Source organism: Pagrus major, chromosome 20 (genome assembly GCF_040436345.1).
Source record: "Pagrus major chromosome 20, Pma_NU_1.0".
Classification (NCBI taxonomy): domain Eukaryota; kingdom Metazoa; phylum Chordata; class Actinopteri; order Spariformes; family Sparidae; genus Pagrus; species Pagrus major.
In genome coordinates, this window is record NC_133234.1 from 23,273,160 (window position 1) to 23,745,066 (window position 471,907).

The window sequence follows — 471,907 nt, forward strand, 5'->3', positions numbered from 1 at the left end:
GTCTTTTAAATCAGTCAAACTTACACCTGCATGTCTGTGCAGACTTTTAAACTAACTAAATCAGAATAATTCAGACTACAGAAAAATATATATACATACATATTTTTCAGTGGGGTCAGTTTGGGTGAATAAATTCAATATGGGAAACACTGATATGAATGTGCCACACCTGACACACTTTCTGAAACAGGGCGGGATGTTTTTGTTGTCCTGATGAGACACTTTGATTAGATAAGATCTGTCCATCATAAACAACATGAGCTGACCAATAAACAAAGTGATGTAAACAGGGTGGAGTTGCTCAATGTGCCTGACGCTGCTGTAGCGTCAGACTCCAGCCTCCTCTCTGTCTGTGCAGCCGGCCCTTATAGAGCAGCAGCTTATAGATATGACTCCATGAGATAAGCAGCGGAAAAGAGCTACGAGAGCCCATCAGAGATAAGATGGTTGAAACGGCCACGATTGTTATGTCATTGAAGAAGTCTCATTTTCCCTCTCACCTTGACTCCGTCTACAAGTGAAGACTTTGATCCATTTTCTAAGTCTGATTTTTCTCACTTGGTGAACTAATGGAAAAAAGTTTTCTCAATATTTTCTTTCTAAGATCCTTTTCATAAGAAAATTCACTTGGAAACCAAGTGAAAAAAGATTCAGTTTAACACACGAAAAAAAACTTTTCCTCCTGCCAAAACTTTTTCACACATATAATATAAATATAATATAAACAAATAGGATTTCAGGAGAAAATTTTGTAATCATTTATTGTGTGAAAAAAAAGTTTTGGAAGGTGAAAAAAGTTATTTTTAAATTACTTTTTTCAGGCGAATTTTTTTTCCATGTATGTGAAATCGAGTGGGGAAACAACATGTTAAAGAAAGTAAAAATTGAAAAAATTTTAAAATGTGCAAACTTTTTCTTTCCCCTTGGTTTCACACATATAAAAGATATAAACGAATATGATTTCAGGAGAACATTTTTGTTCATTTATTGTGTGAAAAAAGTTTGGGAAGGTGAAAAGGCTGTTTTTTTGGTGTTTTTTTACAATTTTTTTCAGGAGAAAAAAAATCATATGTGAAACAGAGAAAAAAAAAATCATGAGAATTTTTTTTTTTTGTTGTTGTTACTTCCAAAAAACAGTTTTTCTCTCCTGTCAAAACTTTTTCTCTGCACTTGGTTTCAGACTTGGAAACAATAAATAAATACATTTCTGGTGAAAATCTTCATTTTCAGGGAAACAACAAAGTTCAAAAAAAGAAGAAAAAAACAACAATAAAAAAAATGATTTTTTCAGGAGAAAAAAAGTCATATGTGAAACAGAGAAAAAAAAAATCATGAGAATTTTTTATTTTTTTTTGGTTACTTCCAAAACCAGTTTTATTTCCTGTCAATACTTTTTCTCTCCACTTGATTTCACACTTGGAAACAATAAATGGTGAAAATCTTTATTTTTGGGGTAACAACAAAGTCACAAAAAGAGAATAAAAAACAACAATAAAAAATTGTATTTCTCCTGCCAAAACTTTTTCTTTCCACTTGGTTTCACACATATAAAAGATATAAACAAATACAATTTATACTGTTTTTTGTGGGGGTTTTTTACAATTTTTTTCAGGAGAAAAAAAAAGATTTGTGAAACAGAAAAAAAAATCATGAGAATTTTTTTTTTTTTTTGGTTACTTCCAAAAACAGTTTTTCTCTACTGTCAAAACTTTTTCTCTGCACTTGGTTTCAGACTTGGAAACAATAAATAAATACATTTCTGGTGAAAATCTTTATTTTCATGGAAACAACAAAGTCCAAAAAGAAAAAAAAGACTTTTTTCAGGAGAAAGAAAGTCATTTGTGAAACAGAGAAAAAAAAATGATGAGAAAATTTATTTATTTTTTGGTTACTTACAAAACCAGTTTTTCTCTCCTGTCAAAACTTTTTCTCTGCACTTGGTTTCACACATATAAAAGATATAAACAAATACAATTTATACTGTTTTTTGTGGGGGTTTTTTACAATTTTTTTCAGGAGAAAAAAAAAGATTTGTGAAACAGAAAAAAAAATCATGAGAATTTTTTTTTTTTTTTGGTTACTTCCAAAAACAGTTTTTCTCTACTGTCAAAACTTTTTCTCTGCACTTGGTTTCAGACTTGGAAACAATAAATAAATACATTTCTGGTGAAAATCTTTATTTTCATGGAAACAACAAAGTCCAAAAAGAAAAAAAAGACTTTTTTCAGGAGAAAGAAAGTCATTTGTGAAACAGAGAAAAAAAAATGATGAGAAAATTTATTTATTTTTTGGTTACTTACAAAACCAGTTTTTCTCTCCTGTCAAAACTTTTTCTCTGCACTTGGTTTCACACATATAAAAGATATAAACAAATACAATTTCAGGAGAAAATTTGTATTCAGTTATTGTGTGAAAAAAAGTTTGGGAAGGCGAAAGACTGTTTTTTTCAGGAGAGAAAAAAATTGTGTGAAACTGAGTGAAAAAAAGTTTGTGCAGGAGAAAAATGTTTTTTTTTGTTTGTTTGTTTGGTTACTTCCAAAAACATTTTTTTCTCCTGTCCAAACTTTTTCTCTCCACTTGGTTTCACACTTTTTTTCACACAAAAAAATTCTGGTGAAAATCTTTATTTTTGGGGAAACAACAAAGTTGAAAGAAGTAAAAATTAAAAAAATAAAAAATTTCTCCTGCCAAAACTTTTTCTCTCCACTTGGTTTCACACTTGGAAAAATAAAATAAATAGATTTCTCGTGAAAATCTTTATTTTTTCATGTGTGTGAAACTGAGTGGGGAAACAACAAAGTTCAAAAAAGACTTTTTTAAAAACTTTTGTGTGAAAAAAAGTTTGGGAAGGCGAAAGGGCTGTTTTTTTCAGGAGAAAAAAAATTGTGTGAAACTGAATGAAAAAAAAGTTTGTGCAGGAGAAATTTTTTTTTTTTTTGGTTACTTCCAAAAACAGTTTTTTCTCCTGTCAAAACTTTTTCTCTGCACTTGGTTTCAGACTTGGAAACAATAAGCAAATACATCTCTGGTGAATATCTCTGGTCATATGTGAAACAGAAAAAAAAATCATGAGAAAATTTTCACACATATAAAAAATACAAATACAATTTCAGGAGAAAATTTGTATTCAGTTATTGTGTGAAAAAAAGTTTGGGAAGGTGAAAAGGCTGTTTTTGTCAGGAGAGAAAAAATTGTGTGAAACTGAGTGGAAAAAAAAGTTTGTGCAGGAGAATTTTTTTTTTTTTGTTTGGTTACTTCCAAAAACATTTTTTTCTCCTGTCCAAACTTTTTCTCTCCACTTGGTTTCACACTTTTTTTTCACACAAAAAAATTCTGGTGAAAATCTTTATTTTTGGGGAAACAACAAAGTTGAAAAAAAGAAAAAAAAAACAACAATAAAAAAATGATTTTTTTCAGGAGAAAAAAAGTCATACGTGAAACAGAGAAAAAAAAAATCATGAGAATTTTTTTTTTTTTTTTTTTGGTTACTTCCAAAACCATTTTTTCTCTCCTGTCAAAACTTTTTCTCTCCACTTGATTTCACACTTGGAAACAATAAATGGTGAAAATCTTTATTTTTGGAGTAACAACAAAGTCACAAAAAGAGAATAAAAAAAAACAACAACAAATTGTATTTCTCCTGCCAAACTTTTTTTTCCACTTGGTTTCACACATATAAAAGATATAAACAAATACAATTTCAGGAGAAAATTTGTATTCAGTTATTGTGTGAAAAAAAGTTTGGGAAGGCGAAAAGGCTGTTTTTTTCAGGAGAGAAAAAATCGTGTGAAACTGAGTGAAAAAAAGTTTGTGCAGAAGAAATTTTTTTTTTTTTTTTTGGTTACTTCCAAAAACAGTTTTTCTCTCCTGTCAAAACTTTTTCTCTCCACTTGATTTCAGACTTGGAAACAATAAGCAAATACGTTTCTGGTGAAAATATTTATTTTTTCATGTGTGAAACCGAGTGGGGAAGTAAAAAAAAAAAAAAGCACTAAAAAAAAAAAAAATCTCCCGCCAAACCTTTTTTCCCGCACTTGGTTTCAGACACATACAAAATATAAACAAATATGATTTCAGGAGAACATTTTTTTTTGTTTGGTTACTTCCAAAAACATTTTTTTCTCCTGTCCAAACTTTTTCTCTCCACTTGGTTTCACACTTTTTTTCACAAAAAAAATTCTGGTGAAAATCTTTATTTTTGGGGAAACAACAAAGTTGAAAAAAGTAAAAATAAAAAATATAAAAAATTTCTCCTGCCAAAACTTTTTCTTTCCCCTTGGTTTCAAACATATAAAATATATGAACAAATATGATTTCATTTTGATATTCATTTATTATGTGAAAAAAGTTTGGGAAGGTGAAAAAACTTTTTTTGGGTGTTTTTTTAACTTTTTAAAAAATTTTAAAAAAAAATTTAAAAAAAGGTGAGAAATAAAATTTGTGAAACAGTACAAAAATTTTAAATTTTTTTTGGGGTTAGTTCCAAAAACAGTATTTCTCTCCTGTCAAAACCTTTTCTCTGCACTTGGTTTCACACTTGGAGACAATAAATAAATACATTTCTGGTGAAAATCTTTATTTTCAGGGAAACAACAATGTTCAAAAAAAGAAAAAAAAACAACAATAAAAAATGATTTTTTTCAGGAGAAAAAAAGTCATATGTGAAACAGAGAAAAAAAATGATGAGAATTTTTTTTAATTTTTTTTTGGTTACTTCCAAAACCAGTTTTTTTCTCCTGTCAAACTTTTTCTCTCCACTTGATTTCACACTTGGAAACAATAAATGGTGAAAATCTTTATTTTTGGGGTAACAACAAAGTCACAAAAAGAGAATAAAAAACAACAATAAAAAATTGTATTTCTCCTGCCAAAACTTTTTCTTTCCACTTGGTTTCACATATATAAAAGATATAAACAAATACAATTTCAGGAGAAAATTTGTATTCAGTTATTGTGTGAAAAAAAGTTTGGGAAGGCGAAAAGGCTGTTTTTTGTGGGGGTTTTTTACAATTTTTTTCAGGAGAAAAAAAAGATTTGTGAAACAGAAAAAAAAATCATGAGAATTTTTTTTTTTTTTTGGTTACTTCCAAAAACAGTTTTTCTCTCCTGTCAAAACTTTTTCTCTGCACTTGGTTTCAGACTTGGAAACAATAAATAAATACATTTCTGGTGAAAATCTTTATTTTCATGGAAACAACAAAGTCCAAAAAGAAAAAAAAGAAAAAAAAAGACTTTTTTCAGGAGAAAAAAAGTCATTTGTGAAACAGAGAAAAAAAAATGATGAGAAAATTTATTTATTTTTTGGTTACTTACAAAACCAGTTTTTCTCTCCTGTCAAAACTTTTTCTCTGCACTTGGTTTCACACATATAAAAGATATAAACAAATACAATTTCAGGAGAAAATTTGTATTCAGTTATTGTGTGAAAAAACGTTTGGGAAGGTGAAAAGGCTGTTTTTGTCAGGAGAGAAAAAAATTGTGTGAAACTGAGTGAAAAAAAAGTTTGTGCAGGAGAATTTTTTTTTTTTTTCTTTTTTTTTGGTTACTTCCAAAAACATTTTTTTCTCCTGTCCAAACTTTTTCTCTCCACTTGGTTTCACACTTTTTTTCACACAAAAAAATTCTGGTGAAAATCTTTATTTTTGGGGAAACAACAAAGTTGAAAAAAGTAAAAATTTAAAAAATTAAAAATTTCTCCTGCCAAAACTTTTTCTCTCCACTTGGTTTCACACTTGGAAAAATAAAATAAATAGATTTCTCGTGAAAATCTGTATTTTTTCATGTGTGAAACTGAGTGGGGAAGTAAAAAAAAAAAGCACTAAAAAAAAAAAAATTCTCCCGCCAAAACCTTTTTTCCCCCACTTGGTTTCAGACACATACAAAATATAAACAAATATGATTTCAGGAGAACATTTTTTTTGTTTGGTTACTTCCAAAAACATTTTTTTCTCCTGTCAAAACTTTTTCTCTCCACTTGGTTTCACACTTTTTTTTCACAAAAAAAATTCTGGTGAAAATCTTCATTTTTGGGGAAACAACAAAGTTGAAAAAAGTAAAAATAAAAAATATAAAAAATTTCTCCTGCCAAAACTTTTTCTCTCCACTTGGTTTCAAACATATAAAATATATAAACAAATATGACTTCATTTTGATATTCATTTATTATGTGAAAAAAGTTTGGGAAGGCGAAAAAACTTTTTTTGTGTGTGTGTGTTTTTAACTTTTTAAAAAACAAAAGAAATTTTTTAAAAAGGTGAAAAAAACAAACATTTGTGAAACAGTAAAAAAAAAATAAAATTGGGGGGCTACTTCCAAAAACAGTTTTTCTCTCCTGTCAAAACTTTTTCTCTGCACTTGGTTTCAGACTTGGAAACAATAAATAAATACATTTCTGGTGAAAATCTTTATTTTCAAGGAAACAACAAAGTTCAAAAAAAGAAAAAAAAAACAACAATAAAAAAATGATTTTTTTCAGGAGAAAAAAAAAATCATGAGAATTTTTTGTTTTTTTTTGGTTACTTCCAAAACCAGTTTTTCTCTCCTGTCAAAACTTTTTCTCTCCACATGATTTCACACTTGGAAACAATAAATGGTGAAAATCTTTATTTTTGGGGTAACAACAAAGTCAAAAGAAGAGAAAAAAACAACAACAAAAACTTGTATTTCTCCTGCCAAAACTTTTTCTTTCCACTTGGTTTCACACATATAAAAGATATAAACAAACACAATTTCAGGAGAAAATTTGTATTCAGTTATTGTGTGAAAAAAAGTTTGGGAAGGCGAAAAGACTGTTTTTTTCAGGAGAGAAAAAAATCGTGTGAAACTGAGTGAAAAAAAAGTTTGTGCAGGAGAATTTTTTTTTTTTTTTTGGTTACTTCCAGAAACAGTTTTTCTCTCCTGTCAAAACTTTTTCTCTCCACTTGGTTTCAGACTTGGAAACAATAAGCAAATACGTTTCTGGTGAAAATATTTATTTTTTCATGTGTGAAACCGAGTGGGGAAGTAAAAAAAAAAGCACTAAAAAAAAAAAAAAAAAAAATCTCCCGCCAAAACCTTTTTTCCCCCACTTGGTTTCAGACACATACAAAATATAAACAAATATGATTTCAGGAGAACATTTTTTTTTTGTTTGGTTACTTCCAAAAACATTTTTTTCTCCTGTCCAAACTTTTTCTCTCCACTTGGTTTCACACTTTTTTTCACAAAAAAAAATTCTGGTGAAAATCTTTATTTTTGGGGAAACAACAAAGTTGAAAAAAGTAAAAATTAAAAACTTTTTGGGGTGTTTTTTTTTTTTTAAATTAAAAATAATAATAAAAAAAATGTGTTTGGTTACTTCCAAAAACAGTTTTTTGTCCTGTCAAAACTTTTCTCTCCACTTGGTTTCACACAAAAAAAAAAGATTTTTTTTTTTTTTCATGTGTGTGAAACTGAGTGGGGAAACAACAAAGTTAAAAAAAAAACCTTTTTTTAAACTTTTGTGTGAAAAACAGTTTGGGAAGGCAAAAAGGCTGTTTTTTTCAGGAGAAAAAAAATTGTGTGAAACTGAGTGAAAAAATACGGAAGCCCTAAAGGGCCATGCATTCATACATTTTATTTCCTCCGTTTTCCCGTGATAACGAGTTAATTTTATTTGTTTTCTCAAGATCTCGAGTTATTATCTGGAAATAACAACTGCCGTTTCCCGAGATAACGAGATATTTTTCTCGAGATCTCGAGATAACGAAACTTTGTTTTCCTGAGATAACGAGATAATTAATTCGAGATCTCCTCATTAACTACATAGCTGGTCAGCTATGTAGTTAATGGCGACATCAGGTCACTTAGATTGCGCCGCCGATATAGCTGAAGCCTTGCTAACCGTCTTTTTAGATTATGCACACTAATGTGTATATTATCTGTAATAGCAAGGCATAATGCTATTTCAGCCTGTGTCAGGCCTTGATTGAAAACATGTGACGCGGTGATCGATATGCTCCTGCTCCTCTGACATTACTACACTGAATGATGTTTCCTGCAATGATTCAATATACTACACTATCGTTTTGTTTTCTCAAGATCTCGAGAAAATTATCCCGTTATCTCAGGAAAACGGCAGTTGTTATTTCGAGATAATAACTTGAGATCTCGAGAAAACAAATGAAATTAACTCGTTATCACGGGAAAACGGAGGAAATAAAATGTATGAATGCATGGCCCTTTTGGGCTTCCGCAGTTCAGACATATAAAACATATAAACAAATGTGATTTCAGGAGAACATTTTTTTTTTGGTTACTTCCAAAAACAGTTTTTCTCTCCTGTCAAAACTTTTTCTCTCCACTTGGTTTCACACTTGGAAAAAAAAAAAAATGTATGTGTGAAGCCCAAGTGCGTAAAAAAAGTTTTGGCAGAAGAACTTTTTTTTTCGTGTGTGAAACCGAGTACAAAATCTTGGTTTAAAAAAAAGTCAAAAAAAAAAAAGTTTTAAAATTCCCCACTCAGTTTCACACCTGAATTTTTTTTTTCTTCTGAAAAAAACATTTATTTTTTTCACGTGTTTTGACAAATGAAAAAGAATAAAATTGATCACCACACAGAAGAATTTCCTCACTTGCCCCTCAGGGCTTCCATATTTACCAACTATAGATATTTCCCACACTTTTCTCACTACAGGTGTTTTTAGGTGAAACGTTTGCACTCAGCTCAAATTACAAAATAGTTTGCACAATCCTGCTGATCTCAGTACCATCCTGGTGAAGCTCCTTTGAGCAATGTACCAGTGTGAGAGCCTGAAGGGATTCACGTGTTGTTCTGCCCCTTGACCCGCCGTGTCTCTCTGAAAGCTCATGGCTGTGCTGAAAGGCAGCGTCAGTATGTGGGCCTGCCGAGTGAAGGGGGCATGCTCGGGTTAATATTTAATGGTTGTTCCTGCCAGAGAATTAATCAGTATCAGTCTGAGACATTCAGAGAAAACCGATAGGAGAGCACAGCACTGAAATACACAGGGAGTGCCCTCATGAAGTCTGACCCAATACCATATAAAACACATTTAAATCCACTAGATCCTGATTTTTATTTGGATCTGCATCGATTTGTCATACCAGACACCTAAACACACCAGATTTCTTTCATCCAGATTCATGCATTACTCCAGGAGAAATTAACAAAAATGTAGAATAATAAGTATGACTCTTTTTTGAAGGCAGATGGTTATAAAAACAGTTTTTATTTACATTTTTAACAACCTTTTCCTACCATCATTAATGCAGTATAAAAATTAGTATAAAATCTTTTTTTTGTTGTTGCTCATCTTGACATTAAAGCTCCAGTGTGTAGGATTTAAGGGGATTCAGGAGCAGAAATTGTAAATGATATTCATAATTAAATAAAAAATAAGAATCGTGTTTTTGTAACCGTCCTTGTAACCGAGCCTTTTATATCGGCTCCTCTTCCAGAGTCCACTGTTTTGCACCGCCATGTTTGATGGAAGCACAGAAGTCACAAACAACCAACTGCAGCAGCCGCTAGTCGAAGGAGAGATGAGGGGTGTTCAGTTGGTTGCAATCAGTAACTCAACACATGATCTGATATCGCCGTGTTTTTCCAAGACCGTCATTGCAAATCAGAGCAGACAACACTGAGAGACCTTGAAGGCCGAATACAAGCAAAAATAAACATCCGTTATCCGGCAGTTTGATTCTTGACACCACTTTCGCGTTTGTGCCTTCAGTATGGAGCCTGAGCCAGGAGACGGTTAGCTTAGCTTAGCTTAGCACAAAGGCTAAAAGTCTTAATGTCTTTTGTATTAAACATGAGGAGAAATCATCCTGGTAAATATAGAAAATTATTGACTTAAAACAAAAAGGTGGACCTGAATCACAAGTTCTTGTCTTCTGTCTTTCCCTGACAAATCCAGCAGAGGGCCCAGGGAACCAGAGTGGTCGGGATTAAAAGTGCAACCGCGCTTTTACCAAAAGACAGGAAGTAGAAAGTCGTGAGATTTTCAGAAGAAAATGTCCATCCATCCAGCAGATGAAGCAGAAACAAGGAGACGATAATACATCCCATCTTGAAGCTGGTGCTTGTTTTCTTCTTCTTGCTCTCGGCGTAGAGGGGCGAGTGCAGACCCAAACCCAGGCCGAACAGGGTGCCCATGTTGCGCAGGAGGCTGGCGAAGGGCGTGGTGTCCAGGTGGACCCACTCGGGATTCACACACCACCTCTGGGCTTTCTCCATCGTCCACAGCAGGTCCACGCCCACAGCTCTGAGCAGGAGGTAGAAGCCAACAGCGAGGGAGGTCAAGAAGAGGGTGGTGTGGAAGTATTTCCTCATGCTGGCGTCGTAGATCCATTTCTCCTTCGAGACAACCTCAGCTACTATTACACCTGAAACAGAACCACAGGAGAGAGGTCCATCAAACAGAGGGCAACCATCTGGTTTGGGCCAGTAGGGCTACCGTACCTGCTGTTAGGTGGGTAGTAGGAGCAGAATCTCACCCGACATCATCCACAGACACAAACAAAATGCTTCAATACTGAGTTATTCTCACCTGTAATGACTCCAGCGACGACCTGATGGGGAAAGTGGGCCGCCATGTAGACCCTGGACATGCACACCACCAGCACCACCAGGCCCATGAGCGCCCACAGGCCCAGCTGCAAGAATCTGAGGATAGATACCAGTTTAATTTCATTCTGATGGGGCCAGAAATGTAAAATAAATGATCGACGTATTATCACAGACTCACTTGTATAATAAAGGAGGGCATCTCTTCTCGGTTGCCGTGGCGAGCAGCGCCGTTACCATCACATACCAGACACCAGCTGCTCCCATAGCGTGACCCGAAGGGCTTCCTGAAGGAACAGACTCGGGGTTAATCAAACACAGCTTCTTCCTCAGAAAGCAATAAACGTCACGTAAAGAGCTGCGCAGACTGATTGTAGTCACATTATCTGTATTATATAAGTCAAAGTCAAGTCAACTTGTATTTACTCCAGAATGAAGATTAGATCGTGTTTGTAAGTGACGGAGTTTATCTGGAAGTGAGTTTATATTATTCAGAAAACATGTTGAGGATCCTTTACTCAAGTAGAAGTAGGAAAAATACTCCATTACAAATACATTTCATGCATTTATAATATTAATGAAAAGTATGTGCAGAATTTTGAGGTACTTGTAGGCAAACATTGTGCCTTTTACTCCACTACATTTCGATATTCGATAACTTTAGTTACTAGTTACTTTGCAGATTACATGCTGCATCAGAGCCAAAGTAGAGGTCTTTTTTCAGTTTTAGTTTGTTAGTTTTAGTTAATTGATTTTATTGCCAATTAATCCAAAATAATCAGAAAAATGCTGAATATCTGATCTCATAATTGGTCAAATCATAGCACGCAGGAGCTTTTATACATACATGTAAATATACTGTATGTACAATTTATTTTTACTTTCGATACTTTGAGACATTAAAAAATATTTACCAAAGTGATATTTTAACACGATATCTTTACTCTAACTTAAGTATGACTCTTGGCACTGATTTCATGCATTAAGCTGCAGCATTTATTTGAAATAAGGCTACAACAAACTGTTATTTTCATCATTCATGGATGAATCTGCAGATTATTTTCCTGATTAATAAATTGATTGTTTGGTTTTTAAAACTTTAGATCACAGCGTGACCTTCACAAGAGACGAATGAAGAAAAGAAATTACATTTTTTAAAAATAATTTAAAGGAAAAACCAGATAATCCTCATATTTGATATTTGAGACAAACTGTTTGGCAATTTTATATCAGAAATGATTCAAATGATTAATAAAATAGCGGCCAAATAACTTTGTTGACAAATCTATGACTCAACTATTGATACAGTTTCAGCTGTGCTTGTATAACTTGTGGGGTAGTTTAATCCACAACGAAGCTTCATATCTTTTAAGCTCTTTATATAAAATCTTAATTTGTAATGTTATTTGTAACTAAAGCTGTCGAATGACTCTCTTTTTGGCGTAAAAAGTACAATAATTCCCGCAAAATGTGCAAAATATTTGACTAAATGTAGTTTGTAACACTCATATACAGTGTATGATCATGTAACATAGGGGCCATAATAAACTGAATATTGAGCACTTTTAAATTTGACATTTTATCTACATTTCACCTGAGAAGAAAGAAAGAAAATTATACAAATAAGACAGAAAAACGTATGAAAAGTACTTGAGTAAATGTACTTAGTTACATCTCACTACTCCATATATGAAGACAGGTATTCAGGAAGAAAACTGGAGCAAGCGCAGTCATCACATAGGCGTCACTGTACAATCAAACTGGGATTACTTTACACAGATTAACAGATAAAAATCACTACAAAAGGTCAAAGGTAGCTCAGTTTATAACGTGGTTATCACACCCGGCATGACATTCATTCATGTGCACGCGCCAAACACGCCAGATCTAATCTCAACCAGGCTGATAGTTCACTGTGTTACAACCTCTCCTTCTCCACTCTACCTGGTCCAGTCTCACATGTGATGGGAAACTGCCGCAGAGCCGGGGCCGGTGCTGCTCCATAGAACCGGGTCTCGTGAACCCACCAGTACGGTCTCTCCCCGAACAGAACCCTGCCACGGAGACACCAAGACACTCAAAACACTACCTCTGAATGACTTCGGGTCGACTTCACTGTTTTTTTTCGTTCAGTTACCATTTCAGCACCAGGTTGAGCCAGTCTCCGAGGACCGCCACCCAGACGAGCCGGAGCCCCGTGTCCCTCCGCAGGTGGAACCAGACCGGGAAGAAGAAGAAGAAGGCGGTGTGCAGGTCGGCCACGGTGGACGCCAGGCCGAACAGGCCCTCGTACCTGCTGTACGTGGTCTGCAGATGGACCGCCAGCTCGACCCCCCAGCTGTGGAGGAGATCCATGATCGCTCAGCCTCTGCCTGAGGATGATGCACTGAATCTGGGGTGTTTTTTGTCCCCTCTGTTCTGCTACTGTGTGAGAGCCCCACTGGACTTTACTCAAGGCTAGCTAATGTGTTTGCCTTTAGGACAGAGCAGACAAGTTCCTTGACCTTTACACCCCTGAGGCCCCTCCGCTCAAATCCATCATCACAGAAATCAGCGTCCGCCCCTCTGACGGATCACATTTCTAGGAAAGCCTCTTTTTGAGCCAGTTGTTTGTGTAATCCATCGATCCTGGCTCACGGTTTTATCCTCTGTGTCCCGGGGAGAGTGAAGAGTGCGTCATCTGTTTCTTCCTAAATTAGGACAGGGCAATAAATCGTTATACGAGACTTTATATCGGCTTTGATTCTGGGTATGAACTGAGAGTCTTTAGTCTTTATATCCACATTACTGATGATTACTGATCAACAGCCTCATTGTGTTCTGAGTAAAAGAGTTGAAATCCTGATTATATTTGAACGAGCTGTCTTTCATTTTTCAGAACAGGTTACTTTGTGATATTCAGGAGATTAGGACCAAGATGTTTCTGACTCATAAAGGACAGTTACACTGTTGAACCTTATGTGAAGTATAATTTAAACAAAAGACAAAGGTCCCTCAGTGCACTGAGGTTCATTTCTTGTTTTGTTGTCCCGTCTATGACAATGTAAGGGATGTATTTTTTACTAAAATGCTGATTTCTTTTGGTTGGATGTTTAAGAAAAACTTGAGCTATGATTCAGGAAGGGAACCTTTTTTGTAGCAGATTTTCTTTGTCAAGTTTGGGAGAGAAGACAAAGTTATTTTTAAGATCAAGCTGCAAAATAATTTGCAAACTTGTAATGAAATGTAACGAACTGTTTGACTGTATTTTTGGTGTCTTGTAAACACATGAGGGCACTCCAAGTGCATGACATGAAAATAAAGTGATTAATCATTGTGTTCATATTTTGTCAAAGTGCCAAAAGTCATCCCTACGATATTGTTGCAAAACTGATATCGAGGTTTTTGGCCAACATATTGTAAAGTTTGATTTGTCGCCCAGTCCTAGCATTTATGAAGTGCTTTTGAAGAGATAAAAAAATTAAAAATTATAGTGTATCACAACATTGCTGCAAAATATGGCAGCCTTAGTCTCTCGGTTATTTTTTTAAATTCATCAATTAATTGTTTAGTTTACATTCTTTTGAAAAAAAGAGTAAAAATTTCAAAGCTGATTAAGATCTTTGCATTATTCCCTGAGAAATTAACTAAATGTTGAAAAACGCCTTATCTCGTGTTAAAAATGTTAAAAATTTTTTTAAAAATCAGTAACTTTGTACGGATCCTCACCAAAACTTACTGGGGTTTATTCTGGGCTGAGACACATCTTCCATCCAAGTGTCGTGGAAATACGTTCAGTAGTTTTTGTGTAATCCTGGCGACAAACCAACAAACAGCAAACAAACAGACACTAGCGGAGGTTAAAAGGGTTTAAATTACATCTTCTCAAATCAGTTTAGGATCTCGGGGCTTCCTGAGACTTGGATTACACGGGATGAGCTGTACGGAGCCATTTTATCTGATTATTTTCTCCTTTTTTACATTTTAAAATAAGTCCCCATCTACTCCAGTTGATGTTTTGTGGACTTTGATACTTGGGGCGACTAGATAATGACTGAATTTTTCATTTTAGGGTGACCTTATCCTTTAAGGCCACGCTGCCCGCCGGCCCTCGTCCCCAAAGAGAGAAGTGATGAGGCAAGAAGAAACATGAGCTCATCTGTTTGTCATGACAGAGCAGTCAGCTCGTACACGACCTCCAACCTTTTTCTGTTTTATCACCCGACTATCTCCTCTGCTTCTAAACCCAATCATTTAATCATTGATCTCCTTATGTAAGTCCACTGTACCTCCACCAGCGAGATGCCACCAAATGATCAGAGAAAAAATTACATAACTGACGACATTATAACACAGAGGCTGAGTGCCTAAACTGAAGCACCGAGGAGGATTTATTCTGAGACATTAAGAGCTGATATTCACAAATATTTCACCGGCAAGCTCTGCGGACAGTTTGTGATAAATCAGGTCGGCCCCCCGGGTCACCTGACTTCCTCTCTGTGCTGCGTACAGTGACAAAGATACTGATTGACGTTCTGTTTCCCCGCTATCGTTTCAACTTTGTTTGTGCGGCAAACCTCCCAAACTCCCCCGACTCCCTGTGTTTTATTACACATGTGCAAGGTCCAAAGATCAGCGTGTGCATGCGTTTGGGTGGTGGGTCCCTCAGGTATAAAACCAACCAGCTGTCTTACTGATAGCAACAGTCCTTTTTTTCTTCTTACTCACTCACACATCACCAGATTTCTCTCCTTCTCTCAAGAGGCTAAAGATGAACGCTATCATGGATGCCATGCAGGGTTTTGGGGTGAGCACCACCCACTACCTGCAGACCAACTACCAGGATGCCCAGGGCTTGTTTCTCTGGGTGTCCTGGGCCGCGGACCTCAGGAACACCTTCTTCATCTTCTTCCCGCTGTGGTTTCACCTGCGGTCGTCGGTGGGCATTAAGCTCATCTGGGTGGCCGTGATCGGAGACTGGCTCAACCTGGTGTTCAAATGGTGAGTCAGTGAGAAGTTTCTTATCGAAGAAACTTAAAATCAAACATCTTTAACAGCTTTTAAAGAGCGAATATTTCTGCTGTCTTCTTCAGGATTCTGTTCGGAGAGAGGCCGTACTGGTGGGTCCACGAGACGGCTCATTACGCAGACAGCGCTCGTCCACACATCGAGCAGTACCCCATGACCTGTGAGACCGGACCAGGTGAGAGACACTCACTCACTCCTACACAGATTCATTTACGTATGTGGGTCCAACATCAGCTGCAGATTTGGACGCAGGGCCTCAAGATCGACCCGTCTTGAGGCCCTTTAAATTTTGAACGTTAACTCTTAGCTGGAAAAGTAGTAAATTCAGCTGCCACATGAATCTACAGTAGTGGATTTTAATGTACAACATTTCCTTTTTATATGTGGTGAAGTAGAAGTATAAAGTTGCATAAAACAGACCAATAAAATTAGCTCAATACTGAACTTAAGTAGGAGTGGAAGAAGTACTCAGATCTTGTACTTAAGTAAAAGTAGAAATACCACAGTGTATAAATACTCTGTTACAAATAAAAGTCATGCATTTATATTTTCGGTTAAGTGTAAAAGTATTTGCATAGAAATATACTTCAAGTGCCAAAAGTAAGAATTCTCATTATGCAGATAAGATATTGGATTATAACAATAATATTATATAAAAGGTGGTTTAACTACTTTATTAACTTTAGCCGCTGGTTAGCTTGCGAATTTCCCGCTGGGGATGAATAAAGTTTGATTTTTTGGACTGTATTTTGTGTAGTTAAAACTAAATCTGCAAAGTAACTAGTAACTTAAGTTGTCAAATAAATGTGGTGGAGTAAAAAGTACATTATTTGCCTCTGAACTGTAGTATAGAGTAGCTGAAAGTGGAAGTACAAGTACCTCAGTATTGTACTTCAGCTCAGTACTTGAGTATATCAAATGAACAGTGCAGTCATTGTTCTCGTTGAGTGAATCGGCCTCTGATATCTTGTATCTGATCGTGTTATCCAGGCAGCCCCTCCGGCCACGCTATGGGAGCCGCAGGCGTCTACTACACCCTGGTGACCTCCATCCTCGCCGTCATGACCAGCAAGAAGAAATACGGAGGCAAGAAATCCACCAACAAGAACTGGTGAGTCACTGACCTCGTCTAAGAAATGTTTAGACACAGTACAGCTTCACTCTTCTGTCTGTCGTGTTTACCATTTTCCATCCAGAGCTTATCGCTGTGGACACGCTATCTGCTCGGCTCTGTGGTTGATCATTGACTCCTGAGAACTATTGGTCAGGAAGAGGAGATTATACAGGGTTGTTTTGACGTCCAGGCAGCCAAGAAAAACTGTGTTAATTGTTATATTGCTTTAAAGGTTGACTTGTTTGTTTTGGGTGGTGACCAGCAAAGCACTTTTACATCTGCACCCTCATTTTTTTTTTACCTGTTTCAAAATAAAATAATCAAAGTTGTCTGAACTTTTATTTTGACAGGTATCTGAAGGCCGCTTTGTGGACGCTGTTCTGTGGAGTCCAGGTGTGCGTCTGTCTCTCCAGAGTCTTCATCGCCGCCCACTTCCCACACCAGGTCGTCGCTGGTGTTATCACAGGTCAGTCCTCCACACTGGACGAGCAGCAAGTGCTGTTATGATCGCTCTGTATTAGTGCTGTGAAATTCTTACATATTGTTCCTTTAAGTCCAGTACTAACTAGCGCTACACAACGTTAATATTGACCTGGATGTTTCAATGGTTTCTAGGTATGATCGTGGCTGAAGCCTTCGACAGAATTCAGTGGATCTACAACGCCAGCATGAAGAAATACTTCTACACCACCCTCTTCTTGACCTCCTTCGCTGTCGGCTTCTACCTCCTGCTCAAAGCTGTGGGCGTGGACCTGCTGTGGACCCTGGAGAAAGCCCAGAAGTGGTGCGTCAAGCCCGAGTGGGTCCACCTGGACAGCACACCCTTCGCCAGCCTCCTGCGCAACATGGGCACCCTGTTCGGCCTGGGTTTGGGCCTGCACTCGCCCCTCTACACCGAGACCAAGAAGAGCAGCAGCACGTTGGTGAAAGCGGGGTGCGTCGTCAGCTCTCTGGTCCTGCTCCACCTGTTCGACTCCTTCAAGCCTCCCACGCACACCGCCGCCCTCTTCTACCTGCTGTCCTTCTGCAAGAGCGCCACCGTGCCTCTGGTCACCGTCAGCATCATCCCGTACTGCGTGAACGGAGCTCTGAGCCTGCAGAACAAGAAGGGAGTGTGAGGGATGAACTCACATTATACAGACTTGTGAAAGGGGAAAAAAAAAAACTTTCCTCTGGTGCTTTTGCCTTCATACGTCCAACTGACCCTCAGGAAAAGCCTATCACTGCTGGACACTGAACTCTGCGAGCACTGTGTGACACTGTGTGAAAGCGATATCCAGGATGCTCGGGGGCACTTACAAAGACCAATTCTGAATTCATTCACAAAACATAATAATTACAATTGTTTCAGAGTCCTGGAAAAGGACAAACGACGAACTGTAAAGTGAATATTTTCTTCCAGTTGCTGTCAAACCTCACTTTAAAGACAAAAACAGTCACTCACAGCTTTGATATGATGTCAACTTTAATAGTAATGTATTTTAAATGTTTTAAAAAGTATTTTTTTTGAAGTGTTTTGAATATTTTTAATAAAAAAGTTCTTGAAAATGTACTAAATGACTGATGTTAATTTTTTTTCCTGCAACATTTAACCACACTGAACTTTACTACAATTAATCAGCATTTATTTATTCAATCACACACAGTAAATAGCCTTCATCCCCTGATAAAAGTAGCTCAATGTAAAAAACACTCCTTAACTTAATATAAGTAGTAGTATAAGTAATAAATATACTCAAGTAAAGTACAAGTAAGTTACCTGAAAACTGAAGCAACTTCATCTGGGATGTAAACAGGAAGTAGGTCAGTTAGCTAGCTTGCTAGTTAGCTGTGAGCTACAACTTGAATTCCATTTTTTCTTTTAACTTTGGCAATTTTTTTGGCAAAAAAGTATGCCGAATTAGCTGTTAGCAGTTTACGATTATACTGTGCTCATCAACATACAGACAGCGATCAGTGAATTGCGTTGATAATACATCAAACTTAAAAACGTAACTATTCTCAGGCAAGTTCCGGAGGTGTAATTTCTAAAGCGGATTTCTGGAGGTTTAATCCGATGGACATGATATCCTCAGAAAGCGTCTATCTAGTCTCTGAGTTCATATTTGCCTGAGATACAAAGTGAGCAGATTAAATAAATATTAAAGTAAAGTATAGGTACCTTAAAACGTTTCTTCATGTGGGGCTGTGGAGGATGTTAACAGGAAGTGTAATGTTGCCATAGAGTCAGTTAGCTAGCGTGCTATTAGCCTTGAGCTACAACTTGATTCCCGTTTTTTCTTTAAATTTTGGCAATTTCTTTGGCAAAAAAGTATGCCGAATTAGCTATTAGCAGTTTCCGTTTACATTGTACTCATCAACATACAGACAACGATCACTGAATTGTGTTGATAATACAGCAAACTTAAAAACGTAACTATTCTCAGGCAAGTTCCGGAGGTGTATGGAGCGTCTTCTTTTCTGTGATTTCTAAACGGATTTCTGCACCTTTAATCCGATTGTCGTGATTTTCTCGTGAGTCACACTGAATCTAAACATTCGTTCATCTTGTCTGTGTGTTCAGACTTGGCTGAGTTATAATAACTGTGAGCAGGAGGAGTACCAGTAAAACAGTGGACCAAACTACCTTCACCAAACTCCAGTTTTTAGAGCACCGACATGAACCTGCCCCATAACTCTACTTTTCTGCACAACAATTTTTGATAATTGATAATCAGTGATTGATTGATTATTTAGTTACTAAGTTAAGGAGAACTCAACATTATTGGAAGAATTGGAAGCTCATTTCTGCAACAAAGAAAAACAACAACAAAAAAACTTTTAAAACATCTTTTTAATCTTTTTTATCTCATATTTTTGACTTTTAAAAAAAAACAAAACTCTTAATTTTGAATTACCATGGGAATGTATTTTTTTTCATCAAGCTTAGTTTTCATCTTACTTTTTCTTTAACTGGCAGAAATGTGGCTCCATACAAATAGATCATTTAAATTGAAATTGATTCAAATTTAAGATGGTTTAGGATGCTGTTGAAAGTGTCTTTTATTAAGTTTATGTTATTTTATTGCATAATTATTTTGTTATTAATAGTTTTGTATTGTTTTGCACGTGTTTATCTGTTAAGTTTGGTGTTTGTTGAGAGGAGGAACATCTATGGATGAGTACTGCAGACTTAAGTTTAGACCTCCTCATGTGTTTGTGCTAAAACTGCAACAGGTGATTATTATTTTAATTATCGATTAATCCGCTGATTATTTTCACGACGAATTAATAAAGTCTATAAAATGACAACAAATATCCCCGATCCCGAAGTGACGTTCTGAAACAGCTTGAACAATCTTTTGATTGACGATTGATTGACTAATCATTACAGCTGTCCTATAAAAATAAACATTAAATAAAGTAAATATTTGACCTAAAACATGTAGGGTTAGTTTGACTGCAGAGGAGTGGGGAAAAAATCACCACCCAAGTTGTTACCGGTCTTGTTAAAGTACATCTATTCACAAATGTATAATTTATTAGAAATATATATACACATGACCCAATTTCAAATACCCCATGCCCCATTTAAGCTGTTGTCTCGCCCCAGAAGACATTTTAAATCATTGACTCAGCACCAGAGAAGCCCTTTAGCCCAATTTACAGCGATGACATAGATCCAGACGTCACGCAGCGGTGCGTGTTTGTGTGTCAGCCAGTGCGCATAAGGCCGAGCTGAACTTTCAATATTTGTCTGTTTGTGTTTTGCAGAATACACACATGACATCTGTGGTGAACGCTGAGTTATGGAAAAAACGATTGTGTGTCACTGCTGTGTGTTTTTCTGAGCCGTGTCACAAACACCGGGTCAAGATTAAATCCTGTGAAATCTAAATAAGAGACTGCAAGAGTTTAATTTTCTGTGCAGCTGTCTGCTTTTTAATGCCAACATAGACTTTTGTGCATATATTAAATAATACAGATATTAAGAATACATGCATGTTTTTGCTGAAATGTATTTTTCTGTTGCAGATGAGTTAAATGTCATTTCTTGGAGACAGGGTTTATTAATTAGGTGCATCTCAGACTTACTTTTAAAATGAGTATGTGTGTTTATTTAAAAGTGAACCAATTCTCTGCACAAAGAGAAAACTCCCGTCGTTCACAGCTGAACTGCTGATCCTGCAGTCCTGTGTTGTGTTTGTACAGAGCAGTGTGAACGACCGCAGAGCTGAAACTGAGACACGTGACATCCACCACACGTTGGTATCAGTACCCACCCTGATGTCAGTGCCCTCCTTTACAAAATATAAAAACTACATTACCCAGAAGATGTTTGAAAACATGAGGATGACCTAAAGCTTTTACTAATTTCCATTCAGAGATCTTTTTCTTTGTCTCCTTTTCTTTTTAGTTTTACATCAGTGCAATGTAGCAAAAGTTCAAAATCTTCTGGGTATAATTTCCTTTTTGAATCCAGCGTGTTTTTCTCTCACAGCTCTGCACGTTGTTCACATAGAAGAAAGGCGAGCCAAGGCCAAACTCTACTCATGCAGCGCATTAAATGACAAGAAAACACAGTGTGCTTCTAGTGTGTGGCAGCAACAAGTGGCATGTAGAAAATACTCAATAAAATAAAATACAGAAATTAAAAGGTTTCTAGAATGAACATGAACCAAGGACCTTGTATATAATGTACTACTTGTATTTTTTTTGGGAGTAATTCCATTTTGTGGGACTTTACACGCCACTACATTTCAGAGAGAAATATTTTACTTTTTATAATATTTGTTTTTCTTGTTGTGTTTTAGCCTGCTTGCCAATAAGATAATTAATTTAAAAATGCACTTCTTTGGCTCGGATGCAGCCTGTAATCTGTAATATAACAACAATACTTACATACTTGCAGGATCTTTAGTTTTAATAGAGTACTTCTGGCACTGGTGCTCCCTCAACCACTGTTTCTGTGTGTGGTTGCAGTACCACTCAGGAACACAGGGTGGCGGTGTTTTACCGTCAACCGCGAGATTTGACCAGCTCGGGGCAGAAGAAGACGACCCCGGAAGCAGTATGATTTACAGCTAATTTGTGAGTTTTCTGACGCCTGTTAAACTGTTTTTAAAGGCTCGAGTGAAGCTTTAAAAATGCTCGCAGACTAAATATAAACTTTACCGGCCCGTCATGTCTAAAATGGAGGTTTTGAGGTCGCTGGTGGCCGAAAGACTGACGGCCGCTGTGGAGGAGATATTCAGCGCTGTGGAGAGGATGATAACAGAGAAGAAGAGGCTGCACACAGCAGGTCTGTAAACGCACCACAAGTGTGTAAACACAACACAGTCTGTTTTTAAAAGTGAGTCTCAACTCTGAAGGAAAAAATATCATTTATATTTTTTATTTTTACGACTTTCCAATTTAGCCAGAAGGTTATGCAATAATCTTTTGAAGTCACTTTCTTCTTCTTCTGCTCCTAAAAATAAAGACAGCATAACAACATGTTTTGATCCCAGCAGTTTATATATATTGGTTAAGATTGTGCATTTATTAAAAGCCAAAAAGAAACTCAAATAAACCAAATAACTCCATTTTTATTTTATTTTCCCAAATATGTTTCTCTCACATCCAGGAAAAATCAAACTGGTGTCGGTTTAATATTGATAATAATGAGAACAACAACAAACTTTATTTGGAAAAGCATGAAATGCAACACAAGGTGCTCAACATAGAAGCAGATGATCATAAAATGTCTGATAATAAGAAGAAAAATAACATTTTCTAACTAGGGATGCAAATTTTAAGTGATTTCTTTAATTGATAGTTGCCTACTTTCACAATCTATTATTGATTAATCACTAATAACATGAAATATGCTGAACATTTTTCCTTTAGAGTCGACTACATGAGGAGCTGAAAGAACAGATAAAGTAAACACAAAGTTATTGAATTTTAAACGAAATAACACAAAATAATGACTTAATTTTAATTAATGAAAAAAATTAATAACAATGTTTTTCAAGGTTTTTTGTTGAATTAAGTAATTCCAGTCACATGACAACTCTCAAACCTGAAAAACTCAAACCAACCTTCTTGTGGGAGATAAAACTAACTGGGCCGAGCATTTCTACAGTAAACATTAGAAGCATTTATTTTTCACTTTTGCTTGATATGTTTCTTTCCTCCTTCCTGCAGAAATGTCTCCTGAGCAGAGGGGCGGCCGTACACGAGCGTCTGTCGGTGGTTGCTGACGAGATCTGTAGGATTCTGGAGATGATGATGGCTGAGTATGAGGCCGAGGTCTCCGGATCCCACGAGGAGGTCGAACGTCATCACCGACTGCTGGACATCACGTTGAGAACAGAGACGGATTTACACAGAACAGGTCTGAAAAATGTCAGAAAATGACGTCCTTAAATGTCTTGTTTTGTCCCAAAACACTAAGATATTCAGTTTATTGTCAGAGAGGCGTAAAGAAACCAAAAAAAAATGTACATGAAGAAGCTGGAATCAAAGGATTTTGACTTTTTTTTCCTTTTAATTTAATAGATGACAAATAATCGATTAATTGTTGTAGCTCTACATGAGTGAAATTGTATAAATTGTGACGAGTGTCAAATGCTCACCTGTTGACTGAGCTTTGTTTATGCACACATACTGTATAGATATATATATTTTTTAATTTACAGTACTTTCGCTGAATTTTCTCTTGGATCTTCCCTTCAGACACACCGCTGCTCTCTGGGTCCGGCTGTGAAAAGGACGTTTCCTCTGAGCAGAGCCGGAGCTGCACTCAGGTCCAGAGGACATCAAATAAACCGCAGATTAAAGACGCGTCTACAGAGACGGACTCTGAGTTAAACTACAGTCAGGCCTCAAGTCTTCACCAAACACAGAGAGCAGAAAAGGGCACCTCGACCACAGAAACAGAGACACCAGGAGAGCAGTGTGACCAGGAGGCTCCGAGTGACCAGGAGGTTGTTTCATCAAGAGATTCAGAAACTGGGAGCGATGATGATGATGAGAGTGATGAAGAGCGAGACGAGAAGTCAAACAAAAGAAAGCTACCTCAGAGACAAACCCAGGGTTGCAAAATGCGAAGAATGTCTTTCCCCAAAAGAAAAAAAAGTAAAATAACTCCAACAAACAAGATTCAGACTGCAGGACAGAGCTGCTGCAGAGTCTGTGGGAAGTTCTTCAGGTACAAACGCTCTTTTCTGAAACACGTTCTTCAGCACGAGCAGAGCTCAGATCTGTGCGGAGCCTGCGGGAAACATCTGGACTCCGACGAGAGCCTGAAGGTGCATCTGCAGAAACACAACGAGGAAAACGTCTGCGGGGATCAGACGGATTCTGACGCCGAGAGCAAAGCGGGCGACAGTGATGAGGACTGGAGGGAAAGTGAAGGAAGTGACACAGAGAAAGATGAGACCAAAGAAGGATGTTGTGAACAAAAGACAAAAAATCAAGGAGCGAACAAACCTAAAGGACCTAAAAATAAGGATTTATCTCACCTGAAATACAGCTGCAAAGTCTGCGGCAGGACTTTCTGCTACAGAACCTCTTTTCTGAAGCATGTGCAGGAAGAGGAGACGGATGCAGATGTTTGTGGCGTCTGTGGGAAACGTTTCGAGTCTGAGGAGAGCCTGAGGCTTCACCTGCAGACGTACATCCGAACGAACGACTGCGAGGTTTGTGGGAAACAATTCGACGGACAAAAACAGCTGGAGATGCACATGAGGACCCACACGGGAGAGAAACCGTACGTCTGCGCCGTCTGCGGCAAGGCGTTCGCTCAGAACGGAAACCTGATGGGACACATGAGGATTCACACGGGCGAGAAACCGTACGTCTGCAGCGTGTGCGGTCAAAGCTTCAGCTACAAGGAGTACATGACGGCTCACATGAGGATCCACACGGGCGAGAAGCCGTTCCTCTGCAGCGTCTGCGGGAAAGGATTCAGACAGAGGGGAACTCTGAAGACGCACATGATGATCCACACGGGGGAGTCGACGCACCGCTGCGTCATATGCGACAAGAAGTTCTACAAGAGCGGAGCGCTGAAGATCCACATGAGGTCGCACACCGGAGAGAAGCCGTACCTGTGCAACGTCTGCGGGAAAAGCTTCACGGCGGGCGGATCGCTGACCAAACACATGGGCGTCCACGAGGGCGAGCGAACGCACCGCTGCAGCGTCTGCGGGTCGGGATTCCTGAGGAAAGAGGATCTGAGGAGACACGCTGAGACTCACGGGGACGAAACCACACAGCTGACCAGCCTTTAATGCTCAGTTAAAGGAATAGTTCAATATTTAGGGAAATATATTAATTTGTTTTCTTTCTGAGGGTGAGGAGAGAAAATACTAAAGGCCTCATCCTGTAGGAGGTTCTGTTGGACTTGTACCCTGTGTTTTTGATTATAAAGCAGTCCGTTGTGGAAACATGGTGGGCAGTGCCGGTTCAGACTTGTAAGAGCTGACCAATCAGAGCAGACTGGGCTTTGAGAGAGAGGGGGACCTTAAAGAGACAGGAGGTGTTCAGACAGAGGGTGAATAGAGGTGCTGCAGCTATTGACAGAATAAGAAAAATGATGTTTTTTGAGCATTTAAGCATGTAAATATTTTCTAGTAGACACCTAAAATACAGTATGAACCAGAAAATAAGCATATTATGAAACGTTTCAAGCAGAAATACCAAATATTGCAGAGTTTCAGCTCCTCAGTTGTGAGGAGTTGCTGTTTTATGTCGCATGAGATTTTGTACTGTTGATCAGACAAATCGGACATTTGAAGACGTTTTGAAGACGTTTTAGGAACATTTTAAATTTTCCACTATCTTTTGACATTGTTGTGGTGAGTTTATTGGAATATTTGAAGGTTTTTTTTGTCATCAACTTCTTGTTCTGACAGCGCAGCCTTTTTCATGATTAGATGCAAAAATCATAGAACGATCCCCTTCAGCTCTACAAAGGCAGAAACTAAAAAATCCACTAAAAAAAAAAAACTCAAATCAAATTGCTGATGCTTCATCACAAAGTACAACATATTCTGAATGTTTTTATTAGAAAAAGAAAAGCCCAGTGAAGTTGTTGTGTGAACATCAGGGATACAAAAAGTAAAATCATGTCTTAAATTTGGTGCAGACTGTGTAAGAGTCGTGTCTCTGCAGCTGATGCTCATAAAGAAACCTTCAGTGGTGACTAATCAAGCTGATCTCTGCAAGATGTTCATGAATTTTCAGAGAAACAAACAACAATGGCATGTTTTTAACTTTGTCCTGTGAATCAGCTGTCAACAGATGATATATAATGATATGTTCTTTTATCAGATGTCTTATGTCTTTGATATAAACCTGCAGAATGTGTCTCAGCCTGATCATGTACCAACATTATTAACTAGACAAGATATATATTTTTTATTTTATAAAATATCTTAATGTCTTAATGATTTGTTTTATTGTTGTGCCAATATAATTTATAATTGAACAATTATACTATATATTCTCTTCATTTCACACATTTTCTTTTATCACTCAAAATGGTGCTGCAGTATTTTGTTTGAAATCATTAGTAAATGCAGGAAATCTTTCATCACTGTCACTGATTTCTGTTCTTTGTTTAAAAGATGTGATCTGAGAAACGTACTGCTCATTTTCATCATCATGTCCGACATGTATTAAACCTTAGATATTAACACATTTGTAAGCACTTAAAAGAAAGGAAAAGTTATTAATGCATTTACTGACCATGTAGATGTGTCCAAATAAAGGTTATTAAATCACAACAGAGTTCAGTGAAGAAATTTAAATTGATTTAATCCATTGAACAACCGCTGCCCGTTGGTTCAGAGGAAGAAGCCATGTGGGTTTTCTTTGACGAATCGATGCTGCAGAACCTCGATGGTGTAATCACGTCACTACAGAGCCCCAGAATGCCCAAAAAAGACAAGTGAGAGCTGAGAAACTCCACTTTACATGAGTTTTTAAAGCACATTGACAGGATGAGCAGTTCAGAAGTTAGTAAAGGTGCATTATGTAGGTTTTGGGAAGAGAAACATTTTCATTTTCTGAATAAACTGAGTAAACAAACTGACCTTAAAGGACAACACAACATCATACTGTTTTACTTTGTTTATATGTGGCGGACCCTGCCACCTTTCTAGCTTCAAACAGTGTTCTGGGACCTGAGAACAGCTGCTGCCCCTTTAAACATTTTAGAAACAGTTGCTGTTTTTAGTTTCAGGTTAAAACCATCAATCAGCTGAGAGAAACCAGACGGACTCACAGGCGTTTCAGTTTAAACACAATTTATTTTTCTGCTTAAATAATTACTTGGATCATCCAGTGTAGGCTATGTTGGTTCGTCATACATGTTGGTACCAGATTTTATCATCGACAAACGGATGCTCGGGGTGGTTTTTTTGTATGAAAAAAGACAAGAGAGCGGAAAAAAAAAGAAAAAAGATTTACACAGGAACAGAAAATCAGATTTTTAACAATGTGTGTGATCAAGACGGTGATTTTAGTAAAAATGATTAGATTTGAGTGCCGGGGGGCTTAAAAAACGAGATTCTCTTCTCATGTCATTATTAAATAAAGATCAAAAATAAAAACAGCCCCCTGTTAAAAAACCACAGCAGACCTAAAAGCTTGAAACAGACACTTCTAGATTGCATGATGGGCGTACAGATACACACACACACACACACACACACGCACACACACACACTCGCGGGGGTGGTGATGCTAGCAGTTTGTGCCAGTCTGCAGGTTACATTCAGGGACCGTCCTGAAGCGTGAGGATGAAGCTATCTGCACGGAGAGTGTTTTATTGTAAAAAATAAAAACAGTTATAGATGACGGATGGTCGTGTTGTTATGAGTGCTCACAAAGACAAGAAGTACCATCAAACCCTCTCTTAGTTGTATTACAGTGCTTTGAGTTTAGGAGAAGAAACAAAAGGAGAGCGTTTAAAAATAAAGTGACGTCACATGCAGCAAAATATCGTATTTTTCCTCTGAAGAAATGTCCCTCTGTTTCAAATCAAGCAGTTTTTTCTCCATTCTCGTTTACATACAGCTGTTTTGTTCCTTTGTTTTGTTGTTTTTTTTTAATATATTGGAAGAGCATGTCAGGTCACACACACTCAAGGCTGCTCAAACAGTGTCGACCTTTCTCGATACGGACGCACCGAACTCTGCGAAGCTTCAACTCAAATCAGTGCAGAAACAATCCGTGAAGCTACTGATTTTTTTCTTCTTGTTTTTTTTTTGTTTAAAGATTTTTATACAGTGTCATTTATATACAACAAAAATCACCCATTTACTATTATATTTCATTTTTTAAAAAAGAACCACATGGTACACCCCAATACTGCGGGTCCAGGAGGAAAAAAATAGACCATATAAGGCGAGTGTCTGAGAGAGAGCGAGAGAGAGAGAGAGAGAGAGTGAGTCACACGTCGTTTTCCTGTTTTGTTTGCCGTCTTTGGTCGCAGACGCCGATGAGAAAGTTCCAGCTCACGTCCACTCGCGCGTGTCCTTCAGGTGTCCCGACAGTGAAGTGAGTTTTGGTGACATGCTCATGCGAAATCAAAAAGAGAAGTAACTTGTTTTTTGCGTTCGTCTTGCTGTAGAAACCATGCGTTGTAAGTGAAAGCTTCGGACGCGTTTTTCCGGCCGATTTGACGAAGGCTTCCAGTCCGGTTCTTCCTCCCAGGGTGTGTGTGTGGTGTCGCAGGTGGACGTCAGTGGACCTGCAGGACGAAGAATAACAAGATCACATTGCAGAAAGGCTTGAAATGTTTGGAAAATGCTTGAGAAATGGTTGATTTTCCAACAGGATCTGTTGTTTCATCGACACCACCACTCATCCAAACCAAAAATATTCAAATGAAACAATCCTGTGGTCATTTTTATTTGTTACCTGGTGTCAAAATTAGAGTTTAAAGTTAATATGCCACAAAAACAGCGAATAAAATGTGAAGAAGTGACGATATAGACTGATTTCTGTGGGTATGAAGGAACAATGTAAGCTCTGTTTTTTACTGTTGCATTTATAACAATTTAGATGTGATGACAAATGTTTCGAGAGTCTGGAAATCTTTTGTTTAGGTACCTTGAAAGTGCTTAAAAAGTTATGCAGTGTGCAGGAAAGTGCCGAAAAAACAGATTAGTTGCTCTGAAACTTTTTTTTAATAAAAGATCAATCACTTAATTGATTTTCCAAGTAATAAAGATGTGAGAATTTCCTGCTTTTCTCAGTTTTCTATCATTATAGAATAGATATCTTTGGCTTCCTCCATCTTGTGTCATTGCATGGAGGAAATGAGTGGATTCGTGACTTCACGAGTGGATAATCGTCCAGTTATCGGCCTCCTACCTGGTGTAGTTGAGAGCTCTACTGTTATGACTGACTCTTCTTCCCTTGTTTCTTGCTGGCGCCGTCTCCAGGCTTGGCAGAAAGAGAGAGGAAACACAAAGTTAGTGTTGTGCTCAGGCTGAACACGACCTGCGAGCGTTAGTGAAGCACAGTCGGGCTCAACTACTGTCAGGAGATCACAGCAGCAACATGCCGGAAGAGACGTTCAGGAGAGAAACAAGGATGTTAGAATTACCACTTCTGAAATCACACGAGCATCAACACGTGTTAAAAGAGAGAAAAACTGCTCTGTGTTAGTTGAAACGTGTGATGTTAGTCGTTCTCCAGCGACACTGAGGCGCTGCAGCACAGAGGAAACACACCCAGCACAACACAACCACTGCAAACTGCACATGGAAACACAGTGAGGCTGCTGTGATGATACTGTGATATTTATCTCCTTTCTTTGATTCAGCGTTTACTACAACTACAGCGTCATGCAGGAGTCAGCGAGCCGCTCCAAGCAAACTAAAACAGCCGGTTGGTTTTAACGCCAACCTCAGTTTTCCCTCTCTGGGCCTCCTCTCCGGACTTGTGACCCTGTCGGTTGCGCTTCCCCCTCTTCTTGCCCTTCCCCCCTGTGGCTCCTGTTGTCGCTGCTCCCGCTGAAGGAGAAGCTGCTCCACCTGTCGCCACATCCCCACCAACACCAACACCAGCACCGGCACCACCACCAGCACCAGCAGCACCAGCAGCAGCTCCTTCTTCTGCGACAGCGTCGCCTTCACTTTCCCTCCTCTCCTCCGAGTTAAACACACGGCGCACCACCTTTCTGATCACCTGCAGGAAGAAGCAAGTCAGGGGGAGGAGGTGGGGGAGCGTATTGTGAGAAGATGCAACGGAAATGAGGGTGGAGATGGGAACAGAGGAGAGTGTGTGTCTGTCTGTGTGTGTGTGTGTGTGTGTGTGTGTGTGTGTGTGTGTGTGTGTGTGTGTGTGTGTGTGTGTGTAAGCTGCAGGATAAAGGTAAAGGTGATGGAGGAGGGTGAGGACGGTTACTTTTCTGGTGACCAGATTCCCGTCTTCGTCTGTGAACTGCTCCTCCGTCACAGACTCGCCAGGAATGTTTTTGGCCTCCTCTCCCTGAAGGTGGAGGTTTAAAGGTGGATGGAGGATGAAGGAGTGAGAGAAGGAGGAAGGGGATGAGGTTTGAGAGGTTATCGGGTTATTTAGACAGTAGAGAACATTTCCTGTCACAGCCGATGGGTTTCCGGCTGTTAAGATCAAGGATTAAAATTTGAAAACTGCTCTGGTGGCAGGAAACTTGACTTCTCAAGCTGCTTTAGAAGATTTGAAAACGGTTTTGCTCATTTAGATTAAAATTTTACTGCTGATATTGTGTGTTTTTTGCGAGGTCAGACTGTTTGGGACAACGTGGAAACCCAGCTGATGCTCGTGCAGCACACAGGCTTTGTGATCACACGCCTGCAGCAGCAGAAACAAAAGGAACGATGACACAATTTTTTAACTATAAAATCATGTCACCACAAACAAAGCTTCAAACTTTCAGCTGCAAACTCTGCTGAGCATGATTTTTTGTCATGCACGAGAAAGAGTTTAGATAGTCGATAGACAGCAAATTAATCAGCAACACAGGAGATAACTGGACAGTCGAGTTATTCTCAAATTCTGGTTCCTGTAGCTTCTTAGCTGTGATCGTTTCCTGCTTTCATTAGTAATTTCATTGTATCGTAAACTAAACATCTGTTGGACTTTTATAGACAACAGGACTGATCTTTAAATGAAAAGATAATAACAGTTAGTTGCAGCTCATGAGTGTAAAATGTCACTTGTTGCCTATAATACAGTTTATGCTATGGCTGCAAATAACGATTATTTTCACTGTTGATGTATTTGTCGATTATTTTCTTGATTAATCGAGAAGTTGTTTTGTCGTTAAAATGTCAGAAAATGGTGAAATATATCGGTCAGTGTTTCCCAAAGCGAAAGACGACGTCCTGAAATGTCTGGTCTCATCTACAACCCGAAGAAATTTAGATTACTGTCGTAGAGGAGGTGAGAAACTGGAAAATAATCACATTTAAGAAGCTGGAATCAGATAATTTTGACTTTTCATTCTTTAAAAATGATATAAACTTAAAAAACATGACATGGACACGTTGACTGTTGTAATCATAAAACATTAGGGCCAGCTAACGGCCATCAGAAGGAGGGTTGAACACATTTTCTGCTCTGGTGTTAATCCAGCCTCAGAAACACACAGTCTATTAAACTTTAAATAACACAACCAACACTCCACCAAACAGCAGGGCTGGTGCTGCAGCGGCTCACACCAGCCAGCAGTGAGCGGCACTTCATGCTGTAGCAGAGGCTAAATTTTATTTTGCGATACCTTTTAATTTTCAAACTGACTGAACACAAACACAAACACACTCCGTGTTAACAGAAACACTGTAAAACACACAAATGCCGTCAAGTTCACAATCTCTCTGTGACTCGCTCTTCTGAGTCACAGATCTTATGCAAGTTCACTCTGCGTCGAGCCGTCCACACGCCGGCAGGCCTCACACACCTTGAGTATGACTCGTCTGCGGTACACTCTGGTGGTGACGGTGGTCTCCTCGTCAGAGCCGGACTCGTCGGCTCTAACGCTCCCCTGACAAAGGCAGCCCAGTAGGATTTAAGTGTGTGCACGTGTCTTCATTGTGGGGTCATTTAGATGGTTTCAGTTGAGTTAAAATGAAATAATGGACCATCAGAGTAAAAGGTTTACAGTTCTAACCATTTAAAACTGAACGTTAACAGCACAGAGCTTGAATTATAACAGAAAAAAACATTTAAAGACTTTTTCAAGGCCTCACAAAAACATTTACAAGTAAAAACACAACATCTCCATCCTCGTCTAAAGGAGCGACTCTCACCTGGACTTTGTGCTGGGACCGTTCACCTCCCTCCTCCCGTCCTCTGCTTGGTCCCGCTGTGCTGCTGTCCTCCTGAGCGCCGCTCTTCTTGGCTTCCTTTTCCTTTCCTTCCCTGGCTGCGTCTCTGTGATCTCCGTTCTGTCTGCCCGTCTGAGCTGGAGGCTGCTCCAACGAATCAGCCAGGCTGTCGGGGCTGGGGGAGGGAAATACAGCGAGGAGATGAACTGAGAAAAACCACGGAGGGTAAATCTCTAAACTGAAAAAAGGTAGAGAAACTTTCCTACCTGCCCTCCTCAGCGGCGCTCAGGCCAGGGGCTACCGACTCTCCGATGGCGCCGGACGTCTCGTTTCTCCAGCCTGGAACTGAACACAAGTCTTTTTCTGCTTGCCGTACTTGTTCGAGGATGGCTTTCACCCCCTCCTCCGTCATCTCCACGTCCTCCAAGCCTCCCTCCAGGGTTATATCCTCCAGCAGACTCTGCAGCTTCTCCTGGGTCATCTCCTCTTCTTCCTCTTCTTCTTCTTCCTGCCGTCCATTTCCATGATCCGAGGCCTCTTGTTGGTCTCCTCCCTGACGCTCCAGAGCAACGCCTTCCCCTGCCTTCAGATCTTTCTCTAAGGCCTCAGCATGCCCGTCTGTTCCCTTTTCTGATTTCTCCACTGCCCTTCTGTCATTACCCGGCCTCTCATAAGAAACCAGCCCTGTCTTTTCCTCTGCAGACATCCCTCTTTCATCAGTGGTCAGGGTTGTATCTTCAGCTCCGACGATAGGGGGCTCGAGGGCGTTGGAGCTCGGGGCGGGGGCGACTGTGAGGGGGTCGCTGCTGGAGGTACTGGTGGTCTGAGTGAGGGAGAGGTCGCTAGGTCTAGTAAGCGTGGTCTTGGTAGGGGAGTCTGCGCTAGCCTCGTACTCGCTAAAGAAGTTGTCTGAGCGCAGCGGGGTGGGGGGCTCGTAGGTCAGGTCTGTGGGGGTTTTCAGCTCCAGATCTATATTGTGGTATCCTGGGTGGATGGCAGGAGTAAAGGATTAGAGGGTAAGGGGATCGTCGAGGGAGGGAGAGAAAAAAGAGGGCAGGAGAGGAGGGTTGGAAGGAGAGGTAGAGTGGTGACGGTGATGAAATGAGAAACACTCGTAACATTTACGGGTAGCGTTTGTTCAGCAGTCACACAGAGGGAACCCCCAATACACTTTAAGGCTGCAGTTACTGATTTTTGGCCACTCGGGGGCAGCAGAGCGAGTTTTAAACACAGTATTGACACAATATCACCTTATAAATAAAAAATAAAGTGTTTTGTGTCTGGTTGTTTGCCTTTTTTGTTTGGCGCTGAGCATTTTACTGTCGTTTGAGCTCTGTTTTGTCTCCACCAGCTCCTAAGAAATTATCTCTTACTATAACCGTTTGACTCTTTGGGCACTATTCAAAAGATCTACGGCGCATGGTCTAAAGTCCATGGCTCAAGTGCATTTACGAGCCCAACTCCCGCAAATGCAAATGAGGAGGAGGAGGAGGAGCGCTGCTGTGCGTCCCTGTGTGTGTAATATTGATGCGCAGATCAGGCAGGATGTGTCATAAAAATTGTAATTCTGATTAATAGCTGAGAGGATGCTGGTGGGTGATAAAGTTCATCTTTAATGAGGAAAATATTAATTTAATAATCTGCAGTGAACCCCCGCGGCATAAACAGTGTTGTGTGTAAGTCTCTTTATTACAAGAACTGATGTGCATATTTATGATGTTGGGTTGCATTTCTCCAAAAGTTGGTTGTTCTGTCTGAACGAACACAAGTCAAGGACTAGAAATATGACCCCAATTACTGCTAATGTTGCTCTATATTTACTAGATCTGTAAATAAGTGAATATTTTCCAACATGTCCCCATGTTACTATTTGTTCTGCTGCTCCCAAGTGAACATAATGTGAATTAAAACTGCCTTAAAGGTGCACTGCGAAACTTTTTTACAGGCCAGTAAACAAAAACAAAACTCTTGATATGTTGAATATCAGTTTTCAGGAGCTAACGTGAGCTTTGGATGAACTTTAGAGCCATATATTCACATTAGAGGAAAACAGGCTTGTATTTTGAGTTATGGAGGGGTACAGTGCAAGAATACAGGACTATATACCAACACGGTGCTAAAAAAAAGCGCCTCTGTTGTCCTTTTTTTGTTTACATAGTGCACCTTTAAGGAATCTCCTTCAGTAAAGACACGTGGGGGACTTCTGTGTGACTTCTGAACCGGCACTACAGAGGAGACACATGACCAGATCACAAAGAGATGGAAACAGAATATAAAGACAGGATATAAAAAGTGATATAGAAACTTCACAGACACTGTATTCATATACATTTCTACACTAATGTCATCTGCAGAACGCAGAACTTAATGTAGCTCCAGGTGAGGTTTCAAACTGGCACTTAAATTCAGACTCAGAGCGACTGATTTCAATTGAAATGCAACAGTAGTAAAAATTAGTAAGGAGCTCTTCATGACAGCATTTTTAAATCGAGCCCGACTTCAGCTCACTGTCTCAACAATTATATGAGTAATGAGCGAGAGCGTCAGAAGAGTTCAGGCAGGTTAGTCGTGTTGATTTCAACAGAAGGCAGAGACGAGCGGAGCGAGCGACCGGCTACATCTAAATGTAGACCTCAGGGACTGAACGATCCCGCCTGAAGTGAGAAGGGACACCAGGAGGGAGGGGAGACGGAGGAGGAGAGGGGAGGAGCGAAGGGGGAGAAGGAGAAGGAAGAGGAGAGGATGGAGGGGAAGATAAGGGAAGAAGTGGAGGAGAAGGTGAGAGGGGAGGAGGAGATGGAAATGGGGGAGAGGAGGGAGCAGAGGGAGATGAAGGGGAGGCAGGAAGAGGAGGAGGGTGAGGAACGAAGGGAGAAAAGGAGGAAGAGGGAGGAGAGGAGGGAAGACAGAGGGGAGAGGGAGGAAGGTGACGAGGAGAGAAGAACGTGGAGCAGCTGAAAGGGCTTCGGGGGGAGGAGGGGAGAGGAGGGGAGTAAGGCAGGGTGAAGAAGTGAGGGAGGACGGGAGCGACGGGGAGGAAGTAAACAGGAGGTGTGGACGGGGGAGACGGGAAGAGGAAGACAGAGGAAGGAGAGGGGACGGCAGGAGGGGAGGGGAGGGAGGTGATCGGACAAGAGGAAGGAGAGGAGGAGGTGATGCAGGGAGGAGAGGGGACAGCAGGAGGGGAGGGGAGAGAGTTGATCGGACAAGAGGAAGGAGAGTAGGAGGAGATGCAGGGAGGAGAGGGGACAGCAGGAGGGGAGGGGAGAGAGGTGATCGGACAAGAGGAAGGAGAGTAGGAGGAGATGCAGGGAGGAGAGGGGACAGCAGGAGGGGAGGGGAGAGAGGTGATATGAGTGGGACAAGAGGAAGGAGAGGAGGAGGAGATGGCGGGAGGAGAGGGGACAGCAGGAGGGGAGGGGAAAGAAAAAGAGGTGATGGGGTTGAGATAAGAAGAAGAAGAGGAGGAGGAGGAGGAAGAGGGAGGAGGAGGAGGAGCTACAGGCCGAGGCGTTCGAGTACACAGGGGGAACGTAAGAGACCTAAGAAGTTTTGGAGCTATTAGCGTTAACACAGTTCACAAGAGACAAAACAGAAACAGGACAACAGTTAGACAGGATGAAAAGACAAACAGCTTTCAGAACTGAAAACAGATTAATGCACACAGTGAACTTGTGACTGATGAAGGCTGGAGAAGCTGCAGAAGCAAAGATATTGCACACCAGAATCACAGGATTGCTTATCTCGCTTGATAAGCAGGAAAAGAAGGCCTCTAAGTCAACAGCAGGGAAATTCTGGCTTCGTCCCGCCTGAGAAGAAGGTTCTGAGATCTGGGAAGACTAAAGACTGTTGAGCTGCAACTGAGGAACGAAGAAGAGGAAGGACGGGACGTGGGGAAGCTTTATGGTCGAGTCGTGGACCAAATTTCCACCAGGGCGACCCCCCCTCAGCTGCTGTGTCCCAACTCCATACTACATGTTCATCAGGGTTAGATATCAATGGATTACATTGAATTGGGATTACGTAATCAGATTACATTTTAAGATTCTGAAACTTTTTCATTATATCCGTGAAAAGCATGAAAAGACTGTCGCTTTACTTAATTATGAAGTACAACTAAAATTGCCATGTCATTTGTATTTTAGTAACCGACTACATTTTAAAGTAATCTGACCCAACACGGATACTAGTTATAAAGTTATTGAGTATTTATCATATATTTTGTACAGGAAGTGATACAATATGTCACAAATATATAAGACAGCAGTCAAACATCCTCTCAAATGTCACTGCTGATTAAACTTCAACAAAGAAGAAGTTAGTAAATGTCTTACTAATGCAGCTCCTATATGTCCTGTGTGCGTCGTGAAGTGTTTCTGTCCATTAACAGCTTTGAATATACATAATTTAGTCACTTTTGAACTGTTACATTGACAGAAACTACCATTTCTACACATCAAAGTCTGTTAACAGGTCTTGGTACGAGACTAGTCGACTACATCTGTGAAAAACGTTATATTTTTTATCTTTTGTGTCTCTGGTTCTTGCTGCCTCGTTTATTACACTTCTTGATTTAAACTGTCCGTTGTTAAATGCTAAATAAGTGGAGAACTATTTTAACACACTTCACCCTCAAAACCGGGAATTAGGATGGAGTTAGGACACAACATACTGTAAGTCTAAGCCCTCTTCAACCCACCAGGGATACATTTCTATGAGAGAAAAACTAATTTAACTATCTAACAGTGAAATATGAACCTGATTCAGCCCTGAACTCTCTTCTCAGTCCATTAAAACCTTCACATTCCCAGAAACATGTTGAAAGAAACTTGATGTCCTCATCACAGTTACAGTCCCGTTTAAAGGGCCATATAGTTTGGGGCATGCTAAAGCTAAAGCCTGCTAGTTAGCTGTAGATGTCATCCAGTGACATGACTTGTGGACAGCTGCCAACAGGGGGCACTGTTGTACCTCCAGTCTTAACTCTAGTCAGCCTGAGCTCAGCAGCGAGGGGTTTGGGATGGGATTGGATCCAGAAGCTGCTGAAGTTAGCAAAAAGGTAGCTCTTGTTGGAAATTAGCTGGTTAGTGGTGCTTAGCGCTGACAGGGGAATTTGCTGTAGGAGTTAGTCAGTCAGAAGCAAGAAGAGCAGGAGGAGGAGGAGGAGGAAGAGGAGGAGGAGGCAGGGAGTCTGCTGGTCTCAAAGCAGGAGAAGCTACAGTGGCGCGTAGAAGCTGGGAGGCTCGGAGGAACCCAGGAGATGACAGGTACAGTACAGCTAACAGCAGTGACACAGAAGCAGAATTATACACTGCACACTTTGAAAGAAGGTGTTTCATTTTCAACCCATCTGTGAGTGTCAGCGGGGACGGAGCACGTCCTGATCGACACGTGCTGCGCAGAATAATAAAAAAACACTCGAGGATGCGTGTTGAAAAGGCTCCACCCGTTTGAAGAGTGTTAAAAGTGTATCATCGTAAAGCAGTCAGAGCAGGCAGCCTCTCACACAAAGCCAGAGCCATGCATTTTGTTGTTTCTTTTCATCTGGTAAATCACTTTAAATCATCTTTGCACAAAGATCCTGTTACAGAAGCAATAACACCGATCCTTTTGTTAAGATGACTTTCAGAAACCTCAACAGACAGACTGGAAATGAGGCTCATTTCAGAAGTTTGTGGCAAAGTGCGCCTCACTAACACTAACCAACTAATCCTGCAGGTCCGTCTTCTGATTACTGAGGAGAGGCTCCTTATTTCTTTGTGTCCTTCACAACAAAGGTACAACAATGGAAAAATGCATATAAAGACCTGATGGAGGCAGCTCAATAAAAGCAGTGGAAACAAATGCAAGCCTGCAGTTGATGCAGCGGTGAATGAATTACTTACACATTAATATAAAAAATACACCATTACAAGTTTTAGTCATCATCATGCAGCAGCGGACATTTTCATCATCATCATATATTACTTATTATTTTATTATTATTACACACAAAGCATTTTAATGTTGTAGTTCTGCATGAGTTGATTTTTACTACGTTATTTCTATATTTCTTCCTTTTACAGTTCACATTTTGAGTTTTTGTTTTATATGTTGATGCTACTACAAAGAATTTTTGTTGGTTCTGGTGGCCTCTGTGGACAAAAGATGAGCAGCTTCTTCCTGTTCACTTTTCCATAAAAATGTTAATTTTGTGACTTATCTGACCTGATGACAGTGATTAAATGTAACAATATCAACATATTAAATGAGCCAAGCTTCTCGCTGATGGTCTGTTTTGCTTATGTAGGTCCAATAGAGGCATCAGTACTAAATTAAGATTAAGTTATAAACTCCGTGTTGTACTTTTAAGTAAAAGACTTAAAAGACTGTCCTCAAACTTCTGAAATGTGCCTCACTGTGTCCGTCAGAATCAGAAAACACTGGTCGCTGCCACATTTCATTTTCATTTAAGAGGAGAGAGAGAAAGTTAGAAAAGAGAGAAAAAGACTTGCCATACTGCTTAAAGCCAGCATGCCATTATAATAAATTGGTTGTTTATAATTATGTTTTTATGTATTTTTCTAACAGCATATGACACAAGGAGACGTGCTGGGTGTCAGTTAACATTTTTAAAACTCGTAACATACACATAAACATAACTATTGTTGAACCAGATCATGAACCGGCGCCCTGATCCGTGTGAGAACAGTCGGAAACTTATCGACGTGACGATCAGACGGGACAGGGACGCCGGTTCATTAGAGGCTTACATTTGCTTCATGCTTTTAAACAGTCACACATACTAAAAAAGTGTCATGCACCCAAAATGGTACAGATTTGATAGAAGTTTAAAGATATAAATTATTAATAATAATCACCCAAAAATCTATCTCTTGCCATTAATGTTCCAATGACTGAGTGCTACAAATTTACTGCACTGAACAGTGACTGGGGTGACTGCTTGAAAGAGACTTCTCTAATGCTGATATTATAACCTGATGGTCCATTAACTGATATGAGCTCAATCAACCAGCTGGAGGCATTAAGCAGTTTTGGTTCAGTTCTAATTAATTTTTTTTGGTCAAGCCTGATTGGTTCTGTAATTGTTTACACAGTCTGACTATCTGGCTGAGAGAGGAGGTGAAGAAGGGTGAAGGGATAGACTGAGAGATAGACTGAGAGTTCAGCTAGGGTGGGCTACACTTTACCATCGGACTGATCCGGGAATACTGCGTTATCATCGGCAAAGCAGCGTGTGCCTGAAATGTTACCGTAGTCAAATATGGGCCCTTCCAGCAAAGTCACAATATCCAACCGATTGATCTTAGTCAGCACCGCAGTTAAAGCGTCCGCTGGAGGAGAGAGAGACAAAGACATTTCAGTTATTACGTGTTTGAATACCACAAAACCTTCGTAGCTGCATTTACACAGACCCTAATACTCCACTAATAGTCAGAATAATAGACCAGTTAGAATAAGAAAATACAATTAGCACCTTGACGAGATTGAGTTTGAAGACAGAAACATGGCTAATGTATAACGTGACAACATTACTGTAAGACCTCTTACCAACCACAAGTTTGGCAGAAATCCCATAGAAGAAGGAAAACACAAGAATGTGTCACCTGTTTTTAAGAAGACTTGGCCTCTTAAATAACCTGGCAATATATAAATCAGTTAATTGTGAAAGTAATATAGTTTTAAGTTTCAAAAACTTCATCCAAAACTCGAACATATATAGAATTCAACCATTTTACCCTGCACACATACAAACAAGCACACACACAAACACACACTCCTTACTTGTGGCATTTTTACCGTCCCTGTGCACCCATTTCTTTAGGAGCATGAAGCTCTGTGCTGTCAGGGAATTGGGGTTCTCCACTCTGATGAAGTTGATCTCGTCCACAGAGAAATCCAGCTCCCTGGCCAGCTCTGTAACAGCAACAGACACCAAAAAAACACTTGTCTTGAGAAAGTTAAAAACATGAAGATGCTTTCCTTCGTTGCTCACAGGGTCGGCCTCGGTGCTGACGCTGCGAGGCATAAGAGTCTCTTGTCTGCACGGACAATGAGGCACTGTGATTTATCATCCGTTTTGTGGCACGTTCTGTGTTAGTCGGTGGCTGACAGAATCAAATCAAAAGTACTGCAAAAGTCACAACGTTGCAAAATGTACAAAAAAAGCTTCCACACATGCAAAAACTTGAGGAAACGGTCAGTCATCTGATGACAAGCTGCTGCCTGACATCGTATGGGTGCGAACAAACTGATTCGAAGGCAACATGCACTCGACTTCCTTCATGTCTTTCTGTGGTGCAGGGGGTCGGCGAAAAACACTTTACACTTCTGCATTGATATATTATTAAAAAGGTCAACATCTGGGTCACAAAGACCTTTTTCAAGTCTTGAAGTAATGAAATTAATATTAATAAATATATCAAAGACCTTTTTCAAGACTTTAAAAGGTCTTTCTGACCAACATTTTGACCCTTTTTAATAAATATATCAATACAGAGACGAAAAGTGTGTGAAGGAATTCACTCTTTTTGCTGGAATGTAAACAAATTGATGGAAAAATGGATACATTTGATTTCTATTTGCACATTGTGGAGGATAAAAAACGTCTGGATTATAAATCCTGCAATGATCTATTTCCATTTCACTGCCGGTGTCAGGGATCGAACCACCAAACTTCTGCCTGGTGGACGGCTGGTGGTTAGGAGGCTGTGAGTATTTGCGCATGCACTTCCCAACAGTGAGCACAACGTCCTTTATTACATTATGTATAGAACTGCTCCCATTATGACGTCATGGAAGCTTCTTGTTGGCAGCGCACACATGAAACATTAAATGTGTCTTTGTGTCGACCACATTACGCCCGTCAGTATCGTTTTCACAGAGTTTTCAACTAGAAATCAACACTGACGTCCCTGTCGGTGCTCACTGAGCTGTGCCAAACACGGTCTAAAGCTAACGAAGCAGTGAAATGCAGCTTGCAGGCACATAAATTTGGCTATAAATTTAAAGACACGAGAACATAATGTGCCGCCACTGATCTACTGGTTCACTGCAGCTCTGCAACAGGAACACACATTAAATATGCATCAGATCCTTTTTCTCTGCTGAACACTCAGTCAGTGAGTAGCTGCACTGGAAGGACACACAAGTATTCACACTCGTACACACTTCACATGGGCGCCAGTGTACACTGTGCACTCCCTCACACACACACACACACACATACACACAAGTGGCGACGCCCACTCAGACATATGCGGGCAGGAAGGCGTGGGCCAGTGCTGCAGTGCAGGTGGTCAGGCTTGGACCAAACTGCAGAGGCCACACCCTTATCACTGCTCAAGTGCGATTCATACATAAAATCATCTTATGGTTCCTCTCACACACTCAAACACAAACGTACATGACATGAAAGAGTATGTATCTATGTCTCTTTACAAGTTTTTGCTTTTAAAACTAATAAAACATTTATTGCTGTAAGTATTTTCAGCCTTCCAGCTGCTAATAAGTCACATCATGAGGTGGAGCATGTATAAATTAAAAAAATCCAACGGAGAAATTACATTTCTCAGTTTTGAGTATTTTCCTACTTTGATGGTACATCATATATGTACTGATAAGATGCATGTGACTATAAATGCCACTGCAGTGCTGCTCAGTGGAGACATTTTTATAACACATGTCCACCAGATGGCAACAAACACTGTAACACTAAAAGGTGTGAGAGTTGGGTTCAGTCCAGTTTATTCACTGACACGTGGGTGTTAAAATTCACATACTGAATCCTCTTTGGTGCAAGAGGAATATTTATTTATTTAATGTTTATACGTATAGGGACAAAAACCTGAGTTTTTAAAATATTTAAACTCAACAGCAAATACATAAGAGACAGAACAAAACACAAACTAAACAATAAATATGTACATTAAGAACACAGAACTCATCATCTATAACTGTTATCAGTAAATATATCAAATATTATCATAAGTGCTCAACTGACTGAGATGATATTGAGACTCCGTGTCAACAGTGATAAAAATGAGATGTGTGTGGGCTCACCAGTCCAGCTGAGTCCGAGGTGGTCGGCTACTATTGCCATGCGGAGGTCAGTTCTCTCACAGGGACTCTGAGGGCCTGTGCGAGGAAGCAGGGAAGGGCAGGATACAAACAATTAACGTGATGTTACAACAACAATCCCCTAATTAGTTAAATGTTGTTCTCAGTAAGAGATACACAAAATGGCTCCTATAAAATGGCCGCAGAGGGGACCAAAAGAAACAGATTGGGATTGTGAACTGAAAGTTTGTCTGTTTCAGACTGTTGACATTAATGTGGTTTAACCATAAAAACCTACTAAATACCTTGTTAATTAATGTCTACTAAACTTTTTGTCATTTTTTTTTTGCTATTTTCCGATAAATATTCATATTAATCCCTGTGGTGTTGGTGACTGAATTCACAAAAAGACTAACTTTAGCTCACTGTCCCAGGTCTCAAGTCTGAGAAAAAAGGAAAAGAGTTTTTCTGGCCAGACTCTCCTCAGTGATTCAGTTTAGATAATAGATGCTCAAAGAAATAGTTAAAACATTTTTGGGAAAGAAGCTTCATTTTCTTGCTGAGGACACTGATACTGTTCACTTGTCTCTGTCTATTAAAAATGAATCAGGCACTGGAGGACGGTTAGCTTAGCCTAGCATAAAGACTGGAAACGATTCTTGACGCAAAACCGTAGCTGGGCCACTGATAGTCTTGCTCATGCCCAGGACAAGATAATCTCTGGATAAGATAATGTCTCGGCATCCGTGGCTAGGACGGCGCCAGTGGTGCATTTTGTCCACCAGTCATCAGATATCTGAACCAACTTATCAATCGCTGGTCCACTGGTCTCAGTGGCAAAATAAAACCATGTGTTACATCTAGTTATATACAGTCTGAGTTCTCAGGTGTGCCCTCTAGTGGGATCCTCCAGTAACACACAAGTAGTAACCCTAACCCACAACAATTACGTTCACGACACAATTGGTGGTCTAAGTGAACACAAGGTTGAAAAGCAAGTATATCTTCAGCCTTATGTTGGATTATGTGTCGGAAAAAATTTCTTGGCTTGGAGCAGTGCGTCCGACAATATCCGGATTTCCAAAAATGTCTTACAGGTCTTTCAACTTTTACAATTAACTGTGTATAAGTATATTATTTATCTTTTCTCTTACGTATTAAACCTTGTGAAATGCAGATTTGCCCTCTGGATGGGACAAAAAGACTATTGTACTGTAAAAGTGAAGATTTCCACGCCATCTTTACTCTACCAGCTTTTATACCCTGGCTAAAGAGGAGAACTAAATATAAAGTAAACATGAAATATCAATCTAATTTAATGGCTGCAGCCACTATTTTGAGACTAGCACTATTGATTCAGCACTAGAACATCAGAGACGACTGATAATATAGATAAAATCAAACGCGTGAGGACCAGTGAGGCCAGAAAAGAAAAAACAAAAATCACATTTTCACACTACAATGTTTGATGTTCAGTAGTATTAGTATAAGTAGTAATAGTTCAAAGAGTTAGAGTTTCGTTCCACATCACTAACAACAAACGATCTACCATCAGGCAACATTCCCTCCCACTCATAAAAACATTTCATGGCTTCAACTTGAAATCAAAAGTAACCCAGCTGCACGAAGTTGTTCCACCACATTGATAATGACCGACTACTCTGACACGCTCTTGTGCAGCTGGCGTTCACGTGATTGTCAAGTTCAGCCGATGAATTGTTTTCGCAGTGTTTTCGGAGACCACCAGATGAAATCTACAAACCAGGCAAGCAGACCAAAACAAACACAAGGTCGCATTTCCCCCAAACAATCTTTTTCATCTAAGTCTTGGCCATGTCGAGCGTGGAAGTGAGTGGTGTGGTGTCATGTGGTGAGGTGCAAGGCTAATCTAAATGAAAGTGAGAATGCGTGTGGTAGCCTGTACAGTAATAGGAAGAACTGCATACTTAGCTTAGCCGCTCGATTGTGCTTACTTGCAGACCAATACTGACAACTATAAAGTTCTTGCTGATATTGAAATCGAGTTCCTGTAACTATTTCTTCCTAAACACCTTTACAGGCACCCCTTTCCCTAACAGTATCGCTGATTCTGTCATCGACTGTCCGTGTCTTTACCCCATTGTCTAAATCAGACAGCACAGGACACAGATAACAAGAATGACAGGAAGAAGAAGAAGTGACAGCTACACTTACAACGTCACATCACAAAGCACCCACAACAGCTACATGCATCTCATAGAGAAAGATATAAAGTATAACAAAGTGTTTAGAAAGAGTTTACAAACTAGTCTGGTTCTCCGTGACAGGAGCCGCGATTGGTTGATCAACCTGACTCCCTTCCTCCTTCTCCTCCTGCTTTTGCTCCTTCCCTCCAAGTGTCCGCCTACTCTTCCTCCTGCTCCTCCTCATCCTCTCACTGCTGGCCTGCTCAACCTCAGCTCTCACATCTCTAGCAGATGGTGTTGATGTGGTGGTGCTGGTGCAGGTGGAGGTAGAGGTGCGTGAAGTGCAGGAACTTCTAGAAGCTCTAGATGGTTCTGACAGGGAAGTGTTCCTGGTAGTGCTGAGGCTGCAGCTCTCTTCGTCCTCAGTGGGCAATGTTTTCCCCTCTAACTTTGTTTCAGCCTCCTTGGGAGTGGTTTGGTCCAAAAGATTGGCTGCCTGGCTAGTTACAGACCTTGTTTTGAAGTTTTTTGAGACCACTGCACTGCTTTTTTTACCTGTGTCATTCGTGCTACTTCTACCTGGGGTTTTCACTAAACCGTATCTGTGTCCAGGACTGGATCTGCCTTTAGTTACTTGTTTATAACCCCTTGCAGTTTTAATGCTTCTATCAGTAACCACAGATTTGCTTCTAACCTGCTTCTGATCACGAGAACAAGAGGGATATTTCATGGCTTTCAATACTGGGATTCTAGATTTAGGAAACAGATTCTCAAAAGGATCTAATCTTTCCCTGACATTATGCTTGGCTTGTTTCCTGACGAGGACTTTATCTGCACTTTCTCGAGCTTTGTCTTTCACTACTGGTTGACCTCGACTGCATAGTTTGTGGCTGGGCGCCCTCACTGGTAACCTGGACTTGCATATCTTGCCTTTGACCTCTTTGGCTCCTGTGTTTGTTATTGCTACATAAGAATAAGCCCGGCCTTCCCTGCTGTTCTCCTCTAGCTGGCTGAAGGATGCTTCTATCCTGCTGACCTCTTGCAGAGTGGGTATCGAAGAGGACAACAAGCTGAACACAATACTGCCAGCCTGAACGGCGTCTGAATGGCTATAATGGGAGCCAGGGATGTTGCTACTGGTATTGCTACTTGAAGTTTGGGGATTGCTAATCTGTTGTGAAAGTGCGGAAGAAGAATCTGTGCTTTGGTAATAAGTGCTCTGATTTTCCGAGGTCCAGTCCAAATGGTCCCTCTGTTTAGACGTACCTGAAGGGATTCTGAGATTCGAGTAATAATCTGTGAAACCTGATGGTCTATTGCTCAAATAGTTATCTGTAATGCCTGATGTATTAAAATTAGAATAATCTGTGTAGTTTGAGGTTACAGAATAAGAACTATCTACAGTTGTTCCTGAGGTTATGTCACTGGAACCATCAAAAATGCCTGGTAGTCGTAATTCAGAACTGCTACTTGATGAATTTGAGGTTTTATCAGATGGCAACTTAAATCCTGTTCTAAAAGTGGTGAATTTAGGCTCAGTGTTGGAAGTTGAGTCTCTGCATGTGGTGTAACTGCCAATTGAATTTGTTATTTCTAGCTGGACAGTAGTAGTTTGAATAGGGACTTGGGGGGCTGTTAAGGTATTTGTGGTATTCTGAGTATCAAACTGATCTCTGTGTTGTGAGGAATCATCAACCTCCAGGTCCCTGACCCTGTACCTGCCCGCCGAGAAGTAATGCTCACCAATCTGAAAAAACTGGAGCCTCTCCTCCACCATGTCCCTCTTGCTCATGTCAATCGCACCACTGCGCGTCATCTCAAACATCTTCCCTTCATGGAAGGGGAATGGGTTTGGCTCGCTTGTTGGCGTGCTATCGTCCGTTGGTGTTCGGGCCGGGGTAGTGTCTGGTGTCGTGGCCTGAGACTGGTCGTCCACTGCCAGTCCAAAAGGCTTAGGCTCACCATTGCTTTCCCGCGTCCCTCCCATGTCAACGATATCTTCCTCTCCACTTTTACTGGGCCATGGGTCAAAGTCCAGCCCTTTAGTCGCAACAGTCTTAAAAGGGGAGTTAAACTCCTCTTCTAACTTATAACTAAAGTAAGTGTCTGAAAATCCCTCTTTATCCGAGGGTTTTTGTTCCTGACTTGTAACCCCATCCTTACTGACACCATTAGGTTTTTCACCATTTGAGGGTGTATCGTTTTTGCAAGTGTCCTTTTGGATTTCCTCTGGGGTTTTCTCCTCTTCAATAACTTCCAGTTTTGTTGGGGGAAAAGAGCGGTCAGTGGACCTAAATGTGTCTGTTGCCCAGACGTCTCTCCTACTGTCTGGGAGACCAAACAGCCGTAAATCTGCCTGTTCGCACAGGCCATCGTCCTCATCCTGAAGTTCATACCCATCTAGCGAGTCTATCTCTGTTGCATCTGTGTCATGAGAAAATTCAGCCGTTGTGGCTATTGAACAGTCTGTTATCGACTGGTCATTTCCATTTTGTTCATAATCATAGTCCTCTGCTTTGCCATTGGAACCATTGGAACCATTGGAGCCATTGGTCCCACCATTAGGTTCTTTGTTGTTCCCATTTTTGTCATGTTTTTTGGGTTTAGATGCCTTTTCCTTCTCCTTCTTCTTCTCCTCCTCCTCCTCAGGAACTTTGACAGCAAATTTCTTACAAGGAATTGGTTGGAAGATTGACTCGTCATCCTCTTCATCATTTGATTGACTGTCATCAGTCCCAGGGAGCACCGGGGTGGGAGGCTGGATACGTATAATCGGCTCAGTCAGGAAGTGTTTGTCATGTTCTTCCTGTAAGTTCACCTCCATCATTTCTGTCTCGGTCTCTGAAGAAGCACAGGAACCTTTCCTTTCTGGGTCTGAAGCCTCTGAGGAGTCCAGAGGAGGAGGGGGAGGGAACTCAATATATGCAATACCTTTGTCTTTTGAGACTTCTGGCTGCTCCTGCCCTGTCGTTTCATCTTGCCTGCCATTAGCTCTATCCTGCTGGTTGAGATTATTACTTAATTCCTGCTGGTTATCATTAATTTTTGTTTCCTCCTTATTAGCATTAGCAAGGTCTGCTTGAGTGGCAAGAACACTAGTTTTGCTTTCTGGTAAGGCTTCTTTGAAAGAGAACACAACTTTGCCTTGGTCATCTTCCTCTGATTCAGATACCTCCATGATGGGGCTGGGTTTCCCTGGCATGAATCCCATAAAGCACTCAGTAGTCCTGGACGTGAGGTCGTAGCTGACCTCCTCAGAGCTGGGAGTTTCTGGTGTAATTGGGCTTTTCCCTGAGCTGTCTATGAACGAGACCTGTTCTAGTGTGTCATCATCAGGGCTAATTGGGCTGAGTGCTGAGTTTGATTTCTGTTTTACCGTATACATCGTTCCTTTGGCCTCCCTCTCTGCCTGCCTTCCCACCTGGACACTGACATAAACAGGTAAGGTTTTGATGCCCTTGAAATTCTCTTTGGTTGTTGCCGCAGCCGAAGGGGTGATGACTTTCTCCAGTGTTTCTCTAGGACTGGGGAGGTTATTGGAGTTGGAATCTTTGGGTGCATTATCTAGAATTTCAAATGTCCGATTTTCATCTGTTTTCACCGGGATTGTCTCAAGACTCATCTGTAATTTACTCTTAGATAATGTAGGTATCTGTGAGGGTCTAGTTACTGTCTGTTTCTTTGTGAGGTCATTATCCAAAGTAGAAGAGGACCTCACAGGAATTTGGGATTCTGTCTTTTTTCTAAGGTTTTTGTTTAGTGCTTCTTCTGTGTCTTTTCTGGAAACCTCAGCTATTACTTCTTTGGGAGCAGACACACTTTTTGGGACTTGTTGGTACTTTTTAGCACCACTATCTTTCTCTGGTGGTTTAGTAGTATCGTGAACAACAGGTGTCTGAACTTTCTGACCTTTATTGCTGTCTTTAATGTCCTGAGTAACACTGGAGGGGATATCTTTCCCTTTAGGAGTTGCCTTTTGAGTTTCAATTCCACTAATTAGTTTTTGCACTGAGGCCTCTGGGATGTTTTTGTTTGCCAATTTTTCTCCTGTATGTTTTGGGGCTTTAGATGTTGGCGATATCAAAGCCGGTTTACTGCTATCTGTGGTGGCACATGTGTCCTTCTCAACATCCTTTTTCTGGCTTTCTTCTTCTGATGCTTTTCCTGTGAATAATTGATAAACAGGAAGTTTGCTCTCCTGTAATTTCTTAATTGAAGGTTTTGGCTGTACTGGAGGAGGAGTTTTAGTTGGGCTAGACTGACTTTGTTTCTGAGCTGCAGATTCAAACTTCATCCTCACTGCACTGACTTTGGATGTTGATTGTACATGAGCTGGAGAGGAGGGTTCAGACTCACTGGCTTTAGTTTGTTGTTTAATTTTATCCTCACTGACACGAGAGACCATGCCTCTCTGGGGACTGCTTGGTAAGCTAGAGCTTTTCTTTTCAGTTGTAGTGGTACTGCCAAATATTTTACCAACAGAAGGCTCCTTAAGTTTGCTTTTACTGAAGCCCTCTTCACCTGATTTAGGTTTCTGCTGTGTTTTCTCAGGACTACTGCAGGCAGAGCTAGGCCACGACCTGGGTTCCTTTGGCTCTCGTCTAACAGGTTTTTTCTCAGGGGACTGCAGCTCATCATTGAGCTTCTCTGTTTTGTCACGGAAGAACTGTGACACCTCACTGAGTTTTTCCTCAGCTTCCTTGACAGTTTGGTCCACCCTGTCCTCATAAAGCAGCTTATCCCTACTCCTGTCATGTTTATCCTCTGTAAATCGCATCCAAACAGCGTGTTTGGGGCTACCCTGTTCTGTGGAGTAATGAAGCACTGTGACTTTATCAAACTGAGATGGTTCATCCCTATGCAAGAATTTGCCTGATTTAGGAGAACCATCTTTAGATGACTTTGAAACATACTCTCTTTTGGGGCTTCCATGCTGCTGACTCATGCTCTCACTGCCACGGCTACCACTCTCCTCAGAAGCTAGGTGGCGGTGCCTGTCAGACCCCACGGCTGAATCCTCTGTATCAGAGTGAGATGATGACACATCTAGTTTCTCTGAGAGGAGCATTTTCTCAGCAAACCTATATGACTCGCCTCTGATTTCAGATAGATCATCATCACAGTATTCTATGGAGTGCTGGCTCAATAGTTTCAGGGCTTTATACGAATCATCTGCCATTAGCTGGGCAGAGCTTGGCCGACTGTCCTCCTCCTGTGACACCGGGGTGTTAACTCGAGATGTTTCTAGGAAGGAGGGCAGGGATTCTTCGGCAGTGAGCTCCTCCTCTTCCTGTTGGGCCTCATCGTAATCAGTAAGTTCCCTAATCCCATGGTCCCCTTTGTAGACATAAAGCTCAGGGTGTTTCTTGGTTTCCCTGATAATCACCTCCGTTGGCTCTGCTGTGCTGTGGCCCTTTTCAATATGAACCTCGATTATCCTCTCGACTTTGGGTTTGGATTTAACGTCTCTGTCGAGAAATCTAGGAGTCAGCTCATCACCTTTAACAGAATCCTGGCTAGCTTTGTGTTCAAAAAGACCTGCCAGTTCTTTGGACGGGTCCCTACCTGACTGGAAGGCTTTCATGATATCGCTAACTGACATACCTTCCTCTATCATCTCAGCTCCATCAGTCAGTTGGGGCTTGTGATAGACCATTCTAGTTGTAGTCGTAATATGAGTTTCCTCTTTCAGACACATACTTTTGTTCATCATTGAGTCCTCTTCTGGCATTTTCAACTGTAAGGTTTTGACAGAGCTGGTTGAAGCTGCATCTGGCTCTATAGAAGGAAGAGCAGATGCAGCTTCCTCCATGAGTACAGGCTCAGAAAGATCATCAGGCTGCTCATAACTCCTGATGTGGACCACTTCAGTTCTAGTCTCAGTTACGCAGGGAGGGATGGGTGAATCTGTGAATAAAGGCTTCGGTCCTGTACTCTCTGCACTCTGAGGAGCAGAAGGTGTCTTTTCACTCCTTGTCTCAAAGCCGCTGTCTGACAGGGGACTCTTATCCTGCTCATGAGACAAGTCTTCAGGTGACTCCAAAATAGTGTCCGTCCCCTGATACGATTCAGCAAGTTTGCTTAGGTCCTTCTCTGAGGGAGACCTGAGCATGCCTGAGACTGGTGGAGGCATTTTGAGTTTATGCTCTTGTATCGACATAGACGGTTTAAGAACACGTTTCTGTTTCTCCTCGCCATCTCTTTTTGCCTCCTCCTCGTGCCTACACTTTAACTCTGCCATTTTGGAGAGAGAGCTGGCGCCAATGTCGTTTGTTAAAAAGTCTACTACTTTAGCCAACTCTAAGTCTTTGCTTGACATGGCCTGGTGTTTGAGCGGGAGTGTGTTTTCATCAAATGGAGGGTAATAATCTGAGAGGGCACCTCTTTGTGCCTCCTCGATCTCGTCTTTAGAAAATTCCTCCCATTCGTCCTCTGAGGCTTTCTCTCTACCTGAAATGGCCTTACCTTCACTCATGATATCTTTCTGTAATATCTCACTGACTTTCACTAAATCTTCCTTCACTTTCTCCACTAGTGTATACGGCTCCTCATCCTCTAACTTGGCCTCTTTAGGAGTGCCAGTGTGGGATGTTTGGACAGTTTTAGCTGCCGTCTGTGTGTCTGTCTGAAGAATAGCTGTCATTCTGATCAGATCCTCTTTCATGTCTGCTACATCTTTTAGGATCTCCTGGTTGGAAGTTGGAGTTGGGTGGATGATAGGCGGTGTGATAAATGGAGGAGATTTCAGTTGGGAATTGATTTTCGATGTCGTAACGCAGGAAGACATACAGGAGGAAGGCATGAGTGAGGCACGAGGAGAGTCAGGCAGTGCCATTTTGAGAGACCCTGGCCCTGGTTTGACAGGGGCCTCTGGAATTACATTGACTAAGGAATACACAGGTACAGTCATTGTATTAGACGAAACTGCCGGGCTGGAGGAGGCAGCTCCGGATCTCAGAGATCCGTAAGCAGAGCTGGCTGTTGCGGTCCTACGCGAGGAGGACAGTGATCTAAGAGTGCCATAGCCCGACACAGAATGAGAATCTATAGCTTCATTTATGGCTGCACTGACACCGGAGGTCGCTGCCTGGGTGGTGGCTTGGATCCTCTCCTGAAGGCTGCTACTTCTCTCTGAGAGTTGGCGAAAAGAAGGGGAGGACGGTGTGGAGGAGGAAGATGGATATTTAACAGGCGAGACTGATCCGTTCATCATGGACAGTTCTGAGGAAGCGATGGTTGTCTGCCCAGTTGAGGAGATAGACGAGTGGGATGACCTCCCTCCTCTGGTTGACAGTGTTGAATCTACAGAGGTTTTCAAAGACGACAGGCTGGAGATGCTTTTAGGTGCCACTGCATCTGCAACTGTGGAGTGTGCAGTTTTAAAAGGCAGGTTAGAGTTGTACATGTTGTAAGATGTCTTTGGCGATAATGGAGCAGTCATATGAGCTGATGACCTATCTGGTACAGAACCGTTGGCTATTGAGTGAAGCGGGGAAGTGGATGTGTATGCTGAAGCGAGGCTTTTGATAGATGCTGGATCTGTGGCAGCTTTACATGGGCTTCCAGAGGACATTAGGCTGGCAGACCCCTGGACAGGGTACTGACCCAGCTGGACAACCGTTTTGATGGGTGAAGGCATAGTCCTGTAAGATCTGCTGGGGGATGAGGACATTTTGTCGCTGACTGATTTCATTGGAGTTGACTGGGTAGGTACTGGTGGCGGGGCTCCAAGGGTGAGTTTGATAGTTGCAGGGCATGCAGGTGAGGGGGAGGCAAGGGGCCATGTTGTTTTTAATGGAGAAGCAGCTGGTGAGCCTGCCGGTGAATCGGAAGAGTTGAGGGAACCCCCCACTCCGACGGGCCTTGTTTGGCCAGGGACGGTAATAGGAGCAGTCGACCATGATGGGTAAGGTCTGGTTGGAAAGACAGGTTTGTGAGGGTAACCAGTAGGCAGTGTTCTTGCTGTTGTGCTTCGCTCAACTGCTGTTTCTTCAGATGAATTTGTAGAAATAATGACAAAGAAGGAATGGAAAAAAATATCAAAAGAATGTGGAGTAGTAAGGGGTAAAAGAAAATGATGTTGGGGAAGGAAAAGAAGGAAAAATGTGAAAGAAGAAGAGATCAGAGGAGGAAGAGTTGGTCAGTGACGCAGTCCTGGTATCAAGGAGGGAAAAACAGCAGTTTTATGAAGTGCCGAGATAAGATATTCGAGTACTGATTGAAGATGGAGTTATGAAAAGAAACAGTTGTGATCCTGTGTGATTCAGGATTGGGAGATGACTCAAACAACAGCAACAGCGACAACAACATAATGAATAAACTCAACGAAGCACACACAGCAGCAAAGTAAAATTCCAAAGACGATGGCGTGGACTAACAACTGACAACAGAAAAATGGCAGGACAAATGCACCAGGATTAACACAAAAACAACTTCTCTCTTTGGACTTCAGATGTTCTAAGATCTCATATGGATTCTGGCTCTGATTTCAATCCGCTTTTTGAAGTGCCTTTTATCTGTTTGGTCCAAAAAATTATGTAATGACACATTCCCCAGAGACAATTTAGACACTATGATACACTACAGCCAAGGGCTGCAGAAGTTTCCATTTTCCTTTTATTATAAAACAAACAAAATATGACAAAATGTGTTTTCCAAGACTAACGTTTTGGCCCATTTTGTCATGCAAGATCGATAAGACTTGGTAACAAGCAGAGAGTGTGAGAAAACTGAAAAAGAAAAACCTGGAAGAAAGCCAAACTCAAGACCTCCTATCATGCATTTTTGTCCCACAAAAAGCTGCTGCTACACCATCACAAAGCCAAAAAGAGCTTTCAACTCTGAGGGGACAAATGAAAAGTAAATCAAATTTTACTTTGACCTTCCCAAATGCCTGTAACATTGTGTTGGTAAGCCAAAGAAAAATTTTGATGCATTTGGACTTCTGAAACTCAGCAGTGGAAATCAACCAAACAAACCCAGAAGAAGTACAACTCACAACGTGGGCAAGCACAGCACAAAAAATTAAAAATCCACTCATTGACCCATGCAAAAATATGTACCATGTTGTAAACAAGCATGTGAACAGTGCATGTCATGTGGGATGAGAAATATGCAATTATTACATTAAGTAAGTCACAACTATCTACATACTGATCACGCATTTTACAGGGTTAGTTAAAATTGTTAATAAACTAACTTATCCACGAAAACTGGCATTATTATGTTCATCAAAGGGTTTGTTAGTGAAAATGTCAAACTCACTCAGTGCAGGCTCGGCCAGATAGCTGTAGCGCTTACGTAAGGCTAGGGATGCAAAGGTATGACGTCGCTCTGGCTTTTCAGTCTGCAACAATAGCAAACAACACATCAGTTCTAGGTCACCCTACATTGTGTATAATGCTGCCAAATGAGCAACATCTGGACCTTATTATGTCTATTTAAAGTGAACCCAATAGAAAAAAACAAAGCCCATATTTAACAGTTGCACAATACAGCAGCAAATTCTCCTTTAAGAGTATTCACTGCACTTCAATCGACTATTGAGTAAGTATTGATACTTGCAATAAGCGTTTATATGCTAAGATAGTCAAATTAGCTTAAATTAGTCATTATAAAGTACAAATAATCAGTTCTAGATTATTTATACTAAAGATTAAATCTTAACGTAGGGACAATGTAAGTACATCTTAACTCCAACGCCACTTGTAGCACATACCGTAGAGTGGAAGGGATAAGAATTGGACATTAAACAAATTATTTTTCATTATCTACAATATATCATGCAAAACTGAGCAGCTACGGGTTGCTTTGAACAAGCTCGTATTGCCCCTTGTAGAAGCGGAAAGAATAAGGCTATGATGAGCAGAGCAGGGCCGCTATAGGTCTAGCGCAAAGGGCAGCACATGGTGGGGAGGGTGTGGTTTACCTCATCCTCGGCATCTGACTCCATTTCCTGGTTCCCAAGATGCATTGCAGAAACAGGGGGAGTAACATAATGGAAAGCAGGGGGGAAAAGAAACATCAGGGTGTGAAAAAGGAGTGATTGACAGAAGCTCAAACTCAGAAGAGAAAGCCGCTTAAGCAAATGAGAAAAAAAAAAGACTGAACAGACAAACACGCAAACAGCAAATCAAGCCACAGAAAGCCAGCCTTATAGTCATAAAAGCCTTTTGCACAGAAGCCCTCAGCCAAAAAGCATGTCATCCAAATCAAAAGGTAGGTAGGAACGAAATGAAACAGCCAATGGCGAGAATCCACTGCAAAGATAACCGATATATGTAGAAAGAGAAGCTTTAAACAGATAAAAGACACAGTGGCGGCAGTTTGGCCAAAGTCTTCCTCCGTCTTTCATCTCATCAGTGTTATTGGGGCCGAAACTACCCTGACCGTGATCATGGTTATGGAGGTGACAACAGAGAATGGTGAGTTCACGCCACCTTACCTTCTTCATCGCGGGAAGTGTGATGTTCAGGTTACACACGGCCGTCTGCGGGAAGCCTTTTTGCATCTTACACTCTTTGAGGAACGTAAGACGACCGCAGGGCTCCTGGCTCGGATCTCTCACCTACAGACAGAACATTATGCTTCTTTATGAAACCTTGTTCCTTAAAAGTGCAACGTGGTTGAAAACATTCAGAAGTTAACTACAATTATTAATTATTAATCTATTAATAGTTTTGATGTTATGACGTCTATGCAGGCTATTGTCCTGCCGAGATATTGAAGTTACCATGCCAACATCAAAACATCAACAGTGCCCTGGTCCCCCGGGCTCCCAGTCCGGACTGACTAGCTGCACGGCGGATAGTTTCAATAATAACAGATCAGCAAATGATGCAAGAGCATTGATTACAGAGAACATGATGTTAGTGTTTGATCAATAACATGAGGTCATTCAGCGGTGGCAGAGGGAACTAGGTTATCCCCTGTCGACTGGGTTCATTGTATTGAAAGTTAGTGTGGGAAGTAGAGCAGAGTACAGAAACAATCATAGTCTAACGTAGTGATATAACGGAAACGCTTTTCTATTGCCCTTTTGTGCTCGGTTACGAGACCTTTGCTGATCACATCCTATTGACATCGAGGTGTTGTAGTCAGTGTTGATGATAACTGTAGTACCTTGACACAGAAGGGTAAACGGTTCTCCTTGAAGGCGTAGAAGTTGAGAACTAACTGTTGACCACCTTTAGTCAGAGGAGCCAAGTTTCCATAGCAGTCCACATAGATGGGCCTTCCCTCCAGAACCTGAGAGAGAACGGCACAGAGGTGAGAACAACATTCTCGTACAACAACAAAATGCATCGCTCGTTGTTAGGTAAGGTCTGAAGGTAGCCCACCGCGGAAACTGGGGTGTCTACAGGTAAAATCATTCAAATTTATGCTTTTTAAAGACCTTTTCCAGCTCATTTTAACCAAATTTAAGACGGATTATTGGACAAATCACGTAGGTTTTATGTGGAAATATGGTTAATTGAGTGAGTTAATACGGTTAAGTTCAAGTTTAAAGTAAGAGACAGGATTCGGCTCAGTGGTAGGTTTAAAAACGTAGCTGTAACATCAGTAGTGAGGACTTTCACACAGAAGAGCTTGACTCATTTTGACGACATCAAGTTACAAGGTGGATAAATGAAATTAGATAAAATGTTTGTGATAATTAAGACCTCACAAATTAAAATCCAAGGCTATTAAATCAACTTTAAGGCCTTATTTTTTTATCAAATTGAATTTAAGAAATGTCTGCAGGCACCCTGTCAAATACGGATACCACAAACAAACAACAACAAACTGGTAAGAGCACAAGCAGTAACAATCTTTCAATTTCCTGTTTCTTTTCTCAGCACTTTTCCTAACATGATGATTCTGTGGTTGCAGGGCGTCGTCAGGTCACAGCAGCTCTGACTCTTTCACGTCTTTCTGTTGCCTTTATAGTAACGTTACTGACTTATGATCTAACCAGTGATCATGTACCTCAATGTCTTTGCTCCTGGCCACCTCTTCAAAGTTCTCCTGCTGCTCCAGGGTCTTATCCACCTTGTCGTCCGTCATACAGAAGCACCTCAGTTTGGACTCCACCGGGTCATTCATCTTCGCAAACACCACGAACTTGGCCATGTAGGGCACGCAGATCAGCTCCCTGTACAGCTGCATGGCCAAACCCACCGTCTCCGGGATCTGGTGGCAGTCTGCTAACCAGAACCTGAACAAGAGACACACGAAATCATGAACAGTTCAAACACGGAGAGAAATAAAACAAGAGTTCTTCCCAAAATAAAGTGTGTGTAGTGTGTCTCACCTGGCAGAAACATTTGTGGTGAAGGAGACACAGTCATTGACGAAGGTGAGAGGTGTTGTGCCGGTGATGTCTTCCCACTGTGCCGGAGACGTACCACCTGGGAGAGAATCAGATTAAAATAACATCAAACATCCTGAAGATTAGCTTTTAATGTGATTCTTTTATTTTATATAATGGACGGGGAACATGGAGATTATTTATAGTTTAATAATAAGATTTGCTGTTTTAGGATCAGCCAGTAACAAGGTAGGTAGATGGGTATACAAAAGTACTACCCCCCCACACACACACCTGTAATACTACAGAGGAGGCGGAGACATGGAGTACAGTCTCCCTTGTAGCCGTTGCTAAGCCCCTCCCCTGAGAGGGGCGGGACTGGGATCGTCATGGTGATGGGCTTGTGGAACTTCCTTCTTCTGGGCTCCACGGTAACGATGGGGCTGAAGGTTGCTCGGTTACCGAGGATTTTCTTCACCGTGTCGTCGGGTACCGGCTGAGCCTGAGAGGGAGGAGGCAACGAGGAGGCAGTGATGAAGCCTGTTTCATTTGTGTGTATGTAAATGTTGATGTGTATGTTTCTATCTATATGTTTGTTTGTGTTTTTTTTTTACTATCGGATGGATAAATAAAAACAACAAACTTCTCACCTGCAGTCCGACTTTGATCTTCTTGGTTAACGCCCCCTCGGGGAAGGACGCTTGAACCAATGGGACGCTCCGGCTGCACAGAGTCCCGCCCTCTGGTCCCATCTGATTGGTCTCCTGCCTGATTCGAGACACTACAGCGAAGTACTGCGGGAAATCCTTGGTGACGATACGGCAGATCCTCTTCTTCTCCAGCTCATCAGGACTGTCCAGTTCTACAGGGAAAGGAAAACCCATTAAAAACACTTTAAACTGGATTCTGTGCCGCTATAAGACGTAATAATCAAAGTAAAAAGAGTCAAAACGTGAGCTTCACCTTCATCCATCCCACTGAGGAGCTGATTGAGGTCGTCGGTCTTACAGTCGTACAGGTGCTCCTTCCAGGATTCTCCATTCTCGCTGCGCAGCAGGATCAGCTCTCGCTCCTGGCCTCGCATCGAGCCAAAATGAGGGATCTCCACTATCACAGGCCTAGTGAGGTAGACGTCGTGGAAGTATGGTTTAATTAATCATACGTAATCAAAGAAGCATTTAGTCAATTCTACTGTTTGGCTTTAAAGTCGAGTCTGAATCTGAAATCTGAAGTTCAAAAACTACAGGACAGCATCGAGCTTTTCTTCAAGCATAAACATGAAATAACACTCATAAAAGTGGCATTAATTCATTTAAAATAAAAGTCAAATATAAATAAGGAACATTGAGGGTCTCAGAAACATTCTGCACAGGTGTGAATGAACTTCTGCTGATGACAGCGTTGTGTCGTGGTGACAGCTGTGGCCGTGCTGCAGTTCGATGGGACATTCACAGCGCATGTTCGTGGCTCGGCATGACTCGACAGGACGCGTGAAATGGAAACGAGGAGTGAGGGGAGAAGAAAGCTGCACAGCCCTGATTCAGACAAGGCATGAATGCAACATAAGAGAGAAGATGAACATACTCTAGCCTGAGGACTGTTTTCTTTCTCAGTCAGTCAGAGTAAAATAAGACTGTGGAGGTATCAGAGGAAATATATTCATTGATCATCCCTTCAAGATCGAGATATTTTTTGCTAAAAATTGCTGTTTCAACGCACTGCGAGTGAGGCGGTCCTACATGAACACTCTGTTTGCTATTTTCTGGTTATGTGAGAGATGAATCCGGGTTGTTTACTTCATGAACGTGACGTTACAGAGAGGAGAAGAGAAAAAGAAGAGAGAGTACTCGAGTCGTTGATGAGTGCTGAATTCACCGAGCGTCGTCCTGAATTAAACATAGCAGGCTGGTGTGCAGTAAAGTAATCCGGCTGTTTGGCGCAGACCAACACTGTATGTACATCTGTAGGCACGAATGTTCACTAACAAGGTCACTTTTTAAAGTTTTATTCACTTTAAGTTTAGTCTTTAGGTTTGAAGACTTCAATATCCTGGAAGTAGCAACACGCGACCAGATGAAACGCACTGGTAGCTTTAGGATAAGTTGAGTATGCAACTCTAGTTATTTTTAGACATTTTAGTACAGAACTCCTCCATGTTATATCTTTAAAGGAAAAATGATTTTACCTTTTAAGCGTTTTAAGTAGAGCTAATTGTATTTCAAAGAAATTGTCTCTAACTTTAACTCTCATACATTCCTATTAAACCATCCAGTGTAAAGCTTGCTAAATCACTCTCTCGTGTTTCCTGGACAAAATTAAAATGTTACAGTATCGTATTTCCTAGTTTTATTAGATGTTGTAATTCTTTGGATCATAAAACCTGGTGTGTGGTTTTTGCAAATGATCAGACAACAATGTTTGTGGCGACAAACTGGGTATTTTATGCCAAAACATTATTTCCCTGGGGAAAATAATGTGGCAACACAAGAGCGAGACGTCAGCACGTTTTCAAGCCGTCTTTGTTGCAACAAAACTGGATATTTTAACAAGACATCTGGATGTTTTCCAGCCATGTTTGTGGCAACATACTCTGTGATTTAAGACAAAATATGATCTTTTCCTGACTGTAACCAAGTGGTTATTGTGCCTAAACCTAAACAGACCGATATCACAACATAAAATTGAAAAAATGTAAAGAAACATTAAGTTTCAATATATCTGTGGTTTGCAGAAATGTGCAATGCCAACATTTATTCTGGCACTTGGGTTGGTCAGCCTGCCGACCTCAAGTCAGCCTCAAGCTTCTCAGTACCGTCATGTGGATCAGTACAACTCTTTCTATCAATGGCTCTGGAAATTAATTACACAAAACACTGTGGGATGACATCAAACTGATCTTTAAGGTGATGGGAAGCAGGATGATGCTCGGCTTGAGGAGGAAAAGGCTCATGCCCAACAAGCGCAGTCCGGTCCAAACAGCCAATCAAAACGTCGACTTTCAGTGACATCAGAAGCCAACTGAAAGCTTCTGAAATAAAAATAATACAATGGTCTCTAAATGAAAAGTGGCTGGAAAGTAACTGTGATGGATTTAAAGTTATACTTTGTAGTTTTAGGAAGAATTTAAAAATGTCTCAAATGTAAAAAAACTACATTCTGACCCATCATCCAACTGACTTTAAATATAAGTAAGAAGTTGTTCTCCTGTCAACAGGTTAGGAAAGTGAATATAATTGATTTCTTCCCAAAACTACATGGCAACGATACAGTGCAGTAGTAATGCTGCATCCTAACAAATCAAAGTCAACAGCGATGGGTAAAATAATCATATCCATCAGCATGAATCAGCCTCGGTCATGTCGTTTCCTTGGGAGAGGTGGGAGGTACAGACGGGAGAGGAGAAGGGAGGAGTGGGGGAGGGAGGGATGCTATATTTGGTTTCCTACCCAACAAATCTAGTTCCTCTGGGTCCCAGCTGTAGCACTGGACTAACCAGGCTCTCGCCTTCATTAAGGGCTGGCAGCTTTCTGGGAAGATGTAGTTTACTGCGGCCGCAAGATAATGAAACACACACGCACCCACATACACACAACAAAACACACACTCGCAAAGTCAGTAAAAGCAGACACCACTCAGCTCTAGCTTTGTATTAAGCTACTACTAAGATTCCTATTTCCTCTTTCCAGTAGTGACAACAGTAATGGCAACTACTCACACACGTTAGCAGAGTTGCTGGCAGTCTAACATGGTCTCTTGCCGAAGAAAATAAACCATTAAACAACCATTTTAACGTCCGTTTAGACGGACCCCAGACACGACTTAGCCTCAGCTCTTAGCCAGATAGCTAACGTTAAGACCCAAGCAAGACCCAAAGGAAATAGCGTTGTGTACAACACAAGCTAGCTAACACGCTATGTCACTTATTACAAATCAATGCAATGCTGCTCATTTTAGATACAAAGCTATAGCGCATTGATTTATAACAGTAAACAAGCAGTTTCACTGGAATTGGTATCTATCAGAAGTTAATTGACACTTTCCAGCCAATCAGAATTGAGTGTTCACACAGACCGTGGTATAAGAAAAAGTAAAATACAGCTGATACATATAAAAGACAGGGTGGCAGGAGAGAAACTGAAGACATTCAGTCTGAAGCAACAGACGAACTGAGAGCTGAACACAGAGACTTTCTGTCTGGCTTCATGCACAGACATGAGTTGTGTCTCGCAGCACAGGTCTGAGGGGAGGAATGGTCACAGGTCTGCTTCATCTCTTAAAATGTGAGCATGTACTGTGTTTTTTATGATTTTATTAGGATATTTTTGGGTTTTGGACTGCAAGTGGGACAAATCCAGCCCTGTAAGACATGACCATGGGCTCTGGAAAATTACATCAGTGGGTCCCAGACTATTTTGCTGACATACCCCTGTAGGTTTAAGAAGAAGTCATTCATCGACATAACAAATGTCTTCTTTTGAATAGATTTTTCCCTGTTTTTTGGAGCGTGTGTTCATCCAGCTCTTTGAAATATCTACTCAGACTTCTTTGAGCTTGTGGGAGACGATTCCTGCACATCCTATCTGGTAGTCATCTGGTTGTAGGTTATTGTGACGATAAATACACTAAAGATCAGCTTCACGGGGCGCCCTGGTAGCTCAGTCGTTAGCGCACGCATCCCATGTACCGAGGCCTTGTACTCGCTGCAGCAGCTTCAAGTCAAGCGAGTTCAAGTCCGACCCGCGGCCCTTTGCTGCGTATCATTCCCCCCCTCTCTCATGCCATTTCCTGTCATCTCTCCAAGCTGTCCTATGACTAAAGCCATTAAAAAAAGGCCAAAGAAATACTTGTAATGTAGAAAATGTAGAAAAATGTCAAAAATGTAGAATATATCACGACTTTCTGTGCACTGGTACGAGCACGCCACTGTACATGTAGGTATTCCTGGTTGGGAATCACTAAACAAACGGACTCATCGATAAATCGGAGGGGATTTCAATTTCAACAATCAACCAAATTATGTCCAAAAATCATAATTCCCAGTTTTAAGCTATATCACAAACAATACTAGAGGGTCTAGTGTCTTTGTGTCGCTTTAATCTTCACAATCAACACTTTTACACAGTTCACATCTGTTTGTGATGTTGCCTTTACTTTGTCGATGGCAAACCACAGCTGGACTCGACGCTTGAGGGTGAGCACACTGCAAGGATTACACTTAAACTGCAAATTAAACAGCAGGTTTTAACGCCTCGACATGCACGTACACACATTCACACTTTCAAATATCAACACAGATGGTTTGGGGAATGGCGATGCAAGAAGCGGAAGGAAAGAGATGTCAAGTCACCGAACACAAGTGGAAAAAATAAGCAAGTAAGCAACAATATAAGTGAGGTTTTTAAAAAAATTGAGTCTTACCCGAGGAACTGAGCTCCCGCCGGACCGACTTCGACCAACCGGCTGGCCAGGCCTTCTCCTTCCACCATCGGAGGAGGCGAAGCCAGTTTGTGTCTCTTGACCAGTCGACAGGTGATCCTGGTGGGCGCCGTGCACTTCCTGGGCGGGATGATGATGCGCATGCCGTTGTGACGACTCCCCCTCATGGAGCCGCCCCTGGCGTCGACCATGAAGCTGACGAGGAACCTGAAGGGAGGAGTGAAACAGAAAGAAAAAGGAGGAAGAGACAGAGTGATAGCAGACAGAAAGACAGCAAAGCAGGGAGGGAGAGGAAGTAAAACACATCATCAGTGTAACAGCAATATTGATGGAGAGAGACGAGCTTTAGTTGAGGTGAGGTCCCTTCCCATGCCGTGATCCTCAAAACACACAAAAACGTAAGAAGATAGATTAACAAAGAAGGAAGATCAGACATGTGAGGAGGTTTCTGTGTTGGCACTTTAAAAAGAGAGTTTTAAAGACTAAATATGTTGCAATAAACACTCAGTTATTATGTGGATGAATTAGCCAAGGTGCCAACACAGGAGCCTCCAGTGTAACCTGTGTTTTATATCCATGTTAGAAGGTGGTGTAGTTCTGTGTGCAACTCATTTTGACTTAAAGAAGAAAATCACACACACACAAATCCACACACACGAATCCACACCATGCAATTTGGTGAACGAGATGTCGGGTTAGTTTGTATGTTGCTGTTGAACAAATGGTGAGAATATAAAAACATAATTTTGCATAAAGCATCGTTTGAAAAGTATGATTAAGCAACACAAATGTTATCTGTGCTTGCAGTAAATTCATCTCGAACGGGACTTTGTCAACGAGAGACTCACAAAAACGTCCTCCAAACAAAAAGACATCGACACAAAGTCAAAAAAATCCAAACCACTTTACGTCAAAGTCTGTAACGACACAGTTCATTTGTGAGGAGAGCAAACACAGATGTTATGAGTGAACACGGGGGGGGGGGTGGTGATGTCACCGGAAACAGGAAGTAACACAAACAAAAGGTCGGGGGTGTGGTGATAAAGAAGGAGCGACCAATCACAGTCAATCACCTGCTGTCGTACTGCGGGAGCGGAGAGGAAAAACTGCAGGATGGACGACAAAGCAACGCAAGGAGTGACAGGTCAACAACAGAGCTTTGTCATCGGAAACACCACTGAGATCACCAAGGAGTCCTTTAAAGGGACAGTTCCACATTTTGGGAGATAACGCTCATTTGCTTTCTGGTGGAGAGTTAGATGAGGAGATTGATACGACTCTGATGTCTGTCGGTTAAATGAACTCCATAATCTGATTTCTTTGAGTGCTTTTAAACACATGTTGTTGTGGTGTCGGAGCTTAAAGTGACAGGTCACCCAAAAATGAAAAATCAGTCATTATCTACTCAACCCCATGCTGATGTAAAGTCAAGTAAAGCTCATAGAAAAACAGTTTTGTAGCTTTCATCCACACAACTGAAGTAGATAGAAAAACATTAAATTGCTGCATACAGCTCGTCCGGCATAATCCAAAACTCTGAGAAGATCTGAGATCCAAAATTGATTCGACATTTCGGCTTAAAAAAGGGTTAAAATAACGGGAACTGTTCCTTTAAACTGATATGTTTGTATGCATGGCTGGTACAACGTGTTCCTGAGGATGTTATACACTGTTATACTGTCTGTTTTGTGTTTTATATCTGTTTATAATTACTTTTTTTGTATCTTGTGCTGTTGTCTATCTTGGTTAGCCAGTTAGCTTAGCAGCAAGACTGGAATTGTTGTTTTTACACTTCAGATACGACGAGGTACCGGCAGGCGGACAGACTGAGGCTGTTTCTATCTGCTTCCAGTCTCTGGGTTTCTTTTCGTCTTCATTTTATTGACCGGACAGACACGAGAGTGGTGTCAATCTTTTCATTGAACTCCGCCAGAAAGAGAATGAGTGTTTTTCCCACAGTGTCAAACTGTTGCTTTGAGTTACAGCTCCTTCATTTCCACAGTTAGGTGACTCACACGTGAATCTGCTGCTGCCAGGTCAATAATTTACCTGACCTTCAGCATCAGGTGGTCAGATTTCTGGATTTGTTTACACTGTAGAGACAAATTACAGCCAAGTCTCATCTCTCTCAGGTTCTGGGTGTGTTTTTACAGGCTTGGTACCATGTTATCATAGAGTAATTAAGGAAATGAGGGAGGTGTAACTTCTGCTGAAAGATTGGCTTTAAATTTTGAAAACAGACAATCAGAGAGGGTGAAGAGAAACCGCTGCAGGTAGGAGCCGTTTACTCGAGGGGAAAGAAAATGAGAGCGAGAGTTTTGGTAAGGAAGACAGACAGAGAATATATAACAGGTAGGGCACTTCTTGCGTCACACCTCTAATTCCTCTTTTCATCTAAAAGCCGAAGCAAGTTTTTTTTCCCTCCATCTGCTGTTTGGTGAGACAGCGTGGTTGATATGTTCCCTGATCCTTGTCTTCTTCCCTCCCTTCTCCTCCTGTCTCCCGTCTTTATCCACTCATCCTTTCAAAGCGTGCTTACCCGGAGTGTATCGGCGAGGAGACGAGGTTGATATTATCCAGTGCGTCTGCCGTCCAGCTGTACCGCCTCAGAGAGTCGTTATCCGCGTCCTTCGCCGCCGCCAAATGCTGTGGACGAGAGACAGCAAGGTCACACCGACGTACGAGTGTTTGTGAGTGCGTGAGGTCAATCTTGCACAAGAAGAAAGTCGAGAAATGATGACGTGCATTTAAACAACCAAGAAAAAGAGCAAAAATGAGGAAAATGAAACGTGTGTTGATGAAATCTAAACGATGGTAAGGTTTGGAGATATCTGCCTTCGATTTACTCAAGAAAATCCACAGAAGAAGGAAACGTGCATCTACTCAGAGCTAACTTAGCTAACTAGCCTCTCGTCCATGAGTAGATGCACGCGTCCTTCTGCACGTTGAGTCAGAAACAAAACCGTTATAGCAATGCACAGAAGATGATGACTACATACATGCTCTGATGATGGCAGAACTGAACATAAAACAAATGATAATAAAGTCTGACTGACATCCTTCACATGCACTGACAGATGGGAGTGCATGAAGACTTGATGAACATCTACCTTATTGTGTTTCTCTACAATGAAAGACCTTTCCTTACAGAGCATCTGGAGCAGCGTGAGAGGAGGACAAGCTGTTATTCAGCAGCTGGTACATTCACAGATCATATAATCATGTTACTCTGAAGGTAAATGACTGGATTCTGTGTCTCACTGCGCTGAAGCAACACTGTCTGTGCATCTGACAGGCAGAAAATAACAGCATAGAAGAGCATCTCCAGACTCCTAATGAAGGCTCTTGCTTGGAGACACAGCGATGGAATGTACATTTTACTCAAGTACTGTACTTAAGTACAAATTTGAGGTACTTGATGCAACTTTATACTTATACATCGTACATTTTCCAACAATACCGGGTTCTTGGGGGGGTTGTTTTGTTCATCAAGCCCATGGTTTGTTTTTGTTTGCTTGTTGTTATACATACAATAAATATATATGTTTAGATTTTGTTTGTATTATAACTGTCAACATCCATTATTCATACAGTGCTGTGGCGATACTGTGTGTCATTATGGTCAGGCCAAAAAAGTTTAAGTGCTGCAGGGATGACGTATTTTTGTAGGCTAACACAGAAATTAGCATCACTCTGGTTCCTGCAACAAAAAGTCAGAGATTTTTCAATTGAACGTCACCTCTAAGCTTTCTACCACACAATACGCACTTTACGATAAAGACGAACTAGTGAGTAGCTGAGTCTCCGTGTTCGGCGTGACGTTTAATGTCCCCGACAGCTTCTGTAGTCTCATTTAGCCGCTTGTTAGCAACCACCGTTTTCAACTGGGGTAGTTACTGACGTACTTTATGCCGTAGAACAAAACGTGACGATATCTTAAGCTTTTGTGAACCACAGACCTTATTTCAGGCATGTTATTAAAAGCTCTTTCAAAGTAATTTTACTGTTTCCTGAGCTACGGCGTTGAATAATATAATATTTTGATGTCACAGTGAAGTTGACCTTTGACCTTTTGGCTATAAAGTATCATCAACAGTCCACTGACAGCTGCCCTGCTGTCTTTTAGCTTGTGGGACATTTTCTACCTGAACTACCACTTTAAAAAGTGCCACCTTGCTGCACCCTTTAAGTAGGTGTGCCATCTCTGTAATCCCTCTTAGATCGCAGAACTAACCGCTAATCTCATTTCCTCGTTCAGTAAAATGTAACTGGATTGGTCGTCTTTATGTCATCACCAACTCGGGAGTAAGAGGATTGGTGAATAGCCTGGCTCTTGGCACAGCAGCGCGACAGCTTGGCACATTTGGAGAGAAGACCGTGTCTCTCGTGAAGTTAACGACCTGCGGATTACCGACCGAAATAGAGACAGAAAGACACCGAACACATGCACCTTTTTCCATGTACGTACCATCTCCTTCGGCGCCAGCATCTCCTCGATCATCATGCTGTCCCGCGTGAACGAGCTCCGGTTCAGCGTGTTGGACCTATCAGAACTGAAGGAACGCAGGCTTGGTGTGGTTGCCGTTGAAGTCACGGATTACCAAGACAACAGTCACAATGATGGAGAGGGGGGGAGGTGAGGGAGGAGGAGGAGTTGGGAGGAGGGTGGGTGTGAGGAGGGGAAGTATGAAAGTGAACAGAAAAAACAAACATAAACACATTAAAATGCATGCAGCTTCCAGGAACCTGACTGTATGGCACCAGCAACAACCACAAGGCAAGAAAGGACGCTGTCGAAGATCCAAGACAAAAAACCCAAAAACTAGAAAGAAGTGATTGTTCAGCAAAGGCTGCTAATTCATCTGAGGCACAAAACAGCATCTGTAGACATCCAGATGCAGCTGTCAGTGTTAATAATAAGACCTCTTGGACGGTGAATGTACAGAGCAAAAACAAAAAACGTGGGGAGATATCTCGTCTCTACCTGCCTACAGCAAACCGAGCTATTCACGCCATGCGACCATGCAAGCCTGAGGGAAGCAGAGTAGCTTATGAAAGTTAAGCAGATTACTGTATGATGGACAATAGACACAGAGCGAGGACAGGAGGCTGGCGTTGGCCGTCGTGATGACAAATCTGCAGGATAATTAGCTTCTGTAACTGTTAATCACATCCACATTAAACCGTAGCTCGTTCAAAAGATTACGTTTCTGTCTCGTTTGTCGCTGACTGAGCGCCGTGATGTTGTTTGTGATGGGAGAGACTTTTATGAGGCAAATAAAGAGCATTCTCCAGCGATGACATATGATGAATGTTTGCTTGCAACATCAACCGCAATTACAACACAACTATTTGCTCTACACAATTAAAACCAAAGTGAATCAATGAGCCGGCGCTGAAAAGAGCTGCTCTGTGATCAAATACGACAAAAAAACACAACTTCTATTCTGAAGTGACAAATCTACGGAAGCCCAGATGGATCACGGCTGCAATATATATACTTCTTCATCCTGTTTCCTCAAGGTTGCAGAGTTATTTTGCTTCAAGTGATTTTTTCGTGAAAAGAAAATTAACTAATGAGACACTGATCCTGATACCGTGTTACTTGTAGATAACGACTTCTGTTTTATTTGTTTTTTGGCTTGTTTTAATTCAGGCATTTTAAAACTTTCTGAACATTTGTCTTTGAAAAACATCTATTAGACCACAAATTCAGGGTTCTGTATGTGCAAATTTGTTTGATTTGATTTAATTTAGGCATTTTAAATCTTCCATAAATGATCCTAAAATTGGAGGATAAACATGAGCAGCTGTGGAGATAAAAATACATCTGATATAAAAGTAATACTTGTAATCTAAAACTCCCCGAACATTTGTCTTTATAAGACATTTATTCGAACACAAATTCGAGGCTGTATATATAAAATTGAATTTTAATCCTGAAATAACAGGAGATAAAATGTGCAGCCGTGTCCGCTCTTGGCTTCCGTATCAGACAAAAATACTTATGATTTAAAAGTGACAGTTGTAATCTGAACTCCCTGAACATTTGCTTGTAATGCATCTATTACATAACAAATCCAGGGTTGTGTAAAGCAGCTGTATATGCAAAGAAAACCCCCCCAAAAACAACAATTACTTAAAAACAACAGCTAAATAACCTATGGTGCTTAAGAAAGAAGGCAAAACAACAACTTCCTGTTGTTTCTTTTCAAAATAAATACATGGTATTGTATTTTTGCTGTAAAAACTCATTTTTAATGTGCGTAAATGTACATTTTAGTATGAAATGTACATATCTTTCTCACCAGTGACAGTGTCTGACAACATACAGTGAGAATACTCTGCACTGTTCACTATTTGTCATCACTATTCGACACTAAACTGATGGAGGCAATAACTATTGCCTACAGATTTATCAGTTCAGGTCCCTGGAAGCTCGATGAAGGAATTCTCCACACAGAAAACCAAAATGATGCAAAGCTCCACTTTTATAGCTAACCCACAGAAAACCCAGGCATTAAAAGGTACAGGAACCACAGTCAAAAACAAAAAGCAAAACACAACAGGCTGATCTCTACAAGCAGGAAACACAGCAGCACTGAAATCGGACATAAAGATCACAAAAGTTAACCACAGTACGCAAAAACAAAAAACATAAAGAACGGGTCAAAATCATCACGTTAGTAGTCAAAACATACAAATATGTATTACACTGGACCACAAAGTCATGATGTTGATAGTGACTGGAGTCCAGGGGGAGGGAGAGGGGTGAAATGGGGGAGGCAGGGGGGAGGTGGGAGGTGTAGGGAGGCCTCGTCATGCCTTCAAGTCTTACCTGACTTTGGGACTAACATTAAGAAACGGACATGAGGAGAGAATAAAAGGTCATGAACAAACAGGGGAGTGGACCAAGAGATGCAGAGAGGAGAGAAGCCAGAGCAGAGATGCAGGTTGGTAGAGGGATGCAAGATGCTGCCGACTGACTGACTGACTGACTGACTGACTGACTGACTGTATGTATTCTCAATGATTTCAATTTCATTTTCGTTTCCAGTTTTTCCAAAGAGATTTATTTCATCATAGAGTTGTGAAGTTATTTTCATTTCCAGTCGTAAAAGGCTCCTTTGTTTTCTGCAAAAACATTGTTAGGTGTGATTTTTCTACGTATTTTCGGCACTTTAAAGGCGTGAATGAATCATCAGAACAAAATAACTTGAATCTATAGTGACATGTGTGTCTCTATGTTGAGAAACATTGAGGATATCATTAAATTAAAACATTAAAACTACTTCTGGACCACTCGCTTCTCCCACCTCACAGCTCCACTGGGTTTTCTTGCTTTTACAGATGATCAAAACGTATTGTATTGTATTTTTCACAGATAATTCCCTTCCTACATTGACCGAACGGGAAGTGGTCTGAACCCTGCAGTGCACCAATTTGTTAAAGCGATTGTAACACACACATCCCACCCCGCTCAAACAGAGTGTGTTGATGTAACCCAGCGCTCGAGGCCACAGAATCGAACATGTTGCTAATTTCCTGCTGCTCGGCGTCCATGTGTGTCACCCCTCAGATATTCAATAACCCCCTCCTCCCTCGTCAGCGGGTCGCAGTGTGTCAATATTTTTGCGTGAGCTTCAACAGAGAGCGAACTTTGACCTCCCACTGCTGAGAGGAGAAGCTCTTCTGTTACGATACGACTGCAAACTGGAAACAACTTCATGTTAAACTGATAAAACAAACTCTCCATGAGTTAATGACTGTGTTTGTTTTTTAGGTCATGAGCTTTCACAAGACTCTTTGTTCTGTTCGGACCAGTTCATGCGCCTCCAGCGTAACCCGGTCAACCTATTAATCACTGGGTGATTATTAAGAAAAGAGAAAAGACTCTTCAGTTCGCCTAAATTCAGTGCATCAAATTAATTGTCATACCTTGGTGTGTAATTAGCATAACCAGGGGAGACGGTGGTGGGAATTTATAACACATGCCAGCAATAAAAAAAGACAACAATGTTGCTTCCTGAGTGAAAGAGCAGTTTCCTGTACTCTTCTGTACAATGAGCTTTTTTTTAAGCATCAATCCTACAAACACCTGATCCGTGTTTTAAGACCCAGTCACACCAGAAAGTGGCAAAACAAAAGTCATCCGCACGTCTTCGTTAAACATGGAGCTAGTTGCATATTTACAGCGAGGTCTACTCGAAGAGCTACGCTACTGTAGCTAGCAAGATAACCGCTAGTCCAGCTGGCAACATGCTAACACAAATCATTCACACAGGCTAGCAAGCAACTGTTATCCTGATAATGTGCCCTGAACTCAACCTGAGCAGAAAGTAATAGAAGAAGGGAACAAAAGCTCTCACAGCTAGCAAGCTTGTTAGCCTGGTCGCTAACAGGACAGTGAGTTCGAACAGTTTATTCAAACCACATATTTGTAGCATGGATTTGTGTCTTTCATGCCATTTTGATTATCTCATTAAATAAAGACAAATTAAAGGACAAAAAGCTCTCACAGCTACAGGAGCAAGCTCACTAACAGGACAATATGTTCACACAGTTTATTCAAAAGACATATTTTTGTAACATGTACTCGTGTCTTTTAACCGTCCTGAAAACATTTGTATTATCTAAATAAAGAGTAATTGAAAAAAAGGCTCTCACAGCTAGCGAGATGTCTGATATTCAGTTAGCAAGCCTGTTAGCCCTGTTGCCAAGAGACTCTCTGGCTTTATGTTTGCTCAAACGTCCGAACTGTCAAGATGGTTTGCTGTCGGTTGACTCGTGTCAAAGTTCACCGCTGTTGAACCCTTTAACCCTGTTAAACACTGGTGTGACCGGGCCTGCACACATCTCACATGTATTCTCCACAAGTCACTGACAACATCCTCAGTTTTGACATTTAAAATGCTACATTTATCTTAAGAAACACAGTTTTAATTATGACTTTTAATGTCTCTTACCTCTGTGACCGGGCCCCAACGCTGAAGCCCATGTAGCCCTCCTGAGGGAGCGAGTCGTCCCCGAGCTCCCGCAGGTCCTGGGGGGCCAGATATTTGTCTGTGTCCCCCGTCATCGCATCGTCACCTGCCGGATTGGAAACACACAGGGCAGAAGAAATGTTACATGAAGAAAGATAATCTGTTTTTCTCTTCTGGGGCCAAAAACTCTGGACTGGAGAGAATGAATGAGCAAAGCTCTCCACTATCCTGCTCCATCACAACAATTAGCTCTGCCGGATTATCTTTAACAAGGTGGGGATATTTAGTGAATGCAAATTGTAAAATGTTTGGCTTCTCCTCTTTGTTTTCTTGTTTGTGTCGCCATGATCACCGCAACAGACCGGCTCTTGTGAGACAGACAGATCAATGCAGTTGTTTTCCAGTTCGGCTCGGGTCCAACAAACACAAAAAGTCTCGCTGTCACTAAATGCCTGTGGTCTCTGCAAAAAAAACACTAACAGTAAAGCCTGCAAACAACAGTCAGTCGCTTTTTCACGCCTGGTTAGTTTAGTGGATGGCAGTTTAAGAGGTTTAAATCAGAATACACTGAGCACAGATCCACGTCAACACAGCAAAACAACTCACTCAAGCTATTAAAGAAAGGGTTTGAAAACATACGTTACAGGCCCAGCAGGACAAAACAAGTTAGCAGCATGTTATTCCCCCCTCGGAGGTACTGTAGATCCGAGCCTACTGATGAACCGGTGACCGAGCGAGAGAGGGGAGGAGAGGAGGAGTTAAAAAGGGGGGACGAGGGGAACAAGTGCATGCAGGCGGAGAAACCAAGAGAAAGAAAAAAAGGAAGGCATTCCAGCAACCACAAAGCACCGGAGACCCCCCACCTCCGCCCTCCTGTCCCCTCATCCCCCTGCTGCTGCTGCTGCTGCTGCACCAACCCCTCCCCCCCCCTCACTCAAACACACATTACAGACCCCCATCTGGACACATTCCAACACTTTCACCCCGCAAACTCCTCACCTCCTGCTTTAAAGCACTTCATCCACTCCAGTTTGTCAGGATTTCAAACCCTGAACTAAACTTTTTTTTTTTTCTCTCTCCGCGGCTCTACTTCGACCCCTCCGGACTGCGTTTCACTGTCTGTCTATCTGTCGTTCACAGCCCGGCGCACAAACAGATCAGCTTTCTCCCGCCTACCCAACCCCGGCACACGGATTATCCAGTGTGTGTGTGTGTGTGTGTGCATGTGTGTGTGTGTGAGAGAGTTTCAGAAGAGACACCTAGATCTCACTGCAGGACAGAAATAGTAAGTGGGTGTGTGACTCGGGCGAACATTCAAACTCTTCACTGATCTCCTGAACTCTTTCATGTGTTGATCTTTATGTTTCTTACAAAATTCTCAAACATTACTGAGCGTTTCTGTCTTTTAGTCAACTAAAAGAAGTTTATGATGTTACTTGATGTTCTAGTTTTCTCTCAGGTAGAAATGTTTTACATATAATTATGACATTTCTGTATTTTTCTGTATTTTACTTATTTATTTATGTCATGTTTTGTTACGTCTTTAGGTTGTTGGGCCTGTTGATAAATGTCAGTTCTTTGGTGAGTCTTTGTTAATAATAATTTTTAAAAAATTATGAAAAACAACATTTTTTGTTTATTGAAGAGGTGGAAGTGTTTGCAGAAAGTCCAGTAAGACTTCCCAAAAGACTCCAGCTGTACCGTATCTGTCTGACTGCAGCTGTCAGATCCTGATGTGGCCACTCCGTCTTTAACTCTTCTTGAGAAGACAAAAAAAATATATAATTAACAGCGGTTTTGTCTCGGATCACCGATTCAGAGCGATGTCCTGAGAGATTCAGCTGAATCAGAGCTTCAGGGAGGACAAACTGAGACAAACTTCTGACATTAAGGTTTGAATTCTCAAAGTGTGTCTGCAGATGTGACCCACATCTTCAAACCAACGGCATTAAAATGACGCAGAATTCATTGGAGTGTATAAATCCATAACATTTTTAAATGAAAGATGGATGATATAAGTTGCTAATGTGTGTCTATTTGCACATGTAGTTGTTTTACTTTGCTGCACTTAGTATCATATTACTTATGATACTAAATAAATAACCTTGTGAATCCAGTAAGACAGATTGTAACTGACACTTTATCAGACCCATCTTGCAAAGGGAACTTTAACAGTAGCCTCTACTTCACTGATTTAGCACCAAACATATATAATATAAATATATATAAAATCCTCAAATCACAATGAGCAGTCTAATAAAAAGTAAAGAAAAGTGATATTGTCTTTTTTTTATTCCACAAATTCTTCTTGTTTGCGAAAACCTGGTGGCTCTATACCGGATTATTATGAACCAACCCACCAACACAACACATTTATTAACTTACATACTTTTTTGGTCAATATATATTTTTTGTTGTTGTTTTTTTGTTTATTTATTTCTATATCTATATATTATGGGAAACAAACCTAACTGAACATCTGCAACATCTCCAGACTCCCTACAATAAAAAATCGCACTGAGTTGTGAGTGTTTGCGTTTGGAGAAACTTGAAAACATCATGAAACGCCTTCTTATTTTGGCTTTTTGTTAATTCAGCAAACGTTAAACATGACAATATTTCTTTCTTTGTGCAAAATGTGTCTTGTCTCTGCATGTTGGCTGATACTGTTGGGTCTCCCAGTTAAAACCAACAATGCATTTGGTCTTTGCAAACAGAAAGATGTTCGTGTTTGTTCGCATAAAGATCGTAGACGTGAGATTCGATCACAGGTGGTCACTGGAGATGCATGTAGAGACACATGTTGAGGTCAGGTATGTTAACACCGGGTACAAACAGCCTTTTTTTGGATTATCTTAGTTACAGTACACTGATCAGTAGCCATGATCAGTATGCTTCTCCTACTGCTCCTATAGACAGGCGTGAAGGGTCGAGGATCAAAACCTACAGCAGATTTTGCCTAAAACAAAACTGGAAACAGGGAAATTAACCACATAAATTACTGGAACCAGCATTAAACTAACAGATATGATCGCACATGTGGTGAAAATGTTATCGCCTTGTAATTATTATCTCATGATTCAGATCTTATATCCACGCTGACCGAATATTGACTTTACAACTCTGCAGAAACTCTCTGGAAAACCCACAACGGTTCACAAAAGCCTGCAGAGGGTTTACGAGCTGTCCAGATTTAGATCCTCGGCTGTGTGTGTTACTGGAGATGTTAATCGCTGCTGCTACTCATCTGGTATGTGGGCTTGTGTGTGTGTGTGTGTGAGTTGCACTTGATGTATTTTTAGATGGGGAATGAAAGACGGACGCTCTATTAAAGCTTTACAAGACAAACAACAACAACAACAGATTCAGTGCGAGAGCAAACGTGCACGGCACAAATCACACACGCAGAGTTTAGTCGCGTCGGTTTAGCTGCAACACTTCAGACTGTTATTGGAGTTAGTCACAGCGACGTCACAGCTGACTGGACTTACAGGAATAGCTGATGCAGATATTTCCAACATCCATCTCTGTTTAGACAAAGCAGAAACACACCTTACCTTACATGTTCAGGGACCTGTGTCAACCTTCATTTTCCCTTTTCCTTTCACTCCTCTATTTTCTTTCTGAACTCGTCTTACTGCTCAAACCTTCTCTGCTTTCTGTCCTCTGGTTTCTTCCCTTTAAAGACGCGAAATATTCAAGCAGGTGCTGCAATTCAAGGCAAAGACCTTCAACTTTATGACATCCTGCCCACACCGGTTTTTATAGAGATCTGCACACAGAGGTGGCAAAAGTACACACTTTCTTTAGTCAAGTAATAAAGTACAGGCTCTAGTAAAAAGTCTCCCTCTGAAGGAGATTTCTACCGGCCATTTCTGGTCAAACCTAACCGAAGCTCACGTCATATTAATATAATTCAAAGACTATTAACTTAAAGGTAGCAGAATCAGTAGGATTTGTCCCAGCTGTTCCTAAACGCACCACAAAGATAGTTCATTGTTGAGTCTTATTCCCAGGACGTCACATTTTGGGTTGGTAAAGCGTCCCGAGCAGCAACAAAGTGAGAAAATAAGAAAATCCAGGCAGATACGAGACACTAACACGTCTTTTATCCCCATCCCAGTCTCCCTCTCTGTCTGTTTACGTTTTTTACGTTGTTTCGTCTCGCTACACCTGCCGTACATGATGTGCACTGAAAGGTTGAAATCTTGTGATGTTGGGAAATAAAAATAATCCATAATTCTCCTCAAAAGCATTAAAGCTGAAGTAACAAGCCTGTTTTGAAAATGTGAGGAGCAGAAAGTACAGATACTGCACCTGAAAGATCTACTTAAGTACAGTACAGCTCATAAATCTCTCATAATGGCCCACACACATACTCTGAACTGTTGGAGATGAACTGTTTCAGTTCTGTTAAATAAATGTGGATTTCTGCAGGCGGCTGATGTTCAGCAGCTTTAAAACCTGGAGCTGCAGAGAGCAAAGAAACATGTGACCGCCTAAAAAAGAAAGCCGGCCATTCTTTACCATCAGTGCAGACTGTTGAGCAGAAGCACCGGAGGCCAGAACGAAAACCAAACAGACGATTGATTCAAACATCTCAATATATCAATCCCTCGTTATTTCTCCTCTCCCAGTCTGTGACATTTAGACAAGCCGAGTTCAAGTTCAGCCATTTTTGAGTCAGATACACAGACACACACACACACACACACACACACACACACACACACACACACACACACACACACACACACACACACACACACACAGACACACACACAGCAGCTGACACCATGTTTGCTTTAGCCCAAACGCGTGAATCTACAATAGAAGCGTCACCGACAAGCCTCCGAAGACAAAGGGTCGAGTGTGTGCGCCTCCCCTCCGCACCGTGAAAAGAAATCTGTTACACACTCCACAACGCCATATGCAGACGGTTGGCATGGCAACCGTGAGAAAGACATATTTCCCCGCATTTTTGATGCATGAAAATACCGCAGGTTTTCACAAAAACACAGCATGAGAGAGTCGAGAGGGGACGCAGCAGCTGAAAGTACTCGAGTAGAGTAGACTCACGGTCACATTAAACCTCAGTAAATATAATTTACACCAAGTCAAAGCAATTTCTTTGATAGAAAATAGGGGAGACAATTTATGCAGTCCTAACGGGTGTCATCACTTGACTTGAATGAATGGTGCCTGGTCACCGTGTGAAGACCCCACGACACCTCAACATGTTGCAGTGTTGTAAAAAAGTACCTAAAAGTGAATTTACTTTAAAAAAATCAACTACTTTACCTGGTAATTCTGAGGTAACCTTTTTCCTGACTTTCTTAAGGGTGTAGTCAACCTTTAAAAGTCAACTTTTCAAATATACAGTGCAGTCTATGAGTTAACCAACTATCTGATCCATTCTGCAGCAAGTGTGCCTCTTTGGCTCTGATGCAGCTTGCAAACTGCAAAGTAACTCGTAACTTATGTGGTAAAACTAGTACACGACTTGATTAAATGTACTTAGTTACATTTCATCACTCTTATTTTGTGATTGTGGCGGGGACATATAATCTTCTTGAGAAGTTGCGAGGGAGTGGGATGAAGTTTCGGGGTGCTACGTGCAAAAAAATGCATGCATTAGCATTAGCCTAACTAGCTGCCGCTGCATATGACTGTTGCTTTGCGGATTTAATGTGGGATTTTACGGCTTTCACACCCTTTCGTTCCCAGCATGAAAGTCTTCAGCATAAAATAACACCACGCTTTTTTTCCTGCCGTTGCCAACCATCTCTGAAACCTACTTTCCATCAAACATCAAACTTGCATCTGTAGCTTGCTGGCTAGCTAGCAACCACGACCGAACAAAAAGATAACACGCAGCCTGATGCCAACCATCAGCCTTAAACGCACCATCTGCACATTTAATACCTACCTACTGCAAATTTACAGTAAATTAGAGACAACTCATGACCTTCATTTTCTTGATTTCCAGACCTTTTAAGACCTTTAATGGAGCTGTGGGAACCCTGATCACACATTTGACCACTTGCAATTAAATAAAGGAAACACAGAAATCTTGACACAACAGAAAAAAAGGGTTAAATGAAACATAAAAGACAAACTGAAGATTGGAAATGTTAGGAAAAGAGGAAGGACATACAGAAAGAAGCATGAAAGAAGAACAAAAAATGAAGAAAGATGAAAATACCTTCTTCCACATCAGATATATAGTCCTCTGTGATCATTTCGGGGACATTGGCTTTACAGACTGTGTGATTGGGATGGAGGAGAAGGTTAGAGAGAAAAAAGGGAACCAAAAAATATGGAAAAATCAACAACAAAGTGATGACTGCACATTTTCAGCGGCTCTATTGTTGATAATAAAGGTTTAAATCATCATGATTGTAACTGAAAGTTAAAATGGTGAAATTAAATAAGTTAATGATGAAAAAAAAATAATGTTTCTTCAACAACAACAACAACAACAACATCACCATCTCCTTGACAACAATGAGGACGTTTGTTAACCATGAGACCAGCGGCACTGGGATCATCCTGTTCCAGCCCAAAAGCCAAATATGACTCAACCTGAGATTTTACAGACTCTGGAGGTCTCTCTGGGTTTTTGTGACTGGGGTCAGGTTGTACGGGGAGGTAAAACAGATTTATATCCCTTACCTTCGTCATCGGACATGTCCAACACCTCGTTCATGGTCTCTGGGACGTTCATCTTGTGCTTCTCGATCACAGTCTGTCGAACAGAAACACAATGCTCTTAAAAAGGTGTTGACGGTGACTTAAGCTTCACACACATGTTCTGGTAAATTCACACATGCCATGGCAGAGCTGGAATAGATGCATCGAGGGACAGTAGATCCAGCAGATGGCGTTAATGCAACACGTATGGATGCCAACCGTCATAAAACCAAACAGAAGAAGAAAAGAACGGGGCTAAGAGCTGTTTTTGTCCAATGCAGCTACTGCCACAATAATACTTAAGAAGAGTAATCTAGACTCTAGAAGTGTTGAACATAGTGGGTTATATTGTTGAATTAATTCAATTAAAGCAACAGTAAATATACTTTATGCTTAGTTGGCATTCACGTAATGTGACTCATGTTATTTTCCCAGCCTGTATTTGAGAGCCGGCCTTTATTTGTTTGTGTCGTCTTCACACCCAGGCCATTATTCGAGACCAGTCTTTTATTTGCAGCCAGATTTACCGCAATATCAGTTAAAAGAGGAGGAATTGTTGAGTTTGAATTGTAAGCAGCTTAGCAAGACTTCCCACAGAAATATGGTAAAATATACGGATAAGAAGTGCGAACAGTAGGAATTAAAGCCTGTTTCTAACATAATCCTGCTGTCCTGAGAATTCATGTCGAGTAGATGTGGCCATTTTTGTTTAAGTTAAAAGTTAAAAAAGAAAGAAAAAGTTTATGCGCCTGTATACATTTCAGTCAACACACACTCTCAGAAACACATATACGCACCTGAGTGGTCAGAGTTTCCTCTGTGACCACTTTGAGTGTGTCGACCACAGAGATGTAGCCGAGCCTCCTGGCGATGGACAGAGCGCTGTTCCCATTCTGGACCGAAAATATAAAAAAAATGAGAAAGGTGAGCGATTGGTTTGAAACAGGAAATCAAAACTATTTGCTCTTCTTAGGATCAACTTGACAAGTATTTAAAGTGTATTATCTTCAGTATTGATCTGTGTGTACTGACAGCAGTGACTTCGTTGGGCGATGCTCCATGATGTAGCAGCAGGTTGATGATGTGTGTGTGTCCCTGCTGCGCCGCCTGATGGAGAGGTGTGTAACCGTTCTGCAGAGGAGGCAAAAACAAGAGCGAGGTTAGAGTTACAAAACAAAAGCCAACGAAACACATTCATACACTAAAAATCTCTCCTGCACACAGGAATAAAGAAAAAAAACGTTACCTTGGTCTTAGCGTTGACCTTCGCCTGATTTTTCAGCAGGAAATTGACCATCTTCACGTTGCCATAGTGACAGGCCACATGGAGAGGAGTGTATCCCAGCTGAAAGCAAAGCAAAGTTTGATTAGAGGTTTAACCAGTCATTTGGTGATGATTACCACATTGGCACTGTGACAAAAAACCCACAAGGCCCGGAGCAACGTCTTCATATTGTTGTTTCTCAACCAACAGTCCAAAACCAAGAGATATAAAACATTTTCAACACCATACAGAAGACAAAAAGCAGCAAATCCTCACATTTGAGAAGCAGGAACCAGAGATTTTTTGCTTTTTTGCTTGATAAATTACTTAAACCATAATCATTTGAGCCCAAAGGAGACACATGTCACATTACCTTGGTCTCTGGGTCGATAGTTGCTCCCTGGTTGACTAACACCTCAGCAACGTTGACTTTATCCTCCTGGGCAGCCAGGTGGAGCGGAGTCAGACCGGACTGAGGACAGACAGAGAGACAGTTAAATACACAGACAGGAAATAAATATATAAACAGAGAGAAACTGTACACATTTAAAAAGCCTCCATTTTTATAATTTAGGGCATTGTAGCTATGTCATACTGCACTAAACACAAAAAAATGAGATATGTATGTATGACACCTTCACAGAGACAGTGTCGACACACAGATGTTGTTGGTACCTTATTGCCCATGTTTACGGGAGCGTCTCGAGCCAGCAGCAGCGTCACTATGTCCACGTTGCCTTCCTGCGCCGCGAGGTGCAGAGGGGTGATCCCCTGGCGCGTCACCGTGTTGGTGGAGGCACCGTACTCCAGTAACGTGGTGGTGATCTCCATCTGATTCTTCTTCGCTGCGATGTGAAGCGGTGTGTAACCGTTCTGAGCACAGAGAGACGGAGACAGTTGTTTCTTTGTTCTCACAGCAACATTATCAGCTCACACAGAGCCAAGTCAGATACAGAATATGTGCGTTATGTGCAAACATACCAGCTGGGACTGGAAACAGGGGGAAACAGCTAGCCTAGCTCTGTCCAAGTTGCGGCCTAAAGGTGGGTTATAGTCTTTATGCTAAGCTAATCTTTGCTAACTGGCTGCTGGATGTAGCTTCATATTCACTGGACAGACATGAGAGTTCAGCAAGACAGTGAAAAAGTGCGCTTCAAAAAATGTAAAACTATTCCTTTAATAATAATCCCAAGAAAAGTATCCAAAATATTTTGTTTTACATGAAAGATTGTTGAACATTTTTCATTTTACATCAGTTTGATTATCTTAAACGCAATTTTCTTGTCCTAGTTTTACTGACATTCTTTGTTATCTTTTGTTCTCACTTTTGTTGTTGTTGTTTTGTCTGATTGTTTATTTAAATTTTAGGATTTTGACAGGTAATCTCTAGTGTTTGTGTTGAGTATTTATAAGTCAGCTAGACATATGACATTAAAGACTTAAAACATACGATGATAGAAAAAAATCTTATTCACAATTTTACATAAAGTTGCAATATTGTGATATATATGTATACATACAGTACATATAAATATGAGAATAATATGCTTGTTAATATCATCATATATACATATCACATATATATATTTATATATCGCAATATTGCAACTTTATGTAACTGTATGTAACTATGTATGAGAAAAATGTGCTTGTTTATATCATCATATTAATTTTAGCCGTATCTTCCAGCTCATCTCGTCTCTACGGCAACAACTTTCTGCTGTTCTTCTTGTAAATGATGAAAACAGCTTTATCCTCTTTAAATGTGCATTAATAAGGATTGCAGAACTATATTTTTTAACACTTTAAACTTTTAATATCAACAATATTAATGAGGTAATGATACAAACTCAGAAATATGTATTTTTTTCCATAAGTGAATAAACAAGCTGTTCTCAGAGGAAAATAAAGTCCCAGAACACTGTTTAAAGCTAGAAAGGTGGCAGGGTCCGCCACATATAACAAATTAAAACAGCATGAAATTGTGTTGTCCTTGATGGTCAGTTTGTTTATTCAGTTTATTCAGTCATGAAAACAAAGAGAGTTTGTTTAATTGGTTTGTTTAGTCAGTGAAGATCTTTTGTCTCCTGATTAAAACTACAGAGTGCTCCTTTAAAAGCCTCGGCTCAACATTCACGTCTCGTCCGGGTTCGTCGCCTGAAAACACGAACTTGTTCAATATTCTATGAGGGGAATAAGGTTTATTGGGGCCTGGCTAATTTCAGTGGCAGCTCTCTCTGCATAGATGCTGTTAGAGTGGAAGAGGCATCCACCCAGCCAGCCAATCACGACGCTTCGCTCGGGCCCCGCTTCACTATGTGGGTGACTGAAACTAGGTCAGCCTGCTTTCACCCAGAGCCAAAAGAGAGAGCGAGAGGGATGTTTCGGTGCTTTTAATGCAATTGGGAACATTGGACGAGGAACCGCGTCGGCTGATTCTTACCTTTGCTGCAGCGTGCGGCGAAGCTCCCTGGTTGAGCAAGAGCAGCGCCACCTTCTGGTTATCATAGTGCGCCGCCACATGCAGTGGGGTTAGTCCGCTCTGAGCACACACACACACACACACAACCAGTGTTGGGAGGTGATATACATACAGTACAGTGCAGTGAGGTGGTAAAGAGAATAACAGTGAAAGCTTTGGGTGTAGTGAGTTATGAATGTATTCCTTTACGCATGCATTTACCTTCCCTGCAGCATCAGGCGGAGCGTTTCTCTGCAGCAGCAGGTTGGCGACCTCGATCTTCCCGTACTTCGCGGCCACATGTAGCGGAGTGAAGCCCTTCTGCAGAGACACACACGACGACGACAGGGAAAGAATATTATAGGCTACATTTATTACAAAATATCTCATCGACTGATGTGCTACGGCTGTTAAAAACCCACTCCGGGTTAATAGTCGGTTGCAGTTCTCTCCATGAAGCCACATGTGTTCAATCACTTGTAATGGAGGGTGGTGTCATGACAACACGAGAAACATGATTATTTAAAACACTGATGAAACAAAATAAGGGCTCAGGGCGTGTTGAGTGTGTCTTACATCAGATTCTTCAGCTATGAGGCAACACAGAACCAACTCTGTCCAGATAGACCCGGTTGTGCTCAACCGTATGTGCAGCCACGCAATCTGAGAGGCGACTAATAGTTGTGGGACTTGACAGAATCCAGAGCAGCTTCTTGGTTTTCGAGGTCCCTGAATTTTAACAATACGAATCCAAATCTCTGGAGGCGGTGGATGATTATGATCTGATAGCATGCATGCACCTGAACACACATTATTCTTTATTAGATTAGACTACTGACCGGTCGACCTCGAGATATTTAATATGAAGACACAACACAGAGTCTGTTCCTCTCTTCTCCTGACCTGGAAACATCTCCTCTGTTCAACTGTATTTAGAGTTTAGGGACTTTCCTCGGTGTCGAACACTGTGCCCATCAAACGCTCTGTTACAGTTTAAATAGATGTTATGAAACGAGTAATTCATAATTTGAGCCTCTCCGGGAACAGCAGAGAAGTCATTCTGACCGAACTCTCTCCACTGGCAGACGGTCAACTGTAACTCATGGTCCTCAAACCCAGAGCGCCTCCAGCTCGGCCGACAGTTTACCAGCAACAAATCGAGTATGTGAGGAAAACAGCCTCGTGTAGCAGATCTGCAGCTGTTAACCACCGTGTCATGTGGACAACTCATGTTAATGAATGTGCACTGTGCCTTCTTTAAATGAAATGAACATAAACATGAAACATGATTCAGTCGAGTCAACACCGTCCCACCAACAGGTTCGTTAGTCTCTACACAAAAGTAATTATAGTTTATGGTGAGTATTTTTCATTCCTTGTCATTTTTATTTCGTGTTTAATTTTTGTTTTCTATTTAGTTTAGATTCATTTGGTTTTCAGAGTGGGTTAGCTGAATTTTGGTTGTGTTTTTATGTTTTAGTGGGTTTTTTTTAGGGCTGCATGATGTGGATGTTTTTCAGCTGAAACCGTTTCTCACGGCCGATCGGTAAGATAGCTGATGATTTCACAATTATGTATTTTATGCACACCTGAAGGTTCAGAAGATGCAGTGAGCAGAGCTGGATGATTTAATATTAAATAGCTTTGATAAGGTGTGTTGTGGCAAAACCCTTGTGGAACAACGTCTTCTCCTCCTCCTTCTTCTCCTTCTTCTTCTCCGTCTCCTCCTTCTTCTCCTTCTTCTTGTCCTTCTTCTTCTTCTTCTTCTACTTCTTCTTCTCCTTCTCCTCCTTCTTCTTCTCCTTCTTCTTCTTCTCCTTCTTCTTGTCCTTCTTCTCCTCCTTCTTCTTGTCCTTCTTCTCCTTCTTCTTGTCCTTCTTCTTCTTCTTCTTCTTGTCCTTCTCCTTCTTCTCTTTCTCCTCCTTCTTCTTCTCCTTCTCCTTCTCATTCTTCTTCTCCTTCTCCTCCTTCTTCTTCTCCTTCTTCTTCTTCTCCTTCTTCTTCTTCTCCTTCTTCTTGTCCTTCTTCTCCTCCTTCTTCTTGTCCTTCTTCTCCTTCTTCTTGTCCTTCTTCTTCTTCTTCTTCTCCTTCTTCTTCTTCTTCTTCTTCTTCTTCTTCTTCTTCTTCTCCTTCTTCTTCTTCTTCTCCTTCTCCTCCTTCTTCTCTTTCTTCTTGTCCTTCTTCTTCTTCTCCTTCTCCTTCTCATTCTTCTTCTCCTTCTCCTCCTTCTTCTCTTTCTTCTTGTCCTTCTTCTTCTTCTTCTCCTCCTCCTTCTTCTTCTTCTCCTTCTTCTTGTCCTTCTTCTCCTCCTTCTTCTTCTTGTCCTTCTTCTTCTCATTCTTCTTCTTGTCCTCCTCCTCCTCCTTCTTCTTCTTCTTCTTCTTCTTCTTCTTCTTTTTAGTTTAGTCTTAGTTACCAATAACAACCGTGCTACACAGATTTGATTTTCTCGTTTGTGTGTGTGTGTGTGTGTGTGTGTGTGTGTGTGTGTGACGTTTACCTTAGTAATGATGCCCAGATTAGCTCCCTGGTCCAGCAGCGCTGTCGCCACGTCTCTGTGTCCCTCCCTGGCAGCCAGGTGTAAAGGTGTGTATCCGGAGCTGGTGGTGGCGTCCGGACACGCTCCGTTTCCCAGCAGCTGGTGGACGATGTCTTGTTTCCCGAGACGGCTCGAGATGTGCAGCGGAGTCTGGTCGTCCTGATGGAAACAAGATATAACTTCTTTTAATTGAGCTTTTTGTGCATTTTGAATAAGAGTTATATCCAAGAAACCATCATTTTACTATAATCACACAACAGAGTCTGATATTTATATATAAGAACAGTGAAATAATGGATTTCTATCACTATGTTTAAGTTTTTCTCTGACGATGAGAGTCAGAAGACAAACCCTCAAACTGGAAACAACAGGAATGTTTCTGTGCTGTCGTCACTCAGTAATTAGACACGTGCAAACGCACACTCATTACTGCGTCTCAAACAAACACGCAGGCGAACACAAAAGCGTCGCGGCTGAATGAGCTCCATGTGTTTGACTTTTTTACGTCACGCGTGGTCTACCTTGGCCGTGGCATCCACTCGCGCTCCGTTCTGGATCAGATACCGGACCACGTTTGACTGTCCTGCCCTCGCCGCCATGTGGAGAGCTGTCTCCCCCCTCTGCAACACACACACACACACACGCACACAAAAGAAAAAGAGGGATTGATAATTGTTATTCTTAAGTTTCTTCTTCCTTCATGAAAACACACAAAACTCCTTTAGAAACTCGCCCTCTGTGCAGATGTACAGGAAGAGAGAAAAGAGAGAGCGAGACCCCCTCACTCTCCACACCCAGTTCACCATAATGACGTGCCGTAATACTCCGTTTCTACGGTAACCTGGCCACAGACACGGCGTGGGCGACCAAATACTTGGGGTTGAAGAGTTGACTGTGCAGGACTCTCTCCCCTCTTTCCTTCCCTCTCTTCCCCCCTTTCTGTTTGCTCATTTCTTCTCTTTCAGCTCTTCATCTCTCTTCCTCTTTATCTTCTTCCCATAAATTACTTCACGTCCTCCTCCCTTCACTTCAGAGCTTCACTTTCGAGGTTTTTTTTGCTCGGTTTTCTACAAACTAACGAAGGTTGGCGTGAGGTCATTTTCCATGTTTGAACATATGAGTCTCTCTCTGTGAAATTCTGTGATTCAGGTGTCAGATATCAGAGCTGCAGGAAGTAATAATACGACAATGTCAAAGCATCCAAATTCTGGCCTTATCTTACACAAAGTACCGTTAATATTCATGCAAACAACTAGATCTAAATCTGAGAAGACTGCGAGACGATTAAAGAAAGTTTTTCTGCACAAATCTGACTCAACTACCTTTTTTTAGCTGTCTGAAATCTTTGCTTTTTTAAAAATGATGGATATTTTAACCTCTTTGAGCCTAAAACAATATCTAAATTACAATTTAAACAACTGACAAGTGGCCAAAAGGGTTATTTGTCAGTATCAGATGTTCTTTTGTAAAGGGGAAATTAGTCTTGAAAACAACAAGTGACTGCAGAAACTACAAGAAAGTAAGAAGACTATGAGAAAGAAAAAGAAACAAAGATGAACTCCCTGAACTCACCACATTGCTTGTGTTCGGTGAAGCCCCGTGGTTGATCAGCTGGTGGACGATGTTGTCATGTCCCATAAACGCTGCAACATGGATCGGAGTCAGACCGGACTGTAAAGAGAAGAGACACACAGAGGAGAAGAGAGGAATTAATACAATATACACTGAATCACTGAATAAGGGATTGCTTCTCTAAAATCAAGACAAATGTCACGTTATTCTAGTTTCCAGGTGATTTCTACTAAAAGAGCTTGAAATCATCTCACCTAACGGAAGATACTTTTTTCAGTTTCCCAGTTTTATGTGTTTCCACTTCTATTTAAATCTGTTTCATAGACTCTTATTAGTTTCAAATATGGGTGAACTGCACATTTTCTTTCTTTCTTCAAAAGCACGAGGATTATTTGAAGACTTATTTGAAGTTAAATGCAGTTTATTAGGGCTGTGAAGGGTAAAAAATCTGCAGACCGCATATTATCCTTAAGAGGATGATAGTCATTCCTGATTAAACCTTTGCGGTTCGGTTCGGAGGGGAATCAATATTGAGTTTGTTGTGGCTTGGCTGATGTGCTGCTCTGCTGAATTAGCGTCTATTATAGACACTATCAGCTGACTATCAGCTGAGTGATGTGCCTCATATCTTATAACTAATAGAAAACACAGGAGAAAACTGATTAGGCACAAGATTTAGTAACTTTTTCCACAAATCAAATCATGTTACTGACTGTTTCTGACTTCACAGGGGTCGAGAGTCGACTACTGGACTATATATAGTTCACTTAAACTCAGTAAGAGCCTCATTCTTCATTAGGGGGAACAACCACAGGGCTATTGATACGTTGATTGACAGCAAAATTGACCAATCGCTTCGTGTACAAGCCTAAATCAAACAGCGAGCGGGAGGTCGGCGCTCCACTGGGACTCACCGTGGAGAAAATGAAGACATTTAGGATCCAATAAAGACAAAAATGACTTTGTAAGATGAAGATTTTTGTAGTGCGTGAACTAACCACAGCAGTAAAGTTGATTATTTCCTTGCAGTTGAAGTGTAAAGTAGCAGAAAACTGATAAAATCTGGGTTTGGCACAGTAACACACACTCACCTCAGTGACTGCCTGTATGGACGCTCCATGCTTCAGAAGTAGCTCCATCACCTTGACTCTGTTTTTCTTACAGGCAATGTGCAGCGGAGTGAAACCATTCTACAACAAAGACAATCAAAACAAAAACAGAAACATTTTAAAGTATAAAAATAGTCCCAGGACTCTTTCTGTGCTGCTCGGCTGCAGGTCTTTTTTTTTTCGCGGCCGCTGGCAGACGACAAATCTGGAAAGCCGAATGGAAAATACAGTAACGAACGAGAGAAACCTTCTTTTCTTTTTTTTCTCCTCTTTCTTACACTTTTTCCTGTTTAACCCTTCTGCATGCAAACCAGACAAGCATGTGTGGAAACAATTGACTCGACTTAAAGCTGTTAAAAAAATAAAAAAGTGAGCTGCACTGTAACAGATACTTTTCTTTACAACTCACTCTTCTCCGGCCAACACGTACACTCTCCCCCTCCCTCTCATACTCGCTCGACTTTGAGGTTTCTGGCTCAATCCTATGACTTCATTTTCCTTCTCCGTGTCCTTTTTTTTTTTTCCCCTTCTCATTCTCTCTGGCTATAAAGTCCCAGAGCTCTAACCACACCCAGACTTCTCCCATTACAGAGCAGAGATGGTTGTCTTACAACCAAGACACTGGTCGAGGTTATTAAGTCCATTCAAGTTCCCCTTGTCTTGTTTTACTTCATTAATTTCCTTCATGCTCTGTTGTTCTCCATTAAAGTATCTTATTTCTGTCTCTCTTTGTTGTAAACAAAGTTAAAAGTATGGATAATGAGGGAGGTCAGGAAGAAAGGAGAGAAAGGGAGGAGGAGGAGGAGGAGAGGAAATGAAAGACTTGAAAGGAAGGAAGACATTTTTGGTTAATTGGTAGTTGAGATCATCGAGACCTGATTGCAACACGCAAACGTTTCACTGCCACAACCTCTGCGGATATTTTAATCTCCAATATTAAAGAAAATCACAATAAATTTCATGCAAACATTAAAGTAAAGCCTGCAGCAAACCAAGGGAGAAACCCAGAGAGCGACACAATGCACATCTTGTTCCTTCTTCTAAGAGCGCTCTAATCAGTTTGTCACTTAATTATCATTGCTAACAAGAATGAAAAAAGAAATAATAATCTGTTTATTAAGCCATAAAATATTGTGAACGAGTCTCAGACCACACTGCAAAAAGTTCAACGCTTGCCCACATTGTGGAAATAAAAGATAATGATCATTATTTTGGTCATTTTCATCTTTTAAAAGTTATTTACTAGTTTCTGTCTTTGAATTCATCTACTGCATATTCTTACATGTCAGGAAATCTTAAAACTGAATAATTTATTGGTGAAATAAGCTACAAAGTCCAAAACTTTGCTTTAAGAAACAGCATAACTACACAACAATGCTAACAAAATAAATAAGGAGCGGCAGACCCCCCTCCACTTCCTCCTCCTCCATCCCGTCATCCTCACCAGTGCCTTGGCGTTGGGGTTGGCCTTCTTGTCCACGATGACCTTTGCCACCTTGTAGTGGCCGCAGTGGGCGGCCACGTGCAGCGCCGTCAGGTAGTCATTGGTCACGTCGTCCACGGGCACCTCGTGGTGCAGCAGCAGCTGGACGCAGTTGAGGTGGTCGCCCTGCGTCGCCATGTGGAGCGGAGACAGACCGTTCTGGAGGGGAGGAAGTACAGATGTGGATGTACGTATTGAATCGACAGAAGGTTGCACGGTTAAGGAGACGCTTAAGGAGAGCACGATAGAAGAAAAGAAAACGTACCTTGGTCTTTGACAGTATTGGAGCTCCTCTGTCCAGCAGCATCTCCACCACCTGCTCATGGCCACTCCTGGCTCCACAGTGGAGAGGAGTCAGACCGTCCTGTGAACACAAACAAGACAGTTACAGCTACAGGGACTTCATATCACCATCAACAGTGGTTCAATGAAGCACTGAAGGGGTTAAAGACAACTAGCTGCAGTTGTTTTTTTTACTTCCTCACTGCTGAAGGATGATTTTTGGGATATTTGTGTTTGTTTGTACGTTGATAAAATCCCTACGCTGCTTGTAACACCTTGAGATGATAAAATGTTACCTTGGTCCGTGCATCTATCTTGGCCCCTCTCTCCAGCAGCAGTCGCACCATGTTGCTGTTCCCTCGTTTGGACGCTACGTGCAGCGGCGTGATGTCGTTCTGAGGGAGGAAACAGAAGCATCGTTTCATCATTCAGCCACAGAGACGCGAGCAACGCAACAGAAACAAGACACAGAACAAACCTGACTCTGTTTGTGTGTCACATATCTTCCACTGATGAATGAGTCTTTATCAGGTTGTGCACATGATGGACTACAATTACTCAATTTACCAAAAATGAAGCTGCATAACTTTTCAGACTCAATTTGGCTGCAGAGGAAAACTGATAAACATCCCCCTCTAGAGGAACAGAGCTATTCTAACAACTTCAGCTGCACAGTGCTCTGGTTTAACTGTATTTTCAACACTATCTGATCTTCTTACAGAGTGACACTAATTATATTTTCATTACATCATCTGTATGTGTGACAAACAGCGTTATAATGAAGTGCTGGAGCGCTGCAGTGATGTCCCGGCTGACAAATCTTCTTCTCCAGATGCAAGAAAACACGTTTGTTTGCTACAGAAACCAACAACACAGCAAAACTAATCATTCCCACTCATTTTGAATCACGACACAATCATAATATCTGTCACAATAATCACATTATGATTTGTTTTACCATCATTTACACAGTTTTGCTGAGTAAATGTTAAAGGATATGGCTTATTCTAGATTTTACTTAAAGGTGCCACATGTGCAATGTACACAAAACAAACAGGGGGCACTAGCTAACGGTAGGTACAGTTAGCAGCAGTTAGCGGTCTGGACTGTGAGGTCTGAGCAGCCGGGGAATGTTGGTGTGAGCTTTGGACCGAGACAGGCCGGGCTAGCTGGTTAGCATGCTACATTCAGTAGATATCTATGCAACACAATACCCTTCATAACGCTAAAACGTTTATTTCTCCACATTTTGTTGTAAATCTTAATTGTTTTAAATGTTTTCACGTGAACACGAATCCTACAAAAAACCCAAAACCAACAATGTGTTGGTCTGTTTCTTCCGTATCTTACCTAAAAGTCTTGTTTTCTCCGTGTAACTTTCAAATACACTGCTTGTTTTTTTATAGAAATGTCTTGGCAGTTCCCTGATACAGCTGGACATCGTAGTTTTAAGCAAATCTTACTCGAACAGGAGCAACTAGTCAAATTCCTGGGGTCTATTTTGAGCAGTTTTGTATGAAGGATTGAGTCAAAAATAAACTACAGTGTCTGTGTTTTTCTGTTGTTTCTGTTAAATAGCAAGAAAAAAACACATCGTCACCAGCTTCATCTTTTAAATATAAGATGTTGTTGTTGTCTCTGATTCTGTGACACAAATATGTGACACACTTGGAACAAAACACAACAAAATATGAACAGCCTCAAAATGAAACTGAATTTTCGAATGTAGTTTGTCAAAGTATCAGTTGTCATTAATTATTTGAGACATACATCTACAAACAGAGACACATTCCTGGAGTCTACAGGATCGTGCAGCACACAGACAACATGTATAAGTGTCCTGCAGCAGAGTGACGAGCGCAGCTGCTGCATTAAATGAGTCAGTACTGGATTCCTGCACACACACCAACACACACACACACATGAGAGACTTGGAGTGAGTGCTTGCAACAGCACTCACTTCAAACAGTCTGTGTGTGTGTGTGTGTGTGTGTGTGTGTGTGTGCTATCTTTGAAGATGAGCACCTACCCTCGCCTTGAAGTCCACGGCCGCCCCTCTGTTCAGCAGGAGTGTTGCTACGTTGATATTGCCGTAGTGAGCCGCAATGTGGAGAGGAGTGAAGCCGCTCTGAGAGGGACGAGAGACAGAGACAAACAATGGAGTCAATTAAAGAGAGAGGAAGTAAAGTCCCTTATAAATGCGCCATGAGCGAAGCATGATGGGGTATATTACAGAGCGGCTGGCCAAAAGCAAGCTAACAGAGCTGAGCAGAAGCCGAACGTGCATCAAATGCTGGATTTTCCCTTTTTCTGTAACAAAATCCTCAGAGTGGACAGAATCATAATATAAGAAAACAGAAGCACGTGAAGCTCCTGTCAGATGAAAACCATGCAAGGGTCTAAAAACTGTGGCATTTAAATACCGAGTGTCTATTTTCAGTTTTTGTCTCAGTGCCAAAAAATTGTACTCTTCTGTGATAAAGTGTTCATCCGACCGGAAATTATAAACAGACATGCAGGTGAGCATGCGGCTATATTAGTTGAAGGTAATCTAGATTTCATAGTTCTGAAAAAGCTGCTTTAAAGACACAATCAGTAACCTAAAGTAACCACTTTAAAGGAAAGTTTCACCCAAAAATGATAATTTAGTCATCATCTCCCCACCGCAACACCCCGATGGAAAGTCGGGTGAAGTTTGGTAGTCCACAAAACATTTCTGGAGCTTCGCAGCAGTGAGCATTTGGGATCTCAGGGTTTCTAGAGACTTGGATTAACCAATGCTGCTGAAATGCTGCAACGCTGTTTTTCTGTGAAGCTCCAGAAATGTTTTGTGGACTACAAACCTTCACCCGACTTTCCATCGGCATAAAGTTGAGTAAATACTGACTGGATTCGCATTTTTGGGTGAACTGCTCCTTTAAGACATCGAACAAGTCCTCTAAAAAGTATCCATCCAATAAATAAATCCATAAATCCTCAACTTATGCCAACGTACGTTCACATGCTATTGTTGCTGTTTCTATGTAAAGCTGATGGAGCTGCTTTCTGGCCAGAGTGACATTAATTTGCATCATCTTAAAGGACAGTCAGCACAATGTCAAGTACTGTTCGTTAAAAAATGCAATTAACTAAAATCTATGGCCGTGATCGTCATTACTATCACTTCAGCCCTCCAGTATTTCCTCTCACTGACAGCTGGACAAGAGATAGATGGTCACATGCACAACCAAATTTAATTTAAGTTAATAAAGACATTAGGGAATAGCAACATATACAACACTGAGATAACTGAAAAATTCAAGAGGATGTGCATCACATGCAATCGCTCAAGCAGTGCAAGGAACAAAAGCACTGTGATAAAACAAAGTTGTAAGTCGAGGTGCTACTGTGGATGGAAAAAGAGAAGTCATAGGGGAAAAGGATAAAAAGCTGTACTTGTATATTTTGTACAATGCTAGCGGATGCAAACTGTGACGTCCTGCACTGAAGAAACATGTACTGAATCACTTTTCAGTAAATGAGGACCTTTGATGGTGGCGATTTTAACTCATGAGCAACACATGTCAGTCATTTTCTGGCCAAACCACAAAAATAAAATGAGATGTGCTAGTTAATTTTGTCATCTTTGGAGAGAACCAGGTTAGCTGTTGCCCCAGTTTCCAGTCTTTGTGCTAAGCTAAGCTAATCGACAGCTGCCTTTAGCTCAATGTGTAGCACAAAGACATGAGACATTTAAAGACAGGAAATACGTCCATGTTAAACACATTGTAGCTTGACCAGAAAGAAACAACTGACATCTACCAATAGATCTATTAATAGATCCATCAGTGAACAGCCGGAAAACTGTAACTTTGAAGTTGCAGTTACGTAACTATTAAGTACATACAATAAAACCTTTATTTACCTGAATGCAGAGCAAACCAGGCCTTTATTTTCGAACAGGCTTATATTAGAGACAGGCTTTTATTCCTCATTATTTCACCTGTTTTCCAGTTGATGCAAACTGAAAACTTCCTCCACGTCGACACGTTATCTTGATAAATATAGTAATATGCACATGTACATTTCCTCACCACTGTGCTGCTCTCAGATTCTCACTGACCAATTAATTCCTTATACTTTTTTCTCGATCAGTGTTAAGCTGCCACGCGTGCAACTCAGCACCGATGGTATTCCAGCTTTCTTGATTTTGTCTTTTAAAGTGAAAATTCTCCAGGAAGTGAAGGCAGCTTAATGTCGGTTGGTAAAAATGAAGAAGTTAAAACAAAACGAGGATTATTAAGTGAATGAAATTGGTATTATTGTGAAAAACAGAAGCCACAGAAACCAGAACAGAGAAGCTGGGAGTATAACAAGACTCTTGTTGTACTGATGGTTTAAGTGCTGTGGAAATGTACCATCTGACTTTAATCCTGCTAAATACATCCCCCCCTGCTATAAATTAAATTACACATATTAAATTATCAACTGAAAAAGACCAAAATCTGCCTGTGATGAAAGAAAAAATGGTTTCCAAAGCTGCAGGTTTACTTAAGATAACTGAAACTCTGTTATTTTATTTGATCTCTGCACAGAAGCAGCAAGCCGCTGGATGCACACAAAGCAAAAAGTCGAAAATGCGAATCCATGCTGGTAAAAAACAGGCACACAGGTGAGGCTGTCAGCAGCAAAAGCATTCATGCCAGCATTTAGCGTTCATGCTAGCAGACAGAAGGCTTTGGCTTTTGCAATGGTGGCCATGAGTGAACAATGGCAGAAGAAGGAGGAAGAGGAAGAGGAAGCAAGGAGAAGAAAAGAAGAAGAAGAAGAGAAGAGAAGAAGAAGATGTACCTCTGTTGTTCTATTCACCATCATCTAGAAGGGGAAAAGGGGAAACGGGGAAGCGGTAGGGTCAGAAAAAAGGAACGAATAGAGGGAGAAGGAGGAGGAGGAGGAGAGAATGGGGTGGTTAGTGCACCACAACAACTGAAACAGCAACACCAACACCATGGTTGCACGAAGCTGTAGGATGGGTGGATGACAATGTGGCCGGAGGTAATGAAAGGAAACAAAACAGGGAGGTACACACAACTGGATGATGGACTGAGACTCTCCCTTATAGTCCTGTTATTTATTCTACACTGAGAAAGACGATGATAAATATATCTGCATTTTGTTTTAAATAAAGACTACACTGTTCTTGCCCTGATTGGCACTTAGATTGTGACACATGTAAAGATCAAAATTTTAAACGCTTGTTGCATTTTCATGCCATAACAAAAAAATAAGTCCAGAAATGAAATGATTAATAATAAAGTTAATAATAAAAATTAAAAAAACACAGTGACAGAAAATGTCTACCCACCTCATTCACTGAGCTGTTGTCTGGAATAGTTAGCGGTATGCTAACGTGTGTTTTTCCCTTTTCTTAGAGGTTTTTGGGTGAATAAACGAGGGTGCAGGTCCTCTTTAAGATACTTTTTTGACATCTTTATTGCAATGTCTGAAGCTACCATCAGCAGCCAGCTAATGTAGCCTAGCAAAAAGATTAGAAATAGGTGGAAACAGCTAGCCTGACTCGGTCCAGTGGCAGCCTGCCTACTTGCACATATAAAGCTTATTCACTGACATGTTATATCTTATTTAGTTTCCTAAATCCTCCAAGAAAAGGAAACAACACACCTGTGGCACAACGCTAACTCATAGACGCAGGTTCAGTGACCGAAGTCACACCAAGAATTCATGTAAGGTATCATGTGGTTAGGAATAATCTGGATATTGTCTTAAACAGAACAAAACCCCTTCCTCTCCGTCAGTAGGTCATGATGTGGTCTCTGCAGCGTACCTTTGACTCCACGTCAGCGTTGTGGTCGTTCTGGAGGAGGAGCGCGGCGGCCTTGGTGTCGTCTTTCCTCGCAGCGATGTGCAGCGCGGGCAGGCGGACCTTTCCTTTGGTGTCGTTTTCCAGCAGGAGGGAAACCACCTGGTCATGGCCCTGCTGCAACGCCACCGCCAGAGGAGTGAAGCCGTCCTGTGAAGCAGCAGAACCAGTTAAGACCAGTAGGGGGCGGTAAGAAGGATACTTTGTGTTAGCTGCTAGCACGTAACAGCAGCTATTAAACGAAAGTTAGGTCTCACATTCAACAAATCCGCAACATTTTGAGTGATTATTTTTTACGTATATATTTTCTTATAAGCGTAACAGTTAATTAAAGCTGTCTTGCAAACAGGCAACTGTCAATTTGTAAAGCTAGCGTAGTTTTTCGTCTCCTTTTCAAAACCTTTAGCATCAAATAAATGTTTTCTGGTTTTCCCTCAGATGTCCTCCAGCTGCTCTGCCTCAACTCTCTGCGAATTACAGAGTTTCCTGAAAGCAACCTGTAAATGCGCAGCGAGTGTAGCTGCGAGTTAGCTCTGCTAGCATAGCGAACTGTCTCTGTCTCTGGAAACTGTCTGTGCAAACTTCAAGGCATACGTTTTCAAAACATAACACTGTTATGACGTGCTGAGTTTTGTTTGTAGTTAGCACGTAACGTTACATTACATCTGGCAAATTGTTAGGGTTACCAATACCAATTAACTAATACCAATTCCATCTGCATTTTTACATTAAAGTGACCTTTTTTGAGGACACCTGCGAACATTTCCAGCTGTTTTTTCCGGTATTTTTCACAGGAAGTTGAACCATCTCCATCCATGATCGTGGCGACCAAAACAGGTATTTTAAGCCAAACCATGATGCTCTCCTGACCCTTACCAAGTAGTTTTTGTGCCTTAACCTAACCAGAGCGTAAACACAGCACAGTGACGAAAGAGAAACAGAAAATTCAAAGAAATACTTAGTTTTTAACTTATCTGTGGTTTTGCAGAAATGTACTTAGCTAACATTTATTCTGGCGATCGTGTTGCCTGAGTGCTTATTCAGACAGACGTGTCAAATTACCATCAGATTAACGTGAAGGGCTGCATGTATTAAACAAGTGCAGGACAATCTTACAGCCATTTAGCAATTCAGACACTTTTGCTAATGCCCTAAAGATATTTTGAGTGCCTCGGTAGAAGTTCGGTGTCACACAAGGACAAATCGAAGGAAATTTAGCCGCTAATGATGCACAGATCAAGCAGCAAGACAAGACCAAGGTAACTGCATCCTGCAACACACACTTCACACAGGCAGTATAATAAATGAGGGATGCAGCGGAGGAGTAACCATGAATCATCAAGGAAAAACAAGGATAAGTAAAAACAACAGAGATTATATATGTGCGTGTATCTGTGTGTGTTTACACAGGACGCAGACTGTCTGGATAAAACCAAGTCAGCATCGGTACACCCACACATCAAAGCAGAACCTCCCCTCAGAGATCCTGCAGAGCGCACGCACGCAAAATTGCACAGGCGAGAAACAAACAACCTTTCCAAACAAACACACCCATGTTAGCACACACACAGGCTGACACACATTCATAATCAGATCCACAAGCATCTCTGCACACACACACACGGCCCACCACCCCCACGGGCTCACAACCACGCATAAATTTAGCATTTTTAAGAATTTTTCAGGAGTCAGAAGCCGTCCCGGAGCTCTAACCCTCCTCCGGTTTCATCTGCGCCATTACAGATTCAGGAATAAAAGACACAAAGTCACTTTAATCTCATAAAAATACTTCAAAACACAACAGACAGCAGCACAAAAACGAGAAAAAAGGCACTAACGGAGGGTTTTGATCTTTATCCTCAGGCTTTAAAACTTGCAGTGACACAGCAAATTTGACAAAATGAAACAAAATGAAATAAAATTCATGAAAATGTAATTAAACTAATGAAACTACAGGCACATAAGCTTCAGACCATGAAGGAAATATTGAGGTCAAATGTGGATATTACTGCAGAATATTAATACACTTTGCACTGCAGTACAAACATTTATATGTATTTATGTAATCTAAACCTCCGGAATACAAATATATGCAATAAAAAAAAAATCATACGCCGACAAAAGATTTTAAAAACAAAGGATTTTCTGATCTCTTCTGCCACGTGCTCTGCTGAAATGGTTAAACATGAATTATTAAACACCCAGAGTTGCTTCAAACATGGATATATATTTCCCCACATGAATAATTCACTCCGTCTCCGACTGCAGGAGGAGAAGAGGGAGGAAGAGAAGGAGGCAGACAAAAGGAGGAAGAAGAAGAAGAACGAGCTGTCGAGGACCGAACTCTGTAAACAAGCGCACAACACTGATAAACTAATTAATTGCTTTAATTGTATATTCAGAGAACACAGGTGGGTTCTTCATCACTGCAGAAACTGAACAGGGCAGAATTTGGACTTTGTAGAGCAAAATTTAAAGGGTAACTCCACCAATTTTACACATTAAAGTTTGTTTACAGGTCTACTACTGCATATGTGAAAGAATAGTATAAAGCCTTGGGCCAGTGGCTATGTTGCATTGTGGGTAATGTGGGCACTAAGGTGTGAAAACTACACTACAACACTGTTGAACTCATTATGGACAGTTTAAAACCGATACACAACCAGAGATGTCACCTTTTTTATTGCACGCATTCTTTTTCCTTTTCAAAACCTGGTGCCTACATTACCCACAATGCAACCTAAAGGGTAACTCCACCAATTTTACACATTGAAGTGTGTTTACAGGTATTAAGGAAGAAGAGTATGACTGCATATGTGAAAAGAAAAGTATAAAGCCTTTTGTGGCTCAAGAGGAAGCTGCATGTAATCTTATAAACTGCCTCCAGTGATGTCACTCAGTGGCATTGTGGGTAATGTAGGCACCGGGGTGTGAAGAGCAGTCCACTGGTCTAACATTGCACTACAACACTGTTGAACTCATTATGGACGAATAAAAATAATTGATCAAAACTGATACACAACCAGAGATGTCGCCTTCCTTTTCAAAACCTGGTGCCTACATTACCCACAATGCAACCTAGCCACCGAGTGACATCACTGGAGGAAAATGTATCAGATTACATTCAGCTTCTTCTGGAGCCACAAAAGGCTTTATACTACTTTTTCCCACATATGCATTCGTACACTCCAAGACCTGTGAACACACTTTAATGTGTTTAAATTGGTGTAGTTACCCTTTAATGTGATCAGCAGTGGCCTCAGGCAGAGAGGTCTGGCCACACTTTAGTGGCAGTTGGCCGTCTGCCGGTACTACAGCAGATGATGGATCGCACTGACACACTCCCGGGTGTAACACTCGATCACGCCTCACATGACAGACTTCTGTAACGCCGTTAGTTCCTCGCTGTGAAGGCAGCTGAACACAGTCAAGGTCGGCCCGGATGAAAACACGCCGCCGTCACTGGCTCAACACTCGACCTCCCTCACTTTCTTTACCATTCAGTCAACAGATATTCATCCATAAAGACAATAAACTTCATCATAATAAAAGACGACTTCATAAGCAGCTTCTGTCTACTTTCAACAAAGACTCTGTTGGTCACGGTGCTGCAGTCTAATCACGAGGAGGCTAAATGACGGCTGGGATGAAGAGCAAGTGTAAACATTTTGAAGCCTCAAGCTTGGCATCAGGGCCGCCACCATCTTTGTTCTGCAAGAGCCAGAAGTGGTCGTATAAGGACGAGAGAATGGAGCTGGGGAGGACTGAGAGCTCGAGGACACGCTGAAGTCAATCACAATCGCTATAATTTACAAAATGACTGTTATCGAAGAAGACTTGAAACTAGTGACTGAGGCCATAAACTGTGAGAAATAGGGTCATTTTCTCATAAGCTTAAACACAATCTGACTTCGTTTTGCAACCAGTGGAGTCGCACTGGCTTCACCTTTCACACCCAGAAGCTCCGTCCATATTACATCCATTGCAAGCTGTCATGGACTCATAAGTGTGTGTTCATTGTGTGTTTGTTCAGTTACCTCAGTGGCGATGCTCTGACTGGAGCCGTGGTCCAATAAGAACTGCACCACGTCCATGTGGTTCTCCTGAGCCGCCATGTAGAGCGGAGTGAAGCCATTCTGGAAGAGAAAAGAAAAAACACTGAGTCGGACCTGCAGTCGTGATCATGACGTTTGTCTTACAAGGTCCATTAAACCATTGAATCCTCTGCTTTACACGGTGTGTGTTTGTATTTTGTATACTTTTGTAATTGCTGACCTTTTCAAATGGAAGAAAACATGTTAAAGGGAAAATAAAGACGATTCTGAAGCAGTAAACACAGTAAAATAGCCATTAACTTACGTTTTTCACAATATGGTTTAATAATTAGTGGACTCAGGTGAAAGTTAGCAGTGTTAGGACCAAATAAATTCTCTTGAAAGACTTTTGAAAATCTAAAAAACTAATAGAGATCCATTTAAACCCAAGTACCAGCAATGTTATTTTCTAAATTTGATGAGTTGTATGAGTGCTAGCTGTATACTTACTAATAAAAACTCTTTAGTTACATTCACCTACACTTGGTAACAATTTAAGTTGTCTCAGGTAAATTTAAAGTTAAAAATAATTGAATATCCAGGACGATATCAGGAAAAGTTAAAAATAAAAATGATACTGCTTTAAAATTGTCAGGCTGACTTCCAGGTAGGTTTGGCTGTTATCATGATCCGTCTCATCGATTTCTCCGCTTGCATTAGTTCATTGCGGGCGGTGTTGAAGATCAATAAGCAGGACTGCTTTATGGCAATATTGGATTTACAGGATTTTTGCATTAATGTGATAAAGTACCTCGATCTGTCCGGTATTTAATTCACTGGGTCAGCCAAAAAACTGACACCAGGTTTGTAATCTATAAATGGTTTATTAAATGAATTTAAAGGAGATTTGTTTTATTGGTTTTATACGCTGTAAAAGCACCAGGGTCTGTTTTTTTCCTGATCTCTACAACTGCACATGAACGCATCACTGCAGCAGCACCTATCATGCAGTACGTGCTGCCACCTCCCAACATAACTCACACCTGATAACAGCAACGATAAAAGCTGATCTGCAGCTCGAGTTGAAGAGGACTCTGTGTGTGTGTGTGTGTGTGTGTGTGTGTGTGTGTGTGTGTGTGTGTGGTGCGACACTAGAACAAGGCCAAGAAGGCACATCTCCATAGCAACACAAGGATCCAAAAATCACTTCAGCATGCAAAAATGCTCCTCCTCCTCCTCCTCCTCCTCCTCCTCCTCGTCTGTGGATTTATTCTGGTGTCAATGCACCAAAAGCTTCTTCACCCGCTCGTACAGAATAACACCTCGACCTCACAGTCAAAATGCTGCTGTGGCTCAAGGGCACAGTGGCAATGAAACTTTACACACTCGGATACAATCTGAAACTTTAGTTTGACAATCAAAGGAGACTGAACTCAGAGATGATCACAAAATCAAACTTTTCATCGAGTTTCCATACAGCGACGAAAGTTACAGCTCATCAATACCAACTTAATTTACCTCCTCCAGCCTCGGCTTTGACATTGACGTTATTATCGTTGCTGTGGTGACCAGAGCTGTGTGTGTCTGTCTGTGTGTGTATGTGTGTGTGTGTGCATGCTGACTATTGAATGTGGGCCAGGAAGCACTGCAGAGCTGCTGACACAGCACCCACACACACACACAGATGGACAGTGTGTGTGTGTACAACAGTTGTATACGCATCGATCTGCATGAGCGCACACACTCAACACGGATCGCCACCGAAAAGATGGTTTCACAATCGGAGAGCTTTGTGTGTGTCTGCGTGTGTGTGTGTGTGTTTTACCTGAGACTGTGCGTTGACGTTGGCGTTGTGGGTGACGAGTTCCTTCACCACGTCCGTCTGGCCTGCGAGGGAAGCTATGTGGAGAGCTGTGTTTCCTTTCTGTTTTTTAAGAAAATACAAGAAAAGGAAAAACATTTTACACTTTTAAATTAAAACCATAAAAAATGACAAAAAAAGGGACGTTGAAAAAGTGACATAGTTTCAGTATGAGTGTGATACAGAACCTCTGATGGATGCACCTGTTGCATGTGTGTCAGTAATAGCATTAAGCAGCAGCTGTTGTTGGAAACATACACCTCCCTCATTCCTCAATCTGAACTGCTGCAGCTCTTTCTCCTCTCAGGCTTCACCGCTCGTATAGTAGCTGCAACTGAACTCACTCAAACTTGCCATAGCACTGCATTCAAATAATTAAACTTTGGACTTAACACAGGCAGATATCTGCCTCTTTAGCTGCTATATGCTGGATCACTAAAATATTCCCAGTTTACAGTGCGAGCATCAGGTCGCTCCAATATCTTGACCATATTTAATATCAACTTCGGTCAGATATTAGCTACAATTTTCTCAGTTAGCTAGTTTAGTTAGCTAAGCTAGTTCAATTAAAGACACATTAACTGATTTTCTGACAGCGGAAACAACTTTAAACACAAGGCTGACATATTATGTCAGCTACTTAGCTGGTTCAATTAAACCTGAATTAAGAAAACACAACGCTAATATATTTTCACCCAGTAAAGTTGATATGGTAAATATATAACTGCATTTTGATCAAGTATATAATATTTCATATTATCTACTCAGGTCAGATATTAGCGAGTGTTTGGTTTCTCACTTAGCTAGTTAGCTACACAACAGGAAAACCTTCATCTGGCGGTTATTGGGTGTAAGAAATGTGTAAAAACAATTCAATGCATAAGGATATGCCAGGTTTCATCCTGCCGGTTACATTCCTGCTGGTGTCAGGAGGCTACAGGGGTTCACTGTCACTGAAACACACCACCCAGCCATGAAAACCCCATCATGCACACCACAGGACGGATTATTCCCTTTCACTAAATCAGTCCAGTCAACCTCTCTAACACACAGCCGTTCATCTCTTTTACTGCTGCTCAAGCAATGTGACTTTGGGAAGAAGCTGACAAAGCAAACTACACTGGGCTGTGTGTGTGTGTGTGTGTGTGTGAAGTCATGCATACACTCTGAGCCTGTGTGGGTGACTGTGTGTGTGTGTGTGTGTGTGTGTGTGTGTGTGTGTGACTCCTGGGTGGCACACACACACCTTAGTAGCTGCGTCCACGTTGGCGCCATGCTTGATGAGCTCAGCCACCACTTCCACATGGCCCTCCTTCGAGGCCAGATGGAGAGCGTTCAGCCCGTTCTGGAGGGAGAGAAAAGAGAGTGAGCTTTTTAAAATCAAGTCTATTTATTGTCCTTCCTTTAAATAACTTTCTGCACTTTTACTTAGTGACATTAAAAGTTGTCTGATATTAAACTTTTGACCATAAAGTGCCCAAAACAAATGCTACAACTTTGCCAGTGACCTATTTTCAGCGGCGGTGTATGTGTGATTCAGTCAAACTAACAGTGCAACAGTGAGGCTCGCTGATGTGTTTTTAATAGTCTCTGGACAACAATGGATTAAGAGAGACAGATAGACCAGGGTTTGGATACACGAACAAACAGCCTGCTCTTTAGTCGGATCAACTCATTGTTGGTTTAATTTTACAGAACAAGACGAAGGCCTGTACACACCTACACGGATATTTCTTAAAACGAAGCTTTTTCATGTGTTTTGGCCTCCGTACACACATAAACGATATTTCACGTCACTGAAAACGAAACAGAAAGCTTTTGGGAAACTCCCGCCGGGGTGAAGATATTCAGAATTGCCATTTTCAGTGTTTATGTGTAGACAGGATCAGGCTTCTGATTGGTCAGCGTGGCCTTACGACACAATACATTTTCCACATTTGCTGCAGGACGGTTTGAGAGGCTTTTATTGATGTTTTGTTTTCATTCAAGGTGGAGTATCACTTTAAGTTCTCGGCAGCTTCACTGTGATAGTAAAAGATTAAAAAAGATTACTATCAAGTGGAAGCGCGGTCTTGTTCCTGAGGATTACGTTTACGCTCACCTGATTGCAAATATTGATGTCGACTCCATTCTTCAGGTAATCCAAAGCCTTCTCGAGGTTCCCGGCTCGAGCTGATCGCAGGTAACAGGCGTTTACATCCGTCTGCAGGAAAACACACACAGAGAGAGGAAACAGGTTAGTTTGTCATCTTTAACTTGTGAGCTGACGAGAAAGAAACTGTAAAAATTAATAAATATATCAACAAATGTGATTAAAAAATGTTTCTATGTGCAAAGAAAAAGCCTGAATTATCTAAAAACTGCAATTACACATTCATGAATAACCCAGAGCTTCTTCTCGGCTATTTATTTAGTGAGAATAATAAAAAATATTGCAGCTTTATGTGTCACAGCCCCTCGGATCCCTGCAATGAGAGATAAGTTGAATAAATCCTCCGCAGGCTTGTGTGTTATTAGCTGGAGAAAAAAAATAGGGTAAATTTTTATGTGGCACGTCCTCAGAGAGCTCACAGAAGATGAATCAAAGCCAAAAATGGGGAAAACATCTGAGGGTTTGAGGGTGAAAGAAAAGTCAGATGTCTTCAACCAGCCTGCTGCTTAGTGAAGGGCAACAACAACAACAACAACAACAGCAAGCCAGGAATAACCAGCCTGCCAAATCCAGGCCTACAGCCGAGGGATTTACTATATCTGATAGATAAGACGGTTTGCTCGGTGCCAACTAGAGGATGCACTCGGTTGGATTTTTGCCGATATACAATATGCCCAGTGTTCCCCAACGATCGCTGGTCCTGATATATGCACAGAGTATTATTACTGTATGTCTACTCTTATTTTGAAGGTCCTCTGGCTGTGCTTTTCAAAATAAACACATTCACCGGGCAGAAATAGGAAACTTGACTTGTCCCCTCAAATTGTTAAACTTTCTAGGAACAATGGAAACCCTGCACAACACATTTTAATCCACTCAGAAGCCTAAACAAACTAAATTAACAAACTCTTCATCTTAATTTCATACTGTTTTACTGTGCCTATATGTGGCGGACCCTGCCACCTTTCCTAGCTTCAGACAGAGCCGCTGGGGACCTTTATTATCCTCTGAGAACAGCTTGTTTATCCAGTTATGGAAAAAATAAATATCAAGACATGGCAGTTGAATTTCTTCTCCAAAAACAACACACTGCCCCTTTAAAATGTGGTCTATCACCATCTGTCCACTGTAGAATTAGTGAGGATTATTATTAATAATCAAAACGTAGATATTTGCTTCATCTTTCAGCACTTTTGGACATAAATTCTGCTCTCAGATGCAGAACTAAGAGAAAACCGTCTCTGATGTTGCAGCGTCAGCCTGTTAGCGGCTCTATAATGCGTCTTTGTGTGTAAATGAGAGAATACTGTAGGTTAATAAGCACAGGAGCAGGAGGGTAATTGGAGAGTGCTGAAGCTGGTGTGTACTGTGTGAGTATCAGTTTGAACACACGGGTGTGGCCGACTGTGGCGCTGCACTGCAATCAAGAAATCGGAGACCGTCTGCCCTCCTGCCTGTCTCGCTTTGCTGTATTTTTCAACCCCACACTCGCTTGTCACTCGCTCTCTCTCTCTCTCTACACATTCACCAAGCCACACCCTGAAATCCTCACACACACACACAGACACACACACACACACACTGACAGACACAGATACACATGTACACACACAGTATTTTGTTGCTCAGCATGATAATCGTCAGTCGTGACGGGTTAACTGCAAATTGTTCTGCTTTTGTTGCTGCTGCTTCCCCCTGAGACACAAACTGTTGTTCATGCTGCATGCAGTCAGTGTGTGTGTGCATGTGTGTGTGTGTGTGTGTGTGTGTGTGTGTGTGTGTCCCAGTTACGCTGCCTTTCGGAAAAAAATGCACTACAGTGTTTGTAAACAGTAATTTTTTTGGGATGCTGACAGCCCCGAGTAGTTTTCAGGAGTCAGTGGAGTGAATTCAGAACAGCAGAGCAGATATTAAGAAATTAAACTGGATCTGTGTCTTAAACTGGGCCACGTTGGGTCAGGGAATTTGATGCAAATGGGCCTGGAAAGTCCTTGAAACATTGGGGATTTTGATGTTTAAGAAGGTGTGGGTGTGCGATTCTGACCTTTCTTTATTTCTTGACCCAAATTTTGCCTCTCAGGCAACAAACAAACTGTCTCTTCACTTCAGACACTGCTCATGGCTGAGAAAAAAAGCCCCGTAACTGCTCAACGTTTGCAGATAAAAATATAACGTAGTTGTTTTTATTTATGCATAATTCTCCTGATAAGACACAAGAACTGATGACCAATCAAAGATAATGCATTTTAAGACAGTTCTGTTGGTTGTAAAGATAAAAATAGAGATAAAACATTAATAATTTTGTTTCAGGTTCATTGTTGAACATTTGTTTATGCAAAACAACAACAATACCAGTTATCTTTCAAGGAAACAGTCAATTACTGCGCACTTTTTGTATACTAACTAACATCTGACTTCATTGTGCCTCAAAAATAACAACAAAAAACCAAACTAAACAACAAAAAATTCATAATAAATATTATTTTCTCGTCTCTTAAAGTCTTAAAGTATCTACATCTAACAGTCCCTACAGCTACAGTAACGTTAGCCACCATAAGCAACTAAGATTATAGCAGCACAACACCCTCACGCTCAGTGTACTGATCTGAGCAAGGCACGTCTATTGATCCAGGCTTCAAGTATTGCTATAACAGCTTCATAACATGACATGATCCTGGATTTATAGAAATGAAGAGTAACACAGAGTCGTGTCTGTAATTTAAAGGATTAACTGGAGTTGCAGAAAGTCTCGTCGTGCTCGCTGCAGCGCGACGTTTGTTATCGTAGACAGATTGTTGGCTAAAGCTGAACGCTGAGCTCATTTCCCACTCAGTGAATGGATGTTATCTGAGTTCATCATCACACACACACACACACACACACACACACACACACACACACACACACACACACACACACACACACACACACACACACACACAGAGTGTTTCTGGTGTCAGCATCCAGCCTGACTGGGGGGCTCACCGGACGTCATGACAGCAGACACTGAAGTTTACTGAATGAATGCTACTATGATTATTTTACAAACCTCTAGAATATTGTTTATTATCACTTGTTGATGTTATTACTGTGCTGCAGCCTTTGTAAACGTTTCTGAATCTTGTTACTTCATCGACACAGTATCACTACATCCTCACTTCTTGCCTGAACTTAATGACACCATTAAACTGCAACTGAACACCAAACAACACAGAACCCGAGAGAGAACAAACATTTGACGGCTCACTGACGGACGATGGCTCGTTCAAGTTTCACAATCCAAACGAAACAAACACCCCGTCAGTTCAGACACGTCTAACTCCATGACTTCATGTTGATCAGAACAGATACAGAACTTTCATTCAAACATAAAGGTGCAGATAACTTGTGTGGAAAACCTATGAGGGACATGCTGTAACTCTATTAGCCTTAGTAATGGGTATCTGTCCTTAAAACAAACTTTTCCACACCAAGTTTCCCCTTTTAAATAATTAATTAAACCAACAACCACTGTCACTATTAATATAATGGACTTTTATTAAAATCATTCCTGTTATTGTTCTTTGTCTCACTTTCTTTAATCGTGCACTATGTTTCTGAGATTATAGATCTCATACTTTAGAGGCTTTGGCTGATTTGTGTGAGTGAGTTCACATTTTAGCAAACTGGTACCATAATAACAAAGTATGCCGAATAAGCTATTAGCAGTTCCTGTTTGCATCGTACCTGTTAACGTACACACAGCTGTCACTGGATCACTTTGATAATGAAGAAAACCTAAAATCATGATGATTCTCAGGCAGGTTCTGACATTATAGAGCCTCTTTTTTTATGATTTCACGTGTGAAACCTCCAGCTGAGTTGAATCTAATGTCTGATCTCTGCTGGAGAAGCTTCATCACATCCTGCAGAGGAATGACTAAGCTATTAACTCCTGTGTCACATGACCCTGCATATCATCACATTACAGGAAAGAATCGACCACAGACAGTAAAGAAACACAAAAACATTATTTTTTTGAAGATTATCAGGCAGTTTTCTTTCCTCAGTGCAGCTCACATACTGCATGTGCTGCATGTGAGTAAATCCTGCCCTAAATATCAACTTCACATGGTAATCGAGCCAAACACAACACAAAGAAGAGCATTATTCTCATCAAAAATAAAACATTTTCCTGTCGAATGATTCAGACGCTCTGTGATGAAAGTAGAACCCTGTGAGAGGCAGAGTGCTGTGCAGGTTTTCTAAACCCTGAGAAAGGTTGTAAGGCACCATGCCAAGCCTTTTAAGTTAAATGGAGCACCAGGCTCGGCCGCTCATAACTCAGAGCATTATCAGAATTCCAGTTCAAAGCATCACGCTCTCAGAAAGTACTGAAGTCCGGCTGAGTGTTACTCTGTTTTTGTGAACCTGACACCTAAAGCTTCACGTTACAAAACATCTTGGTAGACCACAGCTTGTCACAACCTTTATATTTTTACAGACAATCAGACCGCAGAGCTGACAATGTCTTCATGTCACTTGTTTTTATATCTGTCATAGCTGTTATTTGAACTGTTCTTGGTTGAATTTACAACACAAATGCAGACAAAAAAGCTAAGAGGGCTTGTGTAACATGGCAAAATCACCACTTGCAGCCTCGCAAAAAGAACCGGTCTTTTCATTACTATTACATCGAGCCACACACATGTGCGAACATATCAGCAATCATCAGTTGTTGGGCTGACGGTGGGCGGTTACAATATTTTAATATATTGAACACATGGACTCGGGTACCAGGGCTGCAGCACCCCCTAAAATGAGGCATTATTAAAACTATCAAATGATAGAAAACACAATGTTTTTAACACAAAGAAAGAAACAACTAAATGTATGACATATGCCGAATTAACAAGAAGGCTCAATTAATTCAGAATTCATCATATAGAGTGTTTCACAAAGTTTATAAAGTTTCTATTAACTCAACAACTCACAAAATTGAGTGATTTCATAAGGGAGTCTGGCTGCTTTGACCTGTAGAACGTTGGTGTTCAGGTTTGCTCTTTACTGCAGTGCAAAACAAATAATTATAAACTGTTGTTAATAACTATCAGATATAAGTTAACCTGCTTGTGTACTGTTTTGCATCTTTGTATTGTCTCAAAAAGGAAAAATAAGACAAGAAAACATCACATTAGCAGTTAAAGAGCGTAAAATAAAGCTTACTGTAGCTTCCCTACAGTCATGCAGGAAGCATGCATGTTGTGCAGTACATGCACAAACATGTGCACACAGGAACGCCACTGCCAGGACTTACATGGAGGCCTTTTGACTTCAGAATTAGCATCAATTAAACTGTTTTCTATTTATGTGACTGTTCATGCCAGGCAGCGCCGCCGCCCCCTTGTATTCACTATCACGGCTATCATGTTGCTGCAGCTCCACGAGCCACAGCGGCTGGTGTGAGCCAGGAACGCAGAGGTCACTATGTTGTTCATCTCACTCTTCCTGTGTCCACATTAAGAGCCGAGACAATCATTCAGTTCTTTTCTTTATAAGATTTATTTACATTTCAACACCCACAAGATTAACGACAAAACAAAACAAAAATAACACGTTAAAAACCACACATCATAACAACAAGTCTCCTCGCAACACCAGAACTCCCTTGAAAATCATCAGGTTTTTACCTTTTCTTCAGTATCACAGTGATCCAGTGATAGCTGTCTGTACATAAATGGGTAGAGTGCAAACACAAACGGCTAATAGCTAATTCGGCATCAAGTCATGGCTTCAATTTGCTAAAAAAACAGCCCGAGGATAACTCACGACTCTGGGGACAAACAAGCTCAACTCGACTTCAGTATTTCATATGTGACCGACGTAAATGAAATATGTTAAATATCAATAAACACACACATAAATCATAAATAACTTCAACTGACTCTATGTGGCATTATTCACCTCTCATACACAACAGCAAACAAAGAGTGTAAAATAAAACAAAAGCAAAAACCTCCCAAAGTTTAACTATAAATTATCTGCAGTAAACTGAATGTTTTCTGGCTTAAGATCGTTGGACAACACGAGCAATTTAAAGACTTTAACTTTGGTCGTAGACGACAAGTAATCAGGAAAATAATCAGGATAATGGAGATAATCGTCCTCGTCCACATAATGACTTGACGGAAAGAAGCAAAGAGTGCAAGTTTAGTACTCGAGTTCATAACAGGTTATATTTTCTTTTCTGTTTACAAAAACATGGTCAGATTTACATGAACTCCGGTTGACACGCAGGACTTTGAACTGACATTTAAATGAATTAGTTGGTCACTGAATGAACAAAGATACAATTAAGCCTGAAATTTGCATCGTTTCAGAGTCATTTAACTTTAATGTCGTCTTGTGGTCATCACAGCAGAGGAGGCTTGTTCAGCTTGTTGGGCTGAGTGTCGCTTCAGTCAGTGTGACTTTATTTATCCATGGGAGATATGCAAAGAATGCTACAGTCGCTCTTTTTCCAGAGCTCGCTGCTTCACGCTCATACAGTTACACACATTCCAACATGGGAGCTGCACGACCACGACCACGACACAGGCCAGCCTTTCTCAAAAACAACACCACAGCACTTTAGATTTACGTCCTCCTACTTTGTTTTATCTGCAGAAAATTAATCGCCGACTATTTTGATGATTGATTAAAAGATTCAGTCATTTTTCAAGCAAATATTAGCTGCTTCCAGCTTCTTAAACATGAAGATTCGCTGCTTGTCTTTGTTATTTATGATCATGAAGGTCACTCTCTCAGTAGATTTGAGTTAATGAGAAAATTAACTGATTAACTGCCAATCTCTCTCATCTTCCTCTAATCTTCATTTACCCGTGCACGACAACAACGACGACACTGAGGGAGAGTTAGCAGGACATGTGACCAGCCGGCTTTAACAGAAACGCTTTTTTTAACACTGTAGTTCATTAGATTTATGTCCTCCTACTTGTTTTTCTTTGCAGATAGAGCTGTGACGGTTATCGATCGAAAAAATACGTTATCTTGATGATTATAAAACAGAAAAATGTCAAATATTTGCTTCTTTAATGTGAGTATTTGCTGCTTTTCTTTTCTGACTGTTGGTCGGACAAAAGAGGATGTTTGAAGACTTTCATTGGAGCAGTTTTCACATTTTATAGACTTAATTATTATGATGAAGTCAATCAGTAGCTTTTAAGTTAATAAGAGAATTAAATCACGAAAAAACTGCCAATCTCTCTCCTCCACCATTTCAGCATGGGAGAGTTAGTCAGACATATCACCACCTTTATTTTTTAAACAATATAGTTAATTAGATTAACATCCTCCTACTTGGTTCATTTGAAAATGAATCCCCAACTATTTTGATAATCGATTAATGTCTTCAGTCATTTTTCAAGAATAAAAAGTCAAATATTTGCTGGTTTGAGCTTCTGAAATATGAGGATTTGCTGCTTTTCTTGGTAATTTATGAAATTAAATGAAGAGTCTTCGGGTTTTGGACTGTTACATTTCACAAAAACACCAGTGGTACATTATATTTACATCACTGGACTTGATTTTATTTGCAGGTAGATTGAAGGAAAATGAGTTGCCAACTATTTTGATGATTGATTATTCTTTTCAGTCATTTTTCAAGAGAAAATGTCAAACATTTGCTGGTTCCAGCTTCATAAATGTGAGTATTTGCTGCTGTTCTTTGTCATTTGTGGCAGTGTCTTTGTGTTTCGGACAGTAAAAATGATATATACTGACATTAAAATGATTATTTGACTAATCATCAATAAAATCAGCAGGGTAATCAACAAAGAAAACAATCGTTAGTTGCAGATCTGATCCTAAATCTCCTCGACCGCCACAGATCTGCAGCTTAGCTTCTGCAGTAAGCCAATCATGCCCATACTGCATACTGTATATCACATATCACCAGCTTTAGGTAGACTTCTCCTCGTCCCCGGGGCTCCTGAAGGTCCCTCACTCACTGGATTTGAGTTAATTACAAAATGAACTGATAAAAAAAAAAAAAAACGCCCGTCTCTCTCCTCTCCCTCTAATTTTTTAATTTCTACTTCTTGCTCTTTTGCTCACCATTTCCACAAACACAAACACACACACAGAGCATGCGCCACTGTCCAAGGTCAGGTGCTTCCACATTCAACATCCCTGTGCAACATGAAACTGTGTCCACACATAGCAACTGTATGCACAGGCCCATACGTCCAGAATCAGCAGGTTTAAACATGTACAATCACACTGAAGCTGTCAGGAATCCAAACATCTACACACACATCCACACACACACACACACATCCACGCACACTGCAGCAGAGTGGTGCAGCAGAGTTGCCACTGCGACCCGTCCCAGCATCCAACAAATGTCCCATCTCCGGACCTGCTCACCGACCACAACATCAGCAAATCCCACAGGCTATAAATTCTCCCAAATCTTGTTAGGATTAATGTGTGAGCAGAGAGGACGTCTGTTTACAGCGAGCGAGCTCTCAGTAAAGTACACACAGTAAAGACTTACTTCTGCCAAATAGTCTGCTGCCTCCTCCACTGCCATGTTTCTCAGCCCTGCAGCTGAAACGTGTGAAACCTGAGCACTCAATTACTGTAGCAGCTAGCCCTATAGCCGGGGAAGCTAGGGGAGAGAGGGATGGGGGGGTGAGGGAGGAGAGGCGAGGAGAGGGGGAGGGACTGATGGTATGAGAGAGAGAGAGAGAGAGAGAGAGAGAGAGAGAGAGAGAGAGAGAGAGAGGGTGAGTGAAAGAGTGTGAATGAGATAGAGATAGAGGGAGGGAGGGAGGGGGAGATAGGGGCATTATGTCACAGCTAAAAATACCTGGCTTGCAGTGAGAAAGTCCAGAGCATGGTGGAGGAGGGGTGAGGGAGGGGTGAGGGAGGGGTGAGACAGACGAGTTCCGGCGTTAATCTCAAACCAACTCTCACTGGAGCGACACGGGATCAGAGGACAGTGCAGCGCAACCAGTGTGTGAAGTGGATCAAAGTTACTTTCTAGTTAGTGCTACTTTATACTGTTACTTCACTGCATGTATGAGAGAAATGTTGTGCTGTTTATAGTCCATTACATTCATCTGACAGCTGTGGCTACTGATGACTTCTCAAACTAAAGAAAATCGATAGACATAGCTGCTCAAGTATGATGCAGATGATGAGAGATTGTCATTAAGAGTCACTTTGAGTAGTGCTTTTTACAGAGAAAGTAAGTAAGTAAGTAAGTAAGTAAGCACGTGGGTACGCAAGTAAGTGAGTGAGTGAGTGAGTGAGTAAGTAAGTACATAAGTAAGTAATTGAGTAAGTATGTAAGTGAGTAAGTCCGTAAATAGTTAGTAACTGAGTAAGTAAGTAAGTAAGTAATTGCGTAAGTGAGTATGTAACTGCATAAGTGAGTAATTGCGTAAGTGAGTAAGTAAGTAAGAACGTAGGTAAGTAAGTAAGTCAGTAAGTAAGTATGTAAGTAAGTACGATCAAATAACTGATGACTCAACTCATTGTTCTGGCTCTTAAATAAAGTAATTACCTCAAATTCCAATCTCATATTTAGTCATTAGTGGACAACAACAGTGTAGCTAACGTAGTATTTGATTCAGTTATAGCTGAAACAATTAGCTGATTAATGAATCAAAACAAAAGCAATCACCTAAATAAGTTAAAATGCCTAAAATGCGCCGGCCTCAGCATCTTATCACGAGGATTTACTGCTTCTCTCTGTATTAAAAGACAAAACAAATCATCTGCAGATGTGACGTTTGGCTCTGAGACATTGTCATGGGTGTGTTTGACCATTTTGTGACACCTTTAATGAAAAAAAAATCTCCTGTTGTGTGTCTGTGTGCATGAAACATGTGCAGGGAATCCCTTGTCTGACTCACCATATCTGAATCCACCATCTCCTGCTTCCACTGAGTCGAGCTGCTGGTTGCATAGTAAACACAGCAGCTACTGCACCCAGAATAATCTGCAGCCACAGAGCTCCACTGTCAAGGATCGCCAACTTATCCACTGGCAGTGGAAAAGGCGTCTGTGGAGACCCTGATGTAAATGTACCATACTGCGGAAGTAAAATCCTCCAGCATGTCCTCTCTCCTGTTTCTTTTTTCTACATAGCAGAGTAGCTAGTGCAACACGCTGAGGTTACTCAAACGCACACACAAAAACAGAGATCAGGCCCGGAGCCCAGGAGACAGATTAGCAGGATTTGGATGGTTTTTCAGGTATTAAAGAGGCGGGCTGCATCGGGCACCAGCCAGGTTATTAGCTCAACAGTTGAGTTAGCACACAAAAGAAAAACTGGGTTTCAGAGACAAATATTTACTCTAAATTCTCAAGCAAGATGGCTTCTTAAAGAGCCTCCCACTCCGAAACAATGGATAGACCTTGTAAACAACATGTAGAGTGAAGAGTGCTGGTTTAAATGGGTAACATACGTACACGGCTAACGAGGAGGCCATGTTGAAAATGTGTTTTTCTATCCACTGTGCCTCCTGAAACGCCTCGTCAGCAGTCCCGCCTTTAATTCTGCGACTTTGTGACATCACCATGTCATCATTTATGTCTAGGGTCTAGTTTGGCACGCAATAATTGATGTAGTGAAGCTGCTTTGTTGTTATTGTTAGCGGTGCTGGCTCAGGTGTGTGTGAGCTGACCAATCAGAGCAGACTGGGTATTCAGGGGGCGGAGGGGCCTTAAAGAGACAGGCGCTAAAACAGAGCGATTTTTAAGCATTAAATCATGTAAACCTATTCTAGTAGTGACCCAAAATAAAATTGTGAACCTGAAAATGAGCATAATATGTCAAAGATCTGAAAAATATCCTCATTAAATCTCTTTTATATTGTCTCAGAATGGATTTATGACCCAGAGATCATCAAGTTATCGCTGCCACTTCCTCTGAAATGAGTAGTGCGTTTATAGTATGAGTTCACTTGCTGGACTTGACCGCTCACTGCCGGAAAGTCTAAATGAAGGCCAAAGACGGATCTCCTTATCACCGCCCGATAGCCACGTATGAACACTATCAGATACAGCGGCAGCAGAGCCTCTCTCTACCTCTTGACTGCAACAGATTACAGAGTAAATCCAGACAACAGCCACACACAGCGCTGTGAAAGTCTCCTTGAGCTTGACACTGAATCCCCCACCTGATCGCTTAATGTCTGTCAATCCCACTATAGGACATGATACATACAGACACACACTCACTGCTGCTGACAGCGACATGTGTAGACGTTCTGTCCAACAAACAGAGATTTACAGTGATATGAAAAATAATACAACGAGCAAACGTTCGAGAATTAATGACCGATAAGATGAAATGACAATTATGATGACTGATGCAGGTTATTTTTCAATGCTTCCAGCTCTGAGATAAAGAAATGTGTCTCCTTCGTCAGTGCAGGTGGGAGTCGGCCATGACGCTCACATCACTCCCCCCACACACACACAGACACAGTTCAATGATCTGTCTTTGGTGTTTTATGACATCTGTATGGGGGGAGACATGGCAGGAGGGCGAGAGAGAGAGAGAGAGAGAGAAGGGGGTTACCATGGCAACTGAATCTCCAAAATTTTGCAGCACTGCACCGGCTTCACCGCCTGCTGTGGGATGGATCAAAACCATCCGGTGTTAGAACTGTGATCACTGACGTTCAGGTTCACCTGGAGCGTCTGTTCAGCCACATCTGGACCTTCTGGATACAGATGTTGAAAGCCAGTGAGGGTCGTCTTTCCACCAAAAGCAGCCAGAACTTTGAATCCAAGGAACTGTTTTTTTAAAAGGAACTAAAATATTCTTTAAGCCCGTTTTTGTCTCAATGTCCACCACCTGCAAAGGTTTGGCAAAAAAGTCTGCTGACATATGAAAAAGTGAAATCTGTTTTTACACCTCATTGTTGCGTGTGACTGCACAACAACACCTGGACTTCAGCAAAATGCAGCGAGTAATCGTCCACTCAGGAATGTTTAGCGCTGCAAGTCCCATCCCCAAAATCCTACCCCCTGAGCAGCGACTTCTTGGTGAACAAAATAAGCTTCTTAAATGTGAATATTTTCTGTTTTTTTTCCTCCTCTGTGACAGTAAACTGAAACAAAACATTTGAGGACGTCATGTTGGTGCTTTGTGAAACACTGATCCACATTTTTCACCATTTTCTGACATTTTATAGCCCAAACTGATCGATTAATTGAGAAAATAATTGACAGATTAATCAACAGACAAAATAGCTGTTTGTTGCAGTTTAGATTTAATTGTTGAAATTGCATAACAGGTTATATACGGTTGCTTGCAATGTCTTCTGTTTGGTTCTTTTGGTTGACAGTTTAAAACCTTCAGATAATAAATTTATTGTCATATGACGAGGAAAAAACAGCAAATTATAATTTCTGAGAAGCTTAAAACAAAGAAAGTTTGACATTTATGCCTGAAAAATGACAGAAACAATCAATTAACTGTCAAAACATCTGTTAATTAATTTATTTCTCTACTATTATTTGTTTTTTATCGTGGAATGATTAAAAAAAAAGGTCACGTCTGAAGCCAACAGTATTATTTTTAGTAATATTCAGCTACGTGCGTGTGTGTGATGGACAAAACAAAAACAGACTGCTGCACTGGCAAGTGTAGAGTAATGCACACACACACACACACACACACACACACACACACACACACACACACACACACACACACACACACACACAGCTCATTAATTCTCAGGTCCTCTATCGGTCCCTAGTGGTCTGTCAGTGGTACTGCACCCACTGCAGCAGGACAGAGGAGCCTTTAGAGATGATGAATGTCCTTTCACGTAAACACAAAAAAAACTGTCCGTCCCCGTTTGTTGCAAAGAAAAGTGGTAAAAGTACACAACATCAATATCTAATACAGAATCAATACTGTTCAATATCACTATTGTATCAATAACTCGTTACATAAGAACGAGTGATTTCCCTTTTTAGCTGAAGTCTCATTTGTTTTGGTATAAATTATGAAATCGACAGATAATGTGAAGATAAAAGCTTCCTGTGCGTGTGTGTGTGTGTGTGTGTGTGTGTTTGTGTGCCGAGTGCTGCGATCTGATTGGCTGCTGGTCTACTGCAGTCTCAGTACTCTCACAGCGGTGGAGAGCAGGATGAAAACACAGCGTACAACTCTTCATCTGCTGCTCTCTGACACGCTCCTCTGCAGAGCCTCCAGATCTGTGATCTTTTATCTAAATCGTCTGAACATGTTTTTGCGGAGCTGAATCACAATCTGGACGTATTTTTAGTCTCTTTTTTAAGACGTCCAAACTCCAGACAACAGACACACTGATGCTGTGCGTCAGAAAAAACCCTCCCCTCCAACTGTTCCTCATTGTCAGCTGCAGGCTCCGGCCCTCGTTGGGGCTCCTCGCGATTGGCTGGGCAGATCTGCTCCGCTCGCTCCTCATTGGACGACAGGCGGGTGACGTCGTCCTGCTGCTGGATTACAGACGCTGTGCTGATGTCAGGCTGGATGTGGTTGAAGTGTTAAGGTAGACACGCTGGGCAGCCAGGAAGGGAATCAGAAAAGACAGACATCGATCACGTCTGCTCGTGTGTTCACAAAAGCTAAAGCTCACGAGAGGCGAACACAGCGAGGTCCAAAGAGAAACAAGAAGGAAGGACTGAAGCTACTGTACCACTGCTCGGTTTAATCTCTTCTGACAGACACAGAGCCGTGGTCATGAATAAATTAACATCTGGCCGAGACCGACATCACACGGTGAACCAACAGGGATGTGCAGGGAGAGCGTGGTGAATGTGAAACACACACAAAGAGACGAATAAAGATAAAGAACAAAGAGTGAATCAGAGTTTAAACACCCAGGCTGTCATCAGAACAATGACAACAGAAGATGTGGGCCCAGTTATGACGTCATGAAGAGCGTTACTGATGAAAATCTGTCTGACGTGACTCAGGCAGGAAGGTTCTCAGACGAGGCGACGTTTTAAAGTTTCTTTTGCTTTATGTTTAGTCACGTTTGTCGACTTCCTCACTCACTCTCAAGTCAAATTTCTCTGATTCCAGCTTCTTAAATGTGAATATGTTCTGGTGTCTCTCCTCCTCTGTGACAGTAAACTGAATATCTTTGGGTTGTGGACAGAACAAGACATGTGAGGACGTCATCTTGGTGCTTTGTGAAACACTGATCGATGTTTGTCACCATTTTCTGACTTGATTAAATGTTATGAAGGAAAAATGCCATCATTCTCATTATATCATTATAAATTGAATATTTTGGGGTTGAGGTGACATTTTGAAGATGTCGCCTGCAGTTAGGAATCTGTAAATGTCTGTAAAACATTTTTTTTAATGTATTTTTCAGTATTTTCTCACATTTTATTGACAAAAGGTTTAATTAGTTTTATTCTTTTCACATTAAGCTTCTGGTTTTCACTGAAACAATCCTCCCTCTGTGTCAAAATGTGGTGATTGTGATTTGTCAGTATCAATATTGTTATTCTGATGATTCAGATCCCGCAGCTTCAGTTCCTGCTCGACACTAAATATTTGTTTTTTCCCTCGATGGCCGGCAACACATTAAACAAACATCCAGACTGATGAAATCTACAGTAAACGGAGAGAACAGGAGCACAGTGACCGTTAGCTTTACAGCTCATAGAGTCCAAAGGCAATTAAGGAATTACCCAGAGAATCAATAGAGCACTTTAGATATGTGTTCTGCATCAGCACGGCTGCTTCCTCTCTGCTGACCAGCCACACACACACCGGGGCTGCGGTGGCCATTTTCAAATCCTACATTCTGTTTTTATTCTTATTTTCTCAGCTGTGGATCGTAAAGAGAGCCGAGTGGAACCAGAACTCCTCTGTTGTGTTCCAGAAGCAGGAAAACCTCACAAGCCCACTGACGATGGTGAGATATGATACGATACGATACGATACGGTACGATACGATACGATACGATACGATACGATACGATACGATACGGTACGGTACGGTACGATACGATACGATACGATACGATACGATACGATACAGTACGATATGGTACGGTACGATACGATACGATATGATATGGTACGATACAATACGACACGGTACGATACGATATGTTGCCATGTGATGCGATATGATACAATAAGAAATGATAAGATAAAAAAGGAGCTATATGATGAGATAATTCCTTTGTGAGTCTGTTTCTAAAACAAAGATTACACCCTGATATCTTGTCAAATTGTCGTAAAATAAAAGTAAACCTCAGGAACACACTGAAAAGAAATCATTCAAGCTGTTTTAATGATATTAAAGAAGTGCCTGAGGACAGTTTGGATAGATTGCTGCAAGCGTCAGACAAAGAGGAGACGTAGCGAGCTGGAAAAACATGGACGCCTATAGAGAGAGGGAGCAGGGAACGGTGTAAATGAGGACAGCGTTTTTGGCTCCATGATTCGTGTTGCTGCAAAAACCTCTGCACAGTGTTAGTGGGCCAGGGCAGAAATATACTGAGATAAACCCTGAAAACCTCTCAACAAAAAAACAGCAATGCAGCTCTTCAGAGTCACAGAGAAGCCCACTGCAATCCTGTGCAGCCAGCTGGAGTCACACAGGATATACATCTGATACACCTCCGTGTTCTTATTCAAGGTGAGAGAAGGTTGAGAATTATCCTGATATGCCTGCGAAGCGTCCTCGAACAAGATCCCTGAAACAGCGTGGGACAAAAACTGTTTCTCACAGACAAAATCATGACAAAAGAAAACATCTATAAACCCGTTAATAATAATAAATCACAAACACTCTCCTGCAGTCAGACAGTCGGCTCAGCCAGAGAAAGAGAACATTTGGCTGGGTAAACTTTTATTGGAATGACTGGGGTGTTATACTGGAAACCAGCTTGCAGACAAAAAAAAGAGCACAAGTAAAATATAAGAAGTTCACATCTAAAAGCAGGTGGACACTGTACGGATTTGGACCAATATTAGCCCAGAATTTGTTGCCCCTAACTAACCAGACTAAAGTCCTGTCGTCTGGTTATTTGTCTCAAAGATCCACTTTTCAGATGATCGGTTTGACTTCTGGAATGTCAAAAATTCTGGTCGGCTGTCTCACATTTTGAGCGTTTTCCACGGTGTGATTTCCCTCGTGGCTGCTGTCAAAAGATGACTTAAAGCGAGCTCAGTGCAGGTTTTGGATATTATTGGAGCGGTTAAATTTTACAGCTAAAACCTGACTGAAACACCACACTGCTGCATCTTCCAGCCAACTAAAGCTTGGCACAACATAACGCTGCCTTTCCCTCTTTCAAGTCAAAACGGTAGAAGATGCGGTGGTGTTTCTTTCAAAGACTTTTCCACCAGAGGATAAACACTTCAGTTCAGTGTGAGCATTAAAGTTGCAGGTCAAAGGTCACATGTAGTGTATGAAATTAAAAAAAAACATCCGTCCAGTTTAAGATCCGGCCTGTTACCATAACTACTTTTTGTTGGACGATGTATTGCCCCAGAAATAATTGCAATAAACAATATTATTGTCATTTTAAGACTCTCTGTAACAGATATAATGATAATATAATAGCATCATAACTCAAGTGCATCCTTGCCTTCATTAAATATACATTCAACACTTGATGGTTGAAGAGTATTTTTATTGCACAATGTGGAGACAGAAGTGTCTTTGAGGATCCTCCAACAACTCGGCTGACAAATGGCAACTTTCCAAGTGGAGCAAAGAAGCTATTTCCAGATCGTGACCTCTTACAGAGGTTAACGCAAGAGGCCGCTACACCTGCTTCTGACCGTGACATGTTTTTCTTAGTTAAAACTCAGCTGTTTCCTTTTTAGGAGACGAGACAAACAACAACAGGATCTAATTAGGCGCATGGAAGCACCAGAGTGAATTAATGATAAACGAACACTTTCACTTCAACGTGACTCACAGTCACTCTCAAACCTTCTGCAAACGCACGAGTCAAAGACGAGCTTCTCTTTCTGAGTCAGTGAACTGTGTGTGACTGTGTGATCCTCCGTCTGTCTGTCTGTCTGTCTGTCTGTCTGCCTGTCTGCCTGTCTGTCTGTCTGTCTGTCTGTCTGTCTGTCTGTCTCCTCCCTGCTGCTCACCTTCAAAATGTCCGCTAACACCCTGAGAAAACAGGAGGCAGCAGCGGAGAAGACTCACATCCTGTCTCTGTCGTGACTCCGAGCCGTGGATCAACACCTCGCCCGCTGGGAGCAGACACGGGGTCCACACATCTCATAATCCTGTTCCCCTGTTTTCTCTCTTTTCTTGTGCTGGTATTCCCCCCATCGTAGATTTTCTTACACCATATTTCTCCTTGTGCTTTTCTGCCTGGCATAATGTCCACATATTTCTTTAAACAAACACACCCAGCAGATTTCTAAACTCACATATCCTGTGCAGGGTGCACAAGTATTTAGTCCTGTACTTACGTCTATTACAGGGGTAACACATACACAGACGACCGTCCACACTGGGGGTAGTTTTAAGTTTAAAATTCACCTGTTTGTCTTTGGACTGTGTACAAAACTGAAGAGCCAGAAGGAAACCACACAGACACAAGGAAAATGTCGCGCTAAGTCAAAGAATGCAAACCCTGAATCTTGTTGACACCATTCAATACCTGTCCCGACCCCAAATACTGTCGGATGGAGGTGAACTTCCTCCAGCAGTTTGCAATAATGCCACTGCAAGAACGGTACAATACGGCTGCTTATGCACGAGGTGCACAACGTGGACATGAAGTATAATCACGCGTGTTACTTTGCCTTGCAAAATCAAGAAATCCAGGAATGTGAGAGGCCGTCTACGACCGAAACGACACAATATCATCCACAAAAAAGTCAGCAAAGTCATGTTTTCTGTTTTGTTGTCCATTGTGCTGCAACCGCACTATGATGTGATGACGTATGTATAAGAGATAACCGTGCTAAGGTCCGGTTGCAGCCAGAGCAATGTGAGTGAGATTATTATGCAGAAAATGATGCTGATATCGGTATCGGCTCTAAAAGTCAAGTATTGTTCTGACTCTAGTTAAAGCAGCAACAAGAAACTTTATTTTGTTGATTCTGGTGCCCCCTGTGGACGAGTGGGGTAATGTTTCCAACTGCCTTATGAGATCTTGATCTTAGCTAGCACATTAATTTGTTTTAGACGGACGCAACTTATCTTTAATACCTTTTTCCCTTTAAGAAGCACAGCTGTTTGCAGGATGCATACTGGAGCAACATCTGTTCTCGTCTGTAAGCTACAAACATCCCATCAACACCTTTCTTCTCTCTGCTACATGTGACAGTAACTGCCTGTAAAAAGCTGCACACAGCACATATAAACATGGAGGTGTCTCTTTCAGCCAGATTAATTTAATACATTGTCGTGTCACTGCGCTAAACACTAATCCGCCTGTAGAGAAAGGAAAACAAAAACAGCGCCGTGTTCAGTGAAACGTGGATATGCTGATATGCGAGTGTGTGGGAGTGTGTGTGTGAGAGAGTAAATGGACTGTCCCAGTTCTTAGTGTCGATCTTCCACTTTATAGCAGGAGAGGAGAGAGCGGGGCTGCAGGGAGGAGGCGGAGGAAAGGAGGATGAAAGGCCTAACTAACAACATCCTCATCTTCTCCCCCTCTTTCTCGGCCCACTCTCCAATTTCCTCCTCGTTTTCTGCTCCTCATCAATCGCTCTCCTCCATCTCTGCATGCGTTCTTCATTTTAATTTGATTCCATCCTCCTCCTCCTCTCGCTCTCTATCTCTTTTTCGCAGTATGTTGGGGATGTGTTCCCCCACATCCACATCCACCTCCCAACCCCTCCTCGTCGTCTCCCCCCCCCCCCATCCTCCAGTCACGATGCTTGGCAGGCTCTGCACCAATCCTCTGGCCCAGCAACCCCCTCGACAGCCGTGCTACAGTGAACATTACAGCCTGGTGCCGCGAGGGTGGCATAAAACACGCCACCTTTATAGACGCCGTCCTAACCCTCCTCTCATTTCAGACTTCATCTTGGCTTCTCTGCTCTGTCTTCTCTCCACTCCAGCTGTCGTTCCTCCTCTGCTCTCTAATGGGTTTGTTCTATAATTCATAGCGCTCTCTCCTCTGTTAGGTTTACCCGTTTCCGACTTTGTCATCTCTGCTGAGTGCTGGCAGATCCTCAGCGTTGCTCCACATGTGTTGGGCTTTCTAACATAATCTCACAAACGACGGCTTTCTTTTCCGATGACAGAAAATAAGTTGCTTTAGCTTAGAAAAAGAAAAAGCAACAAAAATCTGCAACAATGAGGAGAGTGACGGGGGAAGATGTGAGGCTATGTTTCATGTTGTGACAGCGTTTTATGAAGCTGTTATTGAGTCAAGTCTCACATTTTCTCTCAACTGTTTGTGTGCTTCACTGACTGTGAAACAAAAAGACATAGAGGACGTCTGTTTCCTGAAATTAAAAGCTGCTGCCAATCAATATTTTTATATTAATGTGCGATGTCACTCCTTTTTTAAAAGGACTACATAAAAAAAAGGGACAAACTTTACATTTCCCATGTCTGACATGTAAAGTTTGGGATTGAAATGTGTTAAAACGATGCACTTTTTATTCTCCTGATTGTTTATTAGTTTTCAAAATCAAAAAAGAAACTATATATATCCGAAAGAAGGCAGCAGGGGAAGAAAAACATTACACCATTTTATTCTCATCAGTTTGATTCACGTTAATTCCCTCAGCTTCAACATCCTGGGGAAAACTTTTAAAGTATTTTTGTGCTTAGCAACAGACTTAACTAATAAATGGGTTAATTAGCCTACTAACAAAAAGATCAAAGGGCTGGAATGAGGTTATTAAAGGGACACTACGTAGTTCTGGAGAAAAATTCAAACTCAAAATCTTAATATTTATGAGGTAATGACAAAAAATCACTTCCATAAGTGAATAAACAAGCTGTTCTCAGAGGAAAATCAGGTCCCAGAACACTGTTTGGAGCGAGAAAGGTGGCAGGGTCCGCCACATATAAACAACCTACACGCTACAAAATGACAAGTTACTCTAAACCTAAACGCGACGCTAACGGTGTGAAATGTTTTTATCCTGTGTTTGCATTTCACTGCTGCACGGCCAACTGCCTCGAGGGTCAAGAGTGATTGATTGATTGACTGAAGAGTGAACTGGTGAGAAACAAAAAAGAGAATGATTACTTCCAATATCAATCAATTCGCTGATTACTTTCTCGAGCCAGAGATCGTTTTTTGTGTTTATGAAATGTGAGAAAACTGTGAAACATCATGACGTCCTGCTCACTCGCTCAACAAAACAGAGCCCCAGTAGATCCAGTCGACGATCACGAGAGATGAAAGAGTCTCACCAGTTGAGATTTTTGGCATTTTCGCCTGAAAAATGACTTAAACTGCTCATCTATTATTTTTCAAATTAATCTTCTGCGTATTCATCTATTGATCCACTCGTCATTTTATCTGCTCAGTAAACAATGAAAATGAGCTTGATGAATCTTCTTTGAACAGATGAAAGATTGAAGACTGAAGAGCTGGAAATATTAATACTTTTGAATTTAAGCCAAAAAACATATTTATTCAGTCGTGCTCTCATTTAGTGTCTTATAATCTTATGGTTGTAATGTTTATACTTTTATATTTTGATTTATGTTGTTTTTATCGTAACCCTTTATTCTTTTTAACTATATTTTCTATATATTTTTATTTACATTTTACTGTCTATCATTATTATATTATTATTATAATAACATATTTCTATAATCAACTTTTACGTGCAATATTTTATTCTATCTTCATCTTTCTTTTATTTTTATTGCTTGTTTTTATCTTTTATTATTTGAACTCTTCATATTTGTCTCTTTTTCCCTGTTTTTGTTTTCTTAATATCCCATTTTGTTCCCCCCAATCACTTGTAAAACACTTTGAATCTCATTTTGATGAACAAAGTTTAATTGATTGATTGATAAAAAAGGAGACGTTCACTCAAATGTCAGTTTCCTAAAATGTTAAATAAGTTAATTCTCGGCTATTTTAAAGACCTTATCTGCAAAAACAACCCCAACCTTCGTTCTAACAGACACATTTTCTTTCTTAAATACGTCATTGCAACCTTCGACAAATGTAAATCAACCCAAATGTAAGGATTGAATATTTTAGTGGATCTGGAGCCGAGAACAAAGAGACACAGAGACACTGGCTGGCTGGAGAGCAGGAGGACGAACCGAGTAGCTAGAAATATGAATCTCGGCTTAAATAAGTGTCGAGGGATTAATGTGGTACAATGCCTGGTCACAAGGGACCTGTGTGTGTGTGTGTGTGTGTGTGTGTGTGTGTGTGTGTGTGTGTGTGTGTGTGTGTGGTAGCCAGCTTTTCCTCCCCCCCAGTCCCAGAAGCAGAAGTGTGGCAGAACAATACAGCCCTCTGCCAGCTGACAGAGATGCAGGGAGGGAGGGTGAGGGAGGGAGGGAGAGGGAAAGCTAAAGGGAGGCTGGGTGGGGGAGTGACAGCAGAGTGGAAGAGGAGCCGAGAGGAGACGAGGCTGTGATGAACAAAAAAAAACACACAAAAAAAAGGAGCCAGAATCGAGTCCGTCCCAAAAATAAACCTCAGAAGAAGCAGCGTTTTTTTCATCCTCCCGTCGCTTATTCTCATCTAAATCATCCCAGTATACGATCTGCCGTCCTGCCAGGAGATTATCTATAGGATGCTTCAGAGGAGTCATCTTAATCTTAATCCTCTCGAACAATCTCACAGTATATCTTTAACAGATGCATCTTTTTTCCTTGAAGTTGAAACAAACAGCTCCACCTCCCCACAGCGTTTTCCAAGCGGGGTTTGTATCGTTGGTGCCGCGGCTGCTGCAAATACAAAAACAGATTATTTCCTGTTTTACTCAGAGTAGCACTAACACAGGACGAGGCGTCAGTTTACTCATTTAGTCTCTAATGGAGACAACAGATCAGATAGAAATGGTGCCAGGCTGCCACTCTGACGGCAGCAGATCACCAGACTGTCTTCAGTTTTCCAGGAGATTTTGTGCCTGGCAGCAGAAAAAACTGTGAGCTTTATATGGAACAATCTAAATGCCAATAGATTCATCTATAGCCATCAACATTTACTATATTGTATAATGATAAGTTATAGCAAAGGTCCTTAAAGACCATGTGTGAAGCTGGCAGCTCTGTGAAGCTGTACAGTGACGCTTTGAGCTAATTAAATCATCATCAGCACCGAACATGCTCACAACATGGTGATGCTGAGCAGGTATATCGTTTACCATCAGTTTATCGTGTTGGCATGCTAACATTCGCTAATTAGCACAACTGAGGCTGTACTCCAAACTAGGGCTGCGTGATATGGTGAAAAAATCAAATTGCTATTATTTGACTCAGTAAGAATGATCATTTTAGTGTCTCATCTTTCAGCAAAGACTATTAATCTACCTTCTTTATGCTTTCTGACATAATCTGCATATGTCTTTAACATTTCCAATATATCTTAAGATCATTTAGGTTGAGGTTATGAATAATCCCACTTTCATCCTCAACTTCTTTCACTGTTATTTGAAATGATCTTACAATAAGCTCAACGATAAATCAGGACACGTGTCGTAATGTATGCCAAGATAACCTTTCGCTGTTGATTATATCCTGCTCCGTCACGGTCTTCATGTCTGAGTGTGTGTGTTATCTCAGACAAAGGACAAAGTGGAGGTGAGGTGAAGCTGCTGTCTGGACTTACACCCTCACTGAAAGCACGAGATCCAAAAATGATAAAGGAAACAAGTGGGAGAAGACAACTGATGCCAACAACTCTGACTGGGAGAAGTGTTTTCATTACACCCATTTGGTTGCACACACTGATTCTGTCCGTTTGCCAATTTCAGTCTCTGCTAAGAAGAAATATATTACCTTCTTCGACTGCCTCAGAAGGTCAGCGCACAGATGGCGTTTTGCACAAATATCAATATTTGTGTTAAAAAATGACTGATGCTTCAAACGTAGAAGATGCTGCATATTAACGACTGTGATATGTAGCTTTAGCTTGGCTAAGCCAATCAGTCGGACTGTCGGCCAGACAGCTGGACAAAAACTCAGCAGAGCAATCAGACAGACAGCCTCTTAATGAATAAGTCAATCAGCTGAGAGCGTCTGAGTCATTTTACCAACCAGCCAATCTGAAAAGTATGATCGACTGCTACGAGAGACTCGACTTGCTCATGCGTTCCAGCTTAAAAAGCAAAGCATGACTGAGTTCAATATTACATGTTTGTTTGAAGCATGCAGCTAAAAGCTTTAATGGCAGCTGGTCTGAGTGGTGCTCGTAATGCACGGCTGTTGTTTTCTTCCTGTAAGACCCATAAACACAGCAAACGGATGCACAGACCTGGAACGCATTACTGAATCAATTTAAAATGAAAGGTTCAAATGAAGGGAATGATATTATTTCATGCAGTGCTGCATATCATTTTAAAAAATAAGTGTGTGTACATGAGAGAACAAGAGGCAGAAAGGCACAAATAAAGAGAAATAATTAAATTCAGAGATGCAAACTCATCATCATCATATTAATTAATCTAAACCTACAAATTTTCATTAAAATGTGATTATAAAAAGCTATAAATCGACTTTTTTTGAAAGTTTTTGACTAGATACCATCATATAGGTGACAAGCACGAGGCATATGTGTTAAAAAATACTTATACACTGATTTGTACTTCATAGGAACTTTAACTTATTGTTAAAGCTGCCTCCTCCTGCTTCAAGTGCTTCATTCTAAGCTAAGTTAAGCTAAGCGCTTATATTTTTGAATGAGTTAAATATCCCCCTAAATAAAGTCTATCCGTTGCAACATTTTCACATAATTCTCATACGACAGCATAAACCAACAGCCAGTGTGGTAAAATAAAAATTGTAATAACAGCTCACAGTCGTTGTGTTACTAGTGATCACTGTAAGTAAAACAAACGTAGAAGTATCGGGGGGTTTATTTAAGCTAAGCTATGCTAACACGTCCCGACTCTGACTCTGTACTTAGGCTAATGCACAGAAATGAAATTGACATTGATCGTCTCGTGTCACTCCCGGAAAGAAAGCAAATATGTATCATAACCATATTGTTGAGGGAGGGTTCAGAGAGGACAAAACAGTGTGGTGTCTGTTAAACCACCTGAGAGGGAGACAGAAAGCTGAGCCAGGTAAAGAGACAACAGGAGAGACGGAGGAGAGGGGTGAGGTAAGGTGAGGCGAGGAAAATAAAAGAAAGCTAATTGAGGTGATGCGATCCGAGGAGGGAGAGGATATTTTTGCCCAGCGGTGCCAAGAATTGGCCGAGGGCAGACGGTGTTATGGATTTACCTTGAGCGAGCCCGGGACAGCCGATACCCTCCCTACAACGCTACGCTACAAACACAGAGAAACTGCTGATGTCACCTGACACACATAATACTACAGCAACACGTTTCCCTCACCTGTTGGTGCCTTTTTAGGGAAACCGTAAATCTGTGATCACAAAAGGCTCACGTTTCTGTGCAGTCAAGGTCAAACCTCCCTCCTCCATTTCTAATCATATTCAGGCCTCAGCGTCAGAATCCAAAACGGAGTTCTGCCTCAAAATCCTGTCAGTGTTTGATGAAAGCACGTCATAATGCAGGAGATCGATTACACATCAAACATGAGGGAGAGGATCAATACGTTCTGAGGCCTTCGGATCGAAACTCGTTTAAAAATTTGGGTGTAATGTGATTTACAATACTGCTGGAAACCAGAATGAGATTTATTACAAATGTAATGTTGTTTTTCTCGGCTGATATGTGAAGAAATGTGAATGCTGCTTCTGTCGTCAGCAAGATGGATTTAAAAGAAACCAAGGTTAACTACTCAGTGAGGACTTCACGGCTCTATAATCAAGTTTCCATCACCATTAAGTGATAATTTAACAGAATTTACAGAAAATCTGCTAAAGAAAATGTGAATTAAAGGTCCAGTGTGCAGGATTTAAGTAGATTTAGAAGCAAAAATGTAACATAATATGCATGATTATGTTTTCATCACCTGAATGAAACTGAGAATTGTTGCGTGTTCGTTACCTTAACATGAAACTTTGATATCTAAAGAAGGAGCAGAGGAGTCCACCATGTTTCTACAGTAGCTCAGAACGGACAAACCGAACTGGATCTACGGAGAGTTTTATGGTTTTTTTCCTCGTTTTTAGGCCTCTGTAGGGGAGGGTGAGGTGAGGGGTGTTCAGTTGGTTGCAATCTGCAACCTCAACACTTGAGCCTTTACTTCTGTAACTTATCTACGTCACTACGTAACAGGTGTTATATAAATATATGTTTTTATATATCTATTATAAAATATATACACTCCAGTCAGTCAGCAGACACACAGTTGCTACTGCTGTAGCTGCGTTATTTTAGATCACACTACCTCTTTCAGCATGGCCCGCCCTACTCTGCCTCTGATTGGCTACATCCTGCCCGTTAAGTGATGCGCATGTGCAACTCTCACCAAAGATCGAACAGAGGCGAGATGTCTCACTTCCATGAAGACACAGTGTGTAAAGGGAGGCTGCAGTGATGCACCATATGAGAAAAATAATGTGTTTTTTTTTAATTAAAGTATCTAAAGTTAACCTATTCTACTAGGACCCCCAAATAAAAGTATGAACATATGACCTCTTTAAATCAGGCGGATAGAAACGTACTTGATAACAACTTTAATCAACTTCCTACTACGACCACTGAAGGGCACTTGTGTCGTTTGTTGGCATTTTCTAAAACCACAGGACATTTCTTGGGAGGACGTTATGTGATTTTTAAAGATGCCCCTCCAGAGAGCATTCATCTCACAACAACCTGGTGGATACAGGAAGTCACCTCTCTATCCATCTTGACCTTGATGCTAATGAGGTCACTGGTATTGACTCTTTGTGACAGGTGGCTGACCTCGGGCTAATGACGGCCTCAGGCTAGTCAGCATGTGTGCACACACACACACACATGCACACACATGCCCAAATGTCAGCATGTACACACTCGAGCCAAACACAAATGATTTTAAGCACCGAGCCAATCATAATCACACACACACACACACACACACACACAGACACACACACGGGTCAACAAAGTTATCCAAACACTGGAGCGTCCATCACGACCACTTCTGCTGAACTGCCCTGTCAAAAGCTGCCACTGAAGTGAGAATGATTATTGATTACAAGTCAGACCTATTGATCGTGTGTGTCCGAATCAAGTCTTAACTTTGTCCTTGCTCCAATGACGCATGCACACACACACATACACACATGCACCAAAACAACCCACACCTCACCGCAGGGTGTGACTGCTGACGCTTTTGGCTTCAGAACAGATTCCTGCCTGAATTCATACCAAAATACCGCAGACACATTATTTTCAGATGAGGGAGATGAAACAGAGGATTTTTTTTTTTTTGTACAAGAAAGTTAAAACATGGACACACACACACACACGCACACACACACCAACACACACACAACTCAATCGTGAGAGAGACATTTTGGATGTGAAGGCACATTTTCCTCATATTTTTAGCTTCTTCTGAACAACTAAAGAGTCATTACAACTCATTTCATGTCTGTGAGAAATTTTTCATAACTCAGCATCTCCATCTTATTCTCACACACACACACACTCACACACACTCATCATATTAATAGCAACACGCAGCCTAAAATACCGATCTGTCCTCTCTGTCTGATTCCTGTTATCTTTTTCTTTTCTTCCCTGTCCGTGAGCTCGACTCATCCATCTCCCTCCGTCTTTCTCACCCTCCCACCTCCCCCTCTGTATTCCCAGTGGGACCACCCCGCACTATTATCGCACTGGGTGTGTGTATGCATGTGTGTGTGTGAAGAGGCTGCATCATGACAAAAGAGAAGCTCCTAGACTCCACTAGACCGACACGTTTCAAGCCTCAGCTCCCTGTCCTCCATCACCATCACCATCACTTTCCCTCCTCCTCCTCCTCCTCTTTCTCTACCTTTTTCTTCTCTACGCGTTGACGCTTCCTTGCCGCCTTCTTCTTCTCCTTCTCGTCTTCCGCAGCGTTGAGGTTCTCATCCGCCTTCTTCTTCAGCTGCGAGGCGGCATGCGCCATGCTGCTCCAGCCCAATTAAATCCTCACAGGTGGGAACGGCGAGAAGGATGGAGGGATGGATGGATGGATGAATAGAGCGTGGACTCAAAGTCTGCTCTTCAGCCTTTTTTCTTCTCAGCTCCTAATTATCTTTTTTGTTCCCTCGGCTGAGTGTTTTTCGCCCTCACAGGTGTGTGACAGGGGAAGGATTTTCCTCTCCTCGTAGTCAAGATTTCCCCTCTTTTCTTTTGTTCTTTATCTCCCACAGCAGCTATCCACACTGGTCCAGTTTGGGGCAGGACAAGAGACTGTTCTTACTCCTGTGGTTCACCTCCTCCACCGCTGAAGGCAGCTGCTTCCACTGCCCAATGCTCAAAGTGCAAAACAATTAGAGAAAATACAAAAAACAATTCATTTATATGGTCCACAGTCTGATGAAATGTCCTCTTGATTAAGAATAATGTATAAAAAAAACAGCTCAGTTTCAGGTATATGTTCGTAGAGCTCCGGGTTGGAGGTCCAAAGACTCCAGCCTCTATCCCAGCAGAGTGCTCTGTCTTCTGGGTAAATTAACTGGTCCTGCTGCCTGCTTGACTGGTTCCCAGAGCTTGCTGCCTGCACCTGAGCTCTGAGCCATCCTCTATGTACACACACACACACACACACACACACTCGCACGCTCAGCCCGCGACGTCTCGCCGGGACATATGAACAGGATGGAAATGACAGAGGAAAGGAGGTTGAGATAGGAGGAGGAGGAGGAGGAGGAGGAGGAGGACGAGGGAGGGGTGAGGAAGGAGGGGGCAGAGAGAGAGAGGTAGAGAGAGCAGCTGGGACAGGAGGGAGAAGGGATGGATGAATACCTCTGCTTAGTACCAGCTGGCTATGGCTGAGAGAGATAAAGAGAGAGAAAGGGGGGGATGATACTTCACACAGGGTACATACAGTACACCACCACGCTGGGTGTCCAGGAAGTCTGCAGCCATGATGCTCCTGTTATGAAACTTCTTGAACGCAGCCTCTTCACTGTGCTGATACCTACTGCTCTTCCTCCGGACCAAAACAGGAGCTGACGAACGCAATTCAGCTTTCTGACATAAATTCACTACGAAAACGTCTGAATCACGTACTGTATATTTAGACTGAGACACCTGACAAAACGTTCAACCAATCAATCAGCGCAAAGTCGAGTCCAGAAGTGCAAACCTCGACCTCAATTCAATTTCAGTTTGTTTGGCTTAATGGCACTGAAAAGAAATTCTCTGGTTTCCCTGCCCACTTTACCCAATCAGGACAGAGAAGTCCATAAAGAGGCGGTCCTGTCTGCTCGTGAACGTGCAGAGATCCTCCTGTTCTGGTACCAGAACAGGCAGAACTACCAATTCCAGAGTTCTGTTGATGCCTTATACAACCAAACAGGCCAACAGATGAAAAACAGAGGCAATGAGCGCTGCCTCGACACAAAGAAAGGAGTCGTGTGAGTGTGTTGACGTAGAGAGGAGGAAAACAGACTGGAAGTTTACAGCAGCTTTTTACAAAAACAATTTAAACAATCAACAATATACTGTATAATAAACTTGGAGATAAAGAAAACAACGGAATAACATGACCGCGGCGTACCAGCGACAGTCGTACCAGAAACAGTCGTACCAGAACTTCGTCATACACTCACAGGCAAGAAAACAATCTGGTTATGTTTAGGAAAACATTGTGACTCGGGTTAAAATGACTACGTTACTTATGAAACTTAACAGCGGCCTCCTACTTGAAAGTCCTGTGCTTGTTAAACCCGACTGTCGTACCTCACGTCCTCCTTTGCAGCTGTAATACTAACTACAACCACTAGAGGTCACCACCTTACAAAAAATATACAAATGGGTCGAAATAAGCTGCTTTCACAGTCGACCTAAATGGATGTTTTTCTGATGAGGACCGGCTCGATTCATTCAGACGATCCAGCTGTAGTCAAATAAACTCATAAACTGTTTTAGATACATAAATAAACATTTACCAGCAATTGAACAGCTATTAACATTTTTAGCCATGCTAGCATCTCAGTATCTCAACAAATAAAGAGTTCACACAGGCTGCTGTGCAATAACGGATCAATTATTGAGATACTAATGTTTTACTCATAATAAATTGATACACACAGATACAGGAGATTCATACCTAAAGGTATCTGTGCAATTAGCTACGTTCAAGGAAGCTGCACCCCTCAGCTTTGATCTAATGAGAAGAAAGACGCACAGATTTCTGCCTCAGGCGACAACAATGATTTTATTTCTCGACTTGAAACAAAAACACAGGCTTGAGAAGTAAAACCTGACAACAAGCTCAGATCTGTGATGTCGTCCTCCATGTGTCAAAATGTTCACATGAAGGTGATTTACAGCCGTGTGTGTGTGATCAGAGCATATCTGCATTGTGTTTCCATAAGTGTGTGTGTGATCAGTGCTGGTATGAGCTCATGTCGGTGGATTGCAGCCTTTGAATATTAACAGCATGAGGAGAGGGGATGCAGGATTGCAGCCGTGACAAGGACATGTGACGGCAGAGCAGGCTCGCTATTGGCTGTCTGGGATGTGAGCGAGCCCTAATTGGCTACCTGGAGAAGAGAGAGCCAACCCACAACATGACAATAACAAAGAGAGAAGAAGAGAGAGAGGAGAAGATGTCTCAATACAGAAAACCTGCATCTTAGATATTAACTTTACCTCCAATGATATGATTCATAAGCTGCAGTCAAACCCTGAGATTACAAGACATAAAGAGATCTAACATATTTAATTATCCGTCTGCATTATGCCTGAGGAGGATTTACGGTGATATCACATACTGGTTTATGATTTATACGAACCTTTCAGTGTAGCAGCCAAGCTGCTCTACAGCTTGTGCCCCAGATATTTCCCTCTGGGCTCGAGCCAATCAGTGAATGAACACTTGGACCTGACTTGAATGCCATTAACTGCAGCATCTAGTGTAAACAGCACTCCACATTTACTGTGTATGACTGTGTGTATAATTCAGGAGCAGTTGTGGCCACTATTAGGGTCGGGTAATAAAGCTTTTTGGTACTGACAGCTGCTTGTGTTTCGCTGTTATTAAACTGAAGTTAGTGCAAGTTACAACCTAACTGTGCTGTCCATTGATAAATACTCATTTCTATACTATATCTGAGTAGTGTCAACTTCATTATCAAAGTCAAAAATAGGAGTCATGTAGTCATGAAAGAGTGACAGGATCATACAGACACACTGCATCATTCAGTAGCGTCTGTGCTGCTGAAAATACACCCCAAGACCAAACTTGTGAGGTTGAGTGTGTGTTGGTTGGTGGTGTTGAGGCTCGGAGTCGCTCCCATTGAGCTCATCCCCCTTGTTAAAAATGAACAAATCACACACAGGGTACAGAAACTCGTTTTAAAAATAGTCGAATGATAAGCGACGCTAGCTCTGTAGCTTTCGGCTGATAGGATGGTACAACAGTGAAATAACTGGTGGGGATGGATTCAGCCAGTTCCTCAGTTTCTGCTCTCAGACTCCACCACTGGCTGCAGATGTTGCCCCAGACTGCACAGCTGCACAGCTGCACACTGCAGCTGTTAAAGGTTACGCTAACGCTTAAAGCATTTTTGCATGCTATGAATCTGTTCAACTCTGCTGCAAAGCTGTGAGTTCATGAAGCCTATCGCTGTCGTTCCCCCTCGTTTTTTTCCACAGAGCTATTAAAAAAAAAGTTTTCTCTCTCGTCTATTATTCACAATCTTTAAGTCTCCTCAGTGTGATGTGACGAACGCTCCAACAGCGTTTAAAACAGAACATATTCAAAGTGAAATGTTACATTAAGTAGTAAATCCTGGCCCGCCTTGGGGCTAATCATAAACCAAACTGCAGTTACTGTTATAATAAGTCATCAGTCAGAGAGAACGACTTCAGATCGGATGTATTAAAGTAATCCTTCATTTTCTCCATCTGTAAGAGGAGCTTATGAACCGGACCTTAAAGGCCTTCTCTCTGTGTTGGAGCTGAGATTAACAGCAGGTGATTTCTCTGAACATGGATCAGAAATTTAACAAAAGATGATGATGTTAAAGATTAAAGAGTTTGGCTCGCTGTCTCGGGTGGTGTCGTCACAGCGACATGACTCCTCTCTCGGTTTAATATCGTACTGTCTTGTTTCTCTTACAGCCGCTGTTTTCTGCTCGGACAGGAAACAGCACACTCAGGAATAATGTCAGGCTCTAGATGTGGGTCAGCAGCAAATATGCCAGTCAGATGCATTATTTCTCTGTGTACTCGTTCATCATCTTTTCCCTCTTTCTACATGCTTTCTGCTTGTTTTTCCATCTCTGCTGTATCAATCTTTGTGTCCCTGTGCTGCTGATCTAACCACTCCTAATGCTACTCACTCCCTGCAGCAAACCGCTCAGTGCACACGACCATGAAACTGCAGTTAATCAAGTCGTGGGCTCGTGTGTGTTACTGGCCTCCACAGGGTAGAAACAATATTGCACTCTGGAGGGATGAACACAGCGTGGCCTCGAGGGTTTAATCGGAGAATTGAGGCCCATTTCATTAATGAAGACATGAACGTCATCATGTGATTTGAACTGTTGACCGTTGGAGTTTGTGTGAATAAGAGCTACTGTAATTATCATTTTAGAAGATTTTTTTGCAATAAATCAATATAAAAGGTCCAAAAAATGTTTTCAAGATCATGAATTTGCTTGTTTTCCCAGGCCTCCTATAGAGGACCCGGGCTTGGATGAGGGAACACAAGACGGCCCGCATATATTTTATAAATATATTCATAAACCATCAACAGCGTAAACACACAATCACTCATTATCTCACACAAGCCACTGTAAATTACACTTAACGCAGCACTGATCAAAATGTAAAGCAAAAGCTGCTCACATACAGTGTTTACTGGACACAGACGCCGTCTCGTGTGCAGGCGTGATTTTAAATGAGAACAGTTGGTTGTGTTTGCGCCTGATGGATCAGAGACAGGCGGTTAAAGCGTAACGACAGGAGGGGAGAGAGGAAGCGCGAATAAGACTGAGAGTGAGTTTATGCATGTGAGTGATTTATCCTGGGTGACGTTTACATCCCTCCCAGGAAATATGATGATGAGAGGTGGATGAAAAATGAGGCAATATCGTTTTTTTATAATAATAATCAAAAACAGAGACATTAAAACATACTGTTCCACACCTTTACAAGCACAAACGCTGATGTTTACAGTTATTTGTGGTGTCTGGTTCCCTCTAGTGGCAAGACATTAATCTTACAGAGTGAATGTTAAATCTTTCAGGTGTTTACAGGCCCTGTGAATTATTCATCTATACATGCTGGGTGCAAAGCAATTCCAGCCACTAGATGTAGAGCCCTAATAAATGCTGTAGAAGGTGATACAGAGAGCGTGAAACTGATTTACAGTGATGTGAGTTTCCTGCCTGAGCTGTGCAGAACAAGATAATACTGAGGGTTGATAAGATCTGGATTTTGTGTTTAGTGTGTGTTACTTTGAGGGTGTCATGGGTTACTGAGCCATGGAAACTAAACATAAACCACCTTTTGTTGATACAGTTCAATGTGCACAAGATGCAGTTTTTGTATCTGACCACTCGGGGGCAGCATCATGCAGAGAGAGGAGAATCACAGCTGAGTCACAGCTCATTGTTGTTTCTACTCACTCTAAAATAACAAACTGAAGGTTATTTTGAATAAAGTGAGATAATCAGGTGAACCAGCCTCACTTCAGTCGTCCTTCCATGTCACTCTGGTGTCAGTCGGCCTCACTGGGGTAAATCTGCTGCACTAATCAGACTAAAATATGACATTTTTATGCACCAACGCCAGCAGTCCCTCATTACTGGTGTGCAGCTAAATAGATTTAATTTGTACTGGAAGTCACATTTTATTTGATATGTGCTGCAGTTGGTGATTAATTAGAATAAAGAGCTCAGGCCTCTGTCAATAAAGTGTCTGCACAGCACTCCAGTTAGCATCCTAAAGCTGGACTTCAGCCCAGCTGACAGGAACACAAAGTGAGCGAACAGCAGAGCTCAGACATCTCTTTTAATGAGTCGTTTCCATTGATTATGGATAAATCATTTGTTTTTATTATTGGATTTTACTTTTCCTTATATAACATCTAATAACGTCTAATATTTCCTGATCTGTGTCCTCATTAGTGTGTTGCCTCTTCACATCCGTTTCGTGGTGAGTTGATGTGATCTGTGCTTGATTTTGCAGTCTAATTAAAGCAGACGACCGTTGTTTTAACGGTATGATCATGAACAAAGGGAAGTATTTAGGCACTGAAAGTTATTCTTGCAATGTGCTTCCACCTGCACAGAGCAGCAGGTGGGTGAGGATTACAACATCAGGACATTAGCGTTGTGTCATTCGATGTTCCATTAAAGTTTATCCAAGGGGATTACTTTAATGTGATTCCTCGTTGTTTGGTCCTGTGTGGTATCCTTTAATCCATTTGGAGCTCCAGTTTCCATCTTGTTGGTCAAACTTCGATGTCCCACTCATTTACCCTGCATTACGTCCCACCACAATATCCTGAATCAATACGAAAGTGCCTCAGATTTGATGCCATTAAGATGCTTTCGACATGCGGGACTCAAAACTCCACTTAGAAACTTTTCATATTGCCGGAAACAGAAGCGAAGGGTAGCTGAGGTTTGAGGGCATAAACACCGAGAAATCAGAGCTAAATATCTGATCACAACAGAACAAAAAGATGGGATGCTCTCTCCGTTGCAGCAGTTACACACACACCTCACTGCAGTCACACAAATATATGCTGATAATGTAAAAAAACAGTTACTGTGCTGGTGCAAGATAACACAATTCTCTCAAGACTCAACTCAAAAAGCTGACTGGAAGAAAGTAAATCTCACCGCACGAGCAGATTTTCTCCACTAGTTTTAAGAAAAGCAGGATAAAATAGCGTGGAGGGTCCCTGCATCGCTGTGATTTATCTCTACGACCCTCTGTCAGTTGTCTTTTGTCACCGATATCCACCTCTGTTTGTTCTTTATCTTGTCAAAACACCTGCTGATCGTCGAGGCTTATCACTACAAACAGGACACGCGGATGTCCTGGTGCTCTGCTGCGCCGCGTCTCGCTGGCAGACATACTCCATCTCTATTTGCGTGTCAGTGTGTGAGGGCACAGACAACCTTGCAAACTGATATACTAATTAACCAAAACAGAGACGTGGATGGCGGCACAGCTCGGGGCCAATATGTTAGAAGCTTCAGACCCCTTCAGCCTTCAAAACCCCCAAATTACAGCAACGCTGTGTGACATTTAAAACCAAAACAAGGCCGGAAAAGAGCCGTTTGTCTCTGAGATCAATGTGTCAGAACATGAGAGAGGAATAACAGCCTTCGCGGTGTCTCACCTGAATCACAGCGAACTGTATGAAAGGTCGAGTCTGATGCATTTAACATTGAACAGGACGATATTTAGATTTACTCAACAAGCTTCACCTTCTAACAAGACAACATTAAGACCGTTGCCATCAACGATCGATATTGTATTTTTAAGCCAGACACTGACTGTATTTTTTATTTTTTAGTCGTTCGGGGCCATTTTTGCCTTTACTTGAGAAGTTAGAAGGGAAAGTAGGGAAAAAAAATGGGACCAAAAGAGACTTTAAATGCACAGTATGCAACTTCTGTCAGCAAAACAATAAAAACAACGACTTAAAGTTTTATTCACGTCACGTTAAAGGTGCACTATGCAGTTTTTGGGGAAGACATTTTAATCAGAAGAGAGAAAGATGACAAACTGACCTTAAAGGACAACGCAACATCATACTGTTTTACTTTGTTTACATGCGGCGGACCCTGCCACCTTTCTAGCTCCAAACTGTATCCTGGGGATCAAAACAAAACTACATAATGCTCCTTTAACGCTCACACTCAGTACACTGGGGTCTGGTGGGTTTTCAGTTCGACTGGCTGCCGTCTGTCTGCACTGGTATTTGTCAGGTGACGCTCGTTAGCAGGAGCCCTGGGACGGCCAATCAGCTCCGCTCCACAGGCGGCGCGGCGCTTATGTCTTGTTATGATGTGCTACAGTTGACACTTTGCCATTAGAGAGTAGATAATAACTTTAAATAAAAATCAAACTCTATTAAAAGGGATAGTTTTTATCTTGTTTGTAAACAACAACAAAACAAACCGGAGGCCTGTATTAGAAGCTTCAGCAGTTTAGTTCTCGAGCAGCGGGTCATTTATTGTTTATTTATTTGTATTTCCGTTAGTCGTTACCAGAGCAACAGATACCGTTCTTGTCCTGGAGTCCACAATCAAACATGCATGAAATGTATTTTTAATATCTTCACCTTACTAGACTTACTAGAAAAGGGTTTTTTTTACGTTCCATGTTTACGTACTGGTATATTTTTATACCTTTTAACTCTCAGTATCAGTCTGTCTCTCATAAATACACAATTAAATGCTTGAGACGAGCCCTCGAGGTGACTCTCAGCCGTCATGTCTGAGAAGTGCTCTTATTGTTAGGACATAACGTGGCGTCTCTCTCTCCTCTGGCTGTCTGATAGAGTCTCTGTGAGTCTCTCTGATGCTCTCAAACACTTTACTTCTCCTTCACTCGCTCCATCGACACTGACAAAGCAGAAATCCAGACATCCGACACACTGTAAACCGGATTAAAAACACTAGATAAGGATGCATATACAGTAAGTGCATATTACTCAAGTGACTGTTAGATGATGCTGGCCTGCAGAATCAGAGCCAGGAATATTAGATCACATTCGAAGTGGAGGAGGAGGAGGAGGAGGAGGAGATGGGAGTTTGGGTGTGGCTTTGCCCAGACAGCCCGTAATAAAAAAAAAGATAAATGTCCATTAACAATGTGGTTGAGCTCGTGTGGGTAGAGCAGCGGTAGCCCTCGTACGTGAACCTCCATCGAGCAGCCGATCCTTTCTCAAATGTCAAAAAAAAAGAATAATCACGTCTGCTTTTACCTGCTGAAGACAGCAGGACAACAGCTCGTAGGTCCAGGAGACAAACGAGGGTTAACCGAGGGGCTGAGACCACATTCAGAGGGAGAGAGACCTTTACAGCCACTTACCTACAGGAGAGAGAGAGAGAGAGACAGTCAGCTGTGTATTGAACATTTAAGAGTATCTGTCTGCCTGCAGTGTTTACATCCACCACTTATTCATCTATCTGTAACTGTCTGTCTGTCTGAGGTCAACCTCGGTCTCCTGCTGGCTCTCTGCCAGCTGTCTCCAAGGCAACCGGATACACGAGCCACAAATAGCTCCTCCGAGCAGAGTATCCCTCCGCCGTATCGAACCACATCACACCCCCTTCACAAGTCAATACAACTCCACAGCAACAGATAGATCTCGTCAATGACAGGAGGAACCGGGGGTTTATATTTGTTACAGGATGACCATTTGTCTTAATATAAAGTTTGGAGTTTCTGTATATTATTGTATATAAGTTTTAGTTTAGGTTCTTTCAGAATTTAGCTCATGTCCCACAAAAGGATCTTACCTGAACAATTATATGAGTAATAATACATAATTGATGTCTGCAAACCTGAAGATATTCAATTACCTACTGAATAAAATAATGAAATGGAAAAAAAAACCCAATTTTTTAAGCAAAATTTACAAATAAAATGGGATTTTTTTTCCAGGAGGAGCATTTTTGTTACTTTTTTAGACAGATTAACCAATTTTCTTTAAAAAAGCAACCGCAGAATTCACATTTTCATGTGCGAAATATTCAAGAACAATGTTTTTGTATCTTTTTTTCAAACTGGAAATGAAATTTAAAGGACATGTGAACAAAAACATGGATCTTGTTGAAGGCTGTTAAATAGCTCTCCTGGTAAAGAGCACGCCTCAGGTGGAGGCTCGGGGTTTGAATCCACCATGTAGCTTTTAATGAATGGAGCAAAATTTGGTCGTCATAAAAACTTTAACTTTAAACCACAAGAAGTTCTTCAGATCTTCTATCAGATATAAGAATTATATTGTAAAAACCTTGTAGGATGTCACTCGGACATCGATAGACATCTTTTCAACCCTGAATTGATGTGTTTTGGATGTTTTTTGTTCAGTGGGAAGTGCTTTTTTGTGCCCAAACCTACCCAGACCATGAGCGCTGCATTGTGACAACATACAATTTTTAATTTGACCAAAAGAAACATGAACATGAACCATTTATTCTGGATATTGTGTTGCGCCTGACGAGCTTTTCAGAGGCGTTCTGTCGTGATCGGGGCATTTGGGTTTCAGACTGTTGGTTGAATAAAACAACCTGCAAGTTTTTCTCACATTTAATCTACAAAATGATTCATGGAAACAAATAACTGTCCGCTCTACTCCCAGCTCTAAGTATTAAATACCCATGGAGGCAAAAGATTTCATGTTTATTTCATGTTTTTACAACCACCGCCTGTCCTCTAATGAAATAATGATGCAAGTTTCATAACTTCTGGTTGCACAAGGCACGTCTGCTGGGTCCTCCTCATAACAAGAATATGAGTAGTATATTTTTATTTTTAGCCTCGTAACAAGACGACACTACATTCAATAAATGTTTCAGGCTCGACAACACTGTAGGAGCCTCGGCGATCGGTCACGTCGAGGATCATCTTGAAAGTTACGCTTTCATGTCGTCGCCTTTGGAGACCAAATCTTAATACGTCCACCACCCTTGTCTGATCTGTATGTATGTGTGCGTCTGGAAGCTCTAATCCATGTGGAATGATAACCCTCCCTGACATTACAAAGGTTAATTAGACATGAACTTTCCATTATAGAAACTGATAGCTCATCCTAATCCGCGTATTCACACACAAACAAGCGCGTACTTTCCACACAAACACACACAGCAACAGGATGCAGCCGCTTCAGGACGGGTATCCTGACCTAACTCTGGTGGGCATGCTCAGTAGAGCCATGCAAATGACCCTGGCGATGACACCTTGGCAGGCTGTCATGGCAACACATCAAGAGGCAGGCATGTGGTCACTGGCAGGAGGAGGAGGAGGAGGAGGAGGAGAAAAAAAGGAGTCATATGAGGTAAAAAATGAGAAATGGAGGAATGAAAGGAAACGGAAGCAGCCGTGATGAGAAACAAGATAAAAGAGACGGGAAAATGTCAGACGAGAGAGGTGAGGAGGTGATGAAGGAGTGAACAAGGAGGGCAGCTAATGATCTTGTAAACTAGACTAATGAGCCTGAAGGTGTCGGCCAGCATCTGCTCTCTCTGTTTAAGAGACAAAAATGAGTCATAGACTAACAGACTAATAATTGTATTTCATTTTCCTTATTTGATCTTTATTCCTTTATCCATGGATCGTGGGTGAACTGTGAATATAAGACGATATTCTTCTCTGTAAATTACATTAGAAGGACATTCAAGGACCCTGCAAGGAAATGCCTTGCAGGGTCTCTGTCAGTATCTTTTGTTGGTAAAAGTGAGACATTCCTGTCATGTCTGCAACTTCACAATAAGAAACAAGGAAGTGAGATAGTTGTATGACTCTATTTGATAAAATGTGTGGGGAACTACGATGATTGTCTGTGGAAAAGTTGTAGACAATATTGACCAGGGATTGGTTGAATCGCGACAATGCAACTTCCTCTAGGGACCGTGATACCGCCGGAGGGAAAATCATTTTACAGCGAGTGAAAAACAAGATTCTTAACGACGACTACAGAAGCAAACCGGAGTCTGAATCACCTGTTATGAAGCCGAGAAGTGCTGGAGTCACAGATAACAACGAGCTCAAAAAGTCTGAAGAGTGTGAGTAGTCATATACAAGTGCCACAAAAGTCAATGCAGAATATTTCTTTAGATGAGTCCAGTCTGAAATCAAGTACTCCTATCCCTCCTTCTTTATTTCCATTTCATATAGATTAAAATCAAGTGTACGAATGTAAAAAGTCTCTCAAAAGCATCCGAACATGAGCAGAAGGGACGAAGGTGAACTGAGTTGTTAATATTTCCAGTAGTCATATTAATTTTCTGGGTTTTATATCATGTAGTCAGCTCGATATGTTGTGTTTGCACCTATTTGTGCTTATCTGTGTAATGAAACCGATTATTTTAATGTACATGTGTGCTGTTTTTGTGCTGATTTCACATAGTGAGTACTGGTGTGTGTGTGTGTGTGTGTGTGTGTGCCTAAGTGACAGAGACAAATACACAGTAACATTAAGTGTGTACGATGTCACGCTCGCTTCTTTGATGATGTCCTGTGATGTGAGCTGTTTGCAGAGACGATGCGGATCATGTTGTTCACTAAACAAGCAGATTGTGTGTGTTAGCTTAGCTTTAGTGGTTGTAACATGACATGATGGATGATCTGCACACACACACACACACACACACACACACACACACACACACACATGCAGACAATGATGACGTCCATCTCAGTGTGTGTGAGGAACAGTCTGGGTATTTCCAGCAGGCGACCTGCCAGTACTCTCAATGTTCCAGTTCAGAAACCCCTCTGCCTTCTGCCTTCTCCTCCTCGTCCTCCTCGTCCTCCTCCTCACATCATCGTTACTGCACTTGTTCCTCGTCCTTTCTTGATTTCTTTTATCTGTCATGTTTACTCTTCCATCTGCCATCTGCTTGAAGCAGTTAAAGCCTTACAGGAGCTTCTGACTGATGCATGCTGTGTCATAAACCGTCCCACCTTCTTCTCAGAGTCATTACTCAGTTAATTTACTGACCTCACACTTACTGTTTACATCACCCGGACCAGTGAAAAACAGAAGACGGGTGACAAAATCCATGAAAATAAGCTTCTGTTACATTTTCTGTTCAACATTTTGTGACATCACTGAGGCTCAGACTGTCCACACTTTACACTTAATGTTAAAGAAATAGTTTTAGGCTATACATTTAGGCTATTTGCTATCACTACTGCTTAGCACAAAGTCTGGAAAACCATTTGAAACAGCCTCGTTAGCTAAAAATAGACGGTATCCTACTGGATAACCTGATAAAAGACCTTCGGACAGTATAGAGCCGCCGCAAGAAGGTAAATAAAGTGAGGTGAAACTGAGCAAAAGCAGATGTTTTGGTTCAAAGGGGTTAAGACGTCCGTGCCAGTTTTACTTTCCAAACATCTGACCTACATAAGTGTCTGTCCATATTTCTCCCTGGCATAGCCTATTTCTGCCTTTGTCTCCACCGAAAAGCAAAGAAGAAGAGATGGGAGGAGGGCAGAGGAAGTGAGCGAGGGCAGGAGGAGGAGGAGGTAATGGTGGATGTGTGAGTGAGACAAAGAAAAAAGAAAAGAGAAATGACAACAAACACAAATGAGAGACTGAAAGTGAACGAAAGAAAAACAAAGATGGGATTCAAGAGGAGGAGAAAGGAGAGAAAAAGATGCACAGTGACAAATATGAGAGGAAAGAGATGGATGGTTCCCCTGAAACGATTACATCACCTTCTGCACACTCCTGTTGCCATGGCTACAGAGTCACATTAGCCTAATCATACGACCGTCTGACACCTTCGCTTAGCCTCCATCCAGCTCCACGCCTGAACTCCAGGCTCTGCACATCTGACTGTGTCTTGTCGGCCTCTTCCTGTCATTTTATCTGAATGAAAGCTGGACTATTCTCTGACTACGGCGCTTTTGCATCTCCCCCATCAGAGATATGATGATGTGGACGCATCTCTGGAGAGTCTGGAGCCAATTAGTTTGGCCGGGCAAGCGTCATAACACAAGGAGCACACAACAGAAGAGGACTGTAAAGGATCAAGACCGTCCACATGTCCACATTGTTTTCTGTTTACATTAATCAGCTGGGACTGTGAGCTGCATGAAGCTCCAGAGCGGTTCACTAAAAATATTGCCATCATCCAGTTTGTTGTTGTCATATAACCTACACATTTCATTCACGAGTTCTCCCTCATCAAAAATATTCAACCAATAAGAAAAAAATGTCTTTCTTTTATAGATTCCTTGTATTTTTTGTCACTTTTTGCAGAGACGTTATAGAGACCGACAGAAAACTTCAAGCATTTTTTAATACAAAACTATACATGTGTATATATCAGATTTGAGTGAAAGTGAAGTTCTGGCTCGCTCCCCATTCATTAAGAGAGAGGTCTGGTCTTGTTAGCCTGAAAAAACGTTGCCAAGATGTCTGCTAAGTAGCAAGACTTGCCTATCAGGACTTTGGATACATACACCAACATCCACTGTGTCGTTAACATGAAGAGTAAACAGAAACAGAGATCCGATGCTCATTTCTCAAGTCCTAAGTTACAGAAATGGTCTGACATGGCGATTCTGACGTTGGAAAGGTGTCGAGTTTCCACAGATATTCGACAAAGTACCTGTGATGAGACGTAGTGGAAGCTTTACATTCGTCAGGTTGACTGAAACACTAAGCTACTGAGCAGGGATGACGTGTTTCTGTAGGCTAGCCTGGAAGTTAGCATCACCCTGGTTCCCTCCACCAAAAAGTTAGCAACCATTGTTATAAGACAAGTAAATGTTTTAAAATCACAGGAGGGCATTTAACCAAAAATCCATTCAAAAAACCCACTGACTTTGAACTGGACGCGCAAAAATGGTAACTCACTGCTTTAAATAATCCTTAAAATCCTGCAAAAGTAAATGTATCTGATAATTCACAGTAAAAGAAAAGAAACATCTGAATCTGAACATGATTTTTTGTTACATTAATAGATTATTATCCTCTTGTGAGGGAGATCCCCACCGTCGTACCTCCATCAGGACCAGGGAATAAATTACTAGAGTACATCTACTGTCCTGCTGCTGTAGCCACTCAGCTGTGATCTATAGCTGACTCTACGCCAGCTTTTCTGCAAACCACGGCTCCTTCTGAGACCTCCGCTGCTGCTGCTTAGTCAGTCGCTCTAACATTAAGCTAATTCACCAGCTATGTGCACTTTTTTTTACTTTCCACTACGGTCCCTGACACAAAGAACGCTTACTCTCAGCAATAACTTCACTCAGCGGTTGGATTTATTACATTTATAAACTGCTACACATCAAATAAAGACGAAAATTGAAGCTGTATGTTTGTTTTTTAATAAACTGGAATGAGCCGTGGGAATAAGCTATAAAAATGACGACTAGTTTAATATGTTCACCACAGTGCAGACTTGACTCGCCTTACCTTCCCGTTGTAAACTGGTATAACTCACTACTTTTTGCCCTGATTGAAACCCCAAAATGTATCTTTATATTACCGTCCTTTGCGCCAGAAAGCAGCTGAATAAAGCAGAAAATCCTGCTATTAAACATCACGATGATGTCAGCAGTAATTTACTGTAAGTGGCCGTGACAAGGAAGGAAGACAGAAACAGGAAAGGCCAACGAAGACATGAGGCGGGCAGATGAAATACAGACAGAGAGCTGAAGAGACAATAAAAATAAAGACCTGAAAAATACGAAAACACATAGAAATGTTGAAAACAGACTAAACTTGATGTGGTTTTAAGTGCCGTTCATTTCCTGTTTCTTACTGACAGTCAGTGTTGGTGTCTTTGAACAGCTATGACCACACATGACCCCAAAAACATTTATTTTCTTTACTCATTGTTTTGGAGGGCGCTGACAAACACTGTCTTATATTTAGTTTGAAAGACTTCCTGAATAATAAAGCTCACAGCCGATATTATCTGAAGATTAAGCTCATCATAGTTATACTGATTCCAGCATAAATAACTGTGAATAACCTGCAGACAATACGTTACAGAAGCTATAAAAACAATTGTGATTTCAATTTGCAGCTTTCTTTGGCCTCATGGAGCTTTATAGAGAGTTTCAGCTCATTATTCAGCTGTTCGGCACCCAACTTTACACTTTTCGTTCACTCTCACTGCTCTCATTGCGTCGTTTTAAGCCACAGCCAGCTCTATAAACCACCTGTACACTACCTGCTCAGTACCAAACAACACACGAACAAAGTTAGTGACAAACCGGTGAACATGGTGGAGCATTTAGTGGCTAAAACAGCCAGATATTTTCCTTAGGAGGTGGTGGAGACCAAAAACAGAGCAAAAAGAGAGTGAATATTGGACCATAAACACAGCTTCAAATTAATTAAATATTCTTTTAGTCTCAAATATCAATAATCCAATATCAGCCTTAAAAATCAAGTATGCAAATCACTGTATATGTAATATATATTATGTGTTTGTCCAGCTTTCTCAGACCCTTTTGGTTATATTGTAAATATATTCCTCTCATTTTGCTGGTGATAATGATGTGAAATGCTGCTTTCAGACCACTAAAGCCCGATAATTAAAATATGACAGACTGTTAATTGACCTTACATTCATCTGCAGATGAAACCAACTGGAATAAACAGCAGCACAAGGATTATAAAGATCTGAGTGGATGTTGCACAGATATATCCTGTCTCGCTGAGGATTAGGAGTTGATTAAAGCACAGATCTTAGAAAAAAAAAAAAAAAGATCTGCAGTCCTGGGTCTCAGTCAACTGCTGAGCGAGGCAAACACGAGCGATGCACATTTGGAAACGAACCATCCCGTCCGGGCCAATAAGTCGCACTTTGTTTCTCTCTCTCGCCTCCTTCAACCTCATCATCTCCAATGAACTCCTCTTCGTCTCTCTATATGTGAAACCATGCTAACAGAGCACAGAGCTTCATCCTGTTCCCGTGAAGTGTGAGAAATAGAGCCAAGCGCAGCATTCTGCTCCACGGCTGCCTCAGCAAAAACACAATATGTTGGCTCTGAAGGACCAACGCTGGCAGCAACTCTCACCCCAAAGAGTATCATCGGCTTCATTATACTGTGTGCTGCTTTATTCGGCTTGAGTGTCTACCAGGATAATAAATAAGGGGTAGAGGGGGTGAAAAGAAAAAGCTGCATGATGAATGGGAAGAAAAGTGCAGCACTGTGTTATTAACGCTGACTCTGCTTATTATCTTCTACTACACGTGTGCTTTTCATATCATCAGGCCGTCAAAATGGCTGCTCATCTGCCAGTTTTTATCATTTTCATAATCACATTTTGTGAGTCCACTCGCTTCTGTGATTCAAGGACACTCGGTTGACTCAGCAGACTAAACTACAAACTAAGCCTGAATTAAGCTCTTGACCTTTTATGTGTGTTACTCCAAGGAATGTAACCTTTGCAATAAAAACAAGAGTCCTTCACCATCAGAATAATCTCGTGAAAAGCAAATGGAGCCTGATATTCAGACTGAATGGTCATTTTGTTAGCACATTATTACCATAGTCCACATGTAAAGATCCACAAAACAGTTTTAACTGTCCCGAAATAAAAGAAAAAGTTCTTTACTATGTTATAATCATTTACAGTTTGTAGTTGAAAGTACAAGCAACGCTTCATGTTCCTCTGAGCAGGCCTGCTGGGTGTTTAGCTCCATTGGCTATTATCTCCGTTAGCTGTTTTCTCAGTTAGCTCTGTTAGCTGTTGGTTATCAGCTCGATTAGCTGTTAGCTCAGTTAGCTCTGTAATATGTAGGTTATCACCTTGTAAGGTGTTGGCTATATTAGCTCCGTTAGCCATAAGTTATCAGCTCCGTTACTCAGTTTGCTCTGTTAGCTGTTACTCTGTTAGCGCTGTTAGCTTTAGGTTATCAGCTGCGTTAGCTGTTGCCTCTATTAGCTCTGTTAGCTGTAGTTGGCTCTATTAGCTCTGTAATCTAAAGGTTATAAGCTCCGTTAGCTGGTGGCTCCATTAGCTCTGTTAGCTGTAGGCTATTAGCTCCATTAGCTGTTTGCTCCGTTAGCTCTTTGCTCAGTTAGCTCTTTGCTCAGTTAGCTCTTTGCTCAGTTAGCTCTGTTAGTTTCAGGCTATTCTCTTCATTTAGTTAAACACACTGCAGAACTCTGCTGCTAACAGCTAATTAGCTCTCCTGCTGATTTCAACATGTATTCCCAATGTAGTGTTCATCAATCAGGTAAAAAATATGTTACATCCTCCGTCCATAGTTGAGTTTATTGCATCCTTTAGGATTTTAGCACGATATTTTTCTTAGGTCTGCACTGAGTTGCCTGCCAGCGATAACAGCATAAGAAGTCGAGGTGTCTGAACCATCCATAGCATATGGTGATCTGTAAGCTAATACCTTGGGCAGTCTATGGTCTATAAACCTGCTAACACTAGCTTGCTAGCACTAATGCTAACCCAGCTCTCTCTGACTCTTGACACACGGTGGTAATGACACCAACATTAGGCCGACTCACAGCGGTTCTGACTGGCCCAGTAGTTTCTACAACTGGTGCTAATAAATGGTTTCCCTGTTTTCACTCCAGAGGCGGATCACGCCAGGGGTGAGCCGTTTCTGAGCAAGCCAGCAGAATTTAAGAATGGGCAGCTCAGTTAATGTCACGCTTTACAGCCAACACTTCCTGCTTTCAGAGAAGCGTGAGCAATATGGCACCCATAGTACAACCCGGCCAAACTCTTTCAATGGCTCGCGATAGTGCCCGAGGAGTTATCAGATATCCCTGGCAACGTCTGTCAGGAGTGATGAACTGTACAGGAGGGCAGCCAGCTCCGTGCTCATGAAATGCTGTGCGCCGGGCATTCCAGCTGGGATTACACCCCGGTGTAGAGTAACCTGTCTGACTCCACCCAGTACCACCCTCGGGAAGACGAGGAAACTCAGTCCAAAGTGGAATTACCCTCATGTCGCCTGGAACCACCAGAGTGTACGTGAGCGAGCATATGGTTTGTATCTGCCTGAGATGTGCGACCGTCTGTGCTTCAGGCAGCCGCGGGCCATGAAGAGAGACAAACACTACATGTATATATTAGCATGGATGTGTTGGGTAGACGTATACTGCACAATCTACAAACACAAAAAAGCGCATTGCTAACAGGAGGTGTGAAATGAGTTCAGTGTCACACATTTTAATGCTCATTTTCAGGTTCATGCTTTTATTCTAGGTGTTAGAAAATGTTTACATGCTTTAATGTTCAAAAAACACACGATGTTTCTCATATTGTCTTGTTCCTGCAGCACCTCTATTCACCCCCTCTGTCTGAATGCTCCGTTTTAGTGCCTGTCGCTTTAAGGCCCCCCCCCCCCAACCAAAAAAGCCCAGCCTGCTCTGATTGGTCAGCTCTCACAGGCCTGAGCAGGCACCGCCCACTGCGTTGTGGCTGTGACTTAAAGTTGCCATGACTGTTTAGTTGTGACATCACAACCTTACAGCAGTACTGAAGACTCGTTCCAAGACAGTTTTCTGAAAATAAGCCGTGTACATTTCTCTGTGGATGAAGTATTTTAACACTTGTACTCTAAGGAAATGTTACTTTCAATAATATAAGACCTTTAAAGGAACTAGGTAGCTTCAGTCCAAAATAGTTATGAGTGAAATGCTTAAATCTAATGAAAAAGACGTGAAGTGATATTTAATCAACTGGTGGTAAGTATGTACTTTAAGTTGCTGTTTTTTTTATATTGACAAAGTCACGACAACAAGCAACGTGCAAAGTATTTTACTATAATGTGACCATATTCAGACCAGTAAAGGAGTGTTTATGCATCATTGTTTATTGTTTATGTCTGTTTGTAGCATAGGAAGACGACAGCAGAGAAGTGGAGCAGGTTTCTGAAGCTGACCTTTATCTTTGGACATGAATCCAAGCTGACCGTCGCCAGTAAAGACCAACCTGCTCCAACCTTTTCACAGCCACACAGAGGACGAGAGCTTCCTACTCAAAAGATTTTGGGTCGAAGTATCACTTTAAAATCGAGCGCGGTTCCCGTCGAGATCGTGTACAAAGCTGCTGGTAGTAAAAAAAATAAAAGAATGAATGACGAGAAGTTCACTCACATACAAATTGTGACCAATAAAGTATTGATCTGAAATGACAAAAGTACAATTTCAGCTAACAAGTCTGTCTATTTTTCTTACTCTGCACTTTGGATTAAATCAGATTGGCAGCGTGCTGAAGCTACCACTTCATGCCTATTGAAAGCATTGACAGTATTGACATTGGAGAGGGTGTGGGTTGGAAAATGACTGAACGTGGGCAGTCATGTTACATAAGCAACAGTCCACTTCTCTCACTAAAACAGCACAAAAACACTGATACATCATGCATATATGTGCTGCTCACCTCCCTCTAACAGATGGGATGTTTTCTCTAAGTGGAGCTGTCATTATTACAGAGCAGAGTGCCGATTCTGCTCACAAACAAAGCTAATACATCAGAAATAATCACAAATTATGATTATATTGATTATATTGTGTCATGTCCAGGACTTTAAATCCAATTATTAGCACAAATGGGCACCGTACAGCTGCCAAACTGATGTTTTCATCCAATTTTAGAGGAAAAAAGCAACAATTTCAAACACATTAAACAGATTATTTGGCATTCGGCTGCCGTTTCCACTCTGTTGAGGTATTTCTCGGCGCACGTGTCTCGCCAGAAAGGATCCTCTACCACCGTCTTCCTGTTTCCCTCCTCAGTTACAAGACTCACCCGGACGGGCTTTGAGTTACAAAGCAAATATGTCAAACGCATACCGAGCCCGCGCATGTGTGTGTACACTCGACACACACACACACACACACACAAAGTGCAGGGCGAGACGGCCCGTATCAATTTATTTTCATCCTCCTGGACTCGAGTTCATCCAGTTCAATCAGAGACGAACTCCGAGTGTGTCTGACGTGAAGGTTCGCGGCTCTTAAGCCGACTTGATATTCGATTGTTGAGCTGCGTGTGGTTTCTCTACCTGATGACTAACTTCTCTCACTTCCTCCTTCTCCCGGCGGGTCTTTGGTTGTCATAGTTACATCCATTAACACACCTGCTAAGCTCTCAGGTCCCCCGTGTCTCCCTCTCTTCCTCCCTCCCATTCCTGTGATAGTCGCAGAAGACCGGTGGCATGTAATTACAGCTGGAGAGGCAGACAAAGAGGCAATGCGTCACGGCGTGTTCGTCACTCTCTACAACGTTTTTATCTTGTTTGTGAATTCCTGAATCGGCCGTTTATATAAATTATCAATAAGGGAACAGTGATTTAATGTAACACCCTCAGGAGCAGAGCGTTATCTTACTTATGTACGGTGGCCCTGAGAGCTCAACCCACTGTGACAACACATGCAGAGTCAAAGAGCCAAAGTAAAGCCATCATGTTGAAATATTGCTTTGGTAAAAGTAAAAGTCGCCCAGATGAAAAGTACTCGAGTAAAAGTCTTAAACTATAATGATATTACATGTACTTTAGTATCAAAAGTAAAAGTAAACTATAAGATCTCATTTTTAAAATCTGATTGCTGATAAAATTTTAAAATGCACGTCTTCGGCTCTGATGCAGCATTCAACCTGCAAAGTCTCTAGTTACTTAAGTAATCAAATAAATGTAACAATACATGTAATGCATTGTGTTTTTTCTTTGTTAAATTGTAATCTGGAAAGTAACTAATGCTGTGAAATTAATGTAGAGGAGAGGAGAGTACAGTTTTTCCCTCTGAAACTGAGTAGAAGTATCTGCAGTCTGTAAAGTAACTAGTAACTAAAGTTAGGAAATAAATGTAGTGGAGGAAAAGTATTAAATTTGTCGTATAAAATACTCAAGTAAAGTACAAATACCTCAGAATTCTACAGTACTTGAGTAAGTGTATTTAGTTACATTCCATCACTGGTATAATATAAAAAATAAACTATCTATACACCTTTCAACACTGGACAATGGACAAGTAACTAAAGTTATTAAAATAAAAGTAACGCATCATATTTTTTGTTTATAAAATCGTGATTTGAAAAGTAGCCAATGCTGTTCAAAGTTCATTCAGAGCGGTAAAAAAACACAATATTTCCCTCTGAAACTAAGTGGAAGTCTGCAATCTGCAAAGTAACTAGTAACTAAAGTAGTTTCAAATAACTGTAGTGGAGTAAAAAGTATAAAGTAACTGGACATACTCAAGCAAAGTCCAAATGTCACTATCAAAACCAAAAACGCAGCTCTGTCAGCGAGGGTAACGTCCTGCCCGCTCACGTCTGTGGTCATGTGTCTGTGGTTGTGTGTCTGTGGTTGTGTGTCTATGCATTAACGTCGCTGTGTGTTTACAGTATGTGTGTGTGTTCCCGTGCAGAGCGTACACACTGCTGTGAGAAAGGCTGCTGGCTAAGCACCTTTATTCTATAAGATTCAACCTTATGTTTAGTCAGCTGTTCTTAATTGTCTCCCTGCGCGCGCACACACACACACACACACACACACACACACACCGCAGTCTTCTCTGTTTATTCTGTGTAACAGGTGCTTTTGGCTCGCGTAGAGGAACAAAGGCGACAACATACATTGTTTATGATTTAGTGCATCTCAGAATATGGATGCTGTGTGTGTTTGGCTACCGCTGCTGAGATTAACGAGTCTTTCTGTGTTTTAAGGAAGCAAACAGAGGAGAGAAAGGACCAGAAGAGTAGAGGAGGAGTCAAAAAGGGTGTGGAGGAAGAGATGAAGAAGAGATGCTGAAGCGTAGCGAGTCAGGATGAATGAAGACGGGAGGTGAGGAAAGAGGGGGAAGGAAATCATAAAGAGTCTGGAGCGATAACCTCGCGACTCTGTTGTGAGACGGCGTCTCGACTGATGAGAGATGACTGTTGTGTCGCCGCGATCCTGCGATGAAGAGACAGTCAGGGCGTGGAGGAGGGAGAGAGGGGAGAAGCAGATGAAAAAAAGACGAGTGTGGAGGGAAGTAAAGCGGATGAAAAGGGAGGCTCTTGATGGCTCTATTTTAGGGAGGAGGCAGGAAGGCAGATGAAGGGAAGTGAAGAGGAGGAGAGAAATAGAGGAAGGCTATTAAAGGAGGGAGTAGACAAGATAAATAGAGAGATCAGGAGAGGAGATCTGGAAAAAAAGAGGAGAGGAAGATGTTTTTTGCTTAGATGAGATAAGTGTTGCCTCCACCTGTTGCTAGGGCCACGACGAAACCACAGTAACAACAGTAGCAACTCATGTGTGAGTAACTGGGAAGAGCCTTCACATACCGACCACAAGGAAACAGCTGAGCGTCTGGATGTGGGCGTGTTGAAGGTGAGAACAGAGAGCGGAGTACGTGAAGATGTTCAGAGGGAGAAACAATGAAATACTTCGGCCGGAGGAGCTCAGGTGAAGCTCACCTGTCAATAAAACATACTCGTCGCCTCAGCCGAGTGATTATCATCATTTTGGTCCAAGTCCAAAAAACTTGTCGAGAGTTTTTATTGGAGTTTTGGTGGAAAGCCACGTCATGAATCTTAGTGTGGATCCAAAATTAATTAAAGGGCTTTTCCAGCAATTTAGTGGTGCATTTTCATTAAGATGGGGGACTTTCAACAGACAGATTTTAAAATAAAGACGCTGCAAATCAAAGCAGCAGAGGCAGAGATGTCCTGACTGTATAATCACCCCGTGTCTTTCTCCACATCCCTCACAGAGATAACCCAAATTATATCACTTGGATGTAAACTGATCTTCATGTATAAAGTTGGCAGAATGCTCCTTTAAGGATTTCATAAAACTGCAAGTCATGTTTTTACAATTTATGTATTTGTCATCATGAATACGTGAGAAAAAATCTGGTGATTGTTTTTTAATTTAGAAGCTGAATCAGATCAGATGCTGATTATAAATAAAACATTTTAAAAAATGTAAATATTTAAATGAAGTCCAGACTTTTATTCATAGTAACTGTGTGTTTCATTTGGACGCCCGTCGCTACAACGTCAGATGAGTCATCAGAGAATGAGGAAGGAAGTCGTCGAACGAGACTTTAAACCACATTTCTGCCTCAGTCATGTCGAAAACATCTTCATCACCGATAGTTGTTGTTTAACAATGAAGACAACAACTCCCATGATCCCACACTACTACAAGACTTCATCAAACTACATCTTCTGGATGTATTGTTTTGACTGAGAGACCCCTAGTGGCAGAGCTACACTAACAGCTTATAAATGGTTCGCCTGAGTGGAGCGATTTAGACACCATATTTGTATTCATGGCACTTCTGCCGCCAAACATAGGGACTTAAACCCAAACAACAATATTTTCCTAAAGGAGTTTTAATGCTTAAAAGGCGTTTCCCACCGGCGCGCTGCTAAAATGTGGTGCAGCACAAGTACTTTCAGTTCCCCATGGACCCCAAAATATAACGTACTCAAGTGAATATCAGCTTCTAGGTGATCTCAAGTCAAATGTCGTCCTTGACTTGGTTGTTGAGGTCGTCGGTGTGATGTTGTCATACAGTATCAGAAGCTGTGTGACCAGATTTATCAGGTTTTCTCCCATTTTGACCCGAACATCAGCTGAAACAAAGGATTTCATTGGTCGAACGTAGATTTCCGCAGGCTGAAATCCGCTGACATCGAGGTCCGGCAATTATTCCCCCCCCCCCCCCCCCCCCCCACATGAATGTTCCTCAGCCGTGTGCATATGTTAATAATTTATAAATGTCATTTTTCAGATAAAAATCCATACTTGATGCTAAAAGGCTTTCAACTTCACCAAACTGCGACCGTGCGACGACGAAGGTACGCCTGTCGCTGTTACGCCGCAACGGTCGTGTTGTTTTGAGTAGACTTATTCAGTCTTTTATGAACCATAACACATAAAATATCAGCATTAATATGAAAACATGTCAAACACGACCAAACTAAACTCATTAAACCAAATGTTAATCTCGTTCTCGCTTTGTAACCCCGTTAACAAGAACCTGATCTGCTCATGACGTCCAGCAAATATTCCTCCAGTGATCACTTTTTCAGATTGTTGAGATGTGATTGTGTGGCATAAACAAAGGCTACACACACACACACACACACACACACACAACTCCACCCACTCATCCAGACAGCCAGCGAACGTAGAACTATAAATCCTAGATGTCTTCAGTGAGCAGAGGAAGGGGAAAAAAGGCCATTTTAATCACAGATCGTGCGCTGAGGAGGCATTTTGTGCTTCAAATCGCTGCCATATTGTCTCATTCATGTCGCTCGTGGATTCAATCGCAGCAAATATTCTCCATTTTGTTGTCAACATGGATTTTAAAAGAAGTGTCTGTAGGCCGTCGTGTTGATTCACTCACAGACACGTTGCTGTAAGTGTCTCTCTCTCTCACTCTCTGATCGTGACCTCCCCTCTTTCCTCCCACTTTCACTTTCACCTCCTGCCCTGCTTTCCTTTCTCAGCTCCTTTTACCTTTTTACCTTGCGTCATGTCTTCCCTTCCCTTCCTTATCTGTTTGGATCTGATCTCTCTCTCATTTTTTTTTTTTTTTTTTCAGCTCCCTCTGGGCACATTAGCAGGTTAACAGGTGCTCGGTTGCCTGCAGACGCACTTTGTGTCGCAAAAACAAGGATTTCTCAACTTAATGAGAACAGAAGGAGGGAATATTTTGAATTAAAAAGGCAGGAAACATGCTGGAAATAAAAACATAGCTCATGACACACACAAAAAAAAGCAAATTCATGGAAGTATTCCAGCAAAATCACCACATCATGAACCCTCTGAATGAGTTGCCTGTACAAAATGAACATTTTGACAAAAAGTCTGATATTTACAACGATTAAACTGCCATTTCTTTGTTGAATAAGTGAAGAACAAAAGCCTGACTAACCATTAGAGCCTCTGCTATGCCATGATAATGCTCTGTCATCAAATCGCCGGCTAACAAAGAGACCACAATGAAAGAGCTGCTCCCCATCAATAAAACCCACATAAACACAACTTCCAAAGACAAATCGACACTTCAAAACAGTCAGATAATCATCTTCTAATGTCAAATCAGACGTACATTTGAGAAATACTCCACAACTTTTGTGTAATGAATTTTAAAAAAAGCCTCTTATTTCCTGTCTGAATCACTCAGACTGATCCGGCTTGAAGCAGCCACACCGTGTTGTTTACAACTCAGCCTCTTTTTACCTTCTTTCCTTTCTTCTTGCGATGAGCTGACTTCCCCGCCGCCTTCTCTTTAACCTCCTCGCTCATGTCAGCAGCTGTGAGTGTGTCTCTGTGTGTGTGTGTGTGTGTGTGTGTGTCCCGAACAGCTGTGTGTATGAATCCCACAAAAAGAAAAAAAAACCAAAACAAAAAAAAAAGGGTTTCTTTTTAATCCAGCATGGATGAGCGGAGCAGAGTGGAGTGGCGGCCACTCTCAACGTGCACAGCGACCAACTCGCTCAGTTGCTCACACCCACTTTCACACACACACACACACACACACACACACACACACACACACACACACACACACACTCTCACAGACACACACACACATACACACACAGGAGGAGAGGAGCCAACGAGGCTGCCCGGCTGGAGCGATGGAGAGACGAACATTCTCGCTCTTTCTCGTCGTCTCGGTTCGTTTCTTTTTTTTCTTCCTGCTTCTCACACACACACACACACACACACACTCACACACACACACACACACACACACACACGCTTCACTTCTACCTGTCTGTGGCTCCGGTCGCCTCCCACACGGCTCCACAAGTGAGAGCAAGAGCAGCAAGCAAACTACGGGGGCTTGAGTATTAATAGCAATCAATATCAGCCCATCAGCATGTTACTGTGTGGAGAGAGAGAAGATGGTGTGATTCCTCAACAGGTTAAAAGAGGCAGGAAATACAGATTAATCTTGAGTTTATGTTTGGAATGCAGCCCGACTGATACTGGATATTCGGGGCCAATGCCAATACTGATATTAGAGTGTAAAAAAAATGTAAATATGGATATATCAGCAGATATTCTTACACTTTGAACACTTGAAACAAAGTTACTTAATCGATACAGGATGTTTTATAGTTTAACAAGAAACTTTATCATCCAAAATGACATCAGTGCACTGAAACAGTCAACATCACTGCGAATTTAATGATTTTAAATTTCTCCAAGCATCTTTTTCTGCGTAACGTTCTGTAAAAAGATATCATGTCGGCCAGCATACATGTACAAGCCGATACTGATACATCTGTGATAGGTCGATATTATTGGACAACCGATATATCGGCCGGGCTCTAGTTTGGAAATGCGTATTTATTATTGTTTTGTTTCATATCATCATTTTAAACCCTTAAAAAACAGTGAAGCTAACGTTAGCTCAAGCAGCTACAGTGTTGAGCATAGATGCACAATGAGACCTGGATACAGTGTCGGAGGCATTTAGCCAAGAAGTGCGACTTCCCGCGTAAAATATTACAATAAAGATCGTCTGCATATCTTCGGCATAGAGCAGTGCACTAGAGACTTCTGCTGGTCGAACATGATGGTGATAAAATTATTTAATCGTGCAGCGCTACTACACTTTCCAAACGTTATCTGACAGAATGGATCAAACTCTGAAAGTGAATCGAGTCATTTTGCGGAGGCTCAAAAAATGTTTAAACTGTTTTACAGCTGCTTCTTTCACAATGTAAGCTTATGGTCAGAAGTGTTTTTGAGCTCCTGTCTGTCACGTGATGTTGTAATTACACAGTTTGGCCACTATTGCTGTTTTTCCACCAGCGCTTTTGGCTGCGCCGAGTCAAACCGGGCCACACCCATTTGCTCCTTCATCACCAGTTCTACTTATGTTTTACCGTAACAAGTCCCGTCTCCCCCTAAAATCGATACTCAACTCACATCTCTGCAGGAAACCTGAGAGAAAGACGTTTTTGAGAATCAGTGTGTTCGGCTCTCTGTACTTCTGTAGCTTTTAACTCAAATCTCTTTAGTTTCTCTTGTCCTGTTTGTACTTCAGCTGTGTTTTACTGTTTGGTCCTGTTCGCTCTCAGCTGTTTCTGGATGCTGGATAAACAACAAGCGTGTAAATCGCAAGTTTCATCACGATACGAATCATATCTTTGGACAACGATACGATATTTGCTGATATCACAATGTCTGCCACGATACGATTCGATTGGATACAGAGGGCAGCGATCGATATGAGCCGATATGATATTCCCATTTAACACAATCAGTTACATTTATATCAACTCACAAAAAACAACAAAAATATAATTTGACAACTTTATTACTAAACTCTTCAGTGGAAATATTATTTTATCAATGGCTCCAGACATTAAAATGGAAAACAATCTATTATTTTTTATAAAAAGAAAGCACTGTTTAGAAAGGAGCTGAGCGTGGACGTAAACGCTGACACAGAATTTCAAAATAAAGGCATATCTTAACGATGGCGGCTATATGAATCGATGTTTTCACTTTGCATCGATGCCACTGGATCGTTGATCACTGAAATCAATATATCGATCCAGATCCATGTGTCGTTAAACCCCTAATAAACAACAGTGCTGTGCTTGTACACTCTACAGATGCTCAGATAATTTGTCCTCTCAGCTTATAACAGCAACACTTTCAGACTTAAAAGCTCCTGATGAACCACAGACTCTCCCTCAGGCTGTGTGAAGAAAGCTGTCTGACATCAAGTTGTCTCCTCTTCACAGATCTCTTTCTGATTTCCTCTCAGGGAGGACACGGGACATGGACTACCTGCGGAGGACGAGTCTGTACATTTATGTGGAAAGTGAAGGGGAGAGTGATGGATTCCTGTTGGCCAAGCGGCATTAAAATGCCTCAACGGCCTCCCTCCCCCCGTCACACCTCCCTCTGCCTCCCCCCCTTATCAATAATGAACAAAGAGAGGATAACCCCCTGGTGGCAGATCACTGTGGATTATTGCTCTTTGTGTGCGAGTGTGTGTTGTGAGTGGATTAAGCCAATGTGAGCCAGTTTGCCCAGTACAATTATAACTGTATCATCCATTGAGAAGGGCAGGGGATTCAAGGATTGTATTCAGGGCTATTCATTATTGTTGATCTCTGTAGAGAAGGGCACCCGCACTCACTGCAAAGCCATGAACACACACACACACACACACACACTTTGAGTAACAAGGCAGAAATAAGCCACAGCGTGAGGCGTCAACACAAAAATAAGCCCTTTAAAAGTCAGTAAAATGTCACGAGTCACATTTCACCTGATATTAAGAGTCGATGTTAATCACTGCTTTATGCTCTGTCAGTGTCGCTGTTAATGGAGAGAGAGAGACGAGCTTTTCAAGTTTTTTACTGTCACGCTTCCTGTTCGAACTGAAGAAGCCACACTGACACCTGGTGGCTACGGCCCGCAATGACACCAACAACCATCTGGAGTCACAGTACATCGACTTAAATGATGCAACACTTTGCATTGCATTTATTTTCCCATGCATTGAAACTTTATTTTAAAATTAAGTATATTTCATTGTTTTATATTAAATGTAAATGTGTTTACCACACTGAACAACCAAGTTAGATAACTAATGTCTCTTTTATCATCTGATTAATTAATTCCCTCTCTCTCTACGGTTGTACATCGATCTCCCTCCCTCTTGTGGACGACCAGGGCCACGAAAATCTCTGTCAGCGTAACTGAGACGTTAATATATCCTAACTGTGCGTTATCGGCTTCATGCTGCGACGCTGTGAAGCTTTCTTGTTTTGTGGACTATGAAACATCACCTGACTTCCCATCAGCACAAAGTTGAGCAGATACTGATAGTGACTGTTGCTTTAATTGTCCTAAAAAACGTTGTTGCTCTCTGGAAATATATCTTGAACATGAGCTCATGCTGCACTTTTAGGTGTGAGCATAAAATCATCCTGCCCTTCTGCTCCTCCTGTCCCTCTCTTAAATCTTCTGCTTTAACAGGAATTACATCATGTGAAAGAAGGAAAACATGTCTTTAAACATACATGACAGCTTGAACAGTTATTCTCCACGTTTTAAGGAGATTATTTAGCCAAAAATCTCTTTATTAATGTGTTCAATTTCAGATTGTGTATCAACAGACACTGTACAGTCTCCTGCTCACATCCGCCTCCCTCCCGTCCTCTTCTTCTAGCCCTGTCTCTCTGATGTGTCTCCTCATCTTACAGCCTGAATCCAATATGACAACCTCACACACACACACACACACACACACACACACACACACACAATAATGTGCCTCCCAAATTGGTTACATCCATGCACCCAGAGGTAACACAACACTTTTATGGCTAATATTCTCTTTCAGTCAGCCATTAAAGGCGTACTGGAAGAGGGAGAGGCTATACAACCCCACAGCGAGGCCTCCATAACTGTAAATTATGGAGGAGAGGTGGTTACAGGAGATAGAGGCTGGCGAGCACCGGTGGTTTGATAATGGGACCAGAACAATCAGTAAACAGCGTATTTAAATGATTATGGAAATGTTTCGATGGAGGCAGAAGAGACAACCGTTCTCTCTCTCAGCGCGAGAGGAGACAGATGGGACGGATCAGAGAGGAGAGAGACAGTAAAGAAGAAAGCCGGCGTCTATATTTAGCTGCATGTTTACACTGTGAGATCTGTACGTTACATTCCTCACTGCAGCCGCGACTCTCGTGTGCAAGTTCACAGCAGACAGACACAGTGACGCTCTCATGTGCCGCTCGGTCAGAGAGAGGGGTGTGAACTTTGACCCCAGCATTTCAAAGATGACTGGTGTGCGAGTGCCTGGAGATTTTCCCAAATCAACGATTATTCTACTTTCATTTCACGACAAATGTCACGATAAAAACGGTCACATCTGAAATTTGAATGGGTAAAAGAAATTGTGCATGAAAGTTTAGCTCACGTTTCATCATCTGGCTGATATCCAGCATGTTGTGCATTTTGTGACACGTACAAACTTAGACGAATCTGTGGTTTGCAGATGATAACTGAAAATATTCGCAGTTTCCGTAATAAACATCTAAAAGCAACATTCTTAATTTGTGTCAGTTTATGGCTCCTTGATGTAAAACATTTTGAGACCCTGACACAGCTCTGAGCCCCCGCCATGTTTTTGTGAGTACTGGAGGGTTGTACGAGGGTTGTACGAGGGTTGTACGAGTGTGTGAGAGCCTGCAAATGTCAGGTGTGGTTCTGCGCTGAAGCCTCAGATTTGTCTTCGAGTGCCTCTGAGATAGCAGCCCAACTAGCCGAGGGTTTGTTGTGACATAGATGCTGATGTGAGCTGATGAGCTCACAGGCTACGATTACAAAGACGACTTGAACTCTGTTATACTGTAAATCACAACTCTGCCATGTTCTTTGTTTTCCAGCACTTTCTGTATTTTGTAACACTTCTTCTGAGACATGTAGGTCGACTACTACTACAGTATCACATCTCGTACATCCCGTTTCCCAAAATTCCTCCTGATGAACGCCGGAGCACAGGTGTGAACTTGTCTCGTGCAGCAGGAAGGTTGTGAAATCCAGCAATAAAAATAGTCAGAGGAATACTGGCACTGTAAAATCATTTCACAGCCCTCAGGATAAGAGCTGTAATGCCACCTGTATGTTGCAGATGATAATCAGATTATAAAAAGACACAAATCAAAGCAACAATCTCACAAAAAGGAAACAAAATGTGACTTTCTTTAAACAGGTTTCTCCGTCTCTGCAGCGTCTCTGCAGCGTCTCTGGTCGGCTGACGTCGAGGAATGTCGACTGCACCACAGCTGCCTGATAAGATCAGCGTTTCATGTAAACCGTCTTCTCTAACATCGAGTCACAATCTGCCCTCCTGAAATCTGTTTGTCAGTGGTCTCATATCTGACTTCTTTTATTTCACCTCTCTTGTTCACTTCTCTCCTATGTCATCACTTAACATCACCTCCCAAAGAAGATAGTGGCCTCGCACAACCGATTAGACGAAGCAGAACTGAATGAAAAATGAAAGCGCTCGTGTGCCCTAACTATCAGTGATCCTCTCTGCATATTAATGATATCTCGATAATGACCAGCCAGGAGGAAATGAGCCTGATTTCATGCCTGTTTTGCCAAAGCAGTGCCATGGCGATAGATGGATCCCCATGGAAACAACCATAATGTGGCATGATTTCACCATGACAACGCCATAAACTGTGAGAATCCCATTGGGTGAACCAATCGGGGGGTCTGGAGAGGAAGTTTGGCACGACCACCATGATTTCACAATCAGTGCAGCTACTAGTTTCACAGAAAACATTCAGAGTTTGACCCACTTTCTTCTGGAGTCATTTGAGGGTCAACGTGGACGTAGGTGGACTGAAAATGCACAGATGCCGGGAGTCCAAGGTAACCTGGGGTGAGATGTGTAAAGGATACATACACACAAAAACATGCATATCACATTTTTTAAAACATAAACTGGTCAATTTAGATGTACGGCTACTTCGGACCAGGCGTTTTTTAATAGGTAACTGCAAAGATTAAATGGACATGAAATAGACCAGTTTCACTAATTTGCTTAGTTTTTGCAGGCTATTATTTTGGATTTATAAATTTAATCATTTATTTTATATGTATTCGAGCCGTCATTTTACCCCTTTAATCTGTATCAGCCCCAAAAACTGCACATCTGTCAGGCTTTAAGTAAAATAATAGGAAATTAAAACGATACAGGCTTTTACATGGCGCTCCAACACATTCTGCGTACGGTCGCCTCAGCACTACAGTATCAAACATAGAGTAACATTAGTGAACCTCCCATGAGGTGCTGAGGTTAAGAGTGTCAGATGAAAAAGGTTAACTAAAACTCGTAAAGTGAAAGAGGCTCATTTACACAGACAAGAAGGATTCCCTCACACACACACACAGACACAAACACCACCACTGACAAAGAGCAGACACACAAAGAGACAGACTTTCCAACCTCCCGTTGATTTACAATCCGTCTTTGTCTCGGGTCCCAGCGCGCTCACACAATGCTAATGGCAGCTAAAAAGGACGCGGTTCCACGCCTAAAATGGTCTCATCGCCAACAGTGAGCCGCCCGGTGACAGGAGAAGAGCTGGAAAGTTGGATCCTGACTCACTTTCTACCACGAGCTGCTTCCCCTGCCCCCCATCTTTGATTTGTACACAACCATTATTTCATCATAAAGTCATGAGGAGTTTGAAGCCTCGTCTGCGACTACTAGACAAATATACGATGCTTGGACCGCCTCTGCGGCCTGGTAACATCGGTTTATTTACTCCACAGCTCTGGGAGCAGTGGAGGCCTTGATGATTTCAGTGCGTTTTAACTCCAGACACACGGCTGCTTGTCTGGTTACATCAGTCCACACAACAAATCACATTTTTATGTAAGACAGAAAGAAAGCCAGAGAAGCAAAGCCTGCGGATAATCAACAGATACGGAGAAGCAGACAGAGAAGATAAAGAAAGGGAAAGTAAGGCGATGGAGATGGAGGAGGGCAGCCGACATGAAAACCTGGCCTCAGGCAGTAAGTGAGCGTCAGATAAGAGAAGAAGTGACACTCGAGGAGAATAAAAGAATCGTCACACCAGCATGTATGACACTTTAAGATCAAAACGCACTTTGTGGGAACAACTGCGATCAGTGGATTCGACTGAATCAACTCCATGTGATACAGCAGTCACAAGCGAAGAGGCCAGTCAGTCCATCAGAGGAGGTTGTCGGATGACCGAATGGCTTCAGAAGCCGTGATTGGTTATTTGTGTATAATTCATTTATTTATTTTATGAATCTCTTCCAGGAGAGACCGTCTCAAAATGTGTGCCATCGTCCCCACATTTAAATGATACTGAGTCTTTTCTTTATCCACGACAATCAGCTTTTAACCTAGTTAGTTCCCAAAACTTAACCAGGTATTTTAGTTCCCTTAAGCTAACCAAGTATTTTAGTTCCCTAAAGCTAACCAAGTATTTTAGTTCCCTAAACTTAACCAGGTATTTTAGTGCCCTAATCCTAACCAAGTATTTCAAGATCACTAAACTCAACAAAGTATTTTAGTTCCCTACACTTCTGCATCACTTCTCTCCTTCTGTCCTGACCCGACATTAGTCCTGAATGACGAACCCGTTCAAGGGAACATTCACCAGCGTCAGACGGACTTTAAGCACCAGAGAAGAGGGTCAGCTGACACACACTGATCCATTCATAGATACATAAGAGCAGCTCAGAATACATCCCATACTGTACTGTCGAACACCCTGGTGTCAGTCAGTGCTATGACCCTGCATGTAGTGTTTGAGAGTGTGTGTGTTTGTGTGTGTGTGTGGGAGTGTGTGTGAGATCGGTCTCTCGGTCCTGACACACTGGCGCTCATTCATTCATCGATCCATTCTTTGCAGATGTGCAGACAGTAACAGTCATGATGCTGCTCTTTCAATATAATCTCAAATCCCGAGTCTAATTCCTGAAATGTTGCTGCAACATCATCTAATCTTCTGTAGAAGTCATTTTTGAAAAACGGTCAACATTAGTTAAGTAACTGGGCTAAAACATGCAGCTTTAAACCTTTCAAAATAAAGGCACGGTGTCACTTTTTAGTGTCTAAATTGCATAACAATTGCATAATTGCACAACCATGTCCAGTGACCTACCTGGAGCTTTGCCTGTACTGACATGATTATTGTTTCTGCAGAATCTCTTATTGTCCTTTCGACCCGCGGTGTCATAAATTCAAAATAGGGCTCAGGAGTTGAGATATTGAACATAACTTGCAGCCGCTACAGCACACGTTTCAGTTACAAGTGAGATATATAATGAGTTTAATCTACAGCAGTATACTTTAAATAGTTTACCACCTGCGATTATAAAAGTAGCAGTGCACCTTTTTTTGAATTAACCAAGTTTTGTTAGTGTGCAGATAAATTTCTTTGGAATGAAAACCTTCCTGATTTCGTCAATAATTAACAGCTGAAGTCGACTTTAGTGCAGCCAACACATGAAATAACCCAGGTTAATTATTGCTGTCTGACTCTCATCTGATCTTTTATGAGCTCTTTTTACTGGCGCAGGTAGAATAAAAGACTCGACTCTGACGGAGACTCTCTGAAGTTTTGCTTTGTTGTCACTAATAATCTTCTAACTAAATCTGATGATGCAGGGATCAGCTACAGGCTCTTAGTTTAGACATGCTGTCTCATGAGGGCGTTTGTCAACACCTACACATAATATAAAACCTGTATTTCCTCATGTCTTCGAACCAAATGTCATTCCTGTTTATTTTCTGGGAGGGATATTTATCAGACATGTTGCAAATTACTGTCAGGGGTGAGAAATGTCGTGACACCGGAGTATTTACAGCAACGTCAGATGTAAATGAGCTCAACCGCATGTTTTCTGATCTGCATAAAGATACGCCGTTTTGATAAACTGTGAATTTACAGTATTGTTTCGTTGACGCACAATGCTAAGCTAACCTTCAGAGCTTTGTTGTCCCTCTTCAGAGAGTGTTTGTTGAACGGATCCCACGAGAAGCTGACGAGATGTGAGCTGAAGCCTCAAACGTTAATCAGTTTTAAGAGTTGGATTAATAATCAACAACTGTGACTCGTGCTGGAAACTCATGCCAGGGTCGGATCAGAGTGTAAACAACCACAACCACCACACCAAGCTGGTGCTGAAACAACCTGTCAATCAACACAAAATGACAACAAACCTCTCAGCGAGGAGTTTACTGAGCGACATGACAAACATCCACGGCCTCACGCCTCTCAAAGGTGACGATGTATTGATTATTTCTAGTTTTACATGAAAGTAAACGTAACATCTTTGGGTTTTGGACTCTTTTGGACAAACTATGATAATCATCTTTCATCGATTTAGCTTGTAAACACTCTCATGTGTCCACAGAGTGAGTTTTGTAATGATTAATAACGACTGAGAGGTCACAGGACACACAAAAGGTTACCCTCGTCTGCTTAATCATTCTGCCGTTTGTATTAATTTATACTGCGCGAGTCTTTTCATTATACTGAGAACAGTCTAGTGGAGCTGAGTCAGCACGCCGCTGCGTGAGGGCAGCGAGCTGACTGATCCCCTGGCTCTCAGTCAGTGCGGGCTATTGTAGTGAGTAAACATGACCTCAGTTGTAATGAGGTGATGTCAAGTCACTGAGCTGGTGTTTGTTTGTGGAGGAGATGATCATATATATATAGTGTTTTATATAAACATGATGCGGGGATATACATCATGTTGGCAGCATTAGCATGTATCTGCACTACAGGGTGAATGTGTAAAATGTCTGTTAGCATGTGTGTGTGTGTGTGTGTGTGTGTGTGTGTGTGTGTGTGTGTGTGTGTGCTGGTCTGTGACTAGCTGAGCCAGACACACAGCAGGCCGTGGTGAGACAGACCAGAGCCCGTGACAACTGAATGGCAGCGATTGACAAAGACTCACAGATAGAAGGGAGGATGTCAGTATATGAAGTCTTAGGAGGATATTTACTGACTTAATGTTTGCAGCTGTGTTTCAACCAACTCTAAAAACATGTTTTTAAAAGTAAATGAAGTTAGATATCTAAGCACTTGCTGGGAGGTGGTCAGGTGCTTAGTGGGCGAACAAACGGCCGGACTTTGACACAAGAGTCCGGCAGCAGAAGGGTCAGGGAACCATCCTGGTTTTGGTTAAATGTTAATTAACACCTAGTGTCTGGTGCTTCAAGTCACTGCAGACCTGATCGTTCCCTAACGAGTCCAAAAATAGAGGAAGCTATCGTAGCTTGTTAGCTGTGTTACACTGTCAGCTTTTATGTCATCTCGATAAGAAAGGTTTGCAGACAGTTCTGAGAGCGGAGTCACTGCTACAAATATGTCTTTTTGATAAACTGCGCTCAGCTTTGTTTGTTTTAATTTGTCTCTTCGAGTTAATCTTCTGATAAAGATGATTCTTTTATTTTGGCGTTTTAAATCCTGGTGTGTGTGCCGACACTGGAGCTGGACCAATTAATCATCCAGACCAAGAGTTAGCTCAGTGCAGATGTAAAGGGACTGACATACGACGGCTGGTAAGCAACATGAAATTGCAGTAAAGAAATGAGGATGGAAACAGTGTCTACATGACACAGTTTGTGCACAAGAGAGCAACAGTTGACTTTTAAACTGGAAAATCTCCCTCTTGGAGAACATCGTGGTCATGATCCTTATTACAACGTATGTAAATTACATGTAAATGTATTTCCATGTTTAAAAAAGACAATCTATCAGCCAGTTAGAGATGCAACGAGTAGTGGAATATTGATTAGTTATCTGGCATCTGTTCTGAAAACCAATTAATCAACTGTTTTTAAAGCAAAAATCCCAAATATTGTGGCTCCAACTGCTCAAATATGATGAGCTGATGCTTTTCTTTGTATTGATACAAGATAATAAAGTGAATATCTTTGGGTTTTAGACTATTGGTCCGACAGAACAAAGCATCTGAAGACGTCACCCTGGGCAGTTTTTGTTTTTTCCTCACATTTGACTGAAAATGATTAATTTATTATTCAAGAAAACAATACGTCGATCAAATCGAGGATGGAATTATTCACATATATTGGTATTTGACCTAAAACATCTCGTATTGATCAGGCTATAGCGGTAACAAAATGTTGACTATGACACTGTCATACCAATCCACTAGAGGACAGCGTGTGATTGTGACGGTTTGCTGCGCTAACGTGAGAAAAGTACACATTTTCAGGCGGGGGTAGTTATTTTAACCCAAACCATGAACTTCTCCTCAACCTAACCAAGTAGTTTTGGTGCTAACTTGACCACGAAATGAGATTGTGTTGCCTTGTCTAACCAGACCAACAACATAAACATGACACCAATAAAAAAGATAATGTTTGAACATCTTGATACGTGAGGACCGACAACTCCGACCCAAAACACACATACATGTTTGTAATCAGCTGTCATTTGCACTGTGATTTAAAGGAAAATCCACTTCCTAATTTCTTCCTCATACTTTGATGTTGTGCCCTTTTCTGTCCTGCACACACTCCGCTCTGCAGGTGTAGCGTGATCACTGCGGTGTCCATTTGCTTTTGACCAGGACTTAGGTGGAGTCTGTTTGCTCTGCCACAATAAACCTCCCGCACAGCGTCCTGACAACAGGCAGTTATCCCCACCACCACTGAGGAAACTGAACCGCCCCTCCATTTCACCATTTCAAGCTGTGGTCAACCATTAATGGGACAGATGGGAGGAAACCAAAGACAAACAAGGCTGGAACAACACAGATCGACAGGCACAGACGGACAGAAATCATCATATACACCAGTTAGGCGACGTCAGGCGAGGCGCAAACAAGCTGCAAACTTTAATTACAACGACGCTGGAGGAATGACAAACAAATCTAAAGCTGTTCATGTTCACATTAGAAGGAGGAGACGATCTTCTGCGGTCGCTCCTCGTTTGATGTCAGCCGCTGCACAGATTATTTCCTGGTCTGACAAAACAATGCAGTCCGTCAAGTTCTTCTCCACTACCTGCCAAAGTCGCTCATAAACATGAGTATATTGTTTACGGCACCAGAACATAAGTGTGGACGGGTAGAAATATCTGTTGTTCAGCTCCGAGTGCATCGTTCTGATCCGTTTTCTCAATATTCTGCCTTTAAATGCTCAGAAAGCAAAGATGCAAAACACAACACAGAAATACCCAGAAAGAAGGGAAGACACCTGTGCAGACAGACAGGCATTTTGATATCTGCAGACCGGTCCTGACATGTTATTGATGATCCGGTCTGATAACAGCGCCTGCTCATAGCTCAATCCTGCAGTTAAAACTCTTCCACTGGATCAGGGTCAAGGTCTGGGTCTGGTGAGAAGGATTCATGTTCAGTAGCTGCAGACGGTGAAATTAGTCACCTCAGATGCACCGCTGATATACAGCGAACCAAAAAGAAACATGGTGCTCCTTCAGGATGTTGTCAGTGCATTTTCAGTTAATAGCGAGACCATGCAACGTTTAATGTTTTGATTTGATCCAATCCAGATCAATACAATTTGGAATTAATGCATAATTAATGAAATACACATCTCAAGACAGTCTGAAGAGTTTTCTCACAGTGTTTTATACCATACAGGACTGAATGGAGATCAATGGCTGCCTGTAATGGTGCGTTTCATTATTTACTTATACATGGACTGTTTTCTGGATTAAGTGATTAATTGCTTATTTGAGAAAAAAATGAGAATCAGAATTCTCCAGATGCAAAGTTATTCATATTACTCGTTTTGTCCAATTAGCAGTCTGAAAAACCCAGAAGATATTTAACTTCCTGTATGTAAAGATGATAAAAAACTGCAAATATTCACATTTAAGAACCTGGAACCACAACAGGAATCAAACTTTGTCAGTTTTGTTCAAAAAGGGCACCGTTTAAATGACTTTGGAAACAATAATAGTAAAAGTTTGACTGTTTCAACAGTTTCCTTTCCTACAGGAATGAATGGAAGTCAATGGTTGCTTGTATTTGTGGGGAAAAGTCAGTTTTATTATTGACTTATCCACAAACTGTTTTCTGGATTAAGCGATTCATTATTTTGTCCATGAAATCAGAATTCAACAGAGGCAAAGTTACTTAGTTAATATTCAACAATAATAGCAAACGTTTCACCGTGTCAACAGTTTTTCTGCCCTGTAGGAATGAATGGAGGTCAATGGTGCTTATTGACATTTTAAAGCTGCGACACACATTCAAAACAGCGAGCAGAAACGTTACGTGTGGGCTAAAACTAAGTTAACGAAAACACACTGATGATGTGCTCCATTAATTCCAGTGGATACACAACTTTCTCTCTGAGTCAGTATCAACATGAAATATGTGCTCAGGTGAAGACAGACTGTGTCAGCATGGAGTCAAGTGAAAGTTAAATCTCCTGACTTACATGAAAGCGGCTCTGTGATGTGAATGAAACAAAAAAACAACAACTTAAAACACAACTACACATCTGCAGCTGACAGCTGGAGGGGCTGCACGCGCTGAAAACCAAAGTGAAATAACGTCACATGAACACACTCGGGACTATTTCTTCTCTGAGAAAGAGGAAAATAAAAACTTTTAAGGAAACACTCAGGAGCCTGGAGACAAACTCGCTCCTCTGCGTTTATACATTTCACACTCTCACAAGACGAACCAGCGGATGAATCCGGACTTAAAGCCGGTACACCAGCTCCTCTGACCCGCAGCGCACGCGACGGTCCGCTTACCTGCTCTTCGCGGTCACCTGTGGCGGAAGAAGCCATGTTGAAGACGAGCAGCTGCTCCGGTTCTCAGGTAAAGTCTGATCGCAGGAGTTGAGCAGAAAAGCAGATAAATCCTCTCTAATAATCGCGGTGTGGACGCGTGAGAGGAAGGGGGGACATTTGCGGGACAGCTTCACCGGGGAGCGTGGTGCGTTCACGGGGTCTCAGCGCGGGGAGGACGGAGGGGTTCGTCCCGGTGGAAACTCCAGGTGGAGCGGAGCAGGAGGCAGCTGCAGCCCGGAGCGACTCTCGGGGAGGGAGGAGAGCCGACACCAGGGGGCAGCATCCGGCCACACTCACCGAGACATGCTGGAGGCTGTAGTACAGATCACATGACATGCACTTTATACTTGATTACAGTGCTTTTCTACTCCGTTACATTTATCTGACAGCTTTAGTTACTTGTTACTTTTCAGATTACATCTTCTGACACCTTTTCTAGACAGTGGAGGCCATGTTATCTCCATGTTTAGTGATTATAAAGTCATTTTTTTGTGATAAACTGACTGATGAAGTGTTCTCCTACTTCATAAGCTGATCGATCTTATAGACTGTGAAGCTAAACTAAATTAAAGAGGTCATATAGTGCTAATTTTCAGGTTCATACTTTTATTTGGGGGTCCTGGTAGAACAGGTTTACATACTTTAATGATCAAAAAACACATTATTTTTCTCATATGGTGCATCGCTGCAGCATCCCTTTTCACACTGTGTCTTGAACGCTGTGTTTTAGCTACAGAGTGAGACATCTCGCCTCTGTTCAAGCTTTGGTGAGAGTTGCACATGCAAATTACTTAACGGGCAGGATGTAGCCAATCAGAGGCAGAGTAGGAAGGTAGTCTGCTGCAGTAGTAACTGTATGGCTGCTGACTGACTGGAGTGTATATATTTTATAATAAATATATATATTTATATAACACCTGATACATAGTGGCGTTTCAGGCAGTGCAGGAGCAGTGTAACTCCATTTGGCGTGGACTTTTTCACTTTGCAGAACTTTTACATGCACAAAAACGCTTCATAACACAATAAAGGAAAGGCAAAAACCCAAAAAGCATCATATGACATCTTTAAGTAGTTAAAATGGGCTCAATCTACATCTACAGCAGTAAAATGACATTAATGCAGTATTTTCACAGCGTGGTATTCATACTTTTATTTAGGTAAATGATCTGAACACTCAGAGAGAATCATATCTTGTTGATGTTTTCACAAGATGTAAAAAAGGACAAAAAAAGCCATTAACATTAAATAATTAAACTGTTAAATAAATGTAAACTATCAGTGATTTAAATATTTTTTAATTTTAGTCACAATGTAAAACTTATTAATCCACTACTGATGTGAAGCATCATTCGTCTCCATGATGACGTGCAGTGATTCAGCTGAATCCTGCAGCACAGTGAAGCATCAGTGCCTGCAGTGACAGTAATGTAACACAAGAGGGCGATGGACAACAACAGAAACAAATGTAACGCTTCCCATCACACTCAGCTCAAAGTTTAGGTTCATGTGCATGTTTGTCAGGAGCAGTCGTGTGCACTTATGTCGGCTAACACAAACAGAAAATAAGTCACAAAGTGTCATTGTAGTGTGGATGTCTTGTTTTCTCTGCTTCTCCCTCCTTTAAAGTGTTTGACATGTGACATTTACGTCTCATTTTCTGTAATACTGGCTGCATGGTGAACATTTAAAGGGGCATTCCGCTTTAAGATGGGTTCACCTGTCACAAGGAGTGAGGTCCTGCACACATGTACAGACATTTATTAAAACAAAGCTTTTTTGTGTGTTTGACCTTCTGTACACACGGAAACAGAGCTTTTGGAAAACTCCTGCCAGGGTGAAGATATTCAGAAATGCCATTTTCAGTGTTTGTGTAGACAGGACAACCAGGTTTTTTGGCTTGTCTCCTTTGTTTGGCAGGCTACCCTAAGGCTGCCAACGTGGCCTTAGGGTAGAGGTTATTTGCCATCCGTCGCTTTGGTGTGTGCTTGACAGCCTGCGTTTGCGTTTTCATACAGTTGGTGTGGACGGGAATTTTACCTGTGTACGTGTGGACAAGGTGTAAGACTCAACCACATCAAAACAGCTGTATATTTTTGTCTTCCGCGGCTCCTGAGGGAACTTAAAGTGTGAGAAAATACACTGGCCACTTTATTAGGTACACCTGTACAGCTTAAAAAGGGCACTATGTCGTTTGTGAGAAGAAATTCAAACTCAGAATTTTATATTATTTCCATAGCTGAATAAACAAGCTGTTCTCAGAGGAAAATAAGGTCCCCATTTCCTGATTTCTTAATAAAACAGCCCTTTCATAGTTCGTGTTAGTAATGTACTGGGCAGCATTATATTCAGGTGTTTGATATTCTGCCCTCCTCGTGTATAAAGAGGGAGGAAAAAAAATACAAACCTCTCTCATGCAGTCCAGTACAGAACAACCCGTAACAATAAACCTTAAAAATTAGGTAATCTCCTCGACTGTGTGTCCAACAGTGCATAGATCACGATTTTAATAAGATTTTGTGACAAAACATCTGAGGTACATTTCAACACATCCATGAAATGCAGCCAAAGCTTTACTGAAACAGACCTGCTGCTTCAACTGTGGTCAGAGCTTCCCGTCTTCTGGTAAGAGGATGATTCACTCAGGTTTGTAGCCAAACAGTCCGTCCAGCTAACCCCCGGACCGCACCGCATTTATATCCACTCTGCAGGAAGATGACTTTAACAGGATCACATCGTCTGCTGCCAAAACACGCAGCAGAGCTCAAGTGTTTTTATCTGTTATAGGTGTTGAGAGATGCTTCTGCTCAAGAGGTAAATCGATTCATCTAAAGAAAGGAAAAAAAATGACAACGAGCTGGTGGTGTAGGTTCATTTCATTTATTACATGTTCGCGTACAGTTTGTCGATCTGTGGCTGGAAGAGAGTTTTGAGTTCGGCCCTCTTCGCCTTGAGGGTTGGAGTCAACAGGCCGTTCTCGATGGTGAACTGCTCTGGGTGGAGGTAAACGTCTTTCACCTGCAGCAGGAGGGAAGGGGAGGAGATAAAAGTACAGATGGTTAAAAAACAAAGAAAAGGTGTTTGATACACTTTGTTTAGAAGTTTTAAAAAAAAAAAAAAAAGGAACAGTTCACCCTAAAATGATCCTCAATCTCAAGTCCACAAAACATTTCTGGAGCTTCACAGCAAAACAGCATTGCAGCGTTCTCCTAAACAACTAAAGTAGATGGAGATCTACTACTACAGTAATTTATAAGAAAGCTGCAGTGCCGTTTTGCTGTGAAGCTCCAGAAATGTTTTGTGGATTACGAAAACCTCACCCAACTTTCCATCTTCATGGGGGTGAGGAGATAATGACTGAATTGTCATTTGAGGGAACTGTTCCTTTAAACCTCTGCGCCTACTGCCCTAATAGGACAGTGGGTGTGAAGAGGACAGAAGGGGGATTTGGGGTGAGGATAGGAAATCTGCAAAGTTGCTCATTTCGACCACTAGAGGGCGAACTGAGTCAGGTTTGGTAAAAATGAGACTGAAGATCTTTGCTCAAATTTAAAAAAAAAAAAATGACAGTTCAAGGAGAGCAGAAACTTGCAGGGGAAAAAAAGTAACTTTACCTGATTTGACAAGTTTCTTTAATATCAGAAATTTTGATTGCTGCACAGTTACTAATAACTACAAGTTCCCTTGATAGAGTTGTTGATTCATTTGAGGAATTCACGAAGAGTCGTTACCTGCTCGAAGGACTTGAGTCCTGCTTCTTTGCCGAGTTTGGTCATGTCTGAAAGAATCGCCTTTTTAACCTCCTGTAAACAAAAATAAAAAACCATTAGAAGCGTTCCAACATTCAGCTGCTCTACTTTCAATATTCATTTTGATTTTCAGACATCTTATGAGTTTAACAGCGAGCATGTTGGCAGGTCCAGCTGGCGTCTTGTGTGTTAATGATCATGTTTGTTTGATCATAGTTTTTACTGGAGCTCAGGTAGAAAAAGTCGTCTTGAGGAGACAATCCGCTGTATCATTCACACACTGGATAGAAAAACCACCAACATCTGGCTTTTGTATTCAATGGGAACAATTGTAATTCAGTCCTGTGTGAAATGTCTCTGCAGTAGTTTGTGTTTATTGGCTGTGATTGAAACATGACATCTGGGTGCACACACTAATTTTTGCCGTGCCCAAAAGATCTGCTCACGGTTTGTTTGTTTTCTACAGTTAGAGACGCTGTGAGAGGATCAGACAAACATTACCGTGTTTTTGCAGAGCTCTTCGATGGAGCCTTGGCAGCTCAGAGTCTTTGCTAACCCAGGCAGGACTTCAGGGTCAGGGACCACAATTGCAACCAGGCAAGACTACAGACACAGAAGAGGATTAATCAGAGGAAGCAGGAAGCATTTTATACGCACAGATGCTGGTTTTATCATACCTGTAGACTGTCTCCATGCACAAATACTTGGGCCACAGGTCCGCTGCGTACATAGACGTTCTCAATCTTCTCTGGTGCGATGTATTCTCCCTGAGCCAGCTTGAAGATGTTCTTCTTCCGGTCAACAATCTTCAGAACTCCACTCTGTGCACAAAAACAGCCAGAATGCAGAAATGGCTTAAGACTTTTTGTCAAAGTGAAAACTGGAGGAAAATAGACCTTCCAGCATGAACAGCTGTGGTTTTGTTTAGATGAGCGTGAGAAATGTTTAGATGTCCACAGCCTCCTAAAACTAAAGATTGAGTGCAGGTGCGTAAACCAGTAGTTTTAATATTTGAGGGGACAGCTAGCCTGGGTCTGTCCGGCGGTAACATGACCCACCTACCAGCACCTTTAAAGCTCACCAACAAAAAGGTAAGACCAAAGCAAAAATGACAAGATGTGTGTTTACAGGAGGTTTGTGCGCTGGACTGTTTTATCCTGGTTGACTGGCAACGTCAGTGACACGATACTCCAGTAAGTTACAGCTCTAGGCCAAGAAAGAGCCCAACATTCAGTACAATACCCAGTAAAACTACAACATTTAGCACCTTTTTAAGCTTTGAACAGAGCCTAGCTGCTTCTTTCCCTTTCCTTCCAGCCTTTTTGCCGATCTAACCATCTCCATCGTCTTATCCAACTCTTACAAGCAAAGAGCAAGTGCAGTTCTCAAAATCTCAAGCTTTAAAACTGCAACATCTCAGCTGAGAGGTCCTCAAAATTACCCTGTTTTCTCAAAACTGTTTTCCATTGAAAACAAGATTAATTACCAGTCAACCAAATATGACCCGGGGGTCCCATCTGGTGCAAGAGCTTGTGGTTGTACTTGTTTTTGTCCGTGATAAACAACGAGACAATTGCTTGACTCATTTACATATAAAAAATAAAAAGAAAGGGAGAAAAATGACACTGGGGATTTTTCTGTTATCTGGGTTTTGGTTCTTACTGGAAGCCATTTTCCGATGTCTCCAGTGTGGAGCCAACCGTCTTCATCCAGGGCCTCTGCGGTCTTCTCCGGGTCTTTCAAGTATCCTTTGAACACATTTCTACCCTTAATGCAGACCTGAAAGAGACCACCAAGAAACAACAAGTTACATCAGCAGACCCTTAAATTCATCTAAACAAGGTATATTCCTTAAGATTTTAAAAGTGGTACTCTGACCCTTCGTTAAGAATAGTGGGAAACAAAACCAAACGGTGATATCTTTAGTTTGAGGTTTAATTTCATTTAAAAAAAAAAAAACAAACAATTTTAATGCGTCATGAGTAGCTTTGCTCTTCACAAATTGAGCTCAGCAATACACAAAAACAAACAACTCATATCTTCAGCCTGACATGAGGCTCAAGTTGTCTCCCACAGCTAACCGACTCCATGGCAACATTATACTTCCTGTTTACAGCCTCCAAATTATGGGAACTAGTTATAAATACAGCATGATTATCCCTCAAATAAAAAAAGTGACTAAAGTAATGTTTCTTTAACTTTAACTAACTGGGTCAGAACCAGTTTAACACCAATCCTCATCTCACTGGTTCAGTTTCCGTCCTCTTACCTCGCCTTCGCCATTTGAAGCAAAGTAGTTCATTTCTTCAACATCCACCAGCTTCACAATGTTACAAGGCAGCGGCACTCCGACATGCCCTGTGGAAGAAGATCGTGTAAAGAGGATTGATGTTGATAACTCATCTGTACAAGGTCCATCAAAACACCAATCTTCATATGAATCATTTGTCAAAACTGAAATTTATGAAATGCTTAATATGAAGGTAATGTGAGTTACAGGCTGTTGGATGCTTCATCAAAGTACCAATACTGTAAAAATACTGTAAATGTTCTTGATTAAACCCAAATAACTTTTTTTAAATGCATCAGTATCAACACAGACACGAATATAATCCCATTAGATTATTATTACTACTTAGGCCTACATTTTACTTTTGTTGGTTGAGGTGGAGCTCATTTAAATTATTTTGTTGCACCTAATGATTATCGTCATTATACATTAATCTGTTGGATCAGAAAAATATATTCTAAAAATTGTGGCCAATCACAATAACCCAAAACTCGGATATCCTAATGTCTGAGAAGCTAAAGCCATTTTTTATTTATTTAAAATAAAAAAAAACAGTTGAGGTTAAACTACATACCTGAGGTGGCATCTCCCGGTGCGGTGAAGGTGCAGCCGGCTGTGCTCTCCGTCTGGCCATAAGCCTCAAAGATCTACCAGTCAGATCACAAACAGTGGAGTGAGATCAGTGTGACCATGACATGAAGCGATCAATAACAACCGGACACTGTTGTGCAACGACTACTTCCCCAAACACAAACAAGTGTTTTGTTACACTGCAGAGTTCAAACGGCGTTCATGACACTATTTGAGTAAATGTTTCGGAAGATGTCCTGATGTGTAAATATGACACTTGAACACATCACCTGGATCTGGAAACATTTATAAGAAAAAAGGACACACAGAGGGAGGATAACTCTTAATTACCTGGCAACCCAGAGCAGCCCTGAGGAAGCAGAGGACAGATTGAGATATGGGTGCTGCTCCCGTCACCATGACCCGCACTCGTCCCCCCAGAGACTCCTACAGTCAAGATTAAAAAACACATCAACGCTCAGATTATGTTACAGGAAACAGGGAGTCAGAATGTGTTGGGTTCAAAGCGGTGCATTTCAGGACCTGGACTTTGTGGAAGATGAGTTTGTCCCACAGGCTGTTGTTCCTGATGATGCCCTCCCTCACTTCAGCGTACTTCCTCTCCACAGCGAAGTTCAACAACCATTTCTTGAAAGGCGATTTGGCTCCACTCTGGACCTAGTGACGGGATTTTATTTACACAATTTGAGACAAGAAACTGAAAAATGGTTGGTTGATGTTTAAAGCAGGAGAGAGGAAAGAGGGGGCTGTTGTGTCTGAGACAAATATCACTTACTTTGTCGTAGACGCGGTTGAGAAGTCGAGGCACCACTGGGAAAATTGTGGGCTGCAGGGTTTTCATGTCATCTGGCAGCAGTCTGATGTCACCCTGGAAGAATCCCACCTTAGCCCCGGATCCGTACATCACAGTCTGCAAGAAAACAGACGAACCTTTGTTAAATAAAAACACTTCAAAGATATCCTCTTAAGTCTCATTTATAAATACGGAGATTGTAAAGATGCTTTTACGATGAATGAGTCTGGAGCTCACCTGGACGACTCTCTCAAACATGTGCGCTAAAGGCAGGAATGAAATGCTCACATCCTGCGTAGTCGGAACAACTGCCGTCTGTGGGACACAGGCTCAGGTCAGCGACACGTCTCCGACAAATATTTCCCATCAGACGTTAAAAATGACATAATGGTTATTGATTACTACCTCAAAGCCTTTGATGACACCTGCAGCGTCAGAAACCACATTCTCATGGGTCAACATCGCTCCCTTTGGGTTTCCTGAGAAAGATATGATACCATGAGGACAAAATTTCATTTCATGTAACACTTTATAAACACTGACATAAATGTTCAAGTCTATACCAATTTCATACTGGAAGACAATTAAATTCATTAAAGATGGGGTGGGCAAGTCATTTTTATGCAGTTAGCATGCTAAGAAACAAATTTGTATTCAGCGCTCGTATTGGACAAATTACATTTTGACTACACGACAGCCCGAGAAACAAAAGAGGTTAGAGAGGTTATCAGTGTTCATCCTGAATGAGCAGTGATAACTTTTGCTGATCCTGGCCTAGCGAGGAACTGAACTGAAAGATAAAATGCATCCACAGAGAACAAGAAGATTACCTGTAGTTCCACTGGTGAAGCAAACAATACTGAGATCTTCTGGCTTCGGGGGCTGTTGGGACATGAAATCAGAACATCAGAACCTCATGCAGCTTCGTCAGTCACATAAAAATTCGAATCGATTACACGGATATCAGAAACAAACTTACAATTGGCTTTTGAAGATTATTTCTCCCCAGAGCCTGAAGAACAACAAAACACCACATGTTCTCAATCATGTTTGTGCTTCTTCTCACAGTTTTAACTTACAAGTACAGGAATTAAACAATTGTTCATGCTTGAAATGAAGCCAATACAAACACAACTGTTTGTTTTCAGCACGCAATACCTCCACATCCTGCATGGACACGATGTCCACCCCACACTTTCTTCCTCTCTCGACCAACTCCGAGTCGAAAGAGTCCATGATGATGACTGTTTTGAGAACTGGAGTCTGGCCTTTCTCACGGGTCTGCAGCAGAGTTTCGGCCTTGTTTTGATTGTCACACAGTACTGTGGAGATCTCAGCTGAAAGAGGGAAACTTGAGCTGCATTATCAGTAAAAAAAATAAATAAATAAAAAAAAAAAATGGATCATATGAGGCAAGCAGCTGCACTAGATTAAGTTGTATTTGTTGACACCGATTTTGTCCTTCTCGGTTCATTCACAAAGTGAAAAACATGGTTTATAATGAAAAGAACAGATAATGAAAAGGGAAAATGAAGCACCGGTTGAAGGAGCGGTTGTGATAAATAAGTGAAAAGATTAGCGCGCGCACACACACACACACTCTCCCTGTGGGGACCGCTGAGTTTCTGGACTCGGCTCTGTAATTAGCAGCATTATGGTGCAAGAGAAGCTCCAATTACCTTGGTCGATAATGAACACCAGCGCCTCAGGACCGAGGGTGTCGTACAGGGGAACCGCTACCATGGAGTAGGTGTAACAGGCCAGTTCACCAATAATCCACTGCCCATGAAACAGACAGCATTAACATGTTGTTCAAAAACACAAAAACTTAAAAATCTAAAGTAACGTCCACACTCACCTCGGGTCTGTTCTGAGCAAAGATGCCAATAAAAGTGTCCGGGTTCGGCTTCAAGCCCTTGTGCAGGAGCCCTGACCCCAGGTGCTCGGCTCTATCAGACACCTTCACAGAGAGGAAGTGGAGTAAAGGTCAGCTGGAGTTTACTGCAGTTCATCTTCAACATGTTTTTTTTACAGCGTTGTTTCATGACGTTTTACCTGCTTGTACCTGAGCCACTGATACGGCCTTCCTGGTTTTCTGGAGCCCAAACATGGTCCGTTACCTGCAGGTGAGAAATGAGCCCAACATTAAAACTACATGTATTTTAATATATTTAGATGTTTCAGCTGACCTTGATTCCGTTATTTTGTAATTCAAAGATTTAGGGATTTTAGTAAATCTGTCATTGTTTTTGCCTCCTTGTTGAGGGTTGATACCACACATCCCTGTGCATTAAATATGAAGCTACGGCCAGGAGATTGTTAGCTTAGCATACTGTAAACACTGAAAAGGAGAACACAGCTAACCTTATTTCTGTATTTATCTAATCATTTTTTAAGTGCCTTATCTCAGGTGCAATGTTGGCATGACAAATATGTGATTGAGTTTTACGAGTTTCAAATTTTGGTTTTCCAACTCAAACAAAAAAAAAAAAATCTGCAGGGCTTTTCCTTTCATCACCTGACACTTTGAGCCCCCTCTGAAACACCTCATAGAGGGTCTTGGCGTCATTGTAGTAATACGCCATCAGGTTGTTGTTATCCTCCATCAGCGCGGACTTCCTCGCTCCATCCTGAGACATGGAGCAGAATCAATGAGAATCAACAGCAGTCTCGCACTTCACTGAAACCGATAAATACGTTTATGCTTAACGGTCGATCATAAAAGCCTGCGACTGACAGCTTGGCACTCTTTACCTTGATGCCCACAGTTTGACACTTGAGGTCAAAGGGCGGACGGAGGGGACCGGGCCGTGTGTTGAGGTAGAACAGGGTCGCAGCCGCCACGGCCAACAGGGAGATGATGGCCGAGGTCGGGAGAGGGGTGAACAGCAACTGGAGAAGGGAGTCCATGGTGCTGGGAGGCAAAAAATATTAATTTTTTATTAAGATTTCAACACTTTGACCCGGGCTCACTGCTTACAGATAAGTTCAGTCTAAAACTAAACAAAATGGAGACGAAGCCTGGCAAGAACGAGCTCTTTTTGAAGTCTTTTAAGAAATACTGGGGACGGCCGTCCCTAACCCAACAAGTTGCCATAAAACTTCTGTGAGGGGAGTATTTAAGCAGCGTAATCTCCTTGAAAAATGTGCCAAAACAATCAACCGACAAACTACAGTTAATTTGTAATAATCACCCTAGTTTGAGATAACATCACTGGCTCCCTGCATCTTTGAGGATTGATTTCAAAAGTCCTTTTACTTGTTTATAAAGCCTCTTAATTGCTTTGGACTGGCCTACATTCCCAACTCTTTGCTGCTTTATAATCCCCTCAGTCTTAGATCCTTGTCTGCCGTTTATTTAAATACAAACTGTCACACACATTTAGAAAAATCAACATCTTAGTCTTTTTATCTGCACCAAAACTATGGAACTACACCCAAGACTTTTGGAGAAGCAAGAGTAGCTCAGAGTACACTTTTAGTCAACATCGCTTTAAACCAGCTGGTATTGTTTCCATCCGTCACATCTCACTTCATTTTTTCCCCAACATATGCAGTCCTGTTATGCAATCAATTTTAAGTTCCTTGACTCTGCTCTGGATATTGTCTCTAAATAACTTGAGGTCAAAGTCAGTGTTGTGCAACAGTTGCTTCTAATCACATAAGATAGAGTCCAACCAACTAAGAATGTTTGGAACAATGTTTAAGTCTGTTTACAGCGATAGCCAGCTTATCACAATATGTCCATTTACTCGGACTGCCTCTCAGCAGAACTACTGTCAAACTACATTTTCCTTCTTAATAAAACAAAGAAAGTGTTTTTGACCTTTGAGACCTGTTGGTTCATGAGTCATAATTGTGAAGGTTGAGGTCAATTATTTTATGGGAACATGCCAATCATCATCTTATTGGCGAGAAACACGTTTTATGGCGATCGATGGCCCATTAACGGCATTTAAAGCTAAAATTAAAAAATGAAAATTTCAGTCATTATCTACTCGCCTACATGCTGATGGAAAGTCAGGTGAAGTTTAGTAGTTCACAAAACATTTCTGGAGCGTCACAGTGAAATAGTGTTGCAGCATTCTGCTAAACAACTGAAGTAGATGAGGACTCGTTTTAAAAACGGCTCCGTACAGCTCATCTGGCCTCCAGAAGGTCCCAAAATTGATTTGAAAATAAGTTATTTGCACCCTGGAAGCACAGTCGAGCTCCTCAACTCACTTCGAATGTTGTGTACATTAAGGCTTTACAAAAAAAAATGTTGGAAACAACATCTTTTCAAATCAATTCAGGATCTTGGGGCTTCCAGAGACTTTAAATTAGTGTTTAGCTTCTCAGGGCCATTTCATTTAATCCCCCCCCCCATTTGTTTACATTTTTAAAACCTCTACTTCAGTTTTTTAGGACGCTGCTCTGCTGTCAAGCTCCAGAAATTTTTTGTGGACAACGAAACTTCAGACTTTCCATCAGCATGTAGGAGAGGAGACTGACTTTTCATTTTTGGGTGAACCGTTCCTTTAACATGGTACAACATGCATCTGGTGGCAAAACTCAAGTGTACAATCTACATTTTTTTGACAAATCCATTAGTTTGTAAGAATCGACGCTAAAAAACAACTTTTAAAATGAACAATGCTGCTGCCAAATGTCCCCTGTGGCTCTGTCCTACCTGCTGTCGGTCCTCTCAGGTGCGTCACTCTGCTCCCAGGTGACAGGCAGGTAGAGGTGTGTGTGAGTTGTGTGTGCAGCAGATCCTCTTCCTCTGCTCTGAAGGGCGACAAACACAGAATGAGAACTCATAAATAACAGTCAGCCAGAGTTCAGAGGAACCTTTGAACCTTGGCCACCATCACCTCCACTGATAAAAAAAAGAAATGAGCACAGATGTCAAAACTGCTCTGAGCTGTATGTCATAATATTAAAGTGAGTATTGTGTTATTTATTGATCTGATTATGGATGATTTTCCTTTTAAACTGCCAGCGTTACCAACCAATAAATGGCTTAGATTTGAGTCCAGATAGATAAACTTTATCTGAGACGGTGTCAGAGGAGGCCAAGATGCTTCAGCTGGTGAAAGGTCAACAGTCTTATCTGCAGTTTATCATGTTCAAAGTCCTTAAATTGCAGAAACTGAATGCACAACAAACTATTTTCTTTTTTTTAAAAAAGACACTTGAGTATGCACAACTTAAAAATCAGCCCAGACAGCAGAATAAAACATTGGTATTACAGTCTGAGGCTATATGAGCTGACTTTCTTATCAGGGAGGAGGAGGAGGGATGGTGGTGTTGTGACAGCTAAGAGACCACCGTTTGTGACCTCTGCTCACTTCCAGTTTCAACTGACGCAACCGTCGTGACATTTTCCAGCAACAAATTCAAGTATTTTAATTTAAAACACGAGTGCGCCTAGACCCAACAAGACCTTAAAGTCTCACGCCAGCCAAAAATTTTGACAAATAACGTGCACAAAAACACTGAAGATTGTTTGAGAAGCCATAGAAGCCCTTCCAGTGTCTCCAATAAGAGTCATTGGCTCAAGTTTGGTGGTGTCAGAAGAGTAGCGATGGTCCTTTAAAGGAGTAGGGCAGTGTGAAGTGTGTGAGCGATGTAATGTTAAGAAAAGCAAAGTCTCGACATATCTGAAATGCAGAAACTTACAATGCCAAAAAATATTACAGAATAAAAACACAAGACAGTCGAGCCAAACACAAGGAGGCCTAGTCTAAAGTGAGTTAACACAAGATGGAAAATGTAAAACCGATCAGAGAGGAGAACTGAGACAGGCTGAACACTACAGACCAGTTTAATATATCAGAAGTCAGGAAAAGTCTGTTATTAAAAACTCTTATTTAGGTCAGATGCTTGTTATCAATGTCTGTGATTGCACCTTGTATCTGAACACACCGATTAAAGTGAGACAATGCAACATTTTTTGGACAGCAGCCACCATTGGATCGATCATTAGTCACTGGAAGCTAATAAGGGTGCATTTTCCTGCTTATGAAATTAAAGGCTCGGCCCCGAACAAACTCAGCGATTGAGTTTAGTTTAGTCTGAGAAAGAAACTTCTGCATTCTCTAGATAAGGAGGAAAGAACAAATCATAATGCAACTGAACTACAACACATCACAGTAAGGTTTACCAAAGCAAGAGGCCTCAATCGACCTCACTGCAGCGTCGAGGTAAAAGACAAATCATGTCAAAACATAGCTAATTCCTGGCCATCTTGTTTCAAGTGAAAACTACAGTCCAAAGCAGTAAAAAGGTCTGAGAAGCATGAAGAGAAAGAGAAACAAGTCCAGTTTCAAATGAAGTCACAATGTGAACACACAAGAATTCAGTCCCTTTTCAGTTTGTCCACTTTTAAAAAGGAATGAGTTTGGTTTGTTTAAACAAAATAACTATGAAAACACCCAGACTTTCACTTGTAAGAGGAAGATTGTTGCATTTCATCTTTTTAAGAAGTGACATCGTCTTTAAGGCTCGAAAAGATTGAATAAAGTTTGCAAATAAGTAACCTTCAAGAATCTAAACAGGCACTTTTAAGTCTAACTGAATCCAAAGTGTTGAATTTCTACCATGTTTTCTTGTGTGTGACTGATCTTGTTTCTGCTGGACAGTGATCTGAAGGTAAAGGTTCATTAGGAGAAGCTTTGAAATGTTACCTGGTGGGATTAGCAGAGGTAGTCTGGGACCAGAGGCTGAGCAGGGATCCTCTGGGGGAGAAAAAAAGCAGATGAAGCCAGCAACACCACTAATGTACAATCTGCCCACCTGTGGTCATTAGCACCTTTAAACTGCACACAGGTGTGAGAGCCTCTCTGCAACAAGCGAGGCTCAACCTGCCTCGTCTGCTCTCCGGGGATCTACAGCGCAATTTTCACCTGGATTTTGCTGGACTGACTTTATTTTTTTGTTAATTAAATTAATAAAACTATTAACAAACATTTTTTGTGTGTGTGTGTTTGCATGCAGCAGAAGTTTTGTTCCTGTCAGAGAGAGAAGAGATTATGATGAACTTTGACACTGGATTTATGAATGTAAGCGATAACTAAAGATAGACAGGACGTGATACCTGAGGACTTTACTGATCTGAGGTTCATAAAATGTAATCGCAGGTTTATCACACACAAATCTGCCTGAGCTCACGTTACTTCAGATTTGAGTTTGTTGTGATGTGAGCCACTAAACCCTACAGAATAAAAGTCTAATTTTTATCAAGCACTCTCAATCATATCATCGTCTATCCTAAGAGTTATACTTCAAGAAGAAGTCCTCCTCGATTGCTTTAAAGACGTGCAATCAATTAAACGAGGCACTGAAGCATCTGTGGTTATATGACAGTGATGGTCCAGAAAACAACAGAAAATAATGGACTTAATTTCTCTTTGTACCTCCCACTCTCCTCTATGTATTTACATGATCTCCTCCCTAACAGACTGTCCAACACCACCAGGGAAGTATATAAGCGCCGTAACATGAAGCGACTAATAGGATGAGAGTGATGTCGAGGGTTGGCATGAGGCACCTATCTGTGCTTCACTTCACACTTGTGCTAACAGCTGCCGCTGTCGCCAACAGCAGCACCAACGGGTCTCAAACTCAGAGGCTGGTCGTCGGCTTCCAGGCTCCCTGGAATATGTCGTTACCCTTCAGCGCTCTGCGGCTCGGCTCGGCCATACAGATCGCTATAGAGAAGGTGAACACAAATCCTTCCTTCCTGGGGAACTACAGTCTGGACTTTGTGTTCATAGATACAGACTGTAACCCCAAACTGTCCCTGGGAGGGTTCATTCAACAGGTGTGGAAAGAGAACGTGTCGGCACTGTTCGGCCCGGCGTGTCCCGAAGAAGCCGAGGTATGATTCATGTGACGTGATGTGATGTGTGTGCACATGGAAAGTGATGATTTATGCATTAGACTTGTTTTTTTTAAAGAGTAGAAGGAGACAATACAGGTGAAAACAGTGTTTTTAGGCTAGTTTTGAAATTAGGGTTTATTTTGATTTCATAACATCTTTCAGGCCGGTGGAAAAGAAGTTTAAAAAATGCATATTTAGGTGTTTTTTTTATTTTAGTTATGATTTTTGCTCTTGAAATTGAATTCTGACTTCAATCACATAATTAAAGACAGAGAAAAAAAAGTCAGAATTCAATTTATTTTAAAGTGGCCCTAATCCTCTTCCGTACGGCAGCCTATAAACATATTTAAACATAAAACATTTTTAAAAAGTTGATTTTTGAGTCTCATTCCCGCTCTGGGTTTCCCACCTCGTCAAAAACTGATGCTCTGGGATTGTAGGACGGGTCGGGCGTCATCCCAAAGCGTCCCTTTAAGATGATTCTGTGGTCCTGCAACTAACATTTCGGATAGGAAGCTTTTAAGATCAGATTATTTCCTTGAATTTGCCACATAAATGACAACAGAAACAGGCTCCAAAGGCGCTCGTAAGTAACGTATACGTCTTTCTATAAAACTCCCTTCGGACTGATATTTTTCTCTGTTGGGGGAAATTAAACTGAACCTGCTTTCCAGGTCACTGGTCTTATTGCATCCACGTGGAACATCCCCATGTTCGGCTTTGTGGGGCAATCCTCCAAAATGGACAACGGTGATATCTATGATTCCTACATCAAAATTGTGCCGCCTCTCAAAAGAAGCTCGGAGGTCCTGGTGAAAACCTTGGAGTTCTTTGGATGGAGTCACATCGCGATGATCGGAGGGGGATTCGAGTCAAACACTTGGGACAAAGTCGACGCTTTGTGGAAAACCGTCGAGAGTCCGCTGAGGGCGAACTTCAAACTGGCTGCCGCGGTCAAGTTTGATACCAGCAATCCTCAGCTTGTCTATCAAAATATTAAGTACATCGCAACAGTCGCCAGAGGTAAGGAAAGTACGAGCACTTTTTTGGTTCTTTAAAAACTGCATACGACCTTGATTTGACTTCATAATTCCTGTTGTCATCCAGTGATTGTGGTGCTAACGAACAAAGATGACTCTATGGCTCTGTTGCTGGAGGCTGAGCGACAGGGTCTGATGAATGGTGACTATGTGTTCTTCCTGGTTCAGCATTTTGAGGTCAGTGGCAGTGTGGTGAGTAAAACCTTTAAAACGCACAGTTACACTCATATTCAGTTGAGAAGTCGCTGCACCACTACGTGAAATTCCATCTCCATTAAAAACAACATTACAGAGACCAAAATCTGTCTGTAGAGAACAGAGTTGGATTACCAACATGGCAAAGCTGCCGACTGCGTCCGAATTAGCTCTGATTCTTGAACCAAGTCCGTTCAGGATTCATCGAACCATAACCACCATAACCATACCCAACGAACCAGACCACTTTCTCACCAGTTTGAGCCTAACCATTGTAAACAAGGAGGCATAATCAACAGGTAAGTTGACAGTCGTAGCAAGCATGGACCAACTATTACTGATGGAGAAGATGCTGAAGACTATAATCAAGACCAATGTCCTTCTCCATCCTCTCATTCCAAACTGTAGAATAAGACACTTCCACTGATGTGTTTTCAGTTCAAGTCAAAGAGACCTGCTATTTTTCGGTTCCAGCTGGGAACCATCTTTTTCGGGGTCCGAACCAATTTATTTTTGTTTGAAATGCTCTTCAGAAGCTCTTGACAGAAGCAAAAGAAGCAATTGGCTGTTACACCGTGTTGAAACGTAACTTTAACTGAGTTACACCGAGTTCAACGTGTAACTCGACTTGAAGCCACCTAGCTAGATTGGTGGTGATGGTGTACAGGAGACAGTTGATATCTTCCAAAAATGGCTGTTTTGAAGACACATTCCTGGACCTTATCTTTAGTAATGTGTGAAACAACAGGTCCACTGAGTTCAGACAGAGGCTGACAATAGCAGACTTCTCAATTCTAGCCTGCAACAGTTGATTTTGTCTGAAATGAGCTGTCGCTGACAGCAATTATGCTAATGTTAGCGCCTCTGGGTGGTTGAAAACGTAATCTCCACTTTGATTTTTACGTTTCCAGCTGACCTGTTCTTAAAGGGGTTGTGCTAACAGACTGAGGCTAAAAGGCAAAATGTCAGCATCTTCATCAGGTGATTTTTCATTTGTATCTTTTTCCGGAAACAGGATAACTTGTGGAAATACTCCCTGAACAGCAGGGCTAACCAAGATGCCATCAGAGCTTTTGACATGGCCTTTATCATTGGCCAGAGATCCTACGAAGGCTACGAGTACTACGACTTCTTTGACCAAGTTTTTGAAAGACTAAAAAGACATCCGTTCTGGAGCAACCTGACATCTGAAACAGAAGTAAGCGCCTTGATAAGGAAAAATGAACCATTCATTCTGCTAAGGAAAAGGAAAATCACTGATATATTAATTTTATTTCTCTCTTCTGTTGTCAGATCAGCCCTTACGCTGCCTATCTGCATGATGCAGTGCTTCTTTATGCAATGGGACTGAAGGAAGTCCTCAAAGACGGCAAAGATCCTCACGATGGACGGCAGCTGCTACGGAGACTAAAAAATAGAAACGACATTCGATTTCATGGTTGGTAGCTGCTTTAATAATTGAAGGGATGAGTCTTTGTTTTATTTCCTTTAGTTATTTTAGGTGAACTGACCCTTTAATCCACTGACTCATGGTTTCTATCCCTGCAGGTGCGTCTGGACTCGTCCACTTTGACGACCAGGGGGAGAGAAACCTGGACTATTCCATTTATGACCTGCAGCACACGGGAGACACCACCAAGTTTTTACCCGTCCTCCATTTTGACAGTCACACCAAAGATATCCGGTAAAAAAAAACGCTTTGATTAACTCATAAAAAAAGTAACACAACATTTTTTGGGGGGTAAATCACACAAACAAATGTTGTTTCAGGCCGACGTCTGCGTTTGCTTCTGTGGTCTGGCCGAAAGGAAGACCTCCTTCTGATAAACCAGAATGTGGTTTCAACAACGAACTCTGTGAATGGCTGAATAATGGTAAAGTAACAATTGGGGCAAAACGTAGATAAATTAACGACTAAATACACCAATTACTCAGTTTTTATCTCGGTTTTAAATCTAACACTCAGGCCGAGCTAACACGGTGACCATTTCTTGTCTCGATGGCACACAGACATCACCCTGCTGGCTCTGCTCGTGACCTTCCCTGTCATCGGCGTGCTGGCGGTTTTGTGCATCGGGGTCCTCATCCTGCAGAAGTTACGACTCCAGACGAGGCTCGACGATTCCTACTGGTGGCTGATCAACTACAGCGACATCACAATCATCAGGGACTCCGTGGTATGTCTGCATGTATACAGTACGTGTGTGTTTGCGTGCCTGGTTTTGTGTTCACAGGTGTGTTCGGTGTGTTTGTGTCTCCTCCAGGGAGTTCAGGGTTTATCTCTGAGCACAGCGAGTCAGAGTGTGAGCAGCGGCTCTCAATCCACTTTCTCCAACAACAGCTGTGGCTTTAGAGACAAGGCAGGAAAGGAACACGTCTACAGCACCATAGGTCTCTACCAGGTACCAGCTTTAACGGGCTTTTGTTCCAATGGGACGAAAATGTTCTGAATGAATAAATAACAAACAAATATATGTATCGATATATGACTTTTCCAGAATATGTGCTTCTCCCTAATGTCCTTTTTTAAATTCCACACAGGGAAATCAAGTGGCCGTCAAGTACATCAAGGACCACATTAGCTGTAATTTTCAGAAACCTTCAATCATCGCAGAGATGAGTGTGGTAACGTTCCTCATGTTCCTCCTCAGAACAAACCAAAGTGTCTTGCTTAATATACTGGTGCAGATCTTATTCTACTCTTGAAGACATCTTAATTGAAGCACTGATATATTCTCTGCCTAATCATCTTAATCTCTTGGAGACAGATGAAAGAGATGAAACATGAGAATTTGGTGCAGTTCTTTGGTGTTTGCGTTGAGCCGCCGAATGTTTGTTTGGTGATGCAGTACTGCAGGAAAGGCAGCCTGAAGGTGAGTTTCTCAGCCTGTACTGCATGTTCACACGCCTCAGTTTTTCTTTACAACTAACAGTACACGTGTGACAGCTTTAAGGTAAAATGTGAGTTTGTTAAGTGTAACACTGGGTCAAATAACCATATTTTAGTTTGGTTATAACGATACCATTTGTTCTGAATTTAACCCAATATTGACGAAAAAATTGAATTTTTCAAAATTTAGTCTTTGATGTTTTTTATTTCAGGATGTTTTGGGCGGTTCAGATGTCGAGCTGGACGGGATGTTTAAGTTCTCCTTCGCTTATGACATCGTCAATGTGAGTCAATTCATTTATTCAGCTTGTTCAAGTTCTTGCCAACAAAGATGCACAAATGTACCCAGATTTTATAGTACTCCTGAAAAAAACACTGAAAAAACTTCAATTGATTTAAGAGAAATTACTCTAAAAAAAAAAACAGAATAGAAAATACTTTCTACCCAACTCATCCCCCATACGTTTCAAAAATCTTGATTTATTAAATTAATGTTCAAATATATTTTATGTATGTTTTACATAGAGACGAAGGTCCAAAAGGTGTCAAAGCCTTCAAAGCCAGAAAATAAAATTCTGGTTCATTTTTTGTTGATGTCATATTTTGATAATCTTTGAATTACTGGAATCAGGAAATAAAATGTTCACTCTGTTTTGCTTTTTTCATAGTCTATAAACCCCTACGGTTGCTTAAAAACAAATCCCCAGAAGAAATACAGAGGACATGACCTCAGAGACACTGATGGAAGCTACATTACAGCCCTGAATGTACTTTAAATATGGAGAATTACCCTTAATGTTGACCCTGTGTGCTAAGTTGACAAAGTAAATCTTTAAAAACTGAAATTTGGTTTCAGGCTATTTAATCAGACACAAATTAAAGTAATAGTGAAGAGCAGATGTTTTATTTCTTTTGTTTAACCTGTTCATTTGTGTTTCAGGGAATGGAGTTCATTCACAAAAGTAACCTGAGATTTCACGGGAACCTGAAGCCGAGCACGTGTCTGGTGGATAGTCGACTCCAGATAAAACTCTCTGGCTTTGGTCTTTGGGAATTTAAAACAGGAAGCAAAAACAAGATAATCCCACTGGAAAACCCCAAATATGAAGGTCAGTGGGTGTTAACTAATGTCTTAAATATATTTGTATTCACGTTTATCAAAGCATGATGGGGATGAAACACACGTGATGAGACTTGAAGTGCTCTTAGGCGACTATTGTTTTTGTGTGGCTGTGTTGTAGAGCTGTACTGGACGGCCCCCGAGCTTCTGAGACAAGTCGGTGTCCCGATCAACGGAACGCCCAAAGGTGACGTCTACAGCTTTGCCATCATCATGTGGGAACTCATGTACAACTCTAAGGCTAACCCATATCAAGATTTCAACCTGGAGCCCAAAGGTTAGCCTGACACACCCTCCCATCCCTGGAGCCATGCAGCTCGCACTGCTAAAAACATCTCAAACCCAAATTCTTGCTACATGTTTTCTTCAGAGATCATCATGCAGTTGCGGGCGCCTTTCCAAGGGGAACCCCTCCGACCAGCGCTGTGCGAGCAGCTGTGTGATGAGAACATCAACGTGCTGCTGAGAGTCTGCTGGAGTGAAAACCCTGATCACCGTCCACCGTTTGGGTCTATCAGGAGACAGCTGAGAGACATCAGCCCAGAGGGGTCAGACCTCTGACTTTTGTTTTTTCTTAACCCCATAATATGCCCCAAAATACCCACCCCCAAAATGTTTTCCCTGTCATTTGGGCCTGCTGATGTAATATTTAATATGGTTGTAGACCTTAATTTTACTGACAAGGTAATGCAAATGAAAATCAGGAAGCTTGTTGACATAAACAAGATAGATAGATAATTCTGGGATTAGAAGTAAACTAGAGGTAACTTTTCTTATATAAAGATATAAACTCTTTAACGAGGTCGGTCATGATTTTCTGTACTGTAGTCACGGAAATATTCTGGATAATATGGTGGAAAAGTTGGAGAAATATGCAAATCACTTGGAGGAGGTGGTGGAGGAGAGGACCAATCAGCTCACAGCAGAGAAGACCCGAGCAGACAGGCTTCTCTCCAGCATGTTACCAAGGTACCAGATGATCAATATGAAGTAATCAAAAACAGAGTAATCCATCAGTGCCCACCTGACCTCGTCAGTGTGTCATCGGTCTTAGGTACATCGCAGATCAGCTGATGGGAGGGAAATCAGTGGAGCCGCAAAGCTACGACATCGTGACCATCTTCTTCTCCGACATCGTCGGCTTCACCTCCATGTGCGCCCTCAGCTCGGCGATGGAGGTGGTGACGTTCCTCAACGACCTCTACAGCCTGTTTGACGACATCATCAAGATGTATGACGTCTACAAAGTGAGTCACGCACAACACTTAAAGTCCTCCATTCAATTTTAAATGACAAAGAATAAAATAAAAAAACAAACTAAATTTAGCAAAAACATTTTTACATCAACAACAAGTTAAATTTTGTTTGTTTAATTTGTAATAAAACAAGTTTGAAAATAACTTTTAGCAGTTTCATGAGGGTTAAATGCTCATTGTTCCTTTGGCATAGTTTTTTTTTATTAAGTTTTGCAGTTTTGTATAAAACAGCTTTCCCATTTTTGCATCTTTGCTTGTTGTAGGTGGAGACCATTGGTGATGCATACATGGTGGCCAGTGGTGTTCCCATCAGCAACGGCAATAAGCACGCTACAGAAATATCTACAATGGCTCTGCATTTCCTCAGCGCAATCAAGGTCTTCAAAATCCACCACATGCCGACTGAGTGTCTTGCAATTCGAATTGGGATACACTCAGGTAAGAGACAGCACTGATGGAGACAACTAAAGTTAAACCAAACCGACCCTGTGTCTTTAAAACATGAATAAAGTGAAATTTGAAAAGTGTGACTGATCTATTCAAACAATATGCTATGTGTTCTAAAGGTCCAGTGGTGGCCGGAGTGGTCGGAACCACGATGCCTCGCTACTGTCTCTTTGGTGACACGGTGAACATGGCCTCTCGCTTGGAGAGTAACAGCTTACGTGAGTGAACTGAAGTGACCTGCTAATCCTCAGCATGTTAGCATTTTCTCTGTGAGCATGTTAGCATTACCTCAAAACAAGGCTGTGTCTGAGTACAGCCTCACAGAGCAGCTAACATGGGTGTAGACTCTTAGTCGTGGTATTTTTTAAATGCAAACACAGAACTTTGTACCTTTAAATGTTCGGCCCCTCTTCTGCACGTTTCCCTCAGCTCTGAAGATTCACATATCTCAGTCCACTGCTGACATTCTCGTCCAGGCTGGTTCATTTGAGCTGGAAGAAAGAGGGGAAGTCGAAATGAAGGTGACTTAAGAGTCGGCATGGGTTTTATTTCCCGATAAGATGTGCGGTGCATGTTTTAACAGTATGTATTCATGTCCATGACAGGGTAAAGGGTCTCATAAGACCTACTGGCTGCTGAACAAACAGGGATTTAACCCTCCTGTTATCGCTCGGGGCTCTTCACCAGCTGACAGTCTCAAACAAGAGGTACAGTTAATTCACAACACAGTCCATTTATTTGGGATAAAGACAGCCAGACACTCTTTTTTCCAAGCACAGTCAGCATACGTAGTATTCTGTATAAAGCTGAGTTGTAATCTGACCAGTTTTTGTGATATCTCTGCTCTAGAAACTAGGGGTGCCCAGAGCTGCTGAGAAAAAGGCCCACAAAACCCTGACCAAAGCTCGCATCACAGACACAACGATGCCTGCAGTGCACATTTAAAGAACACGTGGATATTCAGACCCTATCTCGGATACAATGACATAAATATCTGGTCTCACAGAATGCAGAACCAGCTTGTTTCCTCCAGTTGTGAAGAGGACGACTGAAGACAAACCGGGGACAGAGACTGGAGTGAAAATGTAAAACACTGACTTAAAGAGAAGCAAAAAGAGCCGCGACCACAGACTGTTGTTAAAGGAGGCTGAAGACACTTTTTAAGCTTGTTATTTGTCAAACTGACTGTTCTTTGTAGCACGTGTTTTGTACTGTGATACTTCACCTATGCAACAGAACAGTGAATGTGAACACAGGCAGCAAAGCAATTTCAAGTTTTTTAATCTTGTGATAATATGAATCATCCATCTGTGCACAGTTTGCAAATCATGATGTCTTGAGAGGACCAACAATGGATGAATGAATTTAGTTATGTTTAATATCGGGTCACACAACTACACTCAGGACACCAACATTTTCATATAAGAACCAAAGTGATGTGTTTATTTTATAAAAGTAGATTCAACTTCAACACATTTCACAATCAAATCTTCAGACCTTTATTGACCCTACCTAAAAACACCCTCTTGCCTTCTGTCTACACTTTTAAGTAAGTAAATGCATCAAAATTAAAATATTATTCCACTCAAATCCACTTAAATTTACAGACAAACTGAAGTTAGAGCATCTGTAGCTTCAGTCATGTGATGTTAAGTTACCAAAGGCATTTAAAATGGTGCCTACATTACCCACAATGCAATTGAGCCACTGAGTGACATCACTGGAAGCAGTTTATCAGATTACATGCAGCTTCCTTCGGAGCCACAAAACACACAGCGATGCTTTCACATATGCAGTAGTACTCCCCAACATCTGCAATATAAGTACTCTATTACTCTGTTACAAGTAGCCGTCTTGCGATCCAAATTTAACTTTGTATCAACATATATTTTAATTGCTTATTATGCTCAGTTAGGAATACCGAACATTATATTATTGGGTTATAATTATTGATTAATTGATGTGTTCTTCACTTTAATGTTGCAGCTGGTAAAGGGGATTTTAATTACTTTACAAACAGCCGAGTAGCTTGTGAATAAAAGATCATAATTTGTTTAATTTACTTTGTGTTATCGATCTGAATCTGTAAAGTAACTTAAGGTACCAAATAAACTTATTAGCACAATATTTGCCTCTAAAATGTAATGAAGTAGATGTACAAATTAAGAGAAAATGGAGACACTCAACTTAAGTACCTCAAAGTTTTCCTAAGGTACAGTACTTGAGTAAATGTACTCAGTTACTTTCCACACTTAAGGGGTTAGCTCACATTTGATTGGATGAACTTATGTAATTGCCCCTGATTCATGATGAGTAATACTATATAAAAAGTATTTGACTTTGACATACATGAATAATTAAGGCAGGGAGACAGATGGACACATTTTTTGTCACACTTTGCACGGAGGTCTGTGAAACACAAATAATTAAATCTCTAATGAATTAATGAAAATCAGTGCCTCTAATGACTTCTTAACAATGGCATTTATAATGTGTTTTTATTGAGTGTGGCTGCAACAAACAACAAATGAAAACTGCTTCCAATAACAGTAAAGCTTGAGGTGTGAAGAAGACGTGCAGTGTTTTCTAACGGAGAAATCCGATTGAGATTCAAGAGAGCTGTATGCATCAAACATGGTTATTTATTTATTATATATTATAATAAATCCATTAAACTATTCACTATTTATGGTTATTCTGTTGTCATGTTGAGTCTGATTCTAATTTCTGGATTTAACAAAATGATTTATTTACTGACATTGTGACGATTCCTGGAAGATTTTTTAAAGGTTTGTGCATCATGTGAAACAAAAAGAGACAATAACCATATTTAAAGTTTTTTTTTTTTCCATTAAATCTTTATTGGAGTAAGCAGTGAGTAATGTTTGTACGATTTTAAAGAATATCCATTCAGGAAATCTCAATTAAATGTGCTAATTACAATAATATGTGTGAGGAAAATGAGAAAAATCATGTGGGGAGGGATGTGTTCATACGCTCCCTGAGTCCTGGGTGACACTCCCCTCAGTGTGTGTGTGTTTGTATGTAAATGAATAATGTATAAAATGAGACTGAATGAAAATGTTTTGACTACATTCTTGATCCATTTACTAAATCCAAACATGTGTTAATCAGGACTACGAGCAGGATGAATAGTGATGAGCCTGTGGTGGAAAAGACAGAGAAAATACAGCAGATTAAGATTTTGATATTTGAGCAGTTAAATGAATAAATGAAATGAGTGTTGGACTCCGACCTCAGTATTTTCTAAAATCCTAGCTCTGAATATTAGAGTCAAATATATTTCAATCACAGGTATCACTGCATCACATTTGTTTACCTTTTATGTGTCCATTATTGGAGGACTCAATACCTGTCAGGAGATAAAGACAATATATCATAATACAAAATAAAAGCTCCTACAGTACAAAAAACATCTTTTAAAGTCTCTTATTTTAAAAAGAGGGGCAATAACGAAGTCCCACAACACTCAAACCTTCTTTTAAATTATTGTAACTTCACTTCAGCTTCACTCTGCAGAATTTCATGATCTTTAAATGTCTTTAAATGAAGTTTAAAACCACCCCAGCCTGTATTGAGTACACAGTGTACTGTACCTTTAATGTGAAACTCAGCAGTAAGAATCCCCCCACTTGGTTCTGGCTGTGAGGACAGACTCCTGTAAGAGCAGGGGCCCTGGAGGAAAAACACAAGATGAAACATGGAGTAAACCACAAATTAAAGAAAAAATAAATTAACCAACCATTGAAAGAAATGTCTTAACCTTTAGAGGATCATAAGAAGGGGCCAAACGAAATGAAACTGTAGGTCAGATATTTTACTTAAGTAGAATTACCAGAACAACTTGATTGCAAGTAAATGTCTTGCACTTAAAATCCTACTTAAGTAAAAATATGGACGTACAATAAGCTAAATATACTTAAAGTATCAAAAATAAAAGTTCTCGCTCTGCAATAAAATATCCCTTGTGACTGATATATTATTATATACAGTGTGACATTATTAGATTAAAACTGAGGCATCAATGTGCAGGCAGGATCTCTAACTGTTGATAATTTATTAAGAGTTAGAGAAGATGAATCCCATTGTTTGGTCTCCAAAGTCTCACAAGATAAGTCTGAGGAGTTGTAAAATGATTCATGGGAGAGAAAAGAAATAGAAATCACACAAATATGACTACTATGTCTACTAATACTAATTTTGTGAACTTTTATAGTGAAAAAGTAGGGAATATTAAGTGTTGTACTCACTGGTATACAGATGAGCCTGTCTCCATCACAAACCTGGACCTCACAGTGGAGCCACACCGTGGAAACCTTCTCCAGCCGTTGGAAGCGGAAAGAGTTGAACTTGAACATGGAGCGGCTGTCTTTGGCGTTCTCAAAAATACTCACAGTGCTGTCGGAGGAGCAGCTGTTGGAAGACAAAAACTGTTTTAACCACAGTTCTGTTGAATCTGATCAACCAGTCATCAAGTAGTACAGAAAAGTGTTTTTCACCTTAAACTTTGAGTGTTATGTTGCCTTCGAAAGCAGCTCACGGGCTACACATTTCTTATTTTCATTATGATGTAAAATACAAGATAAAAGTGGGAGGGTCAGTGGGGTGGCCAATGCTGTACCTGTTAATGATGAGACTCCACCTCTTCTTGTCTGTTGAGTAAGGAGTAGGAGTGGCCCAGCAGTTGTTTATTACAACTTTAAATCTGAGAGGTGGTAGAGCAAAGAATAATACAAAATAAAGATGGGTTAGAGATCTCGGGGTATCTACTCTGTAATTGAATATAATCTTATGACTGTGATCTTTAAATGATGAGATTTGTTGATATACCTGTTACTTAGTCCTTTTGCCTCGATGCCGATGAAAACTTCAGAGCCGATCTCAGAAGTGTCGATCACATAGGGAGCGTCTTTGGCATACAGGAACTTCGAATTCTACAAAATATATAATTTGTTTTTTTTCTTATTTCTTCATCTGACTGTGCCAGACAATCCATCCACATTATATATGATACCTTAATTCATTTAATGACACATCAAAATATAGCATTAAACATGTTTCAAAGTCTTCCACTGGAGAAACTGAATCTGTGATCGTCTACTCACCGTGAACACATTCATAGACAACTGTGATCTAAAAGTGCCTAAACTCCCGTTGTTGACATAAACTGTAGCCACTCTGGAAAAAGCAGAGGGTTTAGTAAAAACGCTGCAAGTCATTGGGTTAGAATGCACACATGATCCACGCGGTAACTGTCGTCGCCTTGTGGTCCCGGATGGATGCTTACCTTTGGCTGAAGACCGCGTTGTTCACCAGGTAGGCTGCTCGGTACATGCAGCTGAAGGTGTAGTTGACCGGCTGGTTTCTGACTGTGAGCGACGTGTCGTTGGACACGATGGAGTTATAGAAGATGTACTTGGGGTCTTTGCCGGGCATGTACTGTGGAGAACGATGGACATCAGCATCAGAAGAGATATGAATTAAAAAAGACTTTGTCCCAATTTCCCTGTATTAATATTTTTTTAATGGCCATATGTGAGCGGATTGTAACAAAAATCAATCTCCATGGTACTTTACTTATTGCGACCCTGCTTGGTGTCTCACCTCAGACTGCGTGCCGCAGTACGAGTGGTTTTTGGGTGTTAGGTCTGAGATGATGAAGCGGTAGTAGCCCGGGCTGTGAATCCCAGAGTAACAGACTCCACCCAGAGACAGCTGGTCGATCTCCCAGCCGTAAGGACACTCTGGGACGTTGGCAATGATGGCGTTGGGGAAGCATGACACCATAACATAGTCTGAAATGAGATACAATCAGGGGGGTCTGCAAGGCAACCAGTGTTTTGGGAAGGTAATATGACACAAGAACATAAGTACAAACTAATCTTTACACTGTTGTGATGTTTACCTGCTTTTTGGGGAGAGCACGTCCACGCAACAGGCAGAAACATTAACAATGCACCGACAGAAGCCATACTGCGATGCTGCAGAGAGATGAATTACATCTGAGCAAAGACAGAATATTTAAGCATAATGATGTAAATCTGTCATAAAAGAAAAAGACTCACCTGTTGGGAGAAAACACCTTTGAATCGTCTGATGTCAGAGGGTCCTCATGGCTCTTCAACAGGTTACCAGCACCAGTGACTCTACAGCTAACATCATGACAGCTTGAGGAGGTGTTTTATACTGTCACAGGTGAAGGTAATCAACTCTCCCCCATTCTCTCGTCTCCACTTTTCCCCCTGGCAGGGTCGGTTTAAGAGCTCCATTGTGGGGCTGCTCACAAAAGCTCTCTGTGCTGCTCGGACATTGACTTTCAAATGACCAGCGTCTCACGGGATTAGCATTCAGGGTGTTTAGGGCACCTTTTCTTGAGATGTGAATACAGGAAATTTGTGCATTTTATACGATAAAAACCAATAACTCGAAGGGAAATTCATTTGTTTTGAAGTTTACACATATTGTGCTCACAGACTCGGACTCACTTTGCCCAAAGAAAGCCTCTTTTTATCATATTTTGTTAAATTATAACAACCAAATGTTTCCATCGACTAGCCATTTCTTTTCCTTTACTTCAAGCAAAAGCGTGACATTTTCTGAAGTACTCCTTTTCAGTATGTACACTATGAAACATTTCTGCATTTAAATGTGAAAAACTACGAGACCTTTGTTATATTTTGTTGTCGAGTTGTATACTTACATCATCCCAAATGGTTCAAGTAGTATAGGAAACATTACAATGATGATGCAATACATGACCTTCGTAAGTTTCTTACCATCCACCCAATATCATGTTTCAGCATCATATGACATCAACCTGGAAACTCGTGCACCAAACGTTTCTCCAAGTTGTTGTTCTGACCCGAGAGGGCATTTTTCCCAGTTCCCAGTCAGACAAATGTTTTTCCGACAGCACAAGAACGCACAGTAGGGTTCGTCTTATTTACTGGGTAGTGAACAACATTTCCATTTCAATATCTCTTTTACACAAAACATCTCACCATGAAAAAGCACATGTTTTAATATTACAGTTGTATTTTGAACACAGAACTGAAGAGTTAGAGGAGTGAAACAAACAGTCCTGTTCCTTCTCTCTGTCCTCTCGGGACAAAAGAGGGCAAAATGTTCGGAAACAGAAAACCATTTAAGAAGCTAAATAGTGCAAACAGACATGTATGGATACCTTCAAAATGTGATGGCAGCGCAGATAAGAGCTGGCACACACTAGTCACTAGTGTTCTTCAGTGCAGACGATAAGCCTGTGTTTTGCAGCATTCAGTAATATAGGGTTTCTCACAGTCTTGTGCTATTAGATATCGCTTTTTGTCTCATCAACCATTGGTATGTTTGTGAAACGTGTGCTCTCAATCGGCCTGTTTACAACATTTTATAGGTTTATGTCATGTTCTCTCAAGCCTGGGTAGCTTTCATTTTAATGTAATGAGTGCGTGTTTCTCCTGAATCTAAATCACATGAAAATGGCACGAAGGGAAAGGCTTCGGCATCGTGTCAGAAGCAGCAACGCTAACAATGCACCAATGAGGTTTGAAATCATTCTTGTTTTTAAATGCAGTTCCATTCACACGTTCACAAACCTCCTTTGCAAAGACTTAATGATGAGAGCTGTAATGGGATAGCAAAGAGGTTAGACACTAATGTCCTTCACAGAACAATTCAAGTCACCCAGCAATAGAAGGGGCAAACTGCAGACGATTAGCATCTGAATGGAGCGAAAGGGGAATTTGTAATGGGGAGTCCGAGGAAGATACCGATCTAAGAATGGGTCAGGGGACAGCTAGCGTTACAGCATCTGGTGATGCTAACAACGAGAGAGGTTCCACCGTGTTATGTAACCGCGGCCTGCGATCCAAGAAACGTGCTCAGAGGAGACAGAGTCTGTGTGCATGTGTCTGAATGCTTCAATTTGAGCTTTAAAGTGATACTGCGCCCAAGATTTATCATTAAAGAATTCCACCTACATTTGAAAGGAGTCTCAAGGCAGCAAAGGAACTTTTTGAAACGCTCCTGCAGCTTAATTCACTTCTCTGTGTCTGTGTGATTTATATTTTTGGCCAAATGAGAGAGTACTAAAGCCATTCTTGGCGAAAACACATCAGAGATAGAAATATTGTGACGTCTTCATCATAATATTCTTAATTCTGACACTATTGCTTTTTTCTGGAAATTCTGACTTGATGACACTAAATCTTTTTAGTCAAGACTTTACAACTTTATTTTCAATGGCTCCTTTTCTTTTTCTCTTTTTTTTCTAACTTTTTTTTTTTTTTCCAGACACAAGAACACTTCTTTCATCACTCTGATGAACAGGGATTTAAGTCTTACAGTGTCAATGATCCTCGAACACAAAAACATCCACTTTCTTCCACAGCAGATTATATTTTAGTTTAACAATGCAGATTTTAACATTTAAAATATCATCATTCACTGTTACTGTAAATATATATCCTCCTGTATTAATCCTGCATGTTGTATACAATGATCATAATCCATCCACACCATGTACGCATGGTTATCCAATTTTTATTCGTTATTTCTTTGAAATACTTGTACTTTTATGGTGTCAGCCATGGTGTTTTTATACTGTGCACACAACTACTTTCTTTTCACATGTACAGTACAGTTCTGACCATTCACCATTCTTCAATTTTTATTTTTCTGTACCTTATGTGTTCAGTTTTTGTTTGGTCTGCTTTTGTACTGTACACTGACAGCAATGTAAACCACAGTGATTTAAACAAAATGCTTTACATTTGAGTTTACTGTGGGTATAATCATTCCAAGCCTTTGTATTTTCTCCTGTATGTTCGCCACAAGAGAGCAGCAAAACCTTTTTCTCTTTACATTATGTTATGTATTTATTACTGATAAGGAAAGATCTCGGCAGAGTCGTTACTTGTGGAAAATACTTTTTTTTATTCTTTACAGTAAATTGAAGGGGAATAGACATTTATAGATATAAATCGAAGATCATTAAATGCATTGAAGAAGACACTGAATGAGACACGATGGCTTTGTTGAGCTCAGCCACACACAGTAGTGCTTTGGTCAAAATGTACATAATGAAATAATAAACAAAACTATTTGGAAATACATGTTTTTGTTTTCATATACAATCATATACAACATATTTACATAATAAATAGCTTTAATGTCGAGGCTGACATCAGGGTTTGGGCACCTGACAGGTCCAACTTGTTCGTTCTGGCTGGTAAATAAAATCTCTCCTGAAAGACAAACAAACTGAGGTTAGACCTTCTGAATCATGTTGTTTATTATCAAAACTAACAAATTAAACACTTTGAAGTATATTTTAAAAACACTGAGATCCTATTTAGCCATATCAACAGTTATTTGTTTTTACATCTTTCATAATACCCTGGCTAGATTCATCTGTTAGGGAGGCTGAGGACAAAACACACTCTTCATTACCATCATGTACACAGTGAACCAGAAAACGACCAGATTTTCTGTCAGTGAGTTTATTTTGACTAAACAAAACCATGACTATTGGACCTAGTCCTCTGGATACACCTCACACCTATCAAGTTTGTTAGCATAAACTTGTATATAAAAAACAACAACGTGGTAACCTTTTATACAAACAGGAAATTAAAAAATCCAATAAAGCTGCGACTTTGGAATGTCACTGCTGATTAAACTTGAACAAATGAACATCAAAATGTTTTTCCAAAGATTTAATTGCTGTTCTTTCGATTTCTGAGCTGTTTTACCAGCATACAGAATTAATTTGGTTTTTCCCAGCTGTGAGCAGCTGCTCTATTTCTTTTGTGCAATGTATCGTGGGACAATAATGAACATGAGCACAAATAAAGTTTTTTATAATAATGGTTTTGAGCACACTTTGCCAGTATAAACACATTACAATCTCAAATCCTCCAGGGATTTAGTTCATTTTCTGGACAAATCTGGGATCTGTTTTCAATCCGTCTCCTGCTCGTGTTATTTTGACTAAACAACTTAAGTTGCTATACTCACTCTCTCTGAAGTGATCCACTGTTTTCACGACACAGCAGCCCCTCGTCACACGGACAAATCTGGTTGATGCTGAATGCCAGACCACCATCAGGAACATAGCAGCTCTCGCCTCGGATCAGACGTCTCTTGCACACCTGTTCACCGTGGTGGCGAGCGCAGCACATGGATGCCCCACAATCCCTGTCTAGTTTACATCTGGCACCTAGATGAAGGAAACACCGGTTATTTCATGTTCAGTCACACTGATTTGTCTTCACATATTTTTTTAGAAGACCTTTTTAATAACGTGTTTACTGTCACACTCTTACCTTCTTGTCCGTCTGGGATGCTGCGATGGCACTTCCCAAACATGCAGCTGAGTCCGCGGACACACTGGGCATCCCTCCGACAGTAGTGGCCCTCCCCTCGTAGAGGAACACAGAGACCAAAGTGGCGATCACAGGAGAAACCCCGCCCACAGGCCCTGTCATGGTCGCACACAACCTGTGGAAAAAAGAGGTAAATATTAAAACTTTACAAAGGCTTTTGTTAGAAATTTAAGTCCTGCATGTTCCTAAAAATCCTGGACATGAAGTTATGGAAGAGGAACTTGTCTTCAGAGCACATTGTTCTTCTTATGGAAGAGTAACACTGGCTCCTAGTAAAGCTATTTCATCCAAACAGATTTTTGCTCTAACGATTTCACAATAGATAAAATAAAAGTTGCAATCAAGAGAAGCATCAAGAGGTATCTTACCATGGTTGCTTTGGCTGGAGGAGCGCTTTCTCTAAGTGCTTTTGCTCCTTCTTTGGGAGGGCTGTGCGGCATGTTGAGCATCCAGGCCCATATACGAGCTTCAGTCCAGGACATGCAGAGACACAAGGACAGCATCCAGAGATTCCCCAACATTTCCACCGACGGCACAAATAAATCAAAAGGAATAGGGGCAAGAGAGACTAAAAAATGATTAACTCAAGACAGGATGACTCAAAGAGGAAGAAAAAATGAGTCACTGGTCTTTGAGCCTGCAACAAATAAAAATCCAAAGTTCAAAAGTCCGAGTAAATGTGTAGAAAGTCAGGACTGGAGGGATCCATGCAGTGGCAGTGGCTGCCTCCTCTTCCAGCATGACTTTTATAGGTCACGGGGGCTTCACCCCCCCGCCCCACCAGGCTGTTTGTCCAAGCAACAGGGTAGGAGGAGACAATTAGTAGTTAATGGATTAACTAAATTGCCCGGGTCACCCCCTGCAGCCAGAAAATAGTGGCAAAATGACCAGTCGAGGAGCAGGGAGAGAGAGGGAGAAGACGGGATGGATGGACGTGATGGGCTGACAACAGTTTCACACAATAGAGCCGAGGCGAGCACCACCTCCGTGTGGTTATCTCTGCCAGACAAACAAATGAGGAGGACAAAGGCAGACAAATGCATGACATGTTTCACTACTCACTGAGTGACAGGTAAAGCCGCTGTGGGTCCTGGCCCCTGAACACTGGGCAAACACTCCTGGCCCCGACCTCGACAGCCCCATTGGCCCCTACCCTATCCCACTCCAGACCCCACGCTGAGAGCAATTTGCAGAAGTGCACCCTGCAGACAACCCCATGATCTCATTAAATGTAATTACCATCAGCCATTAGTTCTCAGGGGGAGAGGGGGAGTGAATAGAGGGGAGACAAGTTGCTCGAGGGAAACAAACAACATTCATTTTTGCACATTTTTTTCTTGATTTTGCATCTTTAGGATCAGTTGATTGTTTTAAGTGAAAGGTTCGGTAATATGCTGTCAGTATAGCTTGAAAATAAGCCAAAGAAAGAGAACAAGGAAAATACTGTTCTGCTTAAAAAACGTATTATCATGGAGTAAAAGTGAAAGTTGTTTCTCAAATTACCAGCTTGACAATAACAGAATGCTTTGTTCTTCTTCTTTAACAATGTGGAGATCCTTCTTCCTGTCTAAATTTAATTTGTTGTACATATTCTACAGTCGTCTTTTTCTCACAGCAAGCAGCTTTAAGTTAAGGCATCTTCTCCAGAGCTTGTGGTGGTTAGGTACCAGTGAGAAGATTGAAAACAAATCAGGACTGTCTGTACAGTTAGAGTAATAAATTCATGAGTTTGAAGGCTTAACAGACACCAAAACACAACATGCAGGGTTGTAACAGTATGAAACAGGATTTTTAAGGGTTTTAGTCTGGAAAGTTATCAGAGGAGCAGTAACTCTACCCCCACATTATGAGGAAATCTCCCAGAAATGTGCATTTCAACATAGCAGATTGTCCAACGCAGTGCACTGCAAGATGATCAGTCAGTTCATTCAACACTCTCAAAGCCTTCATCGCACTACATGACTTTCATGAAGTTCACAGTGCACAACTTTCTGCCTTGTACTCAACCCTTTGTGAACAGCTTTAGCATTAGCATTCATTGTTTCATCAGCAGACTCAGACTCGGATGCCTGGATAATTGTTAGTAATTTACATATTCTTAGTGGCAGACAGCACAGATTGGTAACGTAGATATCTCAGATATCTCCAGGTAGTTAAGTCCTTGTCAAAACAGGCTAACACAGACTAATGACGTAATTGGCGTTCAATTAGTAGACACAATAGACGCAACTGGATCAATTAGCAACATGTAAATAACTACTGTATTGAGATTATGCAGCTTCATGTGTATTGAGCGCTTAATGTTACAGTGAGGGGTGAATGAATGAATGAATGGAAAAATATCAAGATGAAGAATTACAGAAAAATACATCAACTCAATCACCACAATAAATGTTAGCTAAGTACACTTCTGCAAAACAACAGATAAGTTAAAACTGAACCTTTCTTTATGTCGCAACTTTATGTTTGTTTAGGTTCAATTTTCTATTTCTCTCTTGTCTCGACGCTGTGCTTATGCTCTGGTTAGATTTAGGCACCACTTGGGAAAACATCATGGTTTGACTTAAAATACCTGTTTTGGATGCCACAATCACAGATGCAGATGGTTCAGCCTCCTGTAAAAAATAGCCATCTGGAAATATATCCAGATTTCCTTAAAAAAACACATCCCCAGGTGTCCCTGACACCAGTCCGCCCCTTGGCAGCCTTGTTGTCTTGTAATAACCTATTGCTTATGTGTTGTAGTTAATGAGCTGAAAATTTGAAGCTCTTCACTTAAAATAAACAATAAATTTTATTTTATATGGTCATATGACCTTTGCAATGAGCTACTTCTGCAAACCATATATATATATATATATATATATATATATATATATATATATATATATATATATATATATATATATATATATATATATTCACATTTGTATGTATCATAGGCTGTGAAACATATTAACATTTCTATAAAACGTGTCATATAACATCATCATTAGAGCGAAACCGCTGGATATTTTTGAAGAGGGACAACAGCATCTTAACACCTGTAAGCATGACCTTGCTGGATATGTTTAAGGAGACTAAAGGACAATTTCCAGCTGTGTTTGTGGCGACAATAAATGTATATTTTTGACGGGCCATCTGGACATCTCTAGCCAAGTTTGTGGAAACAAAACAGGTATTTTAAAGCCAAAACGTGGCCTTTTCCTAACCCTAACCACGTGTTTTTTGTGCCTAAACATAACCAGATCATAAGCACAGTGTTGTCACAACATAAAATTAAAATTTTACCTTTACCATTATTCCTTGTTGGCAGAAATGCACATTTACGACATTTACACTGGCGATTGGGTTGGACCAACACAAACTATAACCCCCTCTCCTTTTCCTTATCACACTCCTCCGAACACGTATTCTTGTTCTACATCCCTACTTACATTAAGATGTCCAGCCTTTTTATTTACCCAATGCCAACAGCAGATAACTGTCTCCAAACACTCCTTAACATGCTCCCCCAGTGTTAATGACTCTGCTAATGACGTTCCTAATGAATGTGCTCACTGTCACAATCAACACTGCTGTGGGTCTTTGCAATTAGGGGCTAACAAAAACAACGGGCAGGGTGATGTTTGTCCATTGTAATGGACCTTGACCCCCCACAGGGAGCTCTGAATGGTGGAGGGCATGAAGAGTCTGCCCTCCCACCACCACAAAAACAACATGTTCAGTGCAGGAATGGATGGATGATTGGCAGTGAGTGCCAGAGAGTGAATGTGTATTCAGGGTGAACAATGAGGGATTCAATATGTAGTTTTTCAGTATTGCTCTGCTACAAAACATAGTAGAGGGTTAATACTTATAGACAGGGATGGGTAAAAGGGATTATAAGCAAGTAGTGTTATGTTGATTGCACTATTTATTCATTAGGTGATTAATAAGTCGATCGAAAGAAAATCAATCGCCAACTATTTTGATAATCTATAAATCATTTCATTTTTCCAGCAATAATGTTAAACATTTGCTGGTTCCAGCTTCTTCAATGTAACGATCTGCTGCTTCTGCAGTCTTTGGGTTTTCAACTGCAAGTTGGACAAAAGAGGCAGTTTCAAGACGTCATTTTGTGTTCTGAGAAATTATGGTGAGCATTTTTCACAACTTTTGACATTAAACTTTTTTCACCCTGCCTCCAAGCGTAGCCAATCAGATCAGGTAAATACACTTTTGTTTTGTTAGGCCAACATGTCATATGAACTTCAATTCTAGTATTACCCTACAATTAGTGTCTTTTTGTCACGAGGATTTACTTTCCTCAGGTGGCAAAAAACACAAACTCCAAATGAGTGATAATGTTGCTCCATGTCTGCTGGATGTGTTCACCATGACACCCTCATATATGTTTGTTGCATTGCCCAGAAATGGCCGAAAACACAATTTCTTAATGTTTTAAATATTAAAAAAAGACTAAGATTCTATGTAAGCAGCTTTGTGGGGCTGCTAGCAATGCGATGGATTAAAGTTCAGGTCCTTACTGAGTTTTGTTAAGCACAGCTGAGGCTGATGGGAAAGTCACAGCCTACGTTATGAAAATATTTCATCATAATCCTTTCTGGGTAAATTGAAATCTCACCTATCGTAAGTTGTCGCTCTGGACCAAAGTGGTGGCCAATAACAGATATTTATCCTATTTTCAAATACAAGAACTTCATAGGAGCTATGATGGACGATGCTTTTACTTGCCCCCCAACACACCTGGTAATGTGAATGTCTAAGTGCAAGCACGCAGCGTTCTAACACTTACTTCCTGCCTTAAATCTGAACTGAAGTCACATCTTGAAACGAGGTGCTGGAAATGCCTCCCAGCCTTTTCTTAATGTTAGTGGGCAGACATTCCTCACCTTCCCCAGGTTTTATATCACTCCTCGTGAAGTGAAGTGAGGTGTAAAATGAAGCCAGTAATTCTTTACACAAACAAAACATTAACTTTACAAGACCTAATTTAAGTTGTAAATAGCGTACTCTAAAAAACTACAAAACTCTGCTTACATTTTATGTTGAAGTAATGTCAAGCTTGTTTCTGATTGCTAAATGTCATAAACACATACTTATGTATGGAAAAAGGTTAATAGGCTCCATCTAACCAGGACCAACTACACACAAAATACCAATATATTAGTTTACTTACATTTCTGTTATTTGGGGCTTTAGTTTTTAATTTATTCAATGTTTTAAATATTTTATAGCAAAACACCATCACTTAATTTTATACCGTTCAGTATGTATGAGCAGTGTCTAAACACCTAATAAATATTTTATAACACACTATAATGTAGTTGTGAGCAGATACAAGGACATTTTTAAGCATTTAATAAAGTATTTGTTCAGTTATTGCTTCTGCAGTGCTTCTTCAAGTAAACACTATATAACACAGTATAATGTTGCTGTAATCATATAATTATATTAGATTACTCACTTGAAAAAATCTTACAGCATTGTCTTTAATGGGTCTTTAGTGGGTGTACAGCTGTTAATATATCTGTTGAAAAGACATATCGTTATATTTCTACATTATTTTATGTTATCAATCATTATTAACATTATACTTTATAGAACAAGCAATTAGTTGTTAACAAATACATTAATGTATGTATGTAGTATGTTTATAACTACATTACAGGTTGTTAAAGACCCTTTATTAGTTGACCATGTGTCTATAAATGCTATATAGAGGCACCAAAACAATCCATAGCAGTGTCTCTATGTTGTGCATTAGAGCAAAGATACCTGACCTGAACTGGCAGGGACCCGTTGGGACTTGTGTCAAGTTTGGTCACGTCAATTAAAACAGTGTTTTCAAGTTCTTTTAGTGAAAATATAGTGTAAACATAAATAAATAAGGCAAAAAATGAAGTGACAGGTGATATTAATTGATAACAGCGATGGACCCACTGTCTGAGTTGGGGCTTTATGTCCTGTTAAGTGTCCAGCTTACATTAACTGCGTCAGGCGCCAGTCGTTGTCAGACATTTAAAAACATGGTTTATCTTGGTTACACTCTTTGTCATCACAGTCAATGCAACTGAGGACAGAGCTGAGCTCCCATACATCATCTGTCTGGTATGATGAAGTAATGTCTACACTCTTTGTACTATCTTAAAAGTGAGGTTTCTTTATTGTTATTGAGGCAGATGTTCACTCAGGTAAAGTTAATGACACCTTTGTTCATTTACAGGTTCTTTATAAATTCATCATTTCTGCTTTACAGAGACAAAAACAAATCTGGTTAAACTGTTTCACTGCAGCATTTCAAAGCAGAAGACACTGAAAAAACACTACAGGGATGACTTGTAACATAGCTCTCAAATTGGATTAATGTTGGATTGGACAAGGACACTGTGTGGCCGGCCCAAACATTCAACAGGAAACCACAACACATAATGGCTTGACAAGGACCTATTGTGCTAAAACTAATTATAAATAAATGTGCTCATTGTTTTGGGTCCATAGACAATATAAATAAACTTACCTCATCATTAAATATAACATCTTCAGATGTTTGAACTCCATGTGTGCGAGGGTTTAAATAATGTTCTTTATAAGCTGTTTCCAATTGGAAGAAGACGGAAGAGTGTGACTCCTTCTTTAATGGGAAACAGCCCCGTGTCTTCTTTGTGCCAGGTTTAAAAAAAAAAAAAAAAGAAGATGAAGAGGGCAAGAGGAGAATCTGGAGCAAGGGTCACTGGTGGTCAATAGCTGTTAAGCAGCCAATTTCTAATTACTGTCATTTTAAAAAGGCAAAAGAAGTATGTGGACTCTAGAGTCGAAAACATACTTTTTTTTGGAGGTATTATTGTCTATTACTTTTCTCTTCTTCTGGTTCCTGTGCGACTGGGGAACCCCCAAACTTGTAGCTGCGCTGGATGTTTATTATTTTGGCTTTTCGCAGGCCAAAAGAATTAGTATTCTCCCTATCATTGGCCTTATTTTTTCCAGTTTAGATGAATCAGCAATGGCAACGTGGCTAATCATCTTCATATTGCTCCTATTGTTGTTTTCCAAAACCTATTTATCTGGGCTTGTTCTAGCTACATATGGGTGACACATTTGAGCATCAACAAGCATTAATCGTCTTAGTAAAGCCTGCTTCTGTGCTCCCTGGCATAAGTTCAACATGTCTCTTAACTCAACTGGAGGGATGATGGGATCAATTGGCTCCAACATCTCCCATAGGTTTTGAATTGTTTTGAGTTCTGGTAACTGTGGAGGCCACAACATATGATTTAGATCATTTTCATACTCATGAAATTATTCAGTGATCCCTCCTGATCTGTGTGGAGGCTTCAGCGTTACGTACTGAATGTTTTGACTGTTCATTTATTGAAGTTTTTCCTCTATTTTGTCATCTGTCTATGTGTCTAAACGATAGCAGAAATTTCATTCAAAACTACTAGGCCCAACAGTCCCTTACCAGCCACCTAAATACCTAAAAATATATTTTTTTCATCAAGATCTGTGTATTATTCCCTGAGAAATGAACGGAAAAACACCCTATCTCGCAACGTTAAAGAAAGTGAGAATAAATTCCTGGATACGTCTATTTATCCAGATCTGCACCAAAAGTTTGTTCTGGGCCGAGACCCATCCTGCATCCAAGTTTTGTGGAAATCCGTTCAGCTGTTTTTCTGTAATCCTGCTGACAAATCAACCAACCAACCAACCAACCAACCATTACTGCCAATACATAATGACACCCGATGCAGTATGGACAGAATTGAGTCTGTTTCTGTTTTGGAAAAGGCAACATCAGACTCTTAAAATTGGCCCAGTAAACTACAATGTCAGACTGTTGCTCAAATACATGCTGACAAAAGTACAAACTCATTTATTAGTGCAACTGAAGGATGTCTCTTGTATCCTGCATCCGTGTGGTGTGTTGTTAGTGAACATCCCAAGAAATGAACACTACTACGTGTTTGTCAAATGCAGTACCAGGATGTGGTAAGGGGCAGTGTGGGGATGTAACAGGGTCAGGGGTCAGCAGGCAGGTCAGCTCCAACAACAATGGTGGAAAGTTTTAAAGAAAAGCTAATAGATCCAGGCTGTTCTGACCGTGCACAGTGGAAAATGTCAGAAACTAGATGGGTCCACCGGTCTTCTGGGACCAGTTTTACCCTGAATAATACTGTGAATAATAAATGTTTCACATCTACTCTTAGTATATACAGGCTGAGTTCTCCTGTGTGCCCTCTACTGGAATCCTCCAGTAAAACACGTAGTAGGCATGTATGTGAACAAACACGTGACGCAGCAAGTTGTTTTAGGCCTAAGTGCATCCACGTATACAGACAGGAAAATCCAGATTAAAATAAAACCATAAAAAACTTCTTAGTGTATTAAATACAAGACGTAAGCCCTGGACTTGTGACAGTGATTAGTAACGCCCGAAAAAACCCAAAATGTCAGCACACAGCTTCCAAAACTTCCAATACTGAGTCAGGAGGAAATTCTGAGATTTGGCAGATCGGTTGGATGCTGTAACAAAACCAGTGAATGTACTTTTAATGAACTTCTAACATCAATCGTCTGGAGAGTACAGGGCGGGAAAAGTCTAGTCATTTGGAACAAATTTTACTGCACTCATAAACCTGTTTCGCTCCCCACACTGAAGTCATTGTGTTTGTTTATTAAAACGTCGGAAAACAAACATTATGTAAGTTTATGAGGAATCACAAGTGTGTGTTGGATCTGTCCATTAAGACCAGATCATCTACATCAAACCAGATCCAGCTGATCACAGACACACTCTTTTATTATATGTGTCAAGTCAGCAGCATTGTTTTTCATCAAGATACACTAACCTGGTTTGATTTTATATTGTAGCTTTAAAATTTAAACTTTATGTTAGCAATATCTGATCATTTTTGATTTATCTGTGGTTTTACAGAAACGTACTTAGCTTACATTTATTCTGGCAATTGGGTTGTTTTATTTTATAGTCCTCAGGAGTCCCGACTGCAGATATACAAGCCATTGTTAGGTTAAATAATATCATTTTCTCGCTAATACAGCCACTTCTAATCAAGAATATGCCTGATAAAAGGTGCAAATGGCTCTGACAAAGAGGTGGTGGCAAAAAACAGGGAGAAACTGCACTAAACGGGCAAAATCGTGGAGACCAACAGCCAATCAGAGCGATTTCTCTCACTGAGTGCCTCATCCGACCACTACTGAAAAGGCAAGGGCTGACAAGGGCCGACTAGTGCTAACAATGCAGGACACAACACAAAACACAGATGCTCACCAACTGACCGTCAGCCTGCGTCAGGGCTCTGAAAACAGAGAGAGGCGGCTGCATCAGAGCCAAAGCAGATTATTTTTAAAATCCAATTATACAACAGTCAGAAACAAAACAAATCTAATCAAGAATTTAAAAAAAAGCTAAATATCATATTAGCTGAATGGCCAGGCCCATAATGGGCCAGTGCCTAATGATAATCTCAAAATTGCACCCGGACAACTCAACAACACCACCAACAGTTATCCTTTGTAATGTATCTATCAACATCCTCAGCTGTGTAAACTAGAAAAAACATGTTCTTACTAAAACTGTCTTCAGTTGTAAAAGGAAAAAAAGAACAAATTGTATTCATCCATGTACTCATTCTTCAAACAAAATGGGAAACATTTCTCCAAGTGTCAGCCATTTAAAAGCATCACATTTGTTTTGGTTCACCATGCTTCCACATGGGGGAGACATGCTCCTCCCAACTCCAACCCCCTTTCTTTTTTTTTTAGCTTCGAAGGAAAGAAAAAATGCAGCAATACATAAATATTTCCTCTTTGTGGACGTCTTATAAAAATCCAGAGCTCTGTTAGTGAGAGAATCAGAGACGAACTCAAAGAGAGGCAAAGACGGAGAGAGGAGGGAGTGAATGGGTAATTTAAGGGGTAGAAAAATACAAAATTGCAGTAAAGGTAGAGCAAAAACACCTCACTCTGCAACACTCCAGCTGTTTGTCAACTCTTTTCCTGCCATGGATCTGTCATCCCAGAAGTTACTCTGAGGGCCAAACGGGGAAGCAAAAGCAGAGAAGAGAGACAGACAGAGGAGGGAGAAAAGCAGTAAACCTTGGCTGAGGTGAGGAAAAAGCAGTTGTGTGGGAGAGCAGAGAGGCGAAGAGGGAGCAGCGTTAAGGCGGGGAAGTGGAGGAGTGAGGCGCCCCGTTCTTCCAGCGTAGTGAGAGGGGCAACAGGGGACAAAGAAGAAGAAGAAGAGTGATAAAGAGTTGGGGAAGGAGGGAGAAGAGTCGGCTGGACATGGGGCTTTGTGCTGTTCTCCTCATCTGTCTCTCCCAGGCTGAGCTGGGGAGAGTCTGGGCTCAAGAGCACGAAGGTAAGCCCTTGTTTTTCATATATGCACAGGTATTCTAATATTATCAACATTTTGGCTGCCTTTCTGTGCTGCACAAGACCGCTTGCAAATATCTGAATTCGGGTCAGAAGAAAATACCTGACCTGAATTCTTGCCATCAACTCTGGCAACAGGAAATCTTGAAAACAGTTTTTTTTGGTGCACATTTCTGGTGGATTTGCATGAGTGTGTATGTACGTACGAAGCTAACAGGTCCCTTGACATTTCTCTCTGCCAGCCAAAGGAAGCATATGAAAAGGATTTTCGTTTTTCTTCTTTTCTCTTTGAAAAAAACAACTGTCTGGTGTTCATTTGTCTGAAAAATGCAAATCCTGTGATCGGAAATCCTGCATCTTAGCTGACAAGTGTTTGAGGTAAACCAGTGATTTCAGTTCGGATGGGTGTTTTTCATTCCAGCAGGCATTTTATAAAAGTAGAAAAAGTCAATGAGAGCAGCAGCTGTGCCCAGAATACTTTAATTTGGAAAGTTTTTTGCTTTTCAATCTTACTTTAACTCATCTCCCAAAATACATGTGTGCGTTGGCTGTTCTGCGCATCACCTGTATATGTATGCTGTATACTCCCCTGCCTATCAGTGTGTGTGTGTGTGTGTGTGTGTGTCGCATGTATGTATTTCTGTTCTCCTTGGAGATATATTATTTTTAGCCAGCCCCCGTTCTTCCTCTGCCGCTCCTCCTCCGACAATCAGTGGTGCTCCAGTTTCTCTGGCCTCTCCTGTGGTCCCAGATCCTCTGATCAGGGGCCTAGTGCTGCAGAGGACAACCCGACAGACCAGAGAGACACACCCCCACTAACATAAGACAAGTTAAAAGTCCAGAAAAATGTCCTCACTCATCTTCACCACTAAATCATACCAAAAACTCAGAATTCAGTTCAAGTTGTGCAGCAGGGTCCCTATTTTGGGCTGTTTTCCCACAGACTGATAACTTCATTTTTGTGCTTACTCACACCAGAAAGTGGAGCAGCTCTTGACTAAATTAGCGGTGCTGGAAGCTCGGTGATGTCTCAAGCCTGTCTGCAGACAATGCCACATCTTTTTTGTGGAGCAGTTAATACTCCAGCAGAGTTACATAAAAATTGGTTGCATGGCTGTGTCGACTCTCTCAAAAGGTCTCCACTGTCAACACTGTCTGCAATTCATCAACAGCACAAATTCCAGTGTGTCAAACTCTTCATAAAAGTTTCATGCAGATGTACTTCACCTGTGTAAGCAAATCCACTGATTTTGATTATGAAAATGTGCTGTTATAAATACTGGTGTGAACAGGCCATTAAATGCATCTGCTGCATGAAGGAAATCACATCTAACCCTAAAATCTGGAAATACCAATCATGTGCAAAAACATAACATGTTAACCAAGTTCACCATATGGGTTTAGCATTTGGTGGCTTGATAACAAGCCAACAACGCTGCCAAACATCCACTGGCAGTTCAAGTAACACCACTGGATTTTTTAAGGACATTTCCAGCTGTTTTTATGGCATTAAAACAAGCATTTTGAGCTAAATCATGTCCCCCCCCTCCCCCCTTACCCTGACCAAATGGTTATTGTGCCTAAACCTAACCAAAGACCAAACACTAATTTAGCTTTTAAAAGGAAGTCAATTAGTTTAAGAGTAGAAAACACTCAGAAAACAGTGGAAAGATGCAGGTTCCTCTTTGTGGCCATTCAAAATAAATCAGGAAATCAATATATGACTAATTTATGGAGCTAGATAGCTTTTTCAAGTCACTTATGTAATTATATATTTATGATTATTCTCATAAAGGAAATTCACTCATAATGTGAGTGTTTTGTATCTTCCCATCCTTTTTATGAGGATGGGAGGAACATTTTAGCGCAAATTATGTCAATATTTCACTTAAACCTGTAAATTAATCAACCTTGTATTTCTGATGCTGAACAGCAAGGATAGCAATGTTTAACTGACTAGTCAACTAATCGCACCCATCCCAAATGGGAACGTCATTTTGCAGGTGTCTGGTCATAAACCAAAATACTGGACTGGACTGAAATGTTGACCTGCTGATGGTGCTACATGAGAGTCAGAGGATTAAAGATATTAAAATTCATCCTGAGGGAGGCATAAATGTCTGAAACAAACTTTATGGCAAACCAAAAGTTGAAATATTTCATTCAAAAACGACAAATGTCAACCTGCTGGTGGCACTATAGAGGAAAGGTTATCAGAATACATCGTCTGGGGACCATGAATAGAAATCTGTCCAGTAGTTGTTGAGATATTTCAGTCTGAACTTAACACAGCTGAAAATCCATACTGCTTGTGTTATAATTATATCTACTAATAAGCTAAGGAGTTTATTACACCTTTCCCCAATCTACATCATCCTATTGTTGCTGCTGCATGACCTCTATTGTCCAGCAGGTCATCAAGATCCCTATTCACTATATGGAGCTTAGTCAGCATGTGTGAGTAAACCAGTGAAAACAGCCAGATGTGTCGCAATCTTACAGAGATTTATTATCTTCTTTTTGGCATAACGCCAAAACAACAGCTGGAGGATTCCTGGCTCAATGTCATTTGGTATTAATCATACAAAAAAACACAAAACTGGTAAAACTTTTAAGCAGGTTTGATTAATTCCAAAACAATTCAATGTACCTGCTGAAAACACTGATTTTAAAAGCAGATGTTATCAAGATGATGGCCTGAAAAGAACCGGGGAGCTATGTTTATGAACAGAATAAACACAACATGATTCACACGGACTTTGGCTTCAGTCTGATGCAGATATTAATAGATTTCAGGCTAGATGTTATAAACAGACAATTCTGATCTAAATCTGACAAGCTGCACTGATCAATAGTCTGTGGTGGGTCTGAAAGTTGCAGACAAATGACTGAAATGAGCTGAAAATGCCAGAACACCAATATTTTCTCCTAAACTTTTTTTTAGGTTGACAACAAGAATGTCTTCAGGGTCTTATTATTTTAGTAGTAACTCTGCGGTTCAGCTCTTACTAACTATTGAGCAAAGACCTCACCTGTAACAGCTTCCAAGAATAAAGCTCAACCCTAGTTAGCATCTCACAACTGTCAGACCTGGAGCTGCATGTCAGCTGCACTAAAAATGGAAAATATGATCCAAGTTGTAACAGACAAAAACAATTCGATGACAGTAAATCAAACATTTTCTAAACTCTGAGCCTGATCCATGTGTCCATATTTATCCAAACGCCACATTTTCCCTTTTCTTTTTCGGGGTCCTTATCAGTCCAGCTGCCAGTGTTTGTGATTGTGTGCTATGGTTACTGCTGTTCCTGAGTGAAAGGTGCCAAATGACTTCCTCCCACGCCATAAGCTCCGGGCTGGGTTTAATACAGATCGCCTTTTTAAAATCCAACAATAATAAAAACCACTGTGCTAAATTGCGATGACACACACTGACATACAGTGACCTCGCGCTGTGATTACTGTCCGACTCTTTTGCCAGATGATTGCAGGTGCTTTTGCTGACCCCAACCTAACAGTGTCTCATCTCCAACAGCACACAAAACCTGCTGTAGGGTCAAGACTTTGTTTGTGTCTTGATATTTAATCAACTCTCATCTGCTGTGTTTGGACGGTATGGTTCGCTCTCTTCAGCGTATCTGTCTCTGGAGCAAAGATGTTGGCCATGTGTTCTCTTCTGTTGGTCCTGCAGATAATTCTCTTTTTCCTTTGCGTCCTTGATGTATCCTGAACTCCACTTGAACTTCAAAGTTTTGTGTATTTAACCAGAAAGATATTTCTTTCATCGGAAATTTACTTTTCATCCCTGGACTTCCTCCAGTTGAACAGGCTGAAAGACCATTTAGCTTTTGTTTCAGCTGAGGATTGTAGTTTAGTCTGGTGTGTCTCCAGCTGTGTCTGCCTTTCAAAAGCGGTCAAAGAGTAAAAATACAACCTAAAATGTTTCTTACATGTATGTCATCAACAAATGGTAACTAAAAAGGTAAAGGTATTAGTTACCTTTACAAGTGATGAAATAAGGTCACAAAGCTACTGTACATTTCTAGAAAAACACAAAGAGAGAAATAGATCAGGGGGATGTGAAATAGACTCGTGGGAGACAGTAAAGGGATGAATGAACACAATGTGTATATCTGTAACACATTGTACATGTGCTCACGATGCTGTGTCCTACTTCGATGTGACTCCCAACACCCACAAGAGGTGCTTGCTGCAATGCAGACACATCTGAAGAGGCAGATACAGTGGACTCTGCTGCCATGCAGGCTTAATCATCTCAAAACAGCTGATTTATATTTGTTGATCATAAATAAACCGACCAGAGTCAGCTCTCCTGGCACTGTGAGATATGTTGGATTAAACAGCAGGATATCTGCGGCACGGCATAGTCTAAATTTAGAGGAATGTCAGAATCATTTCCACGCAGATTGTTCTAATCATAGTGTATATTTACAGTTAAACCACCTACTATTCACCAGAAAATTTGTCACATCTGTCACTTTAGTCAATGTATTTTTCTGGCTGTCTTTCAAATTAACCAGGATGTTTTCTATTTCTGCTCCAGTTTGCACATTCCCAGTGCAGGTTCCACATGAACATGTGTGTGCCAGACCTGACGCTACCGGGGTCAACTTCAGTCCTAACGCAAAGCCCGACCCACTCTGGGTCTCTTTTTAGCCCTTTTTTCGCTCGAAGTTCATCGAGGCCTACATGCAGACAGTTTGACAAGAAGTTTGTAAAGCAAAATCTGAAAGTGACCTAAAAAGTGTAAAAGATGTGAAGAAATATGTGCACAGTCGTATATGGGATGTTTGTACTCCTAAAGGACTCGACAGACAGTTTGTAATAACTAGTCCCTGATCTGCCCCTTCCAGTCTCTACCGCTCCTCTTCCCCCTGCTGTCTGTCGCCTCCTCAGCTGTTTTGTGATGATGATGATGAGCGCTGCCAATCTGACCCAATTAGGAGCCTCTTGTTCGGAAGCTGTGGAAATAGCTTCCGCTGCAGCATAATCAAACAAGATTCCTCATTAGAGCAGTCTCCCCTGTGTGTGTGATAACCTCTCTATGTTTCTATCTTGTCCCAATTTGTTTCTCAAGTCTCTTTTTATCGTTGTCTCTTTGTTGTTTCATTTTACTCTATGCAATCCTCATGCAATGAGGGCTTTGAGTCACTGCACCTGGCAAAAAAAAGTAGTCCCACACACAACCTCCCTGTAAAACCACAACTTGCCATTTTACACTAGATTTTTTTGTCCAGCTCAAACAAACAAGATATAATGTGTTAATTACTTGCTTGTAGGCTTGGTACATTTTGCTATAACCAGGCTATTTGTTTCCCCCATTAGCTAATTGGCTAATACTATTATTATATATTATTATATTTACCATACAAACATGAGAGTGATATTGAGCGTCTCATCTAATTCTCTGCAAAAAAACAAAGCAGAAACTTCCCAAAATGTTGCTATAATCCTTTAAATGTCAAAACTAAGATAATCAGCTGTATCTAACAAAAAACAAATTGAGTCCAAATGCCAAATATTCAATATTCATGGCCATATGTCGATGCCATATCACCCATTTATGTTTCAGCACACAGGATAAACAAAAACCTTCGACCACGTACACCCAAATATTACACCCTTATGTGATAGTTAAACATCTCATTCCCAAAACCATGGGCCTGCAACAACCTCCATTTTTCTGGTGTCAATCTTTCCACCAGATTTTGGAATCTGGCTGAGGTGCAACAATGATGTTCGGTGATGAGGTCTGGTTCAAGGTCCACGCTCCAGTTCATCCCATAGATGTATATAAAGATGGACGACATGTCTCTACTTCTTCCCACTGTACATAAATGAAGTCAAAATATCTAGGATAGGAGTGCTTCCATCTTGTGTTTGGAGCAAGGGTCTGCATAGTAGCTATCAGGTGTTGGTGTTGGAGTTGCGGTAACAAGTTCCCGCCCGTCGACCCGCCAGACACAATCGTAAGCAGAGCTCAGCTGTCAATCAAGACATCACACCCCCTTTAAATAGTATCAACTTAGTAATTAAAACCAAATTTAACAAGTGATAAACACGTAAACATGCATCAATGTGATGACAGCTGCCTAAAGTGACGATCAGGTGGAGTGGAGATCAGGGTACACTGTAGGCCAGGCAAGTTTTTCCACACTAAACTGGGAATGTCATGTTGAAACAGGAAATAGCTTTCTCCTCAGTGATGCCACAAATCTGGAAGCAAACTGTTGTCGTAATTATCACTGGACGCTGCAGCATTAACATTTTAATTAGAACAAACTGAGCAAGCCAAACCAAGAAAAACAGCTCCAGACCAAAAGTACAAAACAGTCTGTGGACAGGATCCAGGTTGTCCACATGTTGTCAATACAATTTAAAAGGAAAGAGGCTGAGAGGGGGGGGTCTGAACCTCAGGCTGACTCTGGTCCTTCACTCTCTCAACAAGACCATAACATGCTGTTTCTCAGATCCTCATTTTAGTGAAACTAATAGCTCACATAAAATCAGGAGAGCAAAATGGATTTAATCCCTAAACTTCTCTTCCAGTAGGAAAAACAGCAAAAAACCTTCAGCCTGCTGAATGACCGTCCAGTTGTGCTGATCTCGCAAAATGTGGATGGGACAGTGAGTCATGGATCAGTTTACTGTCCAAAAAGAAAGGAAATATCCTCCTCAAGAAAAGCAAATGTCGAAAAAATATAAACATCCATCTATGATCTGTTGAGCAGATGACCCACACAAATGTAGGTGGTCAGCAGAGATGTGAATATACACACATAGACACATACATTGTGTGCATACACAGGGATACTTGGCCAATAAAGAATGCTGGCACAAAATGAAGGTTGCATTAATGGATAAAAAATTAGTTACTAACCACCTAATGTCCAACCAAAACACAGGACACATTATTAGTTTAAAAATGCAGTAATCAAAAAGACATCATGGCACTATTTCTGCTTGGCAGAAGTAAAGAAAATGAACTCATTAGTCGTTTTTTCTTGGTTTGTGAGTTGACTTTCTTATTTTTCTGTCTGTGAGAGTTACTGCTCTAAAACCTCAAGACAAGGACTTTATGTCTGTTTACTAATGATCCACATTGTAGCAACCAATTAAGAGCAGATGTGACCACAGATAGCACTGTACTAGATGATTTTTTAGCTCTTTTCACACGTTTTGAAATCCAGGGGAGGGTTCAACAACTGTTTTTTTCTCAAAAGTCTTAAATCTGGAACTAAGTGTTGTATTTGCTGTGTAACCATCTGATGGTTGATAGCAGGTGAAGAAAAGCATTATGAAAACACAGCAAGAAAAACATCTGGACTGCACAGAGCTCAAGAGAAATCTGTTTGTTGGTAGACTCAATCTTACAAGATGTTTCTGCACGCAGGCCTCACATGTGTGTTGACTCTGCACAGTCACCATGATGCCTGTGTTCTTCTAGATGCACTGAGAGGGACTCCTCTGCGGACAGATGGGGATCCATCCGGTTTTCACAGAACCAGGAGGGACCAGCAGACCCCACACAGACACAGAGACGCTCGAAACGCACAGGCTGAAGGAGGAGGAGGAGGAGTGGATATCAGTACCCTGCCTGACAACATGACCCGCATAGTGGTGAGATCCAAACAATCGACCTTTTACTAAGTCCTGCTTCCCGTGGTCAGTCTTGCTACGCCTTTCAACTTTCCATTCTAGCACGGCACAAGTGCACTTTACCATGATGACGAAGGCAGAATCCCCTCTTGAAATTCTTAGTAATATTTTGAAAAACATGTCCTTGATTTCCAACAAAGGTAGACAAAAGCAGACTTGTCATTTGCAGCTGACGAGCATAGATTTGTCTGTGTAGTACATCAACTGTAGCTGCCAGAGTATATCAGGCTCGCAAAGCTCGCAAAGCTGCACCTGTTTGCATTTCCGTAAACCAATCAAAGTCGTCTTGGCGTTAAACACAGAATGCAGCAATGGCGCCTCTGCCTGCAATATAATGTGAGCAGCAAGTTGTTTTACACATGGGGAGGCTAGCCCTGGCATCAAAATAGCTAAATCCTTGTAAAAAAGGCAACTGATGCTCGTTTTGGCTTTTACTGATAGCGACCAGTTGTTCTTCCACGTAGCGACGGGGATTTTGAAAACAGCAACACACAGACAGCAGAAGGAAGGCGTAATAGGTTACAGATTACTAGTAACCCTGTTAAAAATGTGACGTAACTATTTGATTTACTGCATCAAACTAATAACTAGTACCTTATTTAATTTGACAACTGTTTTTAAACTGGGCAATAAAGTCCTACAAACGAATTTAATCCAGTTACATTATGTCTGAAACACACATAAGTAACATAGGTGGGGGAGAGGTGCTTTTTCATTTCCCCTATTTTATGTGGCTGATTAAGGTTACATTACCACTGCACTCTAACTTTAGAGCCCTTCTTTGATGTCATAAGAAAAATATAGTTGAATATCCATCACTGAAAGGCTTCTTGTCTGGTCTTGACGTGGTCAGTCTACAGCGATGCAGACCAGAGTTGGTGCAAATTCATACACAAGACCCAATCAAAAACAACACTTAACATTAAAGCGCATATTGCCAGTGGATGGAGCCTGTCTAGGTGTAGAAACAGCTCATTGTAAGCCATCTACCCTGATGGTGCTGCACTCAAATCTGTCCCAACTACTTTGCTGACCTGCAAATAAGCCCAAAAAAAAAAAAAAAATCCTGCACGGTGAAAAGAAGCAAAGCAACAGAATCATTTTTATATTCAACACTCAAGCTTTTTATTGAAAATAATATATTCAGATGTAACACCTTTGGGATCATCAACATTTGGAATAGTAACTCATTTAATTTTAGATTTTTACACGGTAACTTTAATTATGTAATGCTATTATATAACTAGAGATGAGATCATGTATGTTCAGACTGAGGCTACAGGAACATCAGGTCTCCGATCTGTTGCTTGTGTACAAGACATGGAAATAAATTAGCAGCCCTAGTAATATAATAAAAATGGAAAATGTTATTTCGTTTTGGATGCTTACTATTGGAAATATGTACTTGGACATCAAGTCAGTGGTTGGATTTAGGCTTTATTTTATTTGTATTTTCGAACATTATGCTTCACTTTTACAAGAGAAAAATGCCTCTTTGATGGATGATGTGTTTGGCAAATATAATGTTTGTGTAACAAGTATGGCTTGAGTGGATGAAGTCTAAACTTCCTCAACTCTACTAAAGAGATGCTAACATTAGCCGGTTGGTTTGGAGAGAGTTTTTTACAGTATGTGTGGTTAACCACGCCAACTCTGTTAAAGATCAACCCACAGCTGCTTCCCTGAGCTTTTCTATGGAACCATTTGGGACTATCTTGAACTCAATGGATGACACATCCCTTAATCGGGCTAGCCTGAACTCTTGACACAGTGCAATGGAGAAGAATTGGTAGGTCATCATCCTACATAGACTGCTAGCTGCCTAGATACACCCATGGAATTAGGCACAAATGACATCTGGATTCTGTAGCAGGTTGCTCTGAGTTAATTTAGGGACATGAAAACTACCATATGTCTTAGATCTTCATGAAAAACATTTTGTTTACTGCTCCTAGCAACTGCTGCTGAAGCTTTTGTTTTGGCTGACAATGATGTCAACATGGCAGATACGTCACTTGCTCCGGATTTTTTTTGGATAAACAAGACAAAATATTCCTCTTCCCAACAAGCATCCTGCAAACATGTACACACTGTCAGGCTGAATTAATGAAGTGAAACTATTAGGTTATCATCAGGTGGCAGGAAGCTATTTGCGTGCTTTGCAGAAGCTTTTGCCATTCTGTGGATGTGTTATTGTAATAATACTGTGCTGAAAGGTCAGTTGAGGTAATAATCTTCTCACTCTGCCAAGCTGGAGAAGCTCTGAGTGGAGGTCATTGTTAGACTTTGAGGTGGACTTGTCCTGTGCCATTTTCCATTCATTACCTTTTAAACGTCTGTGCTTGTGTGTTTGTTTGAGTGTGTATGATGAGGTTTTATTTGTGTCTTCATGTCCCAGACTCGTCTTTCATTTGAATCAGCCTCAATAAAATTCAACCCAAATAAATTGTGTCGTACATTTTTTTTTTTTTTCCCTCTCCCTACAATTCAAATTGAAAACAGACGAGAGGCTCGTCCTGCCAACTTACACTGTTTGTCTAAGCGTGGCTGTGCGCGCGTGTGCATGTGTGTGTGTGCTTGTGAATGACTCACTTGGACAAGATCACAAGTAGCCCTGTTGTACTGCTGCTGTTGCCGTTTTTGGGGAGGTCTGATCCCAATTTCCCTCCACCTACTGCCCAATCAGAATCTTCTCAGTAAATCAGTCAGCTGTGAGGGAAAAGGATGATTTTTTCCTGCTCCTCACCTAGAAATCCCACACCCTCCTCTACAAAACACAGGCTGGTGTCAGGCAGTGAAGATGGGTGAAAAAAGTGGGTCACTTGCTGTATATGGAGCAGCCAGAGAGGCAGAGAGAGCGCTGCATTTAACTGCTCTACTTTCTGAGCCCACACTAAACCCCAGAACCATTGCTCTCTGTCACCTTGAACTGTGGCATGCATTAATAATGCCATCAAGACCGGAGATTTGTACGAAGACACAGACCATCGTTGTCAAAGCGCAGTGTGTAATGTGTAAACAGCTCCCCCAAGTGGAACTGTGTGGACAGAAATAGATGAGATAAATCCCAGATGTCTAGTGCGGTGGTTCCCAACCAAACCCTTAACACAAAGCAATCTGCTCTCATAACCACTTTTGGTTGGTTGGATGTCTTTAATTTGTGACGTTCCCTTCTCAGATTGTGAAAAGTGAAGAAAAAGTCTCAAAAAATTTTGTTTTTCTTACCTTACACCTCCTTACATTCATCCCATGACTCCTTGATTCACCAACACCAGGACCGTAGAATATATCACGGTAAATGGCTGAAAAGAAGAAAAAAAAACAAATGAAAGAATTAAATGTTAGACTAGTTTAAGGAATTATTAATGTAAATCAATGCTGATGAGGCTGATACAAACAGGAATATGCAGAGGTTTGTGTAGGAAAGAGATCAATCTGTTAGGAAAAATGGGTACAAAAGGGTGCACATTGAAAGATCTTTTGGGAGGTTAACTTTCTTTTGATTAGATTCATATGAAATATTGATATATTGATTAATCTGCACATTTTATTTTTGATCAACTTAAGGTGTTTTGTCTAAAAGCTTTCATAAAATAGTGAAAAGGCTTGTTATAACAGCCCAAGGTGATGTTCAAATCACTTGTTTTATTCAACCAACACTCCCAAACACAGAAATATTCCTACTTACTAATATATGACAAAGATTTTCTCAATATTATTCAATAATTGATGGTGATCTGTCTCTTTTTGTTTCAAAATATTGTGTAAAATGAATAAAAAAGAAAAGGAATCAATCAATGGCTGTTAAACGTACTCTGAGCTGCCTCGCCATGAAATCGTGTCTTATGAAAACTTCACTTTGCAAATGAGTGTCCCCTTTTTCTCAGGAGGACTCCCAGAGGTACTACAGATGGCAGAGTTTTGGTCCAACAGACAGGCGGACTCAAGACCTGTGGGTGGATCTGAACGCCCTGCACAAGAGCCAAGTCCAGATCCACGGCATCCTGTCCAACACGCACCGACAAGCAGCGGTGAGATGAACACACACACATACACATACATAACCAACTAACTTTACACCCAGCCATGTCTGATATCTCTTCTTTTCCACAGAGGGTGGCACTTTCTTTTGATTTCCCTTTTTATGGACACTATTTGAGACAGATTATCGTGGCGACCGGTGGTGAGTTTCACCTTACATTACTCGATATCATAGCAACACTCATCTACTTCGCTCCTCCAATCAGGAGATCGAACATCTACCAGTGTACTGAAGGAGACTTTGTCCTACCCTGGGGAAATATTCAAGCATACCAGGCTATAATAAATCCGGTTAATTGTAAATGCTTTCATTTTTTGATGACTTTAATTGCCTAAAGACGTGCTGTACATGTCCTACATTTTTAACCCACAGACTTTATCATGAGAGAGTTATTTGTTATACTCGACATTCCTGCTTCAGTTGAACCTAAATGCTACTCGGCTAATCGTGATAAGAGACTAAATATCATCTTAGATTTTGAAGTGTTGTCTTTTCCTGATTTAAAATGCTGCCTTCTCTGAACTTAAAAGACTGTTGTTCTCGCCTTTTACCACTTAGTCATTATATCATCATTAAATATATCGTAATATTATTTTAAGTCATATCGCCCAGCCCTCATCTGTACTTGCGTCTCTGTCCCCTCCCCTCAGGGTTCATCTTCATGGGGGAGATTACTCATCGAATGCTGACTGCCACACAGTACGTCGCTCCACTCATGGCCAACTTTGACCCGAGCTTCTCCAAAAACTCCACAGTGAGGTACTCGGACAACGGTGAGTGGGAGCTACTCAGTGAAGTCTGTCATGTGATGGAGCTCCTGGTTTTCTTTAACCAGCCTCTGTTGTCTGTCTCCGCTCAGGTAATCTATTTGTGGTGCAGTGGGACAAAGTGCGGCTAAAGGACCGAGAGGCTGAAGGACCTTTCACTTTCCAGGCAGCCCTCCACAAAAATGGAACAATTGTTTTCAACTACAGAGATGTAAGCCATGGGTTTAAACTGAACTGTTTGCCGCATCACCTATACTGAGTATACTAACGAGGGGAACGATCCTCATGTTTAGTCATGTTCAAACAAAATGCTGTTATTTCAGATCCCTGTACCGGTGGTGAAAATTAACTCCACAGAGCATCCAGTGAAAGTGGGACTGTCTGATGCTTTCATGGCGTTCCTCCTCTCCTCACAGCCCTCTGGTCAGTTCTCCAAATGTTTTAGTCGTATTTTTTACACAATTGATTTTAAAATATAAAGACATACATTGCTGTCACTGTGACAAAAACTCTTCTATTTCTATTTCTTGTTATATTTTTGTTTAAACCTCATACAGATTTCACCATAAGAGAAAACTTTTATTGTTAGAACAAAATACCAACTTTTAACAAGAAGATTTCACGATACTCTGACAACAGAAAGATCCAGTATGAGCATTAAGATAAGACTTTGGACATTCTGCACATTTTATGTATGTAAGTTCTTGTCATTGGATGATCACTAATCTAAGTTTGTTCAGTTATTGATGTTTTATTTTTTACCTTTTAGGCCTTGCAGTCACCTATACTGATATTTTGCGGTATTTTACACTGTTTAGCACCAATGTCAGCACTGTCCGGTCAAATTACAAGATTACAACTTAACTTTTTTGAACAATCGATGATTTTATACCGTTTCACTGGTGTTTGATTTACCGTCGAGGCAGACTTTTTGCCACCGACTGGCCTGGCATTTGAAAAGCATTCTCACATGTACAGAGATATTTTGCAAAACAAAGAAACAAAGCTAAATGGAGGAGAAAATTATCCATTTTTAGAAAAATATCCACGCATGTGTGGACAAGGCCTTAATCCGTTAATGAGATTTACTGAGCGGTGACTGGTTTTACAGTCTTGGTGGGAGGCACGTTGGAGTGCATCGTATAATCGAAACCATGAAAAGTCAGTAACCTATTTTCTAATTCAGCTTCTTACTATGAGTGGGGACCTACAGGAACACACCATGTTCTACCAAATTTAAACAGCTTTCGATATTCCTACATGAGATATTTCTGTATTTGTGTTTTTGTCTTAGCTTATCTGGTTTGAAATAGAAAATCTATTTCAGTGCAGCAATCGGACCTTTTTCCGTTTGAATCAAATGATGACAGTTGTGGGATTGTTTGCTTATGTTGCTGTCTTATCAAACCACCCTCTCAGACCTGATGACACTGATTAGCTGAGCTTTTGTGGGCTTTAAGGTTTCACTGATCACAGACCAGTTGAGCCCAGAACTGAATATATCCTCAGTGTGTAGCATCAATGTGTTTTAATCCAGGACAAAAGGATTTATATCCTGACAGCCTTTTGTGACTCTTCAGCTGATCAATGAGAAAATACGTTCTCTTCTCAGAGGTCAGACTGACCTGTTTCTTTTGAGAAGCCAGACTTTACTTATAATACAGTAGAGCTGCAGCTTCAGATTAATGTCATTATTGATTCTTTTTTTGTGTGGTTGTTATTGTAATTATTTCTTTGAACAAACAAAATCTTGTAAACATACTAACTTTCTACATTTGTCTTGAAGATCTGAAGCATCGTACCATCTATGAGTATCATCGTGTTGAGATCGACACCACAAAGATTGTTAGCAGATCTGCTTTTGAGTTCACCCCTCTGCCCAGTAAGTATCCTCACAAACTGACATTTATACGACAGCCTCGCCTCATTAATCAACACCGTGTTTCCTCCAGCTTGTCTTCAACACACATCCTGCGAACTCTGCCTGACATCCAACCTGACGACTGGCTGCGGCTGGTGCAACACGCTTCAACGGTAGGAAGAAATTCTGAAAGATTTATTGTAATGAAGCGTAGAGCGCCAGGTTCTTCTCATTTTGTCCTCACTGAGTTTCAGGTGCTCCGACGGTATCGACCGGCACAGGCAAGAGTGGTTAGATTATAACTGCCCTGAAGAGGTGAGATACATTTCCCATTCATACAACAGAGAAATGAGCAGCTGTTTCATTCTTTCTTGAGTCATTGCTGTGGGCGTTCACTCAGGCAAAAGGCACATGTGAGGACTACAACCCGGATCTACCTGAGGGATCCATGAGCTCCTTCAACAACTCTTCTCCAGGTCCAACACCTTCTGCAGCAGTGCTCGAAGACCAGCCCGTCACTAGAGGTACATTTCTCAGAAGCAGGACACTACGGGGGGAAACAGACAGCGAGGTGTGTCAGTGAAGGCTCATCTCAATCAGACAGGTGGTACAATGTCTGGAGAAAACTGAACTGGACTGGAGTTTTGTAATTGAATTACATGTTCTAATTAGGGTTAGGGTATTAGATTCTGGTGGTGCGGTAACATCTCAGAAAATATCATGGTATTACACGATTATATGTGCTATTAAACAGTTGTTGTTGTTGATGTTGTTGTAAGTTATGAATAGGGCTGCTCCCAACACCTATTTTCATCGTTGATTAATCTGAATATCATTTCCATCATAGTTTATAGAACTACTTCCTGGTCCAACTATCTATGACCTGTTGTACTTAGCTGTGCACACTGTGCAGTGAAGGGTCTGAATTTTCGGTGACTTTCAGAGTGACCCTCCAAATAAAGCGGTTCAGATAATTTGCCTTCACTTCACGGATGGTTTCCAACCTGTCTAAATTTGACTGTTTATTTCCTGCCACATCGGCATTTGTTGTTCCCAGGATGTTATTATTATCGATAGCAAAAGACTGAAGCTATGAAAATAACTTCCAGGTTCCAATAAAATGGAATTATCGTTTAAACCATCTCCATGATTTTTCACAAGCTGGCTTAGGGCCGTTTAAGGCCTCATTAGTCAATTCATTGGTTGACTGACTATGCTGCCGTTGTCAGAGTTTTATATGCGAACAAATAATGCAACACAGATTGCTATCCTTTGTCTCCTGCTTGTCAACTTTCCTTTGTTTTGTTGTTCTCTTGGATGAACTGTGAAGTGCTATATCAATAAAGTTGAGCTGAGGTTAGTTTTGCACGCTATGGTTAAAAAAAAAAAAAAAAACATAGCCCAATTTTGTCCGTCTGGTGTCACACAAACATGTTTTCTTACATTTGGAGAACAAGACTTGTTGGCGGGGACATCTCTGCAGCACTACAGTACTTCATTATTATGTTGTTTCTCACATTTTACCTTCATCAAAAAGTTGAATCTTCTGTGATTTGGATGTCAAAATTGACAATACTGTGATTTTGATAATATTCTGATTGACCACCGACAACAATCTCTGTTTTCCTTCCTTTCAGATTTACAGACGGGTCCTCCGAGCCATAAGGGGATAACGGAGAACACAGCCATCATAGCAGGTGTGGTTGCCGCGCTGGTTCTGCTTGTAATTCTCACCTTACTGGCTGTCTACTACATCAACACCCACCCCACAGTGGCTCCACCGTTCTACCTCATGCAGGTGAGAAAAAACAAACATACATCCTGTGGAGTCAACAGTTTATTTTTTATCTGTTTAAAGTTATCCCACATGCACACTCATGTCTGTCTGCTGCCTGGCCTTTAGCAACTACTGTCTGTTCTTCGTAGCGACGCACCAATAACTACTGGCCCTCCATGAAGTTCCGCAACCAGGGCTGTCACTCCAGTTACGCTGAAGTCGAGCTCGGGGGTCACGAAAAGGAAGGATTCATTGAAGCTGAGCAGTGCTACTAAGGGTCGTGGACTTGCGAGACTCGGTCAGAAGAAGAAAGGACACCATCTAGAGGACTGCAAAGGTATCACAACGGGATGAATGATGAATAAGGACTATTAGGCCGACCATCGACACAGAACGTCCCTACTCCAACCTTGGCGGCTGGACAGTGTTTACTGTAACTGCTCCTGTAGCTCTTTCCAGCTGTCTCTGTGTATTTTGCTCTTTGCCATCACACAGGGGATTTGCCATATTATCCAAGGGTTGGAGGGTCTGAGAGGAAGCCGACTGTACAGCAAAATGATGTGTAACTGTACAAAACCAATCAATGCAAGGGGATGTCAGGGAACGAAAAAAATCGAACTAGCCTTCATACTGCAAACCAATGTACAGCTCAACTTTAACTATGTGTTTCTGTTTTCATTCTGTTTATTTTTGTTTCATGAAACTTCCATGCGACCAATGACTGGTTCATAACATGTTATATCTCTGTGGACTTCACTATAACAGATATTTAGCTATATAACTGATAGTGATTATAATGACCATCTTGAACTTCTCTGGAGAAATATTGTTTGAATGAATTTTAAAGGCGTCGAGTTAGGAGAGTTTTCTTTGAACCTTTCTGTTTAAATGTCTTCTAATAAAAGCTGGTGGTGAGTGTTGATATCGATCTCATGCTTGGTGAAGATTTTGAAAACAAATGGTGGAGACCTACATCAAACCAGACATATTGATCACTGGAAAATATTCTGGTCACTGTCAGGTGAGTGTCATCAGGTAACAAACTGTTTTACTTATTTTAAACCTTGGAGGAAAGTCACTTGAAGGTACTTACAAGCTAATCTACATTGGTTTTGCTCACATGCACATTAATACTGGTAAAATATCTGCATCTAATTAATATCCAGACTGAATATCCAGGCACTAGCCTTATTTCTTTTTCTAATTTTACCTCAAATAAGTGATTTTATAATACATATTTGTTTTTTGGGGGGGAAATTTGGGTACCCTACCTTGATGCTAAACTTTGCCATGATGGGTTAAGATTGAAATAATATATATTTTTCTTATTAGCAAGACAATTCTGTCATTTCTGATAGTTAAAATGAAGTAGTTGGTAGGTTGAAAGGTAAATCTCAAGATCATTGAACAAATGTCTTGCACATCTGTGCTTGTATATGATTTCTGAATAACATGAAAATAAAACAAAGACAGAAAAACATAATTAAAACAGAACCAGTAACAATTAGTGACTGATGACAAAGAGACAAGATAAAGCACTGCCACAGGATGGAGCTATAAGACTTGAAGAAAGTCCAACAACCACATTCATCCTAGAGATTGATCCAAGAAAGTCTTTATCCCAACACCACCAACAAGAAAGAGGCTTTAATTAGCAAGCTAGCTAACAGGAACACAGCTAGCATAACAAGCAAAGGAAGTATAAAGACACCGTAATGTGTGTTTGAAGCAAAATTTCTTGTTATGCCAGCAAAATTAACATACAAGCATGATGACTGCTTGTAATTAAATATATAACATTCTTTCCAAGTGACTAATGATGAAAAATGAAGGTAGAAGGATAATGGACGGTCTCTGCATAGCTTAGAAGCTAACGCTGCCGTCAATTGCTCTTAATTGGTCCGAATTAGCAGGACATGGCCCACAAAAAGAGTCCAATTATCTTAGCAAATGATGAACTAACAAGTAATTATGACAATATATGACTTACAGTTCGATGGAGGCACACTAAGGCGTATGTAGCTTCAGTAACTTCTGTATTTAGACCTTAATTAAGCTAAAAAAAAAAACTTTTTAACGTCTTCAGCAGAAACCAGAGGTAGAACGTACCATTCTGTAAAGGAGGGGGGAATAGTCCAAATGAGGACAGCATTAATATTCGTAAATCACAGTAAAACAATCATTGAAGTAACGTTACTTGGAAAAAATAAAGGTGAGTCAAACATAAGAATACATATTTTATGTATATTTCAGGTCTCATGGTGTCAAGAAATGTATGGTTTCCAACATGGCTTGTGCATTCACAGTGACGCAGCTAGTTAGCATAGCAAGCAAAGACACTTGTTTTATTAAGAAATGTTAAAACATAGTCAAACTGTGTTGTTTGTAACTAATTAGCTATATAACGGGCATTTGAGGCGACACATGATGAAAAAGTAAGGTAGAAAGATAATGAACCGTCTCTGCATAGCTTAGAAGCTATGGTGCTAAGTGCTAATTAGCATGATAGCCCGTCCAGTAGAAAGTAGAGGAGGTGGAACATACCATTCTGTAAAGGTCCAAATGATGATGGGATTAATAATGTAATATTTGTAAAGAATATTAAAACAATCATTGAAGTATATGGAAAAAAAATAAAGGTGAGTGAGAGATAAGAATACATATTTGAAGTCTTAATTATTATCACTACTTCCACCCTTCACAGAGTCTGTGAGGAAGGGTGTGGTTTCCAAGATGGCGCGGTTAAGACTTAGATAACTTCACCATATTAAAGGTAGCTGCGCTGAATGGAGTCACATTCACCGTGTGATGTTTTATATATAAAAAGAGCGAAGAGTCGAGATGGCTGCGTGGAAAAGAGGGGGCACCCGGATTTGAACCGGGGACCTCTTGATCTGCAGTCAAATGCTCTACCACTGAGCTATACCCCCGATGATGTCCATGACACGTAGTCGTGGGTATTTAACCACATAACAGGTGTTTGTCGTATCGATTCTGGTTGTGTGATGTGTTTGTGTACCATCACATTATGACGTGTATTAGCGCGACAGACCATAATGTAGCTTTTAGCGTTTAAAACAAGATGGCGGGTAACTGCTGGTCTTCCCCGGCAGATGGCGCCAAAAAACACTAACTGATCCCGAGGGCTTCCCTGTGGAGAGCAGATTTTATATTAAATTTAGTATGTTGTCCTCTAAACTACACGTAAGTGTCAAAAAGTCAGCGTTACGTGTATTTTAAGCGGTATTTACGTCACATCGTGGTCTCGTAGTTTGTCTAACGCTCAGTGTAAGTTGCTGCTCCTTTTAAGGTTATTACGGTTTCCCTTGGATGCACTCGATGCTGCCTTCAGGTACTCCGCAGAAACCTGTTATTTTCACATTTAAAGCTGGACGTGTAAATACAATTCGATAACGAGGAGCAACAGTTGTCTTTGTTGTAGTTGTGATTGTAAACACGTTGTTTTAAGTTATGAAGACACACTCAAACCTACGAGACTTCTGCTATATAATTAAGCCATTTGACGCTATTTGGATGCATGTCTGTTAACTTATTACCCACACGCCACAGGTGAAACTTCCTGAATCCGACTGTCAGTGAAGGCACCATAAGGCTTCCGCTTCACTTGGCTCCTCCCCGCCGTGAGGCCGCGTCCGTATATTAATGAGATGCCTGCAGGCAGAGAGGAGGACGGTCCGGCTCCCGGCTGCACATCACTTCACTTCTGAGCGCTTTTTTTTTTTTACTGGATCACAGAAGAGTTTTCTCCGGTGCGCCATCATGAATCCGCCCTGTGGAAGATGCAATAAACCAGTTTACCCCACAGAGAAAATAAATTGCCTTGATAAGGTAAGGTGATACACATCTAACCCCCAGATATCACTTTGATATTCAACATTTCTGTCATATCTCTGGTCTGATAATAAGTTTTGTGTTTATCTGTAGTATGTACATCCCTCTAAAGCATCTATACAGTGACTTTTATTGCTTTTTGATTATTTTTCTGTGAGTTTGTCCTTTAGGCCTTTTTCCTAAAAGTAAAAAAAAACAATATCTGACTGTAATTGATTCAGCAAAATAGAAAGAAATTGCTTAAGTACAGTACAAGAGATTCAGAAGTCTTTTTCTATTATTTATTTTCATGTCACCAGCTGTTTTATAAGAGTAGTTAGTATTGTTATAGTATCTCATTTTTAACCAATATTTTTTACACTTATTATCTGTGATGCTTTGCCACAATATGGATGCATTAGTACCACACATGCACAATTACATAAAATACAGTGTTGGAAAAAGTATCAAAAAGTCACACTTGAGTACAAGTAAATATATAAAAATAAAATATTACTTTAGTAAAAGTGAAAGTCACCCGTACAAAGAGAGTAAAAGTCTTAAAGTATCTGATGTATTTAATGTATTTAATTGTTGTATCTGTTATTCAGTGTTTTTCTAATTTTATTTTTTTTTAAATCAAATCTCCAATAAAATAAATACATTTTAAATAAAACACTACTTTGTCTCTGATGCAGCTATCTGCAAAATAATAAGTCGCTAAAGTTATCAAAAAAAATATATAGTGCAGTAAAAAGTACAATATTTGCTTCCAAAATGTGGTGGAGTGGAAAATGGAGATACTCAAGTGAAGTACAAGTACCTCAGAATTGTATGTTAGTACTTAATTGAGTAAATATATTTAGTTACATTCTATCAGTATATACTATATACACACGTACAGTAAATTGTATGTGCACAAAAATAGACACACACAAACACACATGAGAAAACCACAGCCGAGAGATAAACGTGAGCCACAAACATCTAAATGTTAAAAAAAGACAGAGCACGTACAGTAGACACTGTGTGTGTGTGTGTGTGTGTGTGTGTGTGTCTTTTTTTTTGTGTGTGTGATGTTAAGATAACCTGATAACATATATTTGTAACAGACTTCAGTCTAGGTTGATTTAATCGATTTAAGGACACAATTAAAGCAAGATAATCTGTTAAAATTGGATTATTTGCTAGTTTTTATAATTTCCTGTGAGATGGTGCAAAAACCACAAATGTCACACAGTAAAACCACTCGTGAGACAAAAGTGTCGTCTCCATATACAGTCAGCAGAGACGGTTCAAACTATGTAACAGCAAAACCTTTGGTCTTTTATTTTGTGGCACTAAGATGTTTCCTTTGGGCGACCGTGCGTGTTTTATGACATTAACATCATGCTGATGGAAAGTCAGGTGAAGTTTCGTAGACCACAAAACATTTGTGCAGCGTAGCAGCATTCTCCTAAACAGCTGAAGTAGATGGGGACTTGTTTTAAAACATAAAATGGCTGATTTGAATGAATTGATTTGAAAAGCCCAAATCCTCCCTATAGCTACTAAGCTAAAAACATTAATGCACTGTCTGAAGCTGGTCCACGAGCTTGACCGCACATCCATGGTGAAAATACTGTTTTTTCAAATCAATCAATTCGGGTGAACTTTTCCTTCAATATGAATCTAAACAAACGATTTTCAACTCATGTGGTACTGTTGGACTGAAACCATCTCTTATTGGCAGTTATTCCCTGCAGAGATGAGAAACAGAAACAGCTGTGTTCTCACTGGAGGAATTTTCCCACTCTGTCACTGCTTTTTTTCTTTTTTTAAAGCTGATGATACAAAGACAGCAGTGAATAAAGAATTCAGGTTTATTTCACAGCAGGGTGTTTTTATTTCAGTGGATAGAGGTTTGATTTTGTTGACGTGCTCTCGTCTGCTCTGCTCCTCTCGCCAGTATTGGCACAAAGGTTGTTTCAGCTGCGAGGTGTGCAAGATGGCGCTGAGCATGACGACCTACAAAGGCTTTGAGAAGAAACCTTACTGCAGTATGTGAGTGTTCGCACCACGCGGATCATCCTCCTGGTTACAATGACAGTCACTCTCTGAATTATCTTTACTATCTATAACCCTTTTTCTTTGTTGCAATTTTTTGGTGACTTTCAGTGGTTTCATCACAAACAAAACATGTTGTGACACACGTAGACATTTATTTCCGAAGCTGTTGAGACACACATGCAGACAGTAAAAGCTGCTGTGTGTAGAGGTGACCGAAAAGGGAAGTGGAGAGTTGATAGATTGAATCTTGTGATACCAACAAATCCTCAGTGCAACCAGAGATGAGAGAAAATACCTCAAGCCGGGCCAATATTTGCACATTTGTGGCTCTTTCATTCAACACCAGCTCAGTGTGGTGACATACGGTGAACACATTTTACTGAAGAAGCCAAAAAAATCTTTAAAAATACACCGAACTTCATTCCTGCAGAACTGTCCTTCTGAGATAACAAAAACACATTTCTTTGCAAAGTATATCCTCATTAAAAGCATATTTTCTATTACTTAGATAAACATCACACATATTTAAAAGATATAAACCAGTTAAAGTTAATTTGATTTCCATTATCCTCCTCTTTTCTTTCAGGCATTACCCCAAAACCTCCTTCACCATAGTGACCGACACCCCCGAGAATCTGCGTCTCAAACAACAGAGCATGCTCAACAGCCAGGTGAGACGCCCACAGATCACTCGCCTCTGTCTTCTGCTATCACTCCTGCTCACTTTCTGTTTCCTGTCACCGGCAGAGATACTCGTCCTAATCTCGTTGCGTCACGGTGACTGAGTGTATCTCTGTCTCTCTATCTGTCACCTCCACTCAGCCGTCTATCTGTCTCACAGCAGAAGACGAGGACGCGTCTCTCGTGACTATTGGATTCCTCCGATTTAATCAAATGAACCCCTTTGACCAAACACTAACATGAGAGCAAGCTAGCTTGACTAATGACTAAATCTGAGCTTTATAACGTGTAAATGTTTCTCCAAACAGGCATAAACTGGACGGTAGTTTTAAAAATCTCTCCTTCCTTTTGGCTTCTCATGTGGCTCAGCTCAGCCTCACTGGCTGAACTTCACTGTTCTTAATCTCTAATCTAATCACAATGTTCAAGACAGCAGTTTAACCTGATCAAAGGGATAAGTCCTCCAAGTCACGCACAATTAAAGAGACTCCTTTAGTTTTAATTTGACTTCAGGGATCGTCTCTTCACTTCACATTAGGAGGTGAAGCTTTTCTTCCCCCAGTGGGGAAACGGTGGAAAAGTTTCTAAATGCTGAATTTCTTTTGCAGCATTTTGTTTGTAAAACTGAATCTTTAATCTGCAGATTACTTTATTAGTACAACACTCTGTACTTCCTGGTGTTGGTGCCTATGAACTATAAAGAGAGCAAGGCTAGCTGCGTCCCTCTGCTTACAGTCACATGCTTCAGCTAGGCTAATCGACTAGCCTAGCTTATGTTTAGGCGAATAAACTCCCGGCTCCAGCTGGGAGGCTCTTGATGAACCACTTTGACCTCAAGGCGAGGGTTACGTGACTTTATGTTGGATAGCCGAGCTAGCATTGTTGCCAGTGGCTGGCGACAATGTTACAGTGGTAACGTTTTCATACCTTTAACTCAAGTCTGTCTCTCAAACTCCGAATGATATTCAAATGCTGCTAGAATGGATGAAAAACCAGTGTCCTAAACTTCAACGTGTCATTGCATCGCGCTGGAAAAGGGGTGAAAATGAACGTGTCCACCCAGGTGTCACGGCTCCATTGCAGCCAATCAAAGGTGGAACCAATAAAAATACACCTAGTTTGTTTGGCCGACTGCTTTGTGATAGGTTTATTACCAAGCTTTGCTGTAGTTTTGCAGGGACAGTCGTATTATGCACTCATACCTTCTTCCAGTACATATAGAAAAGTTAGCAAGGCTACCAAGGAGTAGCCGACTGACGTACCCTGACCCTTTGCCCTGCCGGTTGTTGAAGTCCGTTGTTATCTCACAGACAAAAGACTGGTATTTTTCATCAAACTCTCAGAAAGTCTGAGGGATTCATTTTAAACTTTATTGGAAAATTCACTGATTGCAGAAAAAGTGAAGGTTCATCAGTGAAGATGAAGTCCTGAGGGAACATTGATTCCTGCAGTTAAGCCTCTGATTGGTTAATGTTCGATTTATCATCAAGATGATCTGTGCTTGATCAAACACGGATCCTGCAGATGATAAAAAATAAAAATAAAAAAAAACATGTCTTCCTACCTACCCACAGATGTTTTTGGTTTTTATTTGTCTTGATTTTTAAGATTTCTGCTTCCATCACAAAACAAAGGAGGTGAATATATTTTGTTTGTGGCGCTCAAAGCCTTGAAAATTAATAGCATCAGTTTGTCTTTCCAGAAACGATACTTTGAATAATCCATGTGTCAACATTTTTAACTTGAACCACTTTCTCAAAAGAAATAATCCCTGTGGAAACTATTAATTGCTCTGTGGATTATTCAAAGTACTGGGGACACCAATTCCAGCAAGAGAGGCTGATTATACACTTTTAAAATGTAATTTCTCACTGTAATGAGCACCACAAACTAAAATCAGTATAACTCCATTGTATAATAGTGGTGGAAGAAAGCTTGGAGACAGATGTTTCAACTCTTGGACACATAAAACCAAAACAAAAACTGGCGATAAGTGAGAGAATCTGATCTTTTTTTGTAATGCGGTCGAACCGATCCAATAAAAAGCAGCTTGTCATGCGCTCTTCGGTTTCCCCCTCGTCTCTCTTTCTCGTTAAAATCCATCACTATCATCCTGTTTTTAAATATTTGTGTGTCAGCATGCGCCAAGGAAACAAACCACACGTGTTAAACATCAGCACGACTGTTCGGTGGGAACCAAGGCGTGACAGCTTTAGGGAAGCAAAATGATGTTCAGCAGAATGAGTGAACCAGTGTTACTTCTTATAGCAAACATACTGTACTTAATACTCTATACATAGACTCTAAGCGTCTGAAACAAGAGCCTCATGTAACCACAAAGACTCGGACGAGGGTGGTTCCATTTTTGGTTAAAACCTTTTTGAAACTATAACTATGTTGTTATGCTACATGATCGTTATGATAACAGTGCGATCAGATTTACACCACAAGCTGTTTCCTCCTCTCTGTCCTCTCCTCTCCTCTTGTCTCATCCAACCAAACCCGCTTCATTGTTTATAACCATAAAAGTCTCGGCAGCCAAGCTCTCTTACTGAGACTACATATTCCTCATAGCAAGAACATGACTCACTTGTGTGTGCGAGAAAGAGAGTGTGTTTGTCCGGTGTGTGTGTGTGTGTGTGTGGATCTCACATTTACTTTAAAGTAAACATTTCAGCTTTGTTTAATGTTGTTTCCCCCCCGGGCCCAAACCTGTGAGGAAACTTAACAAATAACCATTAAAAGCGAATCATCTCTTGTGATTAATATTTATTAAAAGTGTGTGTGCAGCCTCGTAAAATCTAACTTGACATTTTGGAGGATACGACCCCTCGTTGGGCGCAGAAGTTCAACCTCAGGGGACAAAGTTTTTCTTAAATCCTGCTGAATCACAAATTTACAGGCGCTCTATAAGGAGGAGTTTGAAAAGAGCAAGGGCAAAGGTTTCAGCGTGGTGGCCGACACTCCGGAGATGCAGAGAGTGAAGAAGACACAAGACCAGATCAGTCACGTATGTCCGGTTCACCTGGAAAACCGCCGACCGTCGAATCATCTATTAACACTAAATCTGTAGTTCTTCGTTACGTCTCTAGAGTCTTAACAGCTCATCGACTGACCTTCATCTCCATCTGTAGATAGTTTTAGATGTGACGTCTGTTTCATCCTCTAACTGTGTATGTGTTTAATATGTATGTGTCTGCATGTCTGCATGTTTTGCATGCGCTTTTAAAGGAACAGTTCACCCAAAAATGAAAATTCCATCATTATCTACTGGAAAATGATGAAGTTTTGTCGTCCACAAAACATTTCTGGAGCTTCACAGCTGAACAGCAATCCTCCTAAACAACTGAAGTAGCTGGGGAAGAAATAACCCAAAGAGAAAAATTATAAAATGTCTCCATACAGCTCGTCCAAGTCTCTCGAAGCCCTGAGATCCCAAATTGGTTTGAAAAGAAGATTTCTGATTGTTTTTTTTTTTGTTTGTTTTACATCTAATAAACAAGTCCCATCTACTTCAGTTGTTTAGCAGAATGTTGCCAAGCTGTTTTGCTGTGAAGCTCCAGAAATGTTTTGTGGACTATGAAACTTGACTTTCCATCAGCATGAGGGTGAGTAGATAATGACAACATTTTCAATTTTGGGTGAAATGTTCCTTTAACATGTAACCTTAATTGTTAAATCATTCCCAAGTGGTTTTATCCAGTGCTGCATTCAGGTTCATGTTGATTTTTTTTTTTTTTAATCGTTGCTGACTGACTGAACAGCTTTCAACTGCAGTTATTCCCAACCTACAACATAAGTCCCACAAATTGGAAAATAACTACTTTTGCAATAAAATTAATGTATTTTTCAGGTTTATTCTTCGTTTGTTTGTTCGTCCCTGTGAAATACCATAAAGTTTTACCTTTTCAAGCCTCTAAAATTTTTTTAAATGAGACATGTAACCTCTAAAAAGTACATTACAACTAGACATTATTGTAAATTGAGGGGTTCACAAGCAAAAACATCTTAAACATGAATCCTGTTGTTTTTTTTTCAGACAACAATGTAGCTGTTACATCCTATTTTGTAATGCAGATTTTACAACTAATGGATAAAACTGTGCATGAATTCACAATGTAACAAATCTAATGAAACATGTTCGTCAGCCGTCTTAAGAAATTGTTCAAAATGATGAGAAATACACATATTTGCTTTCTTGCTGAGAGAAAATGACACCCGTCTAACATCTGTTTGCAAAATATGATGCTAGAAGCAGCTGATGGTTAGTGTAGCTTAACATAAAGAAAAAGCTTAGGCAACAAAATATCTTATTTTCCAAACAAAAAACAAAGTGCATGAGCTTTAGAGGTGCTAGTAGGCACATTTTTCTACCTTTGGACACAGCCAGGCGAGCTGTTTGCCCCCTTTTTTAGTTTCTGTGTGAAGCTAAGCTAACCGTCTGCTGGCTGTATTTTCATATTTCACATACAGACATGAGAGAAGCATTAATCTTCTCATGTGCCTCAGCAAGAAAGCCAATAAGAGTATTTCCCAAACTATTCCTCTAAAGTACGATTGATGTTTCCCTGATGTTCTAACTAGCTGTCCCATTTCAGGCTCTTTACAAGGAGGAGTTTGAAAAAAACAAGGGGAAAGGCTTCAGCGTGGTGGCCGACACTCCGGAGATGCAGAGAGTGAAGAAGACGCAAGATCAGATCAGTAATGTGAGTGTGAGAAACACTGAGACATCTTAAAAGGGTCACTGCGACATCTTAAACGGTCACTTCAACCAAATAAATGTGAGATGTTTCTGTCAGCAGCAACGAGTCTTTCCAGAAACCCGTGTCCTTGTTGTTGCTGGGAAGCCATTTTATTTGACATTGTGTACTTACTGCAATTAAAATTTACAGTGTGGTGACCCTTTAAACTAGCTTCACCTCGAGCAACAGTCAAATGCTGCTTTAACACTCTAGTCTCTAACTTTTTCTGGCACCGGATGATAAAGTCCTTATTCTAATTCTGTAATCTACTTGTCTAAAACAAGGTTATTTAATCAACATAACACAATGCAAACTGATTTTTTCAAAACTTTATTCCAGCCTAAGAATCTTTGTCTTCAGCTCAGAGAAGAAACTGATCCTTAATTTAACTTCGCAGTGAAACATCTGGTTGATCTCACTGCAACAGCAGTTCAACCGTTTCACAAATTACTGAGCGCTGTGTTGTTTTTTTCCATAATGGACAACAAAACAAGCCTGACAGGGCCGGATGCACACAGCAAGTCGAGCCGTGTCCCTGAGACACAGCGGGAAAACATCACGGTCCAATGACAGGAGCCGTTTTGAGACGCAGGGTGGTGGATCTGTGGACGGGTTCAGTCCTGAGACCTGAGCAGAGAACGAGCTGCTCCACAGCGGTGAACGATGTCAGAGTGCAGCCCTGCAGAGACACACAGCCACATTTCAGACATTTCTCCTCGTCCACCGAGCAGCAGCTGCCCTATATGGTCAAAGTCTCTCAGCCGTGGACACAGAGTCAACACACACACACACACACATACCACACTAAAACACACACACTAACTTTCTCTTTCTTCTCTCATGAGAGAACTGGTTGCATGAAGGAATGACGGGCGATAAGCTGCATGTCAAGAGAGCAAAACCTACAAACCTCTTTTTCCACAAGTAGATTTTGTTCTTTAATCCTCCTTTCTTTCTTCCTCCCTTCCTTCCCTCTCTCCTTTCTTTCTTCCTTTCTTTTTCTTTCTTCCTTCCCTCAATTCTTTCTTCCTTCCATCTTTCCTTCTTTCCTTCCTCCCTTTTTCTTTCTTCCTTTCTTGCTTTCTTCTCTTTCCTTCTTTTTTTGTTCTTCCTTTCTTACTGTACTCCCCCGCTCTTCCTTCCCTCCATTCTTTCTTTCTTCCTTTCTTCCTTTCTTCTTTCCTTCCTTCTTTTTTCGTTCTTTCTTACTTTCTTCCCTCGCTCTTCCTTCCCTCCCTCCTTCCTTGCAGCCTTTCTCCTCCTATTTTTTAAGTCTTTTTTTAAGTCCATCACACTCCTCTCTTTCCCATCGTGTCTCCTCTTCCTGTTTGCTCGTCCTGAGGTCTGTTGAGGACACAGCAGGCTGCTGCCTCTTGTCCTTATTCAACATCCAGCTTTCTCTTCCAGCCTACAAAAGCTGGAACTGCATTTGATTAATATTACAGAGGTTCGAAGGCCGTCCTCTCTGCCTCTGTGTTTTCTGCTGAGCACATTACACAAACATCCCATCACGAGAGTTTCTCTTCGCTGCTCAACAGTATCGTGAAGAAAGAGGTCGACTTCCCGGCCAACAACACAAATCTCTTTTAAGAATCTTTGAACTGTCACTTTTGTGCAGTTAAAATTGTGACGGATGTAGACTTAGTTTGTTTTCTCCTAAGCCATCAGTTTGAAGCTGTGTTCAGACTATTAGACAGAAACATCAACTCAGACAATGTGTTTTTGAAGAGCATTAAAAAAAAGTCTGGTTAACTTTTCTCAGCAAAACTCTGCAGATTGAAGGTCATCGTGCCCATCAATAGGAGGTGGCTCTTTGTTTGAAGTCCTCAGCTGTTTGATGCTTCCACTTTTCTCCTCTGCTGCTGCAGCTGAGATAAACCCCCTCATCATCTCCCAGCACCTCCTAAAATGGTGAACTACCTCTCACGGAGAACTGGATTAACGTGTGTGTGTGTGTGTGTGTGTGTGTGTGTGTGTGTGTGTGTGTGTGTGTCTGTGTGTGTGTAGATAAAGTACCATGAAGAGTTTGAGAAGAGCAGGATTCGAAGTGACGCACCTCCTCCTGAAAATAGACAATGTAAGTAAGGCACATCCTCCTGAGACACACTCCTCTAAATAACCTTATTTTACTGTTTGTATATGTATTAACTGTGTGTGTGTGTGTGTGTGTGTGTGTGTGTGTGTGTGTGTGTGTAGATGAGGATGAAGTACAACCATCAAACCCGGGGCAGCTCAGTCAGCCGGTCAGGCAAATGCGTCCTGCTCCTGTAGCACCATCTAGTGGAGGGGTAAGGCTAATACGTAAACATACACTATGTGGCCAAAAGTATGTGGACACCTGACCATTACATCAACATGTGGTTGTTGAGGTTTTGAATATTTTTACATGGGTTTGGTTATTTTCACATGCAACCTGAAATTTTTACTTTTTACTACATTTTCAAAAGTGATTGGTTGATTTTCCACGTGAAATTTTACATTCTCACATGTGGATTATATTTTCCATGAGGTAACAAAACATGCCACGTAAAATCTTGTGAAAATTTGCTTCTTCACGTGTGAATTCTACATTTTCACATGCGATTGGCTATTGTCATGTGTGAACTAAACTATTAACATGTCAGAAAGATAATGTCACATGTGAACTGGACAATTTCAAGTGATTGACTTGAAAATGTCCACCTGTGAAATTTACATATTTACATGTGAATCACATATGTTCATACTTAGCATGAAACAAATCATGAGACATCACATAAAATTTGCTTCTTCGAATGTAAATTACACTTTTTTTAAAAATGTGAACGAATACATATGTGAAAAAGAGAAGAAAATGTCATGTGTGAACACAATTGTGGCTTTTTTTCACATGTGGATTAGAAATTTAAGCCTGAGGGCAAAAGTACATCAAAAAAGGTATTCACATAGTTTTGGCCACATAATGTAGCATGTAGCATGTAGCGATGATGTAATGATGTTTGATGGTAGTTTTTTACCTTTAGTAGTCTTATTCTTGATGCATTCAAAATGTGTGTTCTTGTGCAGCTGTGTGTTGTGTTTGCTAACTGCTACATGTGCTTGTACAGTATGTCTTGCATGACTGCTCATGCCTCACTCAGTAGGGAAATTGAATGCAAATGCAGCAGTTTGAACTCTGAACAGTCCCATGTGTTGCGTGCAAGTGCCTCCGTTTATTCATCTCCTCTCCACAGAAACGTTACCAGGCCTTGTACAGCTACACGGCGGCAGAAGCAGATGAAGTTTCTCTGATGGAAGGAGATGTGGTCTTAGACGTGGAGACGATCGACGAGGGGTGGATGTTCGGATGCAACCAGCGCACGGGGCAGCGAGGCTTGCTGCCCGCCAACTACGTCCGACCTGTGTGAAACAAGCTGCCGTGTCACCAGCAACAATAAGGCTTCTTTAAATTTTACAAAGAAAAAAAATTGCTTTATCTTTTTAAAAACTTCTGACTGGTCCTGCTTTGCCTTTTTTGTCACAACTGTGGTTTTCAAATGTAAAGTAAAAAGGTACTTGTTATGGATTCTTGAGATTGAGATTATTCAGGGTGAACGATGATGGTAAAGTCTGAAGTGAAATGAATCTCTATGCAACAGAAACTCACAAAAGAGGAGGTTAGAGAGGAAACCAAAGAGAATATCAAATAAACCTACAGTTTACTACAATAATCTAATTTCCAGCTCTCTCAGGTAACATTTACTTTTCCAAGACATGTAAAGTTCTGCAGAAACCGTGTAAATTGTGAATTTTCCTGCAGTTGAACCAAATAATTCATGTCGACATTCATCAACACCCATTTAAACTCTTCTTTGATGTTATATTGAGAAAGAAAATCATGCATTTATTTAACCGTGTAAGCAGATTTGATTAAAAGTCAAATATTTAACTCGGTGTGTTAGACTTTGCGTCATTCATGCGACTTAATAAATGCACTGTGTTTGAGGAAATGACCACCACAGTAATATGCAACAAATATACCTTTATTCAAAAACAGATTGGACATCATTAAATCACTATATGGAGTAAAACATGACCTAATCTAAACTGGGTGTTTAAAACAAGGCAAAAAAACTTTATTTACAAACATTTCTTAAGTTAAAACAATGAAACTTTAGCACCATGTTTTTTTAAATCATTAAACACAAAGAGACATTCATGACACAAAGAATGAAAACCATTTTGTAATAATACAATTATTAACTGGCTCAGAATCTTGTCATTTTAAAAATAATCTTCAAGCTGTAAGAACGGGCGTCACAGTGGAGAAAAAGGCCACGCGCTTCTCGATTTTGCTGCGTAGCTTCGACGGCAGCCAGTTCAGCTGCTTCCCAAACAGCTCCGGGTTTCTTCCTATGAAGTCTTCACACAGTCTTGAGAGGAAAGAAACGCAGATTGTTCAGAGGCTCTAAAACTACACAAAATATACTTTATTCGAGGGGTAGACCGATTATCGGGCCGGTATTCAGTGATTTTTCTGTCAGATTGCAGATAAAATAAACCAATTTAAAAATGTGACTGATGCAGCTTCCTCTCACACAATGTCCCGACGACAACACGTCCCAATTAATAGCCTATAAAACGCTGAATAATCACAATCTGCACAGTCGCTAGTAACAAAATGTATCAAATAAATGTCGTAGAGAGGAAGTGTTAAGTAGCAGAAAATGGAAATACTCAAGTAAAGTACCTCAAAATTATACTTGCTAGCTGATGTGTTTTACTGATCCAACATGCTCGTTTACACACTGGTGGTGTGTTGTACTCTCATTTGCATGTTTACGGCTGACCCTTGGCTCACCTGTCAGCTCCAATGTTTTCACAACCATTTCAGAGGTATTTTTGCCCTCCGGACTGCTTCAAAAAGGTGTTAAATTACAACCCTAACCTCACCTGATACTGTGAATCTGATCATAAAAAAGGAACCAAAAAACCCCCAAGTGTTGTTCAGACACAATACTAACATTTTTATCTCAAGGGAGTCGTTTTAAATCTGACTATTTCACATAAACATGCAGCAGCCTGGTGCCTCAACATAACACAACAGTGTAAAGCTCATTAGCTCGTAAACACCACGTCCTCTGTTGTACGTGAACCAGCGCACAGGTCCAACCGAGTGAGAGTATAAATAGCTCCGAGTGTTTAAAGCGTCTCTGTGGACTTTGTTAAAACTGCTTAATCATGTGTGAAAAGGGCGACAGAAGGCAAACACGCTCTCACATGCTGCAAATGTACATAACGCACCGTGCAAACACATGCATGTGACCGAGCACTAATGCAACAGAAAGTACAAAAACAAACAGCCTGATGTTTGTTTTCGGGATTGTAAATATAAAATCAGAGATAACCTGCTGTACCTGATGAGGGAGTACGGCTGCGTCTGAAAGATGAACACGTCTCTGCAGTGATGTTGTGACGGAGCCCTCAGAACAGCCACCTGATGACAGGAAGGACCATAAATCACATGAAGGACGACAGATAATATACTTTTTATGGGGATTGTTCAAACTGAAAACCTACACATTTTCATTAGTCCAGTCCTCTTTGGCCTTAAAATATGATGAAACACAAATTTGTATAGAAAATGTGGTGTATTTTATTCGTCTTTGAGTCTTTAAACCACTTAATCTCTCAATATGCAACACTTTTGCTCAACCACTGGACAAATTGCCTAAGGTGAAACATCATAGAGAAGGAATGAGGGGTTTATAGGCGTAATGCTGCAATGTTTTCACAATCCTAAGTGGGAAAGATTATGTTGAACTATGTTTACTCACTAAGACTTCACCAAGGGGCTAAAAATAATGCTTGCAAATAACTTTAACTATTAAGAGTACAGTTAGGAAAACATAACTGCCAAATCCCTCAGGAAAGTCTTTAAAGTATACGTACCGAGTCCATGAGGATACGCATGTTGCTGCTTCCTCCGAACACGACGACGTCGTTGTCATTTCCCAGGCACGCCGTGTGACACACCCTGAGGAAGACCAACATGAGCTGCAATCACCTTTTTAGGATTTAAAAACATACACACTGATAATTTACTTGCAGTAGCTTTAATGAGTTTAAGTAGCTACCTGGGCTTGTCCTTGTGTGGGTGTATCCTCTTGGTCCACTCTCTCTTCTGAGAGTTAAACTGCCAGCCATCATCTGGTGAAAGAGGTCAACGATAAAATAAAGATTAAACCACAGAGCTTCACTTTTTTATGGAAAACTAACCACTTGAGCAATGATGGTGTCTTTTGTTGTTATAGTTGCATTAAAGAAAGAAAGAACAGTTTGACTAGACTCTAGACCACACAAAACTACAGATGCCAAATGACAACAAAAGACACAAAACCACCATGAAAAGATGCAAAACCACCACAGAGTGGGGCAAAAAATGACCACAAAGAGACACAAAACAACTACAGACAAAATAAAAAAAATAGACGGGTGTGGGTCGTTCACTGTTCCAGGGCGCTGACCGTTTCATAGTCTGTCCGTGAGTCTTGCTCATGCAGCAGAAGACGTGCAGTGTGAACACTTGAGTTAAGTGTGGAGGCATCACAGATTACAGAGTTAGTCTGTTGCAGAGACTTACTAAGAGTGTTTCCGTCTACGCCGAGACCTCCGTATATGAAGAGTGTGTGATCTGACGTGGGCGTCATGGTGAACATGGAGCGTCCCAGAGGTGCACAGCACCGAGAGACGTCACTGGTGGAAGATAATCAAACAGCAGAATGCAACAGAGGTCAGTAAATCATTGTGATGAAAAAACTGGAGAAATCAAACCACTTTAAAAAGGGTTAAAACTACAGTATGTTTAAAAGAGTGAAGGTATTTTTACAATTGAGTCCAGGTCCAAGTGTCCAGGTCCAAGCAGAACATGTCCAACTCTGCCGTTTCCTGCAAACATAAACTCATTCATTAAAGACAGTCCGACAAACGTATGCAGCCACCTGAACATTTAACCAACATGTGATTGCTGAACATCCCTTTAGGCCCTATAGGCATTAATCTGCTGCAGAAACAGAATCCACTCTTTTATGATTGAGGCTTTGCACAAGACTTTAAAGCCTGGCTGCAGGGGTTTGCTCCCATTCAGCCACAAGAGCATTAGTGATGTTGGGTTGTGTTTCAGTTCATCCCAAAGACATAGGATCAGGGCTCTGTACAGACCAGTCGTCCACACAAGACCCATTTCATATTTGGCTTTGTGCATGCAGGCATGGTCACATCATAACAGGAAAGGGATGTTTTAACAGGAAAAGGACCTTCCCCGAACTAATACCACAAAGCTGGAAGCACACCATTGTCTAAAATATCTTCGTTTTCCTTTTTTCCCCCCAATTAAAAAGGCTAAAAATATCTCCAGATCAGTATATAAAACAATTATATTGTACACTGTAAGGCCCACTCACCGCACCACCAGAGATGTAACCTTTGTTCCCCAGAAGGGCACTGGCATGGCAGCCTCTGGGGGTCGGAACCGGACCCTGGACACAACAACAAGAACGGAGTCTAAGATTGTCGATTTGTATTGACGGAAGAAAAAAATAATAAAGTGAAATCATGTTGTTCTTCTCACCCGAGTCTCTGGCATGCTCCACGTAGCAGTGTGTGAGTCGAAAACATTCACTTCATTGTTCCAGCCCCAGCACCTGAACAAGGCGTTTCCAATTGTTGTCTAGAAAACCAAAAACAAGCTCTCAGCTCAAGTTTGCAGACAATAAACAAATGTCAAAATACAGCGGAGGGTCATCAGCAAAAAAATCCACACAACCGAGAAACTGCTGCATGTTTTGTTCACAATATAAAAAAATTAAGATGTAAATGTTTTAGATATGCAGCTGCTGTGCTCGTTATCATTTACCCAGGACATCTCCTCCACGATGAAGCTCGTCGATGACGTGTTTTGCACCTCCCCCATGGTCTTACATCCGTATCCACCGAAGTAGATTAACCTGCAGCGAGAAAAACACGGACCGAACACAGAGTTCATCAAGTCACATTTGAAATTACAGAAAAATAAATGTGAAAATTCAAAAGAACAACAAACAAACTACTGTAGATGACTCTTCCTTTTCAACATATGAAAGTACAGATTTTTGACATGACATGCAGCAAAGAGCAAACAGCAAATCGAGCTGTAGCTCTGCAGTACTGACCTGTCTCTGTGCACCCAGCAGGAGTGTTTGTTTCGCGGCGATGGCGTCGTCCCGTTGGTGTCGGTCACTTTCTTCCAGGAGTAGTGCGGCTCTGTGAGGTCAACACTGAACATCTGCAGACAGAATACAACAGATTAATCTTTAATTCGTCTTCAAAGCCATTCCTGTCCACCTCCAGGAATGCTTTCACCGTTTCAGACGCGATGATCAGGATGGATAATCTCCACTGTCTGGTATGAAACCGCATTTTTGTTGAACACACCCTGGGCTTGTAAATCATTTGCACACAACCTTCGTTACAATAAAAGGAATCTAATTGTTTTAAATGAGTCAAGCTCTTTTCTTTACGCCTTTCAGCACACTTACAAAAGAAGATATGTACCTCAAGACACTTCCTGGTTAAATAAAAAGGACATTTTTATACTAAAGAAGAGATAACAATAAAGGAAAATGAAAATTCAATGCTGCAGAGCTCCAGAAGTGTTTTGTGGAAACTTCATTCAACTTTCCATCAACATGAAGGTGAGTAGATGTTGACTTAATATAAATCAATCAATGTGTTGGATTCCTCTCTCTTGTCCCATTGCGACAGGTATTTGTGCAGATACGCCTATCTGACACCATCTTAGTATTACTTCATGTCTGTCGCCAAAATCAAGTAAGTACAAGTTCTGGATGTCGAATTACTTCATGGGATACCTGCCAAGAAGAAAAAACACGGGACAGGCCGGCAGTACTGTCTGTCAAAGAACATCAATTTAGCTTATTTTTCTACTTTAACTTGTTTTAATGATGTTTCTCGATGTCTTCCTCCTCGTTTGAATGTCTTTTAATGTCATTTTATGCCCCTATAAAAGCACTTTCTTGCCTTACTGTCCTGATCTTGTCCCACATCAGATAAATTGCGCAACAACTAGTTTTTCCAGCTACAATCTTGACTTTGACTGAAACTTGAGTCTCAACCTGTGAAACATGTTAGAAAGTGTGTTTATTGTGCAGCAAAGACTTTGGAAAAGCCTTCACGACGGAGGATTTTGTTTCAGTTCACTGAAACTCGCCTGGTTTGTGTATCCAGCGGAGTCGCATCCTGCAAAGATGTAGAGCGTGTCGTTAACGTGAGAGCCACAGAAGCCTGATAAGTCTGGTGGTTTGTCTCCAGTGATCTCCCTCCACTCCCTGTCACAAACACACAAAGGAAGAGAGACAAGATGAACACTTGTAAATGTTAAACACACGTATGTCGACTCAAACACAGGGAGAGTTTGGTGTCAGGAACTGTGCATCTGGCTGAAGCGACTAAAACAGACCTAAGACTATTTTTTCTTCATTTGACCTTCACTGACAAACTCTCCCTCTAACTTCTTATTCAGGTTTGTGAACTCACTGTATCTTCTTTGTTCCATTTTTAAAAGCGCTTATTTTATCAAACAAACGTGCTCTAGGCCGACGTCCAGAGATAAAATGTCAAGATGACACAGTGTCCATAAACAGCCTTCCTTCCATCTTACCACATCCCGCTGTCTAAATCACACAGCCATATCTCATCGCTGGGCAACATGACGTCCTCTCCAGCAACAGCCTGTGAGGAGAGAAGAGAGGAGATAACGTCTGAAAACACTACAAACACAGTGCACTCTGCTGCCAGTTAAAGAAAGAAATCTATCAAAACCAAGCACTGATGCAAAAGAAAGAAATCCCACGGTAAGTCAGATTTATGACAAAGTCAAGTCTAAGATAAAAAAGTAATAGTTATTGTGATACAACGTCATAATTATGATGAAAGACGAGATAAAAACTACTACTACTACTATAATTACAATAATGAGATGACAAAGAGAGCCCGGAAAGTGGCAATAGAGAGACGGAAAGTCGCAATAGAGAGACAGAAAGTCGCAATAGAGAGAGCAGAAAGTCGGAAAGTCGCAATAGAGAGCGGAAAGTCGGAAAGTCGCAATAGAGAGACAGAAAGTCGCAATAGAGAGACGGAAAGTCGCAATAGAGAGACGGAAAGTCGCAATAGAGAGACGGAAAGTCGCAATAGAGAGACGGAAAGTCGGAATTGAAAGATAAAGTCAAAAAGGACTCATTACTATGACTTACTACGGGAATATCTCTTTCATTAATCTTCATAATATATATTTTTCTTTAACCGGCAGAAATGAGCTTCCATACCCTTCTGCTTTATAAAAGCCACCAAAAAGCTTTTCTGGATTCTGACGTTAGATTAAAAAAGCTGCCTCCTGACCACAAAAATCTCAATGTGACTTATTTTAAGTGCCTGAACATTTTGCGATCCAGCACAAACTGCACACAGATGTTGTTCCTTCAGTAACAATCAGGATGCAACAAGATACTCTGAGAAATGTTGCCATTGTTCAAACTTGTTGAAGCAGGGAAAGTTTCACTGGAGCTCAGCTGACACATAGTTCTGCTTGTTGTTCAGGTCAACGTGAGTCTGTACATTCAGATTTACACTTCATTATGTAAAAGATAATGCAGCCCTGCAACACATCCTACTTTTATGACGTGTTTGGTTTAAATTCAAAGGCTTTATGGTCATGATGAAGGCTGAAGTTAATGGTAACTTGTTTGAAGGTTGTCCACCCACTTTTGTCAATAAAGGTAGAATTAAAAAAAACACAAAAACATCCTCACAAATCAACTTAAAGCACAAAACATCTAAAAGTTTCAATAAAAAACAAAAAGTCTTTATTTTAAAAGACACAAAAATTAAAATTGTTAATTTCAGGCCACCATTTTACTAAATATTGGACTAACTTCAGGCTCCCTGTAGAGAAACAAGCCCTGGAGACTATAATAAGCTGTGTTTACCTCGAGTTACCTGCACAGGTAAGCTGTTAATTACCCTCGTCTCTCACCTGGTAGCCTCCCCACACATACAGCGTGTTGTTGTCTATGAACGCCGTGTGGCTGCTCCTCTCCAGCCGGCTCTCTGCAGCATCCATCCCCGCTAAACTCTCCTTGGTTCTCCGCCTGTCTGTCGGGCAGCGACTCGCCGCAGAGATTAAAAAACAAAAACAAGTAAAAACTGCGTGAATGTGTGCGGGAATGCTGCGGGCTGAGATCCTCCGGCTGCTCGGAGGGAAAGCTGACTGTGTTGGAGGGTTTGCTGAACGTGTTTTACAGGCTGGATGTCATCAACACACTCCTCCCATCAGCTGCTGTCAGGAGAGGTCACTGCCACGGTGAGACTGCAGGAGGAAGCACTTCACACCTGCAGGGCTGCACACAATCATTGGATATTAAATGAGGTGTGTGCATTTTTAATGAGCCTGGTGGTTTATTGGTTAATTTATTATTTTCTACTTTTGCTTTACACACAATTCCCTCAGTTTAAATCTGATAAAGTGATATAAATTAAATCAAATGTAACATGTCATGTCACACAGGTGTAGCTAATTGAATTACTAATGAGCGCATTACATTTATAATGAGCCTTTGTTTTGTCCAATCATGACGTGATGAGTTTCACCTGAGCTGTTTCTTTCTATGACAAGTCAAAATGGCCACCGTGAGAAACAGCAGTTGAATGACAACTTAAAGGAGCGTTGCGTAGTTTCAGAAGAGAAACACCTGTTTTACTTACTTTACTTACTTTACTCTACTGTGGCGGACCCTGCCACCTTTCTAGCGTCAAAAAACAGCGTTCTGGGGACCTTATTTTCCTCTGAGAACAGCTTGTTTATTCAGTTTTGGAAAAAAATAAATATCTCTGAGATAATAACAGATTTTTATTAGGATCATATTCACTCATAGATGCCAGCAACCCCAAAACGACTTACGTTTTTCATCAAGATCCATTCGTTTTTGTCCAAGAAATAAATAAAAATTGTTGCACGATTTCCCCAAAAAATCTTGGATCCGCACCAAAAGTTATTGGGGTCTATTCTGGGCCGAGACCCATCCTCCATCCAAGTCTGGTGGAAATCTGCTCAGTAGTTTTTGTGTTATTGTGCTGACAAACCAATGTTGACAATGTTGACAATGTTGACGATATGTTAAAGATGTCTACGTGTTGTTTATCTACTGAAGTTAGCATGCTAACCAGCTAGCCCCAGGCCTCAAACCTTTCTCCCAGCAGTCCAAAACTTCTGTGCTCGAGGTGTAAACACCAAGGCTGCGTCTGAAATCACTCACTACCCAGCATATAGCCAGTTTGCCATTTTGTGGTGCTGTATGAATCCTATGTTGACTCAAATTATCCCACAATACACCATTAAAAAGAAGTGTAAAACCGATGGTCATGGCCATGCATTACTTCCTTAAATGTCTAAAAAACACCTGATCTCACAACCTCAAAAAACAAAACAATTCCTGGATCCGCACCAAAAATTAATAGGGTCTATTCTGGGCCGAGACCCATCCTCCATCCAAGTTTGGTGGAAATCTGTTCAGTAGTTTTTGTGTAATCCTGGTAACAAACCAACAAACAAACAGACAGGTGAAAATATAACAAGCTGATGATAACGCAATAGTGCTGAAAACAGAAGAGATTCCAAAAGTGACACACTGACATTTATTTCATACTCTTCAACTATACATCATAGATAATAAATGAGATGACAATAAAAAAATACAAACCAGGAATAACAGCTCTTGCAAGTGATATGTTCTGCATATATGAGGATGCATCTGATAAGTAAACCTTTTATTCTTTTGCACAAAAAAAAGTCTTGTTATATGTTAATGCTGCGAGTTCAACTCAACATCAGAGACAGACAGTAATCAAAGATGAAAAATAAAATAAAACAGAAAATGTCAGCAATACAAGATTGTTTGTTAGTTAAGGTGTAAATTTAATGTGCTACAAGACATTACAACTAACTTCTAGCTGGAAAAAATTGATTTAACAGTCGTAGCTGCGTGCAAATATGCAAAATATGTTTTGACTTCAGGATCTGGAATTTTACCCAAAATGTTTTAATAATGTTTCTGCCACATGTTTATGATTTATTCTTATTTATTTATACAACTGTAAATATTAGATCGGTGTGGCTCTCCACACCAGCAGCATAACAAATGTTTGATTTATATATTCTTTAAATCTCCCCTCAGAGTTTTAATTCAAATCACACATAATATTTATATATATATGTATTAACATTCCACAAAGTCTTCTTGGCAACTTATTATTTTTTTTACCTTCACACAAACCAGCAATATAATTAATCTTATAGTTATGGCAAATAAAAAGATTTAGCCTTCATGATGCTTTCTGGCCCTGAATTAAAGACAAACCAAGAGGAAAATAGTGTAAAGCTTAAAGGTCAGTGATAACATTTTTATAGAGACAAATCCTTTTTTTAAAAACTTTATTATGATTGTGAATCAATAATTTAAAAATGTTTGTCGGGTCTGACGTCACGTGGCATCTGTGTTTCATCAGCGTAAGGTTGGCAACATTAACATTAGCTTTAGCAGCGTTAACATTTGATTCCTAGTGTTAGTAGCGTTAACTTTTGCTGCTTTACCTTAGCAAGTTTCGCTGTCTAGCAATAACAACATTAACTTTTATTAGCTAGTGTTAGAAACGTAACAAGTAGCTTCAAGCTACAGGTGATTGTGGCTGTTTTTCACACAATCATAATTATGTTTTTACAGAAGAAAATGACTTTCCACGAGCTGTGTAGATGTGTGATTTTTTAAAAATATTTGTCTCCATAAAAATGTTATCAATATGACCTTTAAATTAAAAAGAAGGCACAATCAAAGAATGTGTTATTAGAACATTTCAAGTGCTGTTTGAGATATTTTGCGTGTACAGTACCCAGCGTCACTGCTGTGTTATGTTTAAATACAAGACAAGAATGTACTGCGGAGCATTTCTGGTAAACATGATGGTTAACGACACGATAAGACCAACAGAGTAAAAACGTCTTGGCAGCAACCTTCACTGGTGTCCTGTCCTTCGTTTGATGCCGTGGCTGAATGAGAAGTGAGAGAGGTATTACAGTCACTGGTCAGTAAGATTTGGCTGCGTCATGTCAGCATCATGAATTAGTGCAAGAGAGTCGAGCTACTGCAGCACCGCGACTCTCACACCTTCCTCTTCAGATTTAAGGTCAGTTCGGCAGGCGAGTCGCACGCATAATTGCACTTGAGGTTACTTCATGTAAAAGCTAGATTTTGTTTTAATGTTCTGTTATTTTTTGTTTTTACATCAGGGGTCTAGCTTGCTGAATAAAGCTCTGTTAGACGCTCAGTCCTGCAGATCCCTCTCCAGGTATTTCCTTATGCGCTGACAGCGAGGACACGGGTCACCTGGAGCCTTGCAGGTGAGGTGAAACACAGTCTTACAATCTTTACACCTGGGCAGAGACAGAAAATGAACATTTAGAATAGTAGAAAGAAACACAAGTATTAATGTCCTTTATATAATCATCGTTGAACCTCAGCCCATCCTTGCTTGTAAATAACTGAGCCTTCCAAAGACGCCGTTACAATCAGGATTGTACCTCGACAATAAAAACAAATAATGTGTCCAGTTAATTTTTATGAATATATTTAGGTGACGCAGAATTAGTCAGTTCTTCATTGACATAATTTATTAAAAAAGAATGAAAACAGAAGATTTAAAGTTTCTCTTCACTTTTGTTTCTTTGGAAATTAAAGACAAAAAACAAAATAACTGCCCTTAAATTTATGTTTTTCAAGATCAAGTCCTTGTACATACACATATTAGTTTAAAGACTCCGACAGGTTTATTTTTGTCTTGAGCATAAACTGAACCAAGACAAACTGGAAACAGCGGTGGCCAAACTGTAAGCTGGAAAAACTGACGCAGACAAAAACTAAGAAGTGGGCAAAAAGATGCAGACTTTCCACAAGGCAACAAAACCTCATCAGAGATATTTTAAACCAAACACAGACAGTCAAACAAAACACACAGTTTTTGATGAATGAATGAGGTGAGGAAAAACGAGAGGAGGACAGGGACATGATGGGGTACCTGGTGGTGCTGTCGAACTGGAAGGGGAAGATGATGTCATCAGTGCGGCAGATCTGACAGATGAAGCCGCGCTGGGTGCACAGGTCGCACTGGTACACGTGGTTGGAGGCGGACTGACACAGTGTCATCAGGTAGGCTGCGTATTCGCCCTCCGCTATCTGGAAAACAAACACACACGTATTAAAGACGTTTCATGGTGGAAGATGACCGGTGCAGTAATATAATCCACACAGCAGGTTACCTGTTGTAGATCCATGACACTGTACAGATGGCTCGACTCCAACAAGTACGTCCGCTGCTTCATTCTGACAGAGAATTAATAAAACATGTATAAGAAGACATCACAATAAAATATGTTAAAATATAAAACACACATGCGTACACACACACCTGGCTTGGAGTTTCTTGCAGGCTCCGCTGCGGCAGGTGAGCAGGTAGTCGCCCAGCAGACGGAGCCTCTGCCGCAGGCTGTGGGCCTGAGCCATGGAGTCTGCGTGCGTCACCAGCTCAGGGTTCAGCTGCTCCAGGTTCAGCAGAGGCTCCTGCCCCACCTGAGCCAGCAGCTGCATGGCCTTCTTACACACCTGGACAGACACACACACACAGGTCACACTTGACAGGTCAGAACAGTGTGATACAGGACACAGGACAGTGTTAAAATGTAGGGAGGAGTCACCTCCCACCTCTGTGTATCTGTACAAAAAAGTGATCTGCATGTGCTGCACCCACCTCTCGCCGTGTGACGTCCCAGTTGTGCACCATGCGTGAAGGGATGACGGTGGTGTCACCGCGGTGACAGGAGTCACAGTAGTGCTGGCCAGAGAAGTGACACAACCTGGCTCTGGCTCGGGACGGGCCAATCTGCTGAGGACACCCTGCGTATGATACACAGTAAACACACCTTAGATACGCACAACACACACACTCCTCAACAGACTTTAAGATCACTGAAACCTACAGATTTGACACATAACAATGGTTTCCACCAGGACACAGATTCTTACGTCTTGACTGTCTGACATGCTTAACAACTCAACCTTACCTGCACATTTGAAGCTCTGTGTGTCCAGCCCCTTCTCTGAGGGCACAGTGCACAGATGAACCAGAAGGGCTCCATCTTCTTTTAGTCTGTGCTGCACCAGTCTGTGGAGATTTCCCGTCACACCCAGCTGAGCCACAGCTGGCCCCCCAGAGCCCCCGTCCTCCCCGCTCTCCAGGTACGAGTCCAGAGCTCCACGAATCAAAACCCTCCATGAGCGAGCCTCCTCTGCGTTCTCTGCCCTGAGTCTGAGTGTGTCCTTGACAGTCAGGAGCTTGAAGAAGGCCGGTCCTCCCAGAGAGACGTCAGGCACCACGTCTCGGATTTCCTCGATAGAGTGGTTTTGCCGCAGCAGCTTCCTTCCCTCTTGTAGCCGAAAGCCTTTCAAGGCCTCTAATGACAGAGAGAAGACTAGGGGTACCCATGTCCGAGCCTCAGGGTCTACGGAGAAGTACAACACGGCTTCTTTGATGGCATCTGTTTCCAAATCAGCAGTCCGAGTCCAGTTAAACTCCTGTGGTGGAGGAGGAGGAGGAGGTGCCTCCCGCCCTCCAGATGTCCCCGTGTCAGAGGACGATAATCGCTCCGGGCTGGAGGGGCTGGAGGACGGGGACGCCACATCCACACCATTCTCACTGCAGGGTTGCAGCACCTCCCACTGATCATCAGCACGAGATGCTGGTCGGCATTTGTTGACCGCCTCTACTATCCGGTCCACCCAGTCCTCAGCTTCGTCTTGATTGCCTGCCCGGAGGTACAGCCGCTTCCCAGGGAAGGCCAACTCGAAGCGGCCCTCAGACGAGGCGATGCGAGCGTCCTTACATCGCACCAGGGAGCAGTTGTCGTAACACGTCCGCTCCTCTGCGTTGAGATACAGACGGAACTCGAAGGGTGACAGCTCGCAGTAGTAGTCCCGCCACAACCCCATCGCATTGCGTCGCTCTAGATGACCGAGTTTCAGCAAGCCACAAAACGGGTTGGGCTGCCCTGAAGGACGGAGAGATGGACACAGATCAGCAGAAGTTATTTTACATTCTGGAGATCGGCTGACAGCTGATAAAAATGCAGAAAATGCAAAAGCCCCCCTCCAGAGCCAGCGTTTGGTTTGTCTGCTCTCTGCTACTGTAGGGGCAACATGGCAGACACCATTAAAGAAAGATGACTCGCACCCTCTGTGGATGTAAAAGGCTCTAATTAAGGTGCCGACAGTCCTTAGTTTCAAGTGATTATACTAATGAAAACATAATTATGGATGTTATATCCCATTTCTGCCCTTAAATCAAACACACTGCACCTTAAAAACTCAATTTGACCTTGAAGTCTCAAGAAAAACATGCAAAATATGAAACTGCACTTAAAGGAAACAGCCCTGAAAAGATAAGCTTATCATAATTCTACAAAACTGAAGCGCTCAAATGGCACCAGGAAACAACTATTTGCATCAGTTTTGATAACAAATACCATTACATTTTTCTTCTAAATGAGCTTTTCTATCATTGTGACAAAAACCTTTCAGTTTGAGTCGTCTCTTCAACTGTAAATGAACTTTTGGGGAAATAAGGAGAAGCCAGGCAGAGGTCAATCTACGCGTTTGTTTTTTTTAAGTTTGGCAAGTAAGAATATCCGCCACACTGACAGGGAAATGTTAGTCACGTAATAAAACTATGCTGAGACGGCTGCTTCACAGATAACAGCCTATCTGTGTGTGAAAGGGACTATATGCTGCATTCAAGTGCACCTTGTAAACTCTACACTCAAATGGCCACAAAGGTTGTTTAAAAAAGGAAAGTCTTATTTTCCTTTGTTGGTTTACATCAGCCTTCATCAGTCGGCACTTTCTTTTTCTTTAACTGCAGCATTTTGTAAATGAGATGTGACATTAACAAATTAATTTAAATGTCATTTTCATGATCTAACATCCTCAAGTAAATATTGTGCATCCCCCTATTACCTCAATAAACAATTTAACAAGACAGTGACCTGCTCTTGACCAGTGAAATGGTTCAATCATTAAATCTGCGACGTAGTGAGATTATACAGCAGGTTTTAGTAGAATATTGCCCATATTAAAAACAACGAATGCTCCAAAGTCCGAGCGCTTCCCTCTTAAAACGCGCGTCATAAAAATGTCTCATTACATCTCTTAATAAGCCGTGTTATTTATTGAGGTGACGTCTTGCAAGAAGGAGAATCACATTACACTGCGATGCAAGCGGGCCACATTCCAATTAGTGACGTAACAACAGGTGTTTTCTCATTCCACAGCTGATGAAAAACACCTTCCAGTTCCACTTTTCGAGTGCCGCAGGAGTGTTTTACCCTCTGGGAACTCCATCGTCTACCTTTTGATTTGATTTAATTCCTTGGTGGCCACCTGAATTGACCGGGTATGTTCACATGGAAGGAAGCCTGTGGAGTTTTAACCTGTGTGAGGAAATGTTTTGAGCAGGTAAACATTTTCCCCACTGCTGTTTCTCATTATGCCACTGATATACAGGTGGCAGCAACGCGCCACGAAACCAAATTGTTATGAACAATCTGTGTTGCAAATGCTTCAGGTGGAAGGAAATGCATTCAAGAAGAAGACTCTGAATGTAAACAGGAACTTTGTTTATAAGAAAACTTTTCTAATCATGTAAATAAAAATACCTCTTTGTCTTAGATGGACGACGCTGGGAGCCGACTGAGACACCTTGTTCTCAGCTGTGGGAGCAGGAGGAGGCGACTCTTCGTGGTCCGACACATCCTCCAGATGGGGCTTGTAGATGTCGTCCTCAGAGATCCAGGAAGGAGAATTCTGCAAAGGACAGACAGACGTTTTTTAAACTCTCGTGCTCCAGTGCCACAGGGGAAGAAACTCCAAAACAACCAGAAAGTGGCTTTAGATTGCCACTTGTCAGATTAACATTAATGAGTTCATGTCTGAAAGCATTAAGGAAGGAAATACAATAGATTTAATCAGTCTGCAACTATTTTGGCAATCAATTTATCATTTAAAGCCCCGTGTGGTTTCATTCTTTAGTTCCAGCTTCTCAAATGTGAGCTTTTGCTGCTTTTTTCTGTTTTTATAATCATCCGAACCAAATATCTTCAGCTTTTCAACTATAAATCAGCAAAACAAGAGATTTCAAATGATGTAAACAAGATGTCAACTAAGGGTCTAGAGAGACGTGATGGACAGGTGACAGTAATTTCTGACATTTTATTGATCAAACCATTAATCAAGAACACGAGGCTGCAGCTGACGGTTATTTTCAGTATCGATTAATCAGCCGGTTGTGTTCACAATTAATCATTTAGTCTACAAAATATCAAAAATGGGAATTTCCCAAAGCCCTAAAAGCTTAAAAAAAAACTATTAAACAATGAATCATGAAAATAACCAGCAGATTAACAGATAATGAAAACAAATGATAGTTGTAGGATCGAATAATCGAGTAATAGACTAACTGTTGCAGTTAAATAATCCTATTTTGCAGCCCTACTTTCATTACTTTCCAACAAAAATCAGTTTTAAATCAGATTTTCTCATCAGTCAAACAGCCTAGAAGAACTGAGCTGGGTGAGTTCAATAGATCACAGTTTGTGAAAGAGAGTTCCTGTCATCATGTGCTACTAGAGTGGGAACTATAAGAAACTATAATGACTGCAAAGGTCATGTAAAGATGAGAACAAATTTGTCAGCTTCTTGACTAATTAAAATAAGCTAAATGTGGCAACCACAGAAAGTACGACACGTGGTGAAAATATTATGACATATCCTCAGTGTTTCCCTGCTTGGAAGTCATGTGTACAGTCAACACTGAATAATTAGTACAAGGGTATTTTATGGTGCAGGAATCTGACTTTCTGCTCTTTATTTCGTGCACACTTTCCTTCCACAGGAGCCATTTCATTTCTTCATCTACCCAGCAACTGTAGCCTTGACAGCAGGAATAATGTGACTAGTCATGATCTCCTTGAGTGGAAAAAATAACAGCTAGAACCCACATTTCTTTCCCATGAATTAATAAATAGCCTGTGTTGAATTTTCCGTCTTGGCTTCCAGTATCAAGAGTCAGACATTCGGCTCGTCATTTTCTCAGTGGCAACAGCTAAAGCAATTCAAGAGAGCAGGGAATTCTCCATTTCCCCTTTCTGTAGAGCCCTCATTATTGATTACTAATAATGCCACTTCCTGTCCATAAACAACTGAACCTTATTACTTGTTACTGGCAGTTCCCAGAGTGCTTCCTTTGATTATGTTTTATCATTTCGATCATGTGCTCTGGCCTCCGTCTGAAGTTGAAAGGAAGCAACTTTTGTAACAGACAGAAGAGTGTGACTTAAATGCAATCACATGATGATGTGGTTTTGCTTGTGTGTGTGTGTGTGTGTGTGTGTGTGTTATTTTCCACTTAGAGCTGAGCGTCTGTAAATACACTTACTGATAGAGAATCTGAGGACAGCTTCCTGCTCAGGACGCTGGTAGAGCGACGTGGTGGTTGATGTACTGAAGGCTCCTTGGTGCTCTTCTCCGTGGTCTCGGCTTCTTTTTTCTCTTCCCGGACAGGCTCAGTGTTCTCCTGAATACCAGTCGGTTGTACTTTCTCCACAGGCTCACTGACTGTCGAGAGCATGTCCGTGTCCAGGTTTAACTCAGAAGAGGCACTTATGCACACTTCAGAAGAAGAGTCGTTAATGTGATTCTCCTCAGATGGTGGTGGTGGTGGTGGCTCTGAATCCGACAGGACAGAGTTTGGGGGTTGGTCTTGGGATGGTGTAGGGGGACCCTGGGTCTCACTGTCAGAGCCACTGAAGATGGCCGTCTCTGAGAACTGATCCGGACCCGTGCTGGAGACAAACGAGTCCTCCCGCATGGAGTCCTGACTGCAGTGGCCGCTCTCCCGAAACTCATTCTGAGAACTGCAGAGACAAGAAAAAGTCGGGATGTATTTTACTGCAAGCATACGATAAAGGAGAGGAGTTTATCATTGCAGCTTTCCATTTCCTCTGATATTACAAATGAGGCACTCATTGTGGTGCTCAAAACGCCAAAAACATTTGGGGAAGGGAAACGGTGACAGACTAGCTGTTCCTAATTTTGTGGGCTATTCTGTTTTCAATTCATTCTGTGCACAAGAGTTCAAACGTATTATTATTATATTATTTATTACTTTGTTATTTTTAAGTGTTGTCTGTGTTGCTGTGGAGGGAGAAGTAAAGAAGTGAACAGTATATCAACCTCTCACACCTTAGTTAGTGTAGTTAGCGTAGCAGATGCTTGTTTCCTTCATTCCAGCCGATAACCAATAATTGTAAATAATAAAGAGTGTTTAAAAAAAAAGGTCCTAACCTAATGCACGCCTGAGAGTAAGAAGGACTCAAATGTAGTGGGCAAAAATGGGTGAGTTAATAATCCATAGCTCTAATAAGATTTGTTGTGTTACAACTTGTAGACTTGTTCCCTCCTCTCTGAACCCTTACGGCACATGTATCTATAAATAGCCAATAATATACATTTCCTGATAACAGTTTCATATTCACTGTGTAAACTCAGCATCTCATACCGAAACTAGATGGATACACTTTTTATTGGAGTTGTAGAGAATACGAAAAATACAAAATATCACCAGTCTTATAGTTTAACTCCAAACACACAGCTAGAAGACACACTTACTCTGTCTGTGGCCTCTTGGTGCTGATGCTGACACTAATAGGTGCCTCCAGGTCATATGAAGACCACTGGTCTCCTGTGGGGCTGCGGGGGTCCTGACCCTGCAGGAGGCTGTCGGAGCTCAAGCTGGAGGAGAGCTGAGAGGAGCCTGTGGTGTCCAGGCTTAAATTAGACGAGTTGAGTGCAGTCCCACCGCCTTGTAACACATTCGACCCTCTCGCCACTGGACACCCTCTCTGCATATCCGCCGCATCCGACGAGCTCGACGACTGAGACATCGTATCCCATGATTCTTTGTACGAGGGCTTGGAGTTGTGAAGGTCTCCGCCATTGACGGACAGGTCGACTACGTCTGCCTGGAGCACAGGGCAGAGTCCCGCAAGAGCCAGCGGCGTGGTGGTCCACTCGTTGAGGACGGCTGACTTGTAAGAAAGGCTGAAAGTGAGTGAAGCCAGACCCTGGAGGTAGCTGAGCAGGACTTCCCGCTCCTCGGTGTTCAGGAGCAAGGCACTGGGCTGATAGTGGGCCCGCAGCTTGGAGTCCTCCCGGAACAGCGAGGCGAGGTAGCACTCCAGCAGCCCGTGGTTGAGGGCGAGCCGCAGCCACGCTCGGCAGCGACCAACGTCCGTGCCCACGAAGCTGATCTTCTCCAGCTCGGTGATCACATCACTGGGAATTAAACAGAGCGCGTTTTTTAGAAAACTTTTCTAAAAAAATTTCTCCAAACAATCAAATGATGTCTGGGGCTGCAACTTATTTTCATTATCAGTTAAACTACTTATTATTTTCTTGACCAATTAATTAGATGTTTGGTCCAAAATTCTAGAAAATACTTGTTTTTTTACAACTAACAATCCAAAACACAAAGATATTTAATTTGCCATCACATGAGACTTTGAAAAGTAGCGCTGCAATGATTAATCGGTAAATTGTCGACTACTTTGACAATCGATTTAAGTTATTTTCCTAAAACAAAAAGTTGAAATTCTCTGATTCCAGCTTCTTTAATGCTTAATATTTATTCTTCTAAGATAGTAAACTAAATATCTTTGGTTTGTGGACAAAATAAGACACTTACAATTAACAATTACAATAGTTATTATTATCAAAATAGTTGCCATAGTAGCATAAATGGTCCTTTACCGGTGGGTGACACTCTTGAGGAGGCTCCAGAAGAAAGGCTGAGGGAGCGGCCCTCTGTCTCCCTTTCTACTTCGTCCCCCGGACTCCGAGCGGACGTACTTGCTCTTGATACCGTGGATGAAGATGGCCTCCAGGGCACAGCAGAGGAGGTTCGCATCCCCATCTTCACTGGTGACCACGGCGTCTGACGTTACGTATCGCTTCTGCAGGGCCTTGAGTGACTGTGCCAGCCTCTCTTTGATCTACGTGACAATGCAGGGCAGAAGGAAATATTATCAGTTTCCTTGTTTGTTTTCAGAGACCAGTCAGGTTAGGTGGAGCTCTGAATAAGGGCTGGCAGACTGACAAGAACTTCTCAGTTCACCAGAACAAATTTTTATGTGCAGTAAAGACATTTCCTTCATTCCAGATACTGGACTAGAGTGAGTTCAGAGGCCATGTGGTTATGAAACATGATCTGTAGACTACCTACTGTCACATGACACATGCTGTCAGCTGACATGGAAAGACAGACAACAAACCCAGTTGGCCAAGTTGTGCAAAAGGTTACAGAATACCAACTGATTCTTCAGAAACACGAAACACTCTGAAAGGCTGTGGTCGGAGAGTTCTCGCCACTGAGCACTGAAGTACCCTCCTGCCACTGTGCTTCACTTGAGAAACACAGCTGAGAAAGATTTCTAGGGAAATCCTTGCCCGCTTCTCGCTTCCTGACTCACATGCATTAATTCAGTAAATCAACAATACATTGTGAACTGTCTGCAAAGCCATGCTGCTTAAAAAAACATCGTGTTAAAACAGCTGGATTCGTACAGCTTTTTAAGAGAATAGTTCAAGCACTGTATTTGAACACTGTTTTTAATTGTGCTTTTACCGACTGAGACATTTAAAACACAGGATGGGAGGCTGTATGAAGTATAATATTTTGTAATAAACAGTATATGTCTTATGATGCACAGTATTAACCAAGCAAGATCTACTACTAAGGATCTACTTCGGCACATCGTCTGTTACGCCCCCTCTAATGACACTGTAAACAAGACAGGCAGGCGACAAGTGAAGAGCAGCTGAACACTGCTGGGTAAACTTACAACACATCCTACTTAAAATGTCCCAACCTGACAATGTTAAGCAAAAATGCAGCGCAGGAACTTATAAAGGAAATCTGACACCTTCACCAGGAGTCTCACAGTAACGACAGAGAAAACAACCAGACAGAAAGAAAAGATCTGTGCACATGGGGGGATATTTTGTGGTTTTACCTGTTTGACATCTTTAGCCTCGGCTGGCGTATCTGGCATTTGTGTGGCTAGCATGGCACCTCCCGGGAAGGTTCACTCCCACATGGCACACTGAAACACACAAACAAAAACCATCCTTGTTGCAAAATAGAAAACTTTTCCAACACTTGACTGTCTCCCAATAAAAAGCACACTGACCCCTGACAAACAAGTAGTGTAAGCCTGTGTGTCCTGGCAGACTGGGCAGGACATGTGATGACTCTAATAGGGAAACAGCTTATCCCCCCCCTCTTCCTCACTTTATGTCAGCAGCACATTTGCCACTGACCTATCATTGCATTTTCCATCACGAGACTGTTTTCTTCTGTGACATATCTGCAATTTCGTGGTTTCACAGAGTAGCCATTTGAGTCATGTGAGCGGGCTGATAAAAGAGAGTGTCTGCAGGGAAGTAGCTTCAAAGCTAACTTCCCTAATCAAAAGCACTGAGAGTCAATCAGGATCGAAACAAGCATGCCAGTCTGATTACCTGACATGATCACACCCAGATTAGATTCCTGTAAATGCCTCGTAAAACAAAAATAGGTGTGGGTTACTTAACAGCAGGAGGTAGGCTAATAGTGGTAAATATAAACCTCACAGTAGGGTGACAATTTGTTTGCATATTGTGACATTTCAGGGTTAAATAACAAAAAAAACTGCATTTCTTTCTTATCAATACAACTGCTTTGCATGAAAAAGGGCAGTAAATGTAGTGTTCGCCTCTGGCTTGGGCGTGTTATGGCATTCAAGCTCGACAGGAAGAATACAAATATCGTAATATCATACACAGAAAATCAAAGTATCCTCTGCAAACCACGTCTCCAGGAGGCTGAAGCAGCAAAACATGACAGCTAGCATGAATGTGGCGTTAGCGACGAACGTTAAGTAGCAACATTAGCTACGCGGGCTAGCTTCCTTACCGAAACTGGTTGGCTAACTTGCCATTAAAAATCCAAAGACAGCCGCGTATCCTCTGTAAATTCCCGACGGTTCAGTCCAATTAAGTTAAATAAAGTCAATCCGTGCAGTCGCTCTCCATCGCGTCTGTTACCGCATCCGAAAAACGCACGAAAAGACGCGTTAACTAAGATTTGTTTCTCCGCGAGCCGCTCTCTTGTCACTATCCAGCCGATGACAGATGCATCATGGGAACTAGACCGATGATGCCTTCATGTTCAGTCAGAAATATAGTAAAAGTCGCGTTTTGTTGCATTGTTGTACATTTCAAGCGCATTACACATTTTTATTCGTTTGTTTTTCTCTGATTAGAAACCACTCTAATAAGCGACAAACATGGAAGTGATGTATCACATATAATGTATCATAATAATTAGCATAACATTGCTTGAACTAACGCTAAATAAACAGTGGGATTACAGTGAGTGGTGTAGTTTACGAGTAGCACCCAAAAGGCATCTGGCGTGCTGATGTTGTTGCTCAGTTTGCTGACATGTGAGGACTTCATGTTCCCTGTGTGTCCTGGACCACAGGACTGACAACACAGCTCACAAAACCGTGTATCAAATATCCCACAGCTTGTAAACTGCGTAGTAACTCCACCTCATGGCTTCCTACACTAACCACTTCTGTTTGTGTTGGTTTGAAAACAAATTAATTAATTAATTAGGTATTAAAACAGTCACAGCAACGTTTAATTAGCTCTTTGCAATTGGTGCTTCTAGGTGGAGAACAATCCGGTTTTAGAGAAAACAATAGTGTGAAAAAGATTGATTTACAGCTCATATTTACACAGATGCTGCCTTGGTTCAACAGGGGGAGCCACAGTACAGTTATGTATTACATCTCTGACTCTGATTCCTTTACAAATGTATTGTTTTTCAATGAACATGACTCTCCTCTGACTAACCTAGAATATTCTCGCTTGTTTTCCCCTAAATTAATGTAATACAGGGGATTTCTCAGGTAAGATCTGGCAGTAACAGAGCTGATGTTCAGTGTGAATACAATCTGTTCCAGTGTGTAATAATATCATAAAAACAGTATCTCATGTTGTAAAAGCAAGACAGTGTACACCAGACTAATATATGATATTGTAAAGTAATGATAATTAGTGTTTGTCCAAATGAATATAGAAATCATATAATGTAATAAAACAGTATAACATTTGCTTTTTTGACAGTATGCACTCAAGCTTGCATGGACTCCACAAGTTTATACAAAAACCTGCTGACTGTGCTCCACAAAGCTTCTTGTGATGTCACAGAGTGCTTGACTCTCTCAGTCTTCAAGTGCCCCCATAAATGTTCAATGGGGTTCACATCAGGTGACTGTGGAGGAAAGTCCGTGACATTTTGGCTCTTCGGTCGACTTTGGTCTTCTAGTAGTCCTTGCAAAGGGCACATTTGTGGAGTCCATGCCGGCTAGACCAAATACCAACTACGCAGACATTCTGAGATTCATGGACATTTATCAAAGATTCAGACACTAAATCATTATTTTCTAAAACTCCTTGTCTTACGCCTTTTCAGATGAAGCAATGTGGACTTAAGTCTTGTCATATATTTCGACTTTATATGTGACATGAGGACTTTTTCCCTGTTTGGCTGTTTCATTTAAAAGTTTGTGTTATTTAATCAGCTTCAGATTTGTTTTCTGGCCATTTTGTGCCACAGTGAAAAAGCCAAATTACGAGATTAAAATTAATTTATAAATATCTGTAAAACAACTGAGATTTTTAAAAGGTAAGAATTGTGCACTTGTGTCACTGATCAGTTTTAATTATCTAGTTTCCACCAGACATCAGGTGTTACAGTGGAAATCTGAACGAGGCCCCACATGACGTTTGATCAGACTCATTAAAGAGAAAATTTGCATCTGTTTTCTTTATGTAACAGGAATAAAAACAATAAACACATTTTGCTGTTTGCTGGTAAAAAATGTTTTATTGTCAAAAACATTGAAGGTATAAAAATAGATAAAATTGTGCTCAATGTAAATTTAATAAATAAGCATGATCATCAAGAGATAAACACAAAGTGCTCAATAATTAGATAAATAAATAAAAAAAAAGATAAATAGATAAATAAATAGAAAAATAAATAAATAAATAGATAAATAAATGAACAGATGGTTCATGTGACAGATGTTAGTTGGTGCTGAGTACAGATGAAACCAGCTGGTTTGCTCTCATCAGATGGGCTTTGACTTCCTTCCTGATCAGCTCCCAGGCTTCAGCACTGTGGCCCTGCACACAGAAGAACATGATCATTATTAAAACATGATCAATACTGTAGATAGATCGATCAATAGATAGAAAAACAGATGGACAAACTTACCATTCTCTTGAGGACGTGGCTGGACAGTCTCTGGAAGTACATGTGCAGCTTCTTGTTCTTCTTGTGTCCGTGGCTCCCAATCTAAATGAACACACAGCAACAGATCAGTCAGAGCAGCCTGATGCAGGTCTTTAAGTTTTACATGTCAGAGAACAAGTGAGGTGATGTTGATCCACTCTGAGACTCACACAGGAGCGAAGCTCGTCAGCCTGCTGGGTCACAACGTTGACCAAGTTCTCCACCGTGTTCTCCTCCCATGATGCCGAGCTGTGATCCTCCTCAAACAGGACAGCCGTCTTATTCAGGACGTGAGCTGTGAAAGCAAGTTTATCCTCAGCCTGGAAGAAGAAGAAGAAGAAGAAGAAGAAGGAGGAGGAGGAGCATGAGGAGGAGGAGGAGGAGGAGGAGGAGGAGAACAAGAAGAAGAAGAAGACACTTGTTGAGATGACTTGTTGTATCTTCATGCAGAGCTGCAGCAGAGGACAGCTGAGGAGGACTTACTGATGCTTTGGACACCTGGCTGTACAGATGATCAGGGAAGGACACAGTGTCTTCAGCATCCTCAGTGCTGTTAGTGGAGTTATTAGCCTGCAGCACACACACACACACACACACACACACACACACACACACACACACACACACACACACACACACACACACACACACACACACACACACACACACACACACACACACACACACACACACACGGTGAGTTGAAGGAAACACTCAGTAAAGTAAAGTCATCCAGTGAAGATCATCCAGTGGCTGTAAACAAAGACTCACCATCGTATCCAGCAGCTCCAGATAGTTTTCACTGTGCTGTCTGAATTTATGATCCGTGATCCATCTGCAGCTGAGCGAGGAGGCTGCACTGACCACACGGAGAGACAGGCACACCAACAAGATCCTGCTGAGCATCTTCAAGCTGACACAAGTGGTGTTTGTGTGGAGCAGACTGGGATGTGTGCTGGTGTTGTGTTGGAGCAGACCTGCAGCGCCTCATTTATACTGTAGCAGGACGCACCTGTTTCATTTTCCTCACATACACCTGTGGCAACGCAACGTGAACTGTGGCCGCCGCGGTTCAGACTCTCCGCGTACCTGGAGGATGTCACACGTTTCGGATTTGACTCGTTAGAGTCCGTGTGAACAAAATCTCCCACAATAAAACAATGAACAGACATCAGAGATGAAATATCACGACCACAACATATAAACACGAGATGAAAACTGAGCCTGAGAAACAATGCTGCCATGATAAATCATGATTATGAGATAACAAGTCGAAAACATGATTGAAAAACTTTATTTTTTAATTATTCTGACTTTATATTTCATATTAATGACTTTTTATGTCATAATCTTGGAGTTTATTTCATAATTATTCATTTTTATCTCATATTTCGATTCGAAAATTAGAAATCTCCCACAATAAAACAATGAACATCAGAGCAGAGATGAAATATCAAGACCACAACATATAAACATGTTAAAAGGCTCTTATTTTGTAAAACTGTTGAGCCCATTTCCGACTGTTAAAAAACAAAATAAGGTGAAAACTAAGCTTGTGGAAATAAAATACTCCCAATGGTTTATCATAATTGTCTTTTTATAAATAATAATTCTGACTTTCTCATATAATTCCGTTTTATATCATAGTTGTGGCTTTTAATCTAATGATTCTGACTTTTTATTACATTATTTTTATCTTATAAATATAATTTTTTCCCCCAAAAAATATCGACTTATTATCTCTTTTTAATGATTTTCTATCTTTAACTATCAGAAACTGACTTCCATATATCAAATAAAACCTCAAAAAACACAACTCCCATAATATTAGAATAGCACTATTTGATACTGTGAATTATGGGATTTTTAAAGGAATATTACTGCATTTTTTAAGGCCGAATAAAACATCTCAGACTCCCAAAAGTCGTCTAATTGTCCTTGAATTAAAATCCCCTCACTGATGATGATTTTCGCTTATGTTGTCACAGTGTTTTATATATGAGGAGTCGTGAAGCGGCTGCAGAAAGGACCAACACGTGTCTGATGATTAGATAAGACTTTAATGACTTTATTATCAGCTGCTGCAGCAGCACAATGTGAAAGTGGGAAAATACATGAGAGAGATGTAAACAACAAGCAATTAAAGACGTAATAACAAGGCCTGAGTGAAAGTGATGTGATTATATTACATTATATTATATTATATTATCTTGTATCTTATTTAACAGGGAGTATTTGTAAATGTCCATGAAGCTATTGATTGAAATTAAGTGAATAAAAGGGAGAATAATTAAAATAATGTTTCTAAAACCTCATTTTTCTTTTTTTATAAAATATTTGTTTTATTTCCTACATATTTATTTTGTTTTTAAAGGGACAGAAAACACAAACATTTCACTCTGTAGTGAAAACAAAGTGTGATTGTCACACTGCAGGCTGAAGACTTCACTGTGACGTAACGAAGGCCGCATTACTTACTTCCGCTTTTCTGTTCTTCTTCTTCTTCTTCTGTTGTGTTTGGACAAACTGCAGTCAAATCTACAGTTTTACACTTTCATTAGGCTGATAAATATATATTAATGGTATTAAATCAAATAATCCTGACGAAACAAACATGCACACTGAATTACAACGAAATAAAAATCCTACAAAAATGTTTTGCCTTGAATCTCTAAAAATATTGTCCAAAATAAGTAAACTAACGGATTTAAATAATTATAGACTCATTTTGTGTCGTCGTTCCCTTAAAAATCACAAAATGTTCTCATGTGTTTGGTTTGTTTTTATGCTTTAACGTTGTTTTCTATGATATTTACTATCAGAAGAGCCTTTTGTTTTGGTGTAACGCTGCATTTCAGCTTCTTTTACATTTGTATGCAACGTTATAGTATTGTGTCATAAATATGTCACACGGACACTAACAACGCAACTACGAAATATGAGATAAAAAAGTCAGAATTATTTAAAAATAAAGTTTTAAAATTACCATGGCAGTATTATGTGATATTTCATCTCTGCTCTGATGTTTATTTATTTTTATTGTGGGAGATTTTTGATTTTTGAATCGAAATATGAGATAAAAATGAATAATTATGAAATAAACTCCAAGATTATGACATAAAAAGTCATTAATATGAAATATAAAGTAAGAATTATTAATAAATAAAGTTTTTCAATCACATTTTCGACTTGTTATCTGATAATCATGATTTATCATGGCAGCATCGTTCCTCCATCAGGCTCAGTTTTCATCTCGTGTTTATATGTTGTGGTCGTGATATTTCATCTCTGATGTCTGTTCATTGTTTTATTGTGGGAGATTTTGTTCACACGGACTCTAACGAGTCAAATCCGAAACGTGTGACATCCTCCAGGTAGCGGAGAGTCTGAACCGCGTTGGCCACAGTTCACGTTGTGTTGCCACAGGTGTATGTGAGGAAAATGAAACAGGTGCGTCCTGCTACAGTATAAATGAGGCGCTGCAGGTCTGCTCCAACACATCCCAGTCTGCTCCATACAAACACCACTTGTGTCAGCTTGAAGATGCTCAGCAGGATCTTGTTGGTGTGCCTGTCTCTCCGTGTGGTCAGTGCAGCCTCCTCGCTCAGCTGCAGATGGATCACGGATCATAAATTCAGACAGCACAGTGAAAACTATCTGGAGCTGCTGGATACGATGGTGAGTCTTTGTTTACAGCCACTGGATGATCTTCACTGGATGACTTTACTTTACTGTGTGTTTCCTTCAACTCACCGTGTGTGTGTGTGTGTGTGTGTGTGTGTGTGTGTGTGTGTGTGTGTGTGTGTGTGTGTGTGTGTGTGTGTGTGTGTGCGCTGCAGGCTAATAACTCCACTAACAGCACTGAGGATGCTGAAGACACTGTGTCCTTCCCTGATCATCTGTACAGCCAGGCGTCCAAAGCATCAGTAAGTCCTCCTCAGCTGTCCTCTACTGCAGCTCTGCATGAAGATACAACAAGTCATCTCAACAAGTGTCTTCTTCTTCTTCTTGTTCTCCTCCTCCTCCTCCTCCTCCTCCTCCTCTTCCTCCTCCTCCTCCTCCTCCTCCTCCTCCTCCTTCTTCTTCTTCTTCCAGGCTGAGGATAAACTTGCTTTCACAGCTCACGTCCTGAATGAGACGGCTGTCCTGTTTGAGGAGGATCACAGCTCGGCATCATGGGAGGAGAACACGGTGGAGAACTTGGTCAACGTTGTGACCCAGCAGGCTGACGAGCTTCGCTCCTGTGTGAGTCTCAGAGTGGATCAACATCACCTCACTTGTTCTCTGACATGTAAAACTTAAAGACCTGCATCAGGCTGCTCTGACTGACCTGTTGCTGTGTGGTCATTTAGATTGGGAGCCACGGACACAAGAAGAAGAACAAGAAGCTGCACATGTACTTCCAGAGACTGTCCAGCCACGTCCTCAAGAGAATGGTAAGTTTGTCCATCTGTTTTTCTACCTATTGATCGATCTATCTACAGTATTGATCATGTTTTAATAATGATCATGTTCTTCTGTGTGCAGGGCCACAGTGCTGAAGCCTGGGAGCTGATCAGGAAGGAAGTCAAAGCCCATCTGATGAGAGCAAACCAGCTGGTTTCATCTGTACTCAGCACCATCTAACATCTGTCACATGAACCATCTGTTCATTTATTTATCTATTTATTTTATTAATGTATTTATTTATCTAATCATTAAGTGGTTTGTCTATTTATTTGTTGATTGTTTCTTTTATACATGAAAATGTTGTTGATCAACTTATTTATTCAACTTTTTCTATATTTATGTTTATACCTGTAAAAGACAATAAAAACAAGACTTTCTACAGCAAATTGATTCTTTCTTTATTGCTTTTATTCCCTTTACATATTCTTTAACATAATCAAACAACGGGAACAAGTAGCTCAGGCTCCGGTGCGTAACCATAACCAGATTTGTGATGAGCTACTTCTTAAATAATCAAATTGTCAAGCCAGAGAAGCCATCTTAAAATCATACACACAAACACTTTATAGATTAAAAAAACAAAAAAAGTCTCTTTAAGCACCAAAAATGTGGATTTGAATCTGATTAATTCAACCCAAAGTTACTAAACAGCATAAAAATCAACAGCACATATTGCAAGCGATTTAGAATAAGTACGGTGTTGCACATTTACAAAAATCAGGAAAATCTCCACACATGACCCACTGGGGGACTCTTTACAACATATAATTTAGACTTTTAAAATCAAGCACGTTAACGTGAAGTGTCGAAGGTGAAAAGTAGTTCAGTCTCACTCCCACGGGGCCTCGGCTCCTTCGGGCTGGGCGTAAACAGAGAGCTCCTCGTACAGACCTCCTCCACATGTCTCAATCGCCAAGCCCTGAGAGATGGAGACAAGACAGTATTAGTCAGGTTGCATGTGTATATGTGGGTCCTGTGTGGTTGGTAGTTTAAGTACAGTGTTTGACTAAGTCTGGGTATTTCGGTAAAGCTTTCATTTGCATAGTCACTGATAAAGACTCAGAAATAAACGCATGCAGAGTTGACATTTAAACATCTTATTTGCATTAACATCCCAGAGTTTAAGAACGAGCTACACTAAATAAAAAATGATTTGTCTCCAACTTTGCAGTCAAATTTAAGACGCTTCAGTAAAACAAGAGGATATTCTGTCATTTGAAGAACATATGAGACGGACGGTCGACAGAAAAGTGTATAAATCATTAACAGTTTGCTCTGAATGCTGCTGTTTGTACCAAAAAGTCAACCTAACATGCAATAAAATACATCTCTCAACCCACAAGTGCTGCTCTCCAGTCTCATTGTGTCATTGTTCTTGTAAAAAGCACACTAGAGTTACTTCCACATTTCCAGCGGAAGGGTACATTTGCAAACAAGACAATTGTGGTGAAGAGCTCAGTGGTGTGTGTCCTGCTGTCTGTATGTAAAAACACACAGCTGTGACATTTCTCCTCTAAGGTATGGAAGCACATTTCCGAAAACTGATGAAAACTTAGCCTTTGATATATATATATATATATATATATGTATATATAAATATATATATATGTATATTTCATATTTTATTTCCTTTTATTCCCTATATAACCATGGTAATTAACATTAAAAGTCATAATCATGGGATAGAAAGTCAAAATTATGTGATAAAAAGTTATAATTATGAGATAAAAAGTGAAAATTATGAGATGAAAAGTATAATTATGAGATAAAAAAGTGAAAATTATGAGATGAAAAGTTACAATTATGACACAAAAAGTCATAATTATGAGTTAAAAAGTTGAAATTATGAGATAAAAAGACATAAAGGTAAAAAGGTCAAATTATAAGACTAAAGTCTTAATTAAAAGTTGAAAATATGTCAAATTATGAGATAAAACTCATAATAGTTGGATAAAAAAAATATGAGATAAAAAAGGTCGAAATTATGGGATTAAAGTCATGATAGATGGATAAAAATTGAAATTATGAGATAAAAAAATTGAAATTATAACATAAAAAGTCATGATTATGAGATAAAAGGTCAAAATTGTGGGATTAAAAATCATAATATGTGATAAAAATTTAAATTATGTGATAAAAGTCGTATTTATGAGATAAAAAGACATAAAGGTAAAAAGAGGTCAAATTATGAGAGAAAAGTCTTAGTTAATAGATAAAACTCATAATAGTTTGATAAAAAAATGAAAATATGAGATAAAAAGTCATAATTATAAGATTAATGTTAACTTTTATCTCATAACTTTGCCTTTTTTGTCATCGTTAATACATTTTTACCCCATAATTTTGACTTTTACAGAAAATCTGATTACTGGGACTATTTTAACTCTGATAATAATTATGAAGAGAAAATGAGCTTCCAGACAATGTGACCAGTAACTGATACACACAGACAAGACGACCTCATCTGTGATCAATACAAAGACCAACTCACCTCATAGATGTGATCGGTTTCAGGCTCCTCATATATGCTGTCATTCTTTTCGCCCTGTTTGAAGAAGAAACGACAAAGATGAATAAATAATGAACTTTGTACATAAAAACACAAAAATAAGACTGACGTTTGAGAAAATGGTGTCGTGAATTCGATCATGGAACAAGCTGCCTTAAATTTGTATTGAAAAATGGCTAAAAGTCGTGTAGTTTTAAGTTTTAACACCTGTGTCAGTGACAAACCTTAAAAAATGATCTGAGAAAATAAAAAGACTGATAAGCTATTTCTTCCTCTGTGGCTAACGGCCCTGCTGCTAGGGAGCGCTATCTTCACCAGGCAGCTGGTTTCAGTGTCAAAAAATGATTTCAGGAACTTCAAACATCCAAATAAAACTGGTTAGTGGTGTCTTTCAGCTTCAGCGGCTGTGGTTACTTATCACAAGTAATGTAAAATAAGGCTTATGTCGGTAAAAGCCTCAAATAAAAGATCAATTGTGGAGATTAAGCTGTGGTATGTGAGCTAACGTAGCTAGTGTTAGCAGTTAAAATAGTCCACAAAACGCTTAGTTTATTTGCACTTCACATGTAAGTTAGCTAGTTAGCTAGTTAGTTAGTTAGTTAGTAGTGGTTAGTTGTATTAAGAGCTTGACATGTTGTTACAGGTGGTACAACTAACTCTACCTGAGTTTCCTGCTTTTCCTTGACTGTCAAAGCACTTTATAAACTGTTTTTAAAGCTGCTGTATAAATAAAGTTTATTATTATATTATATTACATTATTATTAGGAATGAAAACAAAAGGTTTCTTATAATTTCTCAACATATTATGTCCTTACAGACATGAAACTTGATATAAACTTGAAATATATATAGATAAGAATGCTAATACCATCAATTTTCCAATAGTTGGCTCGGTCTGGGGTGTATTTTCAGCAGCACACCACTGATGATCAATATTACAGGCAACAATGTGTCTCTACGTTTACTGTTATAATGCTATATATGCTAGTATAGTATATAAGATAGTATATAAGTATTTATAGTATATGGTTTTGAGAATATTATAGATCCAGGATGAAACAAGCAATGTGAAGACGTTACTTGGTTCTTAGTTCTCTGAACTTGTTGCCCTTGTTAATGGCCCATGTTTTGGCTGTGATCTTTCGACTTGTCTACAGTGTTGTAGAGATTTTGTTTGTCTCATCTACTTATTCCTTTGTTTTTTGTTATTCTTGACACAGAATATGCACATGGCTATGCACAACCAAAGTAGCCCTGCAATGATAATTTGATTAATTGATTAGTTGACTGAAAGAAAATTAGTTGCAAAACTTCCAGCTTCCTGAATGTCTGGATTTACTGCTTTTCTCTGTCAGTTGTGAGAGTAAATGGGTTTTGGACTGTTGGTTGGACAAAAGAAGAAATTTAAAGACATCAGTTTGAGCTTTGATGATCATTTTTCAAGTTTCTAGCCAAATAATTGGCAGAGTAATTGCTGATGATGCTCATTCCATCTAATTCCCACGTCACAACTTCACTAAACAGCAGCACAGTCTGGGAAACCAAATATTCATCTCAGGTTTTGTTTTTTTTCATCCTCACCATTCCTCGTTTACGTAGCAGTGCAGCAGCAATACACGCAGCCAGCAGCAGGCCCTGCAGGACAATGAGCCCATCCTTCATATTGGTCCTGTACAGCGCCTTGTCACGGAGAATCGGTCCTGTGAGAGGAAAGATCATTGTAGGAAAAATGTGTTTTCAGAAGAGATCTGGTAGAGACCACCTCTATAAAATATAGTTCAGTGTAACAATGCATCACGTGTCTGTAGGTCAGCGTTAAACACATGTTGTTCCCGCCACTTACTGGCAACTTGAACTTCAGTGCCGGGTCCCCACGTATCGTTCATCTTGCAGAAGTACACTCCTGTGTCCGTAGCTCTCAGATCATTGATTTGGAGGACGCCATCCTTGGTCAGATTCTTGTCATGAAGTTCAAATTTTCCGCGTTGTGCGTTTATCCTTATTCTTTTTTCTTCGTCTTCATCGTGCTCATTGACCTTGTACCACTTCACACCGGCTGCCAGCTGTTGCTTGGAGGACGTACAGAAAATCATCACATACGGCCTGCCGGTCATCACTCCATAGAAACGCGGCTTCTGGCTGATCTGAAGGGCCACTGAGCAGACACAAGAAGGATGAGGGACATCGTGACACAGATACAGAAGCAGTTACTATAAATCTCTCCAGACAAACATGTATGCAGATGATTTGGCTACATTGTCGTGTGTTGATGATTTTTAAATGAATCCATTTATCATATAGTCAAACATAAAATATAATAAATAAAATATGTAAAAAGACAAAATGAGCTTCCTAGAGCCCAAGGCGATGGCTCCACAATGCTTATTTTGTCCAACCAAAAGTAATAAAAAAAACTCAGAGATATACAATTTCGAACTGGAAATATATGTAACTGTTGCCAGCAGCTCAATAAAAAAGGGAAAATGTATAAATATATACATTTACAATGAGGTATAACACAGAAAACCTGCAACCGTGTACTGTTCTGCATTTGACTTGATGAACAACATCACTTACATCATGAATTATTCGACTGTGTCAGCTCTAAACATTATGCTGCACTTGTAGGGTGAGACAGAATTGAGTTATCATGGACAGGACATTAATTATATATCAACAGTCTGCACATATATCAACAGCTGATGCCAAAACAATTAGTCAATTGATAGAATATTAATCAAAAGTGCCAAACATCTGCTTTAATCCAGCTTCTCAAATGTAAAGATTTGTTGTTTTTCTCCCCGTTTTTATATGATTGTAAATTGAATATTTCCTCTTTTGGGTCAATAAAACCGAATAAAATCACCTTTGGCTTCTCTTAAACGAAAGTCTGAAGAAGTAATCTACTTGAAACACATTTTGTCAGATTACTCAAACCAAAACAAGCATTAACTGCATCAACTGATCGTTTCCGGACTAGTAGTCACGATGGGTTTCAGGGTTTCAGGCAGTATAAAGGAATATTTGTATAAACGTATGTGTTGGACAAGAGAGGAGATACTAGAAGAAATGATTCGGTTAATCCAACCTGAAGCAGCATCATTAAATTTGTAGTGTTAGTGTCGCTCAAGTCTAGATATCCGAGTTGGGAATGGGTGGGTGGGTGTTTTGGTTTCTTCCAATATCAATACTTTGTATTGGAAATGCCTCCAATACTGCTTAAAATGCTGGAATCAGTGTTGTATAGTACATAAGTCTATGCACTGATCTTAAAGCACATCATTTATTTATTAGAGACGGGATCCTGCTACATCCCAGCAGCTTCCCGTACAGCTGTATGCAACTTTACTGCACAAGTAGCCAGTATGCATGAAGCGCTTTGTGTAACTCCAAGCACATTTTTAACATGACAACCAAGCAAGAAATATTAATAGTATATACATTTCTATATGTTTTTTGTAAGGCACTGCTCAGTACACATCAAGTATATATTATTTTAAATGAATTTTTTCATGTTCACGTTCATTATCTTACTTTAAATGTAAGTCTGACATAAAAAAACCTGAAGTTCAGATGAAATGATTGGATGGGATAACTTGTCTGTACAGTATATTACAATAAACAAGATGAAATCAGCCTTTGTCTCAGAGGACAACTTCCTCTTTCCCCCCAGATGGCCAGGAAGTAATGCTACTGTGGAGTCAAAAATAACATGCAAAACACTTGTATCTGTGGTTAAACAGACACAAGAAAATAACGATCAAATGGCTGCGTAAAACAATAAGAAATGATTTGTCTAATTTTACTGCTGTGTGCTGAATGCTGCATTCAGCGTTTTACTAATGTTAAAATTTAGTACCAAGTCTGTACATGTTGTTTGCATCATTTTCAATTTTAAGTCACAAATTAAATAAATCTTATTGCAAGAGTTGACATTTACCTGAGATGTTGATCAGAGCGAGCCCACAGTATCCAGCCAGCAACCAGCGCATGATGACATGCAAAAAGAAAAAAATATTTCGATTGCTGATGTCCACTCGTATGTCTGAGTCTCTCTAACAAGGACAAGAAGTGTGTGCACCAGTGGGTGTGCTGTCTGTAACACTTGCTTTAATGTCAGGCAAATCAGGGGGAAGAGGAGCGTAACACCAAACCAAAATAACTGTGAACCACCCACACTTCTAACATTAAAGTCCTGTCCAATTTCATCCACATGTGTTCTGTTAAACAATGCTGTAAACCTGAACAACAGGGGAGATGAAAGTTAATTTTGCAGGAATTTTAAGGATTTATGAGACACCACATTATTATCTTATTAGCTCTAGGGTTGGTATTGTTTGACATTTGTGATACTTGTTCGAAGACAGTACCTGAGTTTCAGTATCGATACCACAACAATACTTCAGCAGCATCTATGTCTGTCCTGACGTGTTGAATAGAATCTGAAAATGAAAAGTATTGCCTAACATAATACCTATTATAGGAAGGGCTGCCACAAGCAGCTATTCTCAGTATTGATTCATCTGCTGATTATTTACATGATTAATCATTTAATCGCTTAGTCTGTAAAATGTCAAAAATGTCTTTATTTCATTCTTCTCAATAAGTACAAGGTGTCTCCAAAGTCAAAAGACTAGCCAGTAGATACTGTAATGTGTGATTTAACAGTGTAAAACACAGAGGACAAAGTCAACAACGAGTATATGGGCTGTTGTTTTGTCTGCACATCGAACCAGAGGTGACTTACTAGATCTAAAGAAAGGCGTATCGTCAGCACGGGTGTTTGTTTGAGCATAAGGCCTATAATCATTCTGACATTTTGGCTTGTTTGCACTTTGTCTTTCAGGCGAAAGGGAGATTGTTTGGGGTCAAATGACATCTGATGAAGAAAGAGAACAAAAGATGACACAGTACTTCAAGACCTCTCTGTCTTTCACACTGGACCAAACCTCACACCTCACACCTCACGCCCTGCTTTGTTAATTTGAGGTAAGACATATCCGTTCTTAGAGCTTGTTATGAAAATACTGAGATTTTCTTGCCTCAGTACCGTATATCTTCTCTGCAGAATCCATGCTTTAAGGTTAGAAAGGCTCTCGAGATGGAACTAAGGGATTGAATATGACAAATATTATACCTGCAAAACATCAGCAGCACGTTAACATTGTCACTGTGTGCCTAAGCACAGCTTAAAGCTGCTTGAATGACCTTAGACTTTTAGTCTTGTTATGAAACATCCACATGCAGTCAAGAGTGAAGTTTTCAGGTCAGCCATGCTCATCGCATTTCCCTAATTTGAACATACATCTTGCAGCACTCGCTCAGTTCTGTATGGAGTTTGATCAGTTTTCACAGTATGTGAGCAGAAGATATACCACTGCGTCCAACCATGTAACACCGACAGGAAATACTGTTCCTACCTCAAAGATTTGTATCAGTGGTGACTCAGAATTAGTCTCAGTTTTCAATCTTTCACTTTGTATAAGCAGTGTTGGCTGCCCAAAAATGGTTTAAAACAAACACAGCTGTCAGAGGAGGGAACTATTAATGATATAGTTGTGATCAGTGAATCAAAAGAAAAATTAATCTGCAACTTTTTTGGTAGTCCTTTTTCTAAAAATCAGCAGATGAACCAATAACTAAAATAGTCATTAGATGCAGCCCTAATTATTTATGCTTGCTGGACATCAAAGTCTCCCTTTGAAAAAAAGCCCAAGGAACAAAGTGGCACTTCTCTGCCAGGCAGCCGGAGCTGAAAACACATATTTGCAGAGAAACTCCCCAGCTGAGCTCACATCCCACTTATGTTACCTCTGCGTGCAACCGCAAAAAATATCTGAAAAAATCAAACAGCCCCCCTCCTCATTTCTTGGAAGAGGCGGTGCTTGTTTTTGTTTGTTGACACACACAAAAAAAAGCGACTGGACAAGCAAGCTGTGTAATTCAGTATACAGAGCTGCAATGAGCAGATCGGTTTTCTGTTTCAGAGACACAGAACAGAGAGCCTTAAGGCTAAGATGGACAATTATACTATATTTTTCTTATCACCAACACTAACTTTGAAATGAACTTACATTGCTAACAAAGACCGTCTGTGTTGTCAAAGCCTCATATAGCTCCATTGTTGCCCAAAAATGTGTCAGACTAATTTACATTTTGTGCCTATAATGCATCAATGAGCCACACTTCCTTTGTTACTCTTCCTGCCTCTATAAATACTCACTGACCCACCGATTGTGTAAAAATCTGTGGCTGCAAAACCCAAAACTTTCAAATTTCACCGCAAAATACACTATACAGACCTTCAAAAATGAAAACATTTAATTACCAGAAAGGAAAAAAAAATACACCGTATAGAGGATAAGTGGCGTCTTGACAGGGCTGAACAATTAATCAAAATATTAGAGTCGAGCAGAAATCACATAAATGTTACACACTTTTTCAGTGAAAACTAATGAAATGTAAAATGACCTTTCCTTTATCATTTGATTTGATTATTTTTTGGATATTGTTCAGCCCTAACAAGTCTACTCTCAAGTGACAGAAGGGGGAGTTCATCAGTCTGCAGTGTGTTGTGTTCAGCGTACAACCACCAGAGGGGCTCAGTGCACCAGCGTAGGTTCACAGGCGACACATAATGCAGCTAGTGACACCATAAACAGCCTACTTTTCCCTACAAGAAGTATTTTATTCTCAGAATATAGTTACAATTTGTACAATAACAAAATGATATAAATGTACAATACAGAAAAAAAACAAAAAAATGTATATACAGGCAACACTGACTGTGGGTGAACCAGTAAAGCTCCCCATGTGACTCTCCCTCCATTAGAAATGTAAACAAAAGGAGGACGCTGTCTTGTGGATCTGACCGTACCATCAGAGGAGACCATAGCTAAGTGGTGCAGCAGTGTGTCAGTCTCAAATGGGATTTGCTGCAGGTAAGATTACAGACTTCTGACAGGAATTACTGCCATGCTGCGGCAGCAGGATAAGACAAAGAGACCCCTCGTAGAGGAAACATTCATTGGGTTGATGTTAAAACAGTGATGAACACAAAAACAAGAGAAGAGACAACCCTCTAGAGTCTACTGTAAAAAAAAAAGAAAAGAAAAAAACTAGAAAACTGTAAAAGTGCTTATGTTGTTCATGTTTATATACTCAGAGTAAGACATTTTAAATTCAGTTAAGACTTACACAACAGCACGTGAAGCCTACTTTTCTACACGAGGACAAGCTTGAGGTGACTAGATCCACTGTGCATAAAGATATCTATATATTTTTTTAGGTGTGATTATCTACACATTGGGAAGTGTGGTATTCGTTTAACTCCAGAGCCATGTATTTAACTAACCCGGCACTCAGCTGTGTCTGTTATGTTACAACCTGAGGAAAAAAACTTATTTTAAAATGTACAGCCAGTAACAAAGTACTTGTTTTTATTGCTCTGATTAGTGTTGCTGGGAAGAGAAATACAGAAAACAGTTGAAATGAAGAGAGAGATGAGCAGTTCTGTTATGCAACCATGCTGATGTAAACATCACATCTTTAAGTTTACAGTCACAGATAACCTTTTAAATCTTAAATGCTGAAATTGAAACCCACCAAATTGAAAAAACAAGTGACTGCTTTGAGTTTTGAGATCTGTCTGAGGGGACCGACGACAGAAAGAAATAGACAAAACATTTATAAGACATGCACATATCAGTGATGAAGTCATCTTAGAAAACAGGAAGGTCTCTCAGTCTTACACAGTCAACTGCTCTCACTCGACCTGGAAGGGATATAAATAGTGCAATATAAACTGGGACTGTCTGAACGAGCCACTCAGGGACAGATGTAAACTGCATTAGCTGGCCCATTTTATTGTTAACTAATATAGTATAACAGAGATCAGGGTTTCACTGGTGAACTTAGAACTTAGAAGTACGCAGAAATACTGTAGGATTGTGTTCTGTTTAATTTTTCTAAAATGAAAACAAATGACTCATTTGTAGCCATGAAATGGTACAATTTGCATGTGGCTCTCAAGACGAAGTAGTTTCACGTGCATACTAATTTATTTTTCAAATATTGTTCTTCAGAGTTGGGTAATAGTGCCGCATGAGAGGAGGCGAAAATAATGGATGTCTTATAAGGCGACACAGAGTCCAGTGATAATCTCTCCTGCAAACTTTTACATGCCATGTGATTGTCAAGTTACTCTTTGGTTAGAAACTGGTGTACATGGTTTGGTTTTCTGGTAATAAGCATACCGAAAGCAAAGTTACTGCTCACCTAAATGAAAGCTTCAACCATAGGGCGCATTAAAATCCATCCAAAGGTTTGAAATATGTTGAGGATTCTTTCAGGAACACAACGTGAGCAAAACCTTGCTCTATCTTGCAATTTCAAGATTGAATCTGGTCTGTTATGATGTTTCCCTACAACAGTGAACACAAGCTAGTTTTTCATTGGCTGATAGTAGTTGTAAAGAAAGAAATTTGAAGTGTTGGAGTCCCATGAAAGCCTGTGTGCATTTAAACGTTGAGAAATCATATCGAATGTTTCCCCTTAATTTGTAAATGTCAATTTGAGTACCATCACATGCACAGAAAAGATGCTACAATGTCACGTGACACTGGTGATTTTTGTCTCAGAGCTCATTTAACATTACACAAAAAAGTTAATTTAAGTTATTCGGCTATCCTTCTCATTGAGAATTAATGGCGGCTATATTTGCTGATGTAGATATGGTTATTTTCAGAGAAGACCATTTACTCCATTTCCACCTTCAAACCAAAAAGACACTTAAACATTGCATGAAGAAACAGAAATTGTTTTTTTAAGTTTAATTATCAAAAATGCAGTTTAAACGTTCCGTAGCGCTGTGTAAGCTTTTCTACAGTGGGAATTGCAGCTCCATTATCAACTGCTAACACTACTACGTTAAATGGTGTAAAACAACAAGGGGACATAATAAATATTATTCTGCTGTTTGTTATACAATCGACTCTCTCAGGTTTGCCTGCAGGGCCAAGAGGTATTGGTTAGGGGCAGAATGTAATAAAACCTCATTAGTAATTTCTACAGGTACAACCATGATATTTGGCTCTTGGTGCTCTGTACCACAGTCAGGCTCTGAGTAATATGACAATGTCTCTGGATCAGGAAGCTGTTGGCCTGCCAGAGTTTCTAAAGCAGCCCGCTCCATCTCCTCCGCAAGGTCCGCATTGCTCCCATAGAGCACTCCCATCCTGCGTGCAAGCATCCCCTCTTTTTCCGGTGGCTCTTCACCTGCGTCCTTTCTACCCATCCTCTTACAGCGGTGCATAAAAGCAGCGTGGTGTATGCAGCGTTTCAGTAGGTGGTTGCGGTACGCCCTCTGAATGATTACAGCAGCCATCTGTTCTTCTTTGTGGCGCACCGTTGTGGTAATCGGTGCAAAGGAGTCTGAGGTGGGGTTGCTCAGGATGAACTTGGCCTCAATGCTCTCCCGCATTGCCGCCATCTCCACCGTGTCGCCTAAGACCATCTGTGTGACGGCCAATAAGACATCCAGGCAGTGGATCCTGTCCCCAATTACCAGGGGCAGATCCATTTCAATCAGACGAAGCCGGTTGGGCTTTGCGACCCTCAGCGGCTCCTGCAAGGCATCACAAAAATCTGAGAGCCGGTTATACTCAATAAACTGAGTTCCATCTAGGTCAAACTTCTCCCAAGTCTCATTGAACATCTCAAAGTCATCCTCACAGAGCGCATCACCGCTCTCCTCCTGCGCCACATTGAAGTTCTCTAAGATGATGGCGATATACATGTTGACCACCACTAAGAATGAGATGATGATGTAGCTGCAGAAGAAGATCATGCTCATGCCCGGGTTGCCGCAGTTACCCTTGACATCCGTGCCTGGGTTCTCGAAGTCTGGATCGCAGTCTGGATACTCCTTGTTCAGCATTGGAAGTAAAAGTCCATCCCAACCGGCTGACGTTGTGATCTCAAACAAACAGATAATGCTACCACCAAATGTCTCAAAATTAAATACGTCATCGATTCCAGCTTGTTTTTTGACATAGGCAAAGTTTGACATGCCAAATATGGAGAAGATAAACATAATGAGGAAGAGCAGGAGCCCAATATTGAACAGGGCAGGAAGCGACATCATCAGAGCGAAGAGAAGCGTCCGAATGCCCTTGGCTCCTTTAATAAGACGCAGAATCCTGCCTATTCTGGCCAGTCTGATCACTCTGAACAGAGTTGGCGACACAAAGTACTTCTCAATTATATCTGAGAGCATCGTACCTGAAATGAGAAGAGACAAACTACAATCAGAGACGATACATGAACCCCTAACGACTGTTTGAACACATGTAATTCACAGTGGTGCCTGCAATGCATTAGGTACCCACCAGCTATGGACAAGATGACCACAACAAAATCAAAAACGTTCCATCCATTGGTGAAGAAGTATTGTCGCAGGGCAAAAAGCTTCAATACACACTCGCCGGTGAAGACGACAATGAAGGCCACGTTTACTTTGAAGAGGAAATCTTCCTTCTCTGGACTTTGGTTGTCCGTCTCCACCATCATGGTCACCATATTAAGGCAGATGAGCACCATGATGAAGATGTCAAAGAACTGCTGACTGATGAAGTCAAACACCATTCCTTGGATTAGGTTCTGCAGGTCAAAGGGAGATCGGGGGAGGGCGAGGAACAGAAACACAAACGCAATAGGATCATTTGGCCTGTTCACACCAGCAGCGTGCAGAAAAGGTCAGCGTAGGGGTCAATATAACGGCTAATGCTAATATTACTATCAGCGACTGAAATAATCACGCAGTTGTAAATGACTGACATACAGTCGGACGTGGAATTGGCTTCTGTGGCTTCTTGGAACCAAGTTTCTTCATGGCGTCGTAGTACTTTTTCTGTTCCTCCGTCATGAAGATGTCTTTATCTCCAAAGTGCAAAGACAAAACATAAAAAGTCATTATAGAGCATTTAAAGAAGGTGACAACTTTTCTGTGCTTTAAAATGAAGAATGAAAAAACATCAGTCGTATCAGACTACATCGAAGATTAAGTGTGATACTTATCTTTTTCTTTTGTTGGTTGAAATTGTCAATAATGACGCCAATGAAGAGGTTGAGTGTGAAGAAGGAGCCGAAGATGATGAAGATGACGAAGTATATGTACATGTAGAGGTTGATCTCATAAGAAGGTTGCTCCTCTACCTAAAATAACAAAACATTTTATTCATTAAAGTCCTTTACCTGTTACTAAATGTTTAAGTATAACAAGTAAGAGTAAGTAAGTAACACAGGGGATAAAAGGTTATGCAGGAATACGATACTGGCCATGAAGGCACTTGTTGATTCAAAGACGGGACTCACTTCACCATCACCATCTGTCACATACAGTATATATTACATATATATTCAATTAACTTAAAGTGCAGGGTGGTGTTCGAAAGGGTAGGGAGAATATATGACCCCCTGGCAAAGCAGATGGACTTATTGATGTTACTGATATTATTTCTATAAATACACCCAATAAAAGGCTTACTTAGTGTACAGTCTGTCCTTTACCAAATTAATTTTTAACTTTTAAAATTTTATTTCGTTTGTTTTTTGTGATTCCTCGCACAACTGCTGCTTTAAATATTATTAAGTATACATTAATATAGGATAATAGAGGGTTTGCTATGTATACAGTACTGATATGGTTGTAAAACAAAGGGCTAACAACATATTTAATATTTCAATACTAAGAGAATAGTTGGGAAAGCAAATATACATTTAAACGATGCAGTTTGTTTATTAAGATACATACAATTAGACATAAGTATAAATAATAACCACCTCTCTTGAGTCAACGGCAGCATACATGATGTCCATCCAGCCTTTGAAAGTCGCCTAAAAATGCACAGAAACAGGTCATTGAACACAACGTTTGAAATCACAGTTTTTTCCAAGATGTTCCAGGTGTATAATAATGGAAACGGCACTCCTCACCACTTGAAGCAGGGACAGGTAGCCCGATCCCACGTTGTCATAGTTGACTTTGACGTTGACCCAGCGGGCCTCCTGCGTGGCTTCTTTGAGGGCCAAGCATTCGCTGTGGTTGTTGACCTCATTCATGGGGATAAGCTCGTCTGTGGTGGTGTTGACGCAGCGCCAGAACTTCCCAGCAAACAGGTTGACTCCCATGATGCTGAATATGAGCCAGAAGATCAGACACACCAACAGCACGTTGAAGATGGAGGGAATTGCTCCGACAAGAGCGTTCACCACCACCTGCCCGAACGAGAAGACTTTGTTAGGATTAAGGAATTGTGGAGAAATGTGTGGAATTATTTCTCAGTTTATTTTGTTTTATTTATTAGTAGTATTAGTAGTGAGCAACAAACGTGTCATCTAGTTTTGTAAGTACTCTTACCTTGGTCAGCACTGTTACAGCAGCCACAGCAAAAGCATGCATTAAACAAAAAATGTAGGGGAAATTAGTAGGATAATGCATGATACATCACAGCCTTTTCATTTGAATCAATGTTAGTCATGCACGTTGCTCGAATGTAGTTGTACGGACAAAAACGTACCCTCATCCCTTCAAATCTCGACAGTGCTCGAAGAGGCCTTAGCGCCCTGAGAGTTCTGAGGGATTTGATTGGTCCCAGGTCGGAGTAGCCCATCCAGTTGGCGACTAAACTAACCAGGGAAACCTGCGGCAGAATCAGAACATTTCCCATTCGAGTGTAACCACAAACTTTATCTGACAAAAAGCATAGACTGTATAGAAGAAGTGGTTGTAGCCTCCTGATCTGATAATGAAGGTCATTGTAGAAGTGTCTTGAACCCGCTTTCTCTCTAATGGTCAGCCGGGCCGACATCACCGGTTGCAAAATGTCCGATTGTGTAGAAGACTATGAGAAAATGACCCTACTCTCTGAATGAGTTCATGGTCTTAATCACTTAGATTTTTTCAGCCTGTCAAAATAATTAAAACACTAGCTCTCACTTTCCCCCAGCTCTACCCTCTCGTCACTTTCGCCCAAGATGGCGACGGCTTAAAAACGGTAGTTTACAAACCAATGGTTGACATCATGGTCGCTACGTCCACTACTTTTATACAGTCTATAGACATGAAACATGATTGCATGTATGTTCTGCTGAAAGTTACGCACACAGGTCAGCATTAAGATAAGATGTCAAAACTTACATCTACAATGAAGAAGTCTAACCAACACCAAGCGTTGGTGAAGTAGGTCTTGAAGCCATATGCGACCCATTTAAGGAGCATCTCAATGACAAAGATGTAGGTGAAAACTTTGTCAGCATACTCCAGAATAATTTTGATGGTTCGGCGTCTTTCTATGTTTATGTCTTCAAAGGCCTGCCAAAAGAAGAAATCAGACACCTAGCTACATGTCCAACAGTGATACAGTATCTTAACACTACCATAAAACAGTCAACATTTCTAAATTTGTTGCACTGATGACAGCACTCACCAGAGCGCCACTGCTGAGGAGGATCATAAAAATTATGAAGGTTTCAAACCAGTCATGCTCCACTATAGTGAAGCAGGTCCGACGGAGGTTCCACCATTTCTTGCCTCTACCTTGGGTGATGTCCACGGTCAGACATGGCCAGCGCCTCACACAGTCTGGAGGGAGAGGAAAATCAGTTTGTGATTACTCCAAAAGGTTTGATTTCAACGCCATGAGCACTGTCATTAAAAAAACGAACAAACGATAACTGTTCGCGGTTAATTGATTCTGTTTTATAGCGTTTACTTACTTTCAGTGAAGCAGGCCTCTGGCTCCACTGGGTCTGGTTCTTCTTCTTCTACTTCTTCTGGTTCAGGCTCAGGTGGTTGATAGTCAGCTGTGCTACACACTGAAGAATCCCCATCATTCAAAGCACCCATCAGCTAGTCAAGAATTACAATTAAAGCTCAGTTACAAAGCCACCATGCAAAATATGTACATTATTCATTTTATTCCCCATTTATTTTTGGCAGAACCCCGACATTTGTGAAACGACAGATGAAGATTTGAATTTGTAACAAGGATTGCTTTGGTCCTTGCGGGTCTACAGAGTTACTCACTTTAGCATTTTCAGGTACGCTAATTTCATCTTCTAGGTTTTCCTGAAATACAGCAAAAAGAGAGAAATTAACTTGAGTTTTTTTTGGTTATTAATGTCTCGGTGAGGGTGTGTGGGCGTGTACAGACAGTGGTTGGCTGATAATCTCGCCTGCCAGTGCTTACTGCGGGCTGTGCAGGATGTGACACACACATAAATCAGTTTACTGGTTTGTAAATGTGGTTGATTGAAAACCGGAGAATGTGGGAAATATCAATTAAGCACAATCAGTTTATACCAGGAACATTAAAGCTACACGAGTGAACAAGCAGCATTGCATTTCAGGAACCCCTCCGCTGTTTTGTGCCATGTTAGATGCATAATGGTCTTTTTTGGGTGACGTGTCCATTGTTAAAACAGCTTTTGAACTCGTAAACACGTTGCTTGACCTGCAGTACTTACTGAGTAATGTTGGTTATTTTTCTCATCTGTTGTCTCTGAGTCATCAGCATTATCAGCATCATCGTCATCGTCTTCATCCTCATCATCCTCGCCCAGGTTTTCAAAGTCTGACTCTCCCTGGGCGATGGGCACATTGAGACTGTGCTCTCCATCCAAAATAAATCCAGAAGGCCGGCCTTCGACCAAACAATTAGATATTCCATCTGCCATTTTGAGGTCCTGACTGGAGTCTAAGTGGTTCATTTCAATTTCCTCCGTTTTAGGGTCTTCGTCAATCGTCGGGTCCTCCTTAGGCTCTTTGGGCTTTCTGCCAAGAATCTGCAAGACCGTTCGAATGACAAACGCTTTGAACCAGTCGATCCCCCGTGTGATCCTGCCAATGGCAATCTGGAGATTGTTCATCTCTCCGTCATCGTCCCCTGCTGAGAGGTTGTCTCCACTGAACGAGCTGAGCAGCAAGGCCAGGAAGAGGTTCAACACCTGACGACAGAAATACGAAGGAGGGATGAAGGTAAGGACAAATATACAGTCAAATACAGTCTATATCTGACATGAAAGAGATGCACACAGTCCTTATGTAGAATGCAGCTTCCTTATATGACATATGTTGTTTTTCAGTTATTTCAGTTTATATCTGTGATCAATGCATAACAATTCAATTATCTGGGATTATTAACTTTTCCGACGGCAAAGCTAATAGTCACTGATCACTCAGTCAAAGTGTGTCGACATGGGCAAAGTAAACACAAAAGTTTGGACCAGCTCAAATACACATCACGTATCAAATTGGTTCTGTGACGGCACATCGATGAATATTATGTCGTCTGCCTCCTGTTGCAGACGCAGCTATCTTTAGTATCTAACCCTGTTAGTCAATTTCTCGGTTCCTATTTCTTAGGTTTAGCGGGAGATCATGGTTACACGGGCCAGTGTCAGACTGATCTCTCTCATTTCAGTGTAGGAGCTGTGAATCAGTAAAGAGAGCTGAGGGGAAAGGATGAGCTGAATATAAGCCCAACGGTAAAGGAGTGGAAACAGATATGATGAGATTTTATAGGAAAAAAAAAATTATAGCAGAGGTTTCAGTGTTAGTGATGCACAAAATAATGCTCTCAGATTCTCTGAAATATCACTCAGGTAATTTCAAATTGTTCGATTGTTACAGCAGTTCTAGTAACCTTCGATCTTTGTATTAAAATAATAGTTGACATTTTGGACAATTCAAAATGTGTTTCTGTTTTCCAAGAGTGAGACGAGAAGAATCAACAAAACTTTAAGGTCTATCAGTTAAATCTGAAGCGGCAGCCAGCAGACAGTTAGCTTTGGATCAGTCCAAAGGTTAAAATATATCTGCCTATCAGCACCTTCAATTAACATGTAATATCGTGTTTATTTAATCAAAGAAACAAAAAGTAAAAATAACTGGTTGTGGTTTTATGTGGCGTTACATGCAGGACTATTTCTTGAACAGGCTCAGAGATTTTCTGGAGTCTTTTAGTCACAGTGAGGTTTCCAGGCAATCAGCTGCCAAGCAAACAAAACAAAAAAACAGAACAATAAATAACATATTAATTAGTGAGTTTTGTTAACTTCTGTTTCTCCCTGCCTCCAGTCTTTATGCTAAGCTAAGCTAACTGCCTGCTGCCTGAAGCGTCAGATTTAACAGACATAATAGTGGCACTTCTAACTTTGAGAAAGATCCCACGTGGTCTTGGTAGTCATCGTCATAAGCCTTAAATTTACAGAAGATGATAGTGAAATGAAGTGGTTTGAAGAGATTTTGGAGTCGGTATGGAAGGCAAAAAAACAAAGATTTCTAAATTAAATAACAAATGCAGATGAGAACGTGTGAATTCAGGAGCATTTTTGATCATGAATCGGCTTGAGGGGAAAGGTAATGATCACAAAGTTGGCAGCATTTGTCCCTAAACATACACGTTAAATCAACTCTGCTCCATATGCTGTGGTGCTGATGGCCCAATGTGATTACCTCTTCATCAATTACGATCCAATCTGCTATCAAATGACTTTTCCTTAACACCCAGGCCCCCTGCCACCTGAGCTCTGCTCGCTCAGCTGTCTGTGTTTGTTCCCTCAGTGGCAGCATGCTTACTTGAGCCGGATCTTAGCACATACTCAAGGTCAAAACCACTGTTTGATGGCTCAAGTCATTTGATTTAAATAGAAACCCCCTCCCGTGATGTGTGTAAGTATACTATTTGCCTTCATGTCAGAGCAAATGGTGTGCATTTATGTGTGAGGTGAGTGTATGGAGGCTTGGGGGTCAGTGTGACACACAAAAAAGCAATGGTAATTTTGGCACGGTGCGGCCATCCCAATACTTTTGTCAGCTTGACGATGAGCCATTTCCTTTCCATTTCTATGAATAACCTAACAGGAAATTGTTTTGGCTCTCGTCATTAAATATGATGCGGAAATCATGTCTGAGAGTGATCAACTGTATTATATGTACGTCCTTGTTCTGTGAGGCCAAGACGAAATGTCAGGGACAGTATTTCCATGCTGATGACACTCAGGATTCTTCACTAAGCATCACAAACTCTGCTGCCTCCAAATTCACCAAGACACTGTGTGAAAAGGTTAGTGCAGCTGAGTCAGTTCAACAGTAATTATATAAAGTAACATATGGAGATATTCTTTGTAGTTGAATATGTGAACATCTGTGTTTATTGTATAGCTCAAACAACTTTTGAATTCAGATTTTGACGCTTCAAAAAAGCAAAAAATTGCAAATATGTGTCGTATTCTGTCTTGTTAGTTTAGGTGTTATTCATACTATTATACCTAAGATACTGTAAAGCCCCCTGGTGGATAAAACGTTGTCCCCCAGCTGTGTCTGTCCGTCGTTGGCATCTCTCAGCTGAGGGGTTAACAATAGACTGCTAAGACAGGCAGGCCACAGAATCTCCCGGCATTATAATAAGATAACTGCTAGATTTAGAGAGATTTTTCAAAACAGTTTGACAGCTTTACAGCTTCACAGCAGTGACAGGTGTTCAGAGTTTGAAATATTGTATGTGTTGTTGAGTGGCAGCATCTGTAAGCTCAGGAATGACCATCTACTAAAGATTTACTGTGTGCTGGTAAAAGTGATGTCAGCACAGCCACAAGATAAAAATCCTCCTGTCTATTTAACCTGATTGTAAACTGGGAAACAACTATTTTTATCTCAGTGAAATTGATCTGAGTGATCTGAGTTTCCTTGTATATGATCAGCCAAAACAATACATGGACTAAGAGGTGAAGAGATAAACATTGATCATCTTGATACAATGCATTGTTCTCCTGGGAAACCTTGGGTCCTGGCATACACGTGGATGCCACTTGACACCTACAAAACACTGTTGCAGACCAAGCACATCCCCTCTTCGCACCAGCACTCTCCAATGGCAGTGACCCTGCAAGCAGGACAATGCACCCCGCCACGCTACAAAAACTGCTCAGGAATGACCCGAGGAACATGACCTGGCCTCCACGTTCCCCAGATCCCAATCTGATCAAGCATCTGTGCGACAGGCAGGAACAAGTTCAATCAATGGAGGCCTCACTTGCAAACTCAGACCCTAGAAGTCCCGTGTCTTTGCCTTGATGGGTCAGAGCCAAGTTCGATTCCTGGTGGAGCCTTCATGGATCCGAATTGTTTCAGCACGTCCTGATGTTTAATCAGATTAGGGTCCAGGGAATTTGAGACGTTATGTCGACACTTTGACACCTTGAGGTCTTTGTCACGTTCCAGTAGTGCCATCACCATGAAGGGGTTGTACTTGGTCTTCAGAGCCCAAGGTTTCCCAGCAGAACATTGCTATGGAAAGAGATGATAAGTGTTTCTCACTTCACCTGTTAGTGTTTTTATTTGTTGTGGGTGATCGGTGAGGATGGTGTTTTGGCTTGTGATAAGCCTCAAATTCATAGATCTAGTTCTCAAACTGGCCTTTTTGGATTGTATGTCATCATCTCTCTGGTAACAGGACGTAAAATGCCCCCACTAGGTCTGTTCTTTGGTCAGAGGTCAGAGTGAATGAATAATAGCTGCACTCACCACTAGATTTCCGATGACCATGACCATCATGAAGACAACTAAACACATCCCAGCTCCGGCCACCTCCATGCAGTCCCACATGGTCTCGATCCACTCCCCGCATAGGATACGAAACACGATGAGGAACGAGTGGAAGAAGTCGTTCATGTGCCAGCGTGGCAGCTCACAGTCTGTGGCGATCTTGCACACGCAGTCCTTATAGCTCTTGCCAAAGAGCTGCATACCAACCACGGCGAAGATAAAGACGATGATGGCCAGCACCAACGTCAGGTTTCCTAAAGCTCCTACTGAGTTACCGATAATCTTGATCAGCATGTTGAGAGTTGGCCAGGACTTGGCTAGTTTGAAGACACGAAGCTATCTCCAACACAGGAAAGGGGCAAACAGATAAAGTGAATAATAATGTAGTAACTTGTGGTGAACGGATACGAATAAGTTCATTGTTTCTTACCAGACGGAAAGACCTGAGGACAGACAACCCCTGGACATTTGCCAGCCCCAACTCCACCAGACTGAGAGTGACAATGATGCTGTCGAAAATGTTCCAGCCAACTTGAAAGTAGTAGTAAGGATCCATGGCGATAAGCTTGAAGAACATTTCCGCTGTGAAGATACCAGTGAACACCTGTAGGGACATACGTTTCTTTTACAGGCACTGATAAAACTTTAATCGACACCGACAGGATTTAAATTGAATGCGGCGCATATTCACCAGATTCCCCACTGAGAGCATGTTATCAAACTCTGGGGTCATTGGGTAGTGCTCCATGGCCATGAAGAGGGTGTTGAGCACGATGCAGATGGTGATGGCCAGGTCGACAAAAGGGTCCATCACCACAAAGTACATCCACTTTTTAAAGACCACCCATTGCGGGCAGCAGTCCCACTTCAGGAACGTGTCGGCAAACTTGTACCATCCAGGTGGGCACGGCCTTTGAGCCTCCTCCAACTCTAGACAGAGACAGATAAACAATTAGGTAGTCTAAGCATATCTTTAAGTGACATGCACAATACAGTTAATACAGTTACAGTCTGCGCCAAGTTGTAGTTGAGCTGAAATAGCCAAAGCTTAACACCACAAGGGCGTGACACACTGAATGTTGACACAGATTTCTCCAGCACACAATGTGATTAGCCCAACTATGGCGAGCTCAACAATGCTACTGTATTGGCCTTGGATAAATGAGTGTATGATGTTAACAACTGCTTGATAATCTAAGCAATTACAGCTCACATTAGAGCATCTCCACTAAGAACTTGCAACTAAGCCGTGTGTATTTCTTCATTCCCTGGAGGAACTTGGCACTTCTTGATGCTTCTTACACCCTGCAGCTTAGCATGAAAACAGTACCCTGAATTGGACATAATCGTGTTGTTGTGTCATCGAGAAAATTAATCCTATATTCAGGGATTCGTTCTGTGATTCTGACGATCGCTGGTGCATTATCAGCGTTACATCTTCAACTCGATTTGCACTGTACCTTCCATAGCAGCTGCAGTGAGCACAGTTGTAATACTCGCAGTTCTGCCTGTCAGGCCTGGTTCGTCCAGTCGAAGCATGCTGTGCACAGAGCCAACTGACTTCTCTTTGAGTTCATAATCTTCAGCAGACTGTAAAACATGTCAATAAATCTGTCAGCTGTCAGCTGATAGACTCACAAATCAAATCAAACCTTGAAATGGAAAAACAAACATCAGCATAAGTGAGAAAACTCTTGACCAGACGATAACTAACCTTGACCATGGTGGGTGCTCTGACTAATAGACGGGGAATGAGTCTCCCGTTACAATCCTTGATAATTTCATCATGGTCGAGGCTCCGTTCATCGTCTGCCATCTCAGATGTTGTGTGATGACTAAGTGTCTTCTTACTGGTCAGAGTTGCTCGACTCCCAAGAAGTAGGGCCTGTTTCAGTAGATGTACAAACATTACTTCTAACTGGTGCTTCAATTTTACCACAAACTATATTTGTTGTTTGTTGACAAATAAATTAGGTTGCAACCCTAGAAAGTTGATTATTTTATCACATTTAAATCATGAAATTACAGGAACAAAACAAAATTTAGCAACAGACTTTAATTCCTTATAACTGATCTTAAACTCTGGTCTTTAAGAAGTTGTAAGCAGATACGTTAAAGTAAATATAGCTTGATTAGCTTTCTCCTTAAAAGTTACCTGTTCCTGGTTCCTGAGTTGCTCTAATAGCCGCTGGAACTCTTCTTCTTTCTCGATAGCCTCTCGCTGCGATGCCTCATTCTGTTCATCATAAGCCATGGCTACCACAGCCAGGATGAGGTTGATGAGGTAGAAGGAGCCCAGAAAGATGATCACCACAAAGAACAGCATGTATGTTTTACCAGCCGCCCGCAGGATCTGTGTTTGGAGCAAAAAAGAAGCTACGAGAACTAAGAACAAATATCTATTCATAACTTTCATTTCAAGATGAAACTTTCCAAGTCAGAGGTCATAAATATGTATGTAACTGATGAAAGAAGTGCCAACCAGCTGGAAAAGGTTCTCCCAGTAGTCCTGGGTCATGAGTCTGAAGAGGGCCAGGAAGGACCAGCCGAAAGAGTCAAAACTGGTGTAGCCGAAGTTGGGGTTCCTCCCAGCCTTCATGCAGGTGTATCCTTCTGGGCACTTCCTATCAACAGAGAGTCGGCATGCTACAATTGCTCTCCTAGCCTCCAAATCCCACTCAACACCATACAATTGTGATAAATGTCAATAAGACACATTTTTACATTGGATTTTTGTGAAATGGTTGTTGAACCAAGAAATGTTCTTTGTGTTTTGGCCTCCCATTAACATGCACATGGCATTGTACGTCACTTAATTGGAGTTTCTTTAAAAGGCCTGCGAAAGTGCAGATTTTTCAAAACTCAGGTTTCTGTGTCTCTGTGTTGGCATGTCAAAAAGTGGGCTTGTAAACTATAATATCATCACCTCAATTCACATATGTCCATTGTTGTTTTCATCAACTACAACAGTGGACTACTGATTTGTTTACGTTTGGTTAGCACCAGTGTAAGTTATTTATAGCACTGCTAGGTCTAATTACAAGTTCACAACATAGTGGTTTCTATGGTTCAGTGATCTTCTCTGGCGTTTGATGTATTTCTAATATGGACTTCATTGCCACCTACTGGCCTGGCATGCTTGTTTGAGTGTTTGGAGTCATAGAGAGATTGGAGAAATAATTTGTAAAAACAAAGTATAGTTTTAAACGTAGCGGAAAAACATCCGTTTAGAAAAATATCCATATGTGTGTGGACCTCAGGCCTCAATGTGTATCATACATACCCAGCATCGGAGCTGTTTCCACAAAGTAGAGCATCTGGACTGCCTTCCAAATAATAGTGATTGTCTGTAACCAAACATGAAAAGAAATACTCAAATCTATACCACAGGACAATATCAGCTTAAAATAAGAGATAAAATATGTGTTAAACTTACCTGTGTTTTCAATATATTCGATGAAATTGAAGGAGCTGTTAGAATATGTCGTCTCATTGAGCCCCATGGTGTTGTTGAAGTACTCCGTGTCATTAAATGTGCTGGTGGTGTTAAAGAATTCAAATGCAGTTTCGTTTGTGTCGATGGGCCATCGTACACATTTTTGACGCAGATTTCCCATGAAAAGTTGAAGGCCAACGAGGGCAAAAACAGCGAGAGCGAAGACCGTCAGAATCATGACATCCACCATTTTCTTCACTGACTGGATCAAAGCGCCCACGATGGTTTTCAAACCTGACAGAATACAATTTATATGTCAGTGGCATGTCTCTGAAAGTCGACAACAAATGCTGAGAAATATTACAAATTCTACGAAAAGTTACGTAGAATTAATCTTGTCCGAAAACATAATGCTACTGCAACATCGGACAAAAAAAACATATACTGTCTTCTCAGTAATTTACTCAGCCACACATGAAAAAATTATGAAATGTATATAAAAAGCAGTATAAATACCAGGAATCACAGTAATTGTTTTAAGGGCTCGAAGCACACGAAATGTCCTGAGGGCTGACACATTGCCGAGGTCAACAAACTCAGTGACGTATCTGTGGAAAGACATAAAAACCATTTATCAAAGCCAAATATCCAGAAAAGACTTTAAATATTATCTATTTTTCATCTATAATTTTACTTTCTCGGCTTGTATTACAACTGTCCAGACAAAATGCCTGAAAGCTTCTACACATTTTCTTCTACGACAGCTTTGCAGATGTCAAGATGATAATAAGATGTAATGATAACAACATCAGATCTACTAGCAACTAAATAATTAGACGAAGGAACGTTTAAATACTTACGCCATGCTGATCACCATGAAATCTAGCCAATTCCATGGATCTCGAAGGAATGTAAAAGACCCAACACAGAAACCTCTCGACAACACTTTGACTGTTGCCTCAAAGGTATAGATACCGGTAAAAACATACCTAGGAAGAAATTGTGCAACACAAGTTAGTATGAGTAGTGTTAAATATAGAACAGGTACACTACAGTTATGAAGTACTCACTCAACAGTTTTACTCCATGCTGGTGGGTTGCTCATCGTCATGAAGACACAATTCGATAGAATTGTAATCATGATGAACAAGCTAAATAATTTAATTCAGGATTAAGGAAACAAACAGGGACATTATATGTACAAGTAAACATTTCCCCTCCTCATTCATTACTCAGCATCTACATCACTATATGACCAGTCCAAACCTGAGTACACCCAACAATTCAAAAGCTCAGGCAACAGCAGTTCAAAGGATATGAATGTATGAGAATTTTGATGGCTCCTCTCCTAACCACACTAAAGGGGCTCAGAATGTAGCAAGCCGGTTCAGCATTGAACCTGAAGATCGTGTTTCCTTTGGTGATCACAATGAATGTCTGAAAAACACAGAGATTATCTGTATAAATGTGATGTATAAATATTTACATTACATTTCAATAAATTATTAGTGATGACAATCTTGAAATGATGCTTCAACATTTAACGGTAACATGTGCATACCACAAATGAAATCGTATACATTGCGTAAGTGATACTGTATGCAGCTGTAGTAACTGAAATTTAAGTAATACATCCTGCCAAATTTCAAGGTTATGTAAGGACGAAGTCAAGCTGTGTTTGCATGTGAACCCAGATGTGCTCAGACTGACACTCTGTGCTTTGTAGAAGGGGTCCAGGTCCTCCAGAGGTGTGTTGAGCAGCTCTGATGGAGGATCTCCGAAGATCAAGGGCAGACTCTTGCCTGCCTCCAGGTCAGCGTGCGGGGCCAGTGGCTCTTCCTCCTCATGGCCCCCTACTTCTGCAGCCTTTTTACTTTCCTCCTTGAGCCTCTCGATCTCCACCAGTGATTCCTGGGTGAACCGGCGGAACACATCGGTGCCTGGGGGAGGGAGCAGGGTCGCCATCTTCGCATTGCGAAGGGATACCACCACACCGGGGTTTCCCTAAAAGGTGCTGGAGGGAGGACAATGAGCAAATACAGAGAACACAGTATATTTTGAGATGGGTTCGGTTGCAGTGATGAGACAAAACAGACTATGACGATGATTTTTGTGAAATATTAGATACTTTGGTCTCTTCTTGTGTCAATTATTTCAACAAGAATGGTTGTCAGTAGAGTGCATAACTGCGCAAAGGCCCAACAGTCCCCTTTAATTCAACTGCAATATCAAACAAAACATTTCAATCTGCTAGATCTGAATTTTTATTTGGATCCACATCCAATTTTACTCACTCGCATATAACAGCCACCTAAATACGCCTGATTTTTTCAATCAAGATCCACGCATCATTCACTTAAAAATGTCGATCCTTTATCCGGAGCCACACCAAAAGTAATTATGTTATATTCCTAGACCCATCTTCAATCCAAGTTTTGTGGAAATCTGTTCAATAGTTCTTTGTAAAAATCCTACTGCCAACTAACCAACCGACAAATGGACACAGGCAGAACCATAACCTCCAGCAGAGGATACGAATATGAATAGGAACGATACTAAACTCATCAACATCTGAAATCAGTCATGAGGGGTCACATGGAGACACAGCTTTGTTTTAAGGGGTAACTGGCCCAAAAAAACGGTAACCACTGTGGTCAGTGATGATCGTAGGTCCAAGTCTAACTTTGATCTGTGTCCAAACCCCTCCACCCGGTGCGCTACATCTCTGAACCTGCTCCCCTCTCGACACCACGAGTACTTAAAGGTGTCAAGATGGATACAAAATGACTAGACGCGCTCAGGACGAGAGCTTGGACCTTCCCACCGTTCTAAAGAGCCCATGACATTACTTGTGTACATCAGATTACATATTAGATTAGCAGACGGTCCATATCGGTTCCAAGTGGCATTTGCTTACATCCTTTGATGTGTTTAGCAACCAGTGTGGTTTCGTCTGGAGCAGCTGAGGTTAGGCCCCTGCTTTCATGGACTTAATAAAGTAGTGCATTATCCAGCCTTTGTGTAGAATCCTTTCAATAATCGTCAAAACATAGCATGTACCCTTGAACATAAACCAAGAGATAACACTGTTTCACAAATATTAGTTACTATCATTTAATTTAAAACCACTTAACCTGAATATGGTATTTTACGTATAAGTATGTGCAAATCTCTAAATCACTAAAACAAGTTGAGGGGCAAACTGTTGCCAAAGAGCAACAACATTAGTATGCATTTTGCATGTTGCATTAATTGGTTAGTTGTAAATTAGCTTTTAAATACATTCAAAATAACACAGCATGATTAAAAGCTGACCTTAATCTAACAATAGATGTATTAAAAGGTCCAATTTGTAAGAATTCACAACCCGTCCAATGCTGACACTTTGGGATGGCGGACGACCCGACCTACAATCCCAAATAATCAGGTGAGAAGTTGGGAATGAGACTCACAAATCAACTTTTTTACAAGCTGGACCTTTAAAGAAAGCTGTTTGAATATGCAGTTGTGCAGCAAAATCCCGCAGAAACACAGATCAATCAAAGTAAGTAAGTTCTACAAAACATAACATTTTTGCTGTTGCCTTTTAATCCGATTTAATCTGCAATAATGTCTGGATTTGCTTAAACTAAAATACAAGGACTACACATAAAAAACAGACATGTCATTGATCACTAAAACAGACAAATGAGCTTCTATGAGACTGTAAAAAGAGCACATACAAAGGCAAAGAGATCAGGCTAAGCGATCAACATGGCAACAAGAGAGACACACATTGATGCACAGTGATCACACACACCAATGTGTGATAATACCCCCTCAAACCAGCTCACTTGAACAGAAAATTATGCATTCACACACATGTGAGGAGACGCACACGTTCACACAGATACGGTGGCTGCCCAGCTGCTACAGGCAATCAAGACGGAGCGTCGTGTTTCAGAGGCCCGATGACTCTGCTCATTCCTTCCTGGCTGTGCCTTCGCTCTGCGCCTCACATCCCTCCGATAAACAGGACAGCATGCCAACTTATCTTACCGAGCTGACTCCTCTCTCTACTACCTCCTATTTTACACGGGGCTCCAAACACACTAAGCTTCCGACTCCGCACCCTTAACCGCACTTGACAACCCCCTCGACATCCCGCTACATGACACTCGAAGCTCTAAATCCCTCTTTCATACAACCATTCCACCTTAACACTATCACTCGTCAAAGCCCTCATTCCTAATCACTCCAGCACTACTGACGAGGGCTCTTTTCTCCTCAAGTGGTTAAACTACATGGGTCAGTATTTCCTTCATCCTACACAGGAAAGCTTTTAGATTTATTACCAATAATACTCACTTCACACTACCTTCCAAGACCTGGTTTCCCCCCTCATCGTCCCGTTACAAAACCCCCAATCTGGGAGCCGTGGGCCCCGCTGCACTCGACCGTGAGCCAACCTTAAAATACACATCCTGAGAATGGATGTGTTTCTCCATGGCTTATGGTGAACGTTTCCTGATTGCATTACATCACACCGTTACTGCTGAGGCCATCAAATGTTCTTTTTTAAAAAAGCTTGGTCGCTCAATTGAAAGCCTGCCAATCTCAAAAAAGTCCTCGCCAAGCGGTTGTTGCCTTGTCTCTCACGTCAGTAAGGTAAATAATATGTTTTGCCGCCGTGTTGAGTTTTGTAGCTACATTTATCAGTGCATGATTGTGCACACTAACAGGCCAAGAGTACAGGCAAGAGTGATATTCAGTATCAGTTAAAATAGATTCTGTCTATCACGCCTAAACTCATCATAAAACATGTCCAGAAAAAGCCCAGGTGCTTCTATCTGACTTAAGACTCAAATTGCCTGCAGGTGATTCTTCAGACGCATCCAAAAAACCCCTCATAAAAAAGGTCAGGTGACATATAAAGAGCAAGAAAGTCCCAGCCAGGTGGAGGAAGGGGTTGATGGATGGGTTTTAGCAAATACAGTACGTTGACTCCGGTGTTCATGTCCCGTATGCAACGAAAAGTCAGTGTTGACTTGTTTAAACTTTATTTGAATTTATTTAACTTATGTCACATACGTAACGTCAGCTTTTCCTGAACTTAACCAAGTAGTTTTGTTGCCTAAACCTAACCAACAGCTAACAACTCAAACATCTGAAACATGGCGCCACACGCCAAATGATTGGGAACCACTAGTTTAATCTTAACGTTGTGTTGTATCTTGTAAGTTTATTTTAGGTTTTCATGCCTCCACGACCAAACCAGCGCTTGCATTATGTTTTTGGCTTGTCCCTCCCCACATTATAGGCCTTGTGAACGTTATATCTCAGAAACACCTTGAAGAAATGTCTTCCAATTCAGCACAAACATCCCCTTGGACTCAACGATGAGCTGCTTAGATTTTGGTGGTCAAAGGTCACAAACATGTTTTTCCACTAACCCAAGAATTCATCTGCTACTAGACACAAATGTCTAGTGATTTTCTAGATCTTTTGTGCTGCTTGAAGTGTCTGAGGCATCCATGTTTTACAATTCAATACAATTACAAGTAGCTTCTTTGCAGCAACATCTATATTTGAAGATTTGTCGGCCACTACAAGCGTACTGATTTTGCGGATATTGAGTTTCAGGTGATTGTCGTTGCACCATGTGAAGAAGCTCTCCATCTGTCCTCTGTAAAAATAGTCTATACGTGATGACAGCATGTTTCTGAGTGGTATCACATAAATATAGCACTAATTTCCTTTTTCCCCAAAACATACACTTAACCCTTTTATTAAATTCCTTCAAAGTCTTCACATATACTAAGAGTCTGGACAGACATGAATGTAAACTGCAACAGGCATATATATAATTGCAAGTTGGTGATTCTAGTTTTATGCAAAATCTCAATTTGTGAACTAACTAGTAACTATATCTGTTAAATGAATGCAGTGCAGTGAAAAGTACAAGTGACATATAAAATATAAAGTCAAATAAAATGGATATAGTCAAATAAAGTAAAGCAAGTACCCTTAAAAATGCTACTTAAACACAGTTCTGCAGTAAATCTACTTGGATATTTTGCACCACTGGTTTGATTTTAAGACTCCAGCAGAAGACAATCAACTCATTTCACGACCCTGCTGGATCAGTCACACTGTGGACGGGAGGCATACTGAGGAAGAGGGCGGGGCAATGACGGATTTCAGAAGCCTTCCCCGACAGTAATATATATATCACCTTGCATGTCACTGAAGGCCATGTGACCTCTGACATTCCCGTTGAGGATATAGACGGAGTAATGTAGACACCTCTTCGTTACACTAGCCGGCCGCAGGAATGCGAATGCCAATATTCACCTCCGGAAACTAACCGAACTGGCTTTTGGCTTTTGTCACAAGTGCAACATGAGTTCATGCAGGAAGAGAGGCTGCGTTTGATCTCTGTACTTCCTGTGAAAATGTCATCATTCATCAGTCATACTAGTATGGAAACTACCGAGGCCACTCCCTGGACAACTTAGAGATGAGCCGAAAATGTCTTCTATAAGTTGTCCTGTACTAAAGCTGATTTTAATAGAGAACATGTTAAGTGACATAAAGACCTATATATTCATCAACGTTAATGACTTATTGGCTCAACTCTGGTGTCCCTGAAGGTGCCGGGGGTTCAAACATCTCACTCCCCTCATTATACAGCTCATACCCCTCCTGGTATGTGGTCAAGTTGTAAACAACAGATCTACAGAGCAAACAAGAGCTTTTATCCACACGTCCTTTGACATTTGCCGTGCTCCCGTTCCCCCTGTTTTCTCACGGGGTCAAATCGCAACACTGCTTCAACACCCTGTCACCCACCAGTTAACCTTGTATTTCAAACCCTATAGGGAGCCACATTAAAACAGACCTCCCTCCACCTGTTCCTGCTTCCCACTGCATCATTTTACCGTATGTTGCCACCTGATGCAGTTTTCAAAATCATCGCCGCATGCTAAGTCAAACCAGGCTGGAAATCGTCAGCATGTTTGTGGCCTCTGTAACGACTCAGGGTCAAGCACCTTTGATGTCTTTATCAGATGTGTGCACGGCAGACTCAGTTGCAATACATCCCTACATGCATTATGTTGCTGCTAAGAGGACAGCTGCTGTCATTCGCGGTATGCCTCTGTCGCTGCATACCGAAAAGCTGTGAAGACCTCGGGTAATCTCCCTGGTGCAGCCGGGGGGCTAACAGAGACGTATAGGCCTACTGATTTATAAATCCAGACTTTTATTAGAGGATGCAGCCAAACAATGTGTCTCTGGCTGAGCGTGGCCAAGTTAATGTTTCAGGACAACCACATAAGCCTGCTGGATAATAATAACATAATAATAGAATGTTTCTAGCAGAATATGAGCCTTCAGGGTCAACGGCCGCACAGTCTTGGATCCAAACTAGTAGATGACCAATAAAGTAAAATGAGCTGTAAGTTGAACTTTTTTTGGATCACCAGGAATATTGTAGCTCTTTGCTGTAGCTTTCTAAACAGATTCGTACTGTCTCAAACTGACCCATTTGGCCTTTGCACTCACTGCACAGAAATCTGAGTAGATTACATGTGGAAGTGATACGGAGAATATTCCATCCAGCTTGTGACGGACCAGGGGGAGCTATTATCATATTCATAACACCAATCAACTCCTTCAAAAACACAGACGTCGGTGACGGAGCTGCTCATGTTCGGACCATCTGGTTGAAACGAAACTTTGTTATTCTGATGGAGAAAACAACATAAGTGCACTTTGAACACAACCAAACCAAACTGAGGACATTGAACAAATTTGAGAGAAAAAAGTTGTACTTATCTTTAACCTTATTTCACCTTTTGAATACTCTGGAAATACAGAGGCCTGGCCAAGCAGTCACATGGTCGCACTTGGTGAAAGAAACTCAAAACCGACACCTTCTGCGTCCAAGAACATGTGATGCGAGACACACAAACGCTCCCAGGCAGAGGAAGACCCCAGATACATCTTCATATCTTTACATATTATGCATGGTGGACGCTACAGAAATATCTCTTTTCTGCCACATATGTGACAGCAAATTAAAGACTGTCAGGAGAACGCAGCACAGAGAAGATTATAAAATGGAAATATTTAAGGAAAATGCAAACAAAACTCACTCTAGGGACTTAAAAACACCACCTGAGGACCCCCTGCCAGTTCAAATCTGCAGTGAGCCTACTGCTGGGGCTCCATCCTGTTACATAAGAGTTTCAGATGCACTCTTTCAGGATCTAATCTGACTATCAGTCGTCTTTCACTGTATCCAGAGATCTGCTTTTGCCTGCATGGAGCCAGGCTGTCTCTGCAGTCCCACACCTCTGATATGGGCAACGCGGATTAACGGCAGAGAAATGGTGGGGTATGAGCATCCACAGCATCACAGTATCTTGCCCATCTGCCATGAAGACATGGGCTAAAAATAACACTTTGCCCCCTGTGGGAGGAGGCATGGTGGGGACTGAGAAGGTTGCAAAGTGTCCACACTGGACATGACAGCCGAGATATTCACCTGGCAGGTGAAGACAGGAGCCTGTTGTGATGCTCATGCGCAGTTTTCCCCTGTCATACTGTAGATACAGTAGCTGTTAAACACCCTGTGCATGTGTGTGCACCTTCACAACACAAACACACATTTAAAAACACCGCCGAGAAGCCATAAATCTATTCCAAATCTGACCCGAGCTCCATTACAGGTTCGTGTTTATTATTAGACAAAGGCGCTCTTATTAAAAAAAACCTCTTTGCATTAATTACTCCATTTATTCTCTTGGAAACTGATCTGTAACACCAAACAGCTTTACTGCTACTCGAGGAAAACTGTGTAAGTTTCAGCAATGTTCAAATGAAGAGAGAAAATCCAACCATTACACGAAATACCCAAATTACCTCGCTATTTTAAAATCGGGAAAATGCCGATGAAGTCCTTTTCATCCAGGCAGAAAACAGCAAACTCACCAGCGGAGACGAAACAGCCCCAAAAGTCGTGCAGCTCCTTCAGCCTGCAGCCTGACAGGCAGCTTTTATAACCTGACTTTCATGCAGCTCATCTGTAAGAGGACAACAGCAGGCAGGTGGAGGCTTACCTTGCACGATAAAGCAAAAATATTTCCACAGAATCCGAGAAACTGAAGAAAAAAAATTAAAAAAAATCAAGTGTTGCGTGAAGCCTCACACCGAGGACGTAATTCTCCCCTTCTGGCAGCCAGCGCGGGGCTGCGGGGCTGCGGGGGCTGCGGGACAGCTGTTGCTGACGCACTGGTGTCCTGCAGTGAAACCGGAGCGGTCGCTGCAGGTAGGATCAGATCAGACCTTTGACACTTCAGCAGCGGAGCCGCTTCCCCGTTCCCACACAGCTGGTCGCTCCCGCACGCATTTCCGACGGTCTGGCGCATTTACAACTTCGTCACCGGGTGTTTGACCTGAAGTGCCGCTGCAGCGCGGAAGGAGCGTCGCGCTGCTGCAGCTGCTGCAGATCTGTGAGCGCAGATTCATCTCATCAGAAAGGTTTTATTATCAAGCTGATCTGCCGAAAAGATCTGATTTTAAAAATATATATTAATGAAACTGTTGTTGTGAAGAAGATTATAAGGAAAGTTTCCTCATTTATTAACATAAAACATGTTTTATTTAATGTTCTCGCCTAATTTCGTCACGTGTTTTTGATTTATGGATTACTGATATGTCATGTGCCTTTATACATTTCCTAACTCATGCACAGACTGATAGGATGTATTTTATTTAATCCATCCAGGTCCCAAATCTCGTTTAAACAGAATTAAATAATCAGTGTGAAAAACATTTGCCAAAAAGCAGAAGCCTTTTGTGGATGTGCAATAAAAATAACTGCCAAAAATCTTACTTATCTTAATTTTAATCACACACAAACTGATGAAGCTGCAAGATTTTGCTTGAACATCGTTGACAACTGACTGAAATTTGCTATTTTTCTTTCAGGAAGAAGAATGAGGTGAATCATGTGTTGGAGGATGACAGCCTTTATTTCTCAAGACAAGGAACATTTTAAGAAGCTTCTTGTGTAATTTGATGATTTCTGACAAAGGAGCCTTCATCAACTTTGGCCTACAACAAAGGTCTTTACACAAATAACTAGACAAGGCACCAATAAAAGTATTAAGGTTTTTTCCCCAAAAACATCTGTTGCCAGTAGAACCACTAGAGGGCAGCATACTGATTTTTAATTGACCATTTAGTCTTTTTACTCAAACCTGTAGGCCTGTTAGTTTTTGTTGGTAACTCTTCATCTTTCCCTGTCAGAAGGGAAAAAAAATACATCTTCAAAATTCAATATTAAAATGTCAGTGCTTCACACACCCTCTTAAAGAGGCTTGTTGTGGAAGCCGGTCGTTAGATTATGTTATTGGACTCCATTTCTAAAGTAACGTTAGCTGCTGTTTCTCTCTGTTAGTGGAGCAGAGAGAGGCATTTGAGAACGTGCGTTAAGTCACATCGTTCGGACTGCTACATAAAATCAGACCCGAGTCCTTCACAAAGAAATCCACAGTCCAGCAGCTTTAAACAACTTAAATCGTCCACAGGCTTGAGTAAGAAACCAAGAGAGACGAGGAAGGTTTCCATTACAGTCTGCTCACATATGGTCTATAAAAATAAAAAAGTGATAAAAACCTTTAAATTGCTATAAGTTTTTACATAGAGCTCCTTTAAGATTAATGAAAGTAGAGACTGATAGCCAAAAACTTTATAAGGACCAATATCTGATGTTTGGACTAGAAAGAAGACAAACAACCCACTTAATGATGTTGGAGTGAAGCTGTCAAAGGTCAAACTGCTCATTTATTTTATTAGATTTGATCAGAAACCCTCTTCATATTCAGTGAGAGGGACAGGACTGCATCAGCGCGCTGATTGGGTGAGTCCTCCTGTCGACGTGAAGGCTATATTTGGCTGAAAGGTGTGTAGTATGATTATACAAGGAAAACGATATCTGTGATTACAAATGTTAACCGGGTGTCATCTGTTTCTTGGAATTGGAGCTCGCTGCAAATTTTCCCACCTTCTCCTCTCCCATGTAAGCAAACCGTCCCAGTTTCAGGACACGGTGCAAGAAAAAATCATTGCATTATATACTGAAGAAATCTGACTGAGGCTTTGTCACTATGAAAGATATTAAACTGGTATGAGAATATTCCTCAGTCTGCTCATATGACTCTCAGACTTTGATATCATTGAGCTGAAACTGCTTTTGGTGATATTGTGTTTAACTGCCTGGGTTTGAGTGCAGCCTTTGATACAGTGGATCCAAATTGTTCATGAAAACGTATGTGGTGGCATGTAAAGGTAGATTGTGGGACATGTTTTCAGTGTTTTCATGCCACCAAGTGGGCACATTGCTGAAAACAGCTAAGATAATAAGCGATGACAAGGCTTCACTTTTAATCAATTTGCCGTAGCCATCTTAAGTTATTGCTTAATTGTTTGTAAGATTGTATGACTAAAAAAACTTCTGAATCCAGCCCTCTACAACCTAAAACAAAAAGTACAGTGCAGTGTCAAAAACTGCCTTAAAAATACTATATATTAAAATATTTTTCAACTTTCACTGGGTTACATTTTTCAAGCAACATCAGTCCTGATACCAAATATTCATTCATTTTCAGGATTTTAACCCTTTAAAAACCTGTTTGTTTACATGATGCCACTGTTTTATTAAATGAAAAAAAAAAATGTTATTTTCCATATACATGACATATAGTATTTTTATGGTAGTTTTTGACATGGAACATTATTTGTACTAAATGTGGTCTTGTGTGAGTTCAATGAGGATTAAGTTTTATTATGAGGCAAAGCCCCCTACAGGACACAAGGGAAATAGTAATAATTACAAAAACTCATCCAGGATCAGAGAATGAAAGCCTGATGACATGAGATGCATGATTTATGCTGTAATGGCAGTAGGTCAAGAAAAAAATAGTATTAATGGGTTTTAATGGTTCATAATATGTACAACAGTCTTATCTGTCTGTCTGTGATATACAGTGTATTATATGCATAAAATGTTTGCATTATGCATTAATACAGCCAAAATGATCTAGAAATGAAAGTTTAAAAAACATCAAATGTATCAACAGTTGCATGAGGGTTAAACTAATCAATATCAGAATACAGAATACTACACAAATATCACTGATTGCTTATAAATATTATTATTTAGTTGCAGTACTCGTACTAGTCGCAGTGGGCCCGTTGTGGTAGGAACCAAAGGATCGTGGGGAGCATTCATGGCGTGACACCGTTACCATGGCGACACAAGCGCTACATCCGGACGCTCGGTGAAAAAGGTTTGTTTTCTCGACGTTTAAACGCTTGTTTGGTGGCTAAACCGTCAAACTAGTAGTGACATTTGGTTTACGATATTAATAATTAACAGTTAAAGTACAACTACTGACTGCACAGCTGAATATTAACGTCTAGAAGAGAAAATAAAACTTGTTTTTTTTTTGCGTAAGTTCCTGCTGACTGACGCCGGTGGTTTGCTAGCTTAAATAAATTAGCTCTTTTTTTTCCCCCCACGCAGGAAAAACAAAACATGGACTCGGAGTATTTAAAGAGACACCTGGGGAAATGTCTGGCAGAAGGCCTGGCTGAAGTGTCCGAGCGGCGGCCGGTGGACCCCGTCCTGTATCTCGCCCACTGGCTGTACAAGTACAACTCCAATGTGGAGCACGACGCGCAGGTGAGCTGCTGTGCAGGTGGACTGTCAGCGGGGGGCAGCACTACACAGCAAGTACACTGGGATGAGCTACTTTGTATTTCTTTACGCATATTTATGAGTAATTCTGACATTTTTAACTGTTAACATTATGACAGAAAGTAACTAATGCACCAAGTAGTGTTCTCAAGTAGGCCTATAAGCCTATAACTCTATTTTCTGATATTTTTACACTTTTAATCCACCTCATTTATTCATTAGCTACTGACTATACCAGGCCTGATCAACTACTTTCTTAGAAGGACCAGGTTTGCAAAATAACACTCCCTATGTCTGAGGGATCCAACTATTTTTTCTAGAAAAATAAAGAGAAACATTATGTATAATATATAATAAAATAAAAAAAGTACAGGGGAAAAAACGTGATGATTAATTCTAGAGGTCGGTTGTCAGTTTGACTCTCCTAAATGCCCCCTGCTTAAACAGCCTGAGTTGACACTTTTTAATGAAATAAGAGTATTTCTGTGCTTGGCATCAAATATGACTAATTAATGAGCCAATTAGCCAACTAATAAAATGATCAAAGGGCCTGAATGAGAGAGCTGAATGGGTTTGGACTATACTCTGGGGATATAAAGAACAGAAATCCTGTAAGTAGTAGTGTATAAAGTGGTGAAAGTTAGCTCTAATTCTACCTGTGTAGATTCCTGCATGTGCTTGTTTGTCAAAGCACTTTGTAAACTCAACTTATTGTACTTACAGCTTGTTTGCACAGCCCCCAAGGTGCCTAAAATCCAGTAAATGCAGGTTTAAGCTTACATTCTTTAATTTAAACCAAGTTAAGCTAGCTTTTACTTGTAATGGACTACTTTTATAGTGTAGTATTGCTATTTTTACTCTAGTAAAGTTAATACTACTACCACTGGCTACAGGATGGAAAAACAACTAATCAGATGCTATTTTGTGAATGCGATGCTGCAGCAGAAAACCCTCCCCACTACAAGACGCTAGAACGAAAGCTACTTCTGTTCATACCTCCCCTGTCACTACTACTACTACCTCAATGCCCTGATCTTCAAATAGGTTTTGAGACCTGCAGTAGGATGACACAGACTAAGACAGTCTAATCTCCTCAGGCTGAGCGCTGTAAAGCTGTAAAGCTTATTGGGGTGGGTGGCAACACAAAGTACTTTAGCTTACATTCATAAACTGCCAACAGAGTCTGGAGAGATATGTCTGCCTCAAGTTCATCAGAAATAAAAGGTCAGAGGGTCAAACCCTTCACAAGCCTTCAAAGTTGTCCCTTTAAAAAGGTGTCATTAAAAAAATCTGCAGGTATTAAGGGTACTAAAGGTGTAGTAGGATTCTTTTTCTCACTCACAGTCACAAGCCTTGTTGTTGTACCACTTCTTTATTTGCAGAAAAAGGCCAATGTGGCACTCCTTGAGCAGGAGAGGGAAAAAGCCAAAGAGGAGGTGTTGCACCAGGAGAGGCTAAAGGAGGAGGAGCAAAAGATCAGTGTGGAACTGGAAGAGTCTAAAAAAGTATGTTGTGTGTCCAAAATCCCTGTAACACTCTCAGTTTGTGTGCGTTAGCCTCAAATTATAAACAGTGAACATTTCTTCATTTAAAACCTCCTTCTAAACCGGTTGTCACTTTCATTTCTTTATCGTTTGAGTCTGTACTGCTTTGTTTAGACATAAGTAGTAAGCCTTTAGAAGGTGAGTGAACTACTACTTTCTACTGTTTTGAGAAGTTAATTTTAAGCATCAGACTAACCCTAACCCTACATCAGACAAAGGGAGAAAAGAGGGAAGGTCAGAAAAGCAAAGTCATCACTGTATTGTACACTCTACTTGACATTTTGAGCAACACCACCACATCAACAGATCCCTGAGAAGGAGCCTACAGGGTCTGATGGACCCTCATCAGACACAACAAGAGCTGTTGAGGACAACAAACCTGTGACAGAAGGGAAACCAAAAACCCCTGATCCAGAAAACCAGCAGGAAACAGTCGAACATCAAACTGAAGCTGCAGGAAATGACACTGAACCGGAGGTGATAAACAAGTAGATCTCACATCTGTGTGCCTCTGGTGGTGGTGCCTCCTTGATCTTTTCGTCATCACTTCTTTTGTTTGGTTTCTTGTTATTTTTGGTTTGGACTTCTCGGTGGCAGGGCAGAGTGACTTTTCTATTGCATGACTCAACTTTTATGGTGTGGAAATAGTCATCAGATGGTTTAAGGAGATGATGTGTCGCCAGGTGAAGGTTACAGATACGGTAACAGATCCAGAGTCCCCTGAGAGAAATCCTTTGGAGGCCAGTAGCCTCAGCACCGAGGTCAAAGAGGAGTCTGCCGAAATGCCTGCTGAAAAAACCGAAGTGGAGCCGAGGAGCGATGAAGCAGAAGAGAAAACAGAGGTGGAGCAAAGTGTTGATCATGTAGAAGAGAGAAGCACCAATCAAGTGAAAGAAGTTGACCAAGACGAGGACAAGGTGACGATGATGTACAACTGTTTACTTTGATGATTCAGTTAAAAACATTTACTTAATCTCAAATTGAAAAAGGTAGAGGTAATGCGAGAGCATATGTGACACAATAATGGTTCAGCTACAAAATAATTTGGGTCACAACTTCTCTGCAGGTGGTCGATCAAGCTGACACCACCGACTCTGAGCAGACTGAGAGCCGAGACGCTGATGACTTAAAAACAGACAAAGCAGAAGAGATACAAGACACACAAAGCCCTCGTTCCCCTGACCAGCAACACACAGAGAAGGTGAGGCTGCTGAAATACAGGTCAGGTGAAGCTGATTCAGGGTGCCATGAGGATGTAAGAGATGCAGGATAAAGAGGAAGGAAAGAGAGAAGAAAATGAACAAAGGTTACAAAAAAAGGATTTGAGGCAAAGTGAGCTGAAGAGGTTTAACATGATGACAGGAGAGAACAGCAGCTGAGAAGAGTTAGAGGAAAATACAGGCAGGAGTCAGGCTGAACAGAGGAAGATCTACTCTTCTACTAATTTTCACTCTATTTCAACAGCACGTTGATGAAGATGAAGGTGGTCATTCACAGAGCGAAGCAGTCAAACCAGAGGAGACATTTTCTACAGATAAACAGACGACAGAAACTGAACATGAGACACAGAAACCTGCCTCTCCACCTCTGCAGGACCAGGAGAAGGTGGCTGAATTTTGCAGAATATTTCTGTCTCATTCTTTGCTTGATTTTTGAGTCCAGATGAGGCACAAGTGTTGAATATAGAACAAAATCAGCCAGAGGGAAGACTGTTGAGAATCTAGAGATAGAAATGCAAGAACACATCTGTATAATGCGTAACCAGAACTGTTCTGACCACCTCACCTCAGGATGCAGACGAGGCTGATAGCTCGGCTGCGGTCGACAGTGACGTAACAGCAGAGGAGAGACTTGTGCCTTCACAAGGGGAGGCTGAAAACTCTCCTCCAGACATGGAAGATGTCCTGGAGAAGGTAGAGAAGAGAAAATGATTGAAATGATTGTGAAAACTAATAAACAAAGTGGAGAAAATACAAATATTGCATTGGGAGTGTAAAAGTTCGGCCTCTCTGCACCTCTTTATTTTAAATCTGGCCCTTCTTATAAAGAAGTTGCCTGCCCTCGACCAAAGTCGGGGTTAGTGCCAAGATTGTGCCAGTCTGAAGGCTTTCTAACAAGCTTGAGGCTACGATGGTCCTAAAAAGGCTTTTAGCCCTGAAAAGCATTTTACACTTCAGGTGGGAGGTGTTTTTAAAGTTTCTGTGGTGAATAATCTGTAACTTAGCTTTGTGTTTCTTTTCAGGAAGAAGAAGAAGAAGCAGACGAGACATGATCAAGTCATCGGTGTTTGACAATCCACTGATCCAACATGAAGATTAAATGCTTTGTTAGCTCCATTATACATGTAATTAGATGAATATGTCCATGCAAATATGAAATACGCAGCGTGTTAACTAGAATAAACATTCTTGTTATTTATTCAGTTTATTTCTGTAACTCTTATTTTCTCATTTAATCGATTAGTAAATGTTTTCCAAAGCTCAAGGTGACGTCCTCATATGTCTTCTTTTGTCCACAACCCAAACATATTCAGTTTACTGTCACAGAGGAAGAAGAAACCTGAAAATACTCACATTTCAGAAGCTGGAATCCGAGAATTTTGACTTTTCAATCATCTAAATAGTTTGCAATTGTTTAAATAGTTGAAACCAAACTATTTTATTCAGTTTATTTCTGTAACCGTCTCTAAATTGAGTGATTAAACTCCATCAGAGCAGGCAAAGCTTGAAATTGTGTCAAAGGTTTTAGTTGTGATGGTTCATGTGACTCATTTCCTGCAAAATGAGCTCATATAAGAAAAATCAGCTTAATTTGGAAATAAGGGAACACATTGCAACACTCTTCATTGTGTAAGCCTGCAGCCTTCTTGGTTAATGACGCTGCAGATTTCTTCCTCACTGACCTTTGAACTGAAGGAGGAGGACGGTCGCTGGTGCGTAATGACTTTCTGGTCATGTTTCTATCTGCGGTTGTCTCCTCGCTGCTTCACTTGATGACGGCAGATCAAAATCAGGTGCGTGCACTCACGTCTTCTGATCAGTATCTCGGTTTAAAAAAAGAGGTTTGGCTTTGGGAAACACTGGGAGGGTCAAGTTTAGCAGGAATTTAAACGCGCTTTCAGCTGCGGTGCGTCAGAGGAGCTGTTGTGTTTGGAAACAACATGTGGTGAAGTGGACAGAGAAGAGAAATAATGGAGCTGGTACTCAACGCTGTGTCTGCTGTCGGCGGCCTCATCGCTGGTATCACGAATTATATCACTGATATGTTTCTGACTCCACCGCTCACAGCCACTCTCAGGTACCTGGAGGAGACTGACCTGAAAACGCTGACAAGAGGTAAGTCACAGCTTGTTTTAAACCTCAAAAGAGCTTCTCTGTGTTAATGCTTCTTATGCTGTGTGGGTGTTGAACTGAAAGGAGCCATTGTTTAGTCGCTGCTCAACTCTTTTTTAACCCTTTTGCCTCGTTTCATAACTCAGAAAAACAAACCCTGAAAGCTAAAGGCCTGTGGAAGAACTCTGGAGCTGTCATCATGGCAGTGAGGAGACCTGGATGATTCTTGTGCAGAGAGGTAATCAGTTCATGCAATCACAGCTCAGTGTCTTTGTGGGGTAAGTGACTGGTTTCATGAAAGGGGACATTTAAAGGTGCACTGTGTAGTTTTGGGGAGAAGAGAAAGATCTTCATCGACAGTTTCATACTGTTTTACTTTGTTCTGAGGACCTTGTTTTCCAGCTTGTTTATTCAGTTATGAAAAAATTAATATTTCTGAGTTTGTATTATTGTAAATATTAAAAGAGTTTTTGAATTTCTTCTCCAAAACTACATGGTGCCCCTTTTTAGCTAGGGGTCGACCAATATGTTTTTTTCAGTGCTGATACTGATTATTAGTAATCGAGAGCCCGATAACGATGTTTGGTGTCAAAATGTAGAATGACCAATCACAAGTACAATTTACTAAAGTACTGTAAGTACAATTTTAAGGTATTTTATTTGCGTATTTCCATTTTCTGCCATTTTATACGTCCTCACGCAACATTTTTTTTAATGCCTTTAGTTAAAGGGGCACTATGTAGTTTTGGAAAAGAAATTCAAACTCAGAATCTTAATATTTACAATATTAATGTCGTAAGTAAAACGGTATGAAATCCTTTTTTTAAGCTCAGTTTGTTTAATTAGTTTATACAGTCATGAAAATGGATCATTAAAAAGTTTTCTCTTCTGATTTAAATGTCTTCCCTAAAACTACACAGTGCACTTTTTAATAGGAATTTTGCAGATTTAGATGATTCAGTGTTGATGGGTTATAACTTGAGACATGTAACCAATCAACCACTCTTGTGGGCGGGACACTGAGTGAGACAATAAGAGTGGTGACTAGATACGTTGGTGCTGATAATCGGCCTGTCCCTGTTGTTTTGTTTGTTTGTTTTTTAAAAGCCTTAATGTCCCTTTTTTATTCCTTGAGGTCCCCTTAAAGTGTAAAATCATGTTATTCCACAATATCTGGTTTGAGGCTACTGGATCCGTGAAATATTCACACCCTAAACACACGTTTGTCTTTTCTTTTGCATAATTTTATAAATAATTACCCCAAAAAAATCAATCCTGCTTGATTCATGCCGTGCCCGTTGCATTTGTCGTACATACAATAACAGATATATATTTTAAAATGGAGTTTTTATTCATCTTTCTGTTTTATACTGTCGTTGTCTGCAGGAGGCTTCAGAGCTGTCCTCTCTGAAACCCCAGCTGGACGAGCTCGGGGTCCCTCTGTACGCCGTGGTGAAGGAGGACGTCGGCACCGAGGTCCAGAACTTCCGCCCGTTCTTCAAGGGGGAGATCTTCTTGGATGAGAAGGTGGACTGCTGTTTTTCTGTAATGAATCGGTATATTGTGTGGTCACTGTCCCTCCTGATACTGAGGTTTTCTAAGAAGAGCTAGATTTAGCCAATTTTCCAGCATCGCTTCTTTTTAAACGGACTCATTCAGGATCCGTGTAAAATCGGTTTGAGTCTGAGTGGATGAGTCACGGCCTCTGGTTTGTCTGCTTGCTTTACAGAGACGTTTTTATGGACCCCGTGAGAGGAAGATGGGTCTGCTGGGGTTCCTGCGTGTCGGGGTGTGGATGAGCGGCCTGAGGGCCTTTAGGAGCGGATTCATGGGAAATGTGTTTGGAGAGGGCTTTGTCCTCGGTGGGGTCTTCGTCATTGGACAAGGAGAGCAGGTAAAAGCCTCTACGGTCACGGTGACTAGAATTATTCCAACACTAACGATCAGTCGTTCGTGTATTACATCACAAATCATGAAATAATCACACACGGAGCTGTTTAACAGGGTTCGACCAATACGTTCTTTTCATGGTTAATACTGATAATTTAGTTATCCAGGAGTCCGATTGTATTATTTGGAATGTAACTAAGTACAATTTTACTCAAGTACTGTCCTGCAGTTTTGAGGTACTTGTACTTTACTTGAGTATTTCCATTTTCTGTGACTTTATACTTCCTCTCCACTACATTTCAGAGGCACATTTTATACGTTTCCCTGCACTAGATTTATTTGATACCTTTTTTAGTTGAAAGTTAATTTACGGATTCAAATTATGAAAAATAAAAATCAGTTATTATGTATAATTTAAGATTAGGCTACCCAGCAGTATACAAAGTAATTAAAATGAGTAGGGCTGCAACTATTGTTTATTTTCATTGTCAATTAATCTGTCCCATTTAATTGATTTAGTTGTTTGGCTTATAAAATGTTGATCAGTGTTTCCCAAAGCCCAAGATGACGTCCTCAAATGTCTTATTTTGTCCACAACCCAAAGATATTGTCATAGAGGAGGAAAGAAACCAGAAAATATTCACATTTAAGAAGCTGAACTCTGAGATTTTTTACTTTTTTTTCTTAAAAAATGACTCCAACAGGATAATCAATTTATCCAAATAGTCTGCAGTTGATTTAATAGTTGACAACTAATTGATTAATCATTGCAGCTCTAAAAATGAGCTCTGCCTTTTACCAGTTGCAACATTAAAGTGATGGACACATTAATGCATCAAGAATTTTAATCCAACAATTTAAGTCAATATTTTTTTCCGCAGTCCCGTTAATCTGATAAATGTTGAATATCAGATCTGATAATCGGTCCATTCTTTCTGTTTAATCTGAAGCAATATTGTTTGTTTTTCTATTGTCCTGCAGGGAATACTTCTGGAGCACAGAGAGATTGAATTTGGAGATAAAGTCAACACTGAAGATGTCATCCGAGCCGCCAGAAGAATTTCACATGAACTTCATTCTCTCCAGATGAACTAATGCTTTCGGTTGATAACAATCTCATATCTGTAAAAATCACGTTCCTGAGCAGTTCATCACCTCGACCATCCGACACCTTTCAGAACACAGAAAAAGTTTAGGACCAAATACACAACTGACGTATAAAACTGATCACATAAATGTTGCAGTGGAGAGTTTGTGTGACAGATTTAATGTTAATTGTGTGTGTGTGAGGAAAATAATCTTTTGTAAATGCACATTGTGAGTTTGTTGGTGTTCTGGTCTCAGGGAGAACCGGGATGCATTTTGGAGTATGACTGTGTTGTACGAGGTTCTGGGTGTTTTAATGATGGTCCGTCTTTAAACTCAGGAGAGGGAGCGGACCTGATATCCAACACTCGGTTACCTGTGTTACTCTGTGATACCTCGTGTGTTATCTTGGAAGCCAAGAAACCTTTGACCAATAAAACAAGGCTTTGTGCTCTACAGGTGTTTTTATTCACTACATGGAAAAGTTTGATCAGTCTTTGTTTCCTGCAGTTGCTTCTTTCACATTTAGTAGAAGTGGATCTCTCTTCCCATCCTCACAAAACCAGACATGTTTTGGCGTGTTGGCGTTACAGTGACTGGGACTGTTTGACATATTTTGACATTTTGTGTTCAGCATGAATAAAATTTGGCTCTCACTCGATACTTTAATACGTCTGAAGCAGCCATGGAAACAGGTCGGTATTCTTTGTTTTTTTAACTCTGTGTGAATGGTATCGCAGGATGTGTTTGGTACATAGATAAATTGTAAAAACCTCTGCATATCACTGAATGGGCTGTTTTTATCAAATGGTTTTCAAAAGTTATGGTCATTGATTTATCTAAGCTGTAATGGTGGAGTTTACATCTGCCTTTCAGTAGATTAATTTTAATTCTTAGGCTGTGTTCAAACTTCAGAAAAATCTGATTTCTTTTTCTCAAATCAGATTTAAACAAACTGTCCGCACTTTTATTTGCAAGTGATCAGATTGGATTTTTGTATCCAGACATCGGCAACCTATCTGCATGCTTTAACTGTTGCTGTGGGGACTGAGACGCACCTGTAGAAATATCATTTGGATCTTATTTCAAACCTCCGCCAAATGTGATTTGCCTCTGATTTGCAGAAAATCACATTTTATGTGTTTTTGGCATCCAATCTTCCTTAAATCAATCTGAATATGCCAAACAAAATGATTAAGACTGGCAGTCTGAACAAGGCTTCAGACACACAAGATGGTTTGTTTGCATTTACCGTAAAAGATACAAATATTGAGACTAAAAGTTCATTCTTGACCAGTTGACTGCTTTTTATGAAGCTTGTGAAGATGAGTTTACTTCCTCTGCTCCCTCCAGTTCTGTCCTTCATCCAGAGGGGGGAGCTGTTGAATCAGTGACATGTGGCTCTTGTGGTCACACTGATGGTTGAGTGATCCTCACCAACACTAACTTGTTCCTCACAAAGTCGTCCCAGGTCTCTCTGGAGGAGTACTTTAAAATACTAATACTGTTGTAAAAGACACATTTCCATTAGTGTATTCACAGCTTTGTTTCTCTTCTCTTCCCTTACTTTGCAGCAAGTTTTATATGACTCTAAATACAGAAGAATGGGTCTGGGTCTTGCTCATCTGGGTGTTTTATTAAATCTGATCCATGCTCAGAAGAAGGGTTACCAGGTGGTGGCTTGTATGTCATCAGGTTTTTAAAATAAAACGGGTAAAAGAAAACAGGTCTAGTCTTTAAAAGTTATATTCACACTCATTCATTTGTTAAATCTGGAGACAAAGCTGATCTTTCTACAAACGAATATAAATAAAAGCCAATACATTTGAGGATATCCTGAAACACAAATGAGATTTAAGTCTGTGATTTTATTGCTGTATATTTAAACGTTGACTTTCTGAAGTGAGATTTTGTCAGAGAAGCAAAGTATTTTTTATATATCTCCTTCATGTCATCAGTGCCATTTATTGGTCTGTTTAAAAGTTTTGTTTTGTTGATGTTGATGTTGGTTTATTCACGAGTCTGGGTCTAAAACACTGAGGAGACAGACCTGATGCTGAAAAACCAACTCAAACCAAACTGTTACAATAATTAGATGCAAGATAAATAAAATAAATTCTTTAATTAAAACATCTCATTAATGTTAATTAATGTCACAGTGTTGTACTGAATTAAAAAGTTATTGCTCTTTGTTGCATCAGTATCTGATGTACACAAAGTTGACTTAATGCCAGATAATTGGCGTATCTTTTGTCCAATCAAATGCTCTCAACTTACTACATTCCAGCCAATAGCGATGGACGAGGGGCGGGGCTTCTGTCAGAGGACTATCCCGGACAGGTGCGTTGGGTCTTTTTGCACAACATGGACTCAGGTAGGCTAACGAGCCGACTTAGCTTCATTAATGTAGAGAAAATGGGATGAATTCAACCTTATTCGCGGTCGCCTGTCAGTTTGTGTTTCTCTCAGTAGCCTACATGTTGTCTGTTTGAGCGGAATGTAAATGTGTGGTGAGTATTTGAGTAGTTTTTTGTGCGTTTCTCTGTTATTTTAATGCGAAAAAGTCTACATGTGTGTTCACAGAAGTGTCAGATATCGTTGCCGAATAAACCCTTAAGTTGCGCGGTAATTAAAACACTTAATTTGAACTAAATTAAATCTCGTGTTTGTGTCGATAATCACACGCCGACGTTAAATGTCGCCTTTTGACGCCGCGCTTCGTCGCGTCGCTGTCCGGGGTGCTGAAGCCGTGTGAGACGTTCGGGGGGGAACCCCAAGGTGACGACATGACGACACACTGTTACCACGGGTTAGGTTTAGTGACATGTAACCATGGTATCAACACCATGTGACGTCATGACCCTAAGTGGGTCAAGTCTGATCTAAATAAACCTATTAAATCCTGTTTCTAACCTCACCTGGAGTCACAAATACTTCACCTGTTGGCTTTTCTGTTAATGGAGCGTGAGTTGTAAAGACTAAAAATATCTTGAAGACATGCAATAGATATTTTTTGTGTTAATGCTTTGCTGTGTTTGTGTTTTGTTTTTTTTGTTGTTGTTGTCCTGTGAGGCTCAGACAGGTGAGAGAGATGCATCATGGGCAGGAATGGACCAAAGAGTCAGCCGTCATGTCACAAAGCAGCCTGCGTCGGTGAGTTAATGGATCGTGCTTCCACCTCACTCAAGCTGCTAAAAATCGACAAAATCTCAATGCGGTTTTGTGAAGGTAACGTAGTGTCAGTATGCAGGGAACACAGCGGACACACTGCCTGAGGATCCCCTTCCTTCTGCTGTATGCCGCTGTAGGCTCCTCCACCCGGAGCTGAGCCCCCGGTGGAGCGTGAGTGAAAGGGGACCCCGGCAGCCTCCATGGCTCACTCGTCAGACCCGTCCCGCAGGGAGAAGACCCCCGGGACTCAGGGGTCACACACGGCTACGCGCAACCTCTTACGGAAGAAGGAGCAGCGCCGGCGTGGAATCCGATCCTCCTCACCCATGGGCCGGGTCATCCTCATCAACTCTCCTGTGGATGGTGAGGAGGTCGTTGGGCTGCCTGCTGCTTGTGTCGCGCTTATTTACAACCTTCAAGCTGCTGGAGATAAAACACTGGTTCAGGTTCATAGTCTGATGGACTTTAGAGGGGTTCTTTTAGAAATGTAGGGGGAAAAGCAAAGTTTAGACCTATTTAGTTACACAAGTCCTGCATTGTACTGACCTGAGCAGTGGTCCACAACCTTTTTGTCTCATTAAACACGTTAAACTTTTCACTCCACTGAATAATATGCCTTTCCTGGCTTCAGTCTCCTCTACCATTGCCGTGATCTCATCTTCCTAAACATCTGATATGTCTATGAAACTTTCCGGTATTATTATCTCTGCTGCTGCTGGCGTGCTTACTGACCCCTGATCCTATCACATCCCCACACTGGCCCTACGCTGCCTCTACCATTCATGTGCGTGTAGTGAGTTAATTCCTGAGGATGTGCACGTCCAGTGCCCAGTACCCAGGATACGCAAGGCAGTCATCAAACTGTACTTAAGCAAATGTCACCTGACAACCCTCCTGATGGGTGTTGCTCCAACGATAGTGAGCGACTGCTGTATTATAAATTGTCAAACAAGAATGAAGAGACGGACTTATTGACACAGCATCCATGTGGTATTTTAGGTGGAGATGACTGCGAGGACCTCCACACGATCACAGTGGACAAAAGTGTGGACGGCAAGCTGGGCTTCAGCGTGCGTGGAGGCTCAGAGCACGGCCTCAGCATCTTTGTCAGTAAGGTGGAGGACGACAGTACAGCAGGTAAACTAACGTGTTGCTATGTGAAGACAACGTGGCACCATGATGACGTCTTGTTACAGTAATTAGGTGCTCTTGTTCACAGAGGAGGCCGGCCTGCTGGTAGGTGATAAACTGGTGGAGGTGAACGGTATCAGCCTGGAGAGCATCACCATGAGCAGCGCTGTGAAGGTCCTGACGGGCAACAACAGGCTGAGGATGGTGGTGAGACGTGTCGGCAAAGTGCCCGGCATCCGCTACTCCAAGGAGAAGACTACCTGGTGAGAAAGAACGAATCCTTTCGATATTAACTCACAAAAATGTCAGACTCTGACTGACTGGAAAATCCTCCAGGGTGGACTTGATACACAGGCGGATGGTGGTGGAGGAGAGCGGACGGACGCCTTCAGAGACGAGCTCAGGAAGCGCCCTCCAAAGGATCGTCCACCTTTACACCACCTCAGACGACTACTGTCTGGGCTTCAACATCCGTGGGGGAAAGGAGTTTGGTCTGGGCATCTATGTCTCCAAGTACGTACCTCTGCCGTGGAAAACCTGATGTTTTTGTTCATTTATCTCCACCACTTCACAACATTTATTGAGCTGCTGTCTTGTTGTCTCAGACTGGATCCTGGTGGTCTGGCTGAGCAGAATGGAATCAAGATGGGGGACCAGATCCTGGCTGCCAATGGAGTGAGCTTTGAGGACATCAGCCACAGTAGTGCCGTGGAGGTGCTGAAGAGCCACACACATGTGATGCTGACCATCAAGGTGAGAGCGGAGATGAACAGCGTTGTTAAAGCTCATTATGAATTCATAGCAGGGAAAAACTATGGAGCCACTGAAGTCTAAATATGTTGCACAAGATTACAAAATATCACTTTAGTAAAAGACAGCACATGTTTTGTTGTTGTAACACAAGAGACAAGATGTTCTCATTTTATTTCTGCATTGCTGTCAAGAAATAGGAAGAAGAAGAAGGGTTTAACAAAAGGAATAATGTTATATGTGATGTTTATGGAGTGTTGAGTGTTGTTGAGGATCAGGAGTCTCACGGCCTGAGGAAAGAAGCTGCTCTGTAGTCTGGTGGTACAGCAGCGGATACTTCTGTACCTTTTGTCAGATGCTAGCAGGGTGAACAGACTGTGGCTGGCGCAGGTGTTGTCTTTTAGTATCTTTGAGCTCTGTGCAGACATCTCACTTCACCGGTATCACTGATGCTCTGTAGATGGTACCAGTGATGTTCTGGACGGTTTTAATCAGCCGCTGTAGAGCCCTCCTGTCCTGAGCGGTGATGAACCGTGCCAGTTTGTGATGTTTCCAGTCAGGATGCTTTCCACTGCTCCTCTGTAAAAGACAAAAGAGTCTTTGTGGTGATGACCAAGATAGGTTCTCAGTGATGTAGACAGGAGTTTGTGTCTATGTCTCCTTTTTTCTAAAATCAACAATCAGCTCTGAAAGTTTCCATCTCATGAATCTTCTTCATGAGTCTGACCTTGTTGCCTGCTTTAGGTGGATCAGCCTGTAATCATTTACAGATGACTGCTTTTTTTTTTTTGCCCCTGCTGTAAATATATTCAGGAGCTATTTGTCATTTTCTGGTCCTTTTGGCAGAAAACCCACATTAAGTGGCACGGATGCTGCATGATTGTCAGAATATCCACCCAAAATATTTGTATTTATTGTACTGTATATTTTCAGTTGAGGAGAAATGACAAAAAGGTTTTTCCAACAGAATTCATACGTGGAAAAAAATAGTTTCACATATGTTTTCATGGTTATTTATCATTTAATACTTTTTCTCATCTCTCCTGGATTTGGTCTCTCTACTCTAGAGTTTATTTACTTTTCTCGTAAGGTCTTGAAATGAATGATTGCACGTTTTAATTGTGTGATTTCCTCAGGTTTCATATTTTCCTCATTTCTTTCAGGAAATACTGACATAACTGTAAATATCTGGAATAACTTGTGCTTTTCTGAATTGTATTTCTCTCTTAGTGTTTGTTTTTCTTTTTTTAACACTATGCTGAAGAGACAACATGACAAGAAAACATCTTGGAAGTAAAATTAATCCACTTTGATGGAAAGATATTAGAAAATCTAGTGTGTATAATACTTGTGTTGGGATGTTTGGAGCTGAAGTATCATGATCCATATCGACTCTTTGTTTTTAGAAAGCATGCTGGTGAACTGGTTAACTTTCTGACCCGTTTCCTACCTTTCATCTTTAATTCACTCACACACACGTAAAACCAAACACAAACTCCCCCGAGCCACGCGTCGCTGCACAGCGGATACAGCGGCGGTTTGTGTGGCAGGGCCGACAGCTGGCACGCAGTCGTAATATTCCTCGCTCACTTTACTTGTCGGAGCTTGGGTTTCGCGCTGTGAAAAATAGCCAGGCTGTGTGCATTATTCACCAGGCAGCCGGGATCAGGTGCTGATCAAAGCTTAGAGCCGCGTTCTGTGTGTGTTTTGTCTCGGGATGCCTCGCTTTCTCCCCGTGGAAACTGAAACATGTACAAGAGTTAGAAAGCATCGCAGCTATCAGAGGTTACTGTGAAGTGAAGAAGGGAAATGTTTCTGTTCGAGGAGGAGGAGGAGGTGTTTGGTTTTGGATCTCTGTGTGCGTCTAGGGTTACTCTTTATCAAATATAGCGATCCCATAAAAGTTTCAAGGTCTCTACTGTATCTCTCATTTGCATATCTGTGGCCATCTCTTCACAGGAAGCAGGACGATACCCTGCTTATAAGGAGATGGTGGCAGAATACAGGTGGCTCAATAAGCGTATGTATCTAAAGTTTCATGTGAGCCTTTCTGTTTGTGTTTCTGTCTGTGTGAGGCTCAGTGACCAGCTTAAATCCAACTGAGTTAGATGATCTCTTGTGCTCTTCCTCAGTGGCCAACGGTACTCAGAAGTCTTCCTCCCAGGGCTCAGACTCCAACTCCTCGGCCTCGTCTCTGTCGTCTGGGACTCCTGTCAGCTCTCTGAGCGGCCTGTCGCAGGTCATGTTCCCTCCCAGCATGCCGTTTGGTTCAGACATGGTGGATGTTTGCATCTCGACTGAGGACCAGAGGTCAGGATCAGCTTGGTGATTCAGTAAAGTTCAGGCAATTCATCTTGAGAAACAAAGACCAGACTGATAATATTTTATAAAACTTTTACGCTAGGCTCTTAAAGGGACAGTCCACCCTAGAATCAAAAATACTTTCCCTTTTACCTGTAGTGGGTAGTTGGGATTGTAGGACAGGTCAGCCCAAAGTTTCTGCCGAGATGGGAATGAGACTCAAAAATGAACTTTTCTTACAAATAACACCTTTAAAATGTGTATATATACACAACAAGCTGAGCAACTCACACCACCTAATCTACACTGCACTACAGGTAACTGGACTAGACAAGACATGATCATGGTGTTTTGTTTGTTCAGGTCTGAGTCGGAGCGAACTGAGACCGCCATCCAGACGGACCTTCCCTCTCAGAGGACGGGTGCAGAGACCACCCGCAGCCTGGGACGAACCACTCTGCTCAGAGACACCATGATCCGGGCAGAGGAGGCCAGGGGGAGGATAGAGAACACGAAGACCGCCGTGCTGCTGGCTCTCAGTAGGCCGAGCCGACCCATCAGCAGGTCCCAGAGCCAAGTCACCGTGGCAGGTGAGGCGAGGAGAGAGCGGGGTCATCAAAAGACGGCTCAGTTGAAATTAAAACAATGACTTATTGTTTGCTGTCCAATCGCAGAGATCAAGCAGAAGAAGGAGAAGAAGCAGAAAGGGAAGGACCCAGAGGAGAAGAGCACCCTGCAGCGCTCAAAGACCTTCGTCAACTTGTTGTTCAGGGGCGGACGCAAGAGGGACGCTTCCAGAGGACGCTCCAAGTCCCCGTCCACAGACAAGGGTCGCAAAGGTAGAGGCAATTTTGAATTTTAGTATTTTTATTACTGGTTCAGTAGACAAATACTGATTCTCCTCTGTGACGTTCACAGATGGACGACAGGTCAGCGTGATGCCAAATTCAGAGATGCTCGGCGTGGTGGAGGACATGGCCCGCAGGCTGCTGACTGAGGAGGAGGTGGCTGCTGTGATGAAGTCGTGTCGAAGGGTGAGAAGCTTTTCTGTGTGGTAATGTTGATGTGTGAACGAGCCATGAAAGAGTTTGTGTTTACAGAATTAATCACCCAATAATTCACAGCATATCAGCTCTGAGTTTAGGTTGTGATGAACTGGATACTGAATGACTGATTTTTGCTGTTACTCTTTAACAGTACATAGCAGAGCGGTCAGTGGAGAACTTGATACGCCACCTGCTGGTCGTGCTGGACAGACCTGAAAAGCTGCTGCTGCTGAGGGAAGTCAGGTAAGAAGGAGTTTTTACAAACCAAACAGTCACAATTGATTAATGGAGAAAGTAATCAGCAGAGTAATCCATGATTAAAATAACTTGCATACAATATAATTCCCTCAACAACAACTACAAATCCTGCTTTGAGTAATAATAATCTAATGATATACAGTAACATGAAATATAAACATTTTTCTGCATCAAGTACATTTTCTTGACAATATTTACAAACTTTTACCTAAAACACATTTTTAATGCAGGAGTCTTACTTGTAATTGAGTATTTTTACTCAAGTCGATAATAAGAATTACTTCCTCCACCAATAATAATAAATTAATTTACTCCTTAGCCTACTTTGATTAATGTTAAGGTAAACCATGATCTGAAGTTGGTGATAATCACAGGACAGTTACTTTATATGAAGCTGATATTGGTGCTAAAATATACAGAATAATGTGGATTTCCATCATGAAGATTTCTTTCTGCTGTCCTGTAATAACTGTGAATAAACTCTGCTGAGTCTCCTCTTTAACAGCTCGTGTCTCAACACAAATACTGCCAGAAGGGGATTAAGTGTTTTTCAGGATAATCTTCTCAAATCCAAATGCTCCACAAAAAGACACTGATGACTCATTAAAAATGTTTTATAATCTATCACAAGACTGAAAATGACTCAGCGTTTTCTTGTCCGTCAGGATGCTGCTTCCTCCCTCTGATTTGAGTTTGTTCAACAACACGGTGACCCCCATCGAAGTCGAGGCCTACGACATCCTCAAGTATCGCTCAAGTGCGTGTGATACATGTCAGGATCAGAAAGTATAAGAACTAAAACAAACATTCAACACAAATCAGCTCTGAACAGTCGTGGTTACACTCTCTTCTCTCTTCTCTGTATTGTAGTCAAAACTCCTCCTCTTCGCTCTCCTACATCTGGTCGAGCACCCAAACGGCGTCTCATCACTCCGATCCCAGGTCAGCACCTTTTATGTTCCTTTGGTTTTATGTTTAATATGCTCTGAAATCAGATCTTTGATTTTCCGTGTCCTGGTATTTCTGTGGTGTTTTGGTCCAGATTACAGGGGAGGCTTTGAGCTCCACAATGCTGAGGAGGTGGCGAAGGAGAGCCACCTGCTGGAGGAGCTGGAGAAGCTCAGTCTGTCTGGGCCCCGGGGGTCCAGGGAGAGGCCCCACACCTCCAGGTCCTTCACCCCGCTGCTGGACATACCAGTGGATGGTTACACTGAGTCCAGAGACCTCAGATCCCCCTCCTCCAGCGCCATGCTTCCAAACTGGCTGCTGGCCAGCAACGATGACCCCCGCCCTCGCCTCCGCACAGACATCGGGACCATCCGCTCCGTCCACTTTGACGAAGTTTCACTGCACTCGACCGCAGACCGAGGAAGGTCCGCGTCCAGAAACGGACACTCCAAAAGCAAAAAGGATAAAAGTGGAGAGAGGAGTAAAGACGGTGTGTTCACGCTGCAGAGTGCTGCTCGCAGGAGTCGGCCACTGTTGTCGCAGGTGTTCGGTTCAAGTCCAGATCAACAGGCGGGCAGCGAACAGATGAACGGACATCAGGCCGCAGCAGAGAACGGACTCAACGGCTCCGAGCCTGTACAGGAGTACAAGCTCAAAACCGTCAGCATCTCCAAGACCAAACAGTCGCTGGGTAAATGAGTGAATGAATGATCTTGTTATAGTTATCATCGTTTAAAGGGTCAGTTCACCCAAATCACTAAAATCTTTACATTTTCCAACTAACCACGAGAGATATTTCAACATTGGAAGAAACTTTCAACTGGTTATGAAACATCTCCATTTAATAAGATGCCTCTATATGACCTACATAAACAAACATCAGCGAGGAGACTACTTTTGTGTAATTATTACAGTTCCTCTTAATGCCCGTCACCGGGTCGGATTCAACTGACTTTTAATTAATATTTTATGTTGGCTGTGCTAACGAGCTTTATCTTGTTGCTGGCTTATTATTATGAAGACTGTAGCTGTATGGTAACAAAATTATGTCCACAGAGGCCACTAAAATCAAGTTTCTTGTACAGAAGCTGCTTTAACATGTAAAAAAGTTTTTTGTTTTTATCTGAGATTTCTGCCTCCATCCCAAAATAATCACTTCAGTATAATATTTCATCTGGGGGTGGTGTTCACAGCTTTGAAAAATTAAATTTAAAAATATCAACAGCTGAAAACAATGCCCCGATTTTTCAGAACAGACCACAGAACTGGAACACTAGGAACACCACATATATATAGATCATAATAAACTTTATTTATGTGGCACTTTTCATAACACAGTTCAGAAGAAACCAAAAACCAAACGCATCATAAAACACACATCAGAATATAAAATGTCAGGAGTGGGATGATAACACCCAGATTTCCAGAGAAACTGTTTAGCTTTTTCTGTGAGCATCATTAATAAAATTTGCAGCAGAAACGTCAGAGACCAATTTAAAATACACGACTGACCTCGACTCGTGTTGTTTGAATGTTTCAGGTATCAGCATATCTGGAGGGATGGAGTCCAAGGTTCAGCCGGTGGTGAAGATCGAGAAGATCTTTCCTGGAGGAGCCGCCTCCACGTGTGAAGTGCTCAAGGTGAGACGACGTTCACCAGATTAAATTTAAGACCTTTTAAAGACCACGTAGAATGTGATTTAATACCTCACGCTATCGTAACATCCAAAGTATTAAAATATTGACCTGCAGACGTCCTGTTGACACACACAAAAGTAGAGACAGTTTGTTCTGTGATTGTTTCCTCAGGCTGGATTTGAGTTGGTGTCTGTGGACGGAGTCTCTCTGCAGGGAGTTACCCACCTGCACGCCGTCGACATCATCAGAAAAGCCTTCAGCAACAAGGCCAAAGACCCCATGGTGTTTGTGGTCAAAGTCCCCAAAAACCTTTGAAAAGAAGACTGAACACTGATCATGAGTTTATAAAAATGTCCTGTGATTATCAGCTTCCTCTCACAGAGACGGGAAACTCCAGCCCAAACAGTCTGATGAGCTCTGAGGTCATTTTGCCATTCATGTTAAAGTTTGTTAAAGTTAGGAACGAGGACATGGACGCTGCTGACTGAAAAACAAACATGGCCTCAGGCAGCAGATCACAGGACTTCAGAACCAGATGACGGAAGATATGAAACGATGTCGTCACAAAAATACTCAAAGTAATCCGACATTTCAGTTAATGAACTTTGTGTCCTCAGAGCCTGAAATTATGAATCAATGGTGCTCCTGATGCCTTAAAATGTCACTTATCACAACCCAGGAGCCAACGCCTGTCAAGAACATGACTTCTTTGTACATTTTGTGTTGTTTTAACATTTTATCCTCCCAAAAACAAGTAAACGTGTCATTGATCAGGAGTGTATGTCGCTACTTCTGATGACAAACTGTAACCTGAGTGCCTTTTAAAAGCGTTTACACTCAACAAAAGATATAAAGGCAGCACTTTTGTCTTTGCTCCTTTTTTTGGTACACTTAAAATAATTATTTCTTCATAATCACTCACAAGGATTTTAAACAAATTTGAGCTCAAATGAGAGAAATAATTGTTTTGTGTGCTTAAAAGTCTTTTACTTCAATTTGTCAAAAACAGGAGTGTTGTGTTGAAGTCTGAACGCTGACCAGCAGAGGGCAGACACGAGCTGTTCAGAAACATTTCTCCTCCTTCCGAAGGAAACACAAACCTTTACAGCATCGCCTGAATGCTAACACGATGAGAACAGCCCAGATAAAACTGTTATTGTCCTTACTGAATACTGACAAAAATAAACTTGTTTACTCTTACTTACATCTGCAAACACTCTCTGATGCTGTTGAATGTAAATCATTTGGTGCACAAATACAATTAATTCTTGAAAAATAACATCATTAAACACCTCATTTCTGGTGGTAACGCATTACTCGACATAGTAACTGTAACAATATTACCAATAGCCGTTAGATTTTGTCTTTTTTTAATTAAAAACAGTGTTCAAGAATGTACAGCATGAAAATATACATTTAATGTCTTCATACAAATATCGTGGATTATAAAATTATACAGAGGAACCAGAACAAACATCCACACTCACGTTCATATACAGGCGTCGTATCTGTAAGAGCAAAATATAATGTGCGACATTGCTTTGGTCTATTCACAGTGGCTATGTTTGTTATTTGTGAGATGGACGAGACATCTCTGGAAGAAGACTTTATGATTGGTTGGGGTTATTTACAGAGGACGACGATTCAATCAGCAGTGACAGGGCAACAAACATGTTGTACAGGGAAGTAAATACGCGTGAAACTGGTCCTATACTGGAAAGGTTGGTGGAAAAAAACAGTCCCGCCACGGTCAAAACGCCAACGTTCAGTGCATGGTTCCCCTTCAGCGATGTCAAATAAAGTCTGAGTAACGCTTCACCCACACACAGTCATCAAACTTTAATCACCTCTTGCAGAGAGAAAGTGTCATTTCTGTAATTATCAGATAGAAGAGCCATCGTGGGTGTGCGTTTGTACATTTCTGTACTGGAAAAAAAAAACAGCAGAACAATTTCATAAAGCCAAAAGAAACTTAAATTCAGACTGAATTCAGAACTGTAGGAATGAGTGATGAGAATATTCTGTATACTATGAGACAACATGAATGTGTCGGCCATCACAAATTTAGTAAGCAGGTTTTCTTTTTAGTTAATCAGTGTCCAAAACAGAGGCACATCTTTCTTATCCAGCTGCTGAGTCCAAAAACAGACCCGTGATTCTTTCCTCCAAAAGGACTCGCTATTTGTGTAAATAGTAAACTGTCTACTTTTGTAAATCAGGAAAAGTTTAATGTTTCCTCAAACCTTTCAAGTTTTATTAAAGCATTGTCCAAATATATACAAAAACAAACATTTTCTCTGTGTTTGCGTATCCGTATGTATCTGAGGGTTTTGGGAAAACGATTAAATCATTACTTCAATTCATGCATGCCTGTTTTGGTTTTGTTTGATGAGCATGCGCCTAAAACAGCAACAGTGGACGACCAGTCTGTTTTAAGTTTGAGGTCTAATTTCAAGTTTCTGACTTCACTGAGCGGTGTTCTACAATTTTGGATCATTTTATCTAAAGAGAAGAAGTTTTCTAAGGATGATCAGAATGATCTTTTCTGGTGTCTGACGTATTGTTAACGTCATAGACTATCACCACCCACGAGCCCAGCATGCTTGGTCGAGCGTGTGGGATCGTTTTTGCGCTCTTATGACGTGTGCCAAAATGTCTGCTGTGAAAAAGACCAATTGATTTTGATGAACATTTACAATTTCATGATGTGCAGTTTCAGTATTTCAGAAGATTTGATCCATATCTCCAGCTCCTTCACTACCGGGAGAGCGATTTAATCTCATCTTCTGAGGTCAGAGAAAAGCTGACGTGTACTGAATGTCAGGTGTTCAGGTCGTATTTGTTCCAGATGTTACTGGGTTTAATTACATTGTACTGCACAGATGTTCATGATATTATTTCCACCATTTAGAGTAAAGTGTCCAGGATGAGAAACTTCAAATGGGACCTAATTCTGTCTGCTTAATAACAACTAATTTGTGCCATATATTATTATTTTGTTTTTATTTGAGGCAGTAGACGTATTTTGGAAACATCTTCTGTTTACTTGTTGGTCATGATATTTTTACATCGAGTGGTTTTGAGAAAACAACATGATTCTCTCCGCATCACCACCACCATCATCATCATCACCTCGCTCTGATTCACTCTCTTATCGTGACGCGCTGAATGTGTTATCCCACGTTTACCGTCGACTGACAACAGCGTGGGCTCCATCCAAATTAACGGCACTAATGAGAGCTGACCGCTAACACAGAGTGGGTGCGTGGTGCTAAACCCAGCAGGGAGGGTGGAGTCATCTCCAACGCAGGAGGATGGTTAAAGTTTGGGAGAAGTTACTCACTCACAACAAATGCTTGAAACTGTGATAGAGGGACCGGGATGACTCGTTAACAGTAACGGAGACGTTAATGGAGGGGCAGAGGACTGAGGTGGCCTACTAACGACTAATAGAGGTCACCGCCTTTCAAGTGGGACTCCTCAGAGAATAGACCGATGAGGCAGAACTAAAGTGTGGCTGATTTTACACTGCAGATGTGAGTTTTTTTACACTTGTGATACCAATCTGTAATATTCTGTCGAGATCAGATGTGACATGTGGGTGAGAAAACCTTTAGCTGACAGTAGTGCAAATTAAAAGACGGGGAGACACGAGGGTCAGATTTCAGTGGCGGCGATCTCATCAAAGTTGATCTCGTTGCCGCTGCCCTCGTCCTCCTCTCTGCTCTCCAGTTCGTGACTGAGCTCCTGCAGCAGCTGCTCCAGCTCCCGGTTCCTGCGGTACATCTGCACATAGTTCTGCTGCAGCTGTTTCTGGTAGCGGATCACTTTGTCCTTCTCCTCTTGCCATATCCTGCGCTCCTCCTCGAAGCTTCCTGTTTGCTGCTCGGCGCGCTGACGCTCGAAGGTCAGCTCGGCCCTCATCCTGTCCATCTGCACCTTCATGTTCTGCAGGGCCTCGGTGCTGCTCTGCCGCTGGGCCTTCGCCTCGTCACTCTCGTAGGCCAGCAGGTGCTCCTCTGTTTCCTGGAACACCTGACACTGTCTGTTTCCTGGGCCCTGATTGGCCAGAGCATCTCTGAGATGAACCAGCTCTCCTTCCAGACGTCCAACTTTTTCTCTGAGCAGCTCCGCTTCGCTCTTGCGGCGCTGCAGCTCGTTCTCACACACCTCCAGCTCCAGGGTTCGTGTGCGGGTCGTGCCGTGGGCCTCCTGGAGGAGGACCTGGGTGTTTGTCAGCTCGCCACGAGTCTCTCTGAGCTGACCCCGCAGTGACACGATCTCTCCCACCCGCTGGGCTAACTCCCCCTGCACTTCCTTCAGCTGCTGCTTCAGCAACGAGATCTCCCCCGACTTCTGACAGACCTGAGAGGAGGAGGGAAACATCCAGGATTCAGTTCGACAAAGCACCAGCATAAATTATAAAGAGAAGTTAAAGAGGGTTACAACTGACAATTACATTCTTTGATTTTCTTTTTAATTTATGTTTTGACAGTCAAGAACAATCACAGTTTACATGTGCATGATTACAGTAGTTCCAAAGTATGTGTGTCCTCTTTTTTTCTCCAAATAAAAACGAACAAAAACATGAGAAACCTACTGACAAAAACAAAATCCTAATGTATTGTTACGTTTCCCCAGAAAACAAAACCTGAAGGACGGGTCACAGATTGGGAAACTAACAAAGCACTGCACAAATCACAAAAGAGTCAGAGCAAACTGGTCCCTCGGTGTCTAAAAGGTGGCGGTGGGAATAAAACCCACAGCCACCCACTGATTCTGTCAAAATGATAGACGAACAAAAAACATTGGACCCAAAAACCAAAGGTGAAGTGGGAGTCACTGAACAGGGGGAAACAAAATGTATAAAAACTGGCCAAAAGAAAAAAAAAATCTCAAACACACTCAACTTCACTCAAACAGAAAACACAGAGAGCCAACTGATGGTGTTGACTCCCTGAAAACACACAACCACTGAGCAGGGGAACTGCAGCCCCCTTATATAGTCTCCCAGCTGACTGATTGCAGCCAGCTGAGGGAGAACATCACAGGTGCACCCAATAGCTTCTGATGACCTGTGACCTTGAGAAATCCCTGTTCTCATCAGGACCTTGGGGAATCTCTGATCTCTGTCCATAACAGTAGTACCACAGACCAGATTGAACTGACAATTATTGTCAGTATCTTTTACTCTGACACTTATTTTCTCCAACAATCAATGAATTGTTACGTCTAAAAAATGTCAGAAAATAGTGAAAAATGTCAATCACAGTTTCCCAGAACTTTCTGTTCCGACTAATATTTTCAAAAAAACCCAAAGACACTTTACAAAACACAAGAAAACTAGAAAATATTCTCATCGGAGTGGCTGAGAGGCATTTTTGCATAAAAAAATTACTTAACTAATCGATAATGAAAAGTGATTCATTCAATATAGATTGACTGATTAATCAGCAGATAGTTTCAGATAGAAAATCAAATAAAAGTCTCATTAAAATCCTGAAGACCCAAAATCATCTAGTTTAAAGTACCTTGTCACACTGAAATCCAATAAAGGTAATTTGATTTATGTTTATGTCTCACAAAATGGATGTTTGGCTGAATACAGAAAAAATTCACCTCATAGAGGAGTTAGCTGTATAGCAGGCTAAAAGTGCGTTGAAGCAATTATTTTACAAGTACAGAAAAACATCTTTTTCATGGGAAAGGTTATATTAAAAGGTCCTCTCACACATCTGTACGACTGAATGTGTGCTCACTCACAGATCGTGTAATGAAAAGGAAAAAAAATGGCATCAGCCCTGAATGTTGATGCATCTCTCCTGAATAAGAAGCTGTGAGGTAAAGTTCATATATCACCCTGTATAAAAACTAGATTTACCTCCTCGTGGCTTTATGCCTCCACGCAGCAGACAGAAAGGTGTTTTTAACATTATGATGTCACACTGAAGTTGACCTTTGACCTTTTGTACAAAATGATGTCAGAATTATCTTATGAATTGCTGAGTAACGGCCAAAAATGTGTTCTGTGAGGTCACAGTGACCTTTGAGGCATGAAAAGACAAAAATGATCAGTTAATCAGTCTCAGAGACAAACACAGACTGTCGATCTTTTTCAATTGATTCCTTGTGATAATTAATCACCAGCAGCAGAGAGGAGCGGTTCTAATATTGATCCGTGTCTTTTTAAAACAGAGGCAGTCTGTTCTGTTGGTTTGATTCCTGAGGCAACATCTTATTAAAAGTTCTTCTTCCTGCTGTCACAAGAACAAACCTCTGATTATGCTGCCTGTCAGACCGTGACGAGGGCTAAAAGATCCCCATCCATCAGACCTTTACAGCTACATTTATTATATCCTGTTTTAAATGAATGAATGAGAGGTGCACTGAACAATGATCGTCATGTTCAAGTCCATTTCTTTTCATTAGTGAAATAAATGTATCATAAATATTATGGAGGAGCTGATTGATGCTCTAAAATAAAAGTCATTGTATAATATGAGCGGTGCTTAAAGTAATGTGAGTTTAAGGAGAGATGGGAGATAATGAAATCGATAAGAACTTTACTGCCTAAACCTTTTCTTTTTATCGGTGTCATCACTACCTGCTGAGGAACATGTCAGCGTGCTGCTCACCTCCCACTTGCTCTCCTCCAGTCGAGGCCCCAGCTGGATCTTCTCGTGCTCGTAGGAGGAGCAGCGCTCCTCTAGCTGCTCCCTCTCCTTCAGGAGCTGAGCGAAGTCCTCCTGCAGCTTCTTCTTCTCCTGCTGGAGCTGATACACCTGCAGCCGTGACACAGCCAGGATGATCTTAGTCATTCAAAAGGTAGCTGCTGATTCTAGATGTGATGGATGTCTGCACACGACGACCACTCTAAACAAAGCCACACAGTCCTTTCGCACACTTTCTACCCTTGTGCTAGAGGATTTGTACAATTTAAAGGGACAGTTCACCCTAAAATCAGATATACATATTTTTCCACAGTCCTCTCTGGACTTTAATGAAACTAGATGGAACTCAGGTTGTGGTGAAAAACTGAACAGCAGTGTCTCTTTCCAGAAATCACGACTCGGTTACTCAAGATAAAAGGTTACTCAAGACTCCTGTGGCTCTGAAAAGACATTTTCCGGTCTTTGACTGTATTTGTAGAGGTTATATCATAGGTTCTGACCTGCAGCTGGAGCACCTGCTGTGCTCGCTGGGCCTTCTGCGAGGCTACCTGCATCCTGGTGGCGCAGCCCTGTCTCAGCTCCTCCAGCTCCAGCTCAAAGCGCTTCTGCTTCTCCTCATAAACCTGCAACAAACACAGGCCAACACGTCAATGAGGATTTACAGTACAGAAAAATATGTTCTGTCATTGAAAAATGAGTTTGGAGTTATTTGCAGTGTCAAATTCACCCACAGAGCTTGATTTAAATATAAAAAATAGCTTTGAAAAATACAACAGCAGTGATTTTAAAGCTACAAAAAACTGAGGAAAAAAGGAAACACTCGAGTGAGTTTTACCAACCTGACAAATTGCGGCTTCATTCTCATCCAGGTTTTCTCTGAGTTGCTGCAGCTCCAGCTCTCTCTCCCTCAGCTTGTCCTCCAGGTCTCTCACCACCCCCTCATAACCTTCCACTGGGCCCGGGGAGCGCCCGCTGGACCCGCTGTCAGACAGAGGTTGTCCTCGACCGCTCAGCGAGCCGGAACCTGTACTCTTAGAAGACGAGCGCCCGCTGTCAGAGTTGGAGTGTCCGTGTCCGCTGACAGGCGGAGCGCTCTTCATGGGCTCCAGGTGGCCGACAGAGGCCTCACCCGATGTCTGGTTGTAGCCGGCTGTGCTGTACGGTGGGAGGCCGGAGAGCGAGGTGCGTTCAGAGTCGGACAGCTGACAGGACTGACCGCTGCCACCGCCGCTGTTACGGGCTCTGCTGTACAGGTTGCATTTCTCAGTGGAGGAGGGGGACACCTCTCTGTGGGTGGGGCTGAGCAGGTTCAGGTTGTTTTGGCTTTCCGATCCGTTGGCACAGTGGCGAGGGGAGAGGTACTGCATCGAAGTACGGTTCTTAGGAATGACAGGTTTGAAGGCAGTGGGCCGCAGCACTGTTTTCTCCATGTTCTGGAGAAGAAACACAAAATAGAGATGCACAGTTGTCAACTATTAAGTTAATGGCCAACGATTTTGATAACTGATCAATTGGTTTGAGTTATTTCAGAAGTATCACCCATTGTCATTTCCCCAGTGACCTCCCAAGGAAACTCTTCATACAGTATCTGAATACATTCAGTTGCCAATTTATCAGGTACTCATGATAAAACTAATGTTAGACTGCTAAACTAATGCAGTCTTAGACAACAGTCCTGCAATTAATCCTACATTCATGAAGGTTATAATTTGACCTACAAAGTTTTAAACAGATGTTAGTTTGACTGTGTGATCATCTCAGAGGCTGCATTTTTTGTTGCTGTTGAACTTTAATACATTTTACTGACAGGTGTTTCTGTTATTTTGTCCACCCCACTGATATCATCGAGACTAAATGACAAACACCTCTCCGTAAAATGGGATATAAAACATTTTCTTTAAATAAGATTTTATCAGATTGACTGACGGATTGAGACTCACCCTCTCCAGTTTTCCGGACACAGGGATCAGTTTTGGAGGAGGTCCCCCCATATTCCCATTCAGCCCTAATCCTTCTTTGAGCTCGTCTGCGTCACTTCCTGGGCTGACAGGTGTCACATGGTTATCATTCCAGTCTCCTACATAGTCCTCATTCACATAGGTATAGTTCCCGTTCCCAGTTTCCTTCTCTAGCCCCCTGCTGGACCCGGTGGAGCTCTGTTTCTTCAGAGGAGGGATGCTCTGCAGTAAGGGGTCCTGGGGCGACTCAGAGCCCAGGCAGGAGGCTCCTGGTGTGGGCCGGCGGCCCCTGGCTCCCAGCTCGACACCTGAACGGTGGTCCTGGTAGGGGCCGGGGCGGGTGGCGATGAGGCTGCTGACGGAGCCCATAGGATCCACAGTGGAGGGCGGAGCGTTGATGGGGGGTGAAGAGCTGGAGGGGTGTCTCCTGCGGGCTCCTCCACTCAGGCCGGGGTTGTGGGGCTCAGCAGAGACGGGCAGAGCCTGAACCAGGGCCATGGTGGCAGCTCAGAGGGGTCACTCGCTCTGAGGGAGGAAAACAACAGCAGTGTGAGTCCAGACAAGTCTAATGTTATCCAAGACAAGTCAAGTCCAAGTCATTTTAGACAAGTCGAAGAAATAGGAAGTCAAGTCTCAAGTCATTCCAGAAAAGTCCAAGTCAACTCACAATAGCAAGTCCAACTCAAGTTTCAAGTCATTTGAGACTGGTCCGAGTTCTATCCAAAGTCAAATTCACGGCTGAAATCTTGTCACAACATTTGCCAAAGTTGAGTCTAAGTATTTCTCAAGTCATCAGAGAAAAGTCTCAATTTTTACACACTAACACAAAGACCTGTTCTTGTCATACATCTCATCTAGGAAACTAAATACTGGTTGAAATGCCAGGTTTTTCTCTGATAAGGTCAAATTCTAGCTGTTCTCCACACCAGGGTGCTTGCAAGGAATTTCTCCCTGCCAAATACACACACACACTAGTATGGAGGCCAAACAGAGATGATATACAGTAGACTGAAGCATACAAATGTCCCACAAGACCATGGTGGCCCACACACAGAGAACCAGGACAGGCCATTCATGAAGGCCATTCAAGCAGCACAAACAGGGCCCGAGGCATGAGGCTTGCGAGGCATGAGGCAGCAGAAGAAAAGGGTCTCTTTTCATTTGAGATGTAAAATGGCTTCTAACATGCTGGTATTTTCCCTGACAGCAACAAAGGCTACTGTCTCAACACATCTTATCAGCCGTAGGAATAACCGAAAGTTCATAACAGTGGATAATACCTCAAACGAGGAACACAGAGAAGAGGAGACAGGCTGAACTTGCTGTGATACTCTAGCTGTGGGTGTTTTAAAGTCGCTGAGTAAATCTAACAGTACACAAAAATAAACAGTTGTGAGAAACAATTTAACAGCGTAGGAGGCACAAGAGCTCACACACTTACTCTTTTCACTCCCACACTCTCACAGGCCTGGTGGTAAATATTGACACTATAACAGGCTCGCACAGACGATGATGTCAACAATGGATGGTGAACAGTGGAGTGTTGTGTGGAGAACAATGGCAAACAGCACGCATGATGATGAGGTCATGGTGCACTGACAACACGAAACAGCAGAGCCAGTTGTTCTATAAAAACATCTCAGTGAGTCGCAAAATATGAGGAAATCCGACTGACGGGTGTGTCCTGTTCTTGAGAAGCAGACCAGTTTATCAAAAGTACGGCGAGACTGCGGTTCTCAGTCACTCGCAAATTTGAAGTTTGTTGGTGAATCACTTTTCCTCTTGTTTCCTCGCCTCTGTCCTCTTCTTAACCTTCCTGTTGACACATTGACTGTTTACATGCTCAAAATATTTACTTTTTTCCCCCCCACAGTGACCTCTGACCACCAAAATCTAAGTTCATCCTTGAAGGGAATTTCTTCCTCAAGGAGCTGCTTGGGCAATTTTGTTTCCTTGCATCTAAATAAGATTATTAAAATTTTTATGACCGTGAGAACACAGCCCGACTGATATATGAGTTTTTCATAATGTTTCTAAGCCGGTATTCTCCCCCCTCCGACCAGAAATATGGGATTTTCTTTTGGGGATGCGTCGCAACCCAAGCTAACTTTTGGCAAGTTGGTTTGTGTTTGTGTACAACGCATCCATGACAACGCACAGAGTCACCTGTAAACAGGCAAGAGGCCGCGTGTCGCAAACTGCGGCGATAACCCAAATTGAGATGCCTATTATGAATATACTGTATACATGTCCAGACAAAGAGCACATACCTCTGCCAAGGCCCAACAGTGACTCTTTAATTCAGTCAAACCCAATCCAAAAACGCCCTATCTTGCAGTGTTAAAGAGAAGTGAGAAAAATTCCTGGATCCACACCAAAAGTTAACGTGGTCTATTTTGGACTGTGGCCCATCCTCCATCCAAGTTTCATGGAAATCTGTTCAGTAGTTTTTCATGTAATCGTGCTGACAACCCAACAAACAAACCAACCAACAAACAAACAGACACAAGTGAAAACATAACCTACTTGGCGAAGTTAAAATGTCTCATAAACCTGAAAAATATCGACATATCCTACATACCTTCAGCCTAGAATATTAGTGTGCATGTACACGTATTCAAAGAAGATGAAAAAACCCTGGGGACACGAGTGTCCATGTTTGTAATTAGTGATGAAGATGCCTGATAAGATGTCAGAGGGGCTGACAGCCGGCCTGCTGGCCACACACACATCTAGACTCCACCTGCCAGGACAGGGCCGTGCCAAGTCATTTACCAACATGCCAAGTTTACTGAGAGCCTACGAGGCTACTACTGCGTTTGAACTGTGATTAACACGTGTTAATTAGCACATTAAAAGTTGGGCTAATCCCTACTTACACTCATTATAACTGATTAAGACAAATCTGGTTCTGCAACATGTTGGCATATGTAAAAACTGAAACATCTATACAGCACCAGCATCTGTCAGTGTCTACTTTTCTTATCATAGAGGTGGTATAGCTTTAACAAACAATTATTAGAAAGTCAAACAAAGGTACTGCAGTCAATACTTATTTAAAATCCATTCACTCACTCCCTCATGGGACAGGAAGTCAAGCAGAAATGCTCCCGTTCATTAATTCTCTTTGGTCATTTGGTAAATGCACTTTGAAATGGAGTTTAAAATGTGCGTCATTAAAGATTCATCCTGCATACTTCAATTACTGCTGTCAGTGATGGAAGAAGTATTCAGATCAGACACTCAGGTAGAAGTAGCAATACATCAGGGTGAAATTACTCCACTACAAATAAAATAAGTGCTTTAAAGTCCTAATGAAGGAGAAGAACAAAACTTTGAGCAGCAAAATGTATTAAAAGTATGAAAATTAAAAGTACTCATTAGGTTCCTGAATGAGCCCCGTCAGCGTAACAGTGTGGAGGCTTCTTCTGGCCGTTGCTTCTCCTCAGATCAGCGTTTCTGATCGTGGGGGGAGTCCATTCTGCTGCCCTCCCACTCTCTCCTCATAAGTGAATAAAGCTCTAATCCTGCTGGACTCAAGATGAGTGAAACTATGCAGAGACTCTACTGAGGAGAGCTGAGGGGTCTCAAACTGTTTTTAAAGCCCCCGTCATGATCATGCGGTCCTGGTTTCTCTTTTGTCGTCATGGTGACCGGGGCCTCAAACATTAGAAGGGGAGGATGGGGGGCGGGTCAGAGGGCTGACAGGGAGGCCAGGACCCCTCCTTAGCATCTTAAAGCCTTCAGTGGGTCTATAGCTTTCACGAGCTTCCATACGCTTCCAGTTGGTCTTAATGGAGGATAAATGGACATTAACAACTAACGACGGGCGGACGAAACCTTGACAACTATACAGAGGGGTTGAATGTAGATAATTTACCTCTAATATGAAGTGTAATGGGGTGTTTTTAGTGTTTAGGAGAAAAACCCAGAGATATTCATATTTACTAACATAAGGTCCAAAGAAAACCAGCAAATCTTCTCATTTGAGAAGCTAGAACAACATAATGTTTAATGCAAAAGTCTTACACTATTTTCTGTCCATTGGCTTATTCATCTACTAGTTTCAGCACTAACATACTGCATAAACACCACATTTCCATCTGATATACACAGCGTGTTTTTGCTGTGTATAAAGCACTGCATAGCGCTGCATTATATTTCAACAGCCCCGATAATGCCTACAGTGTCAGCTGACTCTGACTGTGAGCAGACTGTTTTTGTCTGGGAAAGCCCTTGAAGGTTTTAATGCCTCTCAGTCAGGCAGCAGACAGACAGACAGACAGTCAGTCACTCCTCCAGCAGGAGGAATGTGTGGCTGCAACAACTAATGAGAGTTAAGACTTAACATGGACAGAATTAATGCTGGTCAGTGTTTGTACAGCCATTGTTTTTCCGATGTCTCATCATTCACATGCCACAGCCTGACAGAGGAGATCTGAAGTAGTATTTCTCCTGCGTAGAGCGTTTTTTGCTCTTCAGCAGCCAACAGTAGCAGCTCTGGGGACTTGCTGTCACCTCGAGGCGTCAGGGTTTTATCCCCAGGCTTTCAGCACTGACAGTTTTATGGGATTACTCGTATGAGAAAAGAATATAGGAAAAAGCTGCATAGAGACAATCTGCAACTGCTGCAGTTTTTAAAAATGTGATTGTTCTGCATAAAACTGTGGGGCCCAAAACCTTACAAACTAAAAGCAAACGCATATCACACAAAACACAATCAAGTTCATTTTGTAACTGTTAGTTGTCATGGCTGGATTAACCCTGTATTTTTGGGGGGGCTTTTTATGGCTTTATTCATAGGACAGTTTGGGGAGATGACAGGAAATGGGATGGGAGAGAGGGGGGGTGACACGCAGCAAAGGGCCCCAGGTCGGACTCGAACCCTGGGCCGCTGCAGTGAGGACAGGGCCCCGATTAACCCTGTATTTACCCAGTACTGACCCCTTGTTTGTGGTGATTTAAATTACAAAAACATTGATTTAAAAATAAATACCTGGATGTTTTGTACACTGGTCTTTGCAAACGAAAGGGAGAGAGGAGATAAACGTTTCTTTTACACGTCTTATCTCTGAGATGAAATGGGAGCTGCAACACAGATGAGAAATCCATATGCTGACTGCTGAGATCAATACATTTCAAAATTCTTGCCGAGATTTCAGTCTACACGACCTCACTGAATATGAAATGTGAAACAGAGTCTGCAGTCTGCTCTGAAACATCCAACTCAAAGGCCTGAGTTCACAGACTGACAGTCAGGTCAGTCCAGTCACAGCGGTGCATTTCATTAAACATACAGCACTAAGTCTAGATACATTTCATTGATATTCATTGGCATGCAGGGCAACCATTCGTCTGACTGCATCTGAGGTTGGCATCAGAGAAACGCGCAGTATAAAAGCCTTTTTATAGAAGCCATATTACAAAGATACAGTATACACAGTTTACTGGCCCGGCCCTGCGAGACTGCAACGTCACACAAACCTGCTTTGAGACAAACTGAAAGAGGCTGCACTAAATCCCTCTTTGTTAGCACCACGCCATAAACACACACCCACAGCCACCGAGGTGAGAGGCTAAAAATATTCCCCACACCAGGTGAAGTGTTGGGACCTATTGGAAAAAAGAAAATGTTGTACCGGCCGTCACAACTGAGAGTCTGACTAAAGGAAGATGTGGAGAGAAAGAAGTCAAGGCAGAATAGAGAGGAGGAAGAGGAGGGTGTCTCAGTTTTCAGCAGGGAGCGTCTGCATGAGGGAACAAACAAATGAGTCTGTCTGGATCCCCTCCTCCACTCTACATCTCTCTCTCTGCCCAAACTTTCGAATCTCACTCTCTCCGTCTGTTCTGCACCTCCCATCTCCTTCTTCTTCCCCCTCTCTCTGGAAACTGGAACATAGAGGGAAAAGTGTGACAAAACTATTTTAGTTTTGTAGACAACCTACCTTTCCTCAGGCAGACACCTCACACCCCTGGCAGACACTGCCGGTCACCGTGCCAAATGTTAATGTTTCCAACTAGGGCTGCAGCCATTATTTTAACTGGTCAGTCTTTGAAATGTCAGGAAAAAGTGGCAAATAGTGACCAAGATTCTTTAAATTACTTGATTTTTGTCCAAACAACAGTCCTAAAAGCCAAAGATATTCAATTTACAATCTTCACATTCAAGTAGCTGAAAACACAGAACGTAGTAATTGACTGTCATACATGTAAATCAACTAACCAATTAATTGACTATTTCAAACTATGCAGGGTGCCTTAGCTGAACAGTGGTATCAGCTGATATTTGCCTTGTTGACTGCTATCAACCTGTCTGCAAATAAGACGTTCATCTGCTGTGTCACACCAAATTTGCAGGGACACATTCCTGAGCTACTGGCTCATGACATCCTTGCCATGAGTTTGAAAGGTGATGTAAGTCCTGAAATATTCTTGTCTTTGAGTAGCTTATTGTATAGCAGGCTACCACCGCGTTAGAGGCAATTACTTACTTTAAAAAAACAGTTAAGGACTATAAAACAAACCAAAAATTCGAATGAAGCCAAAATTGCTTTCATTTTCTTAACAAGCGTAGCATCTACACACTCATATACAGTAGTTGGTGTCATGCAAGAGGGAGGAGGAGGAGGAGGAGGAGGAGAAGAAGAAGAAGAAGAAGAAGAAGAAGAAGAAGAAGAAGAAGAAGAAGAAGAAGAAGAAGAAGAAGAAGAAGAAGAACTTCTTTTTGACAAGGGTTACATGGTGTATTATGGACTAAGTAGCCCCGCTGGACTGATACCAGTAGCAGCCCATAAAACGGTTAACTAAACAGACATTCCTCATGAGAGCCTACAGTTTGTTTGATGCACTGAACACTGTCAATGATTATACAGCACTGAAAGACAGCAGAGGCCTCCTTTCACTGCCCCATCACAACACACACACACACACACACACACACACATACACACACACACACACACACACGCACACACACACACACTTCTGGATTAATGTCCTCGGCTTGTCACTGTTTTTGTTTTAATGAGCAGTAGCAGAAAAGAGCGATCAATGAAAGGTGGTGGCAGCTTGTCATTGAGCTTGTCTCATTGATAAATCATTGCATTTCCCTTCACAACTATTACATTTCTGGGTTTCTTTTAATATTAACATGCAATAAACCTGTAAAAAATAGCTTAGAGAGTCTGAAACAGCTAACACCAAACATCACTGTCTGTCACCTTGATTGCCAACGTAGTAAAATTCAACTTCCCTTTTCTCCAACGTCCCTTCCCTCCGAGTTTCTTACCCCAGTTTGCTCCCTGCATATCTGCTCTGGAGTGTGACCAGCTCCTTCTTATCATCCGGCCTCAGCTCCTTCAGCTCCTTCTGCTTTAGTCGGCTCAAACATTCACTCTGTTCCTGCTCTCCTGGATGTTTGGCTCCATTTCTGACCAACTCTCCTGAGGAAAACTTCTCTAACCCCCCTTAAAAAAAGAAACAGCTCATTCTCAAGCCAAATGCCGCCAACGTGAATGGGAGCACAGTCCCCTCCCCTTCCTCCCACCTCCTCCTCCTCAGCACAGCCCAGCCTCTCTCTCCCTCTGACAGATAGACCTCCTCTCTCCATGCCCCGCTCCTCCTCTACCATTTCCTTTGACCAAAGAAACTACACTCTGCAAAGTCCTCTACTGCCTTTGTCAGGCTGTAAAAAAGAGGAGAAAGGAGAGAGAAACAGAAAGCCAGGGAGAGGCGAGCTGTCAGTTAAAGGCCTTTCTACTCTCCTTGCCTATTTCAAGAAGAAAGCAACAGAGTAAAAAGAAAGCGGAACTGCATGAGGATATCATCTCACTTTAAAAAGTTTTTTGATTTGAGCCTGTCAAAATTAAGTCTTCATCGGAGTGCATTCAAGACAAAAACTTAAGAAGATGCCAGTGAAAAGAAGAAGAAAAGCTGGGAGGTGTGAGGATTCAGTGTTGGAGAAATGGGTGAAACTGGTTGGAGACAGACACTGGAGTAAAAAACTTTCTCTATGAATCTGCAGTCCTGCTTCTTATCTGTCAATCTGATCTAAAAACACAGTTAGCCATACACCTAAAGCTCGAAAAATAATTACAGTTAATCACTGAGCAAATTCTTAATTGAAGAAGCCATCACTGTGAATTAAAGGAGGTAAACCTATCAGAAATCAGCACTGATGGTGCTTTAAAGCAAAGACAAGATGGGATCATAGTATTTCAAAAGGTATGTCTCTGCATCTCTACTCTAAATTGATAATTATAATAATAATTAAAGCTGCAAGCAGCGATGAACGGGCCCTCGCAGTCCACGCGCGTCGGGGCGTGCTGCTGTCGGGACATGCTGCTGTCGGGGCATGCTGCTGTCGTTACATGCTGCTGTGTGGGCTTGCTGCTGTCGAGGCTTGTTCATGCAACAACTTGCGTAGAGGAAACAAAACTGAAGGCAATGAAGCTGCTGTTTTGTCATTTAGCAATAAAAGCGCCACCTATTGGTCGATTTGCACGAAATTTTGTAGAAATGCTCATCGTGTCATGGAACACAACTGGGAAAAGTTTTGTGTTAATCGGACTGTATTTCATCAAGATACACAAGAATGTCTGTTTGACCACAATGTGCAGGAAATTGTTGTTTTATAATTTGGGCATTCTGTGGACTAGCACATTTCTTTTAATAACTTTTTGTCAGGAGGGTCCACAGATGCTGCGTGCAAAGTTTGGTGCAAATCGGAGAAATTGCCTGGGAGGAGTTCGAAAAAGTAGGTTTGCGACATTTGGCGAATTTGCGAATGGAAATTCAGTGCGAACGTGGGCGTGGCCTACATCACACGGTTTGGCTGTATTCAGGGAACATATAGATATAATGTTTAACAATGTGCACCATATTATGTGGGAGTAATTAGCAAAAAACATTTTTTCTTGACAATAGCGCCACCTGCTGGTCATTTTTGGTGTGTGAGTTACAGGGGCCGGTCTATACCACCCCTATGAATTTCATATCCATAAGTGTTATGGTGTGGGCACAGTGCCAAATATAAAATGAAACTGCCACCAGAGCGCCACCTAGTGTCGGATCGGTAACCCCTTTGTCAGCTATCCTCAGGAGGACATTGACAATGACTGTACCAAGTTTTGTGTTAATCTGACCAACCGATGTCCAGATATAAAATACTTCAATTAAAAGAGCGCCACCTAGTTGTAATGGGCCAAGATTTTGCACAGAGCCTTAGGGCCTCATGTGGAAGTAGGATCCTGAGTTTGACGTCATTCGGACACACCAATGTGGAGATATGCAACACTTCCTGTTTGGAACGAAATCTGCAGGAAGTTTTTATATAATAACTTGAGTATTCTTTGGCGTATCAAAATTCTTTTAATAACTTTTTGTCAGGAGCGTCCACAGATGCTGTGTGCAAAGTTTGGTGCAAATCGGTGAAAATGCCTGGGAGGAGTTCGAAAAAGTAGGTTTTCGACATTTTGCGCGCTAGCGAAAAAAAACGGTAGGCGTAAATGGGCGTGGCTTATATCAGGAGATTCAGCACAATTCACTGAACGCGTGGATATAAGGTTTTTGAATGTGCGACAAAGTATGTGGGAGTTATTAGGCAAAACGCACTTTCCTTGATTGTAGCGCCACCTAGTGGTGGACATTCACAACGACAACAGATTATGAAATTTTTCGCCAAGCCTAATGACTTTGCCAAATAAAATCGCGTTTTCATTCACATTCAGGCAGTGAAAAATGCGATCATTTTGGCAGGAAAAAAAAAACAAATAATAATTAAAGCTGCAAGCAGCGATGAACGGGCCCTCGCAGTCCACGCGCGTCGGGGCGTGCTGCTGTCGGGACGTGCTGCTGTCGGGGCGTGCTGCTGTCGTTACATGCTGCTGTCGGGGCTTGCTGCTGTTGAGGCTTGTTCATGCAACAACTTGCGTAGAGGAAACAAAACTGAAGGCAGTGAAGCTGCTGTTTTGTCATTTAGCAATAAAAGCGCCACCTATTGGTCGATTTGTACGAAATTTTGTAGAAATGCTCATCGTGTCATGGAACACAACTGGGAAAATTTTTTTGTTAATCGGACTGTATTTCATCAAGATACACAAGAATGTCTGTTTGACCACAATGTGCAGGAAATTGTTGTTTTATAATTTGGGCATTCTGTGGACTAGCACATTTCTTTTAATAACTTTTTGTCAGGAGGGTCCACAGATGCTGCGTGCAAAGTTTGGTGCAAATCGGAGAAATTGCCTGGGAGGAGTTCGAAAAAGTAGGTTTGCGACATTTGGCGAATTTGCGAATGGAAATTCAGTGCGAACGTGGGCGTGGCCTACATCACACGGTTCGGCTGTATTCAGGGAACATATAGATATAATGTTTAACAATGTGCACCATATTATGTGCGAGTAATTAGCAAAAAACGTTTTTTCTTGATAATAGCGCCACCTGCTGGTCATTTTTGGTGTGTGAGTTACAGGGGCCAGTCTATACCACCCCTATGAATTTCATATCCATAAGTGTTATGGTGTGGGCACAGTGCCAAATATAAAAAGAAACTGCCACCAAAGCGCCACCTAGTGTCAGATCGGTAACTCCTTTGTCAGCTTTCCTCAGGAGGGCAGTGGCAATGAGTGTACCAAGTTTTGTGTTCATCCGACCAACCGATGTCGAGATATAAAATACTTCAATTAAAAGAGCGCCACCTAGTGGTCATGGGCCAAGATTTTACACAGAGCCTTAGGGGCTCATGGGGAAGTAGTATCCTGAGTTTCATGTCATTTGGACACACCAATGTGGAGATATGCAGCACTTCCTGTTGTGACCCGAATCCACAGGAAGTTGTTATTTAATAACTTGAGCTGTCTTTGGCGTATCAAAAATCTTTTAATAACTTTTTGTTAGGAGCGTCCACAGATGCTGTGTGCAAAGTTTGGTGAAAATCGGTGAAATTGCCTGGGAGGAGTTCGAAAAAGTAGGTTTGCAACATTTCGCGAGCTAGCGAAAAAAAACGGTAGGCGGAAATGGGCGTGGCCTATATCAGGAGATTCAGCACAATTCACTGAACGCGTGGATGTAAGGTTTTTGAATGTGCGACAAAGTATGTGGGAGTTATTAGCCAAAACACACTTTCCTTGATAATAGCGCCACCTAGTGCTGAAAATTCACAATGACAACAGATTATAAAATTTTTCGCCAGGTCTGATCTATATTCCAAGTTTGATGAGTTTTGGGGTATGTTCAGGCAGTGAAAAATGCGATCATTTCGTCAGAAGAAAAAAAAAAAAAATAATAATCACTAGAAAAACAATAGGGACCTCGCAGGTTTCCTGCTCGGGCCCTAATAATCACTACAATTACAATAGGGTCCTCGCAGTTTCACTGCTCGGGCCCTAATTAAAGCTGCAAGCAGCGATGAACGGGCCCTCGCAGTCCACGCGGGTCGGGGCGTGCTGCTGTCGGGACGTGCTGCCGTCGGGGCATGCTGCTGTCGTTACATGCTGCCGTCGGGGCATGCTGCTGTCGAGGCTTGTTCATGCAACAACTTCCATAGAGGAATCAAAACTGAAGGCAGTGAAGCTGTCATTTCGTCATTTAGCAATAAAAGCGCTACCTATTGGTCGATTTGCACGAAATTTTGTAGAAATGCTCATCGTGCCATGGAACACAATTGCCAAAAGTTTTGTGTTCATCGGACTGTATTTCATCAAGATACACAAGAATGTCTGTTTGACCACAATGCGCAGGAAATTGTTGTTTTATATTTTGGCCGTTCTGTGGACTAGCACATTTATTTTAATAACTTTTTGTCAGGAGGTTCCAGAGATACTGCGTGCAAAGTTTGGTGCAAATTGGAGAAAGTGCCTGGGAGGAGTTCGAAAAAGTAGGTTTGAGACATTTGGCGAATTTGCAAATGGAAATTCAGTGTGAACGTGGGCGTGGCCTACATCACACGGTTCGGCTGTATACAGGGAACATATAGATATAATGTTTAACAATGTGCACCATATTATGTGGGAGTAATTAGCAAAAAATGTTTTTTCTTGATAATAGCGCCACCTGCTGGTGATTTTTGGTGTGTGAGTTACAGATGCCAGTCTATACCACCCCAATCAGTTTCATATCCATAGGTGTTATGGTGTGGGCACAGTGCCAATTATAAAATGAAACTGCCACCAGAGCGCCACCTAGTGTCAGATCGGTAACCCCTTCGTCAGTTGTCCTCAGGAGGCCATTGGCAATCAGTGTACCAAGTTTTGTGTTAATCCGACCAACCAATGTCGAGATATAAAATACTTCAATTTAAATAGCGCCACCTAGTGGTCATGGGCCAAGATTTTGCACAGAGCCTTAGGGGCTCATGGGGAAGTAGTATCCTGAGTTTGACGTCATTTGGACACATCAATATGGAGATATGCAGCACTTCCTGTTGTGACCCAAATCCACAGGAAGTTGTTATTTAATAACTTGAGTATTCTTTGGAATATCAAAATTCTTTTAATAACTTTTTGTCAGGAGCGTCCACAGATGCTGTGTGCAAAGTTTCGTGCAAATGGGTGAAATTGCCCGGGAGGAGTTCGAAAAAGTAGGTTTGCGACATTTTGCGAGCTAGCGAAAAAAAACGGTAGGCGGAAATGGGCGTGGCCTATATCCGGAGATTCAGCAGGATTCACTGAACGCGTGGATATAAGGTTTTTGAATGTGTGACAAAGTATGTGGGAGTTATTAGCCAAAACGCACTTTCCTTGATTATAGCGCCACCTAGTGGTGAAAATTCACAATGACAACAGATTATAAAATTTTTCGCCAGGTATGACATATATTCCAAGTTTGATGAGTTTTGGGGTATGTTCAGGCAGTGAAAAATGCGATCATTTCGGCCTAAGAAAAAAAACTAAAAATAAGAATCACTACGATTACAATAGGGACCTCGCAGGTTTCCTGCTCGGGCCCTAATTAATAATTGCTTCAAAGAATAAATCTTACTCCCCTACGTTTAGTGTTAGTGGCACCAAATGCATTTTAATTGTCCAGGTCCCAGGGTTTGGTTCAAAAATGACATGTGTATCAACCGGGGGCAGCTAAAAGGAAGTGTAAAACTTCAGCCAAATCCTAGACAAAGACATTCATCATATTGTTATTCTGTACAGAAAATCCATTATTTCCCTCTGCAGCAAAGTAGAATTACATAATTAAATACTTAACTAAAGGACCGGTACGTTCTTCAAATTTCTTCAGTAAATGTAGCCTTGGCCTACTTTCCATTGCTATTTGTGTGTGTGCCGGGCCTTTAATAGCCTAATAATAGCCTATAAATAGTATCATAAATTAGGTTTATAATGAAAAACTGCATTATTTGTTCTCTGGCCACATGGGGGCAGCACAAAAAGCTGTAAACACAACATTAACATAATCCTTTTAAGCTGCTATTGGAAATATGTTTGAAAACAGCTTCTTATTTACACATCCAGCAGACACAAGTCATGTTTCTGGCCACTTGATGAATGCTTTAGCTCTGTTGGCTGTTAAAGCTAGCTGCCTACAGTGGATTCTTTTAAGAGGATTGTCGGTGAAAACAGCTGCCCACTGCTGCTTGAACTAAGATTGAGGAAAGCGGTTAGAGTAAACCAAAATTATAGTTGTAAAGTGACTACTTCGATATCAAATGCAGTCATTTTATCCATTGTTAACATATTGAGTAGTGTAGCTTTAAGACTTGTAAGTTAGATATAAAATGGATAAGTTTAACACGTGATTTTCCTGAAAGCTATAATCATCTTGGGATATTCATGTGTTAACTTGTGCCCTTATTAAACCTTGAATCTGAAACCTCTTTGATATAATATTTATGATCACTGTAGTTTAACAAAGAGTCTCTAAGTAACCAGTTGATCAGCTTACAGAAGAGTATTTTCTTGTGACAGCGACTGCATTCTGCTTTTGCCTTGACCTGTAATCGACCATATGGCCAGCATGAAATAAAATAAAGGAAACAACAGGATGAGATGGTGAAGTCAGAGCTCAGCTGCTCAGCTCCCAGATGAAGAGAGGGGTAAAGTAGGGTACGAGAAGTAGGCTATGCCCTGCCACTGCCTTACACACACACAAACACAGATCTGCCCCTCTTCCCTTTCTCTTCTAAACTCCTTCTCTTCCTTCTTCTCCTATAACTGGGTCACATTGGTAGGTACCAAGTTTGTCCTTCAGGCACTGAGACGTCAGGGAGGTAGTTCAAGGTCATTCTTGGTCACGTCTCAATGGGAGGTCTCCAGAACACTGAATATGCCACAAGTGAAACCAAGCCAAACCAACAGAAACCACTCTCCTGTTAAGAGTCCAAGATTGGACGACAAACACCATCAATCAACCGCCCCGAGGCCACCAGTGTTGGGATAAAGAGGCAGGCTGCAAATCACCTCTGTGAATGCCACCATTAACACTACCTCTTTATAGGCTGAGGGGGGGCCTAACATGACTCAGCCCCTTTAGAGGGAGTTGATTTACAAGCTGAAGCGACAGAGTAAAATGACGACTCTGTGGCTTCCTTCCCTGTCTGCAGGACAGCCAACGGAAAACCATGAGGGAAATTAAAGTAAAGTTCCAGTTAAAACAATCATTCCAGTGCGGCTTTGCAGTAACATTGGGTACATCTGCCTGGTGGTTTCTGGTTTATCCTCCTCAGCCATATAAAGTTTATTATCCTAAAGGAATACACAAAACGTTAAGGAGCACCGTCTGTGGGCCAATTTCTCGTGAACATTGAAAGTGGTCCCTTAGAGGCCACAATTCTAGTTTATCTGTATCTATGGCGGATGCCCAGCAGGTGGCCATCCATCATAGGCCGAGCTGCCATCTCTCTGCGGTCTGTCAGCCCAGCTTCCTTCTATATTTTCATAACAACGCCTCACGTCTGGGACCAGAAACCGACAGAAAGCTAGGCCATCCATCAATGTCCGTGCTGCCTCTGCGTGGGGACATCACTCCCTCTGGACGCTGCAGCTAAAAGTGGCCACAACCAGCCGGCCCTTTGGACCGCTTACTTTGAAAATAATCCACCACGGCACAAAGCAATCCACGAACATCTCTGAAATAAAACAAGTGTGAAGGTTTAGCACTCAGCGGGGGGTGGCTCATCAGTTTTTAGACACAAATGAAGAGAAGGGAGAGAGGGAGAGCTTTTGTAGATTGAAATAACTACTCCGAGTAAGTCCGGTCATAAATCCACAGAAATGGGATGGCTGTATTGAGTTGGCAGGGACCCGACTTAGCCACACTCTGATTTACTGTATAATGTGCCAAAAAGATTAGGGTTACGCTTCCAGCTCTGGAATTATAGCAAAACCCTATCCATGATTAAGATCTGTTGCTCACTCCCACGCAGCAGGAATGTGTTAACATCCACACGTAGTGGGATGCACACTACTATGTGTGCGGCAAGCTGCAGCCAATTCTTAACATCAATAGTCTCGACGAGAAATGGCTCCAGAAGAAAATGGTTTCAGATGTCAGAGAATTAACACAATCTAAAGCTTTGTGAGAGAAAATGTTTGTGTAAAATCAAACTTCAAGGTCTTGCTTCACATCAGGGAACAGCTAAAAAGTTCAAAGTTAAACCGCTTACCTGTCAATGACACCCTGTCTTTAGCTTCTGGAGGCCTTAGAAAAGCATGAGGTAAAGGTCGGTCGAGCATCCCAGGAACTCACACCGATGAGAGGATCTTCATTCTCTCTTCGTCTCTCTGTTCTCCCAGGCTGAAGGGATAAAAAGCAAAAAAATATGTGATGTTGAATCAGCAGAGGAGAGGCTGTGAGACCACTGAGGAGAGTTGGAAAACCTGAAATGTGACAAGTGTGTTTATAGAAGTCAGCGAAAAGAAGGAAAATCTGAGTCATGACGGCAAAAAGGCTTCACACAGAGGAGGGTTGAGACTGAGGGGATTTTCCATGTCAACAAGAGTGAAGAGTGAGACCAAACCTTGCACCCAGTTCACTAAACAACTATCCCCTGAGTCTAGTAAAAACAGGACTGTTGATCCTTTTACGTTTGTGGGTTTTCACAACAAGTTTCTGCCATTTTCTGTGGTCACATGAGGTTTACACTTAAGACAAACACAGTTTCCAAGTGAAGAAACCAGTGTTGCAGATATGAAACATGAAAAATGTGAATAAAACAAACTTTTTGGATTTTGGATCAAATCCTGCCTTGACGTTCAGAAAGACAAAAAGGTGAGACTCACACTGCCACCATCTGGAAAGAAGTACAGAGTCCATCTGCTGCTCATTAAGCTGGTGTATTAGTGGTAAAGCAATATTTAAGTTTAGAGTAGAGAAGCATGAGAAAAGAAGGAGAAGTGCGAGAGGTGAGTCGACCACACAGTCATTATTTCAGACTTGTTGTTCACAGTCCTGCTGCCGGGAGAATGTTATCATTGCAATATATCATATTAGATTACATTACATGTGGTACTATCACGTTTTCAGCAAACAATATCATGTCAGGTAGAACGAACTATTAATAAAAGAAGAAATAATAGCGAAATGTGGTGCTAAACAACTTCCCAACTTCACTTCTCCTCTTTAGAGACCAATTTTTCAAGGTGTCCTTCCTCTTGTTGAAGTATAACTGAATTTATATAAATATCTGCAAAACTGAAGCATCCGACTAATTGCCAGTTGGACCTCCAGAGATCATATTTCCAAGTATTGCTGTACATGAATTATTCAAACAGTATTCAGAAACAGACAGGTACATTATGAATCTCTCACTGACCTAAATGTGCTCGTATCGCAATTTAAAATAAAAGTTTTAAACTGACAAAAGCTACGACAAATTACCAGAAGTTCTACAAACCAAGAAACCAACAGACCAGTAGCTTTAACAGATGGTTCTGTAATTAAACAGGGTAAAAATATGAGATGTGAGATGATTGAGCATGAGGAAGAAAATACTGCAGTGATGAAAGTTTTATTTTTCAAGGAGATAAATGTTCTTAGTCTGATCTGTGTGTTTGTTAACAGAAAAGGTGACATTGTAATACTTCTGTAATATGTTTTTAAAAAATGTAATACAACCTGTTAATCAGTGAGCGCTAGGGGTGCTGCCTCGTGGATTTTGTTACCTTCAGACAGAACAAGACTGACCATTTCCCCCATATTTCCAGTCTTTACACCAAACTAAGCTAACCAACAGCTGCTGGTAACTTCATACTTGGCATACAGCTGTAAGAGTCATATTGACCTTCATATTTAACTCTTGGCATGAAAGCAAATGAGTCTATTTCCCAAACTGCCGAACCCTTCTCTTGAAAAATGAACATATGGTAGTCTAGGGATTCATCGGTATGAGATTTTCAATATAATACGTTTCGGTACGATAACCATCTCCAAAAATATCCACATCTTTTTCTAAGTGCTGTATTCTGGGAAACTGGGCTTGTTTCAGTTTCTTGAAGACGTTTCACCTCTCATCCAAGGGGCTTCTTTAGTTCTAGCTAACTCGAGGGGAGTTGCAGCTTTTAACCTCCCACACAGAGTTTAAAAGCCTACAACTCCCCTCCAGTTGTTTGTTGCAGTTCCAAATTCCTTTACTTAATAACACTAATTTAAAAGTTTGTAAAACCCTTCTTGGTGGCATGCACTCTCTCTGAATGCTTTCTAGTAATATCTGTAATAAATATTCCAGATGCCTGTCTTTTTGGATAAAATCATACAATATAAACAACAAGATGTGAATCAATAACCCAATAAAATTGAAGGTAACAGCCCCTCGCTGAATCTAGATAGATACTTTATTAATCTTGCAAGGGAAGCTGTATGTTACAGCAGCATTATCAACCAAAGATTTAGAGAAAACAACAAAAGATTAACAGTAATCTGAGAGATCTGGAGGGTTGTGGTGAACTGTGGTAGGAGCTGAAACTGAGAGTGAGAGTGGACTAGCAGCTAACTGGTTAATGTGCATCCTGTTTTATCAGCAGGATCAGGGATGTTTGCTAAAATTAATGTTACCAACTGCCTGCAGGGTTAAAGCAGCTGTACGGGCTTTAGTTAAAGCTAAACAAACCTGCAGGGCCTCCATCTGTGCCAGACACACTGTATTAGTATGTTACAGACAGATGGAAGTGCTGAGGAGACTGTGGCTTCCCACATGTAATGTATCTCAATCCAGATGGCTTTAAGGCAGCTTCTTAAATGTTGTACTGCGATAGTGCCAAGCCATAGTGTAAAGTAATGCCTCAATACTTGTTTAAAAGACAAACTATGAGCCCACAGATCATAAACAGGTGTTTACTTAAGAGGGCCGCTCCCCTCACCTGCTATTCCACATTGAGGGGGATAATCCTCATTAAAGGAAGACCAAACAGCAGACAGAGGGACACAGATAGAGGAGCATGTGTGCTGAATAAAAACGGAGTAGAGGGCGGTACTGTGATTACCATTTCATTACATTATTCATCTGCTGAACGGGCACCTTCAAAGACAGCTTTCAATAACACTAAACCTCCCTGTGACATGTTAACTGACCCATAAATCAATCAACAATCAATGAGGTGCAGGAGTAAAGATGAGAAGTCTCTTGTTCTTCTCCATCAGAAAGTATAGACATTTTATTTGAGAGAAAGAGACGACTTTAATGTCTCAGCGTTCCTTTGAAGAAGACGTGAATTGTTTTCACGACAGTTCAAAGCAAATAACACACCTGCAGTGAATAGAGGCCCTCCTGTTTGAAATGGTGATTGATTGAACAGGTAACCAAGTGTTGTTCATGTGTTGAGAAGGCTTAATGTCCTAAGTGCTTCTTTACAATCAGGATGAGTAAAAGATAAATCAGACAGGTACCTCATCAATATTTGTTTTCTTCCAATCTAAAGACACGGTAATAACCTGAATATGAGGCAACATTTTTTCTGGAAATGTTGTTTGAGAAAGTGTTTGAGAAAAACACCAGGGACCAAATTATAACTGCCAAGCAGTCAAGAATCGCCAGTGTTCAACAAGAACAGGGCTCAAAAATACTTTAGACACAGCTGCACAGGAGAGTGTGTGAGTATGTGACTGATACAAGATACACAAAAGCCATATTCACACAGGACTAGTATTACCTGGGGACCTCTAGTGATTTGTAATAATTGCAGAGGACGTCTGTGATCTTAATCCCATGTGAGTCTGACATTTCTGTAATTTGAAAAGTGATATATAACAATTTTTCGGCGAAAACACAGAGGTCATATGAAAATATTAGTCCTGTGCGAATCGGCATCTCTGTGGTTTAAGGTTGTATTTCTTTTTAAACATCTGTTTTCTGTTGTCAGACAATTGAACAAGTAGGTAATTTGATAGCAGCTCATAGCATGTATAACAGCAGTCAACAGCTGTGCAGTGAGATCAGCTATATTGATGTTTAAAAGTGATGACAGAGAAGGTTAGGAGCAACTAAAGGTCATCATATTCAGCCACCAAACATCCATTACTTGCTTTAAATGAGCTGCGTATGTGTGTTAATGCTGGTAACGCATGCAGAAAGGGAGGAAATCAAATCTACACTATATTAATAATGTGGCTGCTGAAGAACAGACAGTTCGCTTCTGAAAGTATTTCATGCTTTACTTTATGACTTCTGTTCAGGGTCGTCAAATATTTGGGCCAGTACAGTAGATTTGCTCTCTGGGCAATTACTCAATCTGTGAAAAACGTGATATACAACATCCGTACATAACATTGAACAGATAAAATCTGCCTCCTCTTGCTCTGCCATCCTCTTTCCTTCACCTTTTCAGATTTCAAAGGTCCTCAGTGAATGCAAAACAAATAGCATTTATCCATCACAGTGGCAGGGTTCTCTCAGATCACTCCAACAATAATTTTGGTAATAAAAGAAGTGTTTATATATCAAAATGCTTCAGTGTTTGTAGATGTCCTGGAGGGTATCCAGAGCACACTGAAACAGAGTTAATATCTGACAATCCGAAAATCGGACACTGGTCAGAGACCAATGACAGATGAGAGAAAGAGAACAGATTTGGGTTTAATCTGTGGGCAGGAGGGCCGACAATCTCCCAGCTGCCTAAAAAAAAGAAAACGAAAAAGATCCCAGGGGGTCAGATAAGGCCGTCTGTTCAGTATCCCACAGAGAACTGTAAGATTAAGCCTGCTTGCAGACATGTAGCTGGGGTTTCACAGTACAATGTTCACAATGCAAAGATAATACCGAAAGATTTTGTTGGTGACAGGTTCTAAAATGTCCTTGTTCCTGTCAAAAGTCACTTCTGTTAACAGTTGTTTGGCATTTGTAATGTTTTTTGACCACTAAGGGGCAGTGGTTAAGTTGTAAAAAAACATATTGACATGCTATCAGGCATGGTGCAACATTAGCATTCATTTATAGTTGTGTTTTTGTCCACCTGATGTATATTCACTCTCCTTATTGCTTTGTTTTGCAGCTCCTAAATAAAATGTATAGATTTACTATGTTTACCAGCGAGGAGCTAAAACCTTTTGTCTGTCTTCCTCTGGTATTGGACAGTTAATGTGTAGCACACAGGGTGCAAAATATCTTTTTTATCTACTGGCCAAATGGCTAATGAATGTTCAGAATTTACCAGCCAGTCAATAGATTTTCATTGTTTCTTGGGCTGGTGGAAGAAGCTAATTTTTAGCCCTTGTAGCACACAAGTTTTTTCAAGTTTTATCAATCAACAGCTACATGCTGCACTGTTGATGTGCAATCATGCGATCAATTGTTAATATGAAAACATTGCCATTTTTTGCTTCAACTATCAAACAGTTAAAAAGCTCTTAAATCAAAATTTAAAATAATTACTGCACGCAATCTTGTGCAGAAAATGTATGGTACAAAGACACACGGACCTCATATACCGAACAAAATGAACAGCCTGAGATTGAACGCCCGATTGCATTCATAAACATGCAGTATTAGTTGGTGTTGTCGTGCTTGTTTGAGCAACACAGCATGCAGTAAGTTTACAGCTAGACTGTGCAGTGTCCGGAGGTTAATTTAAATAGGATGTGGTGCAGGAAATAAATTTAGATACCTATTGGGAAGGGCAGTGTAACAGAGAAGTAGAAATGAGGATAAATGAGGTACAGTGTTTGCCGGGCTTCAGGCCCACACACACAAAAGCATGAGAACACACACACTGAGCCAGTGAACTATTAAGGAACAGGGTGGCGGCCCACTTCTTCCCTATCCAAACACCGCCACCCCACAGCACTTAGGTTTATTATTGTAATGTTCAGCCGTGTGCCAAAAGGTTCCAGGCAAGTTCACAAACCCAATACGAGAAGGTGGAAGCAACGCACGCTGAACAAAGGCCATTCAGAGTATAGGGAAGTGATATAGAATAAAAGGACATGGTGTGGACAGACATGTTGACAATACTGTACTCAGAATGCTAAAAATGCACACAACTGACAACATGACATTCATTTTCTTTTTCAAGCCTCTTTGCTTGTACACAGCGGTGGTCAGCAACATCATAACAGCATGAATGTTTAGACAAAACAACTTATAGAGAAGTTTGTGTTCAGAAATTCTGAAATCACACAACTGTTTATGTAAAAAGATAAAATGAGCAGACAGAGGGTGGAAAGTGAACCCGCTGGGAAAACTGGCATGTCTGCCTTGTTTGGCCCACATGGAAAGCATCACATTCCATCTTAAACAGCACCAAATCTCTGTAGTTTCTTAGTAATTCTTGTTTAGGATCATCCAGGCCAAACCTCAAACATCCTCCCACAATTTGGAAATCTACGGAGAGAAAATTTCATCCATTTCCACTGAGTGGTCAGGGATTGAGGATGAGGAGGAAGCAAAGAAGGACCAGGAGCGCAGCTGTTGGTGAGGAGGTGGTGTTTTTTGGAACAGATGTTAAATGTTTTTAACCTTAAAGAAAATGCTGAGCACACACTACGCAAAATGTTGTACAGTGTAATGAATCCAAAGCCTTGTTCCTACAAAAACTACAGCAAAACAGAAAAAGCCAGATTGGTGGAGTGATTAGATAAGAGGCTTTTAAGGTTGGCCTTAAATGCACGAATGTTTTGGGGAAGAAGAGAGAGAACCAGAGTCTCCGCTGAGTGCTGAGTTTAGTGATTGACCTGAATTCAAACACACAGACACAAACACCCTGAATAAACACTTGTGCAAGTAATGCCAATCAGCACAAATGATCCAAAGGTCACACTTGCATGAATACATGAATAGCGCTAAGTTGGTGGTGAGGAAACTATTAAACAACCACCATTGCTTATGAAAACCTATCTTAACATGACTCGGGAACAATCTGACTCTCTCTCGGAAGTTATGGTGACCAAATTAAACACACCGGACTTTTCTCTGGCTTTTTCTTGGTTTGTATAGTGCTGAAAAACATTTGGGATAATGTAAGTACATAACTCAATGAACTATGTGACAAAACTATGGTCATATTTGGACATTTTAGCGCAGAAAACTTGCATATTATATCTTTAATATCGGTTGGATATTAATACGAATATTTTCCAGTATTAATGTATATTCCCTCTTTAGGTGTGTTTCTATCTGAACGAGACCACAAACAAATGTAAGAAAAGAGCTTACAATAACTAATTTAGCCAGTTTTTAACTGCAGCTTACTTTAAAATATTACGTTGAACAAAAGATATTGTTTATTGATAACAAATTAAGATCATATCACACTGTAATTACAGTGAAAGTCACTAACCAACCATACTGATTTGTCACCCTGTCCTGACTGTCGGGTTTAATGTGTCAGAAGCCTTTTAACAGCAAACTGTAGACATACCCTTGGGCGTTTTCCATGACAACTGAGTGCTCCATTTGCTGTTGAAGGCCATGAGAAACAGCTGAATTAATCATCATTTAGTAGGTAAGTCAATTATTGGTGTAAATTGTAGATATGTATGGGAATAAGTGCCTGTAGCCTGTATCAAACAGAAAGTGGGATATAAACTATATTTTAAAAGAATGAGAAAAGTTGTCCTGTAGATTGTGAACTAAATATGATCTACACTTATTACTTGTTTGTTTTTTGACATTGGTATTTAATTTTTATTTATGAGCATAAGGAACTCTAAAGAGGAAGGTAATGATGTTTTATCTGTCGACTAAAAGGAAGTGCTAAACAATAAATCAATACATGATGAAAACAGAAAAAGTCAACAACAGGCGTTCATTACTGTTCTGTTAAGCGTGGATGGATAGATGAGCTGTACATTGTTTGAATAGTCGACATCTCTCATCCCCTCCGAGTGTGACTCTGCACGCCAATTACTTCAGATCCACTTCTTTTCTGCCTGCGTAAGCCCTTATGCAACGCTGTGACGCAGCTACTGCCCAACCATGCATCCCACCACCCACGTAGCTTCTGATCCGCACCCTCGATCTTCCCTGCCACCTCCTCACCTCACAGTCAGCCTGCCTCCCACCACATGGTCAGCCTCTCAACTTAAAAACCCTCACTTAATCAGGACCATGTGTTTGAGATATCACGGTTTTATGCATATCAAAGTGTGTGTTTGTGTGCCGTCCATCTCGTGGCCTCTTAGCAGGAGATAATCAGGCCAGGAATCACACAGAGAGCGAGGAGAAATGTATTTAAAAATATCCAAACAACCAACCTCAGGGAGGTGTCGTCCCACTTACACACTGTACCTCTAAACTTCGCTGATGCAATCATGCTCATCTTTATTTTACTAAAATTCTACTTGGATCCTTTTTTACGTTTCTTCCCCTGTCATCGATAATAAACCTTTTTCAGTTTCTGAAGGGAGGCATGTCAGATAGAGTTTGAGAACTACTGGACTTACAACAAGAAAACTTACCAAATGGCATTCAAGACTGATTTCCAAACTCTAAACTTCCGAAAAAGGACACAGGATGAAATATTACTCTGCGTCATTAGGCCACTGTCATTTTTAAAAAGCTGTCGAAAAAAAAAGATAAATATGACCTTGTTGAGTGGGAGTGAATGAAAGAAGGAACTCAGTGTAAAAGTGGAGAAAAACTAATGTAGAAACTACGACAGAGAAGAGTGTAAGAGTGACTGTGGACAGATGTCAGTGTAGATTTTTACGTAAAAGTACATTTCCCATTTTTTCTATATCATTTTCATAATATTGGCCGTAGATCTGTACTCACTACATCTATCATAACTGATTTGTACTGAGGTCTGGGAAGACAGACAACAAAGTGCAGGCAAGAAATATGAGACATCAAATGATCAGACAGGTGGTTCAAAACATATGTCTGGATATTTTGGGTAATAATTTCGCCGTTGGCTTTTGTTTGCTCTTCAAAATAGGTTTGGAAAAACTGACAGTCGGAGTTTAGCACCCTATCTGATTCGTGTTCGTTCGTTAGGTCGAGGAAAATTTAAATTTGATCCAAGATGGCAACTATTTGTGTTTTCTCATGTTGCTGATCCCCATCTGTGACACTGGCTGTGTGCTGCACCTTGGGGCAGGCAATGTGACGATTTTACGTCATGATCAATCTTGAAACTACTTTTTAGGTGAATCTTAGAGATTGCTATATTTTATGTCCTCTTACTTCTGTTTTCAAACTTCACACAACCTCACTGACCGGGTGTTCTAACAATTTCTTACTTCCTTTTATCGGTATCGGCCCCAAAAATGTGTGTCCGTCTTGCTCTATTAATGAAATATTGTGTTTTAATGGTGGAAATGGAGAAATCCTATTATTCTATATTGCAAGTCTGGCTATAGATTACAGGGCGTTTCGAAAATTAAGAAAAAAAGATTGCAATTTCAATAATAGCGATTCAATTGATCGGGATATCATTGTTGGGCTAGATCGCCCACCCCTAGCTTAACCCCCATCCAGAAGGTGTGAGAATGATCATCACAGGAGGCCATCAGGCAGCTGACACAGCTGAAGAGTATGAGTGGGAAAATAAGAGTGGTACTGAGAGAGGAGAAAAAGTGTGTGTGAGCAACAAGGGAACAAAATGACGTGAAAACAAGAGGAGAGAAGTAGGAGTGAAAGAGGCTTCAGGCCTGTACTGTACATCAGCACATATGGGCCTCCCTGCAGCAGCTGTGAATGTCATGATCACACTCCCATCGCAATCACAGCTGCTCATGGGAAAAGGGCATGTTGTTTTTCATGCGTTTTTTGAACACACATAATCATCCACAAGTGACAAGAGATGATGCAGCACGCTACGTGTAAATGCCATGTCAAATATTCTCCTGACACAACTCACTTTTTGGTGTAAGCTCAGAACTGGGACCGAGGCCAAACATAACAAAAATTGTGCCCACATTCTCAGACTCTGTCTGAACCAATGTAATCCGACCAGTTACACTGCGCTTCTCTTCGTAGCAATCAGAGGAATATTCTATCATCCTGAAGGCTGTTCTTTTGGTACATCAGTGCTCTGTGCTGAATGGTAAAATCACACTGTCTGACCAGGAAAAAAGAAAAGGGGACCACAAAAGTCAAGATCATCCTCCACGAATATCTAGAGTCAATCCAACTAATAGTTTTTAATAGAGATTTGACCGCTAAACCTCTCAGTAGAGTTTCAACCAGAGCTGGTACAGTATGAGTAATTCAGTGACTTCTGAGTCCAGCATCAAGTTATGCTGGATAAGAAGTGTTTTCCCCTCCAAGGACACCTTTTCCGCCCAGTCACTAAGTGATGTTGATGGGGGTGACTTTGCCCTGAAGACAGCAAAGTCCGGCCATTCCTGCATCTTATCAGGGCTGTTTACAAAACTGTAAATCTAATCAGAACTGCAGCAATTCCCCGGGCCTCATTCTCAAAGTGGCTGCAGGAAAGGAGGCAGCGACATGGGTCAACTCTGAGAAATAAAAGGGCACACGTATGGGAGAAAAAATAATTTGGTTATGGAAGTGGAGCTATGATTGAGTAATGAGACACAGGAGAGGCTCCATTTCTATTTCTCTACAGAGCAGGAAGGAGGGTACATCTATTATTTCGCAGTCATCAGTATTCAATAAGTGAACACTGTGCTGTTTGCAGAATGAAAAATAGCGTTGGATCATCATTTCCACTTTCCATCTTGTTCAGATACAAAACTATCCTGATTTTTTAAAATGCAGTGGATGAGACTGCACCATGCTGCACAAAGTAATGTTGCAGAAATAAACTGTTATTCTCTCTACAAAGAGAAACTTCTGGTAAAAGTTTTGGAAAAAGCACAAGACTGTGACTCACATTACAAAGTTAAAGGTTTTAAAATATGGATATGCTTTGTGTTGGTACTGTGGTCCATTTGCATTGAGATTGGGTCATTAGTCAAAGCGCCAGGAAAGGAGGTGACAAAATGTGGCAATTTGGGAGGTAAAAAATGTCCACAGATTAATGGCCAGTGTGCTGTGCACCTGAAAATTGGGACGAAGCAGAAATCACATGAGGTTTCAGCAGAGAGAACGAAGAGGGAGGCCTGTGTGTGGGTCATACATCTGTTACTAAATCCCCTAAATACTTCTTATCCTCAATAGTCAATATATTTTTAATCACAGACGTCAACTGCCCAGTCAGGACAGACTCTCAGCTCCAGATTAGACAGAGAAGGAGGAAACAAAGAAGTCATGGCCTGTTCCCAAGCTCAGGGATTCTCTCAAACCTCAGCCCCTGACTCCCGGTGCCCTCAGACAGATGTGCAGTCCAGCTGTGCACAAAACATTGAACTGGCTAAGAATACCAAACCAATCCTGGGGAGGATGTGAGGTCAAAGTCCTCTGTCTGTAGACGAGGGTGGCAACGTCTGTAATTGTCTTGTTTTGTCCAGCGTTCTGAAACCCTAATATGTTCAGTTTATTATCATTTAAATCCAAGAAAACCAGAAAATTAGAAGATTTGAGAAGATGAACGAGTGAGTTTTGGATATTTTTGCTCACAAAGTCCTTAAACGATGGGCCAAGAAATGTAGTACTACTCCAAGTAAGAGCGGAGAAGAAGACTGCTGATGGTGTAAACACTGATGTTTTATGGGCTCTACTTAACATATTGGCCATATGTGAACAGATTGTGACACGAAGGGAAAAATTAGATCTTCCCCGTCTCTCTTGGTTGCCTGTGGATTTGTTTAAGTTGTTTAATGCTGCTTGACTGTGGATTTCTCTGTGAAGGACTCAGGTCCGAAGGATCATCTCACTGCCTCTCTCCTCTCAGCTAACAGAGAACAACAGTAGCTGAAGTTTAGAAATGGAGTCCGCTAACATAAACCAACGACCGACTTCAGGCACGGCGCAGAAGTTTCACAGAGCCCCTTTAGCAATGTTGGTTCCTAAATATTTTACATCAACTTTGAAAATGTTGTATGGGGAAGATGCAACAGACTGGAACACAGATTGTGTTTTGGTGAGAAACAGTGAATATAAACATGGCTGTGTTTGTTTATGAGAACTCTCAGCAGAGTAACTTTAAATGTTTTTGTTCTGCGGTCTTAAGAGCTGCATTACAGCCAAGTCGCACACATTTCAAACATCATTTCTGAGTGTTGAGAAATACAGAACAATTCAGGATTTTTCGACCGTATCATCACCCATTTCTAAATCATACTAGTTTAGTTAATTTAAGCCACCAATCTTAAGCCTTATCTTGGTTTTGTGCTCTTCTGTAAGTGCTTTTGAGGCGTGCCTATTGGCTTCTGTGTTCGTATTGTTTGGTGAACTAGCCACACAGCTTAACAGGTGATTAATTAATTAAGTGTGGTTGGAACAAAGGGCCTATATAAACTGATTATACAAATACAAACAAGATATTTTGTATGCCATTATGATTAAAGTTGACAGGTTAATTATACCTTAAAAGATGGGTTTTAGTCACCAATTCAACCTCGCAAATATATATTTTCAAAAAAATCAATGTTACAACGTGCTTTACAATAAAATCCTCATGTAAAAGCCAACAAGACCAAAGACTTAAGATAAGCAAGATAAATAAAAAAAATTAAATAACAATAAATACCATCAGTTAAGAAAAAGCCATATGATAAAAGTGAGTTTTAAGAAGAGATTTAAAGGATACTGAGTTGACATTGCCTCCATGGTATTTACAGATGTGTACCGAGCAGACACGCAGGGTCAAAGAGCGTTTACAAAAACTGATTTCTGTGACAACTTAATCAGATTTGAATCAGCCTGTCACGCTAAAACCTACAGAATATGGTGTCCCACAGAGGTTCAAAGAAACACTGGAAACTAGATAAAAATCTCTTTGGACCATGCTCAGAAGGAATATAACGAGGAGTGACGGTGAAGGCCAACTGTGCTCACCGTGTTTTGTCAACATACAGCATGTGTTGTGGATTCAGCATACTGCCTAAGTTTTAAACACTACAGCAGATCCGCAGCAACTCCACCATGAAATCCCCCAAAACAGATACAAATCAACACACAGCAAGTCTTCCTTTGGCAGAATTTAATTTGAAAACATGTAAGACATCATTTCAGGAGCTAAAGAAGAAAGTCCTTCACTCATAATGTATTTGATCTTCAGTCGTGTAGAGAATAAACAGAAATGAGCCTGTAGCCTTCAATTTCGTCACAGCTCATTGTGTTTGAGAAGCCACACAAGAGTCCCAGAATCATTATGTCAGACTGTTTCTTAAATACTGTGCTGTGGGAAACTGCGCTACATCAATAATTATGGTGAACAGCCAGTGACAGGAGAGTAAAGTCAACACAATGGGACGCCACATAAACAAAGAAACCCACAAAATACTAAATAAGCATTTCATTTGACATGTTGGGCCCTCAAGAAAACTAAAAAACACAACAGTCTTCATGTTGCCTGACAGCAAAAACACCTCCCACTATGTTCCCTTTGTTGTCTCCTGTCTTCTAAAGTTTCTCTTCTTATTGGTTCTTCCAGGAGACGGTTCGTGAAGACTAATACAAAGAATGGAGGGACTTGACCTTCAGATTAAACGGCCCAAGGACAATATGCAGAGCAGCACGACAGGGAGGTATTACTTACAGAAAACACATTATCCATTATGAAACACGGCCTCTTAGAATAATAAATACTCACACCTCCATCTCCGTCTCCCTCATTCAACAAAGTCAAACTAGAAACCAACAAGGTTTGTGACAACAAATAGAAGACGGCAAAGGACGGAAACCCCTATGTACACAAACTGGTCATGCTCAGATATCCTCAGATAGTCTTTTGATGATAATAAGGGCTGCAACTAACTTTTTTACAGTCAATCTTTTAGCCCCATTTTTAAATACCAGGTTTATTACTATTACTTACATTTTTTTCAGTTTCAAGAATCAAAAGTTGGCATAAAATGCCTTGATCAGACTCGTTCTTACCCATCTGTGGTCAGATGACCTAACCTGACTTCTCACTGGCAACTTTCTGATTCAGATAAGCAAGTTTGATGCATTTTTCAAAGTGAATAAAAGGTGTAAAAAGTTGCTAATATTCCCCAAAACTATAGAAAATTCAGAACTCAGGATTCATATTGGCACATTTCTTGAAATTTCTTGTTGAGTGCAATTAAAACAAATATTATTTTTAACTAAGAAATACTCTCGTACTCAAACTGTGTGATTGGATTTAACAAGGGATCCAAAAGATTCAACACAGATTCAGTTTAGATGAAACACTATCAGATTCCCGTCATGTACAAGTTAAAGACACTCGGGAGAGCTTTACACGGATGCTAACACCCTGATCTGCTGACAAAGTAGTTCCTCTGAGGGACGCTTGCCATGCGCTTAAAAAAAAAATCACTTGAGAAATTATCAATGCAAATAAACTGTGGCCTCCCCCACTGCCAAGGCTCACAGCCCGCCCTTTTGCAAGCTAGCTGAGGTAAGCACTTGACCTCCGTGTGTGTTTAGGCTGATGAAGTTTGAATATAATATACTGCAGAGTTGGGGGTTGGAGCTGGGAGCTGTTCAGCTTGTTTGTTGTGTTATCATCTTGTTCAAACTATTTGGCCTTTGTCTACAGATGAGGCAGCTGCGTACAAAAATAGACGAGGTTGCTTTGTTCCATTTAAATGAGCACATGAGGGAATTTTTGGGCAATAACGCACCACAGAGCTGCAGTGCATGTACGCACTGTAAATCCAAACAAGCTAACTTTTGTGTGCAAAACACTGAATCATATTCTTCTTTCTCCTTGTAAAACACAAAACTGTGGAGGTCTGGTCCCACGGTGCAACTGGCGACATTGTGACACCATGAAAAGTGGCTCTGTGTCTGGCCAAAAGTGGGTGTAGACAGCGTCAGAGGGGGAATGCCATTCATTTTAAGAATTCACATATGTTATTGCTGCGCCCCGGGGCAGGTCTGGTCAGCCGATAAACGTGGACCGCTTTCTCAAGCTAGAAAATGAAGCATGGATTGTTCAGTGTTGTCACTGGGATGTCAAATTTGCCACCGTTCCCTTTGACAATAAATGGTGCACACGAGACTGTTGAGAGCTCTTGCGGACAAAAGACGAAGTTAGGAAGTATTTTGGGATTCAAGCATTTTTAGCACCTGTATAATCAGCACCCCATTCATTGTCTATGGAGCAGACCTAGATTTCAAGTCCCAGATGATGCTACAAGTTTTAAGGACTTTCTTTGAGATTTCCAACGTGGAACAAACTGTCCTAGAAGAGAACGATAAATATGCAGCATTTGTGCCTTCAAATGTGGCTGCAGAGGGACAAAAAGTTTGCTGGTAAAAACAACTTTAGAAAAAGAAATAACGTCCCATAGATGTGAAAAATTGGGACAAAACGGAAAGCAGCGTTAGAGCCTCTGTTTGTATAGAGATAAAGTAAGATTTGTTTGGGTGCATGATAAGAAAATTGTTGATTTATGGAGTAGCTGAGCAGGAAATGAGTCTGGATACAGTTTCTGTAGGAGGCACTTTGTTATGTCTAAAGCCAGTCAGCCTGCCTGATCCACACGTTGATAAACAAAAAGGCACCACAGAGACTTCAGGGGGGGCTCCAGGCGACATTTAACACTTTGTTTAAGAGATTTGACCAAAAAAAACACACTGAATTCCCTCTATTATTCACATGTAATGTCATTTTTTTCAGCTAAAGGGAACAGCAGCCAGCCATAAATCTAACCTTCACACACCTGTGCAGAGAGAGGCAAAGTTCACGTTTTAACGTGTCCATAAACTTACATAAGTACCAGGACACACATGAAGGTGTACAACTACAACTTGGACTTCACTCTACACATTTTTATTTAAAATTAGACACAGTAAATATCCAGTAAACACACAAACTTACCATGTACGTCTGTGGTGGACAGTCTGGGGCAGCTCGTCTACAAAGTCTGCTAACAAAATCTGGACCGTTGCTCTTTGTCCTTTATAAACCGTCTTATCCACAAACTCGTAACTTTACTAAGATGTCCGCTGACAAAAATACACGTTTAATATCTTTGCTGTCTCTCTCTCTCGCTTCTCTTCCTGCCGAGGAAAGCGCGTTTGTTGTTGTGCGGAGAGTCGGACAGGAGCTGCTGCTGGTGTTCAGAGAGCAGCGCTAAGCTAGCAGGAGCAGTGACGGCTAGTTCCGGTTAGGGCTTTCAAAATAAGATAGCCTAGTTTTTTATTTACCCAAGTATGAATATTATTATGATCCAGAGGTGATTAACTGGAGCTTTTTATTTCCAAAATCTAATCTAACAGATAATAATCTTTTAAATGATAATAGTGATAATAATAATAATAATAAGAAGAAGAAGAAGAAGAAGAGGAGGAGGAAAATGTCAAACATTTGCTGGTTCCAGCTTATTAAATGCATAGATTTGCTTCTTTTCTTTGTCATTTATGATAGTTAATAAAGAGTCTTTGGCTTTTGGACTGTTTCCTGGACACAGGAAGCAATGTGAAGACATTACTTTGGGCTCTTGGAAGTTGTGATGAGCTTTTTTTTTTAAGATTAAATTAAACAGTTAAATTCCAGTCGTTGCACTTAATGTAATAGAGGTCAGTGGTAAATATAACCCAATAAATCCTGGACAGCTGAAATGGTCATTATACCAAGAGGTGTTTCTGATATTCATTCCACTCTTGTTGACATAAACAGGGCAGAAATATGTTAGATAAACAAGTGAAATGTAGTACAAACCGAGTTAAATCAACACCTCTCAAAAACAGTTAACACAAAAACTGAAAGTGTGTAAGTGTAGATTACAGAGGTGTATGTTATCTACACAAAGAAGACGTGATGACAAAACATACAACTGAAGGTGTCAGGAAATTGAAGTTGTTTTGTAGTGGCCTATACGCACACAAAAAAACCTCCATGGAAAAGTACATGCTTTTATTTTGAAGGCTAACTTCGTGGCTTCCGGTATTTCTGTGTTATTAGACACTTGACACACCTGGACTGCTCTCTCTCTCTCTCTCTCTCTCTCTCTCTCACACACACACACACACACACACACACCATTAGCCTACAAACAGCAGTAGCACACTTATGCACAACCTGCCCTGAAGCCAAAGGTCATCTCTGGTCCTCTGGAGTCTATAATTAAACAATAGATACATATAAACATAAAAACACTATGAAAACACTTAGAAAACTATTAATTTAATACAATATATTATATGAATACGGTAGAGGCAGTGATACCAGCTCATACGTATTCAGCACACCACAAAGTTATGTCATAAATAGGGCATATTAGACACATTAACATTTTTGATCCGTCTCCAATAATGAGTGCATAAACTGAGCCGGTGTGGTTGGGTTGTAAAGGCGTAATCGCACTGAGGCCAAAAGTACAATGGATTGTAATGAAGATAAGGTACCCTAGATTCCCAGCCTGTTCCAGCACAACCAGTTCTCTGCTCTGTATTCTCAATATGTAGAACAAGGTCATACCTGACTAACCTCAACCCTCTCTGGCAAGCCTTTCTGCTCCAGAGGAGTAAAACAAGGCTATACATAGTCCCACAGAGGGTGTTTTTATCTGAGCTGGTAAATGTCACCAGGCAAGAATGGAGATGAGAAGTATAGTAACAATTAAAATCAATTAAACAATTAAAAGAGTTGAACTCTGACTGACCCTCCAGTCTTAATACCATAAGGCCACATACTTGAAGTACATACTTGCTATTGTATAATTAACAATTAACCTGTCACATTTTTAATTTGACATGCAAAAAAGCCACTATACAGCATATTCCAGTATGGGAGGAATTAGGCTTTAAAAGTTTAAATAATGTCTTTTTACATCAATGTGGGTTCTTGGGACTTCCAGAGACTTTGATTCAGTTGTTTTTTTACATTTTAAAACAAGTCCTCATCTACTTCAGTTGTTTATGAGAATGCTGCAGCACTGTTTTACTGTGAAGCTCCAGAAATCTTTTGTGGATTACGAAACTTCAGCCTCAGCAGCATGGGGATGAGTAGATAATGACTGAATTTTCATTTTGGGGTGAACTTTTCTTTTAAGGCAATCCATCACAGCTCAAAAAACACAAATCACAACCTCATGGTGGGTCACTGAAGTAATTACACTTTATCCTCTGGGGACCATGACTGTGTGCAGCCGATAAAATTCAGTAGTTGTTAGTTATTCTAAAAAACGCTGATATCCCTTGAGCCGTGCTGCTAGCATGGCTAAAAACAGGCCAAAAAAAGCAAAAGAAATGTAGTAAAATGAAAGAAAAAGTAACATAAACAAAGAAAACTCATAAAGTATATTATAGAAAGCAACTTTAACACTGCAACGTACACAAAAAAAAAAAGAAATACGTCAGATTGGATTTACTGAACTGGGCGTCTTTGTGAAGCTGGTGGGGCTCCAGCAATCAGGCCTGATGGAGAAGGGTGGAAAATTGTCCTGCAGTTATCTGGCCACTAGAGAATTTGAGAAGAGTTGTTACAGTAATTGATAATTGTGTGTGGGTTGAATGCAGGGTGTCTGTTGATAATGACTCCCAAAAATCAAACCCTTGAGTCTGCCTTCCCTCACTCGAGCGTGGGGACATTGTGTTCCCACTGCTCTCCGCTCCTGGCTGGCTGGCTGGGCCGGGCCGTGCATGCGTGCCCAAGATGCCTATCATGGCCCAAAGCAGCCGGCCCATCTGCAATTATGTTGTGTCGGCTGATAATGACCTCCCCTCTGCGTCCACCGTGGAGCTCATTTTACTCATAAACATGCCGGATGGAGATAATTGGTGAAAAGTAATTGGTCAATGACGCTGCAACTCATTTCACTCAGAAATGGCCCCTAGATCTCCTCTATTGGAGAGTCCATTTCCTGAATATGAAACTGCAGCACTTTCCATTATGATGCATTAGACAAGTGCAGAGGACGCCAGGAAAATACATTTCTAAGGTTTCCCTCGGTGCTCCATTATGGGATTCATGTACTTACTTGATACTCCCATTAGTGCACTTTGCATTTGATTTACACTATGTCCAGTCATTTCCTCCATTGGCTTGTATGTTCTAAAGGAACAGTTCGCCCCAAAATGAAAACTCAGTCATTGTCTACTCACCCTTATGCTGGGGGAAAGTTTCATAGTCCACAAAACATTTCTGGGGCAAAGCAGCATCGTAGTATTAAGTAGTAGTATTAAACAACCGAAGTAACTGGGGACTTGTTTTAAAACGTAAAAAAACATCCAGAAGATCCCAAACTGAGTTGAAAAGATCTTATTACACCCTGGATGCACAATCGAGCTCATGCATCCACTTCAGACAGCGTGCATGCTAATGCTTTTAGCTTAGCAGCTACAGCTGAAAAATGGATGTAAATAACATCTTTTCAAACCATTTGGGATCTCGGGGCTGTGAACATTTTTAAAGTCCACATCTACCTCCATCCTTTAGGAGAGTGCTACAACACCGTTTTGCTGTGAAGCTCCAGAAATGTTTGGTAGATTACAAAACTTCACCCTGACTTTCCATCGGCATGGAGGCGAGTAGATTTTTTAACAAACTTTTCCCTTAATGCATGGACCTCACATGTTTCCTTCCCTTCCTTCTACTTTATGTGTTTGCCATTACAAAAACAATACAACTGAATCCACCTAAATATTAATGTCAACCAGATAAAAAAAAAAAATGCAAAGAAACAAGTAAACACTCGCACCCAAAATCCCCAACGGTAAGCCCAAGAGAATCCAGCTGAAAGCAACACCAAGCAAGAAGTGTAACCAAAACAAAATGCATGAATGGCAGGTGAGGGGAACAAGGGGAATGACCTGCTGATACCTGAACCCAAACACACTGCCTGTTTTTACCTTGATCCGCTGCTCTCACAGTGCTGGGAGCCCAGAGGAGGAACAAACAAAACCATATATCATGTGCTTCATGCTCTCTGACCTGCCTCCGAGCACGGTGAGTGAGTCAGTAGTACAATTTGTTACAATACGAACACCAGCAGATTATTAACACAAGCTGAGGAAGAAGTATTATTAAATCAAAAGCAGACATGTGGTCGAGCAACACACCTAACAACAACGTGTGCTGTGAATACGTATGACTACTTTAAAGGATAATTCTGGTGTATTACAACACAGGTCTCGTATTTATAGCGTCTCAGCTGTCATTCCTATCAGTTGTACACTGTACTCGCACAGTTAATTACTGAGATCAGAGAACACAGCAACAAAGATAGAACAAATTCCAAACAGAGGTTGTAAACAAGCCAACAGTTTAGCCAGCTGGCCTGTAAACTGTGATGGATGTTTACAACAGACAGTTTGGGTAATGATTTTAAAGTTCACCTCCAAATTAAATGACAAGTTATGTAGTTTGTACATCCTTCTACAATGACACATAGAGGCGTTTTCTTGTCTGACATCATTATCGACAGGATGAGACCTGTGTCAGTGTCTTCCGAAAGCGTTTCTGCTGAAAAGGAAATACTATTAAAGTGTGACAATGCTACGGATAAGGTTTCGTTAGGTTTAGACAGAAAAAGGTTTTGACTGGTTGAGGGAAACATTGTGGTTTGAGTTAAAATTACTAGTAGAACTGCCAAGCGAGACACCACCGCTCGAGACGGTGTTGCAACACATGTAAGTGCGAAACTACGATATAGTTTTAACAAGACGTCAGGACAATTTGAAGCCATGTTAGTGGCAACAAAACCAGATATTTTGGACGAGATGTTGGACATTTTCTGGCTGTGTTAGCGTCAACAAAACCAGATATTCTTTATTAGATGTTCTGACATTTTCCAGCTTTTTGGAAAAGTAGTTTGGAACCTAAACCTAACCAGACCCTAGAGGGCGATTTGTCATGTTTTCTCTACTAAGTTTGAAAAGAGTATCTCTTGAGATACATCGTTCTTTCATTGCATACTTTGAGAACAGATGGATCGGAAATTATCATGTGAGTGTTGTCGGATGTGTCATTTTAATGACTCAGCAAAGCTAACGAACCAATCCTTTGAATATGTCATGAAACATAAAATTATTAGCAGCTATAAACTGTATTTCTGTGGAAGCTGCAGAGTCAGTATTGTTATAATGTTACTCACATTACAGACTTTGTCCATTAGATGAATGGAGCATATGGTTTTAATGCTTCGCTTAATCAAAGAAAAGCAGATTATGAATCATATTTCCATATGTCTTGTAATAACAAAGAAATCAGTAACGGTCGACACATGAGTCCCTTATTGTCTTTAATAATCGGCGCATGAGCAACGCGTGATAGATCTCTGCAGGTTCAGTTAGAGTAGCCTCAAATTTATAGTCCGAACATGTCACTTGATATGAATATTAACATTTTTGGCATGGCTCCATGTTGGCTCTGCATGTTTATATTCTGCAGGAATTCAGCTTCTTTTGTCGTTGTTGGCCTGAGCTGCGAGGTGCCAAAGACTCCCTCAGCCATCTAATCTGGGTATCACTGTGCCAAGGGGAATTGCTTTGTCATTTATTAAATAGTGCACTCAGTTTGATTCCTATTGTCAAACATTTTCCTGAGCTTAATTAAAATATGCACTTATTTCTTGCGGATTCAATAGATCGCCAAAACACTTTTGCATCCACATTTGTTTGTTTGCCAAAACTCACAGAAAATGGTCTTGAAATGATAACATTCAGTATCTCGATGGCGGATACTGCACTGTTAGATAATCAGCTTAACTGACCATGCTTATGCTGATAATGCGTCAATTAACTGCTGCACTGGCTCTAGTTTTCTGCACTCGGGCTTTCATGGAGCAGACGGTCAGTGTGTGCACAGTCTGAGAAGATTAGGCGGAGAGGGGCCTCCTTTGGAGGTGGCCATGCAGACGGCTAATTTGAGATTGAATGGGCATTTTCTTTGGCCTGGCTGTGGAGTATGCCTGGTTGGCTGGGCAAAGCTGTCTCCATCTTCTTTTCTCTGTGTTTCTCGCTCTCAGAGTGAATTAATAGAAAGGCTGGTGCTGGTGTGAGGTGCTGGAGGCCTGCCAGGAGCCTCACTTATCCCCGGTGTAGGGACGCTAATTCTGACCACTTGGTGAAGAGGAATGAGGCCCTCAACTCATTAAAAACAGAGATGGCTGCTCCTCAAAGCCCCATTGACTATTCCCTCTCACTCACTGACCACAAACCCACCATTTCACCACTGCAATTATGCTCTTATTGCCACCCCACCTGCCCCCCTCATTTAACCTTTATGGTTTTTCCAGCATCCAGAAAGGCCAGAGCTGCAGAGTAAGACGGTGCACCCTCTCCAGTCCCCTCAGGGCTCTTGAACAAGCCTCCACACCCGTGGTGCCAGGATAGATTAAGCCCCTCAGCGCTCTCTTTGGCCAGATCTCGGCGTTACATAAACCCCGGGCACGCTGGTGGCTCTCAAAAGCTTTCCCTGTCATGTTCAGAAGGCAGAACATGGCCAGTCGAGCTCACTGAGACGGCAGGTGTTTACAGTACAGCTCTGTCACTGAGGGTGGATGGTCAGCTAAAGGCCCGTTGCTAATGCTACATGACAGTTCAGCATTCGAGACACGAGCACACGTTGTTCTCAGTATAACTATGGCGACTGAGGAGGATCAGGAGGGTTACGTTAACTGGGGGAAGTGATGGCAGCTGGAACTGGTGCGATCAGACTACCGTTCAATGAGTGCACCCAAAAGCGCCTCATGCTGGTTGACCTTTTAGATGTTTGTAGGTGAACCACTCTGACTGCCACCCACAGAGAGGTAAAGCACTGCAGGTACTCTCAGAGGGGTCCATTCAGCAACACTCTGCTGCACTTTTCTGTGACTCACAGAGGTCTTAACAGTTCAGAGCCACTAAATTTACCTTGTGGCACACATGCACTGAGTTGACACAGTTTGTTCAGGGGCAGAAACAAACGACAAAATAGATTTCAATCAAGTTTTTTGGATGCGCAACATCACTCAGGAATATAACTCATCACTGACATATCATCACCTGTTAAGATATGTCATTGAGTTGGCACAGGCATTGAGAATTATCTTATAAATACTGAGGTGTGTGGCATCAGTTTATGCTCCATACTTGTACTTTTCAGTTGCACAGAAACCAAAGTGTAAAAACAACACCCGGTTCTTGGCTTCCTAGAGCTAGCCTAGCTGTCCCCCCTGCTTTCTGTCTTAATGCTAAGCTAAACTAAGCTAATGACTGCCAGCTGTAGCTTTATATTTAGTGTATAAATGTGATTGTGTTTTTATCTTCTCATCTAACTTCAGGAGATGGGAGTGAGACAAGAATAATTAAATGACACATATCCATATCCAATATCCTCTTCTTCAACAAACAATGAACCATTCTGATAATCTCATTAACACACTAATAGCTTATAGCCTCACAGATAACCATTGGTATGATTGAAAGCTCTGGAGCAAGCAAGTAAGTCTCAGTCTTAAGCCTTAAAAAAGCTCAGAAAAACAGAAGGTTTGAACATCTACTGTTCTGTTACAACTGAGCAAACTCTCGGCTTTGTTTGACTTCTTGGATTAACCTGTTCAGTGGGGTGAACTGGTGAGCCGTTAAGTGTCAGGTGTCTTTCTTACCTGTAATTTATGCAGATTTATATGCATTTATACATTTATATGAGACCCATCTAAACATTCTGGCACTCGGTTGCCAGATTCTGTTTGCTAAACCCCCCAAATTTGGCACATGATTTGACCCAGACTGACATTAAAATAGAAAGTGTGACAGAACATGCTGGGAGAACATTGAGAGCACGCAGGGGTACAGTGTGTATGTAGAGCAAGTTCATCACTACACTGTGTCTGCCACATTACAGTTTCTTCTTTTGAAACAAGTCAAAGTGGCAAACTGGGTCCCAGCATTTCTACCAGCCACCATAACAACAGGAATGGTTGTTTCTCTGTGTATTTGCAGCCGGAGCGTGCTGAGGACAGACGTCGCTTGCAGAGAGACTAGCGGCCGTTTTTCGGACTCAAAGCTGATTCAAGATGCCCCTCCATCCCTCGGACATCAGGAGAGGGAGGGGGGGTTACTCTGCCTCACTTAGTCACGTGCACTCTGCACGTTTGACCCACATTAGCCAACAGTATGCCTGCCTCTGTGTATATTAATAACCATGTGCACATCCTCCCCCCTGTGCTCCTGGACCAGGGGAAGGCTCATGTTTCAGCTCATTAGGTGAACCTTAAAAGCTACTGTTATTCCACATTTTTCTTATTGCCAGCAAATCCCAAGAAAATACCAAACCTGTGAGGCCAGAGCCTGATTTACCTGACTCTGCATCTGGATCTTTAGAGCATCTTTCTACTCTTTGTTTTTTTGTTGTTGCTTTTTTGGGGTGTTAACTCTCCTGTTTTGTTTTCAGTTCGCTCTTGTAGTGCCATTTTCAGTCACAGGCAGATGGCTGATTTCAGGGAAAACAGCTTTTTAAAACCCACTGTACGCTCCCTGTTCAGCACCAAACAGCAGACAAACAAAGTGAGCAACTAGCTGGTGAGCATAGTAGAGCATTTAGCAGGTAAAGTGCCAGATGTTCTCCTCAGGAGCTGGTGGAGACCAAAAACAGAGCTAAAAGAGAATACATATTGGACTTGTATTTAAGAGTTGAACACACACATGATTCAAATTTTTATTTTATTTAATTGGTGAAATTTAGAGGTGCTGATGTTAAATTTTGTTACCTTTGAAGCGAGCCAAGCTAGTAGTTCTCCTTGTTTCCAGTCTTCAAGCTAAGCTAAGCTAAATGATTGCTGGCTGTAGCAAGAAAGCACATATGCACATTTCCAAAATGTTAAAGTTTTCTTAAGTTTAAACATGAATAAAGATGCTTTTCACTGCAGCTTCATTTTTGCTGATTTCCCCCAAAATACTGTAAAACGCTGAACTGTCCTTGCTTTAACTGATCATCTCTAATCTGTCTTGTCATCATATCCAAGAGGAAACTTACAATCATAATCAAGATCAGCTGAAAATACTTAATATGATCCCGTCTTGGACGTCGACTAAAGTCAGCGCAGTGCCAGAGCCCCCGGCTGATTAACTCTGATTGAAGGTCCTGAAATTACCTCCAGACTTGGTCAAATAGTTGGCTTAATGAAGGGCAGCTAATGGGGCGGAGAGCTATGCATGCATGTCATGTATCCATGCGTCCCATCATCAGCAGCCCTGGGAGCAACCGGGGCCTTGAGTTCATTTTTCACTGACTATTATAAAGCCTGGATTGTTTTTCTTGTTTGTGGACTGAGTTCATGGAGAAGATGTATTACTAATACTCTTGATTATGACATCTGATCATGATGTTTTCAGTGGATTTTAGGTCAAGAGGAGGGCTTATCTGCAGCTGAAACATCTTTTCTTAGCCTCATTCGATTCACATCCTCTCATATCCCATATCGTTTTAATTAAGTGGAATTCGTTTGGTCTCTGCACAATTTGTTTCCATCATGATTAAGAGCTGCGTAACTCAGAGTTGTTTCATCTCCTCCCCTCTCCAGATGGCAGCTATTTGAATAGGCATGCGAAGCTCTGATCAGCAAAGGCCATTCGAAACAAAAGACAACAATCAGGCGAACAGCGCTGTGCTCTGATATACGCAGCAATGTCAGTATTTAGCCTTGTGATATATTTTCACCACCTGTTTTCTCTGTGAAAACAAACTTGAGCTATTATCTTTGAAAGCTTGCTGGTAATGCAGTAAGTATTTTTTGCATGTATTTGTGTCACACTCCTTCCAATTTTTGTGTTTTTTCCCCTCTTTGTAAGAGCTGGCAGACGACAGAGCCGCCATCATCTGGGCGCAGCAATACCTCAAAACACAAAGAGCCCCATTCAAGAGGCCTCGGCAGCCATATCCCACACCCACACAGTCAAGAGGACACCCGGACCCATCCAGCACACAGCCTGGAGTCATTATGGAAAGCAATGTGTACTTTCACAGCGGTAGAACATTCACAGGAAAACATTAAGCACTGAAGGACGACTCGGAGAAGATGAAATGAGAGCACGGAGGACGAAACAAAAACCTGGAGCTCATCACATCTGTCCAGGAGCTGTCTCCCTCCTGCCATCTTATCTTCACTGATTTGCGTTCATCAAACATACACAGGAATTGTTCCCACAGCTTACAACAATATTTTACAGTTTCAGTTATCCGAGGAGCTCAGGGGTCCACATACCATGTGTAAAGTGAGTCTGGTGCCAGGAGCTTTCTCCGGACTGGTTCTGTCAGAGACGGAGCCAGCAGAGCTCTCAGAGGTAGACAGAGAGGCCCCAGAGTCTGTGAACTCTAAACAGAGGCGAATAACAGTATTAAAGGGGACTTCCACCAGTTTTACACATCAAAGTCTGCTACTACCGCACATGTGAACAAAGTTGTGAAAAGCTTTTTGTGGTGTAACCCCACCAATTTAATGTTAAATGACTCGTTTCACCACCAGAATTTGCTCCAGTCAGTCCAATAACATTTGGAAAGTCTCAAAGAGCCGTTAAACCATTAAACTGCTTTTTTTGCCATTCAAATTAGCGGAGGGCTTAACCGGAAGGTCCCTGCTCAACCGGCGGAAGTCTCTCGTGTGCACGCTCTACGGGCCTCACAATAAACGGAAGCCGTGCGGAAGATTTGGGTAATTTAACACCCAGGAAGCTGAGTTTTTTTTGGCTTAATGTGCCACTGAGAAACTTTCATATGAAGGAACAGGACTCCGCCTCCGACACGCTACCCAAAACTGAACTTATAAGATCCATGAAGAAGACGCTCCCTCTGTAGATATAAAAGGCTCATTCTAAGGAAAATAAAACGCAAAGATTCTGCCTTTAAGGTGATTATGTACTAAAGAAAACATAATTATGAAGAGGCCTCTAAATCCAACATACTGGACCTTTAAACTGAAGAATACAATACAGGTGTGTATGGCACTTATCTTTGCTAAATGTAATACTTCTTGCTGTCAGCTTGTTTCTGGTGAGTAAAGCATCTTAATGAGACTCCCAAAGTGCAAAGATCCTTAATTATTTAAAGAGTGTGACTCCTTGTGTGGATGCCAAGGTTGAAAATTCCTCAAAGGCCCTGATATCAAACACAGGCAGGCACTTTCACATTCCCACACACTGAACTGTTCACTTTAAACAGTGTCATAAATCTGAAATGTATTTGGCTTCGCAGTGACCGAGATGATATACGACACTTGAACCATCAATTCATCCTGCAGCAGCTGCCCGACAGCGCAGCACAATGCAGACTTTCTCACCTCTGAAAGCTGCTGATTCTACGTGTAACCCCACACCAGAGCAAGGCAGGGCCGGACAGCCGACTTGACCCATGAAATATTCATATGAAGATGTTTTGAAACACATTTGCATTTATTTAAAGTCGCTCTGTCTAAATAATGGAGTGTGTACTGTGACACTGGAGACGGGTCAGTCTGAAAGCATCACCTTATTAACATAATGTGTAAGCTGACACCACTTATTTATTATAGTTTAAAGGTGGTAGCACTCACAGCAGAAGGGCAAAGGGAGGATTTATGTGAAAAGCAATCAGACAGGAGGAGCAGCGTTAATCAACATTTTCTTGCTAGTTTGCATGATTGTGTCACAACATCTGGGGCAAAATGCTTCAGAGATATTAAAATACTCACAACTGAAGCCTAAAAACAAAGCTAAATAAAGCACACACGTTTTGGCAGCTGTGAAAAGAGCAGTGAACAATTATTCAACAATTATCCTCATCAGCTTCTCTCTGTAGTGAAGTCAACTGTCATCTGTAAAGCTCACACTGCCCCCTGTTGACCACAGATGAAAACACAGACAAAGAGCTGCATCACAAGCATTTTATTTTTTTAAAAAGTAGCTCATTTGATAACTCATCAGTGTACAAAAAGTCAGTAGAGAGCACACTGTGGTGATGTGCAAATGCATGAGACATCCTGTATTTTACCATGAAATACTGAACAGTACGTCTTTGTGTCACAGTATGTTTTTTTTAAAGAGAAGAGCAGTGTTTTAACGGAGAATTCAGTCTCGACATACAGTAGTTACAAACTGTGTACAAACTTAACATGTGTCAACACTTTACCATCATTATTTCAACATCCGTACTTAGTTCCATAAAGAAACAAATCTTTAGTAACCTCAATTTATCTTTCATTGTGAATTACAATCAGAGCTGTTATTTCATATATTTTACAATATATATTACATTCCACTGCTCAAATATACTTAAAGGGTAACTGTTTTTTTTCAACCTGGATGCTATTTCACCATTTGTGCTGAGTCTAAATGACTAATGAGGATAACAATCTTTGAAATTGCTCCAGCGTTGAGTGAAAGCCATGAAAAAAACAGGCTGCAGTGTAATCCCTGCAGGAAATTGGGCATCGTCAAATTTTGTTTACTTTAAGTGCTTGTTTTTGCCACTGACAGGCTCAAGTGGCTGACAATTTTATGGAAAGGATCCCTGCAGAGATAGATCTTGGTTTTAAAAATAAGATGCTTTCTGTTTAACCGGAAACAGACGCTTGCCAAAGCCACCAAAGCCAAGAGTTTACTTTGACCAAACCAGTGCTGGTGATTGTGAAAAGACAAACTACTATGGTTTTGGTGATTTTTTTTTTTTTTTAGGTTTTCTGTCGAGATTGAATGAAGTGTGCTTTAAGACATAAAATTACAGTTTTTGCAAATGGAGTCTGGTGGGTTTGGCAAAGCATCATAGAGGCTGGTAAATCAAGTGATTCTTTCCAAAATGTTGTCAGACACTTACAATAACAATCTGAGCCCGTCGGTGGCAAAAACAAGCACTTTAAGTAGACGTACTTTGACGATGTGCAATTTCCTGCAGCCCGTTTTGTGATTTACAGCTGCAGCGGTCTTGCTCAATATGACCAATTTCAAAAAGTGTTCTTTCCACTAGATACTCAAGACACAAAACTGTAGTAAATAGGGTCTTGGTTAAAAAAATACGAAGTAAGCCTTTAATGATTAGCTTAGTTGAACCTTAAGTTGGGGACATAAAACTGTCTAACTTTATCTTTAATATGACATCTCCGGATCTTACTAACCTTCAATTAATTGTGGAAGTGGTGAAACTGACCCGAAGTCAACAGAGAAAATGATCCATAATACCTATAAATTAAACTCATTTCAATTCCTTCTTCTTGCTTTCGTTTCCAGTTGCAGGATCCTTAACAGCTCGTGGAGTCTTTGTCGTTTTGGCGGCCTTCTCCTTCTTACCCTCCTCCTTCTTCTTCACGGCCGCCTCGACCTCCTCGTTTTCCGGCTTCGCGTTGACCTTCCTCAGTTTGAGCTTGCCTTTGAGGGGAGTTGCGAAAGTGAGCGAAGACTTGATGAAATCCAGAGGGAAGATGCCAACGTCTCCGTCGAAGCGGTTCTTGGTCACCTGCAGGGACCTGCGGCCGGGAGACGTCACCAGCTTCTTCTCCTGCAGGATGAGGACGTTGTCGGCTTCTTGGCTGGCCTGGAATGGGTAAAAGGTTGAGATGTATCAGGATATATGCATTTCATGATTATGTCAAGTCAGTGAAAAAACAGCACATTAAAAACAGACAGTAAAAGGGTTCATGGGTGTAAAACAAAGATATAGATACTATATAATACAATAATGACTATGTGGCTTTGTAATTTCCTTGAACTGCTTAGGTTTATTCAGGGTGTACATGGTGTATTATTATTTTCATTGTTGATTAATCTGTTGATTATGTTCTCAATTATTGATTAGTTATTTTGTCTCGAAAATGGTCATGATGGAGTCATCAAATGTCTTGTTTTGTCCTTAACCCAAAGATATTCACTTTACAGTCATCAAGGAGGAAAGAAACAGGAAAATATTCACATTTAGGAAGCTTTTTCAATATTACTCAAACAAATTACTTGATTGTCACACCGCTGGCAATTCATTTAATTAATTTCAGAAACATTAAATGAGAAAGGGCTCTCCATCTCACCTTTGCTGAACCAAAGATGGATGCCGTTTGCAGTTCTCGGTCGTCCTCCTCTTTCCTGGGGTGAATGATCAGAGTGACGTGGCAGCTGCTGTTGGTAGCAAACTTCCTGAACGCTCCGATGATGTGGTCCTGGACTGCAAACCTGGATCACATCGGACATCATTCATTTCCATATTGAACGTGGGAAAATGCACTTTAAAAGTACTGCTCATGAGAAACCGATACTTATTTTAATTTGACAAATAATAGACACATATAGTTACACTCAGGTTACAATGTTAACATAGCATACAAGTAGCAATCAGCTTTATTGTTTATTCTCATATTTGTGATACATCTTACTCACTTGTCTACTGAGAGGTTTTCCTGCCCCATCATGAACTGCAGGTTGTCGATGATGACATGGTTGATATCATACATGTAAACTGCATGTTGCATAGTGTCCAGCACTGCCCTGTGGAAAGAGTTGGGGAAGGGTCAGACCAAAATGATTCATATAAAAATGCTAATTTTATATTCTTGAAATGCATTGAAAATTAGCAATAACCTTATCTCAACTGAGGTCTGTCTCCATGTGAAAAAACACTCATCTAGCTGGATTCCCAAGAATACTGAGAGAAGACTTACTTGATGTTCTGCTGCCCGTGGAACGTCATGAAGTAGAGCGGCAGCTCTTCGAACTTGTCTGCCCAGAAGTCGTACTGCTCCAGGTTTTCCTCCAGCCGCTGCATGGCAAACTGAGTGAGCATGATCTTAGCCAGACGCACATTGTTGATCTCAAAGCTGCCCCATAGCGTGTTGACGCCCTGCATGCAAAGGTCCAGGGCGAGCTCACTGATAAAGGTGGTCTTTCCACTGCCTGTGGGACCTGGAAAACAAAGAAAAACACATTAAGATAAAATGTAGGTATTTTATGTGAATCGTTCTACCCTTTACATATCATGTTTCTTTATACCTGTGAACACAGTCAGCTCCCCTTTGCGGTGTCCCTTCAGGATCCTGTTGAGCTCCAGAAACCTTGTCCACTTCACTCCTGCCACCTGGTCTGTGTTCACTAGCTGCCCGTACACGTCCTCTCTTAGCTGCTTGAAGGACACTATGGACTTGTGGGCAGCTGGGATGGAGGATTTAATGATTTGGCTGAAGTTCTTTCCCTGGGCCAGCGCCTGCACTGGACAGGGCCGGTACTCCCCGGGTCGCACCAGCGAGCAGCGCCTCAGACCCAGCTTTCTTGAAAAAATCTTTGACGCCTCCCAGGAGCGAATGTCGTCTCCCAGCCACAACGTCACACGCTTGAACTGCTCCAGATAAGGCAGCAGGATCGGTGGGAGGCAGCTGACTCCACGTGGAAGAGCAACACTGGGGAGTCCCGTGGCCTGGCTCACAGCCAGAGTGTCCAGCTCATGTCCAGTAAGCACCACCTCCGAGTCCATACGTCCCACCAGAGGGAGGCCAAACAAATTGTTGTAAGAATTACTCTTTGGTACTGTAGCTTCATTATAAGTAACCTTCTCAGTGTCTGTGCTTTGTTGGGCAGAGAGAAGCTTCACGCCCTTTAGGGAGGAGTCAGGTCCACCAAACCAGGGGAAAACAAGACTCTTGGTAGGCTTGAAGACCCTCACACCAAACTTCTTGAGGGTTGCATTAGAGACCTTTGTGATCTGAAACAAAACATTGATTAACTTTATCATCCTGTGAGGAAAATAGTCATGACAAGTTAGAATATTTTCTCTATTTTTTATGGTGATAATACACTTAAACATTTTATTTTTCTCCCTTTTTTCCTTAAAATTCCTACTTGACATCAGCTCCTGGCTTTATCTTCTTCACATATCACGGATGTCAAGGATAACTATAAGCTTATTGTGAACCCCTAACCCTATTGTGATGTGGATATGATGGCGTCTCGCACTGGTGTTGCTCTTTTGATTATTTCAATTAAGAAAAGAATACCAGGATAATAAAACAACACATGCAATCATTCATGGTCCTTTATAAAAACATCAGCATATCTCTCACTGACTCCCACTAAACAATACCTGGAACATGGTTTTGATCAGCTGAGCGTCGTCCTCAGGTAGGTCATTGAAGGGCACAGAGCTGGACCAGATCCTCTGCACCTCCCTCAGCTCCCTCTCCCTCTCCTCCTGCTCCTCCACACTCTCTGGATATCCCAGCAGCACATGAGGGCTGAGGAAATCTTGCTCCTCCTTCTGCATCACCTCCAGGCAGTCTTGCAGATCCTCCCAACTCCCTTCCACCAGCGTGTCTTTGCACAGAAACTGTCCGGTGGTTTTGTCGATGAACAAGGAGAAGCTGTCCTTCCTGTCAGACGTGTCGACAAAGATGCTCGGGATGTGGAGGCAGCTGTAGCCATCGTGGAAGGGAATCTCTTTGGAGCGCAGGTACTGTTTGATATCTGTGACTGTGATGGGGCTCGCAGGAAACTCCACAGTAGACTTGGCATCCTTTTTATATGCCCTGGTCCCACTGTGTGCAAGGAAGTAGTCTTTGTCCAAAAGCTGCAAACCACACAGAGCTTTAGGAGGCCTGTGATGGAGTCTCTGAGTGAGAAGTCTCACACAGAGGGATGAGAAGTGTCTTTTGTGGGGAAACCTCCGGGCTGCCACCTGCAAGAGGCAGGTGGTGCCCTTCAACAGCAAGCTCCTCCACATGAGTTATTTGGCTAAGACATTGAACCTGCAACAGACATGAAAATGTGAAGACAGGGAGAAAGTTGATAGAAACATCAAGTCAGCTTGCAGCGAAGATGTGTCTTGGTTGACCTATGCTAACGGTATAACGACAGTGAGGCAGAAAACCCGTTATTTTTTAATTAAACAGACGTTGCCTGAACAAGAAAATCAACCTGAGTACGTGTTGAACCCTTAAATAGAAATATATTAAGTTTAGTAAAGTAAAAAACCGATAAAATCAAGCTTACTTGCTGTGTTTCATGCCCTCATTTTCATCCATGCTTCTCTCGCAACCCGGGCTTTTCGGTGCGTTTTCAAAACAAGCCCGTGTGAAACACAAGACTCAAAGTTCCGGACTAGAAATGGTTACTCTACATTGTAATTTTAATTAAAAAAAACATGTAAAAGCTTTCCGTGTACATTTTACAAGATTAAAAACCACATCCAACATTATAATTTACTACCTGAAGAAGTCTCACTATGAATTCGTATTTATCGCAACCGTCGTGTCCTCTCTATGTTTCACTCCGGAACATATCTTCGACGGACCGCGCTGTGTACATGCCCGTCAGCTCGTCCTCTGTGAATGTTGCAGCTGTCTAACGTGTTTAGCTGTTTTGTTAGTCGCTCGGTTTTAATAATATATGAATTATAATATAAAACCCTTGCTTGTCGGCTGAACGATGACTTCCAGGGCGGCACCGAGTCGCTTCCTTCAGAGTGTTCTTCAGAACGGGGTCGGTCGGTACGTCTGTCAGCTCAAACGGATCTCCCTCATCTTCTCCAAAAAGGCACAGAGCTCGTTGGGAGTCAGGTAAAAACATACTATTCCCATCATTTTTTTCAGCGATGTAAATAATCATCAGTTGCAGTCTAACAAAAGGCTCCATCAGATATTCCTGATGTTGCACACAGACCATCAACACCAGATCCACCCTGTCTCAACAAAGCCTGATTTACCTAAAAAGAGTGACTTCAGCATCATCTTCTCGTCTTTTTCAGGGAGTTCATCGAAGAGGGGGTGGTGGATTATGCCAAGAAGAACCCTTCAACTGTCGTGTATGTGTCTCCTCAGGCGTCCAGGATCCCCAAAATAGTTGCAGAATACTGTGAGTGCTCATGACTTTGCGTCTGATGGGGGGACTGACTAATACTACATGTCTTTCCTCATCATTGCACATGTTTTATTTACAGGTCCTGTATTCTAATAGATAAAAAAATAGGTGAATTCTAATAAATAACAAACTAGGGTACAAGTTAAATAAAGCAGTCAGTATTGATTTTATAAACATAAAACAACTAGAAAGGGAGAAACAAAATATTGAGATAAGTAGGTGAACAAATAGAAGAAAAGTCTGATAATAAAAATTGTAATTAAAAAGGGATTTTCCTAAATATTTGCTTGAAAGTTACAACTATGTAATGAGGTGCTAATTACAGGAAAATGGAGACAATGCTCCGAGACAGTTACATGAGTTAAGTTTTAGCAGAAGTGCAAACATTTGACTGGGAAAACAAATACAGAGATCCCTTTAAACCAAGTAGAGATCCATTTATTATTGTATTGTAAACATCGTGTCACCAAATTAATATGTATCGCATTATTTAGCAAGTGTTCTCATTTAAGTTTTATTTATGGCTTAGTGAAGTATTTAGTTACAATATTTAATATTATTTTATTTCACCCGGATGATCCAGTGGTACATCCATTAAAACAACCAACAATGAGAAAATCCTTTCTGTTTTCATTCTTACTGATATCCAAACTTTAAGCGTCTGAAGAAATGTGTTCTTAAAAACACAATTTGGCGAACCTAAAACATCAAAATGCTTCTTGTTCAAAATCATAGTGAAACTTTACAGTTAAAAGGCCAGCTACATGGTTAAAATCAGTTTTGTTGGTGAAGTATGTGGCAAGTTTAAGCAATCGATGTAAGGTAGTGTGATTATAAATGTCATTACTCCCAGATACTGTAGGGGGCAGTGTAACACAGGTTTTTCTGAGACCTCTATTCAGGTAGAAGTGAAATGCCACAGAGGGTGTCAACTGACTGACTTAGTTAAACCATCTCACCCAGAATCAGCTGTTCTTGTTGACACTGTTACATTTCACAACAGGCAGCCGGTCCGTCTGTAAGAAAGTCTGTACATGAGTCAGTCATACTTAGTTGTTTCCTCTTTTTCCTTCCCGCAGTGAACGGAAGCGTGAGGGAAGAAATCATCACGAACAAAACGTCTCCGCAGATTTCAGAGCTCTTGACCAAGCTGACCAATCAGTCCGGCCTGGACATCATCCGCATCCGCAAGCCCTTCCACACAGACAGCCCCAGCATCCAGGGCCAGTGGAACCCGTTCACCAACCGGCCGCCGTCCATCGGCCCCATCAGACCACAGAAACAGGACAATTAATAAGGACTGACCAAGGATGTTTCCAGGAGAAGAATGCTTAATTTCCTGCAAGTTTATGCTCTTTTTTTGAATCTGTTCAAGTGTCTGAAATCTAAATTAAATCATATTTCTAGTTCTCGTTTTTGCAGCAATTTAACCCGCGTTTGTTGAATTATTCTGCAGAAGACCCCATTATCGACTGAATATGTTTGACCATGCCCTTCTGTCTGGTGTTGGCAGAGAAGCCTCTTTAGCTGTGCAGAAACGTGCACACAATGCCGGCTCTGAATGCCACATTTGAATAGACTTCACATGAATCCACCGGAGGCTTGTCAGCAGACATATTAAAGAACAGATAACTGTTTTTAGTCTGGAGGTTATTTGAAGATTCATGGAATAAGTGCAGATGGAATAAATGTTTTTTTGTGCAAACGCTGGCATTGGTGTTTAAATTTAGATTTTCTCCTCAGTTGTATTTGAACAGCTTGTCAGAGGAAGACAAAACTGCAGTGGTGCTGTCGGCATTGTTATGTGTGACAGATTTTACTTTACAGACACCTTTTTTGTTTGTAAGACAAGAGGAGTGTACATGTTTTACTGGTGAACACTGAGGTTTGAACGTTTCCTCGCTGCACAACCTGAAATGATCTTGAAGGAATGTGACAGATGGTTGTGTGGTAGCTTGAGGGACGAGTCTTAACCTTCAGCACGGAGCTGTCCTCTGACTAACACTCCTCCAGTGGGTGATTTGTTCATATTTAACAAGGAGGATGTTGGAGAAACTACTCGCTTCTGTCTGTGCAGTTTCTCACCCTGAATTCATCATTTTTGATCGCAAAAGGCATGTTAGTTGATCCTGCTGTCCCCCAACAAATGACCTCAATGTTCTTCTCCACAAAAGTACGCCCCTAAGTACTATAGTCATCAGATGAATACAAATAAGAAGACTTGCATGAATGTGAATGTGAAAGGTGCCCCCAGGACAGATTGCTTGTTTCTGTTGATTGATGGCATATATATAACTCTGGCCACAGGAAATGGTTTGGACTTAATGCGGAATTTTATGTAGAATAGGAGCGTGAGATGACTGCAGAGGATGATGATGAGCTCTGCAGCGAGACACCGAGGCTGATGTCACTCATTTGGATGTACTCGAGTTGTATTTTATAAAAGAATGTGGATGCAGTCTTCCTTTAGATTACCTGCAGACATATCGGCTATTAGCCAATAAAAAGTGCCGTTTAAATGATCTGTAAACTCAACAAATTTAGGTGAAATTAAAGAAGCAGTTCACCCAGAAATCAAAATTCAGTCATTATCTACTCACCACCGTGCAGATCAGGTGAAGTTTCGTAGTCGACAAAACATTTCTGGAGCTTACAGCAAAAATTAAAATGATTCTTCCTCTTTGCTCAAATGCTTTGTGTGTAATGGAGCCAGCTCTTGAATGATAATAAAATTCCTTAACTCTGTATTCTACCAACAAAATTGGCCTGCAGTCTATTGCAGTCCATTTTTGACTGAGTTGGTTTATCTGTCACAGGTAGATTTACTCAGTTTGCATCTGAAAGGTGTAATAAATAATTTTGTATCATTTTTTTTTGGCCTTTCATGGCTTTATTCGGCCTCTGGGCCGCTGCAGCGAGGACACAACCTCTATACATGGGACGCACGCTCTACCAAGTGAGCTACTGTGGCACCTGATTTACATCCTTTCTTTAGCTGAACACTTCACTGAAGCTGCTAAGCTAAAAGCGTTAGTGTGCGCCCTGTCTGTAGTGGGTAAATGAGCTCAACCACACGTTGAAGTCAATTTGGGACTTGGATTACACTGGACATGGAGCCATTGTATGTGTTTTTACATTTTAAAACAAGTCCCCATCTACTTAATGTTCAGAAGAATGCTTCTTCGTTGTTTTGCTGTGAAGCTCCAGAAATGTTTTGTGGACTAAAAAACTTCACTCATCTTTCCAGTTGGTGAGGAGATAACGACTGAATTTTCATTTTTGGGTGAACTTATCCTTTAAACTAATTCAGGAGGGACGATGTGGAAGCCTTTAGCCCCTTTTAATAAAGGGAATCAAAGCATCGTTGGCTAATGATGTGAAAACGCTCTCTGTTGTCTCGTCCTCACATACTGCATTTTAATTTATCTGTGGCACCGACTGCAGATATCAGAGCCACCATGCTCTCATCACACTCGCTCACCCCGATGGGATCTGGCACAGCCAAACCCACGCTAGGACATTAAAGGCTCTAAATAAAGATGCTGTTGCTAAGTTACTGTCTTGATCACTGCTCTGAAAATGGCCATTTTATCACACCCTTAAGCTTATGTTATACCTTTGCTCTGTCAGAGTCATATGTAAATGAGTCTGGGATCATGCGGGGTCAGTTCCCCGGTGGAGGACAGTGGCCTCGCCGCTCGCCACGAGCTAAAAACAGGCTGATTATCACAGCGTCTTGAGGATGGGATTTGGTGTGAACATGTTTTGCATCTAATTTCCTGACTTTCCCTCAGGGCTGTTGACACTGACTTCTCTCTTTCCCAAGCTGAACATAATGCAACGTGTTTTGTTTTTTTTTATCTGCACAAAAGCAAGTGGAAATTTAATTGAACTCAAATAAATAAGACATGAGAAACAATGTAAAAAAAAGTCCTTTCTGTGAGCAGCTCAAGCAAGGATGTCACTTCAGACAGTTCATAGTTCACTATCTACATCAGAAAATCATACAGAACCAACTGGGTGGAAAGTGTCACAGTTTACAAGGATATACTACATGACTTTTCAACAGAGTAGTTACAGAACAGTGCAAAATATGAACTCTTTACTCCAGTTTCTTTGGCCAACACCGAGAGAAATTATCTACCTCTACTTAAAATATACTCTTGCATATTGACACAGCAGGATGTATTAATGTCATTTCACTGTGGGATTGTGTGTACAGAAACAAGGTGAAAGTAAAACTGGAAGCCAATATTTTAACTATTTTCACCTAAAGTCCATATTACAATATACAGTGCAGAGCCAGTGTCTGTTGTAAACAGATTGTCCTTAAGTGAGAATGAAGCAGCAGCAGGAGACTCAGACGAAGCTTTCAACATGTTGATGATGGAAGCTTTTATATAATACAAGGTCAAATATATTAACATGTTAAAGGAGACATATTATGCTTTGTTTTTCTTCCCTTCAGTGTTTAATATGTGTACTTCATGTAAAAGATCTTGAAAGTTAAATAGGTGTAACAGAAGCTCCTCTCTCCCACAGAAAACACTGCTCCTGAAACGCCTCGTCAGTAGTCCCGCCTTTAATACCGTGACTTTGTGACATCACACTATGTCACCATGTCACACATTTGCATAACTTACACCTAGCAGCTAAGAATTGATTTAGCACAGCTGTTCTGTTGTTAGTGGTGCTGGCTCAGGTGTGTGTGAGTTGACCAATCAGAGGAGACTGGGTACAGGAGGGGGGGGCCTTAAAGAGACAGGCGCAAACACACACTATGAGAAAACTGATGTGTTTTGAAGCATGTTAACCTATTCTAGTAGTAACCCAAGATAAAAATATGAACCTGAAAACAAGCAGAATATGTCTCCTTTAAACTCAATTTAATAAAAGTATAACCCAACAAGAACACGTCTTTACAGCTTTGATTTAAATAAAATGAAATGCTCAAGAATCACACCTGTAAAATAGCAGGGATGAGAAAACAACAATCCTCATCAGTCTTTCCGAGTTAGTACACAATAATGTAGTGACACAGATTCATATCTAAGCTGTCACAAATCAAAATACTGGCTAGAAATGTAAGAATAGTGTTTTAACTGTATCTCTGATGTTAAACTAATACAGAACATTCTGTTCACAAACACAAACTCCAGGGCGCTAATTGATTAGGGGGCCATCAGGGCCATTGTACACTCAGCAGGGTCCTTGAGAGAGTGTGAATGCGAGCGGAGAGAGTAATAGATGATACTGTCATCCAGAGGTGATGAGACGGGAAAACAAAAGAGGCAGCGGAGAGGAGGGGGGAGAGAGAGGGGAGGAATGAAAATGAGGATGAAAAACAAGTTAAAAGAGCAAAAAAAAAAAAGGCTGACGAGAAGAAAGCAAGTGCAAAGAAGCCAGCTGTATCGTCATGTGTTCTCTGAATGGACACACAGGTCAGGCTACAGTGTTTGATAAGAGCAACAGAGGAAAACACACCTAAATATGTAACCTCAGGAGAAATTAAAGGGTAATCTGTCTAATTTTACATATTTTGGAGGCTAAATGACTATAGGTTCAAAACGTTTAGTCCAGTAGATCACCTCAGCCAGCAGATGCAAAAAAAAAAAAAAAAGTCTGCAAATCATCCCTGCAGAGACAGACCTGCCAGACAGCCCTTCCCACTCGGGAGCTGAAGCCGGTGCATCGCTCTGTTCAAAGCCACCAGACTCCATTGGCAAAAACACCAATTTAACCTTTGCTGGTCTGGTGTTTTAACAGGATGGTTACAATCTGAACTAACTATTCAAGGTCGAGGCAAAATTACTGTGTTTTGTCAGTGGAGTGTGGTAGCTTTGAAAAGCATGGTATAACAGCTGTTTCAGGTAAAAAAGAAAAAATGGTTTAAAGAAGTTCTCTCCTGTCCAAATTCAATCTATAGCCAGATATTTCCCACCAGTGTAAAAGTGTACATATGCTATTGGATCAGTGGGCTCTGAGGCCTTTAGTCAAAGCATGAAGTGCATTTTCTAGACTATATTTTCAATCACAAAAGGTCTAGAATAAAGTGGTTTACAAGGCAGACAAGAAGACCTGCAAGTGCAAAGGAGCTCTTGCCTCCTTGTATCATCATCTGCTTCCTGCATGGCTAACCAGGACACTCGGGTCAAATGTTTTCTGTCTGCTTCTACCTGCAGAGACGACAGGGCTCTATGTAAACAGACAAGAAGTCCCCCCTCCTCCTCCTCCGATCCCTGTGGAGGCGAGCCAAGTACCGCTGTTACTGTCAGCGACTCTGACAAATGCACGCCGCGAGTCACCACAGAGGGCTGCTGCTGATCCGCTGCCACAAGAGCTGATTCAACACTTTTCTGCAATGACAGATCTTTATTTACCACCGGCCGTGACACGTTTACAAACCGCTCAGAGATTCATTTCAGTCACTTTCCCTCTAAGTTAAATATGTGCTATTTAATCATAGCGCTGTCTACCTTGGCGAGGAGATTCTGTGGGCTCTGCAGCTCTTGTTGTTTTGGCATTGCTCTGATGTCAGGTAAACACCGAGGTTGTCTTTGTGGGGTTGCATGCGTGAAGGTCTTCTCTGGTCTGATTCGGTGACCTGGCACCAGCAGCTTTTTTCACAGCAGAGGACAAACTGTTGTGGCTTTTTCTTACATCAAGGGAAATAAAACTACAGTCTTGATGTCTCAGGAGAAAGATAAAATATGTTTGGTTGGATAGATAAAAAACTAAAATGCATTTTCAGTTCAGTATCTCATCTGTTTGTTTGTAGCGCATGTTGTAGTTTCCTCTCAGCCTCCTGTCGCCCTGAAGCCAGTCTGTAGCTGTCAGTGAATCCAATCGATCTGACCACAAACTGACCGTCCGTCAACGGCCTTTAATGGACTTCTACTACTAAAAACATTAAAGACACCCGGAGAAAGAAATCCAACTTGTTTCACAGTTTGCTACAAGTGTTTCCATTGGCACTGACACAACACATTGCCACCAAAAGCCGCAACAGTGATGTAGTTATTGCATTTAACTGTACATGAGAACAGAGGAGCATGAAGAAAAAGTGGTTTAAATAAAAAAAACTGAAATGTATGATTCGTCTTTACCACCCGAGCACTCAAAGTGATACTCCACATAAAATCAAACAAGTACCTCCATGAAAGGAGGCCGTAAAAAAACTGTGGTTTTCTCGATCATAGAGACAAAAACTTGTGAGCAGATTTAATTCATGACAATAAGTTGATTAATCATCAATTATGAAACAAAAATCTCAAATTTTTGCTGGTTTCAGCTCCTCAAATGTGAGGATTTGTTGATTTCTTGTTAATCTCTGTCAGTATTTTAAATTGGATATATCAGGCTGTTGGTCACCAGTGTTACTTCAAAAATGTAATGTATTACATATTACTCATTACTATCATTTGAAAGTATTACTTTTATGCTTTTTGGCGTAAGATTTATACAGAATTAGAGACTATATTACGTAGTATTATGGGATTAACTCCTTTTTGGTCTTTTACTTTCAACATCTACAAACATGAAAATGAAATACTTATCTGGAATACTACGTGCAGCTGCTAGAAAAGCAATTACAAAGAAACTGCCTCAGTCTGACGTCCCATCCTGAGAGAACTGGTGCGACATAATTTATGAAATCTTTGTAATGGAAAGAATTACCATTTCAATGAGGCCTCGGGGAAATAAATTTGGAAGAAGTGGAAAATGTGTATTTCCCTCAAAAAACGGCGTTCTTTTGTTTGAATATGTTTTTATTCAACTCTTTAAAATAAATATTTTTTATTCATCTATCTAAAATGCAAAACACCCATGTTCTACGTTTGTTATTTCATTTCTTCATTGTAAAAAACTGTAAAAATGGTTGGATGATTGTGTGACTGTTGCTATGATGTGAAACCAAATAAAGACAAAAATGTCAATAAAAAGAAAGTTTTGAGTTTCTTTACGATATTACTGTCTGTGCAGAGTAATGAGTTACACTACTTTTGCATCACTTTCACAAAAATAACCGCAGAAGACGAATGAGCATCAAACTGTAAAATGTCAGAGGGTAATATTGTTTCGGTACCATAGCCTCAGATTACCTTGGTGTCTTTTGACTGTAAAACCTTTTACTATCATTCGAAACGTATTATGATCGTATTTCCTCTGTTCTGTGTTCAGCTGCGTTTATAAAACGACGCCTCTCACTGCAGAAGCTGCGCTCTGTCTGACCAGAGCCGATTGGCCTTTTTAAATTGGGAGCGTTTGCAATACTCCAGTGAAAACGAAACAGAAAGAGCCAGGGGCACTTTCATTTTGTAGGCAGCAACATAAAGAAAACAAACTTACCCAACAACACTGGGCAGGAAGAATAGAAAATATGTCTCATGTCAGAAGAACTTTCACTGACAACCTGATATTGGCGACGGCCTACTGTGAACCGGGTGTGTCAGGGTCCTAAAGATTAGCCATGAAACAATGCAGAAAGAAACAGATTTTTGGGTGGAGTATCACTTTGAGCTCCGCTTTGGGCACTACAAAGTTTCCTGAACACTTCCAGAGTCACAAAAATATGTGATCATTTGTACCCATGTCCCATTTTTCGCTCCGCCTGCCTTTTTGTGTCATCTGACCGGCCATCTTTCTACACTGAGGTAGCATCATTAAGCTCCCTACTCGTGGTGACTTTGTAATAGTGCAGTCAAATTTTTCACAGCTCCACTTTCTCCAACAGCAGTCTCTGGTTAGTGTAGTCCATCGTTGAAGTGAAGTCATGGGAGACACGAGAGGCTGCACGTTTTCAGATCAGGTGAGGACACGACCTGCAGGTACACTGGGTTAATAACAGCAGCGTTTAATACAACAGTCAGTTCTCCCCACGACTACGGGTCACCGCTGGGGTCAAAATAAATAACAGTAGGACAAAGACTGAGAGGGGAGTCCTAAATGGAGCTCTCGTCAGGGTGCACGTCCAGCTGTGTGTGTTTCCTCTGCTCCAGGATCCTGTTGAGCTCCTCCGTGAACGAGTGGTAGAGCGGCGACATGCCCTCGGAGTCGGCCTGCCTCAACAGCACATAGCTGTTCCCGTTCATCTTCCTCAGCACGCTTGGCAGAGTTGCCGACAGCCCGTTGGCGTAGTCCATGTTGGGAAGAGGAGGTGGCATAGGAAGAGGTGGTGCAGGGGGAGGTGTTTTGCACGGAGAAAACTGGCCCTCGCCTGGAACTATCTGGAGGAAGCCGTCGCCCAGGTCCCCAAAGGTTGGCATCGAGATGGAGCGACGATCCTGGCGGCCGTTGCAGTGGCTGGAGATGGTTTTGAGTTCGAGATGGGAGCTCCTCTTTCTCTCAGAGCCTCCTAGGACCTGGAGCCCATGCTGGGAGAACTTTCTCTCCTGAGGGGCCCGTCTGGTGCAGAAGCTCACATAAAGCAGCACCACAGTCAACACCAGGCAAAGCCCTCCGAGAACCGCCACCAGGGAGATGTACACGGCCTCCATGTGTCTGTAGGTCTGGAACTCGGGTCCGGGAGGCACCGGGGCAGGAGGCGAGGGAAGGGGCTGCTCGGTGGGGCTGCTGGTGGAGAGAACAGTCGGGCTGGAAACTGTCGTGGGGTTAGTCGTGGCCGTGGGCTCCACAGGGAAGTACGAGTCCGTGTGCACTCTGACGGTGTAAAGATAAACCAGGACTGAGACCGAGTTCTCCACAGCAAAGCAGCGATAAGACCCGCTCTGCTGGGAACGAGCTCCGATTATGAGGAGGCCATCTGTGCCGATGCGGTAGCCTGAATCCAGGCCGTATCCCTGGAGCTCTTTGCCGTTTAGCGTCCAGCGTGGTTGTGCCAGGTTGGAGCGCAGTTCGCACTGGAGCAGCACGTCGTCGCCCGCCATCACAGAACGCCTCCGATGGACCACTGAGCGGCAGAAAGAGAGGACAAGTGACATGAAATGGAGCTAAAATAACAAACGCAGAGAGATGACAAAACTGCAGCAGGACAGAGGGATGAATATAGAACGAGATGTCAGGTCAGCAAGGTTACATCTTCAAAGTGAAAGTGTGCATCCTTTCAGCATCGCTTTCCATCATGTCTCATAAGCCTCTTTAAATGTAGCGAGCAGCCGCCTGACCTCCAGCAAGACAGGAACTGATTAAAATGTGCATGCTGGGACCTGAGGGATGAGTGAGGAGCGAGCACCTATGAAATCCCTTAATAGCTGCTAAATGCTTGAAAAGAGAAAAGAGCACGTGTTGGACTTTTTTCACCTCATAATCTGTGTGTGAGAGTCAGGACAATTTACCGAAGGGAAATGGATGGGAAGTAAAATTAAGTTCTAAAATTTCTAAAAATTAAAAGTGATGCATGTTATATAATAGACATAGAGTGTGTGCTTGTATACATACCGTTTCCTGAATTCTCCTTACAGCCCCTGACCCCTCTCGGGATATCCTGGGTGATGTTTGACCTGAAACAGAGGGATTCAAATTTTCAAAACAACGTAAGGCAGAAAACACAACTACTAAAGCATGTTTATAACAACAAAAGAGCCATTTAAAACCATAAAAATAACTAAGATCAGTCCAAAAAACAACTTAAAGGGACAGTTCACCCTAAAATTAGAAACATATTTTTCCTCTTACCTGAAGTCCTATTTATCCATCTAGATTGTTTTGGTGTGAGTTGCAGAGTTTTGGAGATATCTGGCTTTTCTTGAATATAACGGAGCTAGATATCACTCTTAAGCGCCAAAAAAATACATCTGAAAAAAGTGTCTCTTTCCAGAAACACAGAGAGAAACATGCATCTACTAATGGACGAGAGGCGAGCCAATGAAGCCAACATCTCTACGGGTGTTGTGACGTCTCACACCAAAACAATCTAGATGGACAAACAGCCCTACAGGTAAGAGGTGGGGTGAACTCTCGCCAACACACCACGGTTCTTAAATAACCATCAGACGAGAGAAAACCCACTTCATGCAGCAACAATTTGAATTCACAGATTTTGCTATTGTAGATCAAACTGCTGAAGGTCCCACACTGAGGGAGCAGCAGACATAATTTCACCCAGATCAGTGCAGAGTCGTGGTATGTAGTCGTGGCTATCAGCATCTCCGTGTTCCAACAACCTCTGTAAATAAAAACACTAGAAAGCAGACTGCTTTTCACTCTCCTTAAATAATTGAATTGTTTCAGAAAGGAAGTTGGCGCTGTGCAACATGAACCGGGGGAAGTGCACGATCTCGCATCAACATTCAATTCTGCATTCTGCAAATGTGACGCTGCCTCCATACAAATCCACAGGAGAGGCTGATGTGTCTGCCGCCGTAATGGAGATTAAGATGTCTGTTATTCACTCATGCAGAGCGAGCGAAGAGAGGCACAAACAGTCTGCAGTGCAAGGATGAGCCAAACTTCTGTCTGTGTGCTGTTTGTCTGTGTGTTTGGAAGGAGCTGATAATAGTCGCTGGCTCAAACCCATCCAGCGCAGTCTGACCAGACCAGGCTCAATACAAGATGCCGAGAAAGGATTTAATTTAATTAAGTATTTTTCTGATTAATTTAATTCAGCATAACAGCATCCATCTAATATTCCAGGAAGCAGTGGAGGAATGAAAAGTAGATTTCAGGTGCTTTACTTGAGTATTTCAATTTCATGCCACATTATTCGTCGACTCCACTACAACTCTGATTACTCGTAACTACTTTATACTTCACTACATTTATTTAGGAGCTAAAATTACTAGTAGACAAGTGAAGTGTTAGCAACATTATTTGTAATTTATGGATCTGTTAAATAATCTAATGTAAAAATGTGATCCATGTCAGTCAGTGTCCTAAATGCTGTGACAAACTGCGAGAGAAGTTTCTTTTTTAAATCCAAATGTTTCTTTTTCTGTTGTTTTTTTTTTGGGCTAATCATCCTGGAGAAGCTCCTGCTGAGCTGAAAAGAAAAATCCAGGTCGAATCACATCGTCTTAGACCTGCTCTCATAGAAATTCTGTTGGAAGAGAAAGTAAACTGCATAAATAATTAATTAGACTCTGGTATTGTTGTCGAGCCCAGAGGAAATAAACAACGTAAAAGGTCAGGTAATACAAAAATGTACACAGAGTCAAATGATTCATCTTGTTTGGACATTTTTTAGGACTACTCAGGGGCTGATAATACTGATGAGAGAACAGTTCAGCAGATATTTTGACTGTTTTATTAAGAATATGGGGGACTTGACACATATATTCTCTTGCCTAATATTGAGTTCAGCATCTAAATGAAAGTATGCAATGCCATTTTGTATTTTTACCTGGAAAAATGCGACATTTTCCAAGTTTTAGAAGCATAGTTTTGAACATTCCTATAGCTGTAAACCAAATGCATATAGCAGCAGCAGATAGAGAATTTAAAGGAGTTTCAGGAGGAAAAGAAAGACACAAACAAGCAGAGCAAACAGGTGGAACTGCAGAGGAGGGGGATAGACTCTGGATCTATGATGAGGCAAAGCAAACTGATCCGTTTCAACAAGGATCTGGTGCATTTTCTGCCAAATCTTTGTCAAAATACCTTCTTTAGAAAACACTGTGAGTCACTCGGTTAGTTTAGCGTACAGCTGTGTGTTCCCTCACCTCTGTGCACGTGAGGATATTTCCACGCACACCTTCCCGTCCCAGCCACAGAACGGATCTCTGGCAAACACGCAGTCGTAACAGGAAGTGTACCTCTGACACGCCGCCATCGGTACCTGCACGACTCCAGAGCGCGAGCCGACGTAGATACTCCGCTGTAAAACAAAAATAATAAATGATTGATCCGTTTTGGGAGTATTTGCAGGTAACTTTCTATTTTCTTTTTGACCTTTAAAGTCCTAAAATTACTCCAGGAAACACAAATATTGTGAAAATTTGAGAATTCCCACACTTATAGTCACTGCAATAACATAGACATGTCCTGATTTACTGACTACTACTGAAAACTCATCCATCAACATATATTATTCTATGTAATAAATTAATCATTAAAGATTTTCATCATTTGCGTAACTCGCATTCTGCATAACTCTACATACATGACTACATACCAGAGCAGAGGATATGACCATGCTCTCTATGGGCTGAGGTTTATCAAACAGCTGCAGCTCTTCTATGATATGCATTTCTCCATCGATGTCCACAGCTCGGTGCAGCCAGCCGTCGTCTGCAAACACAGATACAAACCTGTCAAACGAAACGCTTGAATAACCTTCAGAGTCAACAGAGAGTACAAAATCCAGCTTGTTTTCTGTAAAGGAGAAATGTATTCTATGTTTTTCTTATTGTCAACAAATCCCATGAAAAGACCAAAACCAACAACGAGGTCATCCGTCTCTCAGTACGTTTTGATTTCCCTCCGCTGCCTGTGGTTCTCAGCATTTAAAAACTTTCTTCATCAGAGGAAAAACTCACCTATTTCCTAAAACAGCTGGACTCTTAAGCGTTCAGCCTACATCACTCAAACAGGAGTAAATAGTGCATTTGTTAGGGACTATTTTCAGCGGTGGATTAATTCACATTTGGTGCAGCAATGGAGCTCACAGTAAAATAAGAAGGTTATACCAGGCAAAACATGTCACCAGGATCAATTCATTGTTGGTTTGGGTCTGTTGATGTGATTTCAGGAGTAAAACTCACCAGTTCCCAAAAACAGAATGGTATAAATGTTTCCGTTCAGCGCCGGCTCCTTGTGCACGGCTATCTTCACGTAGTTGACGCTCCTCTTGAACATGAGCGGGCGCACACCTATCGGGTGCACCTGGCTGGCCATCAGCGGGTGCCTTCTAGCGAAGGTGAGGACGTTGTCAGGGAGGTCTCGAGACGAGTTGATGCCCTGGGACCTGTGCAGATCTGTTATACACTGCAGAGAGGCGAGGCGGAGGAAAGAGCAGGATATTAAATACATTATTCAGCGATCTCAGAGCTTGGATACATTAGACAGATCAGTGTGTACACAACTAATGCAAAGCAGTAAAAAATGCTGGAGAGAGTGTTAAACATTTAGAGGGGAACTGGAAAGATGCCAGTCCAAAAAGGCGCCCAAAGTTTATCAAAGAGCCTCTTATTCCCCTTCAAGACTGAGCTCAAGCTTCCATCGGCAAAACTTAAAGGATTCCTCCGTACCACTGGTTACCAGCAGGAGGTCGGGGCTGAATCCACTGAAATAAAATGGATCTTCTCTATAAGATTCAGCAAAAACAAACCAAGATTCATCTCTACGTTCCTGCAAAAATCAAGTTCCTGTGAGAGTTTTTTCCCCCAGAAATTAAACCTCGGAGATGAAACTTACAGATCCAGGTCTCGGCTGTGGAACTTTCCCAGTGTACTCCCTCCACTTTGAGTCCTGCACCTCCATGTACGGCCCATCGAACACCTTCTGTACATCAGCGAAGGAGTACTGGCAGATAGCAGATGCTTTGATATTCTTCCTGCAAGACAACCGACCACCCCCACCAGAGGACACACTCAGGATTAATGATTCAACGTTTGATAAACACTGAGAGGTTATTATCTGGGGAGAAGCTGATCACATTTTGAATGACAAAAAGGTAATTATGCTGCCGGGAGCTCTTCTCTGTTGTCTGAAAACTGTGTGTGTTACAGGAGAAAAGTTCTGGCTTTCCCTCTTGGATCTCATCAATTTGTCTTTGCGGCGTCACTGACAGATGTGTGATTTTCCCTCTTTATCTCCCAGCATCCACTCCAGAAGGAAATGTTTGCTTTGCAGATTTTTTCTACACCCACTCCCTGTGAGTCATAAATAAAGCAGCCCCACTTGCAGTTTTGGTGGAGCACCGGTGAAAGAAAAGATTTGACCGACGACATAACAACAGCATGAGTCGGAGGCCAGGTGACCCTCGAGCCCTGAAGGTGAGATTAGTAATGACCGCGTCACGTTCTTCAGTCCATTGTGTGTCCGCCTCAGCCTTCAGAAGCATTCAGGTGAGAGGAATGAGACTGAAGTGTAACCAGAATCTGTCTTCACAACTGGTGAGAAGTGTAGCTCAGGGGCTTACTCATCCCTGCACACCTGAGAGTAACGCATGGTGACGGCTACTACTCACACAGGTGTAAGAAAGAAAGAAAGAAAGAAAGAGAGAGAGAGAGCTGATGCAGTGCATGAGGTTATCTACTATGTTCATGAGGAAGCGAAGCAGTAAAAAAAGGATGGTGTTTCTGTCCTGTTGCAGCGATATCCTCTCCATCACAATCTAAACACCCTTGGGACAGTTTTATGCAGCATGACTCTGCATATCAGCACAAACACACGCTCACATCGCTGCCAGATATTGTACCGGCAGCCGACGTCCTCTGACACTCAGCTCTGACTGCAGCGTCTGTTTGATAACAACACACCCAGGGTTTGAACTAATTAATTTTTTATCAATTGATCTGTTGATTATTTTCGTGATTAATTCTGAAATATCGCCACATGTGCACATTTGTCCAATAAAATCTAATTTTCCGCCTGAGTTTTGACTTCATCAGCTGTCTGAGAGACAATAATGTGAGTAAGCAGAATGAAGCCTTTAGAGGAAGGAAAACTACTTTGCTCACATGCTGCAGGTTCCACTTTGAAAACAACTCGATGCAGTTTATCTCTTGCACTCACTATTCAGGAGGTGAATGTCACGCTCATTAATGTGAGATACAGGAGAAGAAGTCGCAGCGTCAAGAGAAGAGAGTGGCACACAATCATTTCTATTTATATGCATCGTTTCACATCTCCCCTAAACTTTCACCTGTCATCTTGTCTGCCTTGATCCTATAAATCCTGTAAAATCTGACTTTACCAAACTGATTACCTCAAATAACCAAGCAAAGTAGACTCATATTTCTAAGTTGTTAAATTTTTAGCTACAACTTAAATTTAATGGTCTACTTAACTTGGAAATTCTGAGGTAATTGGTTTCCTGACTTTTTCTGATGAAGCATTTGTGCGCTGAGAGAAGAAATGCTGGACTCAATGACAACAATATCTCTAAATGTGACCCAAACACTGAACGGACGGCTTGCACACTGCAGGGCAGTATCCCGTGTCAATAGAGCAGGTTTGCTTGAAATGTCACTACTTTGGTGCATTAAATAATTTGGATATTGGAGCCCTGGAGACATCGGATGTTGCCCTGCAGTTAAAGTCCAGATTTCCCCGGCTGAATCCTGATTGAAATGTGTATAAAATGCTGCACAGCACAGTTGAGACTGAATATATACTACATGATACTGTCAAGTGTCGAAAAAGATGATTTTTTCACCCTTGAAGCCACAATAAAAGCAGAATTTGTTGTTTGTTTCTTACCATTCCAGGCCAAAGACACCGTAGAAAATGCTGCTCTGAGCGTCTCGACCCTGCAGGACGAACACGCTGCGCAGGATGTTGAGGTGCAGCTCGTATTCTGGGACCGAACAAACCATTCTGGCCTTGAGGAAGGTTGTCCACTTCCTCTGCAGGGTCCTCTGGCCGCCCCAGTCGTTCTGCACACAGAGGAGACGACGACGGATGGATGGATGAGCTGATTCATTCTGGCATATACACTTACACACTAATCTGTGATTATAATCAAATCATAATATACACATATAAAGAGAGGGGGAGGATGTGAGGAGCCTGGTGAAAGTGGAGCTGAATGTTACCGAGTGCCTACTTTAGCACATTTGCTCTAATTGCATTTCAGCAGCACTGGGAGGCGAGGCTGCGAGAGATCTCTCCCTAAAAGAGTAATTTAGCACACCTCATTTAGAGGAAAGAAAAAAAGAGACTCCTTTTTCTCTTTGTTTGTCGGAAATAAAGCGGCTCATCTTTCTTCGGTTTTATGTGTTTCGCAGACGTCCGTCGTTCATCAACAAAACGCTCCCTGTGCCTCAGCCTCCCACGCAAATAAAGGCAGAGTGACTTGAATCAACATAACGCATAAGAGTCGGCTGCGTTAGGAAGACTTCAATCAATAACACCACGCACATTTTGGGGTTTTAGAGAAAGAGAGGGAAAGGATGTTTAAAATGGATGCCAGGGAGAAAATAACATAAGCATTTCTTGTAGAGATGGATACCAGAAAGAGCTAAAGGGATGCTCTGATGGATTACAATCTACGTCAATCAAATCGCCGTGCGGGTCATCGGGCTGTCATGACGTAAATCTGAGAGTCTAAGAGCCCAAGAGTCGCACCACAAAGACATGCCTGTGGGGAAATTAACCCAAGCGACATGATGGAAAGTGCTGCTGTTTTTGAGCCACACATGAAGCCAGTTTCTAAAGATTAACAGAAAAAAAATGTACAGGTTTTCTTTCTTTAAAAATAATGACATAAGAACACAGATTTTTGCTCTTTATCTTCCTCAAAAGACCTTCTTTCTACACCCTTCTCTGTGAAAATGGGTCATGATTGGCAGAGAAGTCGATGCAGTCTGGCTGGGGAAGTGACAAACAGAAGAGGACAACTAGTAAGGCAGCTCAAAAATGGCAAGTCCTCAGTGATTTCAGGCCAGAGGCGACTGCCAGGGCCGTCGCAATCTGCAGATCTGCCTCCAACCGGCGCGGCGTCTGGCTGCCACGGGGATGAGCTGGGGACCAGGTCGACATCTGCATGTGCTGCCATGGCCTAGTTCAGACTGAGTTATTACACTCTCCACCAGCTCCGACAACTGCACGGCGCTGATGAAGAGAGACGAGGTGAGGAGTCCACACTTTATTTCCAGAGATGACTTATTTCGGATGCAGGGGGGATCGTGAGGAGATGAACTGTTGGAGTGCATGCGATTACAGTAAAAGAGCTCAAAAGGAGGAAATCGTCAATCATCTAAAGAAAAGACTGCATAGATAAAAAGAAACAAATATAATGTAAAGACATGCAGTTAAACACGCAGAAATATGTCATAAAGTCTGAATATCACATGTGTGTGATTAATTTGAGTAAGGCGACACAAAATCTCTGAAACGGAAACACTTTTGTCAATCTTTAAAACAGGAAACTGATCTGAAACTGTCTATGTACTACCGGAAAACAACCACAATAAGTCCAGCTAAAGATGTCTGTAGCAGTCTAAATCCAAACAAAAATGGAGAAGTTAGTCACATCTGCAAAAAAAAAAAAAAAGTAAGCCCCTTTCAGATGTGCTCCTCATTATATAAATGAGATGGAAATTCAACTTGCCTTCAGTCTGAACCGGAGTCACTCACTTAAATGTCAGGACAGCGATCCCACAAGGTCGGACCCGGTAACATTTCACTAGTCTGAAGTGAATGCCGTCAGATCAACATAAAGGCGACGGCAGCTCAGGAGTAAAAATAAACCTCTCACTTTCATCTCAAAGTTAAAGGTATACTATGTGAGAAAAACAAAAAGGTGTACCTTTAAGTACAATTCTAAGGTACTTTGAGTATTTCCTTTCTCAGCTACTTTATACTTCCTCTCCACTTCATTTGATACATTTTGTTCCCCTGCCAGATTATCTTTGTTCGTCCTTGTGAGTTCATCGCTTTCCAGTATTTTCACGGTGTTAGTTACTTTGTTTTTTCCCTTGTCCTCCCTGTCTGGATTTGTTTGCCTTGTTTGGACAGATCACCTCGTTTCCACTTAAAGACATTTTTTTTTAAACTTTACTTCATGTCCTGTGTCACCGTTACAGATTCTTCAGCGGTTACTCAATATGTAGCTCTGTCATTCACTCATGCCACCTCTTCTCACAACTGCAGGGTGTGAAATGATTTCTGAACACGTCTGGACACTTTTTCTGATGCCACAAAAAACACTGCAACAGAAATCCAGCACAACGCCACACTGCGATGGTGATTACGGCATCGTGCACGGCTTAAAGAAACGACAGTGGGGATGAAGAAGGAGGAAGAGGAGGAGGAGAAACCTCGAGGAACGGTTGGGCATGCTGTCTAGACCGGGGATGCTGATCGCAAGTGAAATGAGGTGAGAGGAGAAAGAAGAGGAGGAGGAGGAGGAGGAGATGGCAATAAAGAGAGGGAGATGGTTTGCCATTGGAGGTGGAGGTTGGAGGACTTGTGGTTTGCCTGGCAACAGCGGCACAGAAAGAATCGCCACCAGTCAGTGAAGAAACTAAGATTAGAGACGCCCAACCGCTGGTTCATTCACAGCTGAAATTACCGTAAGAGGAGAACAGCAGCAGAGAGAGAGACGGAGAACAGAGTCTCCCGAAATCCATTTACTCTTCACTCTGTAACGGTGACGTAAAGCATCAAATAATCCCTCCGTTTCTGCAACTTTCCCTCATTTCAACCTTTTCTTTCCACGACCTTGCTACTTATCAAAAGCACATTGAAAGTGCACTGGTGCACTACTTGAGTAAATGTACTTAGTTACTTTTCATGTTAAAAAAACTGATAAATGATGATAATGTAGTCCAAAAATAAATAAAATACTGGGGAAGTGTTTGTAATCATTGTAATCACACAATGAACTTGTTTTTTGAGTTTTCTGTTACAGTAGCATTTCGACTGATGGAAGTAACTAAGTACATTTACTCAAGGACAGTACTTAAGTACAATTTTGAGGTGGTTAAACAATATTTATACTTCCACTGCACTACCTATTGGAGGCCAATGATGCACTTTATACTCCACTACATATATTTTACTAGTTACTTTGCAGATTACCTGCTGCATCAGAGCCAAATATACGTATAATTTACTTGTTCTTTTGACTCGAGTACTATTCAGATGGATGACTTTCACTTTTACCAAAGTAATATTTTAACACGATACCTTTACTTTTACTCAAGTATGACTTTTGAGTACTTTTTTTACAACACTGACCTTGCAGACTCGGGCCACCCTGGACACTTTGGTCTGGCTCGGGTAGGCGATCTGCTCCTGGCTCCTCTCCGTGAAGAAGAAGTAAATCTTGTCATCGTCGCCGATCGAGCTGTTGATGCTCTCCTTCAGCAGCACAGAGCCCACAAAATCTGCCTCTGTGCACACACACAAACAACATACACACACACAGGTTCAAACACAGACCTATTAGCAGCCAAGGAAGTGTCTCCTTGGAAACTAAAGATGGAGCTTTTAAGTGCGATTGAACTGCCACGACTAAGCCAGTTAGAGCTGCAGTGCGGTGCGGTTTTTGATGTGATTTTCCTCCTCGAGGTCAATCAGATTTTTGTTGTGACAGCAAAACATTTGATGAGATAAAAATGTGCAAAATATCAAAGGGGTTTGGTCTACGTAGTAGTTTACTATAAGAGAAAATTATATAAACTTGTGTTTAAGTGTGTTGCATTTACCCAGAAGCCACCGGGTCGGGGCCTCCTCTGTCCTGAGCGTGGGGAAGGGGAAGTTTCTGCGCACGTCTGGAGAGCTGCGAAACTCGTACTGGGAGGCCGTGAACATCTCGCCGTCTGATCGTTTCAGTGGAAGACACGCGAGGACAAAGAAAGGTGGACGTCAGAGGTCAATCAGATGTAAATGAAAGCAGAAGCATTCTGCAGCGTAGGCAGGCAGACTGCGACCTACCACCCAGCCGTGTTGTAATATTTGTAAATGGTAATTAGACGCAGATCCCAGAGTGATTAAATATGTTCTTGAGGCTTTGTTTTAATTCTGCTGCATTCAAATGAAAGGATTTCTTTGAGTCTGTCTAAATACAACACTCACATTCCCACAAGTTAATCGATGTAATCATTCCTTCTGTCCATACTGGTTTAGAAGTGACTACACTGTACACATGCCAGTATCTTCCTCCTGACAATCATCTGTATGTCTACTGTGTCCTAGTTTTATTTTGTAGTTATGTCTTCTTGTGTATTTTTCTACTTCCTGCTGTTCCCGGTGTTCTGGTTCCCTCCTGATCCTCCCCAGTCTGATTCTGCCCCCACACCTGTCCCACATCAGTCTCATTAGCCCTGCCTTGTTCCCTGGGTCTCTCCACCTCATCCCCTCGTTAGTTTTGTTTGTATTTGTTCCCTCACTCTTTGTGTGTGTGTTTCTGTTTTTTGTCCTTGCTTGCCTTTTTGTTGCCAGTTTTTGTCACCTGCCGTTTTATTGATTGTACTTTTGGATTTTGGACCTCTGCTGACTAAAGCTAGCTTTTTGTTTCACTACCTAACTGCCTGCCTGCCTGTGTGTCTTGCGTGTCAGTGTATCTGTGAAATATTGGTGATGTTTTGTTCCATTAATTAAAAATAATCAACTTAGTTTATATAACACCTTTTCAAAATAAAGTTACAAAGTGCTTCACGAGGAGGAAAAAGATGTTTACACTACAGTTTCTTAAAAGCTTTTCTTAAAAATCCCTCCAACTTTTTTGCAGTTTCTTCAGTAACAAACCACGAAAACACAAAGAGTGATTGTCATACCAAAAAGATGGAGATAGCCTTTACTTTGATAGGACAGGTTAGGGTTTGACAGGATGTCGAGGAGAGAGAGAAGGAGTGGGGATGACATGCAGCAAACCACAGGTTGGAATCCAACCGTGGTTTGCTGCTGAGGACTCAGCATGAAGCTACCCGAGCGCCCCTAGTAACCTTTTAATAATTCATGTATTGCATATCAATTTTTTGCTCCCATGTAATATTTAATATGCTCTGAGGTTAGTTGCTGTCCACATCGAGTGACCCAGATGAGTTAGAAAAATAATATATTATCATTAACTCTGCTAACAAGCAATATGAGCATTAACACACCGAAGTCGGCAGAGCTACTTCTGTGGGACCATCAGAGGAACATGTGAATGCATGGTTAGCCCACTTCACAGACACATAACTGCGTTGGCATTTAGCTCAGCTATATAACTGCCATACCTGCCAACCCTCCCTCAGTTTCCTCCCGGTGTCACAATTCTCCTGTATTTCTCCCAAATTATGACACATTTTCACACCTTTTCCCCTTTAATTCATCTACCACAACCTGTTTCTGGGACTGTACAGCATTGAGTCTGCTGTGCTATTACGCTTCGTCCTCCGAATTCCCATGTCTCATATAAAGTTTTAAAGGAACGGGCCTGTTTTTAAAAAAATCTGCCTTGTCGATCATCACCATCGAGAGGCTGACAGAGATAGGGTAGTGTTGTGCACAAACTCTCCCAGGGCCAGAAGCAAAAAATGAATATATGAATAAAAACTGAAGAATATTTTTTTTGCCAGAGATTCACAAAAGTTCATGGCAGAGAATTATTCTGTATTCTTCTAGTGAACTCAAGGTGAAATTAGGTATTTAGTAAGTGTAGTAAGTCTTTTCATATTTTCATTTTCAGTCTCTGAAACTCAGATTTCTCTGGAGAGCCCCAGACGCCCTCTTTGGTTTTGAAATCCTCTGTATTTCTTTTTTAATTTTTAAGGTTGGCAAGCATGTATACAGCAGAGCAGGTTGCACGGCTACAGACTCTTTGTCTTTTTTGTAATGTTAACCATTTGCCTGTGGAAATCTTGCAGGTTTTTAAACATTGACTCTTTAGTCTAATATACTTTGGGAGCTTTAGTCCCTTCTTTTTCTAGCAAAGACATGCTTCCCATCCGTGCTTGCGGCTTTGACTGCACTAACAAGCTGTACGTACGATAGATCAAAAACAAGTCTGGGAGACATACCTACGAGGAGGCCGGTGTATCCCTTTGCTGGGTCATATGGACACCTGTCTCGTCCTTCCTCGAAGCCCGAGGTGAAGTTGAACCGCTCTGCATCCTCACAGAGAGAAAAGAGACAACACTCACTTCATCATTTCATTTTAAATCTCGTTTTAGTGGTAACTGTGCTGAAGGTAAATCACACGGGCTCTTACTACATAAGCACAGAGAGGTCTGAAGGCGTTCGTTCCACAGACGTACAGGTGAGTCTCATTGTATCGCTGCAGGAAGCGGATGTGATTGTAGCACTCAGTCTGCAGAGAACAGATGGAGAAAAACAGGTTATTTCTGGCTCCTCAGAGAGAACACAGGCCAGTCGATGCACGTCACGTACAGGGGCTATTTCATGAAAATATTCAATGAATGAGTGCCATTTTTTTTAAACAATTAGTCTCTCAGGGTTTCAGGGAAAGTGGATTAAGAATCAATTAAAAGGATTATCCACTTAAGATGCTGTCAGAAGTGTTTCATTATGTTCTCCGGTAATAACTCAACAAACAAATAAAGACTTCAGAGTGTTTCTCAAAAAGAAAAAGTGTCTGAATAATAATAATAATGATAACAATAAGAGAGAAGAGCTGCAGCCGTGTACCTGATTGTCTCTGCCTTTGTTTAGACACTGCTTCTTCTGTTCAGGGGAAGCATCCCAATCAATCTGCAAACAATGGGGGGGGGGGGATAGGGATGACTCAGTTCGCTCAATAAATAGAGATGGAAAAATAGATAAATAGAAAGATCTATGGAGAGAAAAGGGAAGAAAACAAGTGTGTGTATGATAAACAGGAAGAGAGAAAAGAGAAGGACACACTTAATGTTCTGGCAGCGTCACTGAGCTCTGACTCTCTTCAGTAACCCTTGAATAAACGCCTGGTGCATTTAATCCGATAGCCATAAAATTGGAGGAACACAATGGGTTTTTGCTCAATCTGCTTAAGGCTATTATTAGTTTGTCCTCCTTCAACAAACGGGAGAAAACTTGTGAAATCTGGCTTGCTGCGGCAATTACGTGGCGATGTCGTGGCTCGCGACTTCTCGACACTCACTGTGAGGTTTCCAGGTGTGGAGATGTCGGAGGTGTTGAGTGCGTACAGCGCTCCTCTGCCTCCCACGTACAGCAGCCCGGACGCCTCCTCCAGCAGCAGGGTGCTGTAGTTCTGGGACGAACCGGTGAAGCGGGTGCTGCCCAACAGACCTGCAAATATACAACACACATGACCTCATATTGATTTGAGTTTCTTTTTTGTAATGGTCAAAACTATGTGAAGTGTACTGGTGGTCTGGGGTTTAGGCTATGCACCTCGTGTCAATAGTTTGGGTTAGGAAGGCCACTTCCTGTTTCAACATGACGATTCCCATCAATCCCGTGCACAAAACCAGGTCCATTTGTGGGACATGATGCGAATCAATCATCAGGTATTTGGTTCACCAGAAAAAGAGTCCTTCTCATCGGGTTATTTCATCTCTAAATAGTTTCTCCCAGATGGTTTGTTGAACAGAACCATCCGGAGAATGTCGTCCTTGAAAACAGTTTGGAAAAGGGCAGGAACTTCAACCAATCAGATCAACAGAAGGAGAATCTGTCAGATTTCCTACGTTTACAGGACTTGCACTGGGAACACAGACATTAGAGAAAAGGGCCGCCATGTGAATATGGTCTACTGGTTGACATCTCATCAACATCCTCCCAATTAGCAAACGCTCCCCATAGTATGTCTTTCCAACGAAACTCGCGCCGACGTCTACAAGACACTTGGGAATCATATTTGCACCAGAATTCCCGACAGAACCACGCAGGGCCATGTCCAAACAGCTCTAAGACTGTAACAGCGCTCTGGTATAAACACTTCTATCTTGACTTCACACTCATCGTAGACTCTGCACAGCCTGAACATGCTTAGCGTGACTACATGATGGTGAGACTCGACAACAGATCTGGCAGACAGGGGCGTCGCCGGAGGGATTGCTGAGAGGACTGTTGAGAATGTGGGGATGGGGGCACAGGGGAGGTGAAATTTTAGGGCATTCAGCAGGAATCGTGCCCTAGTAATGCCAAATCGCATCAGCAGCACTGCCACAGCATCATCACTCGCTGAGTGAGTGTAAGTGTGTGTGTGTGTGTGTGTGAATGGGGGTGATGGAGGAGGGAGGTTCATACAATAAGTGGGGAAAATTAGGGTTAGCTCTGTCTCTGAATATGTGTTAGGGTTCTTTTGTCCTTTTGTAATTTAGATGATTATTTATTTAGATTATTAGATTATTTATCCGTCGCCACATAATTGGCTGAAACTGAATCTGTGAACGCAGTTCGCTGTAGCACCTCAGAAATGAGGGCAGGTTGCTCTGCTGCTGTGAGGCAACAAAAATGAGGGCATTGTTATTTTTTTTTCTTTTTCTGTGGATGTGGAAGATCTCCTGCTGAAGTAGGTTTACAGAGCACGGCTGCTAGAGCAGATTAATGTCTTATTAAATCTGACATAACTGCACATGCAGTAAGAGCAGCTGTCATCAGAGAGCAACAGAATAAGCGGAGGTATCGACAGTGTTACACTGAGGAATATGAGTCAGCAGAGAGCAGATGGGCTTATTAATCGCCACACATCCTCTCCACCTCCCTCTCCTTCTTTTTCCTTCTGTTGTGAGCTGATGGCAGCATGTCCAGGCTCTGAGTATTAAAACAACCTATATTTGTCACCAACCAAATCGATTTACTGTGGTGTGAGGTCCCGACATGTCGCGGTTAATAATTTGTCCTCCTGTTCATTGCTCGTCTGACGGAGCGAGAAAGGTGTGGAAAGGCAAAGTGCAGCTGGGAGGTCCAGGGGATCACAGTGTAACAGCTGCAAGTGTATAGATGATTACCCAGCAATGAGAGATGAAGTATTTTATATTTCACCGTTCATAAAAATGTTTTTAGATCAGGGTCAGTGGCAATAGGCTACAGACAGAAAACAAACATTTTCATTCAATCTTTATTTATACAGGGTGTTTTTTTCCCAAAAGACGCTGAGACCTTCTTGTTGTGAGGCAACAGCACTAACCATTGCACCACCATGCTTGCAATTTAAAAAGCTTACCTTAATCCGATAATTGTTGCAGCCCTAGCTGCCATCATTGGAGCACGTTAAATATTTACTTACGTCACTTTAAATCATTTATTATGTGCATGTTAAGAGTTAACACAAAAAGGGACCCAAATGCAAGACACGAGGAGGCAGGCAGGTAAACAAAGAAAAAAGACGAGCTTTAATAACAAAGCGTATAAAAGGCGGTCGACAAATGGCTGGCAACAAAATGAAACAAAAACAGAGGGAACAGGCAAATCCAAGGATTAAGAAGTCTAAAAATGACAAAAACTTAAGAAGAAGCACTGGGAACACGAGGAACACAAGACAGGAAAGCAGGAGATGCATGCAACAACAGACAAACTGACAAAGAGTACGAGGAAAACACGGGCTTACATAGAGACGGACGAATTAACAAACCAAATACTGGTGAACAGGGGAAAAGCAGGAAAAGGACAAAGGGAGGAAGCGAAAAGCAAAACATGACACATCCAGAGAGAACTACAAAATAAAACAGGCAACACCTCAACGTCACTCCACACTTTCACTGTACCGAAGAGGACAAACACGTCAGAGATCAATGTTTTTCTTATTTCACCACCTGTCTTCTCTGGAAACGTGACGCTTCCTCTCTCTTAGCACAGAGGATTACAGTATTTACACTACTGACTCAAAATTAATGGTTTCAGGACTGATGTTTAAAACGCTGTATTTCTTAAATGCTCTTAGAAAGCACAGAGTTGATGTTTTTGTAACTTTTTTCGAGAGGGTTTCCTTCAACAGGACTGATATGTGCAGTGCCATTCTTCCCAGCTGTCATGCATATAATCAGCCTGACAGGCCTGACAGAGCCGGTATGATAATAAGCTAATTATTGACCAATGAGAGGCTCCCTGTGGTTGTCTGGCTGTCAGTGATAAAACCAGTAAGAGAAGGCTGGCAGGGAGGAAGGTGGGCAGTAAAGAAAAGACTGCAGTCTGACTCAGTCTCTAGCCCGGTCTTCTGTCATCACCCAGTGTGTCCATGTGACAGTTAGACAAGCATCTCATCATGTGGGGAGGAAAAAGCCTTGCATGTGATGTTGGGGAAACTCTAAACAGTTTACATCGTGTTGTATTACGCAAGATCAAACCGTGCTGGGAGACTCGCTGTCATCCTCTTTATCATCACTGTGCATTAGAGCATGGAAAGTATCAGTAAGGCTGTAGATGAGACAATAGAGGTGAGTCAAAGCTAACAGAGTCCAGATCTTTCAAGTGCTTTGACAGCTTTTACCGGTAAACATAAACCAGACTCAAAGCTCATTTTTTATTATTTATTTATAACCTCTTCTGAGGAATTCTTGTTTTTACCCGTTGTTGATTTCCTGTTTTATTTTGGCGTTATCTCCTCTTGTGTCTTCCTGCCCATCTGTGTTTCTGTGCTCCTCCCCAGTCTGACTGTTCCCCCACACCTGTCTCACATCAGCCTCGTTAGCAGTGGCCTGTTTCCAGTGTCTCTCCACCTGCACCTCATCCCCCCATGTTAGTTTAGTTTGTATTTAAGCCTGTGTTGTTCCCTCACTCTTTGTTGGTTCGTCTGTTCTGTTTCCACATGTCGCCTTTGTTCCTGCCTGCTTTCCCCAAGCTTCTGGTTTGTTCTTTTGACACCTGTCTCACATCAGCCTCTTAAGTCTCGTTGTTTGTTTGTTTTTTTTAAAGCTTTTCTTATGAAGCAGCAAATCTAGGAAACAACGGCAGTAATGTAACTGCGAAACAACTGAAGGTGAACAGGGGTTGTCAACGACGAGAGCCAGTCCACGAGTCAGTTTTAACGTTTTGATAACCGGCCGCAGTCAGTGTGGAGTATGAAGTCGTTTGCATGAGCTGTTCTCAAGAAAGCTGCCGGACCAATACTAGAGGACAAGCAATCGAACAGGCACTTTTTGAACGGGCATTGCACTAGTACTATACGATTAAAAGAAACGATGTCTAAAACTGTGAAAATCAAATTGCAATAAATCAGAATTGTCCTTAAAGATGATTCCTTTACCATAAGTTTTAGTATAATCTGTACAGTGTTTGTGTTGCTTTCAGTATCAAAGTTCACTTCGCAACCTAAACTTTCTAAAAACTGTCGCTGCTGCATCCCACGGTGGCGACGATAGCTAAAAACTTATGTAACTCCCAACGAAATCCACAGATCTGTGACTGTCACCTATTATTGCTCATCTGAGCCAGCCTCAGATTTGAGTGAGCAATGAGCGGCTCCTCCGACACAGCCAAAGGTCAGGACACGCCGGGGGAGGGATTCATCTGAAGGATGGGAGCCTCTGGCAGGGAGTCACGCAGCGGGGCACCCTCTCTACTCCACCACACACAGGTACACACACATAAAAGGCGTGCACACACACTGAACTGAATCTAGATGAGGGATGTGTTCCGATGAGCAACAGCGATGTCACAGTGTGCAAAACAAAACATAACCCTCATCACGAGAGCACTGCATATTCACCGAGATCACGTTTAGAGAGTTATGCAAACACAATGGCAGCCCAAGGCAATGTAAAGAGCCCACTACATGTGAGTCATCCAAGAGCGAGCAAAAAGCCTTGGTTTCCATCTTACAAAAATAGTGACTGCATGATATAACAAGCACGCTGCTGATGAGAAGGACCACAGTGACGTACAAAATGTCCCCGGCCTCAAGGCAGCAGAGGCAGAGCGACCTTGATCTCAGACCTGGCATGGTCATGGACTGTGTGTTGTTTAATGCAGGCGACGCTGGCTTGTTGGCTCGTTTTTTCAAAACACCCGACGCCCCCTCAATCTTTTGGAGAGCGAACCTGTGCTTACTTTAGTCTGGAAGTAAATTGGCTGAAATCACAGCTGTGCCGTAAAATCAGCTGTATGTGAGACATGTGAAAACATTTACACGGCACGAAGGAGAAGCTCTAAGTACGAATTTAACCACCTACATGAAGCTTGAATAAAAAAATACATTTTAGTTCAAAGTGCATTTTCACAAACTTCCTCCAAACGTTCTGATCTGAATCTACTATCAACAGGACGACATTGTTGTTTAAAAAAGTTATGTTTTTTTTATCTTTTACAATGCAGAGGTTAAAGTTTAGTTTAGTTAGGCTCGAAACAAATTGGCTGTGGTTGTCCAGGATTCATAATACATCATATCAACCCAGTAATAGCCTGGCCGACAGATGTAATACAAAATTTTGCCTTTTTAGAGATATTTTGTTCTTCAGTTCGACAGATATCATGATGTACTGTAGATTATTGTCTTGCAATGTATCCATTATCACAGAATCGCTGTATCGGGATACTATCAATATCATGAGCAACATGTCGTGAATTGGAAACTACTGAGTTGGGTTAGAGCCTCCTTACACATTACATGCACTCATTTGATCCACCGTTAATATAAACATATTGATTAGTGCAGCTTTAAAGATAGAAACATAATCCAATTGATAAAAAAAAAACATAAAATTCCAACAGCTCAAACATTTTTTATCAGCATTAGCACGGCCATGAATATACCCAGTAAATTAGCAACAGACCCATGTTGATTTGATTTACTCTCCCCCGAAGCCACTGTTTTGTATGCCCACACACACACACACACACACACACACACACACACACAGAACCTTGTGCTTTGCAGCGAAATCAATAAAGGAAAGTCAACAGAGTGCTGAGGTGTGCCAGAAGCCTCTCAGCCCGCTGGCTGGTTTCTATTTACTGTTGTCGTCCTGTATGCACATGTGTGTGCATGTGTATGTCTGTGTGTATGTCTGTGTGTGTGTATGTGTGTGTGTCTGATCTTAAGCAGACCTGTTTCTGTGCATGTTCAGAGTACACCGTTCAATAAGGGTAAGAGGAGGTCAGGACAACTGCCCCTCAGAAACATCTGTCGGGTTTTCCTCTGGGTACTCATATATACACACACACACACACTTCACAGTTATTTCACCCTTCATCTGTCTCCTGAAGACGAGTGAAGACATTTCTGTCAGTGACTCAGAGGATCTGACGAGTGTGTGTGTTGTGTGTTTGAGTCTCAACGCTGAGCCGTCGCAGGTGGCTCGTCCAGAATGTGTTCGCTCACGCTCAGACATTTCTGTAATCCTCCATGTGGGGCCCAAGATGATAGTAAATCCACTGTATGTTTGTGCGTGTGTGTGTGTGTTTACCACAGTCATCAGAGTGTGTGACTTTCCTGTGTGACTCACTGATCACTAGACACACTATGAAGGCCATGTGACACACACACACACACACACATACACACACACGTGCTTACAAAACGATTTGGGAACAAACGCTAGAAGGGAAGACTGACTTAACTTCTTTGGACAGTGTCAGAAGTGTCAGTTGTTGACTTTATCACATTATATAAGCATCTCCTCACTTCTTTAACAGGCTCAAGTGTCAATGAACATGACTATGTATCATTATGTAAGCAATGATAAATAACTGGGTGCCCGGGTATATGAAAATACGAGGCAGAGAATGCGAGGAAGAGTCTTGTTTCCTCTGTTATTACTCAGTCTATTATTTTCTTTATCAGGACATCTCCTGTGTATTTTCATGCTCATACCACTGCCAATTACTACAGGCAAGTACAGAAGCTGTGTCATTGGTCAAACAAACTAATAGCAGATTGTAATTGTGTGTTTGTTGACTCATCGGAGAAAGAAAGCACAGCTGGTACCAGTGTATCAATACTGCAGAAAATGAGTATTGAAACAACTTAGCTAGGGTTAAAAGTTGCTCTAGAAGCATTTTTTGTTATACTTGGAGAGAAAATCTCTTGACACCTCGAAAGAAAGAAAAAATCCAGTAACTGTGGCTGTTACAGGCCTCTATTAAGTCCACCCAGTTGTTTTATTGTGCTTCCAGCTTCCAATGTGCTGCATTCACAGTACACAGCCACTGAGCCTGCTCTTTAGCAGCTAGCTAACTCAGTAGCACAAAGCACACAGCCCCTGAACCAAAAAATGAGCAGCAATGGCAGTGACATATCGCGCTCAGCTGGTAACCAAGTACCCCAAAGCACACAGTCCCTGAGCCCAATAAAAGAGCCACTGCGGCAGCAACAAGACTCCTGTAACAGCTAACGTTAGCACAAAGCACACAGCCCCTGAGCCCAATAAAAGAGCCACTGCGGCAGCAACAAGACTCCTGTAACAGCTAACGTTAGCACAAAGCACACAGCCCCTGAGCCCAATAAAAGAGCCACTGCAGCAGCAACAAGACTCCTGTAACAGCTACCGTTAGCACAAAGCACACAGCCCCTGAGCTTAGCAGAGCCGCAGCAGCAATAGCCCACACACCCAGACTAGCTGTCATGCTTGGTAGTCTTTCCGGACTGAGGTACATTCGTGAAGGCTGTTTTGCTTGTTTATATATTTATTGGTCTAAACAGCTAAGCGAGCATGTTGAACGCAGCGAAGCTGAGAGCTACGGGGCATTCTGTCACAATCTGTAGTCTGGCAGTGCGCGTTGTGTTTTGGAGGAGTGGCTCTGAAGGGAAGAGGTGGGATTTTTCGGTTGGATACTTTCAAAATTCAACTTGATTTTGATGGTTTCTAGATCATTACCAGCTCCAGCTTCTGAATAAATATTTTTGACAACACTAGTCCCCATTAAGCTGGATAATCCACAGCGACTATTTCTTCATCAGAAGGTGGATACATTTTAAACTGTTCACAGTTTCTGTGGTTTGGGGTTTCCTCCATCTGGTGCTTTTTGACACCAGACAGAAAGTGTGAACTGTGAGGTGCAGGAAAGGTGCTGCTATTGTTTTTGACTGTGGCTGCTTGTTTATTCATCACTCTGCTGCCAGTGTCGGCGCTCTGTTTTCTATTTGGGTTTGTTTGGGTCGATCCTGGATCGGGTCAAATTATCCTCAGGTGGCTTGTTACTGAGTGTGGGTGACTGATGAAAGTTTACGTGTTTCAAATCAAGACCTATTTCACCAAGAAATTTCACTCCAAAAAAGTTATGATGCTTTCTGTGAAACAAAAATAAAAAAAATTGATAATTACTTAATCCATTTCGACATAAACTCAACCGAAATAAACCAATTTTCACCAGGAATCTTGTGGTTTAAGAAAAATATGAACTTCCTCCTCAGTTGTGTGATGAATAAAGTTGTCAGCCGCTGTCAGACGGATCGCTTGTTAAGCGTCACGTCAAAGAGGCAGCGATGTGTTTACCGCAGTCTTACACAGACACAAACACAGTACCTTTTCCAAAAGCTTGTGACGGATCCAAAACTTTCGTAGGACTTTGTTCAACCAGGGAGACTGCAGAGCGAGATGAAAGACAGCCAAGACTTTCATGTCATGAAAGAAAGCCAACTGCGCATGCAACACACAAAATAGTCCCCGTGTTATTTCGGGTCTTGCTGGATGCTATCAGTGAATCAATAATAAGAAACTGTCAGAATCACAGATCAGCACAATCAGAGGGGAGTAAGATCAAAGTACCACAGAGGTCTCAGTAGATTTAAAGGGTCCAAAGGATGAAATGTCGCCACAGAGAGAGAAATAAAAGGGGTGAAAACAAATGATGTTAACGTGGTGCAACAACGCTCTCACACAGCTGAGATACACATTAAACAGCTTCAGTCAAAGCTGAGATAATGTGAGAAAATCATCAGTGTTTTCTGTGTTCAATACGCAGCTGTTACAGCTCTTTTGCAAAGACGATAATAGACTTGGGTGAACAGTAAATTGGTGACCATGAGTGTCCTGTCTCCTTGAAGCTGTAATTACCACACTGGATGAAGAAAAAGTCTTCATCTACAAGAAAAAAGCATCAAGTCGGCAGGGTTTATTACCTCTACCACGGTAATAATAGTGCTAACCTTAAAAAATCCTACTACCAAGGCCTCTTCTGCCATCTCAGCTTGTCAAAGCAGCGACAAACGACTTACAGTGCATCAATATTTCACAACTACATTACTTCAGGTCTGGTTGGCAGAGGCAAGAAAGAGTTCAGAACACAGTCAAGCTTTAATCTCACCTCTGGGAGACAAAAACAGCCACCCCGTCTCGACACAACGTAAGTTGAGTCATCAGATTTGCTCATTAAAGCTTCACACAGACACTGGAGTCTGAAGTTACAACTGATTATTTTCATAGACAATGAATCTGCTGAAAATCCCCTCAGTTAACTGATTATTTGTGTGTCTATGAAATGTGATAAAACTTTGGAGAATCTCTGCAGTTTCTCACATGTCTTAAAATGTCTTGTTTCGTCCAACCAGTTGTCCAAAACACACAAATGTCTGGTTCTTAAGCTGCTTATTGCTCCACTATGTTCAGCAGCCAATTGCTCACTTTGTCTGTTTGCCGTTTGCTGCTGGACAGGTAGTTTAAAGTGGTTTTCGATGAGCTGAAAGACACTAAAACGCTCCAGAGCTGCAGAGTGATTTAATATCATAATATTGATTAATGCAGCTTTATGTAGTGGACGAGAATACTTAATACTACCACTTCTTACAGGCTAGAAAAGTAGAACGTTTATTGATAAAATGTTACAGCTGTAAGGTCCTCGTTCCTTCTATAGTGGGTCATCCCTTGATATTTCCACAGTGCATAAAGTCATCTGATGTCGTTTTCCATCTTTTAAGTCTGATCTTCCTCTGATACATGATGTCCTTGTACTCCTACACACGCAGGCCTTCTGCAAAGCATACTGTAAATTAATGAGCGCGCCCACACCCAAGCTGAGAAACATAATATAAATCCTCCCACGGTGTCTCCCATAGGTAGTGACACCCACGTATAACATCCATCCCATTTCCATATACCACTCTGCAGACACGTCTTCATTTATGAGTCTTAGCTTGCCCGTCTCCATCCCCGCTGGAGACACATGTGTCACCACAGGGAAACCGACTGTGTGCAGATTTTACATGATGTGACTAAATGCATGCCCAAACAGCCCTCTCCCCACACACACACACACACACACACATGCACACACTGTACTCTGATGAAACGCATGCTGACACACGTGCACATCCTGCACTCTCACATGCACTCCCCTGATGATTAGAAAGTAGGTCAAGGACAAGTTTCTACGAGGGCAAAGAGAAAAATAAAATCTGTGATGAGAGAGTGACTCTGGCTGCCGCACAGAAAAGTGGCCACAGTGAGCTCGAGTATGTATGATTTATAATCTGAGGCGGACTCAGAGATGTGTAAATAAATAGCCAGAGGCACTGCAGAATAGAAAATGAGATCTGTCCATGAGGTGCTTACAAACTTACTTAATGAGGCCTAATGAGTTATACCCCCAACTAATGGACCCTTCTGAGTTAATCGACTGTGTCCTTTTCGTTTGGTTGACAATTAACTGCTGGGATACTAGTAACCAGTCCAGAGCTGCCTGTCAGATCCCACTGGATGCAGTGAAAAGCTCCTCAATAGCAGCTTTAAAAGTAGTGCCATGTTCAGCATTTGTGTATTTCTCAGTGCTGCAGGGTCTGCCGTAAATACTTCTTCCTAAATATTCTCCACAGCACAACAAATCAGCTCATTGTGCAGCCAAACTCAGACCTTTAAGGGAGAATATTCACATGATTTCCTCTCCCTCCCTCCCTCCCTCCCTCCCTCCCTCCCTCCATCCATCCACCAAACTGCATTCATTTTTCCAACAATTCCTCTCAGGCAGCAAACAAACACAAAAAAGCGGCTCCTCCTCATCTCTCTTCTTAAGTTATTGTGATTCAGAACGTCAAGCAGCGTCTTCGAAAACATCATCTCACACTGCAACACTCTCATGACATTGCACCGGAGAGAGCTCGGCTGGCAACAGAGCCGGCCCTGTTCACTCCACCCCTCCTCTAATAATACTCGTCCTCAGAGGGATGAAGAGGAGCGGACAGAGGGGTGGAGCGGAGTGGAGGTAAGAGCGCAGCCGTCCGATCGGCCTGCCGGTGCTGGAGTGTACCTCTCGCTGCAGCTGCAGTGGAAGCCTCTGCCGCAGTGATGAGGAGCGAGGAGGAGAGAGGGAGGGGAAAGGTGAGCTCGTGGCAAGCAAGGAGGAAGGTGCGGATGATGTGTGTAAATACACACTCTGAGCCAAAATACACCTATTCAGCAGTATTTTCTGCACGGACACTAATCAGATCTGCCGTGCTCAGGTCCTCTTTTATGGGGGCCTCTTGTCTATTGTTTCATTAGAAGTGTTTGCTGAGGCGTGTGATCTAGGACAGGGCTTGAGAGAGGCGATTAATAACTCTGAGCATGAAGGAGCTGTCTTCGGGGCCAACTTCGAAAACTGTGCCACTTCTTTAACAGGCAGGGGAGGAAGGAGCCGGAGAGGCATCAAATAAGGACAGTGAGGTGAGCGTCTGGTGGGCTTGCACATGTGTGTTTGCGCCGGATACATCTAGACTAGAGGTTTTCAATGTGTGACACTGTGGCCTCCCTCCGTCCCCTCCCAGCATTATTATTTATTGTCTTGCTTCTTTTGGGGGGATAATCATGAGCCATGTTTTGCATTTTCAGTTCCCGTAAATCTTTGGGGAATGTGATCAGAAAGCATAATGTCGTCATGGATTCAAAAAGTTACACTGTGAGCTACAACTTCAGCCCGGTTACTTTAAGGGCCTATCACACCAACAACGATCACGATAACAACTACAACGATAATGATGTGCGAATCCTCACTGATGAGAGATAACGTTCTGTGAACAGCGGCACCAAGGACGCTCTGTGAGCTCCAGCTGTGTTTGGCAGCTTAGGAAAATGGATATTTCATGACTAGCTACGGAAAAAAATAAGGATATGTTTTATGAAGTTAGGAGAATCAAACACTCTTTCAATCTTTTGAAGACAAATTTAATTCATACTTTTGTATGAGTCAAAACAAATTATCCTGGCGACTCTCAAAGAGGACATCAGTGTGGACAAAACTACTTCAGAGACCCCATCAGCACCAAAGAACGATTGCTAGTATCTCTCAACTAAAATGTTTAAGTGTAATCTGCAGCCTAATATAAGATAAGGTCCACTTTAGTTGAAGCAAGTTTGAAAACATGATAATTCTCAGGCATGTTCTGTAGTGTTGAGGACTTTTTTCTATGGTTTCTAAGCAGATTTATTCATATTTATTCACAATGGACATTGGAGATGATGATATTTCAGAAAGGGTAAGTCAGACTGAGTCTCAAAATATGTTTATCATGTCTGTGTGTTTAGATTTGAATGAAGTAGATCCTTTTTAGAAAACTGGCATAAATACTGCAACACATGACATATTGTGTCTGCCCCTCACCTTTGGAGAAGACAGTAGTCCTGGGAGTGACATCCAGGTCCAGGGATGGGCTGAAGGGGAAGGCCCACAGCTGTGACAGCCTGGCGAGGAGCGTGAGGAGCAGCAGCAGGAGCAGGAACGGCTGGACTGACCTCTGGTCTCCCATGTTTAACACACAGACCTGGTCCAAGCTCAGCCTCCGATGCAATTTGTCAAACACACAAACTCTGAGAGAAATCTGTGAGAAATGTGTATCTTCAGGCCCAGCAGCAACAGACGAAGACCCTTTGATTATCCTTCAGCTGAGAACACACTCTGCGAAGAGAAGGAGAAAAACCATGTTTGTAACTAAAAGAGAAATTATCCAGCGTACCAAGCTAGATGCTGTTGTCCTGAGGTGGTACCGGAGTTCAGAGAGATCAATTAAAAACAAAATGAACATTTACAGAACAAACACTCTTCTACCTGAGGGGAAACACTGAATGTTTTAGTAATAGTTAAGCGTGTTAAAAGTCAGTGGCAGAAGAAGTGCTCAGATCATTTACCTAAGTAAATGTACTAATAGAGCAAAGTAAACATACTTCATAACAAGTAAAATACCTTTCTTCAGTACAGTACTGAAACTGAAGTACATGAGTATTATGAAAAAAATCATCGTTTACAAAAATAGCCCCTATGACTGACATATTATTATTAAGTTTTTGTAGACTCTTAATAATAATACATTAGTAGTTTTCACTACTTGCACACTGTTGGGTTGTTTTGTCCAGCAGTTCCCAACCTAAAGGTTGAACCACCTCCACATTTTTGTGTGTGTGTTTAAAATTACCATTTTATTGTGGGTTACTCCTAGAATAGGTTTACATGCTTTAATGCTGTATTTTTGTATTTCCTCTCTGTCTGAAACGCTCTGTTTTAACTCCTGCCTCTTTAACAAACTGCACGGCTACCCGAGCTAACTAGCTAACAGCAGCTTCACAGCAGTTGGCGGTTACTTTAGCAACAAAGCTACATATGTGCTAATTAAAGACAAAGAAAATGGGAAGTATGAGGAGTATGTCAGAATTGCACATGAGGACAGTACTCGAATAAATGTACTCAGTTACTTCTCACCTAAGTTGCACACATTAGTTGGCGGGAAACACCTTGGACGGGGTTGTGGGTGCACAGAGCTTTTTCAGAGATCAACAGAGAGCTGGACTTACTCTTCTAATCTGCCCTTAATGTCCCTAATGTTTAACAGAAACTGACACTAATGAATCTTATATTATATTTCAAAACATCCACAGTTAACTCTGCTGAGGAGACACCACGTATGAACTTTCTTGCCTCCTTGACAGCATGAGCAGAAAATTACTTTCTGATACGCATCATCACTCTCTGACTACAACCAATTAGGCAAAGTGAAAGACAGAGGTGCTGTTACATAAAATGCCATCTAAAAAGTTTAGGGAGTTAAATAATGTGCCCCTGTGATGCGATATTGCGACACACAACTCCATCTCTTAATTAGCCGTGTGCACACTGGAGCAGCATGACGGATAATCTACAGATTAGGCCCCGTGCCATCAGCACAATCTCCGCCTGGCTGCCCGCTCTCTGGCTCCGTCGCTGATCAAAGGGTCAACACTGTGAATCCCACTCCGCCGCATTGTGACACTGGAGAATTCCCGGTTTTAATCTCCACGGCTGCTGCTGCTAATCACTCGCAGTATGAAGCACAATGAGGCTAATGACCTCTCCGTTAGCAGTTTGGGTGCTAAGCTTTGAAATCAACCCATAAGATGACAAAGTGTGAGATGAGAAGGGTAAGAGTTAGTGATGGTGCAGGGATCCTCTCCCCTTTGCGCTCATCCAGAGCTATTTCACGTCTGCCTTTAATATAATCCATGCTATTGCTTAACAAAACCTGTTATTGCTGTGTTACCTAACTCATACTGAAGAGTCCAAAAGATGTTTAAAACTGGATTCATGAATTTTACTAAACTAGGTTAAAGGTGAGGAACTAAGGTTTGTCAGCATGGCAAATAGTCCGGAGGCCGAGTGATACATTTGTCAAACTACTGTTCCAAAGGTCAACAATGATCACTCTAAAATGGTGGAAGTAGAAACTGTAAATGCAGCAGAAATCCATCAGATGTACAAAAATGGTGCGAGTTTCAGTTAGGATTGTGAGCTCACAAAGAAAAAGATCATGCTACTGTCTTTGTGTGGCGATTTTTCTTTCTAGGTGGGGACCCAAACTTTTGCATACGCTGCCTTTCCTGTCAGAAGATGGAGGGGGAACAGTGTTTCAACATTTGTAAGCGTGAAACCACTGCATGTTTATGATGAGATGGGACATTGAGCCACTGTATCAGATTTTGTGCAGCTCCTTCTGGAGCCACAAAAGGCTTTTATACAAGTTTTTTTAAGCAGCAGTGTTCCCCAAGACCTGCAAACAGACTTTTATGTTTAAAAGTTCCCCTTTAATATTGCAACTGAGGCAAGAGCAACATAGCAACAGAACAACATGGCAACATAGCAGCATGAGTCTTGTTTGATGACTGTCTCCCAAACCACCGTCTGCCAAATCTGAGGGCCGCAGATCCACCAGCGAACAGCTCATTAATGTGGTTTTGTCAGCTGCTGCCCTCATGTAACACACAGCAAACACAGCATTGTTTCAACACATCTGCAGTTGCGTCGTGTATGTATACTGGTCTACAGGAGCTGGCAAGCACGTTGACAACACTGATGAAAGCTTGGAAGCTCCAGGAGGGGAAAGGTAAACACATCTGCCTTGGCACTGGCACGACCGACGTGTCATGCATGATGGAAGAAGAGAGGAATCGAACAGAACAGCAGGCTGCGTCTCAAACACAGTCAGTTTTCTTAATGTTTATTGATCTACGGGGCTGGTTTTGCCACAGATCTATGGACGTTTAAGCCTACTATCAGTGCAATAAAGAGGTTTGCAGAGTATGATAAAGCTGTTTTCTTTATGAGCCCTTGTCAGGCTGGACTGAATGATTTGCAGAAATATCTAGTGTGACATTTCTGCAGAAAGATCGATAAAACAGGTGAGCTATTTTTGTATTTTCCTGTCAAGTGATAGCACTTAAAACACCGAACACACGACCGTATTTTTGATGATGTTTGTGATAAAGCTATCAGCCAACAAAGACTTTAATAAAGGGATTATATAATATATAAGCCGTCCTCGGTTATGATAGTCTTTTTTCTTTCTTTATCCTGAACCACTGGGAGTTGGCATGCAGCTGAACCATAAATGAGATTACTCGCACATTAAAGGAAGAATGAGTGGGTTCACCCTGCGGGCCTGATTCACTGTGATGTGGAGAAATCTTTAGACACATCTTTTCAGAGAAGCATGAAATTATGATTGTGTCGCAAATAATCTGCCTCTTCATACATCGAAAATGTCCAGAATTTACGGAGGAAGCGCTGTCCTGTTTTTGGTCCATCAGATAGAGCTCATTTCATCATACAGGAATAATAAAAAATAAGAGTGTGTTGTGATTTTTTGGGACTCAGAGGGAGGGATATATATATATATATATTTATAGCTGACAGCGAACTTAAAAAATCAAATGGGCTTTTTTTTCTGCTGTGTGCCTGAACTATTATTAAATGTATCCTCTGCATAATATGTGTTGACAGATCATCTCCCCATCTTTGTCTTTCCTGAGGTTGAATCATACAGTAAGCTGGAGCCCTCACCGGAGCGACCTCTACTTCACATCTTTCAACATATCTTATAAAATAATGCTCATTTTGATTTGAAAAATAAGAGGAATTATCTCAAAGGTCGATTTATGACTCATTTGTCTTTGAACTCCATTAAATGAAAGCTCACTCTAGAAAAATAGCTCACTTCAGCCTCTGTCTGCTGTACCGTACAACCTAATTTGCACATATTTGCTGTTCATTTCTCACATATTCTAACGTGTAAATTGGTGATCTGTAGCACACTTTAATAAGACACGCTTTACGCGTTAAGATCTGCAAAGACTGGCTTTATTAAATGTTAGTAAACAAGTAAATTACTAATCCTTTATGAGCTTGTTATGACGAGAACAGATCTTGGGTTGCCAGGTTGTGGCTGCGGTTTATCGCTCTTTGTTTGGTCTTTTTAGGTCTTTAATTCATCATAAAGTTTCCTCCAAAGGACAGTTTGACCTCTGACCTTCTGTAGAGTGACCGTTTTCGTCACAGTGGCGGCTGGATGTTGTGGTGGTGGATGATTGTGGATGGTGGTATTTGACAAGCTGAGAATGAGCCTAAAAAATAACCAAAATCAGCCAAAAAACAGTTCTCCTTTTGGATTTATTCACGTGACTTTGTTTAAATGACAGCAGGTGAGCCGCATCTGGAGGAAGCTTGTTGTTAATGACGCAGCCTATCCAAACTATCGAAACCAACGTGGGAATGATTGACATTACGGCAACCAAGTGCGCTTCTAAACCTTTCAAGAAACAATGGTGTAGGATGAGCTACACAATCAGTGTGTTTACAGGAGAGACATGATACCAGAGAACATCTGTCTCTCTGTCTGTAAAGTAATAATCTCAAAGATTTTCATGTAAATAAATATCTATCGCCGAATGAGGTAACACAATGATGATTGAGTCTATGGCCCACTGATGAAAGCTCTTTCATTTGCTGTAATACCAAAGATGTACACCGGGTGTCGGTGGCGACTTTCCCGGAAAATATCACAAGCGGCGCACAGTCAGTGACGCGTTCACCACCCAGCGGTGACTGGTCCGCCAGAGAGAGAAGGTGGCTCGTACATGACATCACAGTTTTGTTTGTCCTGGTCTCTGCCAGCGTTGGGAGTAAACGTTTACCGTTACTGTTAACTGTCATGGCCGAACAAACAAAGATAACAGCAGACGATGAGACTTTTAAAAAGGTGCAAATCGCTTTCATGTGCTGCCAACTGACGACTGACGTCACACAGGCAACACTGGATTTCTGGGAAGCAGTGAGGTCCAAAAATACACCTGCAGTTGCTGCTTACAGAAATCTTCGAGATTGCCACTTTAAGTAGTCTAGCATTTTGAAGTATTAGTACTTTACTTGCAGAGGTGTAAATCCCAGGGGGGGCAGGAGGGACACAACCCTTCAGTCTAGAAAAATATATCAATGTAAACACAATTATGTAACCTCAAAATTATTTATGCTATGCTATGAAAGCACTTATAGACACATAAAAGCACATTTTTGGGTTTCAAAAGAGTCTGTTGTTGGGGGCTGAACTTCAGTAAGTAGTTTAAACATTTCTGTACTATCTACTACTACTATTCAATAAAACACATGTATATTTGTCACCAGTCTTCATTTTCTTTGCACTGAATTACAGGTAACTCTTTATGTTAGATAGCGTAGCTGACGTGTTTTCAGGTGTTTGATTCGAGTCAATAAGAGAAGGTGTTTCAATTGTCCCCTTAAAGTTTATATCAGAATTTCTCCCATGTTTACTCGAGTATTTTTTATTTTACACTTCCACTCGCCTGTATTTGAGATGAAAACATTGTGCTTTTTCGCACATTATCTAACAATGTAGTTACAAGTTATGTTTGGAATTAAGATTTTACATAAATTCAACTATAGAGCACTATAGTAAGAAATATCTAAAAGTAAATAAATAGATAAAAAATTGCGCCACTTATAATTGTAATGGAGTATTTTACATTATTTTACTTTTACTCAAGTAATGGATCTACATACTTCTTCCACTGCTGCTCAACACACAGGGAGACTTCTTCCAACCTGGCAACCCAAAATGTTTAAAAGGCTAATACATAACTTATTAAGCATTAGTAAATGATGCATTAATCATTAATAAAGCAACGAGTAACAGCTTTTAAGCCCTTTATTAGAAAGTGTTAAACTAAATTATGTCCATAGTTAAAGCTCTTTCATTTTAGAAGTTCTGATGATTAAGTTTAATAAACTTTCCCACATTTAACCACTGAAGATCAGTCTAACAGACTCTCTCCTCTCCTTCCACTCCTCTTTGTCTCCTCAGCTTCCATTCACCTTCTTCTTTTAGCTCCCAGTAAGACAGGAACACACCTAAGAACAGCATATGGCAACACATCAGGCTACATGCGATTTTCCATCAAACCTTCGTCTTTAAGAGCAATGCAGTCAGCTCTAACAGACACTAACAGGACAAAAACACTTCCGCACACAAAGCTGTGATCCATTGTTACACTTTAACTCCCCCAAAAAAACAGGTTTATAACGAGTCTGCGCGCCGTGGACGTGCAAACATCCACCCATGTGCACCTGTCCGACCTGGACTGCAGCAGCCAGGAGAGAGAAAACAGCGCTGCACACTCTTTAATCACCTTCACCTGAGCGCAGACACATGTACAGAGAGTGTGTGTGCGTTGTGGGGGAAAAAAAGTGTGAGAAGAAACATTAGAAAGGGTGAGACGGTGAAAAGCAGGGGGAGAAAAGAAAGAGACTGACTCACCTGCGTGTTTCCTGGAGTCCACTAAAAAATCCTCTGGATCGTCCTTTCCGCGGCGAAACACGAGCTCCTCTGCTGCTGCTGCTGCTGCTGCAGTTACCCAATGCACACACACACACACACACACACAACCAAGCCTCCCCCCACCCCCCTGTCACACACACACACACACACACACACACACACACACACACACACACTGGATTCATAGCCTATATAAGCTGACCTGCCTTATTTTATGACCATATGGCTTCCTCATGCAGCTCTCTGTTGTTTTGATACATGCACGTTGACTTTGGAGCATTTAAAATAATATTTAACAAGAATAACTCTCAGTTATGTTCTGATTATTATTATTAATTATAGGCCAATAATATTCTGTAGGGGAGAGTAAGGGGTAAGTAGAGCCATTGGGTAGAATAAGCCTCCCCCTTGTATCTATGTAACCATAAAATAAGTAATCATGTGACCACAAATTAAGGAAGTATAGCTCACGTTATGCAAACCTCAGCAAAAACATATATGTGGCGGACCCCCCTTATTCACTTATGGAAACAGTAAATATTCCTGAGTTTGTAATATTTTAAATAATAAGAATCTGAATTTGAATTTCTTCTCCAACACTACATAGTGCCCCTTTAAAGTAGATGTGTTTTAGACATTATCACATGTTATTTAGGTCACTTTAATCTACAAAAGGTCATAAACTTGGTATAACTCTTGTTGATATTACCTGATATTAACATCTGTCCTGAGTGATCTGATCACAAAGGGATAGCTCTCATACCTGCCATCATAATACATCTCCACTGACCACTTGTGATAGTTTCCACAAAGAATGTACAGCACTTGCCGAATTTACAGGAAGGCCTAAATAATTAATAATTTGTCTTAGACCATGTTTTAAAACATTTATAACGTGTGTCCTAACTCAACAACTCACAAAATTGAGTGATTTTTAAAGGGAGTCTGGGGACTTTCTCCACAGGCGACGAAGAATTAAATTGGTAACTGTTTAACATATTAACAAAACAACGAGTAAAGAAGATCCCAGAATGAGATAGGACGGTGTTTGAAGCTGCCAACCACAGCAAGAAACTTGCAGACCGCTTTCATGGACTCATTCCCTCAAAATGCAAGAATTTCTGTTCCTATCTTCCTCATTAACCACCTTTGGGCATGTTGTGCATGGGACTAGCTTTGTTTTTCGATGGGACGCTGCTCTGAAACCATAATAATTTGATTACTTGTTTTGATGTTGATAGGTGCACAGAAATCAAAGGTGTATGTAGAAATGTTTATTTTAAACAAATACACTTTTATTTTGTAGTTAAAACAATAAAAACCTGTCTCATGTTACCCCGTTCTATATAGTGTTATAGTTATATGTTGCATGTGAGGATTTCCCAATAAAATAAAGCTTAAATAAGTACTTAATAGGTGGAAATGTCGGGTATGGAGAGTTATAAAGTCCAATTAGAAAAAGAAATAAAACTTTTTTATTCATACTACTCTCTATGATTATTAAAGACATGTTGTTGTTTTCTTAAGATTGTCTGAAAACAGTCATAAAATTGTGATAAACAGGTTTTCTTCTAATGTGTCTCCTGTCTGATCTGTATCAGTGGGATCGGTGCCTTGTGACTGACCCCTGCTGGAGCAGAGATGGAAAGACAGATAGTCAGATACTTTCCTGCCCCCTTTTCCTTTCTTTAGATAATTGAGGACAGGGATCTGGTCTACTGGTATGCAGCTACATATAATTCAATATACACACCTAGTTCACAGATTAAGAAAAGTTTCTTCTCAAAACACAACCTCGGTAAAAGAATATATTCAGATGGTCCAACACTCTTCTGTGGATACATTACCCAGATAACAGACACATTTGGGGCTGATCAGGGCCACTTTTAGCACCAGTTATGGCCCAGTTACGGCCCAGTTACAGCACTGGCTTTTGTTGTGCGGGTCAGATGTGACATTTACACTCATTACACTACATTGGAAGACTATTGAAAATGAAATAAGTTCCAGGGGTGTCTTATTTAGTCTAATCAGAAACACTTTTACATGGAAATTAATACACAAATAAATGTATACCACTTCTCTAAAGGTACACTGAAAAAAGTTCAACGCTGGATCTACTTAAAAAAAAATTGAAGTAATCGATCACACAAAATATTTGACATGGAATCAATGTAAATAAATGTATTCAGTTTAACCTGTATTTTTTTAACTCCATGCAAACGATTTTTGAAGGTTGGAGCAAACTGATTATTTTAAGTTGTCTCAAATAAAGAAAAACAGTTGTCATTATTTGAAATGTATAGCAAATCGAATAAAAACAATAGCTTTAAATACATTTTGATCAGTGACTTCTCAGGATATATTCCTTGAGAATACATGCATATTAATATTCAAAAAACAAAATCATAACACACATATATTTGTGTATATATTTGTGTGTGTCTATATATTTATATATTTGTGTTTATATTTTTGTGTATTTATATATAAACATATATTTATATCTGTATATGTGTTTATCTATACAAATATATATATATTTTGTTGTCTTCACTTGTTTTTTGAAAGCTTTTGTTTTCACTCTTTGATTTCTTTGTCTGAACATGTTAGAAATAAAAATATATCCATCAATCAATCAATCAATCAATCAATCAATCAATCAATACTTTTTGCCTTAGCTGTGTGCGCGCGCTCCCGCGAGGCGCGCGCCCCCGGAAGTTGAGCAGCAGCTGGTGGTCTCGTGTCGTCACGGCTGTGAGTAGCTGTCATGACGTGGTCGGTCCGCCTGCATCGTGCTGGTCGCCGTCCAGTGATCGAGACGCAGCAGCCGCCGACTAGCAGCGGATCGCCGGGCAGACGAGTCTCAGCCTCCCACCGAGCCCCGCACGATTCATCCGGCGTGGTTAACAGCTTCTTCTGTCGGGTACGTGACCCATTTTTTAGCTTTTATTCTCGAAGCTAGTTGTAAGTGTGTTTATTAACTAACCGGTTAGCTAGTGCTAGCATTTAACTAAGGCTAGCTGGTGCTAACCCATTAGCGGAAGTTGGCTACGTTCTCCAGCCGAATCACAGATAATCATAACAGGTAGTTATCGATTTTTTTATATTTTTTTTTATGGGAAGACACAGCTGACTAACTGTTACACGACATTTGGGATGTAAGTTGTTGTTTTTAATGGCCGAATACGACAATAACGTTAGTCCAAGTGTATTAATTAACTAGCTAACTCGCTAGCTTAGTTAGCTGGTAGTAACCCTACGCGATAACGTCGGTGAATAATGTTAATAATCAGAATAATTTGTTTGTTTGACACCTGGTTCTCAATTTAAACACTCCTGGTTATATATTCTCCTTTTACAGCGTGTGTCCTTTTATTTATGTGATGGCTTACTTACATTACAGGACGCTATGTATGCTTATTTTACATGTTTGTTGATTTATAATATTGCTATCAAATGCTAATGCTGTTGTAGTGCACTGGTTGTTGTTGACAGACATTTTGAACAGGATTGTTGCTTTCAGTTTCAACATTATTAACCACATGCACAGTGTAATATGTGTGTGTGCAACAAGTGATATGTTCCCCAATCAGTGCTGAGATCAGGTGTCACCAGCTCAGTCACCACGTTTGGCAGCTTTATCCTTTGGCCATCAGAGTGAATACAACAGGTTCATCAAAGAAATCCTCTTCTCTGAATCTGCTGTGGCTGAGAGGACGTGAATCGGTTATTTGTAGATCCAAGTCCCGCTCTGTCGCCTGTTACCAAGTAGACCACTTCTGATTTAGTAAGATATGTGCTAGAGATGTGATATGGTGCGGCCGGATGAGCGTTATCCTGCCTCACTACTCGGATCAGATAGGAGCAGAGTTGGAAGGCTTTTTATTGCACTCCAAGGAGGCTGCTTCGGCCAAGTTTTCTATCTCAGTCGGATCGTGATATGAAGCTGCGGGTTTGCAACGTTGCTTAGACACTTCGTTGTGGTTGTCTCTTTCAGACGGTATCAAACAAGGCCTTGAGACACTGTTATTGTGAGATATAATGTGACTTTATCCACTGAAGATATGAGAGAATGTTTATATTCATAGTCAAGGCAAGTCTGAGCTTGTGGGAGTCAGGTGTGACTGTGAAGTAAGATGCCTGTTGGTGGTTTTAAGTGAATTCTTCTCCCAAGGGTGCTACGTGTGAGACTGCAGCAGGGACTTGAAAAAGGAAGTGAAACAATCCCGGTGACTAAAAAAAAACTGCTGCAGGATTTGCATTCATGCAGGGGAACTCAGTTTGTTTGGCAAAAGACAGAATTTCACAAGGATGTGTGACATGGAGACAACTTTTAGATTTGTGCTATTTAAGCCAGCACTTTCTTTATCGTAAGAAGTAGTTTTCCCTTTAGCATTTACAGAAGCTCATCACACCCTAAGAATGCAGTGTTGAATGTGACACCTGAGGGCAAGAAAGGCACAATGAAAGGACTTGAAAGAACTAAAATAAATGACTGGGTATCATATGACCTTCCTTTTTGTCATTTCGCTGTGAAGAAAACCAGCTTTTATGGGGACACATTGGTGGTGTGTTAGAGGAGTGCTCACGAAAATAACAGTTAACACACACACACACACACACACGCCAAAGCTGGGTGTGGTCCAGAGGAGAAAGGAACTGTGGCCCCCAGCCTAACCAACTTTAATGAGTACTTACGGTACTGTTGCTATGGAAATAGCTCCCCTTTGGTCTGCTCAAACTCCGTGCAGAGACGGAGACATGTTAATATTACTTTGTGTTGCTCATGTTGAGATGGAAAACTTTTAAGCGTATTCAGATTCAGAGTGTTCAGTTATACTTCATGGTGAAAGTATATATTGTCTGAGTCTGATTAACTGAAAATAACTTAATGGATGTTCCTATCATGTCTAAATGGGTTTATTCACTTGTTCTTTGCAGGTGATGATGAGGTGGTGACCCTGGGTCGGCCAGGCCGTGAGATGATTGCAGCTTGGCACAGAGAAGAGACGGAGCAGAGTGATTGAGATAGAAGAATGGGCAGGAGCGTCTGGGGCTTCTGGCAAGGCGTCTTCTCCACTGCAGTGCTCTATGGCTCTTTGGCCTTGTTTACCTCCATTCTCCACAATGTGTTCCTCCTGTACTATGTGGAGACATTTGTGTCCATCTACAAGATCGATAAAATCTCCTTCTGGGTGGGAGAGGTGAGTGACAAAAGACTTTGATCTGTAGCTGTGTGTGTTAAACACGTGATCTAAATTTTGACTTGTAGTCCAGGCTTGAAATGTAGCTATAATTTGCCAGTAACACGTGATTGTTGCTTTGTGTCCTTCAAACCACTTTGGTAGTCGGCCACCATGTTTCAGCCACAGTTTTCTATCTTTAAAACCATTTGGGTTTGAGAAAATGTAATGAGGACAGAAACCTCCCTCTAGTTTCGTGTGGAAAATTACAGGTCATGATGTCTGTTTTCATTTTAGTTTTTTGGTGAAGCAAGATTAAACATAAGTGGTTGGGTCTTGATGTCTTGTTAGCATGTAATAACCTGGCATTGATTTTTCACAAACCATTTTTTGACATTACTATTCTGTAAATTGTGTATGACTCACAGACAATAAACCATAAGTAGCTAGCATATTGCCCAGTTGTACTTTAAATTTTAAAAAATAATAAAATTGTATTATTCAAAAGTCATTCGCTTAATTAATACCACAGTCATTTAGATCCACAGTCATCCCACATGAGTTCCTCATGTTATAGCTTAGCAGTAAACCATCTTCATCCTTTATTTATTGATTTTTTATAAAGCATTCTTGTCTTCTGCTCCACAGACGGTGTTCCTCATATGGAACAGTCTGAATGACCCTCTCTTCGGCTGGCTGAGTGATCGCGCCTTCCTCAGCTCTCCTCAGTAAGTCTACATCCTGACTTCTTCTTCCTTCTTTATTCTCAGAGAAAACACTGTGGTAAATAAGGGTTTCCCCACACAGAAAACATTTAAAACATTGCAAAACTCACTTCCTAAATTAGGCTTGCATTGATTACAACAGAACACACGTTACGAGAATAAGCCGTGATATTAGCTAATTACTGAAAAATCCCTTTGCTCTCCAATCCTCCCTGCTTTCCCGTTAACCTGCTGATTTTTACCACTGTGTTTCCCGCACACATTACCCTACAACTCCTCAGACCTAAGACATTTATACACACTTAAACACGTAAATGTTTGAGCGTAAACTCTTGTATCAGCTGCAGTGATGCTCATGGGGTGAAGTCAACACTTCATTAGAGCGACAGTTGTCAAACAAAAAGCTGCCATCTTTGTTTGTATTTCCGTCAGCATTATGGTGACTCTTTATTGGCATAAGGTGATAACGTGTTCTGCATCCTTCAATGTGATTCAGTGTTGTGCAGCAATGACGTGCACCATTTCCACTTTTATTTATTTATTTATTGTCCTTTTTATGATGGTTTTTGTAGATTTTATGGTGTTAATGTTGATTCTATAGATATATATAGGTGGTTATACAGTATAACATCAACCATGCCAAAGTGACTATCTTTTGTTTGCTTTTCCACTCAGGTCAGGCCCTCCGATCACAACTCCAGAGGTGGTGCTGAAGCGGCTGCAATCCCTCTCCACAAATGGCCCTCTCTTCGCTCTCTCCTTCCTGGCGTTCTGGGTGGCGTGGGCCAGACCGGGACTGCAGTTCCTGCTGTGCCTGTGTCTGTACGACGGCTTCCTCACTCTGGTGGACCTCCACCACAGCGCCCTGCTGGCCGACCTCGCCGTGTCCGCCGCAGATCGCACACGCCTCAACTTCCACTGCTCCGTGTTCAGCGCTTTGGGCTCATTCTCTGTCTTTCTGTCTTACTCCTTCTGGGACAAGGAAGATTTCTACTTTTTCCGTCTCTTCTGCATGACTCTGGCAGCTTTTTCCATCTTGGGCTTTTTCTTGGTGTCTCGGTTGCTACGCGATCGTTTCCAAAAGGAAGTCCTTCACAGACAGGATGAGGCACAGACACTCAAAGAGTAAGGATTTACTAAAGATCTTTAAATTCTCAATTACTTTGGTTGAGATGTTTTCAGTCTGTCTTGTTATCTTTCCTTTTTATCTCACTCCTCCTGTCGTTTTCTTTGGCTCTTCCCAGGCTGAGTGTTGGCCATGCTCCACTTACCCATCCAGAAAAACCTGTCACCATCGGGCAGTACCTCAAACAGCTCTCCAAACACAGGAACTTCATGTGGTTTGTGTCCATGAACCTCGTCCAGGTAAGATGCTTATCACATGGGACGTGCTACAGGTGCTGGTAGAGATAAAATGGAAAGACCTGATCAACATGGCCTTCTTAAAAGGCAAAAATATTAGAATTACCAATAGATTATATGGACAAAGTTAATTTTGTGCTTGGTATCACAGCAATCTCATATTGTATAAACATTGTACAGCATTTATAAAAGTATGTAAAATAACCAAAGGCAGGGGTCGACAGTGACGTAGTACATTTACTTAAGTACAAATTGTACTACTTTACTTTATTTATTTGTTTCTTTTGGAAACTTGTGACTTTCAGTCTGACATTTTGAAGTATGTGCTCTCTCTACAGGTGTTTCACTGCCATTTCAACAGCAACTTCTTCCCTCTTTTCCTGGAACATCTCCTTTCAGACAATATTTCTGCCTCCACTGGCTCAATCTTACTGGGTAAGATCTCTTGAAGAGACCGGAATGACTCACACACTCAAGTCTTTTTAATCAACGCTTGGTAGTCCTACAGCTAGGCCACACAAACAGCAGTAATTATGACATGTAAGGTTGATAGTTTTTTAAGGAAATTACAAAAGGTGATGTTGCCGTTACTTGCATCATGCAGGCTTATGACATACAAGCTTTTTTTTAGTATTACAAGCACATTTTAGTTGCCAGTAATTGGATGAAAATGTAGATGCAGCTTGATGAATTAATCTGATTTTGCCCCAAAAATCTTCATCCATGACAAAAAAAGCAGTGAAATGTCTGAAATATATCTCCTGAATCATTATGGACCGATCTAATTGAGTCTAAAACAGAATAGATTTCTATTTTTATATTGATTTGCTGTCTTTTTGTTTTAATCACTATTGTTTCTGCTGATTTTTTCCTTTTTAAAAAATATGGCTCTGCTTCTGCTCCCACGCAGGCATCTCTTACATTGCCCCCCACCTGAACAACTTGTATTTCCTGACACTGTGCCAGCGTTACGGGGTTTACCAGGTTATCCGCTGGCTATTTATGCTCAAACTGGGACTTAGTGTGGCTATGCTGCTGGCGGGGGCTGACCACATTTATCTGCTGTGCATCTTCATTGCTAGGTATGGCCACGCACACACATCAGTGCACGCTTCAGGGACCTGATGCGTGACAGCTTTTTGTTTGCTTGTTTGTTTTTCAGGGTTTAATATTTGCGAAGCTGAATACACAGACACACTAAAACACATGTAGAGGACGAGTAGTGTCCAAGGTTGACTCACCATTCGTTACACGCTGTATTCAAATATCATGCTACAAGAATTCATTTTTTCCTTCTAAAACTAAACTTTGCTCCGATGTGTGCCTGTATTTATGCAGCCCAAAATAATTCTCATTCATTTATTGAGATCATTGAAGGGTAACGCTTATTTACAGTGACATTGAGTCAGTTACATAGCAAAGAAAACAAGGGAAAAAACAACATCAGAAAGATACACTGACAGAAAGAAAAGTCAGTCCCACAATTGGCAAATGAAAAGCCTTTAAAACTTGATATTATTGCGGATAACTTTACAGATAAATGAAGAGTTTAAATGTAAAATAAAATACTGTTATGTAAGAGCCCTAAAACTTTGCATCTATGGTTAAGAATTTGATAGATAAATTCAAATAATTACAATATAAAATGAAAATACAGTTATGTGAATTGAGGATCCTTTGTCCCTCTTCAGTTTTCTTTAGGCGATTAGGCATCTTATTCAATTATTGACGTCAAATATTTTCTTTTAGTGAACAACAATGCTATCAAACGCTCTCTTAAGCCCTCAGCAGCTGAGCCTTGACGGAGGTGTGTGGTTAGTCACACTGTTCACAGTTGTGGTAGTTGTTCAACAGGGTGTGAGGGCTTTTGGTTCTTTCTCTCAAACCTTGAGGCTGAGCTGATACTAAAACACGTCAGCCACAAGTGATAAAGTTCTCGCTGTGTTTCACGTAATGAAATGTGGTTTTGAATACAAGGGCGCACCTAAGCATGCTGTGTTACATCAGAAGCTGCAACCCTTCCGCTCCTTCGAAACAAACAAATGAATATTATGATGGTAATTGACACATCTTAGTTAATGGGAATAATGTGAAGAAGAACTGAACAACCTACCCTTGATAATCAACTGGTAACAACACCTGTTTACATTACAAAACATCTTTCAAAACAAAGACTGTAACGTGTCTTCTCTTCCCCTTCCTTCCTAGTAACCGGGTGTTTACAGAGGGGACGTGCAAGCTGCTGAAACTGGTTATTTCCGATCTGGTGGACGAGGACTTTGTGGTCAATCGGCGTCAGCAGGCCGCCTCTGCGCTGCTCTTCGGGATGGTTAACTTGTTAACCAAACCCGGCCAGACATTCGCCCCTCTCATCGGCACATGGCTCCTTTGTGTTTACACAGGTACAGGCAGAACTTATTCTCACTCTGCTCACATTGTTTTCTTTTCACCTGTAGAGAGTCAGCATTAACGTGGTTTGATTTTTGTTTTTGATAGAAATATTACCTTTCACTAGATGATGGGCGAGTGCAAACTTGCTTACTAGCTTTGGATCCACATCAGTGGATCTTTGTACTCGCTCAGCAATACCAGCCACCTGCATACACTGAAGGAACTACTTTTTTCTCCTCCACAGGTTATGATATTTTCGAAAGGGAACCTGTGAAGGACTCTCTGGTTTCTGTGCCTGACGTTGCCTCCGGCTCAGGGACGCCGCCTCTGCGTCTGGGCTGCTTCTACATGTTGGTGTTTGTGCCTATCACCTGTGCCCTGCTCCAGCTGGCCGCCTGGTCTCGCTTCACGCTTCACGGCCGCAAGCTGCAAGGGATCAAGACCCTGAGGCAAGGAGCGCAACACGGCCACCTTATCGATGTCAAGGCCATATGAACTGAAAAAGAGCTGCCCGAAGCTGCACACAGACACTTTTAAAATTTTACAGAGGATGAAGCAGGAGGCTGCTCTGATGTCTTCAGCGTGGTGTGCACAAATATGAACCGCTACACTGCATGTGGCTGTGTGGACAGGACAAATCCTACTAGGAAGAACACAAAACATAAAACAAAAAAACCTGCCTTATTTTTTATATTAAAATATTAACCTATATTTATATTGAACAGATGACCAAAAGTCGAACCAATCAGTCCTTTTGGATGAAGACCGACCAAGGTGACAAGTTGTCATGGTGCACGCCAAAGACGGGGTGCCCTCTTTAAGACTGTTTTGTAAAGCGTAAATCCGGTCTAAAACTGAAGTTCTCAACCTTTTCAAGTTGCGCCCGTTCCTTAAACATCATGTTGGTGTTCAGTGCCACCAAACACCGGTACTTTTAATGCACAACATCCTGAAAGTGCCAAAATAAAAATGTCCAGTCAGAATCATTTTGAGGCTGTTCACATGTGGTATCAGCATGCGTTCTGAGTGATCCGATCTACAGCTGTGAACACCCTTAAGACTCATTGAGGAAGCATTTGAGATCCTATCACTCCACATTCAGAGGTGGCCACATCGGAGGACCACCTACTTAACTGACGTCCTCCGCATAACAATAAGAAGAAGCCACAACTACAGGCAGAATGGATTAAACACAGACTGATTTCCATTTGGTTCACTGTAATGTAAATTACAGGTTTGGGCTCTCTTAACCTCCCAATTTAAGCAGCAGATGCTTGTGAATGCACCATTGAACTAGTAACGGCAATATCCCAGACTCCCTCAACAAATCTCATGATTTTAAGAGTTGTTGCATGAGGAGAAACTTAATGAACTTTGTTAAACAGCTATGATAGAGTCTAACATTTTGCTCCCTTCTTGAAAATTCGGCATTAAATACAAAACATTAAGATGTTTCTTTGCTCTAAAAAATGTCAGTTTATTGCAGCATCGCTGGCCCAGCCTGTCTGCTGACGGCGAGCATGTCAAATTCAGGAAACGGTAACTAAATAAGGCTACTTTTTTTGACACCTGTGGAGACAGTCCCCAGACTCCCTTGAAAAAAGCTACATTTTGAGACTTGTTGTGCTAGGAGACTTTATGAAACACTGTCTACAACAAATTATGAACTATTTAGGCCTGCTTCTTGATTCTGCAAACGTTCTGACGAAGATATTTCTTTCTTTGTGTAAAGAAATCGGTTTGCGCCTGTGATGTGGGTGTATTTTTGCATATAGAGCAGGGAAGTGAGATCAAGACACACTTAATGCCAGGTGTGAATTGACGGGCTTCAAGCTGTCCACTTGTAATCCGATCACTCAGAGCGCATGGTAAAACCAAATGTGAACACAGACACACTCAATAAAATCTACTTTGAAAATCTGGCAACCCCTGGAGATGACCTTGTGACCCACAGGCTGAGAACCAATGGTTTGATTGCTGTCGGGTAATCTCTCTGTGACATCAGCCCGATATATTAAAAACCTGGAGGAGAGGAGTTTTATCACAGAGATCCAGTTCTGATGTTATTAACAAAAGATAAAGACAATGAAATAAAATTGTGTCGTTGTGTTCAGAGTGGTATTGATACTGCATGGAACCTGCACTTGAGAGCTGATTAACTGTCTTACTGTTTTACATTTACACAGAACGCCCTGCCAGTTTTGATGTTGAGAACTGTATTTTCTGAAACGTTTCGTGTTGATGATGATGTTTTTGCACAAAACTGCCATTTGTCTGTTGTACTTCTAACATTCTGATTATGACATACTTTATGTACTGTAGTGGTGAACATTGGAATAAGGAAAATGACGCTGGTGACCGTATCATCAGCTCACTTTTGTAATTTTTCAGATTATACAAAGAATGTGAGGCATTAATACAAATAAACCTCATCCGTGTTGAAAGTCGACCAAATTCTGCCGCGTGTGAAATCTTTTTATCACCTGTCAAACCACAAGGGAGATGAAACTTTGCGTAAGAAGACTGACGTTCAAACACATTTTTTTTTAATCGGTACGCATAACTGAAATATTATAATGTCAGACTTTTTGATTGTGCAAAATCTGACATAGGGAAGTAAAAACACAAGTCTTCTCTGGATGTGTTGATTCTCGAAGGTGTTACTCACAATTACAATATGAGTCACCAACCATTTGTGGTTTCAGTTATTTCCTCTTAGTCTTAGTTGCGAGAAAATATACACCAAGATGTTTGTTTATGTAAGGGACATTTACAGGCCTCATTATAAAGATAATTGGGACTATTATTGTGAATTTAGAAAGACGTTTCTTTATTTGAAGAGCTAGAGGAACTGATGCAGTCAGTTTGATTTCACTGCAGTCATACTTTGTTTATAATGCACCCACCACTGTTCAGTAACGTCTAACAAAAGACTGTACGCTAACAGGCCATTGTTTCCTGCAGAACCTCAGCCCTGATTAGAGGAGGATTATTTTGTGTTTATGACAACGACCAGCAAGAGCTCCATGGGAAAAATGCTTCTCCAAGCTGATTACTTGAGTAAACGCACTTATTTACTGAAGGAACATGTAACATTAAAGCACAAAACTGAAATAATAAAGCACTTTTAAACTAGATTTTCATACAAGCAGTGATGGAATGTAACTAGGTACATTTACTCAAATATATATAGAAAAATATATACACTATTTTCTTTAAAAAATGTATAAAACGACTTCATCTCCTCAGTCGAGGATTCATCTTGCGCACTTCGAGGAGCTGTGAACTAGCATAAAGGCGTACTCTTGACAGGTCTTCTGTTTAAGGGTGTGTTTTCACGGTTAAATCGATTCATGAACGGTTGTTTTTAAATACGACAGAACTTTAACAAGATATCCAAAGAAACATTTAACATTTTAGCATTCAACGACGACCAGCACCGACTCTTTGTACTGGAAAGCTTCCTGCGCGAAGGCGGAAGTAGCCGGAGGGAATCCTCTCGTTTTGTTTTTACTCGCTGCGGGCGTACAGCGCATGCGTGCGGTTTCTAGCTCTATTATTTTATTCAATGTTAACCTTAATCCGTTGATTTTGATGTCATGGTTAAGACTATTTATTATTTGTCGGACATCTGTGTGTATTTTGTAAAGCAAAGCTCTCCAACTGCTGGTATGTAACCGAGTTCAACGTAGCGCTACCCATCATGCATCACTCGCAGCATCGTACAATTCCGATTAAATCTATCGTTTAACTAGATACAAATATTGTATCGTTTACCTGAATATAAAATGGTTAATCAATGTTGTCTTCATATGTGAAAAAAAAAAAAAAGTTGTATCCGCGCACCATCACTGGAGAGTGTATGCCCGAGAGTGACTTGGCTCGCTCGGACATTAAAGGGGCAGTACACTCATGTTTCTCTTCAGATCGTATAAATCTTTCGCCTTTTACTAAAGATTTCCGTGGAGAGGAACATTATGAGTTCGAACTAATTTTTTGATGCCCTGCCTCGTGCGGGGCTTCCTCTGCTGTCAAAGAAAACCCAAAACTGCAAACTTACTTACAAATGAACTGCATGTTGTAGTTTATTATGCAGTACTATGATACAAGTACTTTAATTATAACTACTTATTGATGTTGCACCTAAATCTAAATAACCCTCTAGAACCATCAACACGTATATAAGTGATACCTTTAATGTATTTTATATAGAGACGGTATACATGTATAAAGAAAGCTCATTATACAAGAAGAGCAACCGAGAAAACATAAGAAATAGAATTAATAAATGATAATAAAACAATATTATAATTTAAAAAAAGTAGTCCAGGAGTTAGTCCACTTCTGTTAAAGTTCCTATTCATAAGAAAAGTTGATTTTTCAGTCTGGATGGTGGCCGACCCGTCCAACTACCCCGAATGAGACTCAAATATCAACTTTTCTTATCAATAGGACTTTTAATAGGAGATTTTTATACTGTTCTACTTTGTTTATATGTGGCGGACCCTGCCACCTTTCCAGCTTCAAACAGAGTTCTGGGGTCCTTATTTTCCTCTGAGAACATCTTGTTTATTCACTTATGGAAATAATAAATATTTCTGAGTTTATATTATTGCCTCTTTAATATTGTAAATATAAGATATTTCTTCTCCAAAACTACATAGTGCCCCTTTACTGTATGTTTGAGTAAAACTATAGACAAAAAATACTCACAAAAATACAAAGAATTACTTGATTACAGTAACTTGAGTAGATGTAATTAGTTACTTCGACCTTACCATTACAAAACACCAGTTGTACAAAAACAGCCATTCAAATTGCTGTAAAACAAAGAAAAGTGAAAAGTTTTCCTTGATATGCATGCTGTAAAATAATAATTACATGATAAAATATTAATCATGAAAACATTTCCTCAGGGTAAGAGTTTTGTCTTTAATAGTGCACGATGAATCTGACATCCTGTGAATGAATATGAAGAGTTTTGTCTTCATAAATAGAAAATTTGGTTGTATTTGAGCTGAAAATCCAGCAGAGGACACACTTGTTGAGGCAAAGCTCTGCTGACAACAGCAGTAAATGCACATTCAAATCCAAATCTATCTTTCATCTTTCATGTTTTGTTTTTATTCCAAACAAGTCTGTTTAATTTTTAGTCACCATGTGTTGTAACTCTTTCCAGTCCGCCCTCTGACACGGAGCTGCCATAAAAAGGTCCGAATTATGAAGAATACACTGGGAAGTATGGCTAAAATCAGACTTCCCATTTCTTGCGGCTTCTGTGCTGTAATGTATCACCGGTTGCCTCTGTCAGTAAAGAGAAACACACGCTCACACAGAACAGGAAACAAGAGCGTGGTAGTCGAGCAGAAACAATACACGAGAGCAGCAGTTTGAGCTCTGAGACTTCGGCTCCTGAGAAACAAAACTGCTTCAAGGTTGTTCGAGAGAGGCGACCAGTGACGGGAGATTTTTTTGGAAACTAAATCAGGCAAGTAGACAAAATATTCTCCCACACTGAAGCGTCAGGATGTGCATTTCTGTCATTGTTGAGTCTGTTTTAAGCTTAACAGTGTCACACAGACTCTCCTTCCTTCTGTAAAATAATACAGAATTAGCTAAATTTTCATGATATTATGCGTTAAATTTAACTTAACTCAGTAAAGTAATTTACAGAATGTCTGTTAACTATTTACACATTTAATTTAGCATCTTTTGGAGAATTTTATACAATTTAATCAGGTGTAAGTTCACTCATGCCTGTTAAAAATAAGATGTAAATGTTAAGATTTAACAATATGCATGTGAAATAGCAGCTAACCCTGACATCCTGTTGTCTCTTTGTATTATGTGTGCTACAGGGGACGACTGAGCTGTGAACATCTGAGCGATTCATGGACAAAACTAAGCCTGATAAGGCAAACTGAGATTGCCAAGCGACGTCGGACTGACGCAGAGTCGAGGTTGGTGCAGACTTCCTGTTTTGTGGCCGAGCACTTTTCAGTCTGATGCTTTTCAGTGGTCTGTCAGGGAGTTTAAGTTGAAGTTTGTATTTTGCAGCAAATGTAAGTAACTTCCTGTCTAACCTGTGCACAGAAAGGGAGGCCTTTACCTCCGCCAGCTTTTTTGTTTGAACTTATAACTCCAAACTATAACGACCTGTCTTCTTAAATGCTAGGAACGACTGCAACAAACAAATGCAGAAATATGAAAAAGGGAGACAAAAATGTCTGCAAAGACACACAAAATGACTACAGAGACACAAAATCAATACAAGAAGATACATTGAGCATAAAAAGACAAAAAGTGTTGACGAGGGACACAAAACGACTACAAAGAGACACTATACAATAACAAAGAGACATAAAACAACCACACAGAGACAAAATGATCCCTGAGACACAAAATGTTGACAAAGACACATGAAACGATTACAAAGAGACACAAAATGACCACAAAAAGACAGAAAACGACTACAAAGTGACACAAAATGACCACAGACACATAACATGTTGTGTCCACTAATTGTGAGCCTCTGATTGACATTTGTAACACTTGTTGAAAGCCACGTCAACTTCTCATTTCCTTTATTTGCAGCTCCAGTATGTGAACACTGTCTCAGCATCAACACAGAGGCCACACGGGTTCACCGGAGCATGGAGCTGGTGTCAGTGCAGTACCACTTTGAGTACAAGGGGAAGGACGGTCGCCTCGTGTCCATCGAGCCTAACGAAAGTTACATCCTGGTCTCCAAGACCAACGAGCACTGGTGGCAGGTCCGCAAAGACCAGCACACCAAACCCTTTTATGTGCCTGCACAGTATGTGAAGGAGCTGCCGTCGCCTACTGAAGACTCTGCTGGACCTAATGAGCTGGAGTCACCTGAGTGTGTGACTAACAGTGAGGCAGTGGATATGGCAATTACAACACCGGTGACACCGGTGATTCGAGTATCAGCTCAGTTCTCTCCAAGAGAGACGTACCGGTTCTCCACTTTTGGATTGTGTGTGGACATACCGGCTGTAAAAGAAGTGCCGACACACACTCCGGATAATACAAAGACACACGGTTCAACATTCAACTCTGCACCTCTGAAAACTGACAGCCTGCAGCTTTATGCAACACCTCATCCTGCGCCAAAGGTCAGAAACAAGAGACAAGAGTCAAAAAGCTCACAGCCGGATGATAAAATCGAAGAACCGCAGCCGTCTCCTCACCATGACGATATGGACTTCCCTCTACCTCCTGATTCACCTGTATATGACATCATACCGGAGATCAAAGTCCAGGAGTTTGACACATTTCCTGAGCCGCCTGCTCCTGATGCTTCTCACGACACCTCAGCGGTGGAGCATTTAAATCAGGCAGCTGAAGCAACCTCTTCTCCAGATGCTCTGGCTGCTGAGCAGGTGAGGTTTTCATGCTTTTTTCATTGTTTTCATTCATGATTCCTCTTCAGTCTCACTCAGGTTAATGTCACGGTTGTTTTACAGCCAGCAGAGGGCGCAGTTTTATTATGTAAAAAGGTCAAGTCAGGGCTTTATGTCTTCTATACTGGTGCATAAGGAGTTTTAAAAATGTTTTATGTCTTATAACATCAAATCAAAGTAGATTTAATGTAAAGAAAGTGATCATTTTATTTATTTAGTGATTCTTTTGTCAGATTTTTTAAATTAATTACACTCCTGCTGTGCATTTAAAGGGAACCACTTCACTTTGTTGTGTACAGTTTTGCAGCATAGTTAAATATCAGCCCACTTAAAGTTAATGTCATATGCTTCCTTAATAATTTCACTTCCTGCTCTCAGGAGAGTCACATCTCATCTTACTTCCACTTTATTATCTGTGAAGGTGGGTGGAGAGCACCGACTAAAACTTGTTTACTTGCAGTTTTCACCAACTTTCATTCAGAACTGAAAGCAACAGAGTGCATCAAAAATATAAGTACTCATCATAATGATTAAAGGATGTACTGAAGTATCATTTAATATAGATTATTATTAATGTACGACGCATTTTAATGTAATAAAAGATGTGTAAATTATTAATCTGAAAGTTACTGTATAACATTAAAGTATAAAGTATCATCATGTGGAAATAAACCAGTAGTTAAGTAGCAGAAGTACCTCAAAATTGTATTTAAGTACAGTACTTAGTTACATTCCATCAGAGATACTTTGTATTAATAACACTTCACTTGACTATTTTTATTTTCTGCTACTTTATACTTCCTCATTATTACATTTTGGGGACAAATATTGTACTATTTACTCCATTACATTTATTTGATTACTTTACGCTACATGTTTGAGAGAAATATTGTACTTTCTACTCCATTATATTTGTTTAATAACTTTAGTTACTAGTTACTTGGCAGATTGCATGTACTACTACTCAATTTCAGAGGAAAATATGGTCCTTTTTTCCTCCTCTACATTAATTTGACAGCATTAGTTACTTTCCAGATTACAATTTTATAAAAGAAAAAATATTATGCATTACATGTATTGCTACTTAATATTGATAATACCTTAAGTTACTCTGAAGATTCAGATTACTAATACAAAATATCAGCAATAGAATGTAACCAAGTATATTTACTCAAGTAGTGTACTTAAGTACAATTCTGAGGTATTTGTACTTGAGTATCTCCATTGTCTACACCTTTATACTTCCACTGCACTACATTTTGGAGACAAATATTGTACTTTTTACTCGACTACTTCAAAGTAAAATTCCTTTGTGCTAAAGTATGAGCCAACTAAGCACATTGTATACTCGAGTAAATGTACTTAATTACTTTCCCACATATGACTCAAAACTTACAGTATAAACAGAATATGATGTGTAGAATGGGTGTAATTCAACTTTAAGTACTCGAGTAAATGCATGTAGTTACTTCCCTCCTGGGATTACATGTGATGAGATGGGGGTCTGTGCAGGGGAGGAGGGTCCTGCCGGGGGGGACACCGCGCTGGTCGGGTTCACGGTATCTGTGCCAGCTCATCAGCATGTGAATGGCCGGCCGTCCCCTTCATGCCTCCTCAATGGGCGAAAGGAGGTGTTTCCCTGAATACCTCAGTGAGAAGCAGCTGATTCAACATTCAGTTTTGGGTTTTGGTCAGCGAAAGTTTCATCGGGCCCGGTTCTGGAGGCGCACAGAGCGGGTGCGCATGGTTTGAAATGATGGCTGAGTGTTTCCTGTCAGAGTAGAGAAGCAGAACAGGTGACAAACAGGTCGCGTCGGTGCTCTCAGGTGAGGAAGGAGTTAAATCCTGAAAGCTGCAGCCACTCCCAAAACCTCCAGCTGCTACCTGGTTTCCCCAGCAGCACCAGTGACGGTACCGGGGAGCCGTGATCACCCGCTGGGAGACGGTGAGCGCGCAGCTCGTCCAGCCTGCGTTCACTCTGGATGTAGTTTGTTGAATGCGAGCGACTTAAAAACTTGACTTTCAGGTAAGTTTCACCGCAGTTACGCGTGTTGCACCTGTTGCAGGTTCAGGTTTCAGACAGCAGTGAGGGACGAGGTGTGTGTGTGTGTGTGTGTGTGTGTGTGTGTGTGTGTGTGTGTGTGTGTGTGTGTGGCTCTGACTCATGTAATGGCTGCAGCCTCTCCCAGTAAACCCAGTAATCAGAGCAGAGTGATCACCAGTGTCTTCACTGGGAGCCTGGTGTCACTTTAACACCATTAAATGCACTAACAGGCCGAAGGATCACGTCATTTTAAACAATACTCGTTATAATCTGTGTGTTTCTTATTTCCACTGATGGAATGTAACTAAATACATTTACTCAAGTACCGTACTTAAGGTATTTGTACTTTACTTTAGTATTTCCATGCTTCTGTAAATTCTGCTGCTTCTTTCACTTTCACTACAACAAATATTGTACTTTGACTCCACTTCGTTGATTTGATAACTTTAGTTACTAGTTACTTTGCAGAGTGCGTATATTTCTACTTAATTACAACAGGAAATACTGTACTTTTTACTCCGCCACATGTATCCAGTAACTTGAGGAACTAGTTACTTTGCAGATGCATGTACTTCCACTCAGTTTCAGAGGGAATTATTGTACTTTTTTTTTTTTACTACACTACATTTAATTGATAACTTTAGTTACTAGTTACTTTGCACATTGCATGTACTTCTACTCAGTTTCAGAGGGAAATGTTGTACTCTTTACTCCACTACATTTATTTGACGGCAGTAGTTACTTTCCAGATTTTATAAACAAAAAATATGATGCATTACATGTATTTGATAACTTTAGTTACTAGTTACTTTGCAGAGTGCATTTATTTCTACTTAATTACAAAAGGAACTATTGTACTTTTTACTCTACTACATTTAATTGATAACTTAAGTTACTAGTTACTTTGCTGTTTTGAAAGACGCTGTATGAATAGTTTATTTTTCATATTGTACCAGTGATGAAATGTAACTAAATACATGTACTCAAGCACTGTACTTAAGTAGAATTTTAAGATATTTGTATTTTACTTTAGTATTTCCATTTTATGCTACTTTATATTCCCACTACACCACATTTAAAGACAAATTTCATACTTTTTACTCCACTATATTTATTTGATTACTTTAGTTACTAGTTACTTTTCAGATTGCATATACTTCCACTCAATTTCAGAGGTAATTTTGTACTTTTTACTCTACTACATTTATTTGGTAACTTGAGGTACTAGTTACTCAGCAGACTTCATGTACTTGTACTCAATTACAGAGGTAGATATTGTACTTTTTTGCCTTTGCATTGATTTGACAGCAGTTACTTTCCTGATTTTTATTAACAGAAAATATGATGCTTTTCATGTATTGTTACATTTTTTTGGATAACTTAAGTTACTAGTTACTTTGCAGAGTGAACGCTGCATCAAAGCCAAAGTATTGCATTTGTAAAATCCATTTACTTTATCGGCCCTTTCGACCCTTACATGTAAATACTGTATAATTTATTTTTACTTGTACTTTTGATACTTTTTATATCGATACTTTGAGACTTGTACTGAAGTACTATTCATCTGGTTGACCTTCACTTTTAGCAGAGTGGTATATTAACACGACGTCTTTAGTGTGACTCTCGGGTACGTTTTACACCGCTGCTCATTCCTCCTCTCCTGAATGAGTCCCACACTTGTAACTGGACTGTGGACGTGCCAGGACCCCTCAAGTGCATTAATTCTCCCCCCACAATGGAGGGCCATCTCCATGGTGATGTGAGGGGGTCTGGCCTGACTCCCAACAAGCAGGGCTTTAGAGCTTTTTACTGCCAGCCCTGCCATGCAGTTGGCGTGTGTGTGCATATGTAATGTGCAGAACTCGCAATTAGCCCGAATGTAGGTCGCTTAATATCGAGGGGCGCGTTGGCTGCTCTTTGGTCTCTGATGGGATATTAAGTTTGATAAGTGGATGACAAATCCAGCTGGGATTGAGAAATCTGAAGTTTGGTTAGTTTTTAACTTGCAGAAAGGCCTATTTAGTTTTAATGGTTGTTCTTATTGTTGTGCTTCTGTAGAGCTTTTGTATTTTGTTGCAGGCTTTGAAGCTGTTTATGGCTGTGCAAGAACCTGTCTTAAAGGAGCAGTTCACCCAAAAATGAAACTTCGGTCGTTGTCTACTCACCCCCTCGCCGACGGAAAGTCGGGTGATGTTTCGTCATCCACAAAATATTTCTGGAGCTTCTCGGCAAAACAGCATTGCAGCACTTTCCTAAACAACCAAAGACTTGTTTTAAAAAGTAAAAAACAACTGGTGTAATCGAAAGAAACTTTGTTTACACTCCTTGTGTGTTAGCACACATCCCGTCTGAAGGCCTTCCGGACACCTGGATCCTGATCTGTATGGAGCTGTATGTGTTGTTTTACTACTTAACCAAACGAGTCCCCATCTACTCCTGCAACGACTTCAGACGAAGTGTGCGCTCATGCTTTTAGCTTACCAGCTACAGTAATAATAACGCAATGCTGTTCTGCTGTGAAGCTCCAGAAATGTTTTGTGGATCACAAAACTTCATCTTACTTTCCATCAACATTAGAGTGACTAGATAATGACTACATTTTTATTTTTGGGTGAACTGTTCCTTTAAGGTCTACGCTGAATATTGAACACAACATGTTCAATTGATCTTTATCACTTAGTTTAGATAATTGCCACAAGGGGGTCTAATGTCCCATTGATCTCTGGCAGCCAAACGAGAAGTGACCCTGTTTTGTCCTCTGCCTATTTGATGTCGTTGCGGTGAAAAGCGAACATGTGATCCTGTTCTTTCATGTTGTGAGAGGAGCACTTCACCCACAGGAGTGCAGTAATTCCTGCTGCTCCGTGAAACAGACCAAATCAAATGCCAACAAACTGCTCCAACAGGTAGTGTGAGGGTGTCTCGTCTGACCTCTCTGTACATGCCTGCATGATGTGTGTCTTCAGCAGTGTAAGAACAGGTGCATTGATCTCTTCACTGTCTGGTCAGGAAGAGCCTTTTATTTCTAACATTATGTAGTCATGTTTGTATAAACTTCTGGGAACAGGGATGCATTTTTCATTTAACTGGAAAGTTTGTAGGAATGAGATTTATTCTATGTCAGTTTGTGTGAGTCACACAGGTTTTCATCTGAACTGTATGTTCAGTATGCAGCACGCTCGAGGTGACAGTACAGATGTGGGCAGGCTTAGTTCCAGTTTGTGCCTCATGTCTTTTTCAACATTATAATCTATAAAAAAAAGTGTTTGGATGGCGGCACATATCAGGCACCATATACGCTGATATCAATATATTTGTGATAGGCCAGTATCGACCCGTAATGATATATCGGTCGGGCTCAACTTCTAACCATCTGGATGAAAAAATATTCAGTGCATGTGCTGCATGTCATACTTAACTATTATTTTGAGGTACTTGTACTAGAATATTTCTATTCTCTGATTCTTTATACTTCAACTTCTATTACTCACCAATCAGATAGTGTTGTGGGCCTGACATTGAGTGAGACCACACAGTAAATGTGGCTGCATCAGAACAAAATTAGAGCATTTTTTAAATAAATGAATCAGCCAGGATATCCCTCATGTTAATACATGAGAGGCACACCCTGGGTGCTAAAGCAGACATAAGTATGTTTCAGAAATATGTTTATAAACTATAATTATCAGGTTCAGGAGTGTAAAGTTGTGCTCACACCCAGTATGCAAATAAAGGTAGGAGAAAGCCTGCATTTTTCTTGACTTTTGTGTCGTCTGTCGTCTCCTCGAGACACCTGTGAAGATACAGAACTGTTATGGAAGTTGACGTACTGTAAAGATAATCTAAAAGAAGGCTCAGCAGGTCTTTGTCAAGAGCTGCGTGAGTTGTATTCACAGGAATGCCCTTTGTGTTTGTAGAATGTTTTTGCAGAGTTGTAATGACGTGACAGTGACGCTATCGTTCAGTACGTCCTACCTGTTTTCAGTTTGTTTGCATGCTGACTATTGTTGTCTTCCTGCGCATGCACTTAAAAGTGAATGTGCTATTTTTGCAAAAGACTGGGGTTTCCATTTCCAGTTGCCTCAGAGAGCATTGCAGCAACCTGGTGCTAAAAACATTTCCCCTCCTACACAGAAAACACTTCAGAGTAAGAGAGGGAAAAACCTGAAATCTGTCATGAACAAGCAATATCAGCAGGTTTTGTACATCGGCATGCAGAACCTGGAGATAAGAGCGCGATAAGCTGATGGATTCCACATTCAGCATTTCTGGAGTTACCCCTGTTCTGGACCATGAGGAGTGTGATGTAAGAGTGGAGGTGGAGCCAGATTGATTCAATAGCTCGACTGTGTGCTTTGTGGCGTGATTTGGGCCCCAATTTGGTGCTCCATTGTTTGATTGGATGAGCGCTAATGTGGTTAAGTAATCAAGCAGATTGCTGCTTCATGCATTGCTGAGGGCAGAGAGTTGTCTGCTCTGTGCTGCAGGATTTTCATCCCAAATTCATGCTCGAAAAAAACAGCGTTTTTAAAGGCCTGAACGCTGTTGTCAAAAAACTGATGTTGAATCTTCATGTAAAAGAAGATAAAATGCAAACTAATACTTTCTGTTGGATGATTTATTGTCCTAGAAATAACTGCGATAAACAATATTATGATTATTATGTTCACTTTAAGACCATGTTACACCACTGATATAATGATATTATCAAAGGATAATAATGCAAGTACTTCCTTTTAAAGAGCAATGAACCTTTTAATTATTAATATTCAGATAAGATCAAATGAAACCACAGAACCAAAACAGTAATGGTCAAGAAAACTCCTGCATCATGTTGGCATTCTTATGTAAAACATTGCTTGTAAAACATTATGGAAATACTGTATATCAAGGCCATGTGCATAGATCAATAAGTCGATACGATGCGTACGATGCATGTTAATAACTGACTACTCTGACAGGCCTACATGTAAAAGATATCTCTGATCAGAATCGGACATATATCTGAAAAATTCACACACAACAGGGTAATGTTTTCATGGTTTCTCACAGGCACATTTGAATTGCAAACTATGCTCTTTCCACGCACAGAATGTAAAATGTTCTGGATGTTCCAGGAAGCATTGATTCACCGCAAACATGATACACACAGGAGCTTAAGGTAGGCAAAGTAGGCTAATTTAATCACCATTATTCAACACAGGACTGCACAATGAAAGTTCATAAACTCCTTCATTCTACATAAATTACAGAACATAGTGTAGTTATTTATATACAAAATATACATAAACACAGTGCATCTTTTGAATCTGCGTCAGGTTGATTGTAAACAGCAGCAAGATGGTGACGATAACATGGTCGCCATCTTCACATCAAAAGTTCGACATCTGGGAAACACTGTCCATCAGCTTTGACCGTGTGTGAGCGCCGAGCATCGATGTTACAAACACAGAGTCCAGCTGTAGTCCTGCGCTCTGTCGGCTCAGAACACAGTCCGCCCGTCGAGTGCTGCTTGATCCCAGATGTTGTGGTAGAGACGGGTCTCTGTGGGCACAGCAGTCTCTGATTTCACATTGTTTGGCCAGCCTGAGTCCTGTTTGTCCATTCCCCTTTTCCTGTGACCGGACATTAGCCAGGAACAACCTTAAAACATGCTGGATTAGCATGGATCTCATGCCGACTCCCGTCCTCCCTGGGGCAGTCCAGCCGGTCAGGTTGGATGGTCGAAAGACGCTGCGGACCATCATGGTCCCAAAGTCCTTCGCTCTTAGTCCAAAACACCCGCTTTCTTCTGAAAAATGATGATTAAAAAACAAAAATGTCACATGATTTGGAGGAGCTACCGCCCGCTGCATCTTCATGCGCAGCCGTTGTCATGGCATAGCACAGGGTACCTACAGGGTCAAACCTTGAAGCATAGGGCCACTGACCAGGCTGCTGTATCTGACGCGTGAAAAAATGTTTTTAATGTATTTTTTGGTCGCTTTGAGCACCACAAGCCGACAAGCCAAAAATATGTACTTTTGATTTTGTCTGTCCCTTTAAGTAGCAGTCAACAAGCATAGATGCTGCAGGTCATCGCCCACAAACCTCAGACCTAATTTGACATCAACCCTTTGCCCCAAATGACATCTAAGAAAAACAGCCACAAACGGCTCTGCCTGCTGTCTGCAGACTGCCTCGTGTTGTCCCTGTAGAAGGAAGTGTTGATTGAACAAGTGGCTCTTAAAACCAGACTTCCTGTTTTCACGCATTTCACCCAACACAGTGTCTCATCAGAGTAGCCTTTCAAAAGCAGTTCATGTCATATTGTGGGAAATTATTGCTTCCCCTTTTCTTTCCCAATTATTGGACTGACCTACAACTGGAGGGTCGAATACTGTGCAGATGTTTCTCTTTTCCTTTCTGTTGAGTATTTCCCTGAACTATGCCGACTGTTTCTTTTTTATCATGTGGACACACAGGCAGGAAGTAGGTTGAAGTGACCTGCAGAGTTTATTTCTCCCTCCTGCTATCTCACCCTCTTCTCTGCCTTGTTTTCATTGTCTCTCTCTGCTTTTGGCTCTTGGCGCACACAGACAGTTACCCTCTACCCCCCTATCCTGCACACAGGAATTCATGCATAAGAACACACAAACACTGACACACACACACACACACACACACACACACACACACACACACACACACACACTCGCACGCACACACACACACATCTCACCCAGTCCTCACACAGTCCCTTCCTGCTGCTATTGTAACAGAGCTCACAGTTCTCCTTTCTATTTGGGCTGCAACTGTCACAGCTGCTGAGAGAGGAGGATGTGTGCGTGAGGGTGTCTTCATGAATGTGCGGTCGCCCTCGCTCCCATCACAAGTTGATCGAACGGTGGTCGCACTCTTGAGTCGCTTCGTTGTCCGTTTTGGATGTATGGCTCCTCTGAGTAGAACGATATAGACATGGTGGACACTTACTCCAGGGTTTGGTCGAGTCACGGGGGCAGGAAGGGCTTGTCTCTGCCGGTGGTCCCTCAGGTAGGTAGATCACGCCGGCTTTTTATTGCACTGTGAGGTAATTTTAACCTCTGTGGTCCGCATAGCTTTTAATGTTTTGATAACGGTCTTGTTTCCTGCTTTGCGTAAACATGTCACCTCTGCTTCTTTTCCTGTGCTGAGAAGTGTAGCGTGAACAGTGAACCCACATCGTTTAAAACGCTCAGCCCTCGTGAATGTTGGTGTTAATGTTTAAGATTTTTTAGTTTGGATGATAATGAACTCTTTTATGTGTTTTCACGTGTTACATGGCACTGGTTTCACTCAAAAATGCACAAAGCAGTAGTGAGAAACTCTGTTTTCATGGTTTTAGGTCTGAATTTGGCAGTTTCCTTTCTTGACACCTGCTGTCAATGAGTAGCTATTTCAGTTAGTTATCTGGGACACGAGTAACTCTTTATGTGAAAAGGACTTTTTGTGTTTGATGGTCAAGATAAAAGACATGCTCTCTGTCATTTGGATAGTCTGCATTTTGCCTGTGCACACCAAGGTGTTCAGATCCTTTACTTAAACATGCTACACATACTTTTAACTGGTTATAAAACAGTCTGATCTTTTTATAAGACCACACAAGCAAACAAGAGCATCAGCGTGAAGATTAACTATTTCTAAGTAGCTTTTATAGCCTTGTTATTAGTAGCCTAGGGAGTCTTGCAGCTTGAGGAAAGAAGCTGCTCTGCAGTCTGGTGGTCCCTCAAAAAACAAAGTTAATCACCCTCATATTTAGGATGGGACGATAATCGATCGATCGTGGTGAATTATTGAGATAATCATGAATACCCCTCACATAATAATACAAGGCGGCGCCGCATGGGTGGCAGCCTATTACAGCAGCTCGTACCTTTTTATTATATTGTTTATTTTTTACTATTATTATTGTTTATTGTATATTGAACTGTCCTTTGGCTGCTGTGACGCGCAAATTTCCGCGTTTGCGGGACTAATAAAGGAATTCTGATTCTGATGAATGACTTGGAAAAAGCTAAGCTTGTCAACATGGCTGAAGGAATGGCTTGCACATTGTATCCCTGTTGAAAGATTAACATTTTAACAAGTTAAAAAAAAAGTTAGCATTTCACTGTTTCCCAAGAAGGCGAGAACGCCAAGAGGCGCCTTCCTAACAGCCATAAGATAAATCTGGGAGGTCATGAAAGAGCTAATGAGAAAAGAAAAACGAAGCTATAAACATTTAGAAAAATACTTTAATGAAGCAAATGTCTCTAATAGACATGTTTATGTAACAGTCCACAAGCCAAAAAGGTAAAAAAATAACTGGTTGTATCTGTGCTGATGCCTTCTGTTTTAAAAATTTAACTTAAATCTTGAAAAGTAACCAGTAACTTAAGCTGTCAAATAAATGTGGCATAAAAAACTGAAGTATTTCTTTCTAGTAGTGGAGTAAAAATTGTGCTGAAGTACTGCAGTAGGTGTAGTTGTATTGTCTGGGTTGTTCCCTGTCAAAATGGTTGTTTCTGTTTCTATAGTTTTCCTCTGGTTGCGAGTAGGATGGGGGCATTCCAGTGGAGCTATTTCAGAGATCAATGATGCAGCTCTTTCATTTCCTCTGTCTGCCTCGCTGTGCCGCTTGGAATCAATGTGTTTCGGGGTCAGTTGTCTGGTTGTGCACGTTGATTGCCTCGTGGTCAAATCGAGATCAATGGTGAGCCGAAGTCAGCAAAGTGATAACAATAAATAGACATATAACATACACACAATTGATCATGAAATCGATAATACGGAAACAGTCTCCTCCCTTTGTTATATAATTAAGTTGTATTCATGTTTTTATTTATCTCCTGAGCTTCCTGAGGAGAAAGTAATATATTTAAATCCTTTACTTAAGTAGAAGTAGTCCTGAATTTAAAAACCATAAAAGTAAAGGAAGAGTTAAGTATCAAAAGTAAAAGTACTCCTCATGCAGAAAGTGGTTCCTTTCTTTCCTTAATGGTGTTGTATCATGTATAGATTGTGTTACAGGATTATTACTACTGATTCACGTCAGTCACAGTTGATGGACGGTGTTTCCTAGAGGTCGGACTTGATGCCGCCCACATTATCACCACCATCTTACAGCGGCTACTTACAAACAACCTGACGCAGATTCAAAAGAAGTTTTGTGAAGCATGACGGAGTTTACAAACTTTCCTTTCGTTATGCAACCCTGTGTTTTGTGACGACGAATACATTAGCTTGTACCGTGGAAGTAGCACTGTAATCGTTGTGGTCAGATAAGGGGGAAGGAGTTTGATCTACTCTTTACACCCTGGACCCTCAACCTGGGATCCTCAGATTTCTGCAGGGACAGGGGTTCCCCAAATCATTGTTTGGTAATATTTTAAAAGTTTTTATCTTCTATCTACTAACCTAACTGTGTGGCACCTATCATAACAGCAAACTTAACAGTTATCTGTATTATTATATAAGTTAACGGACATTGGTGAGTCACAGTGGATGGTTTTTGTAAGTGATCAAGCAGGGGACTCCGACATACCGTCCACCTCAGAAACCACCGGAGAGATTGCAGAGTGTGATGCTGACGTGCTAACATTAGCTATGCCACTAGAGCCTGACCGATATATCAGTTTGCCGATCTTATCGGCCGATATCGTCCTCTCACGGCCAATTACAGCCGCTGTCAACTTGTTTATACATGGCTGTGTTGTCCTCCCTACGTAGACCCAGTTTAACATGCAACATGCCTGTGTGGTTGCAGTAAAAATAGCCTACTTTAATTCAAACAGTGGAGTGTCTGCAGCCCGAAACGAGAATAAAAAAAGGAAGGTTGCTGCAAAGGAATTATGAGGAATTAAACTTTTTGTGGAAAATGCCTCAAAGAAGAGGAAATATTTTCACTTTTCAAAACAAAAAAAGACTAAATTAGAGTCTAAATGACTTGATGAGAAGAAGATTTTTGAAGTGGATCACGTTTTGTAGGAAAAATCCAATAATGCAAAGCAACAAGACACACAGCGCTGCAAAAAGTCCAATATTTGCATCTGAAATGAAGTAAGGTAGAATTATAATGTGGAATAACACTCGAAACACCACTGCCTGTTGGCTTCGACATGTTTCGTGTTTATAGCGCAGCATATTTAGCACCGTGATGAACAGACACACACACAGGTCTCGGTAAATATAGATCATGAGGCTAGCTGACAGACAAGAGGTAGTCATCGTTTAGACACAGCAGCCTCGATCTCTTTGTATTCGTACCATCATGACGGCGTTCGAAAGACTCTGCAAGGCGGTCATTCCCAAGAGTCTCATGGTCAGGAATAACAGTCTCAGTGGAGCTCAGGTGAGAAAAGGACAACTTAAAGAAAGATCACACTGTGTTTTATTTGCGAGGCGTCAGTATGATTACTTTCATTGCGTCACAGCAGATAGACGAAGGCATTCACCACAGCTCCGTTTCACTCAAATTGTCCTTTAAACAAATTAGTTGTGAGGTCCGGGCCTATTTGCATGGCACGTCCTGCCATGCATGGCACTCGAATCTTCGTGTTGTGAAAGCAGCATGACATGAAGGTCACGACAGCTTCCCTCTTTTTAGACAGAAACTGAAAATGCAGTTTGTTTTAAGAGCAATGAAAAGCTGGAAGAGTTTCTATTGATTATGGGAGGACAGGCATTTGCTTAGTAGTGGAGCTGGATAATGTTTAAACTAGTTTTTAGTCCTCTGCAGTTGGCCCGTCGTCAGTTGCTTTCGTCAGTATGGGAGTTTATCTTTCTCTTTTTGCAATCGAGTGTTCATCACCTCTATCTTAGCAAAACACGCCACATGTTAGTCTGCTTTGGCAGGGTGACTCATGCAGACATAAACTCGGGACACCGTTTTGACATGAGAGTGTTTAACTCTTGTGTGCGGGTGTTATTGTGTGCAAGAAACCTACAGTAGAATTAGGTAATGATCATTATTGTGGGAGGGACGCCTCTGTTGTGTTTGGGTTTTTTTTTTTTTTTGCAGCTGTAGGCTACTTCCTGTGCTCTGGTGCTCTTGTAAGATGCGGAAGGATGCCTTACTAAGAGCTATACTGAGAACAGTGGGCTGAAGCCTGGTGCTTGACACTGGATGACACAACTTTTTACCTTCTGAAACACTGTTTAGGAGACATTTGCGAGCTTGTTTCACTTCAAAAAATGTCTGGTTTAAGTTGGTTAGACTGTTGTGGATTGTATTTCATTAAAGACTGAAGTACAAATGAAGAAATGAAAAGAAACAGCCTCACTTCCTCTCTCTCACACGCATTTGTGATATTTTGAATAACTGTCGATTAGTTCCCAGTAAATGCTTGAAATGCCGATCCCTAGTAGAAGCACCTCTACATCTTCTCTGTTTTTTTACCTTTTTTCTCAGGTGGAGAATGAAACCCTGCGATCGGCCGTGTACGTCAATGTAGCACAACTCCGTAAAAGCATCTCTGAGTCTCCCCCCTCGGCTCCTTCGTCCTACTCGCCTTCCTACCTTGACCAAGAGGGATGGGAGGTGCATGTTGATGAAGAGAGTGGCCAGGAGTACTACTACCACCCCACCACGGGGCGCACCACCTGGGACAACCCCCTTCTAGACTCCCCCACGGACCCCGAGCCGCTCCCTGCAGAGGAGCCTTGTTCCCCCTCACCTCCTCTGTCTCCTGCCCTGTCTCCGTCCCCCACTCCTGCGTGGACCTCAGACTGGGAGCAGTTGGTGGATGAGAGCAGCGGTCGCCCCTACTTCTACAACCCGATGTCTGGGGAGACGTCCTGGGAGCCTCCAGAGCAGCTGAGCCCGTATCCCCCTCTGATGGAGCCTATGAGCGTGCACAGGTTTCACGAGGACGGGCCGGTAAGGACAGCCTGGCTGCTCTACTTAGCCTCTCTTTCTCCTGTTTTAGCTTCACCCAGGGGAAAGCTGTAAATACAGTCTGCTTTTAATGGGATTAAATCTCCCGCACCCACATAGCAGACCGGACTCATTTTCATTAGGAAAAGCTCACAGCAACTGTGCAGAATATCCCCAACAGTGGTGTCCCTAACTTTAACAGAACATATAACATCTGTCCTCATTCTCACTCCTCAGTCTTTGGGGGATTCAAACATTCAAATGCTTCACTTTACAGGAAAATCTCGAACAGTATAATTTCACACAAGCGACAGGTGACCCCTTTTCTGCCCCATAATGGCTTTTTGGAGCACGAGAACAACATTAATGGGCCAAGAAAGAAAAATACTTCGAGGCCACGGAGAGAAAAAAAAGTGACTTATTTATCAAAGTCATAGAAAAGTCATTGTGCGCTATATCAGGGTCACAGAGGGAAACGATTCAGCTGACGTTATCAGTGAAATTCAGCAACATTTCAACACAGAAAGTGAACTGAGGTCAGTGTCACGTCGTTTTAATTACTGCAACGACTTCCAACCAGCAGGTCAGGACTGACCACAGGGACGATGAAAGCAATATTTTGACATTTTTAGAAATACATACAGCATATTTGCTTTAATGCCAAGATTTATAAGAAGATTGATAGGCCTACCACTTTCATGACAGTTAAATATGAAGCTTAGCCCAGCATTAAGTCTGAAAACAGGAGAAACAGCTAGCCTGCTACCTCCAGAGGACACCAGGAAGTAACTGTAAATGAGCAGGAAATCCCCTGCAAAGCCACAAATTGTTGTTTCTACACTTATAATAAAGACATATTTCCTTATGTACTGAGATTTAGAGGTGCTGGTAGGTGGATTTAATGATCTTTGGACAGAGTCAGGCCAGCTATTTCCCACTTTTTGTAAGCTAAGCTAAGAGCTGCTAGCTGTAGCCTCCTATTTACCATACAGACATGAGAGTGGTATCAATCTTCTCATCTAACTCTTGGCAAGAAAGCAAATATTAAGTTTACTTCCCAAAATGTTGAACTATTCAGTTTATGAGATAGGAAAGAAGAAGACAAACTCATTTCTCTTGCTTTTTTTGTGAATTACAAAGATAGTTTTCCCTCTTCAGGACCCCAAAAACTGATCTAATCTAATGAGGAGTTGTCACCTGTATTCTCACCTGTTTGTGTCTGTGCTCTAACGTTCGCCATTTTTCCTCCCCAGCCTCCTCTACCTCAGGAGGACTACCCCACAGAGGATTACCCAGCTGCTGATCAACCAGATATCTACGATGACTACCACGCCACAGGCCCCCCTCCTACCCTCCCCAAAGAGTACACGCTCAGCCATGTGAGCCGGACCATCATCCCCCGGGCCAACCTGGACCGCAGTAGTCCGGCTGGTTGGAACCTGACCGTGGATCCCAACGGGACCTGGGTGTTCACCAGCGAACACTCTCCAGAGCAGGTAGCTACAAAGACTGACTGATAAGAACAGTCCTTACATGTCCTCAGTGCAGTGAAGATGGTCTTTGTTTAGCCTGCAAACACTTTGAGAGTGTTAATGCACATGTGTCAAACAGACCAAGACACTAGCGCCTCGTTTCCACACAGCTTCTTGTACTCAGGCGTGTTAACCCAAAGTTTGTGATCTCTGATGATTTGCAAAACTCCTTCCTCCTTTTTTTTCAGCCCAGAATATGCAGAGAATAAAAAAATATTATAAAATAAAATATTTCACAGAACTGGCAACACACCCAGCAGACCAACCTCCTCCTGACTACCATGTTGTTTGATTGCATGAAGTATTTTAGGGTAATCTGTGGTAGCTTTGATGTCGGTGTGACAGAGACAAACTAGTTGGCTTGCACACTTTCAGACAGTCTCTTGTCAAAGGCGTCCGTGGTGTTGCGCTCGGTTGTACACACAAAAAGTGAAAGAAGTATTTGTTTGAAGAGGACTAAGACTCTAGAGCCAGACTTTGACCTTTTTTGAAGCTATACTTAGATATAAGTGGTTCTTTGAGCTAAATATTAAGGTCAGCAAGATCACAGTGGTGATGCTAACATGCACAATGCTCATTTAATACAATGCACAGTTGAGGCTGATGGGAATCATTACAACATGTCTTCTATGGAGATCCTCATGGTGACAATACAGTCATGCAGCAAAGAGCTGTGGGCCGGATTCAAACCCGGGACCACTGCTGAGGCCTCCTGTTCATGGGTCGCCTGCTCTGTATCACCCAGTGAGCCATGAGGGCACCACAGACCCATACCTGAGCCTTGAAAATCACTAAGGTTTCCCTGACCTGCAATGATGTTAAGATACAGAGAAATACGCTGTGTTAAAAATTTAAAAGGAGGAAAATACTCAGTGAAAACAAAGGCTCATTAAGGTGAAGTGGTTTGAGATTGACCCCTAAATGTGGATTTTCCAATTTCAGAACAAACCGTGACTGTTGATTTATCGGTTTTGGAAAGTTACAAAAACTCTCCAGATGCATCTGCTTGAATCTGGATGATGGAAAGGTGTGGGTGACGGGGGGTTTCAGGCACTGATTTGCCATCTGACAAAAAGCATCCTGATGCCTTTACAGTGTAGAATAATGTTAAAACACACAGGCAGCAATAAAAAGCCCCAGTTTTTCCAACAATAGTCACAAAGCCTCAAGAGACCATGATGCAATGTGTCACCTACTTCACTTTCTTAATTGTTAAGCATTGACATATGTATTTTATATACACAGAGAGATACTTTTGATACTTTTTTCTTAATATTTTCAACTTCTTATGTGATTTTGAATCATCTTTTACTGAAAAAATGTTTGTTATGTTACAGTGGATCAAGTCTGTGGATGACCGAGGGCAGACGTACTACTATCTGAGAGACGGCTCCAAGTCTCAGTGGAACCTGCCTGAGGTAAAGATCAGTGTAAACATTATTCAGGACACAAAAAAAGCCAAGAAAGTAGTAAACTAAACTGTGCTTTCGACCCTCCAGGCCCCTGCAGCTCCCGGCCAGTTCAGGATGGAGAACGGTGTCGAGGCGGAGAACGCGTCAATCATCAAAAACTGGAGACACACCATGGGACCTTCACAGCTCAGCTCAGCCCACGATGATGGGGTACGTGCACACACACACACTCAGACTCAGACCTGCATGTACATGTACACACTGTATCACGCATGCAGGGTGTGTCAGCCGCCTCAAACAGAAAGCTTTAGTCAGGAAGAAGTAGTGAGGGTGAGTCCCTGTTGAACGACTGACACTCCCAGGTCTTTAAACCCGTATTTAGCAAGGCAAATCAACTGGAGTGCTCTCGTGTTTACAGTCACAGAGCTGCAGAGGGAAGAGAGAGGGAAAGCTACAGCTGTACACAAACAGTTCAGAGTTGATGGACACAAATAAGGGGATTTTTCCTCCCAGCAGTCAAGAGTTTAACACCGTACTCAAGGGCACAACAGTTATAGAGACCAGACCTTTGCTCTTTATTTTCTTGAGTTGTGTACTTACAGTATAGTATCCAAAATGTCTCCAACAACATTCAAACTCCAGAAATCCAGACGTTTACTCGAGGTGACGGTGCGTTTAATTTGGTCGCCTGTCAAGAGTCAGAGAGTGAGAAAGAAAGTCAACAAACAAGAGCAAACATACCACTGATGAAGCTTTAAAACGGCGTTTATTTGCCCCAAAACAGCAAGATTACTGTACATTAGCCAAAAAGCTAACAAGCAGTGGCGCTGTGAGTCTGTTTGTTTAAATTCAGATTAATGACTGAACTCAGCACTCACCAGACTCTCCTCTCTGTAACGTTACATTCATAAAGTGAGGTATTTCCTCTCTAGCTTCAGTCAGCAGTCAACATTACAGAACATAAACACCCAACAATAGAGGCCTGCAGCAGATCCGTGCTGCAGTCAGGTCGATAAACAGGAGTGAAGATAAATCCACTTTTTAGTCCCAAAAATTAAAAAGTAATCTACTCTGCTCTGGTGATTTCTAGTTATTACTCTGAATTGAATCTCCGATGTTTTGTTTTATGATTTTATGAATCCTAAATCCTAAAATCGCCTCCTGCTGTTCTTCCAGAGGTTCGTCCCAACTCACCGGAGGAACACGTCAGACTACAGCAGCGACAGCTCCAGTACAGGAAACTCTCCAGAGACGCAGCATAACGTGAGTTTAACTTGTGTCCGCTCAGCTGATCGTCGTCACTCTACAATAACTCCGGGCTGAGTCGACCTGCACCTTTACCTGCATGGTGTTCTGTGTCTCTCTCTGAAGGCGTTTGGGTTCAGAACCTGGAGAAAGCCCTACTATCTGACCTCCAGGTGGCTGCGCTATAATGTGGGTTGTTAGTTTGAGCGTTCACCTGAGCTTGATGCATAGATAGCAGCGACTATCTATGATGGGCAAAAAGGTGTGACTTCAGATCACTCGAGGAGCGTTTGTTGTTCTCGAACAGACGTTTTTCATTTCCTGCATCAAACGTTATCTTCATTTTCATCGTCCCGTCTCTCATTTAGTGATGGATCTTTACTGCTGGGATGCAAACCGCCTCTCTGATAAACATACTGTATATATCTCCATTGTCACCTATGCCATATAGAGATTTTAGGTTGTGTTTTACAGGTAGTTCAGGGGTTAATCCGCTGCACATGTCACTGTAGATTTTTGGCCTATAAATGTACAGTGAACAATCAAAAATAGCAGCTATAATGATGGAAAAACCTTCTACAACATCCTGTTTCATGACGGCTTTCTGCTCAATGATTTCATTTTGCCCCCACAAATCTAATGTTTTCTGTTCTTCATTAGTGTTTTCATTTAGTCACAGTCTGGAGGCGTCCACCTCCACAGTTTTAAGAGTTTAATACAGATGTCTGGTTTTAAAATTCAGTAGTAGTTATTTTGAAAAAAACAAATCCTGAGCTTCCTGTTAAGATACATAAAATGAGGCTTTTATTTTGAAAACAACAGCTTCATCCTGAGCTCCCTGTTCAGATAAAGTTCCTGTCTCGAGCCTTTGTTTTGAAAAATTAGGTCCATACCGAGTTTCCTGTTAACATACTGTAGGGATTTTATTTTGAAAAGCCTGGCTCTTTCCTGACTTTCTCCTTAATGTTAAGGTTTCCATCTTGGGCTTATATTTTGAAAAATCTGAATTCTGGCAGTATTGTCCTAAAAAAAACTTAATATTTTGATAAATTAGTGGTTTCTGTAGTTGAAAGTCTGCAGGAGTAGTTAGCGACAGAAAAATGTACAGAAGAAAAAAAAGTACAACATTTTAACTAATTAAAATCCAATAAAATAGCGAACAACTTCAGATAAAATCAGGTAGGCCTTCGTTATAAAGATAATTCTGGTGATAGACCAAAACCAAAACCAACAGTCAACTGATCTTTATCCCTCAGTGACATGGAGCCCAGTTGTTGTTCAAAAACCTTTAGAAAAACACAAAAATGAGTCACACAGTGGTGAAACAGTGGGCGAAATGTCCCGAATTACACACAAACTATAGTTACTACAGATGCTGTTTTCAGTCCATCCCACACACTGTGTCCTGTTGCCCAAAATACTCAGTAGTTCTCCAAATCTGCTGCTAAAAATAGTCCAGAGTAAACACAGATTATTTCCTGTTTCGGTCAAGTTTACTAAAAACAATAGTACTGACCTCTTTCAAATTATTTCTGAATCTTTAAAAATAAAACAAACCAGGTCTATAATCTTGACCCATATTTAGATGAGCTTGAGTGTCAGAAACAGGAAGAGACGAGCAGATTGTTGTTTTTTTGGTATTTCTATGGAATAACATAGAAAAACACCAGTGTTATCTTTTGATCGTACACATGATAGACTAAATATTTGGTTGGTTTTGATGTTAAAGTTGTGCTCAAATCTGGCCTTTTGTCACAAATCACTCAAAGTAAAACCTCCCTGTCTCTTTGGTAAACGTCCTCCGGTGACTCAAAGCACGGCTGGATGATTCAATCCTTGACTTCTTATGACATGAGGCATAAAACGATATTGCACATAATCTGCATGCATGGCTTTTATTGATGAAGTGTGTGCTCAACATTGGTGTCCTTCATATCATCACATAACCTGACTTCACAAAAAGCGTAAGAACTACAAATAGTCTAAAACGTTGTCATCTTTTACATTTTCAGGTGCAGAACTTAGAGAAAGCGGGAATTCTCAACAAAACAAAAGTGTCAGAGAACGGCAAGAAAGTGAGGTAAGCTCAAACTTCTCTTAAAGGTTTTTAATTCACATGTAGGACGATCTCACGTTTCAGGTTTTGAGTCTGGGTGTGTTTGGGGGTTGTGTGTCGTTTCCCCCCGAAGCTCTTTGTTGCATTGTTCGGTGGGAGTGAGTGATGGTTTTTGTTTTCCCCGTTTCAGGAAAAACTGGACCCAGACGTGGACGGTTCTCCTCGGAGGTGTGCTGACGTTCCACAAAGACCCAAAGTCTGCAGCCACAGGGGCCTCGGTACGACATGAGTATAAAGACTGGCCTATTTGTTCATTCACTTAAAACCACAGTGTGTCCTGTGTGTCAAATTTTAGCTTCTGAAGGTGTGAATCCTGCACCTGAGACTACACATCCTGAACACAAAGACTAAGATGCATGATGTAGTGTCACTTTTAATGCGCCCACTGTAAAGGTTCCTTATTTAGTTTTTCAGTAAGATGTCACACTGAAGTTGCAGTTCTCTGTTAATTACAACGTTTAAAATACATTATTTTGTGTCCAGAGAAGAAATCTAAACTCAAATAATCACCTTAATGTGTATTTTTGGATGTTTTCCTTCCGCTAGTCTGAAAGAAGACACGTTATGGAGGCAAAGTCTCAACATCTTTGGTGTTTCCCTACAAATAACATAGTTAACGCAGTGGACCTCATTTATAAAACGGACTCAGATCAGTTCTGATCATCATGTAGTCATTTATAAAACCTTACTTACCTTAATGAAAATGATCTTATCTGTAAGAAAAGTCTTGACTTTGACCAGAAGTGATTCCCCTGCTGGTCATGTCGGGGTGCTGCAGTTTTGGACACATGCTGTGTGCCTCCAAGCCTGTGGTGAACTTGTGTGAGCAGCAACACAGTCCAAATCTGTTTGTCTAGTTGCCTGGCTTCAATCTCCTCTACCGTCTTCCAAGGAAGTCTGATTTTTCTCTTTTTGTTCTTGTCTATTCTTGAATGACCCTCATTTTAGCTGGGATTAAATAAAGGTAAATCATAGTGAGGTATTAGAAATTTAACTTCTGTTAAATCTCCATCTGAATACTTCCTCCACTACTGTCTGTAGAGGGAAGTGCTCATCCTGCGTGAAAAAGCAGCTGTGACACCTGAATGCTTCGATCCTGCTCCTGACACATTCTGTACATTTCTTAAAGGGTTGTGTCTCGATGAGGAGTTAACGTTTAGTCTTGAAGTTCCTATACATCACCTGAAAGTCCTCTATATAATATATCATGTTTCGTAGCTGATACAGAGATGAAACATTCCCCTGCAGTGTGACGCCCGCTGTTGTGTCACCTTTTTGAGGAGTGACAGCACAGACAAGCCCTCAGGTCATGAGATGACAGGGACAGTCGCAGCTTTTGTCTAACGCAGCTTGTTTCTTGGAATGCGGCGCCGTCAGTTTCGCACTCAGCTGTTTTATTGGTTTTTTTTTGTTTGTTTTTTTAACTCTGTGCAGAACAAGACCAATCAGATTGTTCCAGAGGTCACGGTGGACCTGCGAGGAGCGACGATTGGCTGGGCCTCGAAGGACAAATCCAGCAAAAAAAATGTTTTAGAGGTTTGTGTGCCGCACGGTGGATGACGGATGACGTTATCTTAAGCAAATATCGCCTATATTTTTAGCTGTTAACTCAGAACAGTGTGTGACTCATACTGCACATTTCTGCTTCTGAACTGAAACATGAGCTCATGTATTTATATCCAACAGTAAAATAAATGTTATGAGTTAATGAGCAGTAGGAGATCATCTGGGAAACGATCTAAATGTGATTTGTGATTCAGTTAATTATTGCTTCCCAAAATAAGTCTGATGAAGTGTATCTCATTATCTCTCCTCCAGTTAAAAGGCAGGAACGGTGTGGAGTTTCTGATACAGTACGACACAGAGAGCATCATCACCGACTGGCACAAAGTCTTAACGGACACCATACGGCAACTGGTAAGAAGTCCTTCCACTGGTCATAATAACCTGAAAAATTATCCACAAACTGTCAAAAATAATCTCCATCTTATCAGGAAATGTCTGTTATTGTCTAGAATCCTTCAAACCTGATTTAAGGGAACAGTTTAACATTTTAAGCAACTTATTTGCTTTGATTTATGGATTTTATTAGATAAATTAGAATTAAAACTCATCAGGATATTACAATAAAGTCACATGACTTACTTCAATTGCCATCCTGACGTCTATTCTAGGAGGTAGGTAGGAAAAGGAAACAATAAAATAATAATAATAATAATAATAATGATAATAATAATAATGATAATACAGTTTTTTTGATTTGGCACCTTTCTTAACAAGTGCTTTTAAAGATAAAAGCATGTATTAAACATTTCCTAAAGCTTGCACAAAGCTTTGACATGCATGTGCGACTCACATTTATTTTAAATACTCATAAATAACTTGATTTGCATTGGAAACACACTTATAGGACTGGATTACAGACAGAAATAACTGGAGAGGACAGAGAGTTTTTGCAGTGTGTGTTTAAGTTGCTGAAAGCAGTTTTTCTAAAAATACTTTCCTCTTTTTTTTTATAACTACTCCCTTCAACATTGTGCAACACTGTTTTGTTTTACTCACTTTGCGTGGGTCTACATCAGGAGTACCAGGACCATCACTCAGAAGAGGAGGACGGGGATTTATACGAGAAGATCGCCGGCACAGAACCAGCACGAGACGAAAACAAGTTCGCAGACAAGCGGAGATGTGAGTTTCACGAATGATGTCATCGCTGTGACCCAGTTAGATATATCAAGCCTCAATTAAAAACCATTTTAAACATCTAACTTTGTTGTTTTTTTTCCCCAGCCATCAGGCCGAGTGTCACGCAGCCATCGGGCCCCGCTGCAGGAGACGCAGACCAGAAGAGGGTTCGAACCAAGCTGATGAAGTTCCTCATGAAACGGCCCACGCTGCAGTCTGTCAAGGAGAAAGGATACATCAGAGGTACTTCAATCAAAATCAGTATCAATGTCTCCAGTATTAATGATACTGCTACTACAGCTGTTAATACTACAACTAACAATGTTCTGCTTTCCTGTAGATAATGTGTTTGGTTGCCAGCTGTCCACACTGTGCGCACAGGAGAGGACCACCGTTCCAAGTTTTGTGGAGAAATGCATCAGAGCGGTGGAAAAGAGAGGTAATCCGCCTTGTTTGTGCCACAGCCTGAAGCACATTGAGGTATTTTTGCTGTGTAACATACAGCAGACGTTGACTTTCTGGCGCTGATGTGTTGATTTCCAGGTTTAGACATCGATGGGCTCTACAGAGTGAGCGGGAACCTCGCCGTCATTCAGAAACTACGCTTCAAGGCAGATCATGGTAAAAGATAACAGCTCAATAATTCAGAGACTCTGCACGCAGAGAGCAGAGGATTCGTTCATTGCAGACAGCGGCGCCCCCTGCTGTGCTTTAACGAGCTGTGCACCTGATGTGTTTCAACAGAGGAGCTGGACCTGGAGGACGGTCAGTGGGAGGACGTTCACGTCATCACCGGAGCGCTGAAGTTGTTTTTCCGAGAGCTTCCTGAGCCGCTTTTCCCGTACAGCCACTTTAACAAGTTCATCTCAGCCATCAGTGAGCAGGATTTTGAATCCATACATCTAATTTGAAAATATATCACCTGTTTTAAGGACAAATCTCTGTACATTTGATCCATATACACAGATATTTAAATGAACTTTAGTGATGCAGTTGATAGTAATTGTATTTATAACTGATTGATAACTTTTGTCCTGTTATTCCAGGAATTGCTGACTACCACACAAAACTGTCGTGCATGTACGAACTGGTCAATACACTTCCTGCTTCAAACCACGATACCATGAAGCTCCTTTTTGGGCATTTACGCAGGTGTGTTCTTTTTTTTAAATATATTTTTTATTTTTATTTTATTATATTTTATTTTCCATCAGTTTCAGAGGTGGAAAGTAACAAAGTACAAATACTAAGTTACTCTACAAACATCTGAACTTTCTCCTCCTGACATTTTCAACATAGACTTGTTATTTTAGTTTTAATGCATTTGAGGGGAATTATTGATTATTTTTATTTGTCGTCATTGCACGCCGCCCTCTCAACATCACAAGACTGACTTCAACCTATCAGTGCACATCACGCACGGCAGGTGTAGTGAGATGAAACAACGTAAAAGACAGAAACAGACAGAGAGGGAGACTGGAATGGGGAGAAAAGGCGTGTTAGTGTCTCGTATCTGCCTGGATTTCCTTATTTTCTCACTTTGTTGCTGCTCGGGACGCTTTACCAACCTAAAATGTGACGTCCTGGGAATGAGACTCAACAATCTTCTGTCTTTCTTGGACAAATCCAGCTGATTCTACCTTTTAAGTTTAATCGTCTTTGAATTATAATAATATGACGTGAGCTTCAGTTAGCTTTGCACAAAAACAGCTGGTAGAAATCTCCTTCAGAGGGATACTTTTTACTTTTACACTCTGAGTACATTTCAGAGCCTGTACTTTATTACTTTTACTTTAGTAAATAAGTTGCATCAGTAAGGATTTTCTGTACTTTAGCCACCTCTGACCAGTTTGAGAACTTATAACAGCTAAATAAAAAAAGAAAATCACTACTCTTCACATAATCCTCTCTTTCTTTCCTCTGACAGGGTGATTCAGTACGGGGAGGACAATCGCATGACTGTGCAGAATGTGGCAATCGTATTCGGCCCGACTCTGCTTCGGCCAGAGACGGAGTCGGCCAACATCACCATGCACATGGTCTTTCAGAACCAGATCGTGGAGTTCATCCTGAATGAATACGAGCGCCTCTTCTACTCAAGCTAAAGCAGCCACAAGCCTCCAGTGCAGCCCTGGACGAACGTCTAAATGTGCTCAAGTTATTCGAAGTGCTAGATTTACCTTCTGCATGCACATAAAAAGCTTCGGTGCAACGTTTAAAAATGAAACCTGTAAAAATAAGTTAAAGGGCTCTTCAAGTTTTCTTTGCTCGGAATATTTGAGGTTAAAAATTAGATAAAGGGATCTTCAGATGGTCTTTGCTGAGAATATTTGAAGCATGTTTAACCACTGTTTTGTCCAGTTTTACTCCATAGGAGGCTGACACTGTTAGAAGTATCTTTGGCAGTATTGTTGGATTTGAAATCGAGCCCGGTGTGGTTCGGTTTCCCGTGTCAGAGCTATTGAGCTTGTTGCTTGGGTGGAATAAGGCGGTATCAAACTGCTCTAGCTGTCTTAATCTCACAAGTCACTTTCTGGACTTTTTAATTTTTTTTTGTTTATTTGTTTGTTTGTTTGTTTTTGGTCGACTCAGACCTGGACGGACGCATTAACGCTCTGTAAAAAATGATCAATGATTGCTTCCATCTTTATTTTAGAAGGTTTAATGACGTTTAAAAATTGTTTTAAATTTGAAACTGCAGTTTTATCACATATGGCAATAACTGAGACCGTATTCTAATATTGTGTTTTTTTGTCTTTCAGTCTCATTTTTACCCATGACTTTTATTGTAATATAGAAATGTATAAAAAGAAATATTAATACCAACGTCTTGCTGTGAAGTAGACGGTGACATAGAATACTTGTGCAGTCTATAGATTATTTTCCACTGAATTGTAAAATGCCATTTTTTCAACCATGCTGTATTTGAAGGAACTGTCTATCAATAACATAGAAATATAAACTAGCGATACATTTTTTGGACATTTGGCAGCAAAATCAGTCCGAATGTGAACTTTAAAAGTGAATTTTAGAAGAGATTTCTGACCTGTAAATAGAAATAGATGGCATATTTATGCTGAAAGTTGTTGAAAATGCACAGGTTCTTCCATAATAAAAGTAACTTTGTAAAAAAAGAAAGGCTGTTTATTATTCCTGTCATGAAAATGTGAAAAGATCATAACTATTTGCTGTCATGTCAAGAGGTGATTAAATCAGATATTACATAACTTAAGGTCAAGTACAAACTATAAGCAACAAAATGTACCTAAATAAGTTTCCTCATTATGCAGAATTACCACTTTTTTACGCATTAATGTGCAAGCAGCACATTTTTTAATGTATTTTTTTGGCCTTTTCATGGCTTTATTGA

At 41.2% G+C, this 471,907-nt stretch overlaps 24 protein-coding genes, 2 non-coding genes and 1 pseudogene across 30 annotated transcripts; 13 read left to right on the forward strand and 14 right to left on the reverse strand.

Moving 5' to 3' along the window:
- Positions 1-9,187: 9,187 nt before the first annotated feature.
- Positions 9,188-12,993, reverse strand: g6pc1a.1 (glucose-6-phosphatase catalytic subunit 1a, tandem duplicate 1). The gene is made up of 5 exons (XM_073489302.1): positions 12,684-12,993; positions 12,491-12,600; positions 10,728-10,833; positions 10,530-10,645; positions 9,188-10,365 (listed from the first exon to the last, which is right to left on the reverse strand). Exons 1-5 carry the CDS (start codon positions 12,899-12,901, stop codon positions 9,857-9,859), a joined length of 1,059 nt encoding a protein of 352 aa, XP_073345403.1. The 5' UTR covers positions 12,902-12,993; the 3' UTR covers positions 9,188-9,856.
- A 2,239-nt stretch (positions 12,994-15,232) lies between these two features.
- g6pc1a.2 (glucose-6-phosphatase catalytic subunit 1a, tandem duplicate 2) lies at positions 15,233-18,224 on the forward strand. The gene is made up of 5 exons (XM_073489319.1): positions 15,233-15,526; positions 15,619-15,728; positions 16,544-16,664; positions 17,018-17,133; positions 17,283-18,224. The coding sequence occupies exons 1-5, from the start codon at positions 15,297-15,299 to the stop codon at positions 17,783-17,785; spliced, it is 1,080 nt and encodes a 359-aa protein (XP_073345420.1). The 5' UTR covers positions 15,233-15,296; the 3' UTR covers positions 17,786-18,224.
- A 3,487-nt stretch (positions 18,225-21,711) lies between these two features.
- LOC141015122 (uncharacterized) lies at positions 21,712-26,418 on the forward strand. Its single transcript, XM_073489048.1, has 3 exons — positions 21,712-21,948; positions 22,836-23,025; positions 23,367-26,418. The coding sequence occupies exons 2-3, from the start codon at positions 22,914-22,916 to the stop codon at positions 24,923-24,925; spliced, it is 1,671 nt and encodes a 556-aa protein (XP_073345149.1). The 5' UTR covers positions 21,712-21,948; positions 22,836-22,913; the 3' UTR covers positions 24,926-26,418.
- A 509-nt stretch (positions 26,419-26,927) lies between these two features.
- On the reverse strand, positions 26,928-169,619 carry ank3b (ankyrin 3b). Its single transcript, XM_073489344.1, has 52 exons — positions 169,364-169,619; positions 102,153-102,254; positions 101,298-101,396; positions 100,016-100,114; positions 98,194-98,292; positions 94,121-94,306; positions 93,127-93,150; positions 90,326-90,424; positions 88,593-88,691; positions 88,280-88,378; positions 87,976-88,173; positions 86,514-86,612; positions 85,423-85,521; positions 84,372-84,470; positions 83,812-84,009; positions 81,534-81,632; positions 81,294-81,392; positions 79,526-79,723; positions 79,224-79,322; positions 78,833-78,931; positions 78,619-78,717; positions 78,384-78,479; positions 77,569-77,641; positions 77,099-77,158; positions 70,876-70,999; positions 66,378-66,477; positions 65,020-65,064; positions 64,449-64,555; positions 62,983-63,015; positions 61,892-62,116; positions 57,437-57,591; positions 57,124-57,335; positions 56,768-56,975; positions 56,477-56,573; positions 56,152-56,380; positions 55,303-55,428; positions 54,626-54,748; positions 54,110-54,136; positions 53,446-53,527; positions 45,925-52,170; positions 42,020-42,094; positions 39,743-39,874; positions 39,148-39,291; positions 32,601-32,941; positions 32,224-32,510; positions 31,940-32,132; positions 31,591-31,674; positions 30,057-30,140; positions 29,729-29,837; positions 29,556-29,683; positions 29,019-29,090; positions 26,928-28,392 (listed from the first exon to the last, which is right to left on the reverse strand). The coding sequence occupies exons 1-51, from the start codon at positions 169,397-169,399 to the stop codon at positions 29,043-29,045; spliced, it is 12,321 nt and encodes a 4,106-aa protein (XP_073345445.1). The 5' UTR covers positions 169,400-169,619; the 3' UTR covers positions 26,928-28,392; positions 29,019-29,042.
- A 2,647-nt stretch (positions 169,620-172,266) lies between these two features.
- On the reverse strand, positions 172,267-181,566 carry acsl5 (acyl-CoA synthetase long chain family member 5). Its single transcript, XM_073490278.1, has 21 exons — positions 181,498-181,566; positions 179,580-179,739; positions 179,344-179,455; positions 178,881-178,945; positions 178,684-178,785; positions 178,505-178,604; positions 177,984-178,162; positions 177,805-177,837; positions 177,656-177,707; positions 177,231-177,304; positions 177,063-177,140; positions 176,808-176,942; positions 176,555-176,689; positions 176,363-176,458; positions 176,016-176,088; positions 175,421-175,509; positions 174,814-174,930; positions 173,829-173,972; positions 173,653-173,754; positions 173,134-173,205; positions 172,267-172,420 (listed from the first exon to the last, which is right to left on the reverse strand). Exons 2-21 carry the CDS (start codon positions 179,733-179,735, stop codon positions 172,286-172,288), a joined length of 2,049 nt encoding a protein of 682 aa, XP_073346379.1. The 5' UTR covers positions 179,736-179,739; positions 181,498-181,566; the 3' UTR covers positions 172,267-172,285.
- A 2,769-nt stretch (positions 181,567-184,335) lies between these two features.
- On the forward strand, positions 184,336-192,585 carry gucy2g (guanylate cyclase 2g). Its single transcript, XM_073489184.1, has 22 exons — positions 184,336-184,689; positions 185,367-185,715; positions 185,800-185,924; positions 186,943-187,125; positions 187,221-187,365; positions 187,476-187,611; positions 187,698-187,801; positions 187,938-188,104; positions 188,192-188,329; positions 188,469-188,552; positions 188,696-188,800; positions 189,030-189,101; positions 189,758-189,926; positions 190,059-190,214; positions 190,308-190,485; positions 190,766-190,906; positions 190,992-191,184; positions 191,457-191,631; positions 191,760-191,858; positions 192,070-192,161; positions 192,246-192,347; positions 192,490-192,585. The coding sequence occupies exons 1-22, from the start codon at positions 184,336-184,338 to the stop codon at positions 192,583-192,585; spliced, it is 3,363 nt and encodes a 1,120-aa protein (XP_073345285.1).
- Positions 192,586-194,716: 2,131 nt separating this feature from the next.
- tectb (tectorin beta) lies at positions 194,717-197,782 on the reverse strand. The gene is made up of 11 exons (XM_073490357.1): positions 197,727-197,782; positions 197,567-197,642; positions 197,266-197,456; positions 196,949-197,100; positions 196,767-196,839; positions 196,492-196,595; positions 196,283-196,366; positions 195,912-196,074; positions 195,258-195,336; positions 194,981-195,013; positions 194,717-194,804 (listed from the first exon to the last, which is right to left on the reverse strand). The coding sequence occupies exons 2-11, from the start codon at positions 197,631-197,633 to the stop codon at positions 194,731-194,733; spliced, it is 1,020 nt and encodes a 339-aa protein (XP_073346458.1). The 5' UTR covers positions 197,634-197,642; positions 197,727-197,782; the 3' UTR covers positions 194,717-194,730.
- A 3,892-nt stretch (positions 197,783-201,674) lies between these two features.
- On the reverse strand, positions 201,675-202,567 carry LOC141015306 (dickkopf-related protein 3-like). Its single transcript, XM_073489295.1, has 3 exons — positions 202,415-202,567; positions 201,987-202,161; positions 201,675-201,880 (listed from the first exon to the last, which is right to left on the reverse strand). The coding sequence occupies exons 1-3, from the start codon at positions 202,565-202,567 to the stop codon at positions 201,675-201,677; spliced, it is 534 nt and encodes a 177-aa protein (XP_073345396.1).
- A 9,441-nt stretch (positions 202,568-212,008) lies between these two features.
- LOC141015626 (plexin domain-containing protein 1-like) lies at positions 212,009-229,505 on the forward strand. The gene is made up of 13 exons (XM_073489762.1): positions 212,009-212,436; positions 219,919-220,091; positions 224,018-224,161; positions 224,244-224,313; positions 224,823-224,945; positions 225,032-225,150; positions 225,263-225,362; positions 226,726-226,821; positions 226,892-226,973; positions 227,055-227,115; positions 227,201-227,324; positions 228,438-228,598; positions 228,727-229,505. Exons 1-13 carry the CDS (start codon positions 212,361-212,363, stop codon positions 228,850-228,852), a joined length of 1,455 nt encoding a protein of 484 aa, XP_073345863.1. The 5' UTR covers positions 212,009-212,360; the 3' UTR covers positions 228,853-229,505.
- A 1,930-nt stretch (positions 229,506-231,435) lies between these two features.
- On the reverse strand, positions 231,436-231,507 carry trnac-gca (transfer RNA cysteine (anticodon GCA)). The gene has a single exon. It is a non-coding gene; the product is annotated as a tRNA-Cys (tRNA).
- A 787-nt stretch (positions 231,508-232,294) lies between these two features.
- Positions 232,295-243,787, forward strand: LOC141015559 (LIM and SH3 domain protein 1-like). Of its 2 annotated transcripts, XM_073489682.1 has the most exons (8): positions 232,295-232,426; positions 234,357-234,451; positions 235,044-235,128; positions 238,041-238,148; positions 239,737-239,844; positions 241,888-241,957; positions 242,077-242,168; positions 243,093-243,787. In XM_073489682.1, exons 1-8 carry the CDS (start codon positions 232,358-232,360, stop codon positions 243,264-243,266), a joined length of 801 nt encoding a protein of 266 aa, XP_073345783.1. In that variant the 5' UTR covers positions 232,295-232,357; the 3' UTR covers positions 243,267-243,787. The 2 variants fall into 2 exon arrangements, with proteins under 2 accessions (XP_073345783.1, XP_073345784.1); XM_073489683.1 differs by lacking the exon at positions 238,041-238,148.
- Positions 243,788-243,865: 78 nt separating this feature from the next.
- Positions 243,866-251,268, reverse strand: LOC141015815 (kelch domain-containing protein 1-like). The gene is made up of 13 exons (XM_073490023.1): positions 250,928-251,268; positions 249,557-249,627; positions 249,107-249,224; positions 248,049-248,161; positions 247,754-247,844; positions 247,469-247,567; positions 247,302-247,376; positions 246,728-246,786; positions 246,482-246,594; positions 245,976-246,048; positions 245,791-245,875; positions 245,256-245,335; positions 243,866-244,271 (listed from the first exon to the last, which is right to left on the reverse strand). The coding sequence occupies exons 1-13, from the start codon at positions 251,012-251,014 to the stop codon at positions 244,136-244,138; spliced, it is 1,200 nt and encodes a 399-aa protein (XP_073346124.1). The 5' UTR covers positions 251,015-251,268; the 3' UTR covers positions 243,866-244,135.
- A 1,303-nt stretch (positions 251,269-252,571) lies between these two features.
- On the reverse strand, positions 252,572-265,229 carry plekhm1 (pleckstrin homology domain containing, family M (with RUN domain) member 1). The gene is made up of 12 exons (XM_073490119.1): positions 265,060-265,229; positions 264,119-264,208; positions 262,857-263,098; positions 261,717-262,382; positions 260,485-260,962; positions 258,707-258,854; positions 256,061-257,044; positions 255,748-255,893; positions 255,409-255,602; positions 255,260-255,323; positions 255,019-255,176; positions 252,572-254,377 (listed from the first exon to the last, which is right to left on the reverse strand). The coding sequence occupies exons 2-12, from the start codon at positions 264,170-264,172 to the stop codon at positions 254,269-254,271; spliced, it is 3,243 nt and encodes a 1,080-aa protein (XP_073346220.1). The 5' UTR covers positions 264,173-264,208; positions 265,060-265,229; the 3' UTR covers positions 252,572-254,268.
- Positions 265,230-267,245: 2,016 nt separating this feature from the next.
- On the reverse strand, positions 267,246-268,359 carry LOC141015733 (interferon a3-like). Its single transcript, XM_073489901.1, has 5 exons — positions 268,225-268,359; positions 267,937-268,023; positions 267,624-267,773; positions 267,436-267,516; positions 267,246-267,344 (listed from the first exon to the last, which is right to left on the reverse strand). Exons 1-5 carry the CDS (start codon positions 268,357-268,359, stop codon positions 267,246-267,248), a joined length of 552 nt encoding a protein of 183 aa, XP_073346002.1.
- A 2,637-nt stretch (positions 268,360-270,996) lies between these two features.
- Positions 270,997-272,079, forward strand: LOC141015753 (interferon a3-like). The gene is made up of 5 exons (XM_073489930.1): positions 270,997-271,131; positions 271,293-271,379; positions 271,549-271,698; positions 271,806-271,889; positions 271,981-272,079. Exons 1-5 carry the CDS (start codon positions 270,997-270,999, stop codon positions 272,077-272,079), a joined length of 555 nt encoding a protein of 184 aa, XP_073346031.1.
- A 196-nt stretch (positions 272,080-272,275) lies between these two features.
- cd79b (CD79b molecule, immunoglobulin-associated beta) lies at positions 272,276-278,487 on the reverse strand. Its single transcript, XM_073490058.1, has 5 exons — positions 278,353-278,487; positions 276,256-276,567; positions 275,994-276,112; positions 274,394-274,447; positions 272,276-272,821 (listed from the first exon to the last, which is right to left on the reverse strand). Exons 1-5 carry the CDS (start codon positions 278,402-278,404, stop codon positions 272,732-272,734), a joined length of 627 nt encoding a protein of 208 aa, XP_073346159.1. The 5' UTR covers positions 278,405-278,487; the 3' UTR covers positions 272,276-272,731.
- A 4,905-nt stretch (positions 278,488-283,392) lies between these two features.
- On the reverse strand, positions 283,393-312,596 carry scn4aa (sodium channel, voltage-gated, type IV, alpha, a). Its single transcript, XM_073490173.1, has 27 exons — positions 312,533-312,596; positions 298,166-298,469; positions 297,774-297,892; positions 297,526-297,603; positions 297,316-297,444; positions 296,972-297,063; positions 296,456-296,749; positions 296,303-296,366; positions 295,502-295,643; positions 295,175-295,372; positions 294,734-294,904; positions 294,480-294,609; positions 293,711-293,949; positions 293,450-293,623; positions 292,999-293,355; positions 288,939-289,418; positions 288,499-288,540; positions 288,189-288,321; positions 287,900-288,054; positions 287,611-287,784; positions 286,991-287,113; positions 286,407-286,688; positions 286,254-286,307; positions 285,489-285,626; positions 285,253-285,357; positions 284,801-285,071; positions 283,393-284,693 (listed from the first exon to the last, which is right to left on the reverse strand). Exons 2-27 carry the CDS (start codon positions 298,418-298,420, stop codon positions 283,393-283,395), a joined length of 5,700 nt encoding a protein of 1,899 aa, XP_073346274.1. The 5' UTR covers positions 298,421-298,469; positions 312,533-312,596.
- Positions 309,042-311,694, forward strand: dydc2 (DPY30 domain containing 2). Its single transcript, XM_073489185.1, has 4 exons — positions 309,042-309,188; positions 310,586-310,708; positions 311,054-311,224; positions 311,431-311,694. Exons 1-4 carry the CDS (start codon positions 309,042-309,044, stop codon positions 311,692-311,694), a joined length of 705 nt encoding a protein of 234 aa, XP_073345286.1.
- A 1,099-nt stretch (positions 312,597-313,695) lies between the features above and the next one.
- On the forward strand, positions 313,696-317,511 carry LOC141015953 (peroxiredoxin-like 2A; annotated as a pseudogene).
- A 2,001-nt stretch (positions 317,512-319,512) lies between these two features.
- On the forward strand, positions 319,513-329,466 carry LOC141015951 (PDZ domain-containing protein 7-like). Of its 4 annotated transcripts, none has more exons than XM_073490174.1 (18): positions 319,513-319,565; positions 320,128-320,208; positions 320,293-320,589; positions 321,226-321,363; positions 321,446-321,620; positions 321,694-321,870; positions 321,963-322,110; positions 324,067-324,127; positions 324,240-324,417; positions 324,772-324,998; positions 325,083-325,247; positions 325,327-325,442; positions 325,606-325,697; positions 326,378-326,469; positions 326,583-326,654; positions 326,755-327,351; positions 328,201-328,301; positions 328,470-329,466. In XM_073490174.1, the coding sequence occupies exons 3-18, from the start codon at positions 320,427-320,429 to the stop codon at positions 328,611-328,613; spliced, it is 2,646 nt and encodes an 881-aa protein (XP_073346275.1). In that variant the 5' UTR covers positions 319,513-319,565; positions 320,128-320,208; positions 320,293-320,426; the 3' UTR covers positions 328,614-329,466. The 4 variants fall into 4 exon arrangements, with proteins under 4 accessions (XP_073346275.1, XP_073346276.1, XP_073346278.1 ...); XM_073490175.1 differs by having other exon boundaries at positions 320,306-320,589; XM_073490177.1 differs by having other exon boundaries at positions 320,364-320,589.
- Positions 329,467-329,651: 185 nt separating this feature from the next.
- LOC141015952 (leucine zipper putative tumor suppressor 2 homolog) lies at positions 329,652-368,385 on the reverse strand. The gene is made up of 7 exons (XM_073490178.1): positions 368,187-368,385; positions 352,541-352,671; positions 336,910-337,452; positions 335,809-336,402; positions 335,470-335,592; positions 334,934-335,080; positions 329,652-332,663 (listed from the first exon to the last, which is right to left on the reverse strand). The coding sequence occupies exons 3-7, from the start codon at positions 337,423-337,425 to the stop codon at positions 331,956-331,958; spliced, it is 2,088 nt and encodes a 695-aa protein (XP_073346279.1). The 5' UTR covers positions 337,426-337,452; positions 352,541-352,671; positions 368,187-368,385; the 3' UTR covers positions 329,652-331,955.
- An 11,749-nt stretch (positions 368,386-380,134) lies between these two features.
- On the reverse strand, positions 380,135-385,295 carry twnk (twinkle mtDNA helicase). The gene is made up of 7 exons (XM_073488987.1): positions 385,223-385,295; positions 384,318-384,978; positions 383,234-383,939; positions 382,906-383,146; positions 382,625-382,732; positions 382,279-382,420; positions 380,135-381,791 (listed from the first exon to the last, which is right to left on the reverse strand). Exons 2-7 carry the CDS (start codon positions 384,951-384,953, stop codon positions 381,453-381,455), a joined length of 2,172 nt encoding a protein of 723 aa, XP_073345088.1. The 5' UTR covers positions 384,954-384,978; positions 385,223-385,295; the 3' UTR covers positions 380,135-381,452.
- A 230-nt stretch (positions 385,296-385,525) lies between these two features.
- On the forward strand, positions 385,526-387,519 carry mrpl43 (mitochondrial ribosomal protein L43). The gene is made up of 3 exons (XM_073489054.1): positions 385,526-385,788; positions 385,977-386,083; positions 387,169-387,519. Exons 1-3 carry the CDS (start codon positions 385,658-385,660, stop codon positions 387,381-387,383), a joined length of 453 nt encoding a protein of 150 aa, XP_073345155.1. The 5' UTR covers positions 385,526-385,657; the 3' UTR covers positions 387,384-387,519.
- Positions 387,520-390,010: 2,491 nt separating this feature from the next.
- Positions 390,011-428,594, reverse strand: sema4gb (sema domain, immunoglobulin domain (Ig), transmembrane domain (TM) and short cytoplasmic domain, (semaphorin) 4Gb). Its single transcript, XM_073489051.1, has 15 exons — positions 428,520-428,594; positions 422,051-422,344; positions 409,740-409,888; positions 409,289-409,351; positions 408,852-408,950; positions 408,661-408,754; positions 406,363-406,476; positions 405,893-406,047; positions 402,410-402,585; positions 400,400-400,538; positions 399,748-399,970; positions 399,159-399,274; positions 398,707-398,861; positions 396,488-396,549; positions 390,011-395,999 (listed from the first exon to the last, which is right to left on the reverse strand). The coding sequence occupies exons 2-15, from the start codon at positions 422,193-422,195 to the stop codon at positions 395,032-395,034; spliced, it is 2,658 nt and encodes an 885-aa protein (XP_073345152.1). The 5' UTR covers positions 422,196-422,344; positions 428,520-428,594; the 3' UTR covers positions 390,011-395,031.
- A 2,696-nt stretch (positions 428,595-431,290) lies between these two features.
- mfsd13a (major facilitator superfamily domain containing 13A) lies at positions 431,291-440,658 on the forward strand. The gene is made up of 9 exons (XM_073489837.1): positions 431,291-431,466; positions 433,485-433,747; positions 434,375-434,454; positions 435,127-435,576; positions 435,696-435,816; positions 436,152-436,248; positions 436,724-436,895; positions 438,022-438,215; positions 438,449-440,658. Exons 2-9 carry the CDS (start codon positions 433,580-433,582, stop codon positions 438,697-438,699), a joined length of 1,533 nt encoding a protein of 510 aa, XP_073345938.1. The 5' UTR covers positions 431,291-431,466; positions 433,485-433,579; the 3' UTR covers positions 438,700-440,658.
- Positions 440,659-442,110: 1,452 nt separating this feature from the next.
- LOC141016148 (U5 spliceosomal RNA) lies at positions 442,111-442,225 on the forward strand. The gene has a single exon (XR_012180586.1). It is a non-coding gene; the product is annotated as a U5 spliceosomal RNA (small nuclear RNA).
- Positions 442,226-444,062: 1,837 nt separating this feature from the next.
- Positions 444,063-471,663, forward strand: arhgap27 (Rho GTPase activating protein 27). The gene is made up of 18 exons (XM_073490151.1): positions 444,063-444,164; positions 444,799-445,610; positions 459,083-459,550; positions 460,801-461,043; positions 462,417-462,497; positions 462,579-462,701; positions 463,668-463,754; positions 465,749-465,816; positions 465,983-466,070; positions 467,287-467,388; positions 467,671-467,769; positions 468,435-468,540; positions 468,643-468,780; positions 468,878-468,976; positions 469,081-469,158; positions 469,282-469,413; positions 469,584-469,689; positions 470,465-471,663. The coding sequence occupies exons 2-18, from the start codon at positions 444,858-444,860 to the stop codon at positions 470,640-470,642; spliced, it is 2,949 nt and encodes a 982-aa protein (XP_073346252.1). The 5' UTR covers positions 444,063-444,164; positions 444,799-444,857; the 3' UTR covers positions 470,643-471,663.
- Positions 471,664-471,907: the final 244 nt, after the last annotated feature.

Excerpts from the sequence above, each read along its gene's own strand:
- LOC141015306 (XM_073489295.1), bottom strand. The coding sequence starts at position 202,567 with ATGTTGGGGAATCTCTGGATGCTGTCCTTGTGTCTCTGCATGTCCTGG. Across the intron at positions 202,162-202,414 it reads CTCCAGCCAAAGCAACCATG|GTTGTGTGCGACCATGACAG; the intron begins GTAAGATACCTC and ends TTTTTTCCACAG. Across the intron at positions 201,881-201,986 it reads CATCCCAGACGGACAAGAAG|GTGCCAGATGTAAACTAGAC; the intron begins GTAAGAGTGTGA and ends TCCTTCATCTAG.
- ank3b (XM_073489344.1), bottom strand. The coding sequence starts at position 169,399 with ATGGCTTCTTCCGCCACAGGTGACCGCGAAGAGCAG. Across the intron at positions 77,642-78,383 it reads AGGAAACTCTGACCACTCAG|ACTGTGATCGAGAAGCACAA; the intron begins GTGCGTATATGT and ends TCTGTTCGACAG. Across the intron at positions 62,117-62,982 it reads CTCCCGCAGTACGACAGCAG|GTTCCTCGTCAGCTTCATGG; the intron begins GTGATTGACTGT and ends TCCTCCCTTCAG.
- arhgap27 (XM_073490151.1), top strand. The coding sequence starts at position 444,858 with ATGGAGCTGGTGTCAGTGCAGTACCACTTTGAGTACAAGGGGAAGGAC. Across the intron at positions 461,044-462,416 it reads GCGAACACTCTCCAGAGCAG|TGGATCAAGTCTGTGGATGA; the intron begins GTAGCTACAAAG and ends GTTATGTTACAG. Across the intron at positions 466,071-467,286 it reads CTGCAGCCACAGGGGCCTCG|AACAAGACCAATCAGATTGT; the intron begins GTACGACATGAG and ends AACTCTGTGCAG.
- LOC141015951 (XM_073490174.1), top strand. The coding sequence starts at position 320,427 with ATGGCTCACTCGTCAGACCCGTCCCGCAGGGAGAAGACCCCCGGGACT. Across the intron at positions 322,111-324,066 it reads ATGTGATGCTGACCATCAAG|GAAGCAGGACGATACCCTGC; the intron begins GTGAGAGCGGAG and ends ATCTCTTCACAG. Across the intron at positions 327,352-328,200 it reads CAAGACCAAACAGTCGCTGG|GTATCAGCATATCTGGAGGG; the intron begins GTAAATGAGTGA and ends TGAATGTTTCAG.
- LOC141015122 (XM_073489048.1), top strand. The coding sequence starts at position 22,914 with ATGATGATGGCTGAGTATGAGGCCGAGGTCTCCGGATCCCACGAGGAG. Across the intron at positions 23,026-23,366 it reads GACGGATTTACACAGAACAG|ACACACCGCTGCTCTCTGGG; the intron begins GTCTGAAAAATG and ends TCTTCCCTTCAG.
- LOC141015952 (XM_073490178.1), bottom strand. The coding sequence starts at position 337,425 with ATGGCCCTGGTTCAGGCTCTGCCCGTCTCTGCTGAGCCCCACAACCCC. Across the intron at positions 336,403-336,909 it reads TGTCCGGAAAACTGGAGAGG|AACATGGAGAAAACAGTGCT; the intron begins GTGAGTCTCAAT and ends TTTCTTCTCCAG. Across the intron at positions 335,081-335,469 it reads AGCAGGTGCTCCAGCTGCAG|GTGTATCAGCTCCAGCAGGA; the intron begins GTCAGAACCTAT and ends TCACGGCTGCAG.
- LOC141015733 (XM_073489901.1), bottom strand. The coding sequence starts at position 268,359 with ATGCTCAGCAGGATCTTGTTGGTGTGCCTGTCTCTCCGTGTGGTCAGT. Across the intron at positions 267,774-267,936 it reads GCCAGGTGTCCAAAGCATCA|GCTGAGGATAAACTTGCTTT; the intron begins GTAAGTCCTCCT and ends TTCTTCTTCCAG. Across the intron at positions 267,345-267,435 it reads GCCACGTCCTCAAGAGAATG|GGCCACAGTGCTGAAGCCTG; the intron begins GTAAGTTTGTCC and ends TTCTGTGTGCAG.
- LOC141015815 (XM_073490023.1), bottom strand. The coding sequence starts at position 251,014 with ATGGATGCTGCAGAGAGCCGGCTGGAGAGGAGCAGCCACACGGCGTTC. Across the intron at positions 249,628-250,927 it reads ATGTGTGGGGAGGCTACCAG|GCTGTTGCTGGAGAGGACGT; the intron begins GTGAGAGACGAG and ends CTCTCCTCACAG. Across the intron at positions 245,336-245,790 it reads TGCGTATCCTCATGGACTCG|GTGGCTGTTCTGAGGGCTCC; the intron begins GTACGTATACTT and ends TCCTGTCATCAG.
- sema4gb (XM_073489051.1), bottom strand. The coding sequence starts at position 422,195 with ATGGGAGACCAGAGGTCAGTCCAGCCGTTCCTGCTCCTGCTGCTGCTC. Across the intron at positions 406,477-408,660 it reads ATACACCGGCCTCCTCGTAG|ACGGCGAGATGTTCACGGCC; the intron begins GTATGTCTCCCA and ends TGAAACGATCAG. Across the intron at positions 398,862-399,158 it reads TGGTCATATCCTCTGCTCTG|CGGAGTATCTACGTCGGCTC; the intron begins GTATGTAGTCAT and ends TTTGTTTTACAG.
- cd79b (XM_073490058.1), bottom strand. The coding sequence starts at position 278,404 with ATGCGCTGGTTGCTGGCTGGATACTGTGGGCTCGCTCTGATCAACATC. Across the intron at positions 276,113-276,255 it reads CACTGAAGTTCAAGTTGCCA|GACCGATTCTCCGTGACAAG; the intron begins GTAAGTGGCGGG and ends TTCCTCTCACAG. Across the intron at positions 274,448-275,993 it reads TGCTACGTAAACGAGGAATG|GGCGAAAAGAATGACAGCAT; the intron begins GTGAGGATGAAA and ends TTCTTCAAACAG.
- LOC141015626 (XM_073489762.1), top strand. The coding sequence starts at position 212,361 with ATGGGGCTTTGTGCTGTTCTCCTCATCTGTCTCTCCCAGGCTGAGCTG. Across the intron at positions 212,437-219,918 it reads CTGGGCTCAAGAGCACGAAG|ATGCACTGAGAGGGACTCCT; the intron begins GTAAGCCCTTGT and ends GTGTTCTTCTAG. Across the intron at positions 228,599-228,726 it reads CACCGTTCTACCTCATGCAG|CGACGCACCAATAACTACTG; the intron begins GTGAGAAAAAAC and ends TGTTCTTCGTAG.
- g6pc1a.2 (XM_073489319.1), top strand. The coding sequence starts at position 15,297 with ATGAACGCTATCATGGATGCCATGCAGGGTTTTGGGGTGAGCACCACC. Across the intron at positions 15,729-16,543 it reads GACCTGTGAGACCGGACCAG|GCAGCCCCTCCGGCCACGCT; the intron begins GTGAGAGACACT and ends CGTGTTATCCAG. Across the intron at positions 17,134-17,282 it reads CGTCGCTGGTGTTATCACAG|GTATGATCGTGGCTGAAGCC; the intron begins GTCAGTCCTCCA and ends AATGGTTTCTAG.
- tectb (XM_073490357.1), bottom strand. The coding sequence starts at position 197,633 with ATGGCTTCTGTCGGTGCATTGTTAATGTTTCTGCCTGTTGCGTGGACG. Across the intron at positions 197,101-197,265 it reads ACTGCGGCACGCAGTCTGAG|TACATGCCCGGCAAAGACCC; the intron begins GTGAGACACCAA and ends CGTTCTCCACAG. Across the intron at positions 196,840-196,948 it reads AACGCGGTCTTCAGCCAAAG|AGTGGCTACAGTTTATGTCA; the intron begins GTAAGCATCCAT and ends TGCTTTTTCCAG.
- LOC141015753 (XM_073489930.1), top strand. The coding sequence starts at position 270,997 with ATGCTCAGCAGGATCTTGTTGGTGTGCCTGTCTCTCCGTGTGGTCAGT. Across the intron at positions 271,699-271,805 it reads CTGACGAGCTTCGCTCCTGT|ATTGGGAGCCACGGACACAA; the intron begins GTGAGTCTCAGA and ends GTGGTCATTTAG. Across the intron at positions 271,890-271,980 it reads GCCACGTCCTCAAGAGAATG|GGCCACAGTGCTGAAGCCTG; the intron begins GTAAGTTTGTCC and ends TTCTGTGTGCAG.
- acsl5 (XM_073490278.1), bottom strand. The coding sequence starts at position 179,735 with ATGGACTCCCTTCTCCAGTTGCTGTTCACCCCTCTCCCGACCTCGGCC. Across the intron at positions 178,605-178,683 it reads TTGCTCAGAACAGACCCGAG|TGGATTATTGGTGAACTGGC; the intron begins GTGAGTGTGGAC and ends TTTCATGGGCAG. Across the intron at positions 177,305-177,655 it reads CTTCACCAGTGGAACTACAG|GAAACCCAAAGGGAGCGATG; the intron begins GTAATCTTCTTG and ends TATCTTTCTCAG.
- twnk (XM_073488987.1), bottom strand. The coding sequence starts at position 384,953 with ATGTGGAGGAGCTTGCTGTTGAAGGGCACCACCTGCCTCTTGCAGGTG. Across the intron at positions 383,940-384,317 it reads TGATCAAAACCATGTTCCAG|ATCACAAAGGTCTCTAATGC; the intron begins GTATTGTTTAGT and ends GTTTTGTTTCAG. Across the intron at positions 383,147-383,233 it reads GGAGCTGACTGTGTTCACAG|GTCCCACAGGCAGTGGAAAG; the intron begins GTATAAAGAAAC and ends TTTGTTTTCCAG.
- g6pc1a.1 (XM_073489302.1), bottom strand. The coding sequence starts at position 12,901 with ATGGATCTCCTCCACAGCTGGGGGGTCGAGCTGGCGGTCCATCTGCAG. Across the intron at positions 12,601-12,683 it reads CTCAACCTGGTGCTGAAATG|GGTTCTGTTCGGGGAGAGAC; the intron begins GTAACTGAACGA and ends TCTCCGTGGCAG. Across the intron at positions 10,366-10,529 it reads CGTCGCTGGAGTCATTACAG|GTGTAATAGTAGCTGAGGTT; the intron begins GTGAGAATAACT and ends GTTCTGTTTCAG.
- dydc2 (XM_073489185.1), top strand. The coding sequence starts at position 309,042 with ATGGACTCGGAGTATTTAAAGAGACACCTGGGGAAATGTCTGGCAGAA. Across the intron at positions 309,189-310,585 it reads ATGTGGAGCACGACGCGCAG|AAAAAGGCCAATGTGGCACT; the intron begins GTGAGCTGCTGT and ends CTTTATTTGCAG. Across the intron at positions 310,709-311,053 it reads AACTGGAAGAGTCTAAAAAA|ATCCCTGAGAAGGAGCCTAC; the intron begins GTATGTTGTGTG and ends CCACATCAACAG.
- plekhm1 (XM_073490119.1), bottom strand. The coding sequence starts at position 264,172 with ATGCTAGCCACACAAATGCCAGATACGCCAGCCGAGGCTAAAGATGTC. Across the intron at positions 258,855-260,484 it reads TGTCCTCAGATTCTCTATCA|AATTCTCCTTCCTGGATCTC; the intron begins GTAAGTGTATTT and ends TGTCCTTTGCAG. Across the intron at positions 255,177-255,259 it reads GTGTCATGGATCTACAACAG|ATAGCGGAGGGCGAATACGC; the intron begins GTAACCTGCTGT and ends TTTGTTTTCCAG.
- scn4aa (XM_073490173.1), bottom strand. The coding sequence starts at position 298,420 with ATGGCGACCCTGCTCCCTCCCCCAGGCACCGATGTGTTCCGCCGGTTC. Across the intron at positions 297,893-298,165 it reads CCTTCTACAAAGCACAGAGT|ACATTCATTGTGATCACCAA; the intron begins GTCAGTCTGAGC and ends TGTGTTTTTCAG. Across the intron at positions 295,644-296,302 it reads GGAAACAGCTCCGATGCTGG|GAAGTGCCCAGAAGGATACA; the intron begins GTATGTATGATA and ends CTCTGTTGATAG.
- LOC141015559 (XM_073489682.1), top strand. The coding sequence starts at position 232,358 with ATGAATCCGCCCTGTGGAAGATGCAATAAACCAGTTTACCCCACAGAG. Across the intron at positions 232,427-234,356 it reads AAATAAATTGCCTTGATAAG|TATTGGCACAAAGGTTGTTT; the intron begins GTAAGGTGATAC and ends TCCTCTCGCCAG. Across the intron at positions 234,452-235,043 it reads AAGAAACCTTACTGCAGTAT|GCATTACCCCAAAACCTCCT; the intron begins GTGAGTGTTCGC and ends CTTTTCTTTCAG.
- gucy2g (XM_073489184.1), top strand. The coding sequence starts at position 184,336 with ATGTCGAGGGTTGGCATGAGGCACCTATCTGTGCTTCACTTCACACTT. Across the intron at positions 185,925-186,942 it reads TTGAGGTCAGTGGCAGTGTG|GATAACTTGTGGAAATACTC; the intron begins GTGAGTAAAACC and ends TTCCGGAAACAG. Across the intron at positions 190,907-190,991 it reads CTCTCCAGCATGTTACCAAG|GTACATCGCAGATCAGCTGA; the intron begins GTACCAGATGAT and ends CATCGGTCTTAG.
- mrpl43 (XM_073489054.1), top strand. The coding sequence starts at position 385,658 with ATGACTTCCAGGGCGGCACCGAGTCGCTTCCTTCAGAGTGTTCTTCAG. Across the intron at positions 385,789-385,976 it reads CAGAGCTCGTTGGGAGTCAG|GGAGTTCATCGAAGAGGGGG; the intron begins GTAAAAACATAC and ends CGTCTTTTTCAG. Across the intron at positions 386,084-387,168 it reads CAAAATAGTTGCAGAATACT|TGAACGGAAGCGTGAGGGAA; the intron begins GTGAGTGCTCAT and ends TCCTTCCCGCAG.
- mfsd13a (XM_073489837.1), top strand. The coding sequence starts at position 433,580 with ATGGGCAGGAGCGTCTGGGGCTTCTGGCAAGGCGTCTTCTCCACTGCA. Across the intron at positions 435,577-435,695 it reads GAGGCACAGACACTCAAAGA|GCTGAGTGTTGGCCATGCTC; the intron begins GTAAGGATTTAC and ends GGCTCTTCCCAG. Across the intron at positions 435,817-436,151 it reads TGTCCATGAACCTCGTCCAG|GTGTTTCACTGCCATTTCAA; the intron begins GTAAGATGCTTA and ends CTCTCTCTACAG.